A 576,716-nucleotide genomic window follows, 5' to 3' on the forward strand; every position below is an offset into this window, starting at 1 on the left:
CAGCGCAGCAGAATAACAGGACAGAGCATATTATAGACTTGTGAGTTCCTTGTCATTTCTTAATTCTATTGTGCTGGATAGAGACAGTGTCTAAAAACCTTAAATTGTACTCATATAAAGTCAGGAGATTTAATTCACATGACAAAAACAACCATTTATTTGCAGGACTGTTATATGGGGCTCCTTTTACAAAGGTGTGTTAGGGCCTTAACGCGCGGAATAGCGTGCAATAAATTACCGTGCACGCTAGACCTTAACGCCAGCATTGTGCTGGCGTTAGTTCTAGAAGTGTAGCGTGGGTTTAGCGTGCGCTAAAATCCTACGTGCGCTAAAAACGCTAGCGCACCTTAGTAAAAGGAGCCCATAATGTTGGTACAGAAACACTAAAATATTTGATTTAACTTGGTCATGGCTTGGGAGGCAAAAGTCAGTGGTGCAAAGACTATTGATAGTGTTTAGGAGAAGCCAGATCACCAACAGGACCAAAGAATGACAGGGTCATGCAGAGAAGGTCCTGCTTTTAAACTCACATGCTTTGTTTATCATAAATCAGAACTCCATTAGCCTTTCCGTTGCTTTTGTATAACTAATGCACACTGCTCCTGAATGTATGAGGGTGGTCTGAAAAGTTTGGTAAAAAAAAAAGCAAGTTAAATAACATAGGGCTCCTTTTACAAAGATGCGCTAGTGTTTTTAGCATGCACTAAACTGCTTCACATGCTAACCCTACGCTACATGGAAAATACTAAGCCGGCTCTTTGGCGGCGTTAGCATCTAGCGTGTGCTAAAAACACTAGTGCGCCTTCGTAAAAGAAGCCCATAGTCTCCATCCAGAGCTATACACTTAGTCCAGTGAGTTTCCATTTTTTTTCGTATCGTAGGAAAAATAGCTTATGAAAAAACTGAACTAAGTGTATAGCCCTCAATAGATACTATGTTGTTTAACTTGCTTTTTTTTTTTTTTTTACCAAACTTTTCAAACCAGCTTCGTACTGTACATCTAGTTACAAAGTAAAGAAACTTCTTATTTACTTGGTTCACAGGTCTAATCTCAGCCAACAGACACAAGAGAAGCTCACATTCCAACTTCGTTTCCCCCCCAGTGAGAGGTTGTAAACTGAAAAAACACCATGAACATCTTCTCTCGCACTAAGCAGCATCATAGGGTAAAGACCTAGAACAATATCTTTTGCCCACTACTTATGAGGAATTTAGGAAACGTCTGAAAACACACCTGTTCCTAAAGTATCTAGACAACTGATCCTTTCTTCTCTCTCCCCTCTATAGCGATTAACTTGTTCTATTGATCACTCTCTCCTCAAAAATGGATTTCCTGTCCTATTAACCCTCTTTCTTCCTCCCCTCTTAAAGTCAATCAATTTGTACCTTTGCTTAATCTTTGTAAACCGCATAGAACTTCACGGTATTGCGGTATATAAGCTGTTATTATTATTATTAATCACGTTTGACTTGAAGAAAGATCCAAATCAAATGAATAGTGATGTGAAAGATGGGTTTTATATACGTATCAAATTAAAATATAATACCTGAAGGGTTTGGGGGAATATGATGACAATTCTATAACTTGGTGCCTCAAATTAGCCTTCTCCTTGTCGCTTACTGAGTACCAATTCCATTATGGCCTCTAGGCACCAAGATTCCATTAGAGGATATTAGTATAGGTCAGCATTGATGTGTCTACATTTAGCCACGCCCACTTGCACTAGGTCTACAGCTGTCAGGAGTAGGTGTGCCAAGTGCCCCATCTAGAGTATGCAAATTATAATATTCTCTATAGTGCATACATATGTAGGTAACATGCACATGCTCCGCCCATGTATATGTCCCCCATATAGTTATGCACTATGAGCTAAATTGTATACAGTGTGACCAAAGTTGCATGTGAAAATTTGTGTGCGTTGCTGATTTGCACGTGCAACTTAATTGTTTAACAAGCCAATCAGCACCGATAATTGGCAATTAACAAGTAGTAATTGATACTAATTGGCTTCAATTAGAATTTACATGCATAACTTTTTAAGCGTATTCTATAAAGTGGTGCACATAAATTCTAATGTGTGGATTTCAGAAGGGGGGGTATGGCCATGGGGGTTCAAGAGTATTCCTAAAAGTTAAGGGTACTGTTATAGAATATGCCTGACCCACACACAACTTAGGTGCAGGTATGTAGGCCTGATTTTCTTTGGCATAAATGGTTGTTCCTTAATGTTAGTCACACCTTGTGCATAACTTTGGTGGCATCTTATTGAATTGCGCCAAGTGCTGCCCTTTTCAGTGCTGAATTTTTAGGTGCTATAGATAGAATATAGTCCTATGGCAATGCCTTTGATTTGGCTGATCATGTCATCTTACTTAACTGTTTGGATGCTCTGGGCATTTCGGGTAAGGTACTACCCTGGTTCCACGACTTTTTGAAACTCCGTACGTACCAAGTGTTCTTTAAAGGTGTTATTCTCTGAAATTTGGTGTCATCCCTGTGGTGTTCCACAGGGTTCTCCGCTGCTTTTAAACATCTAGTTGGCATTTTCAGGTGAGAAACTGGCAGCTGAAGATCTTTAGTTATGCAGATGATATTACAATCGTTATCCCTATTTCTGAGAACTTTAGTGCTTCTCTCAATATTATTCAAGAGATTATGTATAGCATGAATGACTGGATTATACATTAAGGCTCTATTTGGACAAAACCAAGTTCTTTTTTTGCCTCTCCTTCAAATCGAATGGTAGATAAAGATTTTACATTTGATGGAATTGCTTATCCTATTGAATTAGAAATCAAAATTTTAGGTGTGTATTTAGATAGGAATGTGTTTATGAAAGCAATTACCTCAGCACTGGTTAACATTGCGCATTTGCTTGGTTAAGATGTTCATCTTTCCCAAATGGCTGTATGTTTTGCAGACTCTGCCGTTATGCTTGCTTAAGAAAGATTTACGCATTTTTTATAAAGGGGTTACTTGTTTCTGTTCGAAGGCCAAGAAACCGAAATTGTAGGTGTCTCATTTGCTGGGGAATTGGCATGGTGGGGGAGAGGGGTTAGGATTATAATTATGAGTGTTTGCTTTGCCATTTTGAAGATTGGGTGAATATGGCCAGCAGCTACACCCCTCTTCAGATGGAACGTGAGTTTTTTGCTCCTTATGATGTGTTTGCGTTACTACATAGTTTCGGAGGGCACTGCCCTCTTCTATCTGACCTAGAGTATTATTTAGCACATTGCAAGTGGCCTGGCGTTGGCTTGTGCAAGCCCTGGGAGGGGATCCGACGGTCACTTATCTCTTGCCCATGCGGGGTAATCCGGCCTTTCCTCCGGGACGGGAATCCAGAGAGTACCTGTCCTGGGGAGTCTCAAGTTTAGAACATATTTGCGAGGATGATGGGGAGCTGTTGACCCGTGCAGATTTGCTAGCAAAGGTGGGGGAGACCTGGGGAGCGCAGTTCACATGTCATCAAGTGGAGCACTATGTGGGATCCCTCAACAGAGCACAATTGCGCTTGCATTTGGGGGTTAGGCTGTGGGAGTTGTTTGCTTGGGAGGAGGAAGAGTCCCTCTCGGTGTCTAGCATTCATGCTAGTTTGCAAGAGTTAAAACCAGCCAAGGACTACCAGAATATCAGGAGTAAATGAGAGGGGGAATTGCAGACATTTGGGACATTTGGAACATTGGGATGTGGCCCGTATCTTGAGGGCGACGTTTGGAGTGACCCCGTGTGCTTGGTTGCGGGAAACATATTATAGGGTGACCTTACGCACCTATTACACTTGTACACAGCTGTATTACAGTGGAGGTCTCCCTACACCACTGTGTCATAAATGTGGGACGGGGGAACATGCCTTTTGGTCCTGTGCCATTATCCAATGCTTCTGGAGGCGTATAATCTCTTACATGTCAGGGTTAATTGGGAGAGCCTTGTGCAGCACCCCGGCCCACTTTGTCTTAGATTTGCCAGAGGCTTTTGGCCACTTGCCTAGAGGTCATCGGGCTCTGTGTAGGAAGATGAGCTTACTGGCCAGGATATGTATTCTTCAGTGCTGGACGGTCCCTGACCCTCCGGCATTTTGGCATTGGCAGAACCAGTTGCATCAGCTGGCCATCTGGGAGGCGCGGGATGCAGAAGGAGCTAGGAAGCGAAAGATGCTGGTTTTGAATATCTGGGAGCCATATCTGCAATCCTTGCATCCAAAGGGTCGTAGTGCGGTTTTAAGATGGGTGTCCTAATCTAGGCGCTCTATTTATAGAGCTGGGAGAGCACTGGTGAGTACTGGTGGGGCGGGGTGGAGAATACCACTGGGGGGAGGGATGGGAGGGATTGGGGCGGGGAGGTGAGGTGAGGGGGGTTTGGGGTGGGGAGGTGGGGGGTGTATTGAAAGGTTCTGGCACTTAGTTACGGATATGATCGGTGGGGGGAAGGGGTAGTGTGGCATTTTCGGGGCTCATAAGAGTCCAGGGCCTCAAAGTGCCTTTTGCCCCCATAGTCTCGCTTGTACTATGTAGAGTGGAAGGGGGGGGGGAGTTTGGGTGTTACTACTCTTCTTCTGTACATGCTTGTTATGTTTTTTTGTATATGATGCATCATTGATTGTACTGTGCACCCGTGGGTGCATTGGCGTTGTATTTATTGTTGTTTGCATCAATAAAAATTGTTTGAATATAACACTGTGGCATTTAGGATCTTAGTACAATCTTTGATACTTAGATTACTGTAATTCAGTACACCTTGCTTGGCATCGTACAAACCTAATTAGATTATATAAAATCCAAAACGTAGCAGTGCGTCTAATTTTTGATAAGAAGAAATCGGATCTTATCACATCCTATTATAGAGAACTCCACTTTCTTTCCATTTGAGGACCGTGTTCTATTCAAATTCGGAACACTTTGTTATAAGGTACTATATGGCCAGGCACCTGAATATTTATCAGAACTGTTTGCTTTATTCAAAGTGAATCATCTATTATGCACCAAAAGAACATAAGAATTGCCGCTGCTGGGTCAGTCCAGCAGTCCGCTCATGCGGCGGCCCTCTGGTCAAAGACCAGCACCCTAACTGAGACTAGCCCTACCAGCGCACGTTCTTGTTCAGCAGGAACTTGTCTAACTTTGTCTTGAATCCCTGGAGGGTGTTTTCCCCTATGACAGACTCCGGAAGAGAGTTCCAGTTTTCTACCACTCTCTGGGTGAAGAAGAACTTCCGTATGTTCGTACGGAATCTATCCTTTCAATTTTAGAGAGTATTCTCTCGTTCTCCCTACCTTGGAGAGGGTGAACAACTTGTTCTTATCTACTAAGTATATTCCCTTCAGTACCTTATTTGTCTTTCCACCTGTTCGAGGTTGCACTCATAAGAAGTTCTATCAGCGTTTACTCGCTTATCAGGCAGCTAGTTGGGACAGAGAGTTACATACTCTATTCACAAGGTCAGGCTCATACATACATTTCAGAAAGTTATTAAAATCAACTCTATTTGTAAGAGTTTTAGTTGATGAGTCCTAGCTACAGGACAGGTATGTAATAGTTATGTAAATAAATAGTAAACATTATTTCTGTCATTGTATTATACTATTAAGCACGAGTCAATTTGTTTCATTATAATAGCGAGTACATTTTTTTATGATGTCACAGTTCCCTTTTCATTATGTATCTACTTTCCTTTATCCAAGTTTCATTCCTGGCACTAACATCCAACTTTGCATGATTGGTTAGTCTAATTCCACAGATGGGTATATCGCTATCAAGAAATACCCCCACCTTTTCCTGAAGAAAAAGACCTTGTCATCCTGAGACAAGCCAGTGTTCTTTGCCTTAAACATCACCCAAGTACATTGGACACCTCCTGTCCTCACTTCTTTAGAAAGAGCAGTACTTTATAGGTCCACCTGCCTTCATTCTGTATATTTCCTGTCAGGATAAAAGTACCTGGAAGAATTCTTACACAAGAGTTCAGAGTAATCAACTGCATAACACTGAGATTTTTTTTCTTTTTTGATGTATCTTGCTTTCCTACTACTCCCCCTCCCCCACCTCTCCCAGCACCTCAGCTCCTCCTGTGGGTGGGAGGGAGGGAGAGAGGAATCGGGGATCTCCCTGCTGGTTCAGCTAATCACAGTAGGGGAATCCCCAATCAGCTGAGCCGGCAGGACTCCCTGAAGCCACAGTTTTGGGGAGTCCTGCCAGCTCAGCTGATCAGGGACTTCCCTGCCACGATCAGCTGATGGCAAGTTGTGGATTATTTTCAGGATCCCCTGGCAAAGATAGGCACTGGAAATGTAGGCCAAGGTTTTCCGTGCCTACATTTCCAACACCTATCCTTGTGTGAATTTTATTTAGGAACCGGTAGGCACTTCAACCTTGCCATTTTATACCGTTTCTAACGGCATTCTTCAATTAACTTAGGTGCTGGTAGAATTTCCCTGCATATTGTCACAAACCCGAGCCCAATGCAGGCCTTGTGCCAGGGAAGAGTCATAAAAAACATCCCCTGAAACTAGTCTGGGCTAACCACGTTGTTCCTGTTAGGCAGGAACAGGACCAGGAAGCACAGGCTGTGTTCAGACCTGCTTTAGAACACAGCCTGGTGAAAACTGGTAGGGCCCCTTTAAATCCTCCATTTTGTAAGAGGCTGGCTAAACAGGGTAGAAGGCAGCCTCAGCTGAAAGAAGTCCGGCCCCTGAGTAGGACTGGGCGTGGTACAGCAGCTTGGCAGCATTTGGAAAGCTGGCTGTCTAGGAGAAAGGGAGAAACAGGAGAAGCTCTCAGGTGGAAGGAGCCTCCAATTCCTACAGAGCCAAAGGATGTGGAAATGCTGGACACAGAGTCAGAAGGAACAACCCTGGTAAACCCGGAATATGAAGCAATGGATTGCAGTGCTTTACCAAAAGTGGGACTGACTGAGGAAATGGATGTTAGTTAGTTGTGAATTGCTTTCTGAGTTTATTTTTTGAATATTTCCATTTTCTCTGGGACAATAAGGACTTGTCCTGAGCAGGCTAGCCAAGGAAGGTATGCTAACAAAGTGTTTTGTTTGCTGGGAAGTTTTTTTTTTTCAAGATGGCTGCAGCAAGCCATGACTGGGCTGCAGTGAAACAACTTCAGCAATATCTCTCATAGAGTGGGAATATCCTGAAGGCTGGGGCAGGATTTGCCCAACACCTTAGCAGAGGGATTGCGGGTTATTTTGCTCTTTGCAACAAGGAGCCGTTTTGGCAAATCCGCCAACCTTTTCTGCCACTGCACTCTGAAGGAAAGTACTATAGCACTGCAGCGTGTTATGTTTTGTTTTGGTTGATTTACAATGAAGACTTTTGAGAGACTGAATTGAATGCTAGGCCATTACTCTCATGATGAACTAAGACTTTCCTGGGACATAAGATAAGGGTTTTGAGAATATAACCAGACCAGGCTGGTACGTGCAGCATTATTTTATTTCTGCCATTATTATTACTGTTGGACTTTTGTTTTCATGCATTTTTGTTTGGATTTGCTTGGATGAACAATAAATTTGAGTTCTTTCTTTTGAAGCCTACCTGTGTGAAGCCATATTGTTTTTGAACACAGGATTAGTATATCCACAACAGGGTCTTCCTCCCTCTTGGGGAAGCACGCTGTGAGAATATTGTAAGCGTGGGCCGGTTATCGCAAGCCTCGAGGGCCGGCCACGCTACAATATGTATAACCAAGTTTAAGTTTAGAGCACAAGTACCATTGGGGTTAATTTTATAAAGGTCACCCAAAATTGGGCACTAAAATGCAAAGTGCTGAGCGCAAATTCTGTAACAGCATCTGGGCAACAGATTCCAATATAGAAAAGAGCATAAAGTAGCATTTGTGTACTGAAATTTAGGTGCACTGCTCATTGCAGTTAAGAACATAAGAATAGCCTTACTGGGTCAGCCCAATGGTCCATCAAGCCCAGTAGCCCGTTCTTATGGTGGCCAATCCAGGTCCCTAGTACCTGGCCAAAACCCAAGGAGTAGCAACATTCCATGGTACCGATCCAGGGCAAGTAGTGACTTACCCCTTGTCTTAATAACAGACTATGGATTTTTCCTCCAGAAATTTGTCCAAACCTTTCTTAAAACCGGCTACGCTATCCACTTTTACCACAACTTTTGGCAACACATTCCAGAACTTAACTATTCTCTGAGTGAAAAAAATATCTCATCCTATTTGTTTAAAAACTATTTCCCTGCAATTTCATCGAGTGTCCCCTAGTGTTTGTAATTTTTGACGAAGTGAAAAATCAATCCACTTCTATCCATTCTACTCCACTCAGGATTGTGTAAACTTCAATCGTATCTCCCCTCAGCCTTCTCTGTTCCAAGCTGAAGAGCCCTAACCTTTATACTCTTTCCTCATATGAGAGGAGTTCCATCCTCTTTATCACCTTAGTTGCTCTTCTTTGAACCTTTTCTAGTGCCGCTATATCTTTCTTGAGATAAGGAGACTAGAATTGAACGCAGTACTCCAGGTGAGATTGCACCGTGGAGCAATATAGAGGCATTATATCTTTAGCCTTGTTAACCATCCCTTTTTAAATAATTCCTAGCATCTTGTTTGCTTTTTTGACTGCCGCCACACATTGGACCCTAGCATCTGGTAACTATGATTTGGATTATTCTTCCCAATGTGCATCACTTTGCATCTGTCCACATTAAATTTCATTTGCCACTTGGACGCCCAGTCTTCCAATTCCCTAACATCTTCCTGCACTTTTTCACAGTCCACATGCATTTTATCAACTTTGAACAGTTTAGTGGCAGCTGCAAATTGAATCATCTCACTCGCAGTTCCAATTTCCAGTTCATTTATAAATAAGTTAAATACCACCGGTCTCAGTACAGATCCCTGGGGCACACCACTATTTACCCTCCTCCATTGAGAAAAATTGGATTTTAGTTAGGCATCACTATGCACAGTTTATAGAATCTGGCCCCTAGAGCCAATCTTTTTTAGTGCCCATTTTTGAGCACCATTTATAGAACTTCCCCCTAAGCTAGTGGAATACTACTTAGTTCCCGTCTAGCAGTTATGTGCATGAATGTTATATTCACATGCGTAAATACTAGCATTTTTTAATCTTAGCACATAAATAAAAAATCTTGCAAGTCAAGTCTGTTTGCACAGTTTTGAAGTAATTTAAAATTCCTGAAATAGCTGGAAAGAAACCATTTCCATTAAGAAAGCATAGAAAATCTGCAAAAGAATTAAAAAATAAAACAATGTGAACTTTTTCCTGATTCTTCAGTGTAGCACTTTTGGATTTAAAAGTTCCCACGATGCACATCTTTGCTCCTCTTCATGTTGCAGAAAATTAAATCGCCAAGTAATGTTTTGCTGTTTCTAAAATATGTTGTAGAAAGTTGGCAGCCTGTGTTTGGCCTTACTTTTGCCTGAAACTTCAGCTCAGCCCTTCTCTGGGAAACTGGAAGAATATTGGCCGATAGCACAGTGCAGTTTAAATACATTTTCATACATCAAATCATGATGTGCATGATGTGCATCAACGTAAGATAGACATCCTAATTTATAAATTCTTGACCCTATAAGAACAATGTAAGTCAAAACTATTTATAAATCAGATGCCCTGTATGTGAACTGAAGCTGGTGTGTGTTAGCACTTTAGACTAATATAAAACAGACCATCAGAGTGATGAACGCAAATAAAAATTAAATAAATAAAGACAAAACTCAAAATCTGTACTAAGGTAAATCTTTATTGCCTAATTATGCGATGCAGAGACCATGGTCTGATGGACAATGGCTGCTTACATGCATCAAAGCAGAATGTGACAGAAAATGAACCAATTATTGCAATGAACTGTACTGTACAAAACCAGTTGTCTATGTTGTAAAGTGAAAGAAAACACTGAATTCACCTACTAATCCATCTGGTAGAAATTGATAGGTATGTTTAGTGGATGATGTGTTTTAAATAAATTAGTTGCACATGTACTATTAAAAAAAACAAAAAAAAACAAACCCTTTCAGCGTCACCTTGTATTCCAAACAATTGAGTGCAAATGTCAAAATAGCTGATGTCACCCTTCCCCCTCCACCCCCCCCCCAAAAAGGAATTGAATTGTGGAAAAGTCTCATCTGACCGGACCTATCTCAGCTGAGTTCATATATAGATGTGCAACATTAGCTCCAATAATCACCAGTTCAGTTACTGTAAAACCCACATATTCCATGTGTTTAATATCCCAGTTCAAATGTTATCTCCTACATTTCTTACATTAACAACTGAAGCAAGCCTGTTTACAGTACTACAATTTCTATCATCCAAGCATCAATTATTAAGTTTCCTTGAATGAAAATAAAAGAAGGCAAACAAAACAAAAAAAATCATTCAAGCCAGCAACAGCATCATTGCTAAAGGGTGGGGGGTTAAAGCAAGAAAAACATACATCTTCTAATCCTAACCTCAACAAAACAAGAGTTTCCATAATGGAATACGTGGAAAACATGTTATAGAATAAAAACTAATTTTAATGTGTGCTTTACTTGCCCAGCAGGAATCACAAAATGTAAACAGTGGATAGGCCCACGCTTTCTCAAAACCCATGAAGGATTTAAAATTAAAGAACTCCGTGTGTATGCTGGACTGTGCATTGCCAAGACTGGTTTGTTAAAATAACTGTGTAGATATATTAGGTGCATTCGGTTGATGTGGACTTTTTGTTTGCCTCTGGTTAAATATTCAGCTAGTGGGATTTTAAAACCTGTCAAGGGGCACAGGCACACAACCCCAAATTCTATATATGGAGCCTTCGAGTTGTACACGTACATCACAGCGCATAAACAATGTATGCACACAACTTAACTGATTAATGACCTAAGCAGTGCCGATAATTGGCAATTCATAGCTCATAGCTGACATTAATTGGAGTTGACTGAAAGTTACACACATAACTTGGTAAGTGTGACTCTGTAAAAGTTTTGCATCAGTTCAAGTGCATACTGCTGAAAAGGGGGTATGGGTAGGGGTGGGTCATGGTTGCTATTTTATGTTATATGCAAGTTTTTGACTTACGCGTCGATGTGCGCACAACTCGGGTGCAGGCACTTAGGATAAAACAAACCCTGGCCTAAATTATTTAGATTTATTAACTGCCTTTTCATGAACAGATTCACCCAAAGCAGTTTATAATACATTGACTAGTAATCGGATACTCTTAAGTAATTTCCCTATCTGTCCTGTCAGGCTCACAATCTAACTTTGTTACCTGGGGCAATGAAAGGTTAAATGACTTGCCCAGAGTCACAGGGAGAAGGCTGGGATTGAACTCGCAACCTCAGGGTGCTGAGACAGCAGCTCTAACCACTAGGCCACTCCAGCAGGTACACCTAAAGGTTAGGACGCATAGTGGCGCTTAGACACTGAGCGTGATTCTATAAGTTGCACATCACTTTTATAGAATCATGCTTAGCGTTACACTAGTTGGTGCCAATTTTTGTAGGTGCCATATATAGAATTTGGACCACACTGAATATGTTTGCAGGGATTTAGTTCTTGACATTGGATTCAGATGTGCAGTTTATTATTTAACGCAGAGCAACACTATCCATGTAAAAGTTTAAAACCGTACAGGAAAAGTATTTCAAGTGGACCTCATTTGAAAATGATTGGTTTTGTCAAAAGTTGTAGGTGATCTTTTCACAAAAGCATTGATCAAGACTTTTACTGGCAAAGTGCAAATTTTAACAATGGAATGTTCTTGACTCTATTTACCAAGAGAATTCCCAGAATTCACTGTTTACACAGGGAAATCATCTTGACGGTGGCAGCTTTGAATGCAGAAAGTACCAAACATCAGTGTTCATTTCAAAACAGAGAGATACTTGTCAAGCAAGCACTCCAGCATTTGTCAACAAAAAGTTTCAAGCGTAGCATTTGAGTAGCCATATTGGAGAGAATTCCTTGCAGTTTCTGACTGAAGTGGCTTTAAAATTATGTTATAAGCGCTTGCATCAAATTTTAATAAACATGAAACATGAAGCAAGATATCTAAAGATGGTTTTCAGAATCACATAGGTCCTTTTAAATGTCATCAGCAAACCCTAAGTTCTCTCTATAAACACATTACCGCACACATATAACATTGTTCAATGAACCAATGCAAAGATATTAGCAAAAATTGATCCAATTTCTCTATTATTAAACAACCTTCATGATTGTCTTTCTAAAATTCAAAATTGGTTAACAGAGCATAGATTAATTGTAAATTTTAATAAAAGTTATTCATGTTGGCTGACAGGACATATTTCAGCACCTGATTTTATGCTTAATTTTGGTGGGATAAATATTCCATTGGTTGAAAATTTTAAGTACTTGGGTGTAATTGTGGATACACATTTAACTTTTTCGGATCAAGTATCAAAAGAGGTTTTTATACGTTGAGATCTTTATGGACTGTTAGAGGCCTATTTGAGAATAATGACTTTCACACCTTGATACACGCATTTTTTTAATGCCCAGACTAGATTATTTTAATATGATCTACACTGGCTTGTCAAAATTCAACATTAGACGATTACAAACTTTACAGAATGCAGCACTAAAGTTATTAGGACATAAAAGTAAATATAATCAAGTTACCCCCTCTTTTTACAGTATCATTGGTTGCCAGTCCCTTACAGAATTAGATTTAAAATCTTAGTTTTAACTGAAAGCATTTTATACTTCAGAGCCTAGTTACTTACAATCCCTGACCATTCCATGCACTCCAAATCGAATACTGAGATCTTTGTGAGATAATAGATTGCTCTACCATCAACACATGGGAACACATAATCAGGCATTCTTTTTCTTAGCACCTAGGGCTCCTTTTACGAAGCTGCGCTAGCGGTTTTACCGCGTGCTATATTGCCATGCACGCTACACGCTAATGCATCCACAGAGCTGGCGTTAGTATTTTCCACATAGTGCGGGGGTTAGCGTGTGCTAATCTTCAGTGCGTGCTAAAAACGCTAGCGCAGCTTAGTAAAATTAGCCCCTAGTCAATTAAATCAACTTCCAACTATTCGTACTGAAATTAATCATAAAGCGTTCGCAAAGTTATTAAAAACATACTTTTTCCAACAGGCTTTTGGTATTGATTCCTTTCCGAAAGATCACATTCATTAATTCAAGACGTTCACAGGCAAGTGACCTACTATTTAATTAATTTTATTTTATTCTGTGGATGGACTTGAATGTATCTTAGATATGAATGATGAGACTAAGGGCTCTTTTTACTAAGGTGCGCTAGCGTTTTTAACGCATGCAGGATATTACCACGTGCTACACCGCGCGCTAAGCAGCTAGAACTAACGCCAGCTCAATGCTGGTGTTAGCATCTAGTGCGCGGCAATGTAGCGCGTGCTATTCCTCGTGTTAATGCCCCAACGCAGCTTAGTAAAAGGAGCCCTAGGTCTTTTCTTCACATTATGGGGTTCTTTTCAGTTTTTATTTATTTAATTTTAATGTAATCCGCTGAGAACTTTTATAAGAGTTGGTGGAATATCAAATGATAATAAAAATAAATATAATAATTATATTATCATCTATGGAACAGAGCCATCGTAAAAGTATGATAATGAAGAAAAGATTTCTCTATTCAATTTGTAGAGTCTAGGTTTAAATTTTCACATGCTTAAAGAAAGTTTTATAAACTCTACCCCCCAAGCCCCTCAGTTGGAAAATCTATTAGTCTATCTGGCCCTTAGAGAAAATTTAGCAGATATTGGTATCAAGGTCATGCTTTGATAAAAGACACAGCTTAAATAGATAAACTCTGCACCATTTGTTTTTCTTTTGCTTATTCCATTTGCTTTATATTTGATTGGGACCCAGATAAGAGTGGGTCACATTCTATTTACTGTTTGTTGGCCTCAAACACATAGTACTTGGTACCCTTAATTCAGCATTCAGTCCTCATAGAAGCAAAATCTTTCTTGGTATATTGAAAAATCATCAGAAACAAACATATTTCGCACAAACATCTTCATATGTACATATTTTATAAAAAGAAAATTAACTGATTATCAATTTGATTTGTTTTAGTATTTCTTTCATTAATCAACTATTTTAAATATCAATGCGTACCTCCTAAAAACAAGGACATTTTAAAGTTTTCATGACTGTGAAATCTTCTGGCTGAAATTCTTATGTACCATGTCCACAGGAAAGAAATAGCAACCAAAAAATGCATCTTCTGATACATTGGATTTCACGGCTTTGCCAGTCGATAAGGAGACTTAGATCTCGAGATCATCCGGTCGAAGCCTACTACTGGCATGGCTACTAGCTCTGCTGGGTGGCCTGTGGTCCACAATGGTAAGAGGCTGCAGCTCATGTCCGGAGGCCAGTTTTTTAGTGTTCTGCTGATCATCAGGAAAATCGAAGGGTTGAGCATGAGAGTTAGAGATAGTGCTTCCAGCTTGTCCCATTCTGTTCTGTTCAGCGCTATAATTTGCCCAGTTTTGTTCACTAGCTTGCTTATTGTAATTACGGCAGGAAGAGGTGTTTCTGTCTCCAGTAACAAGCTTGTACCCCGGAGGAGACATGGGTGATAAGGGGGCAGTTGGGGAAGAGCAACCATTGAAATATGTGTACTTTGGTGAGCCACAATCTTTAGTAGAACTTAAGGTCCCATTTGTGGTAGTATAGGGATCATTTTTGCCCTTTATACGGTCTTTGACACTTTTGAAACAGACGTAAAAAAGCTCTATGATATTCAGGGCAAGAGATACTAGAGACACAACCAACATAAACCAAATAAATATGGTTTTCTCAGTAGGCCGAGAGAGGAAACAATCCACTTGATGTGGGCAGGGCTCCCTTTTACAAGTGTAAATGGCATTCAGGCTAAACCCATACATGTACCACTGTATAAGCAAGAAGGCAACTTCAAACAGTGACTTAAAGAAAATGGTGATAATATAGGTGCGTAGAAGCCCCCCACGCATTTTAACTTTGCCATGCTCTTCAAGACCATATTTGAACTTCTTAATTTCAATTTGTTTCAGGTGCATGTCTACATTGGCTCCATCATTTTGGACTACTTTAAGTTCCTCTTCCCTCTTGTTTAGTTTCTCTTCCTTGCGCATTAAATAGAATATGTGAGCCAGGTACACAAGGGTTGGTGTGGAGACAAAAATGATCTGCAGAACCCAGAAACGTACATGAGAAATTGGGAAAGACTTGTCATAGCAGACATTTTCACAACCAGGCTGCTGGGTGTTACAGCGGAAGGCTGACTGTTCATCTCCCCAAGCAGACTCCACAGCTGTGCCCAGCAGTAGAATCCGAAAGATGAACAGGACCGAAAGCCACACCTTTCCTCCAGCAGTAGAGTAGGCCTGGACCTTGTCAAGAAGCCTTCCTAAGGCACTCCAGTCACCCATCTTCACTGAATGCTACCTATAAAAAATAATCATAATTAGAATTACTATAAACATAATCTTAATATTCAAATCTGCATGCTAAAAAAAATATATATATTTTTGCCAAGAGACCATGCCTGGAATTTCTGTTCTAATCTGCATTTCCATGTACTAACCTACAAACAGGGTGGTAATATGGGCTCATGTGCTAATCTTTTTTAATGCCTATACGCTAATGGTAAGCACGTGACCATTAATTCAGTTAATGGAAAATTGGCCATTTTCCAGCTGCGCTAAGGTGGTGTGAATATATTAGGCCTGTTCTATTTATTAATGGATTTCTTTTCAGTCTTGAATATTTAAATTGACATTTTCTGAACCGCTCTGAACTGGTGAGGGTGAGCGGTATATCAATTTTAAAATAAATATAATAAACAAGCATTAAACACTTTCTAGCGCAGCTTAGTAAAAATGACCCTATAGTATGCAACTTCTAAATGAGGCCCCCTTTTATCAAGCCCTGGTAGAGCGTTTTAGAGCTGGCAGGTGAGGTAAATGCTCCAAAGCATTTCATTAATTAATTAATTTATTCAATTTTCTATACTATCCTCGCAGGGGAGCTCAGAACAGTTTACATGAATTAATTTAGGTATTCAAGCATTTTTCCCTGACTGTCCCGATGAGCTTACAATCTATCTAATATACCTGGGTTATTGGGGGAATCAAGTGACCTGTCCAAGGTCACAAGGAGAAGCGCATGTCAGAACCTGTAACCTCAGGATGCTGAGGCTACTGTTCCAACCTCTGCACCCTCAGGCCTGCTCAGTTCTGCCCGGCCCTGCCCTAGTCACACCCATTTCCACCCCCCAGTTCCGCCCCCCCCCCCAAACATATTCACAAGTCAGGACAGCATCCGCTCCTGCAACGTGATGACAACACACATATGCATGGATGCAATGTGATGATGTCACCGTGTTGCATCCGTGCATGCTTGGATGCCATCCTAACGTCACACTAGTTAGAAGTATGGGTAGCATATAATGACACGACTTGGCAAAATTGGTGATGAAACACAGCACAAAAGATATGGAACAGCAAACACGGTGTGGCAGACATGGCATGAGAGATTGAAGCATGGTAGACAGTGTGGTAAACATAATATGGTATATACGGCGCATAGTATAGTAGGAAAAAGATGGCAGATAGTATGACAGAGTGTGGAAGAACATTATGTGAGAAAACATGGCATGGTCAAATATAGGACAAAGCACATAGCATTTTAGATTCGAGACAGTGTAGGGTCGAGCTCTTTGTCAGAAGGTTCAGGGAACTTGGGCCTCGATTCATTAAAGGCAGCAATCATCGCTAAACCTATTTTCACAAGTATAGGGATGATCGCTGCTACCCACCCGATTCATTAAACGGCCCACCGTGTGTTTTTCCCCATTTTCCAATCCAATACAACCCATGCAAATGAGTAAAACCCCATGCAAAATAGCCAAGCGATTGATTCACTAACATTTGCATTGGGTTTTACGATTCTAAAACCCGACTGCTGTACACCTGTCGGTAACTGTGTTACCAACAGGTCTGCCTGGTATTTTTTTATTTTTATTTTTTTATGGCACTGATATTTTATGTGTATTACACGTGCAAAATATCTGACCAATTAAAAAAAAATCCCCCCACCCCATCCCCCAAACCAAAAAAAAAATGGCAGGACGGATGCCAACTCCCTCCTACCACCAGATGCCCGCTGCCAACAAATGGCAGGAGGGATGCCCACACCTTCCTGCCATCAGACGCCCCCCACCGCCCGCCCACCAACACCATCAAACTATTAAATATGGCAGGAGGCATGCCCACTCCCTCCTATCAGTGAACTGCCCTACTCCATTGGCCTCCCATCCCCCTCGGCCCCCTTCCTCCCTGTTACCTTTCGTTGGGAGCAGGAGGAGTACTTCCTACTCTTCTGCCAGCCACCGCTGTCTGCAATGCAGGTTTTAGGCCCCGCCCCATGCATCATCTGAGGAAGGGGGAGGAAAAAGACCTGTATAGGTGTACAGGCGAAGATCCTAAGTCTTCCATGAAACTGGAGGTGAAGACAGACCCCTGAGAACCCCAGATTAACAGAAATATGGCAGTACTATTACAGGCCTACCAACATCCTATTAGAAGAATCACATCTCTCATATGCTTTCTCTCTCTGCTAACATAATCAGTTCCATCGAAACTCATCTCTCACAACAGAAACTAGCAGGCATCTGCTGACCATAGCAAACTAGAAGTTTGTTTGTGAGAAAGGAAATTGCCAGTATCAGAACGGGATTACGGCATCTCTATAACTTAGGTCAAGTTGATTTACCAAAAATAAGATCAACCACAAGCATATATAATTGACAACTGCGCAAAGAAATACCGGAATGGGATAAGCCTTGTTGCTTGGAAATTGATGATTCTTGATATTAAAAGCACATATGTTGGAAAAGTTATGCAAGCCATTTGGTAACAGGACATCACACTTCAATATGACTCATAAAGTATATGTGTAGACCAATCAATAAACTGATAAGGAAAATGGCAATTATGACAACTATGAATGTCCAATAGAAATTAAGAACGTAACATGTACTAACGTGGTCTCAGGTTGTTAAGAATGTATAAAAGGACAATCTACTGATGACTTAATCAGAACAGATACCAAGTGTACTACGAAAGCCAGCTTTCTGTATATTCTCTCTGTTTACTCAATTGTCTGAAGACTTGTTCTGTAAGCTGTTTATTATTGTTTACTAATAAATATATTACTTATATAGCAAATTGAGTAGTTATGTGAGGTCACTGATAGATGGAGGTTTCGCAGCCCCTTCAGGCCTAACGCCCTGATTGGCTCAGATGCCTCAAGACCCTCCCCTTTGGTGGGATCTTAAGCATATGAGTCAATCATTGACTCCCTTAGGCTCCCTCTGTATCCCGATACAAGGGGGAGAAGCCTTAGCTCCTTCCCATGTATCTGGGATACAGAGGAAGCCTAAGGGAGTCCACGATTGGCACAGATGCCTAAGACCCCACCCAAGGGGAGGGTTTTGAGGCATCTGAGCCAATCAGGGCATTAGGCCCTCCCTGTGCATCAGATGATACATAAGGTGGTACCTAAGACCTGCATTGCAGACAGCGACGACCAGCAGAGGAGCAGGAGGGACTCCTGTTCCCAACAAACAGGGAGGAGGGGGCTGAGGGGGGATGGGATGTCGAGGGAGGGGGCATTCTGCTAGCAGGAGGGAGTGGGCATCCCTCTTGCAATATTTAATAGTTTGATGGCATCAGCAGGCAGCAGCGGGCGTCTGATGGCATAAGGGTGTGGGCATCCCTCCTGCCATTCATTGGCATCAGCAGCTGGTATCTGGTGGTAGGAGGGAGTGGGCATCCCTCCTGCAATTTTGGGTGATTTGGGGGGGAGACAGTCTGTTGATTGGAAGTGCTAGTGCAGGGGAAGGGCTTTTTTAATGGGACAGATGGTGCGAGTTTGTATATGATAGTGAATCAATCGCTGTATGCAAATCAACCAGAGAATCGGCCAACAGCATTTGAGTCACTATCTTTAGTGAATCTGGGACTTGATTGGCACACTTTCATACAGGGTCAGGGAAAGAGGTGAGTTTTTATTGCATTCCTGAAGTTCAATAGGCCTTCTAATGATCTTATGTGAGTAGTTAGTCAATTAATTAGGATTTACTTGGCACCTTTTTGAAGAAATTTACCCAAATCAAACATAGGCAATAGATAATTACAGAAATACAAATATTTAATTTAAGATACATAGCATGGCATGGTGTGCTATTTACATTGTCAAACACAAAAATAGAACTGTGGAGACAATGTTCTTGATATAAAAGTTTTTAATTGTAATAATTATTCATAAGAAATGTAGTCAAAATAAGGTCAATACATGTAACACACAGCATGCAAAATGTGGTGGTCTCGAATCTTTGAAGCAGTGAGTTGTGAAACACTGGCTACCATTTGTACCGTATCTTGAGACAATGACAATTGGTTCAAAAAGCTCTTTTAATACTATTTTACTAATTTATGTTCCCCTACCCTTTACTTAATTGTCTTTCTTGCTATAAATATTGTAGCTCTTCCACCTCCCCTTATGTTTCTCTTGTACGTTTATTTAGGTCTTTTGAGTTTGTTGTGTGTACTTATTTGTATCCCATTTTATTAATGTTCAACGCTTAGAAATGCCGATAAGCGTTAAAATCAAATTTTAAATAAACTTGAAACTTGATATCATATTTGGATTTTCACATTTTCACTTCGCATCTAGGTTTTTAAAAAAATATTTATTATAATTAATTTTAATGTTTTGATTGGTTTATTGAGCCTATGAAATGAATATTCTCCATGTCAATGTTTAACACCGCCTTGGGTGAATCTCTTCATAAAGACAGTTAATGAATATCAATAACAAAATAAATAAACAGTCATTGGGGGGAGGTCTGAGGCGTTTTCCTTCCTTTATGAAAAATGTTTTGAGACTTAGGAGTCCTTTCACTAAGGCACGCTAACCGTTTTAATGCACGCTAAATGCTAATGCGGTCATTATATTCTATGGACACGTTAGCATTTACCATGCGCTAAAACGGCTAGCGCGCCTTAGTAAAAGAGGGGCTTAGTTTCATGACTTGGATACTCATATCTTTGGAGTTTTATAGGAAATCTTGTGTTTGGAAAAGGTAGTTTTATAACAGGGCACCTTGACCCTGATTCTATAAATTATGTCTAAAATTAGGCACCTAGATCAGTATGCCTAGAAAATCTAGGCCCCTAACGTAATGTAGTTTTCAATTAACAACTTGGAATTGAAGTCAATTGCACTTAGTTGGATAGGAGGCGCCTAATTTGGTAGACGCCTACCTCTGAGGTAGATGCTTAGTCCAAGGCACCTACCAGAAAGTAGGTATGGTTAGAGGATGGATCGAGGGCATGTGTCATGTAGGTACCTGTTTTGAACTTAGGCACACTCATCTCCCTTTTACAAAACCGCTAAAAAGTAATTTTTAGCGCAGGCCGGCGCACTGAATGCTCTGCGCTAAAAACTGCTTTTGCGGTTTTATAAAAGGGGGGTGGTCAATTAGGGCATGAAAAGCCTGCCATAAATAGGATGCATTATGAATTGGCCTGTATTTTATTTAATTTCAACTTTATTTTATTGGTTCTTTCCACTAGGGTTTATTTAATTTTGCTCTTTCCTCCTCTATATTTTATTCCGTATTATACAAATTTTATTTTCTAAACACTCTAAGGCCCCCTTTTACTAAACCACCACACTGAATACGGCGCGTTGCTCCAGATGCTCATAGGAACTCTATGAGCATAGGGAGCAGCGTGAGGCATTCAGCGCGGCTCCCGACTAGCGTGGTTTAGTAAAAGGGGGCCTTAGTTTAGATTATGAGCCCGTCTGGGACAGAGAAGGCAGTTTAATGTGTCTATTATATTAAATTTGTAAAGCCGCTTTGAACTCTTGCATTAAGCAGGATATCAAATGTACAATAAACAATAAACCTAAGAGGTTCACAAAATACATACATAATCATCAAATAAACAATACAACAACAAATAAATTACATTCATTTAAAAGTGGAGAAGATATTCATATTCATTTCCATAAGTGAGAACCTATTCCAGAATCTTAGCACCCATATTCCATTATAGAATATCAGCATAATCCAGCATTGGTGCATCTAACATTTATGCATCCGCAGGTACACCAGCCATTGCAAAATGCAAAAAACTTTTCTGGTCAAAAATCGCGAATAACTGAATCCGTAGATACGGAATTCACGAATATGGAGGGGGAAGTGTATTCTACAATATTGCATGCATCTTAAGTGAATGCCCCTGAGCCACCCATTTCCTTCCACAGTTATGCACTAAGAAATTTGCACACCTGTCTTTATAGAATGGCACCTAGTAAGATGCACACGTAAATTCAAATTGTTGCCAATTAGCATCGGTAATTTAAGTTTATTTTTAATTTGATATACCGCCTATCTATAGGTCTAAGTGGTGTACATATAGAGTTAAAATAAACATGTTAAAATGGTAATGACGAAGACAAATGCAATAAAAAAAACCAAATACAGTCAAACCTCGGTTTGCAAGTAATGCGGTTTGTGAGTGTTTTGCAAGACGAGCAAAACATTCTCTCAAATCTTGTCTCGCAAACCGAGCGTTGACTCGATTTGTGAACACCCCTCCCCCCCCCGAGAACCAGCATCGCTCCCCCCCCCCCCCCCCGCTCGCGAACGCCACCCCGCGTGAACCGGCACCCCCACCCCGCCTGAACAGCATTCAGCCTTACCCCCCCAATTGGCACTGGCATGCAGCCCACAGGACGTGTCGGTGAAAGAAGTTCCTGCCTCTTGCCTGGGCCTTGAGCATCTGCGCATGCTCAAGGCCTTCTGGTTCTCGCTCTCTCCGAGATTCTCGGAGATCCTCGAATCTCGGAGAGAGCGAGAACTTCTTTCACCGGCACCGGCACGTCCTGTGGTGCCAGTGCCGGTGCTGTTGCTGTTTGGGCGGGGGGGGGGAAGCGATGCTGGTTCTCGGGGGGGGGGGGGAGCAGTGTCACTGGCCTCGGGGGGTGGGGGGCTGGGAACGTATCAAGCGAGTTTCCCTTACTTCCTATGGGGAAACTGAGCATGCTTCTGGAACGAATTATGCTCATAAACCAAGGTTCCGCTGTACTTTCCACAGAAGGGAAGGATGGGCATTAATTACATTATGTTCAAAAAATAAATAAATAAATAAATAAAGGGAAACACAGAAGGTATAAGGAAAAGAGAATAGTCCTGAAAGCAAATGTTGGGAATTTTTTGTACATCAAAAGCATCTTTAAACATAAATGTTTTAAGAGTAACTTTAAAATTTTGATAAACAGTCTTCTTGTCTAAGATGATTTGGTAGGACATTCCAGAGAGTTGGCGCAGTAACCAAGAAGATAGCTTTCCATGTGGTATTATATACAATATGGTGAATTGAAGGTACTGAAAGAAGATTTTGTTGTGTCAAATGAAGTGATCTTGCGGGGGTATATGGTACTAGCAATTGGTCAATGAATGCCAATTATTGACTCTAATTGCCTCATTGCTCATTTACATTGCATGCACAAATTGGGCATACGCTCAAATTTGTGCATGTAGTTTTGAGCACCATTTATAGAATAGCGCTTAGGCATCTTGGTAGCACTTATACGCATGAGTAACATTTACTTACAAAAGTGCTATAATTCATACACAGGTGGTATATAAATGTAGGCGCCCTGTTATAGAATTGCCTTTTTATGGAGTAATGCTATAAGGACCTGCCTAGATATAAATGGCAAGAACATTCATATAGTGGCATAGTAAGGAGGGGGGCGTGAGGGGAAGTGGAGAGCTCCGGGCACCTCTCACCTCTCTGCCCCCCCCCCCAAAAAAAAATACCTCTTGTAGCCAGCAACAAGCAGAGCCTCCTACCTACTACTTGTGTCAACCTCAGCCTTCCTTCTGACATAATTTCCTGTTTGTGAGACCAGGAAGTGATATCAGTATGAGGGCAACTGGTGAGAGATCCTGCTTGCTGCCAGTGGAGATTTTAAGAGGTGTGGGTACACGGCACAGTGATGCCAGGCGCTTCCACCCCATGTGCAAACTTACACCACTGAATTCAAACATGCAGTATTCTAGTTGTTTATGTTGTGTATATGGACACATAGGCATGCAAATGACCATATTCTGACTATACGGTATTCTGTAAGACAAATTGGGCATATTGCCAATATTCACTAGTGCTTACTTTGCAGATGAATATTAACATGGGCAGAATGCATAAGAATATAAATTATAAAATACTATAACATATGCATAACAAACAATCAAGGTGCCCTATTTATGATTTCCATGTGGAAATATGCAACAAATCTGTGTTGCATATGTACAAAGAAAGAATTTCAGAGAGCCATTATTATCACATGGAAATCCACATCAAGGGGCATTGTTTGCTTGGGACTAAACTCTACATTCATGTTCCCCATTTCACAAGGGGAATACTAGTATATGGGGAAAAGGTTCTATGGTATTTACACCTGCTCAATGGCAATGCATAGATTTTGGGGGTTTTTTTTAATGCTTGTTTGAGCCAGAACTTTACATGGGGAATTAGGAGTCATTCTCCTTAACCCTAAGTAGTTTTTATTCACCTTCTAAACTGGAACAACAACAACAAAAAGCCATCCTACTTAATTGACAGTAAATACATGAGTAGGTTTGTAAAATGATGCAATGTCAGATCTAGTTGGCAACCTTAGAATTGAGACAACTAGGCTGAGATATGCTCAGTTTCTTTCATACTTTAGAAAGGAATCTAGTGACATAAAGGACACCTCACTGGAAGCTGCCGATCCATTCCATTCTGTTTTCGATCTGTTAGCTTTCTTAAAAGAGCTGCTCCTGCTACATGTGTCAGTAAATGTTCTTACATTCACCACATCGAAGATAGTCCAACTAAGACCAACTCCTTGAACTCTCACTTAAATCAGTTAATGGAGTAGGCCCTCAGAGATGCCACCACGATACTCAAAAAGTTTCATAGTATCTGGCTTTATGCATCAAATCCTCAAATATATTCTACTAAATAAGTTATTATGCCATTAAAGTTCTTAAAGATGGTTGAATACCGTACTTAGCTTTAGTATTTAGTGGTCAAATTCTCAGAGACTAACAAGCGGACATGTTTCACCTGAAGGTTCCCTCAAGGCTATTATCCCTTTGTGTAGCTTCTCGCCCGTATACCGACCACCAAGTCTCTATTATCAAGTAAATATTCTTACTGCATGTATTTTAGAAAAGGCTTATGTAACTAGATTCTTTTCTAAAGTATGAAAGAAACTGAGCATATCTCAGCCTAGATGTCTCAATTCTGAGGTTGCCAACTGGATCCAGATTTGCTTGACAGGGTTGATCCAGTCCTGGGTTTACCTCATTGAATGTGGGAACTTGTAGTCTTGCTTTTCTCAGGGGATGCAAAAGGGGGAAATCAGAACTACAAGTCCCTGCATAGAATGGGATAAACCCTGTCAGGTGAATCTGGATCCAGTTTGCAACTTTACATATCCAATCTCTGTTTCATATGTGAAATAAGGCATCACACAAAACTCCTGGCTCCAATAGTGACTGACTTCATACAAGGAGAAGCACTCTCCTGAGACTAACATGGACTATTGTGAGGCCTCTGTCAGGACTGAATTCCCAGGAACATAGTAACATAATAAACGATGACAGATAAAGACCGGAACGGCCCATCCAGTCTGCCCATAAGTTATGCCCATTAAAAAATACATGATTAAATTAACTTGTCTATTCTTGGAACAAATCCATACTCAACATTTTAGAAAAGCCCCTCCACCCCCCTTTTCATTTTTATGAGAAAAGTGATTAGTGCATAGGGCCCTACATAATAACAGTGCAAAAAAGCCTTTGAATGAGTTCTTTCCAAGAAACAGGGGTGGGTAATTTGTCTTTAGAATGTCTAGCATCAGACTGGGAACGCAGTCTGTTATAATAATCCTAAAGTCTTCCAAAACAAGACTGGAGCTCTGAAGGATCTGCCTTTTCACAACACAGAGCTGTTTAAGTAAACTGTAAAATATTCCTGGCAAGTCAAGTTCAGGCTACCATAACTGCTGAAGTGAAAGCAATGTTTCCAAACACAAGCAAAATTTGGTTTAAGGCAAACAAAGAATGAAAAACAGGACATTGCATTTGTGAAAGGGGAAAACTCTCTCCTATTTGTGTGAATGGGGATGTTTGATTTCATTTTGTGGGAAGTGCTGTGATAATAGTACAACTCTTCGAATTTAAATATATAGGCAGTCCCTGTGTTACAGACGCCCGACTTAAGTACAACTCGTACTTAAGAACACGGTGGCAGCTTCTTTCATTTCACTGAACAGTATTTTCAGTGGCATAGACTTCTATACTTCTCCTGCAGCAGATTCAGGAATGATGCATGGCCACATTAAGAACAGTGTGTGGTTGTGCATGCTGTACCTTAGAGAGAAAAACAACCGACAAGGGGGAGAGACAAGAGAACTCTGACCACAACCTAAATTAACCTACGAATGATATAATGTGAAACAGGGAAACCCTCAGTAACACAGCCACCCGCTTGGGGAAAGGCTGTCACCGGCTGACACTCAGAAAGAGTCACTCTTTCTGAGTGTCAGCCGGTGACAGCCTTTCCCCAAGCGGGTGGCTGTGTTACTGAGGGTTTCCCTGTTTCACATTATATCATTCGTAGGTTAATTTAGGTTGTGGTCAGAGTTCTCTTGTCTCTCCCCCTTGTCGGTTGTTTTTCTTGGGGTTGGGGAGGTTTTGTTATAGTTATATTTTTTCCTCCCTTTACATTTTTTTGGGTTCGTGTTTTGTACCTTAGAGAGAACACCAGTAGGGGCAGTTGGCCCTTTTGTCAGCTAGGAGCAGAGGTAAGCAGCGAGAATCTTAAAATCTACAAGTTCTGAGTTACATGCAAATCCAACTTAAGAACAGCTTTAAAAACGTAACTCGTTCTTAACCCAATGACTGCCTGTAATACAAAATTGACAGTACTTAGCCTGCCATCATATTCAAAAGAAAGTCTGAAGATCCATTCTACAGCTGGTCACCAGCTCTGTTACCCTTTGTCCATTGTGTACAGCTCCCACCACAGACAAATGCTGAACTGACCTACCCAATTAACCCAATTAATGAAAGACTTGTACATTTAGTAGGGAAAATGGGGACTTCTGTTAGTTTGAATAAATGTCTTGCCTAAGTATAAAAGCAACAAAACAAAAAGAAGAGTTCCAACCTAAACTGCAGTAAAAAAACAACCAAGAGCAAACAAGACAGAACTGCAGATCTGTATAAGACGCAGGCAAAATTTATTTGTGACAAAAAAAATTTTTAAAACCCTTTACCAATCAGGGGACCCGACACGGTCTTTTTGACGGCTTATTACAGTGACGGATCTTGACGTCGCCCATACTTTGCTGCCACTATACAGTTTTTTTTGTGACTTTTTGTTTTTCCCTCTACTTTTTCCATGGACCCCTGACGAAGGTTTGTCCGAAACACGGACCGTGTCGGGTCCCCTGATTGGTAAAGGGTTTTAAAAATTTTTTTTGTCACAAATAAATTTTGCCTGCGTCTTGTACAGATCTGCAGTTCTGTCTTGTTTGCCTAAGTATAAAACAATATGTTAAAAAAACTATATATATATATATATATATATATATACATTAAATTGATCTGTTGCTGACTGAACTGGTGGTGCCTATTCTGAGACTACAGGGTGGGTGCTGAAAAATTCTCAGCCCAACAATGTCAAAACATAGAATTTCATTTTTGCACATTGGAATTTAGCGAAATAAGAGCACTGGTCTTTGACCTAGGGGCCGCCGCGTGAGCGCACTGCTGGGCATGATGGACCACTGGTCTGACCCAGCAGTGGCAATTCTTATGTGCTTATGTTCTTAACACTCTTTTCAGCTACAGTGGCAAAATAACGCTCAGAATTTAGGAAGTTGGTTGGTTTGGGCCAATAACTTTTCAGCACGCCCTCGTTTTTCTTCTCTTTTGTTTGCATAAAGATGGCTCTGCAGAGATATTTAGATCTGTTCCTCTACAACTAGTCTGGTTTTAAGGGATATCATAATATGAAATGACCTGATCGCAATTCATTGTGGATATCCTGTTTGCGTACTCTATAATGTGGATGGTGTTCCAGAGCTATAGTAATCAATTGACAATTTTTTTTCTCTTAAACGCAATAGAAACAGCTTCTAGTTCTCCCCCTACTGGAGCAAAAGCGCCACAAATTCCATGTGTTCTCTTGCTATCTAGATCTAGGACACTCTTAATGCAGGACAATTTTTTTAAACGATGCTTGCAAAAAAAAATAAAAAAAAATGGTATTTGCTACCTGTTTCTTTATGCACGATTACAGGAAAGTTGTTACCAACTAGCCAACATAGATTTTTCTCGTCACTATGTTTTTTAAGTTTCATTACAAATAAAGTTAGAAGGAAAATGCAAAACCATCATCATATATGTCGTAACATAATGTGAACTTTCCAGCAAAAAGGAAACGATAGTCAAAAGCAAATATCGGGAACGATTGTGACAGAATTAGGGAGGGGGGTTAAGACTTTCCAATTTTCTTGTGAATTTGGAGGTCACGAAATGAAAACAAAAAACTTCTTTTCCATCTACAGAAGAGGTACAGCATAGATCAGGGGTAGGGAACTCTTGTCCTCGAGAGCCGTATTCCAGTCGGTTTTTCAGGATTTCCCCAATGAATATGCATTGGGGAAATCCTGAAAACCCGACTGGAATACAGCTCTCGTGGACCGGAGTTCCCTATCCCTGGTATAGATAATGCTAGTTTCCTCACACTGCCTTTCAATGCACCTCAAACCTACTAAGAAGAGATCACGTCTCAGGGAAAGGCAGTACCCTCCATTCTTATCCCTTTTTTATTTTGCCTTTCTTCTGAGACTGCAAAGATGTACTAAGTCGTAACGCTGACTTTCGTGCAATGTTACATTATATTGGTTGAATCTAATGAGCTGAAACAGGTGACCCTATTTATCATGTGTAAGGACTGAATTTTTTTTTTTTTTTTTTTGCAAACCAAATCATTTACATGTTTTTCTAACTTTTTTCTTAACTTGGCTGGCTGCATGCCAGTCTCCCATTAATGTGCTTGTGAGGTGCCATGGCTCTATGCCAGTGTTTAGTTTTTTAAGGTTTTTGAAGTAATACTTTGCATAAACACTTCAGAGGCTGGGGGACTGCAGTAGTTCTGAAGTGTGCTGGCCAGATGTTAAGATGGCAGAGTCAAAGGGCCCCGAGATTCAATTGCAGTGGGATTTGGAGACATCTGCGGGGTCCTATTAAGAATTCTCTCAGAAAACTAACTTGCACAGAGTGTCAAACTAGTCCGTGAGGTAGCTTAATGAATTCATCTTAGGTCTGTAGAATAAGTAACAAAAGTATATTCACAAAACAAACTCTATTTTTACATACAGAGTATTGTAGATGTGCTGAAAATGTAGTAAGGTCGTAATGGAAACTATGGATAATATACCCAAAAAAATGACAAGACAAGCTGGGAGCACCTTATGACTAACCTCCCTGTTGCCTAAGATAAGTTCTTTATAGGCATTACTAAAATATTACTGAATTATCTATAATAATGAAATAAATATGACTAATGAGGAGGCTGGCTGCAAATACTCAAGCCTTACATGAAAGAGATGTTTGAGTGTAGCCACTGAGGTCATTATATCAAAATATGGTAAACTGCTTCAAACTATGAAAATATCTAAAGTTGAATGAAATTGCACTGGAATGCTATTACAAGATTGAATATTTATTTATTCATTCTCACTTTTTATGCAAGATGAATATAAGAGTGTAGCTCTAGACTTTGGATTGTTTGACTGAACAGCTTCACTCATAAGTGACTATTTATTGATTATTTATTATTGGCTGTTGCATGTGAGATAACCAATTTATTGAGGCATGAGCTTTCCAGGACAATGCTGTCCTTCTTCAGACCACTCTGTGAATGGAGCAGTGCAGTTGCCATGTTAGAACTTTTCCTTCTCTTAGGTACATAGAAATAAAAGTCAGCAAACTGATCACAAATATGGCTTTTTTTCCCCACTGAGAAAATATAGGGCTCCTTTTACGAAACCGCGTTAGTGGTTTAATGCGCGTAATAGCGTGTGCTAATTTGCCAGCCGTGCTAGCCGCTACCGCCTCCTCTTGAGCAGGCGGTAGTTTTTAAGCTAGAGCGGGGGTTAGCGCGCGCTAAAAATTTGCGTGCGATAAAGCTGCTAACGCGGCTTCGTAAAAGGAGCCCATAATACATTGGCAGAGTGTGGCATAGTGGTTAGGGTTATAGCCTGAACACCCTGAGGTTGTGGGTTCAAATCCCAGTGCTGTTCCTTGTCTCCCTTAATCTGTCACTGTCCTAGGTACACTAGATAGTGAGCCCAGCAAGAAGGGAAAATGCTTTAAATACTTATATGTAAACTGTTTTGAGTGTGATTGTATAACTACAAAAAAAAAAAGCAGTATTCAAGTCCCGAACCACCCTTCCCCCACATACTTTTCCTATAGTGACTTGATGAAGGGATCGTAGCTTTCCGAAGGCAGTCCCAAAAAAATTTTAGTCCTTTAAAAGCATCCCCTACAACTTGCTGTTCACCTCTATTTCTGTCCCAAACTGTGACTCATTCGTTATCCCATTTATACTATTCCACAGCAGCCAGTTAATTTACTGTTGGCAAGTCTGATTGCACCAGCAATCCGCACAAACAGATTTTTTTTGAAAAATTCCCATACTTTTATTCTGCTCTTTTGTTTTCGACACCTTTCTGCAAAAGAGTTGGGGGCGGGGGGAGGGCTTCTGATTGAAATTTCTGTTCATTAAAGAGACGTGCCCATTTCGTCTGAGCCTTAATGGAACTGTTATGTAATAGTCTTAGGTGGGTATTATGCAGTTCCCTATGAACTGCCAATCTGACTGAGTAGCTACTTATCCTCCAGCAGGTTTTGCCTTGAAACTTTTTCTTTGTGTTGCTAACAGAGTAGCTATACCCAGACTGGCTTGCATATGCTTAGCAAGCAGTTCTGGGTTGTACCGATCTATTTTAAAAGTGGTTACTTGCTAGCTGCACTGGCAGTCTGTGAAGGTCACCATTACGATTTTTTTTTTAATTATTTATAACAATTTTTATTGAAAGAATCCAATAAGAAATATAATACATTCATTACAATAAGAATCATAATAATAATATTTCATACATATTTATATCATTCTTCCAAATTAAATTTTCATATGAACTAATCCATTCCTTTCTACACCCCCCTTGATTCCATCCCCTTCCCCCCTCCAGCCCCTACCCTATCCCCCCCCCCCCCCTTGATTCCAGCCCCTACTCTTCCCTCCAAATGAAATCCCCCTCCCCGGTTGAAAGTTGACAAAAATAAAGAAATAAAATAAATATTACAATTTTTTTTAATGGCATCTAATTGCCATTCAATTCAAAGCTAGATGACAGCCGTGGAATAAGTTTGAGAGTCACTTTATTCTACAGTATAATCCCACTGCCAGCAGATTTTATTGTACTTATTTTTTTTTTTAATGAACTCCTCTTTCAATAAAAGGCTGAATTGTTCTGATGTGCCCACTGCTCAATTAACATAATCAGTTTCTCTTACAGTGGAAGAACCATAGGAAAAACAAACAGGAGGACACTTGAAACTACAGTACTGTTTTCATCTTGCAGTTCAATGGATGAAAAATAAAAGCAGAACTCAGTTTTCCCTATGCTGAGTATCGGGACCAATGAACAGCAGTCACCGAAAATCTGCAAAGTTTTGTTTCTATGTAAACCGAAAAGAAAGCCGTTTGCACTTACCTTGCTTCTGAGGAGTGAAGCAGGCAACAAGCTCAGGCCCGGCTATTTAAACTTTAAAAGTCCTTTGCCGGCGTTTTGTTCCTTTTTTTTCCCCCTAATGAAAGAAAAGTGCTGATGCCTTATAAAAGTTTTATCCCCACCCCCTAACTTGGAGCAGTGTGTTCCAGGGCTTTTAAAAAGTTTGCAAGTCAAAGCTCCGCCTCATATTTTACGCGAAGAACAGAGAGGAAAAGAGGAGGATGAGGGGGGGGGGGTGTTTAAGAGGACTTACACTCACACACGCAGAAGTTAAACAGAAGGCAAGGCAGATCGCTCTGCTAAAATGTATATTGCAACTCTGAATCCAGAATTAAAGACCTAAGCATTGTTCATGAACAGAAGCTATTACCTAATGGAAAAGTGAAAATCTTTCCCACGACTGTAACCCAAAAAAGCAGATGGCCTAGCGTTTCGAATAAGGCAATATCTGCTGGGTGCTGCAATAGATAGTACAAAAGTTTGGAAATAAAGCAGAGACTGTATTCATTTGGCTCTTTTATGGCTTCTGGGGAATGAGGGGGTTTCTAGGAAGCCTTGGCAAGGGAATCAAATTCAATTTTCACTCACTCACCCCCCCAAAAAAAAAAAAAAAAAAAAGGATCATTTTATTTTCCCCATAGAATGAATAATATACAGTACAGTCTGGAAAACTTTTGCATTCAGGATGCCAGAAATGGTAGACAGTAATAATAATGTTAGACAGATGTAATGCCTTCCACATACAGGGTGATGTAACCCCCCCAAAAAAAAAACAACAACCAAAAAACACCACCAACCCTAATCCTTAGCATTTTGTCCTATTTTCTTAGCATGTGGAATAAGATTATCTTTAAACATGGTGAAGTTAGACTTTTTAGCATGATCACCCAGCAATTTTCTCACGTACAAAAATATTGGCGCTGTAAAACTACTATTATTTGAAAAGACAAGGGGTACCAGCTTACTGTTAATGGCATCAGAGTGACATACACTTCTCCCTCCGTATTCGCAGTGATAGGGGATTAACAGACCCGCAAATGCAGAAAAAACGTGAATAACTTTTTCATATGTTATTTGCGGTTTTCTATTAAAAACCCTTGTGAATATTGTGAAACCGCGAATAACAAAAAAAGACATTTGCGATTTCATTTGAAAACATTTACAATTTTCTCTGGGAATCGTCGATTTTCTCTGGGCACGCTGGGAATCAGTGCTTGGAAAAACACGCCAAAATTTTTCTCTGCAACCATGGATGATGTAATTCAGGGGGGGGGGGAGAGGAGCCAGAAATCTAAAAACCATGAATAATCGAAAATTGCAGTGCAGAAACCGTGAATACGGAGGGAGAAGTGAAGACTTTTGTCTCAGACATCACAGTGACATAGACTTTTGTCTTAGGCCTATCACAAGCTCCAACCCAAACAATTGCTGAACTCAAGGAAGCAAGATGATCTGGGACAGCCTGCCATAGGGACAGATCAACAAAGCCGTTAAGAACTTCCCAAAGCAACTGAAAGTCTTTGAACATTCATAATGGTTGCAAAATTCTTAATTGTTAATTGAATTGTTTGAATGACATTATTTTGCTGTGTCTTAGCTCGAACTTATTAACGCACAAAAATATCTCAGGATAGTAATGCTAAAATGTAAGCAACATTGCTTAAGATAATTAAGGGCTCATTTTAGCAAGCTGCCCTACAGGTTTTAAGTGCAGGCTGGTGCGGTAAATGCTCTGATGCTCATAGAATCCTATGAGTGTCGGAGCACTTACATCTCTGGCCCATGCTAAAATCCTTTAGCGAAGGGGGGGGGGGATGTTTAATAGTAATATGTAGGTATGATGACTAAAGTTTGTAAACTTTCTTGCTGAAATTCAAAGCAATTGCTGAAAATGCAGCAAAATATTCTAGGGGGATTGATTTTTTTTTTTGCCTGACCTGTATAAACTGAAGGCAGTTTAAAATTTGATACTCCAGATAGCATGTGTCCATAACTCTTTGGGATCTTGCCACGCACTTGTGACCTGGGTTGGCCAATGTTGGAAACAAAATACTGGGCTTGATGGGCCTTCAATCTGTCCCAGTATGACAACTCTTATGCTAGCATGGATGGTATGTCTACATGAAATCTCAGTAGCCATTTTAAAAATCTTTGGTCCGGCGATGGCTTTATCAGCAGCAGGGGCAGGAAAGAGTTGGGTTACTGCGAGCTGTCAAAGCTTAAGGTTAACAAGGCAATGGGGCCTGACAACCTACACCCCCAGGGTGCTCAGGGAGTTGTGTGATGTCTTGGCGGAACCGCTATCCGCGTTCTTCAATCTCTCCCTTAGTACGGGTAACGTCCCGTTGGACTGGAAGACGGCTAACGTCATTCTACTCCACAAGAAAGGCTCCAAGATGGAGACAGCAAACTACAGACCGGTGAGTCTCACATAAATAGTGTGCAAACTAATGGAAATTCTAATCAAACGCCAATTGGATATGATCCTGAACGAGGAGAATCTACGGGATCCCCGTCAACATGGATTTACTAAGGGGAGATCCTGCCAATCCAACCTGATCAGCTTCTTTGACTGGGTGACGAAGAAGCTGGATGTTGGAGTCCCTGGACATCGTATACCTGGACTTCAGTAAAGCATTCGATAGCGTACCACACCGCAGGTTGCTGAGCAAGATGAGTTCTATAGGATTAGGCGACACATTGACAAAATGGGTTGGGGACTGGCTTGGAGGTAGGCTTCAGAGGGTAGTGGTGAACGGCACCCCCTCCGAAATGACAGAGGTAATCAGTGGAGTGCCGCAGGGCTCGGTCCTGGGCCCGATCCTATTCAACATCTTTATAAGAGACTTGGCAGAAGGGCTGCGAGGTAAAATAACATTATTCGCCGATGATGCCAAACTAAGCAATGTAGTGGGCAAAAGCACAACAGACATAAATTCAATATCCGACAACATGATGCATGACCTACTCCTACTGGAGCGCTGGTCTAGGTCCTGGCAACCCAGCTTCAGTGTCAAAAAATGCAAAGTCATGCACCTGGGCAGCCAAAATCCATGCAAGACTTACACCCTTAATGGCGAGATCCTAACAAGAACTGAAGCAGAACGAGACTTAGGGGTGATCATCAATAAGAACATGAAGACTGCCAATCAAGTAGAGCAAGCTTCATCCAAGGCAAGGCAAATCATAGGTTGCATACGCAGGAGTTTTGTCAGCCATAAGCCTGAAGTCATTATGCCATTGTATAGATCCATGGTGAGGCCCTACCTGGAATACTGTGTGCAATTCTGAAGGCCGCATTACCGTAAGGATGTGCTGAGACTGGAGTCGGTCCAGAGAATGGCCACCCGGATGGTCTCGGGACTCAAGGATCTCCCGTACGAGGAATGGCTGGATAAGTTGCAGCTGTACTCACTCGAGGAACGCAGAGAGAGGGGTGACATGATTGAGACATTCAAGTATCACACGGGCCGCATCGAGGTGGAAGAAGATATCTTCTTTTTCAAGGGTCCCACGGCAACAAGGGGGCATCCGTGGAAAATCAGGGGCGGGAAACTGCACGGGGACACCAGGAAATTCTTTTTCACTGAAAGGGTGGTTGATCGCTGGAATAGTCTTCCACTTCAGGTTATTGAGGCCAGCAGCGTGCCTGATTTTAAGGCCAAATGGGATAGACACGTGGGATCTATTCACAGAGAAAGGTAGGGGAGGCTCATTGGGGTGGGCAGACTAGATGGGCCGTGGCCCTTATCTGCCGTCTATTTCTATGTTTCTATGTTTCTTTTCAGCCCCTGAAGAAGCCACTAGACCACCAGGGGTGATAAGATAGGGCACAGGGGGTGGGGCCAGCATTAGTGTTGCACCATGGTGGAGGGGGATAGGTGGGAGGGAGGGATGATGGATGGAAGACAGAGCAGAGGAAGGGGCGCAGGAGTGAGCAATGGGCGGGTATGGCCCGCCCACCTCGTCCGCCCAGCCATCCAGCAACAGATATCTTCTCCACACTGGTGTTGGGGAAGCAGAATGGGTCTCCACGATCCCTGCACCTCTCTCTCTTCACTCTCCAGCTTCAAAGGGTCAGAGTCAGCAGCAGTGATTGCTACAGGCTGCCTCCTGCTAACACAGAAGCCTCTTCTCTGCTGCTGAGGCAGAATAGAGGCTTATAGGTAAACAGCAAACAGTTTATAGCAATCGTGGCCACTTACTGTGACCCATTGAAGCTAGCGCAGAATAAAGAGAGGGATATGCAGGAGCCCAGACAGCTCTCCCAATGACAGCAAAAGAGAGAGTTAGTTGTAAGTGTGGTTGGGGGAAGGATAGGAAGGAAAGATGCTGCACATGGATTGAGAGGACAAGAGAAGAAGGACAGTAGGACATAGGATGGAGGGGAGGAAGGGAAGAAGGGAGAGATACTGCAAAGGAGTGGAGAGGGGCAAGAAAGGAAAATATTACATATGGTGTAGAGAGGAGGGAGAGATACTGCAAGGAGAAGGGAGTAGAGAGATGTTGGACCAAGGGTGCAGGGGAGGGAGGAGAGAGAGACGTTGAACATGGAACTGTATGAGAGGGAGGGAGAGATACACAACAGGTATTAACTTTTATTGTAGTGATCGTAATATGTCAGTTTTTGAAATTTATGTCTACAATCTTTATATTTTGCACAGTACAGGGGGATAACACCTTTTCTCTTTCTCAGGTGATTCAATGTAATATTTTTCTATGTGTTTCTAGTTTTAAATTGTGGTAGTTATTCTATAGTGTGTGAGGGTCTGTCTGTGTTCTGCTCATATGAAAGAGACATGGTTTTCTGTCAGCATTAACTGTGCAGGTTGGATCTCTACTAATCTGGCTTCTTTAGTTTTCCAATAGGTCTACTGATGTTCTAGTACACCAGGGGTGTCCAATGTCGGTCCTCGAGGGCCGCAGTCCAGTCGGGTTTTCAGGATTTCCCCAATGAATATACATGAGGTCTATTTGCATGCACTGCTTTCATTGTATGCTAATAGATCTCATGCATATTCACTGGGGAAATCCTGAAAATCCGACTGGACTGCGGCCCTCGAGGACCGACATTGGACACCCCTGTAGTACACACTGTAGTGTTTGGTGCTGTGGTCTCCTAAGTAGGTCCTTGTTACATGACTCATTGATGTTACTGCTATTATAGTATGGTAGAATTGCTCTTCAGGTCCTGGGTGACATTTGTAGCATTCTGTATTACTTCACAGTATGCCTGTTACTGGATTTTGGATTTGGATGTAGATCATACTTTTTTCAATAATAGCTTAAGGCAAGTTTCATGCATGTATAATAGATATTTTCATCATCCTGGAGGGCTTAAAATTTAATGGATGGTTGAGTGACTTGTTTGTGATTTCAAGGAGCAGCAGTGATATCCCTGGTTCTCGGCCAGCAGCTTTGTAAGGTACAGATAGCACATATTATTTATATTAGCTGTGCCTAATCCTTGGTAACTCAGCCCCTTACTAAAGGTTAGCAGAGCTGAAGACTGATGGCCATTTGGCAACCAATCAAAAACACTAAGGTTTATGGTTGCTAGTAACCTAAGGATTTTTGGTTAGTGCTGCCAAAATATCACTGTTTAAATGGCTAACAGGAAGATACTGCACTGGCAAGCTAAGTATTAAAATACCCCCATATAGTGGCTTAGCTAGGGTAGCTCGTTCCCTCCCTCCGCATGCCATACTCACACCCTCCATTCCTACTCATACCTTTTTAAATCTTCACCAGCGCGAGCATCTTCTCCTGTCTGATGCTCACATTGGCGTTGGCTTTCCATCTGATGTCACTTCCTAGCTCTGTGACCCGGAAGTGATTTCAGAGGGGAACCAGGCCGGTGCGAGCAGCAGACCTGAGAAGCTGCTTGCAATGGAGAAGTTTTAAAGAAGTACTGGGGGGGGGGCATGAGAGTGGCATGGGGGGGGGCAGAGAGGTGCTGGCACCCCAACCAAGATGGTGCCTGGGGCAGTCTTCCCTTCCAGTCCCCTCCCTTATTATGTCACTGCCCCATATATTTCCAGAATACTGCAAATATTATTATGTTCAGTATGTTGGTTTTCTTTACATTGATTTGATTTTTTTTATATACATAATTCCTTGGAGTGCATAAAACAATCAGTAACAGAAGAACTGTCTCATTTTTTTAAAGAGTGGAGCACTATTCTTTTTAAGCTACATTAAGGGCTTCTTAGCTGTTTAATGCGCATAATAGCGCGTACTAATTTGCTGGCCACGCTAGCCGCTACCGCTTCCTCTTGAGCAGGCGGCAGTTTTTCGGCTAACGCAGGGGCTAGCGCGCCTAAAAAATTGCGTGCGATAAAGCCATTATCTGAATTTTATTCAGAGTAACTACAAACCACATGTGAATAGGTAGGGAAAGCATGCAGAATGCTTTCCAACTTCCCTGTGAGTGTTTATATAAAGTATATATATATAGATAGATAGATAGTATTTATATATATAGACTTAAAATGTTTATTTACAATCCTTAGGCTCATAAAATTGCATAAAATCATATTTCTGCTTTGAGTGGGGAGATAAGGGGAAGAAAATTAAGACTGCAGGGATGATGAGGGAACGGGGATGAATTTTTGTCCCCAAGTCACTTTCTAGTGGCCTTAGCAATTCATTGTTGCTGCATGTCAGCCCACAAAATATACATACACTCAACTTACAGCCCTAGGAACGTGGTGCCCGAATTGAGAGTGGAATATGAGATTGACTAACCAATTGGGCAGCGGTTCCAGCATCTTCAGCTAAGTAGTCATTTGCTGACTGTTGAACAATATATCACACTGGTTGTTGTTTTTTTTTTTTGTTGGCTCACAAGTTGGGGCAGAGAAACTCTTTTTCATTGTTTATTTAATTTGAATCACTTACTGCACCTTTAAGGTCACTCACTATATTAGCACACATTCGGGGTGCCTATGATGATGTACAACAGAAACCTTGGGGGGGGGGGGGTTACATAAGAATATAAGAATTGCCGCTGCTGGGTCAGACCAGTGGTCCATCGTACCCAGTAGTCCGCTCACGCGGTGGCCCTTAGGTCAAAGACCAGTGCCCTGAGACTAGCTTTACCTGCGTACGTTCTGGTTAAGCAGGAACTTGTCCAACTTTGTCTTGAATCCCTGGAGGGTGTTTTCCCCTATAACAGACTCCGGAAGAGTGTTCCAGTTTTCTACCACTCTCTGGGTGAAGAAGAACTTCCTTACGTTGGTACGGAATCTATCCCCTTTCAACTTTAGAGAGTGACCTTTGGCTTTAAGCAGTTAAGTGGGTGCTTTGCAATCTGCTCCTTGGAGCTTACTACCTCACACTGAGGACCCCGTATTAAAAATAAATAATATATCTGTGTATGTATAGGGTTGCCAGATTTTCCAAACGGAAAATCCAGATCCCTAAACCCATCCCTAGGCCTGCCCAGTTGCGCCCTTCTTCACCCTAATCTCGCCCCCAGTCCTGCCCTAGCCCCACCCACGCTGCCTGCTCTTGTCAGGCAGGGAGGAAGTCCGTGCATGCGTGGACTTCCTCCCTGCCCGAAGTGATTTGAGGAGGCTTTTCAAAACCAGACAAAGTGCCGGGTTCAGAAAAACCATCTGGGGAAATCCAGACGTCGTCTGGTAACACTATGTGTGTATATTTCGTGAGTTTCTTCTGCCCATAACCTATGTCCCTTTAAGCAATTGTTTTGGATCTTTTTTGAAGTTTTTTGTGCTTAAATTGGGGTTATTTTTCTGGCATATGTCAGCCCGGTAAACTTCCTTCTGCCATGTCCTGCCTTCACTGACCTCACTTCTTGTTTCCTTACTGGAGGAGCATGACAGAGGGAAGCCTGCTGGGCTAGCACAGGCAATAGAAATGAATCACTGCTGCTGCCTCTGAGATACACCAGGGCGGGAGTTCAGAGACAGGGTGAGTTGCTGATCTACAGGCAGGGGATTGGGATGAGAGGAAAAGATGCTGGATGCAAACAGGGGAAGGAAAAAAAAAATCCAAAACCCAATTATTTTATATATGTGCGGGGGGGGGGGGGGGGGGGTTGACGACATGGAAGGTCCCATCCAAGTTAATTCTGGGCCCACCCAAAATACTATGGGGCTCATAATCGAAAGATAAAAATGTCCACAAACCGGCCTAAGTCGGCACTTGGACAATCATCAGTCAAAAACGTCCAAGTGCCAATAATCAAACCAGGTTTTGGACATATTTCTAAACGACCTAGGCCTACATAGTGCCACTGAATGACCATAGCTAAATGGGGCATGTCAGGAGGAGTTTCGAAGGTGGGATATGGGTGGGACGTGGGCAGGCTTAGATTTAGTTGTACTGTATGTATAACTGAAAGTTATACAGCACAGGATCGACAGAACTTGGACGTTGTGACTTAGACCATTTAAAACATGGTCTAAGTCACAAAAACCCACCTAAAGTGACCAGATAAGCACTGCAAACATATAATACAGATTCCTACACACTATCCCAGTGATCACCGACACCCCCTCCCCCACCCCCATAAAAATATTAATCATAACTTGAAAATTGTGCCTCCAGAATATCATCACCTGGCAGCCTGGCCTAGGAAAGCCTAGTTGTGCTGCACAGAGGCATCTTAAACCGTCTTGGGGGTGGGTTAGGGACCCATAGAGAAGAGGACCCATGCCCATAAGCCCCTGTAATCACAGCATTGATATTGAAACATGTGCACTCCCCTATACATCCCCAAAACCCTTTTTTACTGGCATATAAGTGGCTCCTGCAGCCATAAGGGCTATTGGGGTGGTAGATAAGTGGGTCTAGGGGATTCTGGAGGTGGTTGGGGGGAGCTCACCATGACCTATAAGGGAGCTGTAGTGAGGAGAAGACATGGCACCCTTTTTGTGAAGTTCACAGCAGTGCCCTGTAAGGTGCCCCAATATTTAGGTGCCATGTCTGAGTGTTCAGTCCATCACTTTGCAGACCTCTCCCATGTCCAACAGGGCTTGTTCTAGGCATTTTTGACTTGGACAAAAAGTTGGACGAAAATGTGGTATAAAGATGGACAATGTAGCGACTTAGACGATCAGATCAGTAGGACGTATACTTAGACAATTTTTGAAACAAAAAGAAATTTGGACGTATTTTTCAAAAATGTGTCCTAAGCTGTTTTTGACTTTGGACGACTTGTAACATTAGACAAAAAAAACTTAGACGTTCCTTTCAATTATGCCCCTACATGTCTGGCTATACCAATGCCTACTATTTGTATGCATTGTTTATATTGAAATACAGGTGTGGAATTTCCAACTGCACATTTGAAGCCTCCCCCTTTAGAATGCTACTTTTTATATATCACCAAAATTATGCACACTTTGTGAAAGCTAAAAGTCAATATGCTGATTTAAATGGACTAACAATATTTTTCTACTGTAGAAGACCCCTAAACCTTTTTTAATGAGAAAGATCCTAAATATGAAAATGAAACATGCAGCATAACCCCCCTCCCCTTTTACAAAAGCATAGTGTGTTTTCTAGCACTGGCCACGGCTGTAATAGCTCCTACGCTCATTGGTATTCTATGAGAATTGGAGCTGTTACCGCTGCGGCTGGCACTACAAACCGCGCTATGCTTTTGTAAAAGGGGAGTAACAGAAGAAGACCTTATATTTATATGCTCCAATAATAAACCAAATGTTACAGATAAAGCACAAAAACAGTGGTGATATGAAGAAAGCAGGAAAAAAAGATAAAAAAATAAACTATTTTGCTAGAACCCAAAACATTTCTACCAGGACCTGGGGAAGAGCATTAACACAGTGGAAACACTACCAACTAAAGCTGAAACAGGAACATTCTGAAGAAACTTGCATAAGATCTTTGTAGAGCACAGCCAAGTAGCAAAATAGCTATTCTGCATAAAAGGAAATTCAGAAAAGACAAACATCAAAGTTGCAGAACGGCCCGAAGAAAGAAGAAAAGAGTTAGAAAGCAGGTTAAAAAAAGCCCTGAATAAAAAGATGGAGTGAATATTTTTTAGCTCAAAGAATTAACATCACTCCGCTAATATCTGGCATACTGCAATAATAATCAGGAAGCCAAAATAAGGGCTCCTTTTACTAAGGTATGCTAGCGTTTTTAGCGCACGCACTGGATTAGTGTGCGCTAGCCGAAAATCTACCGCCTGCTCAAAAGGAGGCAATAGCGGATAGTGCGTGCGGCAATTTAGCATGCGCTATTTCGTGTATTAAGGCCCTAGCACACCTTCATAAAAGGAGCCCTAAATATCACAGTGGCTAATAGTAATAGAGGAACACGTCTTTCAATGGAACATCAAAGTAAGGTTCCCTAAAGTTGCAGCCCCATGCCTATCTACAATCTATAAGCTGCTTGCTGACATTACTGGCCTATGACATTATACAAGGGAGTGCTGAAAAGTTCTCAGCCCAAACAACCAACTTCCTAAATTCTGAGCATTGTTTTGCCACTGTAGCTGAAAAGAGTGTTATCTTATTTCATTATGTGCCAATTTTCAGAAACAAAATTCTATGTGTCGACATTATTTCAGATCATTGATTGAACCATATCTAAGCCATTCTGTTCTTGGTTGGATTGAGAACTTTTCAGCACCCCTTCAGAAGTCTGATAGAGAACTGGGCAAACATTTTTAAATCATAGATGAATAGAAATAAAACTAAGGATTTGCTTGTGAGTCCACCTAAGATTAGTACATGTGGTGTTCAATTAATGTTGCAGGATTTGATGTGGTGGTTCTATTTTTCTCTATGCCTTCTGTTGTGCACTTGGTTTTCTGTATCTTACTATTAAAATAATAAAACTTGTTGAACTGAAAAAAAAAAATGTTGCAGGATAAACCTTTGAAGTTAGAATCAGAACTTAGAATGTTAGGGATTGTTATAGACAACAAATTAACATGGGAAGCGTAGGTGCACACCCTGGTTAAGTGATCCTTTCATGTATTAGGAACGTTAAGGAAAATTCACTATTGTTTTCATAAAGGAAATTTTAGGCTGTTGGTAAACTAACATATTATCTCAAATAGATTATTGCAATGTTTTGTATGTTGGTTGTTCTGTGAGAATTAGGAAGAGATTGCAAACCATTCAAAATATTGCTACAAGGCTTGTTCTTGTTGTTGCTGTTGTTAGGTGCCATCAACTCGTGTTTGAGACCTAGTAACTTGATGAATTACAGATCTAAAAAGATCTAAAATGTCCTCCATCATCATCCCCATGGTTGTTTTCAATGTGTCCCTCCATCTGATTGCAGGTTGCCCTCTTCGCCTAGTTCCTTCGATCTTCCCAAACATGATATCCTTCTCAAATGATCTTTCTCTTCTGATGATGTGACCAAAATAAGACAGTCGTAACTTCATCATTTGGGCTTCAAGTGACATAGCCGGGTTGATCTCTTCCAGAATCTATTTGTTAGTCCTTCTGGTGGTCCACAGCATGCATAAAATCCTTCTCCAGCACCTTTTTTGATCTTGTTTGTCAAAAGCTTATGGTTGCTTCCACAGTCAGCTCAAGGTTTAGTTCTTGTAGTCAAAACTCTGTCTTATGCAGATGTATTTCCATCTCTGTCCTATGCAAATGTAGTCAATTTGCTTTCATTACATGCCATTTGGAGAGGTCCATGTGTACTGATGACAGTTGGTTCATTTTGCAAAACTGTACTAAGTTATCACCAGCTTCATTTTTTTCTCTTATACCATGCTTTCCAACCACTCCATCTTCAGGTGTACTTCCTACTTTTGCATTGAAATCCCTCCCAAATGATCAGTAGACCTTGTTTCAGCATTTGATCTATTACATTTTGAAGTTGTTCATAGAACAATTCTACATCCTCATCTTCCGTGTTTTTCGCTGGAGCATATACCTGGATCAAGGTGACATTAATTGGCTTTCCTTGTAGACAGATTGACATGACTCTATTATTCATTAACATTGTATTTTAGTACCATCTTGAAATCTTATTGTTGAGGATGAATGCCGTGACATTTTTCTGTGTGTTTCATGACCAGAGTAGCAGATCCAATGCTCATTTGATTGAAAATGGCCCTCTCCTCATTTAAGTTCACTATCCCTATCAAATCAATTTTGGGTTTTTTCCTTGATTCACACTTCATATTCCATGTTCCTATGTTGAGAATATCTTTACAACTTCTGATCTTCCTTTTCTGTCCAGCAACATCAGCAATAGGGCATCCTGGTGGCTTTGATCCATCAACTTCACAAACACTTGGCACACTGTCAGCTTCACAAACACTGGGTGATGATCAATTCTTCCCTAGTAGCATGGTGAGTTCCATCTTCCAGCACTATATGTCGAGTGCCATCTTCCAGCACTAGGGGACCATCTTCCAGCACTACATGTCGATTTTTTATGTCTCGTCATCATCATCTTGCGAAATGAGGTCATACTGGACTTAGTGCTTACAAATGGGGAAGTATTTGATGTTATCGTGGGTGATCATCTGGCATCCAGTAATCACTGCATAGTATGCTTTAATATTAAGACATACATAGAGAGGCCTCATCCAAAAGTAAAGGAATACAAGGATAGCTTTCATTAACTACAAAAGATTGTAAAAAGAGGAAGACAGGCAAAAATATCTGGAAAAGTTAAGAGAGGTTGGTTGAGTAATTAGGAAAACAAAGATACAAATAAGAGAAAAAAATAGCTGACATGGTGAAATGGGAAGGCAAGACATTTTATAGATATGTTAGTATCAAGAGGAAGTGCAAAAGTGGCATTGTGAGACTCAAAGGTGAAGGGGAAAAATATGTAGAAAATGATAACGAAAAGGCTGAATTGCTTAATAAATATTTCTGTTCTGTGTTCACAGCTGAAGCGTCAGGAGCGGTACCGCAGAAGACAAACGCAGATTGGGATGGAGGAGTGATTGATTTACAAAGGATTGTGTTTGTGAGGAGCTAACTAAATTAAAGTTAGACAAAGCGATGGGGCCAGCTGGTGTACATCCGAATGTGTTGAAGGAACTTAGGGAATTTATGGTGGCTTCGCTGACTGATCTTTTCAATGCTTCTCTAGAGTCGAAAGTGGTACCATAGGACTGGAGAAGGGTGGATGTGGTCCCTTTCCACAAAAGTAGAAGTAAGGAAGAATTAGGGAATTACTAGCTGGTAAATCTGACTTCTGTGTTATGCAAATTAATTGAAACACTTTTAAAACAGAGAATAGTGAAGTAAACACTTTTAAAACAGAGAATAGTGAAGTTTCTGGAATCCGATGGATTACAGGACTGGAGGCAACATGGATTCACTAGAGGTAGGTCTTGTCAGACAAATCTCAAGTTTCAAGATTTTATTAAAATTTGATGCTATCGCTTATACAACTTCTAAGCGATTTACAGATTAAAAAAAGGGAGAATGATTAAAATAAAAAACAACAAAAAACAGTACAAATAAGAAGATTAAAACAACTTAAGTAAATGGTGTTACATAAAAGGACAACAAGACCTAAAACTTACTTGACACTAGAGTGATTTGGGGTAGAAAAACAATCAGCCTAGGATAGAAAACAAGTAAGGAACAGACATGAGGGGGATTGAGGAAGTGCGCTAGATGTGGTGTATTTAGATTTTAGCAATGCCTCTGACAGTGTTCCACACAGACATCTAATAAATAAACCCAGTGCCCTTGGGATGGGCTTCAAAGTGACAGGTTTGGTCAGGAACTGGTTGAGTGGAATACAACAGAGAGTAGTGGTCATTGGATATCTCTCTGAGGAAAGGGTGGTGTGCCTCAAGGTTCTGTACTTGGGCTTGTTCTTTTTAACATTTTTATAAGCGATATTGCTCAAGGTAAGATTTGCCTCTCTGCAGATGATACCAAAATCTACAATAAAGTAGACACCCTGGATGGTATGAATAACATGGAGAAAAACCTAGTAAAGCTTGAAGAATGGTCTGAAATTTGGCACCTAAATTTAATTCAAAGAAATGCAAGGTCTTGCATTTGGGCTGCAAAAAGCCGAAGGAACAGTACATTTTAGGGGTGAAGAACTTATGTGCATGATAGAAGAACAGGACTTGGGTATGATTGTATGTGATGATCTTAAGGAGACCAACCTGTCCACAGAAGCTGCAGGCACCACTAGGGATCCCTGCCTGCTCTGCCCCGTCCTGAAGCTGCTGCCGGGGATTCCTCGTTGGAGCTGGACTCGCACCATCCTCCCCCAGCAGCAACTCCGTGCAGGGATGGCACATGCAGTGATTCACACGCTGCACATGGCTGGCCCACAAGCCTTCCCCCTGACGTCAATTCTGACATCAGAGAGAAGGTTCTGGATTAGCTATGCAGCGTGTGAGTTGCTGCTTTCATCCTTGCACGAGTGATGCTGAGGGAGGAGGGTGCCTGTCTGGCTCCAACGAAGTAACAGGGTAGGCTTTGGGGTTGGGGGTTGGTGCAGTGGGCCAGCAGACAGGCAAGGAGGGAGGGAGAGATCCCTGGCAGCGGCTTCAGCAGTGGGTGGGTGGGTGGGCGGACAGGGAGGGATCCCCAGCAGTGGCCAGACCATGTACACCCAACAAATGGCCCCCATACCCCCAAGGGTACGTGTACCTCGTGTTGAGAACCACTGCACTAGAGTACTCAAGAAACCATTATATACATTTTTGAGAAATACATTTTAGCTGGGATTACTTTAGTGCACATTAGAAGCTGAATTATAGTATTTACTTAGTAATGAGCTGCTTTATATGCATTTGCATGTTCTATTTATTTAGATTTATTAACTGTCTTTTTCATGAAGAGATTCACCCAAAGTATTTCCCCTCTCTGTTCCAGCAGGCTTACAGTCTAACTATGGTACCACTTTTGAATCTCATTGCTATGTAACATGGGATGACCTAAATATTGCTGCATTAGGGCATCACAATCAGCATTAGAGATATTTAACATAGGTTTAGTGCCCTTACACATCTTGATAACTAATCCCCAATTGGAAGGTTTCCTTTATAATATGTTCTACTTTCAACCCAAATCCATATTTTAACTATTGGGGAGATTTTTCTCAGTGGGAAGTGCAGTAACATACCATCGGGGAAGGGGGGTGGGCAGTTCTCTTTCTGTATGAAATTGTCATGAATTTGGATGTCTTTCAGCCAATCAGTTAATATAGTTTAATTTTTAGCTGAAGACTAGCTTTTTTTTCTTTCCAAAGAAAGTTAGAAACATAAGAAAAATCATGCTGAATCAAAGGTTCATCAAGCTCAGCATTCTGTCTCCAACATCAGCCAGTCAAGGTCACAAGTACTTATGCACCTCATAAATGAAAGCATAGTCTCTCCTCTTGGATTAATTATCCTCCAGGCATCTAATCAGTTTGTTTTAAAAAAATATCCTAGTTACCCCAGAAAAGATTTGTAGTTCGAATGGGATTTGTCTATTATCAAGTAAGCTGCAAAGTTGAAATCCCTAGTCAAAATGAATTTCCAGGTTCTGAAGTGTATTATGTTTTGACAAACATGGCATTATTTTCCACCTACCCCTTAATTCTATAACCTTAGTACCTACATGTAAATGTCATTTGCATGCTAAGATTATAGAGTACCAGCACTTATGTGTGTAACTATAACAGCTACATGTGTAAATGCTTGGAGCATGCTCAGTGGTATCCTGTGGGACTGATAATCAGACCATGGGAGGCAGCCTGCTTAAGTCCCATGGTCAGTGCTGACGCTGCATATTTAATGCCAGGCCATTTCTAGTGACTGACATTGAGTATTCATTTTTTTAGGGGGAGGAGGGTTGGAACTAACTTAACCAGCTAAGCCAATATTCAGCACTAGCTAGTTAAGTGCCAGTGCCTATCTGGAGGCCTATACGGTAGGTCTTATACTTATCAAGTTTCAAGTTTATTAGTGTTTTTGATTAATCGCTTAATCATACTTCAAAGCGATGAATATAAATAAAAAACATTAAAAATTACAATATTAAAAAGTAATACAATATTTAACATAAACATAATAATAAACCAGACTATATTCAAACTTCACAAACAAGATAAAAGGGAGAAAGGGATTCGAACTACAAATTATTATAGAGAGAATAGTCAGAGAAAAACACAAGGTAGGGGATATAAGATAAATAGTCAAATTCAACATAATTAATAAATCCAAGGTTAAGAATTATTATTCAAAAGCATCTTTGAAAAGGAATGTTTTTAAATTAGTCTTAAATTTATCAATATTGTGTTCTTCTCTCAAATAGATTGGAAGAGAGTTCCAGACTTGAGGGGCCTTAACGGAAAAAATAAATTGTCGTCTAGTGTTGATGATCTATGTTTGTGTAAATCTATTTTGTTACCAACTTCACACCCAATGATGAAGTATAGATGCTCTATGGAATGCCAGTGTATCCTTGAGCTGGCAGTTAGTGTAGAAATGCAGGAAACATTCAGGCAACCTTGACAGTTTGGTTCAGGTCTAGTCAGGGTTTTGTTTAGGCCCAGTATCACAAAAGGTGATGTACCAGGGATACCCCCTACAGGTTTAACCAGTCAGGATGGAGTGACTCTTACCACATCAGATGTCCCAAATTCAAGGACAAGATCTTTGTCTCTGGAGGTATTCCCACCAAACTTAAGATTTTCACTGGGGTATCACTAGTCAACTCCCCGGTTATATTCTTCACAGACATTAATGCATGAACAGGGGAGAACAAAACTTTATCGGTTCACTGGTTCCTACTCTGGATGGCACCACACCAATCTGCTCATCGGCATTCAGCTCTATGCCCTGCATTAATGATGACCTGGAACTCAGCAGAGGTGGAGTACTTCAGACTAGAGAGTTGTGCGGGGTCAGAAATCCCGCCCGATCCTCTCTGTCCCCACCCATCCCCATGAGGACCCTCTCCGTCCCCACCCATCCCCACCAGGATCCTCTCCGTCCCCACTTATCCCCGCAAGAAATTACCTCCATCCTCGCCCGTCCCCATAAATAGCAGCAATTACTTTTGACAGGATCATCAATTCCACAGTTTCTTTTGTGTTTGCACTGCTGTTTTCCTTGTGGAATCTCTTTGGTGGAACCCTTTTTTTGTTTTCTGTTTAGGTAATTAACTTATAAACCTCCTCTTTCACTAAGGCTGACATGTCCATTATATTATATGGACGAACCTGCTTCCAAAGCCTTCCATCCCTGTGGGAGTCCCATTGGCTAAAGGGGGGTCCCCATGGGAGTCCCGTGGGCCAGAGGGGGGTCCCTGTGGGAGTCCCGTGGGTTAGGGGGGATTCCCGCTGGACCCCCGCGGGATTCACGCGATCGCCGTTCCTGTGCAGACCTTTACTTCAGACTTTCAGCAGCTGCTGAGCCAAAGTCTCCTCAATCAACAGCTTGCCCAGATGCAGTGAAAGTAGTGAAAGTTATTATTAGCTATTGCTTAGTCTTAGGCAAGGCTGAAGGCTCAGAGAGATGGCTACTAACCTTGCCTTTATGCTTCAAAGCCATAATATTAACACAAGGAGGAGATTCCGGAACTTGAAGGCAACTGAAATGGCTGTGTAGCTGTGTAGCTCCCTTCCCCAGGCATTCTTTTGATGATTTTCAGCTTTAAAATATATCTCCTTAAAAGCAGAAAGTCTGAAATTTTTATTAAATAATGGCTTCTGATAAGCAATCCAAGCCTGACACCACTTCAAAGTCAGGAGGGAAGGCAAAAAGATTGAAGGAAGATCCGCTCACTCCCACCAAGACTCCCCTGCCTGTGGACGCTTTGGATATGATAGAGCTAATAGAGGAACTGAAAAAATTAGATTAGTGTTGAAAGACAACACAGAGCAACTGGCAGCAGTAAAGGAAGAAGTGAAAAATCTGGGACAAAAAATGGAAATGGTCCATATCAGGATGGATCAGCTTGAAACCAGAATGTAGAAAGTGGAAAATGAGCAGCTGCAAGGTAAAAAGATCACAAGGCTCTTCAAGAAATGGAAAAACGGATGACAGATTTTGAAAATCAGGCAAGAAGAACAACGGAAGGATATTGGGATTAAAGAAAGGGCACAGTCAAGACCAAGACCTAGACCAATAATATTTTGCCTGTTACGTTTCCAGTATATTATGGAAATTTTAAGAGTGTCAAAGGAGACAAAAAATCTGACTTACAAGGACTCAAAGCTTAAGGAAAGAATATTATATCTTTTCTAGAAGAAGTTATACCAAAAATCCTCCCCTTTACCTTAAATGTGCCATTAGAAATAGAAAGGCCACAGTCGAGACCTAGACCAATGGTCAGTCGAAACCTAGACCAATAATATTTCACCTGTTATGTTTCCAGCATGTTATGGAAATTTTAAGAGTGTCAAAGGAGGCATAAAATCAGATTAATGTGTGGCTGTACAGATGATGTCATCAAGAGTGTTTTGACATCCTGGATCATGGGATGATATTCCAAGGACTGCTGAGCATCTTTCAAAGAAAGGAAAAAGTGTCTTAAGCAGTAGACTGGCTAACCTTAGGGATCTGGCCAATCAGAGTCTTAAGGCACTCTGAAGAGGCTGACCTGTTGGCCAGAGGGAGTAGGCAACCTTCCAGCCGGCCTTGCAGATAAAGGTCGAGGGGGTTGGGGGGACTGGCAGGAGGGAATGGGCATCCCTCCTGCCAGGGATGTTAGGGGGCATCGGCAGGAAGGAATGGGCATCTCTCCTGCTAGGGATGTTGCGGGGGGTGGGGGTTACTGGTAGTAGGGATTGGGCCTCGTTCCTGCCGGGGATTGTTTCAGGAGTAGTGGCAGGAGGGATTAGACATCCCTCCTGCTGACGGTTATTTAGGGATTTGGCAGGAGGGAGTGGGCATCCCTCCTGCTGTGGACAATGTGGGGGGAGGAGCCGGAGGGAGGGAGTGAGCATCTTTCCTGCCAGCCAACTTGTGGTGGGGTTTAGGGGTTCCTTGCTGTGGCTACTCAGTTGATTGTAGCAAGGGAATTCCTCCCCAATAGCTGAATGGCAGGGATTCCCCAAAGCAGTGATTCTGTAGTTGATGCCCTCAAATGATTGTCAGGCAATCCGATTTGGGTGCCGGTTACAGAATCGTGGCTTTGTGGACTCCCTGCCGCTAAGCTAATGGGGCAGGGGGTGGGAATACCCTGCCACAGTTTTCCAGGCCTATATTTCAGCTGCCTATCTTGGTGTGAATTGCAGCTGGGTAGCTGCTTTAGTCTGCCTAACGCCACTTCTGGTGTTGGCCATGCCTACTTTGGCGTTCTGTGGCCTAAAGTGGATAACTGCCGCAATTCCAGTGGCCATTTCTGCCGCCTTTTATTTAGGCTTTGGTAGGCGCTTCAGCCTGCCATTTCTGACTGCATTTTTCAATTACTTAGGCATTGTCAGGGCACCTACCGATGCGTAAATTTAGGCGGTGGTTATAGAATTTCCCCCTTAGTGCCCTGGGCCACGGTAGAAACCTCTACCAATATTTTCCCCCAAAAAACATGTCTTTTTTTAACCAGAAAACATTTTATTGTACTTCAAAGAGATCCATTTTATACAAAAAAAAGGTAGTCACCATAGTTTTATTTATTATTCATATATTTTATTTATTTGGCTTTCACTCATACTTTTTTAATTGTAGCCTACACTAAGTTACATACAGATGCAAAAGCTTTCTTCCTGTCCTCAGAGAGTTTTCAATCTAGTTTGTACCTGAGACAATGGTGGACTGACTTTCCCAAGGTCACACGGCATTGCAGTGGGATTTGAACCTGGCTTTCCTGGTTAGCCTGGTGCACAAAAGTAAGGTTGGCAATATTAAATTGGACCATTGGCAAAAAAGAAAAGAATTTACCAGACAGTGCCTCAACCATGTAGAGGTGAAATACCCATTTTAATTTTTGTAATCAAAGTGTACCACATCCATACCCCCTCCTTTACTAACGTGTAGTGCCGGTTTTAGCGCCGGCAGCGGTGGTAACTGTTCCAATGTTCATAGAGTTCCTATGAGCGTCGGAGCAGTTACTGCCGCTGCCGGTGCTAAAAACTGCGCTACGTGTTAGTAAAAGGAGGTGGAATAGTTCTCAATTGGTCAAAATTCTATAACTATCAGAAGACAAGAATGACATTGAATGACTTGTTTTCTTTAGTTTCAGGCAGAGATGAAAACTTGTGTGTTTACATGTGAATTGAATAACGAAAACCAAATCTTGTGCAGCTGTTATTTTTAAAAGGTTTGTCTCCTCTGTTTTTTTAAAACTTTGACCTTATGAGGGACAGCATATTGTGAAAGTAATAAAACAGGAAGTTACTTTGAAGTGAAATTAGGCACATCTTGAGGAGAACGGATTAGAGATTTAAACCTCAAAGGTGGGAGTGGGGAGAAGCCCATAATTAGAATATTGTAAAGATCATATAAAAATTAGAACTGACAGACTTACTGCCATGAAACCAAAGGTAGTAGGAGATTTAAAGGAAAAGAGAATCACATATCCACAAATACCCATGCTTTTGGCTCCACCTTCTGTACACACATGAAACCTAAATGTTATGTTAAATTATGTTAATCAGGTTTTCTATTCCACCTTTACCTATTCATTTCAAGGTCAGATTACATTACAAAAGATTGGGTCAGTCACCCAGGAAGTTACAATGGCCAGTTTACTTTGACATGGGCATTCAATAGAGCTGCTAGTACAGTTGTTAATACAGTTAGGTCATAGTTACAAGTTCAAGTAGGTCATTCTTGGCTTGTTATGTCCCAGGAGTTGCATCAGACAGTTTAGGAATGGGCTTTTACAATTACCATTTAAGTTACTGTAGGGTTGGCTCTCTGTCTTGAAATGGAAAAACTTTAAAAAGTTTTTTTTTACCTGAGATAGTGGTCACAAGATCGTAATGCAAGCTGGTTCCAGCAGTTTGATAATTGATATTGGATTGATAAGGTAATTTGCATAATAGGAATTTGCATACTAGGAAAAGATTTCTGGTGGAATATCTGTTGGAGGGTGACGGGTCAAAACCGTGTGAGACAAAGCCGCGCAAGCAATGGAGCGCCAACAATAGCGCACAGAATGTCTGCGCGCTGGATTTAAACAGTATTTTAAAGCGCTCTGAGGGGGGAACCCCCCACTTTACTTAGAATTGTTGGCACTCTCATTGGGGTGGGTGGAGGGGAACCCCCCTTTACAGAGGAAACTATACTTTTGCCCTATAAAACAGGGAAAAGGCTGTTTCCTCTAAAATGGGGTGTTCCCCCCCAACACCCCCCACAATGGGAGTACCAACAGTTCTAAGTAAAGTGTGTGGGGGTTCCCCGCACAAATCCCCCCTCGGAGCGCTTTAAAATATTGTTTAAATCCAAAGCGTAGACATCCTGCATGCGACTGTCAGCGCTCCATTGTCTACGTGGTTTTGTCTCACGCGGTTTTGTCTATGTATCCTGTTGGAGGCACCGTGGAGTAGGGTGGCCAACTTTGTTAGGCAGTCATGGGCATTACCTGTCAGGACCAAAACCTGACCATGAAAGACCAGGTGGACTCCTTGATCAGAAAAATCTTTTATACCCTCTGGAAACTTCAGTCCATCAGAGCTTACTTCGATGCCTCATCATTTCGAATTCTAGTACAATCCCTTATTCTGAGTCAACTCGATTATTGTAACATCGCCTACTTGGCACTCCCCCAGAAATACATGCGGCGATTGCAACTGGTTCAAAATAAAGCAGTTAGACTACTTTGTGGATTGAAGAAGTTTGATCATGTGACACCTTCCTTTCGACTTTTACACTGGCTACCAATGGAGGCACGTGTGAAATTCAAGTTTGGTTGTTTTTGCTTCAAGGTACTTTATGGCTTAGCCCTAAATACATAACAAACCTTTTCTCTTTCTCAACCAACAGACACAAGCGAAGCTCACACCTGAACTTCGTTTCTCCACCGGTTAGAGGTTGTAAATTTAAAAGTCATCATCAACATCTTCTCGCACATCAAGCAGCATTATGGGGTAAAGACCTTGAACAATTGCTTGTGCCTACTACCTATGGAGAATTCAGGAAACGTCTGAAAACACATCTATTCCTGAAATACTTAGGAGACCAACCCATTCAATCTTAGTCCTTAACAACCGAGCGCAAGAATCACCTATCGCTAAATCTGTACTTTGTTTGTTCATTCAATCTGTAACTTTGTTTATTCACTCAATCTGTAACATTTCTAAGCATTGTAAACCGCATAAAACTTCACGGTCCTGCGGTATATAAACTGTTATTATTATTATTATTATTTAAAGGCCTTGATGCCTAATTTAAACTTGATCCTTATGAGCAACCAATGCAGGGCTATAAGTATTTCTGTTTCCATAGTCCGTAAATGAGTCTTACTGTTGCATTTTGAACTAGTTGTAGTGATAGCAATGTTATACAGCAAAGAACTAGTGTTGCATTACAGTAGTCTAATTGAGATAGGAAGTATTTTCTGATGGATCTTAGCTTTCTCATCACAAGGAAAGATTGTAAGTGGTTCTTCATGGATAGTTGGTTATCAATTTCTACTCCTAAGATTCGGGATTGTAGTTCTAATGGAAAGCCTGTGTCATCTAATGTAATCTTTGGAGTGCAGAATGGGTCAGTTGAGGGTCCTAGTCAAAGGAATTTGGGGCTTAAGGCAATAAGATTTCTTTTAAAATTACAAGCAACGGTTAAATGCAAAGTACTGACCAACAGCAGTAATTTACAAAATAAAAACACTCTCCTACTCTCAAGTTTTCAGGGAAACAATCAATACACTGAAAACAAAAACTGGAAGTGGAGATGTGCCTGGTGATTAGAGCTGCTGCCTCAGTACCCTGAAGTTGTGGATTCAATCTCAGCATTGTTTCTTGTGACCCTGGGCAAGTCACTTAACCCTCCATTGCTCCAGATAGCATAGTTAGATTGTGAGCCTGCTGGGACAAATAGGGAAACACCTAGAGTACCTGATCACTATTCAGCATTTTCCCAGTGAATATGCATGAGATCTATTTGCGATGGTGGCCGTGCATGCAAATAAATCTCATGCATATTCATTAATAAAAACCAATTAAGGTATTACATAAATATACAGCCTCCAAAGAGTCTATTAATACCTATAACAATCTACAATAAACTCACTCAGGGGCAGAGTGTTTTGATCTGGGTTTTATAACCCATTCTGCCTGCTGCTGTCTTTATGTGGTTCACAATGTATATGATGTGATAGAAACTCGGATATGTGAAATACAATAATATTCTAATCTGTTACACTTTCACAAAAGTATATGAATGTCATGAATCAATGTAAGCAATGCTGCTTCAGTTTCAGGAGATGTGTGTTTCTCAAAACACGGAGGAAAAAGCCTCAGGCAAATGCCCTCCCACCACCACAATGGTGGAAAAAGGTGGTAGGGTGGTAATCTTCATTGGCAGAAAACCTCCATTACACTCCCTGGTAAGTAAACTGTAAGCAGGGCTGTCTATGCAATCGACAGATGAAAATTATTCAACTTATCTCTGATCGGTACACCGATCAGAGATAAGTTGAATAATTTTCATCTGTCGATTGCATAGACAGCCCTGCTTACAGTTTACTTACCAGGGAGTGTAATGGAGGTTTTCTGCCAATGAAGATTACCACCCTACCACCTTTTTCCACCATTGTGGTGGTGGGAGGGCATTTGCCTGAGGCTTTTTCCTCCGTGTTTTGAGAAACACACATCTCCTGAAACTGAAGCAGCATTGCTTACATTGATTCATGACATTCATATACTTTTGTGAAAGTGTAACAGATCACAATGTATATGAAACAGGAAGGTTAAGTTTGTTCCTGAGAATCTCCTATTTGGTTCTCTACTCCTGAGGGCACTGTTTAGTGAAACACAAACTGGTGTTGAGAGAAACTTTCCATGTTCTTGATTCTTGTGAAGATATTTGATAATAACTGATTAACAGAAGAAGATGCTTTTTTGTCATCAACACATCAGAAGATTACAAAGCATTCAAAATAATACCTTTTGAACTGGAATTTAAAGGCTGTGATAAACCACTTGCATTTGGGATACAGGGGTGTTCTCTGGACATTGGGGCTATCTATGTATGTTTGAGTAGCAATAGTGATTGTAGTATGTTAAAAGACCATTAAAAATATTTTGATAGTTTATCTTTTAGACTACTGGTGCAGTCATTGGTTCTGTCTATATTGGACTACTGTAATATTGTTTATTTGGGTGTACCTAAAAAAAAACTTTGAGAAAATTAAGAAGAGTACAAAACACGGCTGTTCGCCTGATATTTGGACTGAAGAAAAGCGACCATGTTAGCCCCTACTATAGACTGCTGCATTGGTTGCCAGTGGAGGCACGAGTGATATTTAAGTTCTCCTGCATTTGCTTTAAGTTGGATTGGAGAATAACTCAACTTATCTTTTACTTCATTTCGTGCTATATAGTCCTATTAGGATAACCAGAAATTGTAATTTATTTGCCTACCCAAGGATCACTGATCTAGGTCCTTCCTAGATAGGACTCTCATGTTTAAAGCAAGTAAACAGCAGTCCTGGTTAGGTAGGTTGATCTATGGCGCATTTCGGAAAGAAATTAAGGCTGTATTGTTTGATAGATTTATTTCCTAAAACAGAAGTCATACTAATTTCAATAATTTTACTCTGACCATCCTTGAGAAAAATGTTGTACTTTTACTATTTGTATTTTGTATTTCACTGATTGTCCAGCTCTCTTCAGTGTAAACCGCCTAGAAGTCGTTCGATTGGGGCGGTATAGAAGAATAAAGTTATGTTATGTTAACTATTTTATAAATATAAGTATATCAAATTTTCACCATTTGAAATTTTGAGAGTTTATTGTAGATTGTTATAGGTATCTAACAGACTCTTTTTTTATGAATTCATATTCATTAGGGAAATCCTGAAAACCTCAAAGACCTCAAAGACTAACAGTGAGCATCCCTGCTTTAGGTATTCTGGCCAATTTTGTCAAAGGATCTTGAAAATCAAACATAAAATTTTACATTTAGGCCTGGTAGCCAAGGCAATTTTTGTTGGAAAGTTGTGTGATGTGGTCTTGCCACTTGTATCCCTCTCTCAGTTGTGCTACAGCATCCTGATTCCATTGAAACTAGTGCAAACCCTTTTTGGAGTGCTACAGTATACAGTATACAGAGTGATACTGTAGTCCAGTCATGATGTTATCACCCAGGCTGGGTTTTCTTAGTGAGCATTTCAGAAAGAGGTAAGCAAATAAACTTAATTAAATTTAAAGGTTACAGAATCTATATATATATAAAATCGGAGGTATGTATGTGTGTGTGTATGTGCCGCGATCACGCAAAAACGGCTTGACCGATTTGAACGAAACTTGGTATGCAGATCCCTCACTACCTGGGATGATATGTTCTGGGGGTCTCGCGGCCCACCTGCACACGTGGGTGGAGCTACAAACAGAAAATCAGATTTCACCCATTCATGTCAATGGAAAAAATGTAAAAAGCTGCCAACGCAAAAACGGCTTGCCCGATTTGAACGAAACTTGGTATGCAGATCCCTCACTACCTGGGGTGATATGTTCTGGGGGTCTCGCGGCCCACCTGCACACGTGGGCGGAGCTACAACCTGAAAATCAGATTTCACCCATTCATGTCAATGGCAAAAATGTAAATTGTTGCCAACGAAAAAACGGCTTGCCCGATTTGAACGAAACTTGGTATGCAGATCCCTCACTACCTGGGGTGATATGTTCTGGGGGTCTCGCGGCCCTCCTGCACACATGGGCGGAGCTACAAACTGAAAATCAGATTTCACCCATTCATGTCAATGGCAAAAATGTAAAAATCTGCCAACGCAAAAACGGCTTGCCCGATTTGAACTAAACTTGGTATGCAGATCCCTCACTACCTGGGGTGATATGTTCTGGGGGTCTCACGGCCCACCTGCACACGTGGGCGGAGCTACAAACAGAAAATCTGATTTCACCCATTCATGTCAATGGAAAAATTGTAAAAAGCTGCCAACACAAAAACGGCTTGCCCGATTTGAACGAAACTTGCAACACATCTTCCTTTTCAGTTTAAGAGCTTGCAAATTCCAGTGAAACTTGCATTCTCTATCACAATCAACAAATCGCAGGGACAGACTATTACATACTGTGGAGTGGATTTAAGATCCCCCTGTTTTTCCCATGGTCAACTCTATGTTGCTTGCTCAAGGGTGTGTTCACCCAAGAATTTATATGTTCTTGCTCCTGGAGTTGAAACTAAAAATGTTGTTTATAATCAAGTTTTGTGTTAGTTGTATTGTATTCATTTTGTCAAATATTTCACATTATAATTTGAATATTGTACTTTTTATAAAGCTGTAAAAAAATAATTTTATTCACCACTATAAAGTATCTTTATTTGAAACCATTTACAGTGTTATTGCTATAATTAAATACCCGTGCAACGCCGGAGCATCAGCTAGTTCAGGATAAAGTGTGAAGTCAGATTTTTCCTGCTTTCAATTGAAACCCTAGGTGAATCTCTCCTTAAAGGTGGTTAATAAATCTCAGTTGAGCAATTCTGACACAAATTGCCAGAAGCCAACAGGTGTTAGAATATAAACAGGTGTTAGAATATAAACAGAATGGGATGGTAGGGGCACAGCTGCCACAAGTAATGTGGCACAGCCACTTCTGGGCTGGGGGATGGAAAGGATGCAAAAACCAACAGTGAATCTCTAGGAATTTCTTTCCTTGGCCCCTGCAAAAATTCTTTCCTTTGGTTGGTTGGGAACCATATGGCTAATGGAAAACAGGAATGGTTTCCAAAGTAGACACTTGAAGGAAGCACTGTCCCTTTCAGTCCCATGGATGAAGTGGTTTCCCCCTACCCCTAGTTTGTAAAATTTTTATATTTAAGAAATTGTTAAAGCTATAGAGCCAGAAAACCTGAGTTATTATGGTGGAGGGTGGTATCCTTCTGTACTCTCTCTGTTGGAGCACTGGCTATTAGTATAGCCTGGGAGAGTCTGCCAGAACAGAAGCAGTGGTCAGAGCATGGTAGATTGCACTCTGTGCAGGTCTTCCTATGCTGGATTATGAAATTAATATTGCAGGGTCACTGGGCATGGCAGTGGACCACTGGAGGGTTACAGCTCCTGAAATGTGAAGAAGGGACTGCCCAGGTGCCAGTGTGGTAGGCAAGTTGGTTTTTTCCTGTCATCTGTTCTGGCTAAAAGATTGTGTTTACGAGAATCAAGCAGCAATCCTTGTTTGCCAATATTGTGTCTTGTGTTTTATGATTATATGTTGCAAAGGGTGAGTGGGAGGGAGTAGAGTGCCAGATGTCCCTGCTAAGAGAAACAACCAAACCTACATTTCTTCAGAATTCCCTGATGTATTATGCAAATAAACCTGAAAGAGGAATGCAGTATATTTCAGCCAAAAACGTTTTTATGATAAGCAGGATCATTTATTCTTACCATACCTCAAATGACTTTAGTACCCAAATAAAACCTCCATCTTGGATACATATCATTTCTCCCATTCCAAACTTCACACTAAAATTGATTTGCCTAAAATTGATCAGCTTTTTTACTCCTTTTATAAAAAAATTTTTTGAATTGCTTGATTTATTTTTAGCATTCTGAATAAACGAACAGATTCATACCTCATATTTTCATGCATAGAAATGTTAGCTTCCTTTCTCATGGTTAGATGGCGTTCAGTTTTGAAAGTGATATGGTCTATTTAAATACTTCAAATAGATGGACTCTGTTTTACAAGTTCCCTTATATGGCAGCAGGCCCTGCACAGTGCATCCCTAGGGTGCACCACTCAGGACTGGGCACTGTCATTTTTCAAGATGGAGGGCACTGGAGGCAGAAGTAAGTGGGCATTGCTCCTATCTCTCCTGTTAGGTATTTTGGGTGGGCTGTGGAAGGGATCAGGGACAGGAGGGTGCCACTATACACCAGAGATTTCATTATTTTATTTGAAGAAAGGGGTTTGGTCTCAGGGGAGGGAGGGATGGGCCACTAGACTACCAGAGTAACATGAATGTGGGTGGGAAAGGGAGCACTAGACTATGAGGAAATTTTTTTAATTGTGGGTATAGGGGTTGGATTGGAAGAGGATGTCTACAAAAGAATGTAAGTTTGAGAGGGAGAGAAATGTCACTATTTTTAAAAATATCATTCTTCCTTTTAGTGCCTGAGCCAATGACCACTCAGGCACTGACAGTAAAGGTAACATTTAACAATGAGATGTGCATTACTGTCATGATTTTAATATGGCAGTAATTTGTATGGTCGTTAATTACATCATGCCACAGTATTTTTATGGGGGGGCGGTATTGTACAGTAGAAATGTAGCTTTACTGCGAGGCTTGCTGAATCTTCCCCTGAATGATCATAACATGAAATTATGTAAACTAGGCTTAAATCCCAGTTCTGCAAGTCAGTGTAACTTAATATGTGAGCAGAAATAGAATATGGCAGTAGTTAAAGCAATATGTCTTCTCTATCTTGACTAATTTATCTTCTGCTGCAGTGTAGCATAGAAGATGATATTTTACTTCTTAGAGGACCCTCGGCCACAAGAGGACACCCGCTGAAAATAAAGGGCGGGAAGTTTCATGGCGACACCAGGAAGTACTTCTTCACTGAAAGAGTGGTGGTCAGCTGGAATAAGCTCCCAGTACAGGTAGTCGAGGCCAGCAGCGTGCCAGATTTTAAGAACAGATGTGATGCTCATGTCGGATCTCTACGAGGGAAAAGGTCATCAGAGAGCGATTAACTAGGGGGGTGGGTCAATGGAGTGGGCAGACTCGATGGGCCTTGGCCTTTTACTGCTGTCACTTTCTATGTTTCTATGTTAACTCAGTTGACCTTTGGTTTTCTCCTAACTTTGCAACTTGGGATCATCTGTGCTTATTCCATTCATTCTGGAACTCCATTACCAGTTTTGCCTCCACACCTCCCCAGGTAGGCTCTTCCATACATCCTTTCCCTTTACGGTCAGTTTCCTCTGAGAGGAAACAATGTTAAGGAAGAGATAACACACCAAGCTCAGCAATTTTTGCCTGAGTTCTTCAAGATTGAATCTGGTTGCAGTTTCTGCCCCAGTAAACAGGAGCACAATTTCTGAGTTATTCCTGTGCAAATGCTGATTATTTTAAGCATATAATATTTGTGATGCTACATAGCAATAAAACTTAGGTCACAGAGAGTTACATTAATTTACTGAAGCAAAAGAAACAATCTTTTCATAATTCCTAAGTATGTATAAATCAGTAATAAAAAATCTCCACAAAGATAATTTGTGCATAGAGTTTCAAGCTAAGTACTGTAGTTTAAGCATTCACTTCAACAGATAGGATTTGCTTTGTTCCTCTGTCCTTGAGAGAACTATCAGGTCTGCAGAGCCAGCTTTACAATAACACAGACTGAAGCTTGCTGGGTCATCACCTTCCTGGGAGATTGCAAAAGGTAGCTAAAATCAAAGCAAAAGAATGGGTCCTGATAACCATACAAACTCAGTAGATCATCTGTATGAGCTTTAACTTGCAGTGAAGTGGTCAGTTTTACTGGGTAATAGCTATTATAGTAGTCATTTTATAAGCACTATTCACACTTTAAACATCCCAGTCCCGGCACATAGGTGTCTTTGTGGCCAAAATGTCTGGACCGACATTTTACAAAACACCATGGCACAAAACACCATGTTTAAGTCACAAAAAATGTCTACAGGAGCATGATGTGGAATCATTGATGTCTATCCCGGATTCTGGAGAGTACAGTATATTAATCTGCTTCCAATACACAATCTACATCTGGACTTAGACAACCTTTCAATCACGAATAAGTGCTGCCACAGCATGTCCCTGTAACTACTTTCATTGATGCTGACTGCAGGAGAGCTGAGAGAGCATCTGAGAGCCTTATTGACATTTCTGTTCACCTTGGTTTGTTGCATGTGACCATTCATGTATCCATACTTTCCAGCTCCCCCCAACCTGCTAACAGCTCTCTGCTTTTCTGACCCCCACACCAATCTGGCTCCCCTTCCCTTGCCATGCAGCGATAGAATGGGAAGGGGTGGGTTATGATTGGTGATAAATATGCTGAGTCAAAGGAGTTAAGGTCGCATAAGTGGTATCACATCGACCAACTGCTTACTCATTGTTTCCATCCTGCAGGAAAGTGTCCACATAATGCCCGTCATGTCATAGCTCAGCTCCCTGTGCCCTATGCTTCCTGCTACCTACAGAGCTTTCCCTTGCTGGACATGGGCTGCTGTTTTGGAGCCATTCCAAACCTCCCTATGCAGGGTTACCATAAGGCTGCAGAAAAAGGAGGACGGATTGAGACATCTGGGTTTTACTTCCATTTGTTTCAATAGAAGTAAAGCCCAGATGTCTCTATCTGTCCTTACTTCCATTGCTTTCAGTAGAAGTAAAACCTGGATGTCTCAATCTGTCCTCCTTTTTATGGAGCCCAATATAATACAACTGGGTAACTGAATAAATAGAATATTGTTCCAAAGGTAATGTAGCACAAACAGCAAAAAAGGAACAATAATAGTTATTAATACAGTTTCAAAAATGGCGTTTAGAATCCAAAAGTAGAGTAAAATAACTCAGCATAGGGAAAAACCCTTATATAAACTTTCATAGAATCAATCATTGCACCATCTTGTTAGAATAAATGATTTTTAAATAACTTCATAGATTCATAAGTAATTCTTAAATCTTGTCAGTTGGGTACCTAATTCAAAAGGGAAAAGAAACTTCCTCGATAGACAGCCTCACACTTCATAAGTACAGGGTGCTCAGCAGAGCATTCATGTCATAGAACACGAGGAAGTTTCTTTTCCCTTTTGAATTAGGTACCCAACTGACAAGACCGTCACACACAGCATTAGCGGGTTCTCTGAGGAAGCCAGGACGGCGAAACGCGTCAGAACCCCGCTGGGTCACCGCTGCAGAGACATTGAAACTAAGTCTGTTTACTTATATTAGTTTTTCACAAAACTTTGGACTTTGGACTTTATTTTCACATTATGGAGATTTAAGAATTACTTATGAATCTATGAAGTTATTTAAAAATCATTTATTCTAACAAGATGGTGCAATGATTGATTCTATGAAAGTTTATATAAGGGTTTTTCCCTATGCTGAGTTATTTTACTCTACTTTTGGATTCTAAACGCCATTTTTGAAACTGTATTAATAACTATTATTGTTCCTTTTTTGCTGTTTGTGCTCCTTTTTATGGAGCCATATGGTAATCCTAGGCCAATGAAGCATACCTGAAAACCTTATGCAGAGCTATGGGATGTGTGGAGCACCCTGATTGCCATGATTCACCTGGGAACTTTATAGATATGTACCATGGTAAGAGATTTACCACGATGTGTATTTGTTGCCCCAGAGCTTTAGCAGTACTAGATGCAATTTGATGACACTATCAAGGGGGGGGGGGAGGGATAGGTGAGACTTCTGTAAAAATGTGTTGCTTATATCTGTCCTTGTCCTCTTTCACAGATCCTAGAGTGGAGCAGAGGATCCATGGAATGACATATGATAGCTGTAGTGCTAGGCGGGATTGGATGGGGGAAAGGAGGGGGTTGCAAATATTTTTTAATTGTTTAGTTTGTAATATTATTCTTTAGATGGGGGTGGCCTTTCAACAGGACTCGGTATGTGTGTTCGTTGGTTTTATCTGGAAAATGACACAGGAACAAATTTTTCCTCATCCCCGCAAGTTTTGTCACTGTCCTTGTCCCTGCCCCATTCCTGTGAGCTCTGCCTTAACCACACAAGCTTTGAACACTTATGATTTTAAAGTGTTTGAGGTTTCTGCAGATGAGGACAGAGTTTGCAGGAATGGGGCAGGGAAAGGAAAAGAACTCGTTGAAATGAGACGGGAAAATGAGTTTCTAAGGGGACGGGGAAGCATTTGTCCCCGTGTCATTCTCTAGTTTTATCAGTTGTGATGTGTTTATGCAATCTTGGAGATTGTTCAAAGACAAAGGAATGCACAGGTAGCTGTAATGCACTGCCTGAAGATAGGAAACTTACACTAGAGAATGACACGGGGACAAATTTTTCCATCCCATCGGGAACTAGTTTTTCCATCCCGGTGAGTTCTTTTCCTGTCCCTGCCCCATTCCTGCAAACTCTGTCCTCATTTGCACAAGCCTCAAACACTTTAAAATCATAAGTGTTCAAGGCTTGTGCGGTTAAGGCAGAGCTTACAGGAATGGGGCAGGGACAGCGAGAAAACTCATGGGGACGGGATGGGGAAATTGAATTCCTGCGGGGATGAGGACAAATTTGTCCCCATGTCATTCCCAAAGCTATTGATTTTTTGGATACATGAATTTTAAAAGAACATACTCAGATAAGCACTGATCTTTATAGGAAACCGGTGGCCCGCAACACATTTCTCCATTTCAATAGCTATCACCCATATAAACATTTATAATCTTAATACGGTGGCCCCTTATGGACTTAATGAGGAGTTGGAATAGCCACGATATATTGGGAGATATCACTTTTTTTACATCACATAGAAAAGTATTATTTTGAATTAACTAGCGGTTTGTTTTGTTCCAGTGAGGCAGGGACAGTTTTAAGGATTGTTTCCCCTGCGAGTCGGCGTTTACAATGGAGGGATGACGTCAGTACGTCTCTCTCAGCTGTCTCATCAGGGGTTGTTAAAAAGGGAGTGGAATAAACCGCCGCCATCTTTACTTGTAAAAAATTAGTGGTCAAGACTGATGGCGTTTCAATATTAGGTAAGAAATGAAGTATTAATAAGTACTATGGGCTCCTTTTACAAAGGTGAGCTAGGGCTTTAACACGTGGAATAGCGCACACTACATTGCCGTTTGCGCTAGACCTTAATGCCAGCATCGAGCTGGTGTTAGTTCTAGATGCATAGCGCGCAGTAATTTCCTGTGTGCACTAAAAACGCTACCGCACCTTAGTAAAAGGAGCCCTATGTCTTGTGGATAAATTAAGACATGGAGCTTTATATGTTAAATATGTGTGCCCTCTTAATCTGGCTGTGTTTCTTGACAGGGACCCAGCCTTAAAAAAGCGTTTTATCACAAAATATGTTGGCAAAAGCAGACCACAAAATTAAAGCTGTCTTTTTGATTAAATATTTCTTAAGCTTTAATGAAAATATAGAGCAATTAAGCTAAAATGTATTAAACTATTTAAAATATTAAAAAATTAAATTATTTAAAAACAAGTTGATCCAGAGAAGATTCTGCACATCAAGCTTAACGTTATGAAATAGTTTGAACATGGAGTGGTGCATCTGAGGATCAAATCAGCATTCTTGTGGCTTGGTTCTGACACAAATTACATTACATTACATTACATTAGGGATTTCTATTCCGCCATTACCTTGCAGTTCAAGGCGGATTACAAAAGAATTATCCAAGATGTATTACAGCAAGAACTTACAAAAAAAAAAAAAATTGATCATTTTCAAAAAGAGTAAGAAATGGGTAAGGTTATTTGTTTGGGGTAGTTGGCTTTAGTGAGAGGTGGAGTTTGAGACTTGCGGTATTATTTCTTTTTTCAGAGTTTTCTTGAAGAGTATGGTCTTTATTTATTTTCTAAAAGTCTTGTAGTCGAGGGATGCCGTCAGTAGATTGGCGATTTGGTTGTCTAGTTTGGCTGCTTGAGTGGCCGTTTGACCTCCTTAATTGGGGGATATGAGAATGGGGTGTGAGTTTTCCTATGTCTGGTTGCGGTGTTGTGGATGAGGCGGTTATTCAGGTAGTCTCCGTATAAAGTCTTAAATAGTAGGCAGTAGAATTTAAATTGTATTCTTGCTGGGATCGGAAGCCAGTGCGATTGGAGATATGCTTCTGTAATGTGATCATGTTTCTTTAATGACTAGATGAGTCTTAGTGCTGTGTTTTGGATAGTTTGTAGTTGTTTTGTTATGGTTGTAGGGCATGGGAGGTAGAGGATATTACAGTAGTCAAGTAGGCCTAGTATTAAGGACTGAACTATGAGCTAGAATTGAATTTTCTCGAAGAATTTCCGAACTTGTCTTAAATTTCTCATGACTAAGAATGACTTTTGTATTGTTTTATTGATTTGCGGTTGCATGGTGCAGCATCTGTCGATAGTTATTCCTAGCAGTTTTAGGGTGGTTTTTATGGGGTAGTTGATTGCGTTGATTTCAATGTTGGTTATGGTTGGTATTTTGTTGTTTTCTAGGAGGATGAATTTCGTTTTATCTGGGTTCAATTTCAGTTTGTGATCTTTCATCCAGGTTGCTATTGATTTTAGTGTTTGGTATATTGTGTTTGTCATGGAGAGTTCATGTTGATCGAAGGGTATGAGAATGGTAATGTCATCGGCATAGCTGTAGGAAGTTATGCCTTTTTTGTCCAGGTGAGAGCTGAGGGAGGCTGTATATAGATTGAAGAGAGTTGGGGATAGAGGGGATCCTTGGGGAACTCTGCAGGGGTTTGACCAAGGTTCAGATTTTTGTTTGTCTGATTTTACTCTATAGGTTCTTGATTTAAGGAATCCTTCAAACCATGTGTATACTTTATCTGTGATACCTATTGTATCCAGGATTTGTAGTAGAATGTTATGGTCCACCAAGTCGAATGCAGAGGTAAGGTCTAGTTGTATGAGCATCATTTTTTTTCCTGTGCTGAGATGTTGTCTGGCTGTGTCCAAGAGAGAACCTAGTAGTGTTTCCGTGCTGAAGTTGTTTCTGAAGCCGGATTGTGTGGAATGGAGTATGTTATGGTTTTCTAGGTAATTGGCAACTAGTCCTTCTATTATTTTGACATAGAGTGGAATAGAGGCAATGGGTCTGTAGTTGGCTGTTTGGTCTATCGGTACTTTGGGGTCTTTGAGGATCAGGGTGATGATGATTTCGCTGAGGTTGGTAGGGTAGTGGCCATTTATTAGCGAGATTTGTATTCAGTTTAGAAGAAGAGCGCGGAATTTTGTGCTGGATGTTTTTAGGAGATATGGTGGACAGTTGTTGAGGTCACAGGATGCATGGCTGTATTTTTTGTAGTATTTGTTGAATTCGGGCCATTGTATGTTGGGGAATTGAGACCATATTCTATCTGCTGCAGTAGAATCTCTATCTATGGAGAGAATTGTGAATTCGTTAGGAAGGGTAGAGGTGTCATTGAGGGTAGCTCTTGCATTGGTAATTTTATTTTGGAAGTGTTCTGCTAATAGAGTGGCTGAGGGGGGTAGTATTGTTAGTGGTCAGGTAGGGTTTGGTGTCGGTTAGGGTTTTTAGAATTTGGAATAGTTTTTTGGTGTCTTGGGTTTCAGTGCCTATTAGGTTGGTGTAGTGTGCTTTTCTCTTGTCCTTTAATTGTGATTTGTATTGTTTGTTGATTTTTTTCCAGGCGGATTTTGTATAATCCGAGTTTGATTTTCTCCAATTTCTCTCTAGTCGTCTACATTGTCTTTTGAGTTGTAGAAGTTCGGAGTCGAACCATTTATCTGATCTCCTGCTGGGTCTGGATTTGGTTTGCAGTGGGGCTAAATCATCAAGGGTGTTGGAGCATAGTCTTTTCCAATGTAAGATGAAGACCTCGGGATTGTTTTCTAGAATAGTTTCATCTATTATAGACCAGAATATGGAGGATTTGATGTGTTTGCGTGAGGTGTATGTTACTTTATTGAGTTTTGTTATAGTTTTTTTGTTGTTTTTGGTCCAGTTGATGTTGAAAGTGTAGGTGTAGTGGTCTGACCATGTTCCGTTAGATGTATGAATTTCTCTTAAGGATGGTTGGTGGGTCATGAAGGCTGCAATATCAAGTTGGTGGCCTTTTTCATGAGTTGTTTGTGGATTTAGCATTTGGAAGGATAAGGCTTTGAGAAATGAGAGAAAGTTGTCTACTTGTTTGGATGATTGATCATCTAGGTGTAGATTTAGGTCTCCTAGGAGTAGGTTGTAGGTTGTATTAGTGAGTTTTGGTATATGAAGTCTTCCACTTCGGTTCTTGCTAAAGACCAGTTTCCCGGCGCTATGTAGCAGAGCATGCAGTTTAGTGTGTCTTTTAGTGTGGTGCTTGAGAGTTGGCAAGCTAAAAGGTCCATGTACAGGTTAGATGTTTTCTCAATTATATTAAGGGTTAGATCTTGTTTGATTAAGATTGCTAGGCCTCCGCCTCTTTTTTTTTCTCTGCAGACCACTGTAATTTGTGTCCTTTTGGGCAGACTTCAGTTATTCTGGGGTCTGAGTTGGAGGTTAGCCAGGTTTCTGTGAAGAAAAGACAGTCCAGGTTTTCTTGTGTTATCCAGGTATTTATAAGCTCTGTTTTTAGATCTAGCGCTCTGATATTTAAATAGGCGCATTTGAGTGTGGATATCTCTGTGTGATAGTTATGGGTTGTGTTTGGATATATAAGTGATTTGGGGTACTTGTGTGGTTTAGTCTTAGTGTGTGTTGGTCTTCTTCCCCATGATGTGGTAATGGAGTGTAGAGGGTTAGATTGTAGGTTTGAGTTTCTGTCACTTGATGTTCTCCTATTTTGGAAGACAGACTTATTTATATCTGTAGCGGGTGTAGGGAGGAGGTTATTTGCTGCTGTCTTCCCGCTGGTTAAAAGAAGGATTAACAGTATGAAGTGCTGGACTCGTGAGGTTAGCTTCATTTTGGTTTAGTTTTTTTTTTTTGGTGGTTGGTGAAAGGTGGTAGAAGGGTCTTTGGTGGTTTGGCTGCTGTTTTTCAGTTGGTTTTACGTTTGGTAGTGTTGTGGGGGTGGATCGCTTCTTGGTCGCTTCACAAAGGTGCTATGAGCGTCTTAGACAGCGTGCTGTTAGGCGCTAAATCTTTTATTGGTTCAGCATAGTCCTGTCGGGTGGGGAGGAGGGGCAGAGTGCGCTCCCATGCTGGCAAGCCTCCCTGCCTGCTCCTGGGTCCAGTGATGTCGGCCAAAGTGAGATTCAAATAAAGCAAAAAGAAAAAGAGACAAACTAAAAACGGGTGCTGGGAGACTCCCTGAGCCTTCCAACTGGCTCAGTGTAGTCCTGTCAGGTGGGGGAAGGGGCGGAGTGCGCTCCCACGCCGGCAAGCCTCCCTGCCTGCTCCTGGGTCCAGCGATGTCGGCCCTGTGCAGTCCCGTCGGGAGGGGGGAGGGGCGGAGTGCGCTCCCACGCCGGCAAGTCTCCCTACCTGCTCCTGGGTCCAGCGATGTGGCCAAAGTGAGTTTCAAACGAGAAACAAGAAGTAAACAGAAACTAACAGAAACATGGATGCTGAGAGACTTCCTGAGCCTTCCAACTAGCTCAGTGTAGTCTCGTCGGGTGGGGGGAGGGACGGAGTGCGCTCCCACGCCGGCAAGCCTGGTCCATTGTACATCTTTAATGCATGAATTCTTATATAGAGCTTACTACTATTATCAAGTGCTATTATTGATTGATTCCCTTACTTACACCATCTATGTGGAATGGCATAAGAGTAACTCATGGTTTAGTAGTGAGGCTGCAGATTTCAAAATGAGCATAAAATCTGTTTTACTCTTTTGGGATTTTGCCAGGTACTTGTGACCTGGATTAGCCACTGTTGGAAACAGGATATTAGGCTTGATTGACTTTCAGCCTGTCCCAGTATGGCAACTCTTATGTTCTTATGTACTGTTTGCTAACTCTCTCTGCTAAAGTAACTGTCTCTGCTATTGTTATTAACCTCTTTATGTGCCAACACAAGCATCATATAACCTTATTGGTTCAGAACACCAATATCATCAAATGTATGGTGTGGGTGGTAAAATTTTCTATTGTCTCCTGGCATTTGTCAGTCCCAAATCTGGTCCCAAATAAATAAACATGTTATGAGTAGTCTCTGGGCCTACACAAGGGATCCCACCTTTACACGTGCAAATACCGTATATGTCCTGGATATTCATTACAAATCCTTTTGTGGTTCATAAGGACTTCAGTTGCCCATTTCTACAGTCAAGTGTTTTATTTGCTAACTTTTATGGTCAAATTTCTGAGAAATGTAAGCAACGAACAACTGTTATGTTTACATCTCATTAAGAAAATCTTTACGGAAGAGAAAATAAGATAAAAGTCACAGGAAGAAGGAAAAAGGGAAGATTAATCAGTAGATCAAAGAGACGGAGCCACTAATAAGTGACTATAATTACATAAAAGCATTTTAATGATCACAATTTCATGAACCAAAATGAACGTGGGATAGGATGAGAAGAGATGGGATAGGACCAGACTTGACAAGGTAAGCATACGGATAATCTGATTTTCAATAGCTATTAAAGTCTCAAAATTATTTATGCCTTTTAATTATCATCCCTCTCCAAAACCTCTTTTCTGTTATTGCCAAGACCAAAACAGCTTCGCTGAGGGTCTGTTCTTTTACTGTCTTCTAAACTACAGCATCCTGTTAAGCCATTTGACCTCATGGAATTCCTGAGACTCTATAATCACACAACAAATAGTGGCAGAACAGCTGTCTGTTCTTCTTTGTTCAAAATCACATAAAATCTGAAACAGAATATTTCTTCTTATCTTCAGTGAATATGCTAATGGCTCCTGTTTTCAGATTTTTCTTTGGGAATGGGGCTGGGCAATATTGGAAAGGTGGGAAGAGAGAGAGAGAGAGAGACTGGGAAAACTGTATAATCTTTGAGGAAAAAGCAGTAGCATTAGCAAAATGGGATGCATCTTCCCACCATAGTTAATGGGATTTTATCAAGGATTTTTCCCTGGGAAACACCCTCCCCCCAAAAAAAAGAAAGGGATGCTTTCTTTTCCACTTATGTTTTTCAATACCCATGGAGCCACTGGGGGGCTAGAACAAGAAGAGGGGGGGGGTGAATATTTTGGAACACAGGATATCCTTGTTCACTGACAGCATAATACTGGTTAACCAAAATCCTTTAGTTATGTGAAGGATGATTCTATAATCTAGGCACCTGCATTCATGCACCCCTTGTGTCTGTAAATGTATAGAATAATAGCACCTAAGCGCTAATCTATAACAGCGCATATAAGTGGCATAGTGCATAAATGCAAGAGGTTGTCTACATGGGACATGAAACCAATTTTTTAAAATGATTTGGTGGAGGGGGGGAGTGGTGATACAAATGACAGAAATTACTCAACCCTGGACACATTCAAAGAGTTTTCTCAATACTGGGGTGTTCAAGCATTCATAGCACCCATAGAACTGGTTCCTAAGCACTTGAGTGGAGAACGGGCCAGGTCCATGATAGGTATAATTGCAGGTGCATATATGTAAGATGCATTTATACTGGGTTATGCTAGTATTCTACAATGGTGACCAGCTGCCCTTATATAATGGGCTCCCAACATGCATCATTGGGGCACATACATTTTAAAACTGCCTCCTTAATGGGTATTATCTAAGAATTCACTAACTTGTTCAGCTGCATATTAATGAAATTGAAATATGGGATTACGAATTGCTCTGGAAACCCAAAGAAACTATTGCTTTTAATTGGGCTACGTTTTGGGGGATTTTTAAGTTCACTTCTTTATTATTATTTAAGGGTCCACATATCTAATAAATTAGAAACAGTTCTACATTTTACATTTTTTTATTTATTTAAAAAATTTATATTCCACATATCCAAAAATTCCATGTGGATTATAAAATAACATACATAATAAAATCACAAAAACAACAGAACAAATGCAATAAACAAATCAATACACCAAAACTTAAGACAATAGTTTGCCAACCCACAAAACCACAAGCTCTCTCCCAAATAATTGACCTACATCACTAAAAAGGAGAGAAGATAAAGGGGGGGGGGGGGAACAAAGAGAAAAAAAATTTCAAAGATGACCAACTCAATTTCTCCTGTCCAGATTCTACACAAAATATCCAGTTTTCTAAGACTGAACAAAGCCATTCCAGAACTACACCACCCATCTCTAAAGCACATAGCCATGCCAGCAAAATATGGTGATTAATGGTATGAAAATCCACAGAAACATTGAGTAAGATCATGAAGTAGGAAACCCATTGATCCAAACCACTACGAACAGTATCAAAAATCGAGACAACAATAACTTTTCATTTCTTAATTTTGTTGGTTGATTGTTATTAAATAGACATACTGGTTGTCTCAGTAACTTATAGACATATATTGTCAATTGAATATCAAATGTATGGACCTTCAGACCACCTTAAGGGTACATAACCCAGGCCTTAAATCTCTTTGTCAGTCCACCTTTTATTAACACATAAATTTTTTGCTCTTTTTGTTTTTATCTTATTTTAAATGCTTATTTTAAATACTTAAAATTCATGGAACATCACTTAGCTCTATCTTAGAGTGATGTTATCCATTCTTCTCCTCTCCCGACATGCATGTTTCACCAAAGAAAACTTTCTTCAGGGTCGAGGAAAACTGCAACACAGTAGCACATTATCTTAACATTCACGCTTGACACTGGCAACCTAAAACAACTGGACGGCCTCATTTCATTCTAAATCAAAAGACAAGATTGAAACACCCAGACCCTGCAACATTTTAGAGTACTTTAAAGTATTTCTTACCAACACAGGAGCTAATTCACGCTGTAAAGATGGCCGCGGTTTGTTAATCAAAGGAGTTATATACAGCTGGCCACACGCACACAGAGCAAACGTATGGAGACGTCACCCGGCAACCACAAGTGACGTCATCCCACGCCCGTGCAGGGCTCAGTAAAAACTCAAGTCCTCATAATATATATAGCCACTCAATCTCCTCATTAAGCCCTAAAGGCGCTGAGGTCTTCAAATTATAGATCGATTTCTGTTCCTTATACGCTAGCGCTTTCTGAATATTATGAGGACTTGACGTCCCTTGTGGTTGCCGGGTGACGTCTCCGTACGTTTGCTCTGTGTGCGTGTGACCAGCTGTATATAACTCCTTTGATTAACAAACCGCGGCCATCTTTACAGCGTGAATTAGCCCCTGTGTTGGTAAGAAATACTTTAAAGTACTCTAAAATGTTGCAGGGTCTGGGTGTTTCAGTCTTGTCTTTTGATTTAGAATGAAATGAGGCCGTCCAGTTGTTTTAGGTTGCCAGTGTCAAGCGTGAATGTTAAGATAATGTGCTACTGTGTTGAAGTTTTCCTCGACCCTGAAGAAAGTTTTCTTTGGTGAAACATGCATGTCGGGAGAGGAGAAGAATGGATAACATCACTCTAAGATAGAGCTAAGTGATGTTCCATGAATTTTAAGTATTTAAAATAAATATTTAAAATAAGATAAAAACAAAAAAAAAAGCAAAAAATTTATGTGTTAATAAAAGGTGGACCGACGAAGAGATTTAAGGCCTGGGGTATGTACCCTTAAGGTGGTCTGAAGGTCCATACATTTGATATTCAATTGACAATATATGTCTATAAGTTACTGAGACAACCAGTATATCTGATTATATTGAAGTTGCAACTGAGGCTTCTTTTTGTGTGTCGGTTGATTGTTATCAACATTTTCGACATGCTTTAAAGACGTACCTTTTCATAGAATCTTTTCGAAATTAGGCATGCTTTGCCTCTCATTTTCATCTTTTGTACTTATAATCTTTTGTGAACCGCTTAGAACTTAATGGTAATTGCGGTATAGAAGTGAGTTTTTATGTTTATTTATGTTTCTAGAGTGCTTTGGGCTAAAACCAAAATGTTATGAGTTTCCAGAAAGTCTTGCAATTGCTGCAACACAATCTTTTCCAGAATCGTAGCCAAAAAATTTAATGACAAAATCAGGCGAAAAAGACTAGCACTGTCCCATCAAAATGGTTCTATAACAACAGGCGAACAACAACTTTCTTCAAGCAAGAAGGAACACATCCTGTCTCCAATGATTGCATAACAATCTGTAAAATTGACGATGATATTGTATCCACCATGGCGGCCAAGATGCCTGTAGGGCATGGATCTAATGAACAGGTCACCTTATTTAACTGCTGGATAAGGTATTTCACATCCTCATCTGTGACCGCAGCCAACCTAACCCAAATCTACTATTAAAACAAACACCTTGACATATGTTCTCCATATTATCTGTGCTGATAGGGAAAAACTGACAGCAGGAATAAGTGGACATAGACACTGAGATAACAACCTAAATTGTACAGTGATATATTGCTACAGAACAAAAACTTAACTTGTAAGTCCAACTACTGGAATTCTGATCCAAAGAAGATCATCCACAATTATCAAGGGGATATGATGATAAACCAGTACCCTGGGCCATTTGATATTAACAAAGATGCATAAATAGAAAACCATTCTATACAGTATACTTATTTATTGCAATATACATACCATATAATGCAAATGTTTATGGAAGCAAAATACAATGCAAAGTTAAGTCAAACTTTCATTTGAAATTTTTCTAAATAAAAGCAACTGATTTTGCTAGAATGTTAATTAGCAAGAACTCACAGCAGACTTGATATTCAAAATCTGAAAAATGGAGCTATTTTTAGTATAGATCAGGGGTGTCCAACTTTTTGGCTTCCCTGGGCCGCACTGGCCGAAAAATTTTTTTCTGGGGCTGCACAAACACTAACACTAGCCGATGAGCAAAAAAAAGGTTGAGCAGATCCCAAATATGCAATCACTAATAAAGAAGATGTATGTATCTAATAATAAACCTTCATTAAAGGGACACTGTGGAGAGGAACCCAAAAAAGCAGTAATACTTACCCTGACTGAGTGATCCTCCACATGCACCGCTGACAATGGGAGCAGCCACAGGCTTCCGCATCCCCACTCTGATAAGCAGGGATGCACGCTCCTGGATCTCCCATTCACTTCTATTACAGCTACGGTGAGCTTCTTCAGAGGTAAGCCTCATCAGAGCAGGGATGCTAGATCAGCTGTCAGCAGCGCACGTGGAGGATTGTTTAATCAGGGTAAATATTACTGCTTTTTTGGGCCTCCCACTTTGAGCTTAGGCTCCCTCAAAATGAATATCTCCCTTGCTGTAGCTAGTAGGGATACCCAAGCCTCACCAACTGACAGCCACCTCCTCCCCCTCCAACTTCCCAAGTTCTGCAGCTGGCAGCAATATTGCAGAGCTGCTGCCTTCCCTCTTCCCTACCCCCTCGGCTTTCATGCATGCAGGAAAGCAGTGGGAGCTTGAGGATATTGCTATTGGCTGCAAAGCTTGGAGAGTTTGAGTTGCCAGACTGGATGAAGATTTCTTCAGTTGGCAGGGCTTGGGAATCCCCACTAGCTCAAGTATTTATAAATTGCACTCAGGCGGAGAGAAACTTTGGTGCCCATCCACTAATTTTGCGCTCCAGTCCCTCCCCCAAATCAGCTGTATATGACTACACCACTGAATACAAAAGTAATTGTGATGCACATATCCCAAAGCTAACATATTCCAGTTAATAAATTCAAAAGAAAACAATTTTTTCTACCTTGTTGTCTGGACGTTTTGTTTTTCCATCATTTTGGTCCCAGTTTCTCTTTATGATTTTTGTCTATCTTCAACTAATTCTCTTTCCAATGTCTGCTGTCCATTTTTTTTCTCCTCTTCTGTCGTTCCATCTCCTTCCATCTCCTTCTTATGCCTATCTCCAACTTATTGATTTTTCCCTTTCAGCTTTCTTAACTTTTTCTTTTCTGCCTCTGTCCACTCAAATCTTGCCTTCTTTCTCACCCTTCTTCTTTTTAAATGTTCAGCTACATCTCAATTCTCCATCTTCTCTCAGTCCCTAGCTCTCCCATTTCCCATCTCATTCCTTTCCCAGCCTCCTATTCCCTTTTATCTACTCCCCATTACCACATTTCTTCCACTGTACTCACTGCTCTCTCACTCATCTTGCCATCTCCCTTTTGACCTCATCCACATGGCTCACTACTTTCAGAATCTCCATCCCTCTCTCCACTGGTCAGGCTATAATTCCCTGTCCCTTTCTTTCCATTCCCTAGCATCATCTTATCCCAGCTCTCTTCCTCCTGCCCTCCCATGGTTCCATCTCTCCTCCTCTATCTCCATGGTCCAACATTTTGCTCCCTCTCTTTTCTGTTTTTTTTCTTCTCTCCCCTCTTGATGCTGAACAATGAAATGGAGCGAAAAAGGAGAACTGCTGAATCTCTCTGTCTTCCATCCACTGCCCTAATATTTCTCCCTCCCATCCCTAAATCCAACTTCTCTCCCTTTCTCTTCCCAACTGCCCCCATCCCATCTCTCCCCTTGCCTGCCTGCTTTCCCCAGGTCCACCATTTCTTCTTTTAATACCCTCCCCCCCAAAAAAACAAACAAACAAACAAACATCTAGGAGGCTTCCTCGGCCCAGTATGTTCTCCCCCTTCTCTCTGCGCCCATGCAGCTCTACCTTACTCCTCTCCTACCACCATGTCCAATAATTCTCTCTCTGTTTCCGTCCCTCCTCTCTCTGCCCAACAGTTCCTTTTCTTTATCTCCCCAATTGCACCATCTCTTTCACTCTCTCAGACACCCAATTCTCCCTTTCTATTATCTCCCTCACCTCTGCATCTCTTTCCCTCACTCCCTCCATTCTTCCATCTTATGGCTCATGCTTCCCTCTATCATTCCCTTCATTCTGTGTCCTAAGTTTATGCCCCTCCCTCCTTCATTCCATCATTTTTCCTAAGTTTGTGCTCCCTCCATCTCAAGTCTTCTCAAGTCTCACGCCCTTCTTCCTTTCTCCCTTCTGGGCAGGTCAGGATTAATTCTTTGAGGCACACAAGTACACTGGGCCCCCTGGCCCTGTTTCCTTTTTTCAGTGTCTGCTCACAGCTTGCCACCCCTTTCCTTCATCCCTCCACTATCTCATTAACTCTATCTTCTTCCCCCATCCAACATATGCCCCCCATCCAGCATGTGGGAAAGCAGCAGCAGTGGTGAGGAGGTGAGGGCCCTTCACCTCCTCACCGCTGCTGCTGCTTTCCCATATGTGCCTGATGCTGACGGCACAAGGTCTCCCCATTTCCATCATCTGCCCCCTTCTCTCTCTCTCTCTTTCCACTTCTATCTTCTGCCCCCTTCTCCAATCCCCCTTCTATCATCTCCCCCCTTCCATCATCTGTTCCCTTCTCTCTCCCTTCTCCTTGTGTGGCCTGGTACCCCTGGTAGATGGTGAGAATGGTGTAGGATGGTGGTGATTCTCTGAGATCCCCAGTGATCTGAGACCAGCCCAGGGGTTCAGCAGGAGGTGGAGTACAGTCAGAGCCCAGCAACCAAGGAGCAACAGTCAGACAAAAGTCCAGGAGGACAAACCCCAACAACCCTAGTAAGTGAGGACTCCTGCTTCCTACAGCTTTCCTAATGCAGGAGAAAATACAAAACATCTTAATACCTCTACCACTGCCAAACCTTAACTGTCTCCCTCAACACACAAAGTAACACACTGCCAACATCTCCCAGGCCTCTACCCCCCCCCACCCCCCACAGGCAGACAGAGAACAAAAAAGATCACTGATCAGCTCCAGAGTTCAGAGCAATTCACCTTCTACTCCCAAAAGTTATCCAACTTTCACTCTGCAAAAGCATCTCTTATCTTATCGGCTCCCCATCTCTCTGCCTTCATCTTTCTCCTCCTGGGGAAGAACTGTCGGCAATTCTTTTTTGAAGGTTCCATCCCAAGGCCCCTCCACTGGGTCCCCTGCCATATGGTAGTTCTGGGCCACAGGTGTTCACCGTCTTGCTGGTTCCCTCCTCCGTCTTGTAGTGTTCGCTCAAAGCCGCGGGCAGTGCCTTCCACGCGCCTCCTGTGGCTGATCTGGAAGTGTTCCCTCTGATGTCACGACGTCAGAGGGAATGCTTCCGGGTCAGCCGCAGGAGGCACATAAGAGCCGCTGACCATGGTTTTGAATGAACGCTGCAGCAAGATGAAGGAGGGAGCCGGCAAGACAGTAAACAGCTGGGGGCGGCAGATGAAAACACCGCACTGTCCTCAAGCACGAGAGGGGCTGCACAAAATTCTTCACAGTGCTGCATGTGGCCCGTGGGCCGCGGGTTGGACACCCCTGGTATAGATAATGCAAAAATCATACAAGATTCCAATAGTCCATGGTTTTAGAATCCTTTGCAGTATCAAGGAAGGCTTACAGTGAGGTTGGATCCTCATAAGCCAGATATAGGAAAACATATTGATCCCCTAGTGGTTTTAGATATAGTTAAGTCATCAGTAATTGTCTCCATTATAGTGCTGTTATTTTGGCCACATCAGGGTTGATCAAGATTGTTCTACCAGAGTAGAGCTGTGGTATCTTTGAGTATGAATGAGCACAACCACTTACCCTCAAGCCTTGCATTGAAAAATGATGGTGTAAAAGGACTAAGGTTGAGATAGACACTGAAGAATGGCATGGGATGGTTTCCTGCTGTTATCCACAGGGATGGTAAAAAAATTCTGTCATAGTGTCATTCTCTACCTTTCAGTGGGTTGCCAAAAAAATCACCTACATCTGCAGATACCTCAGAAGTTTAAGTACAACTGGATATTTTTGTTGAACCATAATGCACAAGGGTACTCAAATGGCCCTATCTCAAATGGCTTTTGAAAATCCAGTACCAAAAGTTAGGGCGCTGGTCTTTGACCAGAGGGCTGCTGCATGAGTGGACTGCTGGGCATGATGGACCACTGGTCTGACCCAGCGGCGGTAGTTCTTATGTCCTTATGTAATAGATCTGGTAGAACTTTTTCCAAAAATGTAATCATGTCCTGGCCTTCTGAGCCTTTAAGGAGTCCAAGAATAGGCAAGTTGTTGCAATGATTTTGGTTTGCTAGATTTTCAAGATCTCTCTGCAGCCCTAGTAATTTAATTAATTACTGATTATACTACTATAGTGTAGGAGTGGTCTAGTGGTTACAGCAGCTTCCTCAACACCCTGAGGTTGTGCGTTCAATTCCAACTGCAGCTCCTTGTGACTCTATGCAAGTCATTTAACAGTTTGCTGCTCCAGGTACACAATAAGTACATGTCTAGAATATGTAAACCACTTTGTGTAACTACACAGAAGAAGCAGTATATCAAATCTCTACCCCTTTACTCTGCCATTGCTACCAATTCTACAATCCACTGCTCAAACCACTCAAGCAATATTTGAAATGTGCTACTTTATCATTGATCTTAGCAATTTCTGTCTGATTTCCATTCTGGCAGTATGATTAGCATCAACTGTAAACCAGTGTTCCTAGGCTCAGATTCTATAAAAGATGTTTAGACTGACACATCTAATTTAATTATTTAAAAAGATTAATCGCCACCAATAACAAGCTTACTCCCCTTTTACAAAGCCAAGCTAGCGCCTGCTGCTGAAGTAACTGCTCCAAAGCCCATAGGGATTTAAAGGGCTTTGGGACCACTGCCGTGTGGCTTTATAAAAGGGAGAGGGGAGGGGGGTTAACTGGCTTAATAATTGTTTTAAATTAAAATTAATTGCTTTCTAGGTGCCTAACTCAGTCGGTGCCTACTACTTTCAGCCACTTCAATGAATGCTTCAAATGGTTCTCTAAACATTTCAATAGATTTCAATAGACCTCAGAACCACCACTCCTCCGTCCCACAAATGTGTCTCAACGGGGAGATTCAAGTGGTGAACTTCTCACCGGTCTATTCAATTTAAATAATGTGCAATTCTTATCATTTTTATAAAGAGATTTTAGTATTCACTTATCTCAGTAATGGTGAACTTTCAGTTCTCCATATAGGCTAGCGGTGAGACCCGACATGTTTCACGAGAGTTTCATCAGGGGTCTACCCACCACCACAGCTATCCACCTTTGCCTTTAAATCCCTAAGGGCTTTGTAGCAGTTGTTTGAGCATTATTTAAATTGAATAGACCGGTGAGGAGTTCACCACTTGCGGTGGTGGGTAGACCCCTGATGAAACTCTCGTGAAACATGTCCGCTTGAATCTCCCCGTTGAGACACATTTGTGGGACGGAGGAGTGGTGGTTCTGAGGTCTATTGAAATCTATTGAAATGTTTAGAGAACCATTTTAAGCATTCATTGAAGTGGGGTAACGTATTTGAAGAGCACCTTAAAAATATATTTAGAAACGACATATTGATTTTCTAAGGCAATACTCGGCCAAATATTGGTAGATACTACTTTCAGCTAGGCACCTAGTCCAAGGTGTCTATCAGAAAGCATGTGTGACTAAGGGTAGATCATGGGAATGGTTTGTATGTAGATGGCTGACAGGCACCAGTATGTAGGCAAGGATGTTCTAAAAGCACTAAATTTGCACAATCCTGGCAAGAATCTACATGAGGAGAGCCTAAGGACTCCATCCCAGCAGGTTCCTAAGCAAAATTTGCAGTTTTGAAGAAGCAGGGAACTTTAGAAATAAAGATTGCTAAAAACCAAGATAGTCGCTGTAAAAATATTTGCGCCAAAATCACAATATTTTTCACACTTCCCAAACTCTATAAATGGTGATTTTAGGATTTTTCAGGAGGGGAAACACGGGAACATCTGGAAACACTGAAAACCCCATTTTTCCAACCTCCCTCGATGTCTCTCACAGGCTGTCAGCCTGTGTACTCACTGTGACCTGAGAGGATCTGTGTTGCAGCCTGCTTCCAACTCTCTCACAATAGCTGGATGAGAAAATTCACTGCCTCAATGCTTCTACAAAGCTGATATTTGGGCTGCCAGTCAGACTCGTATGTCTGACTACACCACCACCCTTGCAGACCAACTGATGCGCACCGGGATGGGCAGAGGTGCGACGATGCAGCCAGTACCCTGCGAACCTCCTAAGGGCACCTAACAGCCTGCACTCGAACCCTGATTAACAGAAGGTGGGACCACCTTAGGGACAGCTCTAAGCTCCAGAGAAAACTATGCAGGCTGGCTAACAGGTACCCAGTGGGATTGGCCTGTCAGCTATAGACAGAAGTCTTGATTTTTCAAGAAGGCAGAGCTTCAAAATCGCTCCAAGAACTGAATTACCTGAAAAGGGGACAGAATTACATTGAATAAAAATAATAAAATGGTGAGAGCAGAACAAACACTCCTACAGGCATTCTTTCAGAAGGAAAGAACTGAAGGTGGAGCTAGAGAACCCGGTGAAGTACAACAGAGGCAGAGTGAAAAATCCGTAGTTAATTCCTTCTGCCGCAGCATGCGGCTATGAGTAATTTTCTTGTTTCTATATGATTTTTATTCTAATTTTCCCTCCCCGCCCCCTTCGTGTCTTTTCCCTTTATTATCTTCTTTTTTCTATAAGATTGTATTTCATCCCCCTTTCCTGTTTTCCAATCCTCCCTATATCTAGTAAGATTAGGTCGGTTGTCGGTAACTTGGAGTTTGTCTTCCTTTTTAAAAAATGTTTTATTTAACTGCACAACACTTTGAACTTTATGATTTGCGTTTAATCAAATTTCAATAAACTATGAAATAACCCTACTTTCTAGAACAGTGGTCTCAAACTTGCGGCCCGCCAGGTACTATTTTGAGGCCCTTGGTGTGTTTATCATAATCACAAAAGTAAAATAAAACAGTTTCTTGATCATATGTCTCTTCAGCTATAAATGACAATATTATTATTACGACTTAGCCAATAGGAAAGATTTATAAACTATAAAGAGTTTTACCTCATGTAAAATTGATATTTCTTTAATAAGACAATTAACTATTTTTTTTCTGAGGCCCTCCAAGTACCTACAAATCCAAAATGTGGCCCTGCAAAGGGTTTGAGTTTGAGACCACTGGTCTAAAATGTCTCACCTATAGCACTGGAAAGGGCAATTTTATAACTAGGCATGTATAAATGTGCAGAATAATATCACTTATAAATGGAAGCACACACTTACCTACAAAGTACTAGCAGGGAGGCTAAGTGCTATTCTAAAATGGTGCGCATAAGTGGCACAGTGTGTAAATGCAAGAACATCTACTTCCTGCCTCTGAAGCACTAGCCAGTGGCTGAGTTCGCTTGACCTTCTCCCAGTGATGTAGTAAGGGGGAGGAGGGGGAGCGATCCACCCCACGCACGGTCTTTGTGAGGGCGCTGGCACCCCTCCTCCTTTCTGCTCCTCCCTCGCTCCTTCAAACTCTTCCCCCTGCCGCACCTGCCTTCACTTCCCCCTCACTGTACCTCTTTCTTCGCCGGTGTGAGCAGCTACTCCAAGTTGCTGCTTGTGCCAGTGTCAGTTTTCCCTCTGACATCACTTCTGAGTCCCATGCTTAGGAAGTGATGTCAGAGGGAGAGCTGGCGTGGGCATCAAGTCGGTGATGCTGCTCACACCGGGGGAAAGTTAAAAGAGGTACGTGGTAGGGAAGGGGTGTGCGCACACGGCATAGGGGGGTGGCGAAGGAGTGGGAAGGGGAGTAGAGAAAAGGGCGGAGGAGGGGCACCACTGCCCCGGGCGCCTCTCATCCTCGCTATGCCACAGCCTCCTTCCCCCCCATCCCTTTAGCTTTCAATTCAATGAGTCAGCTTAAGTTATTGTCTTGGTTTAAGACTGGACAGGGCTGGATTAACTCTTTGTTGGGCCCTAGGCAAACAGGTATGTTGGGGCCCCCTCATTGTAATTTAAATATATTTTAAAGTTCCCATAAATGGAGCCTTGCATGATTCTGATTACAGAGGAAAACTGACAGAGGAGGAAACAGCAGATAAGAGGCCTTGGTCGCTGGCTTCCCCTGCTGACTAGAAGGTAGTACACAGGGAGTGAGGAAGAATAGACAGACCTCTGTGGTGAACAATGGCTCTGCGCTCTCCCAATTCTCTTCTCTGTGGCAGCAGCTAATGTACCAGGGAAAAACTGTGCCTTGACTTACACATTTGAGAGAGTCCCCTCCTAAATATTTGGGCCCTAGGGCCATGCCTAGTTTGCCTATGCTTTAATCCTGCCCTAAGACTGGAGGAGCTTTTTTAAAAATTATTTCTCTGTGATTTTATATTATGATGCTTATATGTGTGCTTATGGTTCATAGACAACGGCGCGAAAGACAAAAGCGTGTGCCGACAATTGAGCGCAGCGCGCGCCGCTCTAAATTACAGTTTTTAGGGGCTCCGACGGGGGTTTTTGTTGGGGAACCACCCCAGTTTACTTAATAGACATTGCGCCGGTGTTATGGGGGGTTTGGGGGGTTGTAACCCCCCACATTTTACTGTAAATTGAACTTTTTCCCTAAAAACAGGGAAAAGTGAAGTTTTCAGTAAAATGTGGGGGGTTATAACCCCCCCACCCCCCACAACACGGCGCGATGTCTATTAAGTAAAGTGTGTGGGGGGGGGGGGTTTCCCCGCCCAGCCCCCCGTCGGAGCGCTAAAAACAGCCTTTGTCCCGGCGCGCTATTGACCTGACACCGTGGCAGGTGTAATTGCAGGCATTTATTAAACTTGATATACCACCTTGGTAGCAGCACAGTTTTAAAGCGGCATTTACAAGTAAGGAATGCCAATACCAGGTTACATTAGCATTCCATAATGTAATTGGGATGCTCAGATGCCTTTATAGAATAGACTTTTACCACATGGCATCAAGGCTTCTAAATGGAGGCACCCACTTACAGAACATTCATTATTACTAATGACACATGCTATAGTATTTATAGAAATCTGCACCAGTAAGTACATTGGTCTTCTAGTTATCTAAAATATCTTGGTTTGTAACATTAAGAATAAAATGTTGGCCAAATATTTCCAGATAATTATCCATTTAAACATCTCAGGAATTTTACATGAATGAAGCTAGGGTGAAGACATCCTGCAGTTACAGGAAAGGTGTAGGAAATATGGTACGCTATTGTGCTGAAAGCATAGACTGTTTTCTTTCATTTTATTTCCGAGACCTGGATAATTTCAGCGTTCCAGGGAGGCACTGTTTATTTATGTGAACAAAATATAACAAAAAGCATATATTTCATTGAAAATTGACATACCTTCTTTAAAAATAGTCTTGAAACATAATCATGTTTTTATCTTTTTTTCAAAAATACACTGTACAATATTACAGTTCAGGAAAGCAGAATAAAGAAACACGGCAGATGGGATGGCGGAGCATCCTCTTGCTTTGCTAGCATGAAAATAAAATGTAAATATTACAGTTTTTCTTTTATGCCCTTATAGCACAAATTAGGGATGTTTTCAAAAGTGGCCCAATTTAGTTATCCCCTTGTTACCATATGTACTGCATGTAGTATATATTTATATACCTCAGGGGTGAAAGACCTCAAGGGGCTCCTGTCCAGATAAAACAAAATATGTAGAAATTAAGAGCCAATAACCAAGTTATATGTGATACCTCTCACTGGACTTAGGGGCCCATTAACTAAACTGTGTTAAGCAAATGAAAGGGTATTTTATAAGGTGGCACCTTAATTTATGTGCACATAGTGAGCCTAGTTCATAGAAAAGCAATGCTTATATGCGTGATTGGTGCAAAAATTTAAGGGGACCTTTTATTAAGGTATGCTAAATGCTAAGGCATCCATTATATTCTATGCATGCCTTTAGCGTGTGCTAAATCAGTTAGCGCACCTTAATTATGTAAGTGTTAGGCGATATTTTATGATAAGTGCACCATAATTGCTTAGAGCAGAACTACCAGGGGGTGTACACAGGCGAAGCATAGCAGGTCATGGGCATAGAATACTATCACTAGCATGGCACACTTAGGTGGGCTTACTTATGCCAGCCACTGACCTGTTGTACATAGTCATGACTCACTTTTTTGCATGCCAGTGTGGCTTTTAGCTAATATTCTATAATGACTTACACATGCCTTTAAGTTATTATAGAATTGGTGCCAATTTATAGAATTTCCACCCGAACGCCTGGATTGCCCTATGTTAGCTGCTAGTGCAGAGCCACAGAAGGAGCTTTTCAGTATTTTCAAAGTTATAACACATAAACCAAGCATTAAGCACTCGTTATGTCATTGAGCTTGACATGGGCAGAGATGGGGTGTTGAATAGAGAATGACACGGTGACGGTTTACCCGCGGCCACCGCATTTAAGCCGCGGGTCACCGCCGAAAACGGGGAAGAAAACTAGCAGTTGCTGCGGTGACGGGGACAAGGCCATTCACCGACCGCGGAAACGGTGAACAGGTTTGTCCCCGCGGGCCAATGTACCCCCTTCTAGGAACCGCTATTTACTGCCCGACGCCCGATTCACCCCCCCAGCAGGACCGCTCGCACCCCCACCCCGAACGACCGCTCGCACGCGCTCCCACCCGCACCCGCGATCGGAGCAAGAGGGAGCCCAAGCCCTCTTGCCCGGCCGACTCCCCGACGTCCGATACATCCCCCCCCCCCCGGCAGGACCACTCGCACCCCCACCCCGAAGGACCGCCGACTTCCCGACAATATCGGGCCAGAAGGGAGCCCAAACCCTCCTGGCCACGGCGACCCCCTAACCCCACCCCGCACTACATTACGGGCAGGAGGGATCCCAGGCCCTCCTGCCCTCGACGCAAACCCCCCTCCCCCCCAACGACCGCCCCCCCCAAGAACCTCCGACCGCCCCCCCAGCCGACCCGCGATCCCCCTGGCGACTCCCACGACCCCCCCACCCCCCTTCCCCGTACCTTTGGTAGTTGGCCGGACAGACGGGAGCCAAACCCGCCTGTCCGGCAGGCAGCCAACGAAGGAATGAGGCCGGATTGGCCCATCCATCCTAAAGCTCCGCCTACTGGTGGGGCCTAAGGCGCGTGGGCCAATCAGAATAGGCCCTGGAGCCTTAGGTCCCACCTGGGGGCGCGGCCTGAGGCACATGGGCCCAACCCGACCATGTGCCTCAGGCCGCGCCCCCAGGTGGGACCTAAGGCTCCAGGGCCTATTCTGATTGGCCCACGCGCCTTAGGCCCCACCAGTAGGCGGAGCTTTAGGATGGATGGGCCAATCCGGCCTCATTCCTTCGTTGGCTGCCTGCCGGACAGGCGGGTTTGGCTCCCGTCTGTCCGGCCAACTACCAAAGGTACGGGGAAGGGGGGTGGGGGGGTCGTGGGGGTCGCCAGGGGGATCGCGGGTCGGCTGGGGGGGGCGGTCGTTGGGGGGAGGGGGGTTTGCGTCGAGGGCAGGAGGGCCTGGGATCCCTCCTGCCCGTAATGTAGTGCGGGGTGGGGTTAGGGGGTCGCCGTGGCCAGGAGGATTCTTAGTGGCAAGACCATTGAAAGAGATGAGAAAATCAAATCAAAAATGTTAAAAGCTGTACCCATTGTGGTTCATATTAATCGTAAATAAAATCTATAAGCATAAACAAAAGCCTTAAGTAACACTGCCATCTATGCCCATTCCACTCATCATCCAGGTCATGTGCATGGAACACCTTTAAGATTTATGGCATAGGCACCTTGTCACCTTCTATCATCATTCTTTAGACAAAAACAAAAACCAATGTAAAAGAAAAATGTCACACACCAGCTTCAGTCTAGTTAGTTCAGAAAATGCCAAATATTTGATTCTAACTTGTATCAACTGGCACTTGATTTCTCAAGTGCAGTCCAGTGGCTTAAAATGCTCTGACCCTACTCCACTGCAAATGAGGACCCTCTAGAGACCTACTTGATTAGAACTCAAAGCCTGAGCAGAATTATACCTGTCAATTTTTGTCCAAATAGAAAAGGTCCATGCCTAGAAGGGGTTAGGGGGTCGCCGTGGCCAGGAGGATTTGGGCTCCCTCCTGGCCCGATATTGTTGGGGAGTCGGCGGTCCTTCGGGGGGAGGGATGTATCGGACGTCGGGGGGGGGAGGGCATCAGGCTTTCAGGATGGGGACAGACCTTCAAGGGGGGACAGTGCAGGGAAGTCAGGGAATTTATATTAATTAATTTTTTCTCTGCGTGTTTTGTTTTTGTATAGTTATTAACAAATATTTAACTAAGTTTTAAAGTTTTAAAGAATGTTTCCTTTATACGTAAATAAAGAAAAGTGAATGGGATTGCAGTGGCGGTGACGGGGCGGTGAATGGGGTGGCAGTGGCGGTGACGGGGCGGTGAAGAGGATGGTGAGACGGGGACGGGGCGGTGACGGGGATGGTGAGACGGGGACGGGGCGGTGACGGGGATGGTGAGACGGGGACGGGGCGGTGACGGGGACCAATTTTTTCACCGTGTCATTCTCTAGTGTTGAAGGCATTTGGCAACTCGCTTCACTTACCACACGCTAATGGCCTAATGCAGAGTTAACATTACTGCCTCCTAAACAGGAGATGCTAAGTGCATCTGTATTAACTGGGACTTTTTATGTGAAATTAATTGCAGTGCCTCCTAGGGTGCCTCACTGCTCTGCTGGGATGTCTGTGTGGCCAATCTACTAAGAATACTGGCCCCTCCTATGTCCCAGTGGCTGTTTTTTGTGGGTTTTTCATTTGGATTTTTTTTTTTTTCCAAAAATTCTTCAAAAAGATAGATGCACTGTGGACAAAAACATCTAGGGAAATGGCCATTTTTCAAACAAAAAGAGAGACATTGTTCTATTTTGAAAATAGTCATTTTCTCTACTGGATTTTTGGATATTTTCCCCAAAATGTCCAAAATTGGATTTAAATGTCATATTGAAAATGCCCCCTCCACGGGAATGACAGAACACAAATCAAACGTGAAAAATCAAACGCTCCATTGGCAGAACATTGTAGACAATTACAACACAAGTTTTCAGAACTGAGATGTTTTTGTATTGATAAGGAGACACCGAATACCCGGGGTGGTGATAGACAGAAAAAATTGCTCCAACAGGAGACACGTTGGATATTCAGACTTGGCACTCTGAAACCCAGAGGATTGAACACCAATATAGACTGGGGTTCATTTTTTTAGTTTATTTTCTAAGTTTATTTGTTCAGTTTATTTCTTTAGTTTATGGTTTCAGTTTTTCAGTCAGGTTATTCATTTGTTTTATTGGTCCAGTTAATTTGAGTATTTATTTTTCAGTAGCTTTAGCGAGTTAAAGTTACATTTAGTATGAAGTTAACTAATATACATTAGTATGAAGTTAACTAATATACATTTATACACATGTGCTAAGAGTTCAACTTTAATGGCAATGATATGTAGAGCTTATAAGCGCATGCGTCGGCGTCTGTTGGTTGACAGCGCCATTTTGCTTTTCAGCCAGAGTGTAGCTCCACAGTGAGTAACCTCATATATAGTTTTTATACATTATCTTTAATAAGTTGAGTATAATGATTATATTGTTTGTTTGTTTGTTTCGTTGTAGTCATATAGTAGACCCCTGAAGAAGCCGCCATTAGGTGAAACGGGTTCCAGTAAAAGCTGGCATACATTTATTAGTGCACATTAACAGCTGATTTTAACCTGGTTTGCATTTCAGTGAATGGGACCTATCTAATAAAGTGCATTAACATGCCTTAGTAAATTGGATCCTAAAATCTGGCTTATAAGAACATAAGCAGTGCCCCTGCCGGGTCAGACCACAGGTCCATCCTGCCCAGCAGTCCGCTCCCACGGTGGCCAAAAACAGGTCAAGGCCTGTCTGAATCATCAGAAGGGGCTCCCCTGCCACCTTGGTTTCCCATTTAAGTTCTGCCCTCCTATCGAAGTCCTAGCCCTCCGGTCTTGCACATGCACGACCAGGTTGGTTTACTCAGTACCCCACGATCCCTCTATCCCTCAGGAATCCATCCAATCCCTGCTTGAATCCCTGTACCGTACTCTGCCTGATCACCTCCTCCGGTAGCGCATTCCAAGTGTCCACGACCCTTTGGGTGAAAAAGAACTTCCTTGCATTTGTTTTGAACCTGTCTCCCTTCAGTTTCTCAGAATGCCCCCTCGTATTTGCTGTCCCCTTCAGTCTGAAGAATCTGTCCCTATCCACCCTCTCTATGCCCCTCATGATCTTGAAGGTCTCTATCATATCTCCCCTGAGTCTCCTTTTCTCCAGAGAGAAGAGCCCCAGCCTATCCAGCCTCTCGGCGTATGAGCAGTGTTCCAGCCCTTTTACCATTTTTGTTGCTCTCCTTTGGACTCTCTCAAGTACCGCCATGTCCTTCTTGAGGTGCGGCGACCAATACTGAACGCAGTATTCCAGATGCGGACGCACCATCGCTCGATACAATGGCATGATGACTTCCTGTGTTCTGGTTGTTATGCCCTTCTTTATGATGCCCAGCATCCTGTTGGCTTTTTTCGAGGCTGCTGCGCACTGTGCAGATGGCTTCAGTGATGCATCTACCAGCACACCCAAGTCTCTCTCGAGTCTGCTGTCTCCCAACAATACCCCCCCCCAATTTGTAGTTGAACAACGGGTTCTTTTTCCCTATATGCATGACCTTGCATTTGTCCACGTTGAAGCGCATTTGCCATTTGTTTGCCCAGTCTTCCAGCTTGTCCAGGTCCCTTTGTAGGTCCTCACATTCCTCCCTGTATAATTGAGTCTTCTCTGTATATCAAGCTAAACTTCCACTTATTTTATAGTAATAGTACAGTACTACACAAATACCAGTAGTAAAACCATGAAATCCTTTCAATCTGAATAGTAAATAGGATTGGACTAGAAATATGGCAGAATAGTACTTTGATGTTTTGGAACTGTGTCACTAGAGAAGAAAAATAAAGACACTAGCTCATTTTAATGGAGCACATCAAGGACTTTGAAATCCTTAAATTATTTGTTTCTTATTGTAATTCATCAATCCTTATTTATTTAGTACTAACAGAAGCTGCAATATAATATTCAAATAACTTGTCAAATGCTTGCATTGAAAACAAGAGTATTAAAAGTTGCTGCATAAGATTTAGGGCTACTTTTACAAAGGCACACTAGTGGTTTAACGCACATAATGGCGCGTGCTAAATTGCCCGACGTGCTAGCTGCTACTACCTCCTCCTGAGCAGGCAGTAGTTTTTGGCCAGCACGGGGGTTAGCACGTGATGAAAAGTTGCGCGCGTTAACCCCGCTAGCGTGGCTTTGTAAAAGGAGCCCTTAATTTTTAATATTAGAGTATGAGTGTTTCCTATCAATTGTACTTTGCTTAATTTTATTCAGTATATCAAATATAACTACATTAATATGAAAATAATATTGGGCTCCTTTTACAAAGCCGCGGTAGTAGCTGCTGCTGGGGTAATTGCTCTGACGTTCATAGGGATTTAATGGCCGAGCATGAACATTTGCAGTAGCAGCCGCTGCTACTGTGGCTTTGTAAAAGGGGGGGGGGGGGATAATTATTAATTTTCAAACTAATCAATTTTAGTAGGGTTTGTTTTTTAAAAATCCAATTTATCAATGTTAACGTTTTAAAAGAGATTAGAGTTTTAGATCTTGCATAAATAAGAATGGATAGAGCTACCATATTAACCTACATCCTCTTTTAAAAGGACTTGTCCTCCTTTTGGACTTTTTCAGATATGTTCTCTGGGTTGTTGGTTTTTGGGTTTTTTTTAAGGAAAATATCTTCTTTCCCTTATCTGCCTATGACCAACACACCTGCAGTACTTCCATAATGAGAGAAACCATCTCTAGTCATTATTCAGTCTGAACACATGGGGGTGCTAACGAAAAAGGAATGTCTGATCTCCTCTGTTTCCCTGTTGGTTGAATCTGTCAAAGAAATTGTGTTTGTGCAGCACAACTTTAAGCATCTATCATACAAAGACTATCAGATGTATTTCATAAGCTAGCCAAAGCTGATGAGGGATATCTGCTCTTCCGATAAGTATGCTTGGGCTCAGACTCAAATTCAAATTTGGAAGTTTTTGAAAAGTATATTATTGCATATTATTGTACTGTAAGTCAGCCACTGTTTCGATGTGTGCTCATAACAAAAAGTCATTTATACATTTGCTACAATTAAATATTTCTTTAGTAAAGGTAACAATCATTTTTATTCTCTTTTTTAATCTCTGTAAATATGTGAACCCTAAGAGTGGAGTCTTGGTTAGGGTTAGCAGACTTTTGGATTTACCCGGACTAGTGACCTGAATTGGCCACCGTGAGAATGGGCTACTGGGCTTGATGGACTATTGGTCTGACCCAGTAAGGCTATTCTTATGTTCTTATGTCTTCTTTTTAGAGGACTGTCCAAGCATCCAGAGAGCTTTTCAAAACCCGGCACTTTGAGTTTTGAAAAATGTTGAGATCAGAGCTGGTCTGGAAAGCATCTGTGCATGAGCAGACGCAAAGCGATGATGTCACATGCATGTGACATAATCACGTTGCATCCGCGCAAGCGCAGATGTCCTCCAGTCGCAGCCCTGAAGAGATGAGGTTTGTTTGGGGCTGGGTGTGGAACGAGGCAGGGCCATGGGTGGAACAGGGCAGGGTCGTGCGTCCTCTTTTTTTCCATCAAAAATCTGGCAATCCTAGTCTTGGTAGGGCATGCCACATGAGTAATTTCTATGAAAGAAAATTTCTGTTTGTAATCGGATCTAAAGGGTTTTTTAAAAATTGTTGATACATGGTTCTCTAAAGGACATAGCACAATGAGGTCAGAGAAAAGGTTGGTAATGGTCACACCCTAGTGGAGGTGCTTAAGGGTTTTGAAGATTAAATAAAACTCAAAATGCAAAGGATAAGAACAGCCATACTGGGTCAGACCAATGGTCCATCTAGCCTAGTCTCATGTTTTCAACAGTGGCCAATCCAGGTCACAGTACCTGGCAGAAACCCAAATAGTAACAACATTCCTTGCTACTGATCCAGGGCAAGCAGTGGCTTCTTCCATGCCTGTCTCAACAGCAGACTATGTATGGATCTTTCCTCCAGGAACTTGTCCAAACCTTTCTTAAACCTAGCTATGCTAACTGCTGTAACCACTTCCTCTGGCTTAACTATTCTTTGAGTAAAAAAAATATTTCTTTGAAAAGTATTCCCATGTAATTTCATTGAGCATCCCCTGGTTTTTGTACTTGTGAAAAATCAATCTTGTTACTCTTTGGGATTCTGTCAGGTACTTGTGACCTAGATAAGTCACTGTTGGAAGGATACTGGGAAGGAGAAGGCCAAAGGCCACACCAAGACAAGATTGCACCAATTTCTAATATGATACCATAAAAAAGGAGATTGGAACCAAAATCAATTTTGGGTACAGCTGATTATCTATCAAAGTTCATTCTACACCTGGCTGATACTCCATCACCTCTGAGAACTCTTTTAGAGAAAAACTCAGATTTTCAGTGTAAGGCATTTGAAGAGATAAAAAAAATAAATTTCCAATACTAGCATCTAATATAATAAAACCCTAAGCCGCGCATGCGCACTCCCATCTGCTTGCTCCCATTTTCTGAGCGCTGTAGGGCACCGCAGGTAGGAGTGCGCATGTGCGCGCATCTCTCTCCCCCCCCTGAGGCGGATGTTGGCGCGGCGGATGTCGGCGGCTGCTGGCCGTGGCGGCTGTAGGCCATGGCGGGTGAGCCCGGAGCCCAGATACTCCTGAAAAGAAAGGCAAAACAGAAGGTTCTGTGTCGTCGTCTCTGAGTGGCAGGGATTGAAAGAAGAGGAGCAAGAAGCTGTAAGGTCACTGGAAGGAAAAAGAATAAAGGAATTGGCAGATGAAGGAATCGTGCCTGAGAGTGAGGCTGTTCATTTGCAGGAGGCTGGCCAAGCAGACAGAAGGTGGTAGTCAAACACACAAAAGGACAGGGAGCTATAGATTCAGATTTAAATGAAAAAAAATGCACAAGGAGAGAGAGACACACAGAAAAAAAAACAACAAAAGGCGAGAGATAGGAAAAAAAGACGAGAGACATACAGCAGCCAATGAGACAGATAGACAGACAGTAGCCAAGAAGACAGACAGAAAAACACAAAAGGAGAGAGATAGGAAAAAAAGACAGAGAGACATACAGCAGCTAATGAGACAGATAGTAGCCAAGGAGACAGACAGAAAAACATAAAAGGAGAGAGATAGGAAAAAAAGACAGAGAGACATACAGCAGCCAATGAGACAGATAGACAGACAGTAGCCAAGGAGACAGACAGAAAAACACAAAAGGAGAGAGATAGGAAAAAAAGACAGAGGACATACAGTAGCCAATGAGACAGATAGACAGACAGTAGCCGAGGAGACAGACAGAAAAACACAAAAGGAGAGAGAGAGAGGAAAAAAAGACAGAGAGATATACAGCAGCCAATGAGACAGATAGACAGACAGTAGCCAAGGAGACAGTCAGTAAATTGTTTTAACTCTTAAGTCTGCACATATATTCTAGCACCCGTTAATCTAATGGTCTTAAACACTAGTTCTAATATATTTTGACATAAGAAAATAAGTTACTATTCAGGTTGATGAATCTGAACAAGGACTTGGAGCAGTATTAATGTAAGAAGGGAAACCAATCATTTATGTGCTTAAGACACTTAACTCAGTTATGCCCAACATTGAAAAGAAATGTTTGTCTTTGACTATGAATGCTTTGATCATTATATAGATCTATGGGATTTTGCAACTAACAATATGCAGAGAAAATCACCATAGCCTCAATCAAAAGCAGTACAAATTGTTTATTTTGTTACATCACTTATCACTAAGAATAGTAGTGTTTTGGTGTTCTAAACGCCTATTCTATGTATGAGAAATGAGTTTCTTTAATAACCAGTATTCAGATTAAGGGCCCCTTTTACAAAGCCACAGTAGTGATGTTGTCGCAGTAAATGCACCAAAGTCCATTCGATTCCTATGGGCTTCAGTGCATTTACCCACATCATCCCATCATCCTTGAAAATCATTCCCATTCAGGTAGATCTCTTATATTTTCTTCTATAAAGACCTGTCTCATCAGTTTGCAACCTCGGGGGTCATCTTTGAGTCCTCTCTCTCTTTCTCTGCACAAACCCAACAGATCGCCAAAACCTGTCATTTCTTTATATCTCCAAAATCTGACCCTTCCTCTCTCAGCACACTACCAAAACCCTTATCCACACTCTTATCACTTCTCGCCTAGACTACTGTAACTTGCTTCTCACAAATCTTCCACATAACCATCTATCTCCCCTTCATTCTGTTCAAATTTCTGCTGCATGACTTATATTCAGCCAGTCACTATGCTCACATCATCCCTCTCTTCAAGTCACTTCATTGGCTCCCTATCCATTTCCACATAAACTCCTCTTATTGACTTACAAGTGCATTCGATTCTGCAGCTTCTCAAAATCTCTCCTCTCTTATCTCTCCCTATACTCCTCCCTGGGAACTCCGTTCATCCGGAGGTCTCTCTTATCTGCACCCTTCTCCTCTACTGCCAACTCTAGACTAAGTTCCTTCTCTCTTGCTGAACCATATGCCGAGAACAGACCACCTGAGTCAGTACATCAAGCTCCATCCCTGGCAGTATTCAAATTCAGAATAAAAACCCAATGTTTTGAGGTTGCTTTTAACTCCTAACACCACTCGCTTGTAAAGTGTGCAAAATGGCAGCCCCAGCAGTGAAACTAATGCTGGAAGAACTTCTATAGTCTGGGTCCAGTATATGTGTAGCAAGATGGATCAGGATAGGATGTAGTTAGCTTGTACGGCGACTTCAGCGTTGGGGCAGCGTGGCTGATGCCGGGGGTGGGGGATGCTTCTACAGCTTGAGTCCTCTGTGCAGCAGTATGAAACAGGAGCAAGAATGCACATTTTTACTACATAGTTTGAGTACAAGTGTTGCCTATCTCAGGGAAGAGGGGAAAAACATCTTATAGTGGAACTTAGCAAATAAAAGAAATAATTACTGGATTGTTGGTTTAACATTGCCTCAAAAATGAATGTGACTGTTAAGCAGACTGGACGGACCACACAGGTCTTTTACTTGCCGTCATTTACTATGTTTGATTAGATTGTAAGTTCTATAAAGCAGGGACTGTCACTTGAATGTTTTACTGTACAGCACTGTGTATATCTAGCAATGCTATAAAAATATTGTAATTAATTGTAGTAGTAAAGAATCATGGTACAACTGCAGGAAAATTACATTCTTTTACTTAACCCTCTCCCTCTGCTCATCACCCTAGCCATCAGTTTAATTATTCCCTGCTAACTGCAACCCATGCCCTAGTATCCTGTTTATCTGTCTTGATTGATTAGATTTGTGAGCTCATTCGAGCAAGGACTGTCTCTTTCCTTACTATGTACAGCTGCTGGTAGTGCTCTAGAAATAATAGTACAGTAGCAGTTAAAGGAAAGCCTCAAAAGTAGACTCCAGCAGAGAGCCTCACTGGTGAAGTGTTAAAAATAGGTAGGATTAGCTCAGAACTGAGGAGAGAGTGCCAAGACTGGCTGGTACTGGGAAGCAGTGTGCTGGGATGAGTGAGAGTGTTTGAACTGGTTGGAGACTGTGAGCATAAGTGCTGGGAACTAAGCAGAGAGTGTGCTGGGGACTGGCAAGGAAGGGAGAACGATGAGATATGTTTCTAAAATTATTATTAGTTGATGTCCAGAATAATGTCATGATTGTAGCATAGTATTTTAACCCCCAACGTCTCAGGTGCAGAAGGAATTTTCTCCTTTCCTCCCCTTCCTTGCTGATGGATAACTATTTAAGGTTTGCTGAAAAATTGTCAATTCCTAAAAAATCAGACTTCCCACGAAAGAGCAGGAAAATAAACAACCCTGTATAAATCTTGGGGAAGGGGGGGGGGGGCAGCAGATACAGTATATGTTGTGTCCTGCCACCAGGCAAGTAAATGTCAGCTGACCTGGACCAATTGCAGACTACAGACTCCTGCCAACTGAACTGCCTTTGCTATCGACCTCTCTGTGATGTAGGGGTGGGTGTCCTGCTGTCTGTCGTTTTCTCTTGCCTTAACTTGGCCAACATATATGCAAAATTACCATACCAATAAAGTTATTTGGCTCTGAATCTCTCCCTGTTTAATATTTCGACGTCTCCGGTCTAAAACTGCGAGGACCATTTCCTTAGGCTCTGCCAATGTGCTTGCTAGCAAGCTGTCCTTCCTTTCCGGCAGATCCCCCTTTCCCCTCCCCCCTCCCCCCTCCGCACGGTGACTACCAAGTTGCCATGGAGAAGGAGAGGCTGTGACCCGGAAGTAACTGGAGAGCTAGCTCATGCTGTGGATGGATCCTGCTGCACATTGGTGGAAGCCTGCGGGTCTGTATATGAAGGAGGGGGGTCCACGCTCAATCAGGCTGCGGTTTGCTCTTTCTTGGTAAGAGCAGGGTGGATGGTTGGAAAGAGGAAACGTCTCGGGAAGTGCAGGGAAAGACAGAGAGCTCAGGTTTCCATAAACCTAGACCTGGAGCTGAGCAAAACCGAGAGAAACAAAAACCCCCTTCTTTTCCCGTGACTCCAACTCATCCCTCCACTTGCTGCCCTAATTAAACCTCTTAAAGAGAGATGTGTTTACTTTTTGTATTAAATATCTTAGAACACACCTTTTCTGGAGGCTGAATCTGTGAACTGAATATTATTTTGAAGGGAAAAAGAATCAGTGCATGGTAGAGTACAATAAAACTTCAGTGTCATGCCAGATCGTAATAGGAGACGGATTAGTATGCACGCATGTATGTATTCATTCATACAAGCATTTTTCCCTGTCTGTCCCAGCAGGTTCACAATCTATCTAATGTATCTGGGGCAATGGGCGGGGGGTTAAGTGACTTGTCCAGGGTCACAAGGAGCAGAGTAGGTTTGAAATCAGAACCTCAGCGTGATGAGGCTGTAGCCTTAAAGTTTAATCACTGCCACACTCTCTCCTGAAGGGGTGTGCACCACCATATATGTTTTCTGATGGTCTGAGTAAATCAGACTGATTTACTAATGAATGTGATACAACTGAAATCTAAGTGCTTTAGCCTATAGTATGGCTGGTGCTAAACTTTAAATTCAGTGCATTTGCCCCTTTTCTCATGGTTCTGGTTCTGAGAAAAGGGGCAAATGCAGAGTTTAAAGTTTAGCACCAGCATTAATATCAAAATTGTTTCCTTAATCTAACTTATTTTATTAACATAGTTTAAGTTAAAATAATTCTCATGACATCTTCCGTTTACTTTTGAATTCCCTGCATGTTTGATCTAATTTTCTATTCTTAGGACTAAGGAGACCTTATTTTATTTTCCCTTGGCCAAGGAAATGTGTTGTAAAAGGTCTGAGAGGTTTTTTAAATTTCCAGGCTGTTGAATTTTGGAATTTCTTACCAATCAGATTAAAATCTTTAACATTTTACTCTCTCTTCTGTAGGCACACTTATTTAAAAGTTTGTTAGTTTACTAAAACTATTCTGTCTTCCTCTTTTGCTTTCTGCTGCTCCTCAATAAAAAATTGTGGGATTCTCAGGCAAATCAGCAGTTGTTTCAAAAATTTATTGACTACCTGCTGTGGTCAGTCATGATACAAGATTAATTACTTGTAGTAACAATGGCAGAGAATCCTCTTCTGTATCTAGGGCTCCGTTTATCAAGCTGCGGTTGGCAGTTAACGTGCGAAAAACCGCGCATTCAACCGCTTGCCGCGCTAGTCGCTAACACCTCCATTGACGAGGCGTTAGTTTTTTGGTGTGCCGCGGGGGTTAGCGCTTGATGAAATCTCCGACGCGCTAACCCCCGTAGCGCACCTTGATAAAAGGAGCCCCTAGTAAACAAGCCATCCACATAAATAGAAATTGTATTTTCTACCCCCTTTAAATGTGATATCTTTTATATCTGAATCAGATTTAATAATTAGAATCGGGGGTTCAAGTGAAATGTTGAATAACAGTGGGGAAGGCAGACAACCTTATTTGTTCCTTTATGTAGGGAGATTATGGCAAAGAAGGGCCACAGGGTGATAGTACAACCAGCTCCAAACCAATGCATCACATATAAAATGCAAGATTTCTTCCAGCAGCAAAGTGTTGGTTCTGGAGCTTTATCTCCTGCATTTTCTGAAGTGATAGGTTCTGTTTTTGAATACTTCTGTGGTTAGGGTGTGTGTGTGTATGTACATGCACAAGAAGACAAAGTCCAACTTAGTTTAGCTATATTAGAGTTGCCACAGAATGAGAACAGACATTAATGGTTCTAAACTAAGAAGACTTGGAAGCTGAAGCTTCAAATGCTCACTGGCCTTCCCCCCTCCCCTCCAGGACTGAGAAAATAGAGGGAAACGGGGAGGTGTTTGAACAATTTTGTATAAGGAAGTTGGGAATCCTGAAAATGGGCTGGCCAAAAGAGAGAAGTAGGAAGAGGAAGAAAGGAAATGAAAGAGAGGCTGGAGTACAAAATCAGGTTTTACATCGCAAACATTTCTCATGTCCCCCATATGCTATAGTTGGCGTGAACTATTGAAATCGGAGGGACAGAGAAATTCTTTTAAGTTAGGCAGCCGGCTATTAGTAATCCGTAGAGGCCTAAATGCCAAGGAGTCATGAAGCTGGGCTATATGCCAATTTTTTTTAATTTATTTTTTTAATAGAATGGCAACTATCCTGTCAATGCCAGCACTGTATTTTAAAATGCAAGTAGGGGGCCTATTCTTCACTTGGCTTTACTGGATGTTCAAACAGGAGAACCCTGTCTATATATTGACGCCCAGTCTCACGAGGTCCTTTGGCAATTTTTCACTATCCTCTTTTGATTTAACAATTATGAACAACTTTGTATCATCAGCAAATTTAATTATCTCCCTAGTTATTCCCATCTCTAGATTATTGATAAATATGTTAAAAAGCAACTGTCCCAGCACAGACCCCTGGAGAACCCCACTATTTAATTCTATCAAAAAATGCAGGATAGTAGGTTCTATTCAAAGCAAAAAACATATTGTATACCAACTCTATTCTTTAACTTATTTATTAGAAACGTCTATAGTACCTAAGCTGCATATACTATAGCTTTTTTCCTCCTTGTACAAAGTATATACAGCTTAGGTACAGTGAATCCTCGACTTAACGGACTGCTCCTGTGAATAACTTCCTCCCCGGAAAGGTTTTCCTTTGGGAAGTGGCTGCTCAGCCCCGAATGTTGCACTGGCGTCACTCAAAGAGCGTCACTGAAGAGGGTGATGCGTTGCAAACTAGGAGTTGTTGTCACCAGGGTGCAGTCCGTTAAATCTGAAGTCCAGATAAACGAGGTCCGGATAATCGAGGTTTCACTGAACTATATTAGACAGAACCCCACTATTTACCCTTCTCCATTGAGAATATTGACCATTTAAACCCACTCTCTTTTTCTGTCTTCAGCCAGTTCTTAATCCATAATAGGACATTACCTCCTATCCCATGACTTTCTAATTTTCTACCGGCACCTAACTTAAATAGAAAATGCCATTTAAAAATGAGTAATAGCATTTTTTTTTTTTTAATGTAGGTGCCTGGATTACAGCTATACAGACAACTTTACAATGCCTAATGCCATTTTAGGCATGGCTTATGCAAGAAGTAGCATTAGGCATCGTAAAATAGCAGTGATTCACATGAAAGGTAGGCACCGGAAATGTAAGCGTTGAAAACCCTGGCCTACATTTCCAGTGCCTCCCTTCCATGAAGCCGCAATACTTTAAACAGTGCTGTTGTGTGATTGACATGCCATTGGAGGCCATTTTGTTTAGGCGGCTGTTGGTGCTGCTTATAGAATTCGGGCCTGATTGCAAAATTTGGTTACTGCTAGCCTAAATCATTTCTGCAATGGCCATAATAAAGAAGGTACCTAAAAAGGAGTGCAGGAAAGTCTGTAAACTATGAATGAAGGTCATGGAACCTGTAAGCTATCTTAGCTGGAAAGCTCAGAAATGGGCTTCAGTGCAGCAAACCAACGCGAGTGAGGCTTTAATAGTTGCCCGCGCTGTTCCAGGAGTAACAAAGATGTGTTCCAATTTGCATTAAGTATGAGCTGTGGGTATTATCGTTTTATCAAGAATTATCTGGAACATGACTGTATGATAATGATCTACCCCCTGATCTCTTGAAGAATCTCAGGGCGAAATGGGCCCTGTCGAGATCAGAAATTTATCGATCAAAGCTAAGTTCCTGCCTTTATTGATTGAGAATAATATTAGACTTATTACACATTTAATTTAAAATTGGACGGGGTGGTGGACCGATGATTGAAAAGACACCCATTGAATAGACCGGCATATGCTGTTGTGTTGTGAGTTGGGAAGGGGAGTCTGAGGTCCTTCCACCTTCCTAAAGTACTATTGTGATATTTTACAATCAGCACATTTTGAAAATATTTATAATTTTTGAATGCCTATATATCTGCTCCACTTTTTGGTGTTTAAGCTCATAAATGAGGTTACCAAGCTAGAGAAACAATAATAAAAAAAAAAATCATGGAGGCTGTGACTGTTGTGCTGCTACTACCCCCTGCCCTCCTTTTTTAAAATACATTGTGAACATTCAGCTATCTAAAACAGTACCATGGTTGGGTATTGCCAGGTACCACCTATATGTGTGCATCTATGTGTTTCAGAAAGATGTCTTATTTCTGTGGTGAAGATGAAGCTCTGATCCAGTCCATGCTCAGGCAATTACTTCAGAGCGTGAAGGAAAAGATCTCGGGAGCGCCATCCGCAGAATGTGCAGAAGAGATACTTTTACACCTGGAGGAAACAGATGAAAATTTTCATAAGTAATGTATATCTATGAAATGCTCTAATACAGGGGTGTCAAAAGTCTCTCCTCGAAGGCCGCAATCCAGTCGGGTTTTCAGGATTTCCACAATGAATATGCATGAGATCTATTAGCATACAATGAAAGCAGTGCATGCAAATAGATCTCATGCATATTCATTGGGGGAAATTCTGAAAACCCGACTGGATTGCGGCCCTCGAGGATGGACTTTGACACCCCTGCTCTAATACTAAGTGCATCTAGCTTATCCAATACAGTTTCATATTTCAAGGGAAATATTACTGAGATGTAGCAATATTTTTCTTGCTGTGAATAGCCTGCATTGTTTTCTGATAGCTTACTTATTACAGTTAGATTTTGAATTCTTTATGATGTCATTTCACATACTACACTATAATCTGCTTTCTTGTTTGATTTGGTTTAGCAATGCTGACTTTGGTATTATCTCATTCTGTTCACTAGATATGAAATGTTTCTCTTAGATTAGTACACAAGCATATCCCATTTGTAACCCTAGCCCTCCCAAGTTGTTACATGCTGCTTAGCAGACTAGAGGAATAGCTTCAGGGACTTGAGTGGTTATTCTTACTAGATACTGTTCTTGGGTTCAGGTTGGGACCAGTATAACTAGGGGAGAAGGGGTTGTTGACAAATTAATCCACACTTTATACTCCTCACCAGCATTCAGTAACTCAGTTCAGACCAGAACTAGGGTTCCGAACCAAATGTTTACTAAAAGTAGTCTTTAAGCAAAAACAAAGAAACAAACCTCCCACAGACTCAATACTATTAAAGGCAGAGAACAAAAAATGATATTGGACAGTTATTGTCACTTATTATCCCAGGTAGACAAAGCGATGGGGCCAGAAGGTGTACATCTGAGGGTACCGAAGGAACTTAGGGAAGTTCTGGTGGCTCTGCTGACTGACTTTTTCAGTGTTTTTGTAGAGTCGGAAGTGGTACCAGAGGACTGGAGAAGGGTGAATGTGGTACCTTTCCACAAAAGTGAAAGTAAGGAAGAAGTAGGGAATTACAGGCTGGTAAGTCTGACTTCTGTGCTAAGCAAATTAATGGAAACGCTTTTTAAAATAGAGAATGGTGAAGTTTCTGGAATCCAGTAGATTACAGGACCAAAGGCAACATGGATTCACTAGTGGTAGGTCTTGTCAGACAAATCTGAATTGGATAGAGGGAGTACACTAGATGTGGTGTATTTAGATTTTAGCAAAGCCTTTGACAGTGTTCCACACAGACGTCTAATAAATAAACTGAGTGTCCACGGGATGGGCTCCAAAGTGATGGTCTGGGTCAGGAACTGGTTGAGTGAAAGGCGACAGAGGGTAGTGGTCAATGGAGATCACTCTGAGGAAAGGGATGTTAACCAGTGGTGTGCCTCAAGGATCTGCTCTTGGGCCTGTTCTATTTAATATTTTTATAAATGGTATTGCTGAAGGTCTGTCGGATTTGCCTCTTTGCGGATGATACCAAAATCTGCAATAGAGTAGACACCTGAGCTGCTGTGAATAACATGAAGAAAGACCTAGCAAAGCCTTGAAGAAGGGTCTAAAATTTGGAAGCTAAAATTTAATGCTAAGAAATGCAAAGTCATGCATTTGGGCTGCAAAAACCCGAGGGAATAGTACAATTTAGGGGGTAAAGAATTTATATGCATGACAGAAGAGTGGGACTCGGGTGTGATTGTATGTGATAATGCTAAGATGGCCAGACAGGTTGAAAAGGTGCCAGTGAAAGCTTGAAGGATGCTAGGTGCATAGGGAGAGGTATGGCCAGTAAGTACTGATGCCCCTGTATAAGACTCTGGTGAGACCTCATTTAGAATATTGTGTACATTTCTGGAGACCGCACCTTCAAAAGATTTAAAAATGATGCAGTCTATCCAGAGGAAGGCTGCTAAAATGGTTTATGGTCTTCATCATAAGGCATATGAGGACAGACTTAAAGATCTCAATATGTATACTATGGAGGAAAGGCAGGCAGGAGAGGGGAAATATGATAGAGACGTTTAAGTACCTGTGTGACATAAATGCGCATGAGTTGAGTCTCTTTCATTTGAAAGAAAGCAATAGAATGAGAGGGCACAGGATGAGGTTTAAATGGGATATGCTCAGGAGTAATCTAAAGAAATACTTTTTTACAGAAAGGGTGGTAGATGCGTGGAACAGTATCCCGGAAGAGGTGGTAGAGACAGACTGTGTTTAAATTCAAGAAAGCATGGGATAGGCACGTAGGATCTCTTAGATGGAGGAAGAGATAATGGTTACTGCGGATGGGCAGACTAGATGGGTCATTTGGCCTTTATCTTCCATCAAGTGTTTATGCTTCTTTGACTCTTCAGTCTCCAGGAAGCTCCTTTTTCACTCTTTTTTCTCTGGAGTACTCCTTAAAGCTAGACTGAACGCTATGTCCTCTTCTTTTTCCTGGATTAGTGGCTTCTCATACTCCAGAGATGTTTATTTTTTCCCTCCTTCAGAAGAGCAGATGAGTGCTGGCAGTGGCGTAGTAAGGGTGTGGGGCAGGGCAGTGGCACAGCACGCCCTCTTGCCTTCCCCATACCTTTTTGGCGCTCTCTCTAACATTACTTCGTAGGCGTGAGTCCTGGAAGTGACATCAGAAAGAGCGCCAAAAAGGGACGGGGAAAGGCAAGGAGAGGAGCGGGTGGGCTACTGCTGCGCCCTTAGGAAGATCATGCCTGGGTTGGATCGTACCCCTCGCACCCCCTTAACATGCCACTGTGTGCTGGTATAGTTAACCAAGGCATGCTTTCAGAGAAATGACCCAGGTTTCTTAGGCCTATGCACAACTCTTTTCTGTTCCTTGTGGTACAATAGCTGAGCTAGCCAAAGACCCTTTTCTTCTTGCTGTATGGTACAGTGGCCAGGGAAGCAGATAAAACTACATCCCCACTGTAATTCTTATTAGTCCCAGTTTCCCTCCAGAAGGGGTCTTGCACTCCCATTATCTCACTGGTGAGGAGATCCCTCTTCTAGTTCTGGAAACTACTGGAGTACAAACAGGTCACGGTTTTATACTTTAATAGAGCTGCTAGATGTCTCTGCCATGTTCCTAAAGCAAAACCTAAGGGCTCTCCAACTTATTTTTAAACAAGGCTACAAATGATTTTATTAAAAAAAAAAAAAAAACCCAAACCCTGTTTTATTGTTGAATCTTTTTCTCTTTTTCTTTATAATGCTCTGAGGAATACTGTTTTAAATTACTACATTTCTGTTCATTTTTTTTACTTTTAGCTATGAGTTTGTGAAGTACCTTAGACATTACATAAAGAGCTGCCTGGGCTCTGTAATTGAGGGGGAAACTGAAATCTGCACTTCTGCCAAGAGTCAGGATGGGGAACCAGGCTATGACACTCTTGTTCAGCATGTTATCAAAAAGACTCGTGAAACGAAAGAGTGAGTATAGAAGCAGAATTCTCAATGGATTATATGCACTTAAAAAAATAAATGTAGCATTGATTGTTATCAGCATACATTCTAATAGAGGTGGTTAGTGACTAGATATTTAGGTAGTCCAAAGGGGTGGGGAGGGTGAAACCTGAGTCGACAGTAAAGAAAAAGTGAAGGCACTTTTGAACGTAGCAGAAAAGGACCCCTTCATTGCGTTGCTCTGGTGCAGCTACATCAGCTACCCCCCCTCCCCCATTAGAACCTCTATTACTCAAGGGAATTATGTGCCAAAAAAAAATCAAAATAATGCACCAAAATAATATTGCATATTAAACAAGGTTTTTTAATAATATTGCATATTATTAAATAATATTGCATATTATTAAATAATATTGCATATTATTAAAATAATATTGCATATTAAACAAGATTTGCAGTATTCTGGAAATCTTTAACATAGCTCCCAGAAATCTCTAGTCCCGTAGTCCAACATCTTCCTGTTCACCATGTAAACAGTAATGTTTAGCAGCAATGTGATAGGAATATTATGGCTACTGGCAACAAAAAAATGTTTGCATATCACTTTTTTGACCACCGGGCTCAGATCTGCTGGTATTTAGTTTGTTGTTGAATTATCAGACATGTTTGAAATATGTATTATCTGTATCTAATGGTTAGAGCAGCAGGCTGAGAACCAGGGAAGTCAGGATACAAATTTATCTGCTACTCCTTGAAATCTTGTGCAAGTCAATTAACTCTCCATTGCTACAGGTACAAATTTAGATCATAAGCCCTCCAGGGACAGGGAAATATGTGCTGTGCTTGAATATAATTTGCCTTGAGCTACTACTAAGAAAGGTGCAAGCCAAATTAAAATCCTAAATCCAGTACTAGGCCTGTTGTAGAGTAATATAGGACTTATGAAGACCATAATAGCACTAACTTCCAGGAGTCACAAAAGGGCCCACTTAAGAGAAGGCAACACCGTAAACATTGCAGTAGGCAGTGGAATTTTTTATTTTATTTACAATCTTGAGTACTTGAACATCAATACACCCATTGGGAAAACTAAACAAGACAGTTTAGGATTGATTGTACTTAGACATGCAATGGGCAATTCAATTTTAGACACCCTATATGTGCGTAAATGTAGACAATACTAGCACTTTCATTGGTAAATGTACGCTTAAATGTGTAAATTTCACTCTGTTAAGATATATGTATGTAGCATAGCAATAGAAGGGGGTGGGGGAGTACTCATAGGCAAAGTGGTGAAACTAATCTATCATGAAAAAAAAAATTGACCACATTACTCCTCTCCTCCGTAAAGGACACTGGCTGCCCATCACACATCGTCTTACCTATAAAATACTACTACTTACTTTCAAAAGTAAACATTCCCACCAACCAGCTTTCATTGATGAACTTCTAATTCCGTATGCATCTTGTAGGACTCTTGGATCTAGTAATCAAAATCTACTCATCATCCCCTCAATAAGAGAACTTTTCTATGACACCATCTTCTCTTACAGCTCCCACCTTGTGGAATGCCCTTCCTGCTGACCTTCGATTAGAAAACTCTTTAGATAAATTTAAAACCAAACTCAAAACTTTCCTTTTTAAAAACGCCTATACCTGTTTCCCAACTATTGTCCCTCTTTTCGTAGAACCTCTTTGACAATCAAAATGCTTCTTTTGAAGCGACCCCCCCTTCACAAATGTACTTCCCTTTCCATTTTACTTCTCTTTATGTTTATTTTCCATTTCGATGTATTTAATAATTCTCCTCTCCCCATTATTTCCCTTTTGTATCATGTACGTCAAAGCTAAAGTGTTTCCCTTCTTTTAGTTTAGTAATGTTTTTATTTTATTTATTTAATTTTTTTAATTCTTATATTCTGTTTTATTGTTCACCATTTAGATACCTGTATGATAAATGGTATATCAAAAATAAAGAAACTTGAAAGCATGAGCAGGTAATTGATAAGGCTCTAATGTAATATGCAAAACTTAGAGAATACTGCAAGTTATGCATGTCCATGCTGCATTCAGTTATGCCAATTGTACGGCAGGTTATGCTAGTATTTTCTAATGGAATCTGAACAGTCAGATGATTATAGAATAGGCTCTCAACGTGTGTCCTTGAGGCACCTGAATTGAAATACCTAGTTAAAGAATTGCCCTCGGTGCTAACAGAATATCTTTTTTCACACATGAATACACAGACCCTCATCGAGCATTGAATAAGTAATCACAAACTAAAATAGAAAAATATAGACAAAAAATAATTGAAACCTCATGAAGCTGGCCTCACGTTCAATGTAGCATCAGAGAAATAGAAATCGTGATGCATGTCCACCTATATTGTGCAAGATATAAAGAGAGCAGATGTAAATTTCACAAGCTGAAAAATTCCTTAACACCCCTCGAGCACTCCTAGCAGCAGCACTCCTCTTTGAGAACATGTACACTTAACAATTATTACCAAACTTGGCAAATTACATAACATTGCATCATTCAAGTATTGAACGACCTTCCTCATAATTTATGTCTACTTTTAACTCACTCAACTGGATTGCAATTGAAACTATTGTACTGTATATTTAGGGGCTCATAATTGAAAAAGAAAAATGTACAAAAACCGGCCTAAGTCGGCATTTGGACGATCAGCAGTCAAAAACGTTCAAGTGCCGATAATAAAACTGGGTTTTGGACATATTTATAAACAACCTAGGCCTTCATAATGCCACTGAACGACCATAGCTAAACAGGGTGTATCGGGAGGAGTGTCGAGGGCGGGATTTGGGCGGGACGTGGGCTGGCTTAGGCTTAGTCATACTGCATGTGTAACCGAAAGTTATACAGCCCAGGATCGACGGAACTTGGACGTTGTGACTTAGACCATTTAAAACATGATCTAAGTCACAAAAACCCACCTAAAGTGACCAGATAAGCAATGCAAACACATAATACAGACCCCCACACACTACCCCAGTAATCACTGGCCATAAAAATATTAATCACAGCTTTAAAATTGTGCCTCCAGAACATTATCACCTGGCAGCCTGGCATAGGAAAGTCTAGTTGTGCTGCACAGAGGCGTCTTAAGCTGTCTTGGGGGTGGGTTAGGTACCCATGGAGAGGAGGACCCATGGCCATAAGCCCCTGTAATCACTGCATTGCTGGTTAAACATGTGCACTCCCCTATACACCCCCAAAACCCTTTTTTAATGGCATATAAGTGGCTCCTGTAGCCATAAGGGCTATTGGGATGGTAGATAAGTGGGTCTAGGGGATTCTGGAGGCGGTTTGGGGGGCTCACCATGACCTATAAGGGAGCTGTAGTGAGGAGAAGATATTGCACCCTTTTTGTGAAGTTCACAGCAGTGCCCTGTAAGGTACCCCATTATTTAGGTGGCATGTCTAGGTGTTCAGTCCATCACTTTGCAGACCCATCCCATGTCCAACAGGGCTTTTTCTAGGCGTTTTTGACTTGGACGAAAAGTTGGATGAAAATGTGGTATAAAGATGGATGATTTAGCGATATGGACAATCATATCGGCAGGACGTATTAGACGATTTTTGAAACAAAAAAAAATTTGGACGTATTTTTCGAAAATGTGTCCTAAGCTATTTTTTTACTTTGGATGACTTGCGACTTAGACGAAAACGGACTTAGACGTTCCTTTCGATTATGCCCTTCCTTTCGATTATGCCCTTCTTAATGTTTTCACTATACTTCCTGCTATGATTGATTCAACTTTTTCCTGTCTCCAGTATATATTACATGCTATTGTATCTAACCTCATTTACCGTTGTATTACCTAAACATCTTGTGTAACTCCTGAATTGTAAGTTACTTTGAACCTACATAGGCATAGAGTTGATGGAGTCAGACCTACTGACTTCTAAGTGATCCCGTGAGTCCACAGCCTAGTAGTATTTCTCAGTCTTCAGCAGATGATAGATGTGCTATCCTATGCAGGCTACTTCTTGTCGAGGTAGGTATGCCAAATGTGAGTAGACAGATGGTATTAGCCTATTCTGGTTTGGTTAGAAAATAAGAAAAGTTTTAATTAGAAGCATAAGCACCTGTACCATAAAAAAAATGGGATAAACTATGGTTAGACAGATAAGTGACTGATCTTGACCAGTCACTTTTTTTAGATCGCTAAAAGTGATCACTTTTTTTTCTGTGCATCAGGAAGCCATGTTAGAACATCAATCACTCTGCTAGTTTACATGGCATTTCAATATTAATGAGATTATTTGCATGTTTGGATCGGAGAATGAGTGATCGTGCAAAAAAACACACAGTAAGCTGTTTTCTTTATCGGGTTGTTAAAGGTGATTGTCGCTAAACCAGTCAAAACTGGTTTAGTGACAGTCGTTGGACAATCACTGACTTTAGTACATCTGGCCCTTGGTCTCCTGCGGTGATTCTGTGGTAGTAGACAGTTTTGAGGATGGGTAAGTCTTTACGACCCTTCTTATGGCTGTAGGAGACTGCAGATCCTAATTAAGAGTGCTTTTAATGTTACAGATACAAAGAAATGATGTATTCTCTGAAGAACGTCATGGCAGTTGTGGTGGAATCTCTGATCAGCAAGTTTGAAGATGATCAAATAAAAAACAAGGAAATGCAGAAGAAAACTCAACAAGAACAACCTAGTTGTCATTATACAGATAACTGTTCAGACAGTGATTCTTCATTCAACCAAGTATGAATGCATATGCTTCTTCTTCTTCTTCTTCTTTTTTTTTTTTTTACTGTAAATAATAGTTGCATTTGTTAAAAGTGTCCATGGTATTTTTCTTAATTGTTGATTAGAGTTAAATCCAGTACATTTTAAGTTATTGTTGTTTCAGACCGTAGTCTAAAATATATATGCTACTTTGTTGGTAAGTGTTTTTATAATATCTGTTACAGAGTTATACATTTATGAATCAAGAGCAATTGCAGCTAATTGCAGACAGGCTCAACCCTAGCCAGCCAAAGGAGGTAAGACCATTCATCTTCTAATTTTATGTTATTTTATTTTTTTGTTTTGTTTATAAATCTTTATTCATTTTCTTATGTTACAACAAGTGTTTCAAATAAACTCATTAGAAACTTGAATATACACACTTGATTAACTCACATATTAACATCAAATTTAACATTTCTTTAAAAAATTAATATTATATAAAGTTATAATATTATACAAGAAATCTAAATTTATATAATTCTTATTGAATATAATAATCCCTCACCCCTCCCTCCCTCCCATTCAGTAATACGTATAATCCACTTTATTGTAAATTCATTCTAATATTTATATACTATGTAATAATCAGAAATAAATTCCCACCCCATTTCCCTCTAATCAAAAATCTTATCATGGGAAAAGTTAATCATTCATTACAATAATCTGTTAATGGTCCCCATATTTTTTGAAATTTACTCACATAGCCTTTTTGTGTTGCAATGGTGAGTTCCATTTTGAATATATGGCATACAGAATTCCACCAAAAATTGTAGTTTAACATATCATGTTTTTTCCAATTGTATGTTATTTGTTGCATTGCTATTCCAGTTAAAATAAACAGAAATTTGTTGTTGCTTGCCGAAATTTGACTTCTTGCTCTCATAGTTGTGCCAAATAAAATAGTATCATATGTCAAGGCTACTGGATTTTCCAACATCCTATTGATTTGAGGCCAAATTGATTTCCAGAATGATAAGATGTATGGACAATAGAATAAAAGGTGATCTAATGTCCCGACTTCAACATGACAGTGCCAGCATCTATTAGACTTAGAACTATCTATCTTTTGTAAACGAACAGGGGTCCAAAAAGCTCTATGTAAAAGAAAAAACCAAGTTTGTCTCATAGATGCTGACACCGTACATTTTAACCTCCAAGACCAAAGTCATGGCCATTGAGATGCAGTAATTTGGTGCTTTATCTCAATGCTCCAAATGTCTCTAAGACCATTTTTTGGTTTTTTATTTACAAATCCAGATATTAATTTATACCACTGTGCGGCTTTATGATCTGTTGAATCCATCTGGAAACATAAGAATTCCAAACTATGATAGTTAGTAAGATTTTTCCATTCAGGGAACCCTACCTGAATGGATTGCTTCAATTGCAACCATCTAAAGTATTGTGACTTATTTATATCAAATTTATGTTGCAATTGTGAAAACTCCAGCAACTTACCATTTTTTATTACATCATCCAAAATATGAATACCTGCTATCATCCAATGTTTCCAGATGATTTTAAAACCGCCAATTTTGATCTTGGGGTTTAACCAAATCGTTTGAGTTGTTGATTTACTTATTGGAATAGGAGTTAGATTACTTATATATCTTAGAGTTTTCCAGGTATCCATAAATATTCTATGCTCTTTATATAACCTTACTAACTAAACTATACGCTCCTCTAAGTTTGCCAAAAGGTGCTTAAAAAGATACAAAAAGGAGGCAAAAATGTCAATAAGGACTCTATGAGTGTGTCTGTCAGCTAATCACTCCTAACAAACCAAACCACACAGGTACCAAATATCAATTGAAGGATAGGGGCGCTCTCAGTGTGAGATTGTTAGCGACGGGAGAACAAACTCCAGCGCTTCCACTTACAAAGACGGAGGTGAATCACCCCGCCTGCACACCATCATCGGGCGTCCCTAGTGTGCAAAATCAACTGTGCAGAATTAATAACAATAAATAAGTCACAAACAGTGAACTAGTGAGAGAGTGAATCAAACTGAAAACCCACTCATAGAGTCCTCCCCAGCCTAATCCCCAAGATACAAAATGAAACCACAGCCAACTTAGCTTTTTGAAGCGAGCCAAATGAAGTCAATGAGCATTGCGGGAGACCAGAATAGTCATAGGATCAACCGGTTTCGGGTGAAACCCTTCATCAGGATCTTAAGGCTGGAGCAGAACCGGCTGGGAGGGAAGCAGTGTTAGCGACGGGAGAACAAACTCCAGCGCTTCCACTTACAAAGACGGAGGTGAATCACCCCGCCTGCACACCATCATCGGGCGTCCCTAGTGTGCAAAATCAACTGTGCAGAATTAATAACAATAAATAAGTCACAAACAGTGAACTAGTGAGAGAGTGAATCAAACTGAAAACCCACTCATAGAGTCCTCCCCAGCCTAATCCCCAAGATACAAAATGAAACCACAGCCAACTTAGCTTTTTGAAGCGAGCCAAATGAAGTCAATGAGCATTGCGGGAGACCAGAATAGTCATAGGATCAACCGGTTTCGGGTGAAACCCTTCATCAGGATCTTAAGGCTGGAGCAGAACCGGCTGGGAGGGAAGCTGCTTCCCTCCCAGCCGGTTCTGCTCCAGCCTTAAGATCCTGATGAAGGGTTTCACCCGAAACCGGTTGATCCTATGACTATTCTGGTCTCCCGCAATGCTCATTGACTTCATTTGGCTCGCTTCAAAAAGCTAAGTTGGCTGTGGTTTCATTTTGTATCTTGGGGATTAGGCTGGGGAGGACTCTATGAGTGGGTTTTCAGTTTGATTCACTCTCTCACTAGTTCACTGTTTGTGACTTATTTATTGTTATTAATTCTGCACAGTTGATTTTGCACACTAGGGACGCCCGATGATGGTGTGCAGGCGGGGTGATTCACCTCCGTCTTTGTAAGTGGAAGCGCTGGAGTTTGTTCTCCCGTCGCTAACAACCTCACACTGAGAGCGCCCCTATCCTTCAATTGATATTTGGTACCTGTGTGGTTTGGTTTGTTAGGAGTGATTAGCTGACAGACACACTCATAGAGTCCTTATTGACATTTTTGCCTCCTTTTTGTATCTTTTTAAGCACCTTTATATAACCTTGGCATTTTGATACTAACTACGTGACTGAGACGCAAGGGAAACATAAGTCTCCATTCTAACCAGAACCAGTCTGGAATATTATCAGTGGGCTCTGGGAGGATCCAATACATACCTTGACGTAAGATATAGGCTTGATGGTACCTATAAAAATTGGGAAAATTTACCCCACCCTCCACAATTGGCTTTTGCAATGACACTAAAGCAATTCTGGGATTTTTACCAAGCCAAATAAATTTTGTCAAAATTCTATTTAATTTTTTATAAAAAGATTCTTGAAAGAAAACTGGCATCATCCCCATTTGGTAACTAACTACAGGCAAAATCATCATTTTAATAGTTTGTACTCTTCCCCACCAAGACAAATGCAAAGGATTCCATTGCTCACACATTTCTGTCACCTTTTGTAATATGCATTTTTCATTGTTTCATCCACTGTTTTTGTAATCCAAATTCCCAGATATTTAATAGCCTCCTCTTTCCAAACAAAAGAGAAAGTATCGAATAAACCTTTTGTACAATATACATTTAATGGAAGAATTTCTGATTTATTCCAATTTATCTTATATTCGGAAAACTTTCCAAATTTCTCAATCAACTCTAGCAAATATGGAATGGTAGATTCTGGATTCCTCAAATATAATAGTAAATCATCTGCATAAGCAGATATCTTATATTCTCTATCTGAGTGTGGTATATCTCCTTCACTTGTTGGATAGCTAATATTAAGGGTTCTAAAACAATATCAAACAGTAAAGGAGATAAGGGACAACCTTGTCTAACTCCCCTCTGTAAATTAAATTTTTCTGAAAAAGTATTATTAATATATAATCTAGCAGAAGGGGGAGCTATACAATGTTTGTATTATTTGTATGAATCCAGGACCTATACCAAACCATTCCAATGCCTGATACATAAAGGTCCATTCTACTCTATCAAAAGCCTTTTCTGCATCTAGAGAAACAGCAAAAGTAGGCTCATTCATTTTCTTTGTTAAATATAACATGTGGAATGCTAATCTGGTATTATGAGATGAATGTCTTTGAGCAACAAATCCTGTTTGATGCATACCTATAATATGAGGGAGAGCTTTAGCCAATCTTAACGCTAATATTTTTGCTAATAATTTACCATCTACATTTATTAAAGATATTGGCCTATAGTTTGAAACCAAAGTGGGATCTTTATTTGGCTTTGGCAAAACAATAGTTAATAATTCTGCTATAGTGCCATTAATAGAACCTTTATTAAGTTGGTATTGATAAAGATTTAATAAATAAGGCAATAGATAATTTTGAAATGTTTTATAAAACTCCACTGTATATCCATCACCACCTGGAGCGGATCCAACTCTAAAGGACTTCAAAGCTGTTTCTAATTCTTTTAGTGATATTGGCTCTTCCAAACTTCGTTTTACATGTTCAGGAATTTTTGGACCCTCTAACATTTTCAAAAATTCTAAACCATCTTTTTCTTTATCTAAATAAGTCTCGGAAGAATAAAGAGATCTATAAAACTTTAGGAACTGTTTTAAAATAGGCTCAATTTGTGTATATGTTTCACCATTTTCATCTTTAATGGCAATTAATTTTGATTTTCTTTTTTTCGCTTTAAGATAATTTGCTAATATTCTTCCCGTCTTATTTGAGTTACCATAATACAACGTTTGCTGAGAAAATAAATCTTTCCTAATCAATTTAGATGAGATCTCATTATATTTACCTTTAAGCTTTAACAACTCTTGTTGAATAGAATATTCCCATTTTTCTATAAGTTTTGATTCTAAAATTTTAATCTCTTTTTCTAAGTTTAAAAATTGTTTTTTAATCTGTTTTTTAAGGTAAGCCGAATAAGAAATTATTTGTCCTCTCATTGACGCCTTAAAAGCATCCCATAATATTTCCATAGAGATCTCATCATTATCATTCAATTGAAAATAATCCTTCATTTTTGTTATAAGGTTCTCACAAAACATTGGATCAGCAAGCAATGTATTATCCATCTTCCAAATTGGTCTATTAGTATTTTGATCTGCAATCTTAATTTCAATCCACACCCCACCATGATCAGATAAAATGATTGGATCAATGGCAGCTTGTGACACCTGATGTGCCAAATTGTTTGAAATAAAAATATAATCTATTCTTGAAAAGGAATTATGAACATGAGAACAGAAAGAAAATTCCCGTCCATCAAAATGAAGTATTCGCCAAATATCTGTCAAATCGCAAGATTGTACCAAATTATCTAATCCCATAGATTTCATAAATCTACTTGGGTTTTTATCCAATAGAGGATCCATAACAGCATTAAAATCCCCAGCTACTATTAGATTTGAAGTAGCCAGTGGCAAAATCAATTGTTGAAGAGTCTTAAAAAATTCATTTTGGTTCGAATTAGGGGCGTAAATATTAAACAACGTCATGGTAGTATTTCCCATGCTCATTTCCACATTTACCCATCTTCCATGAATATCTGATGCTTTTAATTTGAATGAAGCAGAGCATTTTTTATTTACTAGAATAGCAACACCCGCTTTTTTCCCTATAGCTGGTGAGAAAAAACAATGCTTGACCCAACCTCCTTTTAGCTTATTAGATTCATTATTTGAAAGGTGGGTCTCTTGTATAAAGCATATATCCGCATTTTGCCTCTTTAAAAATAATAATGCTCATTAAAAATATAGTTAGCTATCTTTTTCCTCTTAATGGGATGATTTAGTCCATTCACATTAAAAGAAAAAATATGCAAGTCAGCCATAATCTTTTAAATACATTACTATATTGCAGTATATTTTGCACATGTTCAATGTGTGTATATAGCAAAGAGAATGTTTAAGGTAGACACTCCTGTCAGAAAGTAAAAGAAAGAGCATATAGATAGTAGAGAAAAAGTAAAAAATGTCATCACAAAGGATCACATTCTCATACATAGAGTTAAAAATTTTTATGGGTGCTCCTGTGAGCATAAAGATATAACACAAATGGGAAAGCTAGCAAAGAACCCCACACCCATACAATATCAATAACTTGAAAATTGGTGTGCTTATCAATATTTGCGATATAACTGAGAAACAAGTGAGTATGTTTGCAGCAAATCATGTCAGCGCATTTTTAAAGATTCCAGAAATGCAACTAAGTCTTTAGGGTCAGTATATGAAGATGTGCGGTTGTTGTAGGTCACTTTCATCCTTGCTGGGTACATAAGACCATACTTGGCTCCTATATCTTTAAGCTCCTGTCGATGGGAAAGAAATGCTTTTCTCTTCAAGGCCGTGGATTTGGCCAGGTCTGGAACTATAAAGAACTTTCTACCTTGGTGGAGAAGTTGAGGTTTAGATTTTGCAGCTGTAAGGATTTGCAACGTGTGTTGAAATCTGAGCAACTTTGCCACTATGGAAAAAGATAGCTAACTATATTTTTAATAAGCACCCTGATGTGGTTTTTTTACAAGAGACTCACCTGCCTCTCGCTGCTGCCTTAAAATTTCAATTAAAGGGATACTCCTCTCACTTTTATTCTCCTGCGACCCAGCGTAAGAAAAATGGAGTCTCAATATTTTTCCATGATAAACTCTCTCCTGTAGTTCACTCTTCTACGACGGACAAGGATGGAAGATGGTGCTTGGTGCATGCTGCGTTGCATTCAGTGAACTTTGTGTTCCTTAACATTTATGCTCCAGTCCTAGACCACCCAGAATTTTTCCAAGACCTTCAGATGGCGTTAGTAGAATACAGTTCTTGCCCTTTAGTACTTGGAGGCGATTTCAATCAAATTCAAGATATTTATATTGATAGATCATCTTCTTGCAAACCCTCCAAATCCAAGTCATTCACAGCCTTACATGCCCTTAAAGATGCCTTCTCCCTTGTAGATCCATGGCGTTTGTTTAATCCAAAGGGTAGAGAATACTCTCACTTCTCACCACCTCATAATACCTACTCAAGAATAGACTTCTTTCTTATATCCTCCTCTCTCATTCAGGACCTGGCAAACAATGTTATTCACCCAATCTCTCTTACAGATCATGCGGCCACCTCCCTACACCTACTTATCTCTGCCCCCCGCAAAGAATCTTCTTCTTGGAGACTAAACAATGCTTTACTCTTAGACTCAGAAATAGCTGACAAAATTCAATCTTTCACTGCTGAATTCTTCGAACTTAACTCCAAAGATCCAGAAATTTGCCCATCCATTGTCTGGGAGGCTTATAAAGTCTCCCTTAGGGGTGAACTTATCAATCTCGCCTCTTGGAAAAAGAAACAATCCATGAAAAAAGAGAAAGACTTAGAATCTTCTATCAAAGAGTTAGAACTACAACATATGTCTGCCCACTTACATGATCCATCTATTTTTCAACGTATACAAAATCTTAAATACGAATTTAACACTTTAGTTTCCAGTACTGCTAGACGGGATATTTTTATCTCAACCTCTGGACATTATATGGGAGACAACCTTATGGGACGCCCTTTGGCTAGATATCTTAAAACTAAATCCAAACGCCTACATATCACAGCCATTCAAAACCCATTGGGGCAGATGGTTAAAACCCAATCTCTGATCTCCTCTCAGTTTGAAAACTTCTATACTACTTTATATAAATCTGATTTTTCTGCTTCAGAATCGGGGATAGACTCTTTTCTTGCTTCTTTGGTTCATCCGACCTTATCGGACTCTGTGAAATTGAAACTGGACTCTCCCATTACTGTATCTGAAATAGAAGCCGCAATATCAGCTATGCCTACCGGCAAAGCCCCAGGTCCTGACGGGTTTACCAATGAATTTTTTAAGCAGTTTCGTAATCTTCTGGCTCCTCATCTTCTTTCTTACTATGAATTCCTCCACTCTGATCCAGACAAACAATTCAACTTCACTGAGGCCACTATAGTAGTCATTCCCAAACCTGACAGAGACCCTACCTTGGTTAAAAACTTTCGCCCCATTTCTCTTCTTAATTTAGATTACAAGATCATGGCAAAACTTCTTGCACTGAGACTCAACAAAGTGATCCCCTCTCTTATTCACAAAGATCAAACGGGGTTTATTAAACAAAGGTTTATAGGAGACAATATACGCCTCTTTCATCATATTAATGCCCATGCTAAAACACTCTCAGATCCCGTAATCGGTTTGGCCATAGATGCCGAAAAGGCCTTTGACCGAGTTGAATGGCCTTTTCTATTCCAAATTTTAAAGTGGTACAACTTTGGCCCGTTCTATACAGATTGGATTAAAACTTTATATCATCAACCCACAGCTCGCATTTTAATTAATAATTCTCTCTCCAATAAATTCTCCCTACATAGAGGCACTCGCCAGGGCTGCCCTCTGTCGCCGCTGCTATTTAATTTAGCGTTGGAACCTCTCCTCTCTGCTATCCGACAATGCCCAACAATAACAGGAATTGAAACCACTTATTGTCATATCAAATTAGCAGCATACGCTGATGATGTCCTTCTCTTTATCCGAGATCCTGTTGCTTCCCTTCCCTCACTCGTTAATATTGTCTCTCATTACTCCAAGCTTTCTGGATACTCAGTTAACTGGGAAAAATCAGAAATTTTCCCTCTTAATGATCTCATTTACCCCTCAGATCTCGCCCAATTTCCCTTCACGTGGTCACACGGAGCTGTAAAATACTTGGGAGTGTTAATACATAAAGATCCGATTCAAACTCAAGATCTAAACATATCTAAAATTAAAAGTTTAGTTCTTAACACCCTGTCTCGTTGGTCTCCACTCTTCCTTTCATGGTGGGGCAGAATAGCTTCTATCAAAATGACCCTTACTCCTCAGATAAACTATACCCTCTCAATGCTTCCCTCCTTATGCAAGAAGAAATTTTTTCATTGGTTGAATAAGAAAATATCTGACTTTGTGTGGAATAACAAAAAACCTCGTATTGCTCTCGACAAGCTGAAAGCCTCTAAAATTAATGGGGGTTTGAATGTACCAGATTTTCATTTTTATTATATCGCATCATTGGCCAAATATGGAGCCTATTGGATTATTAACCCTAGTACCCAAGACTCACCAACCTGGTTTGACCTGGAACGGTTTTTATGTGCACCATTACATGTTTCATGCTTGTTGACGGTGCCAGTGCCCAAACTTTTGAGAAAATACTCCTTATTGAGTGCAACGCAGCATGCCCTTCATATACTAGACGTAATCGCAGAGATTTCAATTAAAGACAGTCCTCTCTTGTCCATTTGGAATAACCCCAAAATCCAAATCAATAGTAAATCTCTTTCATGGAAAAGGTGGCAGCGGGCTGGTTTGTGGTCTCTCCATCAGATAACCACTCTCACTTCGTTTGTTCCCTTTGTCACAATTTGCTCTACTTACTCATTGTCTCCTTCTGCTTACTCACAATGGCTTTCTCTTACTAAGACGTTATCTTCTATGTCTATACGCTTTGATTATATGACATCCATTCACACTTTGTATCACTGGTCCACATTGGCTATATCAAAAGGTAAAGCGATATCTCTCTTTTATAGTATTCTAAGAGATCACTCTTTCACATTTTCCTCTCATTCCATGAAACATTGGGAATCTATGCTGACAACCTCACTTACTGATGTTGACTGGGAACTCTTCTGGTCATCGACAAACCGACCTCTTTTATCATCCAGAGTCTCACAATCAATGTTCTTCATTATGTGGAATGCGGTATGGACACCCTTTCGGATGTGGAAAGCTAACCTAAAACAAGACTCTATATGTTGGAATTGTATGAAAGAAGCTGGGACTCTTGATCACATGCTTTTCCACTGTGCTAAAGTTCGTTCCTTTTGGACATGCATTTGGGACACCATAAAGTCTATTACCAATTGTTCAGAAGAAATTTCCTTTGACATTATAATTCTCCGATCTCAACACCCTTGTTTTACACAGTCTAACTGTCCTCCTAAACTCATTGATGCAATGTTTGTGACTGCCCTTATGCACATCTTGAAAAATTGGAAGTCCTCTTCATTACTAAACTATACCTTTTGGTGGAATTCTTTGAGCATGTATCATAAATTTGAATCATATGCTTATGAAAAGAAAAATATAATTCGACTTTCCAAAAGTTTGACACAATGTAAATCACCCTGGAAATTCCTAGACTCATATGTTCAATCTATTTCATAGACACTCCTCTCTTCTTCTTCTTCTTTTTCTTTACCTTCATCTTTTTCCTCATTTTATTCTTTTTCTTTCTTCCTTCAATTTCTCTTTCCTCTTATCTTTTCTTTTATTATCTTTTCATGAACAGTCCTAGTACTTTAGATCTTTTAAAACGATTCAATTCTACATTGCACAATATAACTGAATATTTGTTATACTAAATGTTTTGTTTTATTTTTTGATACCCTGTACTTGAACTGTTTCTTATATTTTTTCAAAAAAACTCAATAAAAAATATTGAACTTAAAAAATAATAATGCTCTTTTCCTTTTTATCATATGATTCAGACCATTAACATTTAAAGATAATACTTTAAGATCCATTTATATTTTTATAATACATTTTTCCCAAAATTAAACAGTAAATAATAATTTTTTTTAGTAATTTTTCCCAATACATAAAATATTTTATAATGTCCCCACCCTTGCCCTCCCCCCACCCTCCATTATATAACTCCCCCCCTCCCCTCCCCTCCCCATTTAAATACAAAAACTTGGATACGCAGATTGAGGTTAGGTATAAATAACTCCCACAAGCTAATACAAAATATAACTATAATTACTACCATTAAATTTTTCATTATATCAATTAAACACTTTTTTTTTTCCTTGAAACAATCACAACCTTTTCATTTTCCCCTTAATCTTATGAATCTCAACTTTGAACATGACATATCAGTTTTATCATAAGAGATAGATTAATAATTCCCCTTTATTAATTTAATTATAGACTTTCAATTTGCAATTTATTAATGGGTCCATATCTGTGTCTCAACTTGTATTGTATAATAAATGTCTATTAAATTTAAGGGACGTTAAAAACTTATCATGTATGGGGGGAATCTGTAAGAATTCAAGGTATATCCCATGTCTATAAAGGAATCTTCATCTAATTTTGCCCCCTTTTTTTTTTTTTTTTTTTCTTGAGGGTGATATAGATAGAAATCATATATTTCAAAAAAAAAAAGAAAAGAAAAGAAACCTCAGTACTATCAATCATACCCTTTTTTTTTTCTATTTCTTTCCCATCGACGGTATAAAATAAGATCTTGTTACATGGACGTCTTAAGATTTTGATTAATATCACAGGAATTGTAACCCCATAAACAACGGTGCTATAGTCTCAAAGCTACCGAATGACGTGTTCATGACTTAACAAGATGTAAATATCTTTATGAGGTACCAATATAAAGCACAAAGAATCATGAAAGTGAAAACTAGAATCGTATCGGGAGAGCTTACAGGTTAAAATAAGATCGCTTAACATAGAATCCTGTCATATATATGTTGAAACGCAAACTTCACCGGAAGTACCTCCTCTAGCAGGAAATCACCCATTTTAACCAATCCTTTTTCTGTTGTTACTCATGACATTATATTTGTTAATATGATTGAAGGATTGCCTTTCTTCCCTTGTAAGTAACGCCCTTAACATTTCAATAACCAATCAGCGACTTTTTTAATAAAAGGTCATTGAGCAAATAAAATTGTATTTTGTACTACATTTCAATCGGATCACTGCTAGCATCATAGTCTTATATGTAAGTCAACTTTTATCTAATAGATCCTTAAATGTATTTTGAAGATCACTTAAGATTTTATGTTCACATCTCGGATTGCTGTCAAGAACGTTCATGTTGTTCAAATTATAGTTCCATCCTCATGCGATTCTATTCCGTTGCAATAAAAATTCTAAGTCTTAACTGAATTTTCTTTATATAATTCTGATAACAAAAGTCAATATTTATAAAATAAATATAGATAAATGATAATTAAAAATTCTCTTTAGATGACTTTACGAGGTCATTGGCTGTTCATGTTGCTCGAGGAATTCTTGTAATTTTTTAGGGTCAGAAAAATTTTGAGTCTTATTTGCAATTGTAACTTTCATTATTGCCGGATAAAGGAGTCCATATCTAGCCCCTAGTGATCTTAATTGGGGTCTCATGTCTAGGAATTGTTTTCTTCTTGATGCGGTTTCTCTTGCAAAGTCAGGGACAATGTGTATTTTTGCGTCCTGACATTTGAGATTTTTGTTCTCCTTGGCTAGTTGACAGATTTCTATTGCTTGTTGATGTCTCAAAAGTTTAAAAATTAAAGTCCTTGGTCCCGTTTGAGAGGTTTTCTTCTGTGTTGGTATCCTATGTGCTCTTTCGATCTCTAGTGTATTCTTGAATTTTAATGGCAACACTTTAGGCAGAAACTGTTCCAGGAAAGTTATAGGATCGTTTTTTTCCACCCCTTCCGCCATTCCGATGATTCTTAAATTATTTCTTCTTTCACGGTTCCGGCTATCTTCAAGGTCTCTTTTGATTTCTTCAACCTCTTTCCATATTATTTTGCATTGCCTCATGTCCATATTTAATTGCTCCGAATTATCCTCCAAATTACTTATTCTGTTTTCCGTCATATCCACTCTTTTAGTGAGGATTGCAGCATCATCGATTGCTTTTTGTAGTTTTTTATTGCTGTCTAATACTATTTCTTTAATTTGCCGCAATTCTTCCATAACGTCGGGGCTGTCATCTGATGGCAACGGAACTTTTGAAGGAGGAGTACCCGGCTCCGGCTTTGATCTCTTATTGCTTCCTGTACCGGATCCTCCAGCCCCTGAATCATTTTTGTTTTGTTTGCTAGTTGCCATATTCTGATATTATTCAGTTTTTTTTTCGTTTAAAATTTAATTATTTTTGTAGTATTTTCTATAAATAGAGCTTGTCTGCACGGAGCTACTCTCTCACCCAACCATCAGAATTCGCGTCCAAGCCACGCCCCCTAATTTTATGTTATTTTTTATTTTTTTATTACTTATTGTTCATAATTATATTCTTTGTTGAAGTCTACAAAAATGAAAAACCAGTAAGAAACCTCAATAACTCAGTGTGAGAACTCATAATTTCATACACACAGTGATATATTAGTCTTAAGAAAATTATACCTAGTTAGAGAAAACGTGAATGTACATTTCTGAAAATTAATATCTGTTATTCTCTGAAGACAAGCAGGCATAATATTCTAATGTGTGGGTGACATCATCCACAGAAACTGGTACGGATACTGTCATGTGCACTGTTGCATTAAATCTTTAGACAGTGCCCATGCTCCACACATGATGATGCCTTCTCACCCGATGTCAGATCATGAGACCATCAGTTCTTTGTTTTCCATGGAATTGAGAAACTGTGTCTTCAGCACATTGAACTTTTATCCTTACTTTTTGCCTTTCCATACTTATGTTTTCATTATTTTCCTCATAGCTCATTGTTTTTATTGTGTTACAGTATTTTATCTGACTTTGGTTCATTTTTCACAGTTTTTCAATATCTGGAACCAGATCAAAACTTAAGTGACTCTTTTTCCCTTAGGAACGTTGATGGTTGTTGGCATCATAGTTGATAAAGCTCCTTGAGCCAGTGAGCGCCTTGAGGTTGCGTCAGCCATTTCTCCTCCATGTCAAAGAGGGTATTGAGTGGCTTTAATAAATATTCTTGATATAATTGGACCATTTCAGGCTCTGGCTCACATAAATGGTGTGCCAAATATCTGAGTCCTTAACCTCAGGACATTAGCTGTGTCCTCTGCCTCCATATGCAGAAGTGGTCGCTCAAAGCTCGAAACCTTAAGTTCAAAAATTTTTTCAGCAGGGTGGATTTGATTTAAATCACATATGAGACATTGTAAAGCACCTACGTAGATGCAAATCATAGCAAAGATAGTTACCGGAAATGTAGACATGCGATAGGCGGCCACCAATATTGGCGCCATTTAGAGAATCTGGGCCTAAGTGTATAGCCCGTGATGGAGACTGCCCCAACTTTGTTGGTTGGGCTGAGAACATTTCAGCAGCCCCTCGTATGGGACCTCATCATATCCTTTTCTCCTCTTTCTACCACAAAATCCCATTTCCTTTGATACTTTGTGATAATATACTGTGAATGAAAGGGAACCTAGTCAACCATCATAATAATTCCAATATTAGAATATAATATCTAAGTCTGATGCATTGAAACATGGTATAACAAAGTCCTTGTGATTTTATTTCTAGGATGTTGGGGAGTCTGTCTTGTTAAAAGTTATTTTAACTTTTTAGGTACGACAAGAAGCAATGCACACATTATGCTCTGCTCCCCCATCCGATGTGCTGAACTGTGAAAGTTGGACAACACTTCGTAAAACCCTAATGGTATCCCTTGCAGATCCTGATTCTATATTTACTGTAAGGAGGCGGTTTAATATTTATTATACATGTAGTCTGAAGTTGAAAATTAGGGCTCCCTTTACGAAGGTGCGCTTGCGTTTTTAGCACATGCACCAGATTAGTGCGCGCTAGCCGAAAAACTACCTCCTGCTCAAGAGGAGGCGGTAGTGGCTAGCACACGGGGCATTTTAGCACGTGCTATTCCGTGCGTTAAGGCCCTAACGCGCCTTCGTAAAAGGAGCCCTTAGTTTTTAGCTGTAATTTATTCAATATGTCTAAAATTCCTGGCATGTGTAAATGGTTGTATATCAAAAGTGAACACAGATAACAACATTGATATTTACTGAGAAGGGGAAAAGACCTCAACTACCCCTGTGCCCAAAGCTCATGGCTTGATTCAAGGACATATCGGGGGCAAAAGGTATTATCATAGGTCTTAAAACCCCTTCTTCTAGATTAATGTGCAAATAGTTCAAAAAGCAAAAAATTTATTGTGTTTAATAATATTTAGAAAGTGCACTACTCTGTTATTCAGACAAGCCCTATATTCAACGGGCTGAGTACGATATCCCCAAAAACAACGGATATTAGTGAGGACAACTAATCCTCATTCAAAGTTCCAGTGGTTATTTTCAAACCAGCCAAAGTTCAGTGTTCAAGAAAAGATGAAAAAAAAAAAGCTGCCTTTTTGTTCTTTGGATATCATAGTCAGCCCTTTGAATATAGGGCTTGTCTGAATAACAGCGTAGTGCACTTGCTAAATATTATTAAACAATAAGTTTTTTGCTTTTTGCACTAGTTGCACATCACTTTTGATGTATGATTTAGTATTTTGTGCACAGTTTTGCTTTTGCTTTGATTTTGTGATATCACATGTGTAAATGGTTGAACATGTTTCGTAAAATGACATAATACACTTATATTCAATACTCAAGTGTACTCCACTAATACAATTTAGAGAGCCCACTCTCAATGGAAAAAAATGGGAGAGAATGTGCCAATTACCACTTTCTACTCTGGCTGCAGGACTGAAACCGCAATTGCTTCTAATTGTGAAGAAACTAGTGGTCTAAGACCGTTTCTTCAGGGCTTAAGGTATTCCACTTTTCTCCACCACCACACTGTGAAAATAAATCATAAATACTATCTGTATCAACTTTACTCACTCCAATATATATCTTATGGGGTCTTTAAAATGAGTACTCACTGAGCTGCTTCTTCAGCGTCCTGTCAATGTGGTAAATACTCCTTAATTTATCGAGAGCACCAACTATCAAATCACACCACGTATCTTACGCGGGGGATGTTGGCTGCTCTTCTCTGATTGGCTGGTTCAGCCCCGACCATCAGGGGCTGGTTAACTCATAGAGCGCGGCGACTTTAACAATCTGCAGCAGTCTGTATGACTACATGAGGATGTTTAGATAAAGATGTTTAATAAAAATGTTTAATAAAAATAATACCAATCAATTCCCATATTTAAACCCCCAGGCATTGTCGATCCAAGTTCATAGATCCATCGCTGCTCTTTCTGTTGGAGGCATAATCACTGATTCCCTCCCCGAACTTCATTTACAATGTGCTCTAATACATAACATTGCAGCGCAAAAAAATCATGTTGATGTTCTAAGCAGTGCTGTACCATTGGGGCATGTATATCAGCTCTATTTAAAGCACTCCTATGTTAATTTAAGCGAATCCTTAACTGCCTGCTTGTCTGGCCTACATAAGCTTTAGAACAGGGGCATATTATACAGTATACCGCAAATGTTGTTGTACATGTTGTTGCATATTTCAGATGAATATTTACAAAGTTTTATACCATTTTATTGTGGTTTGTTTCATACCTGAAGTAGGCCGCTGTCTAGGCCTACCTCGAAATGGAGACCTCACACGCTATATACTGGTTTTAATCAACAAGTATATTTATTAGCAATCAGTAACAGCTTACAAGAATAAATCATTCAGTATATAGAGTAACAGAATGTGATCTTCAGGCCTGAGGATCCTCTGATGTCTGTTCTGCTTACTTCTGCTTACAGGCCTGATTTTATACATTTCTTGGTGGTCAACACCACGTTGGTCTAAATCACCTGATACATCTTTATTGGTTATTTTCTTATACATTATTACATAAGTAGATTCATTTATTGGATTATACATTTGTGTCATGCTATACGTCTGTTCAGTTTACCGTAAGGCCTAACCTTTTCCCGCAAATGCCCCTTTCCTTTACCATATAAGCAATTCTGAGTCTCAACCCCCTCCCTGTTGTGTTATCACAAGACATGTCTTGCTAAATGATGTTCTTGAGAATTCTATTTTCTGACCATGAGCTGTGTTCATCTTTGCATAATATCCTGCCAGATGTGAGCCCTATTGCCATGCATCAGAGTTAAGTCTTGTTTCTTACAAGTTTCGCTTAATGTAGCAGCTAGCTCAGCAACAGGGTATTTCCCAATCAGTGTATGCTAGCTGGCAAGTGGGTTATGAAATGTCTTTTACATTGTTAATATACTGAGTTATTAAAGCAGGAGGGAGGAAAAGGGGGAGGGTTTCTTCTTTGAGGTCTGGTTTCTTCACCTTTACTGTTATCCAAAGAACTTATCCTGCTTCACCTGTATCATACAAGGACTTACAAGGACTTTATACCAGAATTTTCCATGATTTTTCTTCTTCTTTTCATCTTCCTTTTCCTCTCTTATTTACCATGGACCCCTGAGGAAGGCGTGTTATCTGAAACACGGACCGTGTCAGGTCCCTTGGTTGGTAATAAGGTTGTATAATTACTGCATTTTATTTTTGGTATAATAAACATTGCCTGCATCTTGTACATACTTATCTGCAGTTTGTGTTTTGTTTTTTGCTTGCTGCTTGGTGTACTGCAGACCCCGTTGGATTTTTCTTTTTTGTGTTGTAGCGGATATCTTCTGCCATTTAAAGGGTTAACAAACTCAGTTGATGTCACCATTATGGCACAATTCATGCAAGCACCACAAGCTGTGTGTAATGGCTTAACTAGAGTCTCTTTAGTCTTAAGTACAGCTGGACTTAACTGTTCTTTAAAATTTGCTCCCCTTGTATAGGCTATACGAAGATTATGATCTTTAAACGGAGGTAACATTTGTATTAGAGGCCAATGTTTGCGCAGGATTCTACCTAGTTGTTGAGATCTCTTATCATATCTGACAGTGCATGTCATTGTCTTTCTGTTGTTACCAGTTCTTTCTCACATAACATTAGATCTCTGTTAGCATATAAAACTCAACTGTTCCTAAAGTATCTAGACAACTGACCCACTCATCTTCTTTCTCCTCCATAGTGATTCCTCTGTCCTATTAATCTCTTTCTCCTCAACAACGCATTTCCGGTCCTATTAACTCTCCTCTTCCCCCCTCTTAAATTCAATCAATTTGTACCTTGCTTAATCTATTGTAAACTGCATAGAACTTAACGGTATTGCGGTATATAAACTGTTATTATTATTATTATTATATAACGCCCTCTTGTAGGCTCTATTTATGACATGATCAGGATATCCATGCTGCTGTAATTTCTTCATTAAGATTTTAGATTGTGATTTAAATTCTCCCACTGTGCTACATAATCGTCTATATCTTAAAAACTGTGAAATGGGCAGATTATTTTTTAGATGTAAAGGATGGAAACTATTATAGTGAAGGAATGTATTTCAGTCAGTTTCCTTTCTATGCACAGTAGTGAATAATTCCATATTCTGTCAAATGATTTTGACGTCTAAAAATGTTATGTTCTTTTTGTCACATTGCATCACAAATTTAATGTTCGGGTGGCGGTTATTTAACCATTCTACGAAGATGTTCAGATGTGTGACATAGTAACATAGTAGATGACAGCAGATAAAGACCCAAATGGTCCATCCAGTCTGCCCAACCTGATTCAATTTAAATTTTTAAATTTTTTTCTTAACTATTTCTGGGCAAGAATCCAAAGCTCTACCCGGTACTGTGCTTGGGTTCCAACTGCCGAAATTTCAGTTAAAACCTACTCCAGCCCATCTACACCCTCCCAGCCACTGAAGCCCTCCCCTGCCCATCCCCCACCAAACGGCCATACACAGACACAGACTGTGCAAGTCTGCACAGTACTGGCCTTAGTTCAGTATTTAATATTATTTTCTGATTCTAGATCCTCTTTGTTCATCCCACGCTTTTTTGAACTCAGTCACAGTTTTACTCTCCACCACCTCTCTCGGGAGCGCATTCCAGGCATCCACCACCCTCTCCGTAAAGTAGAATTTCCTAACATTGCCTTTGAATCTACCACGCCTCAACCTCAAATTATGTCCTCTGGTTTTACCATTTTCCTTTCTCTTAGGCATGCACAATGTGGACGTCCATCGACTTAGGCATCCAAATAAAGTGGATAATATGTCCAGTTAACAACTTTATCAAGCATTAATTGGAAATTAGACGTCCAAATGCTGGACATGATTCTACGAATAGACATCCACAATTTTGTCATATCCTCAACATATAAAAACCTCAATATTTTAACTTTCACCCTTACTGTTGCATCCTGAATAGTACCCTTTCATCTGATGTATTTATTTTGCTTTTGTGTGGACCTGAATAGAAGTGAAATGTGCTTTAATAAACCACCTAATTTGTCCTTTCTGTGTTTTTTAGGAGAAAATTTTGAGATTTTATGCAAAAATGTTTTCTTCATCACCAATAAACATGACGAGAGAAGTTTATACAAGCTTAGGTATATATATATTAAAATATATTTTTCTAACATATCTAATAATGTTTCTTTAAATACCTCTTTATTGGTTCTTTTGCATCATGTTTCATATTGTTTTTAAATCAGAACTGACAGGTAATTCTTCATATCCAAGATATCCCATTTTTGTACACATTTTGGCCCAGATTCTATATAGGGCGCCTAAATGACACCTAACATTAGGCGAGACCTAGGCGTCCAAATAAAGTGGTTAACGAGCGATTTAAGGGTCTTAACGAGCTCTAATTGGCACTTGGACATCCAAAGGATATGGACACGAGTTTGGAGACATGTCCACAATTTCATGGATGCCCATCAAGAAAAGCTACGCCTAAATAAATGGGTGTGGCGTGGGAGAGGCTTCAATATAGATATCTGTTGACTGATTTACATAACGCTGAGCACCAATGGACGTCCATATAGTGCCTACATTGTAGGCGAAAGAAAATCAGGTCTACTTTTCAGCTTGGTTTGGGCTTCATATAGGTTTGAGTTCTGTGAACATTACTTAGGCATCCTTTGGATGTCTCCAATGCATTTCGCTAATAGGTTTCTGGGTTTTTATTTTTGCTTTGTTAAGCTCAAAATACATTTAATAACGCACCACATAAACAGGTCACATGAATGCAAAGATAGTGCATGCAAAACCTAGTAGTTTTCTGGGCAAACAGCAATTTTATTTGCTAATTATAGCACATGAAAAACACAGCATATGTTTCTGGCTAAAAAGCTACCCTTTTTTTCTCAATAAAGACTGCTCCAATGAGCTCATTCTTGAAAGAGATGCATTCAACATACAAAGCACATTAACAAAAATATATATATTGCACAGATAACTTAATTTGCAAAAGGTTAAAAAGTGAAAAAACAGATACAAACCTTAGCATGGCTTATAGTTAATTGCAAATGGATTTGTGCAGCTGCACAATGGTGACCTCATTGTGAGATCATCAGGGTGCACCTGGAAGGTAGAATGTCACAATTAAAATAGGAACATGTGCTGGGGGAGCTTGTTGGGATTCAAACCTATGACCTTTGGAAGATGGGAACAGGGCTTTTACCCACTGAGCCACAGCAGCTTCCAGTCAGGTATCTCCTCCTGCACCCTGATATGATACCTAAGAAGATCCCTACAGTATCATATCAAAGGGCAGGAGGAGACACCTGACACCTGGAAGCTGCTGTGGCATGCTATCTTTTATTAACTTAATTTAATCACTATATTTTCATGTTATACCTCTTTCATAATATGCACTGTGAAGATGCTGATTTGTTTCTCTCTCTTTATATTTTCAGTAAGACATTTAGAATTATATTTTCTTTCTGGAGAAAATCAGATTCCTTCATTTTCTTCTGGTGTTGACATAACCAATCCAGGCATAGCTCGTTTGCTGAAGAAGGTATAATTGTCCCCCCCCACACACACATTTAAGTGTTTCTCTTCATACAGCTCTAAAAGAACAGATTTCTTGCTGTTAGGACTTGATCTTTTAAAATTTAGATCATTTTATTTATCTTTGTTTTTTATTTTATTTTATAATTATCAATAGGTTCGTCTGCTAAATGAGTACCAGAAAGAGGCTCCGTCATTTTGGATCCGCCATCCAGAAAAGTATGTTGACCTCTTAAAAAAAAAGTTAATTGGAATTTGAATTCCAGATAGTTCTGTGCTGTTAAGGGAAGAGAGCTTGGATCAGAGGTTCAGAAGAGAAATGAAAGATATTCTTCATCAAATATAAACTGGATGATAGCTAGTTTTATTAAATAATTGAGCTACTATTTAAAATAAACATTAGTTCACTTATGATAATTTTTTTTATATGTTATATGTGATCTTATATCCCATCAGATCCTCATTAATTAGAGTTCTAGGCGCGTTACAAGTAACTTCATAGAGTTCTGTAAGCAACTTCATAGAGTTCTGTATACAGCTGAACATGTTACAGATGCTATGTACATAAGTTATGAAATTGTTATTAAATTATACATTAGTCTGAGGTAATATGCCAAAAATATCAACTGAACATTAGCAATGTCTTTGTTCCAGATGACTTGTATTGTTAGCCTGAGTCTCTTTGGACCCCTAATAGGGATTTCTTAGATGATATATTTTTAGGTTTTTGTAAAAAGAGACGGCTGAGGGGATATATGATTGAAGTCTACAAAATCCTGAATGGGTACAAGGGGATTGATTTTTCACTCCATCAAAAATTACAAAGACTAGGGGACACTCGATGAAATTACAGGGAAATACTTTTAAAACCAATAGGAGGAAATTTTTTTCACTCAGAGAATAGTTAAGCTCTGGAACACGTTGCCAGATGTTTTTTTAAGAACGGATAGCGTAACTGGTTGCAAGTAAGGTTTGAACAATTTCCTGGAGGAAAAGTCCATAGTCTGTTATTGAGAAAGACATGGGGGAAATCACTTCTTGCCCTTTATTGGTGGCATGGAATATTGCTACTCCTTGGGTTTTGGCCAGGTACTGGTGACCTGAAAACCTGGCTTTTCACTAAAATGTAATTCTATCCCCCCTTACTCTTCTCTTCTATGTATAAGTTCATGTAAACCTTTTTTTTTTTTCCTTCTCTTCCTATATTTTAAGTTCTTGTAAACCGTGCCGAGCTCCATATCCGTGGAGATGATGCGGTATATAAACTTAAGGTTTAGTTTAGTTTAGGCTACTGGGCTTGATGGACCATTGGTCTGACCCAGTAAGGCTATTCTTTTATTTAATTTTTTAAATCTTTATTAAATTTAAAATAGAAATAGTACAATGCAATGAATTTAAACATAAACAAAGCTATTCTTATGTTCTTATGTGTATACTGTGGTTGTGTAGTGGATTACAGGACACGAGGCAATAAGGATTCATTAGAGACAGGTCTTGTTGGACAATCTGTTAATTTCTTTGACCAGAAAATTAGATAGAGGGGGGTCTTCTAGATGTGGTATATTTAGATTTTAGCAAAGCCTTTGACAGCATTCTACATAAGCATCTAGTAAAGAAACTGAGTGCCCTTGGTATGGGCCCCAAAATGACGAACTGGATCAGGAACTGGTTGAGTGGAAGGTAACAGAAGGCAGTGGTCAATGGAGATTGCTCTGAAGAAAGGGATGTTACCATTGGTGTGCCTCAAGGTTCTGTTCTTGGTCCTGTTCTTTTTAACATTTTTGTGATATTGCTGAAGGCTGTAGGGTAAGATTTGTCTCTTTGCATATGATTGCAAAATCTACAATAGAGTAGACACGAGGAGTAGACATGAGGAAAGACCTAGTGAAGCTTGAAGAATGGTCTGAAATTTAGAGCTAAGATTTAATGCTATGAAATGCAAGGTCATGCATTTGAGCTGAAAAAAAACACCACACCAGTTTATGAGGGTGAAGAACTTTTGTGCATGAAAGAGGAGTACAACTTGGGGTGTGATTGTATACAATGATCTTATGGTGGCCAAACAGGTTGAAAAGATGATGGCGAAAACTAGAAGAATGCTAGAGTGCATAGGGGTAGGTACGGCCAGTAAGAGAAAGGAGATATTGATACCCTGTATAAGATACTGGTGAGATCTCATGTAGAATATTGTGTACAATTCTGGAAACCACACCTTCAAAAAGATATAAACAGGATGGAGTTGGTACAAAGAAAGGCTACCAAAATGGTTGGTGGTCTTCATCCTAGGGATTATGGAGACAGACGTAAAGATCTCAATATGTACAGTATATATACTTTGGAGGGAATGTGGGAGAGGGGAGATATGGCATAAATGCTTATGAGGTGAGTCTCTCATTTGAAAGGAAGCTCCGAAATGAGAGGGCATAGGATGGAATAAAAAGGAGATACGCTCAGGAGTAATCTAAGAAAATACTTTTTTACAGAAAGGATGGCAGATGCTTGTAGTAGGCTCCCGGTAAAGGTGGTGGAGACAAAGACTGTGAATTTAAGAAGGCGTGCGACACCTTTATCCACATGTTCATTCACCCCTTCAGTAGATTGGTGAAACAAGATTTCCCTTGACTAAAACCATGTTGGCTTTCTCTCATGAATCCATGCTTATGTATATGTTCTCACACCCACAACTCTTTCCACGTGTGCAAAACTTTTAAATTCAACCTCTGAATGAATATCTTCAGGCCTTAGTACCACCACTCCTACCGCTCTCTTAGTTTTTTGTAGTGGAAAGAATTACGTGTGAACTCACTGGCCCATCAGATTGCTTATAAAAGTGACTTACAATAATTTAAATCATATTTTCACATATAAATAGTGTTTATTCATTAATTATTGGTCACTTATCTTTTAAAGAGAAAATTGTGGGAGTCAGGTGACAAAAATGGCCGTGGAGGACCCTTGAAATAGCATTTTGTTGCAAAACATGTCGGGTCTGCCTCTCCCGGGTCTGAATGTTTAAAGATACAAGAAAAGATAAGTGACCAATAATTAATGAATGAAGCACTTTATTTATATGTGAAAATATGATTTAAATTATTGTAAGTCACCTTTTATAAGCAATCTGATGGGCCAGTGAGGAGTTTACACGTAATTCTTCCCACTATAGAAAACTAAGAGAGCAGTGGAGTGGTGGTATTGAGGCCCGAAGATATTAATTCAGAAGTTGAATTTAAAAATTTTGCACACTTGGAAAGAGTTGTGGGTGTATGATAATTAGGCAATTTCCAAGTATATCTGAAATGAAAATAATATAATTCCATTGGAACCATATGTATATGTTCTGTCATTTTGTTCTTTATAATAGTTTCTACCATTTTGCCCAGCACCGACATCAGACTCACTGGTCTATAATTGCCCAGATCACCTCTGGAACCCTTTATAAAAATCGGTGTCACGTTGGCCACCCTCCAGTCTTCCAGTACTATGCTGGTTTTTAATGAAAACAGTCCAGGCAATTTGTCAAATTGACCAACATCCAGTGTTACAGAGCACCAGTATAGCCCCCACATCTTCCTTAGTGAAAGCCATGGTAAATAATTCATTTAATCTCTTCGTTATATTCTTGTGTTCCCTAAGAGCCCATTTTATCCTACGTTCATCTAGCAGTCCAACCAATTCTCTTCCCGGCTTCTTGCCTTTAATATACCTAAAAAAGTTTTTACCGTGGGTTTTTGCTTCCAATGCATTCTTCTTTTCAAGATCTCTCTTCGAATTCCTAGTTAGCGCCTTGCATTTGACTTGACATTCCTTGTGTTGTTTGCAATTATTTTCAGTCAGATCCTTCTTCCACTTTCTGAAGGATTCTCTTATAGCTCTATAAGCTTTCTTCACCTCACTCGTTAGCAATTCTGGCTGCCGTTTGGTCTTCCTTTCTCCTTTTTTAATACATGGAATATATCTAGTCTGGGCTTCCAGAATGGAATTTTTAAATAACAGGCATGCCTGATGTAAATTTTTGACCTTTGCTGCTGCACCTTTAAGTTTCTTTTTTTTTTTACCATTCTCCTAATGTTATCATAATCACCTTTTTTAAAGTTAAGTGCTGTTATATTGGATTTCCTGTGTAAACTTATTCCAGGGCTTATATAAAATGTGATGATGTTATGATCACTGTTATCAAGTGGCCCCAGCACCATTACCTCCCTCATCAATTAATGCGCTCCACTAAGAACTAGATCTAGAATTACTTCACCTCGTGTTGGTTCCTGAACAAGATGGTCCATAAAACAGTCCTTAATTTCATCAAAGAATTTTATCTCCCTAGCATGCCTTGATGATACATTTACCCAGATAATATCAGGGTAGTTGAAATCACCCATTATTACTGTGCTACCCAGTTTGTTAGCCTCCCTAATTTCTGATAACATCTCAGCATCTGTCCATTCATCCTGGTCAAGTGGATGGCAGTACACTCCTATCACTATCCTTTTCCCCCTTACACACGGAATTTCTACCCATAGGGATTCCAAGGTGTGTTTCTGTTCCTGTAGAATTTTTCAGTCCGTTCAATTCAAGGCCTTTCTTGACATTTAACGCTACACTTCCACCAATCCAGTCCACCCTATCACTACGATATAACTTGTACCATACCAAAATATAATATCATTTTATATGAGACATTTGTAGGTATAGATTCAACAGAGTTATTAAGTACATGTGTATTTTGTGAATTATACTGATACCCGCTAGTCTTTAGACATCTTCTTCACTACTGCTGCCGTTTGCTCCTTTAAAAAAAAAAAAAAGACTGATGTTGAGTAGGCACTCTGATCATGTTAACTTCCAGTCACAGACTAGGGGAGCAGGCTTTTCAGCCTGCACTTGCGGTATGGCTTAAAGAGACTAGTTTGTCTACTTATGAGCTTGCTCAACGAGTGCCACCTTTGTCAGGAAGGGCATATTCTAACATAGCTATGTTGAGGAGTTTCCTAGGAACATTTAGCAAAATTTCCATCTGTTGCTACTTGATTTGGCTACAAGGTGCGTTACTCAGCCTCTACAACTTACAGAGTTTCTGGGTCAAGCCAGATCCAGTCAGTTCCAAATGGGGTGATTTTTTGGTCTGCGCTGTTGTCTTCGGGTCATGCCCTTGCCAGGTATTCCCGGTTAGTCACTACAGCTTGCAAGGACTCAGCATGGAAGACTCGGTTCTTGGTGGCCGGGGTTGTTAGGTCCCTTCCAAATTAATGACTGCTTTTTTACATCCCATAAGTATCTGGCTTGATCAGTGGGATGTAATGCAAGGAAAATTAGTTCTTACTTGATAATTTTCTTTCCATTAGTTCCATTAGATCAGTCTAGAGGCCCATCCTGGCAAGAGTTCTCTGGAGTTGCATCAGGGGCAGCGAGGTTTTACCACATCCTCTAGTAATGAGTTTCAGAGCTTAATTATGTGTTGGGTGAAAAAATATATTCTACCATGTAACTTCATAAAGCGTCCCCTAATCTTTGTACTTTTTGAAAGAGTAAACAAATAATTCCACATTTAGCTGTTCCACTCCACTCAGGATTTGTGGTCCTCCATCATAACATAAATATTTATTTCTGAATTGCAATACCTTGCATTTCTATGCAATGTACAAAATAAGAAACTGAACAGTATCACTGAATTACAGTTTCATCACATTTCAAATGCATTAACAATTCAGATTTAGAAAACAAATAAGTCTTTAAAAACTTTCTAAAACTCATATAAGACAGAGACTTCTCCATAATCATTTTGGTTGCCCTTCTCTATAGTTTTATCTTTTTTTCTGAGATGCAGTAATCAGAATTACATACAGTATTTAAGAAGTAGTCTCACCATGGAGCAATATAGAGGCATTATGATATTCTTTATTCTGTTCCCTTTTCATTTCCAAATAATTCTTAACATTCTATTTTTTTCTTGTTTTTTTTTTTTTACTGCCTCACCACACTGAGCAGAAGTTTTCAACATATTATACACGAGGACACCTAGGTCTCTTTCTTGGGTGGTTACTTATAATGTGGAACCTACCTCCTTGACGCTATAATTTGGGTTATTTTTCCTTTTGTATTTCACTTTGTATTTGCCTGCATAAAATTTCATCTGCCATTTGGCTGCCCAGTTTTCCAGTCGCTCAAGGTCCTCCTGCAAGTTCTCACAGTTTGCATGTGATTTAACAACTATGAATAATTTTGTGTCATCTGCAAATTTGATCCCTACACTCATTGTTCCTGTTTCTTGATAATTTATAAAAACAAAAGGAATTGACCCCAAGATATCCACAGAGAAGAAAATCCAGAGAACACCAAAAAAACTCTATGGAGTGACGATGTTCCTAAATGGATTTTATTTGAAAGAGTCAAAGTTCCAAAAGTACACCAAAATCATCCACATAAAATAATTTCATCCACATAAAAATAAATTCATCCACATAAAAATAGGCTACCACATAAAAGCCTTAAAGGACCTAGGGATACAGGACCCAACACGGTCCGCGTTTTGACAAAAAGTCTTCTTCAGGGTTCCCTGGGGGTCCTATAAAGGTGAATATGTGGGAAACAATTGTGTGGTGAGCCGGAAGTGAGACACTGCTTGCGTTTGCATCATTTACCTGACCATCATTTACCTGACCACTATCGGTGATGACACACATCTGCATGTCTCAATGGCTATCGTCAATTCCGTTTGCTTTGGATGCTCATTTCACTTCAAGTTTTTTATCTGGCTGTTAGTGTCTTTTATGGTTTTAAGGTTTGCACTTCATGGCTCTAACTTAGATTTGTGTACTTTTTTTTAATTTATTTAATTATATATGCTCAAGAATTCACTTATGTATTGTAACAATCCTATTATGGATGTTTTAATTTGACCTATTATGACCCCTGATGAAGACGTGTTTTTAGAAACACGGACCGTGTCGGGTCCATTGGTTCATTTGCCTTTAGGTGATGTTTTTAACCTCATTTTATTAATAAACTTTGCCTGCATCATTGTACGCCCGTCTGCACTTTTTCTTGTTTTGGTTTGTCTCCATTTTCCTGACTGCAGACTCTGTTGGTTCTCCCCTTTTGTTGCCTTAACAGCGATAGAAACATTTAGTGAAAGTTGTTGCTTAAGGAAGTACCATCAGCTACTGAATGAAAGGTTTCCATATTCTTTCATAAAAGGATATTTCTTGTTGAATCTTTTTGCTAATAAATGTCATTTTTGTTGATTATTTAGTGGGGTTATCTTTCTTTCCTGGGTTTAGGTTATGATCTAATCCTGTTTTGAGTAAAAATTAAGGCTAAAATTCACATCATTCTGATAGAGCCACAAGCTTTTTCTCAGCACTGCACAGGTTAAAAAAAATTGCGGACAATTTTATTAGCCTTTGGATTTAAATTACTCCACTATTGATTGAGTGAATGTCTCATTAAGACATGCCAGGGAGGTTTTCAGTTAGAGTCATCTTTTGTTCATACTGTCCTGACTCGAGGAAACAGACACTGGCTTTCAAAAGCTAGTCAAAAATGTAGTAAGTAAGTCCAATAAAAGGATATCTCATTATTTTCTATATTTGTATTTTTTTTATTAACCTTTAAAATGGACTGTCGTGGTCACCTTACTATTTTAAGATAGAAGATTTCACATACAGCCATATAGAAAATCAATGAACAACCTCATTGAAAGTCATCTTTTGCTGATACTATCCTGATCAGAAGGAGACTTTGGCTTCTAAAAGCTGGTAAAAATATATTAAATTAGTCTAATTAAAAGATATCACCTTGTTTTACTAAGGTGCGCTAAGCATTATGTGCGCGCTAACCGTTAACGCGTCCAAAGACTAACATGCGCGCGTTAGCGTGCTAATATTTAGCATGCACTAAAAAGCATAGCACACCTTAGTAAAAAGATCCCTTTGTTTATTAACATGTATTCCATAGTTATGCTAATACTATTAAAAATAGTTCATACTGACATGGAAGTGCATGTTGGAGTGTAGTTGTAAGTTTTAGATGCTATAAACAACTACTTTATGAAGCAGCGGGTTCTAGAACTGATGAGAGGGGAAACTACTTTAGATCTAATCTTCAAGGCAATGCAGCACCCGGTGCAGTAACTATTGAAAAGGATCACTTTTCAATTGTGATTATAATGTGATCAGATTTGACATAATTCTTTGCTATTTCTTTAATAGTAACACATATTACAGACCTGAAAAAAGTGAGAGGTCATATAATATATAGAACATTTTCAATTGTATATTTACTGTGCTTATAGTTAAATAATTTTTCTCTACTTATTCTCAATTTTTTTTTTTTTTTTTTAGGTATATGGAGGAAATAGTGGAAAGTACACTGTCTCTTTTGTCAGTAACACAGGAGCATAGCCAGATTACCTCACAAAAATGTTTGGATCCTGCTTACTTCTTGGCCCTAATTGATGTTAAAGCTGTATGGTTCAAAAAATGGATGGTAAGAAAATAAATCCAAAATAAGTTTTATGACTTAAAAGTATTTAACATAGAGATATGTAGGGAAGATTTCACAGATCTACAGATAAATTAGCTTAAAAAATGTTTCTAGTGTGTGTTTTTATTATGTTATAAAGTATATTTTAACTTAAGAATAAAAATGCTTTGTATCAGATTAAATTGAGATGGTTTTGCAGATTAAATTAAATGGTTTTGCATCATTGCCTCATGAAAAGCCTGTAAATCCGTCGAGGACACTAAACTTTAATCACTGAGAGGTTCAGAGATCTGTTGATGGGACTGCCATTTTTTTCTTTAAAAACAAACAGGTTTACCAAGTCACACAAGTGAGCTATATGAGCCTTTTCTGTGCCAGAGCTTTCTAGAAAGGTTCAAAGGCCTGTAATGCTTCATATATGAGCTTTCCTCTGTCTTTGGGCTCTGTAACTCTAGAAACTAAAACTCTTTATAGTGACTATGATTCATGATTACAAGGAGATTATATTATTTGACTTAATTCATGTGCCCCATTTTGTTTTAATCCTGAGGATTCCCTGTCTTGAACATAGGCTCCAACATTTCAAAATGATTAAGGGTACCAAGCATAATATGCAGGTAGCATATATTAATATGTACCCTCTGTTAAAAAAAATTTAATGTCTTGTCATTATTTTTTAAATCCTTTAAGAAGCTATCTTGAAATACTGTTTGCTCATGGAAAAAATAATTATTTCCTTATGCAGCAGGATACAAGTCCTCGCATGCTCTCCCACAGTCAATATCCTGTGGGAAATGTCACCTAAACGCTATTTCAATGTCACCTAAACTCAGCTATTTTATTGACTATAAAAATCTCAAGTAGCAATAGTCTCAAGCAGCAATAGTCAGATGTATGTAAGGTAGCACATCTCAAAAGCTTCTGGAAAGCTTTCTGAGCTGGAGATGCTTATCCATTTGGTTTGCAGTGGATGTAAGGACTTGTATCGAACTGTTCATGGAAAACATCTGCTAGAGGTATTCACATAAGAATAGCAATACTGAGTCAGACCAATGGTCCATCTAGCCCAGTATTCCATCTTCACAGTGGCCAATCCAGTCACAAGTATCTGGCAAAAACCCAAATAGTAGCAACATTCGATGCTACCGATCAAGGGCACCATGGCTTCCCACATAACTATGGACTTTTCCTCCAGACACTTTTCAAAACCCTTTTAAAAACCAGTTACATCAGTGGTCTCAAACTAACAGCCTGGGGGCCACATGCGGCCCGCCAGGTACTATTTTGATGCCCTCGGTATGTTAATCATAATCACAAAGGTAAAATAAATCAGTTTCTTGATCATATGTCTCTTTAGCTATAAATTACAATATTATTATTAAGACTTAGCCAAAAGGAAAGATTTATAAACTACTAGTATTTTAGCCCGTTACATTAACGGGTGCTAGAAGTTTGGCCGGCTCCCTTAGTACCTTGCCCCCCCCCTTCCCTTCCCGCGGTCCCGACAAACCTGCCGACTCTAGCAGCGTCTGCAGCACTCTACACACGCTGCTTCGTGGCCTTCTACTATCCTGATTTACTCTGGCACGTCCCTGATGACATCATCAGAGACGCAGCAGAGCAAATCAAGGCAGTGGAAGGCCCCGAAGCAGCGTGTGTAGAGTGCAGCAGACAGGTTTGGAGTCTGGACCGCAGGAAGGGAAGGGGAAACGGTCAGACGTCGGGAAGGGATGGGAGACTGTGAAAAACTTACTGTTTTTTTGCTGCGAGAGAGCAGGGAGTTCAGCGCTGGCGGCCAGTCCTGCCGCGAGTGTAGTTAGGTGCTGGAAGGCTTGGGACTCGTGCATGCGCACTCCTGCCGCCACAGACATACACCTCACGGATCAGGGAAAATGGAACACGCAGGTAGGAGTGCGCATGCGTGGCTAGGGTTTTATTATATAGGATAAATAATTTAACCTCATGCAAAATTATCATTTCTTTAATAAGACATTAACAATTTTTTCTGAGGCCCTCCAAGTACCTACAAATCCAAAATGTGGCCCTGCAAAGGGTTTGAGTTTGAGACCACTGAGCTACATTAACCACTCTTACCACATCTCTGGCAATGGGTTCCAGAGCTTAACTATTCTCTCAGTGTAAAAATATTTCCTCTTATTGGTTTTAAAAGTATTTCCCTGTAACTTCGAGTGTCCCCCCTAGTCTTTCTAATTTTTGATGGAGTAAAAAATCAATCCACTTGTACCTGTTCTATACCACTCAGGATTTTGCAGACTTTAATCATATCTCCCCTCAGCCATTGCTTTTCCAAGCTAAAGAGACCTAACCTGTTTAGTCTTTCCTCATATGAAGGAGTTCCATCCTCTTTATCATCTTGGTCGTTCTTCTTTGAACCTTTTCTAATTCCGCTATATCTTTTTTGATATACGCCAACCAGAGTTGAATGCTATAACTAAATACTGAAGGTGAGGTCATACCATGGAGTGATATTATCTTTTTCTAATAATTCCTAGCATCTTGTTTGCTTTTATGGCCACCGCACATTAGGTGGAAGGTTTCAGCGTATTGTCTACAATGACACCCAGATCTTTTTCATGGGTGCTGACCCCCAAGGTGGACCCTAACATCTGGTAACTATTATTTGGGGTTATCTTCCCAATGTGTATCATTTTGTATTTGTTCACAGTAATTTGGCTTTTTTGAACCTGATTAGTGGAAGTTCAGCTTGACAGCAAATGGTATAACAATTATAAGGCATCAGAGAAATAGTAGGTGGACTTAACAATATATTTGTAACTAGGTTCCAGCATGTTCAAATAACCACATTTGCCTTCTCCAGGGCAAACAAATCTAACATCAATATCTGAACATAAAAGTAAATTGTAAGTTGAATTAGAAACATAAACATTGATGGCTTGGATTTTAAATCTCTGAAAGGAATGACTTCTCCAATTTTGACTACTATTTGAAGCCTTCTCTACCAGTTAGGTTTCTCCTTATTCTGATGCTCTATTGTTGGAGGTTCCTTCTTGGAGGTTTGATAGTTATAGGGCCTGGGTTATGGAATGCTCTGCCTCGAGAAACTCATGCTCTGATGAGTTTTCAGTTATTTAAAAGAGAAATCAAAACTGTGATATGCCATTTCTTTTTGAGGAGTTTTGACTTTGATTATGCTTGTTATGCCATATCGATTTATTTTATAATTGATATTTCATTATTTTTTCATGGATTCATTTGTTTTTTTATTTTGATTTTTGTATGTATATCCTGTTAACCTGCCTAAATCTTTGGATAAGTAAAGAAATTAAGAAATGCCCTTCTAGTTTAGTCAGTTTCCTTTCTGGTTCAATGCTATATATCCACATCCTTAACTAGTTCACAGCTAAATATTCTTTATGCTTATTCCTGTCTGTTTTGATTTCTGTTACTGTTCATGCTTCAATGGAGAACCCATAGCTCCATTATCTTTTTCTTACATCACTATTGTGCCCCCGTCCTTGGAGCTCTTATTATGACTTCTCCACTCATGAATATTTCCCTCTTTACTTTGATAAATTTGAATGTCATATCATTTCTTTCCCTTTCAAAACACTTTAGCTATTTATATTCCCTATATTAGAAGGGCATTATATATCAGGCTTAAAGTAGGTCAGAGAAGCATCATAAACATGGGGCAGAGTGAAAGGACAGCTTATTTACCCATATCTGCCCACCTTTAGGTGAACATCAGGATAGAAAAAAAAAAGACCACAGTTGCATCAGACCAGGAAATGCCTGTCCCCAAACATCCTGAGGTGATATGGTTAAGTACAGTGCTGTCTAAGTTTAGTAGCACTACAGAACTAAGTAGTTGCAGTAGTGGTACTTCACTTGCATAACATGCACCTTCACGCCTGTACCTGGAAGTCTTTATTTTCCGGGTTATAAACTGAAAGAACCGTAGAGGTGAGGGGAGTTTGCAATATTATTGAAATTGAACCACAGTGTGTTTTTTTATACATTGTACACTTTCAAGGCTATCTTTTTCTCTGTTTTTATTTCTATTTCAGCATGCGTACTATAGCAGAACAGTAGTACTTAGACTTCTTGAAAAGAAATATAAGTCATTGGTAAGTCTCTTGTTCTCTGTGTCTCATTATGTGAGATCTGCTTTGCTGTTTTTCCATTGCAGTCGAATAGTTGTGTTTACAATTGTTTTAATCCACTGTTGTTTTATGTGAAACAGAATATGAGGGTAGTTTGAAAAGTTTGTTAAAAAAGCAAGTTAAACAACATAGGGCTCCTTTTACTAAGGTGTGCTAGCATTTTTAGCGCTCACAGGAAATTACCGCGTGCTACACTGCGTACTACACTTCTAGAACTAATGCTAGCTCAATGCTGGCATTAAGGTCTAGTGTGCGTGGCAATGTAGCACGCGCTATTACGCGCATTAAAGCCCTAGTGCACCTTAGTAAAAGGAGCCCATAGTCTCCATCGAGGGCTTTACACTTAATCTGAGTTTCCAGTTACAGTCAAACCTTGGATAGCGAGTAAGGTGGTTTTCGAGTGTTTTGCAAGACGAGCAAAACATTTTATTAAATTTTAACTCGATAAATGAGTGTTGTCTTGCAGTATGAGCACATATCGCACATCACGCCATCAGAACCCATAGTTGAAGCGCGCACATCTTACGCTGAGAATGGCTGAACGTAATAAAAGTGTCACGCCCAATTTACCCGCAGTTCAAGCACACACTACATACGCGCATCTTACACCAGGTGCGACTGAACGTAATAAAAGTGTCACACCCAATTTACCCATAGCTTAAGCACTCACAGCATACAGTATTTTGTATTAAAGTTTTTGGCTTGTGGAAAGAATCATCTGAAGTTTCCATTATTTCCTATGGGGAAATTCACTTTGATATACGAGCACTTTAGATTACGAGCGTGCTTTCAGAATGAATTATGCTTGCAAACCAAGGTTTTACTGTATTTCATAAGCTATTTTTCCTACGATATGAAAAAACTGGAAACTTGATGGACTAGGTGTATAGCTCTCAATAGAGACTAAGTTGTTTAACTTGCTTTTTTACCAAACTTTTCTAAAAAAAACCCTCATAATACTGAGTCCAACCTTAGAGCAAAGCAATCATATGTTTTTGATAAATTTAACATTGTGGATATTCTGTAGTTCTGTTTCTGACGTTTTGATCCACCTACAAATGATATTCTTACTCTTTATTGGAGCTATGACTTTAGAAATAGAAATAAACTTATTTGCAAATCATACTGCATTTCATATTGGAATACTGGGAGTATACCACTATTGTTGTCCGAGTTCTATTCTGATCTTTGGTAGTAGATTCAAAATTCTATGTATTAAGAAATACCATTCTTTAAAAAACATATCAAAATATAGAATCAGCAGTGAAAATGCCACTTGGCAGTCTTCAAAAAGCATTAATAATAATATTACCTTTCAGCAGTTGCCCCAAAGGTTTTCAACAAGATGTGAATGCATATGATACTACTACAATGTTGAAACAGAGATTATGTTTAATATTTTTTATTGATTTTTTCATATAACAACAAGTGTGTCATAAATTTTCATACACTTATCTTAAAAATACACTTGATATCTCCATAATATACTTTATATAAAACATATCTTATATTATCCTTATTATAATTTTATACATCATATAAAATTTAATGATTTTATCAATTATTATTTAATTATGAATCCTTTTCCCTCCCTTTATTTTGTTAGTTTCACATAAAATAACATCTATTATGATAAATTATTTATAATTTATGATAAAAAGAATAAAAACCTTACCCCCTCCCACCCTCCCTCCTTTAACCATTATCTTATTATGGGAAAAAATTAAATCAATCATTACAAAAATCTGTTAATGGTCCCCAAATCCTCTTGAACTTATCGATATATCCTTTTTGTGTTGCAAATATAATATATCGTTGAAACAGAGATTAGATACCTAAAAGCTTTTAGGAATCTGAGAAAACCAGATAAACATAAAAAGTCAAATATTCACCCTTAGTTTTTATATTATGAGAGTTTTATATATACTACTGAGAAGAAGTTTGTGAGCCCCATAGGTTTGTCCTTTTAGCAAAATTTATATTCAATACATGATTCAAGCCTAAACTAAATCCCAAGTAAAAGACTTTGTATGGAGTTAGCTTGTGTGTAAAACCTCTTTATCCAAGGACAAGCAGGCAGCATATTCTCACAGATGGGTGACGTCATCCACAGAGCCTGGTGTAGACAGTACTAAAATGTACTATCATTTTAAGCTTTAGAAAGCTTTGAGATTGCCCGCACCGTGTAGGTGCGAGTGCCTTTCCACCCGACACCAGCTCATGAGGTTGTCGGGTTTTCATTTTCTGCAGAGTGAAGAAGATATATCTGGACTTCATCATCTCAAGTTTGTCTTCCTGCTTCATTTTTCATTATTTTAATTCTTTTCTTCATCTTAGTTGTTTTTTCTTTTAAACCTTTTATTTCCTAACAAAAATTTCTTTATGTTCACCATTGGGACCTGTATGCAATTTTAAAGCCTTTGCACCTACCGACGGTGTTGACGGCTTTTCAGCCTACTTTCTACTTGACCCATGGTATTGTGTATTTTTTCCTTTCCGGCTGGATCTGTTCCCGATCTTCCAGGGCTAAAAAACCCCCAACAACATAGAAAGAAACAATCAACAAAATGTTTTGGTTTTGTTCATTCATATTTATTTTTCGAAGAGGATATTAGGCTTGGTTTTGGGTTCTCAGCAACTTGGACTTCTATGTGGTACTGATCACAATCGGTACTGGTGGACATCAACACTCTACCACAATTAGCTGACTCACCATACAATAAATAAATCTTTCCCCACTTTAAACTACACACTCAATCAAATACTGTTGAATGGACTAATGCTTTATCAATGGACATTCAGAATCCACCTTTTCATAATAGAATTGGTGATTTTATGTGGTACTCCTCATCATTCCATCTTTATATTAGAATTATCTTTTATCATCGGTTCCCCTTCCCGACGTGTTTCGCATTTCATTTTCAAGGTCGGGGGAACAAAGGTTAAGAGTAAACTTTTTCCATTTCACTACTGCCGCTTGCTTTTTGATATGGAAAATGAAAAAAGTTTACTCTTAACCTTTGTTCCCCCGACCTTGAAAAAGAAATGCGAAACGCGTCGGGAAGGGGAACCGATGATAAAAGATAAAAAGATAAGTTATTCTAATTTATAACAAAAAGTTTTATAAAAAAAGATTAATAATTCTAATATAAAGATGGAATGATGAGGAGTACAACATAATATCACCAATTCTATTATGAAAAGGTGGATTCTGAATGTCCATTGATAAAGCATTAGTCCATTCAACAGTATTTGATTGAGTGTGTAGTTTAAAGTGGGGACATCAACATTGTCATCAATATCATCACAGCGTCATAGGCATTACCAGCATCGAGTCACTTGATGTATGCCTCTCATTGACGCCATTGTTCATCGATGTAGGGTGTCATTTTTGAAGCATGGGTTACCAATGCTTCAGCACCCTGTTTCACATGTGGTACTGCCTGCATGGCGCATGGCAAATGGTACTGGTACATCCACTTCACTGTATGTAGTTATACGGTGTAGAGCAGGCCATGCAATTGTAACAAAGTTGGCCTCAATGCCCTCTCTCTCTACTCAGTATTGGCCCAGCTTAAATAGCTTCAGAGGCCTTATGGTATGGTTCTATCCTCGCTCTGTGCTCTTTGAACTCCATTGATGCTCTGTACCAATTCTAATTTTTACCTTGGTACTGTTGTTATTTCTATGAATCAACTACATTGAATGGCATTGGTGCCTCCACTGTCTCCCTTGATACTGGCCTTTCCTCAGCATTGTACATCACTGTGGTACCAGTCATCAATTTACCTACAGGTACCGACAGACCACGACTAGCAGACAACATTCATTTTTCCGGTACTGAAAATCCTCGATGCATTTGGCTTTAACAAACTCCTCCTGTGAACATTGGGTCCACACAAAAACTTCAGAAGCCTCAGACTTAAGCTTCTTAAAAAAAAAAAAATCAACTCAATCTTTTTGATATGCTTCTAAAGCATAGCCAAGGCGTCTACTAGAATTTTCAGAGGACTACTCATAGCCTTCTCCAAGCCAGAATGTTTAGGGCAAGATCAGCTTTTGATACATTGGTGTGACATTCAGAGCATCAGTTGTCTTTTTGCAATGAGACGTCTTCCATGGCTGCGAGTCTCTGACTTGGACATTCACATTCAGGATCGTTTACCAAATATTTTCTGTCTTTGTGAACAGCTCTTTAGGATGTTCTCCATTGCACAAACTCACTTTGAGAGCACTTTTGTGAAGAATCACTAGGGCTTTGTAGACTTTTTAAGATTGGATATCCTCTTCTGATTATCATAAATGGACCTGAAAATCAGAGGGTTTCATCATGGGTGTAGAGCCTATTAAAGATGAAACGCCTCTTCTGTTTCTTACTGCCAGAGCTGTTTCATAGAAAAATCTGTTAAAGATGGATCACTACTTCTACCCATCTCCAACAACTCTACTTATCACAACAACAATATACTGAATAGAGGGACGAACAGGGATCCACTCAGGGTGTAGAATTTATTAAGTTTGGATCACCTCATCTACTTCTCGTAGTCTCATGGGACATTTGCCTTTGACTTCTACAGCAACACTATTTTTAACCAAAGGAATCCACTATGGGTATAGAACCTTTAAAGTTGGATCACCTTTACTTCTGTTGTTCTATTTGTTCTACACTCCTCCAGTCTCCACTTCTTTCCTACTGGACTTTCTGTTCCACTGCCAATCTTTTTATCTTCTACTTTTGTGAAATTCATCATACCATAATGTTTCCTCAAATTTGGATAACCCAAATTGTCTCTTTATTAACCACAATTTTCAACCTCTGGTTGCACGATTATTTCTCACATTCTTCTGCTAACTAGCTAACATCATTCTTGCACTGGTGGTCCTAACCTTGTTTCTCATTTCTAAACAAAGACTTAAGAAACAACTCTAACTCATATGCCTGTTTCCATTCTAGTTGTCCTGAACCTCTGAACTTCGGTTTCATATTGTCTTCAGTTAAGAAAAGTTGGAATTCAGAAGCAGATCTACCGTGGTGTCTCATCCGAACATAGACAGATTTTTTAAGGGTGCTCTCTGCATTAGACCACCAGTCAAGACTCTGCTCCCTTCCTGAGATCTAAACGTAGTTCTGCGGGGTCTCACCAAAGCTCCGTTTGAGTCGCTGGAAGAAGCGTCTCTGCTGGATTTTAATGATCAAGGCTATTTTTCTGGTGGCTGTGACATCGGCGAGACAAGTCTCGGAGTTTTAGGCTCTTTCATATAGAGAGCCTTTCCTTAAAGCCTCAGACACTGGCATTTCTGTATGCACCATTCTTTCCTTTCCCCAGAAGGTAGTTTTGGTGTTTCATATCAATTAAGAGGTCCGCTTACCTGCATTTCAGTCCATAGGTTCTAAGAAACATTTTTGAAGAAGTTTTGAAGAAGTTGGATGTGAAAAGAGTTCTTCTGAGGTCCTATCCTGAGGTCACCAATGAGTTTAGGCTGATTGACTATCTATTTGTGCTGACTCACTCAGCTAAGCATCCAATTTCCAAGGCCACAATTTCCAGCCTACATTATCTGCAGAAAATAGTCTTCTGTTTCCTTCAAGGTGCATTCAACAAGAAATGTGGTTTCGTCATGGACTGAAGCTAGGGCAGTCATCCCAGAGATTTGTAGGGTGGTGAATTGGTCTGCTCTACTTACATTTGCTAAGTTTTACAGAGTGGATATGGTGGCAAGAGTGAACACTGCCTTTGGGTCCTTGGTACTACATGCCAGCTCACTCAGCCTGCCCTAGATTTCTGGAACTGCTTTTGTATGTCTTGCTTGTCCAGAATGACAGACCTAATGAACTGGAAAATAGATTATGTTCTTACGATGATAATATCTTTTCCAGTAGAAAGGTGTGTCATTCTGGACCCCCGCCCTGTCTTCTCTCACTTGTCTCATGAATAAGCTGAGGGCTGAAAATTAGGACCCAAAGTAGTTAACTGGGTTGGAAACTGGTTGACCATCAGATGACAGAGGGTTGTGGTAAATGGAATTTGCTCTGAGGAAAGAAGGTAAGCAGTAGAGTGCCTCATGGGTTAATTCTGGGGCCAAATCTGTTTAATATGTTTGTGAAAGATATTGCCGAAGAGTTAGAAAGGGTCTCTAAAAATTAGAATAATGGTTTAAGGTCTGGCAGTTAAAATTTAATGCAAAGAAGCACAGGGTGATGCATTCTGGGTGCTGTATGAGATAGGAGGTGAAAAGATTGATAAGCATAGCTCAGGAGAGGGATCTTGGAGCGATAGTGTCTGATGATCTCAGGGTGGAAAACCAGTGTAACAAGGGTGTGGCCAAGGTGAGAAGGATCATAGGTTGCATAGAAAGAGTTATAACCAGTAGAAGAAAGCATGTGTTGATGCCCCTTTACAAGTCATTAAGTAAGGCACTACTTGGAGTATTGTGTTCAGTTTTGGAGGCCATATTTCATTATGGATGTAAAAAGACTTGAAGCAGTTCAGAGAAAAGTGACAAAAATGTATTTACGCCACAAGATGTATGAGAAGAGATTTGATGACCTGAAGATGTAAAACCAGGAGGAAAAGAGAGATGGGGTAATATAGTATAGACATTTAAATATTTGAAAGGTTTTAATATACGAACAAACCTTTTCCAATAAAGGAAGGCGATAGAATTAGAGGACACAAACTGAGGTTGCAGGGAAGCTGACTCAGGAGTAACATCAGGAAGTACTTTGTACATTTTTCATGGAGTGGGTGGTAGATACTACTACTATTTATCTTTTCTACAGTGTTGAATGGCATATGCAGTGCTGTACATTGAACATTCAGTAGACAGTCTCTTCACAGAAGAGCTTATGATCTAATTTGTAGAGACGAACAGGACATCTCAGGGTTGGGGTGTTTCTAGCAGAAGGAATGATACGATGGGTAAAGGTAAATGACAGTGAATGAGTTAAGAGTTAAAAGCAGCTTCGAAAAAGTGGGCTTTTAGTTTGGATTTGAATACCGCTAGAAATGGAGCATGACGTATTGACTCCGGCAGCCTGTTCTAGGCATATGGCAAGAAAGAAGGGACGGAGTTTGGAGTTGGTGGTGCAGGAAAAGGGTACAGATAAGAGGGACTTACCTGATGAATGGAGTTTATTGGGGGGGCATAGGGGGAGATAAGTGAGGAGAAATATTGAGGGGCTACAGAGTGAATAATAATAATAATAACAACTTTTTTTTTCTATACCGCCACAATCTTGCAACTTCTAAGCGGTTTACAGTGAAGAGAGCTGTACAATCAGTGAATTACAGTGTTTACAGAGTACAATTAGTGAGAAGCATAATATTAGCATGTTACAGTGAAGAGGGCTGGACAGCCAGCAAATTTAGAATACAATAGGCGAAAAATGTCACTGAAGAGTCAGTGAAAAAAGCAGAATACGCAATATCAACATGTTGGATATTAGTTTTTTGTTTTTTTTAAAGGAGGGGAGGGGGTATATGTCTAGGAGATAAAGCTATCAAAACAGAGCTGTCTTAATTTATTCCGAAAAGCACCGTAGGTCAAACGGGCTCCGTTGATGAAACCGTCCAACCAGGTTTGCTGTTTGCTAGCTTGAAACTTAAAGGATCTGTATTTGCAATCAGTGATCTTTGGATAAGGCAAAGAGATGCAATTTCTGTGTGTCCTCGTGGGGATGTATAGTTCGAAGTGAGGTAGGAGATAGGTGGGGGCCATTCCCCACATCAGTTTATGGCAAAAGCAAGAAAATTTGAATAATATTCGTGTCCCCACTGGCAACCAGTGTAGCAGTTTATAGTAGACTGAATATTAAGCGGACGGCCGTGTTTGGCACTATTCTTAATTTTCTAACAGATTTTTTGGGTATACCCACATAAATGATATTGCAGTAGTCTAGGGTGGATAGAATCATTGACTGTACCAGTAGTCTGAAAGAAAGAGGGTCAAAATATTTTTTTGATGGTTTTTAATTTCCAAAGTGTAAAGAAGCACATTTTTGCCACCAAGTTCGTGTGTTGGGGAGCACCAACTTCCAACACTCTGATTCCCAATAAGAACATAAGAATTGCCATACTAGGACAGACCGAAGGTCCATCAAGCCTAGTATCCTGTTTCCAACTGTGGCCAACCAAAGTCCCAAGATCACAAGTAGTTGCAAGATCACAAGCAGTAAAACAGATTTTATGCTGCTTATTCTAATAAGCAACACATTTCCCCATCTAAATAATGACCCATGGACTTCTCTTTCAGGAAATTAGCAAACCTTTTTTAAACCTTGCTAAGCTAATTGATTTCAACACATTCTCCAGCAACAAATTCCAGAGTTTAATTACATGTGGTGTGAAGAAATTTTTTTCTTCGACTTGTTTTAAATATACTACTTTGTAGCTTCATTGCACGCCCTCTAGTCCATAGGAAATTCCTAATGAAAACATTCCTGTGTAGCTGTTAGCCCCTATTCCTGTTCTGCCACAATATATTTATTCTGCAGTCAGAGAGCTTAGTTTACGCTTGATGCAGAGGACTGTCATAAACAAAAAGAACAAAGAAAGCAAAGTGTTTTTAGGTTCACTGCATGATGCTAGTTAGCTGAATTGTCAGTATGTATCTTCAGTCTCTCCACTAGCCATCCCTCCTCCAGCATCTGTCATCCCTGACTGAAGGCAACAGAAACAAACAAATCAAGCAAAGATACCGGCGCTTGCCCTACAAATAGGCAAATCTAGGTGGTTGCCGGTGGCACCAGAATTATGTGTATATGTGTGGGGGATGAACATCAAAACAACCTGTATAGCTGGCTATAATCTCCATGCCTTGCTAGCTGAAAAGAAAATCGAGTTGGCCTGGCAGGTTAATGGGAACCTGTAGCTCCCTACCACTCTTCATTAAAACTGACACTGTGGGTACACTGAAAACATGCAGTCACAGGGTCAGTACCTCCTGATGCTGAACTATATTTGAATATGCTTATGGTATAAAGCCTTAAGGAAGAGGAAGAATAGCAAGTAATTTGAGATTGGCAGGGCCAGGATTTGTCAAGAGTGTCCAGGTCACAAGTAGTAAAGTAAAATACTAACTAATACCTGTAGGCTGAAAACCTAATAAATACAGTATATAGAGATCAATATGGCACCACAAGAGTTTGAAAGAAGTTGAAAGTCCATCACAACTACACAGGAAACTGCTGAAGAAAGGAAAAACAGGGAAAGGAAAGTCTACTAACCTCAAGGCAAGATCTTCTTTCTCTCGATCTCATCTCAACAAATTCTACATTGCTTGCCCTGCCCTTTATATGCATGTAGAGTTTGAAGTTTTTATTTGGTTTCTGCTTGAGTGCTGAGAATACTGTGCATGTGTGGATTTAAAGCTTCCATTTATTTAGCAAGACGACAATTCTACAGGACAATTTTCACACACTGCATCGTAGGAAACAAAGGAAGTAGAGAAAGATAGAGGAAGAAAGAGAAATGAGAGAAACAAAGAGAAGAAAGAAAAAAAAAAACCATGGCAAGCAAGGCAGATGAGATTACCCCCTACTTTTTAAAATTCTTCCTTCCCTTGATGGCTCCGTACTATTTTGGGCAGCAGTACCAAAGTCAGGGGCGTGGAGGTCAGGCGTGAGCTTTCCGCATTCCCTCCTGGCCCCGTGCAGTTTTCTGTATGGCTGCCGGCAGTTCTCGTGACTCCTGAGATGAACTGCCGCTAGCCATTCAGAAAGCGTCACGGGCCCAAGTGGGAGCGTGGAAAGCTTAGTCCTGACCTTTGCACTCCTGACTCGTGCGCCTGAAATAGTATGGAGCCGTCGAGAGAGGGAAGGAAGAATTTTAAAAGGTACGGGGTTTAAAAAAAAATAAAATAAAGTACAGGAGGTACAGGACCACCAGGCTGCTTGAAAAGGGACGTTGGTGGCGTCGGCGGGTGGGGTGTTTGTTTTAAAAAGGTGGTCCTGTGGCGGTGGCGGGTGGGTAGTATTCAGAAAGGTGGTATGACTGCAATGGGGGGAGGGGGAGTTGTGCAATTGTACAAGGGGGGTACAAATTTTGTATCTTCGCTTCATAAGATGCACCAAGATTTCCACCCTCTTTTGGGTGGAAAAAAGTGTGTCTTATGGAGCGAAAAATACGGTATATATGTGAAAAATTTTCCTGTAGAAATGTCTTCTTGCTAAATAAATGGAAACTTCAGACCCACACATGCATAGTATTCTCAGCACTCATGCAGAAACCAAATAAGCCTTCAAACTCTATATAACTCTCTATCTCTCTCTATATATTTTTTAAAACTTTATTTTGGTTCTATGCATTCACTAGCAGTAAGATAGATGAGCTGAGTGAGAATGTGAGATATTTTATGTTTCTTTCTTAGATCGTTGCCTCTGTTCAGCAATGTCTGTATTATTTTGAATCTTGTGGCTCAAAAGTTGGTGAGAGCCCCAAAATGAATACTGGGGTACAGCAGCAGCATTCTGGTAAGTGCTTGATTTTTTGACAGGATGCATATGATGTGCTACAGGGAAATATATTTGGAGAATAATTTTATAATGAGGTTCCTAGGTTAATAGGGCAGGAAGGCACCTAGCCTATTTTTAAAATACTTGTACAAATTCCGCAGAAATAGTGCCTAGATTGTGGGTGCTGACACTTATGCCTGCTAAGGAGCAAGCCTAAATGTAGGAAGTATGGGCCTGATTATAGAAATGGTGCCTTGGCCAGGGTTACTATATGGCTCTAGAAAAAGGAGGATGGATTGAGCCATCTGGGTTTTATATCCAGATGTCTCAATCTGCCCTCCTTACTTCCATTGCTTTCAGTATAAATAAAACCTAGATGTCTCAATCTGTCTTTCTTTTTCTGGAGCCATATGATGACTCTAGCTTAGCAGCGGCTACATTGTAGTTGCGGTTGTCAATCAATCGCTAGGTGCTGTTTATAAAATCACGTCTACTGGTGCCTAAGCAGACTTAGGCATTGCTGGGCATCCTAAAGCTACTCCATTAGGAGTAGCTTTTTGATTGGCCTAATTTACTGGTGCCTACATCGGCACTTAACGATGCCTAACTCAACCATGCCTATTCTCTGCCCCTAACCTTGCCTACTTTGTCAGATAGGCGTCGGTAGGCATCCTTAGACATGGGAGGGCACCACCACTTAGGCATCCTAAAAGTTCAGTGCTAAACTCTTAAATTGTTTAATTAAAGTTTTTTTTTTTTTGACTGACTGAAAACCAGCCAATTAAAAAGAAAAAGTTCAGCGTAGATCTCGCTTTGCTAGGCAGACACAATTAGGGTGCTTAATGGCACTTAATTTAGGTGTCCTGTATTGAATCAGGACCTATGTATTTATATGCAAATAAATAACAACTCTACCTATGCTCTACTCAGACTCCTCCCCTGAACATGCCTCCTTTACAAAAACATGCAAAATAGCACCATATGTACTTATAGCTGTGATCTAATGTGTACTTATAACTGTGATTTAATGAGTGAAAAAGATTTATAAAATTACAGTCTTGAAATGCCTTTCACTTCACTGATTTTTTTTTTTAATTCAAAACCAGATTATCTGTATCACACCTGCTAAGAGTTGTATTTAGCCCTTATGTTTTCGTTTTTGGGAAGTCAATTTTCAAAGCAGTTATTGAAGCAAGCTTATCAAAATGCAGTAAAAGGGAATCTTTTACCACATCTGTATTTATCACAAGGGTTAAGCTGATGCTGGGCCCGTTTACATTGCGGCCTAGGAATAACAGGCCTTGGCTTGTTGGCCCGATCTGGACAGTAAAATAACATAGCTTTTAACTGAGGTTATTTTGTTGGCTATAGTACAGCTTGAAGAGTACACCCGGTGCATGCTGCCAGCCATGGTATGTGACTTACATAGTACTGAGCTGCTTTACATGTTTTGACTTTCTTTACTATGTATCCCAATTTATTAATAGACTACTCATTCCACATAGTACGTCACGCTCTTTAAGATCCACCAATCAAAAACTCCTAACAGTTCCATCACTAAAAGTCATTGGAATTTGTCGCCCTGACATTTTTTCTGTAATAGCCCCACAATTATGGAACAGTTTGCCCCAGTATCTTAGAGAAGAAAATGATCTGAAACAGTTTAAAAGCAGTTTAAAGAGTTTCCTTTTTAAAGATGCATTTAATTTATAAGCTTAATTAAGGATTATTATCAAATTTTTCCTTTTTTATCTTTTTATTTCCCCGTTATCTCCCCTACCTGTTGTTTTTATCATTTATGTTTTCTTTTATATATACGATTGTAGTTCTACCCTTTCTTTCCCCATGTATCTGTTAGTTTGTATGACTTTATTTATTATTTTGTATGATAATGTGTCAAACTTATGTATCCTTTTATAATTAATCTGATGTATCTATTTTTTATCTGTAAATCGCTTAGCAAATTAAATTAAGCGATTCAATAAGTCAAAAATAAACTTGAAACTACCCATAGTGACTTAGCCAGCTCTGGGTTAGGCAAGGCACCCTGAGTTAGTGCTTTGTAAGTTGCTCTAAGGGGCAAATAATGTAGGTTATTGCTCTACCCAGTTTGAAAATATCTCCCCTTAATATGGATAAGAACTGTTTTACCTGGATTAATTATACTGTCTGAAAACTTTTGTCCCTCAGTGAAGCTGCAATGAGTGAAGATGTTCCTGGAGTCATTTTATGTTGGAAAAGACAAGAGATGGCATTTTTATATTTTTATTTTTCCAGCAGGTCTCTGCCTCTAATACAAGCAGGTTCATATTACTGTACCTATTTCCTGTCTAAGGAAAGGCTGGCACATTTCAAATCAACCTATGCACATACTTTTGATTTCAAATTTAGTGTAAAACCTTCTGTTGAAAAGTATGCATATTCTTTGTCTCAATGTGAACAACTGGAAAATAGCCCACCTAACATTCTGAAACTTCTTAACACATTTTCTGAGTGTGATATAGCTATTGAATTAAGGTTGCTTGGTATTAGATCATCTGTCATTATGACTGCTGAAAGGTAATTCACGTCTAATAAGGAATTTTGGTTCTCATTAGTATATAATTTAGCTGTGCCTCTGAGCTGTCCCTCCCCACATCCAGCATTGCCTTCTGTAGCTCTGCCTCTCCCTTCACTCTTTCCTTCCTCTCAAAACACCCCCTCCATCTCTCTTCCTCCCATTCCCATTCCTGTTGGCCAGCATCACTATTCCTTCTCTCCTGTTCTAACTCACTGCCCCAGTGGCCAACATCTCGCTTCTCTTTCCCTGCCATTTACCCTTCATCCCCGGGGTACCAGCATCTCTCTTACGTGGTGTCCAGCAAGTATCTGTTTTTCTTTCCTCACAGCTGACCCATCACAATTCCAGCATATCTCCTCCTCTTCCTTCTTCCCTCAAGTCCCAGCATCTCTTCCTTTCTGACCCCTCCCCCCACCAGGGTTCAGAAAGTGCCTGTCTCTCATACTTCCCCTTTTGAATCTAGCATCACTGGCTCCTTCTCCTGCAAGTCCTGATATGTCTAACTCCCCTCCCACAGCCCACCATCTCACTATTCACCTCTTCCCCGGGCGAACCACAAACCTTTCCTGAATGGCTGGCAGCACTGAAGCATGCTTCTTTCAACTGACACAGGTTCCCTTCCCTTTGCCTTGTCCTGCTCACTGGAAACAGGAAGTTCCGTCAGAGGAGCTAGAGGGAAGGGGACCTGTGCTGACTAGAGGTAGCATGCTTTAAAACTGTCGGCTATAAAGATGAAGTTTGTGGTTGCTAAGGTGGTAGTGAACAGGAACAATGAGAGATACCAGGCTGCAGGTTGGAAATAATTTAAAAAGAGAGAAAGAGCCATCCATGCCAAACCATGGGGGCAGGGAGCTGCCGGGAATCCTCAACCAATGCATATGAATTTGCATGTTTGATAATATAGGGTCTGAAATTCAGCCACATAGCACACAGTGCTGATGCACACATTTACATTAACTGTGATGCAGGAGTGTGTACATGTACTCTTTGCATTTAGTCACATATTTTATAAAATCTAAACATACATCACATCTCTGCCTCTGTTCTGCCCAAATTTTGCCCTGGGAATACCTATACATGCGAATGTATAAGTATGCACTGCCATCTTGTCAGTACATGTATTTTTATATGCTTATATTACTGCAGAATTTTATAAAAAGCTTTTTCCATGTGTAAAATGGGTTTTACAGACAGAAAACAATTTTATTTGTCTTGTGTATATGTCTCAAATATATTTAAATTCTGCTAGTATCTCCTCCAGTAAGCTGTTTTAGATGTCTACTGCTCTCTTAGTAATAACATGTTTTCTCATTGTTCTCCCTTGTATTTTCTTTACAGCCCTTGTACACTGATCCCTTGTCCTTGAATTTTCTATAAGAATGCTCACCTTCCCATATCTTATTAAAGTCTGTCAAATATTTGAATATTTATTTTATCCCAGGGCAAGCAGGCAGCAAATTCTCCACATGTGGGTGATGTCATCTACAGAGCCCCGATCGGACACTCTCACAAGCAAACTTGCTTGAAGATCTTCGAGCTTGTGAGAGTACCGCACATGCGTGGGTGCCTTCCCGCTCGAGCTAGGGGGGCGTGTCTCCTCCTCATGGCCTCAGTTCTTCATTTTCCGTTGAGCCAGACGCCCAGTTCCTCTTTTCAGCGAGATCGGAGTGCCTCTTGCACCGCGGTTTACTTCGTTTTTTTATTTTTGGGTGAGTCGCTGTGCAGTGCGTTTCAAAAAAAAAAAAATTATAATCTTAAAACAGTTCTTCTTCCAATTTCTGTCGTTGACCTGGGGCTCCGGGTCCGACGCGGCTGCGGCGTCACTTGGGCCTATTAGGACAAGAAAAAATCTCTTGTGAGCTGCTACGGGCAGCACAAGGAAAGAAGAAAAAAGGTTCACAGAAGGAAACACCACCACACCAGGTAGGTAATCTTCAGGAAATAACTGGGTTTATTCTTCAAATTAAAAATACTCAAGCCAGCTTGCTTGTTTCCACATTAATCAGTTAAAAAAAACAACACAAACTTGTCAGGATGTTCAGTTATTGAGAATAGTGGCTCCGGGTAAGTCTCTTCTTCCTCCCTCAGGTTCCTTGGTGAAGAAGCCTACCCTGGAGTCTCAGGGGGGTGCGACGGCCCATGCCCCGTCCAGACCTCCTCCAAAGCGTGCCTCTACTCAACGAGAATACTCTTCATCGAGGTCGCCCTCAATGAAGGGCACCTGCTGCACCTCCTCGACTTGATCCGATGGTCTCAATGCCGATGTTCGAGGACATGCTGAAGGCCATCCTGCAGACACAGATCTCCTCAGTCCTGAGCCAACTTGCCTCAGCTTTGACCTTGACCCCGGCTGGTCAGCCTGAGCGCCCGCTCGACGACCCTCGCGGCTTTCCTCTAGTGGTTCGTCCCTTGCTACTTCGAGGCCCGGGTCCACGCCCCGTGTGCCTTGATCAAAGCATACCTCGAAGTCCGCTCCTCGGAGCAGATCTCCTGCCTTGTGTTCCTCGAGGCGCTTCAGGGAACTGGTGCAGTCTCGATACACTTCTCACTCCCATCGGCGATCCTCCCCATCAGTCTCCCCGGGTCGGGGTGGTTCGGGATCGAAGACCCCTCCCTCGAGGCCCTCAGGGAAGTTGGTTTCCCCTCCGGTTCCTCATACCCCTGGCTCTTCCCCCAGTGGGAGATGCCGTGGGGGCTTCTCTGCCTCTCCAGGCCCTCGGAGCCGAACGTCTTCTCTGTCCTCCCGGGACTCGGACATGCCTGCCCTTTATTCCAGGGAAGCATCCCCGTCCTTTTCGGCTGCTCGACATTCCGGATCCTTCTCGCCTCAAGAGATCCCTTCTTCGTCTCGGACCTCCTCTTTTGCTAAATTTGTCTCGGACATGGATAGGGCTCTTCAGCTGGATCTCCAGTCTGAATCCAGGTACACCAAGGATTAACTGGATGAGTTGGAGCTGCCTCATCCCCCTAAGGAGTCCTTGCAGCTTCCGCTGAATCAGGTTCTCAAACAGACCTTCCTCTGTAATCTGGAAGCGCCTTATGCCATCCCGGCCATCCCTTCCAAGATGGAGTCTCGATACCATACGGTGCCATGTAAGGATTTCGAGAAGTCGCAGCTCTCCCACCAGTCCTTGGTGGTTGAGTCCTCGCTCAAGAAGTCCAACCCCTCCAAGGTCTATGCTGCCGTCCCCCCGGGCTGAGAGGGCCGGACGATGGACATGTTCGGTCGCCGCCTTTATCAAAACGCGATGATGGCGAACTGCGTCTTTAACTACAATTTTACATTTACTTCTTACCTCAAGCACTGCCTGAAGGTTCTGCAGTCTTTCCTTCCTGATATCCCCTCCCGCCGTCAGCAGGTGTTCAGTCACCTTTTGGAGACATCCAGTATCCATCTCTACATGCTGCAGGTCGCGTACGACGCCTTCGAGCTGTTGTCCCGGGTCACAGCCTTTGTGGTGGCAATGCGTTGCTTGGCTTGGCTGCGTCTGGTGGACATGGACCCCAATTTGCAGGATCGTTTGGCGAATCTCCTGTGTGGGGAAAGAGCTCTTCGATGACTTGATCGAAGAGGCCACAAAACGTCTCTCGGAACACGAGAGATCCTTCGCTTCTCTGGTGCGCCCTAAGGCGAAAGCCCCTCTCGCTCGGCAGTATAAGCTTCCTCCTTGGCGCTATCCGCAGAAGTCCACTCCTCCTCTATCTCGTCCGCCGCCTCGGCGCCCTCAGCAGCAGCGTCCGACCAAGCAGAGGGTTGGTGTAAAGGGCCACTACTCGGACTGGTAAGGGGTCACGAGTGGGGTTCCTCAAGGGTCAGTGCTGGGACCGCTCCTGTTTAACATATTCATTGACGACCTGGAGGCGGGAACAAAATGTGAGGTCATCAAATTCGCAGATGACACCAAACTATTCAGCAAGGTTGAAACCACGGTAGATTGCGAGGATCTCCAAAGGGATCTTACGACACTGGAAGAATGGGCGAAAAAGTGGCAAATGAGCTTCAACGTGGGGAAATGCAAGGTCATGCATATAGGGAGAAGGAACCCGATGTTCACTTACAAAATGGGGGGATCAATGCTAGACCTGGGAGTGATGGTAGACACGACATTGAAGGCGTCGGCACAGTGTGCCACAGCCTCAAGGAAAGCAAACCAAATGTTAGGTATCATTAAGAAGGGTATCTCGACCAGAACGAAGGAAGTCATCCTGCCACTGTACCGGGCTATGGTGTGACCGCATCTGGAATACTGTGTACAGTACTGGTCACCGTACCTCAAAAAGGACATGGCAATGCTTGAGGGAGTCCAGAGAAGAGCAACTAAACTGATTAAGGGTATGGAAAACCTTACATACACTGACAGACTGAAGAAGCTGGGGCTGTTCTCCCTGGAAAAGCGGAGACTCAGAGGAGATATGATAGAGACCTTCAAGATCCTGAGGGGCATCAAAAAGGTTGACAAGGACAGATTTTTCAATTTGAAAAAAACCACAAGAACAAGGGGTCACTCGATGAAATTGAAGGGGGACAGGTTTAGAACAAACGCAAGGAAATTCTTTTTCACACAGAGGGTGGTGGACACATGGAACACCCTTCCGGAGGCCGTGATAGAAAATAGCACAGTACAGGGTTTCAAGGAAGACCTGGATAGGTTCCTGGAGGACAAAGGGATTGAGGGGTACAGATAAGAGCAGTGGAAGGTTTAGAGATAAGTGTAGAGGTAGGTAAAAAATTAGTCAGGGACCGCTGCTCAGGCAATATGCCTGATGGGCCACCGCGTGAGCGGACCGCTGGGCGGGATGGACCTCTGGTCTGCCCCGGCGGAGGCGACTACTTATGTACTTATGTACTTAAGTCTCAGCCACCTGTGGCGGTGAAGCCGATGCTGTCTTTTTGACAATTATGGGCCAGACACTCAGGTGTCCCATCGGGGGTTGGCTTTATCTTTTTTCCCATCAGTGGGAGGTGCTGACGGCCGACGCTTGGGTCCTCTCCATAATTCGAGAGGGGTACTCTCTTCGTTTTCAGCATGCGCCTCTGGCCCAGTCATTCTGGGAGTTTCCTTCCAACGCGGCGCATCTTCCCCTCCTGCTTCAGGAGGCCCAGGTTCTTCTCCACCTTTGGGCGGTCGAGGAGGTTCCGGAGCATCAGCGGGACTTGGGGGTTTTACTCCCGTTTTTTTCTGGTCCTCAATAAAACCGGGGACTTGTGTCCCATTCTTGACCTTTTTTTTTTTTTTTTATTTATAAATTTATTCATTTGTTACAACTTATAACAATTCCATGAAAATAAATAATCAAGGAAAATACATCAAAGTAAAAGAAAATATAATTCAAGTCCACATTATATGAGGGCTGCTTATTCTATTGACATCACCAAATAAAAGGTAAAAAATTTAACAAGAAATTATTCAATAATCTTCAAGTCAGGCAAAAGAAAGAACTTCTATATTTCACTCAACCTCAATCTCTGTATTAGTTTCAGGTAATATATTTACTTTGTTTTTATCTTGAAGAAAATTCTCTAAATGAGCTGGATCTACAAAAACATATCTAACACTTTGATAAGTCACCAAACATTTGCATGGGAATTTAAGGAAAAAGAAGCTCCTACACCCAAGACTCGAGTCTTGAGTTGTAGGAATTGTTTCCTCCTGTGTTGTGTTTGTTTAGAGACGTCTGGAAAGATGTTTATTTGTTGACCACAAAACAAGGCATTCTTATTTATAAAATATAATTTAAGAATGTCCTGTTTTTCTATATCAGTTTTAAAAGTGACCAACAGTGTTGCTCTTTTGGCTTTAAAATCCTTCGATGATTCCAAGAATTGAGAAATGTTTAAACTGTCAGGAGAGACTAATTGATCCTTATCCCCCTCTTCTGATACCATTTTTACTCCACTAGGAATATAATAAAGATTATCTGGTATGAAAGATTCTATCTTAGTATAGGAAAGTATATCCTTTAAATACATTTTTAATAACTCCAAGTGAGAAAGGTAATGAGATATAGGAAAATTCAGAAATCTGAGGTTCTGGATCTCATAGCGTTTTCCATTTTTTCCATCTGTAGGTGTAATAAAGTATTATCCTTAACATTAGAAACTGCACAAGATTGCATTACAGAAACAGATGCTTCCACTTTATCAATTTTTTTCTCAGTTAAGGCCAATTGAGCATCATGCTCAGTCACTTTACTTGTTATTTCAGAGGAAAATTGACATAATTTTACTACTGTGCCTTGTAGTGAGTTCTCAATTCTGTTCACAACTGTCCAGACATCTTGAAGGCTTTATTGCCCAACTCAGGCCTATTAACAGGTCCAGTAGGCATAGAGACAGGAGATACAGATAACAATTGTTTCCCCTTCATTATGCTTTTGGCATCCAGTTCAAGTTCAAATGAGTGTAGAGGAGATGAATCCGAGTCTAGTATGGAATCAGAATCATCTTTCTCTAAGGAAAATTGAACAGGTTGAGGTGGAGGTGTGGGTTCCCCAGATGAAGATCTTCAAGCAATTTGCTTGTGAGTGTGACCGATTGGGGCTCTGTAGATGACGTCACCCACATGTGGAGAATATCTGCCTGTTGTCTCTGGATAACACCTGTTACAGTAAGTAACTGTGCTTTATCTCTCACTAGCAAGTGTGTTATGCTTCTTTTGTAGTCTTTGTAAATATTTAAATATTAAGTAATGTCAAATTAACATTTTTTTTCATTCACTATTTTTTCTTGCTAGGTGAAAAACAAAAGACTTTCTATACAGGACAGGAATTACAATACATATATTTCATCCATTCAGTGTGCCTTTTAGGAAGATTGTTGATGTATACACATGGCAGAAAGTTGTTTCCAATAAAACTGAAGAACAGGAAAGGTAATAATCACTGTTTTAGAATACTGAGGGTGTGATGCTTTATGATCTTGGAATTTTGGTTCAAACATGGTAAACAGAATCATTGTTGGCTGGTATTTTATATGCATCAGTGATTAAAGATAATGACTTGGCATGCACAAGTACATTAAGATATTGGGACTCTTCTGGAAGTCTTAAAAAAGAATCCACTTAAATATAAACTTATGTTTATTCATCAGTATCAAGGCTGTGTGCTACACTGAGGTTAATCATATGTCAAGGAAAATGACAGACTAAAGCACAATCTAAAAATGTTTAGTAAGCATTTTACTAAAATTTCTCATGCATATGCTAAGCATTGTTCTTAATGGGAAATGTTTTACACTTAAACTGAAAAGTTTATTATACTCGGGCAAATTAACACCACAACTCTACCTATGCTGAATCTTATTTTTCATAGTATGGGCATTAGTATACCTCTGGAACGCATTGCAAGAGGTTGTGGTAAAAGCGGATAGCTTAGCTGGTTTTAAGAAAGGTTTGGACAAATTACTGAAGGAAAAGTTCATAAGACATGAGGGAAGCCTCTGCTTGTCCTGGATCGGTAGCATGGAATGTCTTTGGGTTTTGGCCAGGTACTAGTGACCTAGATTGGCCACCGTGAAAATGGGCTACTGGGCTTGATAGACCATTGGTCTGACCCAGTAAAGCTATTCTTATGTTCCAATTTGTGTAGAAATACTTAATGTTGTACTTACTTGGGGGTTTTGATCACCTGTCCTAACAATTCTAGTTTAAAGTCTACTTCAGTCAATTAGCCAGTCTGCTACTGAAAATACTTTTTCCCTTTTTGATAGAAGGACACTATTTCTGATTATCTGCCCTTGGAAAATCATCTCATGATCAGTGAGCTATAGGTCTTAGTTATTGATCCATCTTACACTAAGGGCCTCTTCTATTAAACTGCGCTAGCAGTTTTCTAGCATGGGGAGCCCCACTGAATGGCCCGCGCTGCTCCCGACGCTCATAGAGTTCCTATGAGCATCGGGAGCAGTGCGGGCCATTCAGCATGGCTCTCTGCGCTAAAAACTGCTAGCCCAGTTTAATAGAAGAGAGAGTAAGTTTTATACAACAGAGCGGTATTGCACATGCATCCTAAATGACCTCCTAAGGAGTCAGAAATCAATTCTACCTTTATCAGTTCATTGTACTATCCCCATAGGAAAGTCATCCCATCTCCTTTATCATATTTTGTCGCACTGCTCTACACCTTTTCAAATTCTGGAATATCTTTTTTGAGATGCGGTGACCAGAATTGCCCACAGTATTCGAGGTGCGGCCACACCTTGGAGCAATACAAAGGCATTATAACATTTGCATCTTTATTTTCTATTCTTTTCCTGATAATTCTTAACATTTTATTTTCTTTCTTACCTGCTGTTGCACACTGAGCAGAGAGTTTCAGTGTAGCATTGATGATGACGCCAAGATCCTTTTTCTGGGCAGTGTCTCCTAAGGTGGAACCCTGCATTATGTAACTATAGTTTGGGTTCTTCTTTCCAACATGCATCACTTTGCACTTGCTTACATCAAGGGCTCCTTTTACTAAGCTGCGATAGTGGTTTGAGCGCACGCAGAATTGCCGCGCACACTAGACGCTAACACCAGCATTGAGCTGGCATTAGTTCTAGCCACGTAGCGCGGGTTTAGCACGCGTTAAATTCTGCGCGCGCTAAAAATGCTATCACAACTTAGTAAAAGAAGCCCTAAATGTCATTTGCCATTTTGATGCCCAGTGTCCCAGTCTCACAAGATCCTCTTGCAATTTTTCACAATCCTCTTGCGATTTAACAGCTTTGTGTCAGCAGAAAATTTAATTATCTCAATAGTTATTCCCATGTCTAGAATAGATCATTAATAAATATATTAAAAATCAGCAGTCCCAGCACAGACCTGTGGGGAACCTAACCAGCTAGCTCTCGTGAATATTGTTTTTTCCCTTTATTAATGCACGTCCAGGGTGGGGAGGGGGGTGGGATATGTTAAGTTATGTTTTCTTAGGTTTAAAATACTACTGAGGGGATATGGGGAGGGGATATTTTATTTGTATTAATTTTTGATGGAATATTAAGTGATGTTTAAATGTCAAGTGATTGTATTTTATATTGCACTTATTGAAAGATTTAAAAATGAATAAAGATTTAAAAAAAAGAACAGGACTGACAAGAGACAGCACAATTAAAGAAGAGTCAAAAGTCCTGATCCAGATAAGTTTGTTGCAATTGCAAATACAAAGTTTTTGAATGATAGACAGCTATTATAAAATGTTTGGGTGGCTGCTCTGAAAACAATTTTGAAAGTTTACATTATTATTAACTAGGTCGGGACAGGAGGTTTTTGAGCCATTGAGGTTTCTACCCTTTCTAGTATGTCTGCTTAATACAAATAGCAGCAGCATATGGGTCCTGAGGCTCTTTTCCTCCTTGAGTAAATTGACGTGCAAGCAGATCACAGTAGAAAAAATTCTCCACTTTTCAGAAATATAAATATAATTAAGAATGTCCTAGAGAGGTATTTGTGGAATATTTTTTTCTCTCTTGTTTCTGTGTTTATTTTTTGGAAGATTAAACCTAACTATCTACCCTTCTGCATTGAGAAAATTGAGCATTTAACCCTATTGTCTGTTTTCTTTCTTTTATCCAGTTCTTAATTCATACATTCCCTCCTATGCTATTGTTTTCTAATTTTCTTAGGAGTCTTTCATGAGGTACATTGAGGTGCATTTCCAATATGACATCTAAATCTGAACTTGGACATTGCCTTCACAAACAGCACTGGTACCACGATTATGGAGGCATCTACCGACACCTAAGGGTTAAATAGATGTAGTTAAGTACCTTTAGGCATCAATAGGTGCCTCCGTGGTCTCGATTCTCATCACAGATAGGCGCCAGAAATGTAGGCCTTGAAAACCCAGGCCTACATTTCCAGCGCCTATCTGTAACATAGATATAAACGGCGCCATTGTATGACTGACACGCGATTGGTGCCGATTTTGTGGGTGGTTGTCAATTACAGTGCTGTTTATAGAATCTGGACTTTTGGGAAGAATGTTCAAAAGTCCAGTAGAGATAATGGCCGTTTTCAGACCAGGTGACCTAGATGTTTTTGTCCTTAATATGCCTATCTTTTTGAACCATTAAAAAAAAAAAAAAAGTCAAAATGAAAAATGCACAAAAAACAGCTATTGGAACGTAGGAGAGGCCGGCATTCTTAGTGGACTTGCACACAGACATCCCAGTAGAGCAGTGGGGCACCCTAGGAGGAACTGCAGTGTAATTCACATACAGGGTCCCAGGTGCACATCTCACCATAAGCCCTTTACATTGTATGATGAGTCCTCCAAAATTCAGCCAAAACCTACTGTACCCTACTGTATACTGCCCTAATAGCCCCTGTGCCAGCAGATGTCACCTTTATTGAATTACCTGTGCTGAGCTCTATCTTTATGGAGAGAATGCGTTATAAAACTTAAGGTTTAGTTTAGTGTAGTACAGTAGGTTTTGAGTGGGTTTGGAAGGCTCATACTTTACACCATGAGTAGGATATGGTCCTGAGTTTCATTCTCTGCAGTTCACTGACCACTAGGCTACTGCAGAGACCTACTTGCTGCACTAGGAGGACTAACCATTACATCTGAATCTGTCATACAGGATGTACCTTTTCAGGTAGATGGAGGTCAGTGACCACTGGGAGAATAACAGGGGACCCTGGCTTTATACCTCCAGTGGTCCTCTAGTTAGTTTGGCCAACGTTTTGGCACTTATTTGTTCTTGAAACTGGTTTAGCCTCAAATGTCCAAGTTTTGTCTGAATGTTTTCTGCAGTGTTTCATTATTGCAGAAAAATGTCCAAATCATAGATCTGCCCTAATCCTGCCAAAACACACCCCTAACATGCCCCCTTGAAATTTAGATGCACTTCAGGCAATCAGCTTAGAAAACTGTCTAAAAATGTTTCAAAAATGGCAATTTGGATGTCTTAGCAAATAAAACGTCATGTCATTTTTTGGACATTTTTCTCTTTTGAAAATCCAGATACATAATAGCGACTGGCTCACCTTTATCCATGTGTTTATTCACCTCTTTGAAGAAATGTAGTAGATTGGTGAGGCAAGATTTCCCTTGACTAAATCCATGTTGGATTTGTCTCATTAATCCATGCTTATGTGTATGATCTGTAATTTTGTTCTTTATAATAGTCTCTACCATTTTGCCCTCTACTGGTATCAGACTCATTAGTCTGTAATTTCCCGGATCCCCTCTAATGTTACATTGGCCACCCTCCAGTCTTCTGCTACCATGCTGGATTTTAAAGATAAAGTATTCAAATAATACCTCTGCAAGTTCATATTTCAATTCTATCAGTACTCTGGGAAGTATACCATCTAGCTCAGACATTTTGCTACTCTTTAATTTGTCAAATTGCTCCATTATATCTTACAGTTTTATAGAGATTTTTTTCAGCTTCTCTGATTTATTAGTATTAAGACTGAAGCAAATAATTCATTTAATCTCTGTGCTATGGCCTTGTCTTCCATGAATGCCCCTTTTACCCCTAGGCCATCTAGTGGTCCAACTGATTGATTCTTTTATCTGAGTTTAGTTTCTAATATACAGTACCTAAAAAAGTTTTTACCAAGTGTTTTTGCCTCCAAAGCAATCTTTCAAAATCTCTCTTTGCCTTCCTTATCAGCGCTTTTCCTTGTGTTGTTTCCTATTATTTTCATTTGGATCCTTCTTCTACTTTCTGAATGATTTTCTTTTAGCTCTGATAGCTTTCTTCACCTCACTTGTTAACCATGACAACTGTCGTTTGGTCTTCCTTCCTCTTTTTTTTAATACATGAGAATATATCTGGTCTGGACTTCCAGGATAGTATTTTTGAATAACATTCATGCCCAATATAAATTTATGACCTTTGCAGCTGATCTTCTAAGTTTGTTTTTACTATTCTCCTCATGTTATCATAGTCTCCTTTAAGAAAGTTAAATGTTATTGGATTGGATTTCCTGTGTACTTACTTTAGATGTTATATCGGTTTTTTGGATGTTTTAGTTTTTTCATTTTGCCCCTATTGGTCTACTATGGTCTCTATTATAACCTTGCTCTCGGGATACCCTATCTTCCCTGTTTTGGTGATATATTTTAAAGATACCTTGTTCCAAATCCTGTTCATTTTGAATGCTAGCGTGTCTAGAGTTTAGATAAACATTCAACCTCAAATTACTTTTCTAAAAGGACTTCTAAGGAAGGCTTTTTTAAGCTGAAACATAGACCATGTTGGGTTCTACAATTTCCTTATTGGCTTACACCCATTGGTACCATTTCTATGTTATCAAAGTTTCAATAAAGAACATTTTATCTAGATCTTCTATTCCACCTTCCTTTTTATTGTTTTGAGTTTTCATTGCTTTGGTGGAACATTATGGTCTTGGTTTTATTTGTTTCTATTTATTTGCTCTGTATTTAAGGACACTTGATCTGCTATGGTCTCTGTTGTAACCTTGCTATCGGGATGCTCTTATCTTTCCAGTTTTGGTGATATCATTTAACGATACTTTGTTACAAATCCTGCTCTTTTGAGCAACTGTCAGCCTTCCTTCAGTTTCTAGTTTTAAAGCTGCCCTATCTCTTTTTTTTAATGTTGATGCCAGCAGCCTGGTTCCCTCCTGGTTAAGGTAGAACCCATCTTTGCAAAATAGGCTACCTCTCCCCCCAAATGTTGCCCAATTCCTAACAAATCTAAAACCTTCCTCTCTGCACCAATGCCTTATTCACGCATTGAGACTCTGGAGCTCTGCTTGTCTCTTGGATCCTGTACGTGGAAATGGGACCTCTTCTGAAATTCTACCCTAGAGGGTAGAATTGTAGGTGAATTGTATCCTCCAGGCTACCAGGTCCTAACCTGTTCATGCCCCTCTGGGAAAGGAGGTGGAGTGACCACCATCGTCAAAACCTCCACCACACTGAAACTGATAAGCTCTATCAACATTCCCACCCTAGAGGCTCTAACCTTCACCATAGGCCACAAACACAAAATCACCCTCTTACTACTTTACAGAGCCCCTAACTCCCCAGCAGAAACCCTAGAGTCCCTCCTCAAATTTATCACCAAACTATCCATCTCCCACAAACACGTGACCATCCTGGGAGACTTCAACTTCCCAGACTACCCAACACCTCAGGACAGAGTGACAGCTTCCTCTCCTCCCTCACCAACCTGGGATTTCACCAAGCTGTAACCACCCCTACTCACTCAGCAACCAACATTTTAGACTTAATCTTCACCCTTAGCTTCAGCAAACAATCCGCAACACTACACCTGTCCCATGGTCAGACCACCACCTCATTAAATTCCAACTCCCACTCGAAACTACCCCAGCTCTGCAGAAAGACCCTATCCCACCCACCCAACACCAACTCCCTAATTCAGTCAACCCTTCAGTCATGGCCGCAGGCATTCGCAATCTAAACAAAACTTGCACCCAGCATCCCCACTTCATTGACCTAGCAGCCTCCACCTGGCACTCCAACATCCAATCCCTCTATAACAGCCTCGCTCAGACAAAAACAACACGAATAACCACTAACAAAACATCTGCTCCCTGGTACACTAGCGACCTCCGATCCATAAAAAGATCACCGAGGAAAGCAGAAAGAAACTGGATCAAACACCCAAATTCAGAAACCAAAGCTCACTGGGAAAATACATCTGTCACCTACAAAGCTGCCATCCTAAAAGCGAAGAAAGCCTATTATTCTCACATCCTACAGATAGCCCCAGCTAGATCCAAACAACTGTTTGCCCTCACAAACCAACTCTTTACCAACGCCCAAGGAAAAAGCTACAACAACCCAACAGAACTGGATAGTGAGACTCTCTCGGACTTCTTCCAGTCCAAGGCACAAACCATCCGCAATAATCTTGACACCACCATCAGCACCAACCCTCCACCAGCATACATCCAGCCTAACCTGATTACCCCATCCACTACCACTCTCCCCCAACTTCATATGGCCACCCATGCTGAGATTCTCAAAACCCTGAGAGAACTCAAGCTCTCCAGCACCATCCTCGACCCATGCCTATCCAGCCTCCTACTGTCCACAGAAGACGCCATGGCAGAATCTATCCTCCCCATCATTAACTCCTCCCTGTCCACAGGGAGAGTACCTCTCAGCTGGAAGTCGGCTATTATCAAACCCACTCTCAAAAAACCCACCCTCGACCCTAACAAACCCAGCAACTACCGCCCAGTCTCCAACCTCCCATTCATCTCCAAACTCCTAGATCGAATAGTGCGCTGCCGATTACACCCTTTCATTGAAGAACAAGTTCCCTGCACAATCTGGCTTCCGAACAGGCCACAGCACAGAGTCAGTACTCCTGGATATCATTGATGACAGCTGGTCGATACTTGACAAAGGCATTGACGCCCTACTAGTCCTACTTGACCTCAGTGCTACCTTTGACACTGTTGACCACCACCTCCTCTTATCCAGACTCTATGACCTTGGAATCAAGGACTCTGCCCTCTAGTGGTTCACTTCCTTCCTTCACCATAGAACCCAAACAGTCCTACTAGGGACTTACAAATCTAACCCCAAGCCTATTAAATATGGCGTTTCCTAAGGCGCCCTTCTATCCCCCCTCCTATTTAACCACTACATCAGACCTGTCATTGTTATAGCCCAGAAATACAACATTAAAATCCACTCCTATGCCAATGACATCCAGCTGCTCCTCCCACTAGGTGAAAACCGATCATCCCAAATCGCCAACCTCCAACACTGCCTCTCTGACATGAAAACCTGGATGACAAATAACAAACTACAGCTGAATACCTACAAGACTGAACTTTTATGGATCAGGAAAAAAAAATACCAAATACACATGCCCAACACTATCATGGGACTCCACCTTACTAATAGCAACAGATCAAGTACGCAGCCTAGGAGTAACATTAGACGGCCACCTATCCCTGTCCACCCACATAGCTCAAGTAGTCTCTACCTCCTTCTGCTACCTCCGCCAACTGAGAAGAATCAAACCCTATATCTCCACACCTGACCTAGCCCAACTCCTCTAGGCCTTTGTCCTCTCCAGGATGGATTACTGCAACTTCCTATTTAATGGAGTAGCCAAAAAAGATCTCAAGCGCCTCCAGCGGGTACAAAATGCAGCAATCCGCCTCCTACCACGATCCCATCTCCCCAGCCCTCCGCGAAGAGCACTGGCTTCCAATTTACCAACGCTGCTGCGCATTCAAGGCCCTGGTAATAGCGCATAAAATAATTTGCACCACCACCCCTGCCTACATAGAATCCAAGCTAACCCTTTACATCCCCACACGCCCCCTCTGCTCGGAAATGGAGAAACGCCTATGCATCCCCCCAGGAAGGTCCCTCCTGTCAGAAACCGCCCGCAAACGCTCCTACAGCCACTTCATCCCCCAACTCTGGAACAAACCCCCCCCCCCCAAATCAGATTACAGAACTCATTGATGACCTCCGGAAAGCAGTAAAGACCCTCCTCTTCAACTAAAATTACAACCGCAATCTACCCCTCTCCCGCCTTAACCTCCCCCTTCCTTCTGCCCTCTCTTCTCCACTCTGAACCTCTACTTAAATTGCTGTATAGCCCATTTGTAACCTGTACTTAAATTGCATTATAGTACTTGTACTTAAACTACCGTATAGTCTTTGTATTGTCCAAATGTACTCCACTGTGAATGTTTGCTTATAGGCCGTTCCGAGCTACTGGGAGAACAGGATAGAAATCTAAATAAATAAATTATATGAGGTCTGTTGTATATAATACAGCATTCTTGTGGATCTTGATTTTATTGAGCTTGATCAATAGACTAAATATTAATAATGCTCATGTTTATATGACATGATTTGTAAATTTGTATGCCCTCATTTGTTGTACTTTTAATTGTAACATATTCCTTTTTGTTATTAATTTCATAGAATTGATGTCCCTAACTGACCTGGTGGTGCTATTTACTCGCGCTATTTATTCAAGCTGTGCAAAGGAGAGGCAGGTAGCACATTCAGGTAATCTTTTCCACTGCATAATGCATTTTGAATTTTATCAATATTTGAACAGAACTATGTATTTATTTTTTGTAAAGATGATTCCAGGAAAGATACAATTTCTGTATCGCTTGGTAGACTGGTATAGCCTTTACGAATGGGTAATATGCCTCACTGCTACCAGCAGGTGGAGACTGAGATCAAACTTGTATATCAGTATAGCATGCCCCTCTTGCTACTTCAGTTTTCCTCAGTCTCCGGTAACAGGTGGTAAGGCTTTTCAGCTCCCCTCTTAGCACTGTTGGAACTTTGTTTGTGGACTCCTGGTTCCCCTTTTTGTACTGGATAGAGCTTGGCCAGGTTCTGTTTTGGGATCCGTCCGACCTCGGGGGTGTTAAATCTGGCGGTTCTTGTGCTGGGTCCCTCCCCCACCTTCCTCCACCTCCCCATATTTTTGTAGTGGGCCTCAGCAGGCGGCCTGGCCCCCTGGTTGGTCAGCCCTCCAGCTTTAAGAACCATGGAATCTGTTCTGACTAAGTAAAAAGAAATAACAAAAAAATCCTGAGGTGTGCCGGTCTAGAGGGCTCATTTCCCTTTATAACTGCCTTTTTTCTGTGTTTTTTTCTCAACTAACCGACACTTTCTTTACTGCTAGGGTGATTTTCAGCACAATGAGCTCTTTTAAAGGGAAAAAGTGCTCCTTGTGCTCCAGGTGCGAGGTACTCGTGGCCGGCCTGTGCAAGCCAGAGCGGTGGGGAAGCCTCATCGGCAGTAGATGCTGGCGGCCAGGGCACCACGCCACATATGCCTCACGGTTTGGCTTTGGATCGTGGAGAAGCCCTGGCTTCCCCCGACGCCCACCCAGGAGGGATCCCCAGCCGCCGACGGTCAGGGAGCACAGGATTCCCTTCCCGCTGGTTCGGCTGCGGATTCCCTTTTCATGTCGGTTGGTTCCTCGGCCTCAGCGTCAGGAAAGTCCCAGGCTTTTCAGACACGACAGGCCGCAGGAGCTCTTATTTTGGCGGTTTCAGGTCCAATTTTGGTGGGAACCTCCTCATTCATTTCAGTTACCTCAGGTGACCGTCCCCCTGTTCTGGAAATACAGGGGCAAGGTATGTCAGGGTCCCCTGCTGGGGCTGGGAGTCCCTTGGGGCCGCTGGGGGTCTTTCCCCCTAAATTTATGTTAGCACTTTGTAAAGCTTATGTGCTAGCGGCAGGAGATTCCGTGTCCACTCCGGGAGTCTCAGGGGGTTGGGGGGTTGCCCTTGACGTCTTCCCCGGTGCGGCTCCACAATGCGGCGGTTTTGCCCCCCTCTACTCCTCTCTCATCCAAACGCTCGAGGGTCTCTTGGTATGAGTTTTTTTTGCTAGAGGAGCATGAGGTGATTGATGAGGACCTGGACCCTTGGGGAGAATTCCAGGATCCTCTTGGGGGGCAGGATTCCACAGGTGAGGGGTTCAAGCACCCCCAGCTCACGAAGATGCGTCTGTGGTGCACATTTTTCAGCAGGAAGAGCTCCATGAGTTAATCCTTCAAGTCTCCTCGGTTTTGCACTTTGAGGACCCCATGTAGGACCCCCCGCGTATGGTGGACCCCTTGCTTAAGGGGATTCGCTCTGATCCCCGCTCTTTTCCTATGCATCAGGATATTTGGGACATCATGCTTGCACAGTGGCAGGTGCTAGAAGCCCCTTTTCACTTTGCGCACTCTATGGCCCACCTGTATCTCATTCCGGAAGGGGATAGGGATACTTTGAATTCGCCTGTAATGAATGTGGTGGTCTCGGTCATCTCTAAGCGGCATACCGTGCCTGTTGAGGGCGGTGTGGCCTTGAAGGACCCAGAGGAGCGTAAGTTGGAGTCCCTCCTTAAACAGAGTTTTGATGTGACAGCTCTGTCGGTCCAGGCGGCTATGTGTGGCGGGCTGGTGGCTCGGGCATGTTTTCGTTGGGCCCAGCATGTACTTGATGATAAATCTGAGACTTGGGACTTGCTAAGGCAAGCAGTTGCCAAAATTGAATTGGGTGCTTCTTATCTCTCAGGTGCCATGTATGACCCCTTGCAAGCTTCTGCCAAGTCTTTGGCCTTAGGAGTGGCAGCACGCTGTACAGTGTGGCTTCGCGCTTGGTCAGCGGATTCGGCATCCAAAGCTAATTTGACAAAGTTTCCTTTTAAAGGATCTTTCTTGTTTGGTGAGGACCTGGACAAGTTGGTTCAGACTCTCACTGATTCTGAAGTGCCTCGTTTGCCTGATGGTAGGCCTAGACTGCTGGCTCGAGGGGGCGCTACTCATGGGCGTGAGCGTGATTTCTTCCATTTCCGCTCCAGTCAAGGTGCTGCTTCTTTTCAGTCTCCTGGACTCTCAAGAGGCATGTTCTTCCAGCGCATGCAGTCTTTGTGGGGCCCGCCGGGGTGCGGGTAGCACCCCTACTGGGTCCCCTGCTGCTCATCCTGCACAATGACTCCTTGCCGGCGCCCGTCTTGGTTCTGGTGGGCACCCGGTTGAGAGACTTTTATCTCCAGTGGGCAGACATCACAACTGATCAGTGGGTTCTAGAAGTGATCTGGAACAGCTATGCTCTGGAGTTTACCCAGTCCTTTCCAGACCATTTTCTCACTTCTCCCTTGCAGGTGGTGTGGAAGCAGCAGGCCTTTCGCCAGACCCTTCAAAGATTGTTGGATCTTCACACAGTGGTTCCAGTTCCTCCACTGGAGTGGGGCACAGGTTGGTACTCGATTTACTTTTTGGTGCCAAAGAAAGAAGGGACTTTTCGACCCATCCTGGATTTGAAGGGGGTCAACAGGGCTCTTCATGTGCCTTCCTTCCGCATGGAAACTCTGCAGTCTGTGATTCTGGCAGTTCAGCTGGGGGAGTTTCTGTCTTCTCTCGATCTGACCGAGGCCTACTTACACATTCCTATTCGGGCCTCCCATCATCGCATCCTGTGCTTTGCGATCTTGGGGCAACACTATCAGCTCTGTGCATTTCCCTTTGGTCTGGCCACGGCTCCGTGGACATTCACCAAGGTGATGGTGGTCGCTGCGGCGGCATTGCGCAAAGAGGGCATTCTTGTTCCTCCTTATTTGGACGACTGGTTGATTCGAGCCAAGTTGTTCCAGGAGAGCACTCAGGTTACAGTTCGGGTGGTGGAGTTTCTGCAGTCGCTGGGATGGGTAGTCAACCTTGCAAAGAGCCGGTTGTCTCCATCTCAGTGCCTGGAATATCTTGGGGTCTTGTTCAACACCTCCTTGGTGAAGGTATTCCTTCCCGAGGCCCGCGTTAGCAAATTGCAATCTCAAGTTTGCTTGCTTATGGCGTCCTGGTGTCCTTGGGCACAGGATTTCCTCCAAGTCTTGGAGTCAATGGCAGCCTCCCTCGATGTAGTGAGGTGGTTGTGGGCCCACATGCGTCCTCTTCAGTATGCTCTTCTTCGGAAGTGGTCGCCTCAGAGGCATCTGGTGGCATATCCTTTTCCTCTGCCTCTCTTGGACGACCTTCTAACTCAGGGTCCCATTCCAATGTTCGATCCGTCTTATGGCTTAGCTCTTGAAAGGGGTTGCCTAGGTAACAAGGGGTATTCAGATAAAGTGATCTCAACGCTCTTGGGGTCCTGGAGGCTTTCCACCTCTTAGGCCACAGGTGTCAAAGTCGGTCCTCGAGGGCCGCAATCCAGTCGGGTTTTCAGGATTTCCCCAATGACTATGCATTGAAAGCAGTGCGTGCACATAGATCTCATGCATATTAATTGGGGAAATCCTGAAAACCCGACTGGATTGCGGCCCTCGAGGACCGACTTTGACACCCCTGTCTTAGGCTTATGTGAGGGTTTGGCATCTATTTGAAGAGTGGTGTGATGCGCATGAAGTGGTCTCTTTTCGCGCTTCCCTGCCTAACATCTTAGAATTCTTGCAGGATGGCCCGGATAGGGGACTGGTGTGGTCTTCTCTCCGGCTTCAGCTTGCGGCCTTGTCAGCCTTACAAGGGTTCTTGAAAAGTCAGCGTTTGACTGCCATTCCTGATGTGATTCGCTTCTTGCGGGCGGCCAAGTTGCTTAGGCCTCGCGTACGACCCTCTGTTCCATCTTGGGATCTGAATCTGGTGCGCCCTCCTTTTGAACCGTTGGGCGACTGCTCTTTGAAGGACCTTACTTTTAAGGTGGTCTTCTTGGTGGCCATTACTTCAGCTAGACGTGTTTCTGAGCTGAAGGCTTTCTCTTGTAGGGCTCCCTTCTTGAAGTTTCTAGGGAGTGGGTTGTCTTGAGGCCTGTTCCTTCCTTTCTGCCAAAAGTGGTTTCTTCTTTTCATGTCAATCAATCTATTGTCCTCCCGGTGTTGGGTTGTCGGGAGGACTCTTCTGAGAAGAGACAGCTGCGCAAGTTGGATGTGAGTCAGGTCCTTCGCTTTTATGTGCAGAGGACCCAGGAGATCAGGAAATCAGATCATCTCTTTGTCCTTCTAGTGAGTCCTTGTAAGGGGGATGGTGCTTCTAAGGCTACTATTGCGCGCTGGATAAAGGAGACTATTGCTTCTGCTTATTTTCTGAAGAAGCCTGTTCCCGACTTTCTCAAGGCTCATTCAACTAGGGGTCAGGCAGCTTTTTGGACTGAGTCTTCTGTAGTGCCTCCAGTGGATATTTGCAAGGCTGCAGTTTGGTCTTCTCTGCAGTCCTTTGTCAGACACTACCGTTGGGACGTGGTATTCAGTGAACGTGTTCTAGTGTCAGCCTTTCAGTGATCCCACCCTTGATGGGTACTGCTTTGGTACGTCCCATTTGTAAGGACTATACCAGTCTACCAAGCAATACAAAAGGAGAAATTAGGTTCTTACCTGCTAATTTTATTTCTGCTAGCCTTTAGGCTGGTATAGTCCCCCACCCTGTCTGTCTTTGTGTGGTGTTTGCGGGTTTTTGCTCGCGTGCAGATTTTGAATTTTTCTGTGGGTTCTAATATTTTTCTAGGGCCGGGGAGAATTAATAACAGTGGCGATGGCTCAGCTAGCTTAGCTGGTGAGCTGTGGGGATGTTTTATTTCCAGGATCAAGTTCTATACATGTTCCAACAGTTGTTTAAAGATGTTTGTTGTTTTCTTACACTCCTGTTTGGAGTGTCATTTACTGTTTTTCAGTTAAGAAATTTCCTAGGTTCTGCTTGGCTATTCGGCAAACTGAAGTAGCAAGAGGGACATGCTATACTGATATACAAGTTTGATCTCAGTCTCCACCTACAGGTAGCAGTGAGGCATATTACCCATTCGTAAGGAATATACCAGTCTACAAGCTAACAGAAAGAAAATTAGCAGGTAAGAATCTAATTTCTCCTTCTGCAGTTTTATGTCTAACTAGGCGCAAGCACTTACTTTATGTCAAAGACTGGTATAAGTGCTTGTACATCTCCTAGTATTTTATAATCTGCTTGCCTAACTTTATTCTGCAACTTGCATGTGGAAATTTCTCACTAGACATAAATTTGGGCATGCAAGTTTATAAAATCTGGGGGATATGTTTACTTTGGAGACCTGGGTGTTTTGTTGGTGATCAGTTATTGAGCCTGGCATTCAGTGGTGGTGTTGATTAGATAAAGTACTGCTCCTTTATTTTATTTGTAGATTCAGTGGTGTCTATAAATAAAGAACGCCGATGCATGTGCTATGATAATTTCACACCAATATCCTTGTTCTCAAGCGCATGTGCTATAATTAAAACTTTAAAAAAATATATTTGCAAGACTGATGTGTTAAACATGCTCACAATTCCAGAACATATGCAGCCAAAGTGGCTGATGCTGCTACTACCGTATTTTCACGCATATAACGCGTGGGTCCAAACCATTTATGTAAAAAAAAATTTTATATAGCACGCACATGCTTATACCACACATGCTGCTATAACCTCCTCCCGCCACTCCCGCTTACTCCCTCTTCTGGCCTGCGAACCGGCATCTTCCCCTCCGCTCGCGTCACCCCCCTCCCCCGCGATCCTACATCCCCCCCAGCACCGCAAAGACATCGGTCGCTTACCCGATTGGGCACCGGCACCAGATTCTCAGATTCAGAATCTCGGAGAGAGCAAGACCAGAAGGCTTTGAGCATGCGCAAATGCTCAAAGCCCAGTCCAGCCCGGCACAGGGAAGGGGGAGGATCTCCCTTGCACCGCCCAGCCCAACCCAGCCCAGCCCAGCCCAACGAGGGAGGATCTTCGGGCACTGGCATTGGCACATCCTGTGCATTGGTGCTGGTGCCGGTGCCCAATCGGGTAAGCGATCGATGTCTTTGCGGTGCTGGAGGGGGTATAGGATCGTGGGGGAGGGGGGATGACGCGAGCGGGGGGGGAGGATGCCGGTTCGCAGGGGGGATGCCGGATCGCACTGAAAAAAAAAATTGTATAACGCGCTCACACATATAACGCGCATGGTTATACTCGGTTTGTAAAATCGTGTATAACGCACGCGTTATATGCGTGAAAATACGGTAATTCATTTGAGATAGGTCTGACATTTCACTGGCCAGACTTATTTGTTTAGCAACTGAATTTTGCTGCTAAATATTGGCATTTTCTATATAGCATCCTAATTCTACCTCCCCTTTTATGTACAACTTTTTCACATGTAGCCTGTGTGTATAACTGCCAGAAATAAAAAAACAAAACAAAACAGACTTATGCAGTTAGCATCAATGCCAGCCAAAGTCTAGACTTTTTTTTGGCTTGAACTAGATATACCGCAAAAGTTTTATTTACTGTATAAAAATATTACTTATGTTTGTCGTTATGAATATTTGCAAGGTAATCTAAAAATTTGTGTGTTAGGTTCCTATTCACCAGTAGGTCTTGTTATGGAAGTTTTACGGATGCTATGTGATCGCAAAGAATGTGCCTCTGAATGCCTGTACACTAGTGCTGTCATAGATGCCCTTCTGCATCCTGTTTATTCTTTACTAAGTGGAAAACAGGTCAGTAAAATATTATTTTAATGAAACTGTTATAAAAGTTTTGCTCTCTTGGATGTTATTTTTATGAAATTTGCTTTGTGCTGATTTGGTAGAATTGAATAATATCAAATGTAATAACATTTGTAACACAGAATGGATAAAATATTAAAGTCATACACACTTCTGACATTTGATGAAGGGATACCTGTTTTTATGAGCTAGTAAAATACATTTTCTGTTTAAAATTGTGAGATGATTGATTCCAGTTTTTCTTAGGAGGGCGGAGCTTGTATACTGCCTTTTTGTGGTTACTCATTCAAAGCGGTTTACATATATACAGGTATTTATTTTGTACTTAGGGCAATGGAGTTTTAAGGCCCTCTTTTACTAAGTCGCATTAGACCCGCATTAGCCCGGAGCGCCAAATGCTCCTATGCTCAAAGGAATTATATGAGCGTCTGAGAAGGGTTGTAACATTTAGCACTCTGGGCTGCAGTAAAAACCTACCACAGCTTAGGGCTCCTTTTACGAAGGTGCGCTAGGGCCTTAACGCATGGAATAGCGCGCGTTAAATTTCCGCGTGCGCTAGCCGCTACAGCCTCCTTTTGAGCAGGCGGTAGATTTTCAGCTAGCGCACGCTAATCCGATGAGTGCAATAAAACCATTAGTGCACCTTCGTAAAAGGAGCCCTTAGTAAAAGGATGGGGAGTGACATCCATGGTCAGAAGGAGCAGCACTGGGATTGATCACACAACCTCAGGGGTGCTGAGGCAGCAACTCTACCACTAGGCCACTCCTAGTTTGCTGTTACTTTTGTTTTTATTTTCTTTATTGCTTGCTGCTTTATTTTGCTATGTCAAACTCTTTTCAGTTGTGTTTAATTTGCTATTAGCTAATGTGAAGGTAAAATGGATCAGATTAATTTCTGGAGTTCAATTGGCCACTTTTAAAACCAGATTGGGAAAAACGTTTCAGTCTGAGCAAGACTTGACTGGCTCACTTCTTACCAAGTGATATTTGATTACTTTGAATATTGTTTGGTACTAATTTTTGATACTTTAATTATTTTGAAGATCTAATTTGTATTCATTTAGATTGTAAACTGCTTTGACCTATAGGGCTCCTTTTACAAAGCCGCGTTAGCGGCTTTATCGCACACACATTTTTAGCGCGCGCTAACCCCCGCGCTAGCCGAAAAACTACCGCCTGCTCAAGAGGAGGCGGTAGCAGCTAGCGTGGCCGGCAAATTAGCGCGCACTATTACGCACGTTAAACCACTAACGTGGCTTCGTAAAAGGAGCCCATAGTGTTAGCTAAAGGCAGTATAGCAAGCCCTGATAAATAAATTTACTTCTCTCTTCACTGATTCATTGCAGCCATATAAGAACATAAAAATAGCCTTATTGGGTCAGACCAATGGTCCATCAAGCCCAGCAGCCCGTTCTTACAGTGGCCAATCCAGGTCACTAGTATCTGGCCAAAACCCAAGGGGTAGCAATATTCCACGCTACCACTACAGGGCAAACAGTGGCTTCCCCCATGTCTTTCTCAATAACAGACTATGGACTTTTCCTCCAGGAACTTGTCCAAACCTTTCTTAAAACCAACTACGCTATCCGCTCTTACCAAATCCTCTGGCAACGCGTTCCAGAGCTTAACTATTCTCTGAGTGAAAAATAATTTCCTCCAATTGGTTTTAAAAGTATTTCCCTGTAACTTCATCGAGTGTACCCTAGTCTTTGTAATTTTTGACGGAGTGAAAAATTGATCCACTTGTACCCATTCTACTACACTCAGGATTTTGTAGACTTCAATCATTTATAGGTGTCTTTTTATAAAATTATCCCCACTATGTTGTCCTTGAATACTCTTAAAGCTGAAAATATATCGATATATGTGTTTTCTCTAAATTACTTTAATTTTTTTAGTAGAATTGGTGGCAAAGCATATAAAACTAATGATATAGAGACAACCAACAGGTTTGAAGTCAGCCATTCCTGCTGTGGTTTAAATTTTTTTTTGTGCCGCCACTTATTTAATCACTGGCAAGTTTGTAAAGATATGTTATTCCCACCTTTATGTGATTCAATGGAAGAGAAGGAGTATAAACAGAGCAGCAAAAAAAAAAAAAGCACAAATGGGAGTGGAATCTATTTTATTGTTGAACTCAATATGAGCTGTGTTTCATCAATATGCCTTCATCAGGAACCACATGATGTAAATGCTCCAAACTCATTAATTAGTGATGAGAAAACAACAACCATCAGCAATGAGGGAAAAAAAATATAGTAGCAAAAAGTATAGCACATTTATACTGAAAAACATATTTATATAATTAATTTCTACCCCCTCTAGAAATATTAACAAATTTACTTTAGGCTTTAATAAACGGCAGTAGAGGTTTTTACTGCGAGTCATTGAAGTAAATGCTCCAATGCTCATAGAATTCTCATGAGTGTCAGAGCTTTACCTTGCCAGCCCAAGATAGAAACCTCTACCACTATGTAGCTATAAGGAGCCCTTAATTCTTATTAAAAAAATGTTTGCAAAATAAAGAACTTTTCTAGACTTTTTCTCTTTTCTCCACTTCCACCAAAATTATGGATTTGGAAGGCTTGGCCTAAGAAGAAGGGGTGGTTTTAGGTTCTTGAATGTGTGCAAAATTCTTTGGAGGAAAACAACAAAGAATTAATAAACTGTATAACAGATGTTATTGTTGTTAAATATCTCTTCAGAAAATTTTTTTACTCATAAATATTTATTGCTCTTCCATGGTTCAGGTGAATGTGAACTGCGATGGGACTACTTTAATAAATATTGCTGACATTTTGGCAAGGATTGCTTCAATAGAACGAGGCCTCTCTCTCCTCCTTTATGGAGAAACTGTAAACCCATCCAGGGACAGGTAAGATTGCTTTATTATATTTCTTCTGAATAATTAACTGTTAGAGACCAATTTTTCTAGCACTAATAATATTGTTATAATATTAGTGCTATGAAACACAACTATTGCAAGATAATAAAACCAACTGCTTTGCTTTCAAGCTCCATTAGACATTGTATCATTAACTACATTTCAATGATGATGAGCAGTTTTGTGGTATGAATTGAATGCATAGGACTTTTATAGTTCTTTGAACTCAAGCTGTCCTCACAAGTGGATAACACTTTCCAGTGGATCTAGGCTGGATGTATGTAAGCTAATTTGCTTTCAGAGTTGTCTAGAATAGTACAGCACATGTGTGATATTTCATTCATTTTCATTGTTGGCATAGATCCTCATTAATACGGCCCACTGGATGTATAAGGAAAACTCTCTTTTTCACCTTGATTTCATGTTTCTTCCTCTTAGTGATTCCTTAGTTATTCTTTTGTATAGTTTGGAAAGTATTCTTAGTTTTTGGCATACAATAGGTATGACCTGCACCTCCATGGCATCTGTACATCTAGTGGTTTTGAAAATGGACGTTCCCCACTCTGACTTTTGGACATCTTGTGGGAAACATCCAAAGTCAGACTTAGATGTCCTATCAAAAATGCCTCTTCGCATTTCTAGTTATTCCTCCTCAAAAGATGGCACCTAAGGCTCTCCTTGTACATAAAGGATGGAAGAAAAGGCTCTATGGATCATCTAAGTCTGAGCTAAATGCCTTGGTAGCATCAGCATAGAAGACTGTACAGCTGCATTGTATTAGGATACTTAAACTTTGCAAAGTTACAAAATAATCAACTACAGTACATAGTAATTCAGGCATACCATCGTAGAGAGAACGTTTATTATAGAATCCAGTAATAATAGTACATGTACTATGAACAGTCCAAATGGATTGCTGCTCTCATTCTGGTTATGTGAAAGTTTAGAATTTCCCCCATGAAACTAGTGATGCTTTATTAATCCTTTAGAATCTTAATTTTTATAACTTTTATAGCACCATAATCTGGCTCACAGGAAGATAAAACAGGATGGACAGGTGACGATCTGATGGTCGATATTCAACACAAGTTAACTGGCTGGGAACAGCCACCAACCAGTTAACTTGCTTATCAGTGGCTGTCTGGTCATTTTCAGCAGTACTTAACCAGTTAAGTGTTGCTGGAAATGACTGGTTAGCACGGAAATAAGACCTCATAAAAAGAAGTCCTATCTTTATACACTAATGCATGGCTGGTTAGCTCTGAATATTGAATTAACTGGGCATGCACTAACTGTCTTAAAAATAAAATGGATATTCAATGCTGGTAACCAGATATGGCCTGGCATTGAATGCCTGGGTTTAATACCAGCAGCAAACATTAACAGTGCTGTTCATCACCAGCTTAATATTGAGGAACTGACTCCTTAGCAGCTGTAAAGCCTGATGATATATGTTGTCACCTCCAGCCAAATGAGCCACACACTTCTTATCTAGGTGTTCCTTTATTTAGGGCAGAGATCAAAGAAAGCCTTGTAGAGCAATATAGCATACTCTACTGATATGTTAATAGAGAGCAAAGAACAGGATGCCTGGAAAATCTGAAAAGGATGCTCTCTATCGCTCATAACTGGATGCTGAGGATTTATTGACATTGAGCAACTATTGATCACCCTTGAAGTCAAGCATCAATAGAGAAAATAAGGATAGAAAATTATGTCAGAAAAAGACCATAAAGCTTACCAAGTTTGCCCATCCAAACCAATAGCCCAGTCTCTACAACCTGTTTGTTCATTAAAATTCTTATATACCACTACATAATGCAACTAAATATGTAATTGATCTAAACGGTTTACATAAAAAAACTCATAAAATCAAAAAGACTTCTCCCTATGAGATCTTTGGTGTTTGTCACATGCTTTCTTGAATTCTGATACTGTCCTTGTCTCTGACAACTCTGCTAGGAGGCATTCTCCATATCTCCATTATTCTTTCTGTAAATAAATGTTTCCTTAGATTTTTCCCAAGTCTTCCCCCTCGCCCTCATCCTACAGTGATGTGAAAAAATTTTCCCTTCCTGATTTCCCCTATTGCATGTATGTCACACTGAATAGTTTCTTTTTTTTTTTTCCAAATCTTTATTCATTTTAACATATACATCAAGTGTACATTAAAATATGAACACAACATATTACATTTTCACTTGATAATTCCATAACAATATATAACTAAAAGATTTATATTCCACCCTCATCTCATATCTATACATGAATAATATAATTCCTATGTATATTAATCAATTAAATTATGCACATATATTAAATTATCATAACCCACCCATCCCCCATCCCCCCATTCTTTCAATTATCATATAAGGAAAAAGAATAATAAATTAACATTAATCATTACGATAATTTATTATTGGCCTCCACACATCTTTAAATCTATTAAAATGACCATTTTGTATTGCAAGTAAACGTTCCATTTTGTACAGATGACACACTGAGTTCCACCAGAAGCTGTAATTTAGTCTAGAACAATTTTTCCAATTCAATGTTATTTGTTGTATTCCTACTCCTGTAAGGATCATCAAAAGCTTATTATTTACTGCAGATATTTGGCTTTTATTTCTCATACACATTCCAAATAAAACTGTATCGTATGACAATGCCACATGATTTTCCATAAAGAGGTTAACTTGATCCCATATTAATAACCAAAGTGCCTGAATATATGGACAATAAAATAAAAGATGATCCAGAGTTCCAACTTCAATTTTACAATGCCAACACCTATTAGACTTAGAGCAATCTAATTTTTGTAATCTAGTAGGGGTCCAGAATGCTCTATGCAACACAAAGAACTATGTTTGTCTAATAGATGCCGACATCGTACCTTTAATTTTCCAAGACCAAATACGTGGCCATTGAGATGCATTAATATGATGCTTAATCTCAATGCTCCAAATATCCCTTAATCCATTTTTAGGTTTCTTATTCAAATAATTAGATAAAATTTTATACCACTTGGCGGCCTGGTGTCCCAGAAAATCTGCTTGAAAACATAGGAATTCTAAGCTATAATGATCATGTAAAGATTTCCATTCAGGGAACCCTACCTGAATAGCCTGCTTCAACTGCAACCATTTATAACTTTGTTTTTTATTTAGACCATATTTATGTTGCAATTGTGAAAAATCAAGCAGTTTACCATTTTGAATAACTTCATTTAAGGATCTTATACCTGCTTTAATCCAATCTTTCCAGACAATCTTAAACCCGCCTATTTGTATCTTGGAGTTTACCCAAATAGATTGATGAGTAGACTTTCCAATAGACTCAGGAGTTAATTTGTCCACACATCTTAATGTTTTCCAGGTATCCATTAATACTCTATTGTCTTTACGTATTCTAGGCATCTTTATACTGAGCAGAAGATCAAGTCTAAGTGGAAATATAAGCGACCTCTCAACCCATAACCAGTCTGGCAGTTGTTCCAAAAGCTCTGGGAGGACCCAATACTAACCTTGGCGCATGATATAGGATTGGTGATACCTATAAAAATTAGGAAAATTTACCCCACCCTCCCTAATTGGCCTTTGCAAAGACACTAGAGCAATTCTTGCAATTTTACCCAGCCAAATAAATTTAACCAGAATACTATTTAACTTTTTATAGAAAGACCCCTGAAAAAACACTGGTATCATGCCCAATTGGTAACAAACCACAGGCAGAATCATCATTTTAACAGTTTGAACTCTTCCCCACCACGATAAATGCAAAGGATTCCATTGCTCACACAACTCTGTTACTTTTTGTAATAAAAATTTTTCATATACTTTCATTGTCTCTTCAAGTGTATCTTTCAACCAAATACCTAAGTATTTTATTCCATCCTCTTTCCAAATAAAAGAGAAAGAATCAAATGTACCTTTTGTACAATATACATTTAAAGGTAAAATTTCTGATTTAGTCCAATTTATTTTGTATCCTGAGAATTTTCCAAATGTATCAATTACTTCAAGCAGACATGAAATTGTTGTTTCCGGATTTCTCAAATGAAGCAATATATCATCCGCATAAGCGGATACTTTATAATCCACTCCAGCACATGGAATACCTTGTATGTCCTTTGCCTGTCGAATAGCTAATAACAAGGGTTCAAGTACTATATCAAACAGCAAAGGAGATAATGGACAACCCTGCCTAACTCCCCTTTGCAATTTAAAAGCATCTGAAAAATTATTATTTATACATAAACGAGCAATCGGGGAGCTATACGGTATTTGAATCATTTGTATAAATCCAGATCCAATACCAAACCATTCCATAGCTTTATACATGAATTTCCACCCTACACGATCAAAAGCTTTCTCAGCATCTAATGATACTGAAAAAGCCGGATCATTAATTTGTTTTGTTAAATAATACATCTGAAATGCCAATCTAGTATTATTGGAAGAGTGTCTTTGAGCAACAAATCCAGTTTGATGCATACCTATTATATGCGGAAGAGCTTTAGCCAATCTTAAAGCTAAAATTTTAGCTAATAATTTACCATCTACATTTATTAAAGAAATAGGCCTGTAATTTGAAACCAATGTTGGATCTTTATTTGGCTTTGGCAAAACAATAGTTAAAGATTCTGCCATAGTGCCTGATATACAACCTTTATTCAGTTGATCCTGATATAATTTTAACAAATAGGGTAAAAGGGAAATTTGAAATTCTTTATAAAACTCTACCGTAAATCCATCCCCACCTGGAGCGGTCCCAACTCTAAGAGATTTCAATGCTGTTTGTAACTCTTTTAGCGATATAGGTTCATCTAAACTTCTTTTTACATGATCAGGAACCTTAGGACCTTCAATTAAACTCAAAAAATCCAACCCATCTTTCTCTTTATTTGCATAAGACTCAGAAGAATAAAGGGACTGATAATATTTCAAAAATTGTTTTAATATATTTCCAATCTGAGAATGAGAATTCCCTAAATCATCTTTAATTATGCCAATTTTCTCTTTACTTTTCTTTGCTTTTAAATAATTTGCCAATAATCTTCCAGCCTTATTTGAACTACCATAATACAATGTTTGCTGAGCAAAAATATCCTTCCTTACTAACCTAGAGGAAACCTCATTAAATTCACATTTTTTTTTAACAATATTTGAAATGCAGCCTGTTCCCACTTGTTAACCAATTGTAATTCTAAATTTTTAATCTCTTTTTCCAAGCTTACAAACTACTTTCTTAACTGTTTCTTATTATATGCAGAATATGAAATAATTTGTCCTCTCATAGTTGCTTTGAAAGCATCCCACAAAATTTCAATCGATATTTCCTCTAACACACTGAATAGTTTCTGATCTTTAAACAAAATATAATATTATACAAAGGCAATCTGAGTGAACACATAACAGAGTTCAAAATGGCAGCCACAACTCCTAGAAGTAATCTCATGGTACAATCACTAGAAGTTGTGATTGCTATTCTGAGTCTTTTGCTAGAATGGGCAGGAACAACAGGGTTTCATTTCTGCCTGACCTCCATTAGCCTCCAGAGATGGTTTTGTATTAGGTCTATGGCTACCATATTTTTCTCGGTGAAATCTCGGGCGCCTGGCCCTGCCCCATTCCGTCCCCAGTCATGCTCCATTCTGTCTTCCACCTTCTACCTGCCTCATTCCACCCCAAACCCCGCCCCGTTCTGCCTTTGGCCTGACCCATTCTACCCCCTTCTTCAGTCCCAACCCATTCTGCCCTCAATCCCTGGCCCCAAAAGCCTCATTATTCCTGATCTCCGGGCCATGTATGAGGGCCTACGAGCATGCACGGACGCATGTGGCATCATCGGCGCATGTTCAGAGGTCCTCCAGGACAACTGCTGGGTTTTGGAAAGCCCGTCCAGGCACCCAGACAGTTTTCTAAAAATAGGACATGGCCAGGTTTTCATGTTCATCTGGTAACCCTAAGTAGGCCCCCTGTGGGTGGAGGGTGTAAGATATTTTGGAGGGAGGATGTACAGGTCTTTGTTGGGGGTGGGGGGGGAGAGGAGAGGGTTGAGGTATGGGTCCAGATCAGAGATGCTGGCTGCTGTTTGGATTCAGGGATATTTCCAGGAGAAAGGAAAGGGAAATCTATTGATTTTTACTTGTAGCATCCCCTTTAAGCATTGGGTCACATATTTATGGCCTGATGCTTCTGGACAAGAAAAATAACACCAACCTTATATTTCATTATAAAATATACTTTGATAACTTAACACTAATTAAGGTGGCAGAGTGTGTGCAATTGCTGTAATCTGTCTCATATCTACCCCTAATTCTTTCCATGTCCTATTTCTTACTCCCTATTTTGATATCTTTATATCATCCTTTCCTGAAATTGGTATCCTTTTATTTGGGTATAAAGGTTTGCTTCATTACACTGTTTATTTTGTGTATGTATTTTAAAGTTTTCCTTAGTATGTGTATTCTTTTGTATTCTTCTATATCCTATACCCTGTTTATCAATTTTAGGACTTGTTTAATTTACTTTGTAAACCACTTTGGTGTGCTTAACCATTTTATATTTGTTAATAAGCATCTAGTTTTCATGCTTGACTTTCTTTTAGTGTTATAGGTGCACATACGATTGCCCTGTTCACAAAGAAACTTCTCGCTGAAGATATTGCTGTTCTCTCTGGATCTGAAATGTTACCGGTTCTAAAGGGAGCTTTCATCTTTGTGTGTCGTCAAATGTATAACACATGTGAGGGTCTGCATGTGCTTATTCCTTATGGCTTACATGAATCCATTGCTGAATCATGGAAAAAGGTAACTTTTTTGTGGTGTTATAACTATTATATTCAGAAACCTAAATATAAAGCAATCTATATCTTCTATTTATAAATGTAAGTTAATAAGGTAAATGCCTTTGGACTGAGAGTCGTCCAAAATGCTGCAGTCCATCTCATTTATGGCCTCAAGAAATCAGACCATGTAAGCCCATATTACAGAAAACTACACTGGCTGCCTATGGAAGCAAGGGTCATTTTTAAGTTTGCTTGCCTTTGCTTCAAAACCATGACAGGTTCATCCCTAATTTATCTGTCTCACCAATTCGAATTCACAGGTACAGCTAACACACGCAGTACCTACTTGTTCGCTTTTCCATCCCTAAAGGACTGCACCTACAAGAGATACCTCGACAGAACACTATCATTCCAAGCAGGCAAATGGAACAAATGTTTAACCAACTTCATCTCAAACGCACTCTCGTACCAAACGTTTAGAAAGCCAATAAAAACCTATCTCTTTGACAAATTTCTCTGACCCCACCTCAATACACCTCAATACTTTCAATACACTTCCAGATAAACCTGACTAAACTTAACAAGCCAATGTAAATTCGAAAGTTCACTGTAATGTTGCTGTCTGTATACAGTCTCTTCCCTTGTAAACCGCTTAGAACTGTTTGTGGTATGGTGGTATATAAAAATAAAGTTATTATTATTATTATTATTATGCAGATGTTGCAGTCAGTGTGTTTTTTTTTATGCCAGCCATGTCAAGAAAAATATTTTATGTACAGTATGTTCAGTGTTGCTATCCAAATAGTGAGCAGTGCTCAGTATATGTGAACAGCTGTGATTGCCAGTCAGCTCTACTAATAGCTCTACTGATTGGGAACAGAGCAGTCCACCAATTTGAATTTTGGCGGGAAAATCAGTTGGTCAGAAATTCCAGACAATTCTCCTAGCTTTGCTAGGATCTTCCTCATGTTAGCCACACTATCAGGGGTATCTGCTGTATAGCAGATTCTGGTGTAATCTATAAAGAGACAAAACTTACAAGACAGTCCTTCAGTAATATGTAAATAGCCTGGTCCTTTTGGATCAAATTATGATAATTTATTGGCTGAAAATAGAATATTTTATAAAAATTTCATTTTGGTTGAGCATGAAGGTTCATATAATTCAACTTTACATTTTTTTAGACCAGTTTACTTTCAGAAAGAATTCCAACTCCTATTGCTGGAGCAGCATCTGCTTCATCTTCAAGTCAAGAATTACAAAATGTGTAAGCATCACTTCATTACCTTGTATGAATGGAAAGATAACTTGATAATTTCATGCTGGATTTTTAAAACATATGTAGTGTGTGTGATGATAGATGTATAAGAACATAAGAACATAAGCAGTGCCTCCGCTGGGTCAGACCTCAGGTCCATCCTGCCCAGCAGTCCGCTCCCGCGGCGGCCCGAACAGGTCACGGCCTGTCTGAGACACCAGAAGGGGCCCCCTTGCCACCTTGGTTTCCCATTGAGTTTTTATTACTTGGTTTGTTTTCTATACCTGTGTTACATCCCAGCACCTCTCTCAGTATCCCACGATCCCCCTATCCCTCAGGAATCCGTCCAATCCTTGTTTGAATCCCTGTACCGTACTCTGCCTGATCACTTCCTCCGGTAGCGCATTCCAAGTGTCCACGACCCTTTGGGTGAAGAAAAACTTCCTTGCATTTGTTCTGAACCTATCTCCCTTCAGTTTCTCCGAGTGCCCCCTCGTGCCTGTTGACCCCTTCAGCCTGAAGAATCTGTCCCTATCCACCCTCTCTATGCCCCTCATGATCTTGAAGGTCTCTATCATATCTCCCCTGAGCCTCCTTTTTTCCAGAGAGAAGAGCCCCAGCCTATCCAACCTCTCGGCATATGGGCAGTGTTCCAGCCCTCTTACCAGTTTCGTTGCTCTCCTTTGGACTCTCTCAAGCACCGCCATGTCCTAAGGCTCCCGGGCCTATTCTGATTGGCCCAGGCGCCTTAGGCCCCACCAGTAGGCGGAGCTTTGGGACGGATGGGCCAATCCGGCCTCATTCCGTCGTTGGCTGCCTGCCGGACAGGCGGGTTTGGCTCCCGTCTGTCCGGCCAACTACAGAAGGGTACGGGGAAGGGGGTTGGGGGTGTCGTGGGGGTCGGCCAGGGGGGTCGCGGGTCGGCTGGGGGGGCGGTCGGAGGTTCTTGGGGGGGCGGTCGTTGGGGGGGAGGGGGGGTTTGCGTCGAGGGCAGGAGGGCCTGGGATCCCTCCTGCCCGTAATGTATTGCAGGGTGGGGTTAGGGGGTCGCCGTGGCCAGGAGGACTTGGGCTCCCTCCTGGCCCGATATTGTCGGGGAGTTGGGGAATCGGCGGGGCAAGAGGGCTTGGGCTCCTTTTTGCCCCGATCGTGTCGGGGAGTCGGGGGGGCAAGAGGGAGCCAGGCGGAGAGAGGGCAGTTAAGCGCAGTGCCTGCGCGGAAGGATGCAGCTCGGGCGACTTCGTTGTGTGAAACGAAGTTCGTTGTACGAATCAAGACATAAAGTTCGTTGTGCGCAGCGTGCGCTGTGCGAGGCGTCCGTTGTGTGAGGCACCACTGTATGTGCTAATATCATGGAACCACTCTAATAGCAGCATTAAATAATGTGGAAATCATCATTAGGTGGTGTGGATTGGGAAGGGACTCTGCTTCACAGTTTACGTGAAGATCAATAGAGTACATAACAGCTCACAGGTTCTGTCTTGAGAGCACCAGGGACCAGTGACATACTTCTACCCCTAACAGAAATAGAAAAATGAAGGCTGATAAAGACCATATGACCTATCCAGTCTGCCCATCCATGCCATCTGCTATCCTTTTCTTTCCATTAGCGATCCTATGAGATTGTTTCAGGCTTTCTTGAATTCAGATACAGTTTTCATCTCCACCACCACCACTAGGAGGTCATTCCATGAATTCACCGCCCTTTCCATGAAGAAGTATTTTTTTCAGATTACTGCTGAGTCTGACTTTCAACTTATGCCCCATTATTTTAGAGACTCACCTATGCTATGTATGATATTTAAACATCTCTATCATAACTCCCCATCACTTATCTACCTTTAGTTAAGCTAGCTCCTCACAAACATAGTCCTCTGAAAATTGTACAGGGTCTACCACACCTCTTTTCCTTGTGTTTATCTTCTGTGGTCCTGCACCCAACCCTTCAGCTGTAAACACAGAGCAGAAATATTTAAGCATATCTCTTTATCAGCTTCTACATATTCCTCCCTTCTACCTTTGAGTTTCACAAGATCACTTATGCATTTTCTTCTATTACTAACATCTAAAAAAAACATCTTGTCCACCTAGTTTTACTGTATTGATATTTTTCTTCCTTTTGCATCTTTGCTTTCCAAACTACTGTCTTCTCTTAGCTTTTCCAGATACTGTCAGGTATCTTCCTTTTTCTGCAATCTTGTGTAGTTTATAACCTTTTTTACCTTATCTTTTATTAAAGGTATCTACTTAAAGAGGATGTTTTCTAGCGCATTTGTTTAATTAGCAGATCAAATATGGAATTTTTTAGTCACAAATAACTTACCACATAGCATTTAGTTTAAGGGCTCCTTTTACAAAGCCGCACTAGGGGTTTTAACGCACGCACCGGATTAGCGCGTGCTATAGTGCGCACTAGCCGGAAATCTACCGCCTGCTCAAAAGGAGGCGGTAGCGGTTAGCACACGCGGCAATTTAGCGCGTGCTATTCCATGCGTTAAGGCCCTAGCGCGGTTTTGTAAAAGAAGCCCTAAATGATTTGTTGTCTCACCCATTTAATTCATTACTCAGTAATACAATGTATTTCATGTCACGTTCTGTACCACTGTTTAGCTTTATTTATTTTTTTAATGGATTCTTTATACATTGCTTTTCAATGTATTTATACATGTGGAAGGCCATTTTCGATAGTGCGTCCAAGTCCTACTTTGGATATTTCCTGCAAGATGTCCAAAGGTTGAGGTAAAGAAACGCCAATTTTCAAAACCACTAGACGTCCACATATTTTTCGAAAATCGCTTACTTAGACGTCCAACCTTAGGACGCCTAACCATTTTGGCCATTTTTGACCACAAAAACATCAAAGTTCAAAATGTTCAAATCCAGACTATTTAGACATGGGAGGTGCCAGCATTGTAATGGATTAGCCACATAAACATGCCAGTAGGGCAGTGGGGTACCTTAGAGGGCATTGCTGTGAATTTTATATAAAGGGTGCCAGAAGTACATCTCACCATAACCTCCTAATGTAGAGTGAGCCCTCCAATGCCATATCTAATATCCATTGTGGAGTTCATTTTGAAGAAGAATGCATAGGAGTAAAGCATGGTTGAGCCTGGGAGAAAATTAGCTCTTACTTCAACTTCAGAGGTGTTGACCTCCACAATAAAAGACAAATGAGGGTAGCATGCAGTAACAAGGGGAAAACGAGAAGGTTGCTGTGAAGTTCTGGAAAACCTTGATTGCTTTGGCAAGCCACTGCCAAAGGTTAACCCTCTTCTGTGGGGAGAGCAGAAATAGGGGCTACTGTGGTAGAGTCCTTTAATAAATTGATTGTAATAGTGCCTTAGGGCTTTCTGGCTGAGGCCAGTCCAGTCCTCACAAGTTTTGATAGGAAATTCATACAATAAACTATACTTTGCTAAACCATATCACACAGTTTTTCAAGAAAAAGCAAGCAATTTCAACAGGACCTTGGGTCAAACAGAAGGAAAAACTTCAAACAGCATTCTAAACAGTGCTAATAGCATATTTAGTCATAGGCGCATAGGGCCACTTAAGCTTACCCAAGGCTAGGCATGGCTTCGCCTGAATGTGGCATTAGGCAAGCTTAAGCGGGTAGTTAGCAGTTCTCAAAAGCCGCTTAGGCAGCTGCTGAGACTGGGCGTCCTATACAAAATCCGGCCCAGACCGTACAAGTCTGTCTCGCATTGAGTTCTGTTCCCCCATCCTGGATTTGGCCATTCTTCTTTGTCTCCCACCATGTGCGGGACACAGATCATACAAGTCTATTTGACGCTGTGCTCTGGATTTGGTCATTCTGGATTTTGAGGTGGTTGTGAATATAGTTCCTTATGGCCTTTTATTCAGACCCCATCAGCAGGTAAATCTTGCTTCTCATTAACCTGCAGTACTAAGAAACTACAAGTTAGTGATTCCCACAATATTTCTGTAGCTTAATAATTTCCCCCCTTAATGTGATGTTTTTGTAGGTCTGCCAGCTTCTACGTTAGACAGTCATAATGTCAACATTTTATTGGGTATTGTGCAAATTCTGGATAAACTGTGCATAGACTGCTTTAATTATAATTGTTCATCTGTTTCTCCACTTGTTTTCATGCTCATTTGCCTATTTGTTTCTGTCAGAATGAAATGGGAAGAGTCTTTGCTGGACAATTTGCTAAACTTTGCTGCCACTCCAAGAGGTCTTCTACTGCTGCAGCAAACAGGAGCCATGAATGAGTGTGTAACATATATGTTCAGCAGATTTACGAAAAAACTCCAGGTAAGCTTCTATAGTTCTATTTAAGCAATCAAATAGTTTTGTATTGCTTTTATTATTTTAATGAGAAAAGTCTCTTAATTGTTGCAAGCTAAGAGTTTCATTTACTAATTTGGGGTAATGCAAGTTATTCTCTTAGGGGGCTATTCTATAAAATGGAAGCTAGAGATATTTTATACTGTAGCACCTAAGGGGTCATTTTATCAAGCCGCGCTAGCGGGGTTAGCGCGTTGGACATTTCATCACAAACTTGAAAGCAGCCAAGTGGAGAAGGCTTCATCTAAAGCACGGCAGATGATAGGTTGTATCAAGAGAAGCTTCGTCAACAGGAAACCTGAAGTCATGATGCCATTGTACAGAGCCATGGTGAGACCTCATCTGGAGTACTGTGTGCAATTCTGGAGGCCACATTACCGTAAGGATGTGCTCAGAATTGAATCGGTTCAGCGGATGGCCACCAGGATGGTCTCGGGGCTAAAGGGTCTCCCGTACGAAGAAAGACTGAGTAAATTGCAGCTCTACACTCTCGAAGAGCGTAGGGAGAGGGGAGACATGATTGAGACATTTAAGTACATCATGGGACGGGTCGAGGTGGAAGATGATATCTTTCTTCTCAAGGGACCCTCGACCACAAGAGGACATCCGCTCAAGCTCAGGGGAGGGAAGTTTCGTGGAGACGCCAGGAAGTACTTCTTCATGGAGAGAGTGATTGAGCAGTGGAACAAGCTTCCAGTGCAGGTGGTCGAGGCACGCAGCATCCCAGACTTCAAGAATAAATGGGATACCTATGTGGGATCCCTACGAGGTCATGCCAAGGGATAGAGTCATTAGGACTTGAATGAGCGGGTCAGTAGAGTGACAGTATAATTACAATTATACTTTAGGGGGTCAGTAGACTAAAGAGGGTGGGTAAATAGTGTGGGTAGAATTGATGGGCTATAGCCCTTATCTGCTGTCATCTTTCTATGTTTCTAAACTAACCCCCGCGGCCGTCTAAAAAACTAACGCCTGCTCAATGCAGGTGTTAGTGGCTAGCAAGGCAGGCGGTTTAACGCGCGTGAAACCCTTACCGCAGCTTGATAAAAGGACCCCTAAGTGTCATAGTGCTTGACTGCATAGGGGCATACCTGTGGGCGGCTCATGAGCAGGCCATGGGCATGTCTCCCAGTTACACACACAGTTTAGGGCAGGGATCTCAAAGTCCCTCCTTGAGGGCCGCAATCCAGTCAGGTTTTCAGGATTTCCCCAATGAATATGCATTGAAAGCAGTGCATGTACATAGATCTCATGCATATTCATTAGGGAAATCCTGAAAACCCGACTGGATTGCGGCCCTCATGGAGGGACTTTGAGACCCCTGGTTTAGGGGGTGCTATAAATTATGCATGTCATTTGGTGCACCTAGATGCGCCAACTTACACATAAGAGGGTGCATACCAATAATGACCTTATTGGAATCTTGATGGTAAGATGTCATTATAGAATTTGTATTAAGCTCAAGCCTTTACAGTGGTAGTTCAACACGAGTTGCATTCCGCTAAAGTAGATATTTCTCTCTCTCCAGAGGGTTGTAATCGTTAGTCTGTAGCTGAGGAAGTAGAAAGTTAAGTGATTTACTAAGGCCACAAGGAGTGTTGTTGGGATTTGATTTCATGTTTTCTTTGGTTTACAACCTGCTGCTTTAACTCCTCCAGTCGTTATATGGTTTTGAAGGGAGACTTTGGAGTAAAGTTGCATAAATGCCACCATATAGTGTCCAGAATGTGATTGATCTTAGATCTTGGTGTACATATGTTGATTGCTTTCTGAGAAAGAAAGTTACATCTCCAAAACTAGCCAGGCAAAATTCAACAGGTGTAATGAATATAATGAGTTTCCATTATTTCTGCCTTATACACAGAGAGATTTTTAATAACAGTATGAAAAAAATTCTGGTTTTAAAAATACACTATGATAAATTGTGAAAAGAAATTATTTCATTTCTAAAATACATTTCTATTAAATTGAATATGTTCAGAAACTTTTCAGCTCTTGCCATTTTCTGTCCCATTGGTGATTGTGTTTGTGCTGATGTTGGTGGATAGAAAGCTGTTGAATAAAATAATTATCTCTCTGTTATCTAACCTTATACTCTGCCAGTCCACCTGAAAAGCATTTAAGGCAGACTGCATAGTGATATTGATTAAACCTAAAATAGTAATACATAGAACATCAAAGAATTGCCTACTAAAAAAAGTCAAAAATTTGAGCAAAAACAGCAAACTGGATTTCCTGTTGCATTGATTTGGTAGCAGAGGAGTGGTTATTAGTTGGCATTCTGATTAAAGAATGAAAACAGTTTAGTTCATTGCATTCGTGATTACAGTCCAAGCTGATGGTAGTTCTTTAATACTTTTTACATTGATTCTTTGTTTCTGATTTTCTGCATGGCAATTATAAGTGTTTTAGTTTCTATGTGAGTATAGACAGGCCAATTTTTAAAGTACTCATAAACTTGCAAGCTTCTTTTCAAAGAGAATCTCCTAACCCCACTCAACCCCCCCACCTCCATGATAATTAATGGCATGGGGATCCTTTATCCTGTATACGCTGCAGGTAAAAAGTGAATGCTACATTGGACCACCCTAACAGACCCCCTGATGCTGCGGGGACAAGTTTGCATACTGCTGATAGTGAAAATACATTTCCCATTGAGACAGTGGTGTATCAAAGGGGGGGGGGGGGGCATCCGCCCCAGGTGCAGACCATAAAGGAGTACTCCTGAGGTTGGCATTGTAGTCTGGCAACTTTCTCTTCTGGCAGTGACAACCTTTACAATTTGCTGCTCTGCCATCATAAGGTTTTCCTCTCTTCTTGGTCCTGCCTTTGTGGAAGCAGGAAGGAGGGTGGGATGGGAAGGAGGGAAGGAAAGAAGAAGAGAGAGATGTCAGAGCATGGGGGAGGGCGTGGAGACAGAGAAAAATGGAGAGAGGTGAAACTGGAATGAATCTTTTATAAAGGAGAGAAGGGGCACAGGATAGACAGTTTATGGCAAGGACATAGAAAGAGCAAAGATGCCATACGGAAGGGGAAGAGAGCAGATGGTGGATGGAAGGGCAGAGAAAGAGAGTGGGCAATGAATTGAAGGGGCAGAGAAAGAGGGCAGATGCTGGATGGAAAGGAGATTGAAGAGAAGATGAGGAAAGTAGAAACCAGAGATGGTAAAAGGTGGAAAAAATATATTTTTTGTTGCTTTATAATAAAGTAATATTGTATCTGTATTGATAAACATTTATAAATAGAAAATGGAAACAGGGTAATCTTTTTATTGGACTAATTTTAATACATTTGTTACTAATTTTCAGAGACCAAAACCCGCTTCCTCGGGTCAGGAAAGGATACTGTGTAACAGCAGTATACTATACTGAATTGAGGAACAAGGTTTTGGCATCTGAAAGCTAATTGAAAAATGGATCAATTCAATAAAATGGTATTTTCTTATTTTCATTTTATTTATACAGTATTTGTTAATTTGTAAAGTGGTGATTAGTATTCAGTTTTTTTCTGCTATCTATATTTTACAAAGTATTAGGGTAGATATCACCATTTCTGTTTCTGTGGTGTTACACTGTGTGCAGAGTCTGGCTTCTTGGTGGTTCAGTTTAACTTCTGTCTACATATTTCTGTTTTTATTTTGGGATTACTTATTCCATACTGGGCAAGGGTGTATCTGTGTTCTGTTTGCATGAAAAAGACATGATTTTCTGATAGCAGACACTGTGCAGGATCTATCTGTATTAATCTGTCTAGTTTAGTTTTACAATGGGTATATTGATGTTCTTAAACACTGAATCTTTACAGTTTTTGGTCCAATGATACACAAGGCTCCTTTTACTAAGGTACGCTATTTTGTTCTGTCAACAGGTCAGCAGATGTGAAAAGTTTGGCTATGGCGTAATGGTTACTCAAGTGGCTGCAACATCTCCAGGCACAGTGGCACTACAAAGTTCTGGTAATTACTTTTTTTTCTTTTGTTATTTATCCATAAAACAATCAAGTACATCCAATTGTGCAGAAAAGTAATGGGAAACAATAAAAAGGGAGAAAAGAACAGATCCTTTCTATAGAACAAGTAAACATCATCAAGTGCCAGTTCACAAAACGAAGGATCCAATACCACAGAGGATTAAAAGGAAAAGCAAAGCAGACTGCGAACCGGTTATTGAGAACAACTTTCATGGAGCCATTAGAAGACCATTCAAGGAGTCCCTTCATGACATTCTCTTAGTAGACAAAAATGAAGTCAGATGTGATGGATCCTAAAATAACCCCACTGCTGCACTGATTGTTCCGACGCCCATACGCATTTAATGGGCATTGGAGTGATTGGACGTATTTTTTAAGAATGGACTTTAGACACTGCCGACTTTGGGTGACTAGCAACTTAGGCCCAAAATGGACTTGGACGTTTCTTTTCATTATGCCCCTCCATGTACTGTACAGCAGAATATACATACATATAGAGTAAAGTCAAACGATCTTAAATCAGAACCCTGGTCCAACCCCTGTGGAATTCCTCAAGGCTCACCACTCTCACCTACTCTTTTCAACCTCGTTTTATCTTCCCTTGGTTCTACCCTAGATAACCTAATTGTAACTTCATTTAGCTACGCTGACGACATCACCATACTTCTACCCTTCGATTCTCCTGACCCAACTTCTACAGAAAAATTGGAAAAAAACTCTACAAGCAGTGGAAAAATGGATGGCAGACCAGAAATTGAAGCTGAACACAGACAAAACAAAATTTCTACTGCTCGAAAAGGACAAAAACCCCTCCATCACAGAACTAGAAATAAACACCTCCAAATACCTTATACAACCCACCCTTAGACTCCTAGGAGTAACAATAGATAGATGCTGCACAATGCAGGCCCAAATCAACAAGACCACCCAGAAAGCATTTCTAACCATGCGCAATCTACGAAAAATCAGAAAATTCTTTGACAAAGAGCAATATAGGCTCATAGTCCAATCCCTAGTCCTAGGTCTATTGGACTACTGCAACATCCTCTATCTACCATGCCCTGCTACCATGATAAAACAACTACAGACAATCCAAAACACTGCACTAAGATTGATATACTCACTAAAGAAATTTGACCACATCACCACTGCCTACCTAGACTCACACTGGTTACCAATACAAGCGCAAATTCAATTCAAATTATACTGTCTATTATTCAAAGCAATAAATGGCACAGCCCCCAATTACCTAAACAACCGCCTGAACCAAAACCTCACCACTAGACAAAGAAGAACTAAGACTCCATTTACCTACCCCCTACTCAAAGGCACCCAGCGCAAGAAGATGTTTGACAGTCTACTAGCGACGCAAGCAGCGAAACTGGACCATACCATCTCCAACCTGCTGATAACAACAAGCGACTTCAAATCTTTTCGTAAAGAAATCAAAATCCAACTATTCAAAAAATGTATCCAGATGTCTTAATTCTAACCCTGGATTCCCCTCCGTGTAATTCCTTCAACCTCTCCCCCTCTCCAGTTATCCTTACTCTTCAAAACCTCAAGCATGTCAACTGCTTCCCAAACTGTATATATACTGGAACTGCACTATCTCCAATTTGTACTTCTCCCCAAATTGTAAATCTACTGGAATAGCCCAATCTTCCTTGCTGTATCCCATTCCCAAAACTGTAATTCACCAATCTTCTTGTAATTTCTCCTGGAAATGTCCAGATGTCTCTTTTGTAATCCGCCCAGAACTGCAAGGTACGGGTGGAATAGAAGTCAGTAATGTAATACACAGATTCTCACATGATCTGAGTAGCACACAAATTCAACTTAAGAATGATTTTAAAAACGGAACTTGTTCTTAACCCGGGGACTGCCTGTAATACATTTACAAAGAAACATTGGATGAAAAGAGGCCCCTAGCTGAACAACACCCAGTCTAAGTAATTTAAATTGATTCTGCCTTTTCTGAGTTTCATGTGGTACAAGGGTTAGATGAAAGGTACTTAGTGCCTTCAGCTCCATAATTCATCAGCACTGACATGCTACATTTGTTCACTTGTTTTTTCAAATCTCAGTTGGTGAGAAGTGACTTTGTGAAGAGGCTAGTTTTACTATTGCTTGTGAAATGGAAGCATGTGTGAGCACCCAATGCGATTTATGCAATGCACTGTGATAGAATTTCTAACTATTGAAAGAGTTCCTTCAATTGAAATTCAGCACCGCATGAAGGTTGTTTATTGTGATGACCGTGCTGATGTGAATACTGTGTATCACTGGACCAAAAAAATGTAAAGATTGTAGACCAGGAAGGGCTGATTTATGTGACCGAAAACAAAATGGATGAACTGTGACAGCAATGGATGAATGCAAAACAAGAAAGGTTAATGAACCTAGGAGGGCAGAGGATCATTCAAAGCGTTGCATTGCAACCCTGAAAACCTTGAAAGAATGACTGAGAGGAGTTCAGAAGTACAAGGAAATTTGTTGTAACTTGACAATGCTAGGTCTCGCACAGGACAAAGGCAATTGCAAAAATGAGTCTCACAGTCTTACCCCATCTGCCATACATCCAAGTCTCCAAGTTGATTTAAAATTTGACAAAATTGTTTTTTCATAATTTCAAAGCAATGTACAATAAAAGTTTAAAAAAGGGGGCAGGACAAACAATTATTGGGGGAAACACTGACTTTGAAAATAAAGGGAGGAGCTACAATCAATATTGGAAAGAGAACAAAGAAGGGATAATATATAAGCAAATTATGTAGGTGGTGCCTTGCCTACGTTAAGTGTCCGACTGATCCTGTGCTGAATTATTCAAAAACGTCCCTGAAAAGGTAACTTTTTTTTTTTTGAAAATCATTTTTATTGGGAGACAACAGGAGAAACAAGCAGAATTGTTTGCTTATTTTTCTTCTGTGTTCTGCTTGTTTCTCCTGTTGTCTCCCAATAAAAAGGTAATTTTTTAATTTCTCTTTAAACTTGTCAAGGGTTTTTTCCTCCCTTACCTGGGCCGATAATAGGTTCCTAATTTGAAGAGCCAAGCATAATGTAAATTCCAAGCATCTGTTTGACTCAAATGAAGAGGTGGAAATGATTGTGAGCAACTAGTTGAAGAGACAAGATGTGCAGGTCTTTTGCTACAGCTTTCAAAAACTTAGCCGTCTTTGGCAAATGGTGGCGACTATGTAGCAAAGTAAATACATGTAATAAAAAAGCACGTTTCAAGCATTTCTTTTTCTATTACAATATCTTTATTTAAACCAAAGTTCTGAAGGTGGAGGCATTACTTTCATTTCATCCTTCCACATCCTGGAAAACATAAATTTTCCTTCCTATGAATGACTTCTCTTTAGATTTAAAATATACATAAGTAACAAATCCCTAACAGAATTATTAATGAGAGTCACAGTCGCCCACAAGAATTTTCAGAAAATCAGTCTCATCTCTAGGCTCTAAAGCAGTGTCCCACAACTTTCTCGAGCCGCGGCACACTAAAGGTAGCACCTGGAAGTGCACGGATATTGCCGTGATGGCATCGCATGCGTGCGCGACATCATGCCGTTGTCTGCATGCATGTGAAGGTCCCTCCAAGCAGGCCCTGAGACACCAATGGGGAGGGGCCAGAAGGGAAGAGGGCCAGAGAGAAGGATAGGTGCTGGCGCCAGCTGCTTGCCTACAGGATGTGCCTCTCGCTACGAGAAGCACGTCCTGTAGGCAATCAGCTGGCGTCAGCACCTATCCTCCTCCCCAGTGTATTATGACACACCTGAAATCTCAGGAGGCACACAGTTTGAGATACATTGCTCTAGAGCAGGGATCTCAAAGTCCCTCCTTGAGGGCCGCAATCCAGTCGGGGTTTCAGGATTTCCCCAATGAATATGCATGAGATCTATGTGCATGCACTACTTTCAATGCAAATTCATTGGGGAAATCCTGAAAACCCGACTGGATTGTGGCCCTCAAGGAGAAACTTTGAGATCTCTGCTCTAAAGGATAGGCTGCAATATCTCCACGGAATAAAATACCTGCACATATATACCCTGGCAAATAATATGCCTGTATTATGGGTGATATTCTTGAGATATCTGTAAGACCACCATAAAATAATTCTTAACAACAGCCTTAGCTGACATTTTTGCAACTCAGAACTTCAGAAATCTCCTAAGGTTGTGGGTTCAAACCCTGTGCTGCTCCTTGTGACCCTGGGCAAGTCACTTAATCCTCCACTGCCCCAGGTACATTAGATAGACTGTAAGCCCGCCGGGACAGATAGGGAAAATGTTAGAGCACCTGAATATAAACTCTTTAGGCAATAAGTGGTATATAAATACTAAAACAAATAAATAAACCTACCTCAAAACAGCAGAGTGCTTTCTCTGTTCTATCTCCAACTCTTTGGAATTCACATCCTGTCTCCCAAAGTCCCAGGTTTCAGTCTGGCTTTAAGACCTTCCTCTTTGTTCATGCTTTTTCTGGCTGAGAGAGGTCAATATACAAGTAGTTCTCAGATTTGCAATGACCTTGCTTTTTGCTTTCCTGTCACTTATTGTAATTCTTTTCTTCCTATTGATTTAAATTGTATGCTGATTTACTTGTTGCTCAGAAAGGCACTCTATCAAATCAGAATAAATATAAACACATACATATGATATGCTACACAGACAGTTAAATTCAGGAATGATCTTGTTTCTGCTCTGCCAGAGATATGAACGGATATTCTGCCAGATCTCCTGTAGATTTGACCTCTTTAGATTGTGATGTACATTCATGCCTTTTGGTCCAATGGTGTCATGGTCTTCTGCCTCAGGGGCTATATTAATTTGGGCCCAGACAACAGGGCATGTACAAGACTCAACTATGGGTGATGTTACTTACAAAACATTTACCAATGCACAGCATTGCATGGAATATATCTCTTCCCATTCTCTACTTCACTTGTTTCCCAAGCTTAAAATAGCTAGAGAAGGCTGTGTGCGTATCACAGCTCATCCAGTCCTATGGCACAGTAAACCAGGATTTGGGGGTTCACAGAGTGTGGGATGAGATGGACAAATAGTGCATATATGATATGGTCTGCATTTCATGTATGCACTATGCTGTATACATGGTTTCTCTGAGGACAAGCAAGTATAATATTGTCACGTGGGTGAAATCATTCATGGAACCCAGTACGGACAGGTAACAAGTGTACTATCACTGTAAATTTTAAGCACTACCCATACTGCACACATGCTGGTGCCTTCCCACCTGATGTTAGCTTGCAGGATTTGAAGTTCTTGTTTTTCTGTGGAGCTGAGAAGTTGTGTTTGAGTTCTCAGCATGTCAAACTTTTGCCATTTTGGGTTCCTTCAGTTTTTCTCATTATTTGTTTTTTTTTTTCTTTTACGTTCTTCCCCCTTTAGTCAAAATTTTTGAGTTTTTGTGACTTTTTGTTTTGGGGCGGATCACTTTCACACCTTTCCTGTCCTAGGAGCATTGAGGAGTTTTCGGCTTTAATTTTACTCAAGCTGTCTTGGCCATTCAGCCCTTTGATTTTGCATCAGCATTTTTTCCCTCGATATCCAAGGCATCTAGCGGCTTCAAGAGGTGCACTTGGTACAGCAGGACAATTTCAGGCACTGACCTGCCTGATTGGTGTGTTCAGTGTCTTTGTCCTATCAGGATATCTTTTGTGCCCTCTGCTCTTATTGGCCACGCCAGCCTTGGTTTCCTCCTCTCCTACAGCTCATTCTTTGGGAACCCATCACACTTCAGCTGTTTCCCACACTACACACACAGAATGAATGTTCCCTCCTTCATCCCAATATATGCTCATTAGCACTCACAGCATGGTATTTCTTTCCAGACGGGTAAACACTTTCACTTTCACTGTCTGCTCCAGTATCAGCTATCATTGAAGCTTCCAGGAAACTTTCCACATAATAATATTATTTCAAATGGAATTGCTTCACTGCTTGATGTAATCTCCAATTGCTGGATCTCATTTCTTGTTATGGAATGCCTTCTTCACCTTTCTAACTCTGGGCTAAAAACTACCTCAGTATGAGTCCATCTAAGTGCTATAAGTGTTTTCCATTCATCGTTAGAAAAGAGACCATTATCTATGCATCCCTTGGTTTCCAGATTCATGAAAAGGCTTTACTATAACAAGCCTCCTACTATTGCCTGGGACTTCAATGTCATTCTTTTTGTACTTAATGAAGTTTCCCTTTGAACCACTCTTGACTTGTTCCCTCAAACACCTTACTTGGAAAGGGGTGTTCCTCCTAGTCCTTACATCTGCACGCCAGCTCAGTGAACTTCAGACGCTGGTATCAAATCCACCCTATAATAGACTCTACCAAACACATCTGAAGATCCTCCTGAAAGTTGTCTCCGTGTTTCACCTTAACCAGTCTTTAGTTCTACCAGTTGTCTCTCCAATGCCACATTTTCACCCTGGAGAAGCAGCACTTCATACCTTGGACTGTAAATGTGCTCTTGCTATCTACTTAGATCACATCAAACCTCGTAGAACTACCATTCAACTCTTCATGTCCTTCGACCCTAACAGACTTGGATTTCCTGTCACCAAGAGAACCATTTGCACTTAGCTAGTGGACTGTATCTCCTTTGCATATACTCAGGTTGGACTGACACTTGAAGGCCATGTTACTGCTCATAAAATTTGGGCTATGGCAACTTCAGTAGTCCAATACAGCGATCCAGCAATACAGCGATCCAGCGATCCAGCACGGGGATTGGCAGATACCAGATAACCTTGTGTAATACAGTCTGAATCCCCCCTCCACCCTGAAGCACCAGTGTGGCAGCGGTCCTGAGCTGCAAACCCCTCTTTCCTCCTTTAACCCCAAAGTGGCAGAAGTAGACGGTGTCCTGAGCCATGAAACCCCTCGCTCCTTCCCTCCCTCCCTTTCCCAAGCACAGCCGGTCAGCAGGAGGCAGCCTCAAAACAGGCTGCTTACAGCCAGCCCTGGCAGAGCCTTTCCTCTGATGCATCATGGCAGGAGAGATGGGGAGTTTATTTCTCAGCTGCTTGGGGGCTTGAGTTGGGAGGGAGGTGGGGTTTGCAGCTCAGGACTGCCGCCACTTGTAGTTCTTCGGGGCTTGAGGGAGGGAGGGTGGTTTGTGGCTTAGGACCGCTGCTGCTGGTGCTTCAGGGACATTTTTTTTTCACTGCCAGTTTTTTTTGCTGGTTGGATGAGAGTCCCAGTTAACTGAGACTTAGTTAACTGAGATTCTACTGCAGTTAGATGTTCTGCCCTCAATATGCACAAGCTTTGTGGAATACTTCAAAGATATGTAGACCTCAGAACCATCCATGCATGTTTTCTAAACACAGATATTGATGGCTTGGCACATCTACATGTAAATTGTGGCCATTCTAAATCTCTATTTCAACATGGATGTCACTTGCACATGTAAATGGCACATAGGGCTTCAAAAATAATGGCCTTAACATTATAGTCTTTGATAAGACAATATTTTGGAATTAGAGCAAATATGGGTTTGTTGTGACAAAGAGTATGAAGAGATATGCAATCAAGCCTTGGTTTCTTACTTTTTCAGTAGAGAATATTATATACTTTTTAGTTGGTACAATGTGAAATATGAACAAGGGTATGAACTGTTTTCCAAGGCTCTGCTGCTAGGGCAATAGAATGATGATTGCATGTTTAATTTCAGGCTTCATCAAAGCACTTACAGCTGAATTATGGTCTGTTCTGGAGTGTGGAAGAGATGATGTTAGAGTAATTCAACCCAGATCGACTCCAGTAGATCCCATTGATAGAAGCTGTCAAAAAGTAAGAAATTATTTAATTTTAAGATTTGCACAAAATATGTAGTCTAATGGTAGTTTGATTGCATGCTTTTAAAATAGAAAATCTTATTCCCAAGGATTTAATTTCCTTAAGCTTCAGAAATGACAAAAAGAAATCCACTAAATGTGCAAGCAAAAACTCAGTGCTATTAGCTAATCATTCTGTTTTCAAGAACTCACTAAGCTAGATAACCTTGGCTAGAAATCTTCAGATGACTTTTCAGCTGAATTTATTGATCTTCTGTTAGTTGATGATCAGTTGTCCTAAAATTCTGTGCTGGTTCCCCACTTACCTATTGTGCTTTTATTCCCTTTTTCCCTTACCACACCACAGCCCATTTAAAGGGAAATTTTATTTTAAAGCTGTAGTGGTCTCCAGTCTTTTTCTGTCTTTCCCTAATTTTCTGTGCCTAATTACTATTCCACCTAATATATTAAACTCAATTGCAGGGGACCCTTTGCTAGTTGTATGCTCTAAGTGATAAAGCTGAGAGTGCTGAAGTACATTTTTAGAAATAGAACTTGCTATAATTATTACGTATGCAACTCTAAAGTAACCCTCACCCCAATAAATGTGAAATCTGCTACATTTTTCTTCATGCATTTGTTGTTTTTTCTTCACAAATCTACATGCACACACCATAAACATAACACACATAAACAGTTACATTCTCTAATTACTATCTCAGTTAAAAACCACACTAAATAATACATCATTCTTTAGCACTCTCCAGACCAGTAGAGGTTAACTTTACGATTGGGTATATATCTAATCATGACCAGCAGGTGGAGACTGAAAACAAAACTTTGGGACAGTATATCCTAGCCCCTCCTCTCTATTTCCCTCAGTCTTCTTTCAGTCTCCAGCAGGTGTTGAGTGATCTGTACCCATCTCCCTTGGTAGGGCTGTTGGAATTTGTTTAGAGGTTTATTGTCCCTGTTTTTAGCCGGACGGAGCTTGGACGGACTCTGTTTGGGGGTTCGTCCGACCTCGGGGGTGTCAAACCCGGCGGGTCACGAGCGGGGTCCCTCCCCCCACTTCCTCCACCTCCCCATATTTTTTTAGAGGAGCCTCAGCAGTAAGCCTTGCCCCCTAAATCAAGCAAGGCATATTGCTTCGAGAGCCTGTGGAGTCTGTTCTGTAAAAAAAAAAAAAAAAAAAAAAATCCTGAGGTAGTGCTGGTCTGGAGGGTTGTATCCCTTTAAGAAAACTGTATTTTACTGTATTTTTTCAACTAACCGGCACTTTTTTACAGCTAGGTCGCGTATGGAGCAATGAGCACTTCTAAAGGGAAAAAGTGCTCATTGTGCTCCAGACGCGAGGCACTCGCGGCCGGCCTGTGCAAGCGGTGTTCAGGCCGGTGCGGTGGAGGAGCTCCGTCGGCAGCGGCTGCAGGCGCCCAGAGCTCCCCGCCGATGGTGCCTCGCGAGTCGGCAGGGAACGGTGGAGAAGCCCGGTCTTCTCCGTCCGCCCACGGAGGGATTCCCCGAGCCGCCGACGGTCGGGTTTTAGAGGATTCCCTCTCAGCTGATATTTTGACAGCTGATGCCGGCTTGCCTGTTTTAGCGGCTGAGACTATTCAGGTCTCTCAGCCGCTTCAGGCTGTGGAGGGAGCTGTTTTGGCGGGAAAGACGCCATCTTCTCTGTCTGGCCCCTCCATTTTGTCTTCCACCTCAGGTGACCTTCCCCCTGTTTTGTCTAAGCAGGGGCAGGTTTCTGCTGGGTCCCCTGCTGTGGCAGGGAGTCCCTTGGGACCCTCGGGGGGTTTTTCCCCTGATTTTTTCTTTTCATTATGCAAAGCCTATTTTCAGGCGGCTGGGGGTCCCGGTTGCGCCCAGGGGGTCTCGGGGGGTGGGGTTTCCTCCGCGCTCCCTGCGGCTTTGCCTCTCTCGTCTGACGTGACGTCCCCTCCGCCGCCTCTCTTGTCCAAGCGTCCGCGGGTGTCGTGGGACGAGGATTTGTGGTCGGAGGAACGTGTCGGTATGGAGGAGGACCTGGACCCTTCTGAGGAATTCCAGGACCCTCTGGAGGGGACGGAAGCTGGCGGCGGGTTGTCGGGTTTCCCGTTCTCCAGTGACGAGGCGTCCGTGGTGCGCCTTTTTCAGAGAGATGAGCTGCCTGACCTTATTCAACAGGTTTCTTCGGCTTTGCGTTTTGAGGACGCGCCGCCGGAGACTCCGCGTGTGGGGGACCCTCTGTTACGAGGGATCCGTTCCGTTTCCCGCTCTTTTCCTATGCATCAGGATATTCGGGATATTATTCTTGAGCAGTGGAAAACGCCGGAGACGCCGTTTCGGCTGGCGCGCAGCATGGCTCGCCTGTATCCCATTCCTGAAGGGGATCGGGCTACGTTAGCTTCGCCAGTCGTGGATGCGGTGGTCTCGGCTATTTCCAAGCGGCATACCGTGCCTGTTGAGGGCGGTTCTGCCTTGCGGGACTCTGAGGAGCGCAAATTGGAGAACATCCTTAAGCAAAATTTTCAAGTCTCTGCTTTTGGGGTCCAGGCGGCTATTTGTGGGGGACTGGTCGCTCGCGCCGTGTTTCGGTGGGCGGAGCGGGTCTTGGATCGAGAGTCTGACGACTGGTCTCTGGTGGATCAGGAGGTAGCGAAGATTGAGATGGCTGCCTCGTTCCTCTCGGATGCTCTGTATGACTTGGTGCGGATCTCGGCTAAGTCCATGGCTTTTGGCGTGGCCGCAAGGCGTGTGTTGTGGCTGCGCGCTTGGGCGGCGGATGCTGCGTCCAAAGCTAAGCTTACTAAATTTCCCTTTCGGGGGTCGTTTTTATTTGGAGAGGACTTGGATAAGTTAATTCAGACTCTGTCGGACTCGAAAGTTCCCCGTTTGCCGGAGGACCGTGCCCGCCCGGCGTCTCGGGGGGGTGCGGCCCGGGGGCGTTTGCGGGAATTTCGCAAGTATCGCCCTGGGCGTGGGGCTGCTTCTTTCCAGTCTCCGGGGTTTTCCCGGGGTCGGTTCTTCCAGCGCATGCAGCCCTTTCGGGGGGCCCGTCGGGGGGCAGGGAACCCCTCCGCCGGTTCCCCCGCTTCCCGTCCTGCACAATGACGCCTTGCCGGCGCCCCCCTTGGTTCCGGTGGGGGCCCGGCTGCGCGACTTTTTTCCCAAATGGGCCGAGATCACGTCCGATCAGTGGGTCCTGGAGGTGGTGCGGGACGGTTATGCCCTGGAGTTCGCCCGCTCTCTGCCGGATTTTTTCCTCGCTTCTCCGTGTCAGACTCCGGGGAAGAAGCAGGCTTTTCGCCAGACCCTTCAGCGCTTGCTAGATCTCAGGGCAGTAGTTCCGGTGCCCCCCCCGGAGTGGGGCACGGGCAGGTACTCCATTTACTTTGTGGTGCCCAAGAAGGAGGGGACTTTTCGGCCCATCCTCGATTTGAAAGGGGTCAACAGGGCTCTCAAGGTTCCCTCTTTCCGTATGGAAACGCTGCGGTCGGTCATTCTGGCGGTTCAGCCGGGGGAGTTTCTCACTTCTCTCGATCTGACGGAGGCCTACTTGCATGTTCCTATTCGGACCTCTCATCAGCGTTTCCTGCGCTTTGCGATCTTGGGTCGGCACTATCAGTTCTGTGCGCTTCCCTTTGGGCTGGCCACGGCTCCCCGGACGTTCACCAAGGTGATGGTGGTCGTCGCGGCAGCCTTGCGGTCGGAGGGCATTCTGGTACACCCCTACCTGGACGACTGGTTAATTCGGGCCAAGTCGTTGCAGGAAAGCTACCGGGTTACGGCTCGGGTGGTGGAGTTTCTCCGGTCGCTGGGCTGGGTGGTCAACCTTTCCAAGAGTCGGTTGGTTCCGGCTCAGCGTCTGGAGTACCTCGGGGTGCTGTTCGACACCTCCTTGGGGAAGGTCTTCCTCCCAGAGGCCCGGGTGAGCAAATTGCAGTCTCAGATTCGCCTGCTTTTGGCGTCCCGGTGTCCTCGGGCGCGAGATTTCCTCCAGGTCCTGGGGTCGATGGCGGCGTCCCTGGACGTGGTGAGGTGGGCGCGGGCCCACATGCGTCCTCTTCAGTATGCTCTGCTCCGGAGGTGGTCTCCCCAGAGGCACGGGATGGATGTTCCGGTTCCCCTGCGAGGCTTGGCGCGCTGCAGTCTGCGTTGGTGGCTCCGGACCCCTCACCTAGTTCAGGGGGTGGGTCTGGATCTTCCGCAGTGGACGGTGCTCCTTACGGATGCGAGTCTCCTGGGTTGGGGGGCCCAGTGTCTGGGTCACTCTGCTCAGGGAACCTGGTCCACGGAGGAGGCCTCCTGGTCGATCAACGTGTTGGAGACCAGGGCGGTCCGGCTGGCGCTGTTGGCTTTCCACTCCCTTTTGTTGGGCAAGTCGGTCAGAGTCCTGTCGGACAATGCCACGGCAGTGGCTTATGTCAATCGTCAGGGGGGCACCAAGAGCACTCTGGTGGCGCAGGAGGCGGCTCGGCTCATGGTTTGGGCGGAGTCGCATCTTCTGGACCTCTCGGCCTCTCACATTGCCGGGGTAGAAAACGTTCAGGCGGACTTCCTCAGTCGTCACTTCTTGGATCCGGGAGAGTGGTGTCTCGGCGCCGAGGCGTTTCAGTTGCTAGTGCGTGCTTGGGGGCAGCCCCTGATGGATCTGATGGCTACAAGTGGCAACGCCAAAGTACCCCGCTTCTTCAGTCGTCGCAGGGACGGTCTGGCCGAGGGTCTGGATGCTCTGGTCCAACCGTGGCCAACGGAGGGGCTGTTGTATGTGTTCCCTCCTTGGCCATTAGTAGGCAGAGTACTGCTTCGCATTGTTCGCCATCCGGGGCTGGTGGTCTTGGTGGCTCCGGATTGGCCTCGTCGTCCGTGGTATGCGGATCTGGTGAGGCATCTGGTGGCGGATCCTCTTCCTCTGCCTCTCGAGTGCGATCTTCTGACGCAGGGTCCCATTCCCATGTTCGACCCGTCTCCCTTTTGTCTTACGGCTTGGCTCTTGAAAGGGGCCGCCTGAGTAAGAAGGGATATTCCGACAAGGTGATCTCTACACTTTTGGGGTCCCGGAGGCTTTCTACCTCTCGGGCTTATGTACGGGTTTGGCGTCTGTTTGAGGAATGGTGCCGAGCGCGGGGAGTGGTTTCCTTTCGCGCTTCTCTGCCTAACATTCTAGAGTTTTTGCAGGATGGCCTGGATAGGGGCCTGGCCTGGTCTTCTCTTCGGGTTCATCTGGCGGCCCTGTCGGCTTTTCGGGGGCTGGTGACAGGTCAGCGTTTGTCAGCCATTCCTGATGTGATTCGCTTTCTTAGGGCGGCCAAGTTGCTCAGGCCTCCCATAAGGCCCTCGATTCCCTCTTGGGATCTCAATCTGGTTCTCTCTGTTCTAGTGCGCCCTCCTTTCGAGCCGTTGGATGGCTGTTCGTTGAAGGACCTTACGCTGAAGTCGGTCTTTTTGGTGGCCATTACTTCCGCTAGACGGGTGTCGGAGCTACAGGCTTTCTCTTGTAGGGCTCCCTTCCTGGAGTTTTCAAAGGAGCGGGTTGTTTTGCGGCCTGTTCCTTCCTTTCTGCCGAAGGTAGTTTCTCCTTTTCATGTCAATCAATCGGTGGTCCTCCCGGTCTTGGGTAGTCGGGAGGGTTCTTCTGAGCAACGACAGCTGCGCAAGTTGGATGTCGGTCGGGTCCTCCATGCTTATGTGCAGCGGACCCGGGATTTTCGGAGCTCCGATCATCTCTTTGTGCTTCTGGCGGGTCCTCGTCGGGGGGCTGGCGCTTCTAAGGCTACTATTGCGCGCTGGATCAAGGAGACGATCGCTTCCGCTTATCTTCTGAGTCAGAAGCCGGTTCCGGAGTTTCTCAAGGCTCATTCCACTAGGGGTCAGGCGGCTTCTTGGGCTGAGTCGTCGCTCGTGCCTCCGGTGGATATTTGTAAGGCTGCGGTTTGGTCCTCCTTGCATTCATTTGTTCGGCATTATCGGGTAGATGTTCAGGCGCGTCGGGACGCGGTGTTCGGTGAGCGTGTTCTGGTATCGGCCCTTCGGGGGTCCCGCCCGTGAGAGGGACTGCTTTGGTACGTCCCAATCGTAAAGTTAACCTCTACTGGTCTGGAGAGTGCTAAAGAAGGAGAAATTAGGTTCTTACCTGCTAATTTACTTTCTTTTAGCTTCTCCAGACCAGTAGAGGTCCCCACCCTGTCTGTTGTTGTTGTTGTTGGGGCTGTTGCGCGGGCAGTTTTTGGTTTTTGCTGCGGGTTCTAGTATTTTTCTAGGGCCGGGGAGAATTGAAGAACAGCGGCTGTGGCTCGGCTGGCTTAGCTGGCGAGCTGTGGGGACCTTCTTCCTTCGGGAATTTCTCCTCTGCATTTTCCAACAGCATTTTTTGGGTATGTTATTGGTTACTCCTTTCGGAGTATTGTTTTTTCTCTCTGTTGTTTCCAGTTCTTGGTTCTGCTTGGCTATTCGGCAGACTGAGGGAAATAGAGAGGAGGGGCTAGGATATACTGTCCCAAAGTTTTGTTTTCAGTCTCCACCTGCTGGTCATGATTAGATATATACCCAATCGTAAAGTTAACCTCTACTGGTCTGGAGAAGCTAAAAGAAAGTAAATTAGCAGGTAAGAACCTAATTTCTCCTTATATTTCTTAAAGCATAATATGAGCCTTCAGATTTTCTATCAGACAGTTCCAAATTGCTGGACCCTTACATGAAAAGGCATAACTCAGGGTCTCTGCCAACCTAATCACAGAGGTGATCTAAAGTAAATTCCTTGGAGAGGACTGAAGGTAAGATCCAGGCAGATACTGCTGCATATATATGGATATATTGTAGAACCATCCCATGCAGCATGCTTGCCCTGGATTGGTAGCATGGAATGTTGCTACCAATTGGGTTTCTACCAGGTACTTGTGACATGCATTGGCCACTGTGGAAACAGGATGATTGGCCTTGGTGGGCCAAGCTTCATCTCCGGCTTAAAGATGTATCAGGCTCAGGACAGAATCCCACTCATTCAGCAAATGCAACTTGAAGCCAACATCTTGATGCACAAATTTGTTCATGGGTCCTAGAGGAGGCAAAGGCAAGGATTCCAGTGGAGAAATACTTGACTTTGGCTTGCCTTTCGCCATGGCATGAGCACACCAGACCGACAGTTATCTTTAAGAGCATTCAAGAGAGTATACAGGTTGGCTGGTGCCATATTGGAACCCCTAACCTTGTCCTACCAGCTTTCAAATGTGGAGAATATAAACTCAGACAAAGCACAGGTTCCATAATGACAGATTTTACAGTGAAAGGCAATACTAGATAGGCTTAGTAAAATCATAAAAAAAAAAAAAAATTGTAGGAGAGAAGCTGGTTTGAATTACAATAAAAGTCCCATTTACTGGGCTTTCCAAAAAAATACAAATATATACAAAAGAAGAGTTAGAAAAACAAGTTGTCCATAACAACAAAGTGAAATAATTATATAAAGTATAAGAAAATTTCAAAGAAGTTATAATCTTGGGGCTGTTCTGCGCAATGTTTTAATTTCACGCACAGATGATTGTTAAAATCTCTATTGTGCCATTTGTTGTGGTCATCATTCTCTCTCCTAGTTATTTGCTCTTCACATTTATAGTCTAGCAACTGAACACTGTACTCAACTCTGGTAGGCAAACATATGTTCTGTGCTCCAGTTGCATCTCTCTATACTCTTTCCCTCTCTTTTATGTTGCTTTTTGTTCCCCAGTGATTTATTTCTCTTTAGATCAGTCAAGTCAGGCAACACACCAAACTTAAGAACATAAGAATTGCTATACTGGGACGAACCAGAGGTCCATCAAGCCCACTATCCTGTTTCCAACAGTGGCCAACCCAGGTCCCAAGTACATAGCTAAATCCCAAGTAGTAAAACAGATTTTGTGCTGCTTATTCTAGGAATAAGCAATGGATTTCTCCAAGCCATCTCAATAATGGCCTATGGACTTCTCTTTTAGGAAATTATCCAAGTCTTTTTTAAATCCCGCTAATCTAACTGATTTCACCACATTCTTCGGCAACAAATTCCAGAGTTTAATTACACATTGTGTGAAGAAATATTTTCGTTTGTTTTAAGGCTACTACTTCTTCATCACATTCCTCCTAGTCCTAGTGTTTTTGGAAAGAGTAAAGAAGCAATTTACATCTACCCTTTCCACTCCACTCAGTATTTTATAGACCTCTATCATATCACCCCTCCTGAGTCATCTGTTCTCCAAGCTAAAGAGCCCTAGCTGTTTTAACCTTTCCTCTTAGGGAAGTCATCTCAAAGCTTTTATCATTTTCGTTGCCCTTCTCTGTACCTTTTCTAATTCAGCTATATCTTTTTTGAGATACGGTGACCTGAACTGCACACACGGCCTCTTTTACAAAGCCGTGCTAGCGGCCCCGAAGCCCATAGAGATTTAAAGGGCTTCGGGGCTGTTGCCGCACAGCTTTGTAAAAGAGGCCGACAGTATTCAAGTTGTGGCCGTACCATAGAGCGATACAAGGGCATTATAACATTTTTGCTTTCCATTTCTTTCCTGATAACTCCTAACATTCTATTTGCTTTCTTAGTTGCTGCTGCACATTGAGCTGAGAGTTTCAATGTATCCTCAACAACGACACCTAGATCCTTTTTCTAGGCAGTGACTCCTAACATAGAACCCAACATCACATAGCTATAGTTTGGGTTCCTCTTTTCCAAATGCATCACTTTGCACGTGCACACATTAAGCATCATTTGCCATCTTGATGCCCAGTATTCCAGTCTTACAAGGTCCTCTTGCAATTTTTCACAGTCCTCTTACGATTTAACAACTTTGAGCAACTTTGTGTCATCAGCAAATTTAATTATCTCATTATTTATTCCCATGTCTAGGTCATTGATAATTATGTTAAAAAGCAGCAGTCCCAGCACAGACCCCTGGGGAACCCCACTATTTGCCAACAACCACAAATACCCAATCAGAAAATATATGATTAATTTAATTGGGTTTTGGCCCTGTTCCAGAGGAAAATCTATAGATATACTTTTGACAGAATAGTTTCAAAATCTTAAGTTGTTACTGTGTGTTGAGTGACTGTATTTATAAGTGAAGGAAAAGCCTCAAGTTCCAACCTGTTGCAGTCAATTTTTATGCAGACAGATCATAACAAAGGGCGAACCCTCATTGGCAGGAAAGCCTCCTCTTTGAAAAGACAATGACCCAACTTAAACTTAAAGTACAGTGTCTGAAAGACCAGACCTAACAAAAATTGTCATTTGTCTGAAACTTTTTCCAAAACAAATTGTGTGATTGTCTCAAAAAACTTTTATTCACTTATCCAGAAGAATGAACCATGTGAACCACATACAAACTCCCTCAAACTTCCCATACACGTTTGTTGAAAAACAATTAATTTCTTAAGACTCACTTATCTGGACTGTAGAGAGATGTCAAAAGATGATCAAAATCTTCCAAGATTCCAAAAATAATTTACTCAATGGTCGAGAGAGCAACTTCAATATCCAGCGGGTACGGCATAAGAGTTATCATCCAACAAAAAGCCAAAGCTGACAGAGGCCGGCCAGCGTTTCTCAGGAGCTGCGGCAGGTCAAGAATAGGCTCATAAATTTAGGTATTTAGGCCCTGATTCTGTACAGGACGCCCGGGAGGGGTGTCCTAAACAGAATCAGGCCTACACTAACCCCAATTCTGTAACCGGCGTCCATGTTACAGATGCCGGTTAGAGAATCGGGTTAGAGTAGATGCGGTCGCTACACTTATCGCGGCAAGGGATCTGCCTGCTGCGATAAATATAGCGGCCGCCTGTCCGAACCCCTCCTTCCGGAATGCTGCCCCCCCGACTCTCCCGATCGCCAGCAGGAGGGTGCCCAACCCCTCTTGCCGGAAAGCCGCACCCTCTCCGGACCCCCCAAGCTAACGACCCCCCCCGCGCTACCACCCCCCTAACCTCCCCCCCAACTAACCTCTGAAATGTTGGCCAGCCGGCCGGGTCTTGCTGCCGTCCAGCCAGCAGGCCCACCTCGTCGAAACGAGGCAGGCCCGCACCTTCTCGGCCCATCCCCGCTAACTCTAAGGCCTGATTAGCCCAGGCTCTAGAAGCCTGGACCAATCAGGCCGTAGGCATAGCGGGTCCGCCCATCCCCACTAACCCTAAGGCCTGATTGGCCCAGGCACCCTCCTGCCGGCGATCGGACAGGCAGCCGCTATACTTATTGCGGCAGGGAGATCCATTTTGCTGGCCTACATTGTAAGCATCTCTTCCTCTACTAGGGAGATGCCTAGGGCCGCCTAGGTCGCCTAAGGCTTTTAGGCGAGCTTAGGCGTCTTGCGGGCCTCCCTAGGCTCCCGGAGGCGCCTTCAATGTAGGCGGCCTGCCTGGGGAGCTGTTTTTTAAAAAACATGCATCCCGATTGGCTGATTAGACAACTGTAGGACTCCTCCAGCTGCCTAAAATCGGGACGCACTTTGCAGAATCAGGGCCTTAGTCTCCATGCTAACCAGACTCTCAAATGAGCCCCAGAGTGGTTTAACCCATCTACTGCAATTCTACATGTTCCTGCTTATAGACATTTCTAGGTGAAGAAGACAAGGCTCCTCTCTGAAATCAGAGCTTTATATTTCCCTCAAAAGCGAAGATTTCAATTCTATTGGGCTATTTTCCTGGAAAAGACCAACCCCCATATTTGGCTTGATTGACACTTTTCTCGAGCAAGGACTCAGAATGTGCTTTCTACAACTGCATAGGAAGACACATTTTTAATATAAGATGTGATTATTTTTATTCAGATTTTTCATATAGTACATATTTATGCTGGAATTGATTTGGGTGAATCAAGCCCGTAGCATATTTATTCTCATCCATCCTTAGGACATACTCAGCTAATCTGGTTTTCATGATATTCATAATGAATAAACATTATATAGATTTGCATGCTTTGAAAACAATGGAAGCAGTGAAAAAATATATATCTCGTGTATATTTAGGGGTATAATTATTGATTTGGGCTACTATTAAGGTATGTTATTTAACCTCTAACTTGTGCTACTATAGCACAGGTCCAATATTTTGCATTAAGACCCAGTTACTAATAGCTGGGGTTATTAGTAAAATTCCACATCATAATTGCAGCCCATGATGATAACTACCCCCTTTATTGTGGGAAAAACTGACTAGCTAGATGTGCTCAAAGGACTGCGTAGAAAACCACTTCCGTGGAGGGACATAATCGAAAGGAATGTCTAAGTCCATTTTCGTCCAAGTTGCAAGTCGTCCAAAGTAAAAAACAGCTTAGGACACATTTTTGAAAAATACTCATCCAAGTATGCATCCTGCCGATCTGATTGTCCAAGTTGCTAAATCGTCAATCTTTATACCACATTTCCAGAATCCCCTAGACCCACTTATCTACCATCCCAATAGTCATTATGGCTGCAGGAGCCACTTATATGCCAGTACAAAAGGGTTTTGGGGGTGTATAGGGGAGTGCACATGTTTCAATATCAATGTAGTGATTACAGGGGCTTATGCATGGGTCCACCTCTCTATGGGTCCCTAATCCATCCCCAAGATGGTTTAAGACGCCTCTGTGCAGCACAACTAGGCTTTCTATGCCAGGCTGCCAGGTGATGATATTCTGGAGGCACAATTTTCAAGATATGATTAATATTTTTTATGGGGGTGAGGGGGGGGGGTCGGTGATCACTGGGGTAGTATGTGGGGGTCTGTATTATGTGTTTTCAGTGCTTATCTGATCACTTTAGGTGGGTTTTTGTGACTTAGACCATGTTTTAAATGGTCTAAGTCAGTGGTTCCCAACCCTGTCCTGGAGGATAATCAGGTTTTCAGGATAGCCCTAATAAATATGCATGGAGCAGATTTGCATGCCTCTCACTTCCATTTTATGCAAATCTCTCTCATGCATATTCATTAGGGCTAGCCTGAAAACCCGATTGGCCTGGTGATCCTCCAGGATAAGGTTGGGAACCAGTGGTCTAAGTCACAACGTCCAAGTTCCGTCAATCCAGTGCTGTATAACTTTCAGTTATACATGCACTACGACTAAGTCTAAGACTGCCCACATCCCGCCCAAATCCCACCCTCGACACTCCTCTTGACACGCCCCGTTTAGCTATGGTTGTTCAGTGGCACTATGAAGGCCTAGATCGTTTATAAATACGTCCAAAACCTGGTTTTATTATTGGCACATGGACTTTTTTAACTGATGATCGTTCAAGTGCCGACTTAGGCCGGCTTTTGGACGTTTTTCTCTTTTGATTATGAGCCCTATAGTGTTTAATAATTCAAAAAAGACTCATTTTTAGGATTGCATAATGCAGTATATGCAAACTATTTTTTATATTGGTGAGCTATCAATGTAGCTGTTAAATGAAAACTCCCAGTGTATCACCAGTGTCATAGAATGTTTCATGTGGAAGGTACCAGTTATATATCTTTGTGTTGCATTAATAAAATAACTATTCTTAGAACTAAAAGTATAACAACATAAAACAAATATTAACTTTCAATTCATGCTTATGATTGGCTTCCCTATAAAATGTACAGTGGTGCCTCACACAACGAACTTAATTGGTTCCAGGAGCAAGTTTGTTATGCGAAACGTTCGTTATGTGAAACGCGTTTTCCCATAAGAATACATGTAAAAAAAAAATAATTCGTTCTGCAGCATAAAATATGCTAAGATGACATAAAAAAAGATAAATTTTTGGTTATTATTTTTATTTAGATACATCTAAAAACATAATTGTTTTTTAAAACAACACACATTTTTTAAATTTAAAGACAGACTAAGTAGAGTCTAATTTTACAGTGAGAGAGGGCAGAGTCTCAGCGGCAAAAACTGGGACTTAACTGTTCATTTTTTTTTTTTTCTACCGTGTTTCCCCGATGATAAGGCAGGGCCATCAAATAAGACAGCCCCCCCTTTTTAGAAAAAAATGTAAAATAAGGCACCCCCCCGCAAATAAGCCACCCACCGATACCTGCGCTTACCCGAATCGGGTGGTACGGTGGGTGACTCCGTGTGGTCCCTGGCACCCCCGACACGATCGGGGCAAGAGGGAGCTCAAGCCCTCTTGCCCCCCCGACTCCCCGACACGATCGGGGCAAGAGGGAGCCCAAGCCCTCTTGCCCCCCCGACTCCCCGACACGATCGGGGCAAGAGGGAGCCCAAGCCCTCTTGCCCCCCCCCCCCGACTCCCCGACACGATCGGGGCAAGAGGGAGCCCAAGCCCTCTTGCCTCCCGACTCCCCGACACGATCGGGGCAAGAGGGAGCCCAAGCCCTCTTGCCCCCCCGACTCCCCGACACGATCGGGGCAAGAGGGAGCCCAAGCCCTCTTGCCCCCCCGACTCCCCGACACGATCGGGGCAAGAGGGAGCCCAAGCCCTCTTGCCCCGCCGATTCCCCAACTCCCCGACAATATCGGGCCAGGAGGGAGCCCAAGTCCTCCTGGCCACGGCGACCCCCTAACCCCACCCTGCACTACATTACGGGCAGGAGGGCTCCCAGGCCCCCCTGCCCTCGACGCAAACCCCCCCTCCCCCCAACGACCGCCCCCCCCCAAGAACCTCCGACCGCCCCCCCAGCCGACCCGCGACCCCCCTGGCCGACACCCCCAACCCCCTTCCCCGTACCTTTCTGTAGTTGGCCGGACACACGGGAGCCAAACCCGCCTGTCCGGCAGGCAGCCAACGACGGAATGAGGCCGGATTGGCCCATCCGTCCCAAAGCTCCGCCTACTGGTGGGGCCTAAGGCGCCTGGGCCAATCAGAATAGGCCCGGGAGCCTTAGGTCCCTCCTGGGGGCAGGGCCTGAGGCACATGGTCGGGTTGGGCCCATGTGCCTCAGGCCCCGCCCCCAGGAGGGACCTAAGGCTCCCGGGCCTATTCTGATTGGCCCAGGCGCCTTAGGCCCCACCAGTAGGCGGAGCTTTGGGACGGATGGGCCAATCCGGCCTCATTCCGTCGTTGGCTGCCTTCCGGACAGGCGGGTTTGGCTCCCGTCTGTCCGGCCAACTACAGAAAGGTACGGGGAAGGGGGTTGGGGGGGTCGTGGGGGTCGGCCAGGGGGGTCGCGGGTCGGCTGGGGGCGGTCGGAGGTTCTTGGGGGGGGCGGTCGTTGGGGGGGGGGGGGGTTTGCGTCGAGGGCAGGAGGGCCTGGGATCCCTCCTGCCCGTAATGTAGTGCAGGGTGGGGTTAGGGGGTCGCCGTGGCCAGGAGGACTTGGGCTCCCTCCTGGCCCGATCGTGTCGGGGAGTCGGGGGGGGCAAGAGGGCTTGGGCTCCCTCTTGCCCCGATCGTGTCGGGGAGTCGGGGGGGCAAGAGGGCTTGAGCTCCCTCTTGCCCCGATCGTGTCGGGGAGTCGGGGGGGGCAAGAGGGCTTGGGCTCCCTCTTGCCCCGATCGTGTCGGGGAGTCGGGGGGGCAAGAGGGCTTGAGCTCCCTCTTGCCCCGATCGTGTCGGGGAGTCGGGGGGGGGCAAGAGGGAGCCAGGCGGAGAGAGGGCAGTTAAGCGCAGTGCCTGCGCGGAAGGATGCAGCTCGGGCGACTTCGTTGTGTGAAACGAAGTTCGTTGTACGAATCAAGACATAAAGTTCGTTGTGCGCAGCGTTCGCTGTGCGAGGCGTCCGTTATGCGAGGCACCACTGTATTTGCATAATAAATAATGTAAATATTGTATTTAGAAAGGTGTAAAACTATTATTTTTCTTTGCAGTCTTTTCTAGCACTAGTGAACATGTTATCATCCTATCCTGCAGTTTGCGAGCTGATAAGTAATCAGGATTTACCAAATAAGGTTGAATACTCCCTTTCTGAAGTTCCTACTTGCATTATTGTAAGTATGTTTTGGAAATGTCATTATATATTTTTATGAATATGTTTGTCATGTATCTGTTTTATTGTTAGTATGTGGTTCACCTCTGTTTACTTCCTCTCTCCTTTTACAAATTACTCAGAATGCAGCATTTTCACTGACTCCTTTAGATGATTCTACACTACAGCAATCTTTCTTCAGTCACCATTTCACTGTGCAGCTCAGTGCCATCATTCGGGACAAGAGGTTTCCTCAGGCAGATTTCCTCTGCCACATAGGAGGATAATCTTTAAATGGCGCTGAACTTTAGACGTCAGTAGGCAAACTACCGGCACCTAAGTTAATTGAGAAATGCTGTTTCTTGTCCACCGGAAATTATGAAATCAGCTCTATTAGATTTTAAACTGGATTTGTTGAATTATCTGACTGATAATTTAAAGAATGGAAAATTTCTCACTAATAATGGTCATATTATAATAACTCCAATCCCTAAAAACCCCAAAGAATCATTAGCATTAATCACTAATTATAGACCATCCATTCCATTTTTTGTAAAAATTATGGAAGGATTGGTCCATTTTCAACTAATAGAATATCTTGATCGATTTTCTCTCTTGCATGAATCTCAGTCTGGTTTTAGACCTTTATTTAATACCGAGACAGTAATTGCAGCTATTTTGGACAATTTACGTTCTTTGTTTAGTAAAGGTCTTAATGCCTTGATCAGGCAATTTGATACGAGTTCTGCATTTGATTTTGTGGACCATGGGAAATTGCTGCAATGTTTGGATGCTACTGGTATTAGAGGAGAGGTGTTAGAATGGTTTCGGGGCTTTCTCATGTCTCGCACCTATCAAGTTTGTTTCAATAAAGATCTTTCAGGTATTTGGAATAATTCATCTGGCGTTTCGCAAGGTTCACCATTGTCCCCATTGCTCTTTAACGTTTATATGTCATCATTAGGTGCACAATTGTCCCAGCTGGGGATAAAGCCGTTTAGTTATGCAGTTGATTTTACAATCATTATTCCATTTGCTATTTCTCTTTCTGAAGTTATTCCTAAAGCAACAGAAGTATTAGGTCTAATGGAGCAATGTATGACTGAATTTAGACTGAAGCTTAACTCAGAAAAAACGAAGTTTTTTGTAGCTTCACCTCGCCCATTTGATACTAAAACATCATTGTGTATAAATAAATTCAGTTATCCTATTCAATCTACCATTAAGGTTTTGGGAATAATACTGGACCAGGGCTTGACTATGAAGAACCAGGTGGACTTTTTGGTCAGAAAGGGTTTCTTTACTCTTTGGAAGCTTCGGTCCGTTAGGGCGTATTTTGATGTTTCATCATTTAGAGTTTTGGTACAGTCTCTTATACTAAGCCAGCTTAATTACTGCAATATTGCCTATTGCAAATAGTACAAAATGTGGCGGCTAGGCTGATTTTTAACACCCTCCTATCGAGTACTGCATTGGCTGCCAATGGAGGCGTGGATGAAGTTTAAGTTTGGTTGCTTCTGTTTACTCTTTTGCAACCAAGAGACATAAATGAAATTCACATCTGAATTTTGTTTTGCCGCTTGTTAGAGGATGTAAACTTAAAAAACATCATCAAAATCTGTTTTCATATCCAGCAGTGTTATGGGGTAAGGATTTAGAAGAATTGCTTTTGCTTAGTGACACTTATGGGGAATTTAGGAGATATCTAAAAACATATCTGTTTTCATAGTATTTAGGCAGCTAATTCGTAAAAATTTTATTATGCACAATTTTGATCATTTTAGTGTTTTAGTTCTATTCAACTTCTTTTATTGTTTTCTTTAACTATTGTAAACCGCATAGAACTTTACGGCTTTGCGGAATATAAACTGATTAATATTATTAATAAATGGTAAAATTAAAGCACCTACCAACACCTAAATAAAAGGTGCCAGAATCATGCCTACATAGGCACTTTGCGGCACTTAATTACACTATTGGCATGGCTAATGCTGGAAGTGGCTTTAGGCGCCATAAAGCGCCTATGTAGGTTTGATTCATGGCATAGATAGACATCAAAAATGAAGACTTGGAAAACCCTGGCCTACATTTCTGGCACCTATCTTTCACGGAGATGCGATTCTCTGTAGGGCAACTCCACATGATTGACACACGATCAGCAGCCACTTTTTAGGTGGCCATCGATATCAATGCCCTATAGAGAATCCAGGCCGTAATGCATCTCCTATTCCATCACTACACACTCAGTCACCTCCTTCACAGTGTCAGGATTCCCCACAGCATTCTGACATTAGCCACTCCTATAGCGTCAAGCACTGTAAAGCACTTATAGAGCTACGATTCTGGCACCATTTTTTTAAGCTTTTTGAAAATCAGTTTAAATTGTGGTTTAAACGGCGTTTTCCACTGAGCTTGATCACCTAAAAACTGACGCCGTTTAGAGAATCCTGGCCTAAGTATTTCCCAATTTGTCCTGGCAGGCTTACAAACTATAGTACCTGGGGCAATGGAGGGTTAAGTGACTCGCACAGGGTCACATGACTTGCAGATGTTAACAACAGGACTCTATATGGAAAAAGGACAAAACCAGGGAGAACTGGAAAGAGCACAGGAAGCAACAAAAAGAATGTCACCTCGTAGTCAGAAGAGCAAAAAGAGAATATGAAGAGAAGCTAGCCAGGGAAGCGCAAAATTTCAAACTGTTCTTCAGATATGTTAAAGGAAGCAGCCGGCAAGGGAGTAGGTGGGACTGCTGGATGATGGAGATAGGAAAGGAGTGGTGAAGGAAGAGAAAGAAGTGGCGGATAGACTAAACATGTTCTTTTCGTCAGTATTTACAAAAGAGGATACATCCAACGTGCCAGAACCTGAAACAATCTTCAGAGGAGATCAAGCAGAAAAATTAACATCAATGGAGGTAAGCCTCGAGGACGTATATAAGCAGATAGATAGATTAAAAAGTGACAAATCTCCGGGCCCGGACGGAATCCACTCTAGGGTTTTGATGGAACTAAAGGAGGAAATAGCGGAACTACTACAGCGGGTTTGTAACCTATCCCTGAAAACAGGCGTGATCCTGGAGGATTGGAGGATAGCTAATGTTACGCCCATCTTTAAAAAAGGATCGAGAGGTGTCCCGGGGAACTACAGACCGGTAAGTCTGACCTCGGTTCCGGGGAAGATAGAGGAAGCGCTGATAAAAGACAGCATCGATGAACATCTAGATAGAAACAAACTGTTGAAAACAAGCCAGCACGGCTTCTGCAAGGGAAGATTGTGACTAACGAACTTATTGCACTTCTTTGAAGGAATTAACAAACAAATGGACAAAGGGGACCCCATAATCATCGTATACTTGGATTTCCAAAAGGCCTTTGACAAGGTACCCCATGAACGCCTACTGCGGATACCGAAGAACCATTGGGTGGAAGGAGACGTTCATAGATGGATCAAGAATTGGTTGGTAGGTAGGAAGCAAAGGGTGGGAGTAAAGGGCCACTACTCTGACTGGAGGAGGGTCACAAGTAGTGTTCTGCAGGGGTCGGTACTCGGACTGCTGCTGTTCAATATATTTATAAATGATCTAGAAACAGGGACAAAATGCGAAGTAATAAAATTTGCAGACGACACCAAACTATTTAGTGGAGTTGGGACTAAAGAGGACTGCGAGGAATTACAAAAGGACCTGAACAAGCTAGAAGAGTGGGCGATGAAATGGCAGATGAAGTTTAATGTAGAGAAATGTAAAGTCTTGCATGTAGGGAACAGAAACCTGAAGTACAGCTATATGATGGGAGGGCTGGTAATGGGTGAAAATGCCCAAGAAAAGGACTTGGGGGTAATAATGGACAACACAATAAAGCCGTTGGCACAGTGCACAGCGGCCTCTAAGAGGGCGAATAGAATGCTGGGTATTATCAAAAAAGGCATTACAACAAGATTGAAAGAGGTCATCCTGCCGTTGTATCGGACGATGGTGCGCCCACATCTGGAGTACTGCATCCAATATTGGTCGCCGTTCCTTAAGAAGGATATGGCGATACTTGAGAGGGTTCAGAAAAGAGTGACGCGATTGATAAGAGGTATGGAAAACCTTTCATATGCTGTAAGATTAGAGAAACTGGGGCTCTTTTCCCTGGAAAAGCGGAAACTTAGAGGGGACATGATAGAGACTTACAAGATCATGAAGGGCATAGAGAAAGTGGAGAGGGACAGATTCTTCAAACTTTCCGAAACTACAAGAACGAGAGGGCATACGGAAAAATTAAGAGGGGACAGATTCAGAACCAATGCTAGGAAGTTCTTCTTCACCCAAAGGGTGGTGGATGCCTGGAATGCGCTTCCAGAGGGTGTGACAGGACAGGGTACAGTATCAGGGTTCAAGAAGGGATTGGATGAATTCCTGAAGAAAAAAGGGATAGAAGGGTATAGATAGAGATCACTATACAGGTCCTGGACCTGATGGGCCGCCGCGTGAGCGGACTGCTGGGCAGGATGGACCCCTGGTTTGACCCAGCAGAGGCACTGCTTATGTTCTATAAAGAACAGCCCATATATTAGTAGGTATTACTTTGTAATCAATTGACTTTTTTTATATATAGAGAGAGAAAGAAATATATGTGGGTTTGATTGTTTTGTTTTATGTGTATAGGAAACAAAGATTAATACATTTCTATTAAAAAAAATAACTGCTGTTAGAAAATCAGGCATTACTTCTGTTATCCCTTGTGAATGTGAAACAAAAAATGGAACAGCAGCCAGGATGAACTATCAAATCGCAGTCTGGTAGAAGATAACCACTGCCTGGGTAGAATACCTAGGTGCTAGAAATATATCCAAATAGAAACTGGTGAAAAAGAGTTTGATGACTGATGTTTTCGAGCATTTTGGTAATACTAAGCATTTCACAATGCTGAACATTTTGGTAATACTAAGCTTGTCCTCTTAATAGCATGATAGCATTGATTCTCCATAAATCCTCCTTACTAAAGCAGGTTGTGTTCTTTGGCACACAGCAGTTCCTCAATTCTACAACTTGAGGGCAGTAGCAGCATGCACAGTTCAAATATGAAACAATATTACTTTTGAGAAACAAGGGAACTCGTGTATCACATTACAAGTACATATAGAAAATATTTTCCTTTGTCTTTTGAAATTATTTCTTGTTATCTCATAATGTTTGTAAAGAGAACCCCATCCACAGCCCTCATTTTTCTGTTTAGTTTAGGGATAGGCAGTAATTGAGGAGGCCATAGCAGGATGAGCTAACTTTCTTTCTTTGTTTCTCATACTGGTAAAGTACTGGGTGAGCAGACAGGGTATAAACTTTTGTTTCATTTTTCCTTGTCCAACCCCTCTCAATCTGACACACACTCACTCACACTCTCTCGCTCACTCCAGTCCCCTGACATGCAATCCTGAAATTGACAGGGGGGATTCCCACTCCCTCTTACCACCAGCCCACCTGAACTCCCCAATCCGAGATTGGCAGGAGGGATGCCCACTCTTTCCTGCCGCAAGGCCCACCCCCGAACTCCTGACACCCTCCATACACCCCAACATCCCCCTAAAACCTCAACATCCCACCCCAACACCCCTAAGCCCACTCTACATTCACCCAAACCCCGTATCTTTCTGAAGTAAGGCCAGCAGGCCCACCTATTCAATATGGTGGACCTTCTTCTTCCAGGTACATAGGAGGGGCCTTAGGCACCTAGGCCACTCAGGGCCTTAGGTCTCCTTCCTGGTGCATCATGAGATGCATTGGACATTGCCTAAGAGACACCTGAAAATGGGGAAGCCTTAAAGATCAGACATTTAAAAGGCAATTCTAAAACTGGGTGAATGCAAGCCATGTGTAAGTGCATATAGTACATATGCAAGGAGGAGTACATATGAGAGGGGGATGGACATGTCTCCAACTTATTCAAGCAACTTATAGAATACTATAAAACTGTGTGTTGCATGGAGTAAGTACTTGCATCTAAATTTAGATGTTCCAATTCAACTTTATGCCAGTATTCTGTAACATGTTTGGAATGCCTAGATGCCATTATAAAAAAGTTCCCTGCTCAACATTAGGATGCCTAAATGGAGGCACTCTGTTACAGAATTGCCTCCTTAATGTTTTGTTTCACATTTAGAAATTATAAGCTTTTACACAGCTGCGGTAGAGGTTTCTACTGCGGTCCAGGGGGATAAATGCTCCAATGCTCATAGAATTCCTATGAGCATCATAGCACTTAACTCGCTGGCCTAAACTAAAAACCTCTAATGCAGCTTGATAAAAATGGGGGTTAATTATTGACTTTTGTACCAACACTTTCTTTATAATGCTGCCAATTTCTTACTGTTAGCTCTGTATATAGTTTGCTTGTAGGCATCTGGCTTGGCAAATATGAGGTAGTTTTCACCATGATTATTTTATTTAGCAAAACAATGCTGCTAAATGTATATTATTCTTGGTTTTTTAGACTTAGCAAGAAATCTGAAAATTCCAAACTATTACTTGTTTTATTTCTTCTTTTAGGATATTATTGATAGACTTATCATCCTGAATTCAGAAGCAAAAATTCACTCCTTGTTCAACTATGAGCAATCACATATCTTTGGTCTAAGGTAAGATGCATACAGTATACTGTTTTAATTTAGTAACAAACAGTGTTAAGAGACTAAGGGCTCCTTTTACTAAGGTGCTAGTGTTTTTAGTGCAAGCAGGAAATTACTGCGTGCTACGCAGCTAGAACTAACACCAGCTCAATGCTGGCATTAAAGTCTAGCGCGCACTATTCCGCAAGTTAAACCCTAACGCAGCTTAGTAAAAGGAGCCCTAATTTTCAATTGCCATCCTCAATTCAAGTCTGACTTTATACCTGCAGTCTGTCTATCAGATTGGAGAGTGAAGGGTATACACATACATTCACATTGTAAATGCTCTATGAAAAATTCACCAGCAGAGACTTCTGCCTACTTTTCTTACAGACACGATTTCCAACTAAAAACAAGATGCACAGGTTTGAAAATACAAACGTATATTTGTCCTATCCCTGCCCTACCTCCACGTATTCCTGAAAACAATTATGCTGAGTGTGGAGGAAGTATAAAACAATGGGTATGCTTTACCTAACCATAAAGTGAGCAGTATTCAAATGGCTCTGGCCCTGTTATCCATATAAATATTCTTTGCTATCCAATAGTTCAAATGATAGCAGTTTAGAGAAAATGAATCTCATCGCAGTCTGAATTTTTGATGCAACAAGATAATGTGTTTACACAGAATTTCTAGATATGGGCATAACCACTGGCATTAATGCTTCAAATGTTCAGAATTTTCTGGTGACAGTACAGGGCAGTGAACAGACTGTTATGTTACATGGACTTGCTCCTGTGCCTTTGCTAGAGTGGCGGAATAAGATAAGTTGTAAAATGTTTGTTTATATGCCATGAAATGGTTTGGAAACTTTTGCGGGAAAGATGCCACTTAATGCCACTTGACATTAGCCATGTCAGCAATGGCATTAGGCACCATAAAGCACCTATGGAAATGCGTTCCAGTGCCAATTTTTTATGCACCTTGAAAATCGGTGAAAACCGGTGTTTAAACAATGTTTTTCACTGAACTTAGGCACAATATTTCCCAAATAAAAATATATAGGGTTTATGGTTGATAACACAAGTGTTAAATGTGAGAAGACAAAATTGCATCAAAAATAGGGTAGAAAATAAAAATAAAACTATTTGTTATAAGATGTCCTTGCCATATTGCTCACAATATTGCATGTGCTGCTGAAAAATAATTTCCTAGAAGATATGACAGTTGATCTGCACCACTGGCTTGACAAAAGTATAAAACAAAAATGTGAACTATGTGAGTATCTTTTTTTAAAATTGTAATTCTGAAAATAAACAGATTATCGAGCATGTTTCAGTTAGGTGGCTGAGCTTAGAAAATGCAATGAAGACATGTTTAAAATTGTATGCTGGCTGCTGCTCGTATTTTCTTTCCGCGGATTGTAAAACTTTAATCAGCTTAGAGACCAGGGGCTCCTTTTACAAAGGTGCGCTAGCGGTTTTAGCGCATGCTAGCCGCTACCGCCTCCTTTTATGCAGGTGGTAATTTTTTGACTAGCACACGCTAATCTTGTGCGTGCGCTAAAAACGCCAGCGCACCTTAGTAAAAGGAGCCCCAGGTTGATGACCCAGTAACAGAAGAATATTTACTGTTCTTCCAGGCCCCTTTTCCGCAGAGCCAGGAAGTCGTGTGTGAAATGGTCTTCATTCAGTTTTTGCCTTCCCGCTCCCTCTTCTTTTTCATTTTGATTATACGTATTTTTTCTGCGTATCTTATCTACGTATTCTTTTTACATATTTCTTCTACATATTTTTTCTTGAAGCCAGCTTAGAAGTCACCACTTTCTCAGATAGTGTCTCAAGCCACAAAGGTACAGAGTCAAATCTTACTGACCAAACAGACCACTGATGCGGCTCGCTTTCACTTCGAGGGGAACATCTTCTTCGATGTCGTCTTCCCCGGAGCGAGCCATAGCACCATTGATACTGGCGTCCAAGCCACAGATATCGGTGCAAGCCTTCAAAGAGAAGCTCGATGCTCTCTTTAAATAGGAGTTTGGGGACATATTCCAGATGCTCACTCCCATGTCAGCTCCGCTGATACAAGCCCAGCCTGTGCATCGCTCCATGCGAGATGCAGATGCCACCTGTGCCTCATTCATACCGCCTCCACGGCACCGGTCATCTTCATTGATCCATGCTTCTTGACATCGATCTTCCTCAACGAAGCATCACTCCTCCAGGCATCGGGTCTCCTTCATCAAAACGTCACTCCTCTGAGCATAGGACTCCTTTGCCGAAGCTGTGCTGTTCGAAACTTGGGACACCTTCACCAAAGCAACTTCTTCAGAGCATAGGCTTAAGAAACGACATTCCTCTGGGCATAGATCCAGTCGTTTTAGATATTCATCTCCACGCCCTCCATCTACTAAATCTAAGCGTATTTCTCCTTTGCACTCAGTTAAGCATAAGAGATCTGTGTCACCTGCTTCGAGTTGGTATCGCTCAAAATGTAGGTACCATTCTTCCTCCATTCCTGAAGATTTGTATCTCCATCTTCAAGATGTTCATGAGGTATCTCCATCTTCTACAGAAACATATGGTTCCTAGGCAGAGCATTCCCCTCGCTCTTCTACTCATAGGAAACCTTCATCTTCTGAGCCAGTCTTGTTTATTTGTTTTATCAGACAAATGGGGAAAGACCTCACAGTGAACTTGGAGGCGGATTCCAAGTAGTCAAAGGAATATATTGAAACCTTGGATATCAAACATCCTCCAAAGGAACTACTCAAACTTCCTCTGCAAGGTATCCTGAAGGAGACTTCGTAAGAATTGGGACTCTCCTTATTCTGTACCAGCAACTCCTAAAAAGCTGGATTCTCAATATAGAATTATCCCTACTCCTGGTTTCAACAAGCCTCAGCTCTCTCACCAGTCTCGTGTAGTGGAATCCACTCTCAAGAAATCTGCCCCTTCTAAAGTCTAAGCCACTGTTCCTCCAGGATGTGAAGGTAGATCAATGGATAAGTTTGGCAGACGTCTCTACTAGAATGCTATGCTGGCTAATAGAGTCATCAATTACAACTTTTATTTCACGTGATATTTGAAGTACTGGGTCAAAACCATTCCAACTTGCTTCAAATATCTGCCAGCACACCGAAAGTCAGATTTTAAGCATGTTTCATTCTCTTGTGCAGCTTAGACAGCACTTGGTTCAATCCTCTTATGATGCTTTTGAGCTGTCTTCTAGAGGGTCTGCAATCTCTGTGGCCATGAGAAGATTTTCTTGGTTAAGAGTGGTGGATATGGATCCTAACCTTCAAGACCAGTTAGCCAATATCCCTTGTCTGGGAGATGAACTTTTTGGGGATATGATTGAAAATGCAACGAAAAAGCTTTCAGAACATGAAAAGTCTTTTAACTCGTTGCTCAAGCCTAAGTCTAAGTTGTCCGCTTTTAAGCCTTACAAACCATCTTCCTCATATCAAAAGCGTTATACCACAAAGTCTGCTCCTCTCTCCAGACCACAGCAGAAAAAGCAATGTCAGCAACGTCCTCAAAAATCTCAGACCCCTGCTGCTCCCATGTAAAATCAGCCTTTTTGACCATCTCCTGGAGAGCATAATTTCAATCAATATATCTCTGTCTCTCTCTCTTCCCATCAGAGGTTGTCTGCTTCACTACCATCATTGATGGCAACTCCGATCTCTGGGTTCTCAATATCATTTGAGGAGGTTATTATCTTCATTTCCTCCAGATTCCTCTAGATCATCCTCTAAGAGAGTTTCCTTCCAATCCTCTTCACTCCTCTCTTCTTCTCCAGGAAGTCGAAGATCTGCCCTCTTATTCTCCAGGAAGTCGAAGATCTGCTCATCTTCAATGCCATCGAGAAGGTTCCATTGGACCAGCAGAACACGGGGTTTTATTCCTGGTATTTCCTTATCCCGAAGAAGACGGGAGGTGTTGGGCCGATATTGGACCTCAGAGCCCTCAACAAATTTCTTGTCAAAGAAAAGATTTGGATGCTGTCTCTGACATCATTATATCCCCTGCTGGTTCTCAAGGAGACTTACACTCCGATTCCTATTCACCCGGGTGGGAAATCAACATTATCAATATAAGGTTCTACCTTTTGGCCTTGCATCATCTCCCAGAGTTTTTACCAAGTGTCTGGTAGTAGTAGCAGCAGCCTTACGAAACCACAGATTTCATGTGTTTCCAAATCTGGACAATTGGCTCATCAAAAACCCTACGTTTCAAGGTGTTACCGTAGTGACACAACACACTATACTGTTTTTACAGAATTTGAGATTCAAAATCAACTTTCCAAAATCTCAGTTGCAGCCTTCTCAGACTCTGCAATTTATTGGAGCTCTTCTGGATACTGTACAACTCAGAGCATTTCTTCCCCAACAACGTCAGGATCACATGGCCTCTACAGTTCACGTGACTCCTTTTGCCAGACTTCACCTAAGGATTCCTCAGTGGACACTAGCTTCTCAGTGGTTGCAGGCTCTCGACCCGCTCTCACAGCACATTACAGTAACATCTTTTCTGCGGCAATATTTTCAATGGTGGATGCTTTCTTCCAATCTTTTCAGAGGTTTGCTGTTCCAAATGCCCCCTCACCAGAAGATTCTCATGACAGATTTGTCAACATACACTTGGGGGGCTCATCTATATGGTCTCCGTACTCAAGGCCATTGGTCCATCACAGATCGTCGCCATCACATAAATCTGTTGGAACTCAGAACAATTTTCAATGCTTTCAAAATTTTTCAGCATCTTCTTCAAGATGAAGTCATTCTCATTTGTACAGACAATCAAGTAGCCATGTACTACGTGAACAAGTAGGGAGGAACAGGGTCTCATCCCCTTTGCCAGGAAGCTCAGAAAATTTGGAATTGGGCAATTCCCCACAACAGGAGGAGAAAAATTCACTGGCAGACTAAGTTTCATTCTACAACTGCACGAATGGACACTAAATTCTTCAACTCTTCATCAAATTTTCTCTCAATGGGGGACTCCTCAAATAGACCTTTTCGTGTCTCCCCACAACAACAAACTGCCCCAGTTCTGCTCCAGACTATACTTTCCTCATCACCTGGAGGCAGATGCTTTTCTTCTGAAATGGACTAACAAATTCCTCCTTGCATTTCCTCCATTTCCACTTATTCTTAAGACACTTGGCATCTATGAGACAAACTTGTTTTTTCTTGTTACATAGAGCATTTTGGACCCCAGTTTGTTTACAAAAATTAGATAGCTCTAAGTCTAATAGATGCTGGCACTGTCATCTCGAAGCTGGAACATTAGATCATTTACTATTCTATTGTCCATTGATACTTAGCTTTTGGAAATCCATTTGGGGGTCAAATGAATAATTTATTGGAAAATCCGGTGGCATTATCATACGATACTGTATTATTTGGTACAATGAGAGCTAAGAGCCAAATAACTTCTAATAATAATAAACTTTTACTCATTATGACAGGGGTTGCCATACAGCATATTATGAAAAACTGGAAAAATTGGGACCAGCTGAGTTATAATTTTTGGTGGAATTCTTTGTGCCACATAATTAAAATGGAACATGTAATAGCCATACAGCAGGGGCATTTTAAGAAATTTAGGGATGTATGGGAGCCATTAACAAAATATTGTAAAGAATGAATATATATATATATATATATATTTTTTTTTTCCCCTTTGAACATACACGTCTAAGTTGGGGGTGGGGAGTGGAAATACTTTGTTTCTTATGTTTAAAGATAATTGTTGGATATTGGGGGGGGGGGTTATTTGATGTGAATTAGACTTTGGTAGAATATTAAATGATGTTAAAATGTAAAATGATTTTATCTTATATTACACTTATTGAAAGTTTTAAAAATGAATAAAGAATTATAAAAAAAAAAAAGACACTTGTCAGACTCAAACAGGAACATGCCACCATGATTCTGATAGCTCCTTGGTGGCCCAGACAACCTTGGATCTCCCTTCTACTTCAACTCAGAAGCAGGGAACTACTTTTCTACCAATATTTCCGTCTCTGCTTACACAGAGTCACGGTTCTCTTCTTCATCCCAACCAGCAGTTTTCTCAGTCTGTCAGAAACATTTTGGATGCTTCCAGAAAACCAGCCACAAGACAGTTTTACACTCAGAAATGGGCTATGTTTTATACTTGGTGCAATCTTCATCACTAGGAATCCCAGTCTGCCTCCTTGTCTTTGTTTCTGGATTATCTATTTCATGTATCTCAAACTGGACTCAAATCCACCTCCGTGAGAGTCCATCTCAGTACAATTGCTACTTTTCATCAACCATTAGATGGGAAACCTCTCTCTGTTCATCCTGTGGTTTCCAGATTATGAAAGGACTTTTCAATGTTAAACCACCTCCAGTGGTATAGGATCTTAATGTTGTGCTTGTTCATCTGATGAAGCCTCCATTTGAACCAATGTCTATGACTCATCTTTTTTTTTTTACATGAAATTTTATTGAAACGTTTTGTTCAAATACAAAAGAAAACAGAAATCCGAGTACAAAAGGTACAACAATTCAGATAAAGAAATAGCAAGTCAAAGTGAACAATATCAAATGTACACCAATCTGAGTATTACATATTTCTAATATAACCATAAGAAGAAAAATAGGAAGAGGGATAAAGAAAAGGGAACTGAAGGAGAAGCATAAGAAACAAGGGTGGTCATCTCATCTTAAGTACATAAGAATTAACACTGCTGGGCCAGACCAGTGGTCCATCATGCCCAGCAGTCTGCTCAGGCAGCGGCCCCCAGGTCAAAGACCAGTGCTCTAAATGAGTCCAGCCTCACCTGCGAACGTTCCAGTTTAGCAGGAACTTGTCCAACTTTGTCTTGAATCCCTGGAGGGTGTTTTCCCCTTTAACTGACTCCAGAAGAGCGTTCCAGTTTTCCACCACTCTCTGGGTGAAGAAGAACTTCCTTACGTTTGTATGGAATCTATCCCCTTTCAACTTTAGAGAGTGCCTTCTCGTTCTCCCTACCTTGGAGAGGGTGAACAATCTGTCTTTATCTGCTAAGTCTATTCCCTTCAGTATTTTGAATATTTCGATCATGTCCCCTCTCAGTCTCCTCTTTTCAAGGGAGAAAAGGCCCAGTTTCTCCAGTCTCTCACTGTACGGCAACTCCTCCTGCCCCTTAACTATTTTAGTCGCTCTTCTCTGGACCCTTTCGAGTAGTACTGTGTCCTTCTTCATGTATGACGACCAGTGCTGAACGCAGTACTCCAGATGAGGACGCACCATGGCCCTGTACAGCATTATGATAACTTCCGATCTGTTCGTGATCCCCTTCTTTATCATTCCTAGCATTCTGTTCGCCCTTTTCGCTGCCCCCGTGCATTGCGCGGACGGCTATGTCAACTTGTCGATCAGAACTCCCAAGTCTCTTTCCTGGGAGGTCTCTCCAAGTACCGCCCTGGACATCCTTTATTCGTGCATGAGATTTTTGTATCACTTTACACTTATCCACATTGAACCTCATTTGCCATGTTGATGCCCATTTCTCGAGCTTGATTATGTCACTTTGCAGATCTTCGCAATCCCCCTGTGTCTTCACTACTCTGAATAAATTTGTATTCTCCGCAAATTTAATCACCTCACTCGTCGTAGCAATGTCCAGAGCGTTTATAAAGATGTTGAAGAGCACGGGTTCAAGCACCGAGCCCTGCGGCACCCCACTGGTGACGTTCTTCCAGTCCGAATATTGTCTATTTACCCCCACTCTCTGTTTCCTATGCTCCAGCCACTTTTTAATCCACGTGAGTATTTCACTCTCGATTCCATAGGTCACAATTTTCTAAAGTAGTCATTCATGTGGAACCTTGTTGAATGCCTTCTGAAAATCCAGATATACAATGTCGACCGGGTCGCCCTTGTCTATCTGCCTGTTTACTCCCTCGAAGAAGTGTAGCAAGTTCATCAAACAAGATCTGCCTTTGCTGAAGCTGTGCTGGCTGGTCCTCATCAGACCGTATCTATCAAGGTGATCAATAATGCGGTCCTTTATCAGCACCTCCACCATCTTTCCCGGTACTGAGGTCAGACTCACTGATCTATAGTTTCCCGGATCTCCCCTCGTACCTTTTTTGAAGATTGGCATAACATTCGCCACCTTCCAGTCTTCCGTAATCTTTCCCGATTTGATCGACAGATTGGCTATTAGTTAAAACAGTTCAGCTATAGTCCCTTTCAGTTCCTTGATGACCCTTGGATAGATGCCATCTGGTCCCGGGGATTTATCACTCTTAAGACTATTGATCTGCCTGCATACCTCTTCTAGACTGATCGTCAACCCTGTCAGTTTCCTGTCTTCATTTCCAGCATATAGCCTGATGGGTTCCGGTATGCTGTGTATATCCTCTTCGGTAAATACAAATGCAAAAAAATGTGTTCAGTTTGTCGGCGATTGCTTTGTCCTCCTTTAGCACTCCCTTTATTCCATGGTCATCGAACGGTCCCACCGCTTCCTTCGCGGGTTGTTTCCACTTAATATATCGAAAGAACGGCTTGAAGTTTTTCGCCTCCTTGCCTATTTTTTCCTCTTTGTCTCTGTTGGCCCCTTTTACCGCCTTATGGCACCTGCATTGATGTTGTTTGTGCTTATTCCAGTTTTCGTCCGTTCTTGACCTTTTCTATTCCTTAAACTAAGTTTTCATGTCTCTGATCGCTTCCTTTACCTCTACAGTGAGCCACGCCAGTTCCTTGTTCTTTTTCCTCTTGAATTCCTTGTTGTTATGCAGTATATATAGATTTTGCACCTCGGTGACTATGTCCTTAAAAAGGGACCAAGTTTGCTCTAGCGTTTTTATAGTGCTTATCCTCTTCCCCACCATGAATCTCATCCCTTCGTAATTTCCTTTTCAGAAATTCAGTGCCATGGCTATCATTCTGGACTGATGTTTTGCCCCTGCGTATAGGTCGAAACAGATCATGTTGATCGCTGTTTCCCAGCGTCCCTTCTACTTCTACACCTTGTGCCGGTCCTCGCAGTCCATTTAGAATTAAGTCCAGAATTGCATTTCCTCTTGTATTTTCCTTGACAAGTTGTTCCAGGAATCAATCGCCTACAGCATCCAGGAACTTGGTCACCCTAGTACAGCCGGAGGTGCCTAGGTTCCAGTGTATCCTCAGATAGTTGAAGTCACCCATGATAACTGTGTTGCCTCCCTTGCAGTTGCGTTTAATCTCATCCGTCATTTCTCCATCAATTTTTTTGGACTGCCCTTGGGGTCAGTAGTAGATGCCGATCTTTGTTTCCAGCCCATTTGTTCCCGGAATTTTGAACCATAGAGACTCTAACTTATCCGTCTGTTGTAGCGTGTTCTCTCCAGTAGATTCAATTCCCTCTTTGACGTATATGGCAATGCCCCCACCTTTTTGAGCCACTCTGTCTCTGCAGTATAGTTTGTATCCCAGTAGCACAGTGTCCCAGACGTTTTCCTCAATCCACCATGTTTCCGTGATGCCGATGATGTCCACGTTATCTTTTTGTGCCATAGCTTCTAATTCATCCATCTTATTCCTTAGGCTCCTTGCGTTCGTGTACATACACTTGAGTTTGTGGCCTGTTCACTTGGAAGGTAGTCTTCTTCATCTCTCTCACGTCTGCTCGCAGAGTTAGTGAACTACAAGCTTTGGTAGCGGATCCACCATTTACAGTATTCGATCATGATAAGGAGGTACTCCGTACCTATCCAAAATTCTTACCCAAAGTTGTAACAGAATTTCATCTCGACCAATCAATTGTACTTCCAGTATTTTTTCCCAAGCCTCATTCTCAACTGGGAGAAACAGCTCTTCATACTCTGGATTGCAAGCATGCTTTGGCATACTATTTGCAAAGGACTAAATCGCATAGATCTTCTCCACAACTTTTTTGTCTCCTTTGATCCAAACAAGTTGGGCCATCCTGTTTCCAAGAGAACAGTTTCCAACTGGTTGGCTGCTTGCATCTCTTTTTGTTATGCTCGGGCTCGGCTGCAACTGGAAGGCCGGATCACAGCCCATAAAGTTTAAGCTATGGCAGCTTCAGTAGCTCTCCTTTGTTCTATTCCTATTGATGAAATATGCAAAGCTGCTACTTGGTCCACGGTTCATACCTTCACATCTCACTATTGTCTGGAATCCTATTCCAGACAGGATGACCGGTTCGGCCAAATTGTATTACAAAATTTATTTTCCTAAATGCCAACACTCCTACCATCCTATTCTGGTTAGCTTGTAGGTCACCTATATGTGAGAATATGCCGCCTGCTTTTCCTGGGATAAAGCCCAGTTACTTACCGTAACAGGTGTTATCCAGGGACTTTTCAATTTTTGACCTTTGGGCCATCTCAAACCTCTTTTCTTTCTCAGGAGCATCGATCATTTTAAGGATACTTTTCACTCAAGCTTCCCTTTGATTTAGCATGGACCATTTTCTTTTCCATGAAGGTACCGAGAGCTAAAAAAATCCTCTTGATATAATCAGGCCTTCTCAGGTTCTGACCAATATAATTGGCGTGTCCAGTGTCTTGGTCCTGAACATCAGGACATTAACCGAGCCCTATATTTCCATATTGTAGGGCTAATTTAGTGATTAGTTGATAAGTTAATTTGCTAATAATTATTTTGTTAGAGTTTGAGACTTGTCTTATGTTTGGGGTATGATTTTGTCCCAGAGCAGTCCTAAAACAAAGAAAATGTTCTCTTGAAGGTTTTGCAGTCTATATGAGAGAAATATATTGGAATTTATTGGTAATATAAAAATATATTATTGTGGCAAAACATCTGTCCCCATCCCTCACTATCCCCTGCATGGGTTCAGCATATCTCTTTTCTCCTTTTTTTTCCCCAAACTCTACTCAAGCTCGGAACCTCTTCTTCCCTCAGCCCTCCCATAAATCCAGCAACTCTCTCTTTTAATCCCTCAGCCCTCTATAAATCCAATTCCACTTCCTCTTTATCCTTCTTCCACCTCCCAAATCCAGCAGCACTCCCACTTTTTCCCTCGGTCCCCACCCTGAATGCAGCTCAGGTTTCTTTTTCCTTCAGCTTCTTCCTTTTGAGCCAATACATTTCCTTGTTTTCTCAGCCCCCCCTTAAGTCCCGCACTGCTCCTTTTTTCCCTCAGCCCCTGCCATATGCCTGAGACAAAGACAGAGCTGTGTTCGACCCTCCCCCCCTGACAATTTCCTGTGTACTTGAGGGCGTAATATGGCAGAGGGAAGGATCTGGTGCCAGCTCAGGCAGCTTTTTATCACAGAGACTACTAAAAAAAGAAGGTTTGATGGTCTGAGGGGAGGGATGCTGGACTTAGGAAGGGGGATTGAGGAAAGAAGAGTGGAGCTGTGCTGATTTCATGGGGGTGGAGGGTGGGGAGAAGAGAAAGAGTCAATCATATTGCAGAGTTTAAAAAAAGTCCATTTTGCTATGTGCTGGCCCTGTGACACACCTCCCGAGTGCTTGTAACACACTGTCACTTGGACACCCAGTCTTCCAATTAAAACAGTTTATAGATTATACTAGTCGTTAAGCCCGTTACATTAACGGGTGCTAGAATATATGTGTGTCTGTCTGTCTGTGTTTCTTTATCTCTCTCTCCTTCTGTCTCCCCCCCCCCAAGCAAAGCTGTCTGCCTTCAGCACACCCCTCCCCCCAAAGCAGCCCCCTTTCCCTCTCCCTATCTCTCCATGGCCCCTTCTGTCTTCCCCCCAGTGCAAAACTGTCTGTCCCCAGCACACCTCCCCCCCAAAGCAGCCCCTTTCCCTCTCCCTATCTCTCCATGGCCCCTTTTGTCTCCCCCCAGCACACCCCTTCCCAAAGCAGCTCCCTTTCCCTCTCCCTCTGACCCCCTGTATTGATTCCCCTGCTTACCTTCCCTGCATCCCGGCATCTTCTGGCCTGCTCCAGGCCGCAATCGTGGTGGCCGGCCCCAGCGAACCTCACAGGCTGCTCCCCATCCCGGAAGCACGCTCCCTCCCGACGCGATCCCGTGCGTCAGAGGGAACGTGGCACCGAGGCTGGAAAGTGGCCCGCGAGGCCCGCCAAAGCCGGCCACAATCGCAGGCTGCCCCGAAGAGAAGGATCAGCGGCAGCGGTGAGCAAGGGCGGGAGGTGAGGTGCTTGCTTCCGGTTGGTGAGGAGCTTGCTTCGGATTGGTGAGTGAGGAGGGGAGTGGCCAGAGTGATCCCTGGCCGCGTTCTAAAATGGAACGCGGCCACGGATCACAAAACACGGCGCCAGGGATCACGATTTTTCAAGAGCGCATGCGCGCTCTAGGGTTTTATTATATAGGATACAGACACTTTTTCTGTCCCAAGTGAGCTCATAGTCTAAGAATTTTTTTAAATCTCACCTTGATATGCTCTCTGCATATTTTATGTCTCATGAACTCAAAAAGCAAGCTATCTTTGACACAATTCAGTTATTAATTTGAGCACCAGCAGTGCGTTTTAGAGACTGAGATTATATCTAAATGCTTTCTCTTGCGGACAAGATTTCTTCTTGTAATAGAACACTGAAAACAAACCCAAGAAGCAGTTATAAATGGTGTCAACATCTATTTCCTTATCACCTAACACTTGGTATTTAGACACAGACAAGTCAATATTCACAGATAAATGGTGCAGACTCACAAGATATTCAGAAGCACTATCTAGATAGTTCTGAGTATCCTTACAAACTACCTTTGCCCCAGAACGTATCTGGAGAGTGACAATATTCAGTGTGCTGTTCAGATAACAGACTGTCCTAAGTTATTTGGATAAATTGTCAGGATAGCATACTGAATATTGTTACTTTCTGGATAGCCTGTAGTGCTGGCTGCCTTACCTGGATATTTAGAGCCAGGAACTATTTTGATAGTAGCTGTTAATATCTAGATATTTTTGACAGTTGCAGCTAGAGTTTAAACACATTGACTGTAGCAGCTAAATATTGACATAATTATATCATTTCTTGTGCCTTAGGCCTAGCATGTTAAAGTGGCTTAGCCAAAGTCAAAGGGAGTATTAGTTTGTTGGTACAAGTATTCATTCAGCTTCTCAGTAATTTGCTGTGTGATATCCATACAAATGCAAGCACAAGTGCATGAATGATGTAAAGCAAATAAGCATTTTAAGCTATTTGACTACTCATACCTCTAGGTCATCTTTTGTGATCTCTAAGTGTATTCAGATATAATGGAAAAGTTCCACAAGAGTGCTTATAGCATCAACTAGAAGTGTTTGCTTTATTGTTTAATTTAAAATAAAGAAGAATGCAACGTAAGAGAGGTGTACATAATTCTAATAGAACTTCTCAGTTCCCGAAGTACTTGAACAACCATACAAAAATGTTTCTTGAGCTCAGACTGGGAATGCTCCATTTTGACTTTGTATAAGTCTTAAATGTATTGAAAAGCATGTGTAATTGAAATGAAGCTTAACAATCCTACATAAATTATGTTATATGAAATTAGAAAGTACTTGGGCCTGTTTACTAAACAAAACTAACCAGTTAACGGGGGTTTGCACTAATGGCTATGTGAGGGAGTCTATAGGATGCTACCACTCCCCCTGCTAGATACTCCCTCACAGTGTCAGAGCCATATTAACATATGTAGCTCCTCCCTAGGGGGATGTGTCATGGAAGGGGTGAAGTCAGGGAAGCAGCTGCCAGGAATATAAGAGGCAGGGCCAGAGCTGGGTTAAGTAGTCCCAAGGGAGAAGAAGGAAGAAGTGATCCCAAAGCATTCTGCTCAATGATGTGCTATCAAAACTGAAACCAATCAACATGGTGTTCCACAGGGGGGCTCTGCTATCCTCCCCTACTATTCAATCTCTATGTTAGACCTGTCTTAGACATAGCACTCAAATATCAAATAGAGATTCACTTCTTCACGGATGGCATCCAACTGTACATACTGCTAGGAGAAGCCGGTGATGCCCAGATTGCGAAACTCCTAAACTGCCTCTTGGAAATCAAAAACTGGATGTCTATCACTAAACTACAACTAAATGCCTCCAAGATGTAACTCCTTTTGATCCACAAAGAACACTGCCCCTGTCCCTCGCTGTGCTGGGTCTTGACTACTTTAACTGCAAAAGTCCAATTGTGCAGCCCAGGAATACACCTTGACGGCAACCTGTCATTTTCCAACCATATCTCCCAAGTGGTATCTTCCTCATATTACTACCTATGACAACTCTGAAAAATAAGGAAATACTTTTCAGAGTATGACTTTGACCAACTACTCTATGCCTTAGTACTCTCCCATATGGATTACTGCAATATACTATTCAGTGATCTCATGGCGAAAAATGTACTTCATCTCCAGTGTGTTCAAAACACAGCGATCAGGCTTCTAAAAAACCTCCATGCCCACGACCCTGTCTCCTAGGCCCTAGCGTTGGCTCACTGGCTGACTGTAGTCAAACATTGTGTCTTCAAGAGCATGATTCTAGTGTTCAAATTCTTACATGATATAGTGCTGGGCTATGTGATGGCAAAGCTTCCTCCATATGTACCGAACCGGTCTCTCCACTCCCAGGCTGAAATATGCCTCAAAATGTCTTCTGGACATGCTCTGCAACTGCAACTGCGTTCCTACTCCCACTACATACCGAACCCCTGGAATCGACTGCCCCTGCAGATCAGATCCCTTGAAGGACTCCTCAACTTTAGGAAAGCAATAAAAACATACTTCTTCACGTAACCCCTTGCCCTTGACCAATGGATTACAAAGAAATGTACATTGGCACCAGAACCTGGTATATGCCACTTATGGAAAGCTTGTAAGGTAAAATCTTGTACTATAACTATGGCAAATCCAACCTGTAAACTGTCTCTGTGTCAATTAGGATAAAACTTGTACTGAAAAACTTGCACGGTAAACTGTATGTATTAGACCTTTAATATGTGTCTTGCTAGGAAAAAACTCATATCAGAAATTTGTACTGAAATCATGACAAACCCTGTGTAAATTGTAACCTGTAACCCAGTGTAGTGCAAACTGTGTGCTGCGGCACACTAGTGTGCCTCCTGAGATTACAAGTGTGGCGCAGGCTCACAGAGGAGGAAGAGAATCACTAGCCAGCTGACTTGCCTCTCGCCACGTTTCTCCCTGGACTCCTGCCTTCCGTGTCTTTTGAGCACCCCTGGAATAGCAGCGGCAGCTCAGTGTGCTTTTAGCTTGGCCAGAGAGATGCCGCAAGGATTAATTTAGACGCGGTTCTCATCAACAGCCTCGGGGCCTTTGCTAGACCGGCCCATTTCAAATGATGCGACTTCGAAAGAGGAAATTGCATCATTGAAATGGGCTGGCCTAGCAAAGGCCCTGAAGCTGTTGATGAAAACCGTGTCTAAATTAATCCTTGCGGCAGTTCTCTGGCCAAGTTAAAAGCACACTGAGCTGCTACTAGACAGGAGAAGTGCTGCTTGGTAGGGAAGGAGGGAAAGTGAAGGAAGAAGGGGTACTGCTGGATGGGGAAGGGGAGGATGAAGGGAGAAGGGGTTCTGCTGGACATGGGGAGAGGAAGAGGTGCTGCTGGACAGGGGGCAGGGAAAGGGAAGGGTGAAGAGGTGCTGCTGGACCTGGCAGAAGGGTAGGGAAAGGAAAGATGCTACACACTGGAGGGGAGGGTGAGATGGTAAATGGGGAGAGAGCATATTAGCTGTGAGTGGGGTTGGGGGGAGAGAAGAAAGGAACATTGTTACAGGAGGAGTGAGAGAGGGAGAAATGGACATGGGTGGAGGAGAGGGAGAAATGGTGCATGAGGAGAGAACGTGGGTTGGGGAGTGGGAAGGAAGGATGTCACTCGAGGGAAGAGGCAAAGAGAGAGAGAGAGAGAAAGTGTGGAGGAGGCAGAAAAGATTGGACTCTTGGAGAGGGCGAGATGGATGGGGAGGACATGTATTCTTTCCCATGCAATCCAATTCATAAGGGTGATCACTCCTAGACTTCAATTCTATTATATCCAAAGGCCTGAAATTTCCTCGATAGGCCATATTAAAAGAGGGACTACCATGTTTCCCCCCAAAAAAGACACTGTATTATATTAATTTTGGGTCCAAAAAATACACTAGGTCATATTTTTGGGGTAGGTCTTCTTTTTTTCATGTACAATTATCATCACTCCTTTCCTCTCTTCCACCCAATTCTTCCTCTTTCCTTTCTCACCCCCCTCCATATGTAGCCTTTCCTCCCCTGTCAACCATCCCTTTGTGCCTTCCCTCCCTCCCATCCCATCCCTTGTGCAGCAAAACCCTTATAGTTCTTTAATGCAGAAATGTAAATCTGTTTATTGTATGTAATTGCTGATTGCAGTTACTGTCCATTCTTTTTCTTTCCATGCTTGTAACGTTCCATCATAATAGAACACAAGTTCGGCTTCAATCCCTCCCTTTCTCTCATCCCCCCTCCCCATGCAGCATCTTTCTATCCCCCCTTGCGCAGCCGAATCCACACTGACATTTCCATCTCTCCCACCCATTAGAATGCCGCTGACCGCAAAACCAATATACCTTGCAAACGGCAGCATCAGCAAATGCTTTGCGGCCTTCTCTTCTCTCTCCCGGATGTTCTGTGTGCTGTGTTGCTGATGACATTATCAGTGATGTGACAGGGGAATGCCCAGGAGGGAGAAGAGAAGACCACGAAGCAGCCTGATTAGATTTTTGCCGACGCTGCCGTTTGCAGGTATATTGGTTTTGCAGTCGACGATGTTCTAATGGGAGGGAGAGATGGAAGTGTCAGCAGGGGTTCGTCTATGCAGTGAGGGGGGGGGGCACTGCTGCCAGTGACTAAGGCTTATTTTGGAGATAGGCTTATATTAAGACCTACCCCGAAAATCATGCTAGGGCTTATTTTCAGGCTAGGGCTTATTTTCGGTGAAACACGGTAGTTATCTGGTCTGAACACTATATTCTAAGGGCGGATTCTACAACCGGTCCAGTATCATCCGGCACCTTCAAAATTGGCGTCAATTACAGAATCGTGGCCACGTGTAAAGTAGATGCCGGAAATGTAGGCCAGGGTTACACGAGAATCTTATCCACAGGGAGCTCCTACTGGTTGCTAGTGGTTATTGTTGGCCCAGTTACATCCACTTTGACTGTAGGCGCCGGTAGGTGCCTCTGTGAATGTACATTGGTGGCCTGTTTTGTAGGCACCTGCAGGCATCTACATTTTTTAAAAAAATTGTTTTTATTTGGTTTTGAACAATGTGGTCAAGATAAGATTTTAGACAGTACTATGGAGGAACCTGCTGTCTTGGTACATGTGGATACCAATGAAAGAGAGAAATGCATTAGGGAGATTCTGGAAGACAAATTTAGACTCTTAGGTAGAAAGTTAAAATCCAGAACCTCTAGGGTAGCATTTTCAGAAGTGCTCCCTGTTCCATGCACAGGACCTAAGAGACAAGCAGAGCTTCTGAGTCTCAATGTGTGGATGAGGCAATGGTGCAGGGAGGAGGGTTTTAGATTTGATAGAAACTGGGCACCATGCTGGAGAAAGGGGAGCCTATTCCACAAACATGGGATCCAACTTAACCAGGGTGGAACCAGGCTGCTGGCATCAACATTTAAAAAGGAGATAGAGCAGCTTTTAAACTGGAAACTAGGGGAAGGCTGACAGTTGCAAAAAGAGCAGCGGTGGATTTTTAAACTGCATTCAATAGCCCCTGTGAGTCTCAACCATTCAATAGAATGGAGGGTGTTTTTTTGATTTGCCAAAATCAGGTCATGGACACGGTGAACATTTTCAGGAGCTGACACCATTTGAGACTTTTCAGAACTTGCAGCATCTTTGGTCTTTAATTCTCCACACTGAATGTTTGCACACCATGTCTTCACTGTGGAGTACAATGGGCATTTGTCAATCAATGATTGCAATATGCATTCATATGAACATAAGAATAGCCTTACTGGGTCAGACCAATGGTCCATCAAGCCCAGTAGCCCGTTCTCATGGTGGCCAATCCAGGTCACTAGTATGTGGCCAAAAACCAAGGTGTAGCAATATTCCATGCTACCGACACAGGGCAAGCAGTGGCTTCCCCCGTGTCTTTCTCAATAACAGACTATGGACTTTTCCTCCAGGAATTTGTCCAAACCTTTCTTAAAACCAGTTACGCTATCCACTCTTACCATATCCTCTGGCAACACGTTCCATAGCGTAACTATTCTCTGAGTGAAAAAAAATTTATTCCAATTGGTTTTAAAAGTATTTCCCTGTAACTTCATCGAGTGTCCCCTAGTCTTTGTAATTTTTGATGGAGTGAAAAATTGATCCACTTGTACCCATTCTACTCCACTCAGGATTTTGTAGGTTCCTCTCAGCCGTCTCTTTTCCAAGCTGAAGAGCCCTAACCGTTTTAGCCTTTCCTCATATGAGAGGAGTTCTATTCCCTTTACCATCTTGGTCACTCTTCTTTGAACCTTTTCTAGCGCCACTATATCTTTGTTGAAATAAGGAGACCAGAATTTAACGCAATACTCCTGATTAGGTTGCACCATGGAGCGATACATGGGCATTATAACATTCTTAGTCTTGTTAACCATCCCTTTTTTTATAATTCCTAGCATCCATTTTGTTTTTTTGGCCGCCGCACATTGAGCGGAAGATTTCATCGTATTGTCTACGATGACACCCAGATCTTTTTCTTGGGCACTAATCCCCAAAGTGGACCCTAGCATCAGGCAACTATGATTCAGGTTATTCTTCCCAATGTGCATCACTTTGCATTTGTCCACCTTAAATTTCATCTGCCATTTGGACGCCCAGGTCTTCCAGTTTCCTAAGGTCTGCCTGCAATTTTTCACAATCCACATGCGTTTTAACAACTTTGCACAAAAATAGAGTGGGATTGTCCTAATCAGAATGATGTGCACAAACAATTGTGTCCTTCAACTCATCTGATGGTTCAAATGCCTTTATTCATCCAAAAACATTAAGTCATGCATGTCAAGTCAATGGATAAATTAATGTTTTTGAACCATCAGATGAGTTGAAGGACACATTTGTTTGTGCGCATCATTCTGATTAGGACAATCCCACTCTGTTTTTGTGTATTTGAATTTGTGGTTTTGTTTCCCCTGTTTGATTTTTTAACAACTTTGAACAGTTTAGTGTCATATGCAAATTTAATCACCTCACTTGTCATTCCAATTTCCAGATCATTTATAAATAAGTTAAATAGCACTGGTCCCAGTACAGATCCCTGCGGCACTCTACTGTTTACTCTCCTCCATTGAGAAAAATGACCATTTCACCCTACCCTCTGTTTTCTATCTGATAAACAATTCCTAATCAACAACTGAACTTTGCCACTTATCCCATGACACTTTAATTTTCTCAGGAGCCTCTCGTGAGGAACTTTATCAAAAGCTCACTGAAAATCTGGATACACGATATCAACCAGCTCACCTTTATCCACATGTTTATTCACACCTTCAAAAAAGTCAAGCAAATTTGTGAGGCAAGATCTCCCTCAACTGAACCCATGCTGACTCTGTCTCATTAAAACATGTTTGTCTACGTGTTCCACAATTGAATTTTTTATAATCGTTTCCACCATTTTGCCCAGCACCGAAGTGAGGCTTACCGGTCTGTAATTTCCCGGATCTCCCTTGGAGCCCTTTTTAAAAATCGTTGGAACATTGGCCACCCTCCATTTCCTTTGGAGTTTTCTTCTGCAGGAATAGGCACTTCATGATGGCTCGGAGTTCCACACATGAAACATCCATACTGTTTTCGTTGACATGGTTCAATCAATGATCGGAAACAATGTTAAAAACATAACATTATGATTCTTCAAATTGATACTTTGCAAAATAAAATAACACTCTTTTCAGCTACAGTGGCAAAATAATGCTCAGAATTTAGGAAGTTTTGTAAGTTTCAAGTTGGTTAGACTGAGAAATTTTCAGCACCCCTTCTTATGGTATGCCATCACTTTACAGAATTTAAGATGCAGAAGTTGAGAACACAAATTCACAATGGAGTCCTTTTACTAGGGTGCGCTATCTGATTTAGCTAGCGCATGCTAAATCAGCTAGCACCTTAGTAAAAGAGGGGGAATGTGATTTAATGCTTATTGTGGCAATGTTCCTATGATCTTGTCTTGGCTACCATATATGAAAAGTTTGAACCTCTAAAGACATGATTGCTAGGGGTAGTTTTAGCAGAAGTAGAGCTCTGTTTTTCAGCATATGCAATCATTTTTATAATACTGTTATTCCCTATTCTAAAATTGTGTTATAATGTCATTATGTCTCCTACAGGTTACTAAATGTGTTGTGCTGTAATTTAGATACTCTTCTGCTTTTAGAATCTCAGTACAAAGTTTCAGAAATTCTTCTAAAGGCACAAAAGGAAAATATCACTGAATCTGCTACAGACCCTGGGTAAGAAATAAATAAATGTATTGTGCAGATGATTTTTAGGTTTTAAGTTTTTCAAGTTTAATACGGATTTATTATCCCACCCACTGGCCTGGCTTTCTAGGCAGCTTACATTCTAAAACAGGGTAGGGGAAGAGGGATCATGTGGAGGTCAACGTAAAACTTGATAAGAGTCAGTAAGGGGGGTAGAACTACAAATATATAATAGGATAATAGGTGGGTAGGCACAAAAGGAAAGCCAATTACGTTTATAGGATCAGTTTGCATTTTTGATCTGATAAATGCATAACATATATTTTACTTTGATAACCTTTGTTAGCCAAATACTTTTTTTCTGATCATTGTAGAGTAGAATATATTGCTGCAGGCTGAATTTTTGATAATTCTATTATAAATAAATATTTGTTACCACTGAGTTTGTTTCTAACTGTAAACTATAGTTTTCTGCACACAATAATATAATTTGGTCTTCCAGTTGTTTTCTTCTTGTCTTGGAGTGTCATTTAATAATAGGGCCAATATTTGAGAAGTTAACAAAAAACAGTGGCATACCAAGAAGGGTAGTCCGCCCCAGTGCAGACAATAATGAAGTACCCCTGGGATAAGCGTCGTGGTCCAGGAACTTCCCCTTCCATCAACAGCAGCATTCACAAATCATTGCTCTGTCAACATTGCGCCTTCCTCGCTGCTGGGTCCTGCCTTCATGGAAGTAGACAGGACCCAGCAGAGAGGAAGGCCCTGTGCTAGCAGAACAGCAAGTTGTAAAGACTGTCAAAGATGAGAGAGAGAAGTACCCATCAGGGGGGTGGGGGGGGGTAGAGAAATGCTGCATGGTGCACCCAATTGGAGAGGAGGGGTGAGGAAGAAAATCATCCAATGGGGGGTAGAGAAGGGAAAGGATAGGAGAGGGAAATCCCACACTATGGGGAAAGGAGGGAGGGAAAGGAAAGAGAGGAGGTGCCAGACCATGGAGGGAGATAGGGAAGGAGAGGAAAGAGATGTAAGGAGAGATAGGGCCTGGGGGGAGGGAAGGGAAGGAGACAGAGATGCCAGGCCATCGGGAAAGGAGAGAAAGAGGGAAAGGAAGGAGTAGAGATTCCAGAGCATGGAGGAGGAGGAAAAGGGAGAGAGAGCGAGCGTTGGGAGGAGAAGAGATTGATGCTAGGGCATGGGGGTGGGAAGAGAAGACAGAGATGCCAGACCATGAGGTAGGGTAGAGTGGGAAGAAGGGGGAAGGAAAGGAGGCTAGACAGCCAGAGCAAGGAGGAGGGAGTGGAGACAGAGAAAAACGGAGAGAGAGTGAAGCTGAAATGAATCACGTATAAAGGACAGAAGGAGCACAGGATAGAGGAAGACAACTAAAATGGTGTGTGGTCTTCATTATAAGGCGTATAGGGACAGACTTAAAGATCTCAATATATATACTTTAAAGGAAAGGCGGGAGAGGGGAGATATAAGAACATAAGAATAGCCTCACAGGGTCAGAAGGGTCAGACCAATGGTCCATCAAGCCCAGTAGCCCGTTCCCATGGTTGCCAATCCAGGTCAACATTGTAGCAATATTCCATGCTACTGAAACAGTGTAGCAATATTTTATGCTACCGATACAGGGCAAGCAGTGGCTTCCCCTGTGTCTTTCTCAATAACAGACTATGGACTTTTCCTCCAGGAACTTGTCCAAACCTTTCTTTAAACCAACTACGCTATCCGCTCTTACCATATCCTCTGGCAACGCATTCCAGAGCTTAACTATTCTCTGAGTGAAAAAAATTTCCTCCAATTGGTTTTAAAAGTATTTCCCTGTAACTTCATCAAGTGTCCCCTAGTCTTTGTAATTTTTGACGGAGTGCAAAATCGATCCACTTGTACCCATTCTACTCTACTCAGAATTTTGTAGACTTCAATCATTAAACTAAACAGAAGGGGAAAGCCGACAGTCGACCTGATATCGACGGTTCGGGAGACAGTACCCAGTGAAGGTACTGAGGGGGAAAAATGTTGGGCAGAAACATGTGGACAGCAACAGGTTATGAAAAAACAAGGGAGACAGAAGAAGAGAGAGGAGGACATGATAACCATACTACAAGGGGAAGTCAAAAAGGAACCGGAAGATGGGAAGGCACAGGAAAAAGAAAATACGAACACGCCACATGGGCAAGGCAATAGAAACATACCACAAAGGGAGGACAAAGGAGACAATATTCAGGAGTTGGCTGGCCAGGAAGAGGACAGAAAGAAGACTGAAGCACATGGGAAAACAGCGAGGAAGACTAAATGCCAGGACTTGAACTGCATGTACACTAATGCAAGGAGTCTAAGGAACAAAATGGGGGAATTGGAAGTCATGGCCAAAAATGAGAACCTAGACATCATAGGGATAATGGAAACATGGTGGAACGAGGAAAACAAATGGGATAAAGTACTGCCAGGGTATAAACTCTACCGAAAAGATAGGACTTATCAGAAAGGAGGAGGAATAGCACTGTACATAAGTGAAACCATTCACTCAACTAGTGTGGATACAGCAGCAGCAAATGGTCAACTGGAGTCATTGTTTCAAGTTTAATTCTTTTGTGGGTTAAAATACCAGGAAAAAACGGATCCGAGATAAAGATGGGACTGATCTACTGTCCACCTGGGCAATTGGAAGCAGAGGATACAGAAATGGTAGTCGAGCTGAGGAGGGAATGCGAGAACGCTAACACTATAGTTATGGGAGATTTCAACTATCCCGGGATAGACTGGCAACTTGGAAATTCGAAATGCACGAAGGAAACAGAGTTCCTGGAAGCCGTCCAAGACTGTTTCATGGAACAACTTGTCCAGACTCCAACGAGAGGGGCAGCGATCCTGGATCTGATCCTCAACGGGCTAAAAGGACCTGCAAAGGGAGTGGAAGTAATGGGACCGCTAGGAAACAGTGACCACAACATGATTCTGTTCCAAGTGGAAGTAGGATTACCTAAGGGGAAGAGAAAGCTCGATCTGTGGAGCAAGCCTGGTCCCTACTCAAGGACACGGTAAGCAAGGCACAAAACCTATATGTACCTAGATTTAGGAAAGGATGCAAAAAGAATCAGACTAAAGACCCAGCATGGATAAACAATGAAGTAAAGACAGTGATAGGAGACAAGAAAACATAATTTCGGAAGTGGAAAAAGGACAAAACTGAAGGAAATTGGAAAAAGCACAGGAAGCATCAGAAAGAATGTCACCGAGTGGTCAGAAAAGCCAAGAAAGAATACGAGGAGAGACTAGCCAAGGAAGCAAGAAATTTTAAACCATTTTTCAGATATGTAAAAGGAAAACAGCCAGCGAGGGAGGAGGTGGGACCTCTGGATGAAGGAGACAAGAAAGGAGTGGTGAAGGAGGAAAAAGAGGTGGCTGATAGACTAAACAAGTTATTCGCATCGGTCTTTACAAAAGAAGACACATCCAACGTGCCGGAACCGGAAAAGATCTTCAAGGGGAATCAAGAGGGAATATTATCATGCATGGAGGTAAGCCTCGAAGACGTTCTCAGGCAGATAGATAGATTAAAAATTGACAAATCTCCTGGCCCAGATGGGATCCACCCGAGAATACTGAAAGAGCTCAGAGACGAAATAGCGGAGTTACTCAGGCATATTTGCAACCTATCCTTGAGAACAGGGATAATCCCGGAAGACTGGAGGATAACAAATGTTACACCAATCTTCAGAAAAGGATCAAGAGGCGACCCGGGGAATTATAGACCGGTGAGCTTGACCTCAGTTCCGGGGAAGATGGTCGAATCATTAATCAGGGAAGGTATCAATGAGCACATAGAAAAAAACAACCTGATGAGAACAAGCCAGCATGGTTTCTGTAAAGAATGATCGTGCCAAACGAATCTACTGCATTTCTTTGAGGGGATAAGCAAACATTTGGACCAAGGTAACCCCATTGACATAGTATATCTGGATTTCCAAAAAGCCTTTGACAAGGTACCCCATGAGCGCCTGCTGAAGAAACTGTGGAACCACGGGGTGGAAGGGGACGTACACAGATGGATCCAAAATTGGCTGGCGGATAGGAAGCAGAGGGTAGTAGTAAAAGGACACTACTCTGACTGGAAAGGGGTCACGAGTGGTGTCCCACAGGGGTCTGTGCTGGGACCGCTGCTGTTCAATATATTCATTAACGATCTGGAAACGGGCACGAAGTGTGAAGTTATCAAGTTTGCGGACGATACAAAACTCTCCAACAGAGTAGAAACTGTTGAGGAATGCAAAGAATTACAGAGTGACCTGAACAAACTGTGTGAATGGGCAAAAAGATGGCAGATGAGCTTCAATGTGGAGAAATGTAAGGTCTTGCACATGGGGAAAGGGAACCCCATGTACAGCTATACGATGGGAGGAAGGGTGTTGGGGAAAGGCACCCTAGAAAAAGACCTGGGGGTATTGGTGGATACAACAATGAAGCCAGCGGCCTCAAAGAAAGCAAACAGAATGCTGGGCATTATCAAAAAAGGTATCACTACAAGAATGAAGGAAGTTATCCTGCCATTGTATCGAGCAATGGTGCGACCACATCTGGAATACTGTGTCCAGTACTGGTCACCGTACCTTAAGAAAGACATGGCGATGCTTGAGAGGGTCCAGAGGAGAGCAACCAGGATGATAAGGGGAATGGAGAACCTTTCATATTCCGAAAGGTTAGACAAACTGGGGCTCTTTACCCTGGAAAAGCGGAGACTGAGAGGAGACATGATACAGACGTATAAAATCATGAAAGGCATAGAGAAGGTGGAGAGGGACAGATTCTTCAGACTAGCGGAGACAACAAAAACAAGAGGTCATTCAGAAAAACTGAGAGGGGACAGATTCAAAACGAATGCAAGGAAGTTTTTCTTCACTCAGAGGGTGGTGGACACCTGGAACACGCTTCCAAATGAGGTAATAGGACAGAGTACAATACTGGGTTTCAAAATGGGACTGGATGATTTCCTGGAAGCGAAGGGGATTACAGGGTATAGATAGAAGGTCGGGTTTGGCCCATGTGCCTCAGGCCGCGCCCCCAGGTGGGACCTAAGGCTCCAGGGCCTATTCTGATTGGCCCACGCGCCTTAGGCCCCACCAGTAGGCGGAGCTTTAGGACGGATGGGCCAATCCGGCCTCATTCCTTTGTTGGCTGCCTGCCGGACAGGCGGGTTTGGCTCCCGTCTGTCCGGCCAACTTCCAAAGGTACGGGGAAGGGGGGTGGGGGGGTCGTGGGGGTCGGCCAGGGGGGTCGCGGGTCGGCTGGGGGACGGGCGGAGGTTCTTGGGGGGGGGGCGGTCGTTGGGGGGGAGGGGGGTTTGCGTCGAGGGCAGGAGGGCCTGGGATCCCTCCTGCCCGTAATGTAGTGCGGGGTGGGGTTAGGGGGTCGCCGTGGCCAGGAGGGTTTGGGCTCCCTTCTGGCCCAACTACACAAAGGTACGGGGAAGGCGGGTGGGGGTGTCGTGGGGGTCGGCCAGGGGGGTCGCGGGTCGGCTGGGGGATGGGCGGAGGTTCTTGGGGGGGGGGCGGTCGTTGGGGGGGGGGGGTTTGCGTCGAGGGCAGGAGGGCCTGGGATCCCTCCTGCCCGTAATGTAGTGCGGGGTGGGGTTAGGGGGTCGCCGTGGCCAGGAGGGTTTGGGCTCCCTCCTGGCCCGATATTGTTGGGGAGTCGGCGGTCCTTCGGGGTGAGGGTGCGAGTGGTCCTGCCGGGGGGGGGGGATGTATCGGACGTCGGGGGGGGGGGGCATCAGGCTTTCAGGATGGGGACAGACCTTCAAGGGGGGACAGGACTTCAAGGGGGGACAGTGCACGGAAAGTCAGGGGGGGTGAACGGAGAGTCAGGACAGCGCACGGAAAGTCAGGGCAGTGCACGGAAGTCAGGGGGTGTGAACGGAGAGTCGGGACAGCGCACGGAAAGTCAGGGCGGGCGAAAGGAGCGTCGGGCATCATGCGCGTTATATGCCTGAGCGCGGTATAGAAAAGTTTTGGTACATATCATCGTGATTTCTGCGCGCTATACCCCTGTGCGCGTTTTACACAGGTGCGCGTTATATCCGCGAAAATACGGTAATCTGGCTTGATTAGTTTTACAATAGGTGTATTGATATTGTTAAACACTGCAGTGAGTGCTAGATGATGCCTTTTCCTAGGTGTACTATTGTGTGACTTGTGGATTATTACTATATATATATATATATATTTTTTTTTTTTTATTATTATTATTTTTATAGTGGACAAATATGCTTGGTATTCCACTGCAAAAAGGTATCTGATTTGTAAAGGCAAGACAGATACCCATGTGCCTTTATAAACTAGACTCCCAAAACCAGCTCCAGTATCACAAAAATGCTGACCTTAATTTGGCACAATATAATTTGCTTAGTGTCATAAAGCTTTGTGTATTAGGAAATTAAGGGATTCCATTAAAAAAGTAGAGGCAGTAGGATGATTAACAAAACCAAAAAAACAAGGCCCAGTCAGTGATAAAACCTCACCATAAGTTATCTAATTCCCAAATGCGTTTAATATTGCTGTTGAAAGGAAATAAATTATATCACATAGAGTGATAAAATAAAGAGGTAGTATGCTCCTGAGCAGAGCCTAACATAAAAAGTTTTATAAGATCAGAATCAGCCAAATAGTCTGTTAGGGGCCTTTTATCAGAAAATCTGGAGCCCCTAGCCCCCGCTGCCTGCTCTCGTCACGCGGATGCCCTCCTGCCCGAAGGTGATTTGCTCCAAGCTTTTCAAAACCTGGACAACATGCCGGGTTTTGAAATGCTGTCCGTGGAAATCAGGACTTCTGGTAACCCTATATCAGTGGTCTCAAACTCAAACCCTTTGCAGGGCCACATTTTGGATTTGTAGGTACTTGGAGGGCCGCAGAAAAAATAGTTATGTCTTATTAAAGAAATGACAATTTTGTATGAAGTGTAAAACTCTTTATAATTTATAAATCTTCCCCTCCCCCCCCCCCCCGAAGGCCTGTATGTTCACCCCCCCCTTCTTTACAGCATCCTCCAGTTTCCCTCCTGGTCTTAGTTTCAGCTAATTACTGCAGCCTGCAGAGAGGATCGCCAGTGCTGTAGCGTTCCTTGCAGGCTGCCATCGACCTCCACAGCACGTTCCCTCTGCTGTTGTCCCGCTCCTCCTCTGACCTCAGGAGCAAGATTGTGGCAGAGGGAACGTACAGCTGAGGATGACGGCAGCATGCAAGGATCGCTACAGCACCAGCGATCCTCTCTGCAAGCTGTGGTAATTATCTGAAGTTAAGAGCGGAAAGCCATGGGGGAAGCTGGAGGACACTGCAAAGAGCGAGCAGCACTAGTACAGACCGTGAACAGCAAAATAGTACCTGGCGGGCCACATGTGGCCCCTGGGCTATGAATTTGAGACCACTGCCCTATATATAGCACTTTCTTAATCTCAATTTTAGATCTGTTTTGCCTGTGAGCTTGAAGTGAGGAGAGTTTCCAGTTTCAGTTCTGCTGTCTTGATTTCTGCTTCACACTGTTATTGATGGGAGAAGACCAAGCAGTTAGCTTGAGAAATGGGGCTCCAATCATGCTCTGTACAATTGTTTTACATTTTAAAATGTCCTGCAAAGTTCTGTGTATCTGTTCACATTGCCTGCTGTAGAAGACAACTCAAGTAATAAATATATCATATATATTCAAATATAAACTGAGATTTTTGGGCCAAAAAAATGGCACAAAACTGGGGGGTCTCGATTTATATTCAAGTCTTTTCCAGATGTGCACCTTCCTGCCCCCTCCTGGAATCACTGCAGGCCTCCCCCAGGCCTCCCTTGAGCCTTGGTAGTCCAGCATTAAGCCAGGATAGAAGCAACCTCTACACTTATCCTACAATGGAGTAATCCCATTCGCAGCAGATAATCAAGACTTAACTGTATATTTATTTTTGAATATGAACTTCAAATTTGTCAGTTTAACTGCATTCATTTCTTTTCTGACTTTCTAGTTATAAAGTTTGGTTGAGGAAAAGGGGTGTGTTGTTAGAACTATTTATGCACTATTTATGCTGTAGTATTGCAAGCTGGTAAGAACGACATCTGTTCATGTATGTCATTTATTTTTTACTTGTTAACATTTATTGTTATGTGTTTGAAATAACTAGCCAGTACAATAACTTGTACAGCAATGCTTGGAATCCGAACTTAATCCGTTTCAGAACCCCATTTGAGTTCTAAAACGTTCGAGTTCCAAGACAATTTTTCCCATTGAAAATAATGAAAACTGGATTAAACTGTTCCTGGGTCCCACAAACTCAAACTTTAACAATAAATACACAGGATTTAGGGGCAGAAACACACACATACAGGCCCGGATTCTGTATAGAACGCCTGTCTCGGGCGTCCTATAGAGAATCGGGCCTACACCCGCCCAAAGTTAACCCAATTCTGTAACCGATGTCCATGTTGCAGACGCCGGTTACAGAATCGGGTTTTAAATGCCCCAACCCCCTCCCCGGACCCCCTCAACGGGCCCTGAAGATCGCCGGCAGGAGGGTGCCCAACCCCTCCTGCTGACAAAACCCGCGATCGCCACCAGGAAGGTGCTCAACCCTACCTGCCGACATAACCCCCCCAAAGATCGCTGGCAGGAGGGTGCCTAATCCCTCCTGCCGGACCCCCCAACGACCCCCCTCTAAAGATCGCCGGTAGGAGGGTACCCAACTCCTCCTGCCGGACCCCCCAATGGCCCCCCTTAAGATTGCCGGCAGGAGAGTACCCAACCCCTCCTGCCAGACTCCCCCCCAACAAAAGCCCCCACCCCAGAACCACTCCTTGGGCTTACCTCCAATTTGGCCAGACGGCAATTCGCACTGTCCAGCCAGCAGGCCTGCCTCTGTCCAAATAAGGCGGGCCCGCCCCTCCACTGCCCAACCCACAGGATCCTAGGGCCTGATTGGTCCAGGCGCCTGGGGAGAATTTTTTTTTAGAAAAAGTGCCTCCCGATTGGCTGATTAGACAGCTGTAGGACGCCTATAGCTGCCTACAGTTGGGAGCACTTTGCAGAATCAGGGCCACAATGGGCAGGGTGTTCGGATTCCAAAGCAGAGTTCGGATTCTGGGGCAAAATTTACTACAAAAAAAAGTTTGGATTCCAAAACGTTTGAGTTCTGGGGTGTTCGGATTCTGAAGTACCACTCTAGAAACCTTGCATCATAAGGACAACCATAGCAAATTGTAACCAGTAAGCTGTATATTATTATTAGCTCCTAGCATGTATCAAGTTAGGATGTAAACTTGTACAGAAATTATGTATGTTAAACCTGTAACCAGTTCTGAGCTCTTTGGGGACAACAGACTAGAAAACCAAATAAATAAATCATAGTTGTTCCTTCAGCACACCAGCTATATAACAATAGAAACTTTCATCTATATTTTAGTTTTTACCCTCCCTTCCTCCCTTCCTCCCTGCCTCTTACCCCAACAGACCTCTACCACCTCATCTTCAAACATCTCCCACTCCCCACTTTCTTAATCCCCAGTCCTTTCATTTCTAGTCTACTCACTACTGCCATATTTGAATATGTAATGTCAACATTTCTCTTTTTTGAGCCCATCTGATGCTGGGAGACTTAACCTTTTCACTCTACCAATCCAAATCACTACCTTGTGTGGGGATCACTACTTAACACCTGGGGAGATCTGCTTTGGCATGGGAACTGTGGGCTCGGGTACCCATATTTGAGTGTGATGTCATCAGCCTCCGATGTATGTCATTTTCTAATTTAAAAAAAAATGAATTTTGTTTGTTTAGTAATACTTTGGAGTTAATTTGTATCCATGTTATGGAATTAATCTTCTTTGTTATTTTTTGAAAAGGAATGCACATATATTCATTAATATTACATTTTTATTACAGGGATTTTATAATTGACAGTCTTTCAGTAGAGAGAAATCATGTTCTCATTAGAATGAAACTTGTGGGAGGGCCTTCTGAACGGATTTTGCCTCCAAGAGTCTTAAATCAGGTTAGTAATTAAATATAAATAAAACATGTTACTTACCTAAAAGAACTCAAACATGAAATTACTGACCTGTTGCTAAAATCATCTGTAGTATCTGAAGATTGGAGGGTGGCCAATGTTACGCCAATTTTTAAAAATGGCTCCAGGGGAGATCCGGGAAATTACAGACCAGTAAGCCTCACTTCAGTGCCGGGCAAAATGGTAGAAACAATTATAAAAAATAAAATCGTGGAACACGTAGACAAACATGATATGATGAGATGGAGTCAGCATGGGTTCAGCTGAGGAAGAAATTGCCTCACAAATTTGCTTGACTTCTTTGAAGGTGTGAATAAACATGTGCATAAAGGTGAGCCAGTTGATATAGTGCATCTATCTAGATTTTCAGAAAGCTTTTGATAAAGTTCTTCATGGGATAGGTGGCAAAGTTCAGTTGTGGATTAGGAATTGGTTATCGGATAGAAAACAGAGGTTAGGGTTAAATGGTCATTTTTCTCAATGGAGGAGAGTAAACAGTGGAGTGCAGCAGGGGTCTGTACTGGGACCGGTACTATTTAACTTAAGAGTATTTATAAATGATCAGGAAATTGGAATTACAAGTAAGGTGATTAAATTTGCAGATGATACTAAATTGTTCAAAGTTGTTAAAAAGCATGTGGATTGTGAAAAATTGCAGGCGAACTTTAGGAAATTGGAAGACTGGACGTCCAAATGACAGATGAAATTTAATGTGGACAAATGCAAAGTGATGCACATTGGGAAGAATAACCTGAATCACAGGTATCAGATTCTAGGGTCCATCTTGGGGATTAGTGCCCAAGAAAAGGATCTGGGTATCATCGTAGACAATGCGATGAAACCTTCCACCCAATGTATGGCGGCGGCCAATAAAGCAAACAGGATGCTGGCAATTATTTAAAAAGGGATGGTTAACAAGACTAAGAATGTTATAATGCCCCTGTATCGCTCCACGGTGCGACCTCATTTGGAGTATTGCATTCCATTCCGGTCTCCTTATCTCAAGAAAGATATAATGGTGCTAGAAAAGGTTCAAAGAAGAGCGACCAAGATGATAAAGAGGATGGAACTCCTCTCATATAAGGAAAGATTAAAACGGTTAGAGCTCTTCAGCTTGGAAAAGAGACAGCTGAGGGGAGATATGATTAAAGTCTACAAAATCCTGAGTGGAGTAGAATGGGTACAAGTGGATCAATTTTTCACTCCGTCAAAAATTACAAAGACTAGGGGACATTTAATGAAGTTACAGGGAAATACTTTTAAACTAATAGTAGGAAATTTTTTTTCACTCAAAGAATAGTTAAGTTTTGGAACGCGTTGCCAGAGGTTGTGGTAAGAGCGGATAATGTAGCTGGTTTTAAGAAAGGTTTGGACAAGTTCCTGGAGGAAGTTCCTGTTATTGAGAAAGACACGGGGAAGCCACTGCTTGCCCTAGATCAGTAGCATTGAATATTGCTACTCCTTGGGTTTTGGCCAGGTACTAGTGACCTGGATTGGCCATCGTGAGAACGGGCTACTGGGCTTGATGGACCATTTGTCTGACCCAGTAAGGCTATTCTTATGTTTTTTTGTACCTTTGCTTCTTTACACCAGCAGTTGAGTTTACTGACACTGAGTCTTATTTAGTAAAGAATTTTCCCTGAGGATGTAATATATCACCTAGAGTGAAAAAATAGACAGTATTTTGTCTATTTTATAAAAACAAATAGATGCTTATGTTGCATCCTCAAAATAGGATCTAATGCTACACAGCTTCCATAAGGGGATATGATTGAGGACTGCAAAATTTTGAGTGGTGTAGAACGGGTAAAAAGTACAAAAGTACAAAAAACAGGGGACACTCAATGAAATTACATGGGAATACTTTTAAAACAAACAAGAGGAAATGTGTTTTTACTTAAAGAATAGGAACTCTTTGCTAGAGGATGTGATTACAGCAGTTAGCATAGCTGGGTTTAAGAAAGGTTTGGACAAGTTTCTGGAGTGAAAGTCAATAGTGTGCTTTTGAGACAGATGAGGGGAAAGCCACTGCTTGCCTTAGATCGGTAGCATGGAATGTTGCTACTGTTTGGGTTTCTGTCATGTACTGTGACCTGAATTGGCCACTGTTGAAAACAGAAAATTGGTCTAGTTGGACCAGTATGGGTATTCTTATGATCATCAGAACATATTCCAAAACTGCTGAATTTTATCTTATCCTGTTTCAGCCTGGACTTTGTATTTTGCATTCAGTCTCTTAGAAATGAGCTGGATAGAATATGTATTTTGCTAAATTTTATTTTGAAGTTCTTGGTACTGCTATAGGCCCCTTAGGGGTTGGCGCAGTGGTTAACGCTACAGCCTCAGCACTCTGAGGTTGTTGGTTCAAACCCACGCTGCTCCTTGTGACCCTGGACAAGTCACTTAATCCCCCCATTGCCCCAGGTACATTAGATAGATTGTGAGCCCACCAGGACAGACAGGGAAAAATGCTTGAGTACCTGAATAAATCAATGTAAACCGTTCTGAGCTCCCTTGGGAGAACGATATAGAAAATTGAATAAATAAATAAATAAACAAAATATTTAATGATGGCCTCAAAATTTTTTTGTCAAGAAAATAATCTTCTGATCCTAAGGCAAGGTCTTTAAGAATCTTTTGAATGAATTTAGTATAGGTGGCATCTGATAGAGATCTATCCTGTCGGGCCGTAGGTTCAGATTCTAGATTTTTGCTTGGAAGGATTAGGAGATACAGGTGTCACCTTGATTTATTTTATCTGATGAGGAAGTTACACAATAATTCTTCATGCCAGTGAGAGTGGAATCATTGAGGAGTTACAAGTACCAGAGATGGGGCTGGAGAAAGAGAATGAGGCTGCTGTAGAGTGTTTATGGCAGAAGGTAGGTAGGGGGTCTTTCAGGTGTGGGGATTCTTACTACTACTACTTATCATTTATATACACTGAAAGGCATATGCAGCGCAGTACATTTTGACATTTATAGGCAGTCCCTGCTCGGAAGAGCTTACAATCTAACTTGGACAGACAGACACGACATATAGGGTTGGGGTTCTTACTAGGGAGATAAGAAGGTTGAAGGTTGTTGCAACCTTTTATGAAATAGTTGTATGAAAAGAAAAGTGCGGCTGGGTAGTTCAAGAAGGTTGAAGAGAAAGAGAGGGAACTGAGGTGAATTGTCATGCGTTGCCTCATAATTGACAAAATCACTTAATATGCAGAACAGAGCGTTGAAACTCACGCTAATGGCAGGCTTCCAAAAGCATCATATGGTTTAACTAGGCTCCTCAGACTACCACAAGAGTAACATAACTCAACACGGCTACAATCCTCTGAGGAGCCTAGTTAAACTATATGGTGCTTTTGGAAGCCTGCCATTAGCACCTCATAATTGAGGTATGTCCGACATTGTTGATCTTTTCTTCTTAGCGGGATGTTACGATGGCAAAATGTTTGGGCTAAGCTTGGAGGAGACACTACTCTCTATGCAGCAGTAGTGCAAATAGGCAAAATCTTTACCTTGTCCCTTGAGATATATGGGGAAGGATTAGTGTTAGTAATGAAAAGAGAAGTGGATTATGTGAGAAGTGAGAGTTTTGGTGTTTGGCTTCCTGGTTCTCTCTGAGAAACTTCTGTGGACCATTTACTAACATTCCTTTTGTTTTTACTATGCCTACTCTGCTGGAAATTTAACATTTTATTTTCTAGTTCTATCAGTTTGACTCCTTTTACAAGCATTAAAAAATTCATTTAAGAAAATACAAAAAAAAAAATAATTTGTTCCTTTTCCCTCTCTTTTATTTGAAGTGATCATGTTTCTCTGAATCCAGAGAGTAAGATTATAATAGCTTTCATAAGATGACAGGTCAAGCAGGCAACTATTTTGAGTGTATTCTATTTACTGTAGATGGTTTAGGTATTTTTGAAGTATTTACTGGCTTCTGTTTAACAGTCTTGATCTCTTTAGACCAATCATAATGTGTTCACAGGTCGAAGCCGAGTCCTATTGTTACTCACACTGAGCCTGCAGGAAGAGAAGCATTTTGAGTACTGACAGACAGAGGTCCTGCCAGTACTTGATTAAGGCCATTTGGGTCAGCACAAATAGCTTTACAATCATTATCTTCTAGGTTTCCACACCCCTCCAAAAAGAGGCATGACATCTCCATCCAGCAGCACAAAAATTAAACTGACTGAGGAGGCTGCTGATGTCAGTGAGGTGAAAGAGTTGAGACTTTGTGATTCATCAAGCTAACACCCAAACTAGCGAGGGAAGTTCCACACAAGCAGCTCACAGTAACTAAAACCAAGTGTGGCTGCATTATCCTCGTCATTCATGGAGAAAGGACAGTTGCTACCTTGGAGAACAATTATGTAACATAGGTGCACTAACTGCTAAGGCATCCATTATATCCTATGGGCATCTTAGCATTTAGCACGTGCTAAATTGGTTAGTGCACCTTAATAAAAGGACCCCATAGTGCATAAGCTATCAGGGAATAAAGCTGTGTATCTTTCCCTTATTTCTTTTACTCAGTATGCTGAATGAGCGAAACTGCATGCAGCTGAACACTGCTTGCAGAGAGATCCTTTGCCTCAGTGAACTGGAAATCTGGATTTCAAGTCTTCTGACTACCCCATCGGCCTGATCACCACGGCCGGAAACTTCCGCCACCCTTGGACAAGCCACGCAAATGCCTGACGGAGGACATAGTCTGGCTCTGATCCCGGTCGCACTTCCATGGAACCGTCTCAGCCTGCATTACACCTACTAGCGGACGAACCTGGGGTGAGCTAGCTCCCAATGGAAAGGTCCCGGAGCCCCGATCTGATGTGCAGGCTGTCCCAGGGGGCTTACTGCTGAGCAAGGATCCCCCCCCCCCAGAAACAGACATTCTCCAACAGTCTGCAAACTCCTGCAGTCAAGGATGTAAGAACATAAGAAGTTGCCTCCGCTGAGTCAGACCAGTGGTCCATCCTGCCCAGCGGTCCGCTCCCGCGGCGGCCCATCAGGCCTAATTGCCTGAACAGTGTCCCTGACTAATTTTGTAACTTCCTCTAATCCTATCCCTATTACCTACCTCTACTCCTATCTGTACCCCTCAATCCCTTTGTCCTCCAGGTACCTGTCCAGACCCTCTTTGAAGCCCTGTAGCGTGCTTCTGCTTATCACATCCTCCGGTAGCGCGTTCCATGTATCCACCACCCTCTGAGTGAAAAAGAACTTCCTGGCGTTTGTTCTAAACCTTTCCCCTTTCAATTTCTCTGAGTGCCCCCTTGTACTTGTGGTTCCCCGTAATTTGAAAAATCTGTCCCTTGTCTACTCTTTCTATGCCCTTCATGATCTTGAAGGTTTCTTTTTTTTTTTTTTTTTTTTTAATATTTTATTTATAAATTTTTCATTCTTACAATAATTTAATTGTACATAAAACTTCAATTAACACATGAAAAATTGTGATTACAAATAATTCATCTTATCACATAAAATATAACCCTCCCCCTTTTTTTCATTTCTTAAATCCATATAATATACATTCCCCTCCCCTCCCCATTCTTATATAATCATTACTAATGTGCTATGAAATCTGATCATTGGAATAACGAGTCAATGGTTCCCAAATTTTCTTAAAATTATGAATATTTCCCTGTTGTAATGCTATTGTTTTTTCCATTTTGTATATATGACAGACTGAATTCCACCAAAATGTATAGTTTAATTTGGTATAATCCTTCCAATTTTGAGTTATTTGTTGCATGGTGACCCCTGTCAATATTAATAATAGTTTGTTATTGTTTGCTGTAATCGGACTCTGAGTTCTCATTGCTGTACCAAATAGTATAGTATCATATGAGAGTCCTACATGATTTTCTAGTAATTCATTAATTTGGGGCCAAATTAGTTTCCAAAATGCATTTACACAGGGATAAAAAAAAATTAAGTGGTCTAATGTCCCAACTTCTATTCTGCAATGCCAGCATCTATTAGATCTAGTACTATCTATCTTTTGTAAGCGCGTAGGGGTCCATAAAACTCTATGTAACAAAAACATCCAAGTTTGACTCATAGATGCTGACTTTGTAGATCTTAATCTCCAGGACCCAAAATCGTGGCCATTGAGACTCAGATATTGTCTGACCAATCTCAATACTCCAAATATCCCTAAGTCCAGTTTTCTTTTTTTTATTTAAAAATCCATTTAACAATTTGTACCATTTTGCGGCTTGGTGACCCAAGAAATCCGCCTGGAAACATAGAACCTGCATACTATATTGAGTATTAAGCACTTTCCATTCAGGGAACCCTGCCTGAATAGCTTGCTTCAATTGCAACCATTTAAAATATTGTGTTTTATTTAATCCAAATTTATGTTGCAATTGTGAAAAACTAAGCATTGTTCCTTCTGAAATAACATCATTCAATGTTCGTATACCTGCAATTATCCATTGTTTCCAGACAATTTTGTATCCGCCAATCTTGATCCTGGAGTTTACCCAAATTGATTGATTTAATGATTTAGCAATTGGTTCTGGTGATAGATTACTAATATATCTTAATGTCTTCCAAGTATCCAATAGAATTCTGTTATCCTTATATCGTCTTGGCATGTTTATACTAATTAGATGTTCTAAATGTAGTGGGAACAGGAGCCGCCATTCTAGATATAGCCAATCTGGTACATTCTCCATGAGATCTGGGAGGATCCAATACATACCCTGTCTTAGAATATAGGCTTGATGGTACCTATAAAAATTTGGAAAATTTACCCCTCCCTCCACAATTGGTCTTTGTAAAGATACTAAAGCAATTCTGGGTCTTTTCCCAAACCAAACAAACTTTGTAAGAATTTTATTTAACTTTTTATAGAATGACCCCTGAAAAAATATTGGTATCATACTCATTTGATAACAAACCACAGGCAACATCATCATTTTAATTGTTTGGACTCTTCCCCACCAAGAAAGATGTAAAGGATTCCATTGCTCACACATTTCTGTTATTTTTTTAATAAAAGTTTTTCATTTTCTTTGACTGTATCTTCAATTGTATTTTTGATAATAATTCCTAAATATTTTAATCCTTCTTCTTTCCAAATAAATGAATATGAATCAAATAAGCCTTTGGTACAGTGAACATTAATTGGAAGAATTTCCGATTTACTCCAATTAATTTTATATCCAGAAAATTTCCCAAATTTCTCTAGAAGATAAACTTGGAACAGTATTCCCCGGTTCTCTTAAATATAATAATATATCATCTGCATATGCAGAAAGTTTAAATTTCCAGTAAGAAAATGGGATTCCCTTTATCTCCTTAGTTTGATTAATTGCAATTAATAAGGGTTCTAAAACAATATCAAAAAGTAAGGGGGACAAAGGACATCCTTGTCTAACTCCCCTACGCAAGTTAAATCTATCTGATAAATTGTTATCTATATAATAAAACCGTAAGCGGCGCATGCGCAGTCTTATCAGCGTGCTTCCGTGATCCGTATGTCCGTGGCCGCCAAGACTGCAGCATGCCCCGCTCTTTCTACGGCCCCACGCGGCACTTCACTACATTTTCGCCAGAGCGGTTTGCCAAGATAGGGGAAGCTGAACAGCTCACTCCCGCCTCTGCTCGACTTCCTGTTCTCAACCCCCCCCCCCAAACAACCGCATAGGAAAAACTCACTCCCTGCTCTCCTGCCACGGCGTTTGCTTCCTCTACTCGGCACGGCGCTTTACCCGGCAGACATTGAATAAAAGGTTGCCTCCCCCTGCCGCTCTGAATACCTGACCGCCTAACTTTAAACCCGCGGCTGCAGCTGCTTTGAAGACCTGGCCTGGCCGCCTAACTTTAAAACCACGAGCTAAACAGGTATGTAGTTCTTCCTTTCACCTGAACTCGCCTGCTCCCAGTGGGCCAAGAGAGAGGGGGGAGTGGCTGCCGTGGTGATCTGGCCGACTCCCTGGTGACAGGAGCCGCGGCGGCACCTTTAAAGTGAAAAAATAACTGTGGCAAGGGAGCCGGCCAACTGGCAGTTCAAGTTGGAGCTTCAGTCTGGCCTGCTCCCTGCCGTATTGTATTTTTTAGTTGAAAGAAGCGGCGGTGGCTCCTCTCACGATCCCCGCCTGGGTCAGACTTCCGACGCAGGTGGGGATCATGAGAGGAGCCACCGCCGCGTCTTTCAAATAAAAAAATACAATATGGCAAGGCGGGCAGGGAGCAGGCCAGACCAAAGCTCCAACTTGAACTGCCAGTTGGCCGGCTCCCTTGCCACAGTTATTTTTTCACTTTAAAGGTGCCGCCGCGGCTCCTGTCACCAGGGAGTCGGCCAGATCACCACGGCAGCCACTCCCCCCTCTCTCTTGGCCCACTGGGAGCAGGCGAGTGAAGCCCGGTACTTCCGGGTAGCTAAGGGGCGGAGCGCGGCGCGTGCTCAGGGTCCGGGTGGAGAAGCCGGTGCTACAGCCGCTTGCACACATTAGCACTGGCTAACGCAACCCGGGTAAGGGAGGTCAAGTTTGGGAGGATCGCTCAGACTTGGGACTGGCGTTCACCTTCGCCCAGAGGTTTGTCGGCGGTGGGAGGGTCAGGAGCAGGCCAGATCGAGCAGAGCAACGGCACTAAAAGAAGGGGGAGGGGCCAAACGGAGCAGGCCAGATCGTGGTAAGAGAAGGGAAAGGGGGGTGGGGGAAAATGCTGCTACTGCTATACAGGGACTTGGAGGGGAAGGGAAATACCGCTGCTGCTTCTGCACAAGAAAGGGGGGGATAGGAGGGAAATGCTGTTGCTGCTGCATAGGTAAGTGGGATGGAAATGCTGCTGCACAGGAAAATGGGGGAAAATGACAGACAGACAGCGGGAGGGAGGGAGACAGAAAGAAAGAAAGACACAGGGGCAGGGAGAGGAACAGAAAGACAGACAGAGAAAGGGGGCCATGGAGAGAGAAAGAGAGTCAGCGGAAGGGAGACAGACAGACATGTATTCTAGCACCCGTTAATGTAACGGGCTTAATGACTAGTTAATATATAATCTTGCATCAGGAGAGCTATACAAAGTCTGAACCATTTTAATAAAACCGGGGCCTATTCCAAACCATTCCAGAGCTTGATACATATAACGCCAATCCACTCTATCATATGCTTTTTCTGCATCTAAAGATAGCATAAAAGCTGGATCATTCAAATTTTTCACTAAATTTAAAGAGTGAAATGCTAATCTAGTATTGTTTGATGAGTGTCTTTTAGCAATAAATTCTGTTTGGTGTACATCAATAATAAAAGGAAGAGCTTTTGCCAATCTTATTGCTAATACTTTAGCAAGCAACTTACCATCTACATTTAATAAAGATATAGGCCTGTAATTTGAAACCAAGGTAGGATCCCTGTTTGGTTTTGGTAAGACAATAATTACCGAATCAGCCATAGCACCTGATATATTCCCATTATTTATTTGGTATTGATACAAATTTAATAAATATGGTAAGATGATAGTTTGAAATGTTTTATAGAATTCAACAGTATAACCATCACCACCCGGAGCGGATCCAACTCTAAGAGACTTCAATGCTGATTCTATTTCTTTTAAAGATATAGGATCTTCTAAACTTCGTTTTATATGATCCGGAACATTTGGTCCAATAAATGAGTTTAAGAAATTTAATCCCTCTTGTTCTTTATTTTCATAAGATTCAGAAGAATATAAATCTTTATAAAAATCAAGAAATTGTATGAAAATATCTTTGGTGTTAGTGTGTGTGTTGCCTTGTGTGTCTTTAATTGCAATAATCTTAGATTTCCTTTTTTTTTGCTTTGAGAAAATTAGCTAATAATCTTCCAGCTTTGTTTGAATTACCAGAATACTGAACTTGCTTATAGAAGATATCTTTCCTCACAAATTGAGAAGAAATCTCATTATATTTTGCTTTTACTTTTAATAAATTTTGTAATGTATTATGTTCCCATTTCTCAATTAATTTATTCTCTAATACTTTAATTTGTTTTTCCAAATCAACATATTGTTTTTTAAGTTGTTTTTTGATAAATGCTGAATATAGAAATAATATTTCCTCTTATTGTTGCTTTAAATGCGTCCCACAAAATCTCAGCATTAATATTGTCCGAATTATTTATTTGAAAAAATTCATTCATCTTTAATTTAAAATCTTCCAGAAAGTTCGAATCCGCAAGTAAAGCATTATCAAATCTCCAAATTGGATTGAAATGTTCTACATCATTATTCTGAAAGTCAATCCACACACCAGCATGATCTGAAATTACAATGGGATCAATAACTGCATTCATCACTCGCTGCGCTATATTATTAGACACGAATATATAATCAATTTGTGAGAAAGATTTGTGGACCTGAGAACAAAAAGAGAATTCCCGATCATTAAAATGAAGAATACGCCATATATCAACTAAATTACAAGATTGAACCAAATTATCTAAACCTAACGATTTCATAATTCTACTTGGTCTCTTATCCAAAATTGGATCCATTACAGCATTGAAATCCCCTGCTACTATTAAATTAGAAGTAGCCAATGGTAACAGTAATTGTTGAACTTGTTTGAAAAACTCCATTTGATTCGAATTAGGAGCATATAAATTTAATAAATCCAGGGCTGTATTTCCCAGAACCATATCTTCCTAAAGGATCGTGGTTTATTAATTTGAAATCAGCAGTGCATTTCCTATTTATCAGGACAGCAACCCCAGCTTTTTTCCCTATTGCAGGTGCAAAGAAGCATTTAGAAATCCAACCCCCAGATAACTTTTTAGATTCATGCTCAGAAAGGTGCGACTCTTGAATAAAATATATGTCCGCATTTTGCTTTTTAATGAACGTTAGTACTTTCTTTCTCTTAATGGGATGATTTAAACCATTGACATTAATAGAATAAATTTTTATATCCATCTATTTTATAATTAAATTTTGGCAAATACTTCTATAATAATAAAGATGATCAGACCTCAACACATTAAGTAAATATATTTTCTTCATCCAATCCCCCCATCCCTTCCCCCCCCCCCCCCCGAAAATAAGATTATAAAAGAAAAATTCAAATTTTACATTTATCCTATTTTCAATAAACATTTCAATTTCTGCACTTTTCCCAACTTCATGTCTTAAAGAAACATTAATCATCCCACTCCCCCTCCCCTTCCCATCCCTCCACCCTATTCCCACCCACCCCCCCTTTAAAATGTGTGTAAGCTTGAAAACACACATAGATAATCAGGTAAAAAGAATTCCCCCCATAGAACATTCAAAAAACAAAAAAAAATCTATAATCATAAGTTACACAAAGAATATTTTAACAATTAAACCCTTTCCTCAAATCCCTAATATCTAAACCGACCCCCTTAAAATAATTTTCTTGAATAAAAACCAAACAAAACTTTTATGTAGAACCCCAGTCAATATTAAGAATAAAGTACTAACTGTATTAATGACTGTATTAAAAGCACCAAATATATAATACATTGAACTGCATCTTTTAAAGAAATTAAAATGCAACACAGAGCATCTAAAAAATAAATAATAAAGTCCATGTCTTTATGTAATCATAAGTTCCTCTTTTTTCTGCAAAAAGTCCTGCAACTCTTCTGGTTCCTTGAAATTCATTGTTTTATTCTTGAAAGTCACTTTCATCATCGCTGGATAAATCAACCCATATTTTGCTCCAAGACTTCTGAGCTGTGGTCTCATATCAAGAAATTTTTTCCTCTTTGCTGCAGTGGCAGGAGCAAAATCTGGAACAAAGTGTATGCGAGAGTCCTGAAACTTTAAGTTCTTATTTTCTTTAGCCAGCCGAATAATATCCAATACTTGCTGATGTCTTAAGAGCTTAAATATTATTGGACGAGGTTCCCTTTGAGTATCATTCCTCCTGACTGGTATTCTGTGAGCTCTTTCGATTTCAATAGGATATTTAAAGTTGAGAGGGAGGATTTTAGGGAGGAGATTCTCCAGAAAGGAAGTAATATTATTTTCTTCTGCCCCTTCCGGAATCCCAAGTAATCTTAAATTACTTCTTCTCTCCCTATTACTACAATCCTCCAGCATTTGCGTAAGTATATCCATTTTCTTTTGCACCGGCTTGAATTTGAATAAATCTGTTTCAACTGCCAGCATTCTATCATTAAGATTAACAATCTTATTCTCCACCAGCTCCATTTTCCTGTTAAGAATATTTACTTCCTTCTTAACCTCTTTAATATCCTTGAAGTTTCCTAGCACAATTTCTTTAATTGCTTTCAGTTCCTTCAATATTTCAGCTGTTTCAACAACTTCCTTCTCTGCCTGTTTTTTCGAAGGGGTCGGAGGCTCGGGTTTGGCTCTTTTTGCACTTGCCGGCATCACAAAAGCTGAATCAGCTTTGTTATTCTTTCCAGACGCCATATTTATAATTAATTCTCCCGTATCCAAAAAGAAAAGTTAACTTTTGTAACTTAAATAATCTTTAAAACGATCTATTGGGACGGAGCTCACCGTTCACCTGACTATTGCCATGTGCTTCCAAGCCACCATCTTGAAGGTTTCTATCATGTCTCCTCTAAGTCTCCACTTTTCCAGGGAGAAAAGCCCCAACTTCTTCAGTCTGTCAGTATATGAGAGGTCTTCCATACCCTTTATTAGCTTAGTTGCTCTTCTCTGGACTCTCTCAAGTACCACCATGTCCTTCTTGAGGTACGGCGACCAGTACTGGACACAGTACTCCAGGTGCGGGCGCACCATTGCACGATACAGTGGCAGGATTACTTCCTTCGTCCTGGTCGTGATACCCTTCTTAATGATGCCCAACATTCTGTTTGCCTTCCTTGAGGCTGTGGCGCACTGCGCCGATGCCTTCAATGATGTGTCTACCATCACTCCCAGGTCTCTTTCAAGGTTACTCACCCCTAGCGGTGATCCCCCATTTTGTAAGTGAACATCGGGTTCTTTTTCCCTACATGCATGACCTTGCATTTCCCTAAGTTGAAGCTCATTTGCCACTTTTTGGCCCACTCTTCCAGCGCTGTCAGATCTTTTTGGAGATTTTTGCAGTCCTCCTTGCTTTCAACCCTGCTGTATAGTTTGGTGTCATCCGCAAATTTAATAACCTCACATTTTGTTCCTGCCTCCAGGTTGTTAATAAACATATTGAACAGGAGCGGTCCCAGCACCAACCCCTGCGGAACTCCGCTCGTGACCCATTGCCAGTCTGAGTAATGGCCCTTTATTCCAACCCTCTGTTTCCTGTCCGCCAGCCAGTTTTTGATCCATCGATGGACCTCCCCTTGCACCCCGTGGTTCCATAGCTTCCTTAGCAGTCTTTCATGTGGTACCTTGTCGAAGGCTTTTTGGAAGTCAAGGTAAATGATGTCTATGGATTCCCCTTTATCCACTTGGCTGTTTACCCCCTCAAAGAAGTATAATAAGTTAGTGAGGCATGACCTGCCCTTGCAGAAGCCATACTGGCTCGGCTTTAGCTGCCCAGTGTTTTCGATGTGTTCCCAGATGCAGTCTTTAATCAGTGCTTCCATCATCTTTCCCGGGACCGAGGTCAAGCTCACCGGCCTGTAGTTTCCTGGGTCTCCCCTTGAGCCTTTCTTGAAGATGGGCGTGACATTTGCTATTTTCCAGTCTTCCGGAATCTCTCCAGTTTTTAAGGATAGATTGCATATTTGTCTAAGTGGCTCAGCTATTTCGTTCCTTAGTTCCTTGAGTACCCTTGGGTGAATGCCGTCCAGACCTGGCGATTTGTTGCTCTTTAGCCTGTCTATCTGCCTAAGGACATCCACTTTGCTTACCTCTAGTTGGACCAGATTTTCATCCTGATCTCCTTTTACGATCTCCTCGGGTTCCAGAATGTTGGTTGTGTCCTCCCTCGTGAAGACTGAAGTGAAGAACTCATTTATCCTGTCAGCTATCTCCTTTTCCTCTTTTACCACTCTCTTTCTGTCTCCATCATCCAAGGGTCACACTTCCTCCCTTACTGGTTGCTTCCCCTTGACGTACCTGAAGAATGATTTGAAGTTTGTTGCTTCCCCCGCCAGTCTCTCTTCATATTCTCTTTTTGCTTTCCTAACCACTCGGTGACACTCCTTTTGTTGTTTTTTGTTCTCCTTTTGGTTGTCCTCTGATTTGTCCTTTTTCCATTTTTTGAATGCTGCCTTCTTGTCACTTATCGCCTTTTTTATTGCATTTGTTATCCACACTGGGTTTTTTGTTCTATTTTTTTTGCACCCTTTCCTGAACTTGGGGACGCACAGAATTTGTGCTTTGTGCACCGTGCCCTTGAGTAAGGTCCAGGCTTTTTCTACGGACTCCATCTTCCTTGCGATGTCGTTGAGTTTCTTTCCCACCATTTTCCTCATGGCATCATAATTCCCTTTTTTGAAGTTCAGTGCTGTCGTTGTAGTTCTTTTCACCTTTGATGATCTAATTTCTAGCCTGTACTGGATCGTGTTGTGATCGCTGTTTCCTAGTGGGGCTAGTACCACCACCTCTTTAGCGGGTCCCCCATGTCCGGTGAAGATTAGGTCAAGAGTGGCATCTCCCTGTGTTGGTTCCGTGACCAGTTGTTCCATGAAACAGTCCCTCGTGACCTCCAGGAATTTGGTCTCCCTCATGCAGTTTGAGTGCCCTATACTCCAGTCTATTCCTGGGTAGTTGAAGTCCCCCATCACCACCACACTTCCGCTTTTGCATACCTGCCCCAGTTCAGCCTCCAGATCCTGGTCGATTTCTTCCGTTTGCCCCGGTGGGCGATAGTACAGACCCAATTTTATGTCTGCTCCAGTTCCTCCGGATAGTTTAACCCATAGTGATTCTAAGTCATCCGCCCTTGCTGTTGTTTCCATCCTGGTTGAATGTATGGAATCCTTTATATATATAGCACTATTCCTCCACCTTTTTTGTGTGGCCTATCTCTCCTGTAGAGTTTGAACCCTGGTAAAGCCACATCCCATTTATTGTCATCAGTCCACCACGTTTCTGTGACTCCGATTATGTCTAGGCCCTTTTTGTTGACTAAGACTTCTAACTCTCCCATTTTAGCCCTTAGGCTCCTAGCATTAGTGTATAGGCAATGTAAGTCCCGGTTGTTTGCCTCTCTTGCTGGTTTTCTTCGTGGTTTGGCGCTCCTGGCGACTCCCTCGTGAGTTGCCAGTCCCCAAGCCTCGTCTCGGTCATCCTCCTCCTGTGGTGTGTCTGTTTCGTCCTCTGCCTGCTTCCCCATTTTTGGTTGACCTTTTGGATTCCGTTGTTCTCTGTTAGTCCTGTTTGCCAATTCCATTTGTGCCCTAGACCCCTGCAATTTGTCCTTTGGTCCTTCTTCAAAAAAATCCCACTCAGTCCTGAGCCCTCCTTTACAGTGTCTTTGTTCAATGTCCTTGGCCCTGGGCATCTGCATTGTGTCCTTAGATCCTTGTCCCAAAATTTCCCACTCAGTCCTGGTCCCTTTTTTACAATGTCCTTGGCCCTGGGCCCCTGTATTGCATCCTTAGGTCCTTTTTCCAAAAATTCCCACTCAGTCCCAAGCCCTCTTTTACAATGTCCTTGCTCAGTATCCTTATTTGATACTTTTGTCCGATGTGTCAGATCGACTGTCGGCTTTCCCCTCGTCCTCAGTTTAAAGCCAAATCTATGGCGCTCTGGACGTTGCGTGCCAGCATCCTCGTCCCAGTCATGCTCAGGTGCAGTCCGTCTCTCCTGTAGAGCTTATTTTTTTCCCAAGAAAGTTGTCCAGTTCTGAACAAAAAGGAAACCCTCCTCTTCGCACCATCTCCTGAGCCAACCGTTTATTGCTTGTAGTTCACCTTGCCTCCTTGCGTCTGCTCCGGTACTGGCAGGATCTCTGAGAAGGCTATCTTCCTTGCCCTCAGTTTCAGTTTCCTCCCCAGGATCCTGAACTGATCAGCTAGTGCAGTCCTGTTGTAGCTCCTCCTGCTGACGTCGTTGGTTCCAACATGGATTACTACAGCTGTCTCCTCCGTCTCGGCCCCTTCCAGGATCCTCTCAATTCTGTCGATGACATCCTTCGTTCTTGCCCCCGGGAGACATGTCACTAGTCGGTCCTCTCTACCTCCAGCTATGTGACTGTCCACTCCTCTCAGGATTGAGTCTCCCACTACGATAGCAGATCTCCCCTTCCTCAGCTGTCTCTTTGGTCTCAGGTCTGTGTCAGTGGCGCTGTCCTCTAGTCCTTCCTCCGGGTTCTGTTGGGTCTCCTCCTCATCTGCCTGGCCAGATTCTCCGCAAGGTCCTACTCCCGTGGTGTCTGGTGGATTAGGTCATCCGACTGTTGGTTCTTCCCTGAAGTGCTGGTGGTCCTGTGCCTCCACCATCCTGCAGGCCTCCTCGATGAATTTCTCGAGCTCTCTAACTTGTCCCCGCAGAGAACCTCCACAGCATGAAGGCGAAAACCACGAACAAAAAATACTGAAAGATCACAAAATAAAACACAAGCAGAAAAGATGAGCTCCTACATATTCTTTTATACAAATCTCCACAGGGAAAATAGGTGCGCACACATTTATATCTGCCCTGAAGCAGGTATAATTATGTACATTTATGTACCAGAAAGAATTGGCATACCTAGCTGTTTTATTAAATATATGTAAGTGCTAATTCTGAGTGTTTCTGTAAAAGTAGCCCATATGAGGTCTTTTTTTCCTTATTTCTGAGCACACAGAGGAAGTAATTTTATAAAGTCATTTTCATGCACCAGTGGTCTCTTATAAAATAGCAGCTGGTGTAAAAATGTTCACTGTGATATGTTGATGTGTACAGGAACAGATTTTGGGTGCAGCATAGATTATAAAATATGCTAACCCATGGGCATATGTGATTAATTTGGACACAGACATTTAAACCAACTTGAGTTTAGGTGTAACTGTTTGCACCTGCAAACACTGCTCCCTCTAAGCTGAGCTGGAGTCCTCCACCTATAGTCCTGCCAGTGGAAGTTGCTTCTTCACTATCACATTTTCAGTAGTGAGGGACAGGCAAGCTCTGCAGGATTCCAGGGAACCTGCCTGTCACTATTATTGAAAACAAAATATTAAAACACCAGTCCCCAACTAGTAGCAATATCGGTGGAGGACTCTCATTAAGCTTAGAGGAACAGTGCCTGCAAAGTAGGCACGATTAGTTCTGTTTATGCTTGTGAAAGAGTCAAAGATTCTTCCTCAGTAATAATGCTGGTGTATTGAGCTCCCTCAATGGACAGCTGGTTTATTGAGTTGGCAGTTAGGCTATCCTCCAGGAGGTGACACTAACTGCCCAGAACAGAGCCTTCTGAGTCACAGGGGGGCAGGACCCAGGCAGTGTGGAGTATACCTAATGTGACCATTTATTTTTTTCATCAAAATGGGACATCAATTAATTGTCAGTCCCACCCCCAATCCCGCCCCCAATTTCTTCAATTCATTTTTCACGTACACATAATCTTATTAATTCACAATGACAGTTGATGAAGCTGTCCATGCAATGTGTGGTGGAGGCGGCAAAAATGGCAAACAGAATGCTGGGAATGATAAAGAAGGGGATCACGAACAGATCAGAGAAGGTTATCATGCCGCTGTACCGGGCCATGGTGTGCCCTCACCTGGAGTACTGCGTCCAACACTGGTCACCGTACATGAAGAAGTTTCAAGTTTTATTAAATTTTAATATACCGACCATCAACAAGTATCTAGCCGGTTTACAAATTAAGATAGGATAAAACTAATACAATAAATAAGATATTTAGAGTGGGATTGTGAACATTCAGACTTTAACTGGACATACTAGATAGTGATGGTAAGGAAGAGAGCGGGGAAGGGAAAAGTTACATTGTTAAAAGTTAAAAAAAAAAGAAAGGAAATGGAAAAGGGAAGGATAAAACATTAGGAATGGGATCGCTTCATGAAAGCGGTTGGAGTGTTTAAGAATAGATTATATTCAAGAGCAAGAAAACGCGTCTTGAAATAAGAATGTTTTTAATTTGGTCTTAAATTTATCGATTGATTTCTCGTGGCGGATTTGAGATGGCAATGCATTCCATAAAGTAGGAGCGGCTACAGAAAAGTTGCTTTTCCTGGTGTAGAAAAATTCCTTAATAGAGGGAACGGAAAGCAGGTTCTACTCGAAAGGGTCCAGAGAAGAGCAACTAAGATGGTTAAGGGGTTGGAGGAGCTGCCGTATAGCGAAAGATTAGAGAAACTGGGCCTGTTCTCCCTCGAACAGAGGAGATTGAGAGGGGACATGATCGACTACTTATGATAGCAGGAGGATATTAACGTCCATGAAGGGAGTACGACTCAAACAATTGGTATTAGAGCCCACTAGGTCCCAGGCCATCCTGGACCTGGTACTTACGAACGGGGAAAGCGTCTCAGAGATCTCGGTGGGAGAACCGCTAGCCACCAGTGACCATAACATGGTATGGTTCAACCTTAGGAAAGGCTTCCCTAGATCACAAACAAAAACAAGGGTACTCAATTTCCGGGGCACTGACTTCACACGCATGGGAGACTTCGTCCATCAGACGCTTCAGGTTCAAGAAGTAACGGAGAATGTAGAGGTTATGTGGTCAACCTTGAAATCGACCCTTCATGAGGCAACTATCTGCTACATAAAATCAGTAACTAAACAACAAAGAAAAAAGAAACCCCAATGGTTCACTGATGAGGTCTCGTACCTCGTCAAGGATAAGAAAAGAGCGTTTCTCTTGTACAAACGCACGGGGGAAAAAAAAGCAAACATTGAATACAGGACAAAGTCTGCAGCAGTCAAAACAGCAGTCAGGGAGGCTAAACTTCAAATGGAAGAAACTCTAGCGAAGAACATTAAAAAAGGGGACAAATCCTTCTTCAGGTACATTAGCGACAGGAAAAAGAATGCAGACGGGATAGTACGCCTTAGAACGCCAGAGGGGAATTATGTGGAAACAGATTCTGAAAAAGCCAAACTACTGAACGATTACTTCTGTTCAGTCTTTACCTGCGAGGCGCCAGGGCACGGGCCACAGCTGGAAGCAAAGGAAAGCAAGGAAGACCCATTTCTGAATTTTGAGATCACACCAGCTGATGTTTACAGAGAACTTTCAAGACTCAAGGTGAACAAAGCCATGGGACCGGACAATTTACACCCAAGAGTGCTCAGAGAGCTGTGCGATGTTCTGGCGGAACCGTTAGCCATACTCTTCAATCTCTCCCTAAGTACGGGGAGAGTCCCCCTGGACTGGAAAACAGCTAACGTCGTTCCTCTGCACAAAAAGGGTTGCAGAGCAGAGGCTACGAATTACAGACCGGTGAGTCTCACATCAATAGTGTGCAAACTCATGGAAACTCTACTTAAAGGTAAATTAGACACGATAATGGATGAAGGGAATCTAAGGGATCCCTGTCAACATGGATTCACCAGAGGCAGGTCATGCCAATCCAATCTTATAAGCTTCTTCGATTGGGTGACAGGAAAGCTAGACTTGGGAGAGTCTCTGGACATAGTGTACTTGGATTTCAGTAAAGCTTTCGACAGTGTCCCACACCGTAGACTACTAAACAAGATGAAATCAATGGGTTTGGGTGAGAAACTAACTGCATGGGTCAGTGATTGGCTGAGTGGAAGACTTCAGAGGGTGGTGGTCAACGGCACACTCTCTGAGACATCGGAGGTGACTAGTGGAGTGCCGCAGGGCTCAGTCCTGGGACCATCCCTTTTCAACATATTCATAGGGGACTTGACCCGGGGGCTTCAGGGTAAAGTAGCACTGTTCGCCGATGATGCCAAACTGTGTAACATAGTAAGTGAAAGCAACCTACAGGATAGTATGACACAAGATCTGATCACGTTAGAAAACTGGTCCTCGACATGGCAGCTAGGCTTCAACGCTAAAAAATGTAAGGTCATGCATCTCGGCAGAGGAAATCCATGCATAACATACTCCTTGAATGGAGAAACGCTAGCTAGGACCTCAGAGGAACGGGACTTGGGGGTAATCATCAGTGCAGACATGAAGGCTGCCAAACAAGTAGAAAAGGCCTCATCAAAGGCAAGGCAAATGATGGGATGTATCAATAGAAGCTTCGTCAGCCGTAAACCTGAAGTCATAATGCCACTCTATAGAACCATGGTGAGACCCCATCTGGAATACTGTGTGCAATTCTGGAGGCCACATTACCGGAAGGATGTGCTTCGAGCTGAGTCGGTCCAGAGGATGGCCACTAGGATGGTCTTGGGGCTCAAGGGTCTCTCATACGAAGAAAGACTGGGCAAACTGCAGCTCTATACCCTAGAGGAGCGCAGGGAAAGGGGTGACATGATTGAGACATTTAAGTACGTCACGGGTCGTGTCGAGGTGGAAAACGATATATTCTTTCCCAAAGGACCCTCGGTCACAAGGGGGCACCCGCTCAAACTCAGAGGAGGGAAATTTAGTGGTGACACCAGGAAGTATTTCTTCACAGAAAGGGTGGTAGATCACTGGAACAGACTTCCGGTGCAGGTGATCAAGGCCACCAGCGTGCTCGACTTTAAGAATAAATGGGACATCCACGTGGGATCCCTACGAGGGTCGAGTTAAGGAACTAGGTCATTAGCATTCAGACTTAATGGGGTGGGTCAATAGAGTGGGCAGACTTGATGGGCTATGGCCCTTTTCTGCCGTCATCTTTCTATGTTTCTATGTTTCTATGAAACATTCAAGGTACTGAAGGGGATAGACTTAGTAGATAAGGACAGGTTGTTCACCCTCTCAAAGGTAGGGAGAACGAGAGGGCACTCTCTAAAGTTGAAAGGAGATAGATTCTGTACAAACGTAAGGAAGTTCTTCTTCACCCAGAGAATGGTAGAAGGCTGGAACGCTCTTCCGGAGGCTGTTATAGGAGAGAGCACCCTCCAGGGATTCAAGACAAAGTTAGACAAGTTCCTGTTGAACAAGAATGGGCGCTGGTAGGACTAGTCTCGGTTAGGGTGCTGGTCTTTGACCAGAGGACTGCCGCATGAGCGGACTGCTGGGCATGATGGACTACTGGTCTGACCCAGCACTGGCAATTCTTATGTTCTTATGTAACCATAAAATTTTTAAAAAATACAAAGCACTCTATACGCAGAGAAAATGTTAATTATCATTTATATTTGGGGGGGTTTCAAAGATGTCAAGGCAGATGACTTTAAAATATGCAATGTCGCCTCAGTAACTATAGAAAAATAGACAAATATAGTGCAAAATATAGATAGCAGATATAAATTCTCAAAACTGACACATTTTGATCGCTAAATTGAAAATAAAATCATTTTTCCTATCTTTGCTGTCTGATGATTTCATGAGTCTCTGGTTGCATTTCCTTCTGACTAGGCATCCTTTCTTTCATTTCTTTCTTTCTGCACTCAGGCCCAACAATTGTCTCTTTCTATTCCCTCCCTCCTTCCTTCCTATGTCCTTAGTGCCCCCAGTGCCTCCTTCCTGTGTCCTTAGTGCCCCTTCCTATGTCCTTAATGCCCTCAGTGCCTCCTTCCTATGTCCCCCTCACTGCCTTCCATCTTTTGTCCCACCCCCGTAGCTTGCCTGCCTCCCTCCCTGCCGTGCCAAAGGCTGCCTGCCTATCTCCCTCCCTCCTGCGCCAAAGCCTGCTTCCCTCCCTCCAGCGCCTGATTCAACCTGCCTGCCCTCCACCGCTGCCTGCCAGCATCCCTCATTCCCTCCCTCCAGTGCCGATTCAAACCCCCGTCCGCCCGCCTGCCGCCGCTGCACCTTCTTGCCACCCAGAAGCCTTCTTTCCAACGTCAATTCTGACATCTAAGAGGAAGTTCCAGGCCAGTCAATTGCTGCCTGGCTGACCCGGAACTTCCTCTCTGACGTCAGAATTGATGTCGGGAAGAAAACTTCTAGGTGGCAAAAAGAAGGTGCAGCAGGGGTTTGAATCGGCGCTGAAGGGAGGGGAAGCGATCACCTGTCCCGTTGTCCCCACGCACAGCTTTGGGACGATGTCCCTGAAAACGGGACATTTCGGCGTCCCGAAGTGGTGGGTCGGGACAACGGTACGGTCGGTCCAATAATGGGATGGTCTCATTGAAAATGAGACATATGGCCACCTTAAGAATACCTGCCCCAGAGGAGAATCATTCAGAGAGGTCCTCGAGGAAGAGACTTCCCTGAGCAGAGAAAGCTCAGAGGTAAAACGCTTCCCTAGCTTTGGGTTGCTACAGAACCCTTGGAAGATGTGGAATTGTAAGTGGGATTGTCCAGGTGAGACAACTGAGAGCTGGGCTAAGGTAAGCCAGTATTTTCTGATGAATAAATTGTTGGGGGCTTGGGAGAGGTTGACCACAACCATAAACTGGAGTTTATAACTACAGTACTCCCCTGATATTCGCGGGGGTTCCGTTCCAGGAACCCCCGCGAATCGTGAAAAACCGAGAATACAGTTTTTCAATTGGGGAGACTTCCCACGAACAGTACCAACACGTGTGAAAAGTATAACAAAAGCTTTATTTTTTACAGTTCCTGAGTCTGTTTCTTCATAGACTAAAGGGTTTCAACATCATTCTCACTTCATATGATATCAGTTTATTCTAGCAGACTAGTTCTCTAGTTATCATATACAGTGTTCCCCCGGTCTTTCATGGTCGGCGGTTCACGGTCCCGGTCATTCGCGGTATTTTCCGACCGCGAACTGCCGACAAGGAGAGGGAAGTGGGAGAGGCAGGAGAAAGCAGCCGGAACGTCAGCGAATGCAGGAAATCACTCGCTGTATGTTCCGACTGCCTCTTCCTGTACTAAGTCAAACCTTACCAATCAGGAGCTGCATGTCAAAACAGCTCCTAATTGGATAAGGCCCGACTTAGTACAGGAAGAGGTGGTCGGAGCATACAGCGAGTGATTTCCTGCACTCGCTGACGCTCCGGCTGCTCTCTTCTGCCTCTTCCGCTTCCCTCTCCTTGTCGGTAATTCGTGGTCGGAAAATACCGCGAATGACCGGGACCGTGAACCGCCGACCATGAAAGACCAGGGGAACACTGTATATGATAAAGATGTCTGTCTGTCTTTATAAAATAGTACCTGCTTGCCCTCTTAGATTAGATGCTCTGTTATAAAATTACCATCAAGTGCCTAGTCAAATTTACCACTTTGGGAACCATTGCTATCTGGCATAGGGCACATAGGAATAAAATGGGCCCAGCAGCAGGTAGCATGCACTAAGTATTGGTAGATGAGCCCCTTTGGGTTTTATTTAGCATCACTGGTACAGGTTAATACATTTCATCAAACAGAATTCTTCCCTACTGTGAAAATGATTTCAGTCTATATGTTATTGTGTATCTTAGCTTCTGGTTGAATTCTCAGCAGTCTCTTCCTTTTATCTCATGCTTTCACTGTGCTTTTATCCTCTATGCAGTATCAGACACTTAGATCGAATCTGTATTCTCACTGTGTGCTCTTTGTTAACCAGATTCTTTTAAGAGTATCTCTTCATTGCTCACATCCACTCCAAGCCTTGAGATAGTAATGTTAGCAAAGAAACAGCAAAATTGATCTAAAAAATGCAAAATGCATTCTTTTAAGAACTGCAATTTTGTTTTTAGTGAAAAAGATGCAAAAATCAGAATTGTCAGCCCTGATAAATAGAATAAATAATTTGAATAATTAATTTTATTTCAGGTGTTCCTACTTTTAATTATGGTGCAGTATATTCCACAGTAATATTTAGTTTATCTATAATGTAATTAATAGTTTTTACACATGGTTGTTAAATTTTTCACAAAATGGATCATATGTGTATAATATACCTCTGACAGAAGGGCCCCTTTACAAAGCTGCAGTAAGCACTAGTGCATGTTTACCGCAGTATAACTAGGCTTTGTGTGAGGGGAGGGGAGGAAAGGTATAGGGGCTGGGCATTGGGCAGTGTTTTATTTTCTTGGAGAGGGCTGGAAGGGGTTGTTTGGGATTGGTGAATTTAGCAAAGCACTGGCCGATATTCAAACCAGTGCCTGGATAAATTTGGTGCATAAAGTTGGGACAGCCGTTTTACTATCCTAACTTTATGCACTTACCTAGCCAGTTGGTAGTCTGTATATTGCTGCTAATTGACTAGTGCCATATTCTACGCAGTCCATACCCCCGGCTTACCCTCAACCTCTCCAGTTAGGAGTTGGCCATTTACTGACAAAATTCTGCAGTACTGTCTAGTTAAATACCACTGAATATTACCAGTTAGCCTTGACCAAGAAATTTAAATAGCCAGGAGTCCTCTCCTGGACATTTAAATCACTTTGAATATTGGGCCCTACATTATCAGGACATTTTTCAAGTTCTTCTGGAGAGGTGGTGGAGACAAAGACTGTATCTGAATTCAAGAAAGCCTGGGACAGGCATGTGCGATCTCTTAGTAGATGCTGCGGATGGGCAGACTGGTTGGGCAAATTAGTTTACATAGCCACATTGTTGCATGCTGATTAGTATGTAATTAGCATGTGAGCCCTTACAACCTACAAAGTAGGTGGTGTTAAAGGACATTGCACTAATGGTAACATTAGTGTATGGCCATTAATGCTAGAAATTACAAATCAACCATTTTCTGGCTGAGGAAAAAATGACCGTCGTACACTGGGAAAAACCAGTGTAAGGGTATGTTAAGGCCCTTTTTCCCCGCACCTTTTTAAAAGGACACCTGAATGATTTTGAAAAGGTTACTGTGCCTCATATCACTATTTTGTATGGTCTCTTTTTATAGGGCAGTGATCCGTATCCATGGCCGATGTTTTCCACATACCCTTTACCAAAATGGTATCTCTTGGAAATTCCTAGAAAAACTGATGTCAAGCAAGGTAAAATATGAGAAACACATGAAATTAGTTTATTTTCTAAAGGACAGGCTTTTGCATCATAAACATTCTGTGGAATACATCAATGAGTATCCTAATTGGAAGTCTCAGTAGTAAAGTTAAAGATTGATTTGACAGAGATGTGCTTTTCACTCATATAGACTGGGTTTTTTTTCCAGGATGCCTTTGAAGAGAACTAGCAGTATAGGAAAACTAGCATTCCTTTTGTTTTTACATATGCCTGCTCTGCTAGAAATTGAACATTTCATTTTCCAGTTCTATCAGTTCAACTCCTTTTGCAAGCATTTAAAAATTCACTTAAGAAAGTACAAAAATAAATATTGTTCCTTTTCTCCTCTTTTATTTGAAATGATCATGTTTCTGAGAATCTGGAGAGTAAGATTCATAGGTTGACAGGTCAAATAGGTAACTATTTTGAGCCTATTGTATTAAAAAAACAGTACATGGACATTTTCCAAAATCTTCTAAGTCCCCAAAAAATAAAATAACAGTCTTCATAACGTTCAAAACACATACCATCTCACAACCATAATCAAACAGAAAAAACACAAGTTTTTCTCTTTGATTATGGCTGTAAGATGGCTAGGCTTGTTAAAATGAATAGCCATTTTCCAAAGTGAAAAATCCAATTTTTGAACAACAAAAAACCATGGATGTGAGAATCGGTGTGGCATCAGTTTAAAAAGTATGGCCATACAGACATTTTTGCACAACAGACAAGTAGCCTAGTGGTTAGTGCAGTGGACTGTAAACCAAGGGACCAAGTTCAAACCACACTATAACTCTTTTTTGTAAATGTGATCTCTCTAGGACCTGAAAAATACATACAGTATCTGAATGTATACCACTTCGATAGCCTTCAGGTGTCTTATTGTGACAGGGTGAAGTTCCCTGTCACTGGCCAGCCAGCCAGTAGAGGGAGCTTGTGCACTGGAGCTCATTGAGAGAGCCTGAGCTGATTTGCATAAGATCTGCAAATACTGCTGGGAGCTGTCCACTCACCCTGAGTGGGTTGTGGTACCAAAAAGGACAGTTTCCAGGCTGAGAGCTGAGAAAAACAAGAGCTCCTTTGGGAGCTCCTCAGAAGGAGGAATGCTGGTCTCTGGCCTAACTCAAAGTAAGCCTTTAAGGCCACAGATGACTGGTGCTGATAGGAGGCCCACTGCAGTTTTCAATTCAGCCTCTGTCCGCTTTCTCTGCCCCTTCCATCCACAGTCCACCCTCTTTTGCTGCCCCTTTCATCTACTGTCTGCCCTCTTTCTCTTCCATCCACTGTCTGCCCTCTTCTTTCCATCCTCTGTTTGCCCTCTCCCCCTTCCATATGGAATCTTTCCTCTATGTCCCTTCCATAAACTATCTGTGCTGTGCCCCTTCTCTCCTTTGTACATGTTCTTATGCATCACTTCTTCCCTAAGCGTACATACAAGTTGTGCGTACTGTGAAATTCTTGTGTGCATGCACTACATAGTCCCTCCCCATTAACTTTACCATTCTTAGTGCTAACAGTACATATAAGATTTGCATACTATTATCATTGAGAATTTAGGAGAGTTTTTTGGTGCTGCTCTGGCAGTGTTTTCCAGTTTATTCCTTACAGCCCCGGAGTTCTGAGCATTGGCCTGAGAAAGGCATAACCAACAGAAGAAAGGAGGTGCTAATCCCCTCTACAAGTTGTTGTTAAGGCCCTGTTTTGAGTATTATGTTCTGTTTTGGAAGCTGTATCTTGCTAAGGACATAAAGATTTGAAATGGTTCAGAGGAAGATGATCAAAAGATGTATGAGAAGAGACATGGAGACCTAAATATTTATACCCTAGAAGAAAGCAAAGACAGACAAGATACAATACAAATACTTAAGTCTTTTCAGAGAAAGGGAAGCAATAGAACTAGAGGACATGAATTCAGGTTGTGCAGTGGTAGACTTAGGAGTAACATCAGGAAATACTTTTTGTACGGAGGATAGTGGATGCCTGGAATACTCTCCCAGTGAAGGTGGTGGAGACAAAAACTGTAAATGAATTTTTAAAAATACATGGGATAAGCTCACAGGATCCCTGTATGGAAAGAGGGTAGAATTAAAGCACAATTTAATGTGCATCACACATTTAAATAGGGCATAAAGGGGGTGTAACCTACATAGAGCAACATGTACAACTCTGGCTGCCTTGTTAGGCAGATTGGATGAACCATACAAGTCTTTATATGCTTTACTATGTTACTAATATTAATAGGACTGCATGTTAGTCATGGTTAATGCCACGATTAATATGTTAATTATTAATCATGTGCAGCCACTTTCTGTCTCTGTATGCATGCATGTATGCACTCATGCACGCACGGTCTGGTTGGCCTCTCTGTCTTCCTCCCCTCCCCTCCCCACCACTTCTGACCCAACGCAGCTACCCTTTCCTTCCTCCTCCCCTGTAAGCCCACAGCCTATCTTTCAACCCAGCCTTCTGCCCAGCAGGGTAGCATCAGCCATACAGAAAGACTGCGCCTGTACCAGGCCTTTCCCTCTGACCCAGCCCATCCTACCATTTCTGAAAACAGAATGTTGTATCAGGATGGGCAAGCGGGTCAAAAAAAAAGGCCCGGTGTGGGCTGCAGACAGCTGTCGCTGGCCTTCCGGGTCAAAGGCTGGATTTAAACATAGGCCACTTGTGGGTTTCATGTAGGGGGTGGGAGAGAGAGCAACCTCCAAGAAGGGGGGATGAGCAGCTATGTTTGGTCATGTAAAAGTAAGGAAGGGAATTAAGAGAACTGGGACAGGGCCAAGAAAGGACAGAGGGGGTAAATAGAGATAGATGGCTGAGGGGAAAGAGTTGGTTGAAGCTAGGGAGAGGGAGCGGGGAGAGAGAGAGTTGGACAGGAGGCAGAGAAAGAGTTGGACTGGAGAAGGTATGGAGAAAATTGGACCTGAGGGCTGGGGGAAGAGAGAGTGGGGCCTAGGGGCTGCAGGGGAAGGGAAGAGAGTTGGGGTTAGGATAGAGTGAGGTAGGAAGAAACCTGGATGGGAGAGAGTTGGACATGGAGGGTGGGGAAAGAGATGGAATTTGACTGGGAGGGGGGAAGATAAGGTGGGGTGGGAGGTAAAGAAATAGGGAGGAAGAACAAGTTGGACCTGAGAGGGGGGAGGCCTGGCCTCCTCCAAAGCTGCAGCAACTGTTCAGTGGCTGGTGGATAGTCCTGTCAGCTGAATTTGCTGCCTGAGTCGTCCTCTTCCTCCTCATACTGCCTCAGGAGCAAGGAAGTCAGTGTCATGCCTCCAGCCACCTGCAAGAACTGAGTATGCTCAGGGAGTGCCGGCATCAGCAGCTGGAGTAACCCTCCTGACTTCCTTGCTATTGAGGCACAGCACAAGGGAGAAGGAGGTGGCTTTTGCAGTGGAATTATCTGATTGCAGGTCTTTGGCATCTCCAGCAGCAAAGGATATAATAGCTAAACTAGGGAGGAGGGAGAGGGACGCACCCAAGTCTCCTCTTGTATGTGTCCCCCCACCCCCACCCCGCCCAATGGGCTGCTGGCTATTCCCCACCTATATTTACTATTAAAATTTTTAATCAAAATGCAGCCCTAACATTACCATTGGAAGTTGAATTAACATTTTTAACTTCTGTTCTTTTTGTGCTTTTGTTTGTTTCTCAGACAATGAACTCTCCAAGTTGTTAGCATTTTTGAGAAATTCAGACAGAAAGGCTGGATGTTTAGAAAACTGCAGAAAACAGTTTTATAAAGTAATGAAAACCAAACCTGATGCCATCAGTGGAAATAGTAAGTACATTCTTTTTAATAGCCATTGCATTCTAATGATTTTTTTTCTTCCATTTATAGATATCTTTTAGAGGTGATTTTGAACCTTTAGAAAAAAAATGTTTAGCTTGGTGTATAAGTTTGCCATGGATTTTTTTGAATGGATTTTTACAGTATCAATATGTTTTGCCTGTTTTTTCCGCTTGTAGTTATAGACTAAAAGAAAACCTTTTTTTTTTTTTTAAGGCTTTTGTTTTTAACATGTGACAGAGTGGAAGATAGTCAAAGATGTGGCATCTCTTTCATGAGTGTTAGTAATGCATGCTATCATTTTTCAAAGACTAACCTATATCTGCAGTATCTGTGGCATATGACGCTTATCAAATTTTAAACCATGCAGCCATGCTTTGAAACTCTTTATAGAAATTACAGGTTTGTTCCAGGTAGTAATGATATGTTCTGGGTAATGTCCCTTTTAGATTTTTTTTTCTGTTCTAAGTTATATCCAGATAAGCTGTCTGGATAATAACTGAATATTACCATTATCCAAATCATGCCAGGTATTTATTGTAGTAAACGGATATTATCCCAGGACAAGCAGGCAGCCTATTCTCAACATATGGATGGTGTCATCCACGGAGCCTGGATGCGGAAAGTTTTGCAAGTAGACTTGCTTGAAAAACTTTTAGAAAGTTTGCAACTGCCACACCGCGCATGCGCGAGTGCCTTCCCGCCAGATGCAGGGCGTGTGTCTCCTCAGTTTTCCGTGGAGCCGAGACAAAGCACAGTTACTTACCGTAACAGGTGTTAACCAGGGACAGCAGGCAACTATTCTCACAACCCACCCACCTCCCCTGGTTGGCTTCTCTGCTAGCTATCTGAACTGAGGAGATGCATGCCCTGCGTCGGGCGGCAAGGCACTCGCGCATGCACGGTGCAGCAGTCACAAACTTTCTAAAAGTTCTTCAAGCAAGTCTGCTTGTGAAGCTGTCCCCATCCTGGCTCCGTGAATGACGACACCCATATGTTGAGAATAGCTGCCTGCTGTCCCTGGATAACACCTGTTACGGTAAGTAACTGTGCTTTCAGCTGCAACCACTATCCAGGTCCTGCAGCTTAATATCCAGCTGTTTTTGCCATGGTGGCCAGCATTTTAAAAAGACACTGAACACAGTGGGCTGAATAGTGGTGATAGGGGAAAAGGTGGCAATTATTTTCTTATTTTATTTTCTAGTTCTGTGTATGTTATTTTCTGTAAGTGTATGGGAAATGCCTCTGAGTAAATTCAGGGGTCTAGTTTTTATTTGTTGTACATCTCTCAGTTGTAAATTTAAAATTTCCTTGATTACTTCCTCTTGTGTTGTATTCATCAAAGGGGTTTTTCTTTGAAAGTACTGCCTACTAAAGGACACCATTTCTGATGCCTTTATCATTGAATTATATGAATTACACTAGTAAAGGAGGGGGTATGTAACAAAAATGTTTTTATTTTGTTATTCCTAGGCAATGACTATCATTAATTTAATTTAATGTGGCGTCTTATATACCACTCACCGCCTCTTCTACAAAGCCACGCAGCAACAGCCCCGAAGCCCTTTAAATCACTAAGGGCTTTGGGGCTGTTACCGCGCGGCTTTGTAGAAGAGGGGGTAAATCTCCCAAATGATTCGAAGCGGTTTAGAAAACAATTAAATTGACTTAAGTAATGGCCAAAAACCTAATCAGGCACTTTGAATTTCCCTCTCTGTCCCAATGGGCTCCAAATCTAACTAAAGTACCTATCAAAGAAATAATTACTTACATTTACCTATATAAAGAGAAGGAAGAGGAAAAAGATAATACAATAAATTCAATGCTAGAGGCACAACATAAGGGAAAGCTTCAGTATCAAAGAACCCCTTTAGGATTTTGAGGACACTTTGGTAATAAGATATGTGCTTGATAGCTCCTAGGCCACAAACCTTATAGTAGACACAAATTTATATACCAGTTTTGTTAAGTGAATTGTCTTTCGATATGCTGAAATTCAGCATATCACAAGTAATTGGAAAAATCACAGTAGACGCAATTATAATTTCTGATGGAACTCATTATGTCACATCTATAAAATGGAAAGAACAATAGCTATACAACAAGGGAATTATAATAATTTTAATAAAATTTGGGAGCCATTAACTTCTTATTGTAATGAGTAGATACCATTTTCTATTGAAATATATACCGTCTAATGTTAGGAGGGGGGAGGTTTTATATATTAGTATTCATATTGGGAAAATAATAGAGGGAATGATGGGAGGGGAGGGTGGTAATTTTATGTATTATAAGATAAATTAGAATGATTGTCAAGTGATTGATTTAATTTTATTGTTTTGATGTTTGTACACTTGATGTAAGATTGAAAATGAATAAAGATTTATTTAAAAAAAAAAAAAAAAAAGTGAATTGTCTTTCCTCTTTCATTATTGATTGTAAGAGGTATTCTCCATGCCATTAGGGCAGCGCTGCTGCAGCACCAACCATAAATGCTGGTTCATTTTTGATGGTTTGTTAGATGACCCCTTTTTGGATTATAGATCACACATCTGAGTCCCTCCGTGCTACTGTGCTGAACCAGCTGATAGAATCCCCAGAAAGAGCAGCAGTTAGGAGAGATGAAAGAAAATGCATTTCTCTTAAACTTTGCTTTTGTAACCAAGACATTGATATTTTGAAATTTACCTTTTTTTTTGCAGGATATTCTAAATTGATTCCAAGCTGAGTAAAGGTAGGGGGTCCTACTAAGGCACGGTAGGGTATTGCTGTGTGCAAGCACTGCCGCTGTGGTAAAAAAAGATTTACCGCACTGCAATTCAGTTTGTAAGGCTTACCGTTGCTGTGGGTGGAGATGGGAGAAGGAAGGAATGCCCACAATGCATTGACATGCTGCAGTGATTCTTACCACCGGGTTAATGCAGGAGACTTTACTGCCTGCAAAAAGGCAAGCGGTAAGGACTTTTCAGACATGCTGTTACCAAGCATGCGTGGGCGGAAACCTGTCCAAGTTAGGTAAAAAAAATATAGCACTGTAAATCTGATGGTAAGCAATTTATACTTAAGCTAAGCAAGTTTTAGGGAAAAAAATTATATTTCCCCATTTCCCTAGTTCTCTTCTTTGTTATTAATTACAGGTAAACAATCTCTGCCCCTCCCCCCGCAAAGGGGGTGAATACAAGTGCTGCTCTGAGTGACATGTCTGACTACTGGGATACTCAGCAGCATGCTGTATGTGTAAGCCTCAGCCCTGAGTCTGTGTTTTAATGGTAGAAGGGGTTAATCTTTCCAGAAGAATCCAGTGGGAGGGAGACTCAGGGTAGATAGCAGCAGCTCCAGTCAGTGCAGGGGGGCTTGGCCAGCACTGTGATGACTCGTATAAAGACAATGAGCTGCTCTCCTGCAGTCCACACATATGCACGAATCATCATCAGGTTCTTGGTTCTAGGCTGTTCACACTTTTTTTTCGCAGTTCGTGTTAGCTCGTTATTCTTCAACCGTTATGTTATGGCTCTGCGAAAGTATATTAATTCACCAGATAGTTTCTGTTTCATCTGTGGTGAATATACAGTGTTGAAGCAACAGCAGAATATTACAGACTTTGTGAAAAAAGTATACTTCGCATACTTTGGACTAAAAATTGGAGATCAAGATAAAGTTTGGGCGCCTCATAAAGTGTGCAAATGGTGTGTTGAGGACCTCCGAAACTGGTTCAAGGGTATGAAAAAATCTTTCCATTATGGGATTCTTATGGTATGGCAAGAGCAAGAGAACCATAGTGACGACTGTTACTTTTGTTCATGCGATGTGAAAGGGTTTAATTCCAAATGGAAGCATTCCATTTCATACCCCAATCTTCACTCAGCAATTTGTCCTATCCCCCATGGCACAGATATACTAGTACCCAAGTCCCCTGCTACCTTGGAAGAGATACCTAGCTCCGATGAAGGTGAAGTCATACCTGAACCAGATGATAAATCAAGCTCTTACTTTGAAGATGATACAAAACCAAAATTGTTTTCTCGGGAGGAGATGAATGATTTGGTAAGAGACTTGAATCTTCCCAAAGTTACTGAGTTACTCGGATCAAAGCTGAAAAGCAGGAATTTATTGTTGCCAGGAGTATCATCTTCATGGTTCAGACATCATGAAAAGGAGTTCGTTCCTTCCTTGCCCAGGAAAACAAGTTGGTTTAATGCATCGATGTCGAAGGTCTGATGGGTCAATTTAAAATCCAATATGATTCATAGCAATGGCATCTTTTTATAGATTCTTCAAAAAGAAGTCTCAAAGCAGTTTTACTCCACAACTGTGGTTTTACACTTCCTTACCTGTAGGTTATTCCGTACACTTGAAGGAAACTTACGAGAATTTGGAATTGGTTCTTCATAAACTTAAATATGAAGACCATGGATGGCAAGTGTGTGGGGACTTGAAGGTCTTGTATATACTGCTCGGGGAACAAGCTGGGTATTCCAAATACCCTTGTTTTCTGTGTCTATGGGACAGTCGAGACCGACAAAATCACTGGACCAAGAAGAGTTGGCAGCCGAGGGTGCTAACAGTCAGTAAAAAAAATGTCCTCCGAGAAACTTTGGTACCTTTCCATAAAGTTCTTCTACCACCTCTCCACATAAAATTGGGATTGATGAATCAATTTGTAAAATCACTTCCAAGAGATGGAGAATGCTTCAAATACTTGGTCACCAAGTTTCCAGGCCTGTCGGAGGCAAAATTGAAAGAAGGTGTGTTCGTTGGACCAGACATTAGAAGGCTTATAGTTGATCAAGAGTATGTCAATACCATGACGGAACCTCAAAAAGAAGGGTGGATTGCATTTAAAGAAGTCGTACAGAAATTTTTAGGCAATAACAAAGATCCTCACTACAAAAAGATCGTCGGACGAATGCTGAAAGCATTTCAAGCTTTAGATTGCCTGATGAGTTTGAAAGTGCATTTCCTCCAGTCCCACCTTGACTACTTTCCTGAAAATTTGGGAGCTGTGAGTGAGGAACAAGGTGAACGATTCCATCAAGACATTAAAGAGATGGAAAGGAGATACCAGGGAAGATGGAGCATTACAATGATGGCAGACTACTGTTGGATGCTTCAGAGAGGCATTCCAGATGCTACTCACAAGCGTAAATGCACCAAGAAGAGCCTCACAGGGAAGAAGAATCGAGTTTAGTGTGTGTAGGTGAGCTCATTTCAGTTCAAAAAAGGATTTTCATGAAAAAAATTGTAATAAAACTTTAATTTTAAAAATCTTTTTCCATTTATTTTGAGGTATTACCTTATTTAACATAGTTACTTAAATTGTCAGGAAACATGATGTCCTATGACAAAATAGAGGTCATTTTCGGATTCAGCACACTAAAAAACATAAAGATTACGTAGAATAACCAAAACAGCTTTAAAAAAAAAGTTTTTATGCAGACCTGTGAATTGCTTTAGAGACAAATCCCCTCCTTTACAAAGCCGCGCTAGTGTTTTTAGTGCTGACCACCATGGTAACAGCCCCGACACATAGAATTCCTATAAGTGTCTGAGCTGTTACCTCCGCAGCCAGCACTAAAAACACTAGCATAACTTTGTAAAGGAGGGAGAAAATATCTGCTGAACTGCGAGATGTAGTATACTTTATCATGCAAGTTATAGTCCCATTGATGATTGCTCTCATTTAACATCAGTTACAAGTAACCAAAATATGTTAATTATGTAATATGGAAAACAATATTCTGTTCGTAATTGATGTTTATTTTTTTCTACTGCTGCCAATTCTTTTCTCATCATGGAATCTCGTATTTCCACCAGAAAGCCATTTTTCATCTTTTTCAATTTCTATTTGCAGAAGTTTTTTCTTAATTTCTTCAACCAGATATAGTTTTCAGAAATACTATATCTATGGACGCATTTTTAACCTCACCCATCAGTCTTTCTGTCTAAAGTAATGCTGTTACTTGTTTCTTGCAGCTATTGTTTTTCTACTACATCTTTATGATTCCTATAAAATCTTTATTATATTGTTACAGTCTGTTCAGCCATTGTTAAGTTTATGAGAAAGCTCTGCTGAAACCAATTACTTCTGTGTGCAGTCTTTCTGACCATGCACTAGCTCACTTGCCTTCATATTGTCCACCTTGCCATTTTTTCAACCAACACACACATATAGTTTCAGCCTCAGATTTTAGCATCTATTTGCTAATCAGTGACCCAGGTGGTTCCCAGTCATATATATATATATATATTTTATTTTTTTTATTTTTTTTTTTTTTTTAATTTACCACAGCATCTCTGGACCTTATTGTCATTTTTGGATATATCAGGGTCAATATGTTTAGATTGGGTCAGGTTAATGATCCAGGTTGTAACTGTAGGCAGCTTCAAACAAAGTCTTACAAGTATATGAGAATTTCATGCATTTAAAGGGGCAGGTTTGGCATTACACCTTGCCAATGACAATTCTTTTAATTGGTCTATACTCAGAGAGATTTAAACAGTCAGGAGAGACTCCTGGTCACTTAAATTACCCGTGCAGGGCTATCAATGGATATTTAGTGGCACTTAATTGGTTAGGGCTGCTAAACTGAAATCTGACAGTCTGGGAGCTGTCTGAGAGCAGAGTCAGCACTTATGCAGTTAAATGCTGACATTCAGTACTTAACCATTCAAGTTAAGTGGCCAAATTAGACTGCATGAAACTTGATCCTATCTTCCTTCAATGTCATTTAGACAGTTAAGTGCATAAACCCGGATATTCAATGCCAGTGTGTGGTCATGGCCTGACATTGAATATCCAAAGCCAGTAGTGCCTAAAAAAACACTCACCGCTGCCAGTTGAATACCCCTAAGTGATTAAGTAGCCCAGTAGTTTATGCATATGTTAGAAAATAATCCTTTTTATTATTTATAATGGATGAGATACAGCCAAGGATGTTAAGCAAATTCAGAGTGGTTATGATGACTTTGTAGAATGCTCAATTGAGTGGATCCTTGGAGATAGGCATGGTCCTATGTGACTAGAGAGAGACAGACCTTGTTCCTCTTTATGAAAATGATAATTGACAGAAGTTTGGAAACTACAGCCTTGTTAGTCTGACCTCAGTGATAAAAAAATTAATGAAGGTTTTTCTGAGGGAAAGGATAGTAAAGAGTCTAAAAAGCAGAAGGATACTGAAACCATTACACTATAGGTATTTTTACTAGAAGGATATTGTGTCAAACAAATCAGATTTGTTTTCTGTGAAAAAACATATGGATAAAGGTATGCCGGTTGATGTAGTCACAGTGTATCTAGATTTTCAGAAAGCTTTTGATAAAGTTCCTTATGAGATACTCTTCAGAAAATTAAACAGTCATGGGATAGATGGCAATGTTTTGTTGTGAATTAGGAATTGGTCATTGGACAGAAAAGAGAGGATAGGGTTAAATGGTCATTTTTCTTGATGGAGGAGGGTAAATAATGTAGCACTTCAGAGATCTACTGGGACCAGTGCTATTTAATATATTTATAAATGATCTGGAAATTGGAAAAACAAGTGAGGTGATTAAATTTGCAGATGACTCTAAACTAATCAATGCATGCAGACTGAAAAATTGCAGGCAGACCTTAAGAACTTGGAAGAACTTGGACATCCAAATGGCAGATGAAATGTAATGTGGACAAATGCAAAGTGATGCACATTGAGAAGAATAACCCAAATCATAGTTATCGGATGCTAGGGTCAATCATAGGAGCAAGCGCCCAAGAAAAAGATATAGGTGTTATCATAGAAAATATGCTGAAATCATCCACCCAATGTGTGTCAGCAGCCAAAAAAGCAAACACAATGGTAGAAATTATTAGGTATGGTAAATAAGACTAAGAATATAATGCCTCTTTATCGGTCCATGGTATGATCTCACCTTAAGTATTGTGTTCAGGACTGGTCGCTTTATCTATAAAAAGAGCAGAATTAGGAAAGGTTCAAAGAAGAGCAACCAAGATGATAAAGGAGATGGAACTCCTCTCATATGAGGAAAGATTAAAGAGGTTAGGGCTCTTCAGCTTGGTAAAGAGACAGCTTAGGAAAAACATGATTGAAGTCTGTATCATCCTGAGTGGTGCAGAACAAGCACAAGTGAATCAATTTTTTACTCTATCAAAAATTACAAAGACTAGGGGACACTTGATGAAGTTACAGGGAAATACTTTTAAAACCAATAGGTGGAAACATTTTTTCGCTGACAGAATAATTAAGCTCTGGAATGTGTCGCCAGAGGATGTAGTAACAGCAGTTAATATAGCTAGTTTTAAAAAATGTTTTTCACAGAGGGTCTTGACTCATGTGTGCCAGTTTGATGCAGCTTTTTCGAAGTGTGTGAAGTTAGGCTCATTCATTTCTGCTATTTCAGTGATGCCAGTTGAGAGTTTTTTTTAGGTCACTGAGTTAGGATTAAGTACTTTTTTGGGTGGGTTTGTGTCCTTAATTGCAGGATTTGTTGTGGCGTTGGTGAGGTTGAATGAGATTAGGTAGTGGTCAGACCAGTTTACTGGTGTGGTGACAAAGTGTGGTGTTTGGGTGTCGTGAGATTGGTCTGTTTGTATGAAGACTAGGTCTAGTGTATGGCCAGCAGAGTGAGTGGTTAAGGTAATGATCTTGAATAAGTCTAGGTCAGATAGTGTTGGTATGAAGTCAGCTGGAGCCCCAGTGGTGTTGGAGTAGTCTGAAAAGTTGAATTTGCCAAGGATGATAATCTGTTTATTCTTTATCTATTCTTAGTCACTTTGAAACTGATTGTTTTGGTTGCATAGTAGACACAGTTGAGCCCAGTAGCCCACTTGTTGCCTGATGCCCAGGAACCATTTCATGAGATGCAACACTTTTTGCTCTGGGCAATGACTAATTGGGTATGGATTTCTTTTCCCTTATATTCACCATTGAGAACATGTTGTGTTTAGATCACTCAATCTAATCTAATCTAATCTTTGGTTTATATACCGGGTCATCTCCCAGTAGAGCTCAACTCGGTTCACATATAATTAAGACTAGAGTACATAGCAGAAAACATAGGAGAAGGAAGAACTAATTAAAAACTAAAGTACATAAGAAAAGCATAAGAAAAATAACTATAATATTATCATTTCGTTGAGGCTGTAGTTAAACCATTTAAAAATTGTGAGAATAACAAAGTTTTCAGGAATTTACAAAATAATAGCATCTGGCCTAAAAGCCTAATGGAGTCAGGAAGTTCATTCCAGATCTCTACAAACATAAAAACAAAAGATTGACTGAGCTTCCCAGCAGATTTAATTCCCTTAAAGGAAGGGAAGGCTAACTTATATCTTTGTGTGTTTCTCAAATGGCAAAGTCTAAGGGTATTCCAACATAAGGGACAAAAGGATCAAATATTCCATAGAGAAGCCCCTTAACCAAGACCTGTTTGATTTAGGGAGACCCTCCTAGTAGTTACAGTACTGCCAGCATAGCTCTTGCTCTCATTGAGGTACACAAACCCTCTCACTGTATTAAGGTATGCACTAGAAAAAAAGAGGAATAGATGATAACTAGCAGAACATTTCTGATCATGAAAGATAAAGCCAAGAGTCCTATAGCAAGCAACTACAGACCAATCACATGCTTGCTGGTAATGTTCAAGTTGCTAACTGGAATTTTATTTAATGCAATATTGAACCATATTTCTGGAAATTCTTTATACCCTCCTGAACAAAAGGGCAGCTGCTGAGATTCACATGGAACAAAGGACCAGCTGCTTATCAACAAAATAATATTGAAAAATTTGAGGCGACGGAGAACAAATCTACTAATGGCCTAGATAGAATATAAGAAGACCTTTGACTCAGTACCTCTTAGTGCAGTGCTTTGAGAATGTTCAGAATTAGTAAAAACATTCAGAATATGCTGGAAATAGCCATGAAACAAATGGACAACAGCTTTTGTCAGTAAATGGACAAGAATTGGAAAATGTGAAAAATAGAAGGTGAATTATCACCCTTCCTATCCAACATTGTTTTTAACTTATAGTATATCCGGAACAAAACAAAATTAGTCTATGAAGTGTTGAGAAAGAATAGAAAAATCTCTCACTTATTGTATATAGATGATCAAAAGCTTTATCTAATGTTGAAGAGTTGAAATTGAATCTCTCCCGACACTAAGAATTTAAAGATATAAAGATGGATTTTGGGTTTAACAAATGTGTAATTATTAGTATAAAAAAGGGCAACACTGAAGAAACAGGAGTACAGTTTGAAAATGGAAAATTGGTAAAATGTTTACCCATAAACAGTAGTTACAAATACATAGGAGTTTATAATTAATAACTTCTTAAATGAAGAAGTTAAAGATAAAACAAATCAGAATATGTAAAGAGGGGTCTGAAAATCCTAAACTCAAAATTAAATGGTGGAAACATTATCAAGGCCATAAAATACCTAAGCCATTCCAGTAGGCAGATACACAGCTGGAATTGTAGACTTGTCCCAACTAGAATTTGGATAATCTGCACCAGAAAATGTGAAAGCTGATGACAGTGCATCATGCTTTGCACCCCCAAAGTAACATTTCCTGGCTATATATTATGAACAATTGGTGGTCGGGCTCAGCTCCAAGTCATATGGACTGTAGAAGAGGAAAACAACTGAATAACTGTATCAAGAACAGCAATGAGAAAATGTTAATCAAAGTTGGCAGGGAGAACATTATCAAGGTGAAAGAGAAGCAAAATGAGTATAGAACTGAACTACTTGTTTGGCTGACTAGAACTGCTTCAAGGCTTTGCATGAACAATATCTTAGAGAAATAGAGAATAACGTGGACAGCACCAGAAATAGCAATGACTTTGGCTAGATACCCTTGAGCAGGAGCACAAAGGATACATTTTTGCAGCTCAGAGACAAGCTTTACAAACTAATTGCATGCAAGTGAATATTCAGCTAATAACAAATGTAGATTATAAAATGAAAAAGATGAAACCATTGACTACCGTACTTGCTTAGTAGATGTAGCAAAATGGCTCAAGCTGACTATAAACAACATCATGATGCACTGGAGCTTGTGCAAGTTGTACAGCTTTAGAGTAAATAAATATTGATATAACCACAGTGTAGAAAACATTTTGGCAAGATTCTGTAACAAGCCTTGTTGGGTTATCCCTATTGATGTAGGAGCCTTAGGAAGTATTATACCAAGTCTAGACAAATTTCTACAAAATCTTGAAATTTCAGATTTAACAACAGCAACAGTTTTGTATAGTTCAAGCTACACTTTGCTAAGCTTTGCTAAGCTTCTGAGCTCGAATTCTTCATAGATACCAGGTAAATTTGGGTTATGTGCCATGTATAGTAATAATAATCATATACAGTAGTACCTTGGATTACGAGTATAATCCGTTCCAGGAGCATGCTCGTAATCCAAAATGCTCGTTTATCAAAGCGAGTTTCCCCATAGAAAATAATGGAAACTCGCTTTGATGCATTCCCCCCGCCCCCGAGAACCGTCATTGCTCCCCTCGAAGGCCCCCCCTGCGATCAGGCACCCCCCCTGCCTCGAACCGGCACTCCCCGACATGATTGGGCATCCCCCTGACACGATTGGGCACCCCCCCGACACGAGCCGACCCCCCCCCCCCGACACGATTGGGCACCCCCCCCCGACACAATTGGGCACCCCCCCCCCGCCGCTTCTTACCCTCATCTGGGCACTCTTGAAGCTCGGCCTCCTCGTCTGCTGGGCCTTGAGCATCTGAGCATGCTCAAGGCCTGCGAGTTCACGTTCACGTTCAGAACATGAACTCGCAGGCCTTGAGCATGCTCAGATGCTCAAGGCCCAGCAGACGAGGAGGCTGAGCTTCAAGAGTGCCCAGATGAGGGTAAGAAGCGGCGGGGGGGTGCCCAATTGTGTCGGGGGGATGTCGGATCGTGGCGGGGGGGTGCCCAATCGTGGCGGGGGGGTCGGATCGTGGCGGGGGGGTGCCCATTCGTGGCGGGGGGGGTCGGATCGTGGCGGGGGGGGTGCCGGTTCGAGGCAGGGGTGGTGCTGGATTGCGGGGGGGGGGGGGTGCTCGTAAATCGAGCCATGCTCGGTTTCTGAGGCACCGATTTTGCAAATGTTTTGCTCGTCTTGCAAAACACTCGCAAACCGGTGCACTCGTAAACCGAGGTACCACTGCACTGTATTTAGGACTGCTATTAGGACAGTCAACAGTGTTGACTAAATTTAGCCTTATGCAGGGGTTTTCTAGGGTGCTTGGTAAGAGGCTATTCTATTTACCGAAGAGGATATGTCCAATATACCAGAAGCCGACAAACTATACACAGGAAACGAAGACGGGAAACTGACAGGGTCAGCGGTCAGTCTAGATGAAATATGCAGGCAGATTGATAGGATTAAAAATGATAAATCCCTGAGAATGGACGACATCCACCTGAGGGTAATCAAGGAACTGAAATGGGTTATAGCTGAACTTCAACTAATAGCCAATCTGTCGATCAAATCAGGAGGGATTCCGGAAGCCTGAAAAGTGGCAAATGTTACGCCGATCTTCAAGAAAGATTCAAGGGGAGATCTGGGAAACTACAGACCAGTGAGTCTGACTTCGGTACCAGGAAAGATGGTAGAGGTGCTGATAAAGGACCGGATCATTGATCACCTTGACGGGCACAATCTGATGAGGACCAGCCAGCACGGCTTCAGCAAAGGAAGATCTTGCTTAACAAACTTACTGCACTTCTTCGAGGGAGTAAACGCAGATAGACAAGGCTGACCCGCATGAACGACTACTTTGAAAAATTGTGAGCCATGGAATCGAGGGTGATATTCTCAGGTGGATTAAAAGCTGGTTGGCAGATAGGAAACAGAGAGTGGGGGTAAATGGACAATAATCGGACTGGAAAAGCATCACATGTGGAGTGCCGCAGGGTTCGGTGCTCGGGCCAGTGCTCTTTAACATATTTATAAATGACCTGGAAATTGGTACGACGAGTGAGGTGATTAAATTTACAGACGATAAAAAGTTATTCAGTGTAGTGAGGACACAGAAGGATTGCGAAGAATACAACGAGACATAAACACACTCGAGGAATTGGCTGGGAAATGGCAAATGAGATTCAACATGGATAAGTGCAAGGTGATGCATGTCAGTAACAAATATCATATGCACGAATACAGGATATCTGGTGCAGTACTCAGAGAGAGCCCCCAGGAAAGAGACTTGGGGGTACTTGTAGACAAGTCAATGAAGCCATCTGCGCAATGTGCAGGAATGGCAAAAATGGCGAACAGAATGCTAGGAATGATTAAGAAGGGGATCACAAACAGTTTGGAGAAGGTTATCATCCGCTGTACCGGGCCATGGTGCGCCCCCACCTGGAATTCTGCATCCAACACTGGTCGCCGTACATGAAAAAGAACATAGTACTACTCAAAAAGGTCCATAGAAGAGCGACAAAAATGGTTACGGGACTGGAGGAGTTGCCATACAATGAAAGGCTAGAGAAACTGGGCCTCTTCTCCTTTGAAAAGAGGAGCCTGAGAGGGGACATGATCAAAACATTCAAGATAATGAAGGGAATAGACTTAGTAGAGAAAGAGAGTTGTTCACCCTCTCCAAGGTGGAGAGAACGAGAGGGTACTCTTTAAAGTTAAAAGGGGATAGATTCCATACAAATATAAGGAAGTTCTTCACCCAGAGAGTGGTAGAAATCTGGAACGCTCTTCCAGAGGCTGGTATAGGGGAAAGCACCCTCCAGGGATTCAAGACAAAGTTAGACAAGTTCCTGCTGAACTAGAACATACGCAAGTAAGGCTAGACTCAAATAGGGCACTGATCTTTGACCTAAGGGCTGCCGCGTACCTAAATGTTAGTAATGAGCTCTTATGCCAGCTAGAGTTTGTGTAAATGCTCATGCTTCGGGAGAGGGGTAGGGAGGTGGAAGTTATCAAAGTCAACTACCATTAAGAAGTTATTTTACCATTAACTCATGCTAGTTTTGCACAGGTTCCATTTTAAGCAATGAGATCTAGTTACTACCGTATTTTTCGCTCCATAAGACGCACTTTTTTTCCACCCACGTCTTATGCAGCGAAGATACTTTTTTAAAACACCCCACCCAGTTGTACCTTTCTAAAGGCCCGCACCAAATCCGGCTCTCCCTAGCATCTGTGAGCGCCAGTCTGTCTTCTTGGCTTCCCCCACAGTGTCCTCTATATTCCCCCCTTTAAAGCTAATTAGGCTCGCAATGGGTAGGGGATGCTTCCCGCACCCAGCGAGAGATGTGTCATCCACACTGTGACCGCTGCTGAGCTAATTACGGCAGCCTGCAGAGAGAACAAAGCAGGCTACCATTGGCCTCTGAAGCACGTTGCCTCTGATGTCAGAGAAGGGGCGGGACTACGGTAGAGGAAATGTGCGTCAGAGGCCAACGGCAGCCTGCTAGGTTCACTCTGCAGGCTGCCGTAATTAGGTCAGCGGTGGTCACAACTTCGGAAAACAGAAAAGGAGAGCTCTCTCTCCCCCGATCTCCTGCCCCAGGTAGCGAGCAAGAAGAGCAACTGTCGGGGAAGTGATGAGAGCCTGCCAACTCCGGAGCATGCATTCGGACCCGGGCAGAAGCTGTAGCCCTTCACTCTGAGGGCTTCTGCCACCCATCCCAGCTCAACCAAGCACCATCTGGGAGCTGGAGACAACAACCTCGCAGGAAGCAGTGCCCCGGCGGGACGCTGGATCTGGACACCGGGGGGGAAGGGAAGAGATACAGAATGGACCTAGAGGAGGGGCAGGAAACAGACTTGAAGACAGGGCAGATGCTGGAATAGAGGGGGTAGAGAGGGGAGGACTAAAAATGTTAGCAAGATAGAGAGAGGGAAAAATCTAAAACAAAGGGAAGGCAGAAGAGAGGGGGGCAGATGTTGGACTTGGGGGTGTATAGAGGGAAGAGAGAGACTGCAGAGAGGTGGAAAGATTCTGGACCAAGGAGGGAGGAAGGAAGGAGAGAAAGAGAAGCAGAGAAATACCTGGAAGAAAACAGAACAAATGTTGTACATGGGGGTGGGGGGAGGTTGGTAAACAGAAGAAAGACAGAGAGAGATATAGATCTGGACCCAAAGGGGATGGAGCTGGATTGTGAAAGAAATGATGGATGCACAGTCAGTAGGAAATCCAACCAGAAACTAATTAAATCACCAGACAACAAAGGTAGGAAAAATTATTTTATTTTCAATTTAGTGATCGAAATGTGTCAGTTTTGAGAATTTATATCTGCTGTGTGTATATGAATAATGAAAGGAAAAAATTGCATTACAATTAGTAGGGAAGGGGGGACAGGGTGCAGAGCCTGGCAAGTAGTGTGGGATTGGATGCAGGGGGTTCATAGACAGTAACGCGGAAGACAAAGGCGCGCGCCGACAACTGAGCACAAGACGGAGGCGCGCGCCGAAGAAAAAGACTGTTTTTAGTGGCTGCGACAGGGGTTTGTGTTGGGGAGCCCCCCCCCACTTTACTTAATACAGATCCCGGCGGCGTTGTGGGGGGTTTGGGGGGTTGTAACCCACCACATTTTAGTGAAAACGTAACTTTTTCCCTAAAACAGGGAAAAAGTTAAGTTTTCACTAAAATGTGGGGGGGTTACAACCACTGTTCCCTCTAAGCTGAGCAGGAGTCCTCCACCCACAGTCTCACCAATAGAGGGTGCTGTTTTACTGTCACATTTTTCAATTGTGAGGGACATGCAAGTTCTGCAGGACTCCAGGGAACATACCTGTCCTTAGCGACTGAAAATATTCCACCCCCTAGTGGTAGCAATGCAGCTGGAGGACACCTGCTCAGCTTAGAGGGAACGCCCCCACAACGCCCCCACAATGCGGCGCGATCTGTATAAAGTAAAGTGGGGGGGTTTCCCCCCCACACCCCGCGTCGTAGCCCCTAAGAACAGTCTTTTTCTTCGGCGCACGCCTCCACGCTGCGCTTAGTTGTCTGCTTGCGCCTTTGTCCCGGCGCGCTTTTGACCTGACACCGATGCAGGGAGTGAGGGGGCTGGGTGCAGAGCCTGATATATGTTACCAGGTTCATAGACAACCCCGCGAAAGCAAAGGCGCGCGCCGAAGAAAATTACAGTTTTTAGGGGCTCCGACGGGGGTTTTTGTTGGGGAGCACCCCCAGTTTACTTAATAGAGATCGCGCTGGCATTGTGGGGGGGTTTGGGGGGTTGTATCCCTCCACATTTTACTGTAAACTTAACTTTTCCCTAAAAACAGGGAAAAAGTGAAGTTTTCAGTAACATATGGGGGGTTACAACCCCCCACCCCCCCCACAATGCCCCCACAATGCGGTGCGATCTCTATTAAGTAAAGTGGGGGGGTTCCCCCCACGCCCCCCCCCCCCCGTCGGAGCCGTAAAAACAGTAATTTTCTGCGGCGCGCGCCTCCATGCTGCGCTCAATTGTCTGGGCGCGCCTTTGTCCCGGCGCGCTTTTGACCTGACACCATGTTACCATACAATTTGGTTTAGAATGTTTTGTTGTTTTTTTTTTCTTGTTTTCCTACTCTAAATCTAGGGTGAGTTAACAATAAAATAATCCAAGAAAGAAAGAGTCATAGAAAAGCCACAACAATAATCCAAACATCAAGAAAGGAACAGCAAAAAAGAGCCAACCATGTCTGATATGTACAAGAAATTTAAAAAGCAACCTTAGATAAAAAAGGTTATGTTTTTGTTGCTCTACCTTACAGACATGTTATTAAAAAACCCAACATATTTTGGTAGCGGACTGCCTGCATCAGGGGCACATTTGGTTCTTTGGTTTTTTTTTTAATCTTTATTGATTTATAATCTAGAACAGTGCCATACAAATAAATGAATAATTATTACATACATTGCACTATTAACAGTACAGGTAACATATATATCATTCAAATTTTACAGAATTCTTATATTTAATAGTAACATAACATAGTATATGATATAAATGAAGAAAATAAAGTTACCCAAATGTAACCATCAATATTTATTTCCCTCCATCCATCCCTCCCCCCCCTTCCCCCATGGATGTGTAAAGGTAAATGAACACAGTTAAAAGTAATTTTAAAAAATCATCTGGAAGGAAGTGGTAAAACTATGGGGTCAGATTTAATTTCATTCAGGAGTAATATTGATTTCCTTCCAGGCATGGATTTGGACATCTTTGTACACTGGGAGAAAGGGTATATTTTGAATGGAGGGAAAATTCTGAGGTGTTCAGATATATTACAGACCAGCTTTGCTAACGCTAAGTATTGTTTGGATATTATAAATTATCTCACTATACAGCTTCTTTATCTATAGAAGGCCTTAAAACCCATTATACTGTAGTAAAAAGTTAAAAGCTTGGTTTGAATCCCTTGAGGATGATAGATTTTCAGTCATTGAATAACATATTAGACTCATTCAGAAATATGTAGGGCTGGATTTTTCAGATTTTGTGCAAAAATGGGAGACCAATTTGGGAACTGCTCTGAATATTGATTTTAAATATGTAATAGCAGGAATTACCCATTCTCCCCTAGGAAATATTCTTGAACAAACTAATTTATTTGGGGTTATGGGGACAGGCATAAGGACCTTTATTAGGAAAGCATGTGCATTTGGAAAAAAACATGTCTTATAAAAATGGGTTCAACCCAATCCCCCTACATTTTGAGGGACATTTTCAATAAATGATTCTGTATAGGATGCCCAATCTCAGCAGCGCCTATACAGAATTATGGCTGTCCTAATGGACAGACGCCTAACCCAGCCTAACCACCCCAATTATCTAATCGGTATCCATGTCACAGATGCCGTTTAGATAACTGCATTGCCACTGAGCTGATCGCAGCAAGAGAATCTCCCTACCACAATCAGCTGAATGGCAGGGAATCCCCGAACCCCACTGCAAGTCAGCCAACAGGAACAATGCCCACTGCCTCCCGCTTCCACACAAGAATCCCCACACACACACACTGTCCGCAGCAGGATGGATGCCCAATCCTTCCTGCCGCAAATTCCTAAACAATCCCTGGCAGGAGGGAGGCCCACTCCCTCCTTCCGGCAACCCCCCAACATCCTCGGCAGGAAGGATGCCCATTCCCTCATGACAGCCCTGCCCAACATCCCTGACAGGAGAGTTGCCCACTCCTTCCTTCTGCCCCCCCCCCCCAACATCCTCGGCAGAAGGAATACCCACTCCCTCTAGCCTCAAACCCCTAAACAATCCCCGGTAGGAGGGATACACACTCCCTCCTGCCGGCATCCCACCAAACCCCCATTCTTTAAACAGGAAGGTTGGTCAGAGAGATGCGTACTCCCTCTGGCCAGCAGGCCCACCTCTTCACAATGGCGGGCCTTCCCCTTCGCGTTGCATACTAGAATGCACCGGGGAGGGGCCTAAGCCCTTGATTGGCCCAGGTGCCTAAGGCTTCTTGGGTTGTTTTTTCTAGAAAACATGCGTCCTGATTGGCTAGTTAGAAGCAGTTGGACGCCTATAGCCGCCTATAGTTGGGACACTGTTTATAGAATATGGCCCATAACATCTAAATCTGAGTTTGGACGTTTTACAGGAAACAACCAAAACTCCAGAGTGAACAGGAAAATGTCTCTGTTTTTATTTCAAAAATGGCCATTTGTTTAGATGTTCGTGTAAAGTACATAGGTAGGTGAGAGCATTTATACCAGCATTTGGCTGGCATCAATACTCATCCTAAAGTACACGTGAATGTGGACTTAAGCTAGTATTCTGTAATGGCACCCTTTATCTCAGCACCTATCTTTAGGCACCATTTACTGAATCTACTTTACAATGTGCATTTGTAAGCAAATAAATACCCTTATTCTAAACATTTTACATGGTAATTGTATGCATAAATTTTAGGGCATGACTACCAAGCCCACTGCTATTTAACATCTTTGTAAGGGATCTGACTCAGGGACTTCATGGCAAAATTACATTATTTGCCGATGACGCTAAACTATGCAACATTGTGGGCAGAGCAACAGAACCTGACAGCGCAACCATGCCCAACAGGACCTACTTTTACTGGAACAATGGTCCAGTACTTGGCAACTGAACTTTAATGTCAAAAAATGTAAAGTAATGCATCTTGGAAGCAGAAATCCATGCAAAACATACACCTTGAACGGTGAAAATTAAACAAGAACTACTGTAGAAATTATCAAAAGGATGTGAAGAGAATGGAATCGATCCAGAGAATGGCCACTAGGATGATCTCAGGACTTAAATATATCTCATATGAAGAACATCTGACCAGATTGCGCTTATATTCTCTCGAGGAGCGCAGAGAAAGGGGAGACATGATAGAAACTTTCAAATACATCACGGGCCGCATTGAAGTGGAGGAAGAAATCTTTTTTCTTAAGGGTCCCATGGTGACAAGAGGGCATCCGCTAAAACTTAAGGGGGGAAGATTTCATAGTGGCACTAGGAAATACTTCTTCACCGAAAGGGTGATTGATCGATGGAATGGTCTTCCACGACAGGTGGTCGAGGCCAGTAGTGTGCTCAACTTCAAGAGACGATGGGACAGGCAGGTGGGGTTGCTACAGAGTAATGCTTAAAATGATGGTTTCTCAAGGGAGGGAGGGTTCATGAGTGGGCAGACTTGTTGGGCCGCCGGCCCTTTTCTGCCGTTATACTCTATGTTTCTCAATGTTATGTTTCTAAGCTGCATGCATTCAATTGCACTTTAAATAGCCAGTTTATAGCTAACACAAATTAAAACAGCCAGTGTGGTTAAAATCCTTAGCTAATTGATTAATATTTGTTGGGGTGGAGAGTAGGCATGTTGGGCAAAACTGAAGAATGTTTGTCGGTGACAGCTAATGTGTGGGTTGTGACCGCACACTAGCTGTCATAACTTCCCATAGCACTGCTGCACATTCTGTCACCTCAAGAAGAAGGGTAGGTGCAAAAGAGCTATGAACAGTCCAGTGGAGCTGCAGCTTTGAGCTAATTCTCCTGTTTTAACCCTCCCCCCCCCCCCAAAGATTGTCCCCTAATAAAGTTCTCTCATCCCAATCCCCCTCCAAAAGTCAAGATCCACCCACCTGGGCAAGGTCTCTCCCCTCCCGATCCAAATGTAACATCTGATCTCGACCTGATTCTCTTTCTCCGCCCCCCCCACCCCCCGAGAACTGCCAGGACTTGTCCAGAGGTCATCCATGAGCTATTGGCCCAGGTGGGAGTAATCCTCTTCCTCTCCCTCCTGATCTGGCTCCGAGTCAAAAATGGTGGCCACTGAATCATAGCCCCCACATTATCTGGCACTGCATGTGTAGTAAATGCAAAATGCAGGGCACACTTTGCATTTACTGCACAGGCTTTGCACTTAACACACCTTAACTTACTGCACTTTAATAAACATTGCTTCCTTAAGGAGAGATCTAAAGTTAGGTGGCAAGAACACGCATGTGTGTATTGACACTTAAGTACTATTCTATAAACATAATCATATACTACTACTATAACTACTAATCAGTTGTGTCATTTAGAGAAATGGGCGGAGAAATGGCAGATGAAGTTTAATGTGAAAAAGTACAAAGTAATGCATTTAGGCACAAAGAACAAGGAACACGAGTATAGAATGTCAGGTGCAACTCTGGATAAGAGCGAACAGGAAAAGGATCTGGGTGTACTGATAGATAGGACCCTGAAGCAGTTGGCACAATGTGCGGTAGCGGCAAAGAAAGCAAATAGAATGTTAGGCATGATAAAGAAAGGAATCACGAGTAGACCGGAGAAAGTTATAATGCCGCTTTATAGAGCAATGGTCAGACCACACTTGGAATACTGTGTCCAACATTGGTCTCCCAATCTAAAGAAGGATATAAAACTGCTGGACAGGGTGCAGAGACGAGCAACGAAGCTAATAAAAGATATGAAGAACTTGGAATACGAGGAACGACTTAAGAGACTGGGATTGTTCTCCCTTGAGAAAAGGTGACTGCGAGGGGATATGATCGAGACTTTCAAAATACTGAAAGGAATCGATAAAATAGAGCAGGAAAAAAAATTATTTACAATGTCCAATGTGACATGGACAAGAGGACATGGACTGAAGCTAAAGGGGGACAAGTCCAGGACAAATATCAGGAAGTTCTGCTTCACGCAACGAGTGGTGGACACCTGGAATGCTCTCCCAGAGGAGGTTATTGCGGAATCCACTGTTCTAGGTTTTAAAAGCAAATGATGCACATCTCCTTACGAGAAGCATAGAGGGATATGTATGACTAAAATTACGCCAGGTGTACACCTGGCTGGGCCTCCGCGTGTGCGGATCGCCGGACTTGATGGACCGAAGGTCTGATCTGGAGATGGCAGTTCTTATGTTCTTATGTCTATAGCGCTGCCAGACGTACACAGTACTATACGTTGCATTAACCATGTAAGAGACAATCCCTGCTCAACAGAGCTTGCAATGTAATCAGACAGAAAAACACTACAATTGGAGTAGGGAACTACGGAGGGAGTGACAAAACAGACAGGCAACTTTACAAGTTGATTGGAGTTAGGAATTAAAAGCAGCCCCCTATGTGCCATAGTGCATAATGTATAGGTGAGCTTTCACATAGGTAGAGTCTAGGCAGGGTATGGATGGGGTAATAGGCATGCAGATTATAGAATACTATAATCTGCCTGCATACTTTACTGATCTGCTATAGGTTTCACAACATTTGCCTATGCGGACGATGTCCAATTAGTACATCCAATAGATTTAAATAACCCGAATGAAATTACCATTATCAACGACAAACTTGAAATGATCAATTCTTGGCTCGATGCACTTATGTTGTCCATGAATATAAATAAATCAAAACTAATGATTTTTCCTTTCAAAGACGGCCTTTCATTATTATCTCCCCTTAAGCTCAAAAATCTCCCCATCAAAGCCGTTCCTTCTCTAAAATTACTAGGAGTCATACTTGATGGCAAACTTACTTATCACCAGCATATTAGCACGGTGGTCCAACATTGCTTTTATCAGCTATGCATGATCAAAGCCTTAGCAAAATTGTTAGAGCCCTCGTCTTTGAATATTTTAATCCATTCACTGGTTATCTCTTGCTTGGATTACTGCAATGCCCTTCTCAAGGGCACTACAAAAAAAAAGAAATAAAAAGGCTCCAAATAGTTCAAAATACTGCAATAAAAATCTTATTTAACGCAAAAAAATATGATCATGTTACGCCTCTTCTTCGTAAAGCTCATTGATTGCCTATAGAGCATAGGATCACTTACAAAATTTTACTTCTAACCTTTAAAAAGAAAGCAAATAGCCAGCTAGAATTTATTAATAATTTGCTTATCCCTCATACTCAAGTTAGGTCTCTACGACCCACTGCACAAAATCTTATATGCACAAGCTGATATGCACGGACGGGGAGAGGGACCTTGGGGTGATAGTGTCCGAAGATCTAAAGGCGAAAAAACAGTGTGACAAGGCAGTGGCTGCTGCCAGAAGGATTCTGGGCTGTATAAAGAGAGGCGTAGTCAGTAGAAGAAATAAGGTGTTGATGCCCCTGTACAGGTCATTGGTGAGGCCCCACTTGGAGTATTGTGTTCAGTTTTGGAGACCATATCTGGCGAAAGACGTAAGAAGACTTGAGGCGGTCCAGAGGAGGGCGACGAAAATGATAGGAGGCTTGCACCAGAAGACATATGAGGAGAGACTGGAAGCCCTGAATATGTATACCCTAGAGGAAAGGAGAGACAGGGGAGATATGATTCAGACGTTCAAATACTTAAAGGGTATTAACGTAGAACAAAATCTTTTCCAGAGAAAGGAAAATGGTAAAACCAGAGGACATAATTTGAGGTTGAGGGGTGGTAGATTCAGGGGCAATGTTAGGAAATTCTACTTTACGGAGAGGGTGGTGGATGCCTGGAATGCGCTCCCGAGAGAGGTGGTGGAGAGTAAAACTGTGACTGAGTTCAAAGAAGCGTGGGATGAACACAGAAGATTTAGAATCAGAAAATAATATTAAAGATTGAACTAGGCCAGTTACTGGGCAGACTTGTACGGTCTGTGTCTGTGTATGGCCGTTTGGAGGAGGATGGGCAGGGGAGGGCTTCAATGGCTGGGAGGGTGTAGATGGGCTGGAGTAAGTCTTAACAGAGATTTCGGCAGTTGGAACCCAAGCACAGTACCGGGTAAAGCTTTGGATTCTCGCCCAGAAATAGCTAAGAAGAAAAAAAAAAAATTTTTAAATTGAATCAGGTTGGGCAGACTGGATGGACCATTCGGGTCTTTATCTGCCGTCATCTACTATGTTACTATGTTACTTATAGTTCCCTCATTGAAACAGATCAGTACTATGAGGAATACAATTTTTTCTGTTAATACGCCTTTTCTTTGGAACAGCGTACCCAACTACTTGCGGGAAAATACATCACTGATCAAATTCAAGGTCATGTTAAAAAACATTCCTTTTCCGAGATATCTTTGTAACCTAAACTGTCCTTTTCAGGACAACTTAGATTTATTTTTAAGTAATGTTTCCATTCTATTTCCCCAACCTTTTGGTTCTTCCCTTTAAGTGTTCTCTCTTTTTCTATCAATTGTAATTTCTAATCCCATCTTCCCTTTTGTCCCTGTTCGTCCGTGTCTGTTAATAGTTCTTGATCTTTTTTTTATTTTTTATTTTTTTTCTCCCCCTGGTTTGTTTTAGACTAAATTATTTTTTAATTGGTATAATGTTAAGGTATTTTGTACACTGCCCAGAAGGTTCGAGTGGGCGGTATAGTAAATTTGAAATAAACTTGAAACCAGCTCTGTGGCTGGTGCAAGTCATGCCTAGAATATAGGCATGTTATGGTGGTATTCTGTAAAGTAAAGTAGGTGCCTACATTTCTTATAGATTAGGCTCCAAGTAAGTGCCTAAATGTAAGTACCTCTTTTTAGAATTATTCTCTTAGGGCCATATTCTATAAAGGGTGCCCTAATCGCAGCCGCCTATTGATGCTTAAGTTCGAGATCCACACTGAACTTAATTTTTTTAATTGACTACGCTGGTTTACAGCCAATCAAAAAATAAAATAAAAATTAAGCAATTTAAGAGTTTGGCACTGAACTCCTAGGACTCCTAGCAATGCCGTTCAGCCCTTAGGGACGCCAATGATGCCTATGTTTAAAAGTTGGCACTGTTATAAGCGGAGAATAAGCATGATTTGACATAGGCACCATCAAATTAGGTGAGTGAAAAGCTGGTCGAACTGAATGGTGCCTATGCCTAGTGATGCCTAAGCCTGCTTAGGCGCTGCTAGGCGATTCTATAAATGATGCCTTTTATTATTATTATTATTATTATTGACAACTGCACCAAACAGTGTTATTTATAAAATCTGGCTCTTAGTGCTCATCATTGGTCTAGTCAGCTAAATTTAAAAACCTCTCACTAGGGCAGCTTCAAGTTAACTCCTATTTTGATTTTCAGATATGACTTTGGCCAGGCAGATGTGCAGATTTTAAACGTCCAAATGTAATTGGCTAAAACTTGATTTTTACTAGCAAAGCATCAAAGCGCTATTCTGTCAACACAAGCGTATGTGGCATTTTCTTGTTGGTACTTAGCATATATGTGTCCCATATATGGCAATTCGGTCTAGGATGGATTAGAGGGATTTGACAAAAATTCCAATATTTTGGAATGTGAGGACAGTTCTGGGCAGACTTTTACAGTCTATGTCCCACAAATGACAAGATGGTTTGGATAGGCTGGCATAAGCTTTAACAGCAACTCCAGTAGTTGGAACCTAAGGATAATACCGGGTGGATTTATTTGGTCTCTGTCCCAGAAATATTAAAGAGAAACTATTTTAATCATGAATTAATGATGAGTGTGACTGTTGGACAGACTGGATGAACTATTCAGGTCTTTATCTGCCATCATTTACAATTGTTACCATGTTACTCTTAAATGATGCTAAAAAGATCAAGGCTTGATTTTTACAGCTAGAACACAACCTTCCTTTCTTTTAATGTCAGATACCAGGACAATAGAAATCTATATGAAGCTTAGGCCTCCTTTTATGAAACTGCAGTAGCAGTTTCTAGCGTGGGGAACCGCGCTGAATGGCCTGTGCTGCTCCCGATGCTCATTGAGTTCCTGTGAGCGTTGGGAGCAGCGCAGCTCCCCGCACTAGAAACTGCTATCACAGTTTCGTAAAAGAGGAGGTTAGTGGTCAGTTTTGTCTGAACTGTATATTAATTTCTTGCTTTGTAAATCATAATAATTATGAACACATTGTCAAATCTGGCTGTTGGTTTTCTACCATATTTAATTTTCATTAAAAAAAATTTTTTATTGGAATTTTAACATAGGAAATGTAACATTAATTAAATAAATATATCAAAAGGAAATTTTACAGTACAAATAATACATACAAACTAACTACATATGCATAAAGGACTAACATGCATCCATATAATCTACTCTAATATAAATATGAAGCCATATAAAAACAATTCCTATGGAGACCAGGATATTAAGGTATAACACCACAAATTAATCTAAATTAACAACCCAGTTGAAATGTATCTAAAATTCAGGCCTAAGAAGAGACATTTGTTATTGGCGACCATATTTTATTAGTTTTATAGCTCTTATTAGTGAGGGAAATAGCTTTACATTCATAATTATGAATCATCAGGACCGTAGCCCACCAAAAAGAGGTATTTAATAGTTGGGCAGATTTCCAGTGTGATAGAATCATTTGTAAAGTAATAGCTATTAGAGCGTCAAATAGCTTGGAATGCCATTTATCTACCAGCAAAGCAAGAGATCGAAAGAGAATAACATCAAAAGATAGTTGAGCGGAAATATGGTGCATTTGGTATTCCAGACAGATATCCAAAATGGCTGAACAATTGGGCAATCATAAATCATAAATTGCATTAAACTGGTAGATAACATAGGACCACCACCAAATTTAAAATCAAAACTTTTACATAGAAACAAAAGATAAGATAAGGTACTGTATACTAGTCTAATCTATCTTTTCTATCTCTTAAATTTGTTTTATTTTATTTTTAATTTTTTATCTTCTTTCATTATTTCTATTTTCTATTTCTTTGATTTTTTGATCTTGGAAATGTATTATCTCCTCCTTTTACAAAACTGCGATAGCAGTTTCTAGCGCGGGGAGCCGCGCTGAATGGCCCGCGCTGCTCCCAACGCTCATAGGAACTCAATGAGCATCGGGAGCAACGCGGGCCATTCAGCACAGCTCCCCAAGCTAGAAACTGCTATTGCAGTTTTGTGAAAGGAGACCTATATGATGTTGTTACATATTTTTTGTTTATCAGGTACTTTAGCTAGATTGTAAGCCTTCGGGACAGATAGATGAGTTTTTCTCAAGTACCTAATTTCATTTTAGTTTGTTGCTTTGTAAACCGCTTAGGTCAGTAAAATGCAGGAGCAGTATATCAAATCATAAATAAACGTAAGCATAATCATAGTTAAATTTCTTTGTATGCCAAAATAATTTAACAGATCCCAATAGAATCATTGGAGAGCAGCATCTAAATATAATAAATGTTCCTTTCACCTCATTCAGAGCAGATTCTTGGATGAACTATTAGAAACATAATTTATGGTAGAAATTGTGTTACAAATAAAAAAAAAAATTGAAAAATAAAAAAGCATAGCATATGCTTTGAATTCATTTTCCCTTATAGTATAAATAATAAAATAGGAATTTAAGCTCCCCTTTTATGAAGCCCTGTTAGCATTTTTTATCACTGGCCACGGAAGTAAAAGCTCCGAAGCTTGTAGAAATCCTATGAGCGTTGGAAATTTTACCACTGCAGCTAGTGATAAAAAAACACTAATGTGGTTTCATAAAAGGAGGGGGGGGTAAATGTTATTGTACTATCATTTGAATTATTTATTTTTACTCAAGTTGTTTGTGATATTGAATATCATTGTAAGCTTTACTGTTACAGATTTGGTGGAGTTATTGGAAAAGTTTATTTTACATCTTTCTGAAAGCCCAGCTGATTGTTATTTCAATTCTACAGAATACAATGGTAAGTGATTCTTATTTTTACTTCTAAATGTTAAAGGGCTCTTTTACTAAAGTGTATTACGTTTTGTACTTAATGCACTATAATGCTGGATTTTAATATGCAGCAAGCCCGAAATTAAAGCTGCATCAGGAAGGGGACTTCCCAGTATTTTATATTGCAGGTCATGCATTAATATTCAGATCAATGTACGATGCCTGCTTCCAGTTAACACAGAAGCGCTCAGCACCTCCTATTTAAGAGATGCAAAATGGTCCAGCGGTAACTGTGGGTTGGACGTTCACGGGTGGTCATTTCAGAGAGCTAATTGCAAAACACCTTCCGTGCCCAAAGTGCACAAAAGTAGAAGTAAGGAAGAAGCAAATTAATGGAAACACTTTTAAAACAGAGAATGGTCAAGTTTCTGAAATCATGTGGATTAAAGGACCAGATGCAACATGGTTTCACTAGAGCAGGGGTGTCAAAGTCCCTCCTTGAGGGCCGCAATCCAGTTGGGTTTTCAGGATTTCCCCAATGAATAAGATCTATTAGCATACAATGAAAGCAGTGCATGCAAATAGATCTCATGCATATTCATTGGAGAAATCCTGAAAACCCGACTGGATTGCTGCCCTTGAGGAGGGACTTTGACATCCCTGCACTAGAGGTAGGTCTTGTCAGACAAATCTGACCAGAGAATTGGATAAAGGATTTGCGGTAGATGTGGTATATTTAGATTTTTTGCAAAGCCTTTGACAGTGTTCCACACAGACATCTAATAAATAAACTGAGTGCCCTTGGGATGGGTCCCAAAGTGACAGGCTGGGTCAAGAACTGGTTGAGTGGAAGGCGATAGAGGGTAGTGCAGTGGCGTACCTAGCATATGTGACACCCGGGGCCCATCATTTTTTTACAACTCCCCATCTGTACAAAAAACATGATTTTTAGTAACAAGCCACACGTCACACATGAGTACCTGGGAAAAGGCAGCATCTTACATACTGCAGTGAGCAGTACATCAGTAAACCCATTGTAAAACTAAACAAGCCAGACTAGTACAGATCAATCCTACACAGTCAATCCTAACAAAAAACCATGTCTTTTCGAACACACAGAACACAGAAAACACCTTTGCCTAGTATGTAATCACAAACTAACCCCTCCCCCTTTTACAAAACTGTAGTGTGGTTTTTAGCCACGGTGATAACAGCTCAGATGCCAACGCTAAAAAACGCTCTAGAGTTTTGTAAATGGGGAGATAGAATAAAAATACATAGACAAAGATTAAACTGAAGCACCAAGAAGCTAGACTCTGCATACAATGCAACATCACAGAAACAGCAATGCATCTCACCTAAAGCAAAAAATAAATAAATAAATAAATATAATTTTTTTTTCTACCTTGTCTTTTCTGGTTTCTGCTTTCCTCATCTTTTTGTCACTCTCTTCCTTTCATCCACTGTCAACCCTCTCTCTGCCCCTTCTATATGGCATCTTCTCTTTCTATTCCCGTTCTGGAAACTTTATGCATCCCCCTTCCATTTCTCCCTTCACCCCCATTAGGCTGGCATCCATCTTCTTCCCTTCCCTCCTCCAATGGTCTGGCATCTCTCCTCTTCTTCCCTTCCCTCTCCCATACCCACATGTTCTGGCATTTCACTCTCTCCTCTCCCTTCCCCCCACTTCCATCAGCATCTGCCCCTTTCTCTCCTTCCAGTCCAATTCCATGCAGTATCCTTCCCCCTTATGTCTCTTTCTCTGAAATTCCATCAGCATCTGCCCCTTTCTCTCCCTCCACCACGCTTTCATACCACCCTGACCCCTTTCTCACCATTCACCATGATTCCATACCACCCTGACCCCCTTTTCTCACCCTCCACACCCTTCCATACCACACTGACCCCCTTTCTCCTGTGGGCTGGGCCTTAAGCACATGAGCCGGGTTGGGTCCATGTGCCTAAGGCCCCGCCCACAGAAGGAGCCTAAGGTTCCAGGGCCTATTCTGGTTGGCCCAGGCGCCTCAGGCCCCACCTGTGGGCGGGGTTTGAGCCGCCTGGGCCAATCTAACCCCATTCCTGCGCTGGCTGGCCTGCCGGACGGGCGGGATTGGCACCTGTCCGTCCAGCCAACATTTTTTGAGGTACGGGGAAGGGGAGTGTGGGTGGGGGGGTCACAGGTCAGCAGGGGGGCCGATCAGGGGTTCGGGGTGGACGGCCGTTGGGGTGGTGCGTCAAGGGAAGGAGGACCTGGGATCCCTACCCATATTTTAGTGGGGGTTGGGGGTTGCAGGGAGTCGCAGGCCAGGAGGGCTTGGGCTCCCTCCTGGCCCCAACGGATTCGGCATGGGGGAGGTTTGGGGATCGTGGGACAGTAGGGTTTGGGCTCCCTCCTGCCCCGAACGTAGTCGGGGTGCCGCTGGGGCATAAGGGCTTGGGCTCCCTCTTGCCCCGAACATAGTCGGGGTGCCCCTGGGGCAAGAGATCTTGGCCTCCCTCTTGCCCCGATGTCATCGGAGGGGGGGGAGTGGATTCTGTAACCGGTGTTGTTTTTGACAGACACCGGTTACAGAATCCAGCTTTTAGGCAAAGGACTGGCTCCTCCTTCACCTAAAAGCCCTTGTTTTGGACGTTTGGGGATTAGGCTTTTTTTAGGTTGATTATATGGTATAAGTTTAGACATATTGGTGGTCTGGGCGTTTAAACAGCTGAATGTAGAGGCAGGCCATTATCAAAAAAAAACCTCCTTTTGGACTTTTTTTTGATAATGAACATTTTCTCTGCTTCTACTTTCAATGTTTAAGGCCTTAGGCCAAAAGGGGACTTAGACCTTTTTTTTTTATTATGCCCCTCCACGTGTACAAATGACCTTTAAAAAAATAAACTTAAGTTTTATCATCATTTCTGAAAGTGTTGCTGCTGTTACCCTTGATCAAATGCTTGAAACTATGGTAGTTTTTGACAGCACAACATGTATTTTTGAAAATGAGTTATTCTGCTAGTTTTATTTACCAGACACCACTAAGTTGGAATAACTTGCCTAGGTGTATTATTGTTTCATATGTGTCTGACCCTTGATCTGAAGGTATTATATTAGGTATAAGCAAAGTTATTTTTTTATTTTGGAAAGTTCTGAAAACCTATTTGTTTAGAAAATATTTCTCCATTCAGTGAAAAGAATGCCTATATTTACTGCTGTTATTTTAAATATTGTTGAATTTCTTACAATGTAAAATATTCATTAAAATTATGGGCTCCTTTTACAAAGCCGCGCTAGGGCCTTAACGAGCGGAATAGTGCGTGCGCTAGCCGCAACCACCTCCTTTTGAGCAGGCGGTAGATTTTCAGCTAGCGCGCACAATAGCGCACTAATCCGGTGCGTGTGCTAAAACCGCTAGCGTGGCTTTGTAAAAGGAGCCCTATATTTTGCTATATTTTGTTAAGGGTACAATCCTATGGTAACAATGTTATTGTAATTCTTCAGGACCTACTGGCAAATTTCTTATTGTAATCTGCATAAAACCACAAGGTATTGTGGAATATAAGCATATATTGTATTCATGACATGTATTGAATCTGTTTCTGTTCTGAATTCCCTTTGAGCATTGTCCTAATAACTACCTTCACTCTTGCTACAAAGGTTCAATAAATTACCTCAGATTTCAAGACCTTTCTCCATATCCCATTTCACCTCTTTGGGTGTATGGGCACCATTAGTTAAGAAGCTCTGTATTATGTAAAAAAGAACCACACCTTATTTGTCTGCAGGATGGACCACACAGGTCTTTTATCTGTTGTCATTTACTATGTCCTCTGAAACCATGCTTGATGTTAAAGCTTTAAAGTGATCAGATGGTGGAGTTGCTAGTACTTCCCTATAGCCCCTTAAACCTCCAAAGTATCCTATCTGGTTCCATTATCTTATCTACTCTTAGTTTATCTTGAATAGTCTTCTGGGAATTGCCTGAGATTTCATTACATTCCATTAGCATTTATGTATTGTTAAATATGCCCCAGAAGGAGTATAATGTGATTTACAATTTAGAAGAGCCTTGTTATATGCAGGGATTACCGTATATACTCATATATAAACTGGGATTTTGGGGCCCAAAAATGGGGGTCCCGGTTTATATTCAGTCCAGCACACATACGTCCCCCTCCCAGACTTATTGCAGGCCGCCAGGCTCTGCACCCTGTCCCCCCTCCCTGCCCTGTCCATCTTACCTCCTCTGCTGTTGGAATCTCTGGTGGTCCAGAGGTTTAGTGGGCAGGAACGAGCTTTCTGCGCTCCTGGCCTTCTGCTAACCTGGTCGGTCGCTGCCGTGAGTTCCGGCTTCAGCTGCTGAGTGGTACCGAGCGGGAGCACACTTTGGTGCTGTTGCTCGGCGCTGAGTGGCTTCCTAAATGGTTCCTGCAAATTCTAGCCATTTATGAAGCTGCTTAGTGCCAACCAGCAATGCCAAAGCACACGCCACTCGGTACCGCTCAGCGACTGAAGCTGGAACTCGCAGCAGCGATTGACCGGGTTAGAAGCGGGGCAGGAGCATGGAAAGCTCGCTTCTACCCGCTACACCTCTGGACCACCAGGGATTCCAGCGGCAGAAGAGGTACGAACAGGATGGAGAGCCTGGGAGGGAGGGAAGAGGGCTATGTGCAGTATCTGGCAGGGAAGAGGCTGGATGCAGAGCCTGACAGAGGAGGGAGGGTAGGGAGCTGGGTGCAGTTCCTTGCAGGGGATGGAGGGAAGGGGGCTGGGTGCAGAGCCTGGCAGGGCACTTGAATATTAATGTGCTCGACTTATATTCGAGTCAACCAATTTTTATTATTATTATTTTTTTCTCCTTTGGGGGGAATGGGGGTCTCGACTTATATTCGGATCAATATATACGGTATTCAAGTATATACAGTATATTATTTCATTAGGGTACATGATGCTATACAGATAACTTGGTTTGTGTACGTAAGCATATGAATTATGGTGTTTGGAGAGAAGATTGGCTATATCTGGTATTATAGTCTTGATATAACGGTTTCTGGTATAGGTATGAGATCTTCCTCACTTTTATACCTTTCTGTAGTCCTTCTGGCACTTTCTCAGTGAGCACCAAACAAAAGTAGAGTATCTGTGAAACAATTGTTCTTTTTCCTGATTAGCCTTTGCATATTCCTCCCCTTTTACCTCTGAAGTTCACCTACCACTTTTGTATTTCCTTCTGTCACTAATATACCTTAAAAAAGTGCCCCCCCCTCCTTGATATATTGTATAAAGTTGCCTTTTTTTTACTTTCTTGCCTTTTTTCCCCAGTTTCTCTTAGGGGTCCTTTTACTAAGGCACACTAACCGATTTAGCACACGCTAAATGCTAAGGCGCCCATAGACTATAATGGATGCCTTAGCATTTAGCGCACGCTAAATCATTTAGCGCGCCTTAGTAAAAGGACCCCTTAGTTTTTCTGTTCTGTTTTTTCCATACTGCAGTCTCTAATATACTGTACTATCTTTTCATCTCTTTCTTTTATAAAGCATACTTTTTTTTTCTTCTTACCTTTATTTATTTTTCTCTCTCCTTTCAGTTTTGCTCATTGCTCTTCTACTTTCCTTAAATCTTCCCATCTAGCTAATGCCTCCTTGAAGTGCTCTTCCGTTCTGATAAAGTTTTCTGAAATCTAAAACCTTGTGCAATACCCAAGGGAGATTTCCTCTATTTTATAGACTTCCTACTGTAACACCTCTATAGTTCTGATATTAGTGATTAAGGCAACATTGTCACTTTTGGTTGGCTGCTATCTCTAAAAAGATTTGAAATCCATGTACTATTTTCTTCTTTATAGCTACAGATGCAAATATGAAGAATGAAAGCTTGTCGTCTCTTCAGAAGCTTGGTATTAAAATGACCATCAGGTATATTTTATTAAAATATTCACTTCCATGTTTACTGAATTTATTTGGACTCATCTTCATTATCGGCTTTCTATTTCATCCAGCTTATAGTTTATTTATTTATTTATTTTCTGATTTTTTACAAAGCGGATCACAAAATCACATACATAATATACATAACAAACATCTGTACAAAATCAGACCACAGACAAATACATTTTCTCTCTACACTGGAGCCTTGTGAGCTGTACTGCTTGTTTGTAGCCTCTTAACTACTTGGATTTTTTGTGACTTTTATGTTTTTATATTTAAGACAGCCAAGGACCATATAAGACCCTGGAGAAGGCATTTTTGTTTTGCAGAAACAAAGCCCGTGTTGGGTCATTTTATTTTATACATTATTTGATTTCTATCTGTGGGTCACTTGTGGATTGTTTTTAAGATTATCGTTTTTAAGTTATTTGGATGCATATTAAACTACAAACTGGTACATCCGATCATCTGTTCCACAATCTTTTTGTTTTTAATAAATGTTGACCATTTACTCAGATTTAGCTCTTTCCTTTTCATTGGTAACTCAAGGCAACTTACATTCAGGTACAGTAAGTATTTTCCAAATTGTACCTGAGGAAGTAGTGAAATAATTTTGACCAAGGTCACAAAAAAACATTAACAAGATTTAAATCCTGGCTTCCCTGGTTTTCAGCAGAATGCACTAACCATTAGGTTGCTTTTATTAGAGACGGGCAGCCAGCAGATTTTTGTTTTGTGTCATTTCCCTACATTTTTTACAAGAATTTTCATTTTATTTGGGATGGATTGACATATGCAACAAAATATGTTGTGTGTCATCATTATCATTATCTATTTATCTACAGTTTGTATATGTACAGTATATACCTATGTCTGTTTCTATAAATCATCCTATTGTGGCATTACTTTTGTGTTAGGGACCAATCACTAAAGTTTGTGCTAATATATATTTTAGTGTACAGATATATGCATTAAAAATATAATATGCACATCATAGGGATAATTTCATAAAGCTCTTGTCCTCAGTTAAAGCATCTGATACACATAAAAACAGGTTCTTCTAAAATTGTTTAGCAGTATTTACTTGTAAAATATAGGCACATTGAAAGATAGTACCTACTTTTATGTAATTTAAACATAGGTGTTCCTAGGGGTATAGATTAGGCACAGTTACAATGTGCATCCATATACTATATAAAATACAGTAAAACCTTGGTTTGTGAGCATAATTCGTTCCAGAAGCATGCTTGTAATCCAAAGCACTTGTATATCAAAACAAATTTCCCCAAAGGAAATAATGGAAACTCAGACGATTCATTCCACAACCCAAAAAATGTAATACAAAATACTATATGTACTTGTATGCAAGACCTCACTCATTTAAAACAGTCACTACACTCTTGCGGCGTCAGAGATATAAGAACCATTGGCTCAGTTGTGATGATGTGATGCGTGTATACTGTATATACTCGTATTGCAAGATATTGATTGCATATCAAGTTAAAATTTAATAAATTGTTTTGCTTGTCTTGCAAAACACTTGCAAATCAAGTTACTTGCAATCCAAGGTTTTACATGCAACTATAAATGTGGGACACACTTTCATTTGAGGTAAACCATTACATCAAACACCCAATCTGCCCCAGACAATGCTTTTCCTATTTATTAATTTAATTTTATCAGGTCCTCAAAACGTGCATCCAAACAAAACTTTTACTGGCTTTCATCAGTATAGCTCTTCATAGGTCCACATTTTCTATTTGATGATGATTTAGATAAAAATGTCTTCTTACAAACACATTTAATCTTCACTCTTCATGTTTCAAAGTATATATATAAAGTCAAAAAAACTTATCTTAAACCAACTGTCAGACAATGTCCCTGATAAGTTATTTGACTTTTTTATATACTTTGAACCATGAAGATTAAAAGTATTTGTAAGAAAAAATGTTTATCTAAATCATCATCAAATGGAAAATGTGGACCTATGAAAAGCTATAGTGCCGCATGCCTGTAAAATTTATGGCTGGATGCACATTCTGAGAACCTGATTAAAATAAATAAGAAAAGCTTTATTTAAGGCTGATTGGGTGTTTTTTACTTTATAAAATATCTATGTACACACATAGATGGTCAAAAGGTTGCAGCTACTCGCTCTTGACCTTCTTTGATAGCTATTATTGAATTCAGTAATTCAAATTCTGCAGGTATGGAGAAGCATAAGGACATAAGCAGTGTCTCTGCTGGGTCAGACCAGAAGTCCATCCTGCCCAGCAGTCTGCTCGCGCAGCGGCCCATCAGGTCAAGGACCTGCATAGTAATTCTCTATCAGTACCCCTCAGTTGTCACAGGCCTCTGTGGCAAAGTCTCCGTCCCAGTAAGAGTAACTGTTGCTGCTGTATCTTTGATGGCTCTTTAGTTTGTAAGGCTCAATCCTCCTGGAGGTACCTCCTCTACTGCATTAAGACCTGGTTTGAGCACCCTTTGTCTCAGAGCCCAGGCCTGTGTCCCTTACCCATTCAACTGTGGATAGGCCTGTCTTCACTGGAATTGACTGGTTGTTAGTTTCATGCTTTGTTTGGAGGAAGATCTAGTGTTCAGTGAATTTATAGGGATAATCACTTCTTCTTTATGACTGGTTTCTCTGGGTAGGATTAATTCCACTCCATAATATGTACTAACTAAATTCAGTGTGGTTTTTCTATGACCTATGACTGATCACTTGTGGGCAAAAGACACAGATGTTTTGTTCTCTATTAGTGGTAGCTGACAACTGGGCACAGCAAATCAGGTAGTCATACAAGTTTGGATGTTATTTATCAGATGACAATTACAGAGCAATTTTATTAGAAGTTAAGCAAGCGGGTTATTGAAGCAATTATCTAGAGGCACACAGGAGCGAGCAGAAAGCTGCTCAATTCTATCCACCTCTCAGAAAATGGTGGAGCAAGGCAGTCATAGATACTAGCTCCAAAATCACAAGGCTTTGCACAGGTCTCAGTGCTTGTGTCAGTATAAAAGATGTTTCGGCAAACTTTCCCAGAGTCTCAAATGATTGAAAAATAATGTAAGGATTAAATTTTCTGCCAAGGAGAAGGTGGTTCCTAGAAACAATCAGAAAATGTAGAAATATGAAAAAAAAAGTGTGTGCAACTGGCAGTATCCAGGCTTCGATGGGAAAGCAGAGATGTTCTTGTAGTGCTTCTCTTGAACAGATAAGAAAACTATGCAGAGGGAAACAAACACATGTTCTCCTAGCAGTCTGAAAAATCTCTAAACTGGAAAAGGAGATATGGTTTTAAGACAGTGTTTCAGCAAAGTCAGTTAGGACCTAGAAGCCTGAATTTCACCCAAAATAGTCAGGATTGTTCCATCCCGCCCACTAAAATGTTTTCCTGCTCTTTAGAAGTTATATACTTTTTTTTAAAAAAAATATTCTTAGAGAGCAGTGCTCAGCTAGGGATTTACACATGTATTCATTCCTCATTCTGTTCATCTTCAAAAAAGCAGAGTTGCTTATATGTAGCTATAGATTGTTCACAAGGATAAGAACATAAGAATAGCCTTACTGGGTCAGACCAATGGTTCATCTAACCCAGAAGCCCGTCCACACGGTGGCCAATCCAGGTCACACATGCCTGGCAAAAATCCAAAGAGTAGCAACATTCCATGCTACCAATCCAGAATAAGCAAACATAATTCCCATCATCCTACGCTTATGGAGATGTTGTAGTTAAGTTCTTATGTAAACTTAGCAAGAAATTCCATGTATGTCATGACAAGTTGTCCAGTGTCACTGAATAACATCAGTCATCCATGTGGTTGCTTAACATGCTGTCCTCAGAGTACCTATTAGGTAACTACAACTACTATTTATTATTTCTATAGCGCTACCAGATGCATGCAGTGCTATACATTAAACATACAAGAGACTGTCCCTGCTTACAATCTAGTGATGACTGGACAAAGATAGTGAATCAATATATGCTGCTTATGAAGGGAAATACAAAGGAGTGGAGAGGACTACAGAGGGAATGACAAACAAATATGGTGGCTTACAAGTCGGTAGGGTTAGGACTTAAACATAGCTTCAAAAAAGTAGGCTTTCAGCCTGGATTTCAATACCGCCAGAGATGGAGCCTGATGTACCAAGTCAGGCACAGCAAGACAGAAGAGGAGTTGGCAATAGAGGAGAAGGGTACAGACGAAAGAGTTGCCTGACGAATGGAGTTTCCAAGGTGGAGTATATGGAGAGATGAGAGTGGAGAAATATTGAGAAGCTACAGAGTGATAACACTTGTAGGTTAGTAAGAGGAGTTTGAACTATATATGGTAGTGGAAAAGGAGCCAATGAAGTGACTTGTGGAGAGTGGTAATGTGAACATAATGGCACTGGCAAAATATGAAGTGTGCAGCAAAATTCTGAACAGATTGAAGGGGAGGAAGATAGTTTAGTGGAAGACCTGCGAGAAGCAAATTGTAGTAATCTAGGCGAGAGGTGATGAGAACGTGGATGAGAGTCTTAGCAGCGTGCTCAGAAAGGAAAGTCTGGATTTTAGTGATGTTATATAGAAAAATGTGATGTTTTTGGCAGTCCATTGGATATATGAAGAGAAAGAAAGAAATTAGTCAAAGATGACCCCCGAGGTTGCAAGCTGATGAGACAGAGAGGATGAGAGCGTTATCCACTGAAACAGATAAAGGAAGAAGGGGAAAGACAGTTTTAGGAGGAAAGATAATGAGTTCAGTCTTGGCCATGTTTAATTTTAGATGGCAGCAAGACATCCAGGTAGCAATGTCAGACAGGCAGGCTAAGACTCGGGCCTTGATTCCCGTAGAAATTTTGGGTGTAGAGAGGTACATTTGTGAGTTGTCAGCATAGAGATGGCACTGGAAGCTGTGGGAGGAAATTAAAGTACCAAGGGAGGAAGTGTATATGGAGAAAAGAAGAGGTCCCATGACAGAGCCCTGAGGTACACCGACCGATAGTGGAATGGCAACGACGTACGACAGGAAAGATAGGAAGAAAACCATGAGATAACAGAGCCCTGGAATCCAAGTGAGAACAGAGTATCGATGAGTAGATGATGATTTACATAGTCGAACACTGCAGATAGATCATGGAGGATGAGGAAGGAGTAGAGTCCTTTGGATTTTACCAGGTCATTTGAGACTTTAGCTAGGGGCAATTTGTTTAGAATGGAGAGGGTTGAAAATAGCTTGAGATGAAAGAAAGTCAAGACAATGGAAAAGAAGGGGAGGAGGGAGACGGGGTGATAATTGGAGGGGCAAGTAGGATCCAGCGATTTTTTTTTTTAGGATCTGCATAACTACGGCACATTTGAAGGCGTTGGATACAGTCACAGTAGAGAGCGATAGGTTGAGGATGTGGCAGCTAGCAGGGATGATCAGAAGGCAGTTGGGGATGGGATCAGAGGAGGAGAAGATATATAGTCTCCTCCTCTGTGATTTCAGAGAAAGAAGAAAAGGTAGCAGTGTTCCTCAGAGGTTTGGCGGAGCAGATGGGAGGAGGGAGAAGTGGAGCCAATACGGTCGAGAACTCAAGGTTAATCTTGTGAACTTTGGACTCCTTTTACTAAGGTGCGCTAGCGGTTTTAATGAATGCGCTAGATGCTAACGCCTCCATAGAGCTTGCATTAGTATTTTTTATTTAGTGCAGGGTTTGTGCGCGCTAATCTTCAGGGTGCGCTAAAAACACTAGCGCACCTTAGTAAAAGGAGCTCTTTGTTGCGGAAGTACTCGGCTATGGTCTGGGGAGAAAGTGAAGGAGGAGTCGGAACATTAATACAAGCTTCAATATGTGGTGCCTCGTATATTTTGATACTGACAAGTATAGGGAACATATTTCAGGTACGGTAATTTTTTAATTTGCATTGCCACAAAAGCCATGTAAATCTTTCACTGCTTTCACCAAACAAAGAACACACTTTCTCTCTCTCTGTTATGGAGGTATAATTTGGTTGAAAAGCATATACATAGGTTTGAAAATGCATTCTATGTCCATATTATTCTTCCTTTGACCTACACACTCCCCTGGGAACTCTTTACATTGTATTATGGAACAATGTGCTGACTTCAGCTGCATTGAGGGTATGCAGTTTTCAGACACCCAGCTTATGTGGGTAAAATGTTACTTGATAATGAAATTTCTTTGAATATTGTCATTTTTAACTACCCAGTTTTTATATATTGTTTTGAATTTAGAGATTGCACATATATCAAAACTCAGGTGAAAAAAACTTTGTCATTAGCTAGAACATTTGAAGGGCAATTCCATAACTGGGAGCCTGCATTTATGCTCCAATTGCACATGTAAATGTACCAAATACAGACTCTTTCACGATTAAGTGTACGTTTATGTACTTAATTGACAGCAAAATGACTAATTGATAATGTATAAGGATATGCATAAGTTGTATAGTGTGTAAATGTAAGGGGGCATTTACATAGAGCATGAGAGGAACATAAGTGGAACTGTCACATGAGTAACTTACAGAATACTATAAGTCAGACTTCTCCAAATTTTGTCCTCGAGGGCTGCAAGCAAATTAGGTTTCAGGATATCTTTTATGAGTATGCATGAGAGAGATCTGCATACCATGGATGTAGTAAGCATGCAAATCTTTCTTATGCATATTTATTAGGGATAGCCTGAAAACCTACTACTAATCATTTCTATAACGCTACTAGACATACGCAGCACTGTACACATTCTATGTAGGTACTACCTCTGTCCCTGGTGGGCTCACAATTTAAATTTTGTACCTGGGGCCATGGAGGATAGGTGACTTGCCCAATGTCACAAGGAGCTGTGGTGGGAATTGAACTAGCTGATCTCAGCCCAATGCATTGTAATTACTACTATTATTACTAACTATCTCCAGAACGCTACTAGACGTATGCAGTGCTGTACAGGGTTGTGAAGGAGACAGATCCTGCTCAAATGAGCCTGCAATCTAGTCAATTGTGACAGAAAATAAAACCCCAAACAAACAGGATGCCATGGTAGGGGATACAGTTAGTAGGGATGGTAAGCTATTGTTTCGGGTGACAAGCAGAGGGGAGTAGGGTTAAGACTTGAAAACTATCTCAAAAACCTGGTCTGTTTGCAGCCCTAAAGGACTCGTGCAAACCTGCTATAAGTTATGCACTTCTTCCTGTATTTAAGGTACCCCATTTAAGCCAGGTTTATGGCTGGTGTAAGTGTATGTGTGTGTGTAAATACTAGGCACAGCAATGCCAGTATCCTCTATTGCAGGGGCGTCCAACTTGGGCTCTCGCCAGGTCGGGTTTTTAGGATTTCCCCAATGAATATGCATGAGATCTATTTGCATATAATGAGATCTATTTGCAAATAGATCTCATGCAAATTCATTGGGGAAATCCTGAAAACATGACTGGTTTGCAGCCCTCGAGGACCAACGTAGGACAAACCTGCTCTGGTGGAATCTGGGTGCACAGATACCATTACAGAATAGGCTTTCACAGCACAACGTCAGAGCATCTAAAAGAGGACAGTTATAGAATTGCTCCCTTCTTTTTATCACTTTTAAAAATAGGGCCTCATATTTGCTGTTCCCTCTTAAGATGATCAAGATTAGGGTTACCAGATTTTCTGTAACGAAAATCTGGACCCACTGCCCCGCCCCAGGCCCTTCTGGTTCCACCCAAGTTGTGCCCCATTCTGCCCCCAACCGTGCCCCCTCGACCTATTCGCTTGTTGGGAGGGCATCTGCGCAGATGCCATCCTGACGTCGCTGCTAGCTGGATGCTTTTCAAAACCCAGACAAAGTGCTGGGTTTTGAAAAGCTGTCCAATCACTGGACATGTCCTCGAAAAGGAGGACATATTCGGGTAAATCCAGACATCTCGTAACCCTAATCAGGAGTTTACCAACTGCGTTGCTTCCAGTGGGGTTAGTGCTTCAATATTGTGTTTTTAGTTGCGAGGGACAAGCAGGCTCCCTGAAGTCCTGCAGAGCTTGCATGACTCTCAATATTGAAAATATGTTAATAAAACAGCACCCCCCAGGGCAGGACTGTACATGGAGAACTCCCGTTAAGATTAGAGAACACAACGGTCATATCTATAATAATAATTCCCTTAGCGCGCATGCGCACTTCAATTTTCGTGGCTCCGTGCATCCGTAGCTCCATGGTTGGCAGACAAATCGGCAGAGAAGTTGGTAAAGTGTGCGCGCATGTGCAGCGCTTGCAATGCATGAGACATGCGCACACACGCATTCAATTTGCTGTGAGTGGCGGTTTACTTCTCTCAGCACTGTTATTCTGTGCCGGTTGCCGTTTGCTGATATCTCCACACACATGGACAGGGGCCAAACAGAAGGGACTGACAGAAAAGGTAGCAGTGAAAGACACAAAAGGACAGGGAGCCAAACAGATGGGACTGACAGGCTGACAGAAAAGGTGGCAGTGAAAGACACAGAAGGACAGAGAGCCAAACAGACGGGACATTGACAGACTGACAGAAAAGGTGGCAGTGAAAGACACACACAGTAGGACAGGGAGGTAGGGAGAAAGATTGAAAGAAAAAAAAAAACCAGACAGCGGACAAGGAGAGAGAGACACACAGAAAAAAAGACAGACAGACAGCGGCCAAGGAGATAGTCAGCAAAAAAAGACAGACAGACATACAGTGGCCAAGGAGACAGCAAAAAAAGACAGACAGACATACAGTGGCCAAGGAGACAGACAGCAGAAAAAAGAAAGATATTGGCCAAGGAGACAGTCAACAAAAAAGGCATATAGCGGCCAAGGAGACAGTCAGCTAAAAAGACAGACAGACATATAGTGGCCAAGGAGACAGACAGCAAAAAAAGACATACAGCGGCCAAGGAGACAGTCAGCAAAAAAAGACAGACAGACATACAGTGGCCAAGGAGACAGCAAAAAAAGACAGACAGACAGACATATAGTGGCCAAGGAGTTAGCAAAAAAGGCATACAGCGGCCAAGGAGACAGTCAGCAAAAAAAGACAGACAGACATACAGTGGCCAAGGAAGCAGACCGAAATAAAGAAAGACAGACAGACAGCGGCCAAGGAGACAGACAACAACAAAAAAACAGACAGACAGACCGGGAGCCAGACATACAGAAAGAAATCAACTGTACAATGGATATTAAAGCTCTCATGATAAGTTTTCAGTAAATTTTTTAAACTGTTAAGTCTGCACATCTATTCTAGCACCCGTTAATCTAACGGGCTTAAACACTAGTTATAACATAATAGGGAAATTAGAATTGTGTGTAGAGGGTTATCAACATCAAAAGTACACAAAAATATTAAAATGTGCTAATAATGTGTTGGGTAAACATTGTCAGAAACAGAGAAAAACATTAGATATTTTAAAGGACTCATCTGTTTCTACTAGTTTATATTTTGTGTTCCATTTTTTATAACTTTAGAAATCTTTTAAATAAAAATTTGACTTTTTTTTTCTTTAGGTATGGCAGATACCTAAATCTGCTGAAAGACAATGCAGAGCATAACCTCACGCAAGTCTTGAAGCATTGTGAGAAGTTTCTGACAAAACAACAAATCACTATTAAATCTTCACTTCGTATCCTTTTTAGATGCTTATGAATTATGAGTCATTGCTTCATCCTTTGTTTTGAAGATGGATTATATTGTTGAGAGTAGGGACAGATGCAGGGCACAGAACCTATTCTCTGATTCTGTTTGTCTTAAATGGTGTTATCCTCACACTAACACCTTTTAAGAGGTAGATATAATGAGATATTACCATTCGGCTGACTGCAGCAATGTTAGGGAAAGGACCACTGGCCAGATGAGACACATTCTTGGAAGGGACCCAAATCTATACTTTAATGTTTTGGTCTGGAAAAATCATCACAAATAGTCGCTTTGTGGGTGATGTCATCCAACAGAGACCGCATTGAAAAGTTTCAACATCTTAGATTACTCTAGAAGCTTTTAAGAAGCAGCATCACTCATGCATACTGGTCACTGATCTCTGTTATTCAGGACTTCCCTCAGTCTTTGCTTTTCCATAGAGCCTAACAAAAGACTTGCTGCACAGTCAGGGTAAAGTTTTGTCATGGTCCTACGAGTCTCTTTAAAGTTAGAATTTTTACATTTAGTTGCTGTAGTTAGGATTTATGGTCATGTTTCAAATTTTCAGCATATCTGCTTTCAGGCCTGGTTTGGGGATTTAGAGTCATCCTAGTCAGGCACTCCTGGCTTTATTTTTTGGTGATATGTTATAGAAGAGCGACCAAGAGAGCAACAGGAAACAGTTCAAAGGGACAGGAAAGGCAGAGCTAGAGAGAGAAAAAAATTACCGCGGAGGGAAGTTCTAAGGAGGTGAGCTTTATTCCTATGTTTGTTAAAGCTGAACCTGTCTATCAGAAGAAATAAAATCTTCCTGTGTTTAGGGCAGGGAAGTTGGATTACGGACAAGGCGAGTTGCTGCTTGAAGGAACATTTTTTTCTTGAGTTTTCCCTTATGGATTAAAAGGGGGAGCCTTCTTTGCTGTAAGCCTATGAATAAACCAACTTTTTTTTTTCTTTTGCTGTATTGTCTATGAGTGGGTCTTGACTATGTGTCGAATCCTTCTGTAACAGTTTGTACCAGCCTGTCACAGATCTATAAATGCACACACATCTTCTGAGAACAGAGAGTACATAACAGTGGCTGCTGCTATTTGTTGTCTGCATTTTTTCCTTAACTCTTGCCAACAGGTTATCTGCAGGGTGGTTATGCTGGCTATGACTGGTTTGCTGCTACTGTTTTTCTGATCATGTTTGGAGATAAAGAGAGAACATTATCATTTCTTCAGCAGTTTTCTGGCCTTCTTGTCTCAGCATTTCTGTGGCTACCAAGACTGCATGTTTCTGTAAGAAACTTATCTTTTCATTTAAAAACTCATATTTCAATCTTTGAAAAGATTATTCGGATGAAAATATTGTTGGTACCTGTTTAAAATTTTCAGTCAAATGAATATTTTTGCAAATTGAAAATTCTTTTAGAAAGCTGGTGATCCAGTATTCAGCTGTTTTTGTCTTTGTTTTAATTTAGATGACTGCTATAGTTGAATGATATTTGGATATTTAGCATCGGGCTCTGTATAGTGACCAGCTTTGAATATCTGGGTAATTCTGCAACACAGACACTAATATTTATGTATGGAAATGTTTAGAATAATGGCATTTTACTAAGGACAAGCAGGACTGTAGTATCCTTTCATTTGAGTGAAGTTAAGATGTGATAGGCTCCGGAGTAATCTGAGGAAATACATTTTTACAGAAAGGGTGGTAGATGCATGGAACAGTCGCCCGGAAGAGGTGGTGGAAACAGAGACTGTGTCTGAATTCAAGAGGGCCTGGGATAGGCACGTGGGATCTCTCAGAGAGAGAAAGAGATAATGGTTACTGTGGATGGGCAGACTAGATGGGCCATTTGGCCTTTATCTGCTGTCATGTTTCTATGTTTCTATCTTCCTGTCAGAGCCCAGTGTGGGCACTACCCAGCACTCAATAGCTTTAAGAGGCCTTTGGCAGTGGCCCCACCATGCATGCGTGAATACAGGACCCTGTGCAGGTATTTTTCTTTCTTTTAATAATTTTGTTTTCTTCCCCCCTTGTATATTTTTTTGTATTCTCTGCCATTTTAAGTCTTCTTTGGTTTTTTTCACAATTCCCAAGACCCTTTTTGACTGGAGCATCAAGCTTAATTTGAGGTAAGCCCATTTTTGGCCTCACCATTGAGCCTTTTGATTTAGCTGCTGTTCTTTTTGACATTCCCCAGAAGACTCCCAAGGGCTTCAAAAGATGCACCCAGTGTAATTGGGTGATACCTAGCACTAACCTACACAATTGGTTTATGGGGTGCTTGAAGCCTGATCATGACATGGGCAGACTAGATGGGCCATTAGGCCTTTATGTGCCATCATGTTTCTATTTACAAATATATAAAAGAACATAGAAGGCACATCAGTTCCCATCAAAGGTATCTTTTTGGATCCTTAAAGTCTGATCCATTGACATCGGCATTGGAAGCATTGACTCGATTGCTGCCAGGACTTTGACTGATACTACGGGGTGCACCAGCTTCAAGGAGGTCTCCACCTCCCTCGACATTGGACAATAGTAACAAGCTCTGGGACTGATCTGCATCAGACCTGACTCACAGGACACCAGTGGATTGAACGTTGTCCTCATTGGCACTGCGGAACACTTTCCAAGATCAGACGAAGACCAAAAAGCATTAGCATTGGCCCCCTTCAATTCATGGTGCCAGAAGGTCCAGGACATTGATATCACTGCCATCTGAGAAGTGTTAGTACCAAGAGGACTGCTCCCTCTATGTAATTCTGGTGCTGCCACCCTTGTGCAGCCGGGACCCCGCTTCTGATCCAGCACCAACAACTCAACAGACTGTCTCCACACCAACACCAGCCCTAGTCTTACCGATGCCTGTCTTCAATGACTTGTTCTTGGCCATGCTGATAGAAGAGCTGGTAGGATTGCTATAGCTCCAAAGAGCTCAGGCATTGAGGGCACTTGCACCAGCTGCAGCACTCAGCCACTCTGACCTCAAGGTTCATGACACGCCTGTGGAACAGCCTCCAATCGCTTTTCTTTGAGAGGAATCAGTGTGCCTCTTCTTGCACAATACCATTGGGAAGCTCCCTTAAGGTTGAAATGCAAGCAGACACCTCAGCACTTAACCTCTGGCTCAAGGCATTTTCAATAGCACTCGGGAGTGTTAGCTTCCCAAAGACCATTCCAAGGCCTGAGACAGAGGCATCTGGATCCCACTCCACTGCAGCCCCCAAAAAGCAGTAATGATGCCAGGCCTATAGCCCTTCTCAGGTAAGGGTAAAGCTGGCAGAATTTTTGGATGTGTGGAGACGGATCTCTTCAGACCGCTGGGTGCTGGACATCATTCGGGAAGAGTACAAGCTAGACTTATTTCAACCTCTTCTAGATCTCATTGTAAATTTTCCTGCGAGAAATCCAGACAAAACAGCCAAAGTTCTGGCAGTGGTACAGAGGCTCAGAGATCTAAGAGCCATAGAAGCCATACCAGAAGATGAATGGGGTGAATCATGCACAAAGGACTCAGACAACTGGAGACTGATCCTGGATCTGAAGTCTGTCAATGCTGCCCTTAAGATCCCCCACTTCCACATGGAAACGGTACAGTCATTCACTGTATCTATGGTGCCAAGAGAACTCCTTGCCTCCCTAAATCTGATGGAGGCTTATCTGCATATTCTCATCTTCCCGCTCACAGAAAGTTCTTGAGATTCCATGTACTAGAACATTATCTCCAGTTTTCTGCTGTCCGGTTCAGACTAACTACAGCACCACCTACCTTCACCAAGGTAATAGTCCTGGTAGCAGCACACCTCCACAAGGCGAGGATACAGGTTCACCCTTACCTGGATGATTGGCTAATAATGGCATCATCCGAGGCACAGGGAAAAGCAGCTGTGGCCCATGTGGTGCAGCTTCTGCGGAGCCTAGGCTGAGTGATAAATTTCAGAAAGAATTACTTGGCCATGACACAGTCCTTGGAATACCTGGGAATTCAGTTCAATACAGATCGGAACAGGGTCTTTCTTCCAGAAGTGTAGAGAGCAAAGCTCAGATGTCAGATTCTGGTAATAAAGGACAGGCCAGCATTTAATTATCTTCAGTTGTTGGTGGCAACGATAGATGTAGAACTCTGAACGAGAGTGCATTTACCCTTTTTACAGGAGACACTGCTCTCCCGGTAGTCCCCGCAGTCAGATACACTGGACTTAGCACTGCCTTGCACAAACACAGCTCTGTGCAGCCTGGACTGGTGGCTGGAGCCACAGGCCCTATCCCAGGGAATGATACTAACTTCTTCATTTGGGGAGCCCATTACCAAGGGCAGGTTTTGCAAGACCATGGTCACTCTCACAGAGGGGTTGATCAATCAGTTGCTTGGAGCTGAGAGCGATCAGGCTAGCCCTTTGGGCACTGAAGAGCATCTTGGAAGGCAAGGCAGTCCGTGTCTTCTCAAACAATGCCACAGAGATAGCCTATGTCAACCAGCAAGGAGGCACCAGGAGTGCTTCACTGAGATTGGAGGTTCAAATGCTGTTCTGATGTGCTCATCTATTGGCTCTCTCGGCAGCACATGGAGCAGGAGTGGACAATGTGCAAGTGGATTTCCTGAGTCGTCAGACACTGGATCCTGAAGATTAGTCTCTGTCTCTGGAGGCCTTCGACATCATTGTACAGTGCTGGGGATGACCGATGTTCAATCTCATTGGATTAGCCAGCAATAAGAAGGCTACTCGGTTCTTCAGTCAAAGATATGAGACAGGAAGAGATGGCCTGGATGCTCTGGACCAACCCCAGCCTCCAGAAGAGCTTCTGTATGTCTTTCCTCCATGGACAATTATAGGAACAATTCTCCAAAGGATAAGGACCCACAAGGGGCGAATAATTCTGTTTGCCTTGGATTGGCCGAGGCAGCCATGGTACAAAGACCTGATGCATCTACAAAGGGTCAAGGGGCTCAGGCTTCCTTGTCATCTGGGACTCCTTTCACAAGGTCCGATTGCCCTAGAGAATCCAGACCACTTTGGTCTTAACGGTTTGGCTCTTGAGTGTGAAGCCTTAGTGCGTAAAGACTATTGGACTTGGTGATAACTGATGCAGTCAGAGACACAAAGATCTGAATAATGCTCCAATTAACATGGTCTTAACCTTTCTTCAGGAGGCCTTGCAGTAGGTTGACTCAAGGTACAGATAGTGGATCTTTCCTGCTTTAGAGGGCAGACCAAACAGCGATAACACGGGTGAATACAAGATGACAAAAAATAGAACAAGAGTCTCTAGATTTGACCAGAGTAATCAAATTGAAAAGTTTATTATGTTCAAAAGATAAAAAGTCTCAATCATAAACCACACATATTTTTTTAAATTCTCATAATATATTAATTGCTGCCATTGGATTACTCCGGTCAAATCCAGAGACACTTGTTCCACTTTTTGTCATCTTCTATTCACTTTGAATGGTACCTTCCTTCTTACCAAAGGTAGTTTCCAGTTTTCACATAATCTAGGAAATGCATCTCCCATTCCTCCCCCCCCCCCCCCCGGGGGAAAAGAAGAAAGATATGATCCTGAAGTGCCTGGACGTCTGAAGAATTCTTCATTATTTAGATGTGATGAATGAGTTTGCCTCTCAGATCATCTCTTCATACTACTGGGTGCAGCACGACAAGGACATTCAGCATCAAGGGCGACCATTTCAAGATGGATTTGACTGGAAATTTATTTGGCCTATATCTGGAGCAGAAAACAGTCTCCCTTAGGCACATTCCTCCAGAGGGGTTAAGTTGTCCTGGGCAGAGGCTACAGCTGGCTCACCTGAAGAAATCTGTAGGACAGCCACATGGTTTCACCTCCACACTTATACCAAGTTTTAAAGGGCGGATGTAGCAGCCAGAAGGGATATAGGGTTTGGTTTTGCAGTACTGGCAGCAGACTCATGTGTCCCTCCCTAGGCACTGGAGTCTGCTTTGATACATCCAGTTGGTCAAGATTGATATTCCTGTTGCACTAGAATGGAAGATGAGGTTCTTACCTTTGCTAATTTTTTTTCTTGTAAACAGTAATATCAGTCTTGACGCCTACCCTGTCAGTTCAGCCTACTTTCTGTCTCAAACATGTCTAAGGGACAGACATCTTATGTCCCTGTTCCTTACGGTCAAAGAAGAGAAGAAATGTATTACAGTAGTATAAAATTTACAAATTGAGTAACTTTTGAATTGATACAGGTTGCACACAAGTTTCATTTCACCTCGTTATGCATTGGAAAATGTTTTAATTAATGCTGCTTTTGTTGATTAGAACAGATATGTGTTATCTCGGGGAGAATCCGCACATACTCTCTGTCTCTTTTTGTACCCACTCAAGGGCTCACTCACTGTTTTGATACAGATTGAGGAAATCTAGCACAGAAAGAGTGAGAGGAAGAGGAACTGAAGAATATGTAAATTATTTGCTCTACAGACTTCACAATAAAGGAGAGTAAATACCTGTTGGTCAAGACTAATATTCCTGTTTACAAGAAAGAAGATTAGCAAAGATAAGAACCTAATCTTTCTACTGACAAGTAACAGAGAGACCCGGACATCTACTACAAGCACAATGCCAGCTGAGGAAACCCTGAGAGAACATATAACCCAGCTCCACAGGGAGAACATCTCTAAACCCACCAGAGACTTTTCCATGCTATGAAAAAAAAAAGATACCAACCAACTTTCATGACAAAATTCAAATTTCTGACCAACTGTCTTTCCTGCCCAAATTTCAAATTGGCGGACTGCCCTGTTCCCAATCAGGTCAGTGAACCCACTATTTACAAAGACAAACTGCAGACGTCACAGCATACCCTAAAGAAAACCACAGCATGGTTTCTGAAATGTCAGTTTCTACGTGACAAGATGCAGAAAGACAGGGAAACTTGCTACAAACACAGTGCAAGCTGCGTAAACCTTGAGAGAACAACCTAATCTTCGATTCTACTTTTGTCCTAGAGGACACTTAATTGGAGATGCCCAGTTATAGAATTGTCCACTTAATGCTAGTGGATTGATTTTTCACTCTTTGAAAAATTACAAAGACTAGGAGACACTTGATGAAGTTACAGGAAAATATTTTTAAATCTAATAGGAGGAAAAAAAATTTCACTCAGAGAATAGTTAAGCACTGAAACACATTGCCAGAGGAAGTGGTAAGAGTGGATAGCATAACTGGTTTTAAGAAAGGTTTGGACAAGTTCCTGGAGGAAAAGTCCATAGTCTGAGAAAGACATGGGGGAAGCCACTGCTTGCCTTATATTGGTGAACAATGTAAACGATGAACACTCAGTATCAAATGATCAAATATAAACAATTATATACAACTGATAGTGAATCATAATACTCAGAGATATGGAGGTGATAACAGGGAAGTCCCAACACTACCACTTCACCGCCCAATCATCACACAATTCAATGCACCATCTGTAAAATATATTGAGTATGCACAATTGCTTTGAGTGCACTAGGCTACTGATTTTGTAAAAAATAACAAACTAGTTAAGTGGTCTGAAACAGCAAACTTATCTTGAGCTTGCGGGTTCCGACATGACACAGATACGTTTCGCTCCTGCCTCAGGGAACCAAAGGAGAATTTTCAAGGATACTCAAAACGTGTGGGCGAGAGGAAACTCTAAAAATACCAAGAAATTTAAAAATTATTACTTTATTCTTACTTGTAGTTAAAACCTATAACCTATATAAACTTATAAGAACATTATGGGCTATGGAAAGGACTTAACCACATATTTAATGCATTTTTACCAAATGAACGGCTTTCAAAAGCATAAGCTCTTAGTTAAGACTGCCTCCTCACAGCGTGTCAGCTGCTACACTGACACTGTGGGAGAATTTAACGAGCTTTTGCATCAGTACTTAATGACGCAACAAGAGAATAAACCTATAGGAGCAAACATGCAGATCAATGAAAAATGGAAATAAAGGAGTAAAATTAAACACCCAAACCCCTATGTACATCAAGGCATCATAAGAATGCTTGCCACTCAATTTCACTGTTAAGACCTTCGGGAGACAGTGTGTTTAGTTTAAAGATCCAGCGCTGTTCTTGTGCATAGAGCCTCGCTTTCAAATTGCCCCCACGAGGTAATCTAGGGCAGTGATTCCCAACCTGTCCTGGAGGAACACCAGGCCAATCGGGTTTTCAGGCTAGCCCTAATGAATATGCATGAGAGAGATTTGCATATGATGGAAGTGATAGGCATGCAAATTTGCTTCATGCATATTCATTAGGGCTAGCCTGAAAACCCAATTGGCCTGGTGTTCGTCCAGGACAGGGTTGGGAACCACTGATCTAGGGATATCCAGAATAGAATAACGTAATGTGGATACATGATGGTTTTCTTGTAACCAGTGCTGGGTGAGGGGGGCTTCCTGGACTTGAGTAGTGATTCTAGATATGTGTTCTCTAATGCGGACTCGAATGCTTCTGACCATGTATCCAATGTATAGTAACTTACATGGGCACTGAATCACATAAACTACACTGCTAGTACTGCAGTCAGTGAATGTAATAGATCTACGGCAGTACACCCATACTGGCACCGCCTTGTCTTGAAGGGAAACAGAATACTGACAAACATTACACGAGGTGCATGGGGAATGAGCTCCCGGTCTAGCAGCACTAGAAGCAATCTCTGAACTAAATTGAGATCTAGTCAACTGTTGTTTCAGATTACGACCCTGGTAGTATGCAAATTTGGGCGGCACTTGAAAAGTATCGTGATATTGCAAAATATGCCAATGGGACTGAATAATATGTTTGATTTTGAACGCATACTGAGAATATGGGACCACACAAACAGTAGAGGCTTCACTAGAAGCATTGTTATTAGAAGTCAAAAGAATATCTCTTTGGGCATAATATGCTCTTTTATATGCCTTGTTGATTACTTTATCAGGATACCCTATTTCTTTGAAAGAGCCCTCATATCCCCTGCTTTATTAGCAAAATCAATGCGTGAGGTGCACAAGCGATGCAACCTCAGAAATTGTCCAGTAGGGATATTATCCTGTAATTGCTTCGGGTGATAGCTCTGGTATTATAACAGATTGTTTCTGTCTGTGGGTTTTCTATAAATGGTGGTCTGAAATCTGCCACCACTTAAAGCGATATTGATATCCAAGAATGGTAAACTGTGGGTGCTAGAATCAACTTCTCCTTTGGTTCCCTGAGGCAGGAGCGAAACGTGTCTGTGTCACGTCGGAACCCGCAAGCTCAAGATAAGTTTGCTGTTTCAGACCACTTAACTAGTTTGTTATTTTTTACAAAATCAGTAGCCTAGTGCACTCAAAGCAATTGTGCATACTCAATATATTTTACAGCTGGTGCATTGAATTGTGTGATGATTGGGCGGTGAGGTGGTAGTGTTGGGACTTCCCTGTTATCACCTCCATATCTCTGAGCATTATGATTCACTATCAGTTGTATATAATTGTTTATATTTGATCATTTGATACTGAGTGTTCATCGTTTACATTGTTCACTGCTTTTTGATCACTCTACTCTCAGTTTCAAGAAATTATTGCCCTTATTGTTTTTTTGACTGTGCCTTATATTGGTAGCATAGAATATTGCTACTCCTTGGGTTTTGGCCAGGTACTAGTGACCTGGATTGGCCACCGTGAGGCCGGACTACTAGGCTTGATGGACCATCGGTCTGACCCAGTAAGGCTATTCTTATGTTCTGTCTTTTTTGAAAAATGCAGCTGCCATCAATAGTTGTTTATCTTTCTTTTTTTTTTCTGTCAGATACATCTACCTGTTGGTATTGCAGAATCAGGCATTCATCCAATATATTTCTGCAGTGCGTACTACATTGAAATGCTGCTGAAAGCAGAGGTACCACTTGTATTTTCAGCTTTCCGCATGTCTGGCTTCACTCCCTCTCAGGTAATTTGTTATGTACTTTGTATGTGTATATCCATTATTTGCTACTTCCTAGAATGATTTTTGATTATTGAGATTCTACAGAGCGTTCCACAAACAGTAACCAGGAAATTGCTTGGAACTAGTGTAATATTTACTAATGTTCGCATAATTCTTTTAAACCATCGTTTCTTTAATCAAATAAATGTTGGTCGACATATTCACCAAATCTGAAAAATATTGCAGTGGCGTACTAAGGGGGGGCGGGAGGGGCGGTCCGCCCCGGGTGCCAGCCATGAGGGGGTGTTCCCGGCCTTGCCGTTCATTCCCCCCCACCCCCGAAGGACCGCTCGCCCCACTGACCTTCCTGCACCACCTGTGAAGCAGCCCGCAACAGGATCGCGACTTCAGCGATACCTGAGCTGCTTGGGCGCTGCTTCCTGCGCCGCGGTCCCGCCCCTCCTCTGACGTCAGAGGAGGAGCGGGAACGCGGCGCAGGAAGCAGCGCCTAAGCAGCGCAGAGATCGCTGACGTCGGGATCCTGCGGCGGCTGCTTCATAGGTGGTGCAGGAAGGTCAGTGGGGCGAGCGGTCCTTCGGGGGTGGTGGGGGGGGGACTGAACGGCAAGGCCGGGAGCATAGGTAGTGCTGCTTCATAGTGGTGCGGGGAGGCCAGGGGCGAGCGGTCCTTCGGGGCGGGCGGGCAGGCAGGCAGGCTTTCAAGGAGGAGGGGGGTGACACAGGCAGGAAGGCCTTCAAGGGGGGACAGGCCTTCAAGGGGGGGGCAGGCAGGCCTTCAAGGGGGGACAGGCCTTTGGGGGTGTGTGCAGACCTTCAAGGGGGAGGGACAGGCCTTCAAGGGGGGGCAGGCAGGCCTTCAAGGGGGGGACAGGTCTACAAGGGGGTGGGACAGGCCTTCAAGGGGAGAATAGGCCTTGGGGGGGTGCAGGCCTTCGGGGGGGGTGCAGGCCTTCAAGGGGGGGACAGGCCTTCAAGGGGGGGACAGGCCTACAAGGGGTGGGACAGGCCTTCAAGGGGGATGCAGGCCTTCGGGGGGGTTCAGGCCTTCGGGGGGTGCAGACCTTCAAGGGGGTGCAGGCCTTCAAGGGGGGACAGGCCTTCAGGGGGGTGCAGGCCTTCGGGGGGGGTGCAGACTTTCAAGGGGGGGGACAGGCCTTCAAGGGGGGGACAGGAAGGCAGGCCTACAAGGGGGGACAGGCCTACAAGGGGGGAGGACAGGCCTTCGGGGGGGTGCAGGCCTTCGGGGGGGTGCAGACCTTCAAGGGGGGGGACAGGCCTTCAAGGAGGGGACAGGCAGGCAGGCCTTCAAGGGGGGGACAGGCCTACAAGGGGGGGGGACAGGCCTTCAAGGAGGTGGGACAGGCCTTCAAGGAGGGTGCAGGCCTTCAAGGAGGGACAGGCAGACCTTTAAGGGGGGACAGGCCTTTGGGGGGACCCTGGTTTAGAAGTACACGGAGGGAAGGGGGTGTTCAAAGAGACGTGCATATGCCAAACTTTGGGGGGGAGGAAGAAATAATGGGTCTGAAAATAGAGGAGAGGGAGAGAGATGATGGACCATGGGATTTAGGGAGGGAAGGAACAGAAAGGGAGAGAAATTGGACACAAGGGATGGTGTGGAGGAGGGATAGAGATACTGGATAGGAGGGTAATTGGGAAAAGAAAGGGAGAGATGGTGGACTCGGGTGGTGGGGAAGGAGGGAGAGATGCCGGATGAAAGGGTAGTTAAGAAAAGGTGGATCTGTGGAGGGAGATGAAAAAAAGGAAAGATACCAGACTTCCTGGGGAGGGAAGGGAAATGGAAAGGGAGGACAGAGTTGGCAGATGGATGGTTAGCATGCAGAAAGAAGAAAGAAGGAGACCCTGGCAAGCAAGTTATCAGAAGAAAACCAGAGCCTTGGACCAACAAGATTTGAAATATAACCAGACAACAAAAGGTAGAAAAATTAATTTTATTTGCTGTTTTGTGATTACAATATGTCAGATTTGAAATATGTATCCTGCCAGAGCTGGTGTTGGACTGCAAACGTGAGCTAGGATTTAACAGAGAGAGGAAAAGTCCTTTTTGTTTCTTTATTTTATTTACACCACAGCGCCAGTGTGATTAGGAGAAGCCAAAGGGGGTGAAAAAGCTATAAAACCCACCAGGAGTTTTGAAAAAAATCACCCAACTGGGCAGGAAAATCGAATTGAAAAACCAATTCAATAGGCTGAATCGAATCAAAATTTTTTTTCTTGAATCTGGCAGCATTTGTTTGCGCTACTGTCTTAGACTTTAGGACCTGGGATTGGGGAGAGATGGCATCTTCAGTACTTTATAATGCAAGTGAAACGAGGATTTGGTCAGACTTTTGAAGGGTCTGCAGAAAAAAAATATTGTATAGGCCGGGGACATGAGACAGCAGGAAATGGGAACTTTTCTTCCTTCTATTTTTGTGAATGAAAAGGCTGAGGATGTCAGAGAGTTCAGTTAAAATATGTGCTTTATAAGAAAATATAATAATGTGTTTTATAAAGTTTATAGCATAGCTGGCCTACCCAGTGAGGTGTTCCTAGTGGTGGTGGTGGCAGCGTGTCAGTGTGTTGAGAGGAAGAGGTGGTCTGGGAAATTCTGCTGTGCAAACTCCGGGCCCATTTCCACCCCCCAGTTAGTCCACTCCACTCAACTGGTTCACACACTGAGTGGGTCTTTGGGTGTTGTTTTGGGATCTCTTCCAGTGGTTTATCAGTATCTCCTTCTGGTCCAAGGAAGGAAACTTTGTTATCCTTAGCATTGACCTACAGAATATGTTTGTAACAGCGCTGCTTGTGTGGCATTAGGCTATGTAGTGATCGAAAGAAAAAAACAGACCTTTGCACATTTTTGCACTATATGGTGGGTGTATGAGGAGATTCACATTTCCTGCACAGCTAAGTCCATGTGAAGTTACCTTGTGCTGTATTTGACATCTAGCAAGGTCTCTGTTTGAAAGGAAAGATCTAAACTTAAAAATGAAGTGGCCAGAAGTTATGGTAAAAGCAGATAGTGTAGCTGGTTTTAAGAAAGATTTGGACAAATTCCTGGAGGAAAAGTCCATAATCTGTTATTAAGACATGGGGGAAGTGTCTGCTTGCCCTGGATCGGTAGCATGGAATGTTGCTACTCTTTGGGTTTTGACCAGGTATTAGTGTCCTGGATTGGCTACCATGAGAATGGGCTACTGGGCATGATGGACCATTGGAATGACCCAGTTAGGCTATTCTTATGTTATGTTCTCATCTGTAGGGGCCTTTGTTTTCACTTCTTATTTTAATGTATTTTTTTTCTGGGAACTTATCAGTGTTTTTTATAATGGGAACAAAAATGAAAGAGAATTAATGTGTGTGGAATGGGGGGGGGGGGTAACTAATTTCTTCAGCTAAATAATTCAATCCACCTCAACCAGACATAGGAGAACTCACGCACCATTCACACACCCTCCAACCAAAAACGTCAAAAGAAAAAAAACTGTTCGACAACCTCCTAGCCAATCGAGCTGCAACACTCGACCCCCAACTCTACAACCTATTGACCTCGACCACAGACTACAAAACCATCAAAAAAGAAATAAAAACCCTTCTATTCAAAAAACACATAAAACCGAACTAACACAATCAGAACTGTCCCAAGCATCACCTGCAACTACTCCATATGTACTTCTGATGTCATGACAATTCAGACATAATTTATGTTATGTTATGTTTGGAATATAAGAAAATTTTCACTGCCTGTTTCTATTCTGACCATTTATTCCGTTTCATGGTCATTACAAAAAAATATTTTTTTACATGGGGGGGGGTGTCAAAAAATGATGGGCCCCAAGGAGGAAGTGACGTCATCGTGGCTGATGGCAGCCTAGAGCGATAGCTCCGCGGACCCCCGTGCTGTTTTTGGCGATCTTCGCGCGAGTTCGCGTGCCTGCACTGTCTGCCTCCCTCAGCTTGTTTGTGAAGCTGCCTTGCTGCGTCTCGATGGCGACGCGAAAAAAACAAACGGATATTAAAGCGTTCTCCTCACCGATCCCGAATGGGCCTCTTAAACCTGGCTCTAAAATGGCGCCCGATCCGGCCGCGGCTGCGGAGGGCCCACCTGCTGATGCAACGCTGCCGACTCTACAGCTGGAGATGCGTGGTTGGTTCCAAGAACTGAAATCTGAAATCTCTGCAGTTCGAGCTGATATCCATGCTGTTGTTGCTGAGCTAAAACGAGAGGTGGGTGAAATCGGAAATCGGGTGGGAGAGACGGAGGTTGCAGTGGAAGCACATGGCTCTGAAATAACACAGCTGAGAGGCAGGATTGCAGCGCTGGAGGAAAAGGCTGATGTGAGCACCCTTAAGCTGGAGGATCTGGAGAATCGCTCCAGACGGTGCAACCTTCGCTTTCGGGGTGTGCCAGACACTGTTTCTGACCCTCGCTGTATGGAGGTGATTGATCATATATGTATACAGGCACTAGAGACTGCTGGCTTGCCTGTGGAAGTGGGTAAACCATTGCTGGATAGGGCACACCGCATACCTGGCCCTCGTGATGTGAACCGCCCTCGTGATGTTGTGGCTTGTTTCCATCGCTATATGGATAAGGAGCATGTGCTTAGGGCGGTGAGGCGCTCGGGGGGAACTGTGAAATGGGAAGAAGCGGACATTGATGTCTATCCTGATATAGCTCCAGCAACCCTGGCCCGCCGTCGCACGTATAGAGACTGCACCCGTATACTGCAGGAGCGCAGTGTTCGATATAGATGGATTTATCCCATCGGACTGGCTTTTACACATGCAGGCAAGACCTACACTGCAATAACTGTGGCGGATGTTCAGGCTCGAATGGTGGAAGCAGGTTTGATGGCAGCTTCAGAAATGGCACCACTTCCTCAGAGGTCTCCTGTGCCCAAATCAGGAAGAGGGCTGGGATGGCAGAGAGTGGCTAGATCGGCTGCAGCTCGTCGCCCTTTGGAGACAGCTGCCCCCTCACCCACTTGAACATTTATATTTGTGCAATGTGATTAAGAAATTTTGTGCTGTGACTGTTTTTTCTTCTCTTTGCTGAGCGACATCTGTCGCGAAGATTGTTTATAGGGCTTGTTCTGGGGGTCCCTTTGTGAACTGTTTCTCTACACTTCCTGTACCATGGTTACCAGGTGCTTCGGTGGCTGGACCATGTGGGGTATTGTTGGGGGGTTGGGGGGAGGGGGGGGTGTTGGTGCTGGGAAAAGTGGTGACCGAGTGCTTTCTTGTATGATTGTAGGGAAGAGTGTTTGTATAATGTTTCTCTTAAGGTTACGATTGCAGGGGTTGGTTGATTTGGCTGCTTTGGAACTAATGGTTGATTTGGTAATGCTGTGCTTTTTCTTTTCTGGTACAAATGGATAAACTCACTTTGCTATCTTACAATGTACATGGACTGAATTCTCCACAAAAACGACGCTTGTTATTTAAAGAAATGAGCCGCCTGAATAGTGCGGTTGGATTTATTCAGGAGACCCATTTTCAATCTCATTATGAGAAATTGCTTACACACCACAACTACCCACACGTTTTCCTTTCTTCTAATAAGGTTCGGAAAAAGACCCAGGGGGTGGGCATCTTAATACATAAACGTGTCCAGGTGGTGTTGAGAGAGGTGGTGCGGGATGTTGAGGGCCGCTACATATTGGTCAAGGCTGAGTTGGATGGCACCTTGTATAGTTTGCTGAATGTCTATGCCCCAAACGCTGGTCAGGGGGCCTTCTTTACGTTGTTAGAACGTGTGCTGTTAGATCATGTAGAAGGTACACTCCTTGTGGGTGGAGATTTTAACCTTACTTGCTATCCTCAGGAGGATAATTCAAATTCATCCATCCGCTACGCTAGAGGCGACAGAAGAGCTTTGCTGCGCTTCTTGCGTAGGCATGATTTGATAGATGTGTGGCGTTATTTACATCCAGGCACGCGAGATTACACATTTTATTCATCGAAACATAATTCCTATACTAGAATTGATATGTGGATGCTACCTCGTATTGCTTTGCCTCGAGCCCTGGCCTCCAGTATTGAGCCCCGGGTGTGGTCAGATCATGCTCCTTTGACCCTGGAGTTACAGATTGGACAGGTTAGAGGCGGCCGTCGCTTGTGGCGTATGAATGACTCTTTGTTAAAAGATCCCAATACCTTGACTCTTTTAGAGACTGATGTCGAGGAATTTTTTGCATTCAACGACATAGCTGGCATTAATGTTGCAATTCTTTGGGAAAGTTTTAAAGCTACCCTTAGGGGTTGTTGTATCTCGAGGGGGTCGTACAGAAATCAATGTCGGGTGGCACGCAGATTAGAATTAGTGACTCGCCTTCGACGCCTAGAGAATGCTCACAAGAGAGCCCCGTCGGTGGCTGGGGGGGTTGCGTTGACGGAGTGCCGGAGAGATTTACAAGAACTTGATTTAGAGGGCATGGCTTGGGCCCTGCAGAGGCGGAAACAACAGTTTTTTGAATGGGGTGGTAGGGCAGGCCGCTTGTTAGCTGCACAGATCAAGCAAACTCAAGCACAACACTCCATAACTCGGATTCGTAATGATTCGGGTCAGCTTTGTGTGGATGATGGGGACATCCATCAGGCTTTTTTATCCTTCTATCAGATTCTGTACACTCCGGAAATCGAATCCACGGAGGGGGAGATTGAGGCTTTTCTATCTAACGTTACCTTGCCTTGTTTGGCGGAGGTTGATGCGGAGTGGCTCTCTTCCCCTATTCAACCCGCTGAGGTGGTGGCTGCCATACGTCATCTGGCTGCTTCCAAGGCACCGGGTGTTGATGGCTTTTCCCCCCTGTTTTATAAGAAAATGGAGGCCCATATAGTCAATCCTCTGACTAGATTGTTTAATTCTTTTCTGGAGGGGGATTGTCTGCCGTATTCGTTTCGTCAGGCAGCGGTCTCCCTTCTTCTTAAACCTGGGAAAGATCCCCTCCTTTGTGGGTCTTACCGCCCTATTTCATTGTTAGGAGTTGATTATAAGCTGTTTACCCGTATTTTGGCAGTCCGGTTACAACGCTTTCTGCCTTACCTAGTTCATGGAGATCAATGTGGCTTTATTTCAGGGAGGCAACCTGGTGATAATATCCGAAGAGTGTTAGATCTTATTGGAGTGGCCCATCAAAACTCTGTTCCGGCAGTCCTGTTATCAGTTGACGCTGAAAAAGCCTTTGATAGGGTTTATTGGCCGTTTATGTTAGCGGCCTTGAAGAAAATGGGCATTTCGGGTGCTTTTCTACACTGGGTGACCTTATTATATGCTGCCCCGGAGGCTTGTCTAAGAGTTAATGGAAGATATACTGCTAATTTTATGATCCGTAGAGGAACTAGGCAGGGGTGCCCTTTGTCACCACTGATTTTCGCGCTGGTCATGGAACCTTTAGCAGCCTCTATACGTGCGAATGCTGACATTCGGGGAATTGTGGTAGGTGGTGAAGAGCATAAGATTTTATTGTATGCTGATGATATTTTGTTTACCTTGACCCACCCACTTCGTTCTCTGACGGAGGCGCTTCGTGTTTTGACTACATTTGGTGTGGTAGCTGGCTTTAAAATTAACATCGAAAAATCTGAATTGCTTAACATTTCCCTTCCGGACTTATTGGTGACGGACTTACGTACTAGGTTCTCGTTTCGATGGGCGGCTAAATCCATTAGATACCTTGGTGTGCGTATATCTCGAAGACTTACTGACCTTTTTGAATTGAATTACCCTCCGTTGCTAAGAACTGTATTTGCTGATCTGGACCGATGGGAGGGATTGAGATTGTCTTGGATGGGTAGGATTAGTGCTTTGCGTATGAATGTGCTGCCTCGTTTTTTGTATCTGTTCTCCTGCCTACCTCTCTCAATTCCTAAACGGTTCTTGCTTAGGCTACAAAGGCGGGCCTTTGCTTATATCTGGACACGTAAACCCCCTAGGGTGCGGAGGGAACGTATGTACTGGGACAGATTACATGGGGGAATGGGTGTTCCTGATTTTTCTACATATTACTATGCATCCCAATTGCAGGGACTATTTCATTGGGCATATCCCTCCCAGCGCTGGGTCTCACTAGAACAGGCCTTACAACCTACTTACCCTTTGGCAGCAGTGCCCTGGCTGTCTTTTGATATCCTTCGGGATCTGCAGACTGAGACATCTTATGGGATGGAATGTACTTTGCATGCGTGGAGCCGGGTTCGACGAGCTTGGTTCCCACGTCAGCGCTATTTTTATGCTACTCCCATTAGATTTGCCCCTGATTTTCTGCCTGCTAAAGATACTGGGATTTTTCGGCGTTGGGAAATGGAGGGTCTTAGGGTCCTAGGTCAGCTGGTAGTGGGTGGACAACTGGTACCCTTTGCTGCCTTACAATCCATATATGATCTCCCCTCGACTGACTTTTTCGCCTATGTCCAACTTCGAGATTTTATGGTGAAGAGGGTGATCCCGGAGTGGGAAGGGGCAGACTCTGCTTTCTTACAAGTTTTTAGGATGGGATCTGGGGTAGGCCTTATTTCCCGTCTCTATAGGGCTCTTTTATACACTCGACCACAGGCCCACACATATGAACATCGTTGGGAACACTTGCTAGGGAGGGCTTTGGATTATCGACAATGGGATTGTCTTTATGGTACACTGCTGAGAGTCTCCTTGGCATCTCCCTTAGTGGAGCAGGGGTATAAAATGCTATTTCAGTGGTACCTCACGCCTGAAAAGGTGCATCGTTTCTATCACTGTGGGAACGGGCACTGTTGGCGCAACTGTGGGTGGCTGGGCTCCTTTGGGCATGTGTGGTGGGATTGTACTAAGATTGTACCTTTTTGGAAGATGGTTCAACGACTGCTGATTGATGTGTTACGCTTACCCATCCTATTGCGTATGGAAACATTTTTACTTAACTATCCTTTGGGAAGTTTGGATGTGGATCAGAATCATTTTGTGGCCCTGGTTGCTACGGCAGCCAGACTTTTAGTGGCTACATATTGGAAGCGGGACTCTTTGCCTTCTCGTACTGAACTGTTACATAAGGTTGACCAAATTTACTTAATGTCCAAATTGACTGCTCTAAATAATGATTCCTGTGGATTGTTTCATCGACAGTGGTCTCGATATAGCTCCTGGCGAGGTCTACTTTGAAACTTTTCTTATTCTTCTTTTGCATCTTCCTTTGTTTTAGGCTTATATTGTATCACTCGGTGGGGGGGGTGGGGGGGGTTTTGTTGTTTCATGTGGGCAATGTACTTTTGCTGTTGGCATACTGCCTGTGTACTGTTTTCATTTTGTTTAATAAAAAATTTTAAACTTCAAAAAAAAAAAAAAAATGATGGGCCCCGGGTGCCACATACCCTAGGTACGCCACTGAAATATTGATATATCTGTTTGCTAAAAAGTACTATTTATAACAAATGCATACAATAATAGCATGTTATAGCTTTAAGTGACATGGGCACTTGCTGCTTATCTGGCTTTTCTTTTCCTTGCCTTTGTATTTTCTCTCCCCTAAAAATTACATCTAGGAGATAATAGCAGAACCTTTTTGATCTGCCTTGCACTAAATTTTTAAAAAATCAGTATTTGTCTCACTGTGAAGTCTGCCCTTTTATTTTTACTCCTATCTGTATTATTTGAGAAACTCACAGGAAAGATTCTTGCACTGCCATCTTTTTCACTTGCCTAGGGTTGCCAGACATCCGGATTTATGTAAAATCCGGTAACCCTACACTTGCCCCTACTTATGTTAATATGTCTAGGGAGATTATGGCGCAGTGGTTAAAGCTACAGCCTCAGCACCCTGGGGTTGTGGGTTCAAACCCACGCTGCTCCTTGTGACCCTGGACAAGTCACTTAATTCCCCCATTGCCCCAGGTACATTAGCTAGATTGTGAGCCCACCAGGACAGACAGAGAAAAATTCTTGAGTACCTGAATAAATTCATGTAAACCGTTCTGAGCTCTCCTGGGAGAACGGTATAGAAAATTGAATAAATAAATGTCATTGACTGTCTCAAGGAAAGTAGACTATCCACATTAAAACAGAGTTCTGTGCACCATCCAGTCTAGTGAAGGCCACTGAATTTTTGTCCGAACTAATGTATGGCACCTGCTCCTGATTACTGCAGAAGCACTTAGGGCCGGATTTAGTAAATGGCACCCAGCACTATTATATAAAGCAGTGTCTCTCAAACTTTATTAGCTCTGGCACACTAAACAGAGCAAATGTTTTTCACCGCACATTTAAGAGTTATTTATTTAAAGTTCTTTAAGCTTTGTATGGGTAATTGTAACAACGGTGAAACTAAACTAGATATAATAAAATTGCTAATCAATGCGATGAATGTGTTTATTTTTGAGTGCAAATTAACTCAAAATGTGGCTCGATAGTCGACAAGCAAAAACGTATTTCATTATCCAAATTTGCAAAGATAAGAAGATCCAAACGGTAACAAAGCCTTGATTACCTTGCTTCTCAAGTTAGGATATCTACTGCATAAAAAATTACTTGCTGTTAGTTTTCAAGGACCAATCACATGAAAGAATGATGCTTGTCTGAGTGACTGTATCCTTACGCACACAGACACTCATAAAACTGGCAGACTCTTGCATATGCGATATACATGTCATTTATTCTAATGTATACTTATGAAGGGAATTTTAAAAAATAAAGTAAAATTTTGGAATCTTTCTTTACACCTGGATTCTCTTCGGATCACATCACTACATCTTAAATGTGGCACGCAGTATGAGAGACACTGCTATAAAGGACACTTTGGGATGAGCGCTTTTTATAGAATAGTACTGGGTATATAAATTTTTTAATAAATAATAATCAATAAATAAACAACTGGAACCAGGTGTAAATCCTGGCAAGCAAGCTGGGTGCATATACATGTGTATGTATATGCACTCTCCTCGCAAGCAGGGAGCTGGAACAACACCTTAAGTGACCTTATCCTGACCTCTCTAACATACCACTCTTTCAGAAAATCACTAAAAACCCACCTATTCGACAAATTTACCTGATCCTCCAAATCTATGTGACACCTATTTCATCTTACACTCTTCTTCCTCCTTCCCTATGCCACCTCAAACTGTCTTTCTACCTCTCCCCAATTCTAATTGATGTTACCTCGCTGTCCTTACAGCACCTCTTGTTGTACACCGTCTTGAACTGAAAAGGTATGGTGGGATATAAATAAAGCTATTATTATTATTATTATTATTAATACTGTGTGTAATTTTCTGAAAGGTCCTGATCTACTGTACCCCTTTTGCACAGATACATGTAGGCATTATCCTATAACCGAATGTTTAAACATATTTCCATGCAAATCTTCTATTTCAGTTGCGTTTTGACACCTTGCATCCATTAGAACACATTTCTGTGCTGAAAGTTGTACGTGGAGTTAGCACCTAACTTTAGGCACCATTTGTAGAATCTCCGAGTTAGTGCCTCCTATTTAGGAAGTGAAAAGCGGTCCTGCTTTAACTCTGCATTAGGTTGTTAGTGTGTGGTAAACAACATGCTGTCAATAACTTTCATGCTTATGCCACTTTCCATACCCATGAGCCACTCTCTGCTCATATAACTGGATGGGGAAAAGGAGAATCCAGTATCCAGAACAACACAAGAAAGTTTATTATCTCAATATTGTCCAAGTAAAACTTCCAATGCAGAACAAGTCCATGTGGTGTAGAAAAACAAGGACCCAACACGGTCCATGTTTTGGCAAATTGTCTTCAACGGGAGTCCCAATAAATCCACAGTGGGTGCAGCATGGGATTACAGTTTTGGAGCACCTAATAAATAAGGATGGAAATCTAATGAGTTTTAGGAAGCTCCAGGAGAAATATGGAGTGTGCAGTACTGCAGTAGCACCCATTTTGCATATCTGAAAGTCTCATACTACTTTAGAATGCACTTTAAAATGGAGAAGGGCTCGAGGATAGAAGTAAAATTGCAAGAGTTTTTTTCAGCTTGATAACCTTAAAAGCCTTTTTTGGCTCTTCTTTCTTCACTGCTGATCTTCTGAGGATTATTTGTTTATGCTTATTTTTATTTCTTTTACAGATATATGTAAAATTGTGTAATCCGTTTAGTTTTAAACAGTATAGAAAATTTTAAAATAAATAAATAACCCAAAAAATCTTACACACAGTTGGAACAGCAATGGCAGGAAGATATTAGGGGGGGTTAGAATAATCCTTTCCCTGGTTCCCCATCTAATGCAAGTATCAGAGATAGTGGTAGGGGCAGACCTTAGGGAATGTCATTATAGAAAACTCTTATCAGGAATATTTCAGCCAGAATTAGCATTCTGTGCATGAATAGTGTCAACCAAGATTTCTCTAAAATGTAACAGTGATAGGCACATCTTTATGTGCATTCTGGATCTACTCAACAATAGGAGCACGATGGGAGAAGATATTGAGGTACATGACAGGATTCGTGGGACAGGACAACAAGTGAACATACTGTATCTATAGCAGGTATATTGGTAAACTGGAAGCACTAGGACTAACTGGCAAAGGAGTCTTATTGATCAGAAAGATTGTTTTGTGGAGAAAAAATAGTAATAAAAAATTGGATGGATTGCATACTGGCAGAGGCAAAATACCTAGAAATTCTTAAGGGATGGCAGCAACAACTAGAAGAAAACCATAACCAAACAAAAGTAGAGATTTCTTCAAGTCTGGTACCCATACATCAAGAACTTACCCTTTAGAACATGCAACTACATCTTAAATGTTAGAAGAAAGGACTCTCCCCCAGGGACAACAAACACCAAGATAACTAGTTACTATTAGAGTAAGACACCCTGTAGAAATACACAAGTGAACAGCATGGTAATCATTAGTGCTGCCTGATTTAGGGAAAGCTTTTTTGATCAATTCAATTCAGCCTATTGAATCGATTTTTTTGATTCGATTCACTTTTCCTGTCCAATTGGGTGTTTGTTTTTTTTGGGTTTTTTTTCAAACATCCGGACAGGTTTATTTTGTAGCCTCTTCACCCACCCCCACCCCCCTTTGTTGATTCCAACCCCACGTCAGCGCTGTAGTGTAAACAAAATAAACAAAAAACATTTTTCTCTCTCTTAGGTCCTAGCTCATGCTCACTATCTAACACAAGCTCTGGCAGGATACACATTTCAAATCTGACATATTGTAATCACAAAATAGAAAATAACATTATTTTTTTCTACTTTTTGTTGTGCGGTCATTTTATTATTCAAATCATGTTGGTTCTAGGCTCTGGTTTCTGTTTGTCTTCTGTTAACTTGCTCACCAGGGTCTCCTTCCCAATTTAATGTTTTCTTTTAAATCATCATCCATCTTCCAACGTTTTTCTAATCATCCATCATCCAACGTTTTCTTTTTACTCATCATCCATCTTCCATCTCTGTACCTTTCCTTTCACTGCCATATCCAACATTTCTTTCCCACTGTCTACCATCTCTCTCTCTCCCTCCCCCCCCAACTGTTCCCTGTGTCAAACCTCTCTATTCCCCTCCATGCAGCATCTCTCGATCCCCTCCATTATCCTGTGAAATATTTCTTTCTCTCTCTCCATGCACCCTTTCCCTGCCTTCTACCTTATATCCAACATTTATCCAACTCTCTTCTCCATACATGCATGTCTCCCTCCCCTCCACCAAATGCAGGATTTCTCCCGCTCACCCTTTTCTACCTCTTTGTTGCACTCTCTTCCTCTCATCTATCCCATGTCCTACAATTCTTCCTCTCGTCACATATGTGCCGCAGCTTTCCATCCCTCCTATCCCCCTGTGCAGCAGCTTTAGTCCCTTCCTCCTATCCCCTGTGTGGCAGCTTTCTGTCCTTCCCATCCCCCTGTATAGCACTTCCTGACCAACACCCCCCTCCCTTCCCCTGAGATCTGACATTTTGTCAGGTCTCCTAATGAAAACGCAGCAGCAGTGGCAGTGGATGGCTATCAAACACAAGCTTTGAACAGGCTGTTCGTGGCCTGCCTCACCACGGCTTCCCTCTGCCGTGATATCATTAGTGACAAGGCAAAGGGAAGATCCCAGTGGGGCAGTCTGTTCAGAGCCTGCATCTGCTAGCCATCCACCGCTGCTGCTACTGCTACTTTAGAAGGCCCTGGAGGTATGGCAGGCCTCACCAGGGGGAGGTCTGTTCACTGAATTGGTGAGCCCAATTTTTGGGGGGAAAAATCAATTCAAATTGGTGAATTAGGCAGCACTAGTAATTATACATATATGAACAAAAGGAGGGAGGGGGAGGCTGAAAGTGGTGGCAAAAACTTTTCAGGGAGGAGAAAGAGAACTGTAAAACACTACTTCGACTTCCTCTCCTTTCGATTACTGGTACATTCTCTAATCTTAAGCACCTTAGATTACTGCAATATCATATATTTGGGATCCTTCAAGAAAACCATTAAACGTCTGAGAATAATTCAGAATACTGCCGTCCGCCTCATTTATGGTCTCAAAAAGTCGGATCATGTAAACCCGTTCTACAGAAAACTTCACTGGTTGCCAATGGAGGCAAGGGTCATCTTCAAGTTCGCCTGCCTTTGCTTCAAAACGTTAACGGGTTCATCCCCGATTTACCTGTCGCGCCACTTTGTGTTTCCAGGCACCACTTGCACATGTAGTGCCTACCTGTTCGCCTTCCCCTCTCCGAAGGGCTATGTCTACAAAAGATTCCTTGACAGAACTCTATCATTCCAAGCTAGCAAATGTAATAATTGCCTGACCACCCTCATTTCAAATGCTCCTTCCTACCAATCCTTCAGGAAATCAATCAAAACCTATCTCTGATAAATTTCTCTGACTCCTTCCTACCTTGCTATATTACCGAAATACATGCTGCATCTTTCTTTTTCCAATTTTACCAAACCTCTCTCGACATTCTAATGTAATTCCTTTTTCCGGTTTTTACCAACTCTCTCTCAGCACTCTAATGTAATTGAAATTGTTACCAATGTACTTGACAATATTTTTCTGTAACATCGCTGTATATGTACAGTCTCTACCCCTGTAAACCGCTCTGAACTGCTTGTGGTATTTGCGGTATACAAAATAAAGTTATTATTATTATTATTATAAATATCCTGGTCTTCATTAAAGTAGAGGGTTTAGGATGATAGGGGTTGGTGAGTGGAGGGGAGAGGATTAAAGTTAAGAAAATATGGGACAGGCATGTGGGATTTCTTATGGAGAGGAGGAGATAGAGGATGCTGTGGACACGCAGACTGGATGAGCCATTTGGCCTTTATCTACCATCATATGTCAATGTAATTTTATATAGTTTGTGTTCTTTATTTTCTGTACAAAGGGTTCCTTTTTTGTTATATTAAATTAATAATGAGTCTAAAAAAACCCATGTTGATAGCATATTTTCAGTGGCATAGTAAGGGGGTGGGGTGGACTGCCCTGGGCACTGTCACCTCTCCTTCTCCTGCACCCACCCACCCACCCTCATACCTCTTTGGCTCTTCACCAGTTCAGTCAGCATCTCCAACCTGCTGCTTGCGCTGGCCTCGGCTCTCTCTCTCTCTCTCTCTGAAGTCACTTCCTAGTCGCGGGACCGCGTCGGGCAGAAGGTTGGAGATGCTGCACCCACCAGCGAAGAGTTAGAGGTACGGTGGGGAGGGAAGGCACATGTGCGATGAGGGAGTGTGGAAGGAGCAGGAGGAGGATAAGCGTGCAAGGGGTACCACCACACTGGGCACCTCCTACTCCGCTACGCCATTGCTTATAGTTATTTAGAATCTTTGCAAAGCTTCTTTTTTTTTTTTTTTTTGCCACATTTACTGTATATATTACTTATATTCCCAAAATATATTGCTTACCAGTATTATAAACTGACTTGAATAATCCATTCATATTAAAAAAGCAAAACAGCTCACATCAGAACTAACATCACAACACATGTAAAAACACCAGCCTAGCCTGCCCTCCTCCTCAAAGCAGACTAAAATCCTATCCCAAAACCATGTTAAATCTGTCCTTAACCAGCAGTCAGCTATCTTAATTCTTATGGTCACATGGTAAGGAAATAAATACTAACTTTTAGGGGCAAATGAATAAAAAGGGCTATTTTTCTCAGTATCTACCAACAAAGATTTTTTTCCCCCTCAAATACAACAAATTATGATTTTAGAAATCCTTAATCTGATTGTTTAATTGCTATTTTTAAGTGATGTTTAAACTTTAAAGGACAATTTCAAAGCTATTTAAGTGAGCAAATAATTATTTGCATGTGCAAATTGGCTGAATGAAAGTTACCTTGCCTCAATTTGAAGCACTTAGGGGAAGTCTTCCAGGGGACATGTTTTAGACAGGATCTGAAAATAATGCCCACAGATTGCATTTTCCATAGAATATCTACATCACTCGAAAATCAGATGCTAAAGTCTATGCAGGGGGCAAAAGAGAGCCTCATATTAGCTGCTATCATTTTAAATTATAGCAGTAGTAGAAAATAAATGATTGTAGTTTATTTCTGCCTAGTGGGCAGTGGGAGAGGAGCAAAGGCACTCAGAAACTTCCCCCACAGTGTAAAGATGATCCAGGGATGGAGGTCAGTTGTGTAACCCTGCTTTATCCCAGGACAAGCAGGCAGCATATTCTCACGTAAGGGTGACATCACTGACGGAGTCCCGGTATGGACCACTTTAAAAGTGCATTGCCACTTTAAGAGTTTAGAAAGTTTGCAATAGCCCGAACTGCGCATGCGCGAGTCCCTTCCCGCCCAATGCAGGGCATACGGTCCCTCAATTTCTTAGTTTCTGCGGAGTTAAGAAGTCGCGTTTTCATCGGCTGTTGAAAATTTTTTCGCTGCCTTCCCGCTCTCGCAGTTTCTGACTTTCAGTCCATTTTTTCTTTTATTTCAATTTTAGTTAAAAAAAAACCAACAATATACAGTCAAACCTTGGTTTGCGAGTATAATTCATTCCAGAAGCATACTTGTAATCCAAAGCACTAGTATATCAAAGCGAATTTCCCCATAGGAAATAATGGAATCTCAGATGATTCGTTCCACAACCTAAAAACTTCAATACAAAATACTATATGTACTTGTATTGCAAGACTTTGCTTGTTTAAAACAGTCACTACACTCTTGCAGTGTCAGAAAGAGAAGAACCATTGGCTCAGTTGTGATGTGTTTATACTGTATGTACTTGTATTGCAAGACATTGCTTGTATATCAAGTTAAAATTTAATAACATGTTTTGCTTGTCTTGCAAAACACTTGTAAACCAAGTTACTTGCAATCCAAGGTTTTACTGTATATTAAACCAAATTTTTTTATTTTGCCATTGTCGATTTAGCCTCGGCGGGGCCTTATGGGTCGCCATACTGTTATTTCTCCACCTTACGGCTATTTTACCATTCAGGACACTCCTGATAATTTTCCATCCGGGTGGTTGCTTTGCTGGGGTAGTTGTCTTCACCGACATCCTATAATGGTTTTCGCAGTGTCGGGACCTCGGCCTTGCCACTTTCTACTTCCCCTGCTCTTCTCCTCTTCAGTGCATTCTCATGTGGGTTCTTCAGAAGCAGTTTCTCTTCGGCGCCGTCAAGAATCCGGCACCCACCAACTTCAGTATTCCGGTACCCAGCGCACTTCTGGCACCGCTAATCCAGCCTGCTCTGAGATTGACATTGCTGCCTCGGGCCCGCTCCTACCTAGGTAAGTTGGCTCACAAGTTTCTCCTTTGTGCTTCAGGTCATTGTAGCAGTGAGTCCAATCCTGCCGACCTCAGTCATTGTAGTAGTGAGTCAAGTCCTGCTGACCTTGATCAGCCCCGTCTCTGGTTCTGCTTCGATATTGTCACCAGCTCAGCCTTAGAGCTAGGCTTGTGCCCAATAGAACTCCTCAGAACTCTAGTCTGAAACTGAAAAGGGCTGATCAATGTACCAGCTCTATCTCAGGAAGGCATTCAGGCTCTGAGTTCAAAATGAGTGCTCAGGAACAGGAACACCGGAAGAACAGCTTTGAGGAACCCGGAGTAACCTTGGCAAAGGAACAGCCTAAGATAGGGGCTCCTAACTCTGGGAGTACCCAGCTGCTGAGGCAAATTAAGTCACAAGAGAAAGCTCAGCAAAAGCAGCAGTTTGCCCTTCCCCCACACAGGTTAGGGCGTGTCCAGCCCAGGACTAAAGAAGCAGAGCTCATGAATTGTAGGGCAGTCTGTCCTGAACCAACAGAGGAAGAAGTCTCCAAGGATAGTGCTCCTGAATTGAAGCAGGGTAATGAGGTGGAGATGTTGGATGTAGAAACTTTCCCTGAGACAAACCAGCCAGCCAGCACTCAAGCAATGGAGGACATGGACATTTCCATGGATTCTTCAGAAGTTTACATGGACGAAAGTTAAGTTTGATTTCCTTACTGTTTTTTTTTTTTTAATCCTTTTGCTGTCTGGAAGGATGGGACTAGTGCTGGGAGAGTGAGCATTGCTAGGCTCACTGCTGGAAACGGCACCTTATTTTTGGGACTCTGAATGAAGTTTTGTTTTGCATTTTTTCTTTTACCTTTTGCTGCTTGTATGAGACTCTGTTGCTGAATGTGTGAGAGGGGTAGTAGGGGGGAGAATCCACTGAAGATCTTCTCGGGTTGGGATCATGGGGCCAGTTTTGGCAAAGTATTAGATTGTGGATTCAGCTACTCCCTTCCCCCACCATCTTGTTAAGGTGGTTGGGAAGGCCTGTCAGAAGCCAGGCATATTCAGTATGTTGAACTAGGGCTTATGAACTCTACTGAAGCCTAAGACAAGACTGTGAAAGTTTTTGTAGTTCTTATTTTTCCCTTTTGAGTGTGGGGACTGTAAGACAGAGCTGCAACAGAACTGTTGGACACTTACCTTCAAGAAAGGTGTGGGCTGCCTTTTTGCAAGACCCCAGTTTTCTGTTTATGTTTTATTTGAGTTCAAAACTTGAACTGTGGCAGCTTTGCTATTTAGAACTGTGCTGAGAATTAAAGTTGGACTCATGTTTTGACAACACTTTATTTTCCTGACATTTTTGTGTTACATTGATTATAGAACCTAGCAGGACTTTCAACCTTTTTGAAGGCACGCCAAGTTCTGTGTTTGTTGAGCCCTGTTTGGTAGCCAACCCCAAAGGCCGGTACCGCCGGGCTTACAATATCGATCAGTGCCTCGATTCCGGCATACTAATCTTCGGAGCGTGGAGCAGCACCGATGGTACCGGTGTTTTTTTTCTTTCCTGCAGTAATTTTTTCCACTCCGCTCCTGATGTGTGCCTTGATACCGGCTTTTTCATCTCTGGAGCGTAGACCCGCATTGATGGTACCGGCAACGCAGCCAGCGGTACCGGTATTTTCCTCTTATGCAGCAGATTTCATTCAGTATTTCGAGTACATGTCCAACTGTATTTTCAGTTGTTTGTGCCGACGCCTTTGTCGACGCCAACTCCTCTGGTGCCAGTCAGGTTTGGGTTCTCGACACCGGTAGCACAGGAGTCTCCAGTGGTTCCGACATATGAAGCGACGCCAGTCATCTTTAACGGTGTCGGTCCGGTCTGGGAAGGCTCTGCAGAAATTAAACTGTCTTCAGCCTTCGACACCAAATCCCTGACACCGATTCTGTATCTTTTGGGATTTGAATCTCGGGGGGAGGGGGTGTTGAGCAAGCCCCTTCTCCTTCAACTCAGCTCCAGGGAGTCCATACCTCTTCTAATATTTCCTACTCTGTTCCCTCAGACTCATAAATCACTGATTCATACCAATCTGCAATGCTTTACCCTGACAGTTTGGTTTATCTCGGGCTGCGTCCATCTCACTTACATCTTTCTCAACCTGTTCGTTAACTTCTGGATGTCTCTAGGAAACCTGCCACGCAAGTGTTACAATTAAAAGTGGCCTAGGTTTTCTTCCTGGTGTCTTCTTTATCTTCATGCTCCACCTTCCTTGACAGTGAAATTGATTTTGGATTATTTTCTTCTTTTGTTTGACTCTAGTCTCTAGTCTATATCTCTCAAACTTCTTTTAAGTGCTATTGCAGCTTTTCCTCTGTCAGTCAAGGGTCATCCTCTTCATGACAGGGGTTTTTAATGTGTAACCACACCTCCTGCCTTCTGCTGTCGTTTGGGCCCTACTGTAGTCCTTTCCACTAGATTTCCAGGTTTATGAAAGGACTTTTTTCTCTGTAAAACCACCTCTACAATCTACACATGTCGTCTGGGACCTTATTATACTTCTTTCCAGTTTGTTGAAGCCTCATTTGAACCAATGGCCACAGCTCATCTTAAGTTTCTTGCCTGGAAAGTGGTCTTCCATATTGCTCTCACTTCAGTCAGGAGGGTCGGTGAATTACAAGCATTAGTAGCAGATTCACCTTTCACAGTTTTTCATCATGACAAGGTGGTTCTGTGTACACGTCCAAAGTTTCTTCCAAAAGTTGTCACTTTTTATCTCAATCAGTCAATTGTTCTGCCTGTGTTTTTCCTAATCCTCATTCTCATGCTGGAAACACTGCTTTGTATACTTTGGACTGTAAGCAGGCTTTGGCTTACTACATTCACAGGACAAAGCCACAGCGAACTTCCCCTCAACTTTTCATTTCTTTTAATCCAAAAAAGTTAGGGCACCCTGTATTCAAGCAAACAATTTCTAACTGGCTGGCTGCCTGCATCTCATTCTGCTATACTCAGACTGGACTGGCATTGGAAAGTCGTGTCACAGCCCAAAAAGTTAGAGTGAAAAGGGCAAACAGAATGCTGGGAATGATTAAGAAGGGGATCACGAACAGATCGGAGAGGGTTGTCATGGTGCGCCCCCACCTGGAGTACTGCGTCTAGCACTGGTCACCGTACATGAAGAAGGACACGGTACTACTCAAAAGAGTCCAGAGAAGAGTGACTAAAATGGTAAAGGGGCTGGAGGAGTTGCTGTACAGTGAGAGATTAGAGAAACTGGGCCTCTTCTCCCTTGAAAAGAGGAGACTGAGAGGGGACATGATAGAAACATTCAAGATACTGAAGGGAATAAACTTAGTAGATAAAGACAGGTTGTTCACCCTCTCCAAGATAGGGAGAAAGAGAGGACACTCTCTAAAGTTAAAAGGGAATAGATTCCGTACAAACGTAAGGAAGTTCTTCTTCACCCAGAGAGTGGTGGAAAACTGGAACGCTCTTTCGGAGGCTGTTATAGGGGAAAACACCCTCCAGGGATTTAAGACAAAGTTGGACAGGTTCCTGTTGACCCAGAATGTAAGCAGGTAGGGCTGGTCTCCCGTGGTGACCTGGGGGCCATCATGGGAGCGGACTGCTGGGCATGATGGACCACTGGTCTGACCCAGCAGCCGCAAATTCTTATGTTCTTAGCTATGGCAGCTTTTGTTGCTTTCCTTAGATCTATACCATTGAGGAAATCTGTACAGCTGCCACCTAGTCCTCAGGTCATACCTTCACTTCTCTCTACTGTCTGGATGTATTTCAAAATGTATTTTCTTAGGCCAACACTCCCACCATCCCATCTCTGTTAGCTTGGAGGTCACCCATACATGAGAATATGCTGCCTGCTTGTCCTGGGATAAAGCACAGTTACTTACCGTAACAGGTGTTATCCAGGAACAGCAGGCAGATATTCTCACAACCCACTCACCTCCCCAGGTTGGCTTCTAGCTAGCTTATCTTAACTGAGGGACCAAGTGCCCTGCATTGGCGGGAAGGCACTCATGCATGCGCGGTTCAGGCTATCGCGAACTTTCTAAACTCTTAAAGTGGCGATGCACTTTTAAAGTGGCCCATATCGGGGCTCCGTCAGTGATGTCACCCATACGAGAGAATATCTGCCTGCTGTCCATGGATAACACCTGTTACGGTAAGTAACTGTGCTATATTGCCATCTTTTTTGCTTATAGAAGGTAACTTTGATAAATATGCTGTATACATATTGTAAGCAAAACATAAATCTATTTAGATCAGTATTCAAAAGTATATACTGTATGCAGTTGACAGTGCATACTCGTATTTTTATAATGTTCTACAGATAAATCTGACTGCTTTATTCATAGAGTAGCCAAATTTATTCATATAAAAAAGGTTAGGGTGAGGGTGGCAAAATAATTTATATGGCCAACTGCAGAGAGATAAATAGCAAGTACGTATAACTTCTAAATGTATAATTGGCCATTGAAAGTTATATGTTTTGCAGAATATAGCTGTAAAAATGATATGGAAGGGAAATAGGGTAGAACATGTTATACAATTTTTAATTAGGGCTTATGGGTTGCCATTAAAGGCAACAATTGAGTTAAAAGTTTTCAAAATTCTATATCGAATGGTACCCAATTATACACGCTGAGATGAAGTTTGAGGTCAGAGTCTGAAATTAGATTGAATGTCCCAAATTTATCTGAGATCAATTTACAATCTATAAGGTATAAAACTATTATGGGCCAGGATCCTCTTTTGTGGAATGTGCTGCCTAGGGAACCTAGAATGACATCATCTTACAAGTTATTTAAACAATTGAAAACATGACTGTTCCAAAAATGTGTAAGGTTAGATTAAATAATTGTGATTAATTATTGATGATGTTTTAGAGGACTGGTAAATTGGAAGGTATAGAAATTATTGATTTTGATTATGATGTTATGCAGTATTATGATCTTATTATGTGATCTGCCTTGAACTGAAAGATAAGGTGGAATGAAAATGCATATCTTAATATGTGAATTTTTGAAGTGGCACTAAAACATGTTATACACATACTGGTCAGTTATGTGTTTAACTTTTAAACGATGGTCAGGCTGCTGAATTTCGTCCACAGAATGTTTTATTGTGCATTTATTTTGTTATTAAATACATTGTATTTATGTGGCATTGAAATATTTGAGATTGAGGAACACTGTCAAAAGGTTACAAAGTGAGTCTGTTCAATTACTATACAGCTGAGAAAAATTAAGCAATATGTCAAAACAGCATGTACAGTGAATGTCTTTGGTACAATTCTATCCTGAGATACTAATCAGAGATGAAACAATTCTTACAGTGTATGAGTCCATATCAGCCTTTGATTTCAGAATTGTTTTAAGTGCACTCACACACTCTCAGGGGTTCATAAAAGCAGATCGATATTTCATTGAGGTTAAAGGCACTCAGCCTTTAGTCATTTGTTCCCAGCACCCTTGGGGGTTTCATCCAAATCTGTAAATACACATCCTGCATTGTGTTGCTGTTGATATTACATGTCCGTACTGTGGTTGTTATTTTTAGATGTGCTCTCCCTTAGAATTCTTTTGTCTATATATACATCTTTTATTTATATCGAAATAGAGCAATTGGTTGTATGACTAATGTTATAGTTTACTTTGTGTAGCTGTCTTAACTGTCTAAATGCATAGAAATATCTCAAAGAAACAATGTTTGTTTCTTTTTAACCCAGCAAGTTGTTTTCTCTTTTTTGGTGTTACTCTATGAAAAGTGATCTCTACTGAGGTTATAGTACTATGACCTTTATTCGCTACTACATGCAGTTTTTCTCCTGTATTTAACCCAGCCACTACAGTAAAGATCTTCATGATTTTTGTTCCTGGGCAGTAAGTGTAATTTCAAAATTGCTCATACCTAAAAATTATTGAAAATGTTTGTTATTTTCAATCATTTTCAATAATTTTTAGGTATGAGCAAGAAAAAAAAAGAAAATGTTTGTTATTCCCATAATACTTTACTTTTGTGACCAGGATAGTCAAATTTTGCAAGTTATCTATTTAACCCTTTTATGAAGCCGCTTTAGGCTTTTTTATCACCAGCCGCGGTTGTATTAGCTCTGACACTCATAGAATTCCTTTGAGTGTCGGAGATAATACCGCCATGACTGACAATAAAAAAGCCTAACATGGCTTCGTAAAAGGAGGCCTAAAATGTGGAAACACTGAATTTTCATCTTTTCATTCTTATAAAAAGCAACATATGAATCACAATTAACGTATTTATATTGAAGTTATACAATACGATGAAACCTTCCGCCCAATGTGCGGCGGCGGACAAAAAAAGCAAACAGAGTGCTAGGAATTATTTAAAAAGGGATGGCTAACAAGACTAAGAATGTATCGCTCCATGGTGCAACCTCATCTGGAGTATTGCGTTCGGTTCTGGTCTCCTTATCTCAAGACAGATATAGTGGCACTAGAAAAGGTTCAAAGAAGAGCGACCAAGATGATAAAGGGGATGGAACTCCTCTCATATGCGAAAAGACTAAAACCGTTAGGGCTCTTCAGCTTGGAAAAGAGTTGACTGAAGGCAGATATGACTGAAGTCTACAAAATCCTGAGTGGAGTAAAACGGGTACAAGTGGATCGATTTTTCACTCCATCAAAAATTACAAAGACTAGTGGACACTCGAAGTTACAGGGAAATACTTTTAAAACCAATAGGTGGAAATATTTTTTCACTCAGAGAATAGTTAAGCTCTGGAACATATTGCCAGAGGTTGTGATAAGAGCGGTAGCATAGCTTTTTTTAAGAGAGGTTTGGACAAGTTCTTGGAGGAAAAGTCTATAGTCTGTTATTTAGAAAGACATGGGTGAAGCCACTTATTGCCCTGAATCAGTAGCATGGAATATTGCTACTCCTTGGGTTTTGGCCAGGTATTAGTGACCTGGATTGTGAGAATGGGCTTGCTTGATAAACCGTTGGTCTGACTCAGTAAGGCTATTCTTATGTTCTTATAAAGATGACCACAGAAGATTAAGAAATGAGTTTTTTGAGATTTGCAATTATATTGTAAATTACTTTCCCAAATCAGCCCCCAGATGTAGTCTCTCATCATGTTCTCATGATATTGTCATTAGTAGCGGCATTCGAAGTCCAGTATATCCTAGTGGAAGTGCTTACCTTACTCTTCTTAGTATGCTTTCATGTTCTCCTTGAATGTCTCAAGATGAGCATCAAGGACATGGGCTTTGAGAAGAGAATGACACGGGGACAGAATTTGTCATCATCCCTGTCCCAATCACCGTCCCCATGGTTAACTGCAGAAAATCATCCCCTTGTCATTCTTTATGGAGAGAGGAAAGAATCAGAGTATGAATGGACACAACAAATGACTCTCAAGCCTTTCACCAGATTCTCAACCAACTTCACGTAGTTTGCAGCCTTTTGATTGCCCAGGAAGCCCTGAACCACTGTGACAAAGCTGTTCCAAGCTGCTTTCTTCTTCCTGGTTAGCTTCTTGGGAAATTCTTTGCACTCTAGGATATTATTTATATGTGGTCTGACAAAGACTCCAGCTTTGACCTTTGCTTCAGACAGATTAGGGAAGATTTCTTGAAGGTACTTGAAGGTTGACAACTTCTTATCTAGAGCTCTGACAAATTATTTGATTAGGCCCAATTTGATGTGCAGTGGTGGCATCAACACTTTTTGGGGGTCAACCAGTGATTTCCATTTGAAATTGTTTCTTCCCACTGAGAACTTGGTCCGCTGTGGCCAGTTCTGCCTTTGGTAATGCACCTTTGTGTCCCTGCTATCCCAAAGTCAGAGATAGCAGGAAAACTTGATAAAACTGCCTTGGAGACCCATTAGGAATGCCATCATTTTAAAGTCTCCGATGACCTTCCAGCCATATTCATCATACTTGAAAGCATTTAGTAAGGTCCTGATGCTTTTGTAATCTTCTTTGAGGTACACTGAGTGAGCCAGTGGAAGAGACGGGTACTTGTTAACATTATGGAACAGTACGGCATTGATGCTTCTGGATGAGCTGCCAATGAAGAGATGCCAATCTTGAGAGTTACAGGTGATTCCAGTTACCTCAAACAGATTTGATAGGTGAAGCTGGTGGAAAAAGCTTAGTCAGAGCAAAAACCAGGAGAAAAACCTCCACCCACACAATCAAAACCAACAGACAACAGTGGAGGTTTGAGAACGATGGTGTGCAATTTTATTCAACAAATCATAGTCTTGTGCGGTGGCTCGACACGCACATGTTTCAGCCAGTACGGCCTGCTTCAGGAGCCTTTTTGACTCATGATCACAATTTCTCATATAATTAAGAAACTGATGATTCAAAGTGATACAGGAAATCTCAGCCAAGCAGTACAGACATCAATCCTTTTCCCACAGCTCTGCCCTCAACTGATGTCTAGGAAAAAATCAGGAGTTCTTTTCTCTCTCAGGGACAACAACTGAGGGCAGAGCTGTGGGAAAAGGATTGATGCCTGTACTGCTTGGCTGAGATTTCCTGTATCGCTTTGAATCATCAGTTTCATAATTATATGAGAAATTGTGATCGAGAATCAAAAAGAATCCTGAAGCAGGCTGTATTGGCCGAAACACGTGCATGTTGAGCCACCGCACAAGACTGAATTGTAGAATAAAATTGCACACCATCGTTCTCGAACCTCCACTGTTGGAAAAAGCTTAGTGACACTTCCTCGGATCTGTGACTTGCACACTTTCATCCAACAAGTTCCCCTGCTTGAGCCTAGATGTCAAAATCTCAGCATTGGACTTGGTGAGACCAAGATCTCTGATCAAGTTGTTGAGATCTTTTTGGTTCGTATAATATGGATTTCTCATGTCAGCTGCATCACTGGTATTGTAAACTGGAACTACAGTGTCTCCCTCACTCTCTGACTTTCTGCTCTCTTCTGAAGACAGCTGCTTTCTCTTTCTGGTGGAATGGGTATGCAGACATCAGGGCAATGTGGCACCTGAGCAGTGGATGAAGGAGGGTCCAGATATGTGATTGCAGATACATGCTTGTCAGTTTGACTTATGGAAGGGTCCATCATGCAGAAGTAGCCATTGCTTGAGTGGTCAATGGGTTTCCAACAATTTCTTGGGATAGCAAACTTCATGGCTCTCTTTTTCCCTCTGTACCATACTGTAGAAGAACAAAATAAAATTGTGGTAATGAAAACAATAATCCTATTTCACCTATGACTTGTGTGTACAAGATTCTTGCAACATATTTCATATATGATATATTTTCATTGAAAATTTTAAAATTAAAATAAGCATTCTAAGAAATCTTATTGCAGAATATTATGCCATCTTAGTGAGAAACAAAATTGTCTTACCTTCCAGAGCTTATTGGCAATGCTCACTTGTGAAGTGAGGTATCCAAGGTTTGTCTTGATCCCTAACAGGCATGCCAAAATATGCCTTGTTTTCAAAATATCAATGTCCTGGTCACAAAAGCATTTGTGACTGCTGTTTTCGTAGTACCCTAAGTCTTAGCTGGCTCAAGGAGCAGAAGATGGATTTATGATTAAGCCTTGATCACCTACCTGACAACATATGGTACTGTCACTATTTCATCTGGCTAGATTATAGAAGAAACTGTTCACATTTTGGAATCTGGTTTTGAATTATTCATTTTTATTACTGTTGCACAAATTTAAATATGATTTTATAGTAATACCATAATTAAATATTTTATATAGTACTAAGGAAAGGTATGAACAGGTTGGACTACCTGTTTATCAGGGTCAGTCAGTCCAGAGCATATCTCAGGTATGCAGTAAGAACTAGGAAGACCGGCTGCTGCTGTGGCAGTATCAAAAGAATATACGTATATAGTTGCTTCTATTTCTTTTCATACCGCAAGACAAGTCCTGACTAACAGGTTGGATCCCCCTAGAAGCAGCAAAACTGAAATTTTCCGGTGACATTGCCACTGTAAGAGGTAGTATAGCCTTACCAGGATTTCTTTGCTTCCAGTAGATAGTGCAGTTTAGACTGGTGCAGCAGGGCCTTTTTATGGTTGAGATTTGAGTTGTCTGCCTTTCTGAGACCCCCGAGCCTTAACCTAAGCTTGTCACGTCAGGAGCCTCAATGAGAGTCTGCAGACCCTGTCTGTGGAAGTGCAGGTAAGAGAACATCTCCACCAATTCCACTGAGAGTGGGCCCTTGTCTCTGATTGGTGGGTCTTGAAGGTCATCTAGTAGGGCTTTGTCCTGAAACTCACAGAGCCTGTTTTAGATGCTGTTATTTCCCAATATTAAAAAATATTGAAACAACTCAGACACGTATATTAAACGTAATTCAAGAAAGCAAATGTATAGAACGTTCAGTGTTAGGTGGTCTAATGAAGACAACACTAGAAATTACAAAATAAACCTCAGAATCCATAGGATAAATACTCAGGAAGTCAGAGCTTCACCAAAGAGCTTGTATCAATATCATAGGTCTGCTCCGGGAAACCAAACTAGAGGGTAAAAACTCCTACAGTAAAGGAGAAAACCACACTCTAGCAAAAAAATACCCGGGCTTGAATAAATGTGCTTAAAAAAACTTTCAATAGCCACCAAATATACAAACTACTAAGAAGGGGGAACTACAACAGAAAAACCCACCATGCTCACTCATTCATACCAGAAGAAGTCAGCTGATATCCCACATATACAACTTAACTTAGCGTTGCAGTATTGTGCAGTTTCATCAAAGCAATTCAGCCAATGATTGTAATCCAGAGAGCAGCTTCCCGGGTTTATCAAACATTGTATTAGAAAATCTCAACAAGAGAAAATGTACATCCTTGTTTCACTAGAAACGTCTCCTGATAACAGCGTTTCCATCTTCCCTCATTCTTGGAAGCTTTAGCATTAATGCCAATGACTCCTCTGACTTGTATGCCTCAAAGCTGCTTGCTTTAACCTCCTAATTCAGCCTCCAGCTATGCTCTACCACCCCTATTCATCCACATGCCCACTGCTTTGATCTTATGTTTTTTCTCCAGCTGCTCACTATCAAACCTCTCCACCTGTCTGACCATCATCTGATAACTTTATACTTAACCACCCTTTCCCATTGTCTCAGCTAATCACCTCCAGCATTGTAAAGAATCTTCAGGCTATTGACTCTTGCACTCTCTCCCATTGTTTAATCTCTCCTACTGCTGTCAGATGTTCAATGGACTAGTTGAGGAGTTTAGAAAAAACTGAGTGAGTTCCTTGGTCCCTTCTAAAACAGTGTGCAAGATCTGCATCATAAAAATATACAGTATAAGCATGCAATGTGGGACTTCTGTATAGTGTTCTCATAATACGTCTTTCTAAAAAGGTTCAGTATTTGCAAATCCCTTCCAAGCGTAGCCCAAATCAGAATCGAGTTAATAGGTACTGTGTTTAGTTTATCTAATCTATGATTTTCTAACCACCTGTGTAATAAAAATGAACTTGGTGTTTTTATTAGGTACTTTTGGAAAGGCTGTTTCTAGTGACGTTAGCCATGATTTCCCAGAAATGGTCACATTTTATCTGAAAGGTTTTAAACAAGCAAAATATCTTCAATAAATTTACTCCTAGAATTCACTCAGCTGAATTATGTCATCTTTAAACCACAAATGATATATTGTATGAGGCAAGTAGAATAAAATGTCATTGTAACAAGAAAATACTTTTGAATACTTTTGCAAACTGAATACTACATAGGAAATAATTAACAACACAAGCATGAAGTGTTTGTGGTATCAAAGGCACCATGAAGCTGAATTATAGTTATCCGTTGATCTCCATCTATTGGTTTTGTCTTATGTATTCTTGTAAATCATAGCTTCTTATTAGTCCCTAGATATGCATATCAAGTAGAATGGAACTTGTTACGTGCTCTGCTACAGAAACTTTACTGCTTTACTCTTAATGTAATAATGTGACAGTACTACAATCATCTCCCTGAAAGAAAAACCATATCAATCTATTTTATCTGTGATTTCAAAATTCTTAAAATAATTCAATCAAAAATATTGTATACTGTTAGCATAACAATGGAATGACAGAGAAACAACATTTAGATAACATTATTGCTCTATCTGAAACATGCTATTGATATATACAAGATGAAAAAGCGGCTGATGTTCTTTCCCCCCCCAAGTCTTTTCATACCAGGTAGCACTGTACGAAGACGCAACTAAGCAGTGAGTACCTCGGCTCCTTATTTTTTGCCTGTGACCTAAGACATTTAGCAATGCAAGCACTGCACAGTGAACCAGTAGGAAATGTTTCAATGGCACAATCAGAGCTCAGTGAAGATCACCAACTACACTCCTTTATTGACAACAAAATAGTCCTATCTGCTTTCCAATTGGGTTTCCAGAAATTTCATATTACTGAAGCTGTCTTGCTTTATATCATTGATGACTGCTGGAAACTCATGGACAAAGGAAACAATCTCCTTCTGGTGCTACTAGACCTCAGCGCAGTATTCAACACCACTGACCATGACATCCTCACCCAACTCACTGAGCTGGGCGTCCGAGATACGGCACTACTCTGGTTCACGTTCTTCTTAAGTGAAAGATCCCAATGCGTACTACTCAATACTACCCTATCAAAGCCAAAGCCAATCAAGTACGGGGTACCACAAGGAGCTGTTTAATCTCTCTATTATTCCTGCCCTGGATATAGCCCACAAATACCAAATCGAGATTCACTCCTTTGCCGACGACATCCAACTATACCTACCACTAGGAGACAACCGTGACTCCTAGATCGCAAAATTACAAAACTGCCTCTCAGAAATCAAAATCTGGATGACCGCAAACAAGCTCCAAATAAACACCACAAAAACTGAACTCCTTTGTATCCGTAAAGAACATTGTGCCTACAACCACTCCTCTCTCCTCTGGGAATCATCTACCATAACCACCAAAAACCAAGTCCGCAGCCTAGGGGTATTTCTCTACTCTAACTTATCACTTGCTGACCATATTGCGCAAGTGGTCTTATCTTCATTCTACTATCTACTACAGCTATGGAAAATAAGAAACTATTTCTCTGAACCAGACTTTTCACAACTTCTCTATGCGTTCGTCCTCTCCTGCATGGACTACTGCAACGCATTAGTCAACAGACTGACCGCAAAAAAAATATTAAGCGTCTCCAACATATACAAAACACAACAATCAGACTACTGAAGAACCTTTGCACCCATGATTCAGTATCCCAAGCACTAGCATCGGCCCACTGGCTACCTGTAGCCAAACGTTGCATCTTCAAAGACTTGCATTCAAGCCAGGTGCCTGGCTACATATCAGCCAATAAACTAAAAAACGTGAAAAATCTTATAACTTATCTGACAAAAGCGCTGAATGGGATTCAGAAACACATTCTGGGTTCTGATACGTTTCACCTGGGCTTTATCAAAGCACCCATATTGCAGCGCTCAGATGTCGTTCTGCCACACTTGGCTACAAACATCTTCATGTGTGGCAGAATGACATCTGAGCACTGCAATACGGGTTTCTTTGAAAAAGCCCAAGCGAAACGCTATTTTGTCAGATAAGTTATAAGATTTTTCACGTTTTTGAGTTTTCACATTATTTGCTGGAAAAAGAAAAAAAAAATGTATACACTACTTACTCCTCATGTGCTATGATTAGAAGGTGACCAATTCAGACGCTCCATCAATGCGGGCTTGTCCCGCAGTCTGAAAACCTATTCTCTGAGCACTTTTGAAATGTGTGCATGAGCAGTGTTTTTGAATCACCTTTGCTTAAAGTTTGAGTATACTCATTCCCTTTTTTTTCTGTTATTCTCAAATTACGACATGACACTCTAATGCAGGGGTGTCTAACCTGCGGCCCCATGAAGTATTTTGTGTGGTCCCGGTCGAGGGCGATGCAGTGTTTTCCTCTGCTGGCCCCGGGTGTTTACCGTCTTGCCGGCTCCCTCCTCTGTCTTGCTGCAGTGTTTGCACGTTTGTGTGGCCCCAGAAACATTTTTTTCAGCCAATGCCGCCCAGGGAAGCCAAAAGATTGGACACCCCTGCTAGTGCATCCCATGGTACTCCATTTTTTTGCTGCCTTAAGCACAACACAACTTAGTGAAAGGGTTCCTCAAATAGATACTTTATTATTCACATTAAACAGGGGTATAAGCTGCAACAAGAGCAGAAACCGTATGTCATTAAAACAAAATATATATATAGCTAAACAATAATACACATTTGTGCAATTTGCATTTTATTGCCTATTACTAGCAATCAAGAAAACACATTTCTACATTGTACATGCTATGTAATACAAATAAGTTTCTGCCTTCCTTCATTTACTACTGAATAGGATGTTTTTAAAAAATAAATTCTAAGGATAGAAGTAGCAACAGTAGATTCCTAATTGCACTACCTACTTGTAGAAACATGTTTGGCTAAGGTAAACTGCAGCTTTAAAAAGATGTATGAAGGACAGGCCTTCATCAAAATCTATATTCATAATAATTGTTCAGCTTGAACGTGCTCTGGCCAGTTCAACTACTCCCTCTCCCAATGTGTTTCTTCCCTCCTTGTCCTATTTAGGATCATTTATTATTTAGAAGATAATTCACTGAAATTAACACAGTAGCACATGAGATATTACCCACACTTTATTAGGTCAATAAATCTAATTATAAAGAAATGTTGATGCAGATGTTATTTGTCTGATGACTTGAATACTAAATACATTTCAGGCATTGTAAGGCTCTTCCAGCTTTTATTTATCTCACAGTAAGTATATTATTAATTTCTCCCAAATTACTTATTTATTTGTAGCTCAATCCCTTCTCCACTTGAGTGTGTTTGACGATAGCAAAGTTGTTTGTCTGTAATTGGGGTTCTCCATAAGATAAATCAGAAACACAAGTTTCTAAGTAGGATGAAGCAATCTCTGATAGCACTGAAACAGATGAGCTCAGAAAAACCTAAGTTTTCCAAGTATGTGCAGATGTTCCTTGGAAACCACTATCTCAGTCTAATGCAGAGCTTAGGAATCAATTCTCTGGAGAGGCAAATAGATATATGTGTGTCTGATTTTTCCTGAAGCCTACAGGAAACCCCCATTACAGATAAGCAACTTAGTTTTCTTCATCAGTAAGTAGGACAAATCAGACACACAAGTGGGGAGTTCCAAGCTGAGGTAACCCTATCTTTGTCAAGATTTTGTTCTTTATGCAATCAGGAATTGACATTATGGGGGAAATTCTGTAATCAGCGTTGGTAAGTGCCATGCCGATGCCTGTTAATTGAAAAATGCAGTTAGAACCATCAAAAACGGCAGTGTTGAAGCACCTACTGACACCTAAATAAAAGGCGGCTGGGATCACGACTAGATATCTGTTTTAAGCCGCGGAATGCCAAAGTAGGCATGGCCAATGCCAGAAGTGGCATTAGGCAGGCTAAAGCGGCTACCTAGCCACAATTCACATCAAGATAGGCGGCTTAAATGTGGGCCTAGAAAACCCTGGCCTACATTTCAGCTGCCTATCTTTGCTGCTAGACCGCAGCAATCATAAGCTGATCGTGGCAGGAGAATCCCTCCCCCCCCTCCAAATCAGCTGAGCCATCAGGGATCCCCAAAACTTTGGCTTTGGGGAGTACTGCTGGCTCAGCTGATCGGGAGGAGGGAGGGAATTCCCCTGCCGCAATCAGCTGAGCCAGTCAGGTTTGAGGACCTACTATACAAAGACAAACTACAGACCTCACAGCATACCTTGAAGAAAGCCACAACATGATGGCTGAAGTGTCTTTTCTACCTAACAAGATGCAGCGAGACCTGTATCATAGCCCTCGTCGTATCCCTGCACATGCCCAATGGTTTTAAATAAATTTCTTAATCAGGCTTTTAATTGATTTCCTCCACTTCTTTCTCTCTCCCTTTCTTCCTATTCTGCTCCGAGAATTGTCCCTTTTTATCAATCCCAATATCCCTAGCAGTACCCCGTCTCTCATTCCCTACCCTCAAACTCACTTCCCGGCCAGCTATTCTCCATGCTAGCTCTACCACTCGTCTCCCCACCAGATAATTAGTAGCCCATTTAATTAACCTGAGCTAATCAGCCCCCCTCCTCTTTCTACTGAGACAGACAGGGGGAAGGGGGAGCCACTGCATGGAATTTTGCTACTATTTTGATTTCTGTATTGAATTTTGCTACTATTTGGGATTTCTGTATTGTTCAGTGTGGAAACAGGATACTGGGCTAGATGGACAATTGGTCTGACACATTTATGGCTATACTTCTGTTCTGTTACACCAGTCTCCTCTCCCCACATCCAGTCATTCCCTTAGTCATCCCCTCCCAGCTAACTATGCAACCAGCCAATCACCTTCAACTAGCCACCATTCCCCTTGCTGATTGATACTGTAGTCACTGGTATACAGTTGCTTTCTTCTGATTTGTTCTTCAGGGGTGTCAATGAATTTGAGCCACTCAGTGTCTCAACTTCCATGCTAGTCTCTTGGCCTCAGGTCTCGTGAGAACAGGTAGGAAAGAAAACACTGCATGATTCATACTCGCTGAGAGCCATGCAGTATAGACCAGAAGATAGCAGCTGTGCATTGCACATCTTAAAAGACATTCATGATACAAGGGGTGTTCAATAATTTTTCTACCCCAGTAGGAAAGAAGAGTTTTCAAAAAGTGTTTGTTTTATTATATAGCTCCAACTTCATCCACTTTTCCTGCAATAACTTTAACCCCTTTGGAAAGAATTCTTCTGTTTGACTTTTAAACATAACTACAGCTTCCTTAATGTCTTCATCACTTTAAAACTGCAGTCCACAGAGAGATTCTTCAAAACTCAGAACAGTAAATAATCCAAGAAAGTCAGGTAAGGACTGTAGAGTGGATGGTTCAGTGGCTGAAACCCACATTCTCAGATGGCAGCCTGTGATTGACGTGAAGAAGCAACAAGCCTGCTGTGAGTTTTCCTCATCTTTTCTCCTTGATTGACTTCCGCAAAGTGATTATTGTGTTGGTATAACTCTCCCAAGTTATGGTTGTCTTGTGTGACATGAACTCCAGAAGCAAAAGTCTTTCATCATTCCAGAAGACAGTTGCCATATCTTTGCCCGAAAATTTTTTTGTCTTGAAGTTTTTGGGGTGGGGGATGATTTGTGCTTCCACTGCATTGACTCCATTTTGGATTCAAGATCTTTGTGATAGACCCAAGTCTCATTTCCAGTCACCAAACAAAAAATTAACTTGGTCTTCATGGAGCATTTCAAAGTTCTGACAGCACTGGAACCTCGTGGCCTTCTGACATGGCGTCAGCATTCTTGGAACCCATCTTGCACTAACCTTGTACATGCCCAACTTTTCATTAATTATTTTCCAAACTGTACCTGACGAGATGCCCATTTCTTCAATTATTCAGGAAACCTTAATTCATCTGTCTGACAAAATCAAATCCTCGACTTTATTGCACATTTCTGTGGGAGTTGCCTCCACAGGCCATCCAGTGTGAGGGTCATCTTCAATGGACTCTCTACCCCACTTAAACTGTTGGCTCCAAAATTTTACTTTGTAAGATGATGGGGCAGATTCACCATAAACTTCAATCATATTTTTATGGATGTCTTTTAGATTTTTCCCTTTTGTGAGAAATTTTATCACTCCAAATCTAGCAGTTTCTTACTTGATTTGTCTCTTGGAATGTTAGACTCACACTGAGCCACAACTGTGCATGAGTAATGTTGAGACATGTTGCAACATACACAGACGTGTTTCAACATGCTTGCTATTTTCTTTCATACTCAGATAAATTAACGCCCCTCATAGGTATATCTCAGACACCATAATGATCATTGTGCCTTGGGATTTGTCAAACCTTGTATAAAGGTAGGAGGGACGAGTAAAAAAGTGATTATATTAGTAGAGTGGTGATAGGACTGACAAAGCAAGCAGGATTAAGTCATTAATAATCAAAGAAAACTGTATCTCAGAAAGTTGTTTTAGCTTCATTTTGACCATATTTACCATGGGATAATGCTTATTATTATTGTGCTTTGTATCATAGACCACATTCACCCAGTAGCATAGCACCACTGCTCCTGCCCCTCATAGCTCCCCAGTACTTCTACATAAAGCTTCTTCCAGGCAGGATAGATTGCTTTCTCATTGAAAGATCTCCTGCATAATCCATTGAGAAACCCACATGGAGAAAAACCATGAACTGCTGATTCAATCTGAATCATTTCTTTTATATATATATATATACATATATATATATATATATATATATATATATATATATATATATATACATATATATATATATACATATATACATATATATATATACATATATATATATATATATATATATATATATCTTTATTAGATTTTCAAACTACAATTGTGCAACAAGTAATTCATATACATAAAATAATCTGAATCATTTCTATGGCCTAAAATTATGTAGAATTGGTTTAAATACTCTTACCTCATATCACTAAATTGTGAACTTAAATAGTTTAATTCCTATTTCATATGTTTTCTCTGGGACAGCAAACCTGTCTCTCAGTCTTCTCTCTCTCCTAAAACAGCAAATTGTCCAACTGCAAAACCTCCACTCTTCCAAATGTCAGTTCCCTAGTTACCAAAATTCTATTTTTTTAATCTCCTGAAATCTGTTCAACCTGTGCTGCGTTGTACAATGAAGAAACTTCAAAAATTTGTACCATATATTATGTTCAGATATTTTGTGACTTTTTTTTTTTCCAATTTCAGATCTGTCAGCACTGGCTAACTCAGTGTTTCTGGAATTATTTGGATTGGACTGAGATCTGTCATTATATTACTACTTGTATTCTCCTGGGTCCCGATTACCAAATCTACATGTGTGTATCTGTCTTTAAACATCTACAACAAGACATTCTCCAGCACACACAGGCTCAAGACCTTCAAGTTTTTCTTAAGGTAGGTGGCTGTTTTTATTGCAAGCAGGCCATGTACACATTAAAATTATTTTATTTTCACAAGAAAGTAATTTGTAGTCAACTAACAGAACCTTGTGCAAAATTAAACGTTGATTTTTGTCATATTTGTTTATCCCACACTTTGTTTATCCGTGAGGAATTTCAAATTCATTTTTTTCTAGACCCGACCCATAGTGTAATTAGCTAGTTTTTAGTCTTCACATTCAAAGTTCCTTGCTAAACTGTGTTGAAAAAGTAAACAACAAAAAACAATTATGGTAATTCAGAATAAATTAATTCTTTGTTACAATTGAAAGTGGCAGAATAATTTTTTATATTGTAACTAGTCTTTAAGCCCATTACATTAACGGGTGCTAGAATATATGTATGTCTGTCTTTCTTTCTTTCTGTCTCACTCCCTGCCCTTGTGTCTTTCTTCTTTTCTTTCTGTCTCCCTCCCTCCTATTATTTGTCTTTCTTTCTATTTGTCTCTCTTTCTGCCCCCTATCCAGCATTTATGTCAAGCCCGTTACATTAACTAGAATAGATGTGTCTGTCTGTGTTTCTTTATCTCTCCTTGGCCGCTGTCTGTATCTTTCTGTCACCCCCTTCCCCCCCCCGAGCAAAGCTGTCTGCCCCCAGCACCCACCTCCCCCCCAAATGTCTCTCCATGGCCCTCTTCTGTCTTCCCCCCCAGCACACCCCTCCCCCCAAAGTAGCACCATATCCCTCTCCCTGTCTCTCCATGGCTGTTTGCCCCAAGCACACCCCTCCCCCCAAAGCAGCCCCCTTTCCCTCTCCCGCTGACTCTCTCTCTGGCCCCCTTTCTCTGTCTGTCTTTCTGTCCCTCTCCCTGCCCCTGTCATTTTCCCCATTTCCCTGTGCAGCAGCATTTCCATCCCACTTCCCTATGCAGCAGCAATAGCATTTCCCTTCTATCCCCCCCCCTTTCCTGTGTAGAAGCAGTAGCAGGATTTTCCACCACTCCCCCTTTCCCTTTTCTTACCTTCTCTTCCCTGCTCCGTTCGGCCCCTCCCCCTTCTTTTACTGGCGTTGTCGATCCGGCCTGCTCCTGACCCTCCCACCGCCGACAAACCTCGGGACTCCAGCCGCGTAGGCAGCACTTTAAACACGCTGCTTAGCGGCCTTCAACTGGCGATTTCCTCTGCCGTGTCTGTCTCCGATGATGTCATCAGAGACCCAGCAGAGGAAATCGGCAGAGAAGGGCGCAAAGCAGCGTGTTTATAGTGCTGCCTACATTCGAGAAAGGAGGCAGGGGTGAGGAAGGCCGCCGCAGTTGTGTACCTGTTTTTTTTTTAATTTGAAAGCCGCCGCCGCAGACTCGGATAGAGTCCTTGCGCCCCCCCTTCCCTTCCCTTGTAAGTCGGCGATTCAAGCAGCCTGTGCAGCAGTCTTCACACGCTGCTTCGGGTCCTTCTACTGCGCTTATTTGCTCTGCCGAACAAATCAGGGCAGTAGAAGGGCCTGAAGCAGCGTGTAAAGACTGCTGCACAGGCTTCTTGAATCGCCAGGTAGGTATTCGAGTCAGCGGCAAGGGAAGGGGGGTGAGCGGCAAAGAAGTCCTCTGGTCTGTTGCGGAGGGCGGCCCAGCTCGATTTATTGATTCGTTGGGGGGGGGGGGTAGGCAGACGCGGGGACCGTCCAGTTCGAGAGAGGAGCCGGGGGTGAGGAAGGCCGCCGCAGCTATGGAAATTTTTTTTTTTATTTGAAAGCCGCCGCCGGAGCCGCGCATGCGCAATCGTGTTTCCTCGACGGGATCAGGGAACATAATTTTTTTAGTGCGCATGCGCGTCCTACCATTTTATTATATTAGATTGTTTAAGGAATAATATAAGTCTCTTTCTTAGTTGTATGAAAGCAGAACAAAACAATAGTGTACTAGAAACTAGGGCTGCATTTTGATTAAATTTTTTAATCATGTGATTAATCGCATGATTAAAGGTACTGATGCAGCACACCCCAAGCATGCTCAGTTCATGCGCAAACTGAGCAGGTTCGAGGAGTGCTGATGTCAGCAACTGGCAGCATTCCATTGATTTCCTGAGGCAGTACAAGGAAAAAGGTGGCTGGCTCAGTCAGCGGATTTCTTCAACTGGTGGGGCTTCAGCAACCCCACCAACCATTGAATAAGTGCTGCAGATTTTGAGGGGGAGGAGCTTTTGGGTGGGTGACCCAGGTCTCCATAGCTCCTCCTCAAATGGCTATGATATAGTTTAAAGGACCAATTGCTCCTTCTCTCCAATTGTCCAATATCTCTCCTCCAAGTCTATTATTTCTTTCTCTATCTCTCTCCTCCCCCTTTCTAAATCAAATATCTCTCCCTCCCTCTCTCCTTTTCTCACTCTTTCCCTCTTTTCTCCCACCACCTGTACACAGTTGACACCTCTCCCACCCACGGTTCCATATAGCTATCCCAATTCTCTACTCCCCCTGTTGTACCTTAAAATGAATTCTTCACAGCAGCAGTGATACTAGGACACTGCCTGCAGCAGGACTTTCCCTCTGACTTGTCTCACCCTTGAGAAACCAGGAATTTGTTTCAGAAGGGGGCGGAACAGGTCAGAGAGAAAGCCTTGGTGCATGCTGCAAGCAGCATATGAGTACTACTGGTGTTGCAAGAGTGAAGACTTGATTTTAAGGTGTGAGGGAAGGAGGGAATTCAGACACTTTATGGAGCCACAGGCAGGGATTGGGGAGAGAGAGATGCTGGACCATGCAAAGGGAAGGACATTTATTTTATTTATTTATTTATTCAATTTTCTATACCTTTCTCCCAGGAGAACTCAGAATGGTTTACCGTATTTTCGCGGATATAACGCGCGCGTTATACGTGATTTTACGTACCGCGCATACCCCTCGCGCGTTATATGCCTGAGCGCGGTATAGAAAAGTTTTTAAACATAGTTCCCACCCCGCCCGACGCCCGATTCACCCCCCCAGCAGGACCGCTCGCACCCCCACCCCGAACGACCGCTCGCACGCGCTCCCACCCGCACCCGCATCCACGATCGGAGCAAGAGGGAGCCCAAGCCCTCTTGCCCGGCCGACTCCCCGACGTCCGATACATCCCCCCCCCCGGCAGGACCACTCGCACCCTCACCCCGAAGGACCGCCGACTCCCCAACAATATCGGGCCAGGAGGGAGCCCAAACCCTCCTGGCCACGGCGACCCCCTAACCCCACCCCGCACTACATTACGGGCAGGAGGGATCCCAGGCCCTCCTGCCCTCGACGCAAACCCCCTCCCCCCAACGACCGCCCCCCCCCCCAAGAACCTCCGCCCGTCCCCCAGCCGACCCGCGACCCCCCTGGCCGACCCCCACGACACCCCCACCCGCCTTCCCCGTACTTTGTGTAGTTGGGCCAGAAGGGAGCCCAAACCCTCCTGGCCACGGCGACCCCCTAACCCCACCCCGCACTACATTACGGGCAGGAGGGATCCCAGGCCCTCCTGCCCTCGACGCAAACCCCCCTCCCTCCAACGACCGCCCCCCCCCCAAGAACCTCCGACCGACCCGCGACCCCCCTGGCCGACCCCCCCACCCCCCTTCCCCGTACCTTTGGAAGTTGGCCGGACAGACGGGAGCCAAACCCGCCTGTCCGGCAGGCAGCCACCGAAGGAATGAGGCCGGATTGGCCCATCCGTCCTAAAGCTCCGCCTACTGGTGGGGCCTAAGGCGCGTGGGCCAATCAGAATAGGCCCTGGAGCCTTAGGTCCCACCTGGGGGCGCGGCCTGAGACACATGGTCGGGTTTGGCCCATGTGCCTCAGGCCGCGCCCCCAGGTGGGACCTAAGGCTCCAGGGCCTATTCTGATTGGCCCACGCGCCTTAGGCCCCACCAGTAGGCGGAGCTTTAGGACGGATGGGCCAATCCGGCCTCATTCCTTCGTTGGCTGCCTGCCGGACAGGCGGGTTTGGCTCCCGTCTGTCCGGCCAACTTCCAAAGGTACGGGGAAGGGGGGTGGGGGGGTCGGCCAGGGGGGTCGCGGGTCGGTCGGAGGTTCTTGGGGGGGGGCGGTCGTTGGAGGGAGGGGGGTTTGCGTCGAGGGCAGGAGGGCCTGGGATCCCTCCTGCCCGTAATGTAGTGCGGGGTGGGGTTAGGGGGTCGCCGTGGCCAGGAGGGTTTGGGCTCCCTTCTGGCCCAACTACACAAAGTACGGGGAAGGCGGGTGGGGGTGTCGTGGGGGTCGGCCAGGGGGGTCGCGGGTCGGCTGTGGGACGGGCGGAGGTTCTTGGGGGGGGGCGGTCGTTGGGGGGAGGGGGTTTGCGTCGAGGGCAGGAGGGCCTGGGATCCCTCCTGCCCGTAATGTAGTGCGGGGTGGGGTTAGGGGGTCGCCGTGGCCAGGAGGATTTGGGCTCCCTCCTGGCCCAATATTGTCGGGGAGTCGGCGGTCCTTCGGGGTGGGGGTGCGAGTGGTCCTGCCGAGGGGGGAGAAGAATCGGACGTCGAGGGGGGGCATCAGGCTTTCAGGATGGGGACAGGACTTCAAGGGGGGACAGGCAGATCTTCAAGGGGGACAGGCAGACCTTCAAGGGGGACAGGACTTCAAGGGGGGACAGGCAGACCTTCAAGGGGGGACAGGCAGACCTTCAAGGGGGGACAGGACTTCAAGGGGGACAGGCACGGAGAGGCGGGGCAGTGCACCGAAAGTCAGGGCGGGTGAACGGTGAGTCGGGGCAACCAGAGGAGAGTCGGGGCAGTGCACCGAAAGTCAGGGTGAGTCGGGGCAACCAGATGAGAGTCGGGGAGGGCGAAAGGAGAGTCGGGGTGGCCAGAGGAGAGTCGGGCAGCATGCGCGTTATATGCCTGAGCGCGGTATAGAAAAGTTTTTGTACATATCATCGTGATTTCTGCGCGCTATACCCCTGTGCGCGTTTTACAATGGTGCGCGTTATATCCGCGAAAATACGGTACTTGAGTTTATTCAGTAGTCAAGAATTTTTCCCTGTCTGTCCCAGCGGGCTCACAATCTATCTAATATACCTGGGGCAATGGGGGGGGGATTAAGTGACTTGCCTAGGGTCACAAGGAGCAGCGTGGGTTTGAACCCACAACCCCAGGGTGCTGAGCCTGTAGTTTTAACCACTGTGCCACACTCTCTGCTACTAGAGACTTGTTTTGAGAGCAATCAATCCATTTTCACTTCTTATGCCAATGGCCATTGAATATTTTCATGTTTATGTAAATTAAATCATACCAATTTCAGAATGTCTTTTTTCTCTGAGAACAAGTAGAACTAGAGAAACTATATTTCTAGTGCAAAAGGTACATGATTCTTGACCATTGGGTTGTATATCCTTATTCGTGAGTTCTGTGTAGAAGGCATCCTCTGTATTTTTTAGCTCCTCCTCCTTTGACTCTGCTCCAAGCTTCTCAGTTCTTCCTTCTACACCCAAGTTGGAAGGTGTCTTTCTCTGCTCTGTTCTTTGGGCTTCTTATTATCAGTTTTTTTATTACTTTTGAGCGTTTTTTATGGTGCTCTAGAGGTACCCAGAACTCCTGGGTCAGCTCTGCCTTGGTGCCTATGGTCTGTAGCCGAGAGGGAAACTCTGTTGCAGGGCATCTGCCTGGCCAGCCTGCTCTAACTCTTCTGTTGTTCGGGGACCATTTCTCTTGGAGTGTTGCTCACGCCTTCAATTCTAAAAATTACTTGGGGCTTGAGCACAAGCTGACTGGCACCAGAGATGGTCTAGAGGACTTTATCTGGTGCAGGCTGCATCCCCCCTTGAAGAGGACAAGGATTGTGGGGTCCAGAGATTTAGCCTCTAACCCAGTCTGAGTGGCAGCCAGAAGAAACAAGTAGAGCCCCTTTTTGGCACTTTTCTTTTTTAAAGGATTGTCTGAGGCAGCAAATCTCCACCATTTTCCAGCCTGCACCATTGAAACATGATGGCAGATAAAGGCCAAATGGCCCATCCAGTCTGCCCATACGCAGTAACCATTATCTCTTCCTCTCTCTAAGAGATCCTACATGACTATCCCAGGCTTTCTTGAATTCAGACACAGTCTCTGTCTCCACCACCTCTTCCGGGAGACTGTTCCATGCATCTACCACCTTTTCTGTAAAAAAGTATTTCCTTAGATTACTCCTGAGCCTATCACCTCTTAACTTCATCCTATGCCCATTCCAGAGTTTCTTTTCAAATGAAATAGACTCAACTCATGGGCATTTACATCAACAGGCAGGGGGAGGGTACCAAGACTGATCCGCTGCAGAGGGAGGCTTCTCTGTTTTTTTCATTGGGCCGAGACTCACCTGCAAGCACTATCTGCAGTGCACGTATCAGAAGTGGAGAATGTACAGGCTGACTTTCTCAGCAGATAGACATTAGAAACATAGAAAGATGACGGCAGATAAGGGCTACAGCCCATCAAGTCTGCCCACACCATCGACCCTCCCCTTTAAGTCTAATGTCCCCTTCAAGTAGAATAGTAATAATGCCATTCTACTTACCTGCTCTTTCAAGTCTATACCCTAGTGATCCTATCCTTTGGATGACCCCCGTAGTGATCCTACATAGGTATCCCATTTATTCTTGAAGTCTGGGACGCTGTGTGCCTCTATCACCTGCATTGGAAGCTTGTTCCAATGCTCAATCACTCTCTCCGTGAAGAAGTACTTCCTGGCGTCTCCACGAAACTTCCCTCCCCTGAGTTTGAGCGGATGACCTCTTGTGGTCGAGGGTCCCTTCAGGAAAAAGATATCATCTTCCACCTCAACCCGTCCCGTGATGTACTTAAATGTCTCAATCATGTCTCCCCTCTCCCTACGCTCCTCGAGAGAGTAGAGCTGCAACTTGCTCAGTCTTTCCTCGTACGGGAGACCCTTTAGCCCCGAGACCATCCTGGTGGCCATCCGCTGAACCGATTCAACTCTGTGCACATCTTTACAGTAATGTGGCCTCCAAAATTGCACACAGTATTCTAGATGAGGTCTCACCATGGCTCTGTACAATGGCATCATGACTTCAGGCTTCCTGCTGACGAAGCTTCTCCTGATACAACCTATCATCTGCCGCGCTTTAGATGAAGCCTTCTCCACTTGAGTGGCAGCTTTCATATCAGCACTGATGATTACTCCTAAGTCTCGTTCTGCCGTAGTTCTGATTAAAGTTTCTCCATTCAGGGTGTAAGTTCTGCAAGGATTTCTGTTTCCGAGATGCATGACCTTACATTTTTTGGCGTTGAAGCCCAGCTGCCAGATCGAGGACCAGCTTTCTAAAGTACGCAGGTCTTGCTCCATAGCATCTTTTAGATTATAGTCATTTACTATATTGCATAGTTTGGCATCATCAGCGAATAAGGTTACCTTGCCTTGAAGCCCTTGAGTCAGATCCCCAATGAATATGTTGAAGAGGAGAGGGCCCAGGACTGAACCCTGTGGCACTCCGCTAGTCACTTCCGACATTTTAGAGAGGGTACCATTAACCACCACCCTCTGAAGTCTGCCACTAAGCCAATCTTTGACCCATGTAGTTAGAGTCTCTCCCAACCCCATCGATTTCATCTTGTTCAGCAGCCTGCGGTGTGGGACGCTGTCAAATGCTTTGCTGAAGTCCAGGTACACGACGTCCAAGGACGCCTGAGACATTAGACCCAGAAGAGTAGTCTCTGTCCAGGAGAGCTTTCAACAGAATAGTGAAGTGCTGGGGGACCTAAACGCTCAACCTCATGGCATTGGCGACCAACAAGAAAGTGTCTCAGTTCTTCAGCCAAAGAAACAAGCCAGGAAGCACTGTGGTGGCTTCGCTAGTTCAGCCCTAACCTCGAACAAGTCTGCTATATGCCTTTCCTTCATGGCCCATGATCAGCAGGGTAATAAGGAGAATTGCCGATCATCCTGAGCTAGTGATTCTGGTTGCTTCGGATTGGCCATGACATCCATGGTATGCAGATCTTGTACGCCTGCAGAAGGATCAGTGTCTCAAGCTGGAGCTGCTCTCTAAGGTCCTGCGACCCTAGGGGATCCGGAATGCTTTGGGCTTACAGCATGGTTCTTGGTGTGTGTTTAGCATACAAGGGTTCTTTATAAGTGGTGATTGCTATCCTCTTTAGGTCCAAGAAACCGGCTACAGTTTCTGCATATGTGAAGGCTTGGAAGGCCTTCCGGGATTGGTGTGCTAAGGAGGGCTTGGATCTTTCTTGGACTCCTCTTGCAGCAGTTTTAGCTTTTCTTCAGAGCAGCCTTGAGAAGGGCCTAGCAGTTTTTTCTCTTAAGGTGCAGGTAGCCAGCTTCTCCTCTTTCAGGAGTCATGTAGATAATGTCTCTCTTGTCTTTCATCCAGACATCTCAAGATTTTTGAAAGGGGCTTCGAGACTGAGGCTACCGATGCATCAGCCTTCGGCTTCATGGAACCTTAACCTAGCTACACTCTGTGTAAGGCTGCTGAGAAGCCGCTGGAGTAAGCGTCTCTTATGGACCTTACTATTAAGAAGGATTTTCTGCTGGCTATCTCCTCAGTGAGGAGAGTGTTGGAGATACAAGCCCTTTCGGCAGGGAGCCCTTTCTCTGCTTCACTGCTTTCCCTGCATACAAAGACATATAAGTTGTGACGGCCTGCCCTGTCTGTTTGTTGCCTTGACATCTGTTTTTCTGCTTCAGATTGGACCGTCTTACCTATATTTCCCTTTTTGTAGAAAGTCATTTCTGCCTTCCTAATGAATCAGGAGTTGTAGTTACCTGTGTTCCATACTAAGGGGTTGAAGAAAAAGGACAAGGTGCTATCCCTGCTGGATGTATGCAGAGCTCTACTGTGTTACCTGAAAGTTACAAACCCCTTTCATCTATCAGATCACTTTTGTCCTCACAAATCCTAGCCACTGGGGAAATTGTGCATCTAGGGCTTTAATTTCTCGGTGGATTTGGGTGGCTATTTCTGTGGCATATATTGGGTACAGTAAGCAACCACCCTTTTCTATGCAGGCTCACTCCACTAGGATTGTGGCGACTTCATGGGTGGAATCGAGATCGGTGTCACCTGAAGAGATCTTTAGAGCAGTTATGTGGTCCACAAGCCATACTTTTAGAAAGGCCTATAGAATGGACATGGCAGCTCAGGAAGAAACAGCTTTTTTTTTTAGTTCAATCATCTTTATTAACATTTTAAGATATAAGAAACAGCTTTTGGGTCTTCTTTTTTGACAGCAGGCTCCTGTTGATTTCTCTCAATATTGTGGACTAAATATCTGAGAAGTTATTTCTTCTTTTTTTTCTTTTTATTTCTACTTGGATGTATGGATCTGATTCAAGTTGTAATTATTATACTTGATTGTAATAAGAAAAAAGCTATAAATTAAAGAAAAAAAAAATATATATATAGCACTAAATTAAGAGGTAAACCTCATAAGCATTCCAGAGGCCTGGTGGAAGGAGGACAACCAATGGGACACTGTGTTACCAGGGTACAAAATTATATCACAATTATAGGATAGATCAAATTGGAGGGGTGGTGCTATGTTTTAAAGAGGGTGTTGTATCTAACAAGATAAAAATTCAGCAGGAAATAGATATGTAAAATCTTTATGGCAAAACTTAAATTACCTCATATCTGAAGTGAGCTTTGGTGGGCATCAAAAGTTGGGAAGAAAGACCAATGCTGGCAGAATTCTAGGGTCCAGATCCTGTAAATGGCAGAGAGATATTAAGAGGGCATTGACAGCAACTCCAGTAGCTGGAAAGTAGGACTAGAGCCGGGTAGACATCTAGAGATTAAGGACTCCTTTTACTAAGCTGCGCTAACATTTTTAGCGCACGCTAACCCTGCGCTACACAAAAATACTAATGGGTTAAGGTCTAGTGTGCGCGTGCTATTCCGCGCGTTAAAGCCCTAGCGCACCTTAGTAAAAGGAGCCCTAAGTGTGTGTGTTTAATCATGAAGAAGTGTAGCCTGTTCAGATTGTCAGATATAAATCTGGCCACCTTGTTGGGCAGACTGAATGAATCATGCAAGTCTTATCTGCCAATATTTGCTATGTGTGAAGGGAAGGAGAGTACTGGAAGGGCTATACTTCCATTTGCCAAGCTAGAAAAGTTATACAGATGAAGAAATGTTAACAGAAATTAAGGAAACTAGCAAATTTGACAGCAGTATAATAGTGAATGACCACATAAGGTAAATATACACACCAAAAGCAGAGTTCCTGCTCGACTTCACCAGTGTTCCATTGCACTAGAAATACAAAGAAGCTAAACAGCTCCAACAGGAAATATGTCCATCATATCATTCTCTGTGCAACAAACCTCTCCAACCCCTTTATGTCCTGTCTGTCTAAATTAGATTGTAAGTTCTTCTGAGCAGGGGCTGTCTATTACATGTTCTGTTACATCTCTTCAGGACAACCAAACCTGCGAACCAGGTCTTGCAAAAGTGTGCTACTCACAGCTTTCAACACCTCCCACATTGCCAGTGGAATAGTGTCCCTTTCAGTTTTTTCCTTCTGCAAGTGAACCGTGCAGAGGTGTTTCTGTTATACTCTGCTTTACTTTTATTTTTTTCGTAAAAGTTTGCTTTTTTGGTGGCTTTGGTGCCCTTACCTTTTTTTTTTAAATTTTTTTTATTTATAATTTTGAATACTTTACAATATCCAACAATTCCAAAGGAAAAAAGGAAAATCACATAAAACAATACATAATCAAACCATACATACATAATTCCTTTTAAGCCCACATTAATGGGGAGCACATGTTACTATTTCTCATCAGATAAATTCAAGAAAGTAAAGGACAATAATTCTCGGCTCTCACTAGAGAACCTTGAATCATTCCTTAAAAATGGAATATTAATTTGAATTAATTCTCCTCATATTCTCAGCTAGATGAAACAAATCTCATTTCTATTCTCTTGCAACTAAAAATTGTTGTAGTTGTATAGGATCCCAAAAAGCATACTCAATATCTTGTAACTTAACCAAACATTTACAGGGAAATTTCAGGTAAAAGGATGCCTCCAGGGCCAAAACTCTATCCTTCAATTTCAGAAATTCTTTCCTCCTCAATTGAGTAGTTCTAGATACATCCAGAAAAATCCTAACCAAATCCACACAAAATTTCATTAACCTGTTTTTGAAGTAAAGTTTCATTATCAACATCTTGTCCATCTCACTCATGCATGTTATTACCAGGGTGGACCGACTCTGAATCACATCCTGTGTATCTTCCAGAAATTCAGTCAAATTTACCTCTGGTGTGGTCAGATGGTCCACCTCCTGGGCAGATTCAACTTTTTTTGGAGGAATATAATAATAATTATTTATTGGAAAATTCTCCGCATTGGCCATTCCCAGTACTTCTTTAAAAAACTTCCTTAATAAGATTTCAGGTGACAATAAATGAGTTACTGGAAAATTGACCAAGTGGAGATTTTTCACTCTATTCATATTCTTCATAGATTCAATTTTGGAATGTATCACAGTAGAATCTTTAACAGCTGATACCGAGACAGCTTGTAAATTATTACATTGAGTTTCGACAATATTCAATCGTTTATCCAAACAACCTAAATTAGAATCAACATTTTCTAATTTGGAAGAAATTAACTGAGAAAAATCTCCCATTTGTTTCATCGTTGTCCTGAGAAACCCTTCCACTCTAGTTATTCCTAACCATAAGTCCTTTAAAGTAATATCCTGTGTTTCCTCTGTTCGTGGATTTTCTTCCACTCCACCAGAGAAAATCAATGGTTTAGGTATTTCAGCATAAACTAATTTACTTGTATGGGTAGATGAAACCACTTGTCCATCGGATATAGTAGGGTTTATATTCCCACTATCACTGGGTGAAGGGGAGGAGTCCGTTCGAGGGGGCTTATTGAAGCTCCTGACAAGGAGGAATCAACATTTAATGGTGCCACAAGTGGATTATTAGATAATACTGTTAAATGTCTGTCCATGGGACCAGATACCACTGGTGTTGAACTTTTTGGTTTAATTTTTCTTTTCCCCATATTCAAACATACATATAAAAAATTATAAGAAGTATAAGTAATGTTACCAGCCAATTCCAGCTGGGCTCCCAAGGGGCCTGGCTTGCCCCTTAGGGCACGCCCCTTCGGCCATGCCTTGCGGCTGCAGCCGCAACCGCGGCAGCGGCTGCACTTTAAAGTAATTAGAGACGGACCCAATGACGTCAGGGGCCCGTCTCTGTAGGAGCCTGCGGGCAGGTAGAGGAAACACCGAACTGCTGCTGCTGGAGTCCAGGGACCGCAACAAGCCTCCTCTCTATATCCCTCCAGGTCAGAAACAGCTCTCCAGAAAGCCGCGGCAGCAGCTGCACTTTACAGTAATTAGAGACGGACCCAATGACGTCAGGGGCCCGTCTCTGTAGGAGCCTGCGAGCAGGTAGAGGAAACACCGAACCGTTGCTGCTGGAGTCCAGGGATCGCAACAAGCCTCCTCTCTATATCCCTCCAGGTCAGTAACAGCTCCCCAGAAAGCCGCAGCAGCGGCTGCACTTTATATATAATTATTTATTAATTTTCAAATGACATTACAAGTATTCATTTGTACAGAAAGTAAATTAGTTGAGATATGACCTATAACAATATAAATCATAAACTATCCAAATAAAATTAAAACAGGAAAAAACTTCCAACCAACTCAACTCAAGTCCTCAAAAAGTGGATCCAAGATTTCTTAAAGCGAGCTAAAGAAATATTATTAGAAGATAAATTACAGACAAACTGAGAAAAGGCAGGTATATTAATTATGGAGCTGATAGTTTCTCTTTATCCAATCTGGACATAGCCAGAAAAGCTGTTAGTTGTTGTGGTTCAAAGAAAACATATTTTATTGAACGGTAGCAGATTATATACTTGCATGAATGTCGCAAATAAAAAGTTGCTCCCAGTGAAGTGACTACAGGTTTCAACAACAAAAATTCTCTTTGCCGACTTTGAGTTTCTTTAGAAAGATCAGGAAACATTTGTATTTTGCACCCGAGGAACTCTTTCTTTCTGTTTTTGAAGAAAAGTCTCAACAACCATGTTTTATCCAAAGCGAGAGCTACGGTCAAAATCATTGTTGAAGGTACTACTGTTTCTATTTCTGAAGATTCCAACAGTTCAGATACATTCATTGGTGCTTGATACAATACATTAACTTGCGTTTGCGCCCCTTCTTTATTTGGCAAGTAATACACTTGAACAAATGGTGGTAAAGTTTCTTCTGGAACCTGTAAAATTTCTATCAGATATCTCCTAAGCATTTCCCTAGGAGTAACCGAAGTCAATCTAGGGAAATTAATTAATCTTAAATTATTATTCCTAGAATTATTTTCAAGTGTCTCAATTTTCTTCCGTAAATTGATATTATCTTTGATTAGGGACTGCTGAACTTGTTTAGTCATAGATATTTCTTGATCAAGCTTTCGAGTAGTGTTCTTTGAGATAGTCACTTCCGTTGACAAATCTTTGAGCTCTCTAGAATGTTGATTCAATTTCCTTTCAATATGTTGGAAGTTGGGACTAATTGTCTTAGTGAAATTTACGATCAAATCCCACAGTGAATCTAAGGTCATTTGTGCTGGTTTTTCAATAGTAGGAAAACAGTGCAGAATGCTAAAATGCTCACCGTCAAGAGAAGAAAAGTTCCCCTGGTTAGGTCCTGCCTGGAATCTTTCACCTCCGGTTACATAACCTCCCCCGGCTTCTTCTGCAGCTGCTCCCTGAACAGAGAGTACTGCCTCAGTCTCCCATGATGACCCTGCTGCCTCTTGGGGGAGTACTTCCCCCATCTCCGGGGTTTCCTCCACCCCTGGGGAACTTGCCAACCGGGGACACGGAGGTGGAGCTCTCGGGTCAGGGCTCAAGGTGGTCTCGAGCCCTGGAGAGACATTGCCGGTCTCGCCCCCATCCGGTGCTCTCAGCGGGCTTGCTCCCGACTCAGGCAGGGCTGCCTCCTGCATCCGCCGCAACATTTCTTCAATCCTGCCGAAGGAGGGCACCTCGGAGCGCCGTGAGGCGCCAACAGCATTCCTGCCCCTTCTCTTTGGCATCCTAGGTAGGGAACAGCCAATTCGCAAGTAAAAAGAAAAAATAAGAATGGAGAGGTCAGAAGCGTCGCTCTCAGAGCGTCTGCACCGCGGCCATCTTGGATCAAGCAGCTGCACTTTAAAGTAATTAGAGACGGACCCAATGACGACAGGGGTCCGTCTCTGTAGGAGCCTGCGGGCAGGTAGAGGAAACACCGAACCACTGCTGCTGGAGTCCAGGGATCGCAACAAGCCTCCTCTCTATATCCCTCCAGGTCAGTAACAGCTCCCCAGAAAGCCGCGGCAGCGGCTGCACTTTAAAGTAATTAGAGACGGACCCAATGACGTCAGGGGTCCGTCTCTGTAGGAGCCTGCGGGCAGGTAGAGGAAACACGGAACCGCTGCTGCTGGAGTCCAGGGATCGCAACAAGCCTCCTCTCTATATCCCTCCAGGTCAGTAACAGCTCCCCAGAAAGCCGCGGCAGCGGCTGCACTTTAAAGTAATTAGAGACGGACCCAATGATGTCAGGGGTCCGTCTCTGTAGGAGCCTGCGGGCAGGTAGAGGAAACACGGAACCGCTGCTGCTGGAGTCCAGGGATCGCAACAAGCCTCCTCTCTATATCCCTCCAGGTCAGTAACAGCTCCCCAGAAAGCCGCGGCAGCGGCTGCACTTTAAAGTAATTAGAGACGGACCCAATGACGTCAGGGGTCCGTCTCTGTAGGAGCCTGCGGGCAGGTAGAGGAAACACCGAACCGCTGCTGCTGGAGTCCAGGGATCGCAACCAGTGCCCTTACTTAGGGGTTCTCTGCCAGGGAAAGGATTCAGGCTACGCTGAGCTACACTGCAGCTCCGCAAGGCAAGCCTTCAGTTAGACCTGGGGAGCCAGCCTGTTGTGTATTTTCAGGGCTCGGAGTCTGTTCTCCTGGGAGCCAGTTTGCCCTCTGAATTTTTCAGAGGCTTAAGCGCAGGTTGAGGAGCACCCTGTGTAAGAACCCTTAGGGCAGTGGTTCCCAACCCTGTCCTGGAGGAACACCAGGCCAATTGGGTTTTCAGGCTAGCCCTAATGAATATGCATGAAGCAAATTTGCATGCCTATCACTTCCATCATATGCAAATCTCTCTCATGCATATTCATTAGGGCTAGCCTGAAAACCCGATTGGCCTGGTGTTCCTCCAGGACAGGGTTGGGAATCACTGCCTTAGGGTATCAGAGTGCCAGCTGCGTATTTTCCAGCCCCTATTGCACTTTGAAGTTCCATGGGGTTGAGGTCTCAGTCTGGGTCCCTTCGACTGGCAGCCCAAAGATTTTAAGTTTTGGAATTCTTTGGAGAAGTTTCTGAGGTAGAAATCATTTCCATCCACTTAAGCTGCAAGGAAAGTTGACAGGCACAGAACTGAAACTTGAACTGTAAATACAGTCTCATTATTTCCTATGGGAAAATTGGGGTGGGGGGGCTCTGAAATGCAGTCATTTCTGAGGATAGAGTTCAGGATTCCCACCTCCAAAACCCCTATTTTCGTGTATTTTTATTTTTTAACAATGTCTCCACGGACGTTTTTGGCACGATTTTTCTGGCGGAGGATATCTTAGATTTTCAACGATCTTTTTTTGCCTCAAGAAACCCTCGATTTTTATAAACCTTGATAGGAATGCACTCCTCAAGTTGTATTAACATGAATTCATGTGTCATTTGTGCCAGAATGTTGGTGGAGGAGCACAATGTACTTCGTGCCATGGCACATGTTAGGAGGGAGCAAGATCTTTGGGCTTGGCCCCATCCATGTCTTCCAGAGCTGGGGAACCATCCTGGATCCAGGAGATGGGCAGAAAATCCCACCAGCACCCAAAACTTGTATTTTCAGGGACTATCTTTACTTCCAGAGGCAAATGATCCAGTTTCCAGTGCCAGTGATCACTCAGACCCAGACTGGCTGAGCTGGAAGTCAGATTCCATGCCTCTTTTTTCTCTGGGCAATGGCTTAGTGCTAGATGACTTTGGTTCCATTTTTGGTTCCATCGAGCAGGATGCCTCTGTGGCCCTCGATCAGGGTGATGATCCCTTTGTATGCCAGCTGTTTAATTCAATTTCGGGCCACCATTTTGTTGTGAATGTAGTCAAGAAATTGAAATTTGAAGTACGACCCTCCACTTCTCAGTGTACAGTTATGAGCCAGTACTCGGACCTTCTTTATTCCAGCACATCCGGACATCACTGCTCTTGTCACAGACCAATGGGAGACCCAAGAAGTCTCTTTAAAGGTGGTGAAAGCTATATCCAGGCTTTATCCCATGGCCCCAGAGTTTCAACAGCTGTTTGATCAGCTGAGGGTGGACTCTGTAGTGGCTCAAGTCACCAAACACACAGCCCTCCCTAGCGAAGGAGTAATGCCTCAGGATGTGCAGAATCGCAGGGTGGACATGATCTTGAAGAAACAGTTTTATGTGCTTTGGGCATCAAAGCAGCAGCGTCAGCATCATTTGCTGCACGAGTTTGTCACACGAGACTGCTACAGGTGCCCTCGGCAGAGGAGGATGTCTGCCCCCAACTAGTGCTGGAAGGAGTGGATTCCTAATATAACCTCATCAGGGTCCTGGGCAAAATCTCAGCGTATGCGGACTCTGCTTGCAGGATGCTCTGTATCAGACAGTGGGCAGGTAACTCAGCTTCTAAAGCAACCTTATGCAAGGGTCTAGATGAACTCATGGCCAGTGTAGCAGATCACTGCCCTAAGTCATTACTGGACAACAGACCTTGGTGCCCTCCTGGGGAGAATCAAAGTAATTTTTGTCCCTGCCATCGGTCCAGCCAAAATAACTTGAGCACCTTCGCCTAGAGATCTTTCCAAGGGTACAGAGAGCACTATAGCAATCCCAGATGCCAGCAGACCTCTTGTAGACCTCCAAAAAGTCCCAATGATAGAGCCACACGTCCACACCAATATAGGCGCCTAATTTAATTGAGCAATAGGCTTAATCAGTATTGAAATTGGCACTCAACACCTTACGATCAACTAAAATTGGACTTAATTGAAAGTTAGGCACCTAACTGGAAAAACTCAAATCTATAAAAGTAGGCACCTAAGCCAAAGCACCTGCACTAAACATGGGCATAGTTAGGGCAGATCATGAATATGTTTTTGAGTTAGGCACCGTTTGTGAATTGAGTGCCATTAGACTGATATCAGTGCGTAACCTTAGGCATAGAAAACTCTGGCATAAATTGGGGATGCCTAAATATTAGGATGCTGAGTGCCACCTAAGCACAATTCTATAATGGGCGCCTAAGTTTTATAGAATTGGTGCCTCTATTGGCGGCTAACTTTTATAGAATCAGGGCCTAAGGACCCACAGGCTATTCCTGCGCTAACCAGATAGCATGCAGTAATGTAACTGCGCTATCTTATTAGCACAGGGATGCTTATTCTCTTTCTCCAAACACACCCTTTCAAAAAAAAAAAAAATTACAAATTTTTTTAGTGTGTAGTTAGCACAAACATTTGGCACTAGGAAGCCTAAGCAGTTCTAGTCTAATTTGAATTTCTGTATCACACTTATCCAGGACTGGTTCAAGGCTTTTTACAAGTTAAGAGAGGTCCATAAGAGGAAAGGTGGTTACATCACATCAGTGAATATCAGATACTATGCCATTTTAAGCTGCATTAGGCAGTTAATGTAGCTTAATAAAAGGGCCTCTAGGAGCACACTGTTTTGGAAGGGACACACTGTGGTCAAAGAGGGCACATCCTTTCTGAAAGAGTGCACAGTGGTTTGTGTATGCACAATGGGCACCTTCTTTTCACTATTATCGGCTCATGAAAAAACATGAATTTTTATGGTTTTTCTGCTTGTTTTCTTTTGATCTGACAGACAACAACGTGGGATATAAGAACATAAGAACATAAACAATGCCTCCACTGGGTCAGACCTGAGGTCCATCGTGCCCAGCAGTCCGCTCATGCGGCAGCCCAACAGGTCCAGGACCTGTGCAGTAATCCTCTATCTATACCCCTCTATCCCCTTTTCCAGCAGGAAATTGTCCAATCCTTTCTTGAACCCCAGTACCGTACTTTGCCCTATTACGCCCTCTGGAAGCGCATTCCAGGTGTCCACCACACGTTGGGTAAAGAAGAACTTCCTAGCATTTGTTTTGAATCTGTCCCCTTTCAACTTTTCTGAATGCCCTCTTGTTCTTTTATTATTTGAAAGTTTGAAGAATCTGTCCCTCTCTACTCTCTCTATGCCCTTCATGATCTTGTAAGTCTCTATCATATCCCCTCTAAGTCTCCTCTTCTCCAGGGAAAAGAGACCCAGTTTCTCCAATCTCTCAGCGTATGAAAGGTTTTCCATCCCTTTTATCAGACATGTCGCTCTCCTCTGAACCCCTCTCGAGTAACGTCATGTCATTCTTAAGGTACAGCGACCAATATTGGACGCAGTACTCCAGATTCGGACGCACCATCGCCCGATACAACAGCAGGATAACTTCTTTCGTTCTGGTAGTAATACCCTTCTTGATTATACCTAGCATTCTATTCGCTCTCTTAGCGGCCACTGCGCACTGTGCCGCCGGCTTCATTGTCATGTCCACCATTACCCCCAAGTCCCTTTCTTGGGTACTCTCATTCAATAACATCCCTCCCATCGTATAGTTGTACCTCGGGTTTCTGCTTCCCACATGTAATATTTTACATTTCTCAATGATGAACTTCATCTGCCATCTCGTCGCCCATTCCCCTAGTTTGTTCAAGCCCCTTTGCAATTCTTCGCAGTCCTCTTTAGTCCGAGCTCCACTAAATAGTTTGGTGTCGTCTGCAAATTTTATTATCTCACACTTCGTCCCTGTTTCTAGATCATTTATGAATATATTAAATAGCAGTAACCCGAGCACCGAGCCCTGCAGGACACCACTCGTGACTCTCCTCCAGTCAGTAGTGGCCCTTTACTCCTACCCTCTGTTTTCTGCCTGCCAACCAGTTTCTGATCCATCTATGTATGTCTCCTTCCACCCCATGGTTCTTCAGTTTCCGAAGTAGGCGTTCATGGGGTACCTTGTCAAAGCCTTTTTGGAAATCTAGATATATGATGTCTAAGGGGTCTCCTCTGTCCATCCATTTGTTAATTCCTTTGAAGAAGTGCAATAAGTTTGTTAGGCACGATCTCCCCTTGCAAAAACCATGTTGGCTGGTTATCAGAAGTTTGTTTCTTGTTGTTGACCTTTCCCATATTCTTGTAAAAAAATGGCCATCCTTAACAGATCATTCAGAATTTAAGTAAAAGTCCCTGCCTAGTGGGCCAGATGCTAAATTTTACTTTTTGAAAAAGATAAAACTTGTGAATGTATTTTGCAAACCCCAAAATGGAAAAGGAAAGGAATTTGATATACTGCTTTTTTGTGGTTACTATGAAAGCAGTTATATATATGTACTTATTTTATACCTGGGGCAATGGCAGGTCAAGTGACTTGGCCAGAGACCCAAGGAGAAGCAGTGGGAATCAAACACTATTCCCCTGGTATTCAAACTACTATACTAACCTTAGCCTTTAGGACATTTTGAAGCGTGTCATATATTTTTCATGCATTAAGCACCATTTATAAAATAGATTTGCAATTTGTTAGGCCTGTATGCTTCAAAAAAGAGTGATATTGTATAATCATTCAAGCTTATATGGCTGAGAACTGGGAGACTGCTGGTTCAGACTGAAAAGAATATGTTGGTATTTTTAGTCAAATCAAAATAATCTGGTCAATATTCAGTCAGCGGTGGTCAGTGTTTGTTTGTTTTTAACGTGCTGACCATCACCAGCTAAATTACACTTGGATATTCAATGCTAGGTCATGCCTGGGCACTGGCATTGATTGGTCTCACCAGTCATATGTTGGGCACAGGAACTTATGTGAGTCCTTGCCAATCACAAATCTGAGCCCTTTTGCGAACTATCCTGCAGGAATAGAACTCCTTCCTGAAACCCCTTCGTATACCTTTTTTCTCTTGGTCTAGTGAGGTAGGTCCAGGCAGGAGCAACCCCACTCAATCTTGCCCCTGGTGGCTCCATCTGTAAAATGGTTTCTGCAGCCACTAATAGTATTCTCTAGGGTTCTATCGAATATTTGTACCATAACTTCTCGAATATAAACCGACCAAATGTAAACCGAGGTATCCTTTTTTCCATCCAAAAACGGGGAAAAAAGATTGACTCGAATATAAACCAGAGGTTAGAAATTTGATTTATCATGATGAGCCAATCTATAAAGACTGCTCACCTTCTCTCCCCATCAGCTATCTCCTAAGTCACTAAACATAATACAAATATCTGTGATGCATATATCCCAAAGCTAAAATATTCACAAGAAGGCCCCTTCATAGGAAAATGCAACTACAAATATCCACACAACCTTAAATAAGTGTAGACAAAAATTAAACTTAAACCTCAAGAAGGCATATGTAGTTCAACACCAGAGAAAGAGAAATAGCACTCTGCACTTTGGAAAATAAAAAGAAAGCAGTGTAAATTTATAGTAAAACTGCATTTTCTGTTCATGAAATTAAAAATATTTTTTTTTCTACCTTTGTTATCTGGCTATTTTATTCATGATTATCCCAGTTTCTGCTTTCTTCTATATTTTCTTAATTTTCTTTCAGGGTCTTCAGTCTATCTGCCTTTTCTCTCCTTTACTTCATCTCCTACATCCATCTCTGACTTTAACCTTTTCCTTTCAGTATTCCTCCATATATTTTTCTACATCTCTAACTGCTTCTATTTATTAGCTTTCCATTTCCCTCATCCTATTTATCTCCAGGTTTGTTTGTTTTTTTGCTAACTCTTACTTCTCTCCCCTCCCCCCTTCCAGCATCTTCTTTTTCTCTCTTTCCCACTTTATTTTCACTCTTCCAACCAGTATCTACTGTCTTGCCCCCTCCATCCAACATATCCTCTCCCCTTTTTCCTCCAACACCTCATCTCTCTCCCTCAATCCCGCCCCTCAAAATCAGGAAGTAACCAGAGGGGGAGCAGGATTGAGACCGTCAGAGCCTATAGTGACTTGGCAAGAGGGAAGACCCCGCAGCATCATTGCCAGCCGGTTTAGCGGGACCAGGGCCGAAGGCAGAGTTCCTCACTCCCCCCTTTTGTTCTTGGGAAAGGGGTCAATTAATGTTGGGAGAATTGTTGGATCCTGTTGGTGGTGTGGGAGGGAATTCAGACCTTGGGGGGAGGAGCAGAGGAAGGAGGATCAGGTTCAGGCCCCACCTGGTATCTTAAGGGGTTCTGACATCTAAATCGCTAACCAAGTAAAGTTAGGACTTCTATTTATGGGTTTGGACAAGATACTGGAGGAAAAGTCCATAGTCTTCCATTGAGATATACATGGGAAAAGCACTGTTGTCCTTGGAATTGATAGCAATGAATCTTGCCATTATTTGGGATTTTGCCAGGTACTTGTGACCTGGATTGGCCACTGTTGGAAGCAGGATACTGGGCTAATGGACCATTAATCTGCCCTAGCATGGCTGTTCTTATGTTAGCTCTGCAGACACTGGCACCTGCATAACTCCTGGTGATCCCGGATTTCACTTCTTAAATACCCACCTTTTGCTAGGCTTTTAGGTGGCCATTCAGTGCCAATATTCAGCAGCACTGCCTGGTAAAGTGCCGCTGAATGTGATATAAGCAGACAGGAATCTTTCCTGCCCATTTACATCACTTTGAATATTTGGCCCAGTGTATCCATTTTCCATATAAAATGCTAAGGGTTTAATTCATACTACTTAATCGTCTGTGTAGCAGGACTTTTTTTTTATTTTTTTTTTTTACCAGAGAAGCCTGATATGTCTGATTTAGTGGTGATTAACATGGGCTACCTTTAAGATATGCTGTTTTCCCACTAACATGCTATTTTAGCATAGATCCAATTTTATGCAATGAAACCTAGTTATTAATAAATGGGGTTAACAGTAAAAATAGCACATATTAATGGTAGCCTACACTAATACATTAATGACCTCCCTCTCTAAGTTGTCTGATTTCTAATTTTTTTTATTAATGCTGCCTAGTTGTATAAATACATTAGGTTCATTCAGAATCCACATAAAGGAAAATCAATGTAATCAATCCCCAGCTCAAGTGGTAAATAGTAAAATTTCATAAATTGTAATCATGGCTTTTTCAGCTAATAGGTTTTGATATATATATATTTTTTTTTTTTTTAATTTTTTTTTTTTACTTGGACAGGAAGAAGTACTCCTTGACTTTCATGTGAGTAATTATTTGGAATATATGGAAAGCCTGGAGCAAACATATAGGGCTATGATACTACAAGACATGAAAAGCATTAAACTACAAAGCACTTGACCAAAGCAAGTGGACATTGCAGAGTTTCATGTTTTAGATTTCTTTTAGTTTCTTTAGAATATATTTTGTTATTGATATTCATAAAATCATTCATTATGCTGTAAATGTATATGCTATGAAATGTAATGTAAATTTGATCACAGCAATAAATATTTTTCAAAAAAAATTAATTTAGCTTTGATTAAATAAATAATATATTATTTACATTTCTTATATACTGCTTCTATTCAAAGCAGTTTTGTAATATATTATTATTTATGTTTCTTATATATCGCTTTTATTCAAAGTGGTTTACATTCAGGTACCCTAAGGGCTCCTTTTACAAAGGTGCGCTAGCATTTTTAACGCACGTACCGGATTAGTGCACGCTAGCCGAAAATTTACCGCATGCTCAAAAAGAGGCGGGAGTGGCTAGCGCGTGCAGCAATTTAGCACGCACTGTTCCGCATGTTAAGGCCCTAGCGCACCTTTGTAAAACGAGCCCTAAGTATTTCTCCCTATCTGTCCCGGTTGGCTCACAATCTAACTACAATACCTGGGGCAATGGAGCAGCTTGGGGACTGAACCCACAACCTCAGGGTTCTGAGGCAGGGGTTCTAGCCACTAGGCCACTCCAATATATCATAGCTGTCTTAATTGACGGCATTTTTTAATACAGTTGGTAAATAAATAAACAGCCTTATTTCCCAGATTTCATTCTATCCTGCTGCTACTAAAACTGTATCCAGTGCACATCTGGTAGCGAGCATCAAGTATGAAATTGAGACATTTCTATTGTTTGTGCACAAAGGAATGCTGAAATAGTTGAAACATATTTAATGCCACATCTGGAATCAATATTTAGATGTGAAAGATAACTTAAACATATAGAAGCAATAAACATTACAAACCTGTAATATTATTATTATTGTTAACATATGTATTCTATTTTTAAAGCCAATGCATGTAATATATGTTTTTCATGATAAATAAAGTCATTGTTTACTAATAATACATATTTTATATTCAAATGGGCTGTGTTTTTATGATTTCAAAGTGTGCTTGAAAAAGATTCTAAAAAGTTACTAATTACCATTATTAACATTATGTCTGAGCAGTAATCTGATATAATCTTAAATCTTTTCCATTAAGGTGGCCTCTAAAACAGCATATGTTCATGCCTCTCCACATCCTGTAGGAATAGTGATTTTAAAAAGCTGTGAGGGGGTGGGGGTGGAAGCAGCTTTCCAAAATTATTGCCTCCAATGTGCATGCATCTCCCCAATCCTCCCCAACAATTACAGTATCTTCTCACAGTGCCAGCATCTCCCAGTCCAGCCCCAACAGTGTCAGCTTCTCATTGTCCACTGACTGTCATTGAATCTCTGTAAGAGCTCCCTCAGTAACAAAACCCCATAACGCCCTCAAGCATCTAAATTCTCATAGTAGAAATGCCATCCGGCAGATCAAGTTTAATAAAATATTGATTAAAACACAATATCATAAATTCAATGTGATGTACAAAATTTAAAAGAGGGAGTGACAGAGTGAGATTATAACATAGAGAAAGAGACAACAGGAACAAAAGGAAAGAAGAAAGAGCTATCCCCTCCTTGACACTTACCAGGGCCTTGGTAGCATAAGAGGAGCAGAAGTGATCTCCAGTCATGTCTCATGCTGGTCCTACAGTTTCAGTATGGTGCCCAAGACTCCTAGTGGTAGTTTTGCAGTACTGTAGCTAGGAGTCAGGCTACCACATGTGTCATGTTCAACCTTCAGATTACTTATCTTTGCTTTCCAAGCAAAGAAGTTGGATTCAATACTATTCCCTTCATTCTTCCTCTTCTGTTCAGGGAATAGCCTTACAGGCATCTTTTAATCAGAGAAATGTAGATACCAGTGTCCCAGTAAATTAAATTTGTACCAGTACTACATCTGGCTCTATATTAACAGTTCTCATTTTAAAGTGACTGTGGCAACCAAAGCTTTTTTCAGCTTTCATGTGCTTGTTATACCCCATTCTTATTACAACAGATTCAGGGCTCCTTCTACTAAGCTACGATAGTGGTTTTAGCGCACGCTAGACCTTAACACCACCATTGAGCTGGTGTTAGTTCTAGCCGCACAGCACGAGTTTACTGTGTGCTAAAATCCTGCGTTCGCTAAAAACACTATCGCAGCTTAGTAAAAGGAGCCCTCAGTGTTTCTGAATCTTATCTTAGGTCCTCATCCTTCTCATTTACTATTATATTAGTGATAGCACATTCCCATTCAGCATTTGACATATTTGTACTAGTCATCTCTCCCACTGCTGGGGAGGTAGAGGTGGGGGGTTGTGTTGCTTGACGGCTGCAGGGAGTGGACATCTCTCTCGCTGCGGGGGGAGAGGTTATTGTGCGACACGGCAGGGGAGAGAGGGCATCTCTCCTGCCGATCTTCAATTTGGGGTTTTACTTGTTTTTATTATTTTAATTTGCATGGGTGGGTGGGATCTGAGCTGTCAAACCTTACTTTTCTGTCAGTGCCTGAGCCAATCAGTATTAAGGCACTGATAAGAAAGTAAGACAATGACAGCTCAGACCTGTCAGCAAATTTTAGACGCAAATGTGGCACAACGATGTTAAGAATCACTCGGCGATTATAGAGAATCGCTTGGAGTGATCATTTTAATATTAATGACCTGGTTGTACTATATTTGCATAGCAGTATCGGAGACTGCTAGAAAACTCAGAAAAGACTTTGGTAAGCTGTTTTGATAATCTGCCACTAAAATACATGCACACTAAACTGTCTGGAACCGGTTTAGTGAGCACGTTAAAGGCATATTTTAGTTTTGAGAATCTGCCCCATAGTCCCTCCCAGAAAATTTTTTAAAATATTTTTTGTACATATACATTCAAAACTTACTGCAAGATGCCTCTGTGTGTCCCATGTCCTTTTAAGCGCTGGTAAGCTCACGTTGGTGTGTACTTCAGTTATTTATTTATTTATCAATCAAATTTCTAGCCTGAATTATTTAAAAAAAAAATCTAAGCAGATTAAAACAGCATGTTCACAAAATAAAATACATGTATTAACAACAAAAACATATCAGACATTGCTGTTCTCCATAAACAAATAACAACATTAACACAAAAATCTTTGCTTAAAACAAATGTGCCTTTAACTGTTTCCTAAATAATAAAAAATAAGTTATTACATTACATCACATTAGTGATTTCTATTCCGCCATTACCTTGCGGTTCAAGGCGAATTGCATTAGAGTTGTCATGAAGTTACAAGATATGTAGGCGGATTATATAAGAATTGTCGTGAAATTAGATAATACATGTTGGGTAATTTGAACATTTTAGATTTGATAAGCAATAGATAGTATAATAAGTGGAGCTTGGGATGGATCTGGTCGTGTTAAATAGGTTTTATGTATTTTTTGAAGAGTAGAGTTTTTGTTTCTTTTTTGAAGGTTTTGTAATCTGTGATCGAAGACAGCAGATTGGTTGGTTGTCTGTCTAGTTTTGCTGCTCTTTGGCCATTAGATTGTCATATAGTTTTCTTCGTTTGACATTTTTGGTTGGCAGGTGTGTGAATAGTGTCTGGTTGAGGTGGATTGAGTTAGTCGGTTGTTCCAGTAGGTTAGGCTGTCTCCGTTTATAGCTTTGAATAGTAGGCAATAGAATTTGAAGTGTACTCTTGCTTGTATTGGGAGCCAGTGTGAGTCATGGTATGCCTCTGTGATGTGGTTGTATTTTTTCAGTGAATAGATGAGTCTTAGGGCTGTATTTTGTATTGTTTGTATTTGCTTTATCATGGTCGTTGGGCAGGGGAGATATACTAAGTTGCAGTAGTCTATTAGTCCAAGGATAAGAGATAGTACCAAAAGTTGGAATTGGTTCTTGTTGAAAAATTTTCAAATTTGTCTTAGGTTTCTCATAGTTGCAAATGATGTTTTTATTATTTTGTTGATTTGTGGTTGCATGGTACAGCCTCTGTCAATCAGTACTCCAAGAAGTTTTAGCGTTATCTGACTTATTTCTGAAAGCAAATCATTCCACGTAGATAGACCAGCTATAAAAAATCATTCTTGCTCTGTCCTGATGTAACAAATGCAACAAAGCCCATTCAATTCCAGGACTTGCTATCATGGCTTTGTAAAAGTGGTCCTTAATTTGTTGGAAAGAGGAAATCTTCAAAAGACATTTGCCCTTAGAACATAATGTTCTTGAAGGATGATACATTTTCAGATGAGATGGATGAGGGAGCCTCATTGTTTAAAGCCTTAAAAACCAAAGCTAAAATCATAAATCTAATTCTCCATACAACTGGTGACCAGTGAAACTGAGAAAGCAAGGAAGTAATATTCTCCATCTCTGATAACCCCCAGTGACTTGTACCACTGCATTTTGAATAACTTGCAAAGCCTTTAACAAAGTTTGTGGTAAACCACAAAGAAGTAAATTGCAATAATGTAAAATTAGTAAGCTTAGTAAAAGAAGCCCTAAGAAAAGTCTAGTCTGTTTTCTCCCTTTTTAATATTTTTAGAATATATTTTCTTTTTACTATTATAAACCGTCTAGATACTTGGGATAGACGGTATAACAAGAAATTAATAATAAACTTGGAAAAGGAAAATAGGTGTAAGACTACAGTCTTTCAATAATGCCATCTTCTTTGCCAAATAAATTGATTGGCAGAGTGTTTTAGTCTATGTCTACTCACTATACCAAGCTTACCCAAGTTCAGTTTTCAAGGGCCAAAGGCCAGATTTTCAACATATCTGTAATGATTATGCATAAGAGATATTTACATGTCCATGACCTCCATTGTATACAAATCTTTCTCATGCATATTCATTAGGGTTATACTAAAAATATGGCCTATCTGCAGCTCTCAAGAACTGAATTTGGGCAAATCTGTTACAACGAAAAAGCAAAAAAAAAAAAAAAGAACTGGCCTTAGTGTTTAGAAAAGTGAGTTTAATCAGTTATTTAATTGCCTCTTCCATATAAAAAAAGAAAAATAGATGATAACTCAGTACATAGATGTACATTTGTGTTATTATTAATGGACGAATGTCTTAGATAAATATACAGTACCATCAGATATGGACATAGCACCATGAATCAACAAAAGGTTTATGAATGGGTAAAAAAGGTTGAAATTGGGAAGAACAGGTGTAACCAACGAAAGTCGTTCTGGTTGCCCAACATCACGCACAAGAGCACATTGACAGCAGCAGTGACAGAAGAGACAGTTCAACAGTTTGGGTTCGAACGGCTTCCTCATCCTCCTTACTGCCCGGAGACGCTTACTGAAGGAGATGCTGCAAGGTCACAGATTCACCTCCGATGATGAAGTAGAGGAAGCGGTGCTCACTTGGCTTTGGAAGCAGCCAAAAAATATCTCTGCAGGAATGCAGAAGCTAGTTGAACAGTACAACAAATGTGTCATCCTGCATGGGGACTGTGTGAAAAAGTGATATGTTCAGTTGCTCACAGTTACTTCTATTAAACCTGTTAAATGTAGTTTGCCTTTACTTTTTTACTTACCCTCATAGTATTTTCAATTTTTATATCATTTATATTGTATGTCTTCTATATGAATTAAGATATTTACAGTATGTTTGCTAATTTTAAAATATGCATTCTGCTGAATTAGATTTTGATTAATCAATAAAGTATATGTTTTGTCATTAATATTATGACTATCCCCCAGTTTTACTAAGGTGCGCTAAGCATTTTAGAGTTCCCCTCATTAAAAGGCGTCATGTATGCAGGTAAATTAGGGAAATCCCTTTTCTTCAGATTCACTGAGCTTTGGAATAACCTCCCTATCCCGCTGCGGAACCTAAGCTCATGCCAATTATTCTGAAAGCATCTGAAAACCTGGCTTTTCTCCAAAACGTAAAGCTATCTATTTAAAATGTAAAGCTAGCTATCCTCTTCTTAATCTCTAATTTCTTAGTATGTCCTTCCCTCATGTATTGAATTTACCTGTAAACCGTGCCGAGCTCTATCTTTATGGAGATGATGTGGTATACAAACTTAAGGTTTAGTTTAGTTTAATGCATCCATAGACTAACATGTACGTGTTAATGCATGGTTTAACAGTGTTTAATGCATGTTAATGCAGTGTTTAATGCATGGTTAGCGTGCGCTAAACACAGCGCACCTTAGTAAAAGAAACCCTATGTTTATTTAAATGATCTTAATTTTTGGGTAACTTATTATTTTATTCTTGATTAATGTTTATATAGTGGAATAAATACCTGATTCAGGCAGTATTGCCAAAACAAGGCCGTATCAAGTCATCCTCTTGTACCACATCATATTTACTTTTGGAATAAACGTGTTTGTTTTAATGGATTTGTTCTCTTGGAAATTTGTTTGTATCTTACTCGCTCACCTATTATCTCTATCTGTCATTCTTACTCTCTCCTCAATGCCTCAGCTGTCCTAATATCCTGTGAAAACTTGTTTTCTACATTTTACAGGATGAGGTATATTCTGGGTGGTATTAGCTAGTTATATCCCTCTGTTGTGACTATCCAGGAGCTAGAATTGGACTTCACCCTAATATACTGTTATTCATGATGAAGTCTCTAAGCTCATGTAATGTTCAGTGGTTAAAGTAACTTACTAGTATCTTGGAGTGATTCTGTTTTCAGACAGTATAACATGTCAGAACCTTGTACATTATGACATTGGCAGCAATGCTTTAATAATCTCTGTAACGAGTTACTATTTTTTTCTGATGACATAGTTGTGGTATGTGTGTGTGTGTTTATAAAATATAGCCCAAAGACAGTAGCACTTACTGAGAACAAAAGCATGATCCTGAAACCAACAACTTCTACAAAGCACTAACTTTAGCAAAAGAGCAAAATAAACATATCTGTTAAGACTTGTCTGCGATTTAGTGGTTTGCAGATTAATCTGCAGGCTTATAACATTAGCATTCGCATTCCCGTCACCTGCAACTGAAAGCTAATCACCATCAATCAATAATCACACAACTCAGTTTTATTGGAATAAATATTTGGCCGCAGCTTTATTATCTATCTGAATATTATCTTCACTTACAATGCAATCTGTGTCCAAAAACCAACAAACCCCCAATGCATATTTCACACACCCCAAGGGAGCTATTCGGTGTCGAAACTAGCTCCAGTTAAGTCTTTAAATTTATAACATTCCCCCAAACGGCCCACGGTGACGCAAGGCCATGCTTCCCCTCCCCTCCCCCCCAAACATGACCCACGGTGACGCAAGGTCATGCTTCCCCTCCCCCCAAACATGATCCACGGTGACGCAAGGTCATGCTTCCCCTCGCAGCGGTATCGCATACGAGTGTCACATTTATTTATTTATTAACTGCTCATCTCCCAGATCCAACTGGGCCAAACCCCATTTTCCGCCCCACCCAAAGCTGCGACCACCTCCCCCCCAACCCCATAAGCTCCACCAAACCCACTCAAGTCGACATATGACATGTAAACCCCCCACCCCACCCCACAACACAGACACAAAACATAACATCAGCACAAATGGGAGGGAGGGAGGGATAATCTTTTCCTGAAGAGACTACTCTACTGTTCCCCTTTCCTCACAGAATTCACTCCAGAGTGCCACAACATCCAACCAATCACGTGACTGCTCCACCCCATCACCTTAGCAACCTCCCTAATCATTTTTCTTTCTTACAAGCTCTATTAACCCTTTCTTACCTCCTCTTATAAAATTGTCAATCCTTATTCTACAGACCCTTGATAACACCTCATATATTCCCCTCACTATCTGTCCCCCCTCCCATTTTACCCACACCATCATTCAATAAATATTACCAGCCGGTGACATCAGCTCAGCTAATGTTATATCACACCAGATGAATCTGGTGTTCTTCTTAACATTAGCATTCGCATTCCCGTCACCTGCAACTGAAAGCTAATCACCATCAATCAATAATCACACAACTCAGTTTTATTGGAATAAATATTTGGCCGCAGCTTTATTATCTATCTGAATATTATCTTCACTTACAATGCAATCTGTGTCCAAAAACCAACAAACCCCCAATGCATATTTCACACACCCCAAGGGAGCTATTCGGTGTCGAAACTAGCTCCAGTTAAGTCTTTAAATTTATAACATTCCCCCAAACGGCCCACGGTGACGCAAGGCCATGCTTCCCCTCCCCTCCCCCCAAACATGACCCACGGTGACGCAAGGTCATGCTTCCCCTCCCCCCAAACATGATCCACGGTGACGCAAGGTCATGCTTCCCCTCGCAGCGGTATCGCATACGAGTGTCACATTTATTTATTTATTAACTGCTCATCTCCCAGATCCAACTGGGCCAAACCCCATTTTCCGCCACAAGCGGTGACAGCCTCGAGCTTGTCACTGCTCCCCCCACCACATAAGCTGCGGCCAACAGCTTTAAAACAAGTCTCCAATAAAATAGGCCAAACCTATGCCTGAAAGGTTGACAGCATCAGGACAATAATGTCCATGGAAAATAGCTGCAACAAACTCATGAGAAACCACTCTAAACCCCCACATGCTATCCATAACTCCAAAAGCTTAGTATTAAACCCACTCAATAGCAACCATGTCCCAATCCTCCTTACACACTCAATAGAGGACCAAACAAAACAAAAAGGGGTGGGGGCATTAGGGAAAACACAGACAGCAGACAACAGATCCTGCCTCAGGGGCAGTATGAAATCCTCTCCCTTTGCTGAACAAATGTCACAACCCATCAAAAGAATCATAAGGGAAGCAGAATAGAAGATTAGGAAACTGTCTTTGCTGGAAAAGGATTAGCAAGGGTCACTCCCAACAAATGCTCCATATACCTAACCATAAAATCTATAGTCCATGCCCCACTGGACTCAGAAACAGCTAAGAAAATCCTCACCAGCCCAATAGAATGGTAAACAAGATATTGCACATTCCCGTTACTCCACACACACACGTATAAAAGAATCCAAATTCCTGATCCTTCCAAGAAGGTGACCGGGGAATAGGCAATTGCATTTAACCTGCAGTCAACCCAACATCTCCAGACAGCTACCCCATGAACACAATAGCAGGTCGAGAAGGTGCCAGTTTACCCACTCGATAATCTGCCCAGTGCTGTAAAAAGGCTAATCGCCAGAGCATCACTACAAATCATGAAGTGCACACATTAGGCAATACTGCAAACAAATGTCACTAAACCCTCATACAAAAAACAAACAAACAAGTAAACCCTGCACATGGACACCAGATCACACGCACCCACAACCAATTTCATAACTTCCATAAAATCCCCACACCAGCAAATGTCAAGTGAACCATCTTCTAAAATCATCCTACAAACAAACAATACAGTACTAATAGAACATGCGGCTGCTCCATATGAGAAAGGAGCAATGCACCTCTGGCACCCAAAATTGCAGAAAATGAGTCAAACAAAGCAGTTTGGCTCTCAGCACCTATCCAGTGCCTTGCAGTTCCTCCAGTCTGACGACACAAACAAAGCCACTTAGAAAAAACATAAGGACAGATAAAGACCAAAATGCCCAGCCAGTATACCCCTCCACAGTAACAATTAACTCCTCTCTCCCAGAGAGTCCATGTGCCTATCCAAAGCCGTCCTGAATTCAGAAACTATTTCATGCATCTACTACTCCTACACCTACTGGAATTCCAAAACTATTTCATGCATCTACCTCACCTTCTGTAACAATGTAGCGCCATACCGTACTGCAGAGCCCAGCACTGCTGCACTGCATCCCCTGCTCTCTTACTTTGGATTTGCTGTCAAATAAAAGGGAAGTCATCTCATGTATAGTTAGGCCACATAGGTATTTAAACATCACTATTATCTCCCTTCTCATGCTCCTCCTCAAAGTATACAGATGGAGATCATGAACTCAGTTCCCATATGCCTATAGGACATAGACCATCAACCCTTGTAGTAGCCTTCCTTTGAACTGAACTTAAATGTACACAAAATTCACAAGGAGGTCTCACCAAAATTTGTAGAGGGGCAGCAAACTTCCATTGTCCTGCTGTCCATACTGATTCCCATGCATCCAAACATCTGTCTAGCTTTTGCTAGCACTGTTACAACCTGGTTGCCTCCTGAAGCTCATCACATACAATCACACCAAACCCGCACTCCTCATTCGTACACCAAGGTCTTCACCCTTTAATCGCACCATTCCCTTGTGGTTTAGCAATGCAAATGCATGACCTGGCATTTCTAAACATGAAATCTGAGCTGCACAATATGAAGCCATTCTACAACTTAAGCCCATCCTCGTTAGGCACACCATCAGGACTGTCTGGTCCATTACTGCTTTGGCCTCCTACAACAATCCCACTTACATAATTGTGAAAAGAACAAGCCCAATAACAAACCTTCAAACACACTACCGATAAGATCCTCCCTTGGCATAACCATCTCCTGGGACCACAACCCACTGACATCTTACTGACCAACTAGTTCCTGCCCCAGACCACCAGTGGAGCCCTCCATACCGAGAACACTGAATACGATATGCCTATGAAAATGGTAAAATGACTAAAATCAAAATACACCATATTCACCACGCTCCCCTTATCTAATGCCAAGATCACCCAAAGAAAGTAAGCAGATTTGTCGATCCAAATCTGTCTCTAGTGAATCCCCAAGCTCTGTTGTAAAAGTGTTTCTATTGAGATACTCACCAATAAGTCAAACTTACCGGTCTGTATATCCCTAGTGCTGCCTTTTCTCCATTTGTTGTGGAGGGAAACCATATTCTCCCTGCTCTATTCATGCATTACCCACTCCCTACTCTACAGAAGCAGTGAGAAGGTAGTCAGCAGAGTCACCAGAACTACCCCCAAATTCTTGCAGTACCCTTGGATGTACCAGCCATTCCCCTCGTGGTATCCACCCGTAGTTCTAACGAACCCTCACAAACCCAAGCCACTGAAAATCAATCAGGGTTTTTTACACCTCCTGCCCCAGTCACATGAGGTGTTTGTACACCCTCCCCCCCAAACACTTCAGCTGTGAACCCAGAACAGAAAATATTAGTGAAGAAGTCATCTATCTCTTTACCATCTGCTACTTATTGGCCTCTTGTACCCTTGGGTTCCACAATGCCACTTTTGCATGTCTTCCTATCCCTAATAAATCCAAAAATGTCTTGTCCCCCATCATTATCGTGGCAGCTATTTATCCTTCCATCTCTATCTTTACTTTCCAGACTACTCGACCAACCCCCTCCCCCCCTTAACTCTATCCAATAGTGCTTCTGATGCCTTGCACCTTATAAAAACAGAAGAATTGTGATACTGGGACAGACCAAAAGTCCATCAAGAACAGTATCCTGTTTCCAACAGTGGCCAACCCAGGACCCAAGAACCTAGTGAGATCCTATAATCCAAATTCTATGCCCTAGTAATAAAACAGAAATTATGCTGCCTATCATAGGAATAAGCAGAGGATTTCCCCAAGCCATCTCAATAAGGCCTTTTCGGTTAGGAAAGTACCCAAACCTTTTTTAAACCCCGCTAAGCTAAGTGATTTCACCTCATTCTCCAGCAATGAATTCCATAGATTAATCACATGTTGTGTGAAGACATATTTATCTGGTTTGTTATAAATCTACTACTTAATAGATTCATTGCACACCCCCTAGTCCTAGTATTTTTGGAAAGAGTGAACCAGCGATTCACATCAGCCCTTTTCACTGCACTCCACTCAGTATTTCCTATACATGACATACACAATAGGTTGTTACCCTTACAATAACTTTGTTTAGGTTTGCTCACCACTTACCTAGATGATTCCCCACTAACACCATAAAAACTTTTACCCTTTAATTTCTCCAGCACAAATAAACCAAACCCTCAACTTTACTACAATGAACCCTCTCCCTTTCCACAGAGACAGACACCAAGAAATCTATTTCCCCCTAACACACACACCACACACCCAGAAAAACACCACAAGTACATAATATGAATGTAGCTTAAACACCAAGAACAGGTCATCTCCAGCTGAGCTAACAAATCAGGACAGCTGACACCATGCTGAATCACCACAGAAAGAATGGCAGACACAGGAAGATCCAAGAGACCCAGAAAGGCCATAGCACAAAAGGAAAATTAGGAAGATGGCCCCTATTGACACTTCAAACAAAATTTTTAAATCACAATACTGTGAATGCTGATGCCATACAGTCATGCAGCCGCTGAGCACATAACTATTGCAATGGCAGCTGCCAGTGCTCCTAAGCTCCCAGACACGGGAACACCAAATCCGCGAAGGCCGCAAATCCACAACTCTGCCTAGCTGTAAAAACAAACACCTGAATGCAGCATTGGCACTTCCCAACTCCCTCCTTCTAACACCAGAATTTAGAGTCAAAGCCTCAAACCTATCAAGAAGTGCCCTACCATGTGGCACACAGACCAGCCAGTCACTACCCTCGTGAACTAAAGACCAACCACCTGCCAGTTCCTCCAAACTAGCCTACTAAGAAACAACCTGGCAAAATTACACCTCAACAGAAAGACCTCTCTGTGTCACACGAAATAACTCCAACAGGTAAGTCCCTCTCTGACACACTGTACATTAGCGAGCAAACACCTTATACATCCCATCTCCCTCACAGCCAACCCACTCTGCCCACGGTCGTGCAGACAACTCACCAAATGGCAGCCCAGCGCTAACTACTGCTCCACACAGGGGACTGTTGTGCTGCCAGGCTGTTAAACCTCCACAGAAGAGCCCAAACTGCCCCTCTCCATTGCAGTCTCTGCTTAATCAAGCAACAAATCCAGCACCTGACAGACAAATAGCCTGTCCTGACTAAAACACAGACACAGAGAAGGTTAACAAGGCAAAAATTATCTTACTCAAAATAAACCAAACTTCCTAACATTAAAATCACAATGAAAAAGAATATTTTTAGTAAGAATTAATATACTCTGAAGAGAATAATCTTTTCCTGAAGAGACTACTCTACTGTTCCCCTTTCCTCACAGAATTCACTCCAGAGTGCCACAACATCCAACCAATCACGTGACTGCTCCACCCCATCACCTTAGCAACCTCCCTAATCATTTTTCTTTCTTACAAGCTCTATTAACCCTTTCTTACCTCCTCTTATAAAATTGTCAATCCTTATTCTACAGACCCTTGATAACACCTCATATATTCCCCTCACTATCTGTCCCCCCTCCCATTTTACCCACACCATCATTCAATAAATATTACCAGCCGGTGACATCAGCTCAGCTAATGTTATATCACACCAGATGAATCTGGTGTTCTTCTTAACGCTGGATGAGCCAGCGAAGATTGGTTGAGGGGAAGGGTTATTGTTAGGCAAGTTAGGTAAGGGGAGGGGTGTGGAAGCAAGAGGTGTAGGGATAGGTGTAGGTGAGAGCGAGTTAGGATTGGCTGAGGAACGGGCTCTGGTATTGGAGGAAGTTTTGTGAGGAGAATTGGTGGGTAGTGGAGCATTAGGGGTTTGGAGGGAGTATGGGAAATTTAAGGTTGGTGAGGAAAATTGTCCCGCCCTTCCCTATTTTGGGGGTCAGCTCCTTGGGGTTTTTTTTGGGGGGTGGAGGGTAGGGTTGGTCGCAGTTTTGTTGGGGGAAAAAATTCTATGTTGGGGAAACAATTTTGGATCAGTGTGGCTATGCAACAGATTTGGCGACTAGTTTTGTTAACTGCTCATGTGTGACACCGCCATGGGTGGCGGCTGGACTCTGCGGTACCGCGAGTCTTGCCGAAAGAGAATTGTGGAATGGAGGAGAATTTTGGAAGAGGAGCTAGTTCGACACCGGGTAGTTGCAGAATTTTGTGAATAAGCTACACTGTATTGGAAAATGTTGATAAGTTGATTTTATTAAGATTTGTTCTTAATGACAATAAAGTTGCAGCACTTTTTTGCCATTATAAGTGAGTTGGTGCCTTTTATTTGAACAATCTGAGTTATGTGCGAATTCCAGTGTTACTGTATGCTTGAAGACAAATTGTTATTCTTTACTTCCTAAACAGTTTGAAATATATTGTATGTCCTGGTAAAGCCATATCAGTCCTCATAGGAATGTTTGATTCTCTGGCCATCCGATGTATGGTACCTGTGATGGACAGGAACATGATGCTGAAAATGTATGACATGAAATTGGACAAAGGAACTGTGAAGTCATCATTATTCTAGGAAAAGTCAGTTAAGGTTCAGACTGAGAATCGCCCTACTCTCTATGATGTCTGCAAGAAACAGCTTTCCCACAGGACTAAGTTAATTCTACTCTTACATGCAAGATTACATTAGGATAATCTTGTTCTCTATCTACAAGTTCCCAAATGCTGTATATGCCAAATGAATGCAAGTCTAATTTTTTGTTATAAATATGCATTATGATTTCATTGAAATTATATTTTGAGCAACTGTAATAAAATATAAATCTGGAAGACGGTTTCTAAAAATTAGTAGGTTTTATTTGCATATCTTATTCCTTATTTTTAGCACTAGTATTATTTGCATGTCTCATTCCCCAAACAAACTGGTAACATCTATGTATGTAGGAATTCCATTTAAAACCTATTTTTTGCATTGCTTTGTTTAGGTTTACGAGCAAAGTTGCACAGATTTTTCTCCTGTTCAGTTTTTCAGTTAGCTAAGTCCTTTCAAAACCATGCTTATTAGCATAATTATACCATTTAGTCTCCCCTCAGTAAGTTACATACTCAGATGCTCAAGGCCTAGGCAAGAGGCATGATCTTCATTCACCGGCACGTCCTGTGGGCTGCGTGCCAGTGCCAGATGGGGTAAGACTTCTGTTCGGGCTGGCGGGGGATGCCTGTTCGCTCAGGGGGGGGCATTCATGAGTGGGGTGGGGGGAGTGAGCGGGGGGAGTGATGCTGGTTCTAGGGGGGGTGTGGAGCGGAGCCAGTGGGGGGTGGGTTGGGAACGAATCAAGCGAGTTTCCCTTACTTCCTATGGGGAAACTCACTTTGATATATGAGTAATTTGGTTTACGAGCATGTTTCTGGAATGAATTATGCTCATAAACCAAGGTTCCACTGTATTTACTAATTGAACACTATTTAATGCTTAGATAAATAGTAGGAATGTGCTCAAAAATGTATTCTGAGTCACTTTCAGACTTTTTTTCAGGTATGCAGATATTTTTTTTTCAGTTCCTTACATGCATTTCTTTTTCATTAACAACTTTCAATATGCATTGAACAAACAAAAAAACATGTAGTGTGTAACAATATAAGCATCCTTTCAGGAATAATGGTAGAATTATTCCTGGAAGGAGCGAATGTCGTGCAGCAAATGCTCCGATGCCCATTCAGTCCCTATAGGCGTTAGAGCATTTAACGCAGTGTTTTTCAACCTTTTTTGGGCAAAGGCACACTTTTTTCATGAAAAAAATCACGAGGCACACCACCATTAGAAAATGTTAAAAAATTTAACTCTTTGACTATATATAAAGTAATTCTCTTGAATAGGAATCAAATAAACACAAAGAAAGTATTTTATAATTACTTTATTATGAAATATTAAGTAAACAGAATAGTGAAAAATTATAAAATACTTTATTCAGTGCGAAACCTGGGCCTGTTTGGCTGAACACAAAGCTGATATTCTGGCTGGAATCGAAGAAAGACACACACGTAGCTCTTCGTCAACAGCTCTCAGTCTCTCTCTGTATTTGGTTTTTATAGCATATAAGAAATAAATTACATTACATTACAAAAATAGACAAATATACCCTCCATCCTTTTTATTAAACCACAATAGCAATTTTTAGCGCAGGGAGCTGCGCTGAATGCCCAGCGCTGCTCTTGACGCTCATAGGCTCCCTGCGCTAAAAACCACTATTGCGGTTTAGTAAAAGGTGACCATATTGTAAAATATAGACAGCAGATATAAATTCAGAACTTTGCATAGTAAGTGAAGGGAAGTTTTCATCTCTGGGAATTTACCCAGTTAACTATTAAGTTATTTGGGCAAATTCCTTTGAAAACTGTGATATTACTGCCTCCACTTTGCTAAATTTAAAATAAAATAATTTTTCCTACCTTGTCTGGTGATTTCTGGTTGCACTTTCTTCTTCTGACTGTGCATCCAATCTTTCTTCCCTTCTATCAGCCTGTATGCTTTCTCTCCTCCACACCTCATTCCCTCCCCCAACTTTTTCTTCCTCTCTCCCTGGCCTTTCTTTCTTTTTTTCTGTTTCTCTTCTTTCCTTCTGTTTCCCTGCCTGCCCCCTTTCTTTCTTTCTCCCTGCCGTTCCCCAAGCCACTGCCACTGCCGCTGCCATCGGGGAACAGGACCCACCAATGGATAACAGGCCCCAAAGCTGACGCCGACGCATGCTCTCCCTGACGTCAATTCTGCAATCGGAGAGGAAGTTCCGCCTAGCCAGGCAGCGATTGGCTGGCCCGAACTTCCTCTCCGACTGCAGAATTGACGTCGGGGAGAAGAAGACTTATCGGCTCGATAGATTAGATCGCCAAGACAAAGTGAGTCCTGGGTGATCGACTCACTTTGCCTTGGCGAGCTACTGGCGCCCCTGCCTCGGGCCCCCTGTCAGCTCCGGGCCCCTGAATGCAGGACTGGTAGTACTGCCCTGATGGCGGCCCTGCGGCACACCAGGCAACATCTCGCGGCAGTGTGCCGCGGAACAGCGGTTGAAAAACACTGATTTAACGTGTCGGCCTTTACTATCGCACTTACTAAAAGAGGGGGTTAAATAGAAAACAAAAAAGTAAAATACACTTCTAATGCCCTTAATATCTTAAGACAAATAAAAAATATGAACATAAGAATAGCCATACTGGATCAGACCAATGGTTCATCTAGCCTAATATCCTGCTTCCAACAGGTCACAAGTACCTGGCAGAAATCCAAATAGCAGCAACATTCCATATTACCAATCCCAGAACAAGCAGTGACTTCCCCTATGTATGTCTCAATAGCAGACTATGGACTTTTTCTCCAGGAACTTGTCCAACCCTTTTTTAAAACCCAGATATGCTAACCGCTGTTACCACATCCTCTGGCAATGAATTTCATAGCATAATTATTCTTTGAGTGAAAAAAAAAATCTTCCTATTTGTTTAAAAAAATATTTTCACATAATTTCATTGAGTGTGCCATAGTCATTGTACTTTTTGAAAGAAAAAAAAAAATGGATTCATTTTTACCCATTCTACACCACTCAGAATTTTGTAGACCTCAATCATAATTCTACACAGCCATTCCTTCTCCAAGCTGAAGAGCCCTAACCTCTTTATCCTATCTTCATATGAGGTGTTTTATCCACTATATCATTTTGGTTGCTCTTCTTTGAACCTTTTCTAATTCTGCTAATTTTTTATAAATGGCAACCAGAACTGCAATACTCAAGGTGAGGTCGTACCATGGAAAGATACAGAGGCATTATAATATTTTTGGTCTTATTTACCATCCCTTTCTTAATAATTCTTTGGTTTTTTGGCCATTGCCACACAATGGGCAGAAGATTTAAGCTTAATGACTACAAAGACACCTAGATCTTTTTCCTGGGTGCTGACTCCTTCGGTGGTAACTATGATTTGGATTATTCTTTCCAATATGCATCATTTTGCACTTGTCCACATTAACCCCCTCTTTTACAAAATTGTAGTGTGGATTTTAGTGCTGGCTGTGGTGATAGCAACTCTGACATTCGTAGAATTCCTATGAGCATCTAGCTGTTACTGCTGTGGCCAGCGCTAAAATCCTCACTACGGGTTTTGTAATAGGGGAGGGGTGGGGGTAAATTTCATTTGTCATTTGGATGCCCATTCTTCCAGTTTCCTAAGGTCATCTTACAGTTTTTTATAATTTGCATGTGTTTTTAACAACTTTAGATGGTTTTGTGCCATCTGCAAAATGAATCGCCTTATTTGTCATTCTGATTCCCAATTCATTTATAAATATATTAAATGGCACCAGTCCCAGTACATATCTCTGCGGCATTCCACTAGTCACCTTCCTCAATTGAGAAAAATGGCCATTTTACACTACCTTCTATTTTCTGTCCAATATCTAGTTCCTAATCATTTTACTAAATTGTGTTGTGCTAACATTTGCTTAATGCAGGAAAAAAGGCTTACCATGAAATGCATTTAAGGGCCTGTTTTACAAAGCCACGCTAGCAGCTGCAGCGCGGTAATGGCCCCAAAGCCCATAGAGATTTAAAGGGCTTTGGGGCTGTTGCTGCGCGGCCTTTTTAGTACACACTAAGGAAAAAATTCTACATATGGTGGGAAAAAAATGAGCACTAAGGGGAATTATATAAAAGGCGCCAAAAGATAGGGGAAGATAGGTGCCCAACTTAATTAGTAATTTGGCTTTAATTATGAGCTTCAATGAAGGAGAAGATTAAACATAAAAATATCCCTAATAGAGATTGCCTATTGTTCAATAGGTGCAGTAACCACAGAATGAAGATGATGAAAAGTATGGGGTTAATGCTAAGTATCATTCAATAGCAATAAACTGAAAGTCTGGTTGTCAATACATGTGAATTTTACAAGCCTATAATGAGCTCTCTCATTCTTTTTGCTGCTATTAGTTGATGATGAGATTGACTGGAAATAGGTTTATAGAGAGGAAGGCTTGAGATTGGGATCATGAGAAGATTGAGAGGGGATTTGATAGAGACTTTTAAAATATTAAAAGGATTTGACATAATAGACCAGGAAGAAGCATTACTGACATTTTCAGATGTGACATGGACAAGAGGTCATAGCCTGAAACTGTGTGGCAGCAGGTTCAAGACAAATGTTAGGAAGTTCTATTTCACACAGCGAGTGGTGAGCGCTTGGAATGCTCTCCCAGAGGAGCTTGTGGCGGAGACTAGTGTTCAGGGTTTCAAGCGCAAGTTGGATGCACACCTTCTTGCAAATCATATCGGGGGATACGGGAAATCCGGGTCTCCAACAGGGAGCACCTAACTGGGCCTCCGCGTGTGCGGATTGCCGGACAAGATGGATCTAGGTCTGATCCGGTGAAGGTGTTTCTTATGTTCTTATGAGTCTTTCTGTCTGCCTTCTGTGTCCAATACTGCACCTTTGGTTTCAGCAGTTAAGGCCTGGCAGCTGCCATTTTTAGAAGGCTCAAATGTAAGTGAAGGAGGCTGCTGCAGGTGGAAAATGACATTTTCTTCGAACCTGTGTCTGAGGTTCTCTTTCATGCATTCTCCTGCTTCATTCTTCTTTCATGCATTCTCCATCCCAAGGCCCCTTACCAACACAATTGCCACAGAGGTTTCTCTACAGCTAGTTCTACTTCTCCAGTATACAAGATAAAGTTAGGTTCACTTAGGGCTCCTTTTACTAAGCTGCGCTAGTATTTTTAGCGCATGTTAAAGATTAGGGTGCACTAACCCCCCGCTACACAAAAATTACTAACGCCAGCTCTATGGAGGTGTTGGTGTTTAGCGTGCGCAGCAATGTAGCTCAAGCTAAAACCGCTAGCACAGCTTAGTAAAAGGAGCCCTTAATCTTAAATCAGTTATTTAATCCTGGCTATCGGAGGCAGATACAGTAACTGCATACAGCTAAACCCTCTAGGGCAGGGGTGTCAAAGTCCCTCCTCGAGCGCCATAATCCAGTCGGGTTTTCAGGATTTCCCCAATGAATATGCATTGAAAGCAGTGCATGCACATAGATCTCATGCATATTCATTGGGGAAATCCTGAAAACCCGACTGGATTCCGGCCCTCGAGGACCGACTTTGACACCTGTGCTCTAGGGCCTAGGCTATTATGGTATGTATTGTTCCAGTTTTCTACCACTCTCTGGGTGAAGAAGAACTTCCTTACGTTTGTACGGAATCCATCCCCTTTTAACTTTAGAGAGTGTCCTCTCGTTCTCTCTACCTTGGAGAGGGTGAACAATCTGTCTTTATCTACTGAGTCTATTCCCTTCAGTATCTTGAATGTTTCGATCATGTCCCTTCTCAGTCTCCTCTTTTCAAGGGAGAAGAGGCCCAGTTTCTCTAATCTCTCACTGTACAGCAACTCCTCCAGCCCTTTAACCATTTTAGTCATTCTTCTCTTGACCCTTTTGAGTAGTACTGTTCCTTCTTCATGTACGGCGAGCAGTGCTGGATGCAGTATTCCAGGAGAGGGCACACCATGACCCGTACAGCAGCATGATAACCTTCTCTGATCTGTTGTGATCCCCTTCTTAATCATTCCTAGCATTCTGTTCACCCTTTTCGCTGCCGCCGCATATTGCGCAGATGGCTTCATTGACTTGTTGACCAGTACTCCCAAGTGTCTTTCCTGGGGGGTCTCTCCAAGTACTGCACCAGACATCCTGTATTCATATATAAGATTTTTGTTACCAACATGCATCCACGTTAAACCTTATTTGCCATGTTGCGGCCCATTTCTCGAGTGTGTTTATGTCCCGCTGCAGGTCTTCACAATCCTCCTGCATCTTCACTACTAAGAATAACTTCGTATTGTCTGCAAATTTAATCACCTCACTCGTTGTACCAATTTCCAGGTCGTTTATAAATATGTTGAAGAGCACGGGTTCAAGCACTGAACCCTGCGGCACTCCACTTGTGATGCTTTTCCAGTCCGAGTATTGTCCATTTACCCCCACCCTCTGTTTCTTATCCGACAGCCAATTTTTAATCCATGTGAGTATTTCACCCTTGATACCATGGCTCATAATTTTTCAAAGTAGTCGTTCATGCGGAACCTTGTCGAAAACCTTCTGAAAATCCAAATGTACGATGTTGATCGGGTCATCCTTGTCTATCTGCCTGTTTACTCCCTTGAAGAAGTGCAGCAAATTCGTCAAGCAAGACCTTCCTTTGTTGAAGCCTGGTCCTATCAGATTGTGTCTGTCTAGGTGATCAATGATGCAGTCCTTTATCAGCGCCTCTAAAGTGTTTAATCATCTGGGTATTGGAATAATTAGGGTTCATCATTAATTATCCCATGTCCCATTTTTATTGTGTGCATTTCTCAAATATCTAGGCCACCTTTCCCTGAAAACAAGATGGTTTAGAACAGTAAAATATATAAATAAAAGTACCCAGTTATTTAAATGAAATCACAAATATCTGTGCTTCAGTGTTTACAAAACACAATGGATTCTTTCAACATTTTAAAATCTAGACGTAATAAGTTCCACAGGGACAGGCCTTTGCAGGCTAAGGCCTTATAGCTACAGGTAATAGTTTCGAACTGAATATCCCTAGGTGCCTGCAGTAATGCTTGGCTAGCAGAATGCAAGTTTTAGTTTTGAATATATTATTGAATATATGAGCATAAATAAGAAGGGGCTTTGCCATAAAGGATCTTATGAATCATAAATAGAATTTTAAATTCAATTCATTGATTCAAAGTTAACCGGTGCAATTCTTCAATCACTGGTTTAATATGTTTATGGATCTTAATGCCTAAAACAATGCATTCTGCTGTATTTTGTACCTGTAATCTTTGCAGTTGGCATTCAGGGGGACCGATATACAACAAATTTACATTAGCAAAATGTGTTGTAATTAAAGCATGGGCCACTGTAAGAAAATCTGACTTTTCTAAATAGGGGTATAAATGATGATTATTCCAGAGATTGCACTGTCAAATTCATCTGCTTTTCCAAAGTCATAAAATTTATCCAGATCCCACAGCACCTTAACTTTCTCCCTGGCATCCGAGTCCTTCAAACGGAGAACCTCTCTTTTGCCCTGATTTAATTTAAGCTGTTCCTAAGTTAACCAACAATTATACTCTATCAAATATTAATTCAATTTATAAGTAGTCTCTGGGCACTCCTCCTGAAATATACTGGACATCTGGACATCATCAGGACGTGATTATGAAAGAGAGCACCAAGATTTAGGTGCCATATTTTCTTGAGTAGTGAACCTATTCTATAAAAACGCTTATGTGCATGAGTATTTTTTTAGGTGCAGATATTTATGGCTCACATAATTGTCAGTGCCTAAATGCAACTTACAGTATTCTGAAAGCTACTCTACAAATTCTATAAATGTGCTAAAAATTGTGCACACAATTTTGGTCATGTATCCAAATTGCGCTCCCAATTTAAATTGAATAACAAGCTAATTAGTGCCTACATATTACGTGCATAAAGGCCACATTTTATCAAGCTACGTTAGGGTTTTTTATCACATGGCAAAGCGACCCTAAACGAGAGGTCCCGGGTTCAAATCCCAGACGAGCCCCCATCTCACACAGAGATTCACAGTGTAGGGCACAGGAATTTTCTATCACCACTGCGGTAAAAGCTCTGACACTCCTAGAATTCCTATGAGCATCTGAGATTTTACTGCAGTGGCCAGTGATAAAAAAAAACCCTAATTCGGCTTAATAAAAGGGGGCCAAATTTAGGCATGAGTTAAAGTGGACACAGTCATGGGCGGATCAAAGATATTATAGAATATGATCATCCACACCTAAATTTAGGTATAAGCATCTGCACTACATTTTCCTTGGTGCAAATGGCCACGCCTAAATTTACCAGTAGTTGTGGTTCCCAGGCATAAATTTTGTTCTATAAACAGAGCATAACTTTAGGCATGGCTTATAAAATAGCACTTTTGTGGCGCTGGGTTTTTTTGGGCACCATATATAGAATTTAACCCTATGTTTGTAAATGTCACACTCTTATGTGCCCCACGAATCTCCTTCTAACAATTATGCATTATGGCATTTAGCATATGCCAAAATTCACAAAAACACCCCCCAGAAACCAGGGCTACGCATTAGAATTATATAGCAAAAAAAGGAGAAAAGACCTCAGTGTCTAATAGGGGCTCTAAAAAGCTTCCCATATAGACAAGTCGGTTTCAGACAAAGTTTGAAACTAGCAGACACATCCTTGGTCAAAAAACTCCTTCAAACTCTCTCTATCAAATTCAGAGTCACCTCTCGTTTTATAAATTTTTTAAAGAATTTTTCATAAATATTGTCATAAAAGTCACTTATCTGAACAAATAACTGTTTGAACGTAGTCCTGGGGTTAGAAAGCAGGAACAAAAATGCTTTTGTTAGAAAACATTTTTGTTCCTGCTTTCTAACCCCAGGACTACGTTCAAACAGTTATTTGTTCAGATAAGTGACTTTTATGACAATATTTATGAAAAATTCTTTAAAAAATTTATAAAAAGAGAGGTGTGACTCTGAATTTGATAAAGAGAGTTTGAAGGAGTTTTTTGACCAAGGATGTGTCTGCTAGTTTCAAACTTTGTCTGAAACCGGCTTGACTATATGGGAAGCTTTTTAGAGCCCCTATTAGACACTGAGGTCTTTTCTCCTTTTTTTGCTATATAATTCTGATGCGTAGCCCTGGTTTCTGGGGGGTGTTTTTGTGAATTTTGGATTTTTTGGACATCCTTTCTTGTGTGTTTGGATATTTAGCATATGCCTACAGAATAGTGCTTAGGTGCTTAGTGAGCATAACTGTACATTTACCCATGAGGGTGGCAATAATCTATAAAATTAAGCATGCTTAAAGTATTTAAATTTAGGAAACCTGTTTTAGAATGATTGGTATAGTATATATTTATTTAAGCCTTATCAAAAATCTAAGGGGCTTGATATGTTCTTGATAATAGCCCCAAAGTGGTGGAATGCCCTACTGAAGGCATTAAAGCTAGAAAAGGACACTGAGAAATTCAAGAAAGTGATAAAGATTGTCCTTTTTTCAGACTACTTCAACTGAAATTATGAAGTTGACAGAAAGAAAAAACTAAAACTTTCAGGGATGCATGTAAATAGATCATAGTTGAAATGGCCAACCTCCTTAGGAGGAGTATAAATATAGTATATTTAGCTGCAATAGTAAACCTAGTTTATATGTGCATATATATAGGACCATTGACTTGGTAGACATGTGCATATAAGTAAGATGATCAATGTGCCAGTAATATAAGTAGGATGATTGATTATGGCATAATCATGCATGTACTAATAAATCTGTATTGTAATACAACCACAGAGCTCCGTGTTTTTCAGTATAGAGCCCATGTATTGTAATACCTCGCAGAAGATCTTTGTAACTCTACTGTATATGGTACCATCTCTACAGAAGCTCATGTAAACCACTCTGAATTGACTCCTCAGTCATTAGTAGTGGCAAAGAAGCTCTCAATAAACATAAACATATACAAATTGAATAACACCAAAGATAAGACTGATCCTTGGGAGGCTCTAGATTTTAAATGGGGTTGTGGCAATTTATTTCTCCACAGTACATGTTGCACTCTATATTTTCAAGAATAAAACAAACAATCAACAGCAAGGTCCTTTACTCCATAAGCATAAATCCTTGACAAAACCTCATGATCTGTAATGTAAAATGCTGCTATCAGCCCAAACCTGCATCTAGACTTCTATAAAGATCATCTATCAATGACAGAAGAGCAGATCCAGTACTATGTTCAGCCCATAACCCAAGCTGCCCTGCTATTAAAATATGATGATCATTCTGATAATGCATTAACTGGATGACAATGGCCTTTTCTATTACTTTGCCTATAAAATGCAGATATTGTGTTTGTTATTGACAATTGGCCTATTAATTTAGAAAGAAACGGTGTGTAACATACTAGACCAGTGCTGGATTTATGGACTGAAATAAACTGATAATATGAAGTTAAATACCATCAGTTTATTAGATAAAATTGCATTGAGAGCATTATTAATATAAACTATCAGTTAAAGAAAATAGAAATAGACGTGCTATAACATGCTAATTAAAAACAGCAAACACTAAGAACAATTTTGATGTATTCGAAAGGGCTATTGAAACCTTGTATTTAAGGAGAGAGGTAATTGTGGCAAGATGGATGGATGGTATAGAGGTTAATTCAATGGCTAGTAGGGGTGTAAAAACAACATTTTTAAGCTTCATGTATCATTTGTAGGATTTCTTTTTCATTTTTGTGAGCCATGGAATCGAGGGTGCTATACTCACATAGATTAAAAACTGGTTGGCGGATAGGAAACAAAGAGTGGGGATGAATGGGCAATACTCGGATTGGAAAAATATCACGAGTGGAATGCCGCAGGATTTGGTGCTCGGGCCTGTGTTCTTCAACATATTTATAAATGACCTAAAAGTTGGCACGCTGAGTGAGGTGATTAAATTTGAGGACGATACAAAGTTATTCAGAGTAGTGAGGAGAGAGAAGGACTGCAAAGACCTGAAACATGACATAAACACGCTGCAAAATGGCAAATGAGGTTTAACATGGATAAGTGCAAGGTGATGCATGTCGGTAACAAAAATCATATGCACGAATACAGGATGTCTGGTGCTATACTTGGAGAGAGCCCCCAGGAAAGAGACTTAGGAGTACTTGTAGACAAGTTAATTAAACCATCCACGCAATGTGCGGTGATTGCAAAGAGGGCAAACAGAATGCTAGGAATGGTTAAGAAGGGGATCACAAACAGAACTGAAAAGGTTATCATGCTGTTATACCGGGCCATGGTACACCCCAACCTGGAATATTGCGTCCAACACTGGTCGCCGTACATGAAAAAGGACAGCAGCGTGCCTGATTTTAAGGCCAAATGGGATCGGCACATGGGATCTATTCACAGGGCAAAGGTAGGGGAGGGACATTAAGGTGGGCAGACTAGATGGGCCGTGGGCCCTTATCTGCCGTCTATTTCTATGTTTCTATGACATAGTACTACTCAAAAGGGTCTAGAGAAGAGTAACAAAAATGGTTAAGAGACTGGGGGAGTTGCCGTACAATGAGAGGCTAGAGAAACTGGGATGCTTCTCCCTTAAGAAGATATTGTATAAGGTATTGATTATATTTTAGGGAGGGTGAGAAGGTGGGAGATATACAGCATTTTATTTGTATCATTGATGATTCATAAGTTATACATTTAATGTTAATTTCTTTGGATTTATTATCATACTTATTGTAAGTTTGAAAATGAATAAAGAATTACAAAAAAAAAAGGAGAAGACTGAGTGGGAACATAATCGAAACATTCAAGATATTGAAGGGAATTACTTAGTAGAGAAAGAGATTGTTCACCCTCTCCAAGGTGAAGAGAATGAGAGGGCACTCGCTAAAGTTAGAAGGGAAAAGATTCCATGCAAACATAAGGAAGTTCTTTTTTACCCAGAGAGTGGTAGAAATCGGGAACGTTCTTCCAGAGGCTGTTATAGGGGAAAGCACCCTTCAGGGATTCAAGAAAAGGTTGGATTAGTTCCTACTAGAATAGAACATACGCAGGTAAGGCTAGACTCAAATAGGAGGAACTATTCTACCGGGATACTATCCTTTAGGCTTATTGGATGAAAGCTGGCATAATGTAAGACCGCATTATGGTCAGTGAGTTTTCTAAAAGTAGACGTTCCCAATTGATCCTGTCTTACTGAAATCATCACATCCAAATATTGAATATTATTGCCAGAAAATAAAGTTTGGAATGAAATATTATTATCACACGTTTCTAAATACTGCAAAAAAAAAACCCTAACTCTTCCTCATTTCCCGACCAAATCATGAGAATATCATCAATAAACCTCCTCCAACTTTTTATGTACTTATTAAACCTGCTTGTGAAACGATTAAGTTCAGGGAACATGAATTTAAACATCAAGCAGATTTAATGAATGATAGATTTAAGAAAAGAGGTTATCCAGGAAAAACAATACAGAAGGCATTTAAGAGGTCAAGATACACTAATTGGGAATGGCTGCTGTTGCAAAAAACCAAAGAACAAAAAAATGGCCCCATGACACGTGTGTTGCCATATTCAGAGCAGGCTCAAATTATTTAAAAAGTCATTTATCGTCATTGGCATATTTTGCATCTGCATCCTCAATTGAAAGAGAAACCTAGGGTCACAATTTAAAAGAGATATTGGCTGGTAATAAAGATGAGGCAAATAAGAATGAAAGCAGGGGGCACTTTAAGCATAACAATTGTGTATATTGTCCATATGCATTGGAGGTGGATATAATTAATGTTCCTAATTCAAACAAACAGTATTATTTGTGCAATTACTCAGATTGTGAGACATCCCAGGCATGGAATTGTGTGCCCTTGTGGAAAGTGGTACGTGGGGCAAACAAAACGTAAAATAAAACATTGAATTCCACAACATGTAAGCAAGTTACGTTTGTATAAAGTTGATTTGCCCTAGTTACACATTGGAATCAGTTGCAGCATAAGATGGAGGATCTAAAATTTGTAGTGTTGATGACAATCAAATTGCAGCATGTATTAGAGATTCTATTGGCGAAAGAACAAAGGTTACTATATCAATGGGGTACTAAAGAGCCTGGGGGCCTTAATAAAGAAGTTGAGTGGAATCTATCATGATAATTAGCTGGTCGATAAAGAGGAGAGAGATGGATTCTGTGTAAGCATTGTTTGAGGCAAGATGGTGGAAACAGAGTATACCAGCTGATCACCTACTTTGGAACTAAACCCGATCTCAGGCTTCAAAGGTAGTTTTATAAACTTGAGCATGATACTGATTAGAAATTTGATAGGAATGTTAGTACGAATGATGAGAATGTGAGTAGATGGGTATTGATATTATTTATGTTATGTAGTAGGTGTTGGGAGACCCCCCGACTTCAGCTCCTGAAGACATAGTGATTGCAAAACATAGAACTATGTCGGGCTGAGTGCTGAAATGATTGATTTGCTTTTGAAGAGGAAAACGTGAGGGATTGGACAACATGATGGGATTTGAAAATGTATCCATGAAACAATAGTGAGACCGGAGGACTGTGGTTGAACAATAAGGCAAACATTTGCACAAAGATTCATAGCAGGATCTGAACAATGAATGAGTGAACTTTGGGATGATTGAAAGAAACAGGAGGGTTTCATTTATAATAATGCGGTGAATGATATTGTGTATATTGTGAATGATATGATGTTATAACTTATTATAAAATTAATAAATATTTGAAATTTAAATTAATAGAGTTGTTGTAATAGCGAGTTTGAGTAGATATATTGAGTAGTAGTAAGTGGAGATAAGTCATTTTAAATATCAACCCATGTGTTTAAATGGAAGGATGCCAGCATGTTTTGAGTTTACTAGTTCACATTTTGTTTTTCAAAAAAAGAATTTTACTGATTAGTGGCCAGTTTAGAATTTAAAAAGAAAAAAAAAAAACTAAAGCAGCATATTGATGAAATATGGGCCTCCATTTTGATTTAGATTCTGAAGACATTTTTGAAAATTACCCCCCCCCCCCCCCCCAATTTACAAAGCCATGTTAGGCTTTTTTTTTTATTACCGGACAAGGCGGTATTAACTCCTTTGAGCATTGGAGCTAATACCGCCTTGCTGATGATGAAAAAGCCTATAGTGGCTTTGTAAAAGAGGGCATAAGTCAAGTTTGAAAAATTAGAATTCAGGATTTATTAGGTAAAATTTTGTTGGTGCCCGTTTTACACATTGCACTGGAAGGTATTTTCAGACACTATTGATATTATTTTACAGTTTATATATGGTTTACAATTTAACCAAAACTATTGATATGGTGCACTGTTATAATAATTACCGTATGCCCCTTAGTCCAACTTCAAATCTTTCCATAAAATTTTAAAGACCATTTAATTCCCAGATCTTTTTCCTACCGATACAAAGCAGCAAATAAGATATACCCTAACACTAAACAGTTAAAACTGCAGTAACACTGAGGTTTCTTCTTTTTGAAAATAAAACAAAAATTACCTGACAGCAGTTTTTATAGTTGAGGCCTTTTTTAAGCAAAGTGGCTGCTGGGAAAACACCTTCACTGATAAAAGAATTAATTATAGACAACAGTGAAGGTACAAAGAAATCCCTTAGCTCCTTCATCAATCTTACTGCTATGCTGTACATGGAAAGACCAACTCAGGTTAAGATTAGAAGGCACTGAAAGCAGTTCAGTTTGTGAAGCAAAAACAATAGAACCGAGGGGTGGTTGGGATTTTCGCATTCTTGTAGTTGTTCAGAACCTCGCAGACCTCTTTCAGGTCTACAGACTGAGATAAGACTATGCTACTAATTGCTTAACAGTGAAACAATAAACCTATACCAACAATATATAATTGAAAAACTTGTAACACCATGGGCTCCTTTTACAAAAGTGCGCTAGCATTTTTAGTGCACGCACAAGATTAGCGTGCACTAGCCAAAAAATTATCGCCTGCTTAAAAGGAGGCGGTAGCGGCTAGCACGTGTGGCATTTTAGCGCACTCTAAAACCGCTAGCGCGCCTTTGTAAAAGGAGCCCCATATTAAATTACAAATTTTTTTAAAATATTTTTTTGTGTATATGCTCATAAACAACTGTGAAATGTCTGCATATAGAGTATCAAATCAACAATACCCAAGCACTTTATAATCATCACACAACCCCTCCCCCCGAAAAAAAGTCCAAAACTGTTCCAAAATATCATTAATCCAAATTTTGCATCAAATACTATTGTAAAAATCACCAGCAGTCAACAGTTCTTTAAAAAATATTAAGTGCAGTTAGCGGGGATTCATGAAAGGATCTTAAGCGCTTTAGCACGTGCAATTGTGTTAGCCAGCGCTAAGCACTAAAGACATCCATTATTTATTTATTCATTTTTATAGCCCAGAACAGGTTACAAGGATACATACACAAAGTTTTCAGGAACAGAGATATGTAATAATAATAATAATAATAATTTTATTCTTATATACTGCCAAAGCCATGAAAGTTTGAGGCGGTTTACAACAAGAAGCGCTGGACAATCAGCGAAGAGGTCACAATTCAAAGTCGTCAATACAATCTACATAATGGAAGAGGAGGTTCTCAAAGTCATCAATGCAATCTTACATAATGGAAGAAGTGGAAAGCTATATAGATCTTAAGGTTACTGGTTGAATTAGCAGAGGTATAAAAATTCTTAGTTTACAAACCGATTGAACAAACTCGTTTTTACCAATTTTCTAAAATTGAGGTAGGTTGAGTGCATGATGATGTTAGTCAGCCAATCATTCCATTTGTCTGCCTGGAAGGCAAGGATTCTGTCCAGGAATTTTTTCTAGTGGCAGGCCTTTATTGTCGGAGAGGTGAACAGATGTGTTCTTCGTGTGGGCCTAATAAACTTGCCAGGTTAAATTGGGAAATTAAATTGGGATACAGAATCGATGTCAGGGATTTAATTTCTGCAGAGCCTTCCCAGACCGGACCGACACTGACACCGTTAAAGATGACCGGTGTCGCTTCATATGTCGGAACCGTTGAAAACTCCTGTGCAAGTGCTACCGGTTTCGAGAACCCAAACCTGACTGGCACCAGAGGAGTCGGCAGCGTCAAAGGCATCAGCACAAACAACTGAAAATACAGTTGGACGTGTACTCGAAGTACTGAATGAAATCTGCTTCATAAGAGGAAAACACCGATACCGCTGGCTGCGTTGCCGGTACCATCGGTGCGGGTCTAAGCTCCAGAGATGAAAATGCTGGTATCAAGGCACAAATCAGGAGCGGAGTGGAAAATGTTACTGCAGGAAAGAAAAAAACACTGGTACCACTGACCTGTTAACCGGTACTATCGGTGCTGCTCCACGCTCCGAAGATTAGCATGCCGGAATCGAGGCACTCATCGATATCGAAGCGGAGCCAGAGATAGGGCTGATCGAGGTCAGCAGGACTTGACTCACTGCTACAATGACCTGAAGCCCAAAGGAGAAACTTCTGAGCCAACATACCTAGGTAGGAGCGGGCCCGAGGCAGCAATGTCAATCTCAGAGCAGGCTGGATTAGCAGTGCCAGAAGTGCGCTGGGTCTCGGAATACTGACGTCGGTGGGTGCTGGATTCCTGATGGCACCGAAGGGAAACTGCTTCTGAAGAACCCGCATGAGAATGCACTGAAGAGGAGAAGAGCAGAGATAGTGGCAAGGCTGAGGTCCCGACACTGCAAGAATCATTGTTGGATGTCGGTGAAGACAACTACCCCAGCAAAGCAACCGCCCAGATGGAAAATTATCAGGAGTGGTAAAATAGCCGTAAGGTGGAGAAATAACTGTATGGCGACCCATAAGGCTCCACCGAGGCTAAACCGACAATGGCAAAAGAAAAATATTTGGTTTAATATACAGTAAAACCTTGGATTGCAATTAACTTGGTTTACAAGTGTTTTGCAAGACAAGCAAAACATTTTATTAAATTTTAACTTGATATACAAGCAATGTCTTGCAATACAAGTACAGTGGTACCTCGGTTTGCGAGTAACCTGGTTTGCGAGTGTTTTGCAAGACGAGCAAAACACTCAGCAAACTTTTGACTTGCAAACCGAGCACTGCCCCAATCAACAAGCACTTACAGGGGATTCCTCTTCTGTCTTCCGGCCAGCCTTTTACATCGGGTGCCTTCCGCAGGTTGCAGGACCTCTGTCTGGGCCTGCGCGGCTTAGTGCTGTCCCGCCTGCACGTTGCGTGTGACGCACACAGCGTCAATCATTGGCGTTGTGCGCGGCATGCGGGTGGGGCAGCACTCGGCTGCATGGGCTCGGGTGGGGGCTCTCCAGCATACGAGGGGCATCCGACGTGGAGAGCTGGTCAGCGGCTGGCATCCCTCTCCCCTGAAGCGGCACTACAAGGTTCTCCTGCAGCTGGCATCCCCCCCCAAAGCGGCACTGTGGGGTTCTTCTTCACATGACCCACAGAGGAGGCTGACGGAGGAGATGGCGCTACAGCACCCGGCACCCGACAGGTATAGACCCCGGGTTCTATAACGAATCATCTGAGTTTCCATTATCCCCAATGGGGAACTTTGTTTTGGTACACGAGCATTTTGGATTACGAGCAAGCTCCTGGAACAGATTATGCTCGTAATCCAAGGTACCACTGTACATACAGTATAAACACATCACAACTGAGCCAATGGTTCTTCTCTTTCTGACACTGCAAGAGTGTAGTGACTGTTCTAAACGAGCAAAGTCTTGCAATACAAGTACATATAGTATTTTATATTGAAGTTTTTGGGTTGTGGAACGAATCATCTGAGATTCCATTATTTCCTATGGGGAAATTTGCTTTGATATAATAAGAGTGCTTTGGATTACAAGCATGCTTCTGGAACGAATTATGCTTGCAAACCAAGGTTTGACTGTATATTATTTTTTTAAACTAAAATTGAAGTAAAAGAAAAAATGTATTGAAAAGTCAGAAACCGCGAGAGCGGGAAGGCAGCAAAAAAATTTTCAACAGCCGATGAAAACGCGACTTCTTAGCTCCATGGAAACTAAGAAACTGAGGGACTGCGTGCCTTGCATTGGGCGGGAAGGGACTTGTACATGTGCAGTTCAGGCTATCGCGAACTTTCTAAACTCTTAAAGTGGTCCATACCGGGGCTCCATCAGTGATGTCATCCTTATATGAGAATATGCTGCCTGCTTGTCCTGGGATAAAGCAGTGTTACACAACTGACCTCCATCCCTGGATCATCTTTACACTGTGGGGGAAGTTTCTGAGTGCCTTTGCTCCTCTCCCACTGCCCATTAGGCAGAAATAAACTACAATAATTTCTTTTCTACTACTGCTATAATTTAAAATGATAGCAGCTGATATGAGGCTCTCTTTTGCCCCCTACATAGACTTTAGCATCTGATTTTCGAGTGATGTAGATATTCTATGGAAAATGCAATCTGTGGGCATTATTTTCAGATCCTGCCTAAAACATGTCCTCTGGAAGACCTCCTCTAAGTGCTTCAAATTGAGGCAGGGTAACTTTCATTCAGCCAATTTGTACATGCCAATAATTATTTGCTCACTTAAATAGCTTTGAAATTGTCCTTTAAAGTTTAAACCATCACATAAAAATGGAAATTAAACAATCAGATTACCTTCCTACTACTGCTAATCGCCGACATGAAGTCTTCTTTCCAACGTCAATTCTGACGTCGGAGAGAACGTTCTGCGCCAGCCAATTGCTGCCTGGCTGGCCCAGAACGTCCTCTCGGACGCCAGAATTGGAGTCAGAAAGAAGACTTCGTGTCGGCGATTAGCAGCAGCAGGGAGGTAAGACAGCAGCGGAAGGAGGGATGCTTTAATTTTTGCGCGGCAGGAACAGGAAGCGATCGTCTGTCCCGTTGTCCCCAAGCACAGCTTCGGGACGCTGTCCCTGAAAACTGGACATTTCAGCATCCCGAAGCTGTGTGTGGGGACAACGGGATAGGGGGTCTGAAAACGGGACGTATGGTCACCTTAGGTATACTGTAGTGGACAGGCTAACAAGTATATCCCTTTGCCATGCCCCTTCAAGGAGATATCTGAGTTAATTGCCATCATGTTGTCCAAGGAATGGAGCACACAGTAACGAAGTTGAAGGGACAGTAGTCAGTGTCGATGTTAGCAGCAGTCCAAGTTCAATAAAGTGCAGTGTGCAATAACTTACATTCCTAGCATTAGGATCACATTTTCTCTTGAGTCAGCTGCCGTGATATTGGGCAAGGAACAGTGTTTAGTACAGAAGTTGAAGTGACAAGAGTCCCAATTTAGCAGCAGTTCAAATTCAATAAAGTGAGACATGCAAACATAGAAGGGTCAAAGTCTGTGGTGTTTCCTGAATAGGAGAAGAATTCCTGTTTTCTCATCTGCCAAACTAACTAGAAATAAGTTGAAATCCGAAGCACCGCTCTTCTGGACTTTGGTTTAATTGGATCTGCTAATTAGGATGCTCTATGGGAAGAGTTTCATCCAGAGCTGACAATTATCCACAAGGATCATGCTGTTCTTATGGCCTCCTCTGCATAATGCTCAGCTGGTGATGGTAACAGATGCATTCTTGCTGCCTGTTTCATTATCCTTTCTAGAACAACCACATTTGTTTGTGATATTGGCTTCTAAAAACAGCTACTTTGCTGAAGCCTCGGGTAGTGGGCTGCACTTTCTTTTTATATATATATATTCTTTGTTCCTTTTCAAACCAACATAAAGTGCAACAGATAATGAACAAATATTTCAATAAACAGCACTCATTACATTCAAATATAATAATAAGTATATATTACCACCTCCTCCCCTCCCCCCCTTCCTGGATGTGTTAAACTCTCATAGAGAAACTAAAGGGTAATACTAATGATCAAGTCAAACAAAATTTTGTTAATGGGTCCCAAACTTTAGAGAGTGCCCTCTCGTTCTCCCTACCTTGGTGAGGGTGAACAGTCTGTCTTTATCTGCTAAGTCTATTCCCTTCCATATTTTGAATGTTTCGATCATGTCCCCTCTCAGTCTCCTCTTTTCAAGGGAGAAGAGGCCCAGTTTCTCCAATCTCTCACTGTATGGCAAAAGAGTTCCAAACAACACTAGATCATATAATAATGACAGCATATAGATCTCCAGAATTTAAGTATCAAGGGACAATAGAATAACAAGTGATCTAATGTCCCTGCTTCAAGGTGACAGTGCCAGCATCTATTAGACTTGGAACTATCTAATTTTTTGTAATCTAACAAGAGTCCAAAAACTTCTATGTAACAAATAAAAACCAAAACATGTCTGTCTCATAGATGCTGACGCTATACATCTAATCCTCCAAGTCCAAATACATGGCCATTGAGACACAGATATCTGCACTTTCAGGATACAATGGCTGCTGCATGTAGCAAATGATTTTATAACTATATTTAGGAATCAATAAATAAGGCAATTTTTTTCTGCTTTGATGCTTACATTTAACTTACTTATTGACTTCCGTGCTATAATGTTGATATGGTAATTTATTTCTAATCCTAAAGAATATATCAGTTATATATGTGAAAAGAAGTCAATAGGGATACCTAATCAGTGAGATTTCAAAGGTGATCTAAAGAGATGAACACACAGGGCTCCTTTTACTAAACCGCGGTAGAGCTTCTTACTGTGGGCCGGAAAGGTATACTTCCCTCTCCATATTTGCGGTTTCCGTATCTATGCATTCACTTATTTGCGATTTTAAACCTAAAATTCTTTTTTCTTTATTCGGGCTATTTTAAGCCCTGTAAGCCCCCCCCCTCCCCCCCCATTAAGCCTTACATGGTGGTCTAGCGAGTTTTTGGGACAGGAGCGATCTTCCTACGCTCCTGCCCTGTGCAGATCGTTCACAGGAAATGACTCGAGAGACTACGGGAGCTCAAGGCAACCATTTCCTGTGAGCGATCTGCACGGGGCAGGAGCGTGGGAAGATCGCTTCTGCCTGAAAACCCACTAGACCACTAGGTAAGGCTTAAGGGCGGCTTTCAGGGCTTAAAATAGCCAGAGGAAGTGGGGGTTAGGGGCTGAACCGGCCCAAATATTAATCACAGTGAATACGGAGGGGGAAGTGTACATGTTCCGATACTCATTCAATTCCTATGAGCATCGGAGCATTTACCTCACTGGCTAACGGTAAGAAGCTCTACCACTGTTTAGTAAAAGCCAGAGATGGTTTTAGATGTGCATAAATCAGTGTTTAGCCTTTTTTTAAAAAATTGAATCGGTGTCTAAAACCTTTATTTTACAAAGCTGGGAAATATACATCTAAAACTCTAAAAGTGACTTATGCTCTTGGTGTGTTTGGGTGGGATTGGGGCAGGCCTAGGGTTACCAGACGTCCGAATTTCCCCGAGCATATCCTCCTTTAGAGGACATGCCCGGGGGTCCGGACGGCTTTTCAAAACTGAGCAGGAAGTCCACAGATGCCACGCGATGACATGCGCGTGTGTATGTGATGTCATCGCATGGCATCTGCGTGGACTTCCTCCCTGCCCAACAAGAGCAGGCAGCAGGGGGTGGAGCTAGGGTAGGCCTGGGGGCAGGATTAGGGTGGTGATTGGCAGAACTGGGAGGGGCTGGGGGGGTGTCTAGATTTTCCGATTGGAAAATCTGGCAATCCTAGGCAAGCCTTAAAAAAGTATATTGCTTATTTTTGAAGAGGAAAGCATGTCTATCTTAAAAAAGACTGACATTGGGATATGCATCACTGTAAAGATTAGAGGAGGTAGCCACCCCCCACCCCCCCCCCCCACACACACACACACACCTTAATCTCACTGGAGTCGATACGGTTACAGTTGTAGATATCATATTCTGCTACTACCAATTGTAGTTCAAAGTGGATAACAAAAGAAGCACCAGATCAATTATCTAGGAATTTCCATAATAACAACTAACCAATAACTATTTCCAAAATAGCCCTTTTAACAGCTTATTTATAATGATCAAAGCTAAATAGGAATCTGATTTTACTTGGAAGCACTGAACAAAAGCTATCAGCTACATATGAAAATGTCATCTGAAATCATTTCTTACATTGTGTGTTTTTGGGACTGGGAAAAGATAGCAGATTAAAGTGTCGAGCAAGATGAATTCTTATAGTGTCACCCGCACTCTCAGGGCAATGGGTCCAGGACTGCAGGGACAAGGTTTGTACCCTTGTGAGCCGCGGGAGGCTTCACAAGGAATGAAAAAGACACCGGTTTAGAGCAAGGATTTTGCCAAAAAGCCAGGTAAGTTTTCTTGAAAAACAGGACTGGATTTTATTTTTTTTCTGCATAGCATTAAACAAAAAATAAAACAAACTTTTTGTCAGGATTTCAAACAAAATAATGCAGTCTTCAAAATCAAACTCAACTTCAATATCATATGCTTTAAAGTTCAAAATTCACACAGCAAAAAGGAAGAAGGGCTCTGTATCCATGAGCCTCAGCCCCAAAGTTCTTTCAAAAAGAAAAACTAATCAAAACAGTCTCTTTACTTTGATAGAAACTTGTACCAAGCTCAGTGACACAGCACTGCACTTCTTCAGCAAATGGAAATGCTGGCCAGGTGGTGTGCTCCACGTGTTGTAATTTTCGCTACACAATTGAGCCCTCTATCCCACTTCAAAACGTGGGGCTAAATCCCCTACCACACTGGCTGGAAAAAGGATTATTTTCTCCAGAACAGGAACAAGCTTAGCAAACAAATGCACTTAGGTTCTTTCAGTCCTAAGACCCTGTGCTTCCCTGCACCAACTTAATAGGGTGGAATAAAGCACAGCTTCACAAAAAAGAAAAACAAAACAGTTCAGCTAACTCCTTAGCATTGGAAATCTTCATTAGGCAGTTTCCTTACTTGGCTTGGAGCAACATATTTCCATGGGTTGACTTTCTAGCGGTACCTCTGCACACGGTTCCAGCCCCAACTCCATGGCTTGTGGAATTTCAGAGATATCAGGAGTCAGGTCAGTATCAGCTTCAGTAATCTCCATACATTCTGGGCTTTGTAGGTCCTGCAGAGCTCTTAGTCCTGAGCTAGGCTGCCAGTACTGTTCCTGTGACCGTTCTCCTTCTCTCCAGTTCTCCCTCTGCCTTTCCAACTGCCCAGCCCTGCGGTTAAGGAACTTACAGTCCCCCCCAACCTTCCCAGGTGCAAAGCATTTCCGGTCACCAACCTTGGGAAGGTGAGGGGGAGGGGAAGTCTGTATCTCAACCCCTACGCTCCCTCTGCTGGATTTAGTGGGAATATCAGGTAAGAAGGAAAATTGTTCTTTACCTGGGGCAGAATGGGAATTCACTGCTCTAGGCATGGGCTTTATACTAGGGCCAATCCTAGCAGGCATAGGCTGCGTACCACAATAGGTACAGGTCTGCACTAACATATATAAAAGAATGCAGTATCTTAAAATTAGGCTCATCAATTTAAACATAATACGAGCGTCAATTGGGAGTTAATGTAATACTACATAAAAAAAGAGTGCTATGGGCTGAAGTTTTTAAAGCAAGAATCAAATGAACAGCTGTGTTTTCAATTGTCTGTAACTGACTCTGTAAAGTTTTGACACTCCTAGGTAAGCCATATTATAGTAATTCAATTTGCTTAAGATGAGTAATTATACAGCTAACTTAAATTGATCCTGATGAAGATATTTCCAGATTCTTCTTAGTTTTTGCACAATATAAAAATAGCCCTTAGTCAGGTAACAAAGCCCTCCCTCCGACGTCAGCGCTGACATCGGGAAGACTTCCGGTCGGCTGAATGCTGCGGCAGGGCAGGTAGGAAAAATTCAAGGCAGTGGCGTACCAAGGGGAGGGGGCGATCCACCCGCCCCAGGGCAGCCGTAGGGGGTGTGTGCAGAGCCGGCCAGATCCCCTTACCATCGTGGCGCTTTCCCCCGACCAGCCGACAACAGGCCCGGTCCAACAAACCTCTCTGCCCTGTAGCCGCAAATCTAAATTACCTTCTTACAGCTGCTGGAGTCAGGGCAGGGAGGTTTGTCGGACCGGGCCTCTTCTGTTGTCAGGTGGGCGGGGAAGCGCCATGAAGGTAAGGGGCAAGGAGGGAGAAAGGGAGGAAAGGTGGAGAGGAGAGGAAAAGACGCTTAAGGGAAATGGGTAAAACTGAGGGGGGAGAAGATCGCTGAAAGCACTGGGGAAGACAGAGGGGGAGAAGGACGCTGAAAGCACATGGGGAAGACAAAGGGGTGGAGAAGGATGCTGAAAGGACATGGGGAAGACGGGAAGAAGGAGGCTGAAAGGACACGGGGAAGACAGAGGGGGGAGAAGGATGCTGAAAGGACATGGGGAAGACGGGGGAGAAGGAGGCTGAAAGGACATGGGGAAGATGGGAGAAGGATGATGAAAGGAAATGGGGAAGAGAGAGTGGGGAGAAGATGCTGAAGGGAAATGGGGAAGAGAGAGTGGGGAGAAGATGCTTAAGGGAAATAGGGAAGAGAGAGTGGGGAGAAGACACTGAAGAGAGAGTGGGGCGAAGACGCTGGCAGGGAAGAAGACAGAGATGCCAGATTATGGTGGGAGCGGAGGGAAGAAAATGGGTGCCAGACCAATTTGGAAGGGGGAAGAAAGGGAGAGGCACAGTAACAGAGCAAATGGAAGACGCAGAGAGAAGAGAGATAGTGGATGGAAGGAATTGAATGACAACATGAGGAAAGCAGAAACCAGGCAACAAAGGTAGGAAAAAAATTCTATTTTTTTTTTTTGCTTCAGGATAAAGTAGTATATTAGTTATGTTGATAAAAATATATAAACATTAGAGGCACTGGTAGAAACCTGTTTACAAAGTATGTATTCTTCCTAATTAATATTTCCAAATTAATAAAGTCTCTTTGCTTATTTGTAAATGGGTTTCTACCAGAGCCTTTAATTAAATGAAATAACTATTTCTGAAGTTTATAGGGACAGGCGAGGACGGAGGGGATTCCTCACGGGGAGGGGTGGGGATGGAGGGATACCTCACTGGAACGGGTGTGGACGGGTGAGATTCCTCACGGGGATGGGTGGGGATCGGTGGGACTTTGACGGGGACGGATGGGGATGGTTGGGATTTCTGTCCCCGCACAACTCTGTAATCCCAGGCTCTCCTGCCCTCAACACAACCCCCCCCCCCAACAACTGCCCCCTCGAACCCCCGATTGGCCCCCCAGGTTGGGCCCATGTGCCTAAGGCCCCACCCACAGGAGGGGCCTAAGATTCCAAGGCCTATTCTGGTTGGCCCAGGCACCTTAGGCCCCACCTGTGGGTGGGGTTTCAGATGCCTGGGCCAATCCGGCCCCATTCTGCAGCCGGCTGGCCTGCTGGACGGGCGGGTTTGGCACCCGTCCATCCGGCCATCATTTTACAGGTATGGGGGATGGGATTGGGGGTGAGGGGGGGTCATGGGATCGGCGTGGAGTCATGGGTTGGCGGGGGGAGATCGGGGTTCAGGGGGTTGTGTCGAGGGCAGGAGGGCCTGGGATACTTCCTTCCCGTATTGCAGTGGAGGGTGGGGGGGTTGGGCTCCCTCCTGCCCGATCGTGTAGGGGGCTGGGGGGTGAGAGGCCAGGAGGGCTTGGGCTAACTCCTCGCTTGATCGTACTCGGGGGGTGCCGCGGGTGCCCAGGGCAAGAGGGCTTGGGCTCCCTCTCGCCCCAAACGTAATCAGGAGGGTCGGTGCCGTGGGGCAAGAGGGCTTGGGCTCCCTCTTGCCCCGATGTTGTGTGTGGAGGGGTGATGTATCGCGACAGTAGAGATGCCTCATCTCCCCTACCGCGATGCCATCACTCCTCTACCCGAACTGCCGCGACCCGCGGCAGGAGAGATAGGCATCTCTCCTGCCACGGGTCGCAGCAGTTCGGGTAGAGGAGTGATGGCATCGCGATAGGGGAGATGAGGCATCTCTCCTGCCGCGATCATTGCTGTAGGGGGTAGGCAGGTTGCTGGGGCCACTGAGCTGATCGCAGCAGCCATGATCAGCTCAGTGGCCCCTTTTTCAGCACTTACACCTGTTTTGACTTTGTCTAAGTCAAAACGTATATGTGCCGACTAGGCATCCTGCCTAAGGTTTTGGTTGTTTTGGTTATACCTGCTGCACGCCTAGGTGTAGGTCGGCCCACCTCCCACCCACCGCCCGCCCTTTCCCCTCCTCTAAACATGCCTCTTTTCTCTCTGTGCGTTTAGTAGCAGGGGAAAGGCCTAAGCTGGTTTTAGATACGTTTAAAACCAGCTTCGATTATGGGTACTTGGACCATCAGGCTTTTTGATCGTCGAAGTAGCCATTTAGGCCACTTTTTAGACTTTTTTTTTTTATTATGAACCCCATAATATATAATTAACAGGTTACAATTTACCATAATTACAGTACAAGTTTTTATCCTAACTTGATACATACTAGGGATCTAATTCCAATATACATAATATACAATTTACAGGTTGAATTTGCCATAGTTACAGTTCAAGATGTTTCAATACAAGTTTTATCCTAACATGACATATACCAAGTATCTACTGTAGTACGAATATAAATTTCTTTAGATCTATTGGTAATGGCGGAAGTGTTAGGTGAAGAGGTATGTTTTATATACCGCCTTTCTATGGTTACAATCAAACCCCCACTTTTAAAAAGGCATGGTAAGGGGTCACGGAGCCGTCTCTCCCCAGCCCAGTGTTTAAATCTGCTATTCTCTCCTACCATTTTGCTTTTTGGGCGCGCCTTTGACAGGCGCGCCTCTGCATGAGGCTCTCCAAGTGTTTGGAGGAGATTGCTGACTGTTGTTGCGCCTCACGAGTGAGGTAATGCCCGCAAAAACCACATGGACCGTCAAGCCTTGCAGCGGTAATCTGGCTTCTAAAATGGCGTCTCCCTGCTCTGTGGCTTCACTGGACTCGTGCCTGCCAGTAGTTCAGCTGCAAGATGAGGCAATTAAGGAGATTACCCGCACGTTTGCCGACATACTGGACGATAACTTATCTAAGGTGCATGCCGCTCTGGATGACCTGAAGGCAGGAGTTGCAGGACATGTGGTCCATTTACAACAGGTGGAGGATCGAGTCTTTCAGCAGGAGGATCTGACCAGTGCCCTCCAGACCCAAGTTGTGTCGCTGGAAATACAATTGCAGGTCATGCAGTAGAGAGTGGAGGACCAAGAGAACCAGGGTAGAAGGAATAACCTCAGAATAATTGGCCTCCTGGAGGTGCTCAAGAAGCAGGAGCTTTGGGACTTTGTGGAGCAATGGCTGCTGAAAAAACTGGGCCTGGAGGTGGAAAGGGCCAGAATGTTCTTATGCTCCCTGAGTGGGGCTGGACCATTGTGAGATTTGCCTGATTGCTGTCTTGCCATAGGGAGCTGAACTGCCTTTCTTTGGGGGCCCATGCTGTCAGAGCCTCTCTGATTTTGTATCCCATCAGAAAGCTCCTGGATCAGGGGTCTTCAAGCTTCTTTTGGAGCTGCGGATGGGCGGCTTGTGTCCAAGGATGACAATATGGCGGAGGTCTTTCGTGACTACATTTGAGACTTATATGAGGCTCCGCGGGATGCTCCGTTATAGGGATCACAGCACTTGGATCAGATTGACCACCCAGTGGTTATGAAAGCTCAGAATACGTGATTGCAGGCCCCTTTCTTGGAAGAAGAGCTCAGCATTGTTCTTGGAGGGACCCCTCTGTGTAAGGCTACAGGACCGGACGGTTTCCGAAAAGAACTTTATCGGATTTTGTGGGGGAACATTCTTCCCGTTTTGACTCATCTGTTCAATCATGTCGTAGCTGAGGGATCACTACTGCCCTCGCTCCAGGAGATGCACATAGTGGTTTTGCTGAAGCCCGGGAAGTACCCGTTGTGTCCCTCCTCGTATCACCCTATTTCATTGTTGAACGCTGAAGCGAAGTTGTTTGCTAAGTTGCTGGCTAATCGCATGGCATGAGTCCTACCTTACTTGGTAGCAGCTCTGTAGGTAGGTTTTGTGCAGGGCAGGTCAGCTACTTGCAATTTACGGACCATTTTGGCATCTTTAGAGTGGGTAGTGAGGGAGTGGGTCTCCTCCTTATTGATTAGTTTTGATGTTAACAAGGCCTTGAATAGAGTAGTGTGGGATTTTTTGTTTTGTACCCTACAGCATTATGGTATGGCGGGGGTTTTCAGCAGAGCAATAGCAGCATTATATAGTCAACTGCGGGCTACGGTGTTGGTCAATGGAGTGTCGTCGGCAGCTTTTCCTATTAGTCAGGGTACACGACAGGGGTGTTCTTTAGCTCCCCTTCTTTTTGTGCTCACGTTAGATCCTCTGGTCTGGGAGATTATGTCTAATCCGGAGGTTCAGGGAGTGCCCATTTGAGACTAGGAGTTTAAAATCTTGGCATTTGTGGATGACTTGGTTCATTTGACATCTCCTAGAGTTTCTTTTCCAGCCCTCATGTCGCTGTTTGAGGAGTATAGTGACTTTTCTGGCTTCAGATTTAACTATGACAAATCTTTGGCCTTGGTGACGATGGAGTCGCTGTGGAGGGAGTGGCCTGAGGATTTTCCCTTGCGTTGGGTGGATGGGCCGTTCTGGTATTTGGGGGTTTTGCTTACTTGGGATGTCTCCTCGTTGTACTGGCTTAATATGGAGGCTTTGCTGGCTTCTACGCAGCAGAGTTTTTTTTACAGTGGATGCATTTGCCTCTTTCTTTTTATGGTAGAGTCCAATTGTATAAAATGGTTCTCTTCCCTCACTGGCTATATATGCTTCAACTTCTCCCTCTTAATCTTTGGCGAGGGGATATCCAGCAGTTACACCGGATGTTGACCTGTTTCCTCTGGCAGGGGAAGAAATCTAAAATTCTGTTATGCCATTTGTTCAGTCGCTGGAGATCTGGGGGCCTGTGCCTCCCTGACATAGGACGGTACAACGTGGCATGTCTTCTTCAGTATTTGGGAGATTGGTGTTTGCGTAGTAATGTATATCTTTCGAGGGATTTTGAGTTTTCTTTCTTTCATCCGTGGAACCTCCTTTCCCTAATACAACTTCCTGTACGGATATTGCCCTCTGCTGTGCGGTTCAGTCTGCTTCTGCGTTTGTGGAGTCCTGTTGGAGGATGCCTATCCCTTTGTTGGGGGGTATCCCCGGATTTCCGATCAGTTGTCTATACGGAGCAACCCACAATTTCTTCCGGGCATGGATAACCCCCAGTTCATTGTTTGGGAGGGGCATAGTTTGCTGCTCCTTGAGCATCTTTTGGACTCTGAGGGCTACCTTAAGCCCTGGGCTTCTTTCCCCATGCTACATTCCATTGGCTTCAGCGGCATCTTTGCGTACAAACAAATCCAGCATTATGTGGGGTCCTTGGCATTGTCGAACCTGCAGGGCTGTTTGGGCCATAAGCTCTGTACGTTCTTTACCCGGCTTCAGGATGCCGGTCTATCGGTTTCTGCATTGCATGGTGCCTTACAGTGCCTCTACCCTGGTAAGCGATATGAGGATTTGGGCCATCGTTGGGGGAGGGATCTGGGTATACCTGTAGAGTCCTTGAATTTTTCAGCCCTTATTATTCATATCTCATCTCTTTCTCCCAATGCAGAATTGTGGGAATGTCAATATAGAGTGGTATTTTGAGCTTATTTTTCTAAGGAACAGGTGCATAGAGCTGGGGGTGTCTCTTCTCTGACCTGCCCGAAGTGTGGCGGGGAAAGCAACTCCTTTTTTCATGCTTTTTGGGCTTCCCTATAGTTAAAGCCTTTTGGAGGGCCATTCTTCACTTTTTGGAGTGCTTTTTTGGGCAATCTTTTCCGATGTCACCTGCAGGCTTTCTGCTGGATAGATTTGAATCTTTTCATATCGCTGCCAGGGGACATCGGCTGCTGCTTTGAAAGGCTGCTGTTCTGGGAAAGAAAACTATCCTGAGTGTCTGGAAGCAACTGACCACACCTGCCTTCTGGGCTTGGCGGAACCGTCTCCATGGTTTACTGCTTCTGGAGCAGCGTCATGCTCGCCTCTCTTTCAAATGGAAGAAGGTCTTCCTGTTGACTTGGGATGCCTACATTCAGTCATTATCCCCTCGGGCTTGGAGCTTGGTGTTGAACTCCTTCTAACCAGCCTTGATTTTCTTTCTTTCTTTTTTTTCTTGCCTTCTGGTCCTGGAGAATGGTGTGACTGGTGAAGTGACTGGTTGTGAGTATGGGTTTTTTGGGGGGGAGTTAGGATGGGGGCGAGCTGAGGAGCCCGATTCTTGGAGCGTCGGAGGACATAAGAGTACAGCTTTCCGACATCTGCTTCGGATCTCTTGGTTTTGCATTGGGGTAAGGCTGGAGTAGGGGCTATCTGGAATTGGTAGGGTGGATGGGGGTGAAATGTAAAACTGTTACTATTGTTGAATTGGTTTTGGCTGCTGTTCATGTTGGAATGTTGTTTGTGGTTTTGTATTGTTCAACAATAAAAACATGATTTACACTAAGAAGGCATGGTAGTGGCTGCTGCATGGAAAACGCTCCAATGCCCATTGAATCCTTATGGGTATCAGAGCAAAGACGTTTACAATACTCCTCCAAAATTCACGGGGGTTCCGTTCCATGAGCACTCGCAAATTTCAAAAAACCATGAATGTAGTTTAGGAGCAGATCGGAGGTGGGAGAGGGCTTACAGGGGTGGCGGCAGGCGCTAAAAAAATTATTTAGACTGGCAGGCGGTTTGGCTTTGCAGAAGGCTGACGGAAGGGGGGGGGGGAGAGAGGAGGAGGCATAAGGCTGATTGGCTGACTCGGGGGGAGGGGGAGAGGAGGAGGAATTGGCTGTGCAGAAGATTGATTAGAATTGATGGCTGTGCAGAAGGCTGATTCGCAGACTCAGTCATTCCCTGTATTTTCTGAATGGAAGAGGAAGTCAGAAAATACCGCAGGGGGGTCTACTGTATATATTGTATACATGTACTTATCTTGTACGTAGGGCAGAGGATAGTTAAGTGACTTGCACAGAGCCACAAGAAGATGCCGTGGGAATCGAACTCAGTTCCCCTGGTTCTCAGTCACTGTATTACTAGCCAACTCATAGCTAATCTAAAATCAAGAATTTTACCTAAGATATTGTTTGATTTTTCCAAAGTATGTTATGACTATATTTCCTATTTGAAAAGAATTGTTATCAAATTCATCACTGTTGCCAATGAATAGAAATTTTATTTTCTCCTTGTTAATTTGTAAGACATTTTTACTCATCCAAGCACTAATGAGAGACATAAATCTAGTTATGGTAGGCAGTGTATTTTCTAATGTTGAATCAATTGTTAACAAAATAATGACGTTATCTGCATGCGAGGGGGCTGCTGAAAAGTTCTCAGAACCAACTAAGAAGAGAATGATGTGTAGCCATGAAACTTACAAGTTATTCCACACTTTTGACACTCTTCGTTTCAATGATATGAAATGAGAAGTGTCATGAAACGTCACTGCTTATTCCTAGAATGAGCAGCATAAAACCTGTTTTATTCCTTGGGATCTTGCCAGGTACTTGTGACCTGTATTGGTCACTGTTGGACACAGGATATTGGGCTTGATGGACCTTCGGTCTGTCCTAGTATGACAACTCTTATATTCTTAAAAGACTAGTGAAACTTGGGATGCCTTCCCTTGGAAGCCTTGATTCCAGTTTGTACGGCCATTCTAAAATGCTGCTCTAAATCTGTTACGTTTTCCACACTACTGTGTTTAAAGGTGGAAGCTGTGCAGGGGCTTCTAAACTGATGCTGTGAAACACAGAGTACATGAAAAATTCAACAACTGCTTTAAGCAATCACATTTAAATCACTTATTGGGTAAATGTACATTTTGATTGATTGCAATGATTATTAGTTAAATATTCAATACTCTTCGCAAAGTAATCAACCAATAAAAATTAGCTCATTATTCAAATGCCAGAAGAGAATAATGTACTGTATACCTAAATGAAGCTGTGCAGAGAGGTAGCAGAGATAACATGCTATTTACTTTATAGATACACACAGAAAGAAAGGAATATATTTCAATTCATACACTGAAAAAGAACAGGACATAAGCTCAAGGCCCAGCCCAGGCAAGAGGCGGGAGCTCGCATTCACACTTACAACGAGCAGGAGGGGTAAGGACCAAGTGCTTGGGAGGAAGGGCGGGCGGATGCCGCTTTCAGCATGGGGGTGCTTTGCGGTTCTTGCGGGGGAGGGGGGTGCGATGCCAGTTAGAGCGGGGGGGGGAGGGGAGGTGCTCGTACACCAGAACATGCTCGGTTTGCGAGGCAAAAGTTTGCTGATTGTTTTGCTCGTCTTGCAAAACACTCGCAAACCGGGTTACTCGCAAACCGAGGTTCCACTGTATATATATATTCATACATACTCACACAATAAATAAATATATATTTATATATATACACACACATGAGTGTATAGACAGATTGTTTTAGATAGAGAGAGATAGAGATAAATCAACAATCCCACAAATTATAAGATAACAAGAGGCTTTCCTAAATCTAAATGTGACAAGCAAATGTTATTTGTCACTGCTGTAAAGAAAGATTAAGCACATTGAAATATTACCTTCCTTAGCCCTTTAATAAGGAGGAACAGAGATTTCCTTCTGGGTAAACTGCATATCCCAGAAGGCACTGGGACCTTTACCTCAGAGCAGGTGAGATGAGGCAGCCTTAGAGAGGGGCAGAGCTGTCAGCAGAACTCCCAGCTGGTGGTGATTAGAAGAAGTGCAAGCTGCTAGAGCAGTAATCTAAGTAAGGGTTATTTTGGGACCAAGATGCCAATAGCACTTCTCAACATTCAGTCCTATCAGAACATCTGGCCTTGGTCACACAATGAACTCTATGCAAATACAGGATCACAAACTAAAAGTTATAATATACACAAATGAAACCCTAAGATGCAGATTCTGTAAGCAGCACAACACTAGAGATATATTAGAAACAAATGCATTTCTTCCTGAACAGTGCAAAATATAGACAGCAGATGACAGTTCTCAAAACTGACATATTTCAATCACTGGTAGAAGATGATTTGTGCAGCAGAGTTTTGCACCGATTGCAGGGGGGAGAGGCAGCACTGCAGGAGACCAGTTAGAAGTAGATTGCAGCAATCTAAGTGTGAGATTACGAGAGGGTGGTCCAGGTAGTGTGCTCAGATAAGATCGCAAAATCAGAACCTTTTAGTAATACCCACACCAGAACAAATAATCTATGACACTGCACACTCCTCCATATTCTAAGTCACAGCATCACAATTATGGAACTCCATCCCCTCTAATCTCTGCAAAGAAACTTCTATGGATACATTTCATTTGAACCTGAAGATTTAAAGAGGTACAGGGGTGGAAAGGGATGGTGAGAGTGTGGTGTGTGGGGCGCAAAAGGAGTGGGGAGGGGGTGGTATGGACCATCCCAGGTACCTCCTACCCTTGCTACGCTATTGCCCTATGCAGTGAAAATCATCTATTGAAAAAATGTGGCTCAGTGGCATTAAATTTTATAAAAGATTGGCCTGCCTTTCTAAAGTTCTACAGCTACCAGTAGTTGGCTAGAATCTTTTGAAATTTTAAGGTGCTTTAAAAAAGTTGATACATTTATTTTCTGATCCAAGATCAGTACAGGTGGTTAGTACAAAAACGCAGCATGAAGGAATTAAACAGAAGCAATTATTAGACTTTCCAAAACACCTTTTATCGGCACAGAATGAGCCAAGCACTTTGGAAAGAAGGAAAAACATTTGAAAAGCATTAACAGAAGGCATTTCAAAAGTGTCATATTTTATTGTGTATGAGGTCACCAAGGAGCTATGACTAATTATTGCACATTGATTGTTAGAAAATGTAGACTCCACATTACCAATAAATCATTATCAAAACTTTTTGTATCTTCAAAAGCTGCATATTCTGAAAACATTTAATTAAAAGAATTTACAATTTATTTTACACACACACACACACCCTTTACAAAACCATGCAAGAGAACATAACATAAGAATTGCCGTACTGGGACAGACTGAAGGTCCATCAATCACAGTATCCTATTTCCAATAGTGGCCAACCAAGGTCCCAAGTACCTAGCAAGATCCCAAGTAGTAAAACAGATTTTATGCTGCTTATGCTAGGAATAAGCAGTGGATTTCCTCAATCCATCTCAATAATGGCCTATGGATTTCTGTTTTAGGAAATTATCCAAGCCTTTTTTAAACCCCGCTAAGCTAATTGCTGCTCTGCTGCTCATAGGAACTGTATGACCATCAGAGCAGTGCAGAGCATTCAGTGCACCAAAGCCCATTAATTTCCAATGGATTTTGATGTGATTAATAATAATAATAACTTTATTTTTATATACCGCAATACTACAAACAGTTCAGAGTGGTTTACAGAGAAAGAGACTTTACTATACAGACAGCGATATTACAAAAAAAAAAAAAAAACTTTCAAATTTATATTAGCATGGTAAGATTAATCAAAATTTTCCTGGAAATGTTTTAGAAGTACATCAAGGCAGAAATGGAGTCAGAGAAATTTATCAAAAAGATAAGTTTTGATTGACTTCCTAAAAGTTTGGTAAGAAAATGCATTTGAGATAAAGTTGGTTAAACAATTATTCCATTTGCCTGCTTGGAATGATAATGTTCTATCGAAGAATCTCTTGTAGATACAGCCCTTCAAGGATGGAAAAGTGTACAAGTTGTGCCTGGAAATTCGAAATGATGGGATAGATAGATTGGGGATGAACCTGTTATAGTTTTGAAGCAAAGGCAAGCAAACTTAAAAATAACCCTTACTTCCAAGGGCAGCCAGTATAGTTTTTTGTAATACGGGCTTACATGATCCCATGGACCACCATGGTAATATGTAAAGGAGGGTTTTAATGCTCTATGTATTACAAATATTTTTAAAAGATCATTATCAGTTTTCCTATTCAGGACTGCCTTATTAGAGGATTCTGCTGTAAGTATATAGTTCTTCCTTTCTCCATTAAATTCTCCATTCTTCCAATTTTTCTGAATATGCAAATTATACACTTTTCTAACTAATACAGTCTTTGGGGTCAATTGGCTGTTAGAGGTTTGGGCTTCCACTCTGTGAACCGTGACAGAACAGGTTTATGAATGTATTCTGTTTTAAAAGATATTTAAGGCTCTAAGAAACAATCAAAAAAATCAAGGGATAGATCAGTGGTTTCCAAAGTGGGCCCCCAAAGTCCTCCATTGTAGCTCTCAAACATTTGGCAGAAATGCTCTTCAAATCTTGTAAATGTGATAATTTCAGTCTTGCCCACTTGATATAATATTTGCAAATAATCTCTTAGGTGTGTCATTTATGGAATTTGCTATTGCTGACAATCCCCAAAAAGTGAGTTTTTAAAAAATATCTTCAAAGTGTTGTAGAATCAATGTTAGTATTAATTTTTAATGTTTAATACCTACTCTGAATAAGCAAGTCAAGTCAGTTTACAAATTAGTAATGGGGTTAATTCTTTAAAGGGTGCCTAGCTTAATTGCCAAAATACCCTTAATAGCCTAAATAATTGGTTAAAAAAATTAATTGGGTGATAGGCTCCTATCCGATTCTATAAAAGAAAGGTGTTTATTACATGGTGTTTAGCAGCAACTAATGCCTAGGTGAGCATTTCTATGGGTGGAAAATGACTTAGGCATCATTTTATTCTCTAAAAACTTAGGCACCTGAAGTAAACCTTGAACACATTAAAATCATGTGTTTGAAGCTTGTACAGATGAGGACAGAGCTTGCAGGGATGGGACAGAGACAGAACTCACAAGGACAGGATGGGGATGGAGATAGATCCCAAGGGGACAACTTTGTCCCCGTGCCATTCTTTGGTGGTGATAGCTCTGGAATAGTGACCAGCGGTGCTCTGAAATAAAGCTAACCCAGATGGTGAATGAGTTTTTCACCAACAATGTTTAGAATGGTGGAGCTGACAATGAAGAGGTTTGAGACCTTGATGATACTGTGGACCCCCTTGTCAGTGGAGTGGTATATTACCTCTAGATATAAGTTGGTGCAAGTGTCACGGTATCTGGCAGGGCTCCCAAATAATTTTATGCAACTAAGGGATTCAACAAGAAAATAAATATAAAGTTTATTGAGCAACATTTTGTGAAGAGCACTAGGTAAGCTCTTTAGGGTAGGTACCAATTTGTAAGGCTGGATGGTATTCAGTGATTGGCAAACTTACAAAGGTAAACAGGATGTTGAATTTACCATTTAAAGTTCATAGAAACTTAGGTTAAATGCGACAAGACAAAAACTTTATCACATGTCTACCCTAAACCCATATGACTATTGAAACCCAGTGTTTCAACTGACCACATTTGGAGTTTCTATCTTCAGATAAGTTAAAGTCCCCTTCTGATGTGGTGGTCACCCCTATATACTAGGACAATGGTCCTCTGTCCACAAATACACTTCCCCCTCCGAATCCACGGTTTCAGCATCCGCGGATTCGGTTATTTGCAATTTTAATACAAAAAACATTTTAATTTTTGAGGCTATTTTAAGCCGTGTAAGCCCCCCCATAAGCCTTACCTGGTAGTCTAGCGGGTTTTCGTGGCAGGAATGATCTTCTCACGCTCCTGCCCCATGCAGATCATAGGAAATGGCTGCCTTGAGCTCTCGTCATAGCCTTCAGACTATATGTGATTATGTGAGTGAATTTTGGGTGTGTCTTTACATATGAAATGTGCATATAAAAGTACTATAAAATTTTAGATTTTGAAAATTCCAGAGGCAACATATGGAAAGGATTAAGTTAAAGCCAGGGACACTATTACCATGGAAACGCCAGTCTTTGAGAGGCCCAGAATATAGAAAGGTCAGCTAGTTTGACCTTTGGTTTAGGAATATGGTAGAGAGTTGGATGTCTGAATATTGTAACATTCCTTAAAATTATAATACTGTATTAGGTCTTGGGAAAAATAATCTTTGGTTTTTCTTCTTCATAACAATTAAGCAAGTGAAACAAAGTAGGAATGCAGGAAGTCTCTTAAGTGTGTTGGTTTACTTCTAAACAAATTTCTGTATTGTGAAGGGAGAGCTTTTTAAGCCTAGTATAGGAATTCATCTCAGGGCATTAGAACTCATTGATAAGCTCTGTTGAAGGCCAGAGAAGATATAAACCAGGTGATGTAGCTTAGTTTTATGGAGTTCCATTGTTCAATGTGTGCCCAGTCTGGTCTAGGGGGTATTACTTCAGAGACCTGTGGCATATAAGGTTTAGCCTTTGAACTGGTTGCTATAGAGATGTACTTTTCTTCTTATTATAGAGATTACATTCCAGGGGGCCCTCTCCTTTTTTGAAGAGTTAGAAACACTAATGCAGGTAGTAAAATGTTGTCATATATTAGGTATATATAAGTAAACGCAACAGAACAGTTTTTGAGACTGTAGTCAGAGAAGCTGCATTTACACTTCTGACTGTAATGTGTCTCCATTGTACAGAAAGCCTTGTGAAACAAGATTACTCTGTTAATTTTTAATAAACAATATTTGATTGGAAATATTTGTACAATTATCATTATTCCAGTGCATCTAAGAGCAGGGTTAGAAACATAACTCTGTTCAGATTTCATTCCAGATATTGGCTCAAATTTGATACTGTTATGATCACCGATTTCCAGCTGACCCAACATCATTACCTCTTGTACCTCTGTGTTCCATTAAGGACTAGATCTAAAATAGCACCCACTCATGTCAGTTCCTGGATCAGTTGCTACAAGAAGCAGTTAATAATTAAGTTTAGGAATTTTTCCTCTAGTGCTCCCTGATGCAACATTTATCCAGTCAATATTGGGGTAGTTGAAATCAGCATATTAACATGAATTTATGATTTGTATAAATGCATTCCCTCTTTGACATACAGTAAATTGGTAGTTGAAATCACCCCATTATTATACTGTTGCCCAATTTGCCAGCTTTCCTTATTTCTGTAAACATTTATTTATCTGTCTGTTCGTTCTGTACTGGTGAATGGTAGTACAGCTCTACGAGTACCAGAATACTCTTTCCCTTCTCACATGAAATTTCTATCCATAAGATTTTCATGCTGCTATCTGTTTTGTGTAGAATATATATTTTGTTTGACTCAGTTTCCTCTTTAACATATAGCTCAACCCCCTCTAATTTGATATACTTTATTATTGTGATATCATTATAATACAGTGTACCACTGACTGTCCTCCTTTCACTAGGTCTCTGAGATGCCTGTCATATGAGGGGGTACTGAAAAGTTCTCAGCCCAATCAACTTCCTAAATTTTGAGCGTTTTTTTGCCACTGAAGCTGAAAAGAGTGTTATGTTATTTTGCAAAGTGCCAATTTTGCAGAATCGTAATTGTTTCAGATCGATTGAACAATGTCAATGAAAAGTGTGGAATTTTCAAGTGTGGAACTCTGAGTCATCATGAAGTTCCTATTCCTGCAGAAGAAAACTCCAAAGGAAATCCATGAATATATGATGCAAACATTGACAAATACTCATCATACTTCACAGTGAAGAAGTGGTATGCAAACCTTCAGCATGGAGATTTCAAGACCAAAGATGCAGCAAGGTGTCAACCAGTGTCAGCTCCTGAAATTGTTGACCATATCCATGACCTGATTTTGGCTACAATAATTGTTGAGACACTACAGATATTCAGAGAAGATATTGAGTGTATAATCCACAAACAGTTGGGTATGCAGAAGCTGTCAGTCAAGTGGGTGCCCAAATGTTTGAATTCTGATAAGAAACACTTTCAAGTTGATTTTGCAACATTTTCAGTGAGCTGTTGACAACTTTTTGGAATGACTAATTACTATTGATGAAATATGATTACACCACTATTATCCTGAGACAAAACAGGCTATGCAGTAGCGGCACTCAGGTTCTCCAAGGCCAAGGAAATTCAAGACCCAAAAGTCAGCAGGAAAGGTCATGGCCACAATGTGTGGGATCAGGAAGGTGTTATAATGACTGATTATCGTCTAATGCATAATACTACTATAACTTGCTGTGCCGATTAAAAGAGGCATTGAAAGAAAAAAGGAGAGGGAAACTGCAGAAAGGAGTTCTCTTTTTACAAGGCTGGCAAAAAGATGGATATTTTGACGCAGTTGAAGTTTCAGTGCATAGACCATCCACCCTACTCACCAGATCTTGCTCCTTCTGTTTTCAAACCTTAAAAAGAGTTTGAAAGGATGACAATGTTTGATTGATTCGGAAATGATTGCAGCAGCGGAACAGTATTTTAGTGACCAGATATCAGGGTATTTTTGGAAGGGTTATACAGTGGCGTACCAAGGGGGGGTGTGGGGGCAGCCTTAGGGGGGGTGCACAGCCGGCCCGGGTGCAGCCTTAGGGGGGGTGCACAGCCGGCCCAGTCACTATTGCGCTCCCTCCTTACTGCCGCCCTCCTTCATGGCACTTTCACCCCCCTTACCTTCGTAGTGCTTTCACCCCCCAGGCCCGGCCCAGTCCGGTCCAGTCCAACCAGAAGTTGCATCAGAAATGACTTTTACGGCAGCCATATGCAACTACAACACTCCAGCTGCCCTAAGAAGGCAGTTTAGACATCGCCAGCCACAGGGCAGGGAGGTTTGTCGGACCGGGCCTGTTGGGGGGGGGGGTGAATGCACCACAAAGGTAAGGGGCAGGGAGGGAGAAAGGGAGGAAAGGTGGGGTGGAGAGAAAAAGGCACTTAAGGAAAATGGGTAAAACAGAGGGAGGAGAAGGACGATGAAAGCACATGGGGAAGACAGAGGGGGAGAAGGACGCTGAAAGCACATGGGGAAGACAGAGGGGGAGAAGACGCTGAAGGGAAATGGGGAACAGAGAGTGGGGAGAAGATGCTGGAAGCGAAGAAGACAGAGATGCCAGACTATGGGGAGGAGAGGAGGGAAGAAGATGGGTGCCAGACCAATTTGGAAGGGTGAAGAAAGGGCAGATGATGGAAGTGGAGAGAAGGGGGAGGGAGAAGGGACAGATGATGGAACTGAGGAGAGAGAAGAGGGCAAATGATGGAAGTGGCGGGGAAAGAGAGAAGAGGGCTGATGATGGAAGTGGGGAGAAGGGAGAGCAAATGCTGAATGGAAGTGGAGAAAGAGAACACATACTGGATGGAAGGAGTGATAAAGAAAAAGGACATATGCTGGATGGGGGACGAAGATAGAATTAGTGAGATAGTGGAAGGGTGAAGGAAAGGAATGGCATGCTGTGGGTAGACATAGTGAAAAGAGGGAAACTGAGGACTGCATAGTAAGAAAGAATTTAATTTAGACAGAGGCAGAAAATAAAGAAGGAAGACCGGAGAAGGGAAGAGAGAGAGAGAGGAGAGAGAGAGAGATACCAGAGAACGGGGAAGGAGATAGAGATATCAGATCTGAGTGCAGGAAATGAGAAGACAGAGATGCTAAAAACCACAGGGGGGAGGGAAAGAGAGATGAAAGGAGAAAGATGCCAGACCATGAGGGAACAGAGGGAAGATGATGGATGCCAGACCAAAGGGGGGGGGGTCTAGAGGAGAGATGGCAGGGGGAGACAGACAGTTTCTGGAAGGGGCAGACAGTGGATGGAATGGGCAGATGCTGGACTGAAGAGACAGGGCAGACGCTGAAAGGAAAAGAGTGAAAAGAAGATAAAAGCAGAAATCAGAAACAACAAAAGGTAGAAAAAAATCATTTTATTTCTATTTTGTCATTAGAATATATCAGATTTGAAATATATATCCTTCTAGAGACATAACTGGGGACTGCAAAGCCCAGGCAGTGCTTCTTTAGCTTCTAGCTGTCTTAGGGCTCTCTCGGGCCAGGGGAAAGTTGCCCTAGTTGCACTCCCCTAACACTATTCCTGTCATGTGTGACTGCAGTATTCTGCTAGCATGATATTTCTGTGTAGCTTTCTATAATAATTTGGCTTGTTCAGTTTTCTTGATAGTAGAGGGGATATATGTGAAGGGGAGGGGAGACAGAGGTTTTGTTGGTCCTTGCTCTGTATATTTATTTTTATAAAATGACAATTGTACAGAATATTGTTTCTTTTTATACTTTAATAAAATATGTTTATTATAAAATCATAAGTGAGACTTGTGCGGATGGGATCAGATGGTTTGCGGGAACTGAGCTTGCGGAGACAGGGCGGAAATGTGTTTTTTAAATTTCAGTCTTAGTAGTTTGCCGGTCCACAAAATAATTCTTTTATTTCTGCCGGTCCATGGGTGTAAAAAGGTTGAAAAACACTGCTCTAGAGCAGAGTCAGCAGCTGCGCTGAGGTGCAGGAAGGTCTCCCGATGACTCGTCTGCTAGCATTGCTCCAGAAGAAATAAGTTATGTTGGACGGGGTGGACCTGGCAGACGCAGTCATCGCGGGTCCTTGACGCACATCCCTACGTCTGCTGGGTCAACCCCCTCTGACATAACTTACTTCTTCCGGAGCAAAGCCTGGAATCATCGCAGGATCTTCCAGCATGTGGCTGCCGACTCTGCTCCAGAGCTAGTACGTCGGAGTGGAGTGGACCGGCAGCCGGAAGCTACAGTCATTGCGAGAAAGGAGCAGGACTGCTGGAATGAAAGTGTGGTGCAGGGAGAGAAAGAGGGCATGGTGGTATTGAAGGGTAGTGCTGATGGTATTGATGTACAGGGAAAGGGGAGACAGACATAAGGGGGAAGGATACTGGATGGAATTGGATTGGAGGGAATGAAAGGGGGCAGATGCTGATTGAAAAGGGGTGGATGGAGAGAGAAAGGGCAGACATTGGATGGTAGTGTGGCGGGTAGAGGGGGAGCTTATCCTGGATGGAAGTGCAGATGGGAGAGATAAGGGAGCAAATGCAGGAAGGAAATGGGAGGAGAGAAAGAGTGGAGCAGACGATGGAAGTGGACAGAGAGAGGAGAAGGTACTAGATGGAAGGGCACATGATGGAAGGAGGGGATAAATAAAAGGAGGACACATGATGGGGGGAAAAGGATTGAGTTAGGGAAATACTGGAGGGGGTGAGGGAAAGAGGTGGTGAGCTGTAGGTAGACAGTAAAAAAGGAAATTGTTGAGAGGGTAGTAAGAATGTAATCTAGATGGATGCAGAAAATAAATTGAATAGGAAAATGAGGGAAGAAAGTGATTGCAGAAGAGAGGTATGGGAGAGGGAAGGAGAGATGCCAGACCAATGGGGGTGAAAGGAGAGATGTAAGGGGGAGGCATACAGTTTCTGGAAGGGGCATAGAAGGAGAGAAGATGCCATATAAGGGCAGAGAGATGGCAGACAGTGGATGGAAAGAAGAGAGTAACAAGAAGATGAGGAAAGCAGAAACCAGAGAAGACAAAGGTAGAACAAAAATTTTCTATTTATTTATTGCTTTAGGAGACATGTGTCACTGTTTCTGTGGTGTTGCATTGTATGCAGAGTCCAGCTTCTTGCTGGTTCAATTTAACCTTTGTCTATGTATTTCTATTTTATCCCCTCTTTTACAAAACTGTAGAGTGTTTTTTTAGCGCCAGCCATGGTGGTAGCAGCTCTGATGCTCAGAATTCTATGAGCGTCAGAGCTGTTACCACCGTGGCTAAAATCCACACTACAGTTTTGTAAAAGGGGGAGGGGTTAGTTTGTACTGACATATTCCATACTAGGCGAAGGTGTTTTCTGTGTTCTGTGTGTTCGAAAGACATGGTTTTTTGTTAGGATTGATGGTGTAGGATTGATCTCTACTAGTCTGGCTTGTTTAGTTTTACAATGGGTGTATTGCTGTTGTACTGCTCATTGCAGTACGTAAGATGCTGCCTTTTCCTAGATACTCATGTGTGACGTGTAGCTTGTTACTAAAAATCATGTTTTTTGTACAGATGGGGAGGGGTGCCAAAAAATGATGGGCCCCGGGTGTCACATATGCTAGGTATGCCACTGGGGTTATAGAAGCTTCAGACATGATGTACCAAGGGGTAAATATGTAGAATAACTTGTAAATTTCATGGCTCCACGTCATTCTCTTCTTGGTTGGGCTGAGAAATTTTCAGCACCACCTTGTCTCATATTTCCCTCTTTATTTAGTGCATTTTAGGCTTCTAATTTTGTATTCACACACTTCAAACTGTGTTTTTGCATCTACAGGTTGCTCAGAAGTTGACAGGGATAACTCATCTTTTACTCTGCTCTCCCCTTAAACACTCCTAGCTCCCTTTCACCATTGTTGAAACCTCTCTATTGGAATTCCCTAAATGTCTAGTTTCAGTAGTATCCTTCAAAGATACTCCACACCAAACCATGTGCTCTTGGGTGAATGTTAGCATCCCCTATCCCCATTTTAGTTTAAAAGCTGCTCTGTCTCCTTTTTAAATGTTAGTGTCAGCAGCCTTGTCCTCATTATGGTGGATTTTCCCTTTTCAAGGACATTGCCCAGTTCTTAACAATTCTAAATCCCTCATCCCTGCACCCTTGTCTCAATCATGCATTGAGACTTCAGAGCTCTGCCTGCCTTTTGAGTCCTTGGGTCATATTACCACATCTCAAAATAGATATAGCAAAATGAGAAAAGATACAGGGAAGGCGGTAATTGAGAAAGACATGGGGGAAGCCACTGCTTGCCCTGGATCAGTAGCATGGAATTTTGCTATTCCTTGGGTTTTGGCCAGGCACTAGGGACCTGGATTGGCCAACATGAGAATGGGCTACTGGGCTTGATGGACCATTGGTCTGACCTAATTAGGCTATTCTTATGTTCTTATGGGATGAAATGCCTTCCATGAGAAAAAGCTGGCTGAAGAAAGTACAAAGATAAGTGCACATACAATGAAATTACTAAATAGTGTATTTAAAACAAATTAGAGGGAAGATTTTTTTCAATCAATGCATAATTCACCTCTGGAATTTGTTGCCAGAAGATGTATTAAATGTTAGTGTAGGTAGGTTTAAAAAATATTTTATCAGACACCTGGAGGAAAAGGCCATCAACCACTGTTGGAGAAATCTGCTACTTCATGGGCATACACAGCATGGAATCTATCTACCTTTTGGGATCCTACCAAATACTTGTGACCTAGGGCTCCTTTTACGAAGGTGTGCTAGGGTTTTTAGCGCCCGCACAAAATTACTGCACGCTATAGCGCGCGTTAAGGCCCTAGCGCACCTATGTAAAAGGAGCCCCTAGTTTGGTCACTGTTTAAAACAGGATTCTGGGCTTGATGGAGCTTTGGTCTACCCTAAAATTGCTTAGTTCTGTTAATCTGAAAAAATTAATTCCCTGTGGAGTTTTCTTTTAAAATCAGCTGGCTGTGCAGTGCAGTAAGAATTTCCATGGATTTCTTTCAACAAGAACCTACAAGGTGTTCAAAGACGATACTACCTCCTACAGCTGGGACAACCCCTGTGGAGTCCCACAAGGCTCCCCCCTATCCCCCACCCTATTTAACATCTACCTTGTCTCCCTAGGAAATCTCCTACAAAGCTTAAAGCTCAAATTTTTCATCTACGCAGACGACATCACAATAATCATTCCGCTCTCTTACTTTACCTCAGAGTTTCTAAATTCGCTATCTTTCACCCTAAATCAGATCGAACTTTGGATGTCAGCGTTTAGACTAAAGCTAAACCCAGAAAAAACCAAACTCTTCTTAGCATCCCCAAATGACAAAATTAAGGAAACCACGATACACATCAATGGTCTTGACTATTCTATTGAGCAATCACTAAAAATACTAGGTGTCACTTTAGACAAGCATCTCACACTGGAGAAACACACCGACCTAGTATTTAAGAAAAGCATCTCGGTGCTCTGGAAACTCCGCACCATTAAAAAATACTTTGATGACGCCTCCTTTCGTCTGCTGGTCCAATCTTCCATTCTTAGTGTCCTGGACTACTGTAACATCATTTATCTAGGCGCCTTCAAGAAAATCACCAGAAAGCTGAGACTGGTCCAAAATACCGCCATCCGCCTTATCTTTGGCCTGAAGAAATGGGATCACATATCCCCTTTCTACCACAAGCTGCACTGGCTGCCATTCGAATCCAGAGTCCTATTTAAGTTCTCTTGCATCTGCTACAAAACCGTTTCTGGTATGTCACCAGCCTATCTTTACCCCCACTTCAACCTGAACTATAATAAGAAGAGCCCCCGCAGAACAACTCTATTCGCCTTTCCCTCACTGAAATCGTGTCACCTTAAAAGATTCCTCGAACGAACCTTCTCTTTCCAAGCGGCCAAACTAAACTCATGGCTCGCCCAAATCATACTTGACAGCTATTCATACCTCCCCTTCAGAAAAAAGCTCAAAACTCTACTTTTTAACGGACCAAATCTCTAACGCTCCCCTCTTCCGCTGTAACGTTACCCCCTCTCCACCTTAGAAAACTGATGAAACCCCCTCCTTTGCAACAGACCTATCCCTTAGCCCCCCCTTCCCCCATCTAAACCCTCCTCTCCCCTCTCCCCCCCTTACTTTCCCACCCCCCCTCCAAGTTGGTTGCCCCCCCCCTGTTTCCATCTAATATGCTCTTATCTAATTTCCTCTCTTAAACTCTATTGTATCCTACTGCAGCACTCTGTATGTATCCCGTATTGTATCCTACTGCAGCACACTATATGTATCTCGTATTTAGCCCTTCCCCCTCCTAAATCGTTTATGTAAACGAGTTCGTCCCCACGATTGCCTTGTTATGTTCTTCTTTTTTCGAATCGCACTGTATGTAATTCATCTACCTGTTGTGAACCGCCTTGAACTCCCTGGGTATGGCGGTATACAAAATAAAATATTATTATTATTATTATTATTATTAATCATGCATACCTTGCATCAAGCAAGTATGTGGGCAATTTGTAAAAAGCCACTGACTCTTTCAAAATGAAATCCCAACACACATGTATGCTCATCTGTCCCTTCCCTGTCTCAGCACCATCTCTTTTCCCCTAGGGGCAACACCCTATGGAGAGCACAGACCAAACTTTCAGAGATGGCAGTTTTCAAAGAGTGCGTCTTAACTAGTGAATATCTGTTTACCCACAGAAAATCCCTTTAAAAATTAAATTGACCCTCTTTGTGCCATCCTTGAAAGAGAGCAAGAAGAAAAAAGATCTTTGTTCTCAATATTAAAACTATCTTTTACATGCTGAAGTAGACAGTGCTTCTTCCAGGCATTATAAAACTATTAAAAAAAGACAGACCAAATCTCTGCCATTTGTCAAAACCTTCCCTTGGAAGCCCAGTAGAGAGATTTAGATTACCTCAAAGCAGTAGACCTAAGGAATATTTTACCTGATGTCCCTAGTGCTTTCTTCAACAGTCTCACGGCTCATCTGAAAACCATATCTGTTTGCTGTTAGGCAAAGAATTAGATATAGTACACAGAACAGACGAGACTGAGAAGAGAAACAAATTGTTGCTCTTTGTTTAGGGGTGAATGAACGCCTCTATGTATTTCTTAGCCACAAACATGATGAAGTAGATTAAATTATATTACTAGCAAGAATTATTAATCCACATTTTCTTAGGAAAAAGTTAATTTCATGAGCATCAATCTAAGCTTTATTATTTTTCAGATAAAATGCAATATGGCTTTAATATACAGAGCTGCGTCCATTAGGTAGCACTATAGAAATAATAAATAACAGCAGTAGTAGTAGCTTTGTGGACTCTTAGTAGAGCCTTTTCAGATATTACTAAGGGTAACATGTTGTAAGAAATTAATCAATATAAGAAAATCACTTATTTTCAATAAATAACCTAGAGGGGCACTTTTGATAGGACATCTAAGACTGAGTTGGAGGTTTTGGGCAAGCCGTCCACCAACCCAGCAGAAAAAAATGTCTGTTTTCAAAACTGCCAGACATCTATCTTTTATTTTTGAAAATGACCTATGTATAAATTTTGGTTCTTAGGACGTCTAACACATTTTGAGCCAATCAGGGTCTTAGGCTCCTCCCACTGCATTCCGAGATTCTCAGCACATGGCCCTGTAGGCAGGAGGGAGTGGGTTTCCCTCCTGCCAATTTGTCTTTGGAAGGTACAAGGGGTCCGGAAATGGGGGGAGGGGGGGAATGTCCGGGAGAGTCCAGGGATGTCATGGAGGGTCCTGAGATGTAGGGGCTCCAGAAATGTTGAGGGATGTGTGTTTGTGTGTGTGTGTGTGGATCATCAGGGAGAGGGGAATAGGGGTCCTTGGCTCAGCTGATTCTTGCAGGGGGAATCTCCATCAGCTGAGCTGGCAGGAATCCCCAAAACTGGCTCAGCTAATGGAGATTCCACTGCCACAATTAGCTGATGGTAAGCCCTCAAGTTTTTCCCCTGCATCTCTGAGTGGTGGGAGGGGGTCGTGATGACTGGAGAAGTAAGGGGGAGGGTCATGCTTTAAACCCTCCAGTGATCATCTTGTTAGTTTGGTCACCTGTGGGGCACTTATACCTGTTTTACTTTGATCTTAAGTCCCGGCGTGTAAGTTCTGCCTAGGATGTCCTGGTTGAAAGACAGAAAACAGAGAGTAGGTTTAAATGGTCAATATTCTGAATGGAGAAGGGGAAATAGGGCCAGGGGTCTGTGCTGGGACTGCTGCTTTTTACCATAATTTATCAATGATCTAGAGATGGGAATAACTAGTGAGATAATTAAATTTGCTAATAACACAAAGTTGTTCAATGTTGTTTAATCGCAAGAGGATTGTGAAAAATTGCAAGAGGACCTTGAGAGACTGGGAAGATGAAGTTTAATGTGAGTAAGTGCAAAGTGTTGTATGTAGGAAAGAGGAACCCAAACTATAGCTATGTGATGCTGGGTTCTATGTTAGGAGTCACTGCTCAGGAAAAGGATCTAGGTGTCACTGTTGAGGATACGTTAAAAATCCTCAGCTCAATGCACAGTGGTGGCTAAGAAATCAAATAGAATGTTAGGAATTATCAGGAAAGGAATGGGAAACAAAGCTGAAAATGTTATAATGCCTTTGTATGATTCTATGGTTTGGCCATACCTTGAATACTGTGTGGAATTCTGATTGCTGTGTCTCAAAAAAGATATAGTGGAATTAGAAATGGTACAGAGAAGGGTGGCAAAAGGAATGGGACGACTTCCCTATGAGGAAAGGCTAAAGAGGCTAGAGCTCTTCAGCTTGACGAGATGGCTCAGGGGTGATATGATAAGAGTCTATAAAATACTTAGTGGAATGGAAAAGATAGATGTGAATTGCTTGTTTACTCTTTCCAAAAATACTAGGACTTGGGGGCATGCGATGAAGCTATTAAGTAGTAGATTTAAAACGAACCAGAGAAAATATTTCTTCACCCAACATGTAATTAAATTCTAGAATTCATAGCCAGAGAGTGTTGTGAAATCAGTTAGCTTAGTGGGATTTAAAAAAGGTTTGGATAAATTCCTTAAGGGAAGTTCATAGGCACCTATTAAGATGGCTTGGGGAAATCCACTGCTTATTCTTAAGAAAATTTTCTTATTTTTAGGGATAAAATGCTTGAGTACATGAATAAATTCATGTAAACTGTACTGAGATCCCCTGGGAGAATGCTATAGAAAATTGAATAAATAAATAAGGTGCATAAAATTTGTTTTATTACTTGGGTTCTAGCTAGGTACATGGGACCTGGGCTTGATGGACCTTTGGTCTGTCCCAATATGGCAATTTGTATGTTCTTAGGGATAGCAATGCAAATCCTACCAGTCTCTTTTCTTCCCCAAACCCAACTCATTACCACAGTTTACCATCCTACTCCTAAGCCTATTTACACCACACTCATGCTTTGTCTTCCAGTCCATTCTGGCCCATTTATACAACCCATATTCTTCCCCTCCCAGCCAGTCCTCAATAGTGCCTCTTCCCTTCCTAACCTGTGCACACCATACACTTTCTTTTCTCTCAGTCTCTCTCCACCTTAATGTCTTCTTTTTCTACTCATTCTGTTTTTACCTCACTTTTTTTCTCCCAAGGCAGTTTGACATTTGATTTGGGGTAGGATGCTTAAAATCTCCTCCACCGAGTACCTACTTTACTCCCCCATTCTATACTTCTCTGATCTCTACTTACTCCTGGCCTGCCTTTCCCCCTACTACATACAGATGATGAAATTTGATATTTTAATGATGCATCATTTATGCTCTGTGAATTTTAAAGTATAAGTGTTATGATGACATTTGAATTAGTAAGTCAGGACAGTTACCGATGGGACTTCTTTCTAAGAACAATGGAAGTTTTGGATGAATGAGGAAGGTATTAACGCTCTTGACTTGGCAGTAGCTACAGCATCCAGATATTGGGTTCTCTAGAAACACAAGGGCTGAAGACATGGAAGGTTCTAGTCAGTTCTCATAAAGCTAAAGTTTACCTAAATATAAAAGGGCAAACAAACCCCCAAAAGGATCCAATTCCAACTCACCTTACAGCTAACAATTCCAGTTCACCTTCAGTACAAATCACTGGGAGAAGAAGCCTGAAGGAAAGCAACGGGAGAGATTTCTACAATAAGAAAAGAAAATATGGGAGATTCTGAGAGAAGACAGAAGAACTCAAGGAGAGGAACCAATCAAGCCTGAGAGGGGAAGAAGAATCAAGCCTTGACACATATGTAGTGTGATAGTTAGGCATTCAGTAGAAAGATCTCCAGTCCATCTTGAGGACAAAGTAGTTGTTATGGAAAATGAGTAACTGATACCTAGAATTATGGTCATATACTAGACATTATGGGGTAATTTTATAACTGGGCACCCACAATTAGGCAGCCAGAGGGCATGTGGAAGGAGCCTATTCTATAAAGGAATCTAGGCAGTTATATTCCTTTATCGATTACTATCATAAACGTACATGCTGTTTATGCATGAGCTCTTATGGCAGCCATAGAGTTGGTGTATGTGTTAAGGTCTAAGAGCAGCAGATACCTGTACAACTTAGGTCTTGCCCATGCTTTACCCCTGAAAATGCTCCCTTAAATATGTGTTATGGAAGTTAAGTGAGTATTTGCAGTATAGCGTTTAGCTGGCATGATGGCATGGCCATGCTTAAGTATGCACATACAGGTGTATATGCAAGCATATTAAATATTTACATGCAATATTTATAAGAATGTTATAATGCCTCTGTATCGCCCCATGGTGTGACCTCACTTGGAGTATTGTGTTCAATTCTGGTCACCTTATCTCAAGAAAGATATAGCGGAACTAGAAAAGGTTCAAAGAAGAGTGGCCAAGATGATAAGCAGGATGGAACTCCTCTTGTATGAGGAAAGACTAAAGAACTTAGGGTTCTTCAGTTTGGAAGAAAGTCAGCTGAAGGGAGATATGAATGAAGTCTACAAAATCCTGAGTGGTGTAGAACGGGTACAAGTGGATTGATTTTTTGTATTCTGTCAAAAATTACAAAGACTAGGGGACAATTAATAAGGTTACAGGGAAATACTTTTAAAACCATTGGGAGGAAATATTTTTCACTCAGAGAATAAACTCTGTAACATGTTGCCAGAGGTTGTGGTATGAATAGTTAACATAGCTGGTTTTAAGAAGGGTTTGGACAATTTCCTGGAGGAAAAGTCTATGGTCTGTTATTGAGACAGACATGGGGCTAGCCACTGCTTGCCCTGGATAGGTAGCATGGAATGTTGCTACTCTTTGGCCAGGTACTAGTGACCTGGATTGGCTACTGGGCTTCATGGACCATTGGTCTAACCTAGTAAGGCTATTCTTTTGTTCTTATATAAATTTTAGTTCCTATATTATAGATTTGCCCCCATGTATGCAGTGTATTAATTCTAAATTACTGTCTTCTGATAATACATATACAGTATCTATATCTACCTATCTTATCTATGGAAAGTTGTGCCTGTGTCATATATTCATATAGGAACAAACCCTATAAATATAAGGACAGGCTTTATCTTTGCTCTAGGATGTCTAATAATTCCTACATCCTGGCAACTATAACACTCATGTTTGAAACAGGTGGTTCAGATGCTATGAACTACTACTACTACTATCCTTTCAGTTGTATCCAACCCTTGGATACTCTATAGGCCAGTCCTTACCATGCTTCACTGTTTTCCATGGCTTCTTTCAATTGCTTGATGTTCATTCCCATGTCATTCTTGATGGTATCCAGCCTTTGGTCTCCCTTGCTTCCACTTAAACACATTGAAATATTACCTTCCTTAGCCCTTTAATAAAGAGGAACAGAGATTCCAGGTGAGCACATACCATGGCTTGGTACAGCAGCATGATAACCTTCTCCGATCTGTTTGTGATCCCCTTCTTAATCATTCCTAGCATTCTGTTTGCCTTTTTCGCCGCTGCTGCACATTACGTGGACGGCTTCATTGGCTTGTCGATTTCGTCAGATGTATTATACTTCTTTACACGTTGGATTGTACTTCTGATGCACAATGCACCCTGCACTATTATATTTGTCTCTTATACAACTTTGTTGCATACTGATTTTGGACTTACTTATTGTATTTAGACTTAATGTATAGTATTGTATTTAGACTTAATGTATAGTATTGTTATTCAGACTCACGGTATTGTATAGTATCGTATTGTATGTGGATCTATTGTTTTGTATTGTTTTAAGACCTTTAATATTCGCTGAATGTCCAGCCTTCTTACTATGTAAACCGCCTAGAAGTCGTCTGACTGTGGCGGTATAGAAAAATAAAGTTATTATTATTATTATTATTATTTATTCTGTTGATATTCCTTTCTCTCTTGTTTGTATTGTTATACTCAAAAAACCAATAAAAACTTTTTGAACTGAAAAACAAGTCTCTTTCCTGGGGGGGGGGTCTCTCCAAGTACTGCATATCCTGTATTCGTTATAAGATTTTTGTTACTGACATGCATCACCTTACACTTATCCACGTTAAACCTCATTTGCCATGTCGCGGCCCATTTCTCGAGCGTGTTTATGTCCCATTGCTGGTCTTTGCAATCCTCCTGTGTCTTCACTACTCTGAATAACTTCATATCATCTGCAAATTTAATCACCTCACTCGTACCAATTTCCAGGTCATTTATAAATATGTTGAAGAGCACGGGTCCAAGCACCAAACCCTGCGGCACTCCACTCTTGATGCTTTTTCAGTCCGAGTATTATCCATTTACCCCCACTCTCTGTTTCCTATCCACCAGCCAGTTTTTAATCCACATGAGTATTTCACCCTCGATTCCATGGCTCGCAATTTTTTGAAGTAGTCGTTCATGCGGGACCTTATCGAACGCCTTCTGAAAATCCAGATATACAAAGTCAACTGGGTCGCCCTTGTCTATCTGCCTGTTTACTCCCTCGAAGAAGTGCAGAAAGTTTGTTAGGCAAGATCTTCCCTTGCTGAAGCTGTGCTGGCTGGTCCTCATCAGATTGTGTCCGTCAAGGTGATCAACGATGCTGTCCTTTATCAGCACCTCTACCATCTTTCCTGGTACCAAGGTCAGACTCACTGGTCTGTAGTTTCCCAGATCTCCCCTCAAACCTTTCTTGAAGATCGGCGTAACATTCGCCACTTTCCAGCCTTCCGGAATCCTTGCTGATTTGATCGACAGATTGGCTGTTAGTTGAAGCAGTTCAGCTATAGCCCCTTTCAGTTCCTTGATTACCCTCGGATGGATGCCATCTGGTCCCGGGGATTTATCGTTTTTAAGCCTATCAATCTGCCTGCATATCTCTTCTAGACTGTCAGTTTCCTGTTTCATTTCCTGCATAAAACATCATGGTGATTTACAACAGTTAGGGAATGGGAAAAGAACTACATTAAAATAAAGGATAGCTGCATAGCTAATTGGGCACAGGCCTATATTCACAGTTAGCTATGAAGACACGGGTACATATAACCCTCCTCCCCCCCTTGACATCCCTGCCTCTATTCCTGGATCACTCCAGCACTAATTAGTGAGTGCCGCAACAGTCAGAGCTGATGTTTGGAAGGTATGAGTGATCTTCAAAAGTTTCCGCACTTTTTTTTTTAAACACCACTTATTAACCCACCTTGTATAAAACCGCACAAGAGGTTTTTAGTGCTGGCTGGCGCGCTGAATGCTCTGTGCTGCTCCAATGCTCATAGGAACTCTATGACCATTGGAGCAGTGCAGAGCATTCAGCATGCTGGCCGGTGCTAAAGATCTCTTGCGTGGTTTTGTAAAAGGAGGTGGTAAATATGTATCTCAAAAGCAAATTACATCACATTTCCACATAATCACCCTGTTTTGCGATACATTTTTCACATGACATTCTATTGCATGCCCTCTTACCACTTCTCCCGCCCCAACCATTTCCTGCAAAAATGTGAAAGATACTATTTTGATAAGGGTTAAAAATATTGGCGCTTGATTTGCCCACAATGATTTAAATTGGCATTAGGCTCTTCTGCTGGTTGCATTCCTTTGAATATTGACCCTTTAGTGTCCTTCATTGTACATTTCTGACTTTTTGGTGCAGATGTCTTTATGTCTACCAATCTAGTTAAAAGATTTGTCCCATAAAGAAAACAAATACGCTTTTTGAACAATTTTAGAGCACAGAATGCAACATATAATGCAATGACTTCCTGCCCATTTGGACTCACACCTCTGATTATGGGCCATATAAGAAGATTGATAGGCACTAAAAACACCTTTCCTGTCTCAGCAGTCCATCCAAAGAGAGCCCAAACGAAAATGGCATTGCAGAAGAATGAGCCTCACCTATTCATTCCTTTGGGTCTATTAGGTTATTCTTAGTTCAGAAATGATTCTCAGCCCTCAGGGCACTCCACGCAAAGATCGATAAGTAACTATTCTTACTCAGTAAAATGTTTTCTTCTTAACCACTTTATAAATGAATCTACCCCACTGGCTTTCAAGACTGGCAGTCCATTTTCTTTTTTCAGCCAAGTAAGGAGCTCCCCGGGGTCTGACCATCTAATAGAAAAAGTTAGATGGCCTCCATGTCAGGATGAAATGCAAAAGCATCAGACCCTCATCAATCCAAAACTGAATCAAATGATGAAACTAGCCATAACGTTTCTTCATGGTCTCTCATGAAAATTGCCTGTCTTCATTATTTCCAGAGTGAGACCTGACACAGACAGACTGATAGCTTGCGAAAATGGTACTAAAAATACAAACCTGCAATATACAAATATATGTATATATATATATAGATGTGATAATGTATCAATACCTTTTAAAACTCATCCCTGGCTTTTTTTTTTTTTTTAATTCCTTGCAGTAGTATGTGAAAAGATATAAATGAATGAAAACAAAACAATCCCAGCACAATTGAGAAAGTGTTCACTTATCTGAAATAAGGGCATTCCATGTGTTGTGAATTTTGTTTTACAAATTCCAAAAGCTTCTTATAGTAACTTCAATAAATACAGATGTCTGTATTTATTGTCTGAATTCAGAAGCATGCTACAGCTATCATAGTGATATTATGAAAGTCTGTGTGCGTTGCTTTGTACATTATTAACCTTAGGTACTTGGCAGGCCATGGGCAGAGAAAGGGGGTGAGTTGCGTAATATTATGTGCATATATATCCTTGCAAATATCCGAATCCTTGCAAATATCCCACCGAATCCTTCCAAACTGGAATTCTAGGTGGGATAAAAGCAGCATATTGCAACATAGACTTATACGTAGAATCATAAATGCTACATGGAGTTATGCATGTTACTTAAAGTAATATATGGAGAGGTACCGTGGAATCTGATGCAAGTTTTAAGGAAATATTAACATCTAGCTCTCTGCGATCACAATCAGCAATGGGCATGTACATGAGGTACACTATAAAAAAAACATGGATGGCAGCAATCTCAGTGGCAGGTCCACGGTTATGGAATGATTTGTATGGTCCTTTAAGGCTATGCCAAAATCTGAAGATCATTGAAAACTTATTTATTTGTTAGAGCATTCATTTAAATTGGTAGCCTTTTTCGTCTACTAGGCCTGTATGGATGACTACCTGTAAAAGGTTGTAAGTTTGTAATGCACTGTTGTTTTGTCATTTGGATTTATGTCTGTGAATTGTAATCCACTTAGGTTATAAGCAGAATAGCAATTTTTAAAATAAATACTACATGTAATGTAAGATAAAATGGTAAGTATCCACGGCTCCAGCATGTACAAAATGCAGCAATCAGACTTCTAAAGAACCTCCATCCCCATGACCCAGTCTCTCAGGCTCTATTGTCGGCTCACTGGCTGTCTGTTGTGTCTTCAAGTGCCTGATGCTAGCGTTCAAATCCTTGCACATGGTGCCATGGCATACTCTCTCATGAGATATCCAAACAGAATCTAGCTCTATGTCCCAAAACACCAGTCAAGTAGCGGAACCTTCAGTCTTCTCCCTGAATAATGGGATTCCCAACGCATCAGCCACACAGCTAAATGCAGACATCAATTGAGCACACTGCTGTGAATCTACCAATTCCCCCAACAAAAAGTCATCCAAATAATGGACAACTCTATCCACACAACTTACTTGATAAACCACTCAATGCACAAAAGTTGCAAAGGCTCAAAGTACAAACATGACTATACCTTCATAAGGAGTCTGTATATCCTGTGCTGTGCCATATACAATCATGGAAATTTGGATTAAAACCAGGTTCATATGCTTTAGTGATGTCATTTCCCCAGAGAGCAATAAAACATAGTGCTGTGAATTATAGCAGCTTTCAGCTTTGTAGCAAGAGACCAATGCATGATTGTACGTATCAACCTGGTTTTAATCCAAATTTCCATGATTTTATATGGCACAGCACAGGATATACAGACTCCTGATGAAGGTATAGTCTGCCATAACATGGTCTGTGTTAAGGGTCCTTAGTATATCCATTCCTCTGAATTTTGCTGCTTCATTTTTTATATACAGTTTTTAATAAAGTGATTTTATTTTGGACTCCTGCTCTCATCCTGGTTATTGGTGCCCAAACAAGGCCCAGCATTGAATATCTATGTCTAACTTGGCCAGCTTAGTGAGTGTTACTGCCACTGGCTGAATATCTCCTGCAGAGTCCTCAACTGGCCCATGGGTTGCTGGAAACTCATTCACTTGAATCAATGGTTCTTGTCTCACACCTTCCCCAAGGCTTCAGGATGGGATTCATTAAGACACTCAGTGGGTTGCCGTAGCACCAAGCTTCCCTCCGCCACTGGCTGAATATCGGTCAGCATAATGAACAGCAGTTATAGCTAAAAAAAAAAATCCTTTCATCTTCTGCTGATGATGACCATAAAATCAAGACAAGGGGATTACTAAAAAAGTGGACATTAGTGTTATTATCTGGATGATTTCTCTATTTGATGTTAGAGAACTTTCATGTAATTACATATAATTTGATGTACCATGCTGGTAATAATGAGATTATATATCTTCCTGTTATAAAAATTTCCTAACACGGTTAATTATACTGAAGCCTTTATTAGCTGATTCAGGATGATAAATGAGGATAATTATTTAATAGGCAGGCTCTCTTTTGGCTAATTCTTTAGTATATATAATTCTTTTTAGCTGTACTTTAAGATACATGATTGTGATATTCTTCTCTGTGGTAGTAATGCCAAAATGTTCATGATTGGATGAGTTGCAAAGTTGCTCATTTTCATAACCTGTATATGAAGAGAGAAGCAGGAATGTGCACAGTGCAACTGTTCTCACTTTGTTTTCAGTTTCTTTGGACTTTTGTTCTCATATATAGACTTTTCTTTTTTTTGGTTTGTTTCACACATTCATTCTGACACATTTTTTAAAATGCATGTTAGAAAGTTTTCACCTGTGCTAAAGGGCACAAATTAATTCACACATATAAAACCAATTCATTGCATAACGATTATGCTGGTTTTTATGAAACCATCATAGAGGGTTTCACTGAGGCTGGTGAGATAAATGCTCTGATGCTCATTTAATTCCTATGAGCATCGGAGCATTTACCTCACTAGCCCACGGTAAAATCCTCTACCATGGTTTCATAAAAGGAGCCCTTAGGTGTGCTAACAGAATTAGCACACACTAAGGGGGAAATTCTACAATTAGCACCTAAACTTAGGTGCCAGTAGCATCATGGTTTGGGGATGCTTTGCTGCAGCAGGAACTGGCCAGCTCACCATCATAGAATCCACCATGAATTCTACTGTGTATCAGAAGGTGCTTGAGGAACGTGTGAGACCATCTGTAAGAAAATTAAAGCTAAAGAGGAACTGGATTCTGCAACACGACAATGACCAAAACATACCAGTAAATCTACCAAGTTCTTGCTGAAAACTAAGAAATTGACACAATATTCTAAATGAAGTCCTTTTTCATACTGGCCATACCTCTCCCTATGTACCCTAGCATCCTTCTAGCTTTCGCCGTCACCTTTTCAACCTGTTTGGTCACCATAAGATCATCACATACAATCACACCCATGTCTCGTTCTTCTGTCGTGCACATAAGTTCTTCACCCCCTAAACTGTACCGTTCCCTCGGGTTTTTGCAGCTCAAATGCACAACCTTGCATTTCTTAGCATTAAATTTTAGCTGCAAAATTTCAGACCATTCTTCAAGCTTCACCAGGTCTTTTTTCATGTTATTCACGCCATCCTGGATGTCCACTTTATTGCAGATTTTGGTATCATCCGCAAAAAGGAAAATCTTACCCAACAGCCCTGCAGCAATATTATTTATAAAAATATTAAAAAGAACAATCTCAAAAACAGAACCTTGAGGCACATCACTGGTAACGCCACTGGAAACATCCCTGGTAACATCACTGGCACACCACTGGTAACACCCCTTTCCCCAACTCTTCCCCTTAACTCCTACCCTCCCGTATACCACAAAAAAACACCCCACCAAAACCCCTCTCTCTTCACACAATCTCCCACCCGAATCCTCCAATCGTTGACTCTTCCCTACTTCCCACATCCTATCCACCGTTCACCTTGTATCCAACCCAACATTTAACTTCCCACCAATTCCATATCCCTACCACTCACACAAACTTCTCAATCCCCACCTAACCCCATCTCATCCCCTTCACTAACTACACACACACAGTGGGCTCAGCCAATGTTATCAGCCCACTGATTACCTCAGTGGGCCTCTCTTGTTTCAGATAATTGGTTGAACCATATACACGTCATTCTCTTCTCCGCCCTAGTGCGCGACCACGCCAACTCATCCACCCTCCGTACACCGCCGACACGGACTCCTTTCTTTTTGCGCGTGCACCACGTGCTCCGCTACTGATCGCCCTGAAGCCAAATCTGCGTTCCGCTGCGACTTGAGGTGGGCTGCGGAGAAAATTTTTTTTTTGTAGGCCGTCTGCCACGTGACAAGAAAGAAAAGAGCAACCAGGTCACTTGAGGGAATTGTTTGCCCTCCTTGGCGCGCCGCAAAAGGAATGGCTGCGCCGGGAGAGTCCGTTTTAAAGCTTCCCGCTGTCCCTCTCCTCGGCCTATCCCTGCCTATCCCTTTAGTCCCACCCTGCCTCAGTCCCCCCCGGAGCCCCCCCACCTTACGCTGGCTCCCCCGCTAAACACTCCCGGGCTTCTTTCTCTTCTTGGTTGGGTTGAGAACTTTTCAGCATCCCTTGTATAGTCCTAAGCACCACTTGTTATCACATTCTATACTTTGCCATTGGAAACTGGACAGGTTTTTCAAGCTACTGCACTAAATTATTTCTTACCTGTCTCTTCAAAATAAGCATACAATTAAGACCCTTTAAAAAAAATTTGAAGTATGTTTCGAAAGAAAACATCTTTAATATACTTGAATGAGAGATGATGCTTGAATTTAAATGACATCCTGCTCCAGATAAAAGCAGCTCTTATCTCCCAGTTGTGAATGCTGCAGAACTGTGATGTAGTGGCTTCTTTTCAGGGTGGTGGTTTGAAAAAAAGAGTAGATAAAGGTGGCATTTCACACTTATAAAATAAACCCCTCTTTTATTTTTACTCATTGGCAAAATAATGAATTGATGATTAAAACTAGAAGCCCCTCTTCCCATAAAGACAAACCATTCAATGGCCATATGCTTCTTTTAATCAAGGAGTATTTGAAGCTGATTGATGAGAATATTTTAGCCACTGCTATTATTCAACTCATATTTTACAATGCAGACATTTGGTAAAAGTGCATTCTTTCATCTTCAAATTTCTTTGTTGTTGCCATCAATTTACTTACCTTGCACAGAAGATTGGGTTGGAGCTCTTATGCAGTGACCAGCATGCAACTCAATTTGAACTGGATTCAAAGAGAAGATGTATTTTCTTTGCAGAAGCAATCAAAGAAGACGGAGTGCAAATCTAAATATAGCATCGGGCTCTCTGTATCTTGGTTCCACCAGAGTCTTAGAGCATGATTTCTAAATGAATAATTTAAAAACTACGGGGATTGAATCGGTGCAAAACACAAAGGCTGATTCTCCTGGAATATTCAGATGCAAAACATACACATGCCGATGCTGTATTAGATCCACTCACTTGGAATAATCAGGGTACGTGAGTTCAAAACAAAGGAGATCAGCAAAGGATACAAGTTGAAAATAAAGTAAACTGACTCCAACAAAGCTCTAGAGAGTGATCAAATTTTATATAATATGCTCAGAGATATGAAACTTCACTGGGGAGTGTGATCATCCCCGCGATAAGAGTTCACCGTCCAGTCATTGATCACATGAAAAAATGCAATCTCTGAGACTAAAATTTGTTTTCAGCTGTTACTTAATTATTGAATTTCTTTTTGTATTTTCTTCATATTTTATATATAGTCCATAATTTACTCAAAAGGTGTATATATAAATATATATATATATATATACACACAGATGACAAAATCACTGATTCAATTAAATCTTCACAGCTCTAAATATAGTGTGGGGGGGGTCTATATTTAGACCTAAGTGAAGATTGTCATCTGTATATATATATATATATATATATATATATATATATATATATTTATATATATATATATATACACCTTTTGAGTAAATTATGGACTATATATAAAAATATGAAGAAAATACAAAAAGAAATTAATTAAGTAACAGCTGAAAACAAATTTTAGTCTCAGAGATTGCATTTTTTCATGTGATCAATGACTGGACGGTGAACTCTTACCGCAGGGTGGTCACACTCCCCATTGGAGTTTCATATCTCTGAGCATATTATACAAAATTTGATCACTCTCTAGAGTCTACAGCTTTGTTGCATGATGCTGTATTAGAAACAGAGAAATAGCAATGACGGATAAGAACATAAGAATTGCCGCTGCTGGATCATACCAGTGGTCCATCATGCCCAGCAGTCTGCTCAAGCAGCGGTCCTCCGGTCAAAGACCAGTGCCCTAAGCGAGACTAGCCCTATCAGCGTACATCCTTGTTCAGCAGGAACTTGTCTAAATTTGTCTTGAATCCCTGGAGGATAGAGGCCAAGTGGTCCATCCAGTGCAAAGTGGAACCGTAGGACACAGAATGCTGGATTCACTGCTAAATAATATCGCAACTGATTCAATTTTTTTTTTCACAAAATCCGTGCAAAACTTTTTTTTAAAAAAAATTTAGCTTCACTATTTCCAGTATTAATAAAAGCAAGAAGTAAAAGGAAACCAATATGGTCCTCTAAACAGCTGGCTGACAAAAATAAAGGCAAACGAGGCTACATTCAAGAAATACAGAAGAAAGCAAGAAGAGAAATACAGAAAAGAATACCAGATAAAAATCAAGGAATCAATGAAGAAATATGTCTGGCAAAAAAACAGGTGGGAAAAATGGCTAGCGATATAAAGAGAGGTGATAAGACCTTTTACAGGTATAATGAAAAAAGAAGGAAGGCTAGAAATGCATTTGTAAGACTGAAAGATGCTATATGAAATGTAATGAGGTAAAAGTGAATATGAGAAACAATACTTCTGTGTATATGGAAGGAAATTCTGAAGAAGGACCTCAGGCAGCTAACAAAGGCATATTTGGGAATGAAGTAGATATTCAGGGATGTTCAACCTGTGGCCCCATGAAGTATTTTATGCGGTCCTGGTTGAGGGCGATACAGTGTTTTCTGCTGATCCCGGGTGTTTACTGTCTTGCCGGCTCCCTCCTCTGTCTTGCTGCAGCATTTGCGCGGCCCCAGAAACTTTTTATTCGGCCAAAAGGTTGGACATCCCTGTATTACATCATACATCTAAGAAAGCATATATAAACAACCTGAAAAACTGAAATTGGACGAAGCCATGAAATCAGATGAGATCCATTCCAGGATATTAACCCTTTAATTGGCAGATGTGAAACAGCTGCTTTATGTAACTTGATGTTGAACAAAAACAACAGTGCCAAGTAACAGGCATTTGGAGATGCAGATCTCATATAAGAGCCATAGAAAACACATGTTGCTACTGAGCAACAATACGGGCCTCCCACATCAGCAGCAGCAGTGGTCAGCAGGAAGTGGCTGCACACTGAAGAGGCTGCTTCTGGCCTGCCCAACCAGGGTTTCCCTCTGCCATATCATCAGTGGAAGGCCCGGGCAGCCAGGAGCAGCCTGTTTCAAGTACTGCCTCTTCCTGCCGGCTACCACCACTGCTGCTGCTGTTGTGACCAATCATGGACTTCCTTAGGCACAGCCCTACGGAAGTCCCTGATTGGCTCAGGCCCCTCCCAAGGGAAGAGCCCGAGGCACCTGAGCAAATCTGGGCCTTAGGCCCCTCCCGATGCATCACATGATGCACTGGGGCAGGGCCTAAGGCCCGCATTGCATCGCAGGAGGCCGGAGGAGCAGGAGGGATTGAGCACCCCTCTTGTTCCCAACTTTTAAGGGGAGGGGGAGGGGAGGGGCTGTCGGCATCCACTGTCCGGTGGCAGGAGGGAGTGGGCATCCCTCCTGCCATTTGTTTGGGGGGAAGAGGGGGGAGGTGAGTGGGCATTCCTCCTACCATATTTTTAAGCATGGGTGAGGGGGGGTTTGGCCTGCCATGGGAAGGGCAAGGGAGGAGGGGGCCGATGACACCGATGGCAGGAGGGACCAGGCATCCCTCCTGCCATAGGTTCAGTGGGTGGGTAGGCGATAGAAGCTCTGACAGGGCTACTGTCACTACTCTCCTGGACATCTTGGTAAATGTTTGATTATTGGTACAAAATGTCCAAGAGTTAAACATGCCCTAAGCTTGCCCATAACATGCCTCAAACACGTCCCCTTGAACTTTGGGCATACTACAGTCAAAAAGCTTAGCAAAATGTCTAGAAAGTTGGTTTTGAAATTCAGCACTTAGGCATTTTGGCAATTGAAACATCCAAGTGCCAGTTTATGCTATGTTTTAGACCAGGGGTGCCCACACTTTTTGGGCTGCAAGCTACTTTTAAAATGACCAAGTTAAAATGATCTACCAACAATAAAATTTTAAAAAAACACAAAGCACACTGTACGCAAAGAAAATGTTAATTATCATTTATATTTGGGTTTTTATTCAAAGAGGTCAAGGCAAATGACTTTAAAATATGCAATGTCACCTCAGTAACAACTATACAAAAATAGAAAAAATATACCCCCTTTCTTTTTACTAAATCGCGATAGTGGTTTTTAGCACAGGGAGCTGCACTGAATGCCCCACACTACTCCCAATGCTCATAGGCTCCCTGTGCTAAAAATTGCTATTGCGGTTTAGTAAAAGGGGGCTATAGTGCAATATATAGACAGCAGATAAAATTCAGACACATTTTGATCACTGAATTTAAAATAAAATAATTTTCCCTACCTTTGCTTTCTGGTGATTTCATGAGTCTCTGGTTTCACTTCCTTCTTCTGACTGTAAATCCAATATTTTTCTTTCTTTCTGCCTTTCTTTATTTCTGCTTCCTGCATGCTTCTTCTCCTCCAGACCTCATTCCATTCCTCAACCAACTTCCAAACTTCATTCCATTCCCTACCCAAAATCTCTCTCTGTCCTCCATGAATCCAACTTTTTCTTCCTCTCTCCCTGCCCCTCCCCTTTCTTTCTTTCTTTCTTTCTTTCTTTCTTTCTTTCTTTCTTTCTTTCTTTCTTTCTTTCTTTCTTTCTTTCTTTCTTTCTTTCTTTCTCTCTGCCCCTTTCTTTCTTTCTCCCTGCCCCCCTTTCTTTATCTCTCCCTGTCCCCTCTCCTTGCTTTCTTTTTTACATTTTTATTTTAATGTTTTATTGAATTTTCACAATGGCAAATGTACCATATAGCCAAATCTCCACCCCAAAACATAAATAGTCATACCGGTACTCTTCAATATAAGGCAATAATATCCAACCCAAAATTTTCCCCCTCTCTCGCTTTCTTTTTCTTTCTCCCTGCCCCCTTTCTTTCTTTTTGTCTGTCTTTCTCTCTCCCTGCCCCGCCCCCCAAGCCACCACCATCGATTTCTTCCTGCTTCCCTCAGGCCAGGCCAGGCCAGGCGAGTACAAGCGTCGGGCCCACAGCCTTCCCCTGATGTCAATTCTGGCCTGAATCTTCTTCTCCAACATCAGAATTGACGTCGGGGGTGGGGGTGGAGAAGGCTGTGGGCCCAGTGCTTGTATGTGCCTGGCCTGCTGTCGGGGAAGTAGGGAGAACAGAACGCAAAGGCAATGCAAGTCTATCATGGAGCCCGGGATGGGCTCCGCTATCGACTCGCTTTATCTTTGCGATCTACTGGTTGATCATAATTGACCTTTTGGGCCCCCCTGTTTTAGACATTTTTCTTTTTTGAAAATGAGACCCTTAGGCCATTGGTTCCCAACCCTGTCCTGGAGGACTACCAGGTCAGTCGGGTTTTCAGGATAGCTCTAATGAATATGCTTGGAGCAGATCTTCATGCCTGCACCTTTATTATATGCAGATCACTCTCATGCATATTCATTAGGGCTAGCCTGAAAACCTGACTGGCCTGGTGGTCCTCCAGGACAGGGTTGGGAACCACTGCCTTAGGCTATATGATTAAAGAAGCAAATAAATTATAGCTGTTAGCTTCCAACTTTCTATTTTCCTTTTCCTTCCCAGACCTTCAATGGTAAACCTGCAGTACACAGCTTTCTTCACCTTTGCAAAATAAAAGTCACACTTGAGCTAAATTACAGTTTCAAATTTTATGTTCTTCCAGAAGAAGAATGCCAGTTTTAATTGGGATGTTTGCAAGACAGAATGAACACTGAAGCTTATGAATCATTCAGCCGCATCCACCTGAATATTTTAAATTCCACATATGCTTTACCTTAATGAAATGCTACATGTTGTGATATAATTCTGAAAGATGTTTATATTCTCTTTTGAGAATTACTTTTCCAACAACTTTTTACTTCTTAGGCCATGCAAGTTTCTGAAAATTGCTAAATGCATTACTTATCAATTTCCATACCAGCCAGCAGAAGGAACATATATTATTTTTAAGTAAACCTGCCAGCAGCTCTCTCCCTTTACTCTTCTTGTGGTTTTCCAACTGAATTGGAAAGTATTTTGCTTTTTCCTAAGAGTATACTGTAGCAGTAAATATTCAGCCTGTGGTAGTCGGTAGTTTTTATGACCAAATATTCAATGCTAGACCATGTCAGGGCACCAGCATCAAATATTCAGGTTAATGCAACTAGCTATCTCATATCCAGTTATGTGCAATATTCATAAGTGCCAATTCTACCTCCAGACCACGCACAGAATAGATAATTTTCAGTTTAGTGGTTAGTGCTGACATTCCAGTTACCATAAGTACCGTTGAATTTAACTGGATAGCCTCACACAAGTAGCTGCTTAAAGGCTAGATTCAAAAAGCAAACCAATCGGTTTGTGACCCTTTTGCAACCAGATTTCCCTCGGGCCTCATTCACTAACCTCTCCTGTGATCTGTTTCGAATACGTGCATGCAAATGAGAAAAAACGCATGCAAAGTAGGCAGGGACGCGATTCATAACACAAATTTCACGACCCGACTGAGCTGGCCAATCAACTCAAGAAGTGACTGCTGGGGACCAGTCTCAAACCTTATTTTCCCAGTCTCCAGCTCCATTGCAGCCCTGCTCTCTGCACGCCCTGCTTTCTGCTGCCCCGATCTTGCTGCCTTTACTGTTTCAGGGGCTGCAGAAGCCCTGGGGCCTGTTGGCCGCGTTGTAGTGTAGGGATTGTTTCATTCCAGTTTAGAAGGACAGGTGCAAACACGAAGCTGCCTTCACAAAAGAAAAGGTTAAGGGCACCCCTACTTCCGTATGGCAAGAAAAACCAAAGTAAACAGCTAAACGCCGAGAGGCTCCTCAGACCTGAAATTATAAACACATCGGCCTTGTTATTGTGATGAAAATACTAGGCTCCCTGACAAATGAAGCAGGAATGGGCATGTTTCATTAGCTCCTCTCACCGCCCAGACTGATCTCTGCTGCCTTCCCTGCAAGCCGCAGTGCAGCCCTGCTTTAAACCCGCAGGCTTCCACTGCAGGGAAGGTGGCAGAGAGCAGCAGAGTCTGGGCGGCAAGATTGGCTGGAAGGGGAGAGCAGGAGAGTCAGCACGCGTGAAGTTAAAAAAGTTACAATTTTTTTTAAAAAAAGTCGCGTCTGGATGGGTCTAGACACATGCATGCGCAGACCATCTACAGTGGTCAATCAAGGTCACAGGCACCTGGTAGGGTCTCTAAAAGTAGGAAGATTCCATGCTGCTTAACTGCAGGGATAGGCACCTTTATCTGCCATTTGGATGTCCAGTCTTGTAAGGTCCTCCTGCAATTTCTCATAGTCCACATGCGATTTAATAATGTTTAATAGTATTTGGTTAACTGAAATATGTTACTTGGTGTGCCAAACAGCACTATACATACTCTGAAGCTCACATATTGTAACATCATTACTGAAATTCTGAAGCTCATGTATTGTAACATCATTACTGAGGCATTCATCAATTCTCATTGGCTTCCAATCCAGGAAAGAATACAATTTAAATTCTACTATATACTATTTAAAACTATAAATGGAGACAGCCCAACCTACCTAAACGACCGCCTCATCCAAACCACCTCTACCAGGCATAGAAAAACACCCCCCCCCATTCACTTACCCCCCAATCAAAGAAGTAAAACGGAAAAAACTATACAACGGACTACTGGCCACTCAGGCAGCGAAGATAGACAACCAAGTCTCCAACCTATTGACAACAACCCCAGACTACAAGATGTTCAGAAAGGAAATAAAAACTATACTCTTCAAGAAATCCCTTAATAAAGCTTAATACCATGATAAAGCTTAACCCCCTCTTACCATCCCCTCCCTAACCCCAGATCCTACTTTTCCCTCTCTTGGAAACCTTCTCTGATCTAACGTTGTAACCCTTCTTCCATAACTCTTTTTGTAATCCACTTTGAACCGAAAGGTAATGGTGGAATAGAAATCTGTAATGTAATGTAATTATAGAAGCTCATAAATTTCATGTATAGTAACACCATTGTAGAAGCTCATGGAAACTGCTCTGAATTGACTCCCCAGTCATTAGTAACGGTATAGAAGCTTTCAATAAACAATACACCTTTCTTTATTATCCTGTGATGAACAAATTTACCCCTCCCCCTTTTACTAACCTGTTGTAGAGTTTTCTACCATGCCCGGAGCGCTAAATGCTCAAACGCTGCAGTGACACTTATAGGATTCCTATGAAAATCAGATCAGCATCGGAGCAATTAGCTCTCTGGGCTACGGTACAAACCTCTAACATGGCTTAGTACAAGAGGGCCTTATTTAATATGATGGAAGTCAAAACTGCTACTACATGCATATAACCTGCAGCCATGACACTGGATATGACAATGAAAGATAATTTGAGGGGCTGCTGAAAATTTCTCATCCCAACCAACAAAGCTGGGGTAGCCTCCATTGAGGGCTATACACTTAGTCCAGCGATTTTCTACTTTTTTTGTTCCATATTTTTGCGACGGAATGAAAAAAGTAGAAAATCACTTTACTAAATGTATAGCCTTCGATGTAGACCGCTTCAAATTTTTGGGGTGGGCTGAGAACATTGCAGCGGCCCCTCATATGTATAGTAACTATTTTGGCAGGAATGAGGAATTCTGGAGACCACATTACCGGAAAGATGTGCTGAGAATTGAGTCGGTTAAGTGAATGGCCACCAGGATGGTCTCGGGACTCAAGGATCTCCCGTATGAGGAAAGGCTGAATAAATTGCAGCTGTATTCACTTGAGGAACAAAGAGAGAGAGGAGACATGATTGAGACATTCAAATATATCACGAGCCCTATCGAGGTGGAAGATGACATCTTCCTTCTTAAAGGACCCTCGTCCACAAGAGGGCCCGCTGAAAATCAGGGGAGGGAAATTTCATGGTGACTGCAGAAAATATTTCTTCACCGAAAGGATGGTCGATCATTGGAATAAACTCCCGTTGCAGGTGATTGAGGCCAGCAGCGTGTCAGATTTTAAAATTAAATGGGATATTCACGTAAAAAGGGGGTAAAATCAGGGGGATGGGTCATTAGAATGGGCAGACTTGATGAGCTGTGGCCCTTTTCTGCCATCATTTTCTATGTTTCATTTTGTTTATAAAATATAGTTGTTATTCACTGGTATCTACATGCACAGACACATGTAATTTTGAGGTTCAGATGCATGCTGAAAAGCTAGACGATAGCCTATGAGGTGCCCAAACACGATGGAGTGGATAAGTCCAAAGAAAGACTGGTGAACTCTAAATATTCCACAAAATCCTTTATTCCTTAATTCAAAATACATCGACTCGACATGCGTATGTTTCGGCCCAAATGGCCTAGTTCAGAAGTCTCACAAGTCTGTGTATGAATCACAAGAACATCCCAAAATTAATTCGGCATCACATGTTCCACATTACAAAACTGCCACCTCTTGAGAACTGCGAAGTCGCCACATGCAGTTCTGAGCAAGGGACATCGACGCCTCTTTGAAAGCTCACGGTTTGAAAAATAATAACACATGCAAAATGACACCAGCGCAAGGTTTTAAAAATTAATTAAGATTTATTGAGTTATTGTTTCTATTTTTCCATTATGAGATCAAAAGAATCAAGCATAATTGCTTAACAGTTGCGCTAATGGGAGATCGTTATAGTTGCCAAATGCTGGCCTTCTCATAACAAGCTCATTTTAATATCTCCGGTCATTCTATTATATACTTTTGGCTCAGTGACATCATCAGGTTTGACAACCAATAAAATAACATGGGTGGTCTTAAAAGTTTAGACAAAGCAAAATTCCTCCATGTTTCAAAGTTAGACAGTTTTAGAAAATTACTTTTGATTTCTGAATTAACATTATAACATTATAACATAGTCAAGAGAATCTACAATTATTAACAGGGTGCTGAAAAGTTCTCAACTTGTTAGGTTCAAATTACATAGCCTTAGCCTGGAGGAGGAGGAGGGGCTGGTCCCCCTTTCCTCCTAAGCTGACAGTCTCACACACAAAGAGCAGGAGTCTCTGACTTAATTACTTCCAGATGTTGCTTTAGGATTTCTTTAGGTTGCAAAGATATATATATATATGTTTTTTCAAACCCTATGCTTTTGTTCAACACAGTCACACATCCACTCCAATCATATTTGTTTCATTCATACTTGCTTGGCCAAGCCTTCCATTCATTAAATCATAATTTTCATTCAAAACTATATCTAATTCAGTTTGGGACACGTTATCTTTCTTTACCAGTCTAAAGCAAGCACATGTGGTATTAATTAACACCACGATGCTGAGAACAAAGACCTGGACACACAAAATGGATTCCTCAAAATGAACAGATATAGCAAAGACAGAGAACTCAAAATGGATTCCTTTGGTTTCCTTTCTGATCTGACCCAACAGCAAAATACACAAAAAGAACACCATTCTTTCCTTATATTAATCTGTAGTGTGTTTTTCTCTGGCCTTATCTATATTTATATTCAGATTTTTATTTACCCATTTTTCGTATGCTTCTATTTGGGCGTGGCCCTAACTGACACATATGCTTGTATCTAACTAGAATTACCCAGAATCATACGAAAAACAGGCGCTTTTGTAGAAAAACTCCACAAAAATACTGCACTTATGTTCTGACATCCATTCCATTACCGTCCCATAAACATCACCCCCTGCTGGCCACGAGCCACTACTCCTCAGTTCTCAAGAGGTGGCGGTTCTGTAATGTGGAACATAGGAACTATGGAGTAATTCTATAACCAGGCATCACTATGTAATGTTAAACATTAAACATTAGCTATTGTTAATGTATGAAGGGCCCTGAAATGATCGCAGCCCAACCAAGAAGAAAATGATGTGGAGCCATGAATCTAACAAGTTATTCCACACTTTTTGTTGCTGTTTTTACTAAACTAAACTAAACTAAACCTTAAGTTTATATACAACATCATCTCCACGGATGTTGTGGAGCTCGGCACGGTTTCAAGAACTTAAAATATAGGAAGAGAAGGAAAATAAAGGTTTACATGAACTTATATATAGAAGAGAAGAGTAAGGGGGGGTAGAATTATATTTTAGTGAAAAGCCAGGTTTTCAGTTGCTTGTGGAATAATTGGAGGGAGCCCAGGTTCCGCAGCGGGGTAGTAAGGTCGTTCCAAAGATGCATGGGGAAAAGGAGACAGAAAGTGAGGGAATTACCTTTGGTCTCCACCTCCACTTTGGTGATGAAGCAGGTGACGCGTGAGCATTTTAGCATGTCTGCTGTGCCTCCACTCACTTTCTCTTCTTCAGCTGGAGCCAGCAGTTTGGAAAGGGCTTTGTTGAGCACTATAGATAGTGTGACCATATGGCTCCAGAAAAAAGGGGATGGATTGAGACATCCGGGTTTTACTTCCATTGAAAGCAACCAAGATGTCTCAATCTGTTCTCCTTACTTCCATTGCTTTCAATGGAAGTAAAACCCGGATGTCTAATTCCATCCCCTTTTTTCTGGAGCCATATGGTCACACTAACTATAGACCAAGCAGCTCCCCTGTAACCAGGAAGTAGTGCTGCAGACCTGTGCTCAACTGAAGTTTCCCAGAGAGGGGCAGTGGAGGGAAATGTCTGCATTGCCTTCAGTGTTTCCCTTGGGAGATGATTCTTTTGTGAAGGCATACAATGAGAGGGAAAGGGAAGGGGGAGGGGGCAGGAATTGGCAGGCAAATGGACCCGAGTCTGAGCCAAAAGGAAAGACCAGTAAGTCAGTGGGGACAGGGAACATGTAGCTAGAGGGGGCCAGTAGCAGCAAAACCACAAAACTGCAGGAAGTAAAAATAGTCCACAATACAGTAGAGCTTAATATGTAAACAACAAAATATGCATGCATATAAATGGGGGCTGAACAACGACAGATTAGATGTAATGACAGCTAATAGGGTGTGATAGGGAATGGGCGCAGTGGCATAATAATGGGAAACTCAGGAAAGGATCTTTACAGTTCAGTTTGAACCATTTAAAAAGACTGGCTCTTACCAAGTTGCCAAAAGTCCCGCTGTTACAATGAGAACATTCCCTAACTTGGCCAGCTTCAAAACCTTCAGACACAGTGAGAAAGTAAAGGAGAAAGATGGTTTGGAAGGAACAATTCCAGAACTGATGTGCATCAATTTATCAGCATTTATGCTGCGGAAGGTAGAAATTATTTTTCCAAAGAAATGTATTGGCGAGCTTTATTTCTTGGGAAGAGGAGGGCAGGGAGTTTTATTTCTCTGGAATCCCTGGTCCAATCTAACCATATTTCTAATTCATTGTCTTCTCTACCCTCCCCTCTATACCAAATTTAGCCTTGTTCTGTTAAATATTTGGAGAGTTATTTTGCCCTAGTTCAAGGGTAGGCAATTCCAGTCCTCGAGAGCCAGAGCCAGGTCAGATTTTCAGGATCTCCACCATGAATATGTATGAGATGGAGTTGCATGCACTGCCTCCTTGAGATACTAATATATCTCATGCATATTCATGGTGGATATCCTGAAAACCTGACCTGGCTCCGGCTCTCGAGGACCGAAATTGCCTACCCCTGCCCTAGTTAGACAGACATACTTGACCCTTTCAGACCAACATCCAGCCAGCATGGTGGTTTCACTAAGTTAAGCACTGGCACTAGTTTTTAACTTAATATGTATATTTTGTGATTCTTTTCATACAAGTTGCACAGCTTAATGTACAAGATGTGCAGAGTCACTGGACCATCATTATCCATTTGGTTAAAGCCTGCAGTTTAGCAGACATAAACTAAAAGTACATTTTATCTAAATAGGGGTTGAATATCACTGCTATCTGGATAATTTCTTTTGCCACCCTTGCTTTGATCTTGTACTTTCCCTTTTTATCCCTGTAATATCAGGCTGTTTAGCAATTAAAATGGACCAGTACTCTCTGTATAATAATAAAAAATACATTGGTAAGGAAGTTATGAGTTAGCACATTAACTCCCACTGCATATCAGGTCACTTATAGATAATTTCTTCCCAAGATCTGTTGGATTGGAAGAAATTAAAAGCAATATGCTTGAACTAGGAAGGCAATTTAATAACCAACACAAGTTTAAATGTAAGATATAGGTAGCCATACTCCAGCATTAAGCAAACTCCATTGACTCCCTCTTACTTTTCATTGTGAATTTAAAATGTTAGTTGGGATTTTTACAGCTATGGGACCTCAATGTTTGCTTGACCTTTTAACATCCTATATGCCATCGAGGCCATTAGTCTCATCCCAGGAGGTTTTATTGACTCTTCTCACAGTAAGAAATATTAAATATTCAGAAACCCTTAAAAAAAAAAATCCATCTCTGTGAAAATCCTTCTCCGTGAAACTCTTCTTAGAAACAGAGAGCTGAGGAAATTATTTAACCTCCAGAAAATTGCTTATTTTCAGGATTTTCAAAGATCCAAAGCAGGTGGTTTCATTGAACTCTAAGTTAATTATTTGTACATAATAGATTTACCCCCTCTTCTACAAAACTCAACGGAACTCAATGAGCGTCGGGAGCAGCGTGGTTTTGTAGAAGAGGGGCTTAGAGTGATGCTATATAGGGCCTCTTTTTCTAAGCTGTGGTAGAGGTTTCTACCGTGGCCTGGAGCGCTAAATGCTCCGAAACTTCTCTGATGCGCATAGGAATTCTATGAGCATCAGAGCTTTCTCAGAGCATTTAGCGCTTCGAGCCACGTTAGAAACCTCTACTGTGGCTTAATAAAAAAAGGGGGGGGGAGGTGGTGTTAATTTGCTTGCAGGTATGTAATTTCTTTTTCTTCATAAATGGGAGAATTTTACTAAGCAGTGATGAATGATCAGGTGTGCAACAGTTTGCAATGTTGATACAACTGTCCTTGTAACATAAATTAAAAAGAAAATGAAAAAAAGAACAAAAACCTACAGACAGCAAAAGTAATTAAATATAACTAAATTTTGCTGGCTGAACATCCCTAATCAATAGATGTCTTTTTCAGTCCCAGGGTATCATTATCCCAAGACAACAGGTATTGCTGTACCTCTGCATCCAGGAAATTTTCTGTGATTTTTGAGGGCTCATTCTAGAGTCTGGCAGCCCTGCTTCCTGACCCAGGACTGCAGGTGTATTGGGAGGGAATCTATGAAGTGCCCCCTTACTATCTCTTTAAACAGAGCTTGGTGGTTGCCTAAACTAGGCCTCAACCACTGCTCGGCCAACCTACGCAGGTGCTGGATAAGGTCTTTTGGTCGTTTCCCCTTCACCCAACTGAGCACCCATGAACAGATGGCAGTAATGCTCCCTAGTTAAACCAAGGGTCTCCAGGATATGGGCTTTTACAGCAGCATAACTGGTTACTGTTTGGTAAGCTGCCAAAGCATGGCCTGCCAAACAGGGAGCTAAACGAATGACCCATTGAGTCTCTGGCCACCCAGCTATGATTGCTATTCGTTCAAATGTGCACAAAAAAAATAATCAGCAGCATCCTGAGGTCCCATTTTACATAGTGTGAGGTGTGTCAAGTCAGCTTGGCCTACTGGGCTGTGGTTAATCATAGGAACAATGCTGGCATCCATGGTTCTCCTTGGACTTGCTGCCAAGTTGGCTCCCAGAGCCTGTATTTGGGATGTCACTACTCACACCAACAATATCTCTTGCAGTCAAAAAGTAAGACATTGATACATATAACCACCACAATTTTTCAATGTCCTCTATCACCTTTTTACTTCTTGTGTAAATTCTTTTTTAAGGGCCTCAGACTTGCCATTAGGTGCCAAACATTTCTATGGTCACCTATCAAACTTTTGGCCATGGCATCCTCATCAGCCCCATTATATTCTTTTTCATGTCTTTTTTTATATATAAAGTGCTCCGTGCTATATTTATAACTTAATCCGTTATTTCTTAATAAGTTTAAAACTTGCAATAATTTAGTTAACTTATCTCAATCTTTTCTGTTAATAACATCGGGAAGGGACCTGTCATTCGACATGTTTCGCCCTCTGGCTGTTTCAAGAAAAGTCACCCCTTTTCAAATTTGTTTGTATTTCTTGAAACAGCCAGAGGGCAAAACATGTCGAATGACAGGTCCCTTCCCGATGTTATTGACAGAAAAGATTGAGATAAGTTAACTAAATTATTGCAAGTTTTAAACTTATTAAGAAATAACGGATTAAGTTATAAATAATTTCCCCATGTGCCCTCTCTCAGACACCCATACCCAACAATTCTCCCCTTCTATTTCCTCCTCCACCTCAGCATCTCTTTCCCTTACTCTCTCTATTTTTCCATTCTATCTCCCAAATGGATGCTCCCTCCCTCCTTTCTTCCTTCCCTCCATCCTTTGGAGTTTGTGCTCCCTCTCTTCCTTCTGTGTCCCAACGTGACTCTTCTTCCCCCCTTCCTGTCCAAATGCTTCCGGGTCAGCCGTGAGCCTCGTGCTGGAACCAGCGGCCGTGGCTTTGCGAACAGAAGTGCCACAGGAAGGAGAGAGTTGGCCAGAGGAAGTAAGCACCCATGGAAGGCACAATGGGTCAGGCTACTGGGTCAGACAGGAGTTGCGGCTTTGCAAAGAGAACTCTGATGGGAGGAGGGAGATGGCCAGAGGAAGTAAACACCCGTAGGAGGCATGAATTTGGGATGCAGAACGGAGGGAAGACGACGAGGGGCGCATTGGGACATGGAAAGGAGGAGGAGGGTTGCGTTTGGACAGGAAGGGAGAAAGAAGGTGTGCGTTGACACAGGAAGGGAGAGGCAGGATCCTAGTTTGTAAGTACGAGTTTGATATAAGTCAGGCGTTCTTAAACTGGGGACTGCCAATATTGTAACATGCAAAAGGTAACATGTATTTAATTTAGGGTGCTATCTGTGGAGATGCCAAGGATGAACCATTCCAAGAAATGAGATTTACCAGGGAGTGAGATTGAAGACCAAAGAGTGAGATTTATCAGATGGTACATCCAGGATATAAATCTAGAATGATTTAAGTGGAGTATTTATTTGCAAATGAATCAGGGCAGTATTAAATTAGACTGGCTTTTCTTTGGAGCCTATGAAAGAAAGAAAACAAAGTGAGGAGCAATTTGAGCAAATATTTTGAGCTGAAAATTGTCTTCCACCCAGTAGTTAAAAGTATGAATATTGGTTTCAAAGCACATGTACTTGCAGTAAAGGGAAAAGGGACAGGGCAGAGGGAAGCAGTAGGCAGGAAGAACAAGCCCAATAGCTAGTCTCAATGGGCGTAAATAACATTGGGCTGGATGGCCCGTGTTTGATCACCCATTAGCAAGGAGACAAGAAGTCTAGGAAGGAGAAGGGGGGGAGGGCATAGGCTCCAGAATATAAGGTGTGAAGTGGGAGGAAGGGTATAGGAGATGAAAGGGAGCAGCTTTAAATCTGACTTTCCCACCAAAGGTGAGGAGCAGGATAGCACAAGGTAGTTTGGGAGGTGGGCTGACTGGAAGATTATTTTAAAAAACAGCTCCTGGGGATGCAGATCTATTCTCCTTTCCATCAGAGGCAGATCATCACCCGCCCACCCACCCTAGCTGTTATGAAGGCAGTAATAAAGGGGTTCACAAGGGGTTATAAGACACAGCTTACGATATCCCTAAGCTACAAGGTTATGCACTCATTAGGCGATGAGCAATATTGGGTCTTAAAGCTCGCTGAGCGGTATCTTGAGGGTCAGATGACCCAAAATGGCATATAGGTCCATACCAACCTCAGGCCCTAGCTGTCAGGGCGTGGTCTGGAGGGGGGAGGTTGTTTCAGATCAAAATTCAATGTGTGGTTTCTTGATGTACCTGGGGGGGGGAGTTAACTTTTGGTAAACTATGTAGTGTTGTTTCTGCTTAATAGACAAAGCTGTGGCCTGCTTACACCCACTGAGAATGTGTCCATCTAGTGAAATAAATGTCAAATAAATATTACGAAGAGATAAACGGTGGGGGGAGGGAAGGAAGGAGGTGGCAGCAAGGCCAGTCCAGATCCAGCTGTTAGGTGTGCTCAGATTTCTTCCTATTGGTTGGACCACTTGGTTCATGTCGCTAAGGCTATCCTCTCATGAAAGCAGTGATCATAATCAATGCACTGGTACTAAAGCTCTGATAAGTGAGAACTAGGACTCAAAGAGTGTGAGAGTGAGAGAGCTTTCAAATGAGTGTGTCACATTCCTAATGGGTGAGACTTGGCATGCGTGTATTTGTCGAATAGTCCATCTACTTGATATTCACCTAACGAGCTGAATCTAATTATCTATCAGGGGCACCGAGTCTCAGATCCACTATGTCTTACCTTTATGTGCTCAAAAGTCTATAGAGACTAAAAATGTTTCATGTCATGGTGAGTGAGTTGATTAAAGTTAAAACAAATTCAAACTAATTACATCTAATTATTATCCTTGGAAAAGAAATAATAAATATGGGCACTGAATACTTACGGGAAATATGTTTGCAAGATATCTGTAGGCAAAACACAGTCTTGCAAAAAATTGTTTCAAAGATTGCTCTTCAATTAATATGCATAAACTAGAACTAGGTGTTGCTTAGAAATAAATGTGACAACGGTGAGCAAATATGAATACATTCTACATAAAGTAGGTTTACCTTAGGGAGAGAAAAGATTTCAGAATTTCTTGCAAACATCTGATTTATTTATGAGATGTTTATATTAACCAACTCAAAATGTTCTTTTGAAATTTATCCTTGAACTGTTGAGCTCAAATCGCCACCTTCAGTGTGAAATAGTACTCCGATTGATAAAATGCTATTGTTTGATTAACTTAAGAGCTTTCTCGTATTGAATGGAGTAATATTTAAAGATGGAAAACACATAAAAAGGTGTCTAATGAAAAAAGTCTACTTATGGTGCAAAACTATACAAATAGTAACAAAGGCCCTCTTTTACTAAGGTGCGCTAACCGATTAGCAGGCACTAATCGATTTAACGCTCGCTAAATGCTAACTTGTGCATGTTAATCTATGGATGCGTTAGCGTTTAGCGCGCGATAATCAGTTAGCCCACCTTAGTAAAAGAGGAGGTAAGCGTTCTCAGATCTAGTTAATAAAATTGCAATGTATTCAAAAATGATCTTTGAAAAATATAAATTTTGTTTTAAATCATAGATTTGTTTCCCCCTGATATTTAAACAGCACGGTCAGTATTGACTTCAAAAGCGGAACATGGGGAGTGGGTGGCACAGTGGTTAGAGCTACAGCCTCAGCACCCTGAGATTGTGGGTTCAAATCCCATACGGCTCCTTATGACCCTGGGCAAGTGATTTAGGCCCCCACTGCCCCAGCTACATTAGACAGAATGTGAGTCCACTGGGACAGATAGAAAAAAAGGCTTGAGTACCTGAATATAAACCACTTAGGCCAGGGGTCTCCAAAGTCCCTCCTTGAGGGTCGAATCCAGTCGGGTTTTCAGGATTTCAACAATGAATATGCATGAGATCTATGTGCATGCACTGCTTTCAATGCATATTCATTGTGGAAATCCTGAAAACCCAACTGGATTCGGCCCTCAAGGAGGGACTTTGGAGACCCCTGACTTAGGCTATAAGACCAGGAGGCTCGGACATCCTAAAAATAGAGGAAAACTTAGACCCAAAAAAAATTGCAAATAACCGAATCTGCGGATACTGAAACCACGGATATGGAGGGAGAAGTGTATATTCCTTTTATGCATACCCTGAAGTGAACGCTGAAAGCAGTTTGAAGCAAAGGCAATGTAAATATACAATACAAATTAGATGTGTATTTCTTCGATGAATACACATAACTGAAAATAGCCTGGTAGAGAATGTCCTGCAGTAAATGTATCAACTTCTGCAAAATATAGGTACTTCAAACCCTTTGGCCAGAGATCCTGAGGTAAATACAATAAACAACTTTGATGCGTATTCCTTCCATGAATAATCAAAACTGCAAGCAGTTTTGAGCAAATGAAATCTGATGACCTATTGTAAATGCAATGCATAACATCTATGTATAATGTTACACCAAATAAGTGAGGCTGAATACTGGCTTGTGGAATACCCTGATGTTGAAATATGTCCTAATGCAACTGTGATAAACAACTTCAGCAAACATAGGTTTCCCTAGCCCCCTTGCTTTTTTGTTTCACTGAATACCTCAGATGGAAAAAAGGGGCAATGTCTGGACAGCAGTATATACTAAAGCTCGAAGTATGGGAAACAAGATTCTGGATCTAGAAGTTGTGATGGAAGAAGATGAGTTGGATATAGTGGCGAACACAGAGATGTGGTTCACAGAGAACCATGAGTAGGATGTAGTTATATCAACCTATAATCTGTTCAGGAAAGACAGGGTAGGAAGAAAAGGAGCAGGAGTATTGTTATATGTTAAAGATCATATTAAAGCCACATAATTGCAGGATCTGCAGGGCAAGGAAGAGGCACTATAGATTAATTTAGAAAGAGGGAATGCTAAATATATTTACATTGGTGTGAGGGGTCACGTGATGTCGAGCTGCTGAGCGGACGTCAGTGGAGTGGGGTCCCGATCCTGTTCCCACCATCAGCAAATTTTGTACCCCCGAGAGCCGCGATTTTGCCGCTGCGGTCCGGCGCTTAGGTCGAGGTTGACTTCCGCCTGCATTTTTGGGGAGTTCGGGGCTTTATGACCAGCAGATTGCCCCGTCGGGAGAGGGATCGCGGCCGTGCGGGTGATTCCAAGATGGCCGACCGTGAATCCCCCCCGCCGCTCCCGGCGCCGACCGCGTGGGTTTCGGAGATCGTGGCGGAGGTGAAGCTTCTTCTAGAAGGCTCCCTGACAGCGAAATTGCAGCCGATTGTAGACAAACTTGACACGGTGGATACACGCCTGGAAACCCTGCAGGGTGAATTTTCTAACTTTCAACACCGTTTCACAGCCCTGGAGGACCGCGTGCAGCAACGCGAAGGGGACCATCAGCAGCTTCGTGCTCGACTTGTTGCCATGGAAGCTAAGATTGAGGACCTTGAGAATAGGTCCCGTCGGGGGAACCTGCGTCTGGTTGGCCTGCCTGAGTCGGTGAAGGATGGTGAGCTCCATACCTTCTTAGAGTCTTGGCTGCAGCGCACTCTACACCTAACCACAGCACATGGTCCCCTGAGAATTGAAAGAGCCCATAGGTTGGGCCCACTGGGTGAGCCTGGTTCGAGAGCTCGCACTGTTATACTTAAGTTGTTGAACTCAGCCCATAAACAAGAGATTTTGCGAGCTATCCGTGCTTCGGGCCCCCTGCTGTATGAAAACTCCAGGGTGCTCTGCTTCCAGGATTATTCTCCAGCTTTGCAAGCTAAACGGAAGGAATTTACCCCCATCTGTTCCCAGCTGTTCAGGCTGAAAGTGCCTTTTGCCTTACTGTACCCAGCCCGGTTGCGGATCAGACATGCTGGTCAGACCCGCTTCTTCACTGAGGCGGCTGAAGCTCTTCGATTTCTCCAGTCGCTGCAAGTTCCTGAACCAGCTCCTTGACTGATTTGGGTTTAGTTATTTTGATTCAGGTTGGACTTTTGTGAGGAGCATGGAACCCAGTGTTTTCCCTCAGCTAGCTGCATCCTGCACGTTTTCGTGTCTGAAGAGCCGATCACGAGGTGGTTTGACTGTTGCTGTGCCCTTTTTTGCCGGCTTGAGGACCTTGCGCTGGGGCTTGGGGCACTGGATGGCTCTGGACGTTTTTTTTTTTGTTTTTTGAGCCTATTTCTTTTTCTTCTTTTTGGACTGTGTGGATGGCTGGGGGGGGGGGGTGGGCTTGTGGTGGGGATGTTATGCCATTCCTTGCTGGGGGAATGCCTGTTTATTGCAGATGATGACTGATGTTGACTGGTTGTGGGAGGGGTACACATGTGTTTTTTAAGGGTGGGGAGGTATGTCTGTCGGGTGGGTGATAATGGAGACTCAAGGGGCGACTCTCTGTACCTTTCAATGATGAGCATTAGTATATTGCTTTGTGGGGATTTACGGATGTCAGTTCTTGATGCCCATCCTGTTCATGGGCATCTTACGTGTCAGGGCACTTGTGTATGTACGGGTTGGGCGGGATATCGGGATCTTCCCCTTTTTTGAGAGTCTATAGGAGGAGGTGTGGGCTTGGAGGGAGGGGTTTATGGTAGGTCTAGTTTGCTGGGAGGGGGAGTTGGGAGCTGCTCCACAGGACCCTTAGACCACTAGTGGGTCGCATGAGAGAGGGGGACGGGGTGGTGGGGGGGAAGGGGGGGGTGGGAGGGAGGATATGCTGGGGTTTTTGTCTGCTCTTTCTTTATATTCTTTTTCACTCTTGTTTCTCTCTTTTCTGCTTTTCTACTCCTTTTTTTTGTATTCCTGGTGCTCTGCTTTTGGCCTTTTCACCTTGGGTGGATGCAAGGGTCTAGATCAAGATTTCGGGAGCTGGTCGCTGGCTGGGACGGCCTTGCTCTCAACTATATAATGAGATTTCATTGGATTTTGGCCATATCCTTTTTTTCTCATGAAACCTCTTAGATGTATTTCCTGGAATATAAATGGTGTCACTTCGCCTATTAAACGACATAAGATTCTGAGAGCCTTGAACCGCCAGAGAGCCGATCTGGCTTTCTTGCAAGAGACGCATCTGTCTGCGGCGGAGCATGCTAAACTTCAGACCTGGTGGGTTGGCCATCATGTGGGAGCGCCAGCGAATAACCGTAAGGCGGGAGTCTTGATATTGATTCGGAAGGGAGTGTCCTTTGCCATTCAACAGCAGTGGACTGATCCAGGGGGTAGGTATATCATCGCCAAGGTGCTACTTAATCGTCAGCCATTAATCCTTTGTAATGTTTATGCCCCTAACAACTATGACTCTCGGTTTTTTTCTTCTCTTATTCGCCTTCTTGGTCAACATTCGGATATTCCCTTGCTTGTAGGGGGGGACTTCAATTGTGTCCATGACCCCTTCTTGGATAAATCCATTCCTGCTCCCCAAGATCGGGTGCATCCCGCTAGAGGCATTTCCCTACTTTGCTCATCCTTAGATGTTCTTGACGTTTGGCGGACGCTTCACCCAGGTGACCGTGACTATACTCACATATCTAGAGCTCACGCTTCTTTGTCCCGGATCGACTATTGGCTACCCTCTAGCTCCCTGTTTTCTCGAGTTGAATCGGCTACTATTGGTTCCTTTGATGCTTCTGATCACGCCATGCTCTTGTTGATCTTGCATTTGGATGTCTCTTCTCCGGGCACCTTCCGTTGGCAATTCCCGCTCCGTTTGTATCAAGATCCGAGATTCAAGGACTTTTTACTTCAAAAATGGTCTGACTATCAAATCCATAATAATGAACATCGGACTGACTCTTCACTCTACTGGGAAGCCGCGAAAGCGGTACTCCGCGGTGAGATTATAGCATATTCCAGCCATCAACGTCGTGCGCGAGACAGAGAGCTCTTACAGTTAGAACGTAAGATTGGCACCCTCCGTCGCCTCTATAGTCAGTCTCACGCTCCATCCTTACGTTCCCAGCTTTTAGCCTCCCAGAGTCAGCTTCAGGAATTGTTGCATGCTAGAACCGTCAAATCACTAGCTTACTATAAGTATCAATTGTTTCGTCATGGAAATCAACGTGGGGCGCTCCTGGCAAGGGTGGCCAGAAGGTCGGCGGGTCGTACTCCTATCTTGCAACTTCGCTCAGCAGGGGGGGATATGGTCAGGACGGATGCTGAGATTAATGCAGTGTTTTTTGATTATTATAAAAAGCTTTATTCCCAACAACCTGATTTAATGGAGGGCTCGGCATATTTGGATGGCCTTACCCTTCCGTGCTTATCTGATGAGGCGGTGGCCAAACTTAATGCCCCCATAACGGCAGAGGAGGTGGCAGGAGTCATACAGAAGGGAGCTTTGTTAAAGGCCCCCGGACTGGATGGTTTCCGGATGGAATTCTATAAACTTTTACATCCTACAATAGCTCCTGTATTGGCTGATACCTTCACAGCAGCCATTCAACGAGGTGCCCTTCCGGTATCTCTCACTTCAGCTCAAATAATTGTGCTCTTGAAGCCCCATAAGGATGCGGCCCTCTCTTCCTCTTACCGCCCCATCTCGTTGTTGAATGTGGAGGCCAAGATATTCGCCAAGGTTTTGGCTAATCGATTGGCCTGTGTTCTCCCTGATTTGATTGCATCCCCGCAGGTGGGATTTGTGCAGGGGCGTACTAGTGTGAAAAACATTAGATCCATATTGGCGTCTCTGGAATTCGTGGAGAGAACCAAAACCTCTTCTCTATTGGTCAGCTTTGATGCTGAGAAGGCCTTCGATCGGGTCTCTTGGACTTTTTTATTTGAGGTTTTAAATCGGTATGGCATAACGGGTCTTTTTCAGGATGCGATTCGGGTGCTTTATCATTCTCCTACTGCTGTTGTCTGGGCCAATGGACTTTGTTCTTCTTCATTCTCAATATGTCGGGGCACGCGTCAGGGATGTCCCCTTTCCCCATTGCTCTTTGCACTGTCGTTGGATCCTCTGATCCGTGATATTCAGCTTAATGGAGCGATCTCGGGTATTCGAATAGGTTCTTCTGAATTTAAGATCTCGGCCTTTGCGGATGATCTTCTGGTCCATATTTCGGACCCTGTGATATCTCTTTCCAATCTGATGACCACGTTTCAAGAATATGGAGATTATTCTGGTTTTAAACTTAACCTTGATAAATCCTTGGCGTTGGCCACATCCTCGGACCTGCGGGACTCCTGGCCGGGACCGTTTCCTCTTCAATGGGCTTCTTCATCGTTTCGTTATCTTGGGATCCAGTTGATGCCTCGTACTTCTGCGTTATATCGAGTAAATATTGATTCTTTGTTCTGCTCTTTGGCTGACTGTTTCGCTCGATGGTCTCCTCTTCCTCTGTCTTTATCAGGCAGGATTCATTTGTTTAATATGGTCCTTTTTCCTAAATGGCTTTACACTTTGCTGATGCTTCCTTTCTGGCTTTTGAAACGAGATATTATTAGACTACACTCTATGCTTTCTCGATTTTGTTGGGGGGGAAGACGACCTCGGGTAGCGCTGCGTTATCTGTTGGGAGCGTGGGGTGGAGGGGGACTGGGGTTGCCACATTTTCGGCTGTACAACGCTGCTTGTTTGATGCGATTTCTGGGAGAGTGGCTCTCAGATCGTCAGGATTTTATTCTAAAAGCCTATGAGAAGGAATTTTTTGCGCCCTGGCATATTTTGTCTCTGGTGCATGCGCCCCGTTCTGCCCTACCAGCAGCCCTCCGGGGGAGCTTGTTGTTGCACTCACTCCGCATTGTTTGGTCTTATGTGTTGGACTCATGGAAGGGTACTCCCTCGATTACTAGATACTTACCTATTCAGGGGAATTTACAATTCAGCCCCGGCATGGAGAATGCGAGTTTTCGTAAGCTGGCATCCCGGGATTTCACGTTACTTACCCATGTTCTTCAGGAGGATGGCTCTTTAATATCCTGGGATGCTGTGGTCCGGGCGGGGGTTTTTACAGCGGGCGACTTTCTGGCGTTTCGGCAACTTCAGCATTACGTCCGTTCCCTCCCCCGGACCGCTTTGGCCTTTCCTATTGAAGACAAATTTGCGGCACTGTTGGATCCCTATTTGGAAGATGGGTTTACAGTTTCGGGCCTTTATAAAGACTTCCATCGTTTATTGGGTTCGCCCGATCGGGCTGTCCTACATGATCGTTGGTGTCAAGATCTGGGGATAGCGCGAGACGCTTTGGATCTTCCTTCCTTGATTGCACAAATCCCGGGAATCTCTGTTAATGCGGATCTGCGGGAGTGTCAGTTCAGGGTACTTCACCGGGGATATTTCACGAAGAGCCAATTGTATTATTCGGGTTACACGGATTCTCCTTTATGCCCCAAATGTCTCCAGCTGCCCCATTCGTTTCTTCACGCCTTTTGGACTTGTGTGAAAATCAAACATTTTTGGCGTCAAGTTATATCTTATGTGGAGCGTGTGTTAGGCACTACATTGGCTTTTTCTCCAGCTGGACTCCTGCTAGATAAGTATGAGGCCTTCCGTTTATCAGATTCGGGTCAGCGGCAGTTTATGAGAAGGGTGGGTGTCTTGGGGAAGAAGGTAATTCTATCTGTTTGGATTGGGGAAACTTTACCTTCCTTTTGGGACTGGCGAAATCGTTTGCATGCTCTGCTGCTGCTGGAGCGAAAGGATGCGTCTCTTAGCTTGCGAAGAAAGCGCCAGTTTCTTAGGACCTGGGATTCTTATCTATTTTCCTTATCACCACGGGCTAGAAGTGACATTTTAAATTCCTTGTGATTTTTTGGAGAACCAGGCTTGATCTCCATCTTGCGGGGCGCCAGGTATACTTCTCTTTCTTCTTCTTTCTTTTCTTTCTCTCTTTCTTTTTTCCTTTTCTCCTTGTTGGAGTTAATCATTGTTTTTAGCGGTGGGCTATCAGAGTCCAAGCCTACTGCAGTTCACTATCTCTGCTTTTGCATAGGGGGTTTGGGGATGGGGGGTGGGAGGGGTGGGATTGTTGGATCTACTGTTTTGTTTTTGACTGTTTCTTCTGCTGGAGAGGTTAGGGCATGTGTGATTGTTTCTTGTTATTTGAAAATAAAAATCGATTCAACATACATTGGTGTGATATAAAGGCCTCCTTTACAGAAGGAAGAAGTGGACAGAGATTTAATAGTAGACATTCAAGGGCATATTCTATAAACGGCATCCCAATTGTAGGCGGCAGTAAAGGTCCTACTGCTGTCTAACCAGCCAATCGTGATGCACATTTGTAAAAAAAAAAACCAACAAAACAAAAAACAACCTCAGGTAGGCCGCCTACACCGTAGGCCTCTGTTGCATTAAGGGAGATGAGTAGGCACACTTAAGCAGATGAAAGTATGGTCACTGGGTAGGGGGTTGGTTGGTTGCTGGTGGGGGAGGTGTTTTGGGTGTGTTCTGGCAGGAGGATAGGCATCCCTCCTGCCTATCGCAGTTGGGTGTATGTGTGTGTGTGGGTGGGTGTTCTGGCAGGAGGTTAGATATATCAGTGGTAGGAAGAAGTTCAAAAGTGGCACTGTGAGACTCAAAAATGAAGGGGATAAATATGTAGAAGGCTGAATTGCTTAGCAAATATTTATGTTCTGTGTTCACGACTGAAGTGCCAGGAGCGGGACCACAGAAGACAAATGTGAATAGGGTGGAGTGGTAGACCCTGATTGATTTTCAGAGAGTTTGTTAGGAGCTGGCTAAATTAAAGGTAGACAAAGCAATGGGGGCCAGATGGTGTACATCCGAAGGTGCTAAAGGAACTTTGGCAAGTTTCTGGTGGTTCCACTAACTGACCTTTTCAATGCTTCTCTGGAGCCGGGAATGGTAATGGAGGACTGGAGAAGGGCTGATGTGGTCCCTCTACACAAAAGTGGAAGTAGGGAAGAAGGAAGGAATTACAGGCCAGTCAATCTGACTTCCGTGGTAAGCAAATTAATGGAAACACTTTTAAAACAGAATGATGAAGTTTCCCTGCAAATCAGGTGGCTTCCTTATGTTTTTCACACCAACAGGGGTGTCTACTCTAATGTAGATTTTGGTATCATCCGCAAAGAGGCACAATTTACCTGATAGCCCTTCAGCAATATTGCTTACAAAAATGTTAAAAGAACAGGCCCAAGAACCGAACCCCAATAGTTTGCAAGACATAACAGAAATTAATAAGAAGTTAGCAAAAATTCATGAATGGTTAAACAATAATCAACTTTCCTTAAGTATTAATAAAACCACAACTGTACTCTTTTCAGAGAAAGAAAGAGTTCAACTTACAAGTCCAATTATAATTGATAATAAACCCCTCATTCAGACCATTAATACAAAAATCTTGGGGGTTTTAATAGATAACAATCTTACTTTCCGAGGACATATCAGTGCAACGGTTAAAAACTGTTTTTACAGATTAAGAATGATCCGTTCACTTGCTCCCCTTCTTGATTCATTTTCTCTTAATACACTGATCCACTCATTAGTTATCTCAAAATTGGATTATTGTAACTCCTTACTAAAAGGGGTTTACCAAAAGGATATAAGGCGTCTTCAACTCGTTCAAAATACTGCAATAAAGATAATCTCAGGTTCCAAAAAATTTGATCACGTCACACCCTTACTTCAAAGTGCTCATTGGTTGCCAATATCTTATAGGATTACTTTCAAAATAGCTCTTTTAGTTTTTAAGACATTAAAATCCAATACTCCGGCTTTCATAGATAGGCTCTTGATCCCATACAGTTCATCTAGAACTCTCAGATCATCTTCACAATGTACTTTAAATGTCCCCTCTTTAAAAATTATTGGAACCCGCCGTGCTTCAATTTTCTCCGTTACGGCACCAACGTTATGGAACTCTCTTCCTTTGTATTTAAGATTAGAACAGGATTTAAAAATATTTAAAAAGAACCTTAAATGTCTTCTTTTTAAAGAAGCTTTTAATTGACAGATTACAAATTCTCATTTTTCTAGACATCCTTTCGGTCTCTTATTTTTCCCCTTATCTCCCCAATGTGTTTCCCTTTTATGTAATCTTTAAATAAATATTGTATTTCCTCCCCACCTTCCCATTGTTATCAGCTGTCTTCTTGTCTAAATTTGTTTCCCAGTTTGTTTATATGAATAGTAATTGTATAAGTAAGTCCACTTTATTTTAATTATGTAAAACGCTTTGAAATTTTAAAAGCGTTTAATCAAACAATATAATAAACTTGAAACTTGAAACTTGAAAACTTGAAACTTGAGGCATACCACTGGTAACATCCCTTTGCTCTAAACGATCTCCATTGACCACTATCCTCTGTTGCCTTCCACTCAACCAGTTCCTGACCCAGTCTGTCACTTTGGGACCCATGCTGAGGTACTCAGTTTATTTATTAGATGCCAATGTGAAACCATGTCAAAGGTTTTGCTAAAATCTAAATATACTACATCTAGAACACTCCCCCTATCCAATTCACCTAGTCAAAGAAATTGAACAGATTTGTCTGTCAAGACCTGCCTCTAGTAAATCCATGTAGCCTCAGGTCCTGTAATCCACAGGATTATAGAAATGTCACTATTCTTTGTTTAGAAGTGTTTCCTATAATTTACTTCTTCATTAATTCCACTTTTGTAGAAAGGGACCATATCCACCCTTCTCCAGTCCTTTGGTAGCACTCCTGATTTTAGAGAAACTTTGAAAAGGTCAGCTAGAGGAGCTGCCAGAAGTTCCCTAAATTCCATCAGTGCCCTCATATGAACATTATCTGGCCCCATCACTTTATTCACCTTTGGTTTAGCTAGCTCCTCACGACACAGACTTCTGATAATGATTCAGGGTCTACTACACCTCCAACCAATTTGCATTTATCTTCTGCTGGCCTGCTCCCAGCGCTTCAGCTTTGAAAACAGAACAGAAGTACTTGTGATGTATTGTATTGCATTGTGGTTTCTGATTGGTGGATCAAAATTTTTCAAATTGGTCAGTTTAAATAGCAGGGGCTCATCATATAAACTCCACATACAATCCCAAGGCTAAAATGCCTTCACCAAACTTATGGTGACATTAGTTATTCTATTAGTGCAAAAGAACATTTTTTAATGATGTCTCACAAAATGTTTTTTCTTTTGCCCTAATGAAATGTTTTAACTAAGCTTCCTGTTGGCATATATGGTGGGCATGTCCTTTTGTAAAAAATTACTGGTATATGGTGGGTCAGCTTTTGGTGGGGATCACGGGTAAATATTGTTCCATAATGATCCATTGTTGCTTTTTAAATGCTTCTATCCTGGGATATTCTCCTCATGAACATCGCCTGGCAGGATTTTTATTTACAGTGGCACATTTGGTGTTATCCCGTTGTTGACGTTCTCCAAAATTGCCTACTAAACTCTGTTGTTTGAGTAGAATGGACCATGTCCAACTGATGTGCAAATTAGTGGCCACTAGAAGGCAAATGTTACTCTCTTATAGTAAGATTTGGAGTATTTATAAGAGGTGGAGAGCTACCTCTCAGGATTCCCTTTGAACGATGCAGCTGGTCTCTTTCTGGTTTTTCCTTTCCAATTGCACTGTATCTCTGCTGGGGTATTGCTATAGGGTGGGTGGGGAGGGGGTAGGCTGTATTGAGGTTGGGTGACAAAGCTTGTTATATTTGCTGAAGTATTTGTATTGGCTATTTTTCTTTACTGCTTTGAAAAGAAAAAAAAAAGGCCCTCTTTTACTAAGCTGCGGTAGAAGTTTATACCACGGCCTGGGGCACTACATTCTCAGAGGCTGCTGCGATGCTCATAGGAATTCTATGAGCGTTGGATCATTTAGCATTCTGTGCCATGGTAGAAACCTCTACCACAGCTTAGTAAAAGCGAGCCTCGTTTTGGTGAAGTCATTTTAGCACTGGAATTGTGGCTAGTGGATCAGGCAGATAGCAGCCATCTGATCCATGCCTCCTGGGTCTTTTCTCTACATGTACTATCAAACTGTACCACATATATGCAGTAACTGCTTATAGGAACTTATGTTTAAGCAGATGAAGGCGTGATGTGTCCTTGTGAGTGATGCTGGGTCATATTTCCCTGTCCATATGTAATGTCTTATCTCAATATTTTTTCCAGCCCCAATTCTATTCTGCTCTGAGTATGTGCTCGTGATTTGTCTTGTGGCAAATTTGTCAGGGTAGAGTTACCAGATGTTTGCAGGATAAAAAAGAGGATGTGTGGCCCCGCGCTAATGGTTGCCATGTTAAAATTTGCAGCTTGTGCTTCCTAAAGCCCCGTGTTAAGCTACAGTGAATGCACACTTTACCCTAGTTTAGTAAAAGTGCCCCCTAGATAATAAAGATATAAATAACATTACAATAAAGTCATAACATGTAGTTAAGCTAAAATAAGTACAAAGTACAATGATAATTCAGCTAGAAAGATTAGAGATAAAAATACATAATATAAATGGGCTTATTTTTAGAAGCACTATTTTAGATGTTTTAGATGTGCATAAATCTTTTAATGTACTAAGGAAATTAACTCTCGAGAAATGGGCCGCAACATGGTAAATGAGGTTTAACGTGGATAAGTGTAAGGTGATGCATGTTGGTAACAAAAATCTTATACATGAATACAGGATGTCCGGTGCAGTACTTGGAGAGACCCCCCCAGGAAAGAGACTTGGGAGTACTGGTTAACAAGTCAATGAAGCCATCCACGCAATGTGTGGTGGCGGCAGCGAAAAAGGCAAACAGAATGCTAGGAATGATTAAGAAGGGGATCACGAACAGATCGGAGAAGGTTATCATGCCGCTGTACTGGGTCATGGTACATCCGCACCTAAAATACTGCATCCAGCACTGGTCACCGTACATGAAGAAGGACACTACTCAAAAGGATCCAGAGTAGTGTAACTAAAATGGTTAAGGGGCTGGAGGAGTTGTAGTACAGTGAGAGATTAGAGAAGTTGGGCCTCTTCTCCCTTGAAAAGAGGAGACTGAGAGGGGACATGATCGAAACATTCAAGATACTGAAGGGAATAGACTTAGTAGATAAAGACAGATTGTTTACCCTCTCCAAGGTAGGGAGAACGAGAGGGCATTCTCTAAAGTTAAAAGGGGATAGATTCCGTATATACGTAAGGAAGTTCTTCTTCACCCAGAGAGTGGTCGAAAACTGGAACGCTCTTCCGGAGGCTGTTATAGGGGAAAATACCCTCCATGGATTCAAGACAGTTAGACAAGTTCCTGCAGAACCAGAACGTACGCAGGCAAGGCTAGACTCAGGGCACTGGTCTTTGACCTAAAGGCCGTCGCGTGAGCGGACTGTTGGGCACGATGAACCACTGGTCTGACCCAGCAGCAGCAATTCTTATGTTCTTATGTTGGAGTATATTAGCAATTCATAAGAACTGATAAGAACATAAGAACCTAAGAGTTGCTATATTGGGAGAGACCGAAGGTCCATCAAGCCCATATCATGTTCCCAACAGTGGACAACCCAGGTCACAAGTTCCTGGCAAATCCCAAAGAGTAAAACAGATTTTATGCTGCTTATATGTTATTGTAATAATTGTAAACTGCATATAAACCTGCATATTGCTTATTCATCTAAATTTTGATTTTACAAAACTGGGATAAACACATCTAAAATGGCAAAATGTACATCTTGCAAGGAGGATTACAATTTTAAATAATTACAATAAAAGAAGTGAAAACCAGAAACATAGCATTATGATCATATATATATATATATATACAATGCATTGGCCAATACAGTTGAGACATTTACCTTGCCTCCCTAGACAATACATACTTTGGATTAATAAGTAATTGCCTGATGTCATGTAATGCTCTAAAAGTTAATGAGGAGGTTTTAAAATTAATCTTAGCATTGATTGTCAGCCAGTGGAGGCCTGATGGTGAATCCTCCAAGATAATGAACATTCTCCAGCTTATTCAACTTGCCCTTGAAGATGGGAAAGGTTCCAAGTGACTGGAGGAGAGCAGATTTAATTTAATTTAGATTAATTGAAAATAACATTTGTTAATCTCATAACCATTAGGCTCCAAGTAATGTACAGAATTCATTATTTATATGAAAACATTGAAACGTTATATATTTACACATCCTACCAGTTCCACCCATGTCTGTTTCTATGAAAAACCAAAAAAGCCTCCTGCAATTATGCTGAAAAACAATTATGAAGATTTTAACTATCCCTATCCCCTTGTTTTAATATATTTGGGGTGGGATAAATAGGCACCTAGAAAAGTATATATGTTTTCATTTTTTTTGTATATGCAAAGAGGATTTCAGGATGGGGGACTTTCTCACAATTTGAGTGTCACCCGTCGGTTTCTCATTAAGTTGATACTCTAATGGGTATTTATAATTCTGCTCCATACATCATAAATCTCTCAGTTTTTAAATTGTATATATCATACTTCTTAGGTGCTTATCATATGTAATAAGTCAAAAGTATAATTGCTTTAAGTCGCATGAACAAGAAAGAGTCCATCCACAATGATAATAATAATAATTTTATTCTTATATACTGCCAAAGCCATAATAGTTCAAAGTGGTTTACAGTAAGAAGTGCTGGACAAGCAGTGAAGAAACAATACAAATCACCAAAAATACATACATACTGGATAAAAATAAAGTAAAACAGTGAATCCTTAGGTTACAAATCGATCAAACAATTGCGTTTTTACTGATTTTCTAAAACTAAAATTGGATGGAGCACGCATGATACTATTACCCAACCAGTCATTCAATTTACCAGCCTTGAAAGCAAGAGTTCTGCACAGGAAACTTTTATAACGACAAGCCTTTATTGTTGGGTAAGTAAAAATGTGGAGGGGCATAATAAAAAAAAAACCATCTAAGTCCCCTTTTGGCCTAAGGCCATAAACATTGAAAGTAGAAGCAGGGAAAATGTCCATTATAAAAAAAAAACATCCAAAAGGAGATTTTTTTTATAATGGCCTGACTAAGTTCAGCTGTTTAAACGCCTAGACCACTACTACGTCTAAACTTACACCATATAAACAATCTAATAAAAGCCTAAGTCCAAACGCCCAAAACAAGGGCTTTTAGGCAAAAGAGGGGCCAGTCCTTCGCCTAAAAGCTGGATTCTGTAACTGGTGTCTGTCAAAAACAACACCGGTTACAGAATCCATCCCCTTCCCGACAACGATCCGGGCAGGAGGGAGCCCAAGCCCTCCTGCCCAGCGACACCCCCTTCCCCCGACAATGATCCGGGCAGGAGGGAGCCCAAGCCCTCCTGCCCGGTGACACCCCCCTCGATAAGATTGAGAAGGAGGAACCTCAACCCCTCCTGCCAAGGTGACCCCCCCTACCCCTAACCCCCACTAAGATCTGGGCAGGAGGGATCCCAGGCCCTCCTGTCTCGATGCAGCCCCCCCAAGACTGCCCTCCAAACCTCCGATTGGCCCGCTGACCAGCGAGATCCCAACACTGACCCCGCGACACTCCCCCCACCCCTCTTGTACCTGTAAACAAGTTGGCTGGACAGATGGGTCCCAAGCCCATCCGTCCAGCAGGCCCAACATCCTCAGAATAGCAGGCCTTAGGACCTGATTGGCCCAGGTGCCTCAAACCACGCCCACAGGTGGGGCCTGAGGCGCCTGGGCCAAATGGAATCGGCCCTATAGCCTTAGGCCCCTCCTGTGGGCAGGGCCTTAGGCACATGGGTTGGGTTTGGGGGCACTCGTGGTTTGGGGGGCGGTCATGGGAGGCTGCGTCGAGGCAGGTGGGCCTGGGATACCTCCTGCCCGGATCTTAGTGGGGGTGGGGGATAGGGGGGTTACCTGGGCAGGAGGGGTTGGGCTCCCTCCTGCCTGATCTTGTCGGGGGGTGGGGTGTTGCCAGGCAGGAAGGCTTGGGCTCCCTCCTGTCCGGATTGTTGTTTGTGGGGGTGTCATGGGGCAGGAGGGCTTGGGCTCCCTCCTGCCTAGATCATGTCAGGGGGGATGCCTCATCTCTCCTGCCGCTTTAGCAATCCCAAGTGCCACATTTGGCAACACTTGGTGGTATCGCTATTGTGGCAGGGAGATGAGGCATCTCTCCTGTCACGATGGTTGCAGTAGGGGGTGGGTAGGTTGCCGGGCTGCTGAGCTGATCGTGCCAGTCGCTATCAGCTCAGCGGGCCCTTTTTTTGGCACTTATACCTGTTTTGACTTGGTCTAAGTCAAAACGTATAAGTGCTGACTAGGCAACCTGCCTAAACTTTTGATTATACTTTCTGTACGCCTATGTCTAGATCGGCCCACCTCCCATCCACCTCCTGCACTTTCCTGCCTCTAAAAATGCCTCTTTTCGCTCTATGCGTTTAGAGGCAGGGGAAAGGCTTTTTGATTGTCCAAGTACCGATATAGGCCATTTTTTAGACTTTTAAAAAAATTATTATGAGCCCCACGGATTCTACGTGTAGGCCTGTTAGGGCAATCTCAAAAAAAGTGAGAGACCAAATACGCAGGGTCCAAGCCAAATATTAGTTTAAAGCAAAGAAAATTTAAACAAAACTCTTGCTTCCATCGGCAGCCATTGTAATTTTTGATAATAGAGACTAATATGTTTCCATTTTTTCAATCCAAAGAGTCCCAAAATCCACAAACCATATAAGTGAAAAGAACAATAAGCAAAAACTTAGCTTGAGCATTCTGGATGAGTGGAGATACTGCCCGACAAAGACCCATTTCGATACTTCCTCAGGGGCAGAACCTTTTTTCAAAACCATCAAAGCTGAAACCCTATGGTAGCAACTCTTTCAAAAATGCTTTCTTTCCCATCCAAAGAAGCACAGACAAAATAAACTAAAAACATTCCACAGAGACTTAGAAGATTATTCCCTAGGGCAGAGGTAGGCAATTCCGGGCCTCAAGAGCCAGAGCCAGGCCAGGATTTCAGGATATCCACAATAAATATGTATGAGATGGATTTGCATGCACTGCCTCCTTGAGATGCAAATCTATCTCATGCATATTTATTGTGGATATCCTGAAAACCTGACCTGGCTCTGGCTCTCGAGGAATGGAATCGCCTACTCCGGCCCTAGGGTCTGTTTATTTATGGATGAGAAAGAAAAATGAAGTAAAATCAGGAGAATCAGAGTGTGACTAAAAGAATCACTTCTGAAGCATTTACAGACAATAGTTCTGCAAGCGGAAGTGAAGGTGACACCCAATCAATAGACAGATCTTTTTTAGAGCAAGGACAGAGAGGATGTCGAGATCAACATTTATAATGATGGAGAGGACATGGAAGAGGTTAACACGACCAACAGAACTGGCTGCAAACAAGAGCCAGCGATCTTAAAACCCATTAGTAACACATATTTCAGGCATTCCTCTTAATGACGAACAACTAGCTATCCTTTGTCTCGTCAAGGCTCGGTGTGATATTGCAAGTATCATTCATAATTTACAGATCAAGTTGTACTTTTCCTCTAATTCATTTATTTTAATAATTTATAGACTAAGCGGTTTACATAAGAACATACATAATAGTAATACAGACGACATACAGCTCAGATAAAACTTGTTCTTACAAGGTTACGATAACAGAGTCCTGTCCTCCCATTCCTTGCATTCCTCATTAACTTGTTATTACAAAGTTACCTTATCAAAATCAATACCTTCCCAGCATATATTACATGAAAGCATCCACAAATAGTTGAGTTTTCAACATTCTCTTGAATGTCAAGCGATTCATACGAAAACAGACACTTTCGACCTTACATAGTGAACTTTCTCTTCTTTATCAGTAATCAATTTCATCCCTCCCTTGGACTTCAACCTTCTATCAGGTTGGTAAATTTTCCAGAGATTTTGAAAATACAATAGGATAGGCTAATATAAAGCTTGGTGCACTGTCGAAAGTACTTTGTAATATATACTCTGTTGTAATGGGAGCCAGCATAGGGAGGGGGGGGGGGCACAGGGGCCATGGCCTCCCCCAAAATTGCCTCTCCTGTAGGTAATCCAGTGGTCTCCCCCCCCTCCCACACACTTCTTGCGAGGCTGGGGGCTTGTTGCCCAGCCAGCGTGTCTCTCTAACATGCTCCAGGCTGGCATCTTCTCCTCCCCCTCCTCCCTCCCACCTGTTCACCCACCCGCCGCGTTTAACTTCTTAGAAAGTGCTTCGCTGCACTGCCGCCAGCCTCGGCATCTTCTCTCCACTGCGGCCTGCCCTGTCTGACAACTTCCTGTTTCTGCTAGGGCTGGCCGCAGTGGAAAAAAGATGCTGAGGAAAGTGGCAGCGTGACGAAGCGCTTTTCTTTTAATTTAAAACCGGCGGGCAGGTGAGCAGGCAGGAGGGGGGAGGAGTAGATGCTGGCAGGGGCGCATTCCAGGCATGCTGGCTGATAGCTAGGTGTAGAAGGGAGGAGTGTATGGGACTAGGGGAAGGGAGAGATATAGACTTGAAGTAAGAGAGGGAGAGGCAAACATACAATCAATGTACACAATTAATAAATGATACATAAGGAAAAAGGAGTGAACTACAATTATTAAAGAAAGTAAGAGAACATTTAAGGAAAAACAACATCAGGAGGGTTACAAAGACTATGGGACACTCAATGAAGTTACAGGGAAATACTTTTAAAACCAATAGGAGGAAATATTTTTTCACTCAGAGAATTGTTAATCTTTGGAAAGCATTGCCAGAGGATGTGGTAAGAGCGGATAGCATAGCTGGTTTTAAGAAAGGTTTGGACAAGTTCCTGGAGGAAAAATCTATAGTCTGTTATTGAGAAAGACATGGGGGAAGCCACTGCTTGCCCTGTATCGGTAGCATGGAATATTGCTACTTCTTGGGTTTTGGCCAGGTACTAGTGACCTGGATTGGCCACCGTGAGAACAGGCTACTGGGCTTGATGGACCATTAGTCTGACCCAGTATTCTTATGTAAAATGTGACATAGTAAAATGATGAGAGCAAAGGAGCAAGCTCCTGCTGCTAGGATTTTGGGCCAGTGAGGCAAAGCTTTTGGTGCCCTTAAGCTTTGGCACCCTGAGCCAGTGCCTCACTGACTCACATTTTTAGCCAGTCTTGCCTTTGGGCTTGTATATCAGCTTGCTACACAGGTATAAGTAAGCATGCACACTTACCTCATCTAAAACAGTATAAAATATGCATTTACACTTTTGAAAACTTTAATATATGAGCATAGATTTCTTCCCTGATGAAGTTAAGTCAGTGAAAGTGCTTCTTTTTTCTTGCAGCTATAAAAGTATATACAGTTTAAAATCATGGACAGACTTTTGGCAGGAAAATAAACCACTTTACAAAGTGATCTATTCTACTTACAGAAAGCCCTCCTTGGATCCAGAGTTCCCAATAAAGCCTTCGAAAATGTATCCCCAAATATAAGAAACTTGTTTTAAAATCTATAAACTAGCATAATTAACCCCTTCCCTAATGATTTAACAAGGTGGAAACAAGTATTACATTAGATTATAGCCCCCACTACATATGGGAAATAGTTTTGGAAGGCACCAGCTTGCTGCTTTTTCAGCAATATTTATCATACCTGAATCAGTATTGCACCATTATGTGTGAGAGATGATCCTATAGGGACAGTATTCTATTACTGCAAACACATTCTTCCAAGTTTTCTGTAATTAAAGTAATGATTTATCATTCCATGGAATTGTTTTCCTTCTAGTTTCTTCTAAAAGAAACCTTTGCTCTCAGCAGGCATTCAACTTCCTTAAAGTATAGAAAATTCTGCAACATGGTATTTGAAAACGAATCGCAATAGAAAGTAGAGAATATTAAAAAAAATAAAAAAAAATCTCCAAGAGTGTCATCTAATTAATGGAAAAACACAGCCCAAGTAGATTAGATCATGAATCACAGTATATTGAACACCATTCAGGAAAAGGACAAGTCTGCTATGCTTCAGATTTAAACTTTATAAAGGAAGCAAAGAAGGAAACTTGGACAGGAAGATCCCATGGGTGTTCCTTTTTTGTAAAATTGGTAACCGATTTGATGCTGTCTCAAAATGCTTTGCTGCTGGGAAGGTGGTCTTGAAAAAGAGCATAGAAATCAAAGTCCCCTCATGTCAGCAGTGGCTCAATAAATTTTGGTATCTTTATGATATCTAATCTAATCTTTAGTCTTATATACTGGGTAGAGAATGACACGGTGACAAAATTCATCACCATTCTCGTCCCCGTGGATAACTGCGGGAAACCATCTCGATGTCATTATTCAAGGAGAGAGGGAAGAATCAAGAGTATGAATGGGCTCAACCACAGACCCTTAAGCCTTGCATTGAAGAATGTTGGTGTAGAAGGACTGAGGTTGAGATAGACACGTAAGAATGATACAGGATTGTTTCCCGCGGTTGTCCGCGGGGACAGGAACGGTGAGGAATTATTTCACCGTGTCATTCTCTAATACTGGGTCATTCCCAGAGGGACTCGAACCAGTTAACAAAACATAGGGCTCCTTTTACGAAGGCGCACGCAGAAAATTACCGTGTGCTACACCGGGCGCTACGCTTCTAGAACTAACACCAGCTCAATGCTGGCGTTAAGGTCTAGCGCGCAGGGCAAAGTAGCGTGCGCTGTTCCGCACGTTAAAGCCCTAGCGCACCTTCGTAAAAGGAGCCCATAATCTTAAGATCATAGATAAACAATAGTAGTGAAGGGAAATCAATAAATGTCAGCAAAGAGTTGTCAGCTAGGAATTTCTATCGATCATCAGTAAGATATTTTGAAAATAGATACATTTTCAAAGTTTTTCCAAAGCAAGTCGATGAAGAAAGAATTCTAATACCTGGAGGAAGATCGTTCCAAATTTTAACCATAGGAAATGGCAGAGAATGTGAAAGTCTACCTAAAGTTTGAATCCCTATAATGGCAGGGAACATTAATTTAAATTAGTGTATATTCCTTGTAGACGAGCAACGAAGCTAATAAAAGGTATGGAGAACTTGGAATATGATGCACAACTTAAGAGACTGGGATTGTTCTCCCTTGAGAAAAGGAGACTGCGAGGGGATACATAGTAACATAGTAGATGACGGCAGATAAAGACCCGAATGGTCCATCCAGTCTGCCCAACCTGATTCAATTTAAATTTTTTTTTTTTTTTTTTCTTCTTAGCTATTTCTGGGCGAGAATCCAAAGCTTTACCCGGTACTATGCTTGGGTTCCAACTGCCGAAATCTCTGTTAAGACTTACTCCAGCCCATCTACACCCTCCCAGCCATTGAAGCCCTCCCCTGCCCATCCTCCACCAAACGGCCATACACAGACACAGACCGTACAAGTCTGCCCAGTAACTGGCCTAGTTCAATATTTAATATTATTTTCTAATTCTAAATCTTCTGTGTTCATCCCACGCTTCTTTGAACTCAGTCACAGTTTTACTCTCCACCACCTCTCTCGGGAGCGCATTCCAGGCATCCACCACCCTCTTCGTAAAGTTGAATTTCCTAACATTGCCCCTGAATCTACCACCCCTCAACCTCAAATTATGTCCTCTGGTTTTACCATTTTCCTTTCTCTGGAAAAGATTTTGTTCTACATTAATACCCTTTAAGTATTTGAACGTCTGAATCATATCTCCCCTGTCTCTCCTTTCCTCTAGGGTATACATATTCAGGGCTTCCAGTCTCTCCTCATACGTCTTCTGGCGCAAGCCTCCTATCATTTTCGTCGCCCTCCTCTGGACCGCCTCAAGTCTTCTTACGTCTTTCGCCAGATACGGTCTCCAAAACTGAACACAATACTCCAAGTGGGGCCTCACCAATGACCTGTACAGGGGCATCAACACCTTCTTCCTTCTACTGACTATGCCTCTCTTTATACAGCCCAGAATCCTTCTGGCAGCAGCCACTGCCTTGTCACACTTTTTTTCGCCTTTAGATCTTCGGACACTATCATCCCAAGGTCCCTCTCCCCGTCCGTGCATATCAGCTTCTCTCCTCCCAGCATATACGGTTCCTTCCTGATATGATCGAGACTTTCAAAATACTGAATTTTCAGAATTTCCCCAATGAATATGCATTGAAAGCAGTGCATGCAAATAGATCTCATGCATATTCATTGGGGAAATCCTGAAAACCCGATTGGATTCCGGCCCTTGAGGACCGGAGTTGCCCATGTCTGGGCTAGAACATAGAAACATGATGGTAGATAAAGGCCAAATGACCTATCCAGTCTGCCCATCCGCAGTAACCATTATTTCTTCCTCTCTCTAAGAGATCCCACATGCCTATCCTATGTTTTCTTGAAAGGCTCCTTTTACTAAGCTGTGCTAGCAGTTTTAGCACGCACTTAGCGCGTGCTGCAATGCCCCTCACATTAGACACTAATGCTACCATTGAGCTGGCATTAGTTTTTACGCATAGCACAGGGGGCAGCGCACACTAATCTGCAGCACGTGGTAAAAACACACATGTAAAACATGGTCTAAGTCACAAAAACCCACCTAAACTCACCAGATAATCACTGAAAACACATAATATAGACCCCCACACACTACCCCAGTGATCAACGACCCCCGCATAAAAATATTAATCACATCTTTAAAATTCAGCCTCCAGACCATCATCACCTGGCCACCAGGCATAGGAAAGCCTAGTCGTCCAGCACAGAGGCAGCTTAAGTCATCTTGGGGGTGGGTTAGGGATCCATAGAGAGGAGGACCCATGCCCATAAGCCTCTGTAATCACCGCATTGATACTTAAACATGTGCACTCCCCTATACACCTCCAAAACCCTTTTTTACTGGCATATAAGTGGCTCCTGCAGCCATATGGGCTAAGGGGGTGGTAGATAAGTGGGTCTAGGGGATTCTGGAGGTGGTTTGGGGGGTTCACCATAACGTATAAGGAGGAGAGGAAGGAGGAGAAGACATGGCACCCTTATTGTGAAGTTCACAGCAGTGCCCTGTAAGGTACCCCACTATTTAGGTGCCATGTCTGGGTGTGCAGTCCATCACTTTGCAGATCCCTCCCATGTCCAACAGGGCTTGTTCTAGGCATTTTGGACTTGGACGGAAAGTTGGACGAAAATGTGGCATAAAGATGGATGATTTAGCGGCTTGGACGATCAGATCGGCAGGACATATAATTAGACAATTTTCGAAACGAAAAAAGAGTTGGACGTATTTTTCGAAAATGTATCTTAAGCTGTTTTTTTTACTTTGGACGACTTGTGAGATGGACATAAATCAGCTTAGACGTCCCTTTCGATTATGCCCCTCTAATTGTGCAGATACTGCTAGGACAGGAAAAAAATTGTTGACCTAACTTTATCTGCCAAGTTAACAGGGCACTAATCTGAATATAGACTTGTGCTCAGTGAACTTCCAGGTTGCTGCACATACCTGGATATTGTGACAAATCTACTGCATCCCTGAGGTTTATCACAGGGAAATATAGTAAGACATACACACCCCGGTGCAGAAGGGCTGACCAGGTCAGTGCCCAACAGAGTAATTTAGCTGACTACCCTGTAAGCAGTGAGGAAGACATGGAGACAGAACAAGAAAGCTTTGCTTTACCTAAGGTAGTATCTAAGCAAATGCAGAAATCTCTGTTCTCTCATTATCCAGTGACTGGGAAGCAGAAGGCAGACAAGCAGTTTTCCCTGAGAGAAACGATACAAGCAGAGGGAAAGAAAACCCTCCCTCCCTGCAGCTACAGGGGAGTGGGAGGAGGAAGGAACCACGGGAGTCCTCGAGGCAGGAGCAGTGCAGAGGTAGGGAGCTCAGCGTGAGGTTGTCCTTGCCTGGAAGCAGCCAGGGCAGCTTGCTGAGTCCGATTGGGATATGAAGGAGGAACAGGTGGTGGACTCTCCTACAGAATCCTATATTCCTGAGCCTATGGTGATTGAGGAGAGTAGTGCTCCATTTGAAAGCCAGCCAGAACAAATGGAGATAGCCTGAGAACTGTGAGTCCAAATTGAAAGATTCTTTTACCTTGCTGTTTCTTTTCTGCCTCACTGATAAATGGGGAAGTGTTATGGCAGAAGCTGTAATATTGGAGACTGCAAAGTTTGCCTCCTGATTACATGGCTGGGTAAAGCACAAAAGCCTATACGGTTTTATTGTACAAACCTTAGCTTAGCTGCATCAAACGCTGTGCAGAAAGACAACCTGGAAATGCTCTGGTTTCTTGTTACCAAACCTCCGTGCATGCTTACAGCTGTTATCTGATTGCTATAGCAATCTGTGAAAGGCAATTAGCCTACCTGCCTTAGAAGTTTAGATAAAACTCTGACTAGCGACTGCTCCGTTTTGCTTGTTAACTACAGATCAAGCATAGTGAGTGGTTTCCAGCTAGCCATTTTCAGCAGGACATTATTAAAGCTGAAAGAACTTTGCACTCTGATGGCAGGTAGCCTACACAATTATAAGAGTCTGGTGAAGAGAAATGCTAGGACTGTGTTGTATTTGATAAAGCCCAGAACAGATTAAATTATATTTTGTTTTGAAGAATTCTTTGCTAGTTTGTAAAGTTTCATGCCACCGGTGGAACTGGGATTACATTGTGTTGCTGAGGCCAGTGGCTTAATAAAGCTTATAATTTTCACTGAAGCCATTCTGACTAATGGATTTTCTATAAAGGAACACACACAGGCTGTGCTAGGTAATAACCTAGGGTGTCCCATTTGAAAGGTTCCCCTACTTCAAAGGGGCTCACCCCAGAGTTTAAGTTATATGGCACTGCCAGGCTGCCTAAAGCACGTGGCTGAGGCATAGGTGGTGACAATATTCAGTGCTGGAAGCTTTGACATTGAATATCTGAGGTTAGTTCAGCCTGCAGCTATGAGTAACTTTCAAGTCACTTACTGTTATGGGCTGAATATTACCCCTTTCAAATGAATGGTCATCAATCAGGCTTCAAATGAAATATTAACCACATCTGGTAATAGACATCGCATATGTGAAGTATCTTGAATAAAAGGATTCAACTAAACTAGTCTGAGGCTTTGAAAATATTCCCAAACATTTAGAGATGCATTAAAATACATAGTTTTACATGGAGATAATGGGACCAATATGCAGACCATGGGAAGCAAGCCGGCTAAACCCCCTGCGGTTGGCGTTGACCTCTCAAAATTAAAATTCAATTCCAGGCTGTTTCTGCTGACACCATTGAATTTCCAGTTTATTTTTGGCTGGCTCAAAGTTAGCTAAGCCAATTTTCAGTTATAGCAGCCTAATATAGACCTGCTATTTGCACGGCCTGATTTGACTGTTAAATTTGGCTGATCAGTGCTTAAAATTGACAGCTATCACATAATATAGCTTGCTAGCTTTTAGCTGCTAACTTCTAATATTTGGCAGAAATAGTCAGCTGTCTCCTGCTGAATATTAGCAGTTAACTGGCCAAAATGCTATTTAACTGGCCAGAAGTCATACCTGGGGGAAGCATTCCTGGGGACATCTTTAGTGAAAGCAAAAATGTTTTTCAAATCTATAGGCCTAATTCTATACATGGCACTAATTCTATATAAGGCACTGCTAAACGCCCTAATCATGGATGGCTAGCGATGTCTAACTTAGTTCAGCATGCAAATTAATTATTTTTAATTGGGTTGAATGATCTGATAATTGACCACACCTTTAAAAACCACTGCTTTGGGGAATCCTGCCAGCTCAGCTGATCAAGGATTTTCCTTGCCGCAATCAGCTGATGGCAAGGAATCCCTCAGCAAAGATAGGCGACGGAGCCACCTAATTCTACGATCAGGCAGGCATGATTCTCTAACATGGGCGGTGACATGGGTGCTGATCAGAAAATTGGGGGGAGGGGTAAGGCATCTGTTGTTTAAGACAGATACAATTCTGTATAGGACGCAGTGTCTGATTCTCAGCTGCTTCTTAGGCGGCTGCCGAGACCGGCGTCCTGTACAAAATCAACCCTTTAAGTGTATGCTTTATTAGCCAAAATGTTCCTGCAGAAAAACCAGGTACAGGTACCCAAACAGACTTTATGTTGGTAGCAAGTTTCAAAGCAAAAAATACTTGCACTTTGGAAACTCATGCAAACCTATTGGCGAGAAATATGAACTGTTTTTTCTCAGTGTAGATATTATTATTATTTTTTAAAATTACTTTCTTGAAAGAACAGCACATATTTATTTGCCTTTAATCTCTAGAACATATAAATTGAAGAGATATATATGCCTTTTCCATTATCCAACTCTGGCATCCCTAATAATTTAGGAATCAAGGAAACTCTTATATCTTGGCATCCCAAGTCCTCTAAATTTTCTTCACATTTCTACCTCTAACCCTCTGTTGTAGTTCCTTCCTATTTCTCCTACTGTAAACCGCGTCGAGCTCTACGAATGTGGAGATGATGCGGTATACAAACCTAAGGATTAGATTAGATTAATATCTAAACATTGCAATATCTGTGCTGATGTTCAAAATCATCCTCTTCTTTCTGAACTCCTTGCTGATTGTTTCCAATGTTTTGGGCTTTCTAGAAGCAAGTCACAGTTTCAATCCATTCTCCTGTATAGTGTTTATTTATTTATTTTCTGTCATTCAGTCTTCCAGGGCTTTAATTTCTGATCTAAACTCACCTCTCAAATAATAATCTTATAATTTTATCTTTTTTAACAGCAGGTGAGATATCTGGATGAATAAATAGTAGATCACAAACTTATGTTACTTCAGTGGACACCTCTGTTCCTGAATTTCCAGCCATAGTACTTATCCCATCATACAGCACTATAGGGACTCTGCTAAATGTAGCTACTGCAAAGGAAAACATTGATTCCATATATTCAGTTGTTTTCAACCAAAGAAGAGTAAAACAGTTACCACAGTTTCTGTTAGATGGTGCCACAAAATCACTTACATTAAGAGAAAAGGTCATTCCTTATAATGACTGGGATAGCCATCCAAATGATCACTCGAAACTAGAAGAACTGTGATCATTTAAATTTTTTGTTCTGGTGGGCAAGTCTTTGCTCTAGTTATAGATATGAAAGAATAAATGCTGAGAATTTGGGACAATGTAATATATCTAAATTGATATGGGGCCCATTGGCATCATATGTCACTTCCTTATAAATGTTTGTTGACTGTGAGTCAGTTTTTTGTTTATTTTTGAATATTCACACTTGGGATAGGTGGGAAGATATCAATATTCAGAATAGGGTAAGATTTTTATGGCAATATATGTTTTTGTGTTTATTGAATGAGTGGGTGGGTGGGAGAAAAATGGTTGTTTATGAACGTGAAAGTTGAATGTGCTTTTGTCGTATCATTATATGTTGCATTTGTTGTATTGCACTGTAGAAGTTTTGAAAATTAATAAAGAATAATAATAAAAAAAGAGAATAGGAAAAAAGGAAAAAGCGCAAATTTTCCAATAATTCACCGTTACTCAGAAGATTGAGCTTGCAGCTTATCTGCAACAATCTTCTTTCTTGCTATTATTCAAATCTTCCTCTGTTCTGGTGGATTTCATCTTTATACATGTTGCATCTTTAAGACAGGCCCTTTTTCCCTTTTAGATTGTGTTTGCTTTGTGCATCTTTAAGACCAAAACTGTATCAGCAATTTTTTTGCTATGCACTCAACTTTCTCTCATTTCCCATTCTAATATTTTCGGTATTTATGCATTGTCAAGCTTTGAGTTGGAACAAGCTTAAGCTTTTATGTTTTCATCTTCTTAATTTGTTAATGGCATTTAACACTGGTCTTGTCTGCTAAGAGTACCCCATAAATCTCATAAACAATTACAATCATTAATCTAATTTCTTCATAGGCCCGGAGAACATCTTATTCATACACTATTACAGTAATTTTCCCTTCTTCCTCACTAAAAAGTGTATTCCATAGTCTACAATGCTTTCTCATGACAAGCTGATTTGCTCTACCTCTCTTGCTTAATGTAACCTATAATATTGCCTCTCCTGCCAACTTCAAAGTGCAACAATTGAAACACAAATCTCCCTGATGCCTTTTTGGCATTAATTATCTTGACATGGAAGATCCTTGGTGTCACCTTGTTGGTTGCTTCTAATCACATGGAACATACATCTTCTGACTCTGTCTACAACACTCGTTTCACTACAGCAATAATTCTGCTTCTTATTTAAATCCTTAAACACTTTACCAACACGGTCGGTGCATTTCTTATTTGATATCTTGCAGGAGTCATGAAGGTGTCTTTTCAAGAACATGTAGTTAGCACCATTAGGTGGTTGATCATGTGGTTGATCATGTGGACCACAATATCTGATCCACTTCCCAAAGACACATTGATACTTCAAGTAATTTTTATAGCATAAGTTTCTCTAACTTAAGTTGGCCAATAGAGTTTTCCTCTATAGTAAGTGGGAGAAAGTTCTGTGGCTATCAAGAAACACCCCAAATTACTACTTTCTAATGACATTAGCATTTCTTTCTGAAGGAAATCTATAAGTACTGGCATTCAATGCATTAATAATAACTAATAAGTAGTATTTGTTCTACAGGAGAAAGAGTTTAGAGGGAGTCAAAAGTTATGTGTATGTTACATCTTACTGTAAATATATTAAACCTTGCTGATTTAGGACAAATAGTAACAGTTGACTCTTTTAATTTAAGTATGTGTGTGGTATGACATAATATTCACATTTGTGGATGAGTTGTATTCCTTTTTTCTTCACCATAGGGCAGGGGTAGGCAATTCCGGTCCTCGAGAGCCGCAAGCAAGTCAGGTTTTCGGGATATCCACAATGAATGTGCATGAGATAGATAGGCATACCAAGGAGGGAGAGCCAGCCATTCTGTGTGGATATTATGAAAACCTGACCTGCTTGCGGCTCTCGAGGACTTGAATGGCCTACCCCTGCCATAGGGGAAATACTTGCACCACTGAATTGAAGAAACCTATCCAATATCTATATAGCATAGACATAATTGATCTGTTCTTTTAGGGGGAGAAGAGAATGGGAGAAAAAGTAATATTTTTATTTTTTTATTTTCCACTTAATTTCCTAGCCAGATTACAGTTCCACAAAGATAATCATCAAAACATGTTAAAACAAAACAATACAGCTAAAAAAATTAGAAATGCATCTGTTTTCCTTTTTCCTTATTTTTCTTTATTCTACCTAGACTCTTTGTTTTTCTCTTCCTTCTTACTCTCTCTCACACTCACCTTACTCCTTGGCTCTCCACTCACTCATACTTTATTTTCTCTCTGTAATTTCCTCATCTTTCTCCTCTCTCTTGTACCCCCTACTTTATCCTTCCCTCCATGCTTATTATCCTCCATACTACCCTCTCCCTCCTTCTTTTTCCACTTTTGCTCCTTCCCACTCATTTGTCCTCACTCTTCTCTCAGCTCTTCTTTAATCCCTCTCATATCCCTTCTTTCCCTATCATCACCCTCTTTTGTCTTTACCATGTCTCTTCCCTCCTTTATATCTTCTCCTCAACCCCGTATATCTCTCCTTTCTCCCATCTGGCATTTTCTCCCCCCCCCCCCCCCACTGCAACATTTTTTTTCTTCTTTCTCTATTTCCTCCTGGTGCACCTTTTGCCATCACTCACTCTTCTCTCTCCTCCTTAGGTTCAGATCTCTACTCTTCTACACCAGGTCCTATATTTCTCCTTCTATCTCTTCTTTACTCCCCCCCCCCCACCACTGCATCTCTTTCCTTTAAACATCTCTTCCCTCTTTCCTCCCTCATCAAATTCAGACTCATTTTCTTCTTTCCACCTCTTGGATCAGCATTTTCCCCTCCTTATCTTAGCCAACCCCTCAAGCTGAGCATGTTTCTTTCTCCCTTCTCTTCCATCTGCCTCCAGGCCCAGTGCTTCTTCCTTTCATACATCCCTTCCTGTTGAAGCAGTGGCAGCTAATTTAAAAGTGAAAGTGATCATTGTTGAATCTTTGTACTCCCATGCCACTGATGGCCTTTCTTTTCTGCCCCTTCATATGCACTTCACATTGGAGCATAGGGGAGGATGACAAGGACTTCAGTGGCACAAGGGTAAGAGGTTCTGCAATGACCAGAAATGGGGGAACAGAAAACATGATAGCAACATTTAGACAATATCAGCCTGAAACCTAGTACTAGTACAGTGAGAATCCCATGGAATTATATAATATATACAATATTACAAATATAAATTCAATTTTTCATTCTGTGTTGCTTACCAAGAATAAGCTCTAGTCTGACATAACTGCTTACATGCAGGCATAATCCAAGCTTTGGTAAGTGATCCATGTGCTTCATGTGTCAAGGGAAGAAGAGCAAAAATATCTACCTAAATATTAATCTAAAGCAGTGTTTCTCAACCTTTACAAGCCAAGTACCCCTGCCCAAACTCCACTGAAGCTTCTGCCGATTCCTCCCTACTACCTGATATGCTACATCTACCCTCCCCCCCAGTCCACCGCCGTACCCACCACCACCACCCGACATGCTCCATCCAATCATCCCCCACCACTGCCGCAACTCCGGGCAAGGAAGAACCAAGCGCGAGAACTGATTGCAGCCATTCAGACAGCGGGGAGGCCCAGGCAGCTCCTGCCGGCCCATACACTGATGGATCACCAGGCTTAAGGGGCATTTTAAAAGGTACTGCGGGTCAGGCGGGGGTTGTTTGAAAAGGAAGGGCCGGCGGACAGGCTGTGTTTTTAAAGGGCGGCGATTTAAAAAGCTACTGGGAGGAGGGGTGCGGGTCGTCTTCGCTCCATAAGGTACTGCAGGGAAGATTGCATGCAATTGTTGCTGCCGGAGTAGTAAGGTGGAACATGGAGATGGGGAAGAGCAATTGGAGAGGAAAGAAAGGGACTGCATTGGAGGAGGGAAAGAAGGGAAAAGATGCCAGCATCAGGGGGGGCAGGTCGGGAAGATATGTGGCCTTGAGGTGAGGTGAGATGGGTTGGAGGGAGGGGATCTTTAGAAGAAGGGAAGAGACAGGGGAGAAGCTGAACATGGGGAGAGATAAGAACATAGAAGAGAGATGCTGGGCAAGAGAGGATTGCAGGGTCAGGGATGTAGACTGTCAATGGTAGACAGGAAGAGAGTAGGAACAGTGGAACATAGGGATAATGCTGGAAAAAGGGCAGATGGGGAAATGGAGGTAGGATAGGGACAGGGACAGATAAGGAAGATGCTGGGTAGGGCAAATAGGGGTGCAGAAGGAATAAGGATGGTGGACCTGGGAATAGAAGAAATGTCAGAGGGACAGGAGACCCTGCACAAACATAAGAAACAGATAAAACCAGAAAAGAGACACATAGAGTCAAAGTAAATTACCAAAAATAACCCCAAAACGTGTTCAAACAACAATGGTAGAAAAATGTATTTTATTTTGCATTTATTAATTTAAATGTTAGCTTTTGGAAATAAACATCTCTGATATCTTTCACCTGAGGGGTGGGGGGGATGGGGATGAAGGGAAGGGAATGGCATTCGATTTGGTCTAAGGATTTTATGAATAGTTTCATGAAAGTTTGATATATTTACTTTTTAATTGGGAGGGTGGAATATATTTCTTTGTGTTGCAATATTTGAAAGTTTTGTTGCACTTATTATATAATGTACATATATGTGAATCATTATTTTGCATTTGTAGTTTGAAAATCAATAAAGAATTGGTAAAAAAAAAAGGTACTGCGGGCAGGGGGTGCTATAAAAGGAAGGATGGGTGGGAGGGTGGGGGGTGTTTTAAAAGGGTAGGCAGGTTAATTTTAAAAAAAAAGGTACCGGAGGGGGGGAGGAGGAAAAATTTGTTAGTCAGCTGGGACAGATCCCTCCTGTCCCAGCCTACCACTAGACCACCAGAGGTGAGGGGGGGAGCAGGTTACTTTTCAGGGCAGTGGGACAGGGTACAGAGCCTGGCAGGGAAGGGGAAGGACAGGGTACAGAGCCAGGCTAGGAGGAGAGCCTGGCAGGGAGGGAGGACAGGTTGCAGAGTGTGGCAGGGAGTAAGGGAGGCTGGGTGCACAATTTGGTTCAGAATGCTTTTTTTTCTTGTTTTCCTCCTCTAAATCTAGGGTGCATCTTATGGTCAGGTGCGTCTTATGGAGCGAAAAATACAGTAATTTGATAAGCCGTTAATTCCTAATTGATTTTTACATACAACCAGGGAGGGTGGGGGAGAAATGTACTTTGCAATATTATTTGTTGGGGTATAAGTGCTGTTTGGTGTATTAATTGATTGTACATTTTGATACACTTTGTATCTGATTTGAAAATTAATGAAGAATTTTTTTTTTAAAGAGTAATGTAAGACTTCATTAAAATGTTACACATTAAATCAAGGGGGAATTTGCAGCCCTGATCTAGCACCACTTTTTCACTGTCATCACCTTCGCCAGTCCTAGGAAAGAAATGAAAGATATAGTAAATGCAACTTTGAAGTGCAATCTAATTTTCAACCACAAAACCTTTTACACACAGCCCTTAATAACTGTCTTACCATGGAGACAGAGCAGTAACTGACTGAATGCTTGAGATTCCAGGTCATAATAATGCCTTGGGTAAGGCCTATATGAGGGGGTGCTGAAACGTTCTCAGCCCAATCCATCTTTACTTCTTTTAAAATGATGAATGCATTCATTAGAATGTAGATGGCATTCTAGCCCTACCCAATCCAACTTTGATAAATACAAAGAGCACTCGCAGTACTATCATCAAACACTTAGGGCTCCTTTTACGAAGGCACGTTAGGGCCTTAACATGCGGAATAGCGCACACTAAAATGTCGTGCGCTAGCCACTATCACCTCCTCTTGAGAAGGCGGTAGTTTTTCGGCTAGCGTGCACTAATCTGGTACATGCACTAAAAACGCTAGCGCACCTTTGTAAAAGGAGCCCTTAATGCAGAAAAGGAAAAAAATTACATCAAACAAATTACCAAAGCAAAACACTCATCGGCTCTCTTCTCCATTCTTAAAAAAATAACTCATTTCAAACACAAACCAGCTATTTCTAAAGATGAATTTCCTTCATCTCAAAGCTATACTGACTTCTTTCAGAGGAAAATCAACCTAATAAGGGAAATAATCAAATGTACAATCTCCAGCTTCTCTGCTGATGGAGTAATTGATCCCTCCTCTATTAAAGGGGGGAAAAAACAGCCCTTTATCTGCCACCTGTTCTAACTTCTTTTTACCATCTATGAAAGACATTGAATGTATTATACATTCCATTAATACTAAAGGATTTAGTTTAGAGCCTCTTCCCCCATTCATCCTAAAACATCACTTCTCTATCTTTGGCCCCTATATTCGTCAAATCATTCCCAAAAGCCTTACTACATCCACTTTACCAGGAGATTGGAAACATTCCACTCTCTACCCCGTTATTAAAAATCCTAAAAATAATCCTATGGATTGTTCACATTACCGTCCAATCACAAACCTTCTGTAAATCGTTTTCAACCAGCTTTCTGACTTCGTTGATAAAACACATATTTTGCATCCCAACCAAACGGGCTTTTGTAGGAACCATTCCATTGAACATTCTCTCCTAGGACTTACTACAACCATTCACTATTACCTTGATTAATCCAAGTCAGTGCTCCTTACTTCCTTGGATCTCACAGCAGCTTTCAATACCATCAACTGCCAGCTTCCACTTCTCAGATTCGCCTCAATTGGAATCTCTAACCAGGTACTCAAATGGTTTAAATATTATTTCTACGAAAGAACTTCTACAGTACATCTCAATAACTCTGACTCTAAGATAGTTAATACTAACTTAGGCATCCCACAAGGTTCCATATTATCCCCTTTACTATTTAATATCTACCTCGCCCTGTTATTAACCCTTTGCCAGTCAGTCGGTTTTTCAGAACCCTTAGATCCGCCTCACAACAAACTCTTAATGTTCAGTCACTAAAAATTATTGGCTCCCGTCGGGGTTCTATCTTTTCGGTCACTGCTCCTTCAATTTTCAACTCTCTCCCTCTGAACATCAGAACAGAACAAAATATGTATAAATTCAATAGTTTAAAATGCTTTCTTTTTAAAGATACCTACAACTGATTTATCCTTTTTAAATAATCTTTATCTTGATTTTTATTTTTACTTTTTTCTTCTCTCTCTCTTTTGCAATCCCTACCCTGTCATATCCTACTGTTTCTTCCCGTTTATGTTCTCTTTTCTCATATATTGTACTTCTTCCCTTTTTTTCCCTTTTGTTTTCCTATCCTCCTCCCCTCGAAATTGGTTTGTCTCGTATGATTATGTTCATTATTTGTAGTTTGTTCCCTAATTATATTTTAAACAACTTTTATTGTACAACGCTTTGAATTTTATGTAAATTGTTTAATCAAATTTTAATAAACTATGAAACAATGAATGATCTGAAACAATGACAAAACATAGAATTTTGTTTCTGCAAACTGGCACAATAAAACAGACAACCTTCTTTTCAGCTACAGTGGCAAAATAACGCTCAGAATTTAGGAAGTTGGTTAAGAACCTTTCAGCACCCCCTTGTACAAATTAATAAAAATAATTTATTTTTAAGCCTTTCCTGAGTTAGTAATTACTGTAGAACTATATATACATAACTGTATATACAGTAACTATAGTAGTTACTGTAGAATAATATATACAGTATATATACATATATATATATATATATACACACACACATATATACATATAGATATACATACACACACATATATATATATAGAGAGAGATACATATATACACATATATCATATATATATACACATATATACATATACATATATATACACACACATATATATATATATATATACACACACACATAGGAATAGAACAAATCTTTTAACAAAGGTACGTCCCAGCATAAGAATGAGATGCCATACCCTAATTCTGACCTAATGTGAATTTTGAAAATTAATTAAGAAAAGACATAGTTTTGATAGTTTTGCCTTCAATTTAGCTTTCCTGTTATTTTATTTTTCTCAGATGACCCTGAATGAAGGGGTAAAGTAAGGCGCTATCTCTCCAAACCTCCTAAACCTTCCGATGGAAAGCACCCTATAATAACAACTTCGTTGCATCTCTCTCAACTGCAGTTGCAGTTATTGAAATGCCTTCAGAGGATGCTATAGTTTATTATCTCCTGGATATCACTTTTGCCCGGACCAAAGGATCCTTTCCTCCCGGTTGAGCTCTAAACAGAAGAAGCTGAAAGAAGCTGATTAGAATGCCATTATGTACAGTATATCAGAGATGTATCACTTTGAGTGGATTCTGGTGGTGCAGCTAAACTTGGAAAGTACAGCATCTGGGGTGAGAATTGAGAGTGGGGAGTTGGTACCTGTTGAGAGTGAGCAGGATTTGGACTCTTTTGCAACAGCTAGAGAGCCGAGTAATTCAGGTCACGTTTCTGGGAAACATGAAATGAAGAGGAATGTTTCTGCTCCATGATTAAGCTGCCGGTGGTAACTCATGAAGCCATTTAGCCTGCCCTAGTACAGTTGGATGCTTCTGTTTCTAAAACTACTGAAGAATAAAATCCTATTTAAATCTGTGACCTTTCAAGAAGATTTTACACCATATCAAACTAAAGTATATAATATTCTTGTCTCGATTGTACTTAAATGTGTTCTATCGAACTGGAAAAATAATAATTTTCTCAATATTCATTCTTGGTGGCATTCTGTACTATAAATCCATAAATCTGAATTAACCATAGCAGATAGCTCATGAAAAGAAATTTGGGCTGTACTCTTAATTTAATCTATACTACAGCTATTATCATATCTACTGAGCAGATATAGAATGCATGTTTCTCTTTTGAATATTTGTGTCTCTCCATTTATATAATTTTTTCATTAAAGTTGTTATTTTGACAATCTCTTTATAATGTAATACTTTAACAATTTTAATAAATATACTTGGACTAATAAAACTACTGAAGAATTTGCTATTACATATTGGAAATAAAGATAACTCAACTGGAGAAGAAAATGAATTTAACATCTGGGAGGATAGAGAAGGAACAATAAGGTGCATTGGTTAAGATGATATTACAGGATAGAATGATCACCCACCATAGGCTGGAGGTTGTAGAGCAGGGGTTTCCAACCTGCGGCCCGAGGGCCGCATGCGGCCCCATGAAGTATTTTGTGTGGCCCCGGTCGAGGGCGATGCAGTGTTTTCCTCTGCTGCCCCCGGGTGTTTACCGTCTTGCCGGCTCCCTCCTCTGTCTTGCTGCAGTGTTTGTGCCTTTGTGCGGCCCCCAGAAACATTTTTTTTGGCCAATGTGGCCCAGGGAAGCCAAAAGGTTGGACACCCCTGTTGTAGAGCTTTATGTACTTCCCAATGGTAGCTTTTTAAGTACCTAGAGATACTTTGAAGAAATATTTTGGGGAAGTAATAAGATTCCCTCTTGGGACTCAGGGCTCCTTTTACTAAGCTGCGTTAGGGTTTCAACGTGTGGAATAGCGTGCGCTACATTGCCGCATGCACTAGACCTTAACGCCAGCATTGAGTATAGTGCATGGTAATTTCCTGCATACGCTAAAAAAATGCTAGCGCACCTTAGTAAAAAGAGCCCTCAGTGTTTCTTTTTGCCTTTAAGACCTGGGCAAAATACGATAACAATGAGAGACCTCATATGTCTGCTGATAATCTCAATATATCAGCCATTCTGAATTGCTCACTGGATGAAGAGACTAATGGAGCTACATTTTTGGTAGCCTTTGTTATTTTTAGCACTTTGCATTGTCACAATCAATCAGCACTTTTTTCTTGGTTAGAAATTGTGGGCATTTCCTAATTTATGAAAAATAACAAAGAAGGAAGAATTTAATAGCTTCTGTTCACTGTCTAGGAGGCATGTTCTCTTGGAATGCAAGTTTTTGTAAGATTTCCTTGAAAATGTACTGTGACTTGTGAAGCTCTTGAGTCTGTGTTTTTTGAACCTTCATAATTTCAGTGTTGATGATAAAAAAAAACAACATCTGCCCTAGCTTCTTGAGTACGGTAATTCTACTGACAATCCCTTCAGATATTGTAAGGCTCCAATTACACTGCACAACAATTTTTTGGTTAAGTCTTGATTCCTGAAAAGTTTTTGGTGATTATGACAGGTACCAACTTGGTATGCTCAAATATGGTTTTGGTTTTACTGCATCACGTAAGAACTATGAGAAATAGACATTTTTATGTTTACTGACAATAAAATATATAGTCAAGTTTACGTTTCGCACAAGCGACTAAATGAAACAGAATTAAAAGTGTTTTGCTCCCGAGTTTCTTTTATATTCAGTGTCTGGTGCATCACGTTGTAGCATCCAACAATAGTCGGCAAGCATTGACGGATTCCAATTGCCCTGGTATCGTTTCTCCATCGTAGCTATGTCTTGATGAAACCTTTCACCGTGCTCGTCACTCACAGCACCGAGATTTGCGGGGAAGAAGTCCAAGTGTGAATGGAGGAAATGAATCTTGAGTGACATATTGCACTTCATTCTCTTGTATGCTTTGAGAAGTTTGTCTACCAGCTGAATGTAGTTTGGGGCTCTGTAATTGCCCAGAAAATTGTCAACAACGTCTTTCAAGGCTTTCCAGCCAATTTTTTCCGGCCCAACTAACAGATCTTCAAATCGCTTGTCACTCATAACATGTCTGATCTGGGGGCCAACAAAAATACCCTCTTTGATCTTGGCATCAGTTATTCTTGGGAACATCTGTCTTAAATAACGAAAACCTTCCCCTTCCTTGTTCATTGCTTTCACAAAATTCTTCATGAATCCCAGTTTAATGTGAAGAGGAGGCAAAAATATCTTTGTCGGGTCAACAAGCGATTCATGTGCTACATTTTTCTGTCCTGGAACTAACTTTTTACGGAGTGGCCAGTTCTTTCTAGAATAGTGCGACTCTCTGTCTCGGCTGTCCCATTCGCAGATGAAACAGCAGTACTTTGTATAGCCAAGCTGCAGTCCTAGTAACAGAGCAACGACTTTGAGGTCTCCACAGATATTCCAGTTATACCTGGTATACTGGACATACTTTAGTAACATTTCCATATTCTCATATGTTTCTTTCATATGTGCTGCATAGCCAACAGGTATTGAAGGATAAACGTTGCCATTGTGCAACAGAACAGCTTTCAGGCTTAACATTGACGAATCAATGAAAAGACGCCACTCTTCCGGGTTGTGATCACAACCAAAGACCGAGAACAATCCTTCAATGTCACAACAGAAACAGAGACTGTCGACTTGTGCAAAAAATTTGGTTATATCATGATGCCGGTCTCGAAACACAGAAATTTTCGTACCTGGTGATAGCAAACACCATTCCTGCAGTCTCGAACCTAGCAGCTCAGCTTTTGCTTTTGACAGACCCAAATCTCTGACCAAATCGTTCAATTCGGACTGTGTTATCAGATGTGGATCGCCTGATGAGGATGGTTCAAAATCCGGGTCAATGTCACTGTTAGAACCCTGCACTGCAGTTTCTTCATCTGGTTCGTCTAAGGTCCAATCCTCTGGTGGTTTCGGAACTGGAAGACTGTCATCATGTGGCATGGGTCTCATTGCTGAAGGCAGATTAGGATATTCAATTGACTTCTTGTTTTTGGCAGAGAAACCAGACACATTAGTCAAACAGAAATAACAGTCCGTCACATGGTCTTTCTGTTCTCGCCATATCATCGGAACAGCAAATGGCATCGTCTTTCGAGTACCTCTGAGCCAGGCTTTCAGACTAACAGCACATGTCGCACAGCAAATGTGAGGCGCCCATTGCTTGTCTTGATCACCTATTTTGCAGCCAAAATACAGATGATAGGCTTTCTTTACAAGGGCAGTCATCGAACGTCTCTGAGGCGTAAGTGTATATTCCCCACAGATATAGCAGAATGTGTCGCGGCTGTTACGACACCGACGAGACATATTGCCCGACACCAAAACGTCTATAGCATCAAGCTTACTTACTGTTATATTGCTACAGCTACTATACTACTATACTTTACTATACTGATACTATATACACACACGGACTATCTATATTAACCAAATGAGCAGGATCGGTGTATGGAAGCCACCATTATAGCATGGTGAGACAGCGCAAGCTCGTTCAGACCTGCCCAGACATGCCCAGGATGTCATCTTCCATAAAACAGCTTCCAACCTGGCTAGATTTTATGCATGGACATACCCAGGCGGCACAAACCGTTGTTGATAAGACACTTATGGGAGAAAAAATTGTTTGCATCCAAATATAAGAAAAAATCACGACAAAATTGAAGATTTCTCTGAAATGGTACGTGATGGGTAATTTTTGATGTAATATTCATGATCAGCACCCAAAATTCTATAAGAAACACCCAGCAGTGTTCAGGAAGCAAAAACTTTGTTGTGCAGTGTTATTATAATGGGATAGACTTTTTTTCTAAATATTAGCTTTGTTGTAACTCTTGTGCCCTTTCTGGATCTCCTCCTCAATTTTATTCTACATGGAGATCTGAGGGTAATTTAGATTTCCTCTTATCTTTTTTTTTTTTTTCTTCTTGGATGAATTCTTTGGTATCTTCATTTCTATTCAAATTGCTTAACTTGATGTATCAAGTAAAAATGTAGACCCTCTTTTACTAGAGATTATTAAGTTTATTATTAAGTTTAAGTTGTATTAAGTTTATTATCTTTTTAATATACCGACCATCAACAAGTATCTGGCCGGTTAACAATAAAATTTTAAAAAGAGAAAAAATAATCATAGATATTTAAAAATGATGAGAGTAAACATCAAAAACATTAACTGGACAGACTTGAAAGTGAGGGTAAAAGGGAAAGGAGGGGAAAAGTTACATATTTTGAGAAGAGAAGGAGAAAGTGGGAGTGGGGTAAAACATATTGGGTGAGGTCGCTTTTTTAAAGCGGTTGGTTAAATAAGAGAGGAACAGAAGAGAGAAGGAGAGAGAAAAGAAGGAAAGAAAAAAAAAAAAAGAAGATAGCTCTAAGCATAGGTGAAGGCGTCACGAAATAAAAAAGTCTTCAGGCTAATCTTGAATTTATCTAGATGTTGTTCTTCTCGGAGTTGCTGTGGCAGGGCATTCCACAACGTTGGGGCGACTACTGCAAAATTAATTTTCCGGGTGTAATAGAAATCTTTTATGGAGGGAATTAGCAAGAGTTTTTGATCTGTTGACCTCAGAGTACGTGAAGAACATTGAGGAATGAGAACCTTATCAAGATATAAAGGCTGGTGTGAGAGTTTTATTTTGAAGGTCAGCAGGATGATTTTATAGGTGATACGATGTGTGATAGGGAGCCAATGTGCCTCTTTCAGAAGCGGGGTAACATGGCCCAGAGCGCTAAATACTCCAACGCTCATTGGAATTCTATGAGTATCAGAACATTTAGCGCTCCAGGCTAAGGTAAAAGCAGGAGGAGGGGTTAATATAAAGTGTGTGTGTGTTGGGGGGAGGGTTGGAAAGAAAAGACATAATGCTGTACCTTTTGCAAAAAACACAGAGAAAAAAAATACCCCCTCCCCTTTTATCATGTAAGACACATTGCTTGATGCCAAATTGCCAATAGGAATAGAATAGGTGGCTCAGCATTTAATTCACACTTAAGAACATAAGAATAGCCTTACTAGGTTAGACCAATGGTCCATCTAGCCCAGTATTCCATCTTCATGGAGGCCAATTCAAGTCACAAGTCCCTGACAAAAACCCAAATAGTAGCAGCATTTCATGCCACTGATCCAGGGCAAGCAGCTACATTAACAGCTCTTACCACATCCTCTGGCAATGTATTCCAGAATTAACTATTCTCTGAGTGAAAAAAATATTCCCTTCTATTGGTTTTAAAAAGTATTACTCTGTAACTTCGAGTGTCCCCTAGTCTTTGTAAATCTTGATGTAGTAAAAAATTGATCCACTTGTACCAGTTCTACACCACTCAGGATTTTGTAGACTTCAATCATATCTCCTCTCAGCCATCTCTTTTCCAAGCTGAAGAGCCCTAACCTCTTGTCTTTCCTCATACGAGAGGAGTTCCATCCCCTTAATCATGGTTCTTCTTTGAACCTTTTCTAGTGCCACAATATCTTTTTTGAGATAAGGAGACCAGAACAGAATGCACTACTCAAGGTGAGGTCATACTATTGAGTGATACAGAGGCATTGTAACATTCTTAGTCTTGTGGATGGATGGGTGGGTGGGAGGGAGGGAATGCAGACTATCTCTAGCAGAAAGTTCAAGTTTAAAAACTATAGCAGGCTTTTACTCTATGGAAACTAGCTAAGTAAAGCTTGCTCTTTTAAGATATAAAACTATCTTTATAAAGGAACCTACAGTTTAGCTTTTATCCCTCAAAGTAGCAAAGCTCAAAACAAAATAATGTATACTTATCCAGAGAAATATCCTGTCTCCTCTCCTTTGTGAAAGATATGCCCTCTCCTTTCATCTAGGAGAGAAATATGTCCTCGACTCCTCTCCTCTATTCTCAGCAGCAGAATGGCTTGATAAAAAGGAAGTGGGGTAATATCTTTATGAATTCTGGGTCCTAGGTTAGCACCCAAATTAATGAAGTTAATTTGTGCTCTATCCCTATTATAACAGGGACGATTAACGATGTTGTCTCAACATGTCTATGTTATATGTGATAATCGGAGGGAAACAAGATTTTATGTATAATAATAATAATAACAACAACAATTTATATACCTCAGGATCGTGAAGTTCTATGCGGTTTACATTGATTAAAAAGATGCTACAGATTGAGTGGAATTAACAAAGTTAAGAGTTAGTGATTAACAGTTCTAAAGATCAGTTGTTGTGGACCAAGATTGTATACATCAGTTACCTAAGTACTTCAGGAACAGATGTGTTTTTAGGTGTTTCCTGAATTCCCCATAAGTAGTAGGCTTGAGCAGTTGTTCCAGATCTTTACCCCATAATGCTGCCTGATGTGAGAGAAGATGTTAATGATGTTTTTTAAATTTACAACCTCTAACCAGTGGAGAAACAAAGTTCGGATGTGAGCTTCTCTTATGTCTGTTGGTTTTGAAAGAGAAAAGGGGCTAAACCATATAGTACCTTAAAGCAAAAATAACCAAATTTTAATTTCACACGTGCCTCCATCGGCAGCCAGTGTAGAAGTCGATAGGAAGGGGTTACATGATCAAACTTCTTCAATCCACAAAGTAGCCTAACCGCTGCATTTTGTACCAGTTGCAATCGTCGCATATTCTTCTGGGAAAGTGCCAAGTAGGCGATGTTACAGTAATCAAGTCGACTCAGTATAAGGGATTGTACCAGAATTCTAAATGATGAAACATCAAAATATGCTCTAATGGACTGAAGCTTCTAGAGCACAGGTGTCAAAGTCGGTCCTCGAGGGCCGGAATCCAGTCGGGTTTTCAGGATTTCCCCAATGAATCTGCATGAGATCTATTTGCATGCACTGCTTTCAATGCATATTCATTGGGGAAATCCAGAAAACCCGACTGGATTCCGGCCCTCGAGGAGGGACTTTGACACCCCTGTTCTAGAGAGTGAAAAAACCCTTTCTAACCAAGGAGTCCACCTGGTCTTTCATAGTCAGGCTCTGGTCCAATGTTACACTCAATACCGTCATAGTAGGTTGAATAGGATAGCTAAGGTTATTGATGCACATTGATGCTTTAGTGTCAAGTGGTGTGGCGAAGCCACAAAAAATGTGATATGGAAACCTTATAGTTGTATGCGGTATATAAATTTTTAAATAAATAAATCTAGTCAGCACTGGCTGTGATGTGCCACCCCTGAAGACATAGGGAGGATTTCCATATAGATCGCTCAAAGTTAGGCACCACGATGATCACGCTATTATTCTATAGAGCTTGTTCCACACAGAATATCCTTTCTATAATACTAGCTTAGTGCTCATTTCAGCCCATATTCTCTAAACAGTGTTTTAACTTAGGCACCAGTAGGCAACCTACCGGTGCCTATGTCCAAAATACCATTTAAAATGGTACTTAAAAGAAATTTCAAGGTGCCTTCCAGTGCCTAAAAAAAGGGCACCAGATTCACACCTCTGGAGGTGCCTGCTCTGTAGGCGTGGCTAATGCCAGAAGGTACACGTGGAAGTGTGATTCATGTCAAAGGCAGGCACCGGAAATGTAGGCCTTGGAAAGCTTGGCCTATATTTCTGGCACTTACCTTTTCCAGAGGCATAAACCACCAGGAGCCACTCCCCCTCCCCCCGATGCTCCTGCTATATGCCTACACTATTTTTCAGTGGTAAGCAAATGTACTGTTTCGTGGGGTGTCAGTAAGACCTTTGAAGACAAACTTCAAAAGATTCTTAAAATCTTCATTCATCCCCTATGACTTAATGAATTGTCATTTAGATTGATTATTATATATAAGAACATAAGAACATAAGTATGATAATCACTTAGCTTTTTCCTTTTATTTCTTTTTAACTTCTTTTTTTCATTTTTTCATTTTTTTCTTGTTCTATTAAATATACTGCATTGCTTTCTCTAGCGGTCAGCAATTATCGCTCCCCTGCCGACGCGTTTCGCCTATCTTTGTCAAGGCATGGGGTCTAGGGAAAACACAAAAACATGCAATATAAACTCTGTGAATGTAATTCAGTAAATCTTATTACTAAGCCAGACTATCTCTCCCAGACATACCTAGATCATTAAATGCTCCTGTCTGTAGTGTTCAGCGGCTACTAAAGAATGGCCGCCGCGTTGATCTACTCACTGAAATATAGAGACATCCCCTGACGTCATATCCGGGGATCAATAACTGAGGTCAACTTGAGCTAACCAGTCAGCTGATTCATTTAACCCCTCCGGGGCCATGGAGTTCAACATGAACATCCACCGTAGCTCTTTTAAGTTAAGAATTTTTTCTATGTTGCCTCCCTCCCACCCTACTGTGATACTGTCCAACACTCTCCATTTAAGATCTTTAAGTGTATGGCTACAGAGTTTCCAATGATGTACCAGAGGAGAAGTCTCTTTATGAGTATGAACTCGAGACTTATGTTCAGTCAATCTGATTTTAATAGGTCTGGAGGTCCGACCTATATAAAGTTTGGGGCATGGGCATTGTATACAATAAATAACTTGACTAGAGTTACAATTAGTTATAGCCCTGGCATAGTAAGATACCCCCGTGGTAGGATGAACCCACAATTCTCCTGGAATCGTGAACGGGCACCATTGGCACCGCCCACATGGAAGGTGACAGCCTTTGACCCTAGGTGTCAAGGTTCTCATGATGCTATGATTGACATATTCACCTATGTTTTTTTGTCTTTTATATGAACATATTGGACGATCCTCCAAATGAGAATTGGCAAGTTTGGCTACATGCCAATGTTTTTTAATGATTTGAGAGATCTTGCCAGATAACGTGGAATGAGTCTGAATAAAGGCAATAGGACCTGCTATATGCCACCATTAGTGGGAGCTTGATAGCACCAAATTTAAATACAGGGCAGATCCATTGCCACCAGGAGCTGCCCCACCGGGATCCAGCATCGGCAGAGGAGGGGAGTGAGTCAAGCCAGTGTAGGAGAATCATTCCTGTTACATGCTGCCATTGACAGGAGCCTGAATGCACCAAACCTAAACACAGGGCATCTCTATTGCCACCAAGAGCTGACCCACCAGGGTTCCAGTATCAGCAGAGGAAGGGAGTAAGTCAGGCCAACAGGGGAGAGTTGCGCCACCCTCCAAAGCTCCTGCTACGTGCATAAGGTGCAAGCCAAAACATAGTGCTGTGGATACAAACCCTATGTCCGCATACATTATGCAGCACCTCTGGAACAGAGTTGTAAATGTAATGCCTCTCAGGATTTCTCCAAACGTATTGACTTTTTCTGGAAATTTTGATGATTTTACTCAACTATTTTATACTCTCTTTATATGTCTGGAACTACAGTGCTTCACTTCATATGATCCCCAGCATCTGGACCAACTATCTTCTGCTTTCAGCTTATATGGCACTAGCTTTAGGACCAATATGTTCTACTAGCAGCCTGTATGACACCAGCTCTTAGGACTTTTACCTGTTTGCAGCATGTAAGGCATTAGCTTTAGGACTAATACATACTGCAGTTTTTTGGGTTTTTTTTAAATATAGGATTGCTATACCTGCAAGTAACAAGTATGCTTCTAACTTTAATTACTTTGTATACTACATATACAAAGGTATATATACATATAGAAAGACACATAAACACAGCAAAAGAAGAGCCCTCCTGGACAACAGCCTTTCTCTAGCTTTTAAATTTTCTCAATTATGGAATGAACTTCCGTTAACTTTGAGATGTCCTAGTCCTTTCCAATTCTTTTGCAAATCTTTAAAAACTTTTCTATTCGCTAGACATTTTGAAAATTAATCTCCTTGCAATTTTAGCATATTTTTATTAATTATTGTTAACCGCGTCGAGCTTCCTCTGGTTGATGACCCGGCATATAAAGCTCAGTTTCAGTTTAGTTTAGCTATAGCTTGCAAACATAAGTAGAAAAGTTCTAATAATCCCCAAGCAAAATCTGTTTTGATAAGGGTCCAATAAGATCAACACCACCAGGGAGAGGGCAGAGAACACAAGAAAACACGAACAGGAGGACCAGGAAACAAACACACACACCAACCAGGAGACACAAAAACAAAACCCTCCATGGAAAGGCCCACTAAACACCAAGAGCTCCTTTTACTAAGCTGCGTTAGCGTTTTTAGCGCACGCAGCATTTTAGCGCGCGCTAAACCCGTGCTACGCGGCTAGAACTAACGCCAGCTCAATGCTGGCGTTAAGGTCTAGCGTGTGCGGCAATTTAGCGCGCGCTATTCTGCGCGTTAAGGTCCTAACGCGGCATCGTAAAAGGAGCCTTAGATCCACGAACATAACATAACATTGCGCTTGTTGAGCGCGCAACCATCAGTTCAACCCGGTTTACGAAAGGTTACTAATGAAAATCATAATAAACGGGATGAAGAAGTTAGCTGATCAAATATTTAGCAAATAGGTTTTCAGTTGAGATCTAAAGTCTTTATAAGAGGGAGCTGCAAGCAACAAAGCTCGAAACTCCTTATCATGAAGGGCCGCCTGGGATGCCAAAGTGTGATTGAGAAATTTTATGCTTTTACAACCCTGGATTGAAGGAGAATTAAATAAGGAATGGGTACTTTTACTGTGTCTGTAAGAAGCCAAGGAAAATCTGTTAACCAAGTAATGAGGGGCTGTGGCATAAAGAAGCTTGTAACGAGAAAGGAATCCAGATTGCAGACCTAATAGAGGAAAGCGCACTGCATTTCCTAGCCGTAACAGAATCCTGGCTCACAGAAAACAGTGGGGTCATAATAAGTGAGGCATGCCCACCAGACTATCACATTGTGCTCCAAAATAGAAAAGGTAAGAATCCAGTTTTACCCCTAGTACCGTCATTTCCTTTTTCACCAATAAGTCTACAACCAATACACCTACAAATTCTGACCACATCTCTTCGCCACCCTGTCTACATTACTGCACAGCAACAGATCATGGTCCCTGTTTCTTGAAGCTTATACAATATGATTAAGACACACTGAAAAACAACAGGTAAAAGGAGGTTTGAGTGAACAGAGGCTGTGACTGGGAAAAAACTAAACTGGTTAGATCAGTGTTTTTCAACCTTTTTACACCTATGGACCGGCAGAAATAAAAGAATTATTCTGTGGACCGGCATCGGTCGAAGAACACTGGGCTAAGTCGTGGACCAGATCCCGCCCATCTCTACCCAATCTCCACGCCAGACTCCGCCCCCATAATAGTACTAATTGCACCTTGCACGTCCCGTGCCTCATCTGGAAGCTTTCCCTCTGACGTTGCAACGTCAGAGAGAAGGCTTCCCGTTCAGGCACAGGATGCCCTTAGGAGCCACTGCCCGTGGTTTTGTGCATTGAATCAGTTAGGAAGAGGGAGCTGGCTCGAAGATAACGCCGCATCGATCGCACCGTGGACCGGCGGTTGAAGAACACTGTTTTGGGCCTGATGCACGTGCTGGCCCTGTGGACTGGCAGGAAATTTCTGTGGACCGGCACTGGTCCATGGACCGGTGGTTGAAAAACACTGGGTTAGATTATAGCAGTGGCCTCAAATGCGTGGCCCGGGGGCCACATGCGGCCCACCAGGTACTATTTTGAGGCCCTCGGTATGTTTATCATAATCACAAAAGTAAAATATAACAGTTTCCTGATCATATGTCTCTTTAGATATAAATTACAATATTATTATTAACACTTAGCCAAAAGGAAAGATTTATAAACTAAAGAGTTCTACCTCATGCAAAATTATCATTTCTTTAATAAGACATTAACTATTTTTTCTGAGGCCCTCCAAGTACCTACAAATCCAAAATGTGGCCCTGCAAAGGGTTTGAGTTTGAGACCACTGGATTATACATAGGAAGAAAAAAGGAAAGGGTGACATTAATTAAGTAAAGCTGCAAGGATCTGATCCAACACTGAATTCTAAAATTAAATCATCCAAGTCTGAATCATTTGGCAAAAGATAATATTAAAGGGTAAAGGGTTATGGATTTGATATATCACATTTCTGTTGAGAAGGGAGAGTAAGAAAAGAACAGGCCAATTTTGTACTCAGATTTGGAACAGGAATTCCCTTATCCTATTCACCTTATGCCTTGCTGAACTTAAGAAAGCTGAAAATATGTTCATGGAAACTTAAATATTCATAAAAGACTTGAAGCACAGACATCTTGGTATCTGAAGTTTTACAGATGAGAAACTTACAAAGCAATAGTGCTTTGTAAAAAAAAGGTCGCTATGGAGCAATTTCCATTAAAAATTGAACAAAGGAGTGAAATACTGCCTTAATACTTTTCAGTAGGCAGCAGCAGATGGAGTGTGCTGAGAAGATCAAAAGGAGAATAATTATTGCAAAATCTGGAAAGCAGAATTTATTTCTGAAATATATTAAGAAACTAGGTGAGTAACTTCCCAAATTGCTACCTCTGTTACTTCTAGTGATTCTGTTGATGAAGACAGAGGCTGATAGAAAGATTCTTCCAGCACTTTATATCTAGTTTTAAGTATTTTAAACCATTTTAAAATGTATTTCAGTGCACTTTACTTGTGAAATGTTTTTCTGAAACAAGATTTATCTAAAAATTTCTGACATATATTTTTGGTGTGCCATAAAAATTATTAATTGTACTTGTAACCTAGGATTTGGCAGAGATCTTCCAGTATACTCTCTTGCTGGAAGAATCTTTCTATCATAAAACCAAAACAAAGAAAACTGTTGCAGTCAGGAGTACGAAGGCAAAACCAAAACAAAGAAAACTGCTGGTTCTCCCCTTTGTTGTAGAATCTTTCTATCAGCCATATATCGAGTCATTCTTCCTCATTGTTTTTTTTAGAGCCTTACAAGTAGATGAAGATAGAGGGTCGCTGAAAGAGCCATCCTTTGCGACAGAGGGAAAATAACCTTAATAATGCGTTGGGTAAAGAATTAAGTTGCTCACATTGTAAGGAGACTGCAGTGGAACATTCACAGTAGCACACATCTTAAAATCTAATTTTAGCCATTCTCTAGCAGTAGACACAACCTATATATGTCCAAGGGCACATCATATGTACTGTAGCTCCCCTCTATACCTCAGTCTTGCTAATCACATGGTTTATGAATAAAACATCAGGAATGAGTTAAATAAGAACCCATACTTTAGCTTTTCAGAATCACTTTGAAGACAATCAGTATATTTATTGTCAGGAAGCAGATCTAAACCTATGGTACTTAAACCACTTCTTGCCCTCCTCCCTTCAACTGGGTTTTCAGGATATTCTGAATAACTCTGCTATTTCCATGTGCTGCCTCCAGTGCAGGGGTGGGAAATCGTGGTCCTAGTGGGTCACAACCTAGTTTTTCAAGATTTCCACAATGAATATGCACGAGATTGATTTGCATACAATGGAAGCAGTCCATGCAGATTAATCTCATGTATATTCATTGTGGAAATCTTGAAACCCTTACTGGATTGTGGCCCTTGAGGGCCATGATTGCCTACCCCTGCACCAGTGTATACAGATATATGTCATTGGGGAAATCATGAAAACTCTACTTAGGCCCAGATTCATTAACCATAGCTATTCAATTGCTGTTGGCCTATTCTCTGGCCGATTATGAAACAGCGATTGATTCACTATCTTGTTTCCATGCAAATGATTTGCACGGAAGAGTGATTGAGTTGGGACAGAGCCCGGACAGTAGTGACATGAGAAGCAGTCTCCTGTCACTGTTGCATGGGCTTCTGTCGCCCGCCCGATGAACGTATGGCAGGAGGGATGCCCGTTCCCTCCTGCCATCGGCACCATCCACCCCTCCTCCCCCGCCCACTCGTGGCCAGCCAAACACTCCCTGCCCGCCGAACACCCTTGCTTAAAAAATATGGCAGGAGGGATGCCCACTTCCTCCTGCCATGGGTCCCTCTCCTTCCCCCCCCCAAACAAATGGCAGGAGGGATGCCCACTCCCTTTTGCCATCGGACAGTGGCGGTCTTCTCTGGGAACAAGAGGTCCTGTTAAAATCAAAATGACAACACATTAAGGTAAAAGAAAATATACAATTATAAAGAAATAATGAGGATTACTTGAAAGGCGGATACCAACTTAAGAAGGGGAAGATAATAGTAGAATTAGTATTAAGTAGATAAACGTACTGAATAATTTAAGTAAATAGGCAGAGCAAATAAAAAAAAGAAAACTTAAACGGGGAAAACATCAATTAAAATACAGAAGATATTCCAAGTTCTGCCATTCAGTCCTGCTTCCTCTCCAAGGCTATTCACAAAGTGCCTAGCAGTGATAACAGATGCTCTAAGGTCTCACAAATTACAAGTGTTTCCGTATCTGGACGATTGGTTGATCAAAGCTCCATCTCCTCAAGCAGTACATTCAGCAACACAGCTCACAATAACTTTCCTTCAACTGCTAGGGTTCAAAGTCAACTTTACGTCTCATCTTCAGCCCTCTCAAGTATTAGAGTTCATAGGAGCCCTAATAAACACTACTCTTTTATGGGCGTTCCTTCCTCAACAAAGACAAGACACCTTGATTCATCTTTGCAACCAGGTGCCCAATTATGCATATTTTGGGTCACATGGCATCAATTGTTCATGTCACTCCCTTTGTTTAACTTCACCTAAGGATAGCTCAGTGGACCTGGGCATCGCAATGGTCTCAGGCCATGGATACCCTGTCCCAACAGATCAAAGTCACCTCGCCTCTTCATCATTCCCTCCACTGGTGAACTCTCAGGCCTTGAGCATGCGCACATGCTCAAGGCCCAGCACAGGAGGCAGATCTTCGGGCACCGGCACCAGCACAGGACATGCTGGTGCCGGTGCGGAGGCTACATCAAAGTAAGAAGAGGGTTTGGGTGGGTTGGGGGGACCTCAGGTTACGGCGGGGGGGGGGGGTGCCCGATGGCGGCGGGGGGTGCCGGATCGTGGGGGGGGGGGAGGGTGATGGTTCGCGGGGGGGCCTTCGGGGGGAGCAATGCCTGTTCTCATGGGGTGGGGGGAGCAGCGCTGCTGGCCTCGGGGAGGTGGAGGGTGGGAACCTATCAAAGTGAGTTTCCATTATTTCCTATGGGGAAATTCGCTTTGATAAACAAGCATTTTGGATTACGAGCATGCTCCTGGAATGGATTATGCTCGTAATCCAAGGTACCACTGTATATCTGTTTGCAATATGCTTTCTTAGGGTTGGAAAGCAAGAAATAAAATTTAATGAGATTTGGCAGAACCCGCTGAGAAGTTGCTTTACCTTTTCCTCCAAGATGAGGTTTAGATGGAAATTTTGTTAATAACTATGGCTACAATATGTTTTGATTTTACAGTGCATCAATGAAACCAAAAATCATTGCTTTATAAAGGGAAAAATACTTGCTCCTTTGAAATATAAAGGAGAGAAAAGAGTACAAAGAGCAGGGTTGGAAGGAGGTGCGAGGGAGAATACCAATAAAAGGGAATGAAAGATTTATGTGCCCAGATCTTTGACTAATACATTTTAAGGCACTCACGTTAAGCCAAGCAAAGGAAAACAATTTTAGTTCAACTATTACAAAAACAGGGAAGAGATGGCTAGAGCTAGCACAGAACTTTTTCATGGGAGCAATTTCACACCTCTCTCTTTCAATATCCATTTAATCCATACAGATAAAATATATGATACATTTGCCTTTATTTTAGAAACATATCCTAACCCAACCAACATATCTGTCTGTCATCCCCTCTATAGTCACTTACCACCTCTTTAGCCCCCTCTAATTCCCTACATGAGTACTAAGTTCATACTCCTCTTTTTGTCCTATGTGATTCTGCCTCATCATCCCTCATCTAATTTCCTACACAAACACTATGGCCCCTTTTTATGAAGCCATGCTAGGCTTTTTATCACTGGCTGCAGCGGTATTAGCTCCAACGCTCATAGGAAGTCTATGAGCTTCGTAGCTTTTACTGCCATGGCCAGTGATTAAAAAAACCCTAACATGGCTTCATAAAAGGTAGGGGGGTATGTTTTGACACCTCTTTTTGTCCTATGTGGTCTGCCATAATTAGATTGTAAGTTCTTTTGAGCAGGGACCATCTCTTGCATGAACAATGTACAATGCTGCGTGCGTCTGGTAGCGCTACAGAAATAATAAATTGTTGTTGCCTTTATTTTAAAAGCATATCCATGGACCAAATATGGAAGTGCAAGGACATCTCAGTCGCCATCAATCAAAGACTGATCATTGCTACTGTGTTCCCAGTCACAACATATGGCTGGGAGCCAATGAAACTCATGAAAGCAGATAGAAGAAAAATCAACACCTTCGAGCTGTGATGCTGGAGAAGACTTCTATGAATCCCATGGACAACTAAGATCACCAACAAAGATGCTCTTGATCATGTAAACTCCGAGTTGTCCCTGAAAGGCAAGATTACCAAACTGATCTATTTTGGACATGTGATGAGGGCGAATTCACTAGAAAAGGAGGTGCTACTCGGAATGGTCAGTGGTAAAAGGAAGCAGGGAAGACCAAAGGCCCGTTGGCTGGTTACCATTAAGAATGACATGGGAATGAACATCAAGCAATTGAAAGAAGCCATGGAAAACAGGGAAGCATGGCGAGGACTGGCCTACAGAGTATCCAAGAATCGGACACATAAGAACATAAGAATAGCCTTATTGGGTCAGACCAATGGTCCATCAAGCCCAGTAGCCCATACTCACAGTGGCCAATCCAGGTCCCTAGTATCTGGCTAAAACCCATGGAGTAGCAACATTCCATGCTACTGATCCAGGGCAAGCAGTGGCTTCCCCCATGTCTTTCTCAATAACATACTATGGACACGACTGAATGGATAGTAATAGTAGTATCCATGTTAATAGTGTCATTTACATATATATCACATACATATATAAATATCAATTTCACAAAGCCACATGATTCAGATAATTCAAGGGATTGTAGTTTGGCAATGGATTAGGTGGACTAAAATCTACATGTGTATGTCCCATTTAAGAAGGGGCATATAGATATATGGGGAAATTTTCTGTCAGGTTTTAAACCATCTGAAAGGCATGCATGAGTTTTTAACAAGTACAGTGCTTATTTTGGCCAGAGCTCCATACAATGGATAAATGGAGTCATTCTTCATAATCCTATATACTGTAATTTGCATTCTCCTCCAAAATGTAGCCAAGCTAAAACTATGACCGCATCACTTAATTATAATTGACAATACCTTCATGTGGAAGCTACCAGGTTCTGATGTCAATTTTTTGCAACATCTACCTTTCTAATACAGCTGCTTCTGCTGCACATGCAAAAAATACATATACACTCCTGTAGGTATTTTATAAAAAGCTCTGGCACTCATTTTCTCTACATAATGATGTCTCAAGAGGCTGAAAAGGATGCCTATGTGCTTGAAACATCCAAATCCCAATTTGCAAAGGCAAAATAAGGATGTCCAACACTGTGGAATGTATAAATAGCAAGGGGACATGTTCTGAGAGCGTTTTAGGTGGAACTAGGGAGAGCCTGAAATCCAGATGCCAAAGAGGGATTAGCAAAATGGGAAAAAATGCCCTTGTCTATAAAGAAGGATATTCTTATTTAGACTTGGTATTTGGCACATCCAGGTGCCTCAGATTAAGCAACTGTGTATTGGATCCATTTCTATAATACCACACATTACAGTCGGGTTAATTTGCAATTAGAGATTACACTGAAGAAACTGTCACATTTATTGGGAATATGTGGATATAAAGGAGCAAAGTTATAGTCCAGCAGAATTTGATTGTATCACAGTGTCTCATTGCTTGCCTCTCCTACAGAACAGTTTCTGATAGGGAACTTGGCTGACTCACTGGGAGGCATTCACCTTTCTCAGCAGGAGATGGGGCTGGTCTCTGCATAGTGAAACATCCTATTTTGAATTATTTCCATCCATGACCTTTCCTTCAAGGACTTGAACCATAATACTGCTAAGTGCTTTCTGATTTTTATTATTAACATCTCAACTATTTGGCTATAGGTTTTGCTACCTGATATCTATTCTCTAGACTTTTGTAATTACGTAGTTAAATAGTGCCAACTGTGTATCTATATTATGGTGTACTGCTCTGTCTTCTATCCTAGACCCCCAAACCACCCTAAAAAAAAATAGGTTCTCTTCCTTTCTGCTTAGCTCAGATTGTAGAGAGGGTAGGCTTTTCAAACTATCTCTTGTCTTTCATACTGCTAAGTTTTTGCTGAAGTTTCCTAACTTGGATACTGAACTGCAAGGTTTATTTTCCATTGCCAGTCTTAGGCAAGAAAGTAGTTTTCGTTTTTACAGCTGGTTTAATTTGCAGTTAGAGATTACATTGAAGAAACTGTTATATTTACTGGGAATATTTGGATGTAAAGGAAACAAGTTAGATTTCATCACAATTTTTATTGTGATCACAGTGTTTTTGATAGGGAACTTAGTTTCACCCACCCTTGAGTTTGCTACAAATATATAGACAACCCAATAATCATTAAGAATATTCCTCAGTCACATATAGGTAATTCTGTAAAATGTTAACCCTATCATAGTATATATATTCATACCCATTCCAACCAATCAAGATGAGTTTTATTTGATACAATGATTGTGGTGCTTTAGTTCTGAGATGTACCATCTGGAGGCCTAAGGCTTGCCTCATTTGTCTTCAGCTTGCTAGAATAAAAAAGGAGCTCAGTAAATTTAAGCAGGAATTGAATGCAATTAAAACAGCTTCCATCACTACACAGAATCACACCGATTTACCACCATTGCCTCAAAGAATAAAACAACCAAGGAATAGGTCACAGTAGGCTCAAGTAGATTATGACTTGAGGCACAAAAGCATTCACCCTCACAATTGTTGCCCCTACAGAATTATTTTGTTCCTTTAGAGTATTGTGATGCTCCAAAATTAAAAATGAACTGAGGTGGAACCAGAGCCAATGATCATGAGGATAAGTACCCCAAAGCATACAACAAAAGCTCAAAACAGAAAATTGTTGCGACTAAGGGATTCAATTATTAGAGGCTTTTTGGGGGGGAACAGAGTTCAAAGAGCCCAACATAGTAAAATGTCTTCTAGAATTCTCAGCTACCAGAAGTACTCCTTTCAAGTCTCTCATTTGAAAGTAAGCTCTGGAATGAGAGGGCATAGGATGAAGTTAAGAGGTGATAGGCTCAGGAGTAATCAAAGGAAATACTTTTTTTTACAGAAAGGGTGGTAGATGCATGGAACAGTCTCCTGGAAGAGGTGGTAGAGACAGAGACTGTGTCTGAGTTCAAGAAAGGCTCGTGGGATCTTTTAGTGAGAGGAAGAGAGAATGGTTACTGCAGATGAGCAGACTGGATGGGCCATTTGGCTTTTATTTGCCATCATGTTTCTATGTAAATACTGACTATAATTAAAGAATGATGTTGTTATCCACTTAGGAACAAATGATCTGGCCAACAATAACCCCCATGTAGCACAGAGAGCTTTTCAGGAACTAAGGGAGGGATTAAAACCACTGTTACAGACCATAGCTTTTTTAAAAAAATACTGCCGGTTGTTATGTTTTCCCTCTCTCTTGTGCCTCCTTTCTCTATAAATATTGTAGTTCTTCCCCTTATCCTTATCGTTTCAGTCATGTCTGTGGATTACTGTGTTCCATTACTATTTTGTGTCCTGTCCAATTGATTATGTATAATTTTATGCTTCCTGTTTTTAAAAAAAATCTTTGTAAACCGCCTTGAAGCCTGATTAAGCAGTATAACAAATTTTTAATAAACTTGAAACTAGAGGAAAGATTACACAATGCTAAAAACTTCAGTTGGTGGCTCAAAGCCTGGTGTCATCATGAAAGCTTTAGGCACATAGGAGGAAGGGGCAATACATGGAAAAACAAAACACTATATTGTAATGATAGGCTGCATCTTGCTATGGCAAGAAAAAAGAATCCTTGCTGAGAAATTCAGGCAATATGTTTCTAGGCTTTAAACTAGAATATGGGGGTGATATATGGATCCAGCAAAAGACAAGATGTGACAGTTGTAAAGAAAACAATGTTGACAACAATATTAGCAATGCACTTCTTAGTCAGTCAACAGGAAGTGAGACTAAACAAAAAACTATACCAAAAAAGAGTCTGAAATGTAGCTGGAAAACAATGAGCACAAACACTCGCAGTCTAATCAACAAAGTTAATGATCTGCAAGCCTTAGTATTAGAGACAGATTTGAATATTGTTACTATCACAGAGACATGGTTCAGTGATTCCCATGGATGGGACACAAATATTCTTGGCCATAATCTTTTTAGGAAGGATAGAGATGCTCAAAAAGGTAAAGGAGTAGCTTTGTATATGAGAAACAATATCCAGACAACTGAAATGCAGGGGGCCTTGGAAAAGGAAGAAGCAATATGGATCACCTCGAAAAGAGAAGATGGAACTTTTATCTTCATGGGTGCAGTCTACAGACCTCTGACACAATCAGAGCACTATGATTGTATTACTATTTAAAAAGGCTTACCAAAGACCTTCAGTCACTTTCCGCACTGGACAGAATATCAGGAAATCAAAATAGTATACAAATTAAGTTTTATTACATATATACAATATTTCTAGCCATAATCATTGATTAAGTACAGAGTTTGAATTAATACGTTACCGGTTATTACATCATTATTCTGTCGGGGGACCACGATCAGGAGGCTTACTCAAAAAATGTCATCACACAGCTTGTCAGTAGTGGAAAATGTCCCCCGCTTTTCTTTCTAGGGGAAACAGTATTTATCCCCCTATCCTTGTGGATTGAGCTAACTGAATGCCGGGATGATGTTTACCAATCAGTATGTGTTCCTAGCCTGCCTCGTTTCCCATCCCTTCCTTGTGGAGGATGTTTACCAAACTGACTACACATCCCCCCTTTATGGATTGAGCTAACTGAATGCTTGTGGATTGAGCTAACTGAATGCCGAGAGGATGTTTACCAATCAGTATGTGTTAGAAACTCCTAGCCTGCCTGAGTTGACAATAACCTGCTCTCATAATTATCAGTAGGTGCTGAAAACTCCTGGCCTTGTTAGTTCTCATAGTACTTGTGTTTCCCTGTAACAGCTATCATGGATCCTAGGCAGTGTCATTCAATATTAATAATTCTTTCATACCATACGTTTCACATTCGTGTCACAATGATAGATTTGGTTGCAGACATCCAAAAGCTGGGAAAGAAATGGGAGGTGCCCTTGCTGGGTGATTTCTACCTGTCTGATGAAGACTGGAAAGTTCCATCTGTGGAATCAGAAAGAAGTAGAGAGATTGTAGATGCCTTTTAAAGTGCTCTGCTCAGACAAATGATGATGGAACCCATGAGAAAAGGAGCAATGCTGGAGCTGATGATCACAAATAGGGAAAGTGTTTGTAATATCTGAGTGGGTGCCTTCCTGGGCTTTAGTGATCATAACATAGTTGGATATAACAGCTAAAGTGGAGGGCAGCCACACAAAACTCAAAGTCCTGGGGGTTTAAACATGCAAATTCTAGTAAAATGAAGGGGGGGGGGGGTACCTGACGAAAGAGTTGATTGGAAGAGCATATGAGAAGTCGAAAGACAGTGGTCCAAGTGGAAAGGAGCTATAAAAATGGCTACTGACTTTTATGTGAGAAAAAAATAAAAAGCAAGGAAAAATGGAAACAGATATGGTTCTCCCAAAAAGTGGCTGAGAAAAAAACGAAAAAGAATTTGTGATAAACATAGATCTCCAATTAGAAAATGAATGGTATAAAAAACAAAACACAAATGGTTTCATGTGTGTTTGATGTTTTTCGAATCTTGCTTAGATAGGAACTCCAGATGTGAAGAACTAAGGCCAGTATCAGGCAGACTTGCACAGTCTGTGTCCCATACATGACCATTCAGTTTAGGATGGGCTGGAAGTTCTAGTAATTTGGAACATGAGGACAGTAACGGGCAGACTGTTACAGTCTATGTCCCGCAAATGACAAGATGGTTCGGATAGGCTAGAATAGGCTTTGTCAGCAACTCCAGTAATTGGAACCTAAGGACAGTACCAGGTGAACTTCTATGGTCTCTGTCCCAGAAATGCCAAAGAAAGACAATTTAATCATGAATTAATAATGAGTGTGACTATTGGGCAGACTGGATGGACCATTCAGGTCTTTTTCTGCCATCATTTACTATATTACTACATTAATTACAATTTCTAACCCCTTCTTTTACAAAACCGTGAAAGCATTTTTTTAGCACAGGCCAGTACACTGAATGCTCTGCGCTGCTGCCGACACTGATAGAGTTCCTATGAGCATCGGGAGCAGCGCGGAGCATTCAGCACACCGGCCTGTGCTAAAAACTACTTTTACAGTTTTGTAAAAAAAGGGGGGGGGATGTATATTCTCTGTAAAATAAGGCTCCACATCTTATATTCATTTAAAAAATGCAGACATGAATGAGAATTTTGTCGGCATTGTTCCTTTATGGGGAATAAATGTTTTCTGTGATACAAACTGGTAATGCTGATTGATAATATTTGGTATATCCTCCTTAGTAAACATTCCGATTGGACAGACTGGTTTGTATTTATTCTGCAGAGAGTGACAGGTTATTGAATGGTATGGGAAGCTGATGTTTAAGAAAATAACAGGATCAGTGAAAACAGCAATTCAGTATATCTGCTAGTCAGTGTATCAGCTAGATGTGCTAAACTTTCAAGGAGAAACAGTGTCTGTGCATCATTTCATACTGGTGTCAATCAGATATCACAGGAAGTGTGACAGGGTCAACACGGAATCACTATGACAGGATGTCAAGGGAAAGCAAGGGTTAGTGCGCATATCATAGCCTGCCATGGCAAACAAACCACTAATGCGTATATAAGCATTAAGAATCCAGTGACTGAAAAGGCTAGTGGGATGGGAGAGTTTGTTCTTTAGCGGACATGCCATGATTAGTGAGGATTTGCAAAGGATGGTTTGACAACAATGACTAATTTTACATTGGATAGATTTTCCAAATAGTAACAAAATTGAAGAAAGCATGGGAAAGATAGAGTATTCCTGCTTATGAAGAAATGAGGGGAAAATCTAATATCAACTTTGGGCTATGACATATCTGTCTGGTTGGCCCAGGTGCCTTATGCCCCTCCTGTGGATGGGGCTTGAGGCGCCTGGACCAATCAGGCCTAATGCCCGCCATTCTGAGGATGGCGGGCCTGCTGGATGGATGGGCTTGGGACCCGTACATCCATCCAACTTTGTTAAGGTACAGGGGGGGCGTCGGGGGGGTGGGGGGTGGTGTCGTGGGGTTGGCAGGTGGGGGGGTTTCAGGGGGCCAATCAGGGGTTCAGGGAGGCATTCTGGGGGGGTTTGCGTCATGGGCAGGAAGGCCTGGGATCACTCCTGCCCATATCTTAGTGGGGTTGGGGGGTCGCATGGGCAGGAGGGGTTGAGCTTCCTCCTGCCCATATCGGATCGGCGGGGTGGGGTGGTCGCCGGGGCAAGAGGGCCTGGGATCCCTCCTGCCCTGATCGTGTCGGGGTGGTCTTTTGTCGCCGGGGCAGGAGGGGTTGGGCTCCCTCCTGCCTGATCCGATTGGGGATGTGTGTGTGTGGATTGCGGCAGGAAAGATTGGGCATCTTTTCACTCTATGCGTTTAGAGGCAGGGAAAAGGCCTAAGCTGGTTTTAGATATGTGTAAAACCAGCTTTGGTTATGGGTACTTGGACGATCAGGCTTTTTGATCATCCAAGTACCCATTTAGGCCACTTTGTAGATGTTTTTTTCTTTTGATCATGAGCCCCAAAGGCAGACAAGTATGAGCGCAAACTGTTCAACAGACGCAATTTAAAAAATACCTTTTTTTTACTACTGCACATACATGCACTCTGAATGTCAGACAAGAATCCAGTAGAACTCCTAAATATTTTACCTCCGTGGATATTACAATAGCAGTGTCTAATAAGTCAATTTTATCAGGAAGAACATATCCCATTACATAGCAATTAATACATTTGAGTACATCTTGTAGCGCTATAGAAATGATTAGTAGTAGGAAAAGGGCAGACCATAAGGAACTTGAGGGTCTTATCTGCCATTAAAGGGAAAATTCTATAAGAAGCGCCCAAAAGTTAGGCGCCTAATTAGGCACTATTCAGCGCGATTCAAGTAAAATTGGGTGCTGTTTAATGAGTCACGCTAAGCGGAACCTATTTTGGAGGCACCCAAGAAATAGGCCAGCTCTAGGCACAACTAAAAGTTAGGCGTCTAGCTGAGTGCTTAAGGCATGCTTAAGAGCAATGATTCTGCAACAAGGCACCTAACATGTAGCCACGCCCACACCTAACATGCATAGCGCCTATTTTTTTGAAGGCCGCCTAAATTTTTAGAGGCGCCTTGTTACAGAATTGCTCTTTCATGATAGGCACCTATGTTTCAATCTGTGCTGATTAAAAAGCTTAATTGAGCTTGTTATTCAATTTAGATAGGTGCTTATCTAGTTGGGCACATCCAAAATAGGTGCCTAACTTTAGGCGCTGCTTACAGAATTTGGGCCTAAGTTCTGTTTCTATATTTACATTTTGCTCATGGCAAAAAGTAAGGTGAGTTACATTAAGGTATTCATTCCCCTGTCTCCATGGGGACAATAATTTAAGGGGACAGTTCTATAAAGTGGTGTCTGGAGGTGTGTATCTAGAGGTGCACTAGTCACTATTTTATAAGGTAATGCCAAATTGCAAGGGAACAAACTTGTGGGTGGACATGGGTGTGTCTCCCATTTACATTCATAGTTTATATCATTGACCTGGAATGTCAATGTCCACCTTATGGTATTATTCTTTAACTAGTCTTATAGCCCGTTACATTAACGGGTGCTAGAATATATGTGTGTGTGTCTCTTTATTTCTTTTTCTCTCTCCTTAGCCACTTTCTGTATTTCTGTCTTTCTTTTTTTTTTTTTCCTTGGCTGTCCACCACCACCCCTTGCCTGCTCCCCCTGTCTATTCTCCCTTCTTTTTACTTCCCCTGTCTCTTCCACCACCCCATCACTGCTCACCTTATCCAGCAGCAGCCCTTCTCCCTTTGTTTTACCTCCCCCCTGTCCATCATCACCTCCTTCCTGCTCCCCCTGTCCAGCAGTAGGCCTCACTTCATTTTTCTGCCCCCCCTGTCCATCAGCACCTCTTCTCCTGTCCATCAACCTCTTTTTCCTGCTCCCCCAGTCCAGCAGTATGCCTCCCTTCCTTTTTCTGTCCCTCCATTTCCCTGTGCTGCAACATTTCCCTCCCACCCCACTTCCCTGTGCAGCATTTTCCTCCCCCTCCCCCATACCTTCCTCCTTACCTCCATACCCTACCATTCTCTCCCCCTCTGCTCCCTTTCCTCCTTGAACTTCATCGGGCAGCAGCAGCAGCATTTACAATTAATTGCTGTTGCCAGCTTCAGATCTTCCTCTCTGGCGGGTCCTGTCTTCATGAAACATGAAGTAGGCAGGACACACCAGGGAGGAAGGCCTGAAGCCGGCAACAGCAGCGAATTTTAAACGCTGCTGCTGCCCAAAGAGGAGGAGTGGTGGGGTAGGAAGAGGTGGAGCTGCGGCTCCCCGAGCTACGATTTCTGCCGTTGGCTCCTTCGGTCCCGGCTGTCTTTCTAAAGACGCAGCGGAGGCTCCTTTCAAGATCCCCGACTGCATCGGACTTCCGATGCAGGTGGGGATCACGTCCCGTTTCCTCCTTCCTTCCTTCCGACGGCAAGAGCCGCCGTGGCCGACAGGCTCTGTGCCGCTTCGCGCATGCACATTCCTACCTGCGGGTCCCTACAGTTCACGGAAAACGGGTTCACGCAAGTGGGAGTGCGCATGCGCGGCTTAGGGTTTTATTATATTAGATGGAATCTTAGCACTAAGATGTCACCACTGAATTGTGCTAAATACATAGTATTGTGATGCCTAGTCTGAGGTGCCAATTCATAGAACTGTCCTTTATGTTTCTACCTGAGGCAATAGAAGGTTACGTGATTTGTCCAAGATCACAAGAGGCAGCAGTAGAATTTAAACTGGGTTGTCAGCCTGATTCTCTACTCCACTATATGTTGTACGTGGTGTCTTGGCATGCCACTTGCGTATGAGGGTTCTTAGCTCAAGTTTATGCATAGACTTGTGTTTCTAGGTGGTTTGTAGTTGTCACTCTCCATGAGGAGTTTCTGTTTGTTTAGTGGATTGTAGAAAACACCTGTGTGAACGTAGGTTCCATCTTCTTTCTTTAAGACAATCCATATTTCTTCCTCCTCTCCCTAGTTGCCCTGAATTTCAATGGTTAACCCCTCCAACTGTTTCCTGGGACATGGCAGCTCTGATTGGAGGAGGAATGCTGCAGACTCCCTCTTCTGAGTTCAACCTGAAGCCTCAGTTAATTAAGGCTCCTCCTGTAGGTGATTCTATGCATCTACCATTCTTATATTTTGGATATTGGTTCAGAGTTTATCCACAGCCTAGTTTAAAAAATACCAACAGAAACAATTTCTGCAGGGAATGTGAACATGTTAGCATGTATTCACAAAAGATTTAGAGTCCAATATTCAGGGGGAGCGGTTCTTTCCATCTAAATAGCACATAGACGGCTTTCCTACAGCCGTCATAGTACATAGATTGCTTTCCAACTGTCAGTATTCATTGGGAGATTGATGGCCATCTCCTGCTGAATATCCCATTCGGCAGATAGTCATTTGACATTGCTGGTCACTACCAATATTCATTAGCTGGCTGGCTAAGTTCAGCAACCAGATAGACCTGCCTAAAAAGCAGGCTTATCTTTGGCTCCTAAGACTTAGCCTGCCAGCTGATGAATACTGGCTTAGCTGGCTATGTCTTGGCCGGCCAAATGTAAACTGGAAATTCAATGTTCGTTGCTGGATGCAGTACTGGCAATGAATTTCTGGTTTTGGTGTGGACCATGGAAGACAGCCGGCTATTTCTCAGTTATTCTTTGTCCTGTTGAATATAAACCAGATACACAAAAAATTTCTACTGTTGAAACTTGTCAGAACATGATGAAAGTGAACATGATGAGAGCTATTCAATAAATTGCAGTGTACCAATGACTTGAAAGCACATTATAGATGGAGAGGGGACATGATTGTCACTTATGCACATATATACCCATTCTTTGTTACTCAATGGCATAAGTACCTCTTCTTGCAAGCAGCTCCTGGTTTAAGAACATAAGAATTGCCATATTGGGACAGAGTGAAGGTCCATCAAGCTCAGCATCCTGTTTCCAACAGTGGCCAACCCAGGTCCCAAGCACCTAGCTAGATCTCAAGTAGTACAACAGATTTTATGCTGCTTATCCTAGGAATAAGCAGTGGATTTCCCCAGACCATCTCAATAATAGCCTATGGACTTCTCTTTTGGGTTTCCATTGTCATAGTTCTTCTATTCAGTAGAAGCAACTCCTGAGGCAGGCTCTACAGCTGACACACAGCCCATGCCAAGTCAGAGTCAAGTCTGTAATGATGCAAATAAAGTTTGTTGAGCATATCTGGTTGTTTCTTAGGTCTCCATCATCTCTGCTGTTATTTCCAAACCTTCTATATAGGACACCTATGAACTGCAAGAAAAATGAATAGGGAACACCTGGAAATGACCAGGAGTAGCAAAAAAACTTGCAAGTGCATCACTGGCTAAGGGATCGTTAAATCAATGAATTCACAAGTACATCTTGGGCAGGTGTCCAAATTTAGGAACAGCAAGGGGCTCATTTTCAAAAAAGAAAAACATCCAAAAAGTGGCATAAAGGCATATGAACATTTTTTTCACCAAACCCTTCCAATTCGCTATTTTCAAAACCTATTTTCAAAACTAATTTCTATGCTATTCATCTGCAGTTCATCTAAATCTCAAGGGGGCATGGTATGGGTGGGACTAGGGTGGGCTTATGATTTGGATGTTTTTGCGGTCTAGGGCACAGTTTGGACACTTGGGGCTAGACCTGTTTTAGCAATGAATAAGTGACAAAACATGCCCAAACTGACCAGACGACCTCTGGAGAGATGAAAGCATGACCCTTCTATACACTCCTCCAGTGATCACTAACCCCTTCCCACCCCCCAAAGATGTGAATGAAACAATACATACCTGCTCTGCTGGTATCTTTGTGTGGTCAATCTACTAAAAATGCTAGCCCCTCCTACATCCCAATGGCTTTTTTTCTGCGTTTTTCTTTTTGGTGTTTTTTTTTCAAAAATGGTTTAAAAAATAGATGCACATCTGAAAAATGGCCATTTTCAAAAAACAAGATAGGGTCAGATAGGGAAAAATGCTTGAGTACCTGAATATCAAACCACTTCGAGGGAGGGATATAATCAAAAGATACATCTAAGTCCGATTTGGATGTATGGCCCTAGACACCCAAAGTCGGCAGTGGGGAAAATGTTAATTTTCAAAAAATACGTCAAAAAAATTTTTTTTTGAAAATCATATAAAGTATCTGGACATCCAGGCTATTGTTCGTTCAGACCGCCAGTACATCTATCTTTATACCAAATTTTCGACCCAAAATTCGTCCAAGTCCCAAACATCCAGAACAAGACTATTTGGATGTGGGAAAGGTCAATCTTGTAATGGACTGGCCACCCAAGACAAGGCAACAGAGTAGTGGGGCACTTTACAGGGCACTACTTTGAACTTCACAAAAAGGGTGCCACATAAACATCTCACCAGAACTCCCTTATAGGTTATAGTGATCCCCCCCCCCATAACACCCCCCAAGGTAGGACAAATGCACCCTGACAACTGAGTGCACGGACAAGTGTGCACAGGAAAATTGCGGCCTGTGAAGGATATCTGGAAGGCCCTGATTTGCTGAGACTCCTCAGGCCCCGTCCCTTGGGAGGGGCTTGAGGCGCCTGAGGCATTCAGAAGCCTATAAAGTATATAGATACGTGCAGAAATTCGGTTTGATTATTGGCACTTGGCCAACCCTTCTATTAGGTTGTCAAATGCCAACTTGGATAGGTTTTAAGACGTGTTTAAGTTTCGATTATAAGCCCCTTAGACTATAAGTGGTATATAAATACTATAAATAAAATAAATAAATCAAGATAGATGTTTTGCAGTTTTGAAAATGGGCATGTTTGGTACTGGATTGGATATTATATCGAAAATGGTCCTCCACATATAGGATATGGGGGATATTCTATAATGGAACCTAGGTTCCTTTAAAAATAAGCATTGATCTCCAACCTTTTCTATGTACGGGACCATAAAGTGGACATGAGACAGCTCCAGGGGCACCAAAGGATTTTAGGCTTACAAATGTCATTTTAAATACTAATTTTGATTTTATAAGAATACTAGCAACCAAAAGTGCAACATCATGCAGGTAAGTTTAAGTGATGAGAATGCATGCAACACAGCCATTACGTTGTAGTGCTGCCTGCCAGTCTGCCTTGATGTAAAATACCATAGACTTTTTCTCTAACTTTCAAACCTATCAAGATATTATTAAAATGGGAGCTGTATGCTCACCAGCAACCAGTAAACATGTAATTCCACTTTGCTTAGATTTTCAGGTAGAAAAGAAGCTCTGTGAAGCTCTGCTGGGTCATGTGTGACTGCATGGTGACGTTGGTGCTCATGCTTACACATGCATGAGCAGCATTTGAGTGTGCGTATGTGTGTCAATGTAACTAGGCAGGCACTCGCGATCTAGCAGAGCTTCACGGGACCTTTCCTCTACTTGCAGTAGTGACAGGGATCACTGGATATAAAAAATGGACTGCAAAGGCCACATGCTGCCTGGGGCTGCATTTTGGAGATCTCTGTCCTACAGCATGCCCTCAGAACACCTAAACTGAGAGGCCCAATTATACTGTAGAATTGCTCCTGTGTACCAAGCAAGAATAAACAACATACATCATTCATGTGAACCTATCTTTATCTTTTTTTTTTTTAATGTTAATCTCTTCAGCCTCTCTTGCCTAAAATATATTCCTGTTTCAGAAATACTTCCTCCAAAATAATGTTTCTCTGTCCTTTCCCGTGCCACTTGACTTAGACAGCTAGTTTTTCTAGGAATTATAACCTGCTGACAACTTTAATATCTTTTCCTCTGCCCTTCACTAGCAATGTGAACATTTGATTAGAACTTTATTAATTTTTCAGAAATATGTAACAGGAAAAGTAATTTACTGAATAAGGACTCTGTGGTTCAGGTTAGAAATTTGTTAGTGATGTTTTTTATTTTTTTTTTTTTAATCTTGCAGCATACTCTCTGCCAAGGTAACTAAAAATGATTTTTAAAACACCCATTTTTTACATAGGAGGATTAAACTACTGACTCTTAGAACCAATTTCTCTTCTTCACCATCACCTTTTAAAATTAGAATGTTGACAGCGTTATCAGGCCTTAAATGTTCATCACTCAGTTTCTCCTTTAAAAGGTTGACATGTCAGCACTACCTATCAAAAGTATACTAAAACTATTTTTCTCTTAAAAACCTACAGTACATGAATGCATCCACTTCGGTAGCTTTTGGGTTTGCAGACACTATATAAGAAATATAAAAACTCACAGAACAAGTTTTAAGATCTTCCTGAATAGCAGCAATTGTCAAAACCAATGAAGTTTTTGGTGAAAAGGGGTTATATGCTCCCATTTTTTTAAACCAAAAATGAGGCGAACCACAATGTCCTGAATCAGTCTCAATTTTTTGAGTATTTTTTTGTAATCTATTTGGGGCCTTACCAAAAAAAAATACTCAAAAAACTGAGACTGATTCAGAACATTGCGGTTCACCTCATTTTTGGATTAAAAAAATGGGAGCACATCACCCCTTTTTAACCAAAAACTTCATTGGTTGCTAGTAGAGTCCAGAGTTTTGTTCAAGTTTTCTTGTATGTTAAAAGCAATCTTTGAGATGCTACCATACTATCTTCCTTCTCAGCTTCCTTTGAACAACTCCAATAGGAGTACACATAGAATAAATTTATTTAATTATCCTGCTTTAAAATCATGTCAATATAAGAAGTTTTTCAATAGAATTTTAACATTCCAGGCCACTAGACTATGGCTTGGAAAACCTATATTAGAGGCTACTTCTTACTTTGATTTTAGAAAATCACTAAAGACACGTCTGTTCGACATGCTTACATCTTAATTGTGGTCATTGTTTAACTTTCCATGCTTTTACCTGATTGTTTCATTGATTGTTATTATGTATTTTATATTCACTGATTGTATGTATTATTCCCTTGTTGTGAACTGCTTTGAACTTCTGGTATAACGGTATACAAGAAATAAATTATTATTATTATTAAAATGTACATATGAATATTTTTTTTGCACAGGCCCACAAATACATGTTAGTGTGCAGCTTAATATTACAATATTTATATTCCATACACAAAAAATAGCATTTCATGCAGGAATGACTTAAGAACATAAGAACATAAGAAGTTGCCTCCGCTGGGTCAGACCAGAGGTCCATCACGCCCAGCAGTCCGCACCCGCAGTGGCCCATCAGGTCCATGACCTGTCAGGTTTTCTTGATTTAATAATAATAATAATAATTTTTATTCTTATATACCGCCAAAGCCATATAAGTTCGAGGCGGTTTACAGCATGAGGCGCTGGACAATCAGCGAAGAGGTTACAATCAAAGTCAGCAATACAATCTTACATAATAAAGAATGTGAAAGCTATAGAGTTTTTAGAGTTACTGGATTGAATAAGCAGTGCTGAGTAGATTCTTAGTTAACAAATCGATTGAACAGACTCGTTTTTAATAGTTTTCTAAAATTGAAGTAGGAAGAAGAGAGCGCGAAAACGTTACTAAGCGAGTCGTTCCATTTGCCTGTCTGGAAGGCAAGAGTTCTGTCTAAGAATCTTTTGTAGTGGCAGGCTTTTATTGTCGGATAGGTGAACAGATGTATTCTTTGTGTGAGCCTAAGATAACGCGCCAGATTGAAGTGGGAAACCAGGTAGGTGGGGGCCAGACCAAATCTTGATTTATAACATAGACAAGCAAACTTAAATAGATTCCTCTCGAGACTATGACGGGAACTCCCTACAGCCATTTCCTCATGGCGATCTGCACGGGGCAGGAGCGTAGGAAGATCGCTCCTGCCCCAAAAGACCGCTAGACCACCAGGTAAGACCGGGAAGGCAGCAGGGAGGTAAAAAATATGTTTTATAAAATTTTCCCCCTCCCCAGAAAAAAATCGCGATTATGTGAAATCGCGAGTGCAGAAACCGTGAATGGGGAGGGGGAAGTATATACTTTTTCTATACCCTATCTACCTCTCTCTGTACCCCTCAATTCCCCTATCCTTCAGGAATCTATCTAATCCCTCCTTTAATCCCCTTAGTGTACTCTGCCCGATCACCTCCTCCGGGAGCGCGTTCCATGTGTCTACAGCCCTCTGAGTGAAGAAAAACCTCCTGCCATTAGTTTTGAACCTGCCCCCTTCCAGTTGCTATTTCATTGAGCTCAGACATCCCATCTAAATAATGTTCTACTGCAGTCTCGCAAACTTTTCCAAGTTCTTGCACGTCAAACTCAGGGCCGCGGTTGGAGGTTCTCCGCACATACGCAGACCTCAGCGTGATGATGTCACGCACGCGTGTGACATCATCACGTTGATTTCTGCACATGTGTGGAGGCCCTCCAGATAGGGCTCTGAGCATCTTAATCCTAAAATGACTATGCCAGTGGGGAGGTGCAGAGAGCAGGGGAGGTGCCTTGTGAGGAGGTGAGGTGCCATCGCCAGCTGCCTCGCCTATTCAACGCGCCTCTCACAGCACACCAGGAATCTTACTGCGGCACACAGTTTGTGATACACTGTTCTACTGTGTGCACAATAAATACCCTCTACCATTCATTAGTTAGCCCATTCTGTGCCATTAGCTATTGGCATAAGTTGAACAACTACCTGAAATAGTTGTTAATGTTTTAGCTTGTATACTGTTGAAACTGCTCAGTAAATAATGTGCATTGTAATCAAGTTTCAAGTTTATTATAAAATTTGATTAATCGCTTATTTCAAATTCTAAGCGATGAACAAATCAATAAAATTACAAAGTTAGGGGAGACAAACATAACTAACAAAAAAGACTAAATCTACGAAACATTATAACCAACTTTGCAAACATAATAAAACACAAGGAAAGAATAGGAAAGAAATACAATCTGATTAATAAAAAGAAAGACAATTAAGGTCAAAAACAATAGGAAGGGGAAGGACAAAAACTCTCAAAAGATATAAAGATAAAATGAAACTCTTGAGCAATTCATTTAGTCATTAAATGCATCTTTACAAAGAAAGCTTTTGAGTTTGCTCTTAAATTTTTCCAAATTTTTTTCCTCTCTTAAGTAAATTGAAAAGGAATTCCATGTTTGAGGAACTGTAATGGAAAAGATGAATTGCCGTCGTGTGTTAATAATTTTAAGGGAGGGAATGATTAATAAGTGTTGGTCAATCTCTCAATGTGAAGGTAAGAGTGCTTTCACTGTCAAATACATATGGTCAGTGGCATGCGGTGAGGGCTTTCAGGGGAGTCAGTCAGGGCAGGATTAATTCTTCGAGGGCCCCTAGGAATACAAGTACTTAAAAAAAAAAACCAACAAAAAAGCAGTCCAGGGGGCTTCCTGGCTTGGCACATCCTCCCCCTTCACCTCCGCTTGTATCCATTTTTGTCACAGGGAAATGACTGCGGCAGCTATTCTGAAACGTGGCCTTCCTCCATGCTTTCCCTGTGCCACGGTCTGCCCAGGCTGAAAACGGAAGTTGCATCATTAGGGGCGGACTGCGGCATAAGAAAAGCACGGAGGGAGGCCATATTTCAGTTGCTGCTGCAGCCAGCATTCCCCTGTGACAAAAATGTTTGTGAGTAGAAATGAAGGCAATGTCGGACCCGCGCGCTTAAAAGGAGGAGGATATGCCAGCCCACGGGGGCCCTCCAGAGCCTTGGGGCCAGGGCAGCTGCCCTCTTTGCACCCCCCTAAAAATGGCCCAACAACACCACACTAGTGGGCCCCCCTGATGTTTTTGGGCCTGAGGCACCTGGGCTTACCCTTTAATACGGCCCTGGAATCAGTGAATCCCCAGTTCTACAGCCCAGATTTTTTATTTTTGGTTTACTTTTTGTTTGATGGATCGACTACTAATACCTTACTCTTCACTTAGGACACTAAGATCGACACAACAAAACTTATTAACTATTCCTTCTTTGAAAATAATTGGGACTAGAAGAGCAACCATTTTTTCAGTACTAGCTCCCCAACAGTGGAATAATTTGCCAATCTATTTACGTAACGAATCATCATTAGACAAATTCAAACGCGGCTTAAAAAGCTTTCTTTATAAAGATGCATTCAATACATAGATAGAACATTTTAATAAACATAGTACCTAGTCCCCAAAGAATTAAATGAATAGTACATCAATTTGAAATTACAAGCGCTTTTATAATCTCAATCTTCCTACTTTTCTTTTCCTTTGAAAGGTCATTAATATTAATCTTTGTCTTCTTACTTTTTTCATTTAAAAGGCCATTTACATTTAAACTGATCAATCATTCTTAACATTATCTCATATTTTGAATTATTTCAAAATAATTAAAGCATTTTTAATCAATTCTTTTTATATTCTTTCTCAAATGACCCTATCCTTGTGTGCAAACCTTAAATGTTGTTTTTTTTCTTTAATAAATTGTATAAATCGTATTTCTACCCTTTACCTATTTGTTCCAGTTTGTATCAATAGAACATAATGATTAGTATGTATTATTTTGTCTCATTTGTATTTGGCATCCCTACCTTTTATTGTATATTAGAATTATGTAATGCGCATTGAAATATTGGATATTGCGTAAAATCAAAATTTATTAAACTTGAAACTTGATTTGTTCAGTAGGCAGCCTGCTCAACCAGTCAAAATGCATTAATCAAAAAGTTAACGACAACAACAACAAAAAAAGAGCTCTTGAACTGGGGACTCTCTGAACCCCTTGAAGGCCCTGACAGTACTGATTTGAATTTGACTGGCTGAGCAGCATCTGCCTGTTGCCTGTTCAATCAATGAAATTCAGAGTAGTGCCCTCAGAGCATTTAGGGGTTGGGGGCGAATCTCCTTAAGGCCCTGACTGCATGCCACTGCATTTGATCATCCTACCACTTACTATTTAATGACATGACCAATGGGCTCATATTACATTCCCAGAAGATATAAAATACATTAATTTAGGTTTTATGGATTTTTCCATAGCTCGAGAGATGTTCAGGGTGCTCTGAAGATCATCTGCTGTATCAAGGTCATCCTTCTCATTGCCAGAAAATACTGAACTCACTCATGCCTCATTTTAATCTACAATTGTTTAATGCTAAGGATGACAAGATTTTAGTGTAAGTGAGGTTTGAACCAATTAGTCTGATTGGTTGATACGGCGTTTTAAGTATCTAATGCTAGATTTTACTAAACTGTAGAAGAGCTTCTTTCCACAGGCTAGCGAGGTAAATGCTTTGATGCTCATAGGAATTGAGGGCTCTTTTTACAAAGGTGCACTAGCATTTTTAGTCCATGTACTGGATTAGCGCATGCTACCTGAAAAACTACTGCCTGCTCAAGAGGAGGCGGTAGCGGCTAGCGCGTGCTGCATTTTAGCGCGCGCTATTCCGTGCGTTAAGGCCCTAATGCACCTTTGTAAAAGGAGCCCTGAATGAGCATCAGAACATTTACCTCACTGGATCATGGTAAGAAGCTCTTCCACTGTTTAGTAAAAGGAGCCCTAATTTTTTTTATTACTGATTATGGCCCCCTTGATTACGTTCAAGACTAGGAACACAGTATGCCATTACGCATTATCCAAACTGTGCTACGGACCATTATTGCATCCTTATAAAATATTTTTGTGCTACGTCTGCTGTGAAAACAGATATAGTCAATACCTTTCAGTACTGATTCTGCCTTAATCAACATTTAATGTACCACTTTCTGAAGACACAGTTCATTAGCAGAGATGGCAATTGGACTAATGACAAAATAAATCTTTCACATACTCAGCCTAAAGTTTAAGAACATGTTTGAAATAGAATCAAGATTTCACTGCGATATTAGAAACATAATCTATAGGATGCAATCAGTAAGGCTCCCTGATTGTGTAGCATTTCTTACTACATATTACAACAACTGTGAACAGTAAGCTTTAATGAAGTGGAACATGAAAATGCCAGAATTTTAAAGAAATATGAATGACTGTCTATAAATAAAAATATGAATGACTATTTAATTTAGGAGTTTATTAGAGAAATACAAATCTTTTATTTATTTCTATTTCAGATAAAGGGATCCTTTTATTAAGCTGTGGCAAACACTAAGATTTAAGGGTAAACTAGATGCACATCTCCTTAAGGGTGGCTATACTTGTAACTGGAATCTCATCTATATTATCACATCAATTTACAACTTCCAGTGTCCATATACTTTTAACATAATCCTTAATCTTAGATAAAGGTTATACTCGATCCTCAGAGGGTTAATGTACCTTAAGAGTGGCATAGAGTGATATGGGTAAGGGTAAATTAGATGCACATCTCCCTTGAGAAGCATACAGTGATATGGGGATTAAAACTATGCCAAGGTAGACCTGGCGGGGCCTCCGCATGTACGGATCACCGGACTTGATGGACCCAGGGTCTGATCTGGAGATGACAATTCTTATGTTCTTATGTTACCTCAGGTTAAGAAGGCACTACTACAGGATGCACTCACACATCCTGTGATAGTTTTGGGATCAGTTTGTGCTAAAATTAGATTGCATGTTTTAGCATGGGGGTTGTGTTGCGGAGGGGGGGGCAGAGAGGAGTTACGCTTAGTGATAATTGGGCACATGCTAACCAATTAGCATATGGTTAGTGTGGGGACACTTAAGCCTGGATCCTGTAAATGGCGCTGGTTTTTAGGTGCTGGTAGGCACCCAAGCTCAGTGAAAAACACCGTTTAAACAATATTTTATACAAAGTGTTTTGTTCCCATTTCACAATCATGGGTTGCCATACAGCTTATCTTAAAGAATTGGAAAAATTGGGATAGATTAAATTATTCATTCTGGTGGAAATTCCCTATGTTATGTCTTTAAAATGGAAAAGTTTATGGCCATTTAGAAGGGATATTATAAAAAAAATTATGGAAGTTTAGGAACCATTAACTAAATATTGTAAAGATTCATCGATTTATATAAATGAGGAAAACATACACATCATAGGGAGGGGGGAGGGGGTATGTTTTGGCACTGTTTAAGAGGTATAGATAGGTTGTTTACAGTTAATTTTATGAATTGTTGGTCAATTGGAAAATGGGTGGGAGAAAATATGTCGTATCATTATTTCTATTAAGTTTATTATGCTATAATGTTTATATTTTATGTAAATGTATCATATCTTGTGCACATAGTAGTTTTAAAAATGAATAAAGAATTAAAACAAAAAACACAAACAAACATTTTAAACTGATTTTCAATGCGCCTACCAGTGCCTAAAATATTAACACCAGAATCATGCCTCTGTAGGCGTTTTACAGTAGAGAATGACACGGTGACAAAATTCATCACCGTACCACAGGAAATAATCCCATGTCATTTTCTAGTGTCTATTTCAACCTCAGTCCTTCTACACCAGCATTTTTCAAAGCAAAGCTTGTGGGTCAGTGGCTGAGCCCATTCATACTCTGATTCTTATGTGAGCCAAGGATAATGAAGCCACTGTGACATCACTGATGTGATTGGTTCTTAGGCACTGGTAGAATGAGGCATTATGACATCACAATATCTGCTCTGGATACCATAGACTGTCATTCTTTAGTGTCTATCTCAACCTCATAGAAACATAGAAACATAGAAATAGACGGCAGATAAGGGCCAAGGCCCATCAAGTCTGCCCACCCCAGTGATCCTCACTATCTATCTTTGCGGATAGATCCCACATGTCTATCCCATCTGGCCTTAAAATCCGCCACACTGGTGGCCTCAATAACCCGAAGTGGAAGACTATTCCAGCGATCAACCACCCTTTCAGTGAAGAAGAACTTCCTAGTGTCACTGTGCAGTTTCCCGCCCCTGATTTTCCACGAATGCCCCCTTGTTGCCGCGGGACCCTTGAAGAAGAAGATGTCTTCTTCCACCTTGATGCGGCCCGTGAGATATTTGAATGTCTCGATCATGTCTCCCCTCTCTCGACGCTCCTCGAGTGAGTAGAGCTGCAAATTCCCCAACCGCTCCTCGTACGGGAGCTCCCTGAGTCCCGAGACCATCCTGGTGGCCATTCTCTGGACCGACTCCAGTCTCAGCACATCCTTGCGGTAATGCGGCCTCCAGTCCTTCTACACTAGTGTTCTTCAAAGCAAAGCTTGCGGGTCAGTGGTTGTGCCCAATTATACTCTGATTCTTTCCTCTCTCCTTAAAGAATGACATGAAGATGGTTTCCCGCGGTTATCCGCGGGGACGGGAATGGTGATGAATTTTATCACCGTGTCATTCTCTATTTTATAGTACCTAATGCCAATGTAGGTGTGGCTAATGCCGGAAGTGGCGTCAGGCGCCGGAAAATGCCTATGGAGGTGCAAGTCACATCAAAGGTAGGTGTTGGAGATGCAGGCCTGGAATACCCTGGCCTACATTTCCGGTGCCTGCCTTTGCTGGAGGCACGATTCTCTAACCAGCGTCATTGTTTGATTGACATGCGTTTGGCAGTCGCTTTTTAAGGTTAGGAAATCCATGTCTTACTGCTTAGCAAATAGATGATGCGCTGATGGCCACATGTCAATTTGAAAATTAGCACATGACCATTAATTCAAAAATTGGGAAATGTGGGCATTTTACAGCCAAACTAAAAGTGGCGTCAGTGTGCGGGAAACATATATGCTAATAGTAGTACTGGCCACTTTTTACTATGTACATAGTAATAAAGGCCATGAAATACCATGTAACCTTGATAACCATTTTTTCTGGATTAGCTATAATTTAATTGTGTATTTAGATAACATACCCCTCTTTCACAAAGTCATGCTAGCAGCTGCCCATGGAGATTTAAAGGGCTTCTGGGCTTTTGCCGTGCAGCTTTGTAAAAGAGAAGGGATAGTTCTTAGGTCATTTTTCATTGACCTGATGAACACTGTAAACTCATAAAGCTGGACACAAATGTTTTATGTAAATCTACCCCCTCTTCTACAAAACTGCGCTAGCAGTTTCTAGCACGGGGAGCCACACTGAATGGCCCGCGCTGCTCCCGACGCTCATAGGAACTCAATGAGTATTGGGAGCAGCGCGGGCCTTCAGCGCAGCTCTCTCTGCTCTGTCTGCAGTAAAAAATGCTAGCACGGTTTCGTAGAAGAGGGGGCTAGTTAAAAATATGGCATCTGCCACTTCTTCGTCATCCTTTATGTATTTATTTCATAAAAATTAAACAACACATTATACTTTGGAAGTGCTACTCAAATGTCAAAGTCCATACTGCCCTTGGAGATTATTTTAAGATCTTGCAGAGTTAAAGCAGTGTAGAAAATTAGGCGCTCCCTTTAAATATATAATTCATTAGCATCTGCCTAAGTGCTTGGAATCACATCTGCATATACTGTACACTAGAAGGTTTAGAGTGTATTTTTAGAGCAGAGTGCAAGTGTCTCAAGGGAAGGAGTCTCACGGGCAATTATTGATCACAGCTGAGTGGTGAAATCAATGACCGAGCTTGAGGCAAATGCCTTCTTATTGAACAAAATCACAAGCTGAATGATAGCATGGTTTCTAGAGATATGAGAATTATGCATCCGGTTACTGAAAACCAAATGTGCACAGTAGCAGTGCAAAAATATAGGGATATTTCTAAAGCCAAAGTTGACTTATAGGCCCGGATTCTATAAACGGTGCCTAAATCGGCCAGTGCCTAGAAAAATGGTGCCAGACGCGTGTCAATCACACCTAGGTGCCATTTATAGAATCACACCTAGCGGTGCCTATGTAAAAGGCGCCAGAAATTAGGCTAGGGTTTTAAATGCCCACATTTCAGGCACCTAAGTTTTTGGAGAATCATGCTTAGAGATACCTAAGTTATGCTTTGCCCATAAAAGTGCCACTTAGGCATTAGATGATGCTAAGAACCATGCGATAGGCACTTACCTTTTATAGAATCAGGTAGGTGCCTATGGGCCAATTTTTTTTCCAATTATTGAAGCTTTTAAGGAAATTTTGCCAATAACCCCCCCCCCCCCCCTTTTTTAGAAAGCCACAGTAGAGGTTTCTACCATGACCCGGAACACTAAATGCTTTGACACTGATCTGACACTCTTAGAATTCCTATCTGTATTAATTGGATTATTAATCAATTAAATTGCATGTGCAATTTTTAGCACCTTTTATAGAATTAGTCTGTTAGCAGGTAATTTCATAAAAGGTTTTCACAGATTGTGAGATAACGCCAACCCTCCAATGGTAGCCATTAACTTGGAAACCTCTGCATTCACTCTGTATCTCAACTGCTCAGCCCCCACATCATTCTTAGCACCCTTCCATACTCACTGAGGAATGAGCTGGGACCAGATAATACGGGCATGCAGGAAAGCACATACAGCAGACATTGCCCCCTAGATGAATTAATATTAGCACAGGAGAAGAAAAACAACTCACTTGGAACAGAGTTGTCAGCAGCTGTTCCCAACACATGCCCCAAATGCCCAACCAATGAATTTGAGTTCTATGTTCCACCAGGCCCAAATTTGCTTCCCAGTGAAACTGCACTGTATGCTTGTGGGCCCAATAGATAAAATTGTGTCCACATACATATGTCAGGAGGCTACATACATATGAATGGAGGAAGAGGATCTGGAAAAAGAACTGGGAGAAAAAAAAATCCACTATTAGAAATTATGCCCCTCAGTGGAACCCAAACACACATACCCTTTAAACCTGTGAGAATTCCATCTCCCAATCTGACAAACAAGATCTGCCGAACCTCCGTTCCATGCTGCATAGAATGCTTCGCCAAACTGAAACCAAAATGAGTATCACACTCAGATGGATTACAACCCAAGGCAACAAAACATTTCTTCAATACTGCAGCAAATTGTTATGGTGTAAATGGCAACCTTTCTTCATAGATTAACCAAAACTGCTTACCACATCGCCTGATAGACTCATAGTCGTGCACACACTGAACTGGACATGCCACCAAGTGAAGACTCCTGTGCAGAATGACCCAGACACCTCGACTAATCTGGTCTACAAAACCAAAGTTGTTGCTGCTCCAGCACAACGTCTCCCAGCAACAAACCCTTAACCACCCATAGCATGTTATAATGGTGCTACCAACTCACCAATACAACAGGCACACACACACAAAAAAAAATGCTATCAAAAATGCTAATTTAAATAAGGTAACCTCAAAATTGGAAGAACAAACTGCTGATAACACCTGAAACATAGCCTATAATTATTCATAGAAAATAGGTACATGTACCAAACGGATGATAACAGTAAACTGCATGTACATACCAAACACAGCAATTTTCTCACAAAAAAGGTAACAGCAAATTCAGACCAACCATACTTTTTGAGCAGAAAGCTCACACAAGCCAAGGATTTTATTTTTTTTATTTTTATTTTTTTCCTTTTTATTATTTTTAACAATTTAATTATTTACCCCCCTCCTTTCTCTTTCTACCCGCCACTTTCATGTTTGTCTTTGTGAAACGTCTTTAATGTTCACTCTTCCCCTCTTCTATAAGTATTATTTTAATTCTTTATTTTATCTTAGCACTGTAAACCAGCTAGATACTTGTTGATGGTCGGTATATTAAAAATAATAAAACTTGAAACTTGATTGTGACAACATACCAAAGGACCACCCCTTAGACATTGCAAAATTGATGCATTGTTCTGAGAAAGGAAAGGAGAAACTGAGATGAGAACAATGCAGCAAATGACAAAAGCACATCCACCCAGCACTATATGACTTCCAAGTGCCCGATTCTAATGCCTGCTGCAATAACTGACCCCAGCCTTGTGGAAGCTGCGCCATAAGAACACTGGCATTTCTGTAGGAAACATATCTGCCACTGGATCCACCGCATGGAAACATGCCCATTGAAATCGAGAAAAAGCATCTGCTAATTCATTATCCATTATCCACTAGGGTTTGGGCAAGTAGATATTCTGGCAGGAAGTAGAGGGAAAAAGGGGGATTGGGGATCAGAAGGGTGTTCTTTGATGTTCCAGGAGATGGGAGGGAGGGAAAGGGATGGGAAGGAGAGTTTGGTAGTGTTTCAGGGAATGGGAGGGAGGGAAAATCAGACTTTAGGGTGGTATCCAGAGGTTGGCACTTTAGGCTGGTATCCAGAGGTTATGTGGGTGTCGGCTAATATTCAGTGCTGGCACCTGCATAGCAAGACTGCTTTTTTGTGCAGTCCTATACTGCATATCCACTTAGCTCTGTGGAAACTGGCCTTTCAAAATACTGGGTCCTGTATAACTGATGACTCCTTTAGGATTCTGCCTCCATAACACTCCTCGGCAGCCCATTTCTAAAATGGCTGGTTAGTGCCAATATTCACCGATTAAGTGTCACTGAATATCGGCAGTTACCAGGCCCCAAGAGATCTAAACAGGAGCCACTCCTCCCCATTTAAATTGCTTTGTATATCAACCCATTTGGTGATATACAACTTGTCATGGTTTTTAACAATTGACATAATATTTTCCATTGTGTGAGCTGCCAAAAAAGAGAGATCTTCCAACAGTAAAACAGTTCCTCATTGAATAGATGACTCATATGTGACCTAAGTTATACACTTTACTGATTTCATTGTTTCATACTAGCCTATGTCCTTGTAAAAGTGTGAATTACCATACTGGAACTAACACCTAGCAATTCTTTAATCTTTTAATCTCTCTTGCTTCCAATAATACAACATTCTAACCTAACTTCCTTTCTTAATAGAAAAGTATCCTTATATCCCCCCCCCCAGCCACTTTTACAAAGTCACATTAGGTTTTTTTTTTTTATCGCTGGCCGCGGAAGTATTAGCTCCAACATTCAAAGGAATTCTATGAGCGTCAGAGCTAATATCGCTGCAGCTGGTGAAAAAAAAGCCTAACGCAGTTTCATAAAAGGGGGATTGTCTTATTCCGCCAATTTCTCTTCTTCACAAAAGAGAGTATTTCTAAATCCAAGGTTGCACATCTAAATCAATCAATAAAAAAGCCCCTGCACCAATTTATAGGTGTTTCTCTGCAGCCTCTAATGTGGAAGCATTTGACCTTAAAGAATTAAAGCAGGGGTGTCCAACCTTTTGGCTTCCCTGGGCCGCATTGGTCGAAAAAAAAAAAATGTTTTGGAGGCTGCACAAACATGCAAACGCTGCAGCAAGACAGAGGAGGGAGCTGGCAAGGCGGTAAACACCTGGGGGCAGCAGAGGAAAACACTGGATCGCCTTTGACCGGGGCCACACAAAATACTTCACTGGGCCACATGTGGCCCTCGGGCCGCAGGTTGGACACCCCTGAATTAAAGCATATTGTACACAAGTATTGCAAGAGAAAGGGTGGCTCATATATTGGTGAGTTTTCAGGTGTTTCATAGTGTGCCATACAAAAACAGATAATAAACCATAACCAAGAATTCATAAAGAAAACCAATAAACAAAAATGTATCTATGCAGGGCATCTGCAGAGGACTTACTGCCATGAGACATAAAAATGCAAGAGTATCCAGATACCATTACAGAATACTAGCATACTATGTCTGAATTCAAGAAAGCGTGGGACAGGAACATGGGATTTCCTAGGGAGAGGAGGAGGCAGTGGATGCTGTGGATGGGCAGAATGGATGGGCCTTTTGGCCTTTATCTGCCATCAAGTTTCTATATTTATAGGCTTCTATGGGCTCCTTTTACTAAGGTGCGCTAGTGTTTTTAGCGCACACACAAGATTAGCGTGCGCTAGCCGATAAATTACCGCCTGCTTAAAAGGAGGCGGTAGCGGCTAGCGCGTGCTAAAACCGCTATCGCGCCTTTGTAAAAGGAGCCCTGTGTGTCCTGAGGTCTGGGTTGAAAACCACTGTTCTAGAGATTGTGGAGTAAATATTCAGCAGTGTCAAGTAGAGTTTTGTTGACCGCCACCAGCATTATGCCTGGAAACTCAATGCTGGGCCAAGTCTAGGCTCCAGCATTGAATTACAGCAAAGCGAGTTAAGTGCACTATTCCACCCTAAACCAGCAATGGGGCACTGTAAAAAGATAGGACTAAGATATGCGCTGAATATTGGCACTTAACCGGCCAGGGGCCCACCCCACTTTCGAAGCACCCAGTCATTTTCAGCAGCACTAACCAGTTAAGTGCCGCTGAAAATGACTGGCTGACCTGGAGCAAGCTATTTAACCAGCCAGGAGCCATTTTTTGAAGTTTAAATTGCTTTAAATATTGGCTGCAATCAGATGGCTAAACGTGCTGAAAACAACCGTGGGGATGACGCTGGAGGACCTTTCTGGACTAGCACAAAACCAATTTCTTTTTAGATCCGCAATTCATCAAGTCGCTAGGACTTGAGCTTGAGTCGATTGCATGTAACAATAACAATTGGCTTTATATCCACATATTCAATGCCGGGCCATGTGTGGGTAGCAACGCTGTGCCCAGATATCATGTATCCAGTTAAGTGCAATATTCAGCACATAACTGCATTAGTTAAACTGTACAAACATAGGACTGTGTTTTATGTTGTCCTGTTCACTTACTCAGTTAAGTGTAGACTGCCGTTGTACTGCCCACAAAATAGACAGTTTTGCTTTGACTAGTTAGTGCCAATATTCAGTGATGCTATGGCCCTGATTCTATAAACGGCACCTAACGTGTAGGCCCCACTGAGCACAGCTGTCAATCAACCACTAGGGCGATGTTTATAGAATCACACATAGCAGCGCCTAAGTAGGCATCGAATCCTTAATTGCAGTGCCATTTAGGCCAGGATTTTCTTGGCCTATTTGAGTGTACCTAAGGGCTCCTTTTACGAAACCGAGTTAGCAGTTTAATGCGCGTAATAGCGTGCGCTAAATTGCCGGCCACACTAGACGCTAATACCAGCATTAAGCTGGCGTTAGTTCTAGCCGCATAGCGCAGGTTTAGTGCGCGCTAAAAAGCTGCGTGCGCTATAACCGCTAACGTGGCTTGGGAAAAGGAGCCCTAAGTTAGGCATCTACCAGGGCCTAAGTCAAACTATGCCCCAAATCTGCTTCTAATCTACCCATAATCTGCCCCTAACCATGCCTACTTATTGATAAGCGCCTCAGTGTAGACGCCTACCTCAAACTGGTAGGTGCTACAGAGATAGGTGCCTAACAGCTAATTAATTTTTAATGTTTTTAAATTGTTTTTCAATGACAATTATCAGTGCTGATTAAGCCAATTAAGAAAATTAAATTAGGCAACTAGATCTATATGATCTATATGATATATTAAGCAGGCTACCACTGTCTGGTAACACTCCTTTGACTTTTTAAATTGTCCTTTTGCAGATATGTCCACCATAACTGGACAGGACCAAAGGTGGCGACACACACTTCCTACTAGTGATAATTCTATGACCTAGTTATGATGCTACATTGATGGACTGCCTTGATATCATCATAGATGATAACTCCCAAATTTATTTTCTATTTGGTAATTGTTTTTTTCTTGCTTTCTAAAATAGTATTTGACCCTTGTATTGGAAGGAACATTTTATGCAATTCTTGTGCTCAGTAAAAGTTCATGGTGCAGAACAGCTGCACACATTTTCGATAAGTTTAAGCAGTCTGACTCGGTGATATAGGAAGATAACAGCAATAGGAAGACAGTATATTTATGCAAAATGCATTAAAGGGCATTGGAAGCAGACAGTACAATTAACTTGAAGAAAAGTCTGATAATGCAATGGCTATTTCTAGGATGAAGGACTTCAGAACCAATCTAGAAGATCATAAATATGATAGTAGCATGTTAACTAAAGGGAGAAAGTCAGAAGTGGACGGTTTTCATGGGAGACTGAGCACAATGTGAAAACTGCTGAGAAGCAGAGTGCTTGCATAAATAAGGAGGAAAAAAAATTAAAGCATGGACAGGTAAAGACAGAAAAAAAAATAAAGTTGAAGTGTCCCTGTGTGTCTCCTATAGAGCCACGACAGATGCCTGAAAGGGAGACCTGCAAAATACTGGCCTACATTTCATGCTAAAAGTAGACACTGCTGCTGGCTCAGCTGATCGTAGCAAGGGAATCCCCGATCAGCTGTGCTGTCAAGTCTCCCCGAAACCATAGCTGTGGGAAGTCCTGCCTGCTCAGCTGATCAGGGGCAAAATAACCCTGGCACGATCATCTAAGCTCGCAGCAGCAAAGGACCCCCAAACAGGACCACCAAATGACCCCCCAATGGACCCCCAATCAGGTCAGTTAGAAACATAGAAACATAGAAAGATGACGGCAGAAAAGGGCTACAGCCCATCAAGTCTGCCCACTCTACTGACCCACCCCATTAAGTCTGAGTACTAATGACCTAGTTCCTTAACTCGACCCTCGTAGGGATCCCACTAGGACGTCCCATTTATTCTTAAAGTCAAGCACGCTGGTGGCCTTGATCACCTGCTCTGGAAGCTTGTTCCAGTGATCTACAACCCTTTCTGTGAAGAAATACTTCCTTTCGTCACTATCAAATTTCCCTCCTCTGAGTTTGTGACCGAGGGTCCTTTAAGAAAGAAGATGTCTTCTTCCACCTCGACACGTCCCGTGATGTATTTAAATGTCTCAATCATGTCCCCCCTTTCCCTGCGTTCCTCTAGAGTATAGAGCTGCAATTTGTTTAGTCTTTCTTCGTACGAGAGACCCTTGAGCCCTGAGATCATCCTAGTGGCCATCCGCTGAACCGACTCAACTTAAGCACGTCTTTACGGTAATATGGCCTCCAGAATTGCACACAGTATTCCAGATGCCATGGTTCTGTACAGTGGCATTTTGACTTCAGGTTTGCGGCTAACGAAGCTTCTATTGATACATCCCATAAGTTGCCTTGCTTTGGATGAGGCCTTCTCTACTTGTTTGGCGGCCTTCATGTCTGCACTGATGATTACTCCCAAGTCTCTTTCTTCTGAAGTCCTAGCTAGTGTTTCTCCATTTAAGGTGTAAGGTTTGCATGGATTTCTGCTGCCGAGATGCATAACCTTACATTTCTTAGCGTTGAAGCCCAACTGCCATGTCGAGGACCAGTTTTCCAACGTAAGCAGATCCTGCGTCATACTATCCTGCAGTTTGCTTTCACTTACTATATTACATAGTTTGGCGTCATCAGCAAATAGTGTTACTTTACCCTGAAGCCCTCGGGTCAAGTCCCTTATGAATATGTTAAAAAGGAGTGGACCCAGGACCGAGCCCTGTGGCACTCCGCTGGTCACCTCCGATGTCTCAGAGAGGGTGCTGTTGACCACCACCCTCTGACGTCTTCCACTCAGCCAATCATTGACCCATGCAATTAGTGTCTCACCTAACCCCATTGATTTCATCGATTTCAGCATACCCTGAAGAAAGCCACAGCATGATGGCTGAAATGTCTGTTTCTACCTAACAAGACACAACAATACCTGAAAACCTGCCCCAAGCGCGTGCAAATACGTTTCCTTTGAAATCTGGCAGGGGCACAAAATATGTGCAATGAGTTCCATCTGATTTTTTTGCAGGTATCATTTTACTGGAAAATATATATAAATATTTGAAAGTGTGATCTCCATATATTTATTTTCTTAAAAAGCTTATAGCCTGCTTAAACCTAAGTGGGTTACAAAAACACATTCAAAATCTTAAAATAAAATCAAGACATAATACATATATTTCTTCACCCAAAGTATGCCCCAGAAAATGTCTATCTGTGTTGTGGAACAGACTATTTAATTGTTTTGAAGAAAATTTTCAGGCAGCTTATTAATACAGGTAAAACTCTTCTCATCTACTTAAATTGCTTCAAAATTTCACCTTGGCATGTTGCAGTTATACATATCCAATTTGGCTAATTGTTTAGAAATTGAGCAGCTAGAGATGCGGAGGCTGTATAGCATGCTGTGACTTTATAGGCCATTCATAGCCTATATTTGAGTCCCCTTTAATACCACATAAATGTTTGCCACAGTTTTGGTGCCCATTCACCATGTGGGAGTAAGCACTAATGTATGCTTACCACTGCCTTAAAACAGCGCTAGTGGTACACACTTAGGAGCCATGTGCTAACTGTGGGCTCAGCGCGTACCACCCATGTGCTAAAAAAATACATTTTCTTCTTTAACATGGGGGCGTGTTTTGGAGTAGAGAGTTGACGTGCCCAGTGCTAATCGATTAACACGGGATTAGCGTAAGAGCCTTTAGGGCCAGATTCTATAAACAATTTAAACATCACCTAAAGTGTAGGGGCTACTCAGCATGGTTGTTAATCAACCGCTTGATGCCATTTATAGAATTCCGCCTAGCAGTACCTAGGCTTGCTTAGGTGCCGCTAGGCATCCTAGAGGTTGGCACTGGTATATTAGGCCAGGTTTTACCAGGCTTAATTTACCGGCACCTAACTTGGATGCCTAGGTACTGTCTAAGTCAACCACACCTATTCTCCGTCACTAACCTCACCTAATTTTCAGGTAGGCGGCATTAGGCATTGGAAGGCACCTCCAATAAGGGGTCACTAGACACTGCGTGGAATTCTGAACCTAAATTTTAATTTTAAATTTTTACAATAATTATTCAATTAACTTCAATGGCCCAGTCAAATACCACACCATTTAAGCTAATTGATTTAATTTAGTTTAGGCACAGATTTTAGCTAGGTGTCACAAGGCGGCCTTGGATAGGGTTACTAGCAGCGCCTAACTCAGGCACAATTATAGAATCTGGTCCTTACTGCCTACAAAATGGGCAATGGTAGGAGTTCACGCGCTAATGACCACATGTTCATTTTGAAATTAGCGCTTGACCATTAATAGGGAAAGCCAAATTGCAGCCATTTTTAGAGCCATGCTATAAAGTGGCCTCGGCACTTGGGTAACCCACACATTAAAAATAATGCAGGTCACTTTCTGGTGCTACTTAGTAAAAGGGTCCTTTGGTTTGTTACATGTTTATTTAAAATTTGATATGCCGTGTAAAATAAAATTGTCTAAGCGGTGAACAAAAGGAGGTACAGTATAAAATATTAAAATCAATAGGGAGACATGACTTGGGCCTTAACAAAATTAAAATGTTTTCATACATGTGGGAAGGGGGGTGAAATACAATCTGTAATAAGATAGATAAACAATAAAAGGTCTATAGACTGACATTTATTTTAAATTAATGTTCATTGTACCAAAGGATTATTTGATTCATATTCATTTATATGGAAAGATGAAGGTTTAAAATACTTAGGTATTATTATCAAAAATACAATTGAAGACACAGTGAAAGAAAATGAAAAACTTTTATTAAGAAAGATAACAGAAATGTGTGAGCAATGGAATCCTTTACATCTCTCTTGGTGGGGAAGAGTTCAAACAATTAAAATGATGATATTGCCTGTGGTTTGTTATCAAATGAGTATGATACCAATATTTTTTCAGGGGTCATTTTATAAAAAGTTAAACATTGTTCTTACAAAATTTGTTTGGTTTGGGAAAAGACCCAGAATTGCTTTAGCATCATTACAAAGACCAATTATGGAGGGAGGGGTAAATTTTCCAAATTTTTATAGGTACCATCAAGCCTATATTCTAAGACAGGGTATGTATTGGATCCTCCCAGATCTCATGGAGAATGTACCTGATTGGTTATATTTAGAATGGCGGCTCCTGTTCCCATTACATTTAGAGCATGTAATTAGTATAAAATTGCCTAGGAAATACAAAGATAATAGAATTTTACTTGATACTTGGAAGACCTTAAGGTATATTAGTAATTTGTCACCAGATCCAATTGCAAAATCATTAAATCAATCCATTTGGGTTAACTCCAGGATCAGGATTGGCGGATTTAAGATCGTCTGGAAGCAGTGGATAATTGCAGGTATACGGACATTGAATGATGTTATTTCAGATGGATCACTGCTTAGTTTTTCACAATTGCAACATAAATTTGGCTTAAATAAAACACAATATTTTAAATGGTTGCAATTGAAGCAGGCTATTCAGGTAGGGTTCCCTGAATGGAAGGGTTTTAACACTCAATATAACTTGCAGGTCCTCTGCTTTCAGGCGGATTTTTTGGGACACCAAGCCGCAAAATGGTATAAATTATTATATGGATTTTTAAATAAAAAAAAAGAAAAATGGACTTAGGAATATTTGGAGTATTGAGATTGGACAGACAATTTCTGCATCTCAATGGCCACGATTTTGGTCCTGGAGATTAAGGTCTACAAGGTCAGCATCTATGAGTCAAACGTGGATGTTTTTGTTACATAGAATTTTTTGGACCCCTACACGTTTACAGAAGTTAGATAGTATTAGATCCAATAGATGCTGGCATTGTAGATTAGAAGTTGGGACGTTAGATCATTTAATTTATTTTTGTCCCTGTGTAAATGCTTTTTGGAAAGTAATTTGGCCCCAAATTAATAAATTATTAGAGAACCATGTAGGACTTTCGTATGACACTATATTATTTGGTACAGCAATGAGAACTCAGAGCCCGATTTCTGCAAATAACAACAAGTTATTATTAATATTGACAGGGGTTGCCATGCAACAAATTACTCAAAATTGGAAAGATTATACTAAATTAAACTATACATTTTGGTGGAATTCAGTTTGTCACATATATAAGATGGAAAGGATGATAGCGTTACAACAAGGAAATATTCATAATTTTAAAAAAATATGGGGACCATTGACTATTTATTCTAATGATCAGATATCATAGCACATGGGTAGTATATATGTGGGGGTGGGTTGGGGAATGTATATCATTTGAAATAGGATTGATAATAAAAAGGGGGGCATTTAATTTTTCATATAAGAATATTTGATTGTAAATACAAGTGTTATGTGGAAATTGTTTATATTATGTTTAATTCACTTGTTGTAAGATGCAAAAATGAATAAAGAATTATAAAAAAAAAAAAAATTATATACCGCTTAATAACTATGCGGTTTGCAAAATTACATGCATACATATTTCACAAATGCTAAACATGCTTCAACAAAACAAACACAGGTACACATTAACAAACGGTATCATTATCAAAATCTAATTAGTGTGTACTTTATATCAAAATGCTTAGATTAGTAGACACGGGCCCCCAGAGAGTGTTTGTGCTATTATCCTACATCATTAAATACAGAAAGTGAGACAAAGGTATTTTATACTATTGGACATGATTTCAGATAAGCATCTTGTTATTCATTAATGAAATCTTATAATAGGAAACACTACATCTTTATGTTTTAGAACAATTTTGGATTTCAAATATACTCATTATGCTACATGAAAGCCTTTAGAAAATTAGGATACGTAAAGCCAGATTTGCAATAAGGGAATATCCCTCCTACTGAGTGACAAGAAGGACAACTTTGAAAAGCATATGTCTTTACATTCTCACATGCCTCGAGGGACGGCACTATGCTTTCTGGAACACAGAACAGGGAAACTGTCAAATACTTCAAGATATATAATGCAATATTCCAGCTTTTCTATTCCCTCTTGATGTGAATCATAAAACATTCTTGCAGTAGCTATCAAACAACAGCATCCACTTTCTCCTCCTCCTACTCTCATTAGCATCCAGCTGAGAAAGTTCTCTCATTTTAACTTCTGTCTTAGAAAGTACAGTTCCAGAAAGGCCCATAATTGTGTTCTGTCTGGACATCTGACATCCTTGACAGCTGCATCTGAACTAGTAGCAAAAGCTGTGTTTATACTATATCAAAAGCATGATTCTATTGAAAATTGCATTTTTTTTTTTTTTTTAAAAGAAGAGCAGCATCGGCAAGGAGCATTAAGCAAAGGTGAAGGATGTGCAGGATTTAATTAAATAATGGTATAAGAAAACATTAAGGATGGCTTATTGGGGTGCCTAATGGTGGATTAAGGCCTGAGCCAGTACCCAAAATGCATTGCCCACCATTTATCATAAATGATTTAATCAAGATGTTGCATTCACAAGTAGAGGACACTATTTACAAGATTTGTCTGGTGAAAATCAGCTTCTAACCACATACATTCCAAGAGGTTAAAAATTATACCTGCCTTCTCCAGGTCTGGATAAAATATGTCCAATTAAAATCACTATAAAAACATATTTTTAGTGTGTGTGGGGGGAGGTAAGTTATTAATATCTTACAGGATCTATGCCACCTGCCCATTTCAATAACTGGACACCTAAATGAAATGTCTGTAGCGTGCATGATAGGAAGCTATTCTAGAAAAGGAATTTTGTCACCCTCTCATCAATTTCCTTTTTTACTGTCTACCTACAGCTCGCCACCTCTTTCCCTCACCCCCTCCAGTATTTCCCTAACTCAATCCTTTTCCCCCATCATGTGCCCTCCTTTTATTTATCCCCTCCTTCCATCATGTGCCCTCTTTCTCTACCCCTTCCATGTACCTTCTCTTCTCTCTGTCCACTTCCATCGTCTGCTCCCCTCTTTCTCTCCTCCCATTTCCTTCCTGCATTTGCTCCCTTATCTCTCCCATCTGCACTTCCATCCAACATAGGCTCCCCCTCTACCCGCCACACTACCATCCAATGTCTGCCCTTTCTCTCTCCATCCACCCCTCTTCAGTCAGCATCTGCCCCCTTTCTTTCGCTCCGATCCAATTCCATCCAGTATCTTTCCCCCTTATGTCTCTCTCCCCTTTCCCTGTACATCAATTCCATCAGCACCACCCTTCCATACCACCCTGCCCCCTTTCTCTCCCTTCACCACTCTTTCATTCCAGCAGTCCTGCTCCTTTCTCGTGATGACTGTAGCTTCCAGCTGCCAGTCCACCTCACTTCAACATACTAGCTCTGGAGCAGAGTCGGCAGCTATGTGCTAGAAGGTCCCGCAATGACTCCAGGCTTTGCTCCGGAAGAAGTAAGTTGCATTGGAGGGGGTTGACCTGGAAGACGCAGGGAGTTGCGGCAAAGGACATCGGGGGACCTTCCTGCACCTCAGCGCAGCTGCCGATTCTGCTCTAGAGCAGTGTTCTTCAACCTTTTTACACCCGTGGACCGGCAGAAATAAAATAATTATTTTGTGGACCGGCAAACTACTAAGACTGAAATTTAAAAAACAAATTTCCGCCCCGTCTCCGCAAGCTCAGTCCCCGCAAATCATCTGATCCCATCCGCACAAGTCTCAGTTATGATTTTATATTGAACATATTTTATTAAAGTATAAAAAGAAACAATATTCTGTACAATTGTCATTTTATAAATATAAATATACAAAGCAAGGACCAACAAAACCCCTGTCTCCCCTCCCCTTCACTTATATCCCCTCTACTATCAAGAAAACTGAACAAGCCAAATTATTATAGAATTACACAGAAATATCATGCTAACAGAATACTGCAGTCACACATGACAGGAATAGTGTTAGGGGAGTGCAACTAGGGCAACTGCCCCTGGTCCGAGAGAGCCCTAAGCCAGCTAGAAGCTAAAGAAGCACTGCCTGGGCTTTGCAGTCCCCAGTTATGTCTCTAGCAGGATATATATTTCAAATCTGATATATTCTAATGACAAAATAGAAATAAAATGATTTTTTTTCTGCCTTTTGTTGTCTCTGGTTTCTGCTTTTATCTTTTTTTCATTCTTTTCCTTCCAGTGTCTGACCTGTCTCTTCAAATCAGCATCTGCCCATTCCATCCACTGTCTGCCCCTTCCAGAAACTGTCTGTCTCCCCCTGCCATCTCTCCTCTAGACCCCCCCCCAATGGTCTGGCATCCATCATCTTCCCTCTGTTCCCTCATGGTCTGGCATCTTTCTCCTTTCATCTCTCTTTCCCTCCCTCCTGTGGTTTTTAGCATCTCTCTCTTCTCATTTGCTCCGCTCAGATCTGATATCTCTGTCTCCTTCCCCGTTCTCTGGCATCTCTCTCTCTCCTCTCTCTCTTCCCTTCTCTGGTCTTCCTTCTTTATTTTCTGCCTCCGTCTAAATTAAATTCTTTCTTACTATGCAGTCCTCAGTTTCCCTCTTTTCACTATGTCTACCCACAACATGCCACCCCTTTCCTTCAACCCTCCACTATCTCACTAACTCTATCTTCTTCCCCCATCCAGCATATGTCCTTTTTCTTTATCCCTCCTTCCATCCAGTATGTGTTCTCTTTCTCCACTTCCATTCAGCATTTGCTCTCCCTTCTCCGCACTTCCATCATCTTCCCCTTTTCCCCACTTCCATCATCTGCCCTCTCTCTCTCCCCCTTCTCTCCACTTCCATCATCTACCCCTTCTCTCTCTTTCCCCCACTTCCATCATCTGCCCCTTCTCTCTCTTTCCCCCCTCTTCCATCATCTGCCCTCTTCTTTCTCTTTCCCCCCACTTCCATCATCTGCCCCTTCTCCCACCCCTTCTCTCCACTTCCATCATCTGCCCGTTCTCTCAATCTTTCCATCCACCATAGGATCATCTTTCTCCCTTCCTCACCTTTCCGATTTTGGCAACAAGATCTGCAAACTCCCCCCCCCCCCGTGATGACACTTAAGATCGGCAACGGGCCTCCTTTTACCTCTGGCATCAACAGAACTTCAGATCGGCAACGTGGTGCTCAGTAAAAAGTAGAAACAGGAAGCTGAGTCAGAGGGAAGCTTTTGACGTGAGCACTAGAGAATGACATGGGTAAAAATCTGTCCTAGTCACTGCACCGTCCCCTTCACCGCTCCGTCACCACCATTCCTTTCACCGCCCCGTCACTGTCCCCGCAGTATCCATACAAGCCTCAGTACTGCAATATTTTGCTTATTCCTTCCTTATAAATCAAAGTTCTGGCTGCTGAACTGGAGAAAGAGATGTTCAGCTGGCAGGGCTTTGTTTATAAATTTTTATCAACACAACTAATATACTACTTTATCCTGAAGCAAAAAAAAAAAAATAAAGAAAAAGAAATAGAATTTTTTTCTACCTTTGTTGTCTGGTTTCTGCTTTCCTCATCTTCTCATTCAATTCCTTCCATTCACTGTCTCTCTTCTCTCTGAGTCTTCCATTTGCTCTGTTACTGTGCCTCTCCCTTTCTCCCCCCTACCACATTAGTCTGGCACCCATCTTCTTCCCTCCTCTCCCCCCCCCATAGTCTGGCATCTCTGTCTTCTTCCCTTCCAGCATCTTTTCCCCACTTTCTGTTCCCATTTCTCTTCAGCATCTTCTCCCCACTCTCTCTTCCCCATTTCCCTTTAGCGTCCTTCTCCCCCTCTGTCTTCCCCATGTGCTTTCAGCATCCTTCTCCCCCTCTGTCTTCCCCATGTGCTTTCAGCGTCCTCCCCCCTCTGTTTTACCCATTTCCCTTCAGCGTCTTTTCCTCTCCACTCCACCTTTCCTCCCTTTCTCCCTCCCTGCCCCTTACCTTCGTGGCGCTTTCACCCCCCCCTTACATTCATGGCGCTTTCGCACACCCCCAACAGGCCCGGTCTGACAAACCTCCCTGCCCTGTAGCCGGCTATGTCTAAACTGCCTG

The 576,716-nt window shown here is 41.8% G+C and overlaps 2 protein-coding genes across 8 annotated transcripts; one reads left to right on the top strand and one right to left on the bottom strand.

Annotated features, from left to right (window-relative positions):
- Positions 1-9,714: 9,714 nt before the first annotated feature.
- On the bottom strand, positions 9,715-31,038 carry GJA1 (gap junction protein alpha 1). The gene is made up of 2 exons (XM_033938466.1): positions 30,905-31,038; positions 9,715-15,424 (listed from the first exon to the last, which is right to left on the bottom strand). Exon 2 carries the CDS (start codon positions 15,406-15,408, stop codon positions 14,260-14,262), a length of 1,149 nt encoding a protein of 382 aa, XP_033794357.1. The 5' UTR covers positions 15,409-15,424; positions 30,905-31,038; the 3' UTR covers positions 9,715-14,259.
- A 63,427-nt stretch (positions 31,039-94,465) lies between these two features.
- Positions 94,466-395,771, top strand: TBC1D32 (TBC1 domain family member 32). Of its 7 annotated transcripts, none has more exons than XM_033939045.1 (35): positions 94,466-94,542; positions 99,182-99,340; positions 102,609-102,770; positions 107,308-107,485; positions 107,695-107,766; positions 121,879-122,004; positions 126,654-126,732; positions 128,047-128,150; positions 128,301-128,362; positions 136,480-136,624; positions 140,671-140,730; positions 151,135-151,237; positions 160,514-160,651; positions 169,665-169,751; positions 174,956-175,027; positions 176,532-176,674; positions 179,434-179,558; positions 186,177-186,378; positions 187,541-187,623; positions 191,758-191,896; positions 195,797-195,884; positions 203,597-203,715; positions 218,422-218,541; positions 225,049-225,137; positions 245,382-245,504; positions 255,393-255,501; positions 280,211-280,304; positions 283,967-284,092; positions 311,074-311,157; positions 316,961-317,030; positions 326,528-326,643; positions 327,786-327,940; positions 336,444-336,584; positions 373,026-373,214; positions 395,435-395,771. In XM_033939045.1, the coding sequence occupies exons 2-35, from the start codon at positions 99,186-99,188 to the stop codon at positions 395,552-395,554; spliced, it is 3,978 nt and encodes a 1,325-aa protein (XP_033794936.1). In that variant the 5' UTR covers positions 94,466-94,542; positions 99,182-99,185; the 3' UTR covers positions 395,555-395,771. The 7 variants fall into 7 exon arrangements, with proteins under 7 accessions (XP_033794936.1, XP_033794934.1, XP_033794933.1 ...); XM_033939043.1 differs by lacking the exon at positions 94,466-94,542 and adding an exon at positions 94,804-94,883; XM_033939042.1 differs by lacking the exon at positions 94,466-94,542 and adding an exon at positions 94,821-94,941.
- Positions 395,772-576,716: the final 180,945 nt, after the last annotated feature.

This window comes from Geotrypetes seraphini, chromosome 3 (genome assembly GCF_902459505.1).
Source record: "Geotrypetes seraphini chromosome 3, aGeoSer1.1, whole genome shotgun sequence".
Taxonomy (NCBI): Eukaryota; Metazoa; Chordata; class Amphibia; order Gymnophiona; family Dermophiidae; genus Geotrypetes; species Geotrypetes seraphini.

Coding starts and splice junctions, on each gene's coding strand:
- GJA1 (XM_033938466.1), bottom strand. CDS start 15,408: ATGGGTGACTGGAGTGCCTTAGGAAGGCTTCTTGACAAGGTCCAGGCC.
- TBC1D32 (XM_033939045.1), top strand. CDS start 99,186: ATGTCTTATTTCTGTGGTGAAGATGAAGCTCTGATCCAGTCCATGCTC. Junction 186,379..187,540: donor TTGCTGAATCATGGAAAAAG/GTAACTTTTTTG, acceptor ACATTTTTTTAG/ACCAGTTTACTTTCAGAAAG. Junction 311,158..316,960: donor CAATTCTACAGAATACAATG/GTAAGTGATTCT, acceptor TCTTCTTTATAG/CTACAGATGCAAATATGAAG.